The following is a 576,716-nucleotide window of genomic DNA, read 5'->3' on the forward strand; positions in this document are numbered from 1 at the left end:
TGCTTCCCATGTAAAAGTCACCAGCCAGGGGTTGCCACTCTGTGTTCCAATGCAGAAAGGGATAGCAGCTCCTGCTCATAGCAGGAATAAGCCCTGGCCTTATGAGGAACTGTTTTTCTCAGAGCCGTCAGGAAATCCTAGCAGAAGCATCAACACTGTGGTGCCCTGGAAAGGCCTGAGGCAAAGGACATGCTGCTGCTTATGTGCTCAGGCAGACCTTGCCAGCCCCTCACAGCACAGGAGGTGCAGGGTGCCAAGTGCCTCAGGACATCAGTAAAAGGACAGGAAGGCTCTCAGTCTCCCTTTGGCTTCTTTCATAAACATTAGTTCCAATGCAAACAATATAAAAGAGAAATTTTTGGAGCACAGGCTCAGCTTACTGGTGTGGTAGGTGACAACAAGCTCAAATGGAAGGGGAGTTCTGGAGTGCACTCTATGTGCAGTAACTCCAGATTATCTGGTTGATTTCACTAATCATAATATGTAAGACCTTTTGTTCACCTGGGAGGAAACCCTCCTTGAAGCTCTGGTCCAGCTCTTTTTCATGACCACCACTGAAGAGCCCTTGCCTACATCATGTCACACTGCAGGGTCACTTATATCTGCCCAGCCTGTATCTAATTAAGTCCCTGTATCAACTACTGTATCCCAGACAGAAAGGAACAATGGTTTGGTTTAAGGAATGCACGAGTTTTACTACTCTCTGTGGATTTTTTTGCCAATTAATCTCTGCAGGAAAGGGGGGCACACACTAACTTTTCATCTGTATTTGAGACCAGGCAAAGATTGGACTTGATTTCAACAGGAGCCTGTGGGCTTGTGTAACACTGATAATATATAACTAGGCACATTGGGAAGGGCAAATAACAGCAGTTTTTCTTTCAGGTTGTAGAGTGGTATCTGTTAAGCAGGCAGGATCCTTTCCAAACATAGAGCATTTTGTCTGCAGGTGGGATGCTCTACAAACAGGGACGATGCATATTCCCAATACCTTTTGCAAAAGTCTCCACTAGCATCTGTTAAAAAGCATCTGGAAAATCCACCTTAAGAAAACCACACCAATGAAATGGCCTGCCAAGCTGCAGCTTCACGATCCTTCCATTATAAAGAAATTTGCTTATGGTGCAATTTATGTAGGCTCCATATTCCAGCAAAAATACATCAAGTGGTATCAGGTTACCAGAATCAGTCCTAAAGCAACTGCTGCCTAAAAGGGGAGTTAAAAAGAAGCAGCAGCTTGCTTCATGTTCATTAAGCCGTGACACAAAGCTGTTGGGGAAGCACCAGGAACATGAGAAAATACCGTTTTCTTCTAGTGGTGGTGTTTGGTTTTATTCCCCCTCTTACGAAAACCTGATACGGTAACTGAAAGCAGAGGAAACACCCACTGTAATCAATTTCCCAGCAAGGGCAGTGTCCCCATACAGCAGTCTGTTTGTTACAAGATCAGTAATCATCAGTAATAATACCCATCCCTCTGCAGAAATTTCTTGAAACAGTACTGTTATCTCTAAACCTTCAAATGCTGTAAAACCCCTTGTTGGGGGTTTGAAAGCCTGATGGTCAAAATGCTTTTACCCTCTGTTTTGGGTCAGAGAGGCTTCCTGCAAGAAGACCTAATACTACAACCTCCCACTCACTACAGATAAGCTTGTTTTCTGTCTTCCAGCAGAAACCCATGTTTCAAAGACATGATTTGAAATAAAAGTAAAGAAAAGGGTTTCATCTTGCGCTGAAGTGCTTAGGTTTTTCTGTAAGGGAAGCAAATATTAGCAGAAGCCAATGCAGCTGCTACAGAAGGGCTTTTTATTTTAAAGAAGCTACATAAATGCATGAAACAAAACTAAACCACATGTTCAATCAGTGGGAGTTAGAATAATTTCACTAGAATCCACAATTGTACATTCATCAGCTGAAAACACCAATTTTTATACAGGGTTTTTTTTTTTCCTCACTTCCCCCACTTATCTGGAGCAGAAACAGCAAGCACCGAAGGAAACTTGAGCCCAGACAGTTCCCTATTTCAGACTTTAACCTGACTACTACAAGAGCACTTTTACACAAAGTGAAAGTGACCTATTTAACAACTGTGACTTGTTTTCCTCTTTACTTAGGCTGATAGTTCACTGCCGTGCCCCTTTTCCCCTCACCCGCAGTGGAAAAGTCTTGTTTTGCTAAGCATATGTATGTAACTGCAAAGGATCGCTGAATGTGCTCTGGAGACAAGGGTGAACCTGAAGTGCCTGGATCTACACAAAAATTCAGTTTTATAGGAGTCTTCTTTTGGCAAGCAGTAACCCTGTAGTTACACAGCTGGGTATTATGTTGTCTTACAGGATAAATACAGGCAGGCACATGCTTGTTTAGAACACTTTATAAAATTAGATATGCAGAAGATACTGGCTTGCCTACTTTCCCAGCTGATGTGATCACCTGTTCCTATTGCTTGGCTTCAAAAGCGGTAAGAACAAGGTGATCCTGAAGAGGTGACACCCATGTGAGGTATTTCACTTACGTACTGTCAAGAGCAATTGAACTTGTAGAGCTGATTCTGCATTTTGAGTTTGGAGAAATGTGAGTAAGCGTGATGCGGAGTATTTGATCTTTTAAGTTTCTTTTTGAAAAAGGGAAAAATGCTGCGTCTTGCATGTGCTATCCAAGCTTGCTTGTGACTTCTATCCATGTAGCCATGAGATCCTAAACATGCCATTTAGTTTCACTGCACTTCATAGTAATCCTCTCATGAATAGTCACTATGCATGCAGGGGAAGAGATTAAAACCCAAATGGTTGCCTCATGCCAGTCTAAAGACTGGCACGCTGCAGACTTATTAGCAAATAGCTCTCTGAGCTTCCTACGCGCATACTTGCTGTGTGACGCTGCCCTTTCGGGGCCTCCAACCTGCCCTTGCGACAGGCAGCTGGGTACCGTGCTCTCCTCACACACCCGGACCTTCCTCCCAGTATAACATGCCAGGAACCCACCATTGCCCTGGTCTGACTGGGTCTTTGTTTTGCCAGTACCACTGGTAGTGTGGCATCTATTCTCGTGAGCTGTACAGCCCCATATCTGCTATTGCTAGTGAACTCAAGAGATGGGCCTGGGCTCTCCTTTGCACAGCTGTCTGTGGCTCAGGGTGGAATGACCAAAATATCTCTGCCATTTTCTAGACACACAGTCCTTTTGAATGCAAAAGGAAGGAAAGGTATTTGTATGGTTTTCTCTCTCTTTCCATCTGGGAACTATTGCTTTAAATAGGTACTGTTAGACTCTTTGATAATTTAGTTTCACTATTCCAGATTAAAAATAGGTAAGAGCTAAAAGTGGATGCTAGAACAACCTTGTGACAACCAGCGGCATTTTATGGCATTAAATTGAAAGAACTATCTTTGAAAAACATCTGTATACCTCTTGAGGTTTTCTAATACAAAGAAAAAGTGCTTGTGAGCAAAGCTACTTTCATATTTTAACATGTGTTTACCAGATAATTTCATTCCTACATGCAACTTACCTTTCTAGAAGAGTGTGTACAACATAGGTTGAAATTTCTTGCGGCATTTACAATATTACTTCAAAACACCTTATCATATGGTAAAATCATCTCTCCATTTCAGTTCCTCTTTCTTCCAGTGCTTGATGCCTCTCTACATCTTGTGGTTTTTCTTACCTTATCTCCTATAGACCTTTCCAAAGATCTTCATTATTCTGTCCATCTCTGCCAGCCACAGCAATCTCTTCTAATGGGCCAATTCTTGCAATCATGCCATGTGCAGTTTCTGTTGTATTAAGCATTAAAGCTAGAGAAAACCTAAAAACAAAAAAACATCAAAGAAACCAACTCAAAAACTTGGCCGGAGACTTCTCTTTACATGGTGTTCTTTCAACACAATATGTTCAGTGCCAAGCTGGTCTTAAAATAAACTGATTTTGTCTGTTTATATCCTACATCCTCCAACCTCCTCCCTTGACTTCACCAAACAGTCCCCCTCTTATCAGCCTCTTTCATTTTTAGATACTGTATAAAAATCCAATTAAACAGCAATCAAATGAAAATACTTAATCACAGGGTAAAAGCTGCAAGAACCTATGCTGAGGGTATGAGGAGAAATCAGCAAGTGCAGAGCAGAGACTGGCAAACTGCTCAGTAAAGCAGACACACGGCCAGGCCTTAGTGATGGCGTGAAATGTATTTCCTAAAGTTTCAAAGATTATTTTCTCAGAGGAGATTTGGTTGCAATACAGAAAGTTCCTGAGCAGCTGAACTGAGAGGAAGCCTGAAAAAAATTACTTTTCCTGCCAGGACATAGTGGGCAAGAAGGAATTCAGTTTCTAAATGCTTTCATTTCTGTTTCATCTCACTCTAAGTTTTATCAGTTTTAAAAGCTGTGGATCTAGTTTCTGTTAAAATAAAACTTGGGTTTGAGTTTAAAAGCTTTTTGGCAGTCTTGAGAATGCCTAACTTCAGAAAAAAGTTTGCAGATCTGCCTGAACAGTCTAGGCAACCAAGACCCACCACACCACCTTAGGCCGTGAAGAACACACCAATTTCAGTAGGGAGTAATGAGAAACAAGCATTTCAAAATGCTATGCTTTGTCAAAATGCCTTGCAGTATTGTGGCCAATACCAAAGTCCCACGTTCCAACATCTGCATGCTGCTCCTACTTGAGAAACGGATATTTGCTTCCTCTAATGAAACAGAACACAGAACTTGTCTCAGAACTTTCAGAATAGCTAAGGTACAACACTGTACAAAACATACATCAACCTTTTGGTCTGTGTTTACTTGCATGACTCTTGCTAACCCCTGCTGCCATGGGAATCACAATAAGCTGCATAGGAAAAAAGGCCATTGAAAGAATGAACAGACAATCAAATGGCTTATTTGGACAGTTAAAAAAAATGGAAGAGACTGGGTCTTGCAACTACCATTTTTCACAAAAAAGACACAAATATGATTACTATTATCTAATACACTACACAATTCCTCAGTTTGCAAACATGGAGTCATTTGTACTAGGCTCATCACCATCATATCTGAGCATCAGACAGACTTTTTTTAGTTGGCCAGTTTAGTATATCCAGTTCAAACAATGGCTAGCAGTCTTCCATTTGTTAACTGAAAATAATATACCCTTTTAATACATACCCATTAATGCACAGCATAAACAAAGCCCAGAATAATTTAGGTTGGAAGGGACCTCTCTATCACCCCACCTCTGCTGCACAAAGCAGCTATAGCTTTCAGGTTGCTCAAACCTGCGTCTAGTAAAGTCTGAAAAGTCTCAAAAGATGCATTTTATTTCAGTCAGGAGTTCCCTGTTCTCAAGCCATTCCTTGCCAGGACAACTCATTTCCTTGCCCACTGGAAAGGATCATTCTGGTGCTCCATGAGGCTACTCTTGAAGATCAAACAAATGAGAAATCCTTCACACTGCTCTATGGCAGCTTCCCATCTTTTCCTGAGGAAGATGGAATCTGCTCTCCTAAAATCTAGGATTACTACCTTGCCTTCCTTTCTTTCCTTGGGAGCTTAAATTTTATGATCTCATTGTCACAGCAGTGTCAAATTGTGATGTAAATGCAGGTTGTCAGGTAAACAGAACAGTCGGAATATCCGCTTATTTAATAGAAAATAGTTTCAAGGCAATCCTTTATAATGCAAATATGAAGCACAGATAAAAATGTTACTGTGATGTGAAGACAAAATGAGGTGCCAGTGAAAGCAATTAGTGTATATCTTCCTGTTATTCATCATTCTAGTCGTAACTTACTATTTTTATCCAGCAATTAAATAGTCAACAATACTGAACTGTATATTGCTGCATAACTGAAGCAATAACATGCCATGAAGATGAATGGCAAAAATTCACATCTTTGAAGATCTGGCTCTGCCTGCCTGTGGACACCTATATATTGCTTACCTTTAGCTTACCACCCTTACAGCCTTTTGAGGGCCAAGGGGGTGTTTGTGAAATATCAAAGCCAGGGGATAGAGCAAAAAGTGGCAACCTATGCAAGACAGACTCATCTTGTGCTGCCTGTGAGCCAGCTCAAACTGCAAACACATTATGTGTCCACATGATTTGTATGCTCCTCCCAGGTCATATACTCCCTTACTCCTCCCTTCATCTTCTGCATCTGTGTATAATTGCCTTAAGAACCCTTTGTTTAGATAGAACATCAGAAAACTTAGAATGGACATGGCATCATCTCACTTGTAAAAATAAACAGGGGTGTGTGTGTGGGTGTATCATAGAATAGTTAGAGTTGGAAAGGACCTTAAGATCATCTAGTTCCAACCCCCTTTCCATGGGCAGGGACACCTCACACTAAACCATGTCACCCAAGGCTCTGTCCAACCTGGCCTGGAACGCTGACAGGGATGGAGCATTCACAACTTCCTTGGACAACCCATTCCAGTGCCTCACCACCCTTACAATAAAGAACTTCCTCCTTATATCCAATCTAAACTTCCCCTGCTTAAGTTTTAACCTGTTACCCCTTGTCCTATCACTACAGTCATGTATGTACAGTCATATACAGTACTGTATCACTACAGTGTGTGTGCACATGCATGCTTCTATGTGTACACAGATTAAAGTTTACTTTAGCGATTCTTGATTTTCTGCCCCCATTCCTGCTTTGTTGAGATCCAGGAAGAAGTTGCCATTAACAAGGGTTTGGAAACTAGTGAGCATGAATTTATGAACAGAATTTCACTGCTGTGTTATTTTGTCAGTCATTAGTACATCACTTTACATGCCATCCATAACATCTCCAAGTCAGAATCTGATTGACTGAACATGTTTTGGCTTTAGCTAGTGGTAACTATTCTATTTTTGAGACATAAACTGTTACTGCTAAAGTGTGGTCCTAACAAGGACTTTGTGTTTGAGGAAATCAAGGCCTTGATTTGACCGTGGCAGGGAGTTACAACTAAAACACTTTTAATCTTTTCTTCAGCCTGCCAAATGAGATGTAGCTGTAGGCAGCCAGGCAAAGCAACCTCTAGAATTTCAAGCTACTTCCAGTGCATATACCACATGTAAACCAGAATGCAAATGTTACAATATAGTAAATTAAAGCGTGAGAAATTCCCAACAGCACAAACACCCTGCAAAGTACTGACAGCTCGGCCTTTCTTGCTTCCTCACAAAATGGATGCAAAGCAGTCTGTCAAGAAGCAGCTTCGCAGACTGCCAGCTCCTTTGCTGCCTTTTCCAGACCATGGCTGAGATCTTTGAAGTTATTCAGCCACTTGACTCTCATTTGAATGGCTTCAGGGGTCTGGGCCTTTGTGTCTTCTCTCAGGGTCCTGCAAATCTCTTTAGAGTTTCTTTTACTTGGGGCTCCCCATTTGTTTTTCTTTCTTTGTTTCTCCTTTCCCCCATTTCCTATTAATTGCTATTATGTTTATCACAGCACGGTCTAGATTAGTGAGTGCAGAGCTGGCTATACAGATACAGGCTCTCCTTCCCTCATCCAGCCTGTGACCAATAGCGCTACTCCTGCACCCTTCCCAAGTCCCACAGGAGTCATGGGCAGATTGAAAGCCCTGGCTTTAATGAGGTGCCAGCTGTCCCCACAACCAACCTCTGTCAATGCAGTAATCAGGACCTGCTTTGCTCCCAGCAGCTCACAAAGTACTTCATCTATATCATTGGCTCTGATTGACTGCATTGCTCACAGCGTAAGCCTTCAAATCTCTTATTGTAATATGACCCTTTTAGCAATTGCTATTGCTTTTAAAACCAATTTGTTCCGCACTCAAAGGCCTCTAAGCTCCCATAATGTTAGGATCGGTGCCTGCACACTAAGCTCTGCTTGCTGACAGAGGCCTTGGAAAACTATCTGGTTACACATCAGGCTGGTGTGGAACCAGTGAAAAGGCAAAAAAGAGAAGGCACATTTATACTACACTTACTAGTCTTTCTTCCAGAATTGCAAAATTCCCTCTGTTCCAAACTAATGATGAGCAGTTCTCCACATGCCTGTGCAGTGCAATGGCTGCTCAAAAACATTTTCTTATCACAAACCAGTGTAAAATGCTGATCTTGCACAGCAGTCCTGAAAACAGAAGGTAAAAAGCTGTTGTTTTAAAGTGTTTTAAAATATTTTTAAATACACTCGATACACTTTTACAATTGTTGTTGGATGAATTTGAACTAAACAATGAGGGAGGTAAAATAACTCTACTCCCCGAGCACTTTAACCTTACTTAATAGGGCAAGAGTTCAGAGGAACAAGGGCTTAAGCAAAGCCCATCTGTCTATCAGCCCTTTCCCCAGGTACTCTTGAACCCGGCGGCCAGTTTCAATCATGTTTGAGAGAGCAGCAGCCTCTTAGAAACCAATCTCATATTTCACAGAAACCCATGAGGGGAGGGAGAAGAGAAATGCTTAAACTAGTGCTCTTCCTAAGAGAAAGGCAAGCAGAAACCAGCCATTATCTGGGCCTTTGGTGGGCCTTGTCCTTGAACAAAGAGCGTCTTGCTCACCTACCAGCCCCAAATAATAGATGATGAATACATGAGGAAATAGTTGAGCTGAAAAGCAAGATGAAGGGGAGTTACCATTATAAGGGAAAATACTGAAGATGTGGGATGAAGCAGAAGCTTAAGGGAACCAAAAAAGGAGTAATTCTTGAGTCAAGGGAAGAGCTTGGGGATGTTGTTATGAAGAAGCCTTAAAAGACCAAGAAGAAGATGGGGTTATTTTGGTGAAGACCATAGGAGACAGGAGACACAAATACGTGGGAAACCAGAGCTCCCTACTTATGTCTGTTATGGGTCAGTGTGGAGCATGCTAACACACTATGTAAGTCTGAAGTTTTATGAGGTCCAAAGATGTGAGTAGAAAGGATTCAAAGTTGTCACTCATATGGCATTTCCAATGTCTCATAAATGTGACTGATTTCCAAAGCCAGACCTAAATGTTTAACTAAACTGGTACAGAGGCTTGGCCTCAATGTAACTTTTAATCAGCTCAAATGACCTGAGCTACAGCTCTCCACCCCCATCACACTGCATTGCCTGAAACAAATAATCCACGTGATGGGCAGCATTAACAAAACAGAATCTCTCTAAATTTATTTAAGGGGTTTTTACCCTTCCTGATGGGTTTGTGCTTACTAGTGGGCCTTTGAAAGAAGTAGCACAGTGAAAAGCAATGAGACTGCTGCTGACAACTTCTCCTGTTCAAGGCCAGTGGTTATCAGTGGACACAAACTGGGAAGCAAGTTCAAGCAACAGTGTGAGGTAACTGGGGAGCTTCTGAGATGACTGCAGTTACTGCCAGTGGCAAATCTAAGGACTCCTGGCAGAGCTGGTCACCAGCTCACAAACTGACCATCCAGATGAACACAGCATAAACTGGTGTGCCTGAACTTTGAGCTTTACCATAAAGGTATCACCTCTGGCTTAGGAGGTTCCTCAGGCACCAGCTGATGAAATTTGGCAGCATAGGCCGCTTACATTCTCCTGCAAGCATTACCTACCAGCTGCTGTGTGACAAAGATGCTGCACCAGTGGACTCTAGTTCAGAGCCTCTTGGCCATTTTTATGTTCCAGGAACACTAAATGCAGGTCTCACTGTCACAGCACCACACAGGCCAGCTGCTCCCTAAAGCAAGGTGACCCAGCAGATTATAGGAACCCAGTACCAGCCGGGCCCAACCTTCCCAACCAGAGCCCATCCATAATACCTGAGTGAGGTGAGCAGGAAAAACCTGGAGATGATGACCAGAACCAGCTGAGAGTCCACATCATAAGACATTGAGACATGCTTAAGGTCAAGCTGGAAATTCAGTCTGTAGATCAGTGTTAAGAACAGGTCTAACACTGGCTGGAAAGATCCACAACAAGACTGGACTGAGGTCTAGCCAGGACATCAATCTGCAGGTTGAGATCTGGATCAACACCGCCCATGGTAAAATGAAGACATAGACACAGAAAAGCTGGAGAGCAGCACTCATCCAGCTCAACCAGAGACTCCCAGTTTCAAGCTGAGCTGAACTAGGGCTTCTGGGTTCTGGGTGTGGGTGAAAGCCCCAGCTGAGGCTGATGAAGGCCATTTAAGTCTTACTAGTGCACGCAGGTGCCTGATATGCACAAACCTGATAAAGATCGGGTTGGCTCAAAATGATGGTATGGGATATTTGAATTTATTCAGCAGGTACAAAGAGCCTGTGACAATATCCAAGAAACAACAAAAGCATAGTTCATTCTGACCCAGAGCCTGGTGTGACAGGCTAAAAACATGTGCTGAGGGTGGCTTGCTGCAGGTGTGGGAGTTGCATTCTCTTTCTCACACTGGTGTCTTTGCATTTCCCTTGTAAAAACATACTAGGAAAAACAATCTTGTTTGCTTTAAGACTGCCTCATACCCACCTGAATCTTAATCAAGGAAAATAAAAGTCCACTTCAAAAGGGTCCATGTGCTGAAAATGCATATATACAACATACACATAAAATCGATATTTAATGAATTCAGATCTACAAATGTAGATCTTACGGTAGACAAAGCAGACAAGTGGCTCTTCTTGGGGCTGTTTTTTACTGCAATTAATTTTGGTGTCTACTGAAAGGATAAGAATTACATTACTACTGTGATAGTCATTATGCCAGCCAGTTGATGATATGGATGTGACTATGTTAAAGCTTTTGCTAGGCCACTGAGCATTCCCAGTTTGAGCTCCAGAAACATGAGGAGATTTGAACTGATCTGAACTGCTGATTTGGTCAGCAAAGCGAGGTGGTGGAGTTGCTCTTTATGTGAGAGAGTGACTAGAATGTATTGAGTTCTGTCCAGGGGCAGATGAGGAGAAAGTGGAATGTCTGTGGGTATGAATTAAGGGACAGGCTGGTACAGGTGATACAGTTGTCGGAGTCTATTATAGATCTCCTGATCAGGACGAAGGAGTTGATGAGGCTTTCTACAGGCAACTGGAAGTAGCCTTGCGACTACATGCCTTAGTCCTCATGGGGGATTTTAACTACCCTGATATTTGCTGTAAGACTCACACAGCCAATCATTCACAGTCTAGGAGGTTCCTCCAGTGCATTGATGATAACTTCTTAATGCAAATGGTGGACAAACCAACTAGGAGAGGAGTGCTGCTAGATTTAGTACTCACCAACAATGAGGGTTTGGTTGAAGTGGTGATGGTCAGTGGCAGCCTTGGCTGCAGTGACCATGAGATGGTGGAGTTTAGGATGCTGTGTGGGAGGAATAGAATACCTAGAAAAGCCACAGTTCTGGATTTCCGAAGGGCCAACTTTGGCCTGTTCAATCAACTGCTAAGGGAAGTCCCATGGGAAAGGGTACTAGGCAGTAAAGTGGCTCATGATAGTTGGTCAGCATTCAAGGACCACTTCTTCCAAGCTCAGGATCAGAGCATCCCAATGGGTAGGAAATCAAGTAAGGGATCTAGGAGACCAGCGTGGTTAAACAAGGAGCTGCTGGGCAAACTCAAGTGGAAAAGGAGAATCTATGGATTATGGAAAGAGGGGCTGGCCACTTGGGAGGAATATAGGACAGTTGTTAGAGGATGTAGGGAGGCAATTAGGACAGCTAAGGCCTCCTTGGAAATTAATCTTGCTAGTCGGGTTAAGGACAATAGAAAGGGCTTCTTCAAATACATAGCAAATAAAACTAACACAAGAGGCAATATAGGCCCACTGTTGAACGAGGTGGGTGCCCTAGAGACAGAGGATACAAAGAAGGCAGAAGTGCTGAATGCTTTCTTTGCCTCTGTCTTTACTCCTGCAGACTCTCCCCAGGGGCCCCAGATTCCTGTAGCCCCAGAAGGAGTCAGGACAAAGGAGGAGTTTGCTTTGGTAGATGAGGATTGGGTTAGGGATCAGCTATGCAATCTGGACATCTATAAATCAATGGGTCCAGATGGAATGCACCCACGGGTGCTGAGGGAGCTGGCGGAGGTCATTGCTAGGCATGGGAAACGGGAGAGGTGCCTGAGGATTGGAAGATGGCAAATGTCACACCAGTCTATAAGAAAGGCAAGAAGGAGGACCTGGGCAATTATAGACCGGTCAGCCTTACCTCCATCCCTGGAAAGGTGATGGAACAACTTATTCTTGACTCCATCTCTAGGCATATCAAGGATGAGGGGGTTATTAAGAACAGCCAACAGGGTTTTATGAGGGGGAAGTCATGTTTGACCAACCTTATAGCATTCTATGAGGAAGTGACTAGGTGGAGGGATGAAGGTAGAGCGGTAGATGTTTTTCTTGATTTCAGTGAGACATTTGATACTGTCTCCCACAGCATTCTCATAGATAAGCTAAGGAAGTGTGGGCTTGACGATGAGGTAGTGAGGTGGATCAAGAACTGGTTGAAAGGAAGAAGGCAGAGAGTTGTGGTCAGTGGCACAGAATCTAGCTGGAGGTCTGTGACTAGTGGAGTCCCTCAGGGGTCAGTGCTGGGACCAGTGCTGTTTAATATTTTCATCAAGGACCTGGATGAGGGAACCGAGTGTACCCTCAGCAAGTTCACTGATGACACTAAACTGGGAGGAGTGGCTGACACAGCAGAAGGCTGTGTTGCCATTCAGCGAGACCTGGACAGGCTGGAGAGTTGGGCAGGGAGAAACTTGATGAAATTCAACAAGGGCAAGTGTAGAGTCTTGCATCTGGGGAAGAACAACCCCATGTACCTGTACAGGTTGGGGGTTGACCTGCTGGAAAGGAGTGAAGGGGAAAGGGACCTGGGGGTCCTGGTGGATAGGAGGATGACCATGAGCCAGCAATGAGCCCTTGTGGCCAAGAAGGCAAATGACATCCTAGGGTACATTAGAAAGGGTGTGGTTAGTAGGTCAAGAGAGGTTCTCCCCCCCCTCTACTCTGCCTTGGTGAGGCCGCATCTGGAATATTACATCCAGTTCTGGGCCCCCCAGTTCAAGAAGGACAGGGAATTGCTTGAAAGAGTCCAGCGCAGAGCCACAAAGATGATGAAGGGAGTGGAACACCTCCCTTATGAGGAGAGGCTGAGGGAGCTGGGTCTCTGTAGCTTGGAGGAGACTGAGGGGTGACCTCATCAATGTTTACAAATATGTAAAGGGTGGTGTCAGGATGATGGAGCTAGGCTTTTTTCAGGGATATCCAGTGATAGGACAAGGGGCAATGGGTGTAAACTGGAGCATAGGAGGTTCCACGTTAACATCAGGAAGAACTTCTTTACTGTAAGAGTGGCAGAGCACTGGAACAGGTTGCCCAGGGAGGTTGTGGAGTCTCCTACATTGGAGATATTCAAGGCCCACCTGGACAAGTTCCTGTGTGATGTACTGTAGGTTTCCCTGCTCTTGCAGGGGGGTTGGACTAGATGATCTTTTGAGGTCCCTTCCAACCCTCGGGATTCTGTGATTCTGTGTTATTAAAACTGGAGTGCCTCCTTGTCAGTTAAGCTTGGTGCTTAGCAGAGTGTTCACCATCTGCCCCTTGTGCAATACTCAGGAATGTTGCAATCAATATACAATCTGGGATGTGTGGGCAATGCTGGAAGGTAAAAATATTCTTCCTTTGCCAGATATATCTTAATTGGTTGTTTAATTTCGCACATATGGGATAGTAAAATGGATCTGTTTTTTTGCCAATAAAGGAACATTTTCCTAATGCTCCTTAGTCACATCATATCTACAAAAGGTGAAGGCTCTGATGTTTCCTGTTGGGTTTATGGTTTACACAAAGATTTTTAGCATTTAAATCCTGAGCTAGAAGAATTATTTAAAATTATGTCCTGAAATAGGAACTTCAGAACACTGTGTCAGCGTCTGCGGATATCTCAGGACTGTCACGAACTGTTACTACTTGAGGAACTTAGCAGGCTCTCCATGAGCCTTGTGTACCTTACAAGTGTGTAGGAGTCCACTAATGGCTTAAAAAAGGACATGGAACTGTTGGAACAAGTCCAGAGGAGGGCCACAAGGATGATCAGGGGACTGGAGCACCTCCTGTATGAAGACAGGTTGAGAAAGTTGGGGCTGTTGAGCCTGGAGAAGAGAAGGCTGCATGGAGACCTCATAGCAGCCTTCCAGTATCTGAAGGGGGCCTACAGGGATGCTGGGGAGGGACTATTCATTAGGGACTGTAGTGATAGGACAAGGGGTAACAGGTTGAAACTTAAACAGGGGAGGTTTAGATTGGATATAAGGAATAAATCCTTTACTGTTAGGGTGGTGAGGTACTGGAATGGGTTGGCCAGGGAAGTTGTGAATGCTCCATCCCTGGCAGTGTTCAAGGCCATGTTTGATGAAGCCTTGGGTGATATGGTTTAGTGTGAGGTGTCCCTGCCCATGGCAGGGGGGTTGGAACTAAATGATCTTTAGGTCCTTTCCAACCCTAACAATTCTATGATTCTATGATCTGTATAGCTAGTCTCTGTAATGGGCATGTGTCCTTCCACCAGTCTCAGAAACATGTGGTGGCCCATGCAGATTTCACAGGATATATCTGAGCTCCTGAGCTATGAAGGCTGCTCAAACATGGGTGACAGCAGCCTTTTATCAAAGTAAGCATTTCATCAGGACAAACCTTGACTCAGTCTCACTGCTCAAAGAATCTCACGTGTGTTTCTATCCCCATGTGTTTTACAAAGTGCTAAGGTGAAAGCACTTTATAAAGCATGTAGGATCTCACGTACAATAGTGTTTCCTGGTAGGAGAGCACAGGGAGCATTGCTGGGGACCTATGTGAGAGGCAGTTGTAAAGCCAGAGGGCCCAAAAATATGCATGCATGGCTGGCAACCACCACCATCCTTGCCTCAGGGTGGAAAAGTGACACCATGTTGGGACCTAAGGGATGCTTGGTCTTTTTTTAGGACTTTTCCCCCAACAGAACTGCCATTGAAGCCATGTTTTGTGACTGCTCAAGAGCAGTAGCAGCTGTGTTTGTAAACCAAAATTTGCCTGGAAAGCATATTTCACCCATCATTTTGCTAGACCTTTGCAGAGGTCTGTTGGTGGGAGTTGAATATGTGATGCCTTTTTTGTCTAGTCTGCAAACTTGATCATTCTGGGCAAGCTTTCACTGCTTTAAGAAGATGGACACATACCATACACTTCTCTATGGTTAATGACAAGGCAAGACTTCTGCCATTTTTGAGGGTCTTGATGGAAAAAGTTGCATAAGTTTACACAAAATTGTTATAGTTTTCATGGTGTATAATTCTGGCACAGAAACCACACAGCTCTAGCACAGAAAAAAACAATGGCTTTGGCACTTTCTGAACAAAGGAACTATGGACTGCAAAGCCAGGAGCTCTGCTGGGGCGAGCAGCAACACCAGGGACCTAATAAAGGGAGACAGGGCAGATCTCTACTTCCAACATGGATGTGCATGCCACAATGAAGTGTTAGACAGCTTTTCACAAATTCTTCAGTGACACATAAGTCCTTTGCCTCCATTTTTTCAACAGAGCAGAGAAATCCCCAGAATGGGGATGACTGTGGAGAGAGGTGCAAAGATCAAAGTGAAGACCACTGAGTAAGCCAGTCCTACTGCCCACCTCCCACACAGAGCAGGAGAGAAGTAAAAGAACAGTATAATCAGAGTAGGGCCGGAGGTGAGAGGCAAGTGCTCTTCTGTGGTCTGTGCCACGTGTGCTTATTTAAGACACCAGCCCTCCTAGAGCTGAGCTCCTTGTCAGACCCGTCCTCTCCGACAGGAGCTGGTATCTGCCCTGGGGCTGTTGAAGTTTTACAATAGCTGAAACGAACCAGAGTGCTCTTGCTGTCTAGTTCTGGGCCTGAGCTGCTGGGATCAGGCAGGGGAACTCGTCCCCCCAAGCCCTTGGCTCCAGTATTTATTGCTTCTTGCCTTGCAGTTTGGACAGTTGTAGCATGTGTCGTAAGACAGAACTTTTAACTCTGGCCTTTATTTAATTTGACAGTGGGTGAGGCCTTTATTCTACATCCTTCTTCAGTGGATAGAAATGTGTTTGGTCTATATTAATTTTTTTGTTCTGTACCAATGCTTGGCATCAATTGGTTTCAGGGTTTTTTTGCACTATAAATGTTAAAATAAACAAACCAAGGTCCCAAGTGGTGGTCAGGGATTTTGCCAGACCATGGCAAGTAGTGGGCCCCAAGAGGCTTTGAAAACCACCCAGAGAAACACAGTACAGAAGATCTGCACTGAGCATGCACAATAATCTGTTCCAGAAGCTAGAAAATATTTTCCAGGAGACTTGGCAATTGTGGCTTGAGATGGAGAAAGAGAGAAAGAGAGAGATGGGTAGAGAGAAAATGCCCTTTTCCCAGGAAGAATGAATAACTGAGAAAAGCCCCTGCTACTGCAGGGTACTTAGCTATAAGGAAAGATTCACTCAGCAGAGGGTTTTGCATCACCAGAGGTGCAGAGACAGTTCTTTGCCTAATTGTAGAGTCCAGACAGGCAAAAGCTGCAGGAAGACTTTGTTTAAAAGGGAGATTACAAATACGGCTAGTAGATAACAATTTAATATTTTGAACTAATCTGTACCAGTCTCTTAGACCCCCCAAAATGAGGACTAGAGAGGTCAAGAACTCATCTGAGCCTCCAAAAGCCAGTTAAGTTTCAGTCCTTGAGATGGGCCATTAGGTTTTGGACAGTTATCTTCATAAGGGGACCAATGGCTTGTCTATCAGAAACTCATCACTGAGAAAAGCATGGAGCCTTGATGTGATGATAGCTTGACACGAAGAATCGACTACTCTCTGGCAATTTGCTTTAATGCTTATTCTCACTGTTTAACGTTTCTGATTATTTTCTCATTTGGATTTTCCAGGCTTCCACTTTCAGCTACTGGCTTTAGTTGCCAATTTCTCTGCTAGATTAAGAGCTCTTTAGTCCATGACATTTTCTGCTGGGACGGAAACATCTTCTGTACTCAAGTCATTTCTCATTTTTTTACAAGTCTTTATTAAACTCAACAGACTGAATTCTCCAAGTCTTTGCTATGGCCTTTTCACTAGACCTTGCATAATTTTTTGTGGCTGTTTTCTTCACTCACTCCAATATTTCAACAACCTTCTAGAACTGTGGGCGTCGAAACAGTCTACATAATACTGTACACAGGGATAAATGTACATCCCTGCTCAAACTGGATTGGGGTAGTAAACTTTTCTGTTTCTTATTCTGAGATGATTTTTTTCAGTCACTATCAGAAGCTGGCCTGTATTCTAGTCACTAATGCGGTCCTGCACCCTTAGGTGCTTTGCTGGTGTCTCTTGCTCACATGCTCAAAGTCATACTGATTGCCTCACTTGGCTTCAAAAGGCCAAATCATCATCTGTTCTCTTACCTGAACAGTTCCTTGCCAATGTGGAAGATAAATTCTGCCTTGGTCTTACCTGTGACCCACATCTGATGACTGAGATGCTGTACTACAATCTAACTGCTTGCTGATTTGGTCTGGGCATATCTAAGCAGCACTGAATAACCTACTGCATATGGATGGCTATCTGAAAGGCATCAGCTAATGAGCTCTCCTGGAGTGGCTTCAAGCCCTATGTTAATTCCTTTGGAAGAAATCACACAGACATTGTATACCATTAGTTTCTTACAAGAATGCTATGTTGTAAGCCAGTGTAGACTTCCAGCGACTGTGTGCCCATCCAATTTAATTAGCAATTCATTTTTCTGCTGCCTAGGATCCCTTGTCAGGCAAACCAAGCTGCAGTGCTGTCAAGTGTGCTTGTGACCTCCTGTGATGTTGGCTGAACACTCTGCATTGTTTAGTGTCCTTCTGATGTTTCAAGATTCACTAAAAATTAATATTTCTAGGCCATGATTTTCTCCATCAGCTCTTTAGGTCTCTTGATTGCAAGTTTTCTAGGTCTGCTGATTTTAAAAATATTCCTTCTGGGTCAGTGTGGTTTAATATAGTCCTCTTTTATGAGTGGAAAGAAGGCATTTATATTCATTGGCTTTCTGGTTTCTGAAAACAGGTAAGAATGGAAAAAGTCTATCTTTTCTACGTGACCATTGATCTTTTTATAATTTCTACCTGTCAAGGGGCAATTTACCTCTTGTAGTATTTCTTGCATCAAAGTAGTCTTGCTATTGCTTATGACACAAATATGGCTGTCCCATTCTTATCTGTCTTCAGCTGCTTTTTACATCTTCATGTCACTAAAGCTCCAAACTTTCTTCTCTCTCTTATTAATGCACAGTTGATTTCATTTGAATATTGCTCCTGATGACTGGAGACAATTCTCTGAGAGACAGTAAAGTATTCATATGGTCTGAAGTTTTGGCATCTGTGTCATTCTCCAGAAGAATCTATCTCCTTCAGTAGGGAATTTAGGCTGTGTTGTGATGTACTCTGAATTTCACTAGATTTTGAAAAATTGAAGGAGGGTCACTTTTGCAACTGTGTGGATCACTTTAGATCAGCTTTTGGTTGTAATTCTTTTTATCTCAAGCTTTCTTTCTCTCTTCAGTTTTAACAAATTACTATATCAGTTTTATCTGACTTGTATGCATTAGTCTCTAGGTTAATAATCATTAGTCTTCTACCTACTTTTTTTTTTCCTTCCAACTCCTCTCAGTTCCAGGAAGCTGTTTTTATGAAAATATATCTATGACTCGTCAGCAGTATCTTCCTTTTGCCTCACTGTCTGCTGCTACAGGCAGACTACTATCAAGTTTCAGTCCAGTGACTAATTATCTTTATCTAGTACAAAGAAAACAGAAAGATTTACCTCTATGTGAACATTACCCTTCTGTTAGAAATTCTTTTCAGACAAGGAGTATCTTGTAAGGGAATCTTACCTCTTCAGATGTTTCTTTTAAATAAAGCAGTTAGTCATATCAGCTCCTCCCCAGCCCTCCCAAAGTCTCCATCTGTGGCCTTGCACTGGAAACAAAAGCAAAATGAGGGGAGGGGCAGAAGCAGACATATAGAATAAGGCTGACCGAGGGGTAGGCAAATCAGTGAACTTACTTCATGGACATGCTTCTCAACCCTAATTTATTTCCACTATATTAAGCAGTATATTTTGATCTCTGGAATGCTTCTGCCTTTTTTTCTACTTAATGAGACATAATTAACTAATACTTGCGTTTACCCAAAAACCTGTTTATCTGACACTCTGTGTTATCAAAAACTTTGCGCAGTACTGCTTAGACTGTTTTCAGTGTTGACTGTATTTCTTCCAGTATACAAATCTCTTATATTGATGCAATTAGACGACACGTGGGATGCAGTATTTTGATTCTACTTCTATCTATCATCTCCCCTCCCCCCCAGTTTCCTATTTGTAGGGGTTTTGGTTTTGTGTTTCCTGTATATTCTTATCAGAATGGTGAGAGCTTAAAAAAAGTTGCTGTTTACTTTTGTCTGAGTCTGAAGTCCCCTTCTATAAAGCAGAAGAAACAGAAAACGCTGTTTGATGGCAAGAAATAACAAACAGTTCATCATTATTTTTGTGTGAATAGACAAGGCTGCTTCATGATGCCTCTGGCTGAATAGTTTCTGTTGAAATGAAACATAAAATTGTCTCCTGTACCTTGTACATCAATACTTTTTTTTTCTACCATGATGCTGAGAATTAGGGAATCATTAAATTCAAAAAAACAGGAACATAACTGGATAAATAAACCTAGGGGATCCCAACCTGTAGAGAATTGGTACCCAGGTATTCAGCCAACCCAAACTGAATATGTTTACATAAGAAAAGGACTTGTATTTCCTGCTCTGTGCCAGGCCCCTCGGTAATTAATGTTCTGATGCAAAACTCTTAATTCACCAACACACAATGTTGCATGGAGCTCTTGCAAAAGTCCTGACCAGTCCCGAGCTCAGTTAACAAGCACAAGCTTGAGTTGTCCAACACAGGTTTAGCTGGAGCCAGAAGCTGTGGGTAGATAGTAGTAAAGGAAAGAGAGGCAGTACAAAATGTGCATTTTGGGTAGAAGGTAGCTGAAACAGCAAAAAGCCTTAAATCCCAGCACAAGGCCATCTCCAAAGGAGCAGATGTATCTTACACTCTTATCAATTAATGGTTCACACCGAAATGGTCAGGGAAGATCACTCATACATAGACTACTGGTTGGTTGACAGAACTCCACAAAGGAGGAATCAAGGCCAAGAATCCAAATGCCAACTGCAGATATATAGTTGCATTTTTGCTCCAGCCACCTTCCTAAATCCTGAAGGCAGAAGGTCGGATGGTCAGGCTACACCAAAGAGTGCCTCCTGAGATGGCTGTTCTATTACTGAAAATTCGAATAGTGTTTTGAAGCAAAGGTTTTGCTAGCCAAAACTGAAGGCACTGAGGAGACTTGTCAGAGCCAAGGAAACTCTGTCATAATCCCTTACACCAAGTATTTTGCACTTCCAAAGTAATCACAGAGCTGTATCCGTATACACACATAGAATGTGTTTCAGGGCGTCAGAGCAGGAATAAGGAAGGAAGGGAAAGTCACTTACTGTGTGACCAGCAGTGCTTGCTGTCTGGCAGATATGGTTTAAAACAAGTCTGGAATTGAGAAATTTATCTGTTGTGCTTTTTTGTTTGTTTTAAGAAGCTTTTGCCAAGGAAGATGCCATATTACCAGGAAATGACTTTTTGACATGATACCATGTTTTCTGCTGAGTTGTTCTGGACAAGTGACTGGACTGAATGCCTAGCTCCATGAAAACAATTGAGAACAGGCCTTCTGACACAAGAGAGCTGTTTTCCACTGATCTGGGCTGCTTATAAAAAGTATTTCTGAAAGCACAGTAAGCACAAGAAAGACTGGTGCCGTTAATGTTTCTAACCTGTGTTGGTATGCTTTTCTCAACATAAACCTCTTCAACACATCCCAAAACAATGGCAATGTGGAGACAACCACTCTCTCTTCATTTCACATGAAGCTGCTCTCTGAGCTAGCCCCAGGCACAGGGTGGGCCTAGCAAGACCCCAGTGAGAAGACCTTTGCATGCTGCACCGTGGGCAGAATTTGGCCCATTGAATAGGAAGCTAGAAAGATGGGCAAGCACAGCTTTGCTTGGTGTTTTAATTTGGCCAGTTCCTCTGATGAGTGCAAGCAATCACTGGCCAAGACAAGCATGGAAAGAAGAAACATGCTCACAGGCACATGGCTGTATCTAGGCTGCCTGTAAAGGGCGGCAACATGACTGCTTTCGGTATCAGACTTGTTTACTTCCACCTTGTGTGGGTGAGCTGGTGAGCCCCAGCTGTGCTGTGGGCTGTGCTGTGTGGCTGTGGACCCACATTGTGCTGTTTGTGGAAACACTGCTCCACAAGCACCATATCAGCCTCTGCTCTGTGGCTGAATCCCAAAGCACCTCCTGGTTCACAGACCAAATCCAGCCATTCCCATGGGAACATGATCCACCTGGAAGCTACCATGACAGGGAGGGAAAGACACTTGGATGTAAAGGAGTGAAAAATATGTTTGTTCTACTTTAAGGGTAAAATACTGACGCTTCAAAGTGTATGTAAAAAAATAATTTTCTGATCACAGCAAGGGTTACTGCTTTGTAAAACATGAACTGAGTTTCTCTTGGTAACAGTTTTGATAGGATCCATTTCAGACACATCTATTACGTATTCAGCAAGTTGTTAAAGGTGCTCTGTCCAGCATAGAGGTTGATTCTGACACAGTTTGCTTTCCACAGCCCAGTCATCACTTGGAAAAAACCCTAAAGATCTGTTTTCAAGATTATTGCAATCAGGATGTCCATCAGGGGAGCAACAAGGGGAAAACTTTAAGGAGATGGGAGATGTGACAGGCATATACTAACAGTAAGACTGATTGTGGTTGTGTATCTTGTGTAACTTTCATATCTTGTTTGCAGTGAAAGAAGAGTCGAGTTCTTTCCTCATAAGTTTCACCATAACTTCAAGTTGAAAGAGACAGATTTGACCTGCTTCATTGGGAGTCAGCTGTTTCTGAAAACTTTCTTTGGCTGCCTTGCTCCAGTGGCTTATTTGGCTCAAAACAGAAACCGATCATTTACACATGAACTTGGCAAATGTCAATTGCTTCCATTCCAGTCCGGGAGGTTTTATTGCACTCTCTTGAGAAGAGTGGCAGTCGTGTGAATAAAGCTTTTCAAGTCCCACTGGCAGCACAGAAGGGGCTAAATTTGCCCTGTTACAAAGAGAAGTGACTTTCATGATTCTCAGAAGCAAATCTGTCACTCAGTCTTGCAGACATGGCCAAGAAGCCCTAGTGGGCTATTATTTCCAGATTCATAGATAATAACGTTAAGGAGACAGCAAGTGTCTGCTTGTCTGCAGTGTCAATCAGAGTCACGCATTGGGAGCAGGGTAGGTTGGGCAGGTAAGAGCTGCCCATGTGCAGCTGTGGGCTCCAGAGATGGGTGGTGCTGGTGCTGGAGCATGAGTGAGGAAAGGGTGCACTACCCATGCCAGGAGGGACACAATCTCCATCTGATCAGCAGAGACATCAGCTGCAGACAACCATGGGCTGCTATTAGTCTGTCTCCTCTGCTAATTGGGGTTTTCTGAGCTAAACATGCTGCTGTCAGGCAAATAGCTTCCCTGGAGCAACAGAGGGAAAAGCTTCACTGGATGTTAGAAGGTGGATTGCAACCATTGTGCACAATGAGATTTTTTCCTTGATACTAACTTAACAACTCATCAGATATAAAGCCAATGAGCAGATGAAATACATCAAATGTCCTAGACTAGCTAGAAATGAAATGCAAGCAGTGGTGTCTGTGGGGTAGGAAGCAGCCCTCTGTTGTAGCAGCTCCTGCAATTTAGTTAGCTAGTTGGGGGGGGGGAGTTGTTCCAGGCCAAACCCTGCTCTGTCACACCTGGGTTTACTGGCATGTCCAAGATGTCCTAAACATCACAGCAGTGAAGAGCTCACACGCCAGATCCCAGCCCTAGGACTGCTTCTAACTTCCACCAATTTCTTGTTACTGATGGAAGTAAATGGCATAGGAGCCAGAGCAGCAATACAAACCACTGCAGCTCTGAGAATGAGAAAAATATTCACACAACAATGGTAGAAAAATATTTTGCATCCCAGCAACAACTCCAAGAATATGAGTTTTCGAGGAGCCTAAATTTGTTAGTGCTATAGGATAAGTATGCCATGAAAAAATACAGCGACAAAAAAACCTACTAACTGAATTGCTCGAGATGGTGCATGGAGCCGGGGGAAGGCAGAAGAGGTAATGTTAATAAATCACTGTCCTGTCCAGTGGGCTTCCATTATTCAGAGAGAAGGGCAATTACGAAGGCATACCGCTGCCCCGATTTCAAAGTTTAACATTCCTGTTTGATATCTGATCTAGCAAACAGTGTTAGGAGGTATCCAAGCAGCATGCACAGCACTTTAAATGATTAAGGGAGCAGGGTGCTTGAGCACGTTGGCATTCTAGGCCATAGCTCTCCAGCAATTAAAGACGTACATACATATGCCTCTCCTTAGATACTTACTGATATGGCCCAAATTTGGTTTCACTGAGAAGGGGAAACCACATTCCAGGCTCAGTCTCACTGGTCTGAGGCTGCTGCACCCCTGAAATAGGTGGGCATACACTGCCAAAATCAGAAGCTACTTCCACTTCTTTCCTTTCTAAAGCAATGGTTGTGCTCCCAGCTCTCCACTTGTACAGAAAGGTCACTGAAGTGTTGGCAAGATCGAATAGGCAGTTCAGACACTGCCACCTCCTCACCCTCCCCAAATAACAGACCGTTTGGCTCCAAATCCAGTGACTCTAATTCCACAGGACATATTAAAACCTAGGGATACTTTGTGCTCAACTCAGTGAGTGAAATGCCTACTGTTGAAAATAAACTACAAAGCTACAAACTTGCTTCGGCACAAAATTGCACATGCTTTGGTTTCCACATCTGCGCTTATCTCCACCTGTTTCCAGTGATCATTGGAGGGCTGACCATGAATTAAGGGAACACAAATCTTTCATCTGATTGCATGTTTGCCCATCATAACCTTGTTGACACTCCCCCCAGTGGTCTCAGTAACCTCTGATAAATCGGAGAACACTGTGCCATGGGTTGGAGCATTAACTCTGACCTGGGGCACACCCCACCCTGACTCTGAAGCCCAGCTACAAAACAGGGCTAATGGAACTGATCTGTCTCACTGAGGTGTGCATCTGTGAGTGTGTGAACACAAGCCAGGGGACTAAAATGAGATGCTGTTAATATACCACAGCAACACTGCAGTTAACATCTTCTAGTGTTGTATGCTGGGAAGTGAGAATTTGATGCACTAATTGAGATAATTTTTTATGAGTATCTACTGGATGCAGATTCCAACTGAGTGCACAGCCCAGTATGAACTGGGAGCTGAAACATCAGTTTGGCTTGCCTGACCTTTAGGCTGACTATTTATGGTTTGAACCACCTTATCCTCCCTCAAGCACAGTCAGAGTTTAATCACTTGAAAGAAGAGGGAGGTGGCACTCAGAGTAGCTCTAGCAGTGACGGGGTAAGGATAAAAGCCAGGCAAGCTTGGCAGGGAAAGGTACTTACTGTGCGTTATTTCCTTTTGCTTTTGAATGCTTCAACTTTCCACACCACTTCTGTGTCTCTTATCAAGCCTCTTTGTGGGCTCAAAACTAACTTATAGAGCTAGGAGAAAGCTTACTGGAACCAGCATCTCTGTACTGTAGGTCAAATGCCCCGTTGTTTTCACTGTGTTTGGTCAGTAACACCGTCCTCCCCTTTCTGCTGGCCTGTGCAAGGGAACCTGGAGTGGAAATATGCAGATGGCTAGGCAGGGTTCCAGCCTGCTAACCCTGAAGTAGTTAAAGCTGATTGTGCCTCTCTTAGTACCTCACTTCAGTCTGAATTTTCAAGTTCGTAAAGTAAAAGCTGTCACTTGTTCTCTGACCAAGATACCCAGCAAAATCCAAGGGTGGAGATCAGTAGAACAGGATGCCAATAGAGCCTTCATCTCCTTTGCATTTACACCTACTGATGACTCTGTCAGTGCTTGCTGCAACTTTTGGCTGAGCTATCAAGGGGAAGTACAGACAGGCAGCACCTGAATGGAAAAGTTTTATGTTCCTAGGGACAAAGCCATGGGTACAGTGTCTCATATCCAGACAGGGTATGCAGTCTAACCCAAAGCAACCTCAAAGTATGGATTGTCCCAGTCAAACCCTTATGTTTAATGGACACATTCATGCACTCACATGTGCATGCATCCACATACTGCTAATAAAACCAGCATCAGTTCTCATATAAAACACTAAACTGAAGAAGCACCCTTTCATTATGCTTAGGTTCAGAATGTAAAAAACTCCCTGAGAGAATTAACTGTGACTAATCTACTGTTCAAGATCATTTATCCTGTCAGCTATTTCTGTGTTATAATAGTGGTACCACTGTTGCCACTGAGGTGCATAGTGCAATAGATGAAGACCTCTTCCATGTTGCTGCAAATTGTGCATGTTCTGTGCTTGGGAGTTCACTTGCTAGGGCATACTGCTGAGCCCTGGCTACTGAACCACCTAACAGAACTGCATGTATTTTAACAGAAGGCAAACTGTGCAAGCTCTTGAGTTATCCTCTCTCTTTTGTACCCCAGGAAAAAGTGCTGATTTATAATTAATTTTCTCCAGTCAAAGAGATTGTTCTGCAAACTAGCTTCCAAAGCACTTCTGTTTTAACGATTGTTGACCTCTAAACCCCAAAGTATTCACTCAATGGATATTTGAAATGCCTAAATGAACTGTACCTAGGAGGAATGCAGGTATGGGAACTTTATTCCAGTTGCAGAATATAAACTGGTTTTACCCAGCTGACACTACCACTTTGGTTTTCATCACTCAACATCTTTGATTCAGAAGAACAAATGCACAAATTGAATTTTGGCAGTGTGCATCAGAGCCCCATTCCAGAAGACATTTATTAGTTATCTTACCAGCAAAAGAGCAGAAAGAAGCTTTTCAGAGAGGTTGCATCCTGTCCTCTTGAGCAATCTTTGAGTCATTATCTCAGGATCTCACATTTCAAATACTGTAATAAATGAAACTATTCATTAGGAAACTGGCAGTCCATGGTCACCTTCTGATATCTCTAGCAGTATTCTCAGAGTGGGCAGGCTTACTGAGTCTGGTTTGCATGGAGGAACCTTTTTCCACAGCTGTAATAGATCCATCATGCCAATGAAGATCTGCCTGAACTGCCATCCTTTTCTTGGAGATATAGGTTCAATATTTTCCTTACAGTAGTGAAGAATTATTTTGATTCTAAAGATTTTGAAAGTCTTCTTTCTCTAGCATCTTAGAGGCTGGACTCCCTTAATCCAGCTTTACTCTGGATGACCTTTCTGCGTCTGATGAAGTGCCACCACCTGATCAGAGTTTCCCAGGCATGGAGAATACTAGCAGTTCATTTGTCCTAGAGAGACACAGGGAGGAGGGAGAGATGTGCGGTGCCCTAAACCTACTGCTCTTGTTAGAGAGAGGTATTTGTGAACCTGAAGCCTGAGAGATATCTGAGTCTGTCACTCTGCAATGAGTACTGATGTTCTGAGTTGCAGAGGGAGCTTCAATTTAATACGTAACAACATAAACTACTAGGAAAATCTAGTAATGGCCATTCACCACAGTACCTTATGGGCTTTAAGAACTGACCTACCATATATATTAAACAGCTTTGTAGCTCCACTGCCAGCCACCACCACCCCAGCTGGGCACATGTCAAATTGGTTTTTATGTGAAAACTTTTATCTTTAATGCCTACTTATCATCCCCATCCAAGCCTGTGGTCACATCAGGTGTTTTGTCATCAGCTTTGAGAGAAAATGTGGCAAGGTAAGGAAGATCAGTGGAAGCTGATGTCCTTGCTCTTGCAGCTTGTTTTCCTTCCAACTAGGCTTCTGGAAGCACACCGTAAAAGTAGCTGCAAGTGAAGTGCTCAGGTGAGAGGCAATACTACTCTACGACTGCTTCTGTGCCAGACATAGTAGCAGGCTGAAGATACAGGGGAAAGCAATGGAAGCCACCAGCATGCTGCACTGCATTCAGCTGAGGAGGTCTCTTCCTCAGGTCCTGCACAATGCTTGCTCTGTTTCCACAGTAGGTGCAGAAATTATCGTATTTTCTTAGCACTGATTTTTGTAAGGATAGAAGTTTATAGAAACCACATGCAACTAACTTAAAGACTGATGCTACCAACACCTGCCATTCCTATTTATGTATATTTTTAATATCTCTTCACACGCTGCTGATGCAGCACAATCTCTGTTCTATAGTATCCTTCCTAAAAGCTGACTTTTGCCAAGAAATTTCACACAACTCCATGTAGAAATAACGAGATAAATCTCCAGCAGAAATGGATGAAGACTTCTGTGTACTTTTTGGTGTCTTGAAAGGTTCTCTCTGACCTTAATGCCCACAGGTATGCCAGAATCCTATGAAAAGAGAGGAAAGCTTACAACATGTTGGCTGCCCTGGGGCACACTCTGATGCATGGAGCATGTCCAAATCTGTGACCACTGCAACTCCTCACAGCGAACAATAGCTTTAACTGACTGGGAATGTGCTGAATTTCCCTGTAATCATCAGTTATGTCCCACTTGCTGTGAATGACTAACCTCTGGAGCCACTATGTGCAGAACTGCTGTTTTCTTGCAAGGCCCAACACTACTTTTTTTTCCCAATGCAAATTCCAAATCCTGACTCCTAGCCTGCAGTAGTTTATAGTAACCCAAATAGGAAGACTCACAAGAATGTTACTTTTAAAATTAAAAATTAAAACGTAAGTGAAATTACCTGTACTTGAGCTACAGTGACACTAGCAGCTTATTATTGCTACATGAATGAGGTCCACACAATGCATGCAAGTAGTCTGCCCTCCTTTTCATGAGAAAGCAGCTTTAACATGCTCCTCTGTTAGGTATTTGTTGAAGACGGGACTTAAAGAAAACCCTGAGCTATTTGGATTCTCTGCCTCAATAAATCTGAGCTATGTGATTCCCCTTTCCTCCTCCTGACAACAAAATCTCTCTTGCTTGTTACTCTCACTTGGTTGCTGCAGATAATTTTATGTAGCTTTTGGATATCAACTATGGAAATTGTGCCAGCTTCTCCAAAGTAGGTTTTCTTGGTAGCTTGTCACAATTTAGTGGTGACACAAAACTCAGTTTCATTCCTGCATTTTGGAACAAGTTAAAACACTCATTGCTGTTTAAGGAGGGGGCCTTTGTTCTTTAACACATAGCTGTTTGCCATATTACTTTGGCAGCTTCTTTGGACACCAGCAAAGGAGGGTTGTTTCTCTGGAAGGCCCAAAGCCCTAAATTCCTGATGCTTGTTTCTGCAGTGTTGTGGTGGAAGATGCTGTTGGGGCTCACCAAGCCCAGATGAATCTGACACTTCCTAGGAGCTCCAGCTTTCTAGCTGCCACAAGCATCTGTGCCCTTCTTTCCAATGTCCTTTCGGTTCCTTTTCTCCTGTGCTTCTGGCTCATATTTAGTCTCTTTCCTGCATTATTTATGTCCAAGAGCACTTTTTAAGCAGCACCCAGGTGACCCAGGGCCCCAGCTGCTTCTAAAGTCTTTAGGGAGGCTGGTGTGACAACCCTATACCTCTGGTTTTAGTTCTTTCTCTATCCTGCCTTCAAATTCTAAGTAATCCTGCTCATGCTTCTCTTTCCTGTGCTCACCTATCCCCACCTCAGGCACACCATGCTGCTTCCATGCTGCTTCATAGCTCACAGCCTCTGAAAGGACTGGTAATGGAAATGCATTGCAGGGTGTGCTTCCCAGCAAACAAGAGAGCTGGTCCCACAGGGCATTCCTCCTTTGCACCACGTGGGTCAGAGGACAAGAAATCAAAAATAAATAATCATCTTCAAGACCCGCACTCTGCAGAGACAGAAGCACCGACTGCCGAGGTCCTCCCTCCTACAGGCAATGAGACAGGCTACCACATAGAGAGGTGGGAGATGGAGGCTAATGGAGCAGGAAAATCAAAGCCCTCTGTGTATCCCAGAGGCCATAGAATATGTGCCTTTCAAAGGCAGATATTGCTAACACATTCATGCCTCAATTAGGCCTCATCACCATCCACCGGTTCCTTCTGATATTCAATATATTATACCAGCTTCTGCTTCAGCAGAACTCCCTGAGGTCTCAGATGCTGCCAAGCTGGTTTTTAATACTCAGTGCGACTGCTGCTTATCCCACCTCACTTGCAGCTGCATAGCCATGTCAGGAAAACACAAGCAAAACAAAACACCTTTCGGCACAAATTCCTTTTCTTAACCACCTTCCCGTAATGTCTGAGCAAGAGAAAATCACTGCCACAACCACTTGGGTGTTGCCTCTGGAATTTGGAAGGATGAAATCATCACACATCCCACCACCCTGCTCACTTTGAGGCATTTCTGACTAGGCTCATATGATGTGGTTGCCTCCAATTAGAAGGGATTGGGATCAGTGATTCAGGAGGTCACGTCCAGTCCTGCAACCCTTAAATAGTATGGAAAGAGTTAGTCTGAGGTTGCCAGTAGAAGGCAATGGTAATTGTTAAAATGGCTCAGGGACTGGTAGTGTGTGACTAGGGCAGAGGAGGGGAGATTCTGGTCCCAGCTGTTGCTTAACTCAGTTCATGAGTTTGGGCAAATCTTTAATCCTGCTGTCCTTTATGTCCTGAGTATGTTTGTCCCCTAGGAGCAATGGCTTTTCCCAGCCTCTGTAAGGCCCTGTGATCTGTGTGTATCATTGACTCATGCTGGCTACTGGCAGTAAGTCTGGGTCAGCAGCAATATGCTGATTGACAGAATGAGTCAGTGTCATTAGAAATGGCCAGTATACAGTATTGTATTATATATATGGTTTTGTATCAGTTGCACCTCGATGGACAGGGGTGTACTCAACACATATGTGACTATGTCTTTTCCGCACTCCGATCCTGTCCTGGGAGTATCTTGTTGGATGCAACAGGCACTGTTGCATCTACCTCTTGCAACCACCCTCTGCAAGGCAGTCCGACAACCACAAAATAAAGCCCTTCTTTCCCACAGGCATGTCCAGTATTAAATAACATCCTCTCATCCAAAGTAAAGTAGGACAGATCCGTGCACATCTTGTACACACAGAGCCTTACAGAAACTTTCTTACATGGGGTATTAGACCCAAATCACACACAATTATGCAGCACCGAGGCATTTTACAGGCTTGTCCTCTCCCTGTCTCCAACAAAGACTGTCTCTAATGTTTCAGTGATGTACCAATTCAATGTTTATATCCCTTTTTATTGTGAACGCTGTTGTATGATGCTTGACAGTAATATTTCCTGTCTGTTATAAGCAGCACCAACAACCGATTTTAATTTCCTTAAAGATGAAACCCACATTTGTTCTCTCCAAAGACAAAAAAGTGTATAAAATGTGTTTCCTGATGAGTAATTTCTGGGCATGATGTGATGCCAGTCTCAAACCCTGACGCTGAAAATTGTTGTTCTGTAAGTTATTACTGCTGGTTCTTCCTTTAGCCTGCAGATGAGAATGCACGTACTAATAACTCAGCAGAACAATACATGTGGTAAGATATTCAGTAATATTCAGCTTTACCCATGCATTCTTTCTCCTGTTTTTGTAGAGAGTTCCCCTTCTTCTTACAGTTAAGCCTGGACACATTTTTCTATTTTAAATTTTCCAATGATTTGTACAAGAGAGTATTAAATTGCTGAAGGGCATATTAAGTATTACAGCTCTGTTAAACTTGAATGAAGCAATGCAAGTCTGGAACACATTTAATAAAGCTGCAGCTTGATAAGCAAACCTTCTCTGCCGAATCTGACATTCCTTTGCACTAATCACCTATGTGGAAGAGCTGCCTCCAATTCCCTTATTCATTTAACTTTCTCACCCCAAGACTAAAACCAGCTGCAGGCCTCCCCTTCTCTTGGCACTTTGTAATTTAGAACCCTTTCCACAGCCTTCAGAGGAAGGTGTGCAGGAGCTGGGCGCTGCAGAAGCTGCAGCTCTATCAGCATGGTCTTGCTGGAGCACCCCTCGCTTACAGTTTTCCAGACTCTTTAAGTTGGAGAATGAGTACATGGCATGCTCAGCCCTGAGGAGGACTCTCAGTGAGCATATGGAAGTTGTATCAAGGAAACACCTATGTCAGTGTGACTGCAGGGAGAAGAAATCAAACCAGGCCACCCAGAATTTCCTGGGAAAGCTTGGAGACTTAAGATTGATTTTTTTTAACCTTTTCTATTATTTCTTATAGTTCTTTCACCTTAAAAGCCCACAGGTCACCTCCAGGGTGATTCACATCCTTAATTTCACCCACAGGGACAGTGGTGTGTGATAAGGCTCCATGAGGGAAAGCTTGTGAAATGCAAGACCATTACAGTGGTGATGTAAGGCTGCAAATCAGTGTTGATGGATGACAACTCTCTTAGAAGGCTTTGCTTTGCATTTGGGTTTCTGCTGGTGGTGTATCTCCCCACTGCGTCTGTCCTTTTCACTCACTGTACCTTCTTGCCTCACTGGCTTGTTCTGGCCTATTTGCTGTGTCCTACACATACATTTACCATACCAAATGAATTAAGTCAGAAAGCTTATGGAACCCACTTCATCAGAGATTTCACCCCTTATGAGGAGCCTGTATAAAGTCTCAGACCTGTTGATAAAACAGTAAAGAAAAAAACCTCCAGGCCTCTACGATGAAAGCTTCTGCTTTCCCATATCATATGATAAATAGCTTTATTATAGTCAACACTTCTTGCCTGTCATAGCCTCTTGCATAGCCCTAGACTCGCTCTTGATCCTAAACTGAAGGGGAAGGCTGACAACAGCAGAGCATGTATACAGCTACATGGCTGCTGTACTCCTGGAAGAGCTCCTGACAGCCACTTTATTCTTAGAGCTGCACCTGTGGCTAGTCAGTGAGCCCAGCAATGCTCTGGCAAGATTTAATCCTCTATTTAATGCCCCCTACACAACATCTTGCAGTAGTTTCATTTTAAGCAATGTGAAAAGTGAAAATAAAACTTGTGGGCACTATTTTCAGGGCCCTCCAGCTAACAGCGCTTTACAAAACAGAAGCTTCTCTTGGTGGAAGCAAGAAAAAGTGCAAGAAGCACTTCTCTTGGTGGAAGTCTGTCTGCTAGAGGATGCAAAGGCTGATGTTGTGGAGTTGGCAAACTCAAGGGGATTTTCTCAAGTGCCTTGACAGCTGCCATCAGCACAGCAAAATCATGACTGCTGCATGGGACTCTGGACTTTCCCTGGGTGCAGCATGGTGCAGTCATGTCTGCAGGGACTCCTGGTTCCTCATCACCAGACTGCTACCCAAATGATGTCTGTGCAACAGCCCATTTCTCACTGCTCATCCACTTGACAATGTGTCCAGCTGCACATTACTGCACCAGGTATCACCTGGGCACTCAGCTTCATGCCAGGAGGAGCTAAGGATCAAGAGAGGAGAGTGAACAGGTAGAGGTGATGATGTGGTACCTGCCAGGTAGTAGGCAGGTCATATGGTGATAGCAAAACACTAGCTGAAGGACTGATGGTTGAGTCCTTGAGCTTAGTGAGAGGAAGCTGGGTGTCCTTCTCCTTTAAAGCGAATGTACAGTAAAGCGTACCCATGCCGTGTGCCAGACTGGCAGGACAGAAAAAGAAAGCCGGTCTGTGTGAAGAGGGCAAGTACTGTATTGACAGCAGGAGCACAAGGCTCCTCATGCTTTTCTGATGACACGTTTCAACCCAGATCAAGCTCTTTAGGAGTGAGCTGCCTCATGTGTCATAGCCCTCAAATCCTTGGCCTCTGCACTGAGACTACCAACGAGAATGCCAGCTATGATGGTGGGTTTATTTTCACCAGACTGAATGGACTTCCCTCTCATTCCACAGAGAGCACGAGACAGCTGTAAGTTAGCAACAGCTTTTCCTTGGAGAGGGGCCTGAGGCATAAGATTTAAAGCACCTAATGTCTCTCTGTGCCCATATCCCAGGATCTATGTGCTGTCCGAACGAAAATAGCAAACAAGGAACCACTGGTGAATTCACCTAATGATAACTGCCCGTGCTCCATGTGGCGCTGCTGCAGCAGAGGTAACAGGAAGGGGGAAAGCATGGTGGGAAGGCTCCTATTTAAAGTGAGAAGGAAGAGACCTAGGCTCCCGTTCCTGAAGTGTGAGACTGGGTAAGTGCCTGGCGAAGCTGGGATTGTAACAGTGAATGATCCCTCAAGAGAGAGATAAGGTTTAGGCTATTCATCTTTTCCAAGCTTTGATGTCACCAGAAGAAAGGTACCATCTGTGCAGAAGTTTAATTTACTCTTCCCACTGCCAAAAGTCAATGGGAATATGGTTTTGCAGGTTTGACACTTGCTCATCAAAGACTGTAGCAGCCCCAGCCTGGAAAAGACTTTTCACATACTTGGTTTCTTTGGCTGGCTCTTAAAAGTAAGTTATTATCATTTCAGTATGCAGCAAGGCGCTTACTCTCTCCTCTGCCCTTGCTGTGATCTCCAGAGATGTGGCCACTCCCTGGTTTTCCTCTTCTAACATCCTGCCACATCGCACATCACCTCCCGCCTGCAATCTCCTGCTTTCCTCGCTGCCTGGATGCTCGCTCCTTCCAGCACTGTCTGCCTGGCAGCCCTGACTCTCACAGAGCCTCCCTGCTCCTGACAACAAGCCATTCCATTCCACCTGCTCCATCCCCTTGCCGGCTGCCTCAGGGCCTGCAGGTATATGGGGCCTGGCAGATGCTGAGAGAGGGAGCGAAGCACCCCGGGTCATTGCCAACGCAAAGCCGAGTAAACCCGCTGAACCCAAGCGAAACCATGGGGCGGGCTCCCACACCGCTGTGCGCGGAGCCAGCCGGAGCCACCCCAGCGCTGTCCCCTGCCCGGGGCCTGGGCCGGGCAGGGCGGTCATGGCCGCGGCCGCGGCTCCCTCTAGCGCCGGGCCGAGCCCAGCCTGGCCTGCACCGCCGTCCGGCAGCAGGGGCAAGCTCTGGGGCTGCACCGAGGGGGCAGAGCCCTGCCGGGCCCCTGCGCGGAGAGCCTGGCTGGGGTTGCCCACCGCCCCCACGAGCTGCGGCGCTGGGCAGGACACGGAGCCCACCCCCAAACCGCGAAAGATGCAGAGAGGAAAGCGAGGCCATCACCTCTCGCAAGAGCAATCATCTGTTCGCTTCCCCCGCTTCTCATTAGAAAAGCGTCTTTTCCCAAAACAGGATGTTGGGCCAGGGAGAGGTAATGTAAACAGATGCATTCTTTGAAAGCTTGCAGTGCATTTTTTTGCGGAGCATAGGCTCTGCAGTGAAATGGGGAGAGCCATGAGGTGTGGGAACAAAGGACAGAAGCAGCAGCAGGAGGATGAAAAACCCTTCCTCTGACAAAAATGAGTCAGCCCAGAGCTTACCTTGACGTTAGCGCTTTTTCTGAAGACACAGAGGGCACAAAGCTGAGATTGAGTGGTGAAAAAAACCTTTCAATAAAGCCGATACTGGCTGGTTGCTAGAAGAAAGCTTGAAACAGTATCACAGCCAGCCTGCCTTCCTCTTGAAAGTATGAAGAATGGGTTAATTTGCACCAGAAGTGGCCTTTGCTGATGGGAACAAAAAGGAAGGAAGGATCCCATCTCTGCTCACATCCCCACAGAGTGTCTCCAGCACCAGAAAGCCAGTAACCCCCAGGGTTAATTAAGCAGTTTCACCTGCACCCAGCATCATATGTGGACCCAGGCTGAATCCTTTCCCTGTTGCTGTGTGCTCCTGTCTTTTATGAGGCATGGGCTTTCCACAAAGTGTGCCCTCAGCAGCAGGGGCAGTGTGGCCAGAGAGGCTGTGACTGCCCTTTCTGCCAGCTCCTTAGGGACATCCAGCTGCTTAATACCTTCACCAGAAGCAGCTTTCCTCACCTTCCATTCTACAGGGTTCTGATCCTATTCCTCACAATGAATCTCACGTCTTTCGCTGGTTCTCTGCTCTGGTCTCCAGACTTCTTTCAAACTTTACAGAAGTAAAATCCTTCTGTCTTTTGTGTCTAAAACCCCTGTGTGGCTCCAGGGCTGTAGCTAGTGTTTTGAAACTCTACACATATACCTGCTACAGTTCCTGTACAGTGCCAAAACCTAAAACATGCTGTGTAACTGCATTGCTATGGTGGGAACTTGCCATTGCTGCCAGCCCAGGTTTGCTCCACTTTACTACTTCACATTATAGTTCCCTTTAGGGTGGCACCTTCATGCAGGATCCATTTGCCCTGAGCATATAACCACCACTATATATTCAGTTTTCAAGTGTTAAGTTCCAACAGCTTCCTGGGGAAGGAGCTGCTGAATCCTAGTGCAAGCTTCAGAATTCTTTGTCTTTTAGGATCTCTGCCTTGTCTTCTCTTGAGCAATGCAAATGGGAATGATGAGTAAGGGAGTAATACCTTTTGACTCACAGGACTAAAGCAAACTGCTTTTGGAGGGACAAGCTAGAGAAAACAATGGATACATGGATTTGGTTTGGCTTGGCTTGCTATGTTTTTCTAAAAGGCTGCTTCATCTAAACTGAAATGACTGGCATGCACAGGGAAGAGGGGGAAAGAAGGAAAAGCAAGCTAAGCCCAGGCATCAAGCACTGCAGTCTAGGCCTCCTCAGCAAGAAGCTTCTGCTATTTAACCTACACTCATCCACCTCTTGCACAGGGCTTTCTTTGCATATATATTGTGGTTTAAGCCCAGTCAGCCACTCAGCTTGCTCACTCACTCCCCCCGCACCCTCCCCCAACTCCCTGAGGGATGGGGAGGAGAGCTGAAAGAATGTAACTCCCATGGGTTGAGATATGAACAGCCCAGTAGCTAAGGTATAACACAAATCACTGCTGCTACCACCAATAATAATAATGATAAGGGAAATAACAAGGGAAGAGAACACAACCGCTCACCACCTGCTGACTGATACCCAGCCCTACCCGAGCAGTGATCTAGCCCTTCCAGGTAACTGCCCCCAGTTTATATGCTGGGCATGATGTGCTGTGGTATGGAATACCCCTTTGGCTAGTTTGGCTCAGATGTCCTGTCTCTGCTTCCTCCTGGCTTCCCCTCCTCCCTGGCAGAGCATGAGACTCACAAAGTCCTTGGTCAGAGTAAATATTACTGAGCAGCAACTAAAAACATCGGTGTTATCAGTGCTGTTCCCAGGCTGAAAGTCAAAACCACAGCACTGCACCAGCTACTAAGAAGGAGAAAAAGCGACTGCTACTGCTGAACCCAGGACAAGATGAAACATTTGGTCTCAGTTGCAGCATCTACTGTTCAGTTGACCATTAACACTGTGACATAAACACAGTATTATCATTACTATTTGTCATTACTATTACTATTTGATCCTCTGTGTTGCCTGTGAGAGGAGTCTTCAAAGGTATGATGTGATACTGCTAGCTTCACAGTAGTTAAGGGCTGGCCAAACCTGAATGGGTATTTTGGGTAAGGTGGGGATTACCTGTCCTGTTTCAAATGACTTTTCCCAGCTCACTATCTGGCAGGAAAACAAGGAGGCTTTCCCCATGAAAAATTTCTCCAGGGAAATTCTCAGTGCTTCCTTTTCATTTCCAGAGGAATAGAAACTAGTGCACAGCCCCTGTGTGGTTTAGAGCCACATTCAGCTGCTTTCCAGTGGCACTGGGGCTTCTTTCTGAGCCTGGGACTGACACGGGAGGGAGGTAGAGGCCAAAGTGCCTGGGGCATGCTGGGTAGTTACCCCTCAGCTGGATTTTGAGTGGTGTGGAGCACTTGCTACTGGGATTGGTGTGAAGCAGAGGAGCACAACTCCCGCCTGCAGAGTCTGCGTGTAAATAGGCAACCATCATAGGCATTTGGGTTTGGGAAGTCTGGCTCCACTGCAGGCTATTGTGATCCCCGTTATTCAGGAATTCTACAAAACCATACCAGTACCCATAAAAGTTTAGCAGAGTAGATAAATACTGCACTCCAGCCTTTGCGGTGAGGGGGAAAAGGAAAGCTTTAAGTAATTAAGCTGGGCCACACAGCGATTCGGCAGCAAGCCGGGCTGCCAGCTGTGCAGAGCTCCCAAAGCAACCGTGTCTCTGTGTCCTCTTCTGCTACCACTGAGAGCACCCACATGGGTGTTGAACCCTGGGCAGCAGCTGGGAGGGGCTCTGGGGAGAGGGCGTCTCAGGACTACATACATCTTTTAAGGAAAGAAAGGGCCTGATCTTCCTCATGTTAGCATGAGGAGCAGCAGCTTTCTTACAAGATGCTGACTTGTGGCTAAACACCTTTTCTCTGGATTGCTCCAGCAAGCTTTGCTATCTGTTTTGCACTTTCTATTTCGCAGAGAAGTTAGAAGCTCTTAACTCTGGTCAGAGCTGTTCTTCACCAAGGTTTTGCCAGAGCCTCTGTTCCCTTTTCTGTGGTGAGAACAGAGACATGAGTTGGGACCATCCTCCAGCAGCTGGCTGCAATGCTCCTCTATACCTACAAAAGACAGAAATGCTTTAGACTCATCTGGGGTGATGGGTACATGCTTGTGAGGGATCAGAGTAAGTGTGAGACAAGCCCCCTTCTCCCAGACAAAACGAGGACATTCTCTTTTCTTTCTAAGAAGCAAAAAGCTTTTTTCCTTTGACTCAAAAGACATTGTTTTGGAAAATCAGAGTTGACCACATAATACTTCCATCTCCTCCCAGTTTTGGAGAGATAAGACATGCGTGATGCTGCTAGACACTGTGATATTTGTAAGACAAAATAGAGGTCAAATTTGCTGAATGTTTTCCAAATTCCAGTGAAGTTCATCACAAAGAGACCCATGCATGTATCCAAGTGCTGTGACTGACAAGGGCTGGATTGTAGAGTCACTAAAAAGTTCAGTTTCCAGCCAGTGCTGATCAGCCAAATCACGATCTTTGGGGCAAAACCTGCTGGAAAGCTACAATTATGCAGAGAGATTCCAGGGAGTTTTCACAGCAGAGTTTCTGAAAAGAAACCCCATTGTGTGGAGCTGGGTTTTCATGCTTCAAGGAGCAACACTGTCCTATATCAGCCCTGTCCTGCCTGGTCTGGTGAGAAACAGCTCTGAGCTCAGGCCTCTGTGGGGCAGGCAGGCAGAAGGCTGCTGCCCTCCCTCTCCTGCACCCTGACACCTCCCCTGGATCCCTGCAGCCTCCTTGGAAGAGAGGCACAGCTGGGTTCTCCTTGCCAGCTTTCTGTCCCATGAAGTGCAGGAAGAAAGATTTTTCCCACAGCAAGTGCTGACAGGTCTAGCACAAACTTGTCCAAGGAAGATTTGGCAGAAATGCCCACCAGCTAGCTGCGACTGAGAAACCGGCTCCGTTTCCCTCGCCCCATTCAGACACCAGCCTCCAGAGCTGCTGCTGACACTGAGTCTGCTCACACTGGAGGACTGACACTGTGGAGACTTCTTTACACCCTGATGTGCTCACCTGCCAGTGCATTTCAGCCTCCCGGCCTGCAGCCAAAGGGAACAGATTTGGCAGTGCTAAGCCTCAGTTGTTTCAACAGAGACAGGCCAGGACTCGACCTAATACTCCAAGCAGAAAATAGATCTGGAGCAGGGATGAGGCTGACACCTGCAAGGTGGGCTCTACCTCATGAGCCTTTCCCCAGTATCAAAGTTTAGACCGAGGCTCAGCAGCTCATGCTCCTCCACAAAGCATGGGCATGTGGACAGAGGAGTTTGGATTATGTCCACATTTGTTTTCTTCCTTAAGATGGTCCCCAGAAGACATCAGCAAAATTTTAATGATGTGTACTGTCCAGGTAAGGGAGAGACTGGGAGAAGATGAGGGGAAAGCATCAGATCTCTCAGCTGAAAGGTATACACCCCTGTCTGACAGCCGGAGAAGTTTTCTGCTTTATGGATACACCAGAGAAAAACAACTGTTCAGTGAGCCGACTCTTTTGACTCCTTGTTGGTGTTGGTTGCTGAACAGTTAAGGCATCGCTTCATGTTCTGTGTTTCTAAGCATTGTGGAAAACCAAAGGAAAATACAACTTAGAGGACATACATGAACACAGGTTTGATAACTCTTCAGATAGGCTACAATGGTCACATACTGCAAGACAAAATGTGACCATATTCTTGCAAACAGCTAAATTTATAAGGTGTGACTTCAGCCACCCATCCATCTGCTTATCTGCTCTTACTGCTGCAGGATCACCTTTCCCAAACATAAAGCTACCTTACAGTCATGCCATTTCTTCATGCGTTCATTATGCAACTGAACAGATAAGACTAGGAGATAATCTTTGTTCCAAAAGGACATAAATGGTCTGTTGAAGGATTAAAAATTCATTAATATTTAGGCAGTTACCTGAAAAGTTTGCAGAGTTTTAAGGACAAGGTAAGGGAGAACAACTCTAAGTAGCTAAAATTTCCTATAGTACCTGTTTTGCCTTCTGAAATGTAGGTCTGATCTTAGAGCAGGAAAGACAGTTCAAGGGTTAAGACACTTGGCTAAATTATCATCAGTGTTTTTTCACAACCTTCCTGTGTGACATTGGGAATATCACTTACCCACTTGCTGCATCCATTCCCCATGTATGAAATGAAGATAACAGCATTTCTTTACCTCCACTGTGGATCAAAAGGATAAATACATTAATCATTTTCCAAAATGCTCAGACAATATGGTTAGTGAAGAAATACACCAAATAGGTGTATTGTGGGAAATACACCAAATAGGCCTATGGTTTGTTCATATACAAACAAATGGAGTAAGCGAAAATGGAAAAGGTCCACAGTGAGACACAGGTGCCTCATTGCTGCTTCTTCTAGCACATCTCTCCAGCATGACCTTAGGAATCTTGTTTTCTTTGGAGAATCAGAGACTAATGACTATAGCTAATGTCCCCACCCGAGCTTACAATCACATAAACTGGATTGGAGCCACACCCCAGCTCTTACGTATGCCATGTGCTGTGACAGCCCCTGTTTCTTTCCTGCACCCAAACTAGAGATGATTACAAGTTTGAAAATGGAAATGCAATTGACCTTTGCTACCTGACAACACTCCAGTGGGCCCTGAGGTTATCAAAAGTCTCCCATACTGTCCTGGCCCAGTAAACTGAAAACTGAAGGAATGCCTTCCCTTGTGCACAGTAACTGAGTATTACTCTGCTCATTAGCAGCACTGCTAATGAGAAGGACTGCTCTGAGAAGGACTCATTTCTCTCAGCTTAGTACTTGCACTCAACCTGGAAAGAGGTTTGCTGAAGGATCAAGCCATGTCTCAGAGCAGCTCCTGTACATCAGATACAGGTAGAGCCTGATACTCTGCTAGGCTTCTGGGGTAGACTGGCAAGTTGGAAGCAGACTGAAAAAGCTCTCCCAAATCTAACTTTATAGAAATTGCAAATCTGAAGCAGCATTTGATTTTGAAGCACAATCTCCAGTTTTCCAGATGGGCCAAAGCCACAGAGTGGGCAGTTTGTGTAACACTTCTGTGGGTTGCTCTGTATCATCCTAGTATTTAGACCATTATTTTTAATCCCGAGCAGCACTGCCTCCATACATTTCTGCTAGTCTACTTTTCACAGCACCAATTTCCCAGCAATGTAGCAGAATTCTTTAACATGAGCCCTTTTTGCCCAGTGCATCCAAAGAAGGGAACAGATGGATGGCAAAAATTTGCATAAAGGACACTGCTACCATGCCTGCTTGACAGTAGTGTTATTAACTTACCCTTTCTGCCACAATCAGTTAAATGCAAAACCAGACTTGCATTCTTCTTTTACATACTCAGAAAAGGAAATCCACATGTTTATATTCACAATCCCCATTCAAATACACCATTGGTCAAATCTCACCACCTTACAGCATCAAAAAGGCCAAGTATGCATTTGCAGAAAACTTCCCCCCCTTCCTATCCCGTCTTGCACCCACAACAACCTTCCACCCCACCTCCAGGCTCTTCCAGTATGACAGTATCAGATTCCAGTGCTGAGACACAACCATTATGGTGTGCTGGTGCTTCCATTACACACATATGTTTTCCAGAACTTAGAACTGAGTGTTGAAGTTCATGCTGCAGCTTGGCATGCAGTGCTGTTCCTGGGCAAACCAAAGAAAATACATGACAGTTTTCCAGTTGCAAGTGAGACATCAGCAACTGATTTTTGCTGGTCGCAATTTAACTTTCAGCCTTCAAAATAAGATCCCTTCCATCCACTCCTAATGCATTACAGGGGATTTTTTTCATATCCCCAGTGGCTTTTTCTCACAGAACTGCCTTCCAGCACCTTTCCCACAATACCTGTGGGCACCTAAGCAGACCCTTTGCAAACACTTCCTTGGGACTGACCCTGCAGAAGCAGTCCTGGTGATTCCAGCACGACCAGACAGGCACTTCCAAGGCTTGGTAACACCTTTCTTGTTTTTCCCATGGAGTCTGTGTATGGAGGTCTACATGTAGAAACGCTCAGTTCTTTTCTCTGGTCTTGGCTCACATAAGCAGATTGATTGTCAGTGTTTTATATGTTTGCTGAACTGTATACAATAAAGCCTCACTGCTTGAAAATAAAATAGAAGGAATGCTGTGGTATTGTGTTACAGTATTATAGGGCTCAAAAATGTTGCTGTGTTGTTTTAGGCTGTGGTCTAACACCACAGATGTTCCCTTTCTTAAAATTGGAGGGAAAGATCAGAGCACCATTACCCCTGATAATTACAGACCTGTAGTTTTTAAGAGGATGCAGAGTTTTATTCTTTGGTGGATGGTGTTTTTTCATTTGCGAAGAGGATCCAAGTTGGCATGCAGTGTGGTTTCCTTTGTTAGTTAAAAAATTTACCTTTAAATGGTTTTATGTCAAATGTTGAAAGGAGGAAGAATTGAATGGCTTGAATCAACAGACCTGTCCTCCAATGTCTAAAATCTGTGGTTTTGTTTGTGTTTTTATGATACTGTGTACCATTCTATATTATAACATTAAAACAATTCGTCAAGGACCAATGATAAAGAATTGAAAAGAAATTCAAATGCTTCAGATACACCATTAGTTTCACACACCTTCATTCTGCTGAGCTACATATAAGTAGAGCACATTGCTAATACTTGAACTTAGGTTTGCATCACCAGCACAATTTATGTGGAAGAGAAGTACATTAAATAGGAACAAACCCCACACCATTTGTCACTGTCACTGGAAACTTTAGACTAAAATTCCTTTTTTCCACAATGCTGCATTTTAGCAACGGTTGGTTCAATTTTTAGTGTGAAAGCACTGATGTTTCACTTAAACGACAACATCACTCTGGACTATTGGGGCTGTTATGCCTTACCATCAAATACCAGGTCTAGTAAAACACAGTCCGTGGGGACCAAGCTCTTTCTCTCCTGGATAAAACTTGTTTTACTTAGCAGCCACGAAGCTCATGAGACAATGTACTTCAGGGGTACTTACTGCACTTCTCACCTGAGTAATGTAATTCTGACTTCACTCTCACACCTCCAGGCAGCTGGGGACACAGAATAACCCAGGAACAACCTGTCCCAATGTTACTGCTAAAGCATGACTTTCAGATGATAAACTGTGCTGCATCTCATCCTGTTTTGCTAGATGCAGCTGCAGTGCCTTATCCACAGCTGTGGTACTCAGGTAAGAAATCTGGTGTAAGCAAGTGGACTATGGTGCTACGAAGAAATGTACAAGTTTTATTCTTAAACATCACTGGACTGAAAAATAGTCATATGGCTTATTTATATTTCAAGAGATGGTAGTGAATAAGTTAAAGAATATTTCATCCCAAAACATACCTTGCTTTCATTTATAGCTAAGCTAATGTACACATATATTTTCTTATTTTCATAAAATGTTAAGCACCCACCTTTTCCCCCCCACAAAGATTCACAAGTACATGCATGGCACTTCCTACAGGCTGTTGTGGGCTAAAGGCTTACAAACAATGATTTCCTTTTTGAATATGAAATATTAATCAGACCAAAATATAATAATTTAAATCAACTTCTTCCTGAGCAACTTAGAATTTGGAATGTGCTGAAAAGTTTCAATAAATAAGTCAAAGATTAACCAGCTTAAATCGTACCTTTTAACAATTAAGTAAAATATATTTCATGACAGACAAATAGGCTGTAGAACCAGGAATCTTAGATGCTATGCGCCAGATAAATTCATGAAGTACCATTCAAAGAGGAGAGGCCAGGTTGATTGTTACCAAAAATACAACAACATTAAAACCTAGCGAGTAAATCATTAAACAGGTTTTGTATTTAGGTTATAAGTAGTGATGGCTGAAGATACCATTAAATAAACAGATAAAAATAGACTTTACGGTAAGCGGCAGTGAACTTGCAAGAAGGGTGAATGTGTTAAGTGACTGATTATTCTGTTACATTGGCAAAAAGGATTTAAACAGAATTTCAGGAAGGTGAGATTATTAGTTTTCTTTCCAAAAAATAACAACTCCACAGTGTGTAAACTAATCATCACTCTTTCAATGTAATTTCATAGAAACCACTTAAAATATACAATGCAGCAGATTCATATTTTAGCTAATATGTTAGTTGTTATCTGTGCCATTTCAACTTTCTTTAACGTGCTCCCCCACAGTAGTGCATTGCTGCCACCAACTTGGGATGTTAATAATGAGAACAGAAACTTCTACATAATATTTTCTGGAAGTTAGCATCTTGTCTTAACATGATTACACTTCTTTATTTTTGTCCTCTGCATGTAGGTACAGAAAGGCTGACTGGTGATGAAGATGGGCCACAATGTTTATTGGCTCTTGGCAGGCTCATAAAAGAAGAAACACTTTGAAACCACATCCTCACTTAACCCAAATTTATATGCTGTGTCCATCACAAAGTAACTTTTGCTTGTTATTGCAAACCAAAGTATGACCGGGCAGATGGCAGACATGCTGCTAAGGCAGCTGCAGAATAGGAAACAGAAATTGCCTGGCAGATGTTTGAGAGAGGTTGTGTGTTAGACAGAGGCATGTAGCCCCTGAAGTGTTACTGGGACTCATCCTGAAGAGGAGCTGCAACAACTCAGCCCTGCTTCTTTCCTCTGCTCCAGGACAAGAATTAATTGTTATTATCCTCTACCAGCCTGCTTCCTCTGGCAACAACAGCGCACAAGAGGACAAGGCCTCATCAAGACCCCCAAATACCCCCTATTCTGCTATGTCCATTGCAGCATGCAGGTCTGTCACTTCTCCACCATCAGTCCTGGCAGGCTGTCGAATAGCCAGCAAGCCCACAGGTCATAGGGAACCCCAGGGATACCCACCTTAAAGAAAATAGCATGTCACATAACTGAGCTATTCCGCTTTCCCCTCCCAGCCTCCAACCATCCCCTTTCTAGTGTTTGCTGATAACACTTCTAGTGATTAACAAGAGCAACTTTTGCAGTGGCTCTCTTGACAACTTATCATCGAATTGTCTTTTATTTCACAGAGCATACCTTCTTTGTTTTATCATTCTGAAGTATTGAAACTGGAGAAGTTGAAATCATCAAAGTTTTTTTTTAATGAGTGATTTTTTCTGTATCTCTTTGGATTTGTGACCCATAAGAATAAAAATCTACAAAACCCCTTCCTGAACATGAAAAAGATATGCTGCACCTTTTCTTTCAGAGTCTAATAGAAACCAAACTCTACCATTTAGTTAACTCTGACTTGCACTTTGCATTCACTGACCTGGTAACTTTTTCTTGCTCTATGAAAAAGAAGGGTTCACCAAAAAACATCTGGTTCCTGTAACTTGCCTTATTTCCATTAATACTATTTTTTCAGAATAGTAGCCTTGCTCCTCATGCACAGGGTAATTCAGAAGCCATTATCTAGGCCCCTTCTGAGCCTGTTATCCTTGGATGTGCGCAGACACAGCAATGGGATACCCGTGTGTTCTGGGCAAAAAGAGGTACTCTTCCCAAATGGCTCATTACCTGTAGTTCCCATTGCTGGTAGCTAATGCTGCAGTGGTATGCAATGAAGACTTGTTTCTGGAGAGACATGAGAGTCCATAAAATTAACTTTTCAAGACTGCCCAATCTATTCTTTAATGTTTTGCAGGTTCCCAGAGGACTACTGCATACTCCAAAAGTTATTTTGTGATAGACAGTAGATACTTCTCTCTTGAACCGTGCTATAGCAACTATGCTATAGAGCCAACACCATATGATGAATCTAACCTGCAAAATCAGGTATCTCCTGGTGGCCCAGCATGTGGGAATGGTCTCAAATGTTCCATTTCAAATGCTGCTGCGCATTAACTCAGTTCCTTAAGGAATTACTTTTAATAATAATTAAAAAAAATCTTAAGAAAGCTGGAGGGGTCACCAGAAGAGAAAGGATAGGTCTTCCATCCATCACCTTTTATAGATATCCTCTAGCCACTTTTCATCGTCTTCTTCCTCATCGTCTATTGGTTCCTCTGTTTCCAGGGGAGAAGGAATGAAGAACTCAGGTCTGGGCCGTGGTTTCCTGATAGGAGACTTCAGTCCAAACTTGCGCTTTAGCAGGTGGAACTGTTCTTTGACATAGTAATAAAACTCATATTCGTATCTCATGCGTTGATAGAGGATCTGTATTGCTTCTGGAGAGGGGACGGTCTTTTTCACTGTCACAGTCAGATTGCCAAGTTTCCTATGTTCTGTAAAAGAAAACAAGCAATGTTGTGGGTGCTGATTAATGAGGCCAGACCTAAACTTTTTTCATGATTAAGGCATTGCTCTGCTGCATTACTAATACAAATGAGCTCAAGCTGTCTCCCTAATAATGGATTTACTTTTAACAAGAGATGAAAAAATACAGATGTTTAAAGTCAGACTTGCATATTTAAATATGGCTACTTCATACATGGCATTTGAGATTGTGTGATGTCATCAAGGATTTTAATTGTCAATGAATGTTATCTCAACATGCAAATTAGGTCATACCATTTATGAACATAAACTACATGCAGACAAACCCATAATCTTGCCTAGCTTTGGAAATTTTGCCTAATGCATGTGAAATATATATCCAGTACACAGCTGAGCTGAACTAATCAATTATTTCCTATGTAGCATACTGTGTTGTGTCTCAGTGGTGCTTTATTATTGCTCAAATCTAAACAGTTATTTACCAACCCGAATCCACCTAACACCAAAGCACTGTTTGCACCACCATGATTCCTCAGGACCAAATGTACCTGATGACTCTCTTGTCCTTTTTTACCTGTTCATTAAAGCAGACTCATCTTCCTGTCATGACCTGGGACTGGAATATTTCAGTATGTTTTTCTTTACCTGACAATTTTTGCTTCAGTAAACTGAAATAAAATACCCTTATTGTTGATAATGAATTAGAGTTACAAGCAAAAATACTGAATTGCCTCCGCCTCCTCTTTGGAGAAGTACATTAATCTCCAATGAGATTATTACAAGGTGCAAAGCCAAATCTCAAGGTGATCATTTTGCTGTTTTAACACATGGCAATGAGCTGCCAGAGCATCCTAAGTATTTTCTTCTTCTGCAAGACAGAAACATAATTGAACATCCACTGTGAAGAAGAGAACAGAATAAGCTAGAAGTACTGATCTGTAGCATCACTGTACCACTCCTAACAACTGCAACTTTTTGTAGGAGAAGTAGAGGTGAATGTCACACTGATGAAGTACTAGCTTCTATAATTAGGTTTTCTGGAAGCTCAGTGCTTCAGTAACTCTGAGAGAATGTGATGCCTATGGAAATGACTGTAATAGCCTCAGAATACACCTGTGTCCAGACACGGCAAGATAAATGGGCTTGCATGGAAGCAAGCAGGTGTCAGTGAGACATTAGTAAAAAACCTTTATCATAGCAAGAACAGATAGGCAGTGCAGTGGAGCCTGCAAGTTACAAAAGCTGTGTCTCTGTGGAGGATTTTAAGACTAGATTAATTGATTCTCTCCCGAGGGAAGACTAGGGGACATCTTAATGCCATTTTCCATGACTCTAACCCTAATAGATTAATTTTAATCTTGTCAGCCCTTACTTCACTTCATTACTCTTTGCTACAACAGCAAGGTCTGCGTGAGAACTGATGTATTTATTTTTTTGTTTCAGGATGTCTTGGCTTCTGCTGCTCATTCTTTCCTTAATATTTAGATCCTCTATTTGTACAGCCTCAAATGCCAAAACAGAAATCCTCATATGCTACATGACTACATAGATACACTGTTGTAGTGAAGAAGAGCTAGATTTTGATATGGAAACCTAATTCTTATTGTAAGAACAGTTCTGCAAGTTGGAGGAATGCAAAAGGGTTGGGCCATGAAGCATGGCAAAGAGAAAACTCACAAGGAGGAAGCAGGCAACAAAGAACATTTCATGTTTCCAGCTGGATCCCAGCAGCAGTGATTGCCCTCTCTTTCAGAGGGAGTCCCTGAATGACAATGGGATTTTATCATGGGCAGAGTTTTGCTCACATGAGCAGTCCAAACCCAGGTGTTCTGAAGCACCTGCCAGCAAAGCTAAACACATCCTTAGCAGTTCTACAGTGAAACACATTTTCACAATCACTTACACATACTGCTAAAGGATGGATTGATGGTTCCTAGTAGGAAAAGTGATTTATTCTTGGGATTCCACAAGCACTAGGTTTATCCAAGAGAAATAACCAAAAATAACTTTTTAGGAAAGTGAGGAATTTTAAGCAAAGACAAACCCATATGTTTCAAAAGGTAATAAAAGGTGAGTAAACCCAGATAGCAAACACAACAGCAATGATCTTTAAACAAAAAGTTGGTATTTGCAATATTTTAAATCTTGAAAAGTACAAGAGAGGGGTAGAGCCCAGCTATGAGAACATGAACTGCTTTCCTCACATTTTAGAAGATACATATTCATATAGCTAAGAGTGCCCACACCTATTAATGCATTTGAATTTTCAGACAACTGACACACATTTTCCTTCTTCAGAGTAAAGGAATTGAAGAAAAAACCATGAAAGCCATTCATTTTAGTAATACTGCATGAGACAGCAAATGCTGCTGGGCCGGACATTCTCATATTCATTTGACTTCATTCTGTCACACACATCTGGTGCAGAAGAAAAAACTTACAGCTGAAAGAGGTATTTTCCCTCTCAGTTTTGCTTGCCAATTGCAGCAATTTGAACTGCTGGAAGAATATGATACAGAGGATAGGTTGACTAGCTTACCAAACTTAATGCTGTTCTAAAACACACACAAAAATTATTTGAACGATTAATTCTGTTTTGCATTTGTACTTTCAATTCTTTCTCTAAAGGAAGAATGGTTTTCATTAGTTGGTAACAGTTAAAACATGCTGCTCTGTAATTAAATGGACGTTTCACACTAAACTTTGTGGTTCTTTACACTGAAATCTCTGTCTCTACTCATATATCTAACTAGTGGAACAATTTGGTACACAGAGTTCTTTGTTCTTTGATTACACTGCTGTATGGTGACATATGCTCTGTAACTACTGACTGTTCATAGTTTATTAATTTGTATACTTTTATTTAGATAGGTGTAAAATGATTAAAATATACAAAAACTAAATTAAAAATAAAGAAATTATCTTTAATGCGCTGTCTAGCTATGAAAAAGTGTAGAGGAAGGATCATGAAATGCTTGCATTTAAAACATACTTTAGCATAGAGAGCACTACTTGTAGCTAGAGAATGATGTGAAATACTTTTGGTGAAAATACTGGGTTCTGGAAGAGCTTAATCTCTTTCACGAAACCGTTACCCATAAAGCACAACAGACTAACAAATGTCTCATCATTTTAAATTATTGGGCACGTGTCCAAGTTGCTATTGATGGCTATTAGATGATTACAATGCAGGAAGGACACTGTACTAAGTCTGTCCTTGGGTGAGAAGGTAACTGCTGCCTTATGATTACTGAGTACTTCAAGACATTCCTCTTTCTGGGGCTTAGCTGGTAGCTCCCACCAGCTTTGCAGCCTGTTTTTCTTTACAAACTCAGCAGCAAATATACACTACTAAATATTGCATTTATTAAGCTTCAGCCTTTATACTGCTTGCCAACTTCATTTTTATTTTACATAGGTTATTTCTGTCACAGAAAACTCCATTTACCTCGCTGCAAAAGCTCTTTACTTATACAGTCCCTCCAGGACTCTAAGCGGCAAAAGCCACTTCTTACAGCTCCAGTTTCCTTTGGTGGCTGCTCCTCCCAGCAGAGAGAGGCACTTGTGTTATAGCCCAGGAGTGCTGCCAATGATGACAAGGTGAAAAGCACTAGACTGTTTTCTTGGGGGGAAGGTCAGTGTGGGGCAGGAGCAGCCAAAGAGGAATTTACTGGTGGTGTGCCAGGCAGGCAGCAGCCCACCAGCCAGGTGCTGCATGCTACCCTCATGGCAGGCAGCAAGAAAGCAGCAATATGTACTCCTCCTCTGAATTCGCAGTCATCATTGCATAGAGGATGCCCGCGTACATTCAATTCTTAGTGCTCTGTGCACCCACCTACCTCTATAGATGTATACACAGAAACACACACACTCTGGAAGGCTACAGGAACAACACAGATTTTTTGGCTCCAGTTGGTTCTTGCAGTACGATTGTCAGTAACGGCAGTGTATCAAAGCTGTGAGGCACTGGTCGTCCAATCACGTGAGTTGGGGCTGTGCCTGGCTGCAGGCTCAGCCTTTGCTAAAACTAGTGACCTTTGCATGTTCTTTTGCACTTTATTTTTATTTAGATTGGTTTCTAATCTGAAATATTCTTAAAAGGCTCTTTAATACAAATGGATGAAATCACTGAACTGCCCCTTGAAGTCACCTTAACCACCTCTCCTCATCATACAAGCAAAATGGAAAAATTAGGTAGATCTGGCTTAAAGCCAAAATAACAATCTACATATGCTACACAAACCCAGCTGTCCCACCAAAGGACCCACGTTTTACGACCTCGGAGAGAACTAACCATACGGAGGGCAACAAACTACAACGTTTACTTTTTAGGGTTATTTTTTCTTAAACTATGTTTGCTTTGGCATTCTTTTAAGTGACTTTAAAAAAAAAGGTACTATACAGTAACCCAACCTCCCAGCACAGCCTGCTCGTGCCTTGAATTAAGCCTAAATTGGTATGCAGAGATGGATGAAGAAAATGAAATTCTTTTGGGTTCCCAGGTGATGAATATTTTACTATTACTTTTCCTGCTTTAAAAAACCACAAACAAACCAAGAAAATTGCATTACCCACTGCAGCAAACCAAACCATAGTGAAAAGTGGGTTTTACACTTTGTGGTTCAAAAAACAACCTTGGATTGCCATATTTAGACAAAATGATCCTAAAGACATTCTCCACCTTAGAGGAGAATTTTGGAGTCTCCAGTGCCCCACCATTTCGGTGTATGAGAGCCCAGCAACCTAGGGGCTCTGGCAGGGAGAGGTGAGCCAGGCTGGAGCAAGCACAGGATGGCTGCAGGCGAAGTAACTGTGGGCCTGCGCGGCTAATACTCACAGTGGAAAACCGCACGCCAAGAGTTCTGCTGCTCTAAGGCTGTGTGAACACGATGGCTGTCACAGATACAGTAAACTCATTTCCTGGAACTACACAGGGAGGCCGGGTGTTTCAGTGGTACGCAGCTGAGCTGCAGCACATACCTTCTGCTCCACAGTTCTAAATGGAAATAAATGTATGTCACTGTGGTTAGATGTGACATACAAATTGGCAAGAGCCTCTGCTTGATTTGCCACTCAAACCATCACCAGAGTGCTAAACCAGGGCTCTGATGGCTATGCTAGAAATGATCTCCCCCAAGAATATCTAACGGCAGCGCAGCAGAAAAATTTCTGGCATAATTGATTTGCTTTTCAAACTTGAATTTTTCAGCTGGGCTCTTGAAGGATATCTGGGAAAGGATGGTTTTGGGAGAAAAGACACTGATGAGTTTGGCTCACATGCCACCTTTCCAATGGTCATAATGCTGCTACTGATAGGGAGCATGCCAGGTCCAGGGCAGGTCTCAGGTCCCTGGCAGAAGGAGGGATGGTGGACCATGGCTGTACTATGTGACTGAGCACCTCACATAGGTTCATAGAATTATAGAACGGTTTGGGTTGGAAGGGACCTTACATGTCCTAAAGGAAATCAGGGACAGTGGAGAAAAATTAACAGAGTTGACAACCAGGAAGAAGTGCATTAAAAGCCAAGGTGGATGGAAAAGTAAGTGGTAATTTGTCCCATAGCATTTATTAGTTTTATCTGTCTGAAATATTACGAACCCTGATTATTAACCTTCTTACTGCTAGTTTATGCTCTTCTCCATTATTCACATCAACAAAAGAAGGTGCAATTTTTGACAACATTTAGATAAAGATGTGACACTCGTGTGCATATAGAGGACAGTTATGCTAGGCTCACTAACAATGCTTGCTTTGTTTTAGCATTTCTGTTCTGAATTATTGTGCTGCTTTGATGACATGGAATGACTCCTAACTCCAGGGTGTCAGCAGAACTCTAGATCACTGGCACACTGCAATGTTCTGTCTCCTAAAGATCAGATACAGAATCATAGAATAGTTAGGGTTGGAAAGGACCTTAAGATCTAGTTCCAACCCCCTGCCATGGGCACGGACACCGCACACTAAACCAGTCCCCTGATCATCCTTGTGGCCTCCTCTGGACTTGTTCCAACAGTTCCATGTCCTTTTTATGTTGAGGACACCAGAACTGTACACAATATGGATCCCTCTAAAAGGACTGTTCTCCAGGAGTCATGGAAACATCTAGAACTTGACAGATCTGCAATCCTAGGCACATCAGATGTCTTCCTAAACAGGGATCTTGGGAGCAAATACACCAGGCTGTAATTAGCAAAGTCACTGCAAAATGACGGCTGCCAATGACAGACTGAGCTCAGGGAGACAGTTACAGCAATGCTCTTTCTTTTTTCTTACCACTAAAATGAATAAAGAAACCAGATGGAAGAATAATATTACTATTAACCTAATATAATTTCATTATTAACATGGACAAAATGCAGAAAGCTCAGAGAACGATAACCTGGCGGAGAAAAAGGGAGGGATGACAAAACAGAGATTAGCCAGGAAGAGCTCACAGAGATAATCTGAAAGACACATAATCAAACAACTACTAATGCTCAAGGCTGTAAACACCACTGAGGCATGGCACAAAATCAGAACAAGAAACTTGGCGGGGGGGAAGTTAGTGATAAATTTAAGAAGTAACTTGAGCCAATAATGCTGAAAATAACAAAAGAAGTATGTTCCTACATCATGCAAGTAACATTACTGAGGATATGTTGCAGAGATCCACAATGCACCAGTCTGTCAACTGGATAATGTAACAGTGACATGCATTCAACAGTGCTCTGAAATACAACTTAAGATGCTGAAGGCATTATAACACTATTATGAAACGCTTGTCCTATAACACAGCGATGCTAATAGGTATCTTTCTCCATACTTTGAAACCAGCTACAGACTTTGAGGTCTCTTTCCAGCCATTAAGCATTTATCATGGAATCTCAGCTCTCCTCTGGGAAACTTCACAGTCTCATGCCTTTCCTCCTACCAGTTCAGAGCCGTGGATCCAACAATGCGGATCTCCAGCTGCACAGGCCATCTCAGCTGTACCACACTGTGCCTCTGCTGCTGCCCCAGCCTGGAAACAGGCTGAATCTCACACACAATCAGATAACAAATCTCAGCAGGATCTTCTAAGAAACTCCTTTATTTGGTACACTTTAATGCTGTACTCCCAGTAAGGGAAGTTAAGAAAGAAAGAAAAAAAAAAAGGCTGAAATTTAACCCATGTTGGTAGACAGAAAAGGCATATTCTTGAGAATGTGGTCAGGTACTTTACTGCTGTTAAGCAACTTCTAAGTTGAATTAGACAGAGTTGGAGGTGCCAAAACCAAACTCATCTGCAGAGGAAATGCCAGGATTGTCTACTTCAAGTTGCCGAAAGAATTGCTATGGTTGCAGCTCATATGCAATTTCCAATCCATTTTTTTATAGCTGTAAGTATTACTGAATGGATCCAGCCAAATCTGGATCTGACAAAACCATAAGTTAAAAGTAGGTTCCACAGATCACTTGTGTGATCTGCACAGCATTGCATAGCAGCTTACGCAGACACTAATGTTATTACTTTTTTGCAGAGAGCACAGAAAGTTCCAGTGATGGAGACAAATTTCAGCAGCATTCACAAGCAGGAAGAGCTTCACCACAGGTATGTGATGCAGCAAATCTGCCTAGGACTTGAGAACCTAGAGCAGGCATCTCGTTGTTGTGCTCTGAGTCACAGCAGGCTGCTATCTGTGATTTTTGTCTGCAAAAAGGAAGCAATGGAAGAGGTATGCTCTGCAAGCTTAAGATGTCTAAGTGGGATGGAGCGAGGTGGAGGTGTTTTTATTTCCATATATAGTACTGGTGAGTGCAATGCTGGCATATAACATGCAGTTTTGTAACCACATCCTAAATCAGAGAGGGTACAAAAACAGCCTCAGAATGAATACTGGGGTTGGAAGGGACATTTTACAGAAAGATGATAAATTCATTCTGGTCAGCTTACCAAAAATAAGATGATTGAGAGGTGACTTTTTACAGCATCTGCATATTTTCCTGGTGAGAATAATATGGATACTGAAGAGTTGGAAGCAGAAACCAGAGAAATGTGGACTGGAAGTAACACACAGCTTTTTTAAGTGGTGAAGGTGATTAGTCACTGGAACAAAACAAAGAGCTGATCTGCTATCACTTGCTATTTTTGCATCCATGCTGGGTAACTCCAGTTTGTGATCTCTGTCCAGAAGTAAGAGAAACTCTGTGGCCTGTAGCACACAAGAAACAAGCTGAATGACCCAATGGTTCACTTAAGTCTCTCATAGATTCAAGTTCCAAACATCTTGCAAGTGTCATCTTCTATAACAAGAGCACCACATGTGAAAGCCTTTTAGTCAGTACTTTTGAGATACCTCAGTGTAAATATTTTTTTGAAGACATCTAAACACCTAATAGGCTACCTTTTCCAGTCATCAGCTATTCAAGACCAGTGCTCACCACACTGGGCAGCATCAGGCCTTGCAGGAACCTGAAGTAACACTACACTTCTACATTCTATTCTGATTTTTTTTACTCTGAGGGCAGTAAAATACTAACAGGTTGCCCAGAGAGGTGGTGGGTGTACCATCTGGAGACATGCACAGCCAGGCTGGATATGGTTCTGAGCAACCTGATCTAGTTGAAGATGTCTCTGCTCATTGCAGGGGGGTTCGACCAGATGAGCTTTGGTCCCTTCCAACCCAAACTATGCTATGAATCTATGATTTGACTTTTTTTTTTAAAGTTCAAGAACATGGTCTTAAAAAAATACTAATTCTCAGTGTTGCCTCCTCCTGTGTTCCAAGAGCATACATACAAGTGGTTATTACTTTATATAACTACTGAAATGAGAAACAAAAGTAATTATACTAGCTAGGGATAAACTAATGGACAATAATAAAACTTAGGCACTACTGATAGAATATACAAGACAGGAAAATGTACATTACTGTATGAAAGCTGCTATTCAAAGGGGGAGGGAGAGAGAGAGAAAGCTATCAGTTCCCTTCTCCCTTGTGAGAAAGTTGCCAGGTCTAAGATTTTCTCCCAACTATGTCTGCACACAGACAACTGAAAGCCCTGAAATAGCTTTACTTCTTATTATTGCAAGTTACAGGCGGTCAAGAGAAAATTCTCTCTTTTACCCTTAGGTTCTTTTGTGCATAATGAGCGACGGAAGGCGGCCAGGGGCTGAGGCACTGGCGAAGAAGGAAGAATGCTACCAGAGCAGAAACAACACACTGTTCCTTTCAAGTTCAGACCCTTCTGGCCCACAGCCTGACTGCCTTGGCCAGCTGCCAGGGTATCGGGACAAAGGCTTCCTCCTCTGGCCAAAACCGAGGAAAAGGGTCTGTTGTTTAACACAGGCAGACTTGTTTCAGCAAGAGAAAAAAACTAAAAAGAAGGGGAATTATATTAACTGGAAGTCCTGAGAGAGGACAGTAATCTCCTAGTGTGGCTAAAGCAATTCTCATCCATGCTTTTCCTGGAGAGGGGATGTCTTGATTCTCTGCTGTTCAGGCTAGAAGGCAAAGTGTAACATCTCAACAGGGCTAAGCCCCAAGACTGCCAAGGTCTTCACATCTCCCAAGGTTACTACCAACTAGAAACAAGAATGCATCTCTCCACCTTCCAGGAAGCCCCAGACAACACACTGCTCCCCTCCATGCCTGCACTACTAAGCTTGAGTGAAGGGTGAGCATCCTCACTCATAAAAAGACAGGATTTTCTATGCATGCAGCAGACATTGAAGTGTCTGGCAGACAGATAAGCCATTTAGCTACCTCAGGACTTCACAGCGACCATGGCTCCTGCTGGCTTTCCATGGTCATTAAACACCAGTCAAGGTGAATTCACACCTGGGCTTTTTGCCATCTCTGTAAAAGATCTTACAGCCCTGGTCTGCGATGGGTAACTTGGGACACTTGGGGTTCACTGCAAGTTGAGAGGTCCTGCTGCTACCTGAAACCTCCAAGGCAGATGCTGTTGCAGAGGTTACACAAAGACGCATTGGCTCTTCATGCCAACCTCTGTGCCTCTTTAGCAGCACAACCACAGGTGATGGATGAGGACTTGAAAAGGGTGGAAGAGAATCCCTAGGCCTAGTGTATCTCATTTGGTTCTGGCACCAAAGCACTTGGGTGAGGCGAGCTACCTCAGAGGCTGCATCGCAGGATGTAGTGTCTCAGTAAGCTGTGGCAGGAGACTTCCCCTAGCAATTACTTATGTCTGAGAGTTTTCAGAAGCAGGCCATAGTTCAGGGAGAAGTGTGATTTTAATCAGCTCAGGTTAATATAGATGAATACAGGACATTTTTTGGTACTTAGATGCTGTTCAAACACCCCCAAGATTTACACAGGCATGTACTTGCTCTGTATTCCAGGCAATAGATTTCCTTCCTGAAGGAGGGGGAAATGACATTTCTGACATGGGCATGTGAGACCAAGATCTTTGCAGATGAAGGCCTCCCTATGAACCCTGTGCACCTGCACCAGCCAGTAGCAAAGTCAGCTCTCATCTATTTACAGTGACTTATGCCATCAGCTCCAGCACACCTTGATCATTCTCACCCGTGTGTCAGCACGAAGAGCAATCTATTGAGGAAACAGAGTTTGCTCAATGATATTTTCTAATTTAACTCATATTTAGCATTACTGTGTTGACAGGGAGGAGATACATTGTTCTGCCATCCATCACCTTGTTTACAGGAAGTATATTCTCAGTAGCTGTAACTCTACTGCAGGTTAAAGGAATTAGCGAATATTGTGGAAACATCCATGAATCAGAACAAGAGATTTACAGGGATATGAAAAGCCACTGCTCCTGCAAATTGTCTTGTGTCTGCAGTGCTTCAATCAGTAGTTTCAGTCCAGTGTTAGAGAGACTGGCTAGTATCAAAGTTCCCAGGATGACTGCACTGTTTTGCTTTAATGACAATATGAGCCCTGACATAATGACTACCATGCTTCAAGGTTATACCACACAAAACTTTCCCTTGTGCTTAAGACAACAGGAGATAAAATGACCTGCTGCCTTTTTCCATTTCTGTATCTATGGGCACACATAAACATTAACACCTCTGAAAGAGGATAAAATGGGACAGAAACCAGTGAGGTTGTGACAGCAATTAGGAAGAGCTCTTTAAGAAAAATTGATTTTGGGAGGGAGTGAGGTTACTAAAAAGAACACTAAACCTGCAGTAAACAAGGCTTTTGTTGAAGAACACTCCAATTTTCTACACTGTGACCTTCAAGAATGATGAAATAAAGGCCTTCACTTTTGAACATTATTCAACAGTATGCAACATTAAGAGTTGCATCAAGATAAAGAAAGAAACTATGTTCTGGTAGGTTAACCTCAGCCAGCAGCCAAGCACTTGTGTGACTGCTGGCTCATTCACCTTGCCCCCATGAAAGGACCAGGGAGAGAACAGGAAGAATAGAAGGGAGAACATTCATGGGTAGAGATAAGGATGGTTTAAGGGGGGGGGGGGGGAGAGGGGGTGGGGAAGTGGGAGGGCAAATTGATGCAACAGAAATTGATGAAAGGAAAATCCCTCACACCACCTCCCACAGACAGATCAGTGCCCAGGCAATCTCTGAGCGATGGTCACTTTGGAAGCCCAAAGTTTTCTTTCTCCTCCACCCCTGCTTTTAATTGTTGAGCATGATGTTATATGGCACGGACTATCCCTTTGACCAGTTTGGGTCAGGTGTCCTGGCTGTGTCCCTCCCAGCCTCTTGCCCATCCCCAGCCTACTGACCAAGGGGGCAGAGTGAGAAACAGAGAAAGCCTTCATGCTGCATGAGCTCAGCAACAGCCAAACTGGTGTGTTGTCAACTTTGTTTTAGCTACAAATCCAAAACACAGCACTGTATAGGCTGCTATAAAGAAAAGTTAATTCAAACCCAATCAGAGCCAGCAGAGTAAAAATGGCTGCTGTCAAGTATGGGCAAACCTGTCATATCTGTCTCTAGGAAATTCAAAATACAAAGTATATATATAATGCTCAAACCAGGCACAATGAATCACATGAAGTACCCATTTCATCTTCATAGGCTAAGGAAGAGGGGACCTATAAGTAAATTTTACTTATCTGATAAAGTAACATAGAAAATAACAGTAAAACCAAAGAATTAACATTTCAGTGGCCGATTTCAACATAAATTCCTCAAAACAATGAATCTGATTCTGAATCTACAAAATCCTATTCAATTTGCAGAGCTTTCCACAAGAATAAATGCCTAAATTTCACCCCTGCCCTTAAGAAATCCTTAAACCATAAATGATCAGCTTTTTAAAACCTGTAGACAGAATGCACCATTGAATAGCCTTAAAACAAACCAAAAGCCAAATGGAGTATTTTAATGAAGCTCTGTGGAAAACATGATGAACAAGTTATTTGGGAGAATGGTACATTCAGGGTTTCCATAGTAACAAAAACAATGAAAAAAAAATAAGGCAGCTTTGTAAAGACATGTCTGAAAAATCAAGAATTAACCTCTGGAAGGCTTGGCATACATTTGCATAGAAGGGGCACCTACAGTGTTGGATGTGTATATGCACTTACCCATGGCAACAGGGCTCTAAGATGCATGGTTTGACCTAGACACATCAATGGGAGACAGTGCATGCTATCAGGTTTTGTCTGAGTGCCTAGTGTACAGGTCCCAGAACCCAGTTCAGTGTCTAGATGGAGGACAAGTTCTCCTATAAGCCTGCAGGTGCTGGGAATATGAAACTAATCCTGAGCTCTTTAAGAATACAATCCTCACAGGCTGCTCTAGGGTGGCCAGTGACTATGGCCATCAGTTTCTAAACAAAAATGGTAACTCGGGCACATCATATTCAGCTGAACTTCATCCATCTGCTTGCCACAGTAGTTGACAGCATTCCTGGCACATTCTCACATTTCCAAATCATTTAATTTTGTTAAGTACATTTACTGAAGAAATGAGAACCCTAAACTGAACAACACAGAGTCCTCATAAATATAACTGCTTTTCTTTTTTTTTGTCTGAGTAACAGTGGGAAATGAAAAACCACAGGGCTGAAGGAAGTGAAGGGACTATTTATGTAGCATGGGAAAAATTAAACTGAGATTCAACGCTTTAAAGTGGGTGATATCTGTTTATCAAAATACTTTTGTTGTATCTCTTTTGCCTTTGAGTATCCAGTCTGTCTGCTAAGACTTAGAAACAGTGATGTGGGGCTAGATTCAGCCTTTGGTTTTAGCGGCAATCTGTGTAAGCTCTGCCACTACTTTGAAACCAAAATGTTGGTCTTGCGTTGCCAATTGTTAATAAAATATACCAATGTACCACATGTCATTTTTTTGCAAAACTACTCACACATGTATACAATATGGAAAGATGTGTGGGACTTGGATTGTTTCCTTTTCTGCACATGAGATACAAATAGCTACGCACTAACTATTTATTTCTATTAAAACAAAACCTGTTGAACAAGTGGGATGTACACCAAGATGTGGTCTGGAAGGATAACAGAAGCAGCCTGTGAACTGAATAGCTAAATTAAGCAGGAACGCAAACCACTGATTTCTACAAGTAGCTTGAAATAACATGCACCAAGGAAAATAATTTTCATCGATTCAAAGCAGAACCTTTGGCTCAATAGTGAGTCTGCCTTAAGATAGGCTAAATAATGTGTTCTGCGGCCACACAAAGTACTGGGGCTTGCCAGGGACCCCATGCCGTATTCCAGCAGCAGCACAAGGCACTGCCAAATAAATGCTGAAATTCAATATACAGACAAACATGATTTGCAATTTCACTGCTCTTCTGTTAGCAGAAGTTCTAGATGAACTGGGCTGATATTTTTGGTAAGCTGTTGTTAAAGTGTAAAAAGACAGACTGAGGTTTCTTGCTTTAAGCCTCTTGCACTGGCATAGCTGCACCAAGCAGGCAAAGTTATGCAAGCTGGCAATTTGTTCCTGCTATTTTCAGCTAATACACCAGTTGGTCTTGCCATGTTTTACCCTCTTCAACATCCCTTTGTAGTTTCCAGACTCCCCAGGTTTCCTGTCTTCTGCAGTTAATTCACTCTAAGCACTCTTCTAGCAGCTGCTTTGGTCATCATGCACAGTGTTCTCAAGAGTTTACCAGAAAGATCTTCCTCTCCATTAACCTCCTTTGATACTGGCAAGGAAGTCCTTGGCTTCTGCTGTTTCTTTGTCCCACATGGAACTAAGTCATAGACTTTGCTCCTGCAAATACTGCAGGGAAAGATACTACCAAAGGCACTAAAAAAAACATAAATAAAAGAACCAAAACCCCCAAACAATTCCACCAAAAGCTTAGCTCAAATAGCACTCAAAGATGACCTACCCACTGGATGCATAAGGAAAGCACTATAAAGGCATGATATAAACTTTGTTTTTATACGCATATTTCGTCCTTGCTTATACAAACATTGTATGCCAACTCCTTGACAACATCCATCTCCACCTTACTGTATACAATACAGCATGAGTGAGAAATATTCTTGCTGCTGAACTCCAGGCATCAAACAAACCCTCAGACAGACAAACAGACATTTACCTCTCTTCAGTGATTGTGCAGAGTGTTCATTTTCCCTGGTACATAATTTAAGCACCTGGCATTAATAATGCCTATACCCAGTGAAGTAAACCAGGTTTGCCACCTGCCTGAAGACCCTTCAAAGATCAGTCACAGCCACTGTAACATTGGCAGAGCACTTGCAGGGATAGTGGAGAGTGGAAAAAAGCTTGGAAGATAAAAATGAGTCTTCAATGCCCACCAAAATATTTGGTGGTATTTAGGTTAAAACAGAATTTTCTGTGAATATTTTCATTCAACATTTCAAATAAACTTGCTTTGGCTACATGCTCATTCCTGTCATGCCTGATTTCCACTAGCTTTTGGGAGATGTATATTATATATCAGCCACACATTAATCCCATACTCTCATTTTATGTAACAGTTATGTAAAAGTGCATGTTGTTGCATAAGCAGCAAACCTCCAAACTTATTATCATTCCAAAAAACCCTGAGAGCGCACCTCTGCAAAGCACTGGGGGCTCTGGCCAGACTGCATACACTTGTGTTCTTTGCACACAGGCATGCACCAAATACTCTGCTGCAGCAATGGCTGTGTGCTCCACATTTTTTCTCAACACAGGCCCAACATAACCAGCCACTGGGCTCTGTCAATAACTTGTGTTGTACTTTCTGGTTAGAAACAAGCAAACAAACAACCCACCCCTCCTCTCCTTGTTTTATTCTAGGTCCAACAGTGCTCTTCATCTGTCTCCTTTCCCCCTTTATACTCCACAAAAAGCAAGAAATCAAATAATGTTGCTGATTGCTTGGAAATGAATCAAAGCAGTCAAACATCAGGAGCAAAGACTGAGAGAAGCATACAGATTTTGTTCTAAGCCCTGCATTTGCATGTTCTGTAATACCAAAGCTGTAATACCTGGAATGACTTACAGGTACAGCAATACATCACACAGTAACACAACTTCATAGATCCTCTGAACCTCAAGTGAAAGAATCACTATGGAAGAAGACAGACCACTACAATTACCTTGCTTAAAATTTTCACTACCCAGAAAGTATTAGATGGAATCATACTGCAAAAGGTACAGGAATAGGGTATACTGTTTTATCACTGATCATGGCAGAACACAAGAAATAAGGTTTCTTCTTATGATGAATGCACAGAGCTGATTAATTCCACACTTACAGGGAAGCTAGACCACAGGAGTCGAAGAAAGCCACAGGAAAGCAAATTGATTGTGAAGAAAGTATATTTCAGGGCCTGAGAACAGAGCAGGAGCACTTGCGTGGGCAGACAACAGATGCTGCTCCAGACTTCCAGCAAGCAGCAAAGCAGAGAGGAATGGGTAAATGCTGGGATTCACTTCTTGTTTTAACTTAAACAACTGGAGGAACATGACAATTTAAGGCACTGGCCCCTGGATGGCTCTTCTATTTCTCCTGAGTCTCCAATTATTATACTTTTCCTTCTCTTCAATACTCTCATTTCCCCTGAGTATGCACTCATCAGCAACTTGCATTCCCCAGAAATCCTCCCACCAGCTATTTGGAGAGACATTCATGCTGGAGGGCATAACACTCTTCTAATATGTAGATGCCTTTAAAACCACACGTCATCTTCAGAAACCAAATGGCACAGAGGTGCATGAAGAATTTCTCCAAGGCCTATGTTGGAGGCAAGTGAATTCAGCCATCTCACAAACATCAGCAGTAATTTCAATCCAGTAACCATGTTTGGCATTCTCAAAACCTTCCCCCAAACCACACACCTCTTTGCACATGCACTTCTTCTAAAAATGTTCTTTTCTTGGTCTGTTTTTATGCTTACTTTTTGCTCTCAGCCTGTATGATAAAAATGTTTTCTGGTGAGCCCTGGAGAACCAAGCAGACCAAACACTAATGCTCATATGGTATTTATTTAGAGGGGGAGAAAAATCCCTTAAGTTGAGTATTTATGTTATTTTGAGCTGGTTTTATATTTTATGCATACATAGTGGAGCTGGAATTTCAGGGCTGGCTTTTGTTTGCATTCATCATGAAACATTTGTTATATGAGCTGCTGCTACTGCTACCAAAACAGCTGCTGCTCACTGCCAGAAAACCAGAGACCAACTCAACAGTTTCTTTCTTCCTCTGCTAAGAGTAGCTGGCAAAGGAGGCCTAGTATTTCTACATAAAATGACCTTTTTTTAGCTTCACTGTCATCCTTGACACCTTTTGCCTACCCAGAACACGGACTTGAAAAAGCAGCTAAATCAGAGCAAAAGCAGGCAGGTATTGATGCTCCTGAACCACCTACAATTAAATGCAGATCAGAAATAGAGCTGTATAAACTCCCTGCTCTGCATCTAGGGCAGCACCTCAAGTATGAACATCTTTTCTTCAGCTGCTCTTGAGACTTAGCCAGGATTTAGCCTTTCTGTCCTGCGTCATCATTTTCTGCCATCTGGAAAACTGAGCCATAGCTTGATCTAGCTTCGCAAAAAACTTTCTTCTGCTTCCCTGTGCAGAACATTATACCCACTCATATGACAATCTGTGCACTTTCCTACCCACTTGGGCACACACCAGTACCCAGAGCATCAGCAAACTGCAGCCCTGAGTGCCTAGGACAGACCTTTTTCAACTGCACTTAAGCTGAATTTTAATGCATAGTTTTGTTACAACTACTAAACCACTTCAGTGTTGTTCTTGTTGCTTCCTGGTAATTTCATATTGGCAGTAACATCTCTCACCTCAGTCTCATCTTTTTAAGAGAACATTTATCCCAAGCTGGAGCACAGTCCCTGCAGGATTCCTCTGCTGGTTTAAAGTAAGGAAAGTCTATCAAACAAGTAATGCCTATCTCTTTAACCAATTTTATCCTGCAGAAAAACATTCTCTCTTGTATCCTAACAACTCATTTTCTTTAGGAGCTTTTGGACAGAGACCCTGCTGAAAATCACACCTCTACCATCTCATATCCCCATGCTTGCTGACTCCTTTAAGAAACTAGTTGATATTTAAGGGTCTACAAATGCCATACAGACTTTTTCCAACTGTCTATTAATCTGTCTTTATTATAGTTTCTACCAGTATATAAATTGGTTTCTTTCATCTGTTGCTATCCAGGCAACCACTGCAGCCCTTTAAAAGCCTGGAGTCACGTTAACTACCTTCCATTTCTCCAAAGTAGCTGATGATTGAATGACAGGACACACCACAGCATTGGCAATCTCAGTTTCAAATTGATCCTTGGTGAATACTAGCTCTGACAGCAGCACTGCTGACACTGCCAATGAGTAAAGATAGCTGAGGAGAAAAAATAAATGCCACATGCTAACACCAAATCTGTTACCTGTATTATAGATGGCACCTGCAAGTAACTGAAAAGTTGAGTCCAAGTCATATAACTCAACAGATGAGATTTATAAAGTGCAGTTAACAGTTGTGCAAATGTTGGAGACAGAAAAAACAGTCCAACTGGAAAGAAGACAGCAATTAAAGAACACAATGGGAATGCAATTTGGAAGAAGGAGAGGAGACAGGGAAGATGAGCATAGACAGCAGTGGAGGGGAGGAAACTCTTTTTTTACTACATATGTGAATTTGTGATTCCACCCCAATTACAGAAAAAAAAGAAGAGAAAAGGAATCTTCATACCCATATACAGCAAAACCTTCTTCCCTTGCTATAGCTTCTTGGAGAGCAAATTTTCAAGAAGGACAGATCAAAAAGGCTGGGAAATTCCAACTGGAAGAGCAAATAGAGAAGCATAAACTCCAAGGAAGACTCACTCTTAGAAGAGCAAAGATGCAGCACCACAAACTGCCTGCAGGGCAGGTAAAGCGAAGAGGCTTGGAGAACAGAGCATAGGCATGGTGTGAAGCTGTGTTCAAGTGAGCAGTTTATCCCCTCATGAGCACTGGCTGGGAGACATACCAAAAGGACTCCTGTAGCAGCTGAGAGTTACACTGCTAATCTATTTCCTTAATTTTAATTCTTACCACTTTAAAATCAAGGGCCAACATTGCACTTTGCTGGAATTTATTCTACTATTTTTTCCCTTTTTTAACAGCAGTAACAGTAATCTTAAAATGACTTAGAGTGCAATACACTGTGTCCTCTGGGAGTAACTGCTCTATTTGCAGATGTTCTCTGGGTATGTCTCTTTCCTGTGAGTGCCCCCCCTCCACCTCTTCCAGCTATTTTCTGTCTTCCTCTTCCCAGCTAGTTCTAGGTCTAGAACCTAGTTCTGATCTGGTTGAAATAAATCTTTTAGTTTTAATGCTTTTAGCTAGCTGCATGCCAGAAAGTGCCTTGCTATAATTTCACACCTAACTTGTCAGAATTTACACTCTTTGATGTTTTCCTCATTTTAATTATTACAGCATTTTAATTATTATAGCAGCTCATTTGTATTACTGTAAAAACTAAATTATAAATCACAGTGCTTATGCGGAAACCCAAGTCGAAAAATACAGGCAAAAACATTTTTATAGTTAAATTTCTTTTCTTGCAGGTACTTTAATATTTTCCAAAACATTTCTGAGCCATCCAAGCTATTGGCTCATGGTACTCCCATCGTTCTTGCAAGATGCCTCAGAGATATGCATAATCAGTTTAACCTGAAGCCTATACTATCATCTATAACAATGGGCAGGACTTACAATTAGTGTGAGGGAAAAATACAACAGACTTTTTTGAAGACTGAAAATATTATGCTCCTAAAAGCACTGTGAATATTGAGCTCTGTGATCTTCTCCGTACTGCTCTTGTGTTTTCCATGCCAAAAATGCCCAGTTTTCAGTTAAAAGATGTTTCTCCCTGAACACTGAACCTGAAAACATACTGTGGGACACAACAATAATTGAGCTAAATTCTCAGTTGTTTTTGTACTATGATTAACAAAAGTTTTCCAGATTCCAGGCTCAGCCACCTTGTGCAACTTGCTTGATTCCGTGTAGGTGAAAAGAAGACCTGTGCAAATATGCTGTAGCTGCAGCTGGGAACAGAAGGACTATTAACTGGGATTTAATGGCTCTGCCTGTCCTCTATGCCTTCTGTTGCCTGAATAGAAGTCAAAGTTGTCGAAGAAGCAATCTGCATAATCTGTTGCTACCATAATTTTCATTCAAATGCTATTTTAAAGCAGAAGCAGTAACAGAGGCTTAGCTGGAATGTTACTGATTAAAAAAGCATTATGAATTTATTTAGTAAGTTAGTCAAGAAGGAATGAACTGTCATTGCAAGCTTTAATTGTCTGTCATTAAAATGTTTGTGGTGTTTTGTCATCAGTGACCCGGGATTATTTATGATATATAGCTAACACTGAATCTGAATGCAGCTTTCCCTCTGTGCCAGAGCTTTAACAAAGCTGCTTGTCCATAGGTTTTTCATTTTGTTATGTTAGAACAGGAAACATCCAAAAGATGCATCAGGGATTCAACCTCAGATGAATAGCAGGAGCACTCTTACAAAACACATCTTTAGTGACTGATATGCTTATTGATAAACCTGACAGTTGCTTGAAAGATACCAGCATGACCCCTTCAAAATGATCTCCTGACACACAAATAAATACACATGAATTCTTGATATGTGGGATGCAAGGGTTTGGCTGGCTGCCCCCGGAATTTAGACCACAAATAAGGGTTTTTTTTAACTGCACAAAGTATGAAATTACATCTGTGTGGTTTTAGTCCAAGCTCAGACAGCCCATCAATAGGTCTGATGAAAGGAAATTGAAACAATGCAAGCATCATGAAGACGTGGGATGAAATGAAAAATCTGGAGGCTGAAGTCTTTTGAAATTGCACTAAATGATGAAGACAATGCCAAAGGTGGTCTCAGTATCCATAATCCTGCAGGTATAAATGCATTATACAGCAAATTTAGAGAAGGGAAAACTGCTTAGGATGGAAAGACTCAGACAAGACCATGCAAAAAAGTAGAGCATGTTTGGCTTCAAGTAAAGACCTTGCCAGTCAATGGGAAATAGCAATATGAAAAAGGTGGTAGAGATGTGCAGGAAAAAGGTAGCACACTGCAGAGCACAAGCACTGTATATACAACATGTATTACAGCACAAAGAAAGATTCTGTAATCCTATGAAAAAATACTTAGCCTATCTCTACAACACACTGTTGGTGTTGGTGACAATACACTGTCAGAGCCAGTCTCTGAGCTCAGCTGCCCAGAAACTTTTGAAGAGAAACACCTGATCTAGGTTTTTCAAAGGATGACTTCAAGGGAACATGAGCTTCACCTTCCACTGCAACTCACTTCCGAGAAGAGCCTTTACAGACTCAACTCATGTGAAAATCCAAGCCTAAAATAAGGTTTTAAAAATCTGCATTGTAACTGGCAAGCAGATAAACCATATCCTTCTCTGCCATATTCAGTGGTGAGATCTGGAAGGCGGCCAACCCCCTCAAATGCCAGAAGTGCTGGGCAGAGGCACTGTGGATCAACACTGCCCTCCTCATTCCTTCAGTTCACAAACCATGCTCTATGCCCTCTATCCCCTGGCAGCATGAAATATGTCAATTTCTCACCTCATCTAAGTGATCATTGCTGCTGCTGCTGCACTTATAGAGTCAATCACCCATCTTGACTCTAGAAGAAAGCAGAACCATAGTAATATGTCTGGCAAATAGACCTGTAAATCACACTTCCCTGCACCATGAGCTCAGGGAGCAGATCTACCCGAAGTGTCAATGTCACAGCAGGCTGTCAGCTACCTCACTTTTAATCTCAAAATACGCATTCATTTTGGACCACAAGATGTATTTTAATGTAAAAACTCTGCTGCATGACCATGCACATATGAGCTAACTCCAACCAACAGGGAGCTGTAACCACAGAAACCTTGAGCCTGGGTGCGTACAAGCTCTACATGGGCTTGGAAAGCCATGCCAAACTCTCTTGCCACACCTTTACTGTTGCTCATATTTCAGCAGTGAGACTGATGCTATCTTGGATAAATCTTTTGGTGCCATAATTCTGTCTCTCATGCAACACACAGAGTCTGGAGTGGCTTCACCTTCCTCAGCAGAACAAGAACCACAGCTGTTATGAGCTGCCAATCTTTGCCGCAGGACTTGCCACAGAGAAGCTTATGCTTCTGAGGCAAATCTTCCAAAGACCTAATGGATCATTTGAAAAACATGGAGTCATGAGAAAGCCCCAAAGTGCTCAAATCCTTCCAAGAGCTCCTATTCTTAAAACTGCTTAATTCATTCACAATGGGATTTGAAACCTCTGAAAGACAGAAAACAACATCTTTTCCTTTTATGGCATTGGAGAAGGAAAGATTTCCACTGATTGTGCTTATCACTGATTGGTGCATCCACTAACTTCAAGGCATCTTAGATCAGGCAGTCCAGTTTTGTCCCTGCTCTCCAAACCTTGTATTTTCATGTGTGAAGAGCTAAATGAGGTATCTGTAGCTTCTGATAATACCTTCAGCTCTATAAAACAAACCAGACAGCTGAATAAATGTGCAGAATGTCCCAGATGCTATCAACCAACTGGGAACAAACGCCCTTGGGGATATACACTGGGACTCTTCTCTCTCTCCCTGCTTTTTTTTTTTTTTTGCACACAGAGAAGTGGGAATTTATTTTACAAGAAACAAAACACATAATTAAAACTTTTCCTGGAGCTTAAACTGCCCATTTTAGCATACACATTGTTCTAGAGTGTTCTTCTATGTAATTTTGGAAGTTCAGAATTCAGAAGGAGAAGAAAGGAACGGTTTGTTCACATTTCCTATTTTTATTTTCTATTTTCAGAACAGGATGTTGGGTGATAAAGAAGAAACCGCCACCCAGGCAGAATGCAAATTCACATGTGCTGTTACCACTGGCACTATGCTCAAGACCCTGAAAGTCCTGAACAAGCAGGGAGATTACACCACCTTCTGGACAAAACTTTCTAAGTCATGCATACAGTTCGCTTCATATAATGGATGGGAACATGCCATGGAAGTGGTGTACAATTTACTACTCCCAGGTCCAAGCTCATGTTTTACCTCCACTTGAAATTTAGAATTTTCCTCTTTTGCAGAAAACTTTCATAGACAGAAATTCCTCTTGAGAATATTATTTAGGGAAAGCACCAAGCTGCTTTGGAGTGTGCGGTGAAGAGACAGCATATTTGGAGTCTCCAAAAGTTTTGAACATATGAATGTGTTTGAAGTTTTCCCAGATTCTGTTTTAAGAAAGTAGCAGATGCAAGGAAGTGATACAAAAAAATATCTTATCATATAAATTTAATCCAAGCTGCTTTTATTCTCACATCAAGAGTGCAGATGCTTGTGGGAGAGAGAAGGGTTGTGCATTTGCGCACCAGAGATGAGCAAATATATTCTCTTTCCACATATCAGTCACAAACTTCTCCAGGAAGTACAGGGCATGAGAAGCAGGCAGACTATTAGAAGCTGCACGTCACCTGTCCTAATTTTTCCTTTCCTTTCATTTTGTGCTGAACAAAGACACAATATAAGATGATCACTATTTAAGGACACGGCACAAAAGCCACTGCCTCTCCTCCATCAGACTTCTTTCAACATTTCTTACCCAGAATTTTTGCTCTTGGAGGTTGTGCTGGCAAACACTAGAAATTCCAGTTTCTCAGAGGGAAAAAAAGAACAGTGGGATCTTCCAGCCTTCCTTTTGCTTTCTTTGTATCACAGCAATTTTTCCAGCAATAACTTTCAGTTCCAGAGCATTTCCAAATGCACAGCATCCACATCTTGCCAGAGCAGCCCAAGAAAAGGGTGAGAGAAAGGCTGCCACAGGAATTTAGTACTAAAGGTATCTATCTACTTAAGACAACAGGGAGCACTACTAACGAAGTGATGGCCTGGAAGGGGGGATAAGGAAAGAAAGAAAAGCCTTTCTCACCCTTCCCCACTTGCAAAGAGTTTTGTTTTCACAAGGAGTGGGAACATGCTCTTTCCCACTTCCAGCCCAGGAACCATGGGAAGGCATGCCCCATCTTCAGTGCTGCCCTGGCACAGGAGCAACCTTCGACACTATGCAAGACTTCCACCCTTTTCCTGACTCCTTCAAATAAGGCTTCATCATCTACCTCATGGGATTTCAGCCTTGCAAAAAAGACAAAAGTCAGTATCTCTCTCCTTACTAAGGTTAAGGGGAAGCTTATAAACAGAAAATGTCAAGACTCTCACTAGCACTCATGAACAGAATGGATTTAAAAAATCAGCAGGATTGTATTACCCAGGATATTACTGCTACAGTTTAAAACATTCCCTGTAAATGTGATTCTTCTGGAGAATAATATTTTCACTGCATTTTCAAAAAAAAGCACATTTTACGGTTTACCTGTACAATATATTTTCTTCCAGCTGACAGTGTGAGGAATTTCACTGAATAAAATTCACTGTTTGAAAAGCTTAACCCAATCTTCTTGCTTTAGACTAAGATGTCCCCATTCTCCACGCTAAATAAAACTTTCAGGAAACAATTTTTTTTCTTTCCCTGGTATTGGGAAGGGGTGTTTTTATAGGGCTCCTGGTGCCAAAGAAAATTTATGAACTCCTGCAGAAAGGTGAGAGGATATGGGCTGCATCTGAGGTAATAGAAGACCATTTTATAGCCTATTCTTTGACATCCTGTAAACTTTTACCCCATACTGCAGAATTTGACAAGGCAGTAAAAAATATCCATGTTTTGCTGTCTATAGGTAGTGTGTACTTCTCTACCACTTAAACCCACCAGGATACAAAACCAACACGTATGCATTTCAAAAGAAACTGTGTAAGTATTCTGGCCACCAGCCAGGTTACCAAAGTGAGCTATAGCCAGCAAAAATGCACAGGACTAGCAAAAATGAACAGCACTGCCCAATTATTTTTCCTTCAGTTGTGCTCCTGAAAGTGAGGGGAGATGTAAAGTTATGCTATAGCTATTTCAGGCCTTTCAAAGAGTTAAGGAATAATACCAAATTTGAAGTAAATATAATCCAAGGCTCTCCAATTGGTCCTTATCTGCTCCAATGCTAGGCAAAAAAGAAAGAAAAAAATTGGAGCAAATGTTATTGTATTAGCAAAGAAACCTACTAAACACAGCAAGATTGTTTATTATTATTATCACTTATTCTACCCATCTATCGATCCATTTATCTATCCTCTAATCTGCCTGCCACCCCTCACCCCCACTCTTCCCTTTTGATCTCATGTCAAGGGTAGTTCTAGCTGTCAAGGCAGGAAGACTTTGCCACTTTAGACATGACAGACATCAAAAAGAGAGTGCTTTTGCAATTCTTGACTTGGTACCAACATTAAGAAAATAGTTTTAAAGAGAGAGAGGAAAAGGAGAAAAACAGGAAGCCTGTAGCTCTAAAATATTCTGCACGATAAAGCCAGACTGGTTCCAATGAAAGCTTTAGCACCACAAAGAACTTTCACATTGTTTTGCACATTGATATAAACCACGGAAGTCAAAATATTTGACATAGGGATTAGCTAAACACAACGTTTTTATTAATGCAATGAATAAAATTACCTTCCTGGTGTCCTCTGACACTAAAATTTCCTGTCATGCAGAACTGCCAACTTCTTTGAACTCACAACATTTGAGAAAAATTGGCGTGTGTTTCAGATGTGACACCGTCGAAAAGAAATAGCCATCAGGGAACAAATACACAGCAGCTGGCAAGCAAAATATATTAAATATCTCAATAACCGTTAGTGATATTGTCCAAAAAAGGTAGTTTTTTTATTTCCGTTTTTAATTTTTTTTATATTTTACCTTTCTTCAGAGTTTCTTTCTGCCAGCTTATGTATAATAAATTATTAGCATCACCAGCAATAGCACTCAAGTATGTATTAAGCAGCTACCTTTGTCATCACGTATACAGACATACACACACACTTTGTGCTCTCTGGTGTAAATGTTCCATTATCTATCTGATCAATAGAGCCACTGTGATACTGACCTTGTGCTTGAGAACAATAGCTGCAGGGTGTTCTTGAAGGTAAAAAGGCTGCTGGTTTTGTTTTCCAGCTAGGAGGAGGACTCTGAGCAAGAGGTCCTTAGTAAATGTTGTTACATGCTGTCTCGGATGAGAAATTTTATTAGACACAGAAGAAACAAAAAGGCTTGAATATGGCTTGCACAGCTAAAAGAAAGAGATTAGAAAAAGCTTCCAGATTTCCTGATTTCTATTAGCAGCGACCTACAATGAAGGCTCCCAATATTAAGAGCTGCTCTTGGATGGGAGATGTAGTGATCTGGTGATCACCCAAAGCACCTGTAACAAAGGACATGAGTCCCAGCTTTGGGAAGAAGAAAGGGTTTAACCGAGAACTCCTGCAGATGTATCTTCAATGCACACATGATTTCATGGGTTTGATAACATTCAACAGTTTTCTTCCTAAAATGATAGGTAGCTGTTTTAATTTGGTTTATATTACGATGATGGTGGGACAGCAATCACCAATGCTCTACTCTGGTTTCTAATCTATTAAGGCAACACTGGATGGAAATTGCCTTCCTTCAGTTACTTTTTGCTTCAAAGCAGCTCTACAAATCCAGTTTTTGAACTGTGTCTAATCCAGAAACTCTTACTGCAGTGGACTTCAGTGCAAAGATTCACTGACCTGGAACTGAAATCACCTTTAACTGTCCTTTTCTCATGTCAATGCATTCAACTGATAAAAGATAAGTTCTGGAAAACCTTTCTTTATGTGAAAAAAGGAAAGACTGCTGTAGTATCTTGGGTGGAACAGCAGGTCAGAAACCAAAACCTGTCAATTGTATAGGTTTAATCTGCAAGTATTAGTTGCAACAAAAGGTCACCACACAGCCGGGCAGAGTAACATCTCTTCTTCCCAGCACTTCATGATGCAACAGCAGAGGGTGTTGCAGATCAGGTCTAAGGTACTCTTAGGAGAATGATGTAGGATTTGTTGCACAGCACTTGGATTTTTTTTTCCCCTGGCTGATTCTGTTAAATTTTTCCTAAGCATTAGCACCAACTCAGAAATAACCTGAAAATAATTATGACCCAAAAAAAACCCCAAACAAAGTCATGTATGAAAAAAGGAGAGAGTCAACACAAGGAGGCCATTTCCTTTCTAGTTTTCCTTGTCAATAAGTGAAGGGGAAAAAGTAAAACAGAAGTTTAATCCACATGGGGAATACTGAAGAGGTAAATCTTCAGACATGACACACCACCAGTCTTACACACTAACTCCCAGAGGAAATCACTGTCCTGAAATAAGGTGTTAAATCTACCCTGGACACCAGAATAAACGCGGAGAAAGATCATCCAACACTTAATGATTCCAGGAGATTGCTTATTTCACACCTAATGAAAATCGAGACCCTGAGTGCTATCTGTTAGCTTCCCCCACTGTACGAGAAGTGATCTATGATGAACAGAACAACTGAGGAAGTCCTACAGAGTCCCAAAGAAAAGTCTGCTCATTGCAAAAAGAGCATCCTTACACTGATCCCCTGCTTCTCTCTTGTTTAACATTCCCATGGGAAAACCATGGAGACTAAGTTGCGTAAGTCTTTAGGAAAACTTCCACATACTACAAACCCAGGCCTTTTTTGTTTTTAATTTACAAAGAAATGAGAAGTAACACTCTTCCAAACCTGGGCACTGTTCTCATGTCAATACCATACCATGCTCTTCTTATGTCTGTTATTGAACAAAACAGCTTTACGGCTGGACACAGCACCAGAACAAAGTAACACACCCCCCCATTCTAAATAGCTGCCTTAACCGCTTTATTGAAAGCAGATAATGACCCAGTGAAATTATGTTCAGAGGAGGAAAGCCATGTTTTCCCTGTAATATCCATACCATTGTTAAAAACAAAATCTTCAAAGATGCATCCTGGGGGCAGGGATTGGTGGACAGTCACACAAAATTCCTGGTTACAGAGAGAAACCCATGATTTCTCCCAAGTGACATTTTACTGTGATAGCTGTTCTCAATCAAAAGCCAACCATCATCTGCATGCACTGCAAACAAAATTAAATGTTCGATCCATGTGTTTTTAATATACAACTTGGTACAAAACACATTTCAGTGGCTGTAGGCATTTCACACTGACATGAATGCAACCTTCTTGCACCAAGTAAGAAGGGAATTTTTACCCCACCCTGTTTCGTATGATGTTGACAGCCCAACCAAATGTAAGCAGGAAATCAGTTCTGCTGGAATGACATGCACAGCCCCAGAGAAGCATCGTATTTCTTGGTTTAGGTGTAGGACACAAGACTGCCTTCTAATGAAGTCAGCAATAAATAAGTACTGGGAGGAATGGACTGATGTAGAGAAGACAGAACCCTTTCAGATTGACTGTAGGGTGTAAATTAAGGGGTAGATTAAGTGCTCTCTATTTTCATTTCTCTACTCAAGTATCCTAAGTCTTTTTCCTCAGCATGCCATAAATACACATTCTTCTTTGTACTTTACCTAAACTCAGTTCCTGAACTCAGACCCTTAACTGAAGGTTCATTTCAACTCTTAGTCAAGGTTGAGGGAAAATAAATATCCTGGTGCTAGAGAATCTCTGAAGTGCCCAGCCCCCCAGACCACTTCTTGCAGGTTTACTTACATAGATGTTGCTGACACTATTTTGAGCATATTTTGACAGTATTCTTTGACAGCTGAGTATGACAGAATTAAAAGATAAGAAAGCCACTCCAGTGGTAAACGGGAAGCTTTCTGGCATGTGACAAGGTCCCTGGAGCACTAAGTGCTTGCCTGGGAATGAAAACTACACAGCAACATTGAGGAAAAAAAGCAGAATATGTGCCCTTTCGCATCAATCGTATCTGCTCCCTGAAAGGGAGATAAATCTCTTCACTGACTAAACAAGACAAACATGGACCTTTCAGCAGCCTCGCAGATTTTGCCAAAGTTTCTGTAAAAATAGCTTTTTAATGAGAAAAGTTACCTGGGTTTTTGTAGATGCTAAGCACATCCTTGAAATAATGAGGTAAGAATCTTTCTAATAAAAGCAGCACATCCTCCAACTCCTCCAGAATGCCCACAAGCAGGAAATTCTCATTAACGTTCAGCTTTGCTCTTTCAAGGGCCCATTCACCAGGCTCCCTGTATGAAATTAATGGAGGGAGAGAAAGGGAAAAGAGGAGAGGGAAAACAAGTTTAAATATGCTTTTATTTCAGAAATTCAAGCCAAGGACACAACTGAATAAAAAAAATATATTGTGCTGCACTTCCAACAGAGCATAAAAAGCCCCCACCAAACCTGAGTGGCTTACTGAGCTTTCCTGTACATCTAGAATTGGTTTGGCATGTGAAAACATGATCACGTTAGAAAGACATTAATCAATGTGTGGAAATACTCCATTCTGAAGACATCTCTCACCAAGTTGTTTGTACATTCAGACGTATGAACTCCTGTATTTCAACTCAGAAGCATGACCCATCTCATAGGAGGATGACTGTCCTAGGTGATGAAGGGTGCTAAGGGGTGGCAGTGTCCCTGAACCACATCAGGAGAACTGTTGCAAGCAACCACTGCCTACTGTTACTCAGTGAGTACTACACAGGAGGCTACTGGCCTGCTTCCCACCTTGTCCTTCCTTTTAACTTTTGCCAAAGTCTCCATGAGCTTCCCTTTCCCTTCCATTACCCCTGACAGCCCTGTTGGCTCTGCTACAGATTTCACATTTGTTTGCTCTGAAGATCAGCTTAGGGTTATTCTACCTTTTTCCCCAATAGGAGAAGCAGCAGAACACCAGTAAAACTTTATGCTTCTTTCTTAGTTCCCTGGAAGCAGAATTTGGCTAGACAAGCATAAGAATCCTAAATCCCTTAGGCTAACTTATATTAATTATGTCCTGAGAGGAGCAGTCAGCATTCATTTTGATAGGGGATATAATGCCAGTGTCCCAAATTAAAGGAAATCAGCTTTTTTCACAGGGTCCACCTGGTATGATGAATACCTGAGTCACATATGCTATTGGAGAGTGGCTGGAGGTTGCACCTCTTCTCTGGCTCCATTAGGCTATTACAAATTCTATGCAATAGTCAAACATTTGTCAGAATGTCTTTTGATAACATTTATAAAAGCTTATTACTTCGTACTCCTGCTAGAGCAGATCTGGAGCAGGTTTTTCATTTCCTACCACTTTCTGTGCACTGGTTCATTTTCTTGAAGACCAGAGCATCTTAACAAACCTTTTAAGATTCCTTCTTGCAGCTCCTTGTGAGACTACAAAGCACCTGAAGGAAGGGCGTGATAGGAAACCCAGCTATAACAAGCTACAAAATGGCACTTCAGTACACTGCTTAGGAACCCCATAGAGCTATGTGGTGAAAGTACTCAGGTATGTGACTGTTGTTAATGGGATTACTCATGCACACAAGTTAAATATGCAACCATAAGCATTTGCAAATGAGGCCAAAATACATTAAGAAAAAATGTGTAATGAAAATGAAGTCATGCATCTGTTTTGCTTCTTAATCATAACTTCACTTATGCCAAAAAACTAAAGCAGGATTTTACAACAAAGATACTTAGAAACTGAGACATAAGAAGGAAAGCGTTTTCATGTGTTATTACTACTCCAAAAAAGTATGGCTTTGGAAAGAAATTTTTAAAAACATCTGCAGTTGTCCCACTCTGGAGAAGCAGTAACAATAAATAAATAGAATACCTCAAAGCTGAACAAACCTAATAAAGAACATGCTGTGACCGACAATATGAAAGTAATTGAAAACAGGAAGATATCTAAAATTATTTACATTTGTTACATTAAAGTTTACTATGCAGAATCAATAATACAGCAATATAAGAACAGACACATTAAGAATGAGCTAGGTCAATTACAGCAGTATAAGGCTGCACATTACAAGTTTTAAATATGATAACTATTTCCTACATGGACATAGAAACCTGGAATTACTCATATACAGACCTCATATGAGTATCTAAGCACAGCTAAAACAGGTATTGCAGAACTGCAGTGCAGTAAAATGAGTAATGAGCATACACGGTCACTGCCATTCTCACCTTGCCAACCCAGAAAAAAAATTTCCACATAAATATGTCCAGATTCAATGAATTATTCAAATATTGCATCAAGAAAAAGGAACAGAAGTACATTTGCATTCCCCTCCTTACACCAACACATATGCATGCAGTTGCCACATCCAGTGCTACATTGTACTTACACTTTTCTCTTCAAGTAACCATTACCTCTTTCTTACTGGTGGCTGACAAATTGCTGGCAGTAGCTATTGCTGAACAAATTGGGATACCTTGTATATATTTACCTGCATCTTGGATGCTGTCCACAGAAATAGGGTATGATGTAAAACAGCCTAGGATTGGAACATTCAGGGTAGTTTTCAAGGATACATACATTAATGTCCTGTGGGGGAGGAAAGGAAAAAATAATTAAAGAGAGGTTGAACACTGCATTTTCCTTTCTCTATCAACCAGTGTTTTATCTCGTATTTTTTAAAGTCATATCAGAGTCAAAGAATTGTGCTGAGGTTATCCCAGGTATCTTAAAAGTCATCCACTGATCAAAGTATCTACTTCTAATATCATTAGAAATATTCAGGAGGGGGGAAAATATGCAAACCCCACATACTTTTTTTTCTTACTGCAAACAACACAATTATTATATCGAGGTTTCCCTGTGTTTCAAAGCAGGGCACCTGGATCAACTTCCATATTGAGTTATATTTAAAATATTCAGGAGATTATTTTCAGACACTTCTAAATACACCCGGGAGAAAATCTGAAGTAGCCAGAATAAATCGAATTGAGACAAACAATTAATTAATTTTTCTTTTCCCATTCTTTTCTCTTTCATTTAATAACAGGAATGATCAAACATAAGCTGCAATTTCCACAGCTCACTCTTGACTGAAAAACATACATCACTTTTGATTACAATTCTGTTCACTCGTCAGATGTTCAGAATTGAGCCTATTGTGTAAACCCCATTGAGAAAAGCATTTATTAGAAAGTATTTATCATTTTCCTAATTTATTGTTCATCTAATAAGAAGCTATTTATCATTTTTCAAAGACTAGGCATAGCTACTGAACCCAGAGGAACTGTATTCCATCTCTACCTTTACTGTAGCGCAATGATAAAAGTACCTGCAAGCTGATGGAATTGTGCTATCCCTACCTAGTCTAATTGACCCTTATTCTGCAATAGAATAAGACCCACTGATTCCAAAGAGATGTACGGGACAAGGAAAAAAGTGGCAGACAAAATAAGCAAAAATGAAAGGATCTCATCTTTGCAAAACCTTCTTTCTTATTTCAAGATGCGTGCCTTTATAATGCAATAAGCTTGATGCACATCAGTATCAAGCCAGTGACTAATCAAATCCATACTTCATCAAGTAAGTAAAATGCGACAGAGAATGCTTCAGTGGGCAACAGGCCCTCTGGAAGACAGCAGTGCTCAGCAGCATGGGAGACATGGAGAGCATCCACTGCTCTCCCAGGGCAGCATGTGGTACAGGCCTCCAGCCACAATATCTCTTTTCGAGACCTCAACGCAGAAAAGCTATTCCCAGAACTTCAGCCCTCATGCCTAACTTCACTAGTCTCACTTTTGGGTCTGTAAGCCTTTTAAAAAATCTGAACTGTCCTGAGAGTACCTAAAATTAGGTTCAAGCCAGCCTGCCCTTGATTGATGGATTAACTGAAAGGGAGAAACACCTACATAAGATTTAAAATTCATTAGTAACACCCAGCCAAGAAACATTTGTCTTTTCTCTGAAAAGAGGAAACTTTGAAGTACTTTTTGTAGAACAATAAACAATTTTCTTCAGTTAATCTCTTTAACTCACAGCAAATACTGTACCACTTACAAAAATAGGTGACCTTAGCTTTGAGAGCTTTCTTTTGTCCTTCCTACTATAAAATCCTAGGGATACTGGAGGAAATAATAAGATTTCTTTGTCCACTAGAATTAACACCTAACTTTTTAAAAATAATAAATAATTATTTGGCTTCAGAGCACTCCCTATTTCTTGATCCTTAGGATCACAACCATAAATTATAAAACCACCAGATTCTACTATGGATGTATGCCTAAAAACTTAAAATGAGGAATCCTAATTCAAATAAAGACATCCCTTGTAGATATATTTCCATGAATCATCCGTTATCTATGGGAAGTCATAAAACCAGCCTTTCTCTCACTACCAAAATGAAAAATACAACATGTTGTCTTTCCATGCCCTGCCCTTGTGGGATATTGCAGCTTCCATGAAGCCAAGAGACCATGCTCACAGCTCAGTCACAGTGAACACTCCTTACTTCAGTCTGAAGGTTGCAGATGTGAAGCTGAGGTGTGTCATGAAGGCTACAGAGGAAGCAGTGACCTAAATAAATACCTTTCAAGTTTCCATAAAGGGAAAAGAAATGAAACGATGTGGAAAACCAGTGAGTGAGCCCAGTCTAGGATGACCTCTCCTGCTCACAAGGCTGTTCTTCATGCATCACTACAGTCAAGAGGTGCAGTCTAGTCCTCACCATTGCCAGCCAAGGAAAATTCTCCTGCTCTGCTGAGAGCCTCTGAGAATCCTCTCATGGCTTGTAAAATGTTTTCTCACATACTTGCTTGGTGTTTGTGAAGAAGTCAAACTGACCACTACATCCTGAGGACAATGTTGCATCATACGAACTAAACACAACCACGTTGGAAAAAGGAATATAAAATCCGCTTTCTCTGACCCCAGCAAGGGAGTTCTGGGTGGCTACAGAATGATGGGGAAGAAAACAGAAACATGACAGCTTAGAAAAGGGTCCAGAGTGCAAACATGGAAAAGCACAACTTTCTACTTTGTAAGGCTGCAGGAAGATATTGGAAAATCAAGGTAAAGTTGGCATGAAGGTTTTCAAATATAAATGCAACATGTTTTACTAAATCCTATTTAAGAGCATAATATTTACAGATTTTTTTATGGAAAGTAAACTATAACGCAACACATTTTTGACCCTAATTAGAGGTGGTTTTACTTCACTAGGTGGTATTTAATGTTTCAATTCAACCTCAATTAAGTATTCAAGTAACACACAACAGCAAGATAACCTTATTTCTTTCACATTCTGAAGAGATTTGGTATTTGTTTGTGCATCTATGCCAACGACACTGGCAGCAGAGGGCTGTGGTATGGGCATCACCTCCCAAACCAGCACTACTAACACACCTGAAGCAAAGTGGCTCCCAGCCCATGTCCTTGCGGTACTGAGCCCCTCCAAGGAGGGCTGCCAGGTGGAGTGATTTGCGCCAAACGGGGTGGAGTGATGGTCCTCTAGAAATGACAACTTAGACAAGTCTATCGGACATCAGAGGAATGCTGCAGAGCAAGCAGCTGGCACTTTGTGGAGAAGCTCCATGAGACAGCAGAGCTGATTTGGCTAACCAGAACATGGGTTTCTGTCCCCAGACAACCCCCTGCACCAGCTATGATTGTCCCTTCACCCCTCTACAGGCTCCACCAGCTCAGGAAGTAGAGGAAATCCTTTGCTTTCCCTCTCTGATGCCTTCTACTCTTCTACCAGAGGCATGAAAAAAGCAGAGGATTCTCATGGAAATGCCACGATGTCACCCCAGCACTTCAGCTGCACAGGACATGTCCCCCTCCAAGCAATTCAGGTCACATTTAATGCCACTGTAGCAACTGAGAAACAGTCAGAGCATGTGGCCATTTCACCCCAGCACTGACTGTCCCCCTATGCCCAAATTCTGACACCTTTGCAAAAGCTACCCGTGCTCCCAGCATCTTCATCTGTGGCACCATGAAATCCACACATGCCAGGGACTTCTCTCTTCTTAGCTACCTGGCAAATCTCATGTAGTTACTGACAAGAGAGCAGAGGTGAGCCTCGTGTTTCACTCTGAAGGGTATCAAAACTGCTGCAAAAGAGGACTATAGCTGTAAGAGATATCCAGGCTAATCCTCTGGTGGGTCCATGCAATAGATTAAGGTCTGCCCTGTGAAGACAGATGTTACAGCAGATGGAGGCCAGTAACAGGATTTTGGGAACTAGAGCATGGAACAAAGAGCATGGATCACCAAGTAGGTAGAACTGTGCTCCCCAAAGACAACCTCTTGTAGCTGGCTTTAACCACTACTTTCCTGCTTAATAGTCAAAAGGTATGTTATTTTAACTTCAACACCTGCAGCACATTTGAAAGCTGAGTTAAGATCTGCATTTTAAAATCAGTTTTCAGTCACAGATAATATCCCCTTTCAACTCTTTATCGCTTGGTGCATCTGCTTTTGAAGAGAGATACTTCTGAGTGCTTTTGTACAGCTCCTGAAAGGCTGCACAGCATTTCACACCTTTGCAGGTATTCAAATTCCTTTCCTCCATGTACTTTTCAAGAGTTGAAGTACACTTTAAAAAAAAACGAAACAAACAAATCCTTGATCTCTTTAACTCCTAGAAAACCCTCGTGATCACTTCTTCAACTTCTCTTTGCCTTCAGCTAAATCATGTATTTGACAAAAAGCAGAAGCAAAAGCAACTGGAGGATGAAGAGCCCTCTCGTCACCATACTTCCATAAGGCCCAGTGCACTGCTAGAGAAGAATACACCAGAACAGCCTGCACAAGAGATCAAGATAATATCCTGTAGGAAGTTTCCAGGACTCCTAGCACACTGGATGAGCATCCCATACAGCCAGCTCATTTGATTCAGGCTGCTGTCCTCCAGCCATTTTATTTAAAGATTAGCTCAAAAACAGAAGCTGTCCTGTAAAACAAAGTGCTCTTATCAATATGTTGATGTTTCTCCCTCCAAAATATTTTTTTTCACACTTATTATTATCTGGAAACAGATTTGCTTCCCTTCTCCTCTTTTCCAATATTTCAGATGCTTCCTACTACCATCACTTCTGTAAGTGAATCATTAGTTAACACAATGGGGTGCTTACCTACAAGCTACAATCAAGTCAACTACTTGAGGATGACTGGCATTCCTAGCAAGTAAACAGAAGTCCTGGGGCCAGAGGGACAGTTGACAGCATGCTGTCAGTAGCCAGGGGCTACAGAGGCCAACCTGGCATCTTGCAGAAAGTCCCTGGGAGCCCCTGGAAACAATGATTAGACCCTACTATGTTTAATCTAAATAAAATTAAAGGAAAATAAGAATTTTTGTTCATTCTCTAGCATGGCACACTCGTAAGCAGGACTGCTGCACTTTCCTCTTCTGAGTCTCCATCTCAGAGACCTGATGGATGGAGAAGCCAGGCCAGACAATCCTTCCCTCCAGTTCACCAGTTCACCAGACATCTTGAGAAGGGGTGGAGGAAGCTGCCTGCAAGTTGCTAGTTGACTTGAGAAAGTAAAGTTTAAAAAAAGTTTCTGGTACTTGTGATAGAACCTTGGAAACCCTGGAAACAGGGTTGTTCAGTTTCACCTCCAGGGAATGAGTTTTTGACAAGCAACATGTTTAGACTGAAACTGACCTTACCTCTGTACCCAAAAGAGCATCCAAACTTACAGGTTTGAATAGATTAGTCTGCTGTTATCAATGTGTAGCATGACTGTGTTCTCACAGATAAAACTGGCTTTAATCCACGTCCAGTCATCTCTGCCCCATTTCCTTGGGGTGTGCAAAGCACACCTTGACAGTGCATCACTGAGCAGCAGCAATACTGTAACTCTCCACAGTTCTCTTCTAAGCCTTTACCTGTGGTTATAAACACAGCTTAGAGACCCTAGATATCTCTATTTCACATGCTCCAGGGTAGCACACTAATGCTGCATTTAAAAGGTGACAGGAAGCTGACAGAACCCTTTGCAACAATAGATGACTTGAGATCAACCTGAAATATCAGCAGAGCCAGTATAATAAGGAATATATACATCTTCTATTCCTTCCCTCAAAGCTTGATATTTTTCCTTAGTAACTGAATTGGCAAGGCTAGACATTTATACTTGAAAGTTATTGAAATTTTGCTTTAATTCATAGTATGACATTTTTTCTTTAATTAAAAAAGCCTGTACTGCATGAGTACAATTATTCAAGAGAAATTTGTATTACGAAAATCTGGAGAAAAATATATCCCAGGCACAGCTACAGGTTGGACAAAAAGGAAATTCAGAGCAGCCCTGCAGAGAAGGACTTGGGGGTGTTGGTCAATGAGAAAATGAACATGAGCCGGCTTCAGTGTGCGCTTTCTGGGCTGCATCAAAAGAAGCGTGACCAGCAGGTCGAAGGAGGTGATCCTGCCCCTCTACTCTGCTCTCGTGAGACCTCACCTGGAGTATTGTGTGCAGTTCTGGTGTCCTCAACATAAAAAGGACATGGAACTGCTAGAACAAGTCCAGAGGAGGGCCACGAAGATGATTAGGTGACTGGAGCACCTCCCATATGAAGACAGGCTGAGAAAGTTGGGGCTGTTCAGTCTGGAGAAGAGAAGGCTGCATGGAGACCTCATAGCAGCCTTCCAGTATCTGAAGGGGGCCTACAGGGATGCTGGGGAGGGACTATAGTGATAGGACAAGGGGTAACGGGTTGAAACTTAAACAGGGGAAGTTTAGATTGGATATAAGGAAGAAATTCTTTACTGTGAGGGTGGTGAGGTACTGGAATGGGTTGCCCAGGGAAGTTGTGAATGCTCCATCCCTGGCAGTGTTCAAGGCCAGGTTGGATGAAGCCTTGGGTGATATGGTTTAGTGTGAGGTGTCCCTGTCCATGGTAAGGGGGTTGGAACTGGATGCTCTTAAGGTCCTTTCCAACCCTAATTATTCTATGATTCTAAGATATGAAGACTGGTTCAGTTAAGTTTTCTTTTAACTGTGCTTCACTGAGGAAACTTGACTTTTTAAAGCTAGCCTAGGGTAGCCTATGGCTTGCTTAGATTCAATTTTTGCTGTCTCTACACCAGCCACACCAAAGCCACTCTATCATTCCCCTTCCTCAGCTGGACTAAAAGCTCATGGGTTGAGATTAGGACAAGGAGCGATCACTGACCAATTACCATCATGGGCAACAGAAGGTTGCTTCTCCCAGAAGTCACCCCTGCAGCTCCCCCACTACCAAAACCTTGCCATGCAAATCCAATACATTTTTGTAGAGGATAATTCTGGGTTTTCTTTGAATTGACTTTCCACTTTTTTTTCTGGCAAAATAAGTGTTTTTCATTTTCCCCCCCAGACCACATAAGCAAACAGGCTGCCAAGTTTCATTCTCACTTTTTTTTTCTCTTTGATGGACTCTTTTGGCTGGGCTAGTTTGCCTGGCTTTTCTGCCAACAACGTATTCAACTCTTCTTCCTGGCATCTTAGCAAGTGAAGCAACAGCTAACAAAACAGCTGATCTTCTGCTAGCCATCTACATTTTCATTCAGTGCAGGCATAGATTATTCATTCATATATAAAGTTTTGATGGCATTAACATAGCAGAAGTGATGAAGTATGTCCACAGCACTTCTATTTAGATGTGACAAATATTAAACACATTTGCAGATCTCAATTTTCTAACTTACATTGATGTACAACATTGAGAAAATATGCAGGTGGATATATTTCTCTCCTCTCTATATCAGAAATCATATTGGTAATTTTTTGAAGACCAGTGTTATCAATTAGAATGGAATCACTTCTTAGTTGTGCACCTTCTCGTATCTTTCTTTTCCAGCTTCTGTGGTTTTCACCAAGAATTATCTTAGTAGGGGAAATATATGAAAAAAAAGAAATTATGCCAAAAATGGGAGAGTGCTTGCCAGCTGGAAGAAGTGTATAAGCAATAAAAAACTATCCTGTCATAGAGGGCACAGATCCAAAAGACCAAAAATACAGACCATTATATTGCAATCAAGAATGAACTCCAAAGCAACTAACAGCAAGGAGACAGTTCATCTGTTAATTCTGTTTGCTAACACGACTCTATAAAGAAAGGTAGAAAATCAGGCTGCTTGGATGATGACCCTTAATAAAGTCAATTAGGGATGGCACATACTCAATTCTGCAAATGCTGAGCATGAAGTAGTCCCCATCTCAGGACTTTCTCAGCCCTTCCTAATGCAGCATTGCTGGACCGTAGCCTACAGATGCCTGTGAAAAAAGCAGCAAATCAACAGATACAACCATCAATTTACACTCACAAATGGTAGTTTTGGGGAAAAGACTGAAGTTATTCCCTGACAGAGGACAGACTCAACTTAAGCTGACTCCGAGGCTGAAGACAGTGGGCTGGAAGTGAAAAGAGATGCAGCTGATGGGTGAGGGTCCTCCTGACAGGATGGCCTCACCATACCCGGTGATGCAGCACAGCCCTGGCTGCTGCCAGCCTGACAATAAAGGCTGCTACAGAAGACCCAGAGCATTGAGAAGCATTTATGTCCATCCTTTGATAAGGGAGAACCAAGTTTATCTAAACTGGGGTTGCCATTTGTCCAATCTGTTCATAAAAATGTTCAGATCTGCGCTGATTCGTACCAGTGCTTTATTGCACCTACTGTCAGAAAATCTCTACTAGTATCTGATACAAAAACACCTGAAGATTTAAATCTCCCCACAGTATTTCCTTTTTAAGACCATCTTCTGGACTCTCTTCAATTTCTTAGAAATCCTACAATGGAACACTTCTTAGGCTTTTTCAGCTCCAAATGTAGCAGAAAAGACCCTGCTGGTGACTTACTGAAGTTCTCATCTGAACAAGAGTGTGCTATGGCAGAAATAAAGGAGTAATTTTATGTCTCTGGCTCCTGGAACTCAGTATCTTCTGTTTAACTTGAAATGCTGGATCCCAGAAACCATTTGTGCTGCACATTAAAAAAAACAACAACAAACTGGAGAAGACACAGTGGAAATCATTGTTTAACACTACAGATCATCACCTCTGTAATACACCACTCTGTTAATGTCAAAAGCCTCATTGTCCAGCCAAGAAGATTGTAATACTAAAACTCAGTGTGTCTTGGATTGAGAGTAAGTCTTGCTCATAACTGAGTAGTGATAAGCATTACAGATTGCTCAGAATGAAAAATCACAGGAGATCTGCGATGCTCTTACATAGACCAAAGTGCCTTCTAGAGAGGGCATAAGACAAGAAAACAAGAGTCTCAAACTGAAGTGGTAGTCAAAGCTGCTTTAGGAAAAATGGATAAAATGAACTGAAGTCTGACAGAACCAGCTAGTAGTAGATAACACTAATGAAGGACAGGTCAGCAGAGAAAGCTGGGCCCCCCAGCTTCCAACAGGTCTTTGATTCAGTCACTGATGATGTGACAAATGCAGTCCTGTGTTCCTAAATTCTCAAGGCAAAAGCCCCCAAGCAATAGAAGATAGTCCAGTAAAGGATAGGAAGCTGAGGACAGGAATAAGCTGGCCAGTTTTCTTAGGGAAACAGGACATTGAGTAGAACATCAGTACAGTATCAGCATGTATCTTACAGTATCAGTAACCCAAAGAAGGGTTAACAGTGAATTAGCAAATTTTTCAGGGAGTATTAATCAGAGTAGATAACAAATCTGACCTGAAGGAGTTACAGAAGGACCTAATGCTGATTAGGCAATAAAATGTTGGAAGAAAGTTGGTCCTAGTAAACGCACAAGTCCCTGTAACAGGGTACTCTGGATGACAAAGGTGTAACTGAGTTTAAAAAAAAGAAACAATAAATCCCAAAATAATAATAATACTTAAAAAGCAAAAAATGTATATTCATAGAAAAAGGTCTATCAAGGGCTATCAAACACAGAGACATGGAAGCGATACCTGGCTCAGGAAATTGGTAAGCTGAAGAACATCAGAAGCTGCGAGGACACTGGAGGAGAAGCTACATTTCAGGCTGCCTCCAGTCTTCCCTAGATGGGCTGGATGGTGCTCATGTCTCAAAAAGGCCTTAATGCAGTAAGTTCACACTTCTACATATGACACAATGTCATTCGCACAGGTATGACACAATTTAAATGTTTCAAACTATTGCTTCATTGCTACAATACAGGAAAGCCTACATTAATAACAAGACATTTCTGTGGTTTACATTTTTCTCACATTTTCTTTCCTATATCGAATGTTCTCATTCCTGTACAGCTTGACTGCATGCACAGAAAGTATGCTCAGCAGATTTTAGCACAGACCTCAAAAACGCATACACCACCAGAAACATATTTAAGTTCTACAAATGCCACATCATCTTGAAGCTAGCATTACACCATTTTTAGTAGGGCTCATAAACGACAGTTTTAACAATACAAAGTTTATAAGATGCCTATTAAAACAAGTATTAGAGTTCTGAATGTCAAAGATGTCACCAGAGAGAAGCAATCCATGAGCCAAAAGAAAATTAATTTCATTGGCAACGAGCATTGAATATTATTGCTTTCATATATCCCATCAAGACAGAGGCAAAACAAACAAGAGAGTTCATTCCATTTGCATGTATTTTTACAGAACTTCATGTTACAAGAATTAGGGAGGCAAATGCTTACTTTCTTCAAAATAAAGCTTCAAAATAAAAGATTATACACATGGATAAGGAAGATATGCCACAGTATTCAAACTAGTTGATTCTATGCTTCTGTATCTCAACAAAATAAATATTGCAGTTTTCAGGAAAGCAACATTTCTTTTAATCGTTAATCTTCTCTCTTCTGCAGATGAGCAAAATTTCCAATAAAGAAAATGAACACTAGCTAGCTTAAAAAGTTTTATTTCAATATACTGCTCAGTTATAGCTTACATGATTTGCTGTCATGAATTCGAATGATACATTTCAATTGCACTGATGCTGAAGAGACAGAGATTGTATCCAATAGCTCGCGATGTGCACCTGCAATAATCGAGTCACATCAAGTACACTGCCTAGCAAAAAATAAAACAATCCTGCTGCTGACCTCTGCATTGAAGAAGAGAAAATACATGATGATAGTCATGCAGTGTGGGTTATAAATTTATTTGGTTTTGCCCATTTTTTAAAGTTAGATGATAAATCTTAAAAGCACAGTACTGAGCTTAAGAAAACCCCTAGCTTTCTCATAGCAGCAAGGTCTGAATGTTTCCTATGTCCTCTTAACCTACACATTTGTGGTGGCACTTCACCACAATCCTTCTGAATGTTGAGAGAAGAGCTAGAAGTGCAAGCTGTGTTCTAATTCTGATTTCTTATCAGTTTTTGCCTGATGGTTGACTGACTTTTAATCTCTCCATGTTTCAGGGCTGAAGTGCAAAAGGAGCTGCAGAGCAGAGAAGAAAACCACACTACTGTTGCATGTGGCTTCACTGCTGATGCAATTGGGGATGGTTTCTGCTCTGCTATCCCTCTCTAATTTCCTTAGCTATAATCTTTCCCCTGCTGAACAGCTTTTCTGGAAAATTATTAATACTTTGCATCATTCATAGCACTGCCATTCCGAACAGCAGCCACAAAATGGAACAAACATTTATTCCACGTTTTAGTTTGACAATACTATCATTGTTAAACATTGACCTCATAGCAGCCTTTCATTATCTGAAGGGGGCCTGTAAGGATGCTGGGGAGGGACTCTTCATTAGGGACTGTAGTGACAGGACAAAGGGTAACGGGTTGAAACTTAAACAGCAGAGGTTTAGACTGGATATAAGGAAGAAGTTCTTTACTGTAAGGGTGGTGAGGTACTGGAATGGGTTGCCCAGGGAGGTTGTGAATGCTCCATCCCTGGCAGTGTTCAAGGCCATGTTGGAGACAGCCTTGGGTGATATGGTTTAGTGTGAGGTGTCCCTGCCCACAGCAGGCGGGGTTGGAACTTGATGATCTTAAGGTCCTTTCCAACCCTAACTATTCTATGATTCTATGGCTGTATTCACTATTCCAGGTATTTATAAACTAAAATTACAAGGTTTAGAGGCATAATTAATGTTCCTATTAGCCTCTCTTTTTTAAAATTATTTTTGAACCTTAAATCATCCGCTTAAGTTCTTTTCTACAACTGTATGAAAAACAAACCCATGCCTCCTTCCCCAGAATCTCTCAATCCCCTCATGTCAGGCAGTACAGTTTCAAAAAGTACAGCAAGTAACACAATAATAAAATGATGGAAGTTAGTAACTGCTAGAAGGAGGAGAAAAGTGTAAAATCTGCCTTTTTTCTTTCTGTTTATCAAAGGCAAAGTAGTTCTTTACTCTGAGGATGGTGAGGCAATGGAATGCTTTGCCCAAAGAAGTGGTAAATGCTCCATCCTTGGCGATGTTCAAGGCTAGGCTGGACAGAGCCTTGGGTGACATGGTTTACTGTGAGGTGTCCATGCCCATGGCAGGGGGGTTGGAACTAACCTTAAGTATTCTATGATTCTATCTTTGGAGTACATTCTGAAGAAATTTATTTACTTCAAACACTGATGAGCACTTTTGATTTTTCCTTTTAAAGACAACAAAAAATTACTTTCTAAAAAGAAAAAAAATGTCTCATTTAGCAATCCATATTTCACCATGGAAAGTTTCCTATTTGCCACTGGTTAGTGGATTTTTCCCCAAGAAAAAGGAAATTACTCTTGACAAGCTTCAGTTATGAATAGTGGCTGGCTTTGCTTGGATCAGAGTTCATAGGAAAAAGTTGTGTTCAAGGTAACCTGAATAGACTGGGTTTCAATAACTCACTGAGAAGTAGGCAGCTCTGCTGAAACAATGGCAGTCCATTTTCCAGAGTTCAGAACAACAAATAATCAGCCTGTGTTGGGGTTTTTGGGGTGCTGTATTTCTGATTACATGTAACTCAAATACAGTTACAATGGATAGAGGAGCTTTGAAAATACCAGTCAGTAAGAAAATGAACGCTTAGAGTAAAAATCAGAAAAAGTAAAGGCTGCTTTTGCTTCAAAGGAGAATTTCCCTACTTTGCTCATGGGCAATGCATTTTCTCAGCTGACACAGAAGGCCTATTGCTTATTCTGAAAGATGAAATTACCTTTTCATTACCTTTTCAAGACAGGCCCTCCTGCCTCTGTGATAGCTCATGACCATGGAAACTCGTAAGCCAGCTGGTGAGAGGCACATGTATGTTTGAGTAAGGTTATTCAACTGTAAATAGTAATCTTAAGAAATAATAATAATAATAATAAAGAACAATTTTGAAACGGCTTATTTCTTTCTTTACATATGGTGGAATTATAGTAACAACAAAAATGTGAGTTCCTGGCAGTAATACCCTTCCTTACTTGGCTGACTGACTATAAGAAAACAGCGGTCAAATGCCTCAAACACCTGGGATGTGAGCCTGAGTGCTCACCAGAAAGGAGCAGCCTGTGCTCCAACAGGCTCCAGAGTCTGTAAGATCTAAAATAAGCTAAGTCTTGAGTATACCTGGCCATTGAGTGTCCTTTTTCTCTGTAACATGCCATCTCTGCTTCCATGTGGTTTCAACAAAAACTATTTCAGAGCATTAAAAATAAAGAATTCAGAGGCATGACCAGTCATTCTGCAGCCAACAGAAGAGTCCATACTAACACCAAAGAATTACATAATAGGAGAATATTTTGCTGCAACAAACACCTACCGCCCAGGACAGCTTTGGATATTTTTATGAAACTTGGCTATCCCTCACCACATCATGCATGTGCCTCAGGCAGGTGGTTCTCCTTATCCTACCACCCTGAATTCTCCCTGCCACCTACCACCTCAGAGCTTCAGCCTTGCTTTGGCCAGTAAGTTTCAGAGATCAGGATTTCAGTTTATTTCACTTTTCTGGCAGTGCTGACAGCCAGAAAACTTATGTACAGACCACAAAAAGGAAAGAGGATGACAGAAAAGGAATAAAACTGGCTAATAAATTCAGGTTTATTCTCACGGGTTGTCAGCTCCTGCAGGTTCTGACACCTACAGAGTGAAGTGAGTATCTGACTGCTTGAAATTACATTATCATGCCACAGCCTGAAACCATTCAATATATAGGCAGTAAGGGGAGGGCTGCCTCTGTCTGCCCTTCCTTTATCAAGAGGACTAAAAGGTTCTGCATTTTCCTTCCCCATTACACTACCAATAAAATAGTTTTCATTTAAGGTGGTTAGAGCATAAAGCAACCAGGAAACAGGTCTACTTCTGGCAAGCAGTGTACTTAGGAGGGAGTTTAGTAGGGTTTTTCTAGGGAAGGCTACATAAATTTCTTTAGATAAGACTTCCAAGGCATTTTTTAATTAAACAGGAATACAATACAAAGCATTTCAAGCAGTAAGACTTCTAAATATACACACATATTATTTTTAAAACAGAGTATTTGCTGGTCAACGCCCCACCTCTGTTATTTAGTCTGTGTATAAAATGTAACGTTAGAAAGATGAATTTTAAAAATTACACTAACAGAAATAGAAATTGGAGGCATGCTTTTTCTTATGAATGATAAAACACTGCAGTTCTAAACTCATTCTATTCCAACTTTAAACAAACAGAATATCAATAATTATTTTTCCATGATGACTACTAAAGACTACTCTCCAGCTTCACAACACACAAAAGGTTGGACTATGCACTGATGATTGACACGGATTCTTTTGTTTCCATTCACCTGCAATGGTTACTTGCCAGCTAGCATTCGTTAAGCCATCACTTACTGGGAACCATTTAAGTGTTGTCTCTTTAGATGCGTCTTCCTGTTCCTTTAACATTAACAAAATATAGCAGGAGGCTGTATTTTATGGAGACTGATAGAAATTATCAAAACACCTGAAACTCATCCATACTGAAAGTACTGTACATAGGAAATGTACCAGGATGTACTAGGGGACTTCTACTTTCCAGAAAGCACTAAAGAAAATGTTTAAACTCATTATCTTCATTTTTTCCCCACATTTTTTGTTTTGGTACCTTTACTATTAGCAGTGCATAGTGCAAATTTGTAGATACATTTCACACTTTAAATGTATCAATTTCTTAGCTTTTGAAGATAAATTTGGCAATGGTCATGACAGTGTTAACAATTGAGAGCTTCAGCATCAGTTTGGAAATTACAAAAATTCATCTGATAGGCAGATCTGTAAGACAACAAAATCTTAGCCATTATGGCATAAACACAAGAACATCTGATTACTTTAAGGTCAAAAATACAGTAGATGTAACTGAAGATGTCTATAATGGTAACTATCTTACATAAATTACCTAGTAGCAGAATTCATTTGCAAGCATGCAATTACAAAGTTTGCTTTCGAGTTACACACAGTAGTCCCTAATTTCACAAAGTCAGTATGAGCTATGAGGAACATCTACTGTATGCACAGGACCCTTTTCTACACACTTACCTAATCTATATACTTACAGCTATGTACTTACCAGAGATATTCTGATAGAGATCTCATCTTGGTAATTAGTAGCGTGTAACGGCTCACACTAAACCATATCACCCAAGGCTTCATCCAACCTGGCCTTGAACACTGCCAGGGATGGAGCATTCACAATCTCCCTGGTTTTCCTGTACCCTTCCTCCACAAAAAGGAATGCCATACAGAATGATGTAATGATATCATGGCAAATAGTACCATTAAAATAAAAGCATGGTGTTAATTAAATCCAGATCTTTTTATCTTTGCTATTAATATAAATATATATTATAAATTACATGAAAGATTTTAGTGCTGCAATCTTAACCCATGGTATACTGCTTTATTTACTATGTGCAATTGACTCAGGCTAGTAAATGAAAACAGATTAGGAAGGTGTGGAGACAGTGTTCTCACAGGAGAATGGATATTTGGTACAGGAGCTCTGAATAACTCCAAGGGATACAGCAAGGCCGTGGGAGGCCCGAGGAAGCTTAAGCAAGCAAGATAAGAAGAAGCTAGAATTCACTGAGTTATGAGAACTGTGGACTGTTGGCAAGCGTTTGAGGTCAAGTTCTCACACCTGTGCTTAACCATTATGTTAGTCACTAAGGGTCTTCAAGACAAGTATCCAATCATGATATGTCAAATTGCTGTAGGTGTGTAAGCAACAGTATATAAGGAGTTAACACTTTGCAATTAATGGCTTTTTGTCTGATCATATTGATTTCTGACTGAGTCCATTCCGCAGCAGGAAGGCACATTTTCTTGCTCTTGAATAATTGCATAATGCTGCAATGTTTGGAACACAGTCTCTAGAGGGGAACATTCAAAAATATTGGTTTGCAAATTAAAAACACTGAAAAGTCAACGTCAGCCATGAAAACATTTCCTTTAACACTACATACTATAAGTTGTTTAATCAGTCCCTCCTCCAGCTAAGGTCTGAATTATCATTAACTCTGTGGTTCAATAAATTATTAATACAACATGGGAGCATCTAAGGGAAAGATGGTGCTTTAGAACATACACAGCAGATGAAGAGTTCCAAAAAAGGCCAAGAAATGTTGCTGTGAAGAGTTAATGCAGCAAAAGGGAACAGCTGGGACTATTAAAAGCAGTCATTAGAGGAAAGAAGCAGCAAACTGTTCTAATTGGGTCAGCTGACAGGTGGCTGGGCTTCAGCAGTGTCCTCCTGGCAGTCCAATCCCATGTGCAGAGATTGATGTTACTGTGCGACCCTCAAACCACATCTACAGCTGTGAAGCTCAGGACACGGTGTGGGACACTGAACGGCCAATTCAAAGCTTCTCAGCACTGATACGTAACACAGGGAGCAAAATAAGTACATATGGGGGTAAGTTAGGAAAAACACTGAGTGTGTGTAAAATGTTTAGTCTCTTAACTACGGCTCAGAACCCAGTAATAGATAAACTCCTTAATATCTGGTATGCACTGCAGTGGCACAGGCAAATAATTTTAACCTCTGCATGCCTCAGATTTCCAGCATAAACAATGTTAACCAAGTTCACCAGAATCTCCTTAAAAGTTCCAAGGTTCAATCAACAGACATATGTGGCCCCTTGTGAGGTCTGCAGCAGAAAAATCCCATCTAGAACGAACCTTCTACTCCCCCCTGCACCAAACTTGCAGGCAGGCAACTCTCCCACTGCCTTTTTTATACAGAAAAATACTCAGGAGAGTGACAGTCAGGAGATGGAGTCAGGATGGAGACCACATCCCTGGCAGACTGAAAATGTTCAAGAAACATAAGTCATGAAGGAGAAAGCTCCATGTGTTACTGCTGGTGACAATTCACAATACAACTAGCCATGGTTAAGTATTTCTATTTAAAGATAAAGACAGGAACCAAGACAGCTAGCTGCTGTCAGAAAACCAATGCAATTGATAAAAGCATATTTTTCATCATAGATAGAAATTTGGGGATATAAATAATAAAATTGGTTCAATGTATTTAGCGAATGTTCTTACATTAATGAAAAAAACGGCATATAAGGAAATTCTCAAAATTCAGGAGCACAAAGCCACATTCTATATGAGTTTAACAGTTTAACCATCCAGCTTTTTCTACAGTTTTGTTTGAACTTTATGAATAACCTAAACATTGGTTTAAATACTTAGGAAGAAAAGACAATCTTTGCCACAGAAGAGCAGTTCCTGTTATAAGAAATCTGACTTGAAATATCCCTGATGTCCTTTGCCCTCCTTTGCAGTAATCCTAACACATTACTAATATACGTTTTAACATTTAACTTAAGAGACAAAAAGACAGATGCTCCTTTATGGGATTACTTGCATGAGTAATCTTTAGCATAACTGACACTGGATATTGTTAGAATGTTTTTTATTTTTAGCTGAGAAAAGCATATTTATTTTCAGAGATGAAGTTGAAAGACTATGCTGAGCCTGACATAGATGCAGTGCAAACTTAACCACTAATTATAATGAAAATCTGAAATGGCCTATAGGCAGGTGATGAGTTCCTAATTTAATGAACAATCTTTTTTATAAAAAAACTCACTCTTCTGACAGATTACTTCAAAGATTTTTCAATCTTGTCCTTGAGTGAGTTAGGAGCCATGCCATTTGTGAGCTGACCAGAGAACAGAATTGCATATAACCAATTTTCCTGCAATTCAATCAAAAATACACATCCCATGCTGTTTCACACGCTCACTCAGCCTTAGCTGTCTTAGATCAAAGTTTCATCAAGTATTAAGGAAAGCTAAAAAACCCATGCATACCTTTTATATTTGATGTCTCACACTGCAGTTGTAGTAAATACGTGGTAATTGCTAACAAGCCTTCTGGAAAGGACAATTTTATATACAAACCTTTCAAATATTTATGGTAGTCCCTCTATCAGGAGTGCTTCCCAACTTCTGCACTTTCAAGCCTTAAACTCAACCATCTGATGTGGATTTTTCCTTTGCTTTGTATCAGTAGCACCCACAGCTGTGCTGATAAGGGGTTACTTGCTTTCTTGAAGCATATTTACTCCACTTCAACCTGAAACATACTTACTATGATAGCTTTAAATTAACTTTTGTGAATTTACCTTACAAGACCGTAAGGGAGGGTGACTCTTGACACCACTTTAGACCATTACCTCTAAGCCATACGCTGTGCTAACATGTTGCCACTATTCATTTTTGGGAGCTTGGAAGTGATCTTTTTAGGTGACTGACAGTGCCTCACTCTAGCAGAGAAAGCACAGGATCAGGGCAAGGAGCTGGCTGATCCTGGTGGAAAGTCTCACATTGCAGCAGCTGCCTCTGCTGCATCTGACTCATGAATAAAGGGCTTGTTTTCTACCCTGGCTTTCAATTAAATTTTGGTAAACACAGACATTTACCGAAACATTTAAACCAGTTTATCTGACTCCTAAATGAATGATTGTTTTCTCTGGAACAGAATCAAAGCCTGAAGCTCTATTCAGAGAAAATTTCAAATGATCAGTGAACGATGGAAATTTCTGTCTCTATTTCTGATCTCTGCAATGTCAGCAGTCCAAATATTCAAAGTTAAAAAACCAGCACCTACGGTACTACAAGACTTCCAAGTTTGTTGTTTTGTTTTTTTTCCAACCCCCTTTTTTTCTTAAGGATCAGAACTAAGGGAAGAGAATGCCTCCATTAAGGATATCAAAACCTGATGGCCAAGCAGGAGTTCATCAGACACAAAACGGATCCATCTTGTGAGTCTATAACTGCTGTGAACACAAGGCTTCTCTGACTCTTCAGCAATGAACTCAAGTTTGTGGAGCCATCAGCAGTTTTACATTTTCCTAGCCATTGATTTGAGGCATGATGGAAGAAGTAGAAACTTCTTAAATCTTCCCTCTGCTTTCACATATCTGCTTGCAGTCAGGCACACCTCACCTCAAATGACTTGGGTTTAATAACTTTGATCAACATAGAAACTATTTAATATGCTAAATCTAAGTTTATCCTTCAAACACTCCCCTTACAGTGCATTTTAGAATAAAAAAAAAAAAAATTAGGGAAGAATTGTAAAATGTATGAGGCCAGAAATCAGGCCAGTCATCAGTCCTGTGCTAAAGGACGACACTGGCTCAGAGGTAAAAAAGCTGCTTACCTTCTTCACAGCTGGATCACGCAACTGATTTAGCAGCTTCTGAAGCTATCATTCCACAAAATTCATTACCTGAGTTTTAAAATGTATCTGCCAGCAGATTTCCTTGCACCACTGAGGTGAAGATTAAAATGCAGTCATATAATATATTATCATAGAATCATAGAATACTTAGGTTCAGAAAGGACCATAAGATCATCTAGTTCCAACCCCCCTGCCATCAGCAGGGACACCTCACACTAAACCATATCATCTAAGGCTTCATCCAACCTGGTCTTGAACAATGCCAGGGATGGAGCATTCACAGCCTCCCTGGGCAACCCATTCCAGTACCTCACCACCCTCACAGTAAAGAATTTCTTCCTTAGATCCAGTCTAAACCTCTGCTGTTTAAGTTTGAAAGTTTTAACCCATTACCCCTTGTCCTACCACTACAGTCCCTAATAAGAGTCCCTCTCCAGCATCCCTGTAGGCCCCCTTCAGATACTGGAAGGCTGCTATGAGGTCTCCACGCAGCCTTCTCTTCTCCAGGATGAACAGCTCCAACTTTCTCAGCCTGTCTTCATACAGGAGGTGCTCCAGTCCCCTGATCATCCTCGTGGCCTCCTCTGGACTTGTTCTAACAGTTCCATGTCCTTTTTATGTTGAGGACACCAGAACTGCACACAATACTCCAGGCAATTATGTGGTTGGATAGCACAGCTCTTAAAAATGCTTAACATTCAGAATAAGTGGCTTTTGTTAAAATTAATTTCTCTGGCGGGTGGTCTATACATTACTGTGACAGAAGCAAATGCCCTCTTTAAACAGTGCAAGTGACAGCCAAAGTCTGCCAAGGATGGATGGAGGACAGATTCCACAAATGTTTCCAAGATTCTAATGCTGAATTACCAACAGAGAAGTTTAAAACAAAAAAGCAAAAATAGAATCATAGAATACCAGGTTGGAAGGACCTCAAGGATCATCTGATCCAAACTTTCTTGGCAAAGCTTGACCTAGCACCCAGTCCAGCTGAATCTTAAAAGTGTTCAACACTGGGGAATCCACGACTTCCCTGGGAAGATTATTCCAAAGGCTGATTGTTCACATCGTGAACAATTTTACTCTGGTGTCCAGGAATCATTTGTGCCCATTACCCCTTGTCTTTCCCATGTGACTCCTTGTAAAAAGACAGTCCCCATCCTTTTTGTATCCACCTTTTAAATACTGGAACATGGTGATAAGGTCTCTCCTGAGCCTTTTTTTCTCTAGGCTAAACAAACCCACTTCTCTCAGCCTTTCTTCCTGGTGTACAGAAGGCTTCCCAGACCTTCAATCTTCGTGACACTTCTCTGGACCCTCTCCAGCCTGTCCACATCTTTTTCATATAGCAGGGGCAAAAACTGAACACAGTATTCCAGGTGTGGCCTGACAAGCACTGAATAGAGTGGGATAATGACATCTTTATCTCTGTTGGTGATGCCCTTGTTAATGCAACCCAGCATCTTGTTGGCTTTCTTTGCTTCAGCTTCACATTGTTTACTCTTACTGAGCTTGTTGTCCGTCAGGATCTTCAGTTCCCTTTGCACAGAGCTGTCCCCAGCCGGGCAGACCCCAGCCTGTACTGCACTCTTGGATAGATATATAAAGTAGTTTTGATAAAAGATGCTGATGGTGCCTCAGACAGACAAACTGTCTTTTAAAGGTGACCACTTTTTATTTCCCTTTCACTGTATGTGTACGTATAAGCAATTTCTTAAAGAACATCACAATAAAAATGCAAGGTGATTTTTTTCTATTAGCTTTGAAACCAACAGAAACAACAGGAATTAGATCTATTCATTTCAGTTCTGCTTGAAGTAGAATTTCAGTGGCTGTACATACCACATCTTAAACTGCACAGGCAGTACTGAATTAATTGAGCTTTAGCAGAGTCACTCATGAGAAGTGTCAATCACTGGATGTTCCACTTCAAATGAGAAGTAGAGGCACTCAGAGTGAAGTACATAATGTACAACTCCCTTTCAACATTTTCAACATAGAAAACACAACTGCATTAACAAAGTAATAATGCAGTAAAAAACCCACCACACATTCACTTCTGCAACCCTTCTGTCGCATTCACCGCTGACAAAACAAAAGTCCATGTATGAAGCATGCAAAGCTTTTGGGCCTGCCTTCCAACTGCACATGAGCATGTCAAAATCTGCTCAGCTGATACAGGGACTTCCTCAGTATCTCAATATACAGCAAATAAAAACCCTTTTACAACATTACTGAAAGGAGTTTATATCTGTATAGCAGATATCACTGAAGTTTAAGGCTACAGCTATATGTAGCTATAAACACACACACCCCCCTGCCTTCGATTATACATAATCTATAAGCTTATCTGTTCACAGGGCTTTGCATGACAAAAAACAGTAGTAAAGTAAAAAATAAATCCGTGTAGCCCAGTCATATGGAAAAAAAACAAGCCCCAGACTTCCTTGGGATCCACCATTTTGTTGTCTTAGGGAGGTGTTGGTGTGCATTCAAAGAGATCAGTATTAAACACACTGACTACCTCCCTAGCTTCTGTGTTTCTCATTCAGCATTTATAGAATACCTACTGCCACAGGACCTTGGTCTGTGACAATGGCTGGATGGATGTTACGACAGTTCACCAGTTACACAAAATTAAAACTTAATAACAGCTCATCCAGTATTACTGCCACCTTCTTAATCAAAAAAAGGCAACAAAACCAGACCAAAAACTGGGATCAGAGCTCTAGTATAAAAACACTACACTCAACTTGCCAGCAAGAGCATTAGAGGCTTGGACTCCCTAAATTGCTCCATTTTCCAAATCTCCTCTGAGGCAGCAGTGTTATAGATACAGTTTCAACCTAAAAATCCATCTGAATATTCACAGCGATAAACAGGCAGAATTACTGTGTCTAACCACTATATAGTGAGTGTAAATCCAACCTGGTGAAAGGACCATGATTCAATGGTGGCAATCTGCGACTTCCTGTCAGCTTATACAAGATCAAACCAAATCACTGAATTCATACTAAAGCTGACCAAAAATGAAGGACCAGGCAAGACAAAGAGGAAAAAAAGCAAGATGCCTCAGTCTCCTATGTTTTTAAGCATCTTAATATTAGCATTATGTGATGATGGGAAATAGGCAATAAGAGCCTTTTATTTAAACATACCAGATATCTTTCCTCCTGCCTCATGCTGGGGGTACGGATCATGTGATTCTGTTCTCCTCTCCAGTCTCCAAAACGTCGAAAAAAATAATTGGATAAAAATCGATTGACAGGATCTCTAATGATATTGATGTACACTGGCTGGTCTCCTCCAAACCTGGCGGGAAGAAAAACAGGTCAATCTCATCAGAAGATTTCACACTGGCACATGTATCCATCTGTTATCTGAATGTCTTCAGATAACTCTCTACACAAGCTCAGAGCTTTCACAAGATTAGAATGGAAACTGAGAGGTTTACCAGTAGCTACCAAAACTTTGCAAAAGCACGCAAGAACTCTTTCAGATGAACAGTAAATAGGGTGTCACATTAAGCTACATATGTGGTACAAAAATTTTCGTTTAAAACCATTTTTTGCACTGTGTCAATGGATCAGCCTCTTGAGTTTTCTCCTTGATATTTTCAGATGAAAAACCTTCTCCAGCTCAATCCGGGAATGGGTACTTTTTGTCAACACATTTCTCATCTAGGAAGTTATGTCAGAGCAGGCAATGCCTAACATACTACCATAAGGCAGCCTTAGATCACCTTCATCTGTACAGTAAGGGCAAAGGATTTTGCAACATTCAAGCTTATCTCAAAAGGCTTCCTTTGGACGAACTGACAGATACGTATGATATTTCCACCTTTGTATTTGCTGGAACCTGTGCAGATCTTCCTTCCCACACACCCAGCTTGCACCACCAGCTGGATTTGAGGTTATTTTGTGTTTATACATCACCTTATCCTTGTACTAATCTGCATAAAGATGTTTTTTGGAAGTCAATATAAAAATGTGCTTCAAAAAAGAAATTATGCATCTATTTCAAGTACAAGTCCAAGGAAAAGAAAAAGAAAAAACCAGCTGTGACCAAGCTCCTCGCAAAAGCAAAATGCAGCACAGGTACCTGCAATTTAGATATGAAAAGATAAACCAGAGCAACCTCATCAGTCTGACTTCATCCTCTTGTACGTCTCCTCCTGGTAAGTAATGACAAACATTTTCTGTTTAATAGGTAGTATAAAAAGAGATGAACAGAGGGAAAAGGGGCTTGAGGAGGCTTGTGATTATACTGTATTTTCGCAGTATTAAAAATATTTTAACTGCATATTTTGTATCAATACACAGCATCAGAAGAACAGGCCTAACTGGAGGAAAACAATGAAAGTTTCTGTGGTCAAAATTGACAGTGGACATTTATGCTATGGAACAGACTTATGAACTACAGATGCTGGGAGAGATAAAGAACAAAATGAAACATTTTTGGATTAAGGGTTTCATAGGATAAATTCTACTTGGAATTTGCCTAAGAACATGAATTATGTTTCTCCCTTCCGTTTCCCCAACGCAGGGGGACAATTCTTAAGCAGTAGCTTGTGGTTTAATTTTGGGAGCTCGAGGACATAGCCACGTTTAATGATTTAAATGCTGTTCTGATGATTTTATGAGTCACAATTTATATATTTTCCTTTCAAATGTAAAATATTAGATGAGAAGAGAGAAAACTGAAGACACCCTTTATATTAAAAAAACCCTCCAAACCCTCTCGGCTTCTCTTCATCTTTTGAGCCAGATGAGTAATTGAATATGTATAATAAAAGATCACATCTCTTCATAAATATTAAATAGTCAGCAAAATTGTTAAAAAATATGAGTTCTAGTAAGAGACAAGAGAAAAAAATCCCACAGTTTCAAGTTGAGTTTTAGTCTGCATGACTCCCCAGACCACTAAGTAGAGTCTGCAAAGGCTTGTCTCATGAATAATGATGCATATCAGTAATTTCATTGACCTCAGTGTTGCAGGATCATTGCCATAATTTAAAATTGCATAGACAACATAAAACTTTAAACCAATCCAATTAAAAAGGCAGATGCTCCTTGCTTCCTGATTAGTGCATAGCCCAGTCTGGACATGGATGTGCAAGAGAAGTATCCTAAATTCAGCACCCTGAACTCTCCTCTGAGATTATTTTTGCTGGTTTTTGTCATTATACAGAAATAAAGCTTACATTAAAGAAAGGCATTCCTGTAAATACCATAGGACAATGAGGGAAGCTTTGACAATATTTATTCAAGCAGAAAGCTTCTGGTGAATGCCATGGCTGGTAGCCATGAAAACTAGATTTTTCAATTGAAACTGCTGGCAAGAAGAGGTTGCACCTAAATTACCAAACACATCATCTTCCTACTGCTTGATGAAGATCAGCAATAATCTAAAGACAGAAGAGAGTGAAGTTACAAAGAAAGAGGAAGCAATGGAGACAGTAAGAAGTGATGACAGCAGCAAGCTGTCTTAAGACACATAAAGATTACAAGATTCAGAAAAGCAAAGAGAAAGGGTATCCTGCCCCAGGGTTTGTAGAGGACACTAAGCTTAAATGCTTGTCTGGAGAGATAAAAATCAGAAGCAGACAGCTATTAGTTGTCTAGATAGAAATATTCAACACATATTGTCTTTTCTGAAGTGAAAGGAGGGGTCAGATTGCATAACCAACCCACCAAAGTGTCAGATCCTGGCTTTTTGTTGGTAAGGTCATGTCCCCGAATATGTGAACTGCAAATTCATTACCAACAGCTCTGAGAAGAGGCACATGCAAGCTCATCTGTCCCAGAAGGATAGCTCAGATGGGAGGTCACTCTTTAACAAAGAGCTACAGAGGAACTTCTTATTTCTGAAATGGAGAGTGTGTCCCCCCCAAAACACAGGGCAGCTCAAATGTCTGATTTCCTGCATGCTGTAACCAGCCTGGTATATAGCCTGAAGCTGCAGTTGCTCCATCAGGCAACAAGCAGGGAGTTTTCAGAGAAATTAAGGCTGCTCTGGGTCTTATTCAAATCTGTATTTTTCCTTTTCTTTTTCTTTTTTTTTTTTTTTAAGCATGGTTCTTAATACTTCAAATTCCAACCATTTGTTTCTATGGACTATGCTGAGACTTTTTTATGGAAGCTAAGAAGCACTTGCACGGCATAAAAAATCCTCCTGGTTAAAAAAATCCTCTGAAATCAATAACCTTAAGCTATTTAGAGAGAGAAAAGGGCAAATCAATGCTCCATTTGTTCAAGTATGTTCAGCATATTTTTAGGTACCTATCAATCACAACATATTAAATATTACTTAGCTTTACAGAGTGAAACTTCTCAAATTAACAACACCCACATGAAAGTGCTCTTGCAAATAACACATTGTGCTCTCATTATACATCATGTCACCTTATTTATACTCAGATACCTATTGTGAAGGATTCAGAAAGGGATATGATCATATTTTTCTAAGCCTGAGCAGAACGCTTACCTTCTCTGAGTGGGATCAAGACTTCATTCTGCATGATAAACGTACCTGATCATTCACATGCCTAGCAGCACATCACTACTGGGCAGAGTGGGCCAGGACACCACCATTTCAGAGAAGCACTGAAAATGTATACTCAGATCTTCTGCAGTCCTTTTCCTGTATTTAATTTCTCCTGATTTATTCAGGATATACCATTAAATCCCATTAGTTTTAACTGCTCTGCTGTGACAGGTATATTTCTGGAGCGCCCATCAAAATAACTAGACTATTTACAGGCTTCAATCAATGATATTTAGGTTCATTAATAATACATTTCTTGATCTTTTTTCTTAATAAAAGGAAACAAAAAAGAGGTATGCCAGATATTGCAAGTCTGCCCCTTAGAAAAACGTTTGTGATGAATTCCAATTGTATGATTTACATGAACAATATCTTTGAAACCATTTGCAACCCCCTTGTATGAGTTTAAGTTTGTTTTGTTTTGGGGTTGGTTTCTTCTATTTTTTTTTAATCAACTAAAGTGATTTGCTTGGCTTTAGAAGGGAGGATCTCTCAGTTCCTGTTATTTTTCATTTCACTTCACTGCTGGAGGCTGCTGTATTTCTGTTCAGCGCAAAGCCCTTTGCACAAGCAGAAGCGGGCTTCTTCGTCCCTGCAAGGAAACAATACTCCTTGAGGAAATGACAACTCCTAACCTATTCTCTGAAAGAACTTGGGCTTTTACTCTTTTAACGTAAAGTATCTCCCCTTAAACAAGTGAGTGAGTTGCTAGAAACTCAATGTAACGGAAGCAAACAAGAACTGACAGTCCCCTAATATTAACAGAGACAAGCATATTGCGTCCTTCTTAGAAGGCAGCACAATTTCCTTCTACAGCTTCATACAAATCACAATCACACACTGAGAACACAAATGCTCAGCAAGCTTTACTCATTAATTATGTTACACCTCCATTAGCTGCTCTGCAGCACAGCTTCATGGGGAAGTCACGTAAAAGCACTAACACACGACTTTCACCTTTTCAGGACTGAAATAAGATGCACTTGCATTAAAATCTGTCTTCTGAAAAAGGTACCTTAAAATTAAAAGATACTATAACTTGTCAAATTTGCATGCACTTGGGGCAAAGCAATCCTATTCTGCACACAAGGCACTAGGCAACGCTGGGATGCTCCAATGACCCTCTTCAAGGGTGAGCTGTAAAAATTTCCAGAGAAGCTGGCTGAGGTACTGCCTACTTCACTATCCTGTGAATCTCTCAGAATATTTAATGTATTTTTGTCAAGTCTTTTACACTCATGTATGCTAAACAATTAGGTGTTGGTTTGTTTTTTTTTTCCCTATGCCTTTCATTATGTTGAGGATATCAAAGTAGTTTAATATATAAATTCACAATTAACAGCATCAACACTGATACAAATCCTGACAGGGTCTGTATAATATCCCCAACTCAAGCAAAGGTAACACTTAAGAAGGTAATACTAATTGTGTTTCCCTTTATGTAATGCAGTTACAGGCAGAAGTAAGTACTAGAGAAAACACTAGTTCTCCACACAGCACTAACAACAGCTATAGTCAAACCCTGCATTATATAAAATCACTTAATTCTAGATAACTTTTTTTCCAAGACTTTCCAAAAGTCTGTCTCAGGATCTCTCTGGACCCCTGATTAACATTTCATTGTAATTCAGAGATGCAAATGTTGTGCATTATACAGGGGAACAGAAAAACTGACTACAAATTATTGCAATAAATTTCCAGCAAATAGTAGAACAGCTGATACAGCTCTTTGGAAAGTATTAAATCAACAAACACAGCATGTAGAAAAGATACATCTTCAAAATTGGATGAAACCACACATTTGGCTGAGATAGTTATGTTCACATAAAATCTTGAGGCTTGACTTCTTGGAAAGGTTATAATGCAAAGGATGTTGCAATGCACTTGGTACTGCTTATTCAACTCATATGAATACATTTATCAAGAGTATCATGTGTGTTTACAGCTGTCCTGTGGAAATGGCTGTCACAGATATACACAACATAGAATCATAGAATCACAGAATAGTTAGGATTGGAAAGGACCACAAGATCATCTAGTCCCAACCCCCCTGCCATCAGCAGGGACACCTCACACTAAACCATATCACTCAAGGCTTCATCAAACCTGGTCTTGAACACTGCCAGGGATGGAGCATTCACCACCTCCCTGGGCAACCCATTCCAGTACCTCACCACCCTCACAGTAAAGAATTTCTTCCTTAGATCCAGTCTAAACCTCTGCTGTTTAAGTTTCAACCCATTACCCCTTGTCCTATCACTACAGTCCCTAATGAATAGTCCTTCTCCAGCATCCCTGTTGGCCCCCTTCAAATACTGGAAGGCTGCTATGAGGTCTCCACGCAGCCTTCTCTTCTCCAGGATGAACAGCTCCAACTTTCTCAGCCTGTCTTCATACAGGAGGTGCTCCAGTCCCCTGATCATCCTTGTGGCCCTCCTCTGGACTTGTTCTAACAGTTCCATGTCCTTTTTATGTTGAGGACACCAGAACTGCACACAATACTCCAAGTGAGGTCTCACAAGAGCAGAGTAGAGGGGCAGGATTACCTCCTTGGACCTGCTGGTCACGCTCCTCTTGATGCAGCTCAGGATCCAGTTGGCTTTCTGGGCTGTGAGTGCACACTGCTGGCTCCTGTTCATCTTCTCACCCCCAAGTCCTTCTCTGCAGAACTACCATGAATTTCCTTTTTGCCCAACCTGTAGCTGTGCCTGGGGTTGCTCCGACCCAGGTGTAGGACCTTGCACTTGGCATGGTTAAACTTCATGAGGTTGGCATCAGCCCACCTCACAAGTGTGTCAAGGTCCCTCTGGATGGCATTCCTTCCCTCCAGTGTATCAACTGAACCACACAGCTTGGTGTGATCGGCAAACTTGCAGAGGGTGCACTCAATCCCATTGTCCATGTCAGCAACAAAGATGTGGAACAAGACCGGTCCCAACACCGATCCCTGAGGGACACCACTTGTTACTGATCTCCAACCGGACATTGAACCGTTGACCACAACTCTTTGAGTGTGACCATCCAGCCAGTTCTTTATCCACCGAGTGATCCACCTATCAAATTGATGACACTCCAATTTAGAGACAAGGATGTCATGTGGGACAGTGTCAAACGCTTTGCACAAGTCCAGGTAAATGACATCAACTGCTCCACCCCTGTCCATCACTTTTGTAGCCCCGTCATAGAAGGCCACCAAATTGGTCAGGCAGGATTTTCCCCTAGTAAAGCCATGCTGGCTGTCACCAAGCACCTTGTTTTTCATGTGTCCTAGCATGCCTTCCAGGAGAATCTGCTCCCAGATTTTGCCAGGCACAGAGGTGAGACTGACTGGTCTGTAATTCCCCAGGTCATCCATTTTCCCCTTCTTGAAAATGGGGGTTATATTTCCCTTTTTCCAGTCGTCAGGAACTTCACCTGTCTGCCATGATTTTTCAAATATGATGGCCAGTGGCTTTGCAACTTCCTTCGCCAGCTCCTTCAGGACCCGCGGATGGATTTCATCAGGTCCCATGGACTTGTGTACATTCAAGTTCTTAAGATGGTCTCGAACCAGATCCTTATGTACAGTGGGCCCAAGGTCTAGGTTTTCACAGTCCCTGTGTCCGCCTTCCAAGACTTGGGTGCTGCAGTCAGAGCCTTTGCCAGTGAAGACCGAGGCAAAGAAGCCATTCAGAACCTCAGCCTTCTCCAAGTCCTGTGTAGCCAGTTCTCCCGAAAGCTTCCGGAGGGGGCCTACATTGTCCTTAGTCTGTTTTTTAGCTGTTACATACCTATAAAATCCCTTCCTATTATCTTTAACATCCCTTGCCAAGTTTAGCTCCAATTGGGCCTTAGCTTTCCTAACTTGGTCCCTAACTACCTGGACAACATCCCTGTATTCATCCCAGGACACCTGTCCTTGCTTCCACTTTTTATAAGCCTGTTTTTTCTTGTGAGTTTTCCTCAGCAGCTCCTTATCCATCCAAGGAGGTCTCCTGGCCCTCCTGCTGCACTTCCTTCTAGTCAGGATGCAACACTCCTGAGCTTGGAACAGGTGATCCTTGAATATTAACCAAGGCCCCCTTGTCCTCTAGGGCTATATCCCATGGAACCTTGCTAAGCAGGTTCCTGAAGAGGCCAAAGTCTGCTCTCTTGAAGTCCAGAGCAGTGAGCTTACTGCAGGCTCTTCTCACTGTCTTGAGGACCTCAAATTCGACCATCTCATGATCACTGCATCCAAGACTTCCCCGGAGCATCACATTTCCAACGAGCCCCTCCCTGTTGGTGAGCACGAGGTCAAGCAGGGCACCTCTCCTTGTCGGCTCCTTTATTGCTTGCAGAAGGAAGTTGTCTTCCACACAATCGAGAAACCTCCTGGATTGCTTGTGCTGGGCCGTACCGTCACCCCAACAGATGTCAGGGTGGCTGAAGTCCCCCATGAGAACAAGGGCCTGTGAGTGTGAGGCTTTTCCTATTTGTCTGTAGAGTTCTTCATCCACAGGTTCCTCTGGATCTGGCGGTCTGTAACATATCCCCACTGTAATGTGTCCCATCACCGATTTCCCCTTAACCCTGACCCACAGACTTTCTGTTAACTGATCACCTGTCCCCAGACAGAGTTCTATACTCTCCAGCCTATCCCTAACATAAAGGGCAACTCCCCCTCCCCTCCTACCGGGCCTGTCTTTTCTAAAAAGCCTATAACCTTCCATTCCAACACTCCAGTCCAAGGAGCCATCCCACCATGTTTCAGTGATGCCTATTATATCATAGCCCCGTAGATGTGCCCACATCTCTAATTCCTCTTGTTTATTCCCCATGCTACGGGCATTTGTATAGAGGTATCTGATCCGAGCTCCAAATGAAGCCGGCTCATAATGCTAGGAATGTCCACGTGTAACATGGACACATTGTAACATGGCAATATATATTATGTATACAATGTGTGGTATATAAAAATCAATGTAACTGAAATTGAAAGCATGGCTGCCCTGTACTAGATGTGAAATTCCACATAATCACCATCAAACAGAGGAAGCTGTATCACCATGCTTGAGGCTTTGAATCTACACAGTTTAACATCATAATCTATGATTCAGAAGGTAAGTGCAAAACTATGGATAGCATTTTCAAATAACAAGGTTGCAAAAGGAGAGAATAATGGAATGGTTTTGATGGCAAAGAGCTATTCAAGCCACAGGGCAAGCAAGACAAGCAAACATCATGCACTGTAGTACTGTAAATAAAACCCTAGAATCAGAAGCAGTGGACATTCAGAGGGAAGTAGCAGTTCTGGCAAGGATTTGCATGCCTCCACAGATTATCAGTAGCATGTAAGACCTTAAAGGCCAATAATCCTAGTTTCCTTTTTTTCTGAGAAGCAGGAGCTTTGATGTGACCACTAACAGAGTTCATTTTAAACAAAGTGCATGCAAAGTTCACTGCAGAGTCACGAGAAGGATGAAAAAAAGAAATGTTTTGAAATGGAAAGACATCTAGAAACTGAAATTCTTCAGCTTGAAAACAAAATGAAGAGGCAAAAAATACAGAGATGGATTAGAGGAGACTTCACGTAAGAAGTTATACATGAAAGCTGACCTACAGAAAAAAATTGATAAAAGGAGTCTTCATAAAGCAAGCAAACCTATTCTCAGATCCAAGAAGAAGGAGGCAATTAGATTTTACAGAAAAATTAAGAGAAAAAAGAACTCTCAATTTACAATCTGAGAGAACAATCCAGTACTGGAAGAATTTACCAAGGGCTGCAAATTGTCTGTTATTGGTGATTTTAAATGAAGACTTAAATTTTTGTTCTGAAAGATGAAGGTTTTAGATTGAAACCTAAATAGTCTGTATCATGCATTACACAAGGGTGAGAAAGACTAGAAATGACGTGGGACTGCCATAATCCATCTTTTTGCCTGAAGGCAGGATCAGCCACGTAACTGCCACTACCGCATCCAAGATGCTCAATCTATCCTATTGCTTCACTGTCCTTATACAAGCCTTTTCCTAAATGCCCAATTTAGAATTCTGCTGATGCAATTTAAGGCTGCCACTTCTGCTATCATTATGATGGAGCTAGGTTTTTTTCAGTGATATCCAGTGGTAGGACAAGAGGCAATGGGTGTAAACTGGAGCATAGGAGGTTCCATGGTAGAACTTCGTTCCATCAGGAAGAACTTCTTTACTGTAAGAGTGACAGAGCACTGGAACAGGTTGCCCTGGGGGGTTGTGGAGTCTCCTACATTGGAGATATTCAAGGCCCGCCTGGACAAGTTCCTGTGTGATGTATTCTAGGTTATCCTGCTCTTGCAGGGGGGTTGGACTAGATGATCTTTTGAGGTCCCTTCCAACCCTTGCGATTCTGTGATTCTGTGATAAAGAACTGTGTAGTCCCTTTATTTCTACAGAACCTTTAGAATATAAAATTCGAAAGTGTTATCACAGTCCCATCTTTCCCAGTCTTCTCTATTTTTCTTTGTCTTTCTCTGCCCTTTCAATTTTTCCTTACAGGTCAATTCTTTGTATCTCTGATCATTCTCTCTAGTACCTTTTGGACTCCTCTGGAGTAATTGATGCCTGTCTTAAGGTACTCCCAAACTGGCAATATAATCTAATCTACAGTGAGAATGTAAGCACGGAAACCAACCAACAGTAAAACAAATTTGGGTGTTATGTCTGATCCCACCTTCAGTAACTACATTTCAAGCAACAATTCTCCATTACCAACTGAATGAAAGCTAAAAAGTCTATTACACAAAGAACATGTGAAATCTAGGGAAATAAATTTTAAATCAATCTTAAAATCTGTGGAAAAATTTGACATAGAGCAGTATTAAAAAAACCCCAAAAAAACAAACCTGAAAACAAGCCCTGAGACCATGCTGAGGTCAAACTGCACAGGAGATTTGTGCTTATCCTTCCACCGAGTCACAGTTAAAAAACATTATTACATACTCACATCATTAAAAAAAACGTAGTAGAAGAAAGGAAGAAAGATGTAGGAGGGATTATAGCACCATGTGGCCATTCATGAAATGTGTACTTTACAAGGCAGACCTCACATGATGGTAGAAAGTGTTTCACGATGTGTTAGCAAAAAGTATAGATTATAATGAACACAGTGTTAAAGCAGTGCACAAAAGTTTAGCTGACATTTCCCTACGTTTAAGAGCTTACCCAGAGGGTAATATTTTATTTGTTAACGTATTTTAAATTACGTTTCCTAGGGGTGTATGGTTTGGTTTTTATTTAAAGGAGGAAAAAATCCACAACATGAAAATACTTTAGTAGATAATCTTAGGCTGCAATCACTGTTTCAAGGTGTTGACTCAAGAAGGCATTCAAAGAGCCCAATCCCTCCCGCAGAATCAGTGCAAGCTGACTTAACTGCTGATGTTCATACAAAGCATACCTGAATTTGCATTCAAAGGGTCATGGACATTCAGCATCTTGTTATGCTAGCTCCATGCTGCACACCATTTTCAAAAGCTAGTGAAGCATGGTTAAAACATATAATAGGCATGTTCTGCAAAACATTTACGCTCTGTGTGGCATTACTTGTTCCACAGAAAGGGAGAAACAGGAATCTTCACGTTATTAATAAATTTGAGTGTTGTGACAAATATTCCATGGCTGTGCTTTAAATCAATGAAAACAGCACCATAGAATCACCTTGGTTTTACTGACCTCTCACCTGTCTGTAGGAAAACTTAAAAATTAAATTCTAATTCCAAATCAACAGGCCAGCGACACACACAGAGGTTAAGTCACGGCAAAGCAAGATCTTTATTTGCCATAGAAATTGTAAAAGTATCATCCAACCCTTATGAATCATCAGCAGGCTAACATGCAAGGCTTTCAAATACCATGCTGTCAGCACAGAGTGTGTTCCTGCTTTCAAACACGTGGCTTATTATGACATACAGCCAACTGCTGAACCCAGGATACTAATTCTTCAAGATTTACCCCCTTTTTGTTTGTTGGCTGCAGAGACATTTTACAGAGCCCAAGAACAGGGAGTGCTGTAACATCAAAATGCTGTGTTAGACTTCAATTTTTAGAGCTGCTTCTGTATGAGAAAAAACACAAAACTGAAGAATAACAAAATCCCCTGAATAATATTCAGAAACTAAGTTTAAGTTTGGATTTATCGAGACTGCATCTCTCTGCCTGTATCTGCCTTCATACAGCATGTGATTTACTGTTATCTGTAATTCAGAATTCAGGTCAGAGATGAAGGAAAGCATTAAAACTAATCAGCACTGCTGCACATGACACTGTCTGCTGTTACAGCACCCCAATTTACTCATTTTTATTAGTGGTGGCTATTTTGTCTGTTTAAAAAAAGCAGTATTAAAGCCAATATCAATAATGCTGATACAGACCGTCTACCTAAAAACACTTTTTCAAGAAAAACAAGAACTTTACACATTAACTCTGCTAATAAATAACAGAAACCCTGAAATAATTCTTATGTTGATTCCAGGGACTAACGGCAAGTACCTTCTCAAGCAGAAGACCTAAAAGATCTTTCTCTCATCTCTTAAACCTGTCATCCACTTCCCTCATGCACTGAGGAAAATGAGCATGGCAGAGCTGGGGCTGGCATCCGAGCAGGGCATAGGATGGTGGCTGCTGGCTGTGACCCAGCAGAAGGTCCAGCAGTTCTGCTTTGCCTGGCTTTCCCTTCAGCAGGAGTACCATCAGCAGCATGACTGTCTCCAAGCCTTCTACTGGTCTTTCAAATTTGGCTTTAAACTGACCAGTGGGGTCAGAAGTTATTTAGGATTTAGGCGTAGGGGAGAAACAGGAAAGACTCAGAACAGCTGGAACTGATGTGTGAGTCTTACTTAGAAAATTATGCTAAAGTGTTGTCCCCTCCCCTCGAGCTCATGCACATATATGCTTAAATACACACCACCAATATTAAACTGCATCTGGAAGAAAGAAGAGGGCAGCAGCCTGACAGCACAGGAAGAATAACTACTTACATACTAATGCTGGGTGATAATTCATCCTGTCTTTGAACAAACAAGATATACTGAACTGAATTATAAGGGCTAATTAAAATGTAAGATTAATTTGACTCCATGTTTTATCTCTTCATCTCCTTACCACATCATAGGAAATTTTAAAGGAGATCATTCCCCAGTGGCCTGAAACTACTGCAGAAATTAAGAATTCATGGCTCCAATGAGTCATGAAAAAGCCTATTTCTCTCTCTGGGTGGTCTTTTTAATGCTTCTCCCTCCTGTGACTTTACCCTGACCTAATCAGCCAACTTTTAAACAAGCAAAAACCACCTACCAGCCACTGACAGAGGAACATCTTTAGATTTTTACACATTCCTCTGTAACTTCCATTTACCCTGAGACAGAAGGGAGTGGCCAAGCTTCTCACTGTGCCTGAACGAGGGTCCATACATACATGCGTGGAAGATAACAGTTTGGTGTTGGAGAGAGGCAAGCTGCCTTCCTGTGTCCAAAACAGGAGTGGTGTAATTCTCCCTATCCCTGACTCAGCCTGACCCCAAACCATGGCCTCACCACCCCTGTGCATTCCTACAAAAGTTCTTTCTGCTTCTCTGCAACCTGTGAGACTTGGAGCACACACCAAGCATTTTGCAGAGCTGCCCAAAGATTATTATAATTACCTAATTCAGCTGAAGATTACCAAGAGGTCAAGTGGGGCTTTTCCACAGACTTGAAGTTTCTTCATGCTTCATTTTTTTCCAGGCTAATAGATGCCAAGCAGCATTTATGATAAAGAACAGCCAACAACCTGTACCTATCCTGAAATAGCTTTTGGTGCTTCTCTGCAGGTTATTCTAGCTCCTCACAGCTCCTGCACTCTAACACTGTATTGCTTGGATCTACTAATAAGACCTGCAATCTCAGCGAATGTATCAGCATATAAATCTTTACCTTCATAGAGTAGAGACATTTTTTAATATTTGCTTCTGAGGTATATTTTGGATGCTTTTCCCAGAAATATTAATATATAAACTTAAATTCAGAAAAAGATATAAAAATATATCAGTATTTTTATTAATTTAAAGGCTCCCACAATTCTTTTTAAATACATGCCACACTGACTTTGAAAAAGAACTGGAATATGACAAAGATAAACTATATCTGTCATCCTGGTCCTGCAATGTGACCTCTTTGGGCACATGTCCCTGAGTGGAGGCAAACATCCCGAATTCCTAAATTCTGTGCAAAATGAGGTGAGTGCTTGTACCCTGTGCACTACAGATCACAGCAGAGGTTATGACTGACAACTTCTAGAACTCCTTGGGCACATGAGAAAAAAAGTTGTTTTTTGTTAACAAAGACCAATGGATCCCAGCATTCTGGGAGTACACATAAAAGGTATATTAATTTATTATTTAATTAATTTTCTTCTTCACAACATCCACTGCAGGAGGACAGCAGCTAATCATTTTGCACACTTCATGTCCCCTTGTTTAACACATTTAAATACAAGGAATGAAAGCCATTTCTATAAAATGGGAAATGGCAACCTCGTAAAGAATGATTAGGAAAATATCTAGGAAACACACTGGAAAAACAACTTGTCCTGAAAGCCCATTTTGCTCTGGCATAACTGCAGCTTTAGTAAGTATACGCAGGGTGACTGCAAAGTTATTTTTTTCTACTGCATACAGCATCAGTGAAGCTGGTACAGGTCCAGAGTACAGTTTTGATGCTTACACTTAGTATATAGAACTGCTGGAGAAGATGCAGAGAAGAGTCACAGAGTTATTAAATGGATTAGAAAAATACCAGCAAGAGGTTTGAGAGTACCTGTGATCTAAAGGAAGAGTAAAAGTTGTTCGGAGATGGCAGCAGCAGACAGATGCATGGGGAGAAATACCAAGGAACAGAAAGTCATTCCAGTCAATATCGAGCAAAAGCCAGAGAAATACTCATTAGAAACTAGCCACATAATTTGATAGTAAAACTGACAGACAACTGGAACCAAGGAAGTGGCAGAAGTGGTGTAACACAATGCCATCAAACACAGCCTAGATGGTTTTATGGAAAACTTCAGAGAAATACACTCTTTGCAATCAAGAACAAAGAAATTCCTAGTAGCTAACAGCTAGTATGAAGACAAAAAGCATCAAAACATTTACCTCTGTGTATAAAGACATTTCCAAACAGGGTTAATAGAAGAAAGCCCCCTGGGGGTTTCTTGGGGAGGTCAGTCCAGCATTTAAGATGAGTAATACAATGACCACAAAGACATAATGAAAAGTCTCACCCAGGAATCACAAGTGCAGGAGAATCCAATAAACAGCACCACCTTCCCCAAAAGAGACAGTCCCAAAATGCACTGGATGGAACAGTCACCCTTCCAAGGCACTGGATCATCTCCTAAAGTTAGCCGTAGCTGCACTGAAGAGGCTGGGAACAGAAGCTGCAGACCACTGGAAACAGAAGCTTTTCCTGTGACAAGCATTATGTAGAAATTCACTCACATCAAAGAAGAGCAAGAAACTGCTGTTATTCACATCAGTGATGTTAACTGCAAGTCAGGTTTGCTTTTCTTACTATTGTTGGGAAGCACCAATAAGAATGAAGAAAAGGCTGAAATAGTTAATGCCCTCTTTGCCTCAGTCTTTAATAGTAAGAGCAGTTATTTTCAGAGTACCCAGGCCCCTAAGCTGGAAGACAGGCATGAGGAGCAGAGTGAGGCTCTCATAATCCAAGCAATTAAGTGATCTGCTAGATCAACTAGACCCACAGAAGCCTATGGAGCTGAATGGGATCCACCCAAGAATACCAAGGGAGCTGGCAGAAGTGCTCACCAAGCCACTTTCCAAAATTTATCAGCAGTCCTGGCTAACTGAGAAGGTCCCAGTTGACTGGAGATTAGCAAATGTGACTTCCATCTACAAGAAGGGCCGGAAGGAGGATCCAAGGAACTACAGGCCTGCCAGTCTGACCTCAGTGCCAAGGAAGGTAATGGAGCAAATCATCCTGAGTGCCTTAATGTAGCACATACAGGACAATGAGGTGATCAGGCCCAGTCACCAGGGCTTTGTAAAAGTCGGGTCCTCCTTGACAAACTTTATCTCCTTCTATGACAAGATGACCTGATTACCAGGTGAGAGAGCGGCTGTGGATTTTGTCTATCTAGACTTCAGCAAGGTCTTTGACACCATTTCCCATAGAGTTCTCCTGGAGAAACTGGCTGCTCATGGTTGGGACAGCTGTACTCTTTGCTGGGTAAACAACCCCTGGCTGGATGGCCAAGGCCAAAGTGTGGTGACAAATGGAGTTAACTCCAGTTGGCAACTGGTCATCAGTGATGTTCCCCAGGGCTCAGTATTAAGCCAGTTCTGTTTAATGTCTTGTTTATCAACAGTCTGGATGAGGGATCAAGTGCACCCTCAGTAAGCTTGCAGATGACACCAAGTTGGCTGGGAGTGCTGATGTGCTGAAGAACAGGGAGTCTCTGCAGAGGGATCTGGACAGACTGGAATGACAGGCTGAGGCCATGTGTATTAGCTTTAACAAGGCTCAGTGCCTTGGGCCTGAATTTGGGCCTCAACAACCCCATGCAATGCCATAGGCATCAGGAAGAGCGGCTGGAAAGCTGCCTTGTGGAAAAGGACCTGGGGGTCCTGATTGATGGCTGCTGAATGTAAGCCTATTTGTGCCCAGGCAGCCAAGAAGGCCAGCAGCATCCTGGCCTGTATCAGAGATAGCATAGCCAGCAGGGCCAGGGCAGTGATCATCCCCCTGTACTCAGCACTGGTGAGGCCAGCTCTGGGCCCCCACTACAAGACAGACATTGAGGTCTGGAGCAGGTCCAGAAAAGGGCAATGAAGCTGGTCAAGTGTCTGGAGCACAAGTGTGATGAGGAGCAGCTGAGGGAACTGGGAATGTTTAGTCTGGAGAAAGTGAGGCTCAGGGGAGACTTCATTGTGCTCTACAACTACCTGAAAGGAGGTTGTAGTGAGGTGGGTGTTAAGTCTCTTCTCCTGGATAATAAGCAACAGGACAAGAGGAAATTGCCCTGACATTGTGCCAGGGATGTTCAGATTGGGTATGAGGAAAAATGTCATCATTGAAATGATTGCCAAGCTCTGGAACAGGTTGCTCAGGGAAGTGGCTGAGTCACCATCAGTGGAGGTATTCGAAAGATTATAGATGTGGCTCTTAGGGACATAGTTTAGTAGTGGACTTGGCAGTGTTTGGTTAGTGGTTGGACTTAATGATCATCAAGGTCTTTTCCAACAGAAATGATTCACTTCTATGCAAAAGCAAAGATGACTTCTATTTTGCACGACTGCGTCTCTAGTACCTTAGTGATAGCCTCTAAAATGGCTTAACAATCCTTATAGATCTCGAAAGGTCTCAAGCAGGTAAGTGCAAGGCAAATGGAAGAGACTCCTTTTGTCCCTAGAGTGTCCTTCAACCACAGCATACCTTATAACTCCTACCTGTCTGCCAGCTTGATATATGTAGGGAAAAAGAAGACGAAAGCATTCTTTATCCCTTCCTGCAAACAAAACCTTGATTTCAAAGGTATAAAATGCCAAACAAGAAACAAGTTTCGTTACTGAACTGCAGTATTCAAAAATTCACTATTTCCAGTAATGGCTCTGCTACAATGGTATGTATAAAGCCTCATCCCTTTCCTTGGGAAGGAGCAAGGGTTGTCACCAAAGTAAGGTTCTTCAGTCTTCAAGGTGATCTTTGAGCCTTTCACATATCTGAAGCCACCCTAGGCCTGCAGAGTCAGTGGTCTACCTGTCCCTGAGCACCCATCCCACTCCCCACTGTGCTGAGCTGCTCACAGCTAGCTGCTGTCTAAGGTCTTCAGCTGTCAGCCAAGAAAACACCACATCAATACTTTGACTCTCATTCTTTTAGTTTCTGGGGTATTGTATGGCTTTCATGTGAGCTGGCAGAAAAGCTGTGACAAACAGAAAGAAACGTATTCTACAGACAATTTGAGTTAAGCTCAAGTCACTAGAGGTGGTTTATAAAGGATTGGTTTAAAAATAAAAATCCAGTAATACTAACATGCTTTCACAATTCTGTATTATTTATAATGTGTTTTTAAATCACATTCTTGAAATTTCTGCAACATAGATACTTGACACTCCATTCCCTAATGAAATCAGTTACAAAGACAGAAATGTATCACCCTAGAATTAAGGAACAGAGCAACTATTCAATGCTATTCACTGTTAGCTGCAATACCACCAATAAATTTTGAAACTAATGACTAAAACTCTCAAACGTTTAATTTATCAGAAAACACTAGGAAATGTTAAACCAATAGTAAGCAATGTTGATGTACTTCAATGATGTCTCATTTAAAGGTCTTTTCACTACTCTACAGCTACTACTTAAACCACGTGTCCTCTCAATAAAATAAAAAAATATGTTTTCCAGGTTTGCAACAAACAGCCAAAAAGGAAGCTGCAAATACTTTTAAACATCTCACATAATTTTTATATGTTTTCACGGATTTGTATTGGAAGAAAAATGCAGAGATTTAATCCCATGGATACACAACAAAAGAAACATGTTACCAATGTGGCAAGGATGTACTATATGTATAGAGCATGGGATGTTGGGATGAAAAAGAGGCAATGATGTTAATTTCTTTCTCATGTACCAATGTTGTGTCCCATCTCTAAAAAACCAGTTTAATCAAGAAACATCTCTTTATGTGGGTACTTTGTTTGATCTTCCTTTTGGCAGAAAGATCATTTATTAAATGTGTGAAGTCCTATGAGTTTCATTTTTTTAAAGATAATACATGAGAAATGGAACTCTTGTGGAATCAGAATAGAGAACACAAGATGGGAATTTGAGCTCTTCTTGTTTTCATGTAACAAAATCATGGTCTTACTTAAGTTGATATCTCAAGTGAAATTCCAATTACTCAAAATATTTTATTTTCTAAAAAAAACCCAATAAAACAACCCGACAAAAACAAAAAAAAACCCAAACCCTGAACAACAGCCGCCTCTCCTCTTTCCCTTTCCACTCCCCCCCAATTTTATCACTTTTTACTACACTGCCTACCCAAACCATACATTCAGAGGACATGCACTGACATTACTACAAAAACAAAATGCGAGAAAGATAAGCAACCTCTTGCAAAGATCTGCAGAAAATTCATAAAATTCACACTCCTACAAACATTTTTTTATCTAAATGCATGGAGTCCAACCTAGTGGCACAGATGGCATGGTTCCAGAATACAATTTTCAAATTAAACTTACAACTTGGTTCCAGAATACAATTTTCAAATTAAACTTACAACTTGGGCAATAACCATCTGCAGTCAGCTTTAACCTTTGTGTCCTGGCTAAATGCTAATTGGCATCACTCGCTCCTTCCAAAAATTCCTTCCGAGTTTCATCCAAATTCAATTTTCTTCACATTCCATGCTATAAATGTCTCTAGTCTTGCTGCATACTTTTAAATGGCTGCCAGGAGGGACTGCACTCCCATGATACAGAGCATAATCCATTTGTATGGTTTATAAATACTTCCGCACCCTGTGGAATGGGGACTATTTTGTCAGAACAAAATCAAATTGGTTAAACTGGTGAAGAGTTGTTCTGGGTACAAAATTAATGCACTCAGTGGAGTTTTCAATTTTGCATTAGTATCCAGCTATACAGAGATAAAACCTCTGCAACAGTGTGCACAGTTTAAGGACCTAAGTGACCAGCTCATGCATGTCAGCTGGAAATGTTGTAAACCAAGATCAGCTTGGAGGCAAAGGCATGCAATAGCATCCTGGCTTTTCACAAACATACTCTACATAACTATTATGTAGCAAAGAGAGGAAAAAAAACCCTCCAAACTTCTGAATGTGACTTCCAGCACCAGAATGGGGAGGGGAAGTAAATTTTATTGTTTATATATAAAAAGGAGGGAAAACGTTCCATGTATTACAATTAACAGAAACCAATGAAAAAGACTTCAATTAAAAAAATGCCTTACCTTGAGAAGTTGAGGAAATGAACATGTCTAGTGAATAAATAGGGCTGTTCAGCAGTGCTTATGTTTTTAATCAATTCCATCTAAAAAGAATTAACAAATCACATTTTCCAGGTTACATCAATGCACATTTTGTGACAGATACAACTACACAAACAACATATGTCATTTTCAAGTCTGAATTACTCAGGAACCCTTCCCCACTATCCCTCCCAAACACCGCCATCAAGATAGCATGGTTACTGTTTCATGTTTAAGCAAAAAATTTAAGCTGCAGACACCATCCTGCCATCACCGAACTTACGTATTTCCTGTATCAGTTTAAGGAAAGGCATAAACTAAAGGAAAAATCTAACCTCTGCCTAAATCTGCACCAGAGCTTTACAAGTGGCAGCTGCCTTCTGAAAACACTGTCTCTTTTCACCAGAATGCCAAAATGTAAAATGTCTGAAATTGTAACACAAAGTAGGAGCTGAGCCAATGACCAATTTAATATAATAAAAATAGCCAACATTGACAAAGCACTGATTCACCTGTTTAAATATAGAAATCTGTATTCCTAATCCTTTAACTATTACAGCAAATTAAGAGTACAGATTAACTGGGCATTTTTAGAAAGATGATGCTAAGTTCTAGTTCAGACATATTCACTTTTTTTGTAAAAAAACAAACAAAATTTTCAGATCACTAAAATGGAATAATGTAAACAGCACAGACTGAAGACAGCGTACCATGGATATGAGTATCTATGTTGTGTAAGCCAAGCTCTATCTAGATCTAGAGAAAACAAAGCATCTAGTGGAGCACCATGCTAGTGAGTTGAAACACCCTGGTTAATTCTGCTTCCTTATTATTAATTTACTAAGATTTATGTTCAGATTTACTGTTCTGTGTTCAAATGTACATTATGCTATGGACGTTGAACCCAAATGCATTTGACATAATATGTTTATTGATTTTTGCAAACTGGGTAGTAGAAAACAATACAGAAAGTAACAGAAATTCACAAACTGGGGGGGGGGGGGAGGAAGAGAAGGTAAATCAAACATTCTGGTTTGAGCCATATCAATTGATGTACTAAATTTAAACACCATTAAGGAGACTTAAAAAAAAAAATCTATTTCATAAAACTTGAATCCTATACCTGACACAGACAAAATAACAGTCTGTTACAAAGCCAAGACAAACGGACTGATATGTGATGAGTTACTGCACTAAAATCCTGAAGAACATTGTAGAAAATAATGTCCGTGCCATAACAAATATTAAACTACATTTAAAGGATAACAATTGGGTTTTTTTTCCTTCTATCTCTCAGTTTTGCTATACTGATATTTTGCCATGGTTTTTATGCTGTATGTCACATCTTACTGCTTCTCATCCGTCTTTTATTCTCCATTTTTTCCTAGGACACATAACCTGCATTCTTCTTGCGGACTACACAAACTATAGCTATTTAACTTCTAGAACCAAATAAACAAGTGCAGAAACTGATATGCTTTTACCTACTTTTCCTCTGCCTTAAACAATTTTATACAGATACATGTACAATGAGGACTGAAAAAACAGTTCAGTTTGTCTGTGTTCTCAAGATGGGCCTTTTCCTATCAAACTAGTTCAAGTACATCAAGACTTATTAGGTACAGACCCTTTATATCAAGGCATATTAGGTCTAAGAAAGTGCATCATGATGTATTAGAATCTGAAGATATATTAAGTCTGAAGGGCTGTAAACGCAAGAGGATGGAACTTAAAAGACCACAAAAAGTAAGACAATATAAAGGAAATGAGAAACAAGAGAAAACAGACAGATGTGTGCTTTAAAAAAAGTGGCAAGAAGGGAATAGCCCCCCCTGTTTTAGTTAGTCAAATACAGACCCCAGACTGGTAGATTCAAGTACAAACAGATCTTTATACAGTTCCTTCAGTACAACATAAATGTTGTAAAAAAGAAATAAATAAACCTGAAGAGCTTGCCCAGACCAGAATTAGAAAGCCCAGGAAACTTTGTAATAATCGGCACAAGCAATTTGCTACTGTTTGTTAATTCTCTGATGAGGCAAAGGCTTCCCTAGCAAACCAAACAAGTCAACATTTCTTTAGGACTCTGTCTGCCAAAAAATTATATTCATTCATCTTGAAGAATGAAACAAGGGGAGACTCTAGAGAGTGTCTATCAGATGTCTCAATTGGCTTCTTTCTTTGTTTTCACCCAGAAAACTGACAGAGAAGTGAAATTCTCAGAACTGTATGAAGCTTTATTTATGTTTATTGGAATTTTATCTGTTACTGTATCTGCATAAATGAAGGAAAGAAGGAAGATGACAGAAGGAAGTTATTGATATGGAATAAAATGTCCATTCATGCCATTACAGTCACCACTGTAATTGCATCTTGGAATAAATAAAACCCAATCATTAGAGTATAAATATGGTGATGTAAAGATAATATATATGTGTTACAAAGCACCATGCAAGCCTCCCTTGCTCCTCATCTCTCCCTAGGGCTGGTACCAATTTGCTAGCACTAGGCAGATTCACATGACACCACTATCATGTTTCCCACTGCACTTCACCTGATGTCAGTGTTAGGTTTGTGTCAACCAGTTTTTGTACCAGCACTTCTGCTTCAGGAGCAAAGCCTGGAAAGATGCACAGAGAGCAGGACAGCATCTGGCTCCTAGTTTTTTTTTTAAATCCCTTGCTACCAAACTCGATCTCTTGAGCTATGATAATAGCTTACACCAAAGCACGCACAGAATTTTGTTTTGACTTAAAAGTACCTTCACATTTAGACACTTACTGATGAACTAGACTTGCAAGCAGATGTGGATAAAGCTACAATGTGCATATGAACAAACAAGCAAAACACATCCTTTTAAAAACCCTGCCAAAAGGGTAAGTAAGGCTCAACAGAAACAACACACAGATGTCAGGAGGGAAAAATAAGTAACTGTAATGGCTCACAGCCACATGCAAACTGTGGACATATTTCCCATGGGCCTACCTCTCTCTGATCCCACTGTGCTGAACTGATTTCAGTCTAACAAGCCAAACATTAGTCAGTGCCTCCTTTTAAGATGACTTTAAAGAAAAATAACTAACTAAATAAAGATTTTTCAAAGGTCTCCCATAAGAGTAAGGTCTCCAGTGGGTTCTTTTGCTGTTGGTTTGGGGGTTTGGCTCTTAGGTTTTACAAGATGGCTAGTGTAGAGTACAAGCACAGAGGGAGACTGAGCAGAGGAGAACAGCTGAGGAAAGCAAGCACCTTTGAAGGGAATGAGTGATGAAGGAGACAGACATATAAGTGCAAATGATACAGGAGATTGTCTTAACCAATCTAAGTTCGAAAAGACATGAAAAGGCACAAGCAGCAGAACAACTACCCTGGCAAACACCGTTAGGAAAGAGATGAACCAGAACACATCCATGTTTGAAGGGAACAGCTGCAGAAATATCTGGAGGAAGCTTGAAAGGAGGATATGCTTGCTAGGATAAGGGCCCATAAAGAGCCATTCCTCTTTCTTGCTGCTGCCCTGAGCTCTCCTGGGGAAATTAGGTTACTGCAGCAAAACAGTGCTGAAAAAGACAGCAATTTGCTTTTGAAATTAACTAAATTGCGCCAGAGGGCTCATGCTGCTAAACAAGGATCCAGGAAGAGGGAAATGCCAGGACACAACACTGGAGAGGCAGGCAGTGACATCCCATGCCCATATGCTCCTAATCCACCAGCAGAGCCTATGGCATGGCCCAGCCACATCAGCTCAACTGCAGGGCAAAAGCAAACCAAAAGCACTGGGCACACTGCATGGGAAGAGTCTATGGAGATGAGAAACCACAACAAGCACTTGCAAATACCTTTGTGGTGTGGTCAACACACATTTGCTGTCATTCTACATCTCCTACATAAACAATTTATTGTAAAAAAGAGTGTCTTTAGCATAAATGCTGATTTGCTCCCCAGCATAATATCCACCACTGTGATTCCTTTAGCTTTTATTGTAAATTTTCCTCCAAAATTCATTCTCTGCACTGATCCTTAAACAGGACCTTTAAATAAGACCAGATCTTCAGAGAGATGCAATCCCATAAATCACAAGCTGTTTCTGAATCTTAAAGCCCACCTGAGCAAGAACATCCCAAGGCAATACCCAAAGGGAAAGGTTTTCCTTAGTCTACCGTCCTACACTACTACTGTAGGATCTCAGCCATGCTGAAGAAATTAATCCACAATGGCTCAGCATCACCCATGCATTTGCTGCTGTATTGCAAATCACAATCCAGCAGATGGCACAGTTAAATGACTGAGGGAGACTGGACAGGCCCTCCCCGAGAGGGGAGAGACGTGGAGGATGGCTTTGCTCCAGCCACAGCATTGTTCCTGCTTAAAAACTCAGCTCAAGGCTTGCGAGAGAGGACACCACCTTTCCCTCTTCTGTAAACAGCCAGTTCCCCAAGCTAACTGTTCATAGCAGTCCTGTTTGGTTTGAGGTTTGCAACAGGTACATTCTACTGGGAACAAAAAGAAGTAATCTGATAATATTCCCATCCAAACAACAGCCAAAATGTTACCATTTTTTATTTTTTTTAAGTTGCTGTTATTTCACTAGGAGAATTTGAGGTCAAAATGTACAAAAATGGTGAGGCAACTGGAATTTTCCAAGGGAGGTCAGCAGGATCACACTATGGTCTCCACTAACACTGATAAAATAGGACCAAACCAAAAAAATCTCTGTATCTTTCTTGTGAGTCCTTTACCTTCCTCTACAGTTTCCAGGCATGCAGGGTTCAGGAAGCACAAGTATCTACAGGTGTTTGGTATATCACTTTCATCTCAGTATCATTTCCATAAACAACTCACAGGAATGAGAATAAGTCTTTGTTTTCAGCTTTCAAAAACTTGGAATAGTTTCAAGAATTTCTCCAGCTCCCCAAGCTGTTATAACCAATTTTGTCTTTAGAAGCACTTAAGAAAAATTAGTGATGGAATTTTAGTGTGTTAAACTGGCATTAGACATAAAGCTGGCTGCATGGCCATAAGGATGGGTGGTAGAAGTAAACAATATGAGGATAAATCATCAATTACTCCTGCAATTCATATGGGTATCTCTACAATATATCTACATCTATACTCACTCTTACTTCTCCAAATGAAAAAAACAAACAAACAAAAGAGGGTGGTGGGGAAGAAGGCAGAGAAGGGGAAGAATTATTTTGCAGGAGTTTGAGTGTCATTTTAAAGCCACATCAATTAGATTAACTTTGTGTACATGAATAATACACATTATTTTCTGAATTTAATTTATTTGGAAATATCATAGCAAATGGTAAGGCACAGATTAACCAACCTATTTCCAGAACTCACTCCCTTATGTCCACAGATGTCCAAATGCTGCACTTATAATTGCTGGCAGGCACATATAATTTGGGAAAATGTCTTTGTAGAAAGGAGACTGGGAAAGGCAATGAAAATATAGATTCTAGTTATTTGCAATCTCCATAGTCATTAAGAACACCTACATGCTTAACTTTATTCAACAACAGCAGACTACATAAGCTAAACATTTACATAAAAGTCTTGGCTGGATCAGGGCATTAACCAAACACAGTACAGACAAATTACAGAAGGAAGAGAGTCATATCTTCAGTGAGAAGCCCATGCTCATGCTGGGAGCCTACAGCCCAGCCCAGCTCTCTTTTCTCTCATTCCAGTGCCTGGAGCCTGAGACCATCCATTCTCTTAACTTCCCCTTGTGCACACCACATTAAAGGTGGGAGAAATAATTTCTTTTTTCCTATTCTGCTCATAAAAAAATGAGAAGACAACTAAAACCACCCTGAACAACAGAACAGTTACTGTCTCCAGGCTTGTTTCCTGCTGATCAAAGGCACTTTTCAGCTAAAGTACTCATTAAATTATGAACGTATTGTAACTATGTAAATAAGATATAATTTAAGAGACTCAAGTTATAGTAGGGCAATCTATAGAGTACATCATTAGCTCAGTGTCAATTTATCCAATATCATCTGTGTTCCAGCACATTTGCTATCTAGTAACCGAACAACTTCTGGCACATAAAAAATAATGTGGATGTTTATCCTCTGTCAGTGTACTGGTTGAATCAAAAATAAGCCCAGACCTCTCCAGAATCTCCACATGCTGGACTAAAGCACTGAAGAGTGTTGTGTTGTGATATCTGATGAAGGACATAGCCAAAACCCAAGCAACCCAAAACACAAAAGCAGTCATACCCACTGAAGTCTTCTATCCCATATCCTACAGTTAAACAGAAAAACTAACCAGGCAGTAGCTCAGGATAGTTTGACCCTGACTTGAGGGGACCCGATGGGACCATCCTACAGACTCCCGAGGCTCCATGGTGCTGCCAGTAGGATATACAGAGGGATTCTGCAGTAACTACAGCCCAGGCCTTCCCTTGGCCACAAGCAGGGGCACTGGGGAGACGCTGTCCTCCCCCCCCCAGCCTTTCCCCTGGGGTGTTGCACCCAGCTGTGCACAGAAGCCTTTGGGTTGGCATGGCAGCTCTGGCTAGTTGGTCCAACCTTGCACTGAACTTTAACACCATGTGAGGTTAGGTAAGGCAGCTGCGGGTGAGACACCAATGGCCATCTTGGAAGGGAGGAAGGTGGGACCTGCAGGACAAATACTGCTCCCAAATTTCCATTTGAAACGAACCACTGCGTCTAAAATAACTTCTGCTCATAAACAGGCTACAAATAAATCAACCCCGATCATAGCACAATGCCACTGCCAGGCCCAGGTCTGTATATATCATCTCATATATCCTTTTGTGGTTTGCTGGCTGCTATTCCTAGAAGTGACACAGGCAGCTATTGCAGCCTCTACCTGATCTGTAGATCAAAATAGCAGCTGTGGGCAATTTGTGTGCAACAGCCATGGTCTATTGCATCTGACCATATCCATGCACTTCAGAGCCTGAGGTTTTTTGTATTACTTGCATCAGCATCTCCTGATGGCAGTGATACTTAGAGGGCAAGTGGTTACCCTAAATACAAAAGAATTTAAATAACGGGATCTTTTGTGGAATCAAAGCTGCAAAAATAATGCCCTCTACAATTTTAAAGGAACAGGAAAAGGGGTGTCTGGATAAAGAGGCTTCATGCAATAGTTTCATTTGCTTTGGTGAGGGTTGTGTGATAACATGAAAAAGGCAGATGAGTAAGAGGCTGAGATAGGATCAAGGATGTGTCAAATTATAGCAACACGGGTTAGTATAGCACTGGGGAACAACTTTTTTAAGTAAATGTGTCCTAAAAAATTCTGAATGAAGAAAGTGAGGAAAAAAACCCAAACAAAACAACTGTTGGCTATTATTTACTCCTGCTCTACTAAAAGAGATGCAAGTTAGGTCTATATAAGCTGGCCTGCTTATATGATAAATGGTTGTGCCCTGAAGATACATTAATACAGATCCCAGAAGCTGTTAGCACCTAACTTCTCTTGTACTAACCCTTCTTGCTTCACTGCTGGACTAACTGCTATGCTGACTAAATTCACGAGCTGGCTCATTGGAAGTTAGTTTTTCTGGTTAGCTTCCACATAGTGTTGCTCTTGGCTCCATCATCCATTTTGCTTATTAACTGAAGCCACTCAGATGATGATGAATTCTGGCTGATTACTCAGGTCAAAGATCCAGTATGCATTTTCAATATGATTTCTGCCAGCACATGCCCTTGTCTCTCAGTTTCACAAACATACTAAGAAAACAGGATTTAAGATGAAGTTACCTGTTCATTTTTGGTCAGTCTTGTCTTGTTATGGATGTCAGATGTAACCAGGTTGAATCCATGTTTCTCTGATAAAATTCTCAAAAGCAAAACCACAGTTCGACTCCCACACTTTCCAACTCTGTTGTAGACCACCTGGCTGGGGAAAGGAAGTACCTAAATAGAGATTGAAAAAACATGGAGTCAGTATATTGGTATTTTTGTTTCTGTGTACCTCTGAATCACAGCATGTTTTGACTGTAAGCCAACAAATACATACAGGAGAATTTCTAGGGCTCTGCCCAGGTCAGAAGTATTCACTTTCATCAGCAAGTTAGAAGCTCTTTAGACTAGAAACACATGGCTCAGAGGCTGGCAAGCTAAGATATGCCCCTCATGGTCCACTTTAAGCCAACTACTCCAGATACATTAAGCCTCTGCTGATGTCTTCTAGAGAAGATGACGATGTGCTTAAACTTGCTGCTTGGTAATCTCAGTACAAATAATCACCTTTAGTTGACCACCTCCCATACAAAGAACAAAGAGGAGTGACTTTTTACTACAGTTTGGCAACTAAAAGTGAAGCTGACATAATGCAAGAGGAATGCCTAAAGTGAAAAACTTCAGCTTAAAAAGAAAAAAAACACCATAACCTAGCAACAACCACCAGCTGTACAGAGCTAAGATTAATCAACTGTTTCAACTTCAAATGTAAAGATCAATCTTCCAAAGAGACTCATAGAACAAATCATGACACTGGCTACGTATGTACTTGCAGAATAAACGATGCTTGGGACACAGGCAGCCTGGAGGTCAACTGACACAGTCTAATCACCTCTGTAGAGGTAATGTTCACTAAACCTCAAAACAGAACAGCCACATCCAACCTGCCCACTAGGAATGACCTCCAGCCCAAGCTCTCTTGCACCACACTCTTCTCCCATGGGAAACAACAAAAAATGAGCAGTAATTCACTGTCTTGAAGTAAACTGGATACAGCCTTGGCTTGTTTCTGGATGATATTCGTGGGCTGTTGCTTCAATAAAAGGCATTCTGAAGTCACACTACTGCACTAGACAAAGTATAGCATATAGCAGCAGCATCTGATAATATAGGCCAAGAGGCATCTTTTCTCAAGCCTTTTAAACTGGCTAACACAGCTAGGAGTTCACTTTCATCCACAGCAGTGCATCCATCACACTCACTTATGGGAAGTTAATTTTCCTAGTAAGAGGACAGCACAAAATGTTTCCTGACACAGGGAATGCATCGGGGTTCCAGGCAATGTGTTCAGTGCAAAAAACAACTCACATGCCAGAGTAATAGTGTGTCTCAACCTATAGTTACTTCTGCTGTTGATGCAATCACATTCTCCAAGCAGAAGGATTTCTAACAGAAGTCATATGAGGCATATGGGCTTCTGGCACTTCTTATGGTATCTGAAAAGCTAACAGATCTTCATTAGAGAACAAAAAATAGTCCTCAGGAAACCCTTCAGATTACTTTCCAAGAGGACTGCAAACTAGAACAAAAAAATCCATAAATAAATAAAAGGAAAATCTGAATTCCCCTAAATATAATGGTAACATACTGGCACTTTGCTATTAACATTACACTTCATGACAGTAAGAACATTACTATTGCTACTGGTTGCACTGTTTAGGATATCCTTCACTACAACATGAACATGGAAACCATCATTCTCCAAATTACCTTGGGAAGGGGTAGGTATTCGTTGAACATGCTCTTGGTTAAGCTTTCCAACCTACCCAATCACACCTGCTGATTCAGCAACTACACATGGGCTTCCAAGGCTCATACAGAACCTACATAACACACCAAGTCTAACTATTTTGTGATGTTTTTATAGTTTTCTCTGAGATACTGAGCCCCCTTATTCCTTATCAATCTTTCCCTCAGAAGCCTTGCTTCCTGTGAAACGCAAAATCCCAGGCTCAATGATTAGAGAACTCCAAGGGTGATGAATTTAACATGTCCCCGCTACAGCTGTAGCTAACCTTTTCCAAAATGACTGCTAATTATGTCTGAAAGGTTAACATTTGAACACATTATATTATGTTGATTGTAACACCAGGAACACCATCATGGAAAGTTTTCCTTACGCAAGAACACACACAAGCCGTATTCTGGATTGTCCACTTTTTGATTCATTTCTTTACACAACAAAATCCAGTATTTGCCCCAGCCCTGCAGCACTATCAAGCAACCACCCTGTAACTTGTGGAATGGATGAGAGGTTCTCCTCTGCTCAGATGTACACTTCTGGCATATTATGCTCTGCAAATATGTGAAGTCTTTAAGAGAAATGCTAAGTAGATGCTGACAAGTGCCAGTGAAGGAGCAAGAGCACACACAGAATGTGTTTGCCTAGCATCTTGGAAATGTGATAGATGATGAGAGTTTGTAGAGCTGTGGAAACATTTAAAAATGCTCCATTAACTGCTTGGATTTTCATAGCAGAGCTGCACTTCGCCATACAACAAGCAAAATTTTGTCTTCATTGGTACTTCATTCACGTGGAATTTTGCTGCACGCAGATCACATCCAAGTTCTAATTAAATCCCTGACTTGATTAGCCAGTAACTTTGGGTGAATTTTATTTATATAATTCTCTGAAATGAAATTAAATTAAAGCAAGAATTTATTAGGTCTCTTTTCTATGTGCAAGCAACTTTAGCAGCCAAAAAAGTGACAGTTGCCACCAACTTCTGCCAGTTCTCACCTTTCTTTTTGAAACTCACCCTCCTATGTAGCACACTATTCTGTTTTGCACGCTGACAATAACCATGGCAACCCCCAATAAGAAACTGTAAGCAAATACTCACTGCAGTTACACAAAACTGAAATAAAGGGCTATTATTTTCAGACAACTGTTTAGCTTAAAGGAGACAAATACATCAATGCCTTAATTCAGTAAACATCTGAATGCATCCAGGTAAAAACAGACAGGATTCAAGATTAATAAATGCTACAGCTCAAAGCTCACTTCAGAAGAACATAGTCACTAACAGTAATCAAAACTTCACTGACAGCACTGCTAAATGTGACCGGCTTTAGGGATGTGCTGCTGAAGCTTTGCTCATATTTCTTCTGTTTACATCACCATTCCACTTCCATACCCGAGTGCACCAGAGGGTGTGCCCAGTATACAGAGCCACTCAGTACACAGACTTTTGGACATAAGCAAGTATTTGTTTAATGTAACCAGTTTCCTTGGGATGCTGCAAACCTGTTTTTGGCATTTTAGAAAGTGTCTTAAGTAATTTTCTAAAATGTCTAAAATTGACGAAGAAATATTTCCTCCTGGATCCTGAGTTTGTATTGTTATAAAAATTTACCGCAAACCGGGTTTTGTCCCAATTGATTTTATTCACAATTGATTAGAAATTTAAGAGAGGCAATAAGCAAACAGCACTGGGTGCGCAGGGGAGTCTCCGCTCCACCAGCAATGCACACCGGGATCATTGGAGTACAGTCTCTTACACTTCTCAGTCTTGGGTTTTAGCCAATCCTGTTGTCTTCTTTACCCGAATATCGACGTGGCCCCTTTCCTTTGTTCTTTTCTTGTTTGCTGGGGTCTTTCTCCGGTGAAGACGTTGCTGAATTTTCTTAGTAATGTATTAACAGAAAAATGATTACAAGCTTAACGGTAGTCTTAACATTTTGTTCTATACCTTATATGGTTATTTGCCTAGTACCCAAGTTTGCAACATCCTGTAACAAAATGTATCTCTTGGTTATCTAATCTCCTTAGGCCAGTCAAACCGTTAAAAGGAAGTCCCCTTTGAAAAAACAAAGCGATTGATTAGGAGAGATTATCCCCTTTGTTTCTCCTTATTGACAGGAGCACTTATGATAATCACGGTCACAAAGGAGGGCTGGTTTCACACAAAGTGCAATGGCGACAAGGACGCCTAAATTCCTGACACGAATCATTCCTGTATATTTCACAGTATCAGGCACCTCTAGAAATGCAAGAAATTGAAAACTTCTTCTGAGAGGAACTTCTTTCTCTCTTCCCCTCCCAACCCCCCAGTACTTACAATAGACTCAGACAATAGAAGAAACGGTGACAGAGAAGGCACTTGAAAAGGAGGTTCCTATTATATTAGCAGAAGCAAGATAGAAAACAGCAATTGGAAGTTTACAAAACACTAACTGGATTACATTTTATTTTACAATAAGAGTATGCATCATGTAGACTAACTGCTGAGGTGATGCTCTGGCAACAATATTCATGTAACAATATACACAACCTAAAATAGTTACAATGACTTTATTGAGCACTGCATCAAAGCCCAGAGGCAATATAAACAATTCAAATATGTAATTCACTTTGGAGTTAGACGAATTAGTACTTACAGCTATAAAAAAGTAAAATCCACAGTATAATTACAACAGCTCTCTCTAAGGGTTTGGAAAGTTATATAACAATTTACTTGTCAGTTCAAACTGAGCTTTTTTTTCTTTCATTCCACACTTAAAGATGTCAGCAACCATTGTGAATGAAATCAAGAAAAAAAAGCAAATTTAAATCAAAATGAATGTACATTACAGATGATGATTGACAAGTAGTTCTGCCAGTTTTAGGAGGGGAGTAATTTCTCAGATAGCCTGACAAAAGCTCAGGCTTCCATCTTCAGTGGTGGCTTTGTCTCCAGGTAAACCTTTGCACCATTTAAAGAAATAGGTAATTACTTGTAGTGTCAACAGTTCAGGGATCCACCCGATGGCCTAAGGCATTCCACTTTTACTGAACCAAATCCAGTGTGATTTTGCCAAAAATTTCCCAGCCCAGGTACAATTTGCCCAGACAAAGAACTCATGTCAGAGATACATGTTCCCAGATGCAATCCATTACTTCCACATCTTCTGCAAGCAAGTGACCCCTGTCCTTATTCCTAAGGAGAGCCAGAAGTAGGTGCCAGTATTGGCTTCCCCCTTCTGAGCAAGCACTAACCTGCAGTCAGATAGCACTCCATGTTTATCAGGTGAATGAGGCAAACCCACACAGACAAAACTGGTGAGATCATGAAAGCAATGAAACATTTGCTAATGACACACAACCCTGTATATCACATCTTCCCAGTGCCAACTTTTCATTTTTTTCCCATCCATCTGAGGCTGAATTACAAGAATTTAGGAAATTGGTTATAGGGCCAACGCAATGGCCCATCTTGCTCACGAGTGGTGGAAGACACTAGTTAGGCACTTGCCAACCTGAGCACTGCCAGCAGTTTATTTCTCTCCTGTCTCTCTCCTCCTCCAGTGCCCCCAAAGATTGCAGATAGGTTGTTAGAAGGTACATCTATGCCTGTTGCTTAAAGAATTTCTTACACAACGTGCTATACCAACAAATTCCAGAATTCTGTTACCCACCATGCATTTCATTTTTAGCTCATCTTTTACCAACTCCAGAGAATATCCATTCTCACACTGTGAGTTTCATGAAGACAGATCAGATAATTTAGTCACCAGTTTTCAGGTTTTCTTAGATTGGCTGGATGCCTCTATTTAACTGAGGTTTGTCACAAGCCTGCCATGGCCTATTAAAAGACAAACTATAAGGCGACTAAGAGATAGCATATTCCAAACCTAGCTTCAGGAATTGCTGCACAAAATTTCATTCCAAGCAAATATCAACTTACTCACTTTCAAAGCATTTACAATGAAAAAGTGCTAACACAAAGATATGTTGGCAGAAAACATGACTGAAAAATGAAAGAGAGAGAAAACAAAGTTATCCTCCTTCAACTCCAGGTAAACCACACAGATCCAGTTATCAAGATCCATCTATGCAGCCTAGTGACACTGGACAGAGACAGGCTTTGGAATTAACCAACTCTTTAACAGACCAGACAGCATGATCTTCTCTATGGGTCACTGAAAATACACTAGAAACCACATGAAAGGTAAGGGTGAAGTTTGTTTGTTTTCAAAGTTTGAAAGCCTTCAAGCTGCAGCGGAGCACTGAAAATAGGGAAGCAGAAGAAACAGAAGATTCTCCTGTTGCATTTTCATTAAGCAACTAATTTTAACTGAAAGAGTATGAGTTCCCCCCCCACACACTCCACCCCAAGCAATGCATTTCATCTGTCTGGCAGCTGACATTTTTGGAAGAGTAAGTTTAAATGTGTTCTCTAATGAATCAACATCCCTAAATACCAAAATAAATTGAAAACATAAGCAAGGAGCACTAGCAGCAAAAGGAGACTGGCTGTAGACAGACTTATTGAGACTAAAGAAAAGCATTACTATGAAGTGTCTGCCAAAGTTAGTGGTTCCCCATGTGCCCCACAAAACAGATCTATATAACCAGTATCAAAACTTACAATATTTTTTCTGTGAAGAAGCATTTCACCCTTACAAATTTAAAGAGTTTGATCCAAAGCATAGTAGTCTCTCTGTAAAGTCTCAGATCAGGCCCCATTACAAGATATTATGGTTATACATACAGCAAAATGAAACTATGACAACCTGGGCAAGTTACAAAGAAAAGGTCAAAGATCAAATTTTCAAGGTTTTGGCTGCATCCTATTAAAACATTTTGGTTTGCTCCTTTTATACCTTGCACCTGATTTAGCTTCCTACAACAGCAGCTCACAGCTGAGCAAACCCTCTGCTTCAGCAGAAATCTGCTGCACAAGATTCCCCTGCCCAAGAGTGCAGAAGCAGGTTTATTTCAGGTATCTGAAGTTACAGCAACATTCAAATCCAGCAGATGTATACAAAGAGATAAACAGACTGGTAAAGAGCACATGCTCTGTTCATTCAGCAGTTCTAGGTGGTCACTAATGCCAGGCAGGCTCTGGAGGTGCAAGCAGGACCCCTAGCTCCCTCATCACTCAGCAACACTCACTGTACACAAGCAAAGGCTGCTCTGGCTCCCGTCAGAGATGAAGCAGGTGAGAGGAAATCACCCTACCCAAAAGGTAATTGTTTGGCAATGAGGTACCTGTTAAATCTTTTTCCTTTCTCCCTTTCTTAACTTAGCATGCTTTTCAATCTCCTCTTCATTCTTCTTGTTTTCCTCTGCAATTTGGGATCTACTGGGATCAAAATTAAATATAGTGCTGTGTCTAAGACCAAAAAGAACTGAATAGTTATTCTTTGTATATTGCGGATTTCCCTTTTTAATACATCTCAGGGTGGCATTCTGAAGAATCAAACCATATAAGACTGTTGCTGGTATAGAAAGGGGTGCTGAACAAAGTCATCACTTCCTCCTTTACCCTACATGAGTGTATGAAGATTACAACAGAAAGAGAACAGGAAGACCATCAAAAGTTTTCTTGTGGAAAGCAATATTCTCACACCTTACTTCTAAAGTTCTTCACATTGTGGAAGTCATCTTGTTTATGTATGCATCTATCTTCTAATGATATAAAGGAGAGAAATGATATAAGGACAAAGTTCACTGACTCTGGTATTCATTGTGGGGGCTAGTATGAATTCAAGTAGGTCAAGAATTTTGGTGTTGCTAATTACCCAATTTTCCACTGGAATGTTTTACATGTCATATCGAAAACCCCTTAAGCTGCAGAATTTGTGCAGCTTTTACGCTATATGTACATGTATCTTGGAACTGTAAAATTTAAAACTGCTGGTTTTCCTCCTGAGCCTAGGGTTTTGTACACTCTGTGATGTGTTCAGAACACACTGGCACAGTTATTCTCTGCTTAAGCAGTAAATCCTATCACATCCAACCCACATGTTTATACTGGAGACTTACAACATGAGAGATATTAAGTAGCTAAGCCTGGTTTTAAAACTTTTTGTAATACATCACAGTACTGGTGTTCCCTTAAGTAACCTAACTAGCTTAGAGTAGTTTCTGTCCTTTCAATGTAATATACATGAATTCACCCCAAAATCAATAATACTGGATTTGAATGTCATAATTGCTAGACTAAATAATTTATTCCTCTACCTTTCTTCAGCTTAAGGGTTAACCCTTTTGTACCTATTGGGGTTGACTATCTATTGGGCTGCGCTAGTACAACTCCTCACGGTTTCATCATTGCCAAGGATGTGTCATACTTTATTTCAGTTTGCCCTCCCGCCCTTCACTTTAGTAGTTTCATGTTTTATTACAATGTCTCCAGCACACTTGTCTTTTCCAGTGCACTTGGAGCAGGCACTTTATAAGTCAACTGCAGCCTGAAAGAAAGGCTGTTTATAGCCATAATTGGATTTTAATTTATAAAACAAGCCAGTTCTGCTGGACTGTAACTCAAATGTTCATTACTAATGAGCTGGCTCTGAGGTGCTCTCGCTCCACATGTTCAGAGGAACTCAAAGGGACTGAATTTACCTCACAGCTGACAGTTACAGATTCAAATCTAGCTCATGACAATGTGTCACCACCTGGAAGGAGCAACACCAAAAAGTACCTACAGGAAGTACAGTGTGCTACTAGCCAACAATTCCAGCAGAGCCAGAAGGAATCCTAGTGTCACCTGAAATGACTCAAAGGCCCAGAATACCTTTTCTGACTGACCACAGTGCATGCCGCAGTCACAAGTGGATCCTGTGGTGTTGGTGATGCCCCAAGTTGGAGGCAATAATGAATGCAGCCCAGTATCAAGTGCTCCCATTTCACCCTTCTGCAATCTGAAATGATCCATCTGCTCCTCAAGCACACCAAACCTCATTCCTGGTGATCAGCGCAGAACTCCTTTCCATTTGAATGGAGGGAGCTTCTCTTTTAGCTACGGTATTTCACATAGAACAAACCTACAGGTCGCAAAACTGGCGATATCAGAATTTTTCTATTTTGTGTCACAGTGGGTAGGCTGCTGTGGTTCACCTTTAACTATGCACACAGCCTGAAAATTAAAGTACAGACCAAATGACTGAATACTTCCTAAGCATCTCTGAAATTAGATGGATGAAAACTACAGACTACTGGCATTAAAAAAATCTGCATCCCTGTTGTGTCTCAAAGCCTTTAAAAATTGAGAGGCTGAAAACATTGGGCTTTGTAAAGCCAATTCATTACTGTTTAAACTTTTGCAGGATGTCAGCATGCACAGTATGTCTCATGATTTATCTTCTTATGACAGGCAATCTGGCTTTAATTTCCCAAGTCTCTTTGTATTGTTCATTTACTATCAGTTAACTTCCCCATATCAACACCTTTCTGATACACTATAAACTGAAGTAGCATTAAAAACAGAAGTAATCATTTTCTTTATATTGGTAAACAACAAAATACAATAATTTACTGTTCTCAAGATTCTTGATCGATGAAGTTATATGAACAAAACAAAAATTAGTACTCCATTACTATTCAAATATTTTTATGATGCAATTCTCAAAGTAATAGTACAGATTCAATTCTAGTGTATTGTACTGTTATATCATTCACCACCTGTAGCTTCAGCAGGACTCCAATCAATTATAAATAACAGACAATGGGGAAATCTTCTGGAAAAATCATTTTTTTCTTTCCTTAAGATACTGCCATTTATAAGAAAGGAGAACAAAACTTAAAAAGGACATAAAATAATTATTCCAAATATTTCTACAATTATTTTACACTGCCTTTAAGAAACTGAGGACAGTGGAGAAATATTTTGGTTTTTAGTATCACTATTTTATTCACTATACTACACTCATTCTCAGTTATACAGTAAAATAGTTATTCAAACTATAAAGGGGATCTTTGTTGTTAAGGCACTTACTGCATTTCGATTTTTATCAGCCAGGTACTGTGTCTAGGAATCACTAGAAGTTACTCTATTTTAGCATTTCTAAATTCTGATGACTTTTGCTAGATTAAAACTTTCACACTGCACAATATCTCATAAACAATTCTTCATTTTACAAACAGAACAAGGCTTTTTAATGACTGAAATCTCCTCCCACCCTGCCCTGTATGGATTGCTTCAAAGATTATCCACCATTTGTTTTAGAACAGCTAAACACAGAATATCAACTCTATCACAAAGACACACTACTATTCATGATCTTAAAATCCCTACTAAGCATGAACCTAAAGTGAAACAAATCTTTCTTGGTTTTTGTTCCAGTGCCTCACCACCATCACAGTAAAGAACTTCTTCCTTATATCCAACCTGAACTTACCCCGTTTAAGTTTAAAACCATTCCCCCTTGGCCTACTGCTGCAGTTCCTGATGAAGAGTCCTTCTCCAGCATCCCTGTAGGCCCCCTTCAGACGCTGGAGGCTGCTATGAGGTCTCCATGCAGCTTTCTCTTCTCCAGGCTGAATAAACCCAACTTTCTCAGCCTGTCTTCATACTGGAAAATATTATATTGTGTCTATGCATTTTATTTCTTTTCATTTTGAACTCACCCATTTCTGTATTAATTTAAAGCTCTGAAGCACTGTCACACACATGCTATGCATAGAGTTTTGCTGACATCCTAACAGATATCAAAAGACCTTGCGTCCATCACAGGCATCCCGTGGGACAATCATCAAGAAAAGGAGAATAGACCACTTGAATTTAATTCATCTGTCATCTATGTGCACAGCTCCTTTACACATACAGAAGGACATATCCTGATGCTCTTGCCAAGTTCTCAGGGGAAAAGCTTTCAATCAATAACAACAATAGGTTTGATAAAGATCACATAATTTGTCCTCAGATGTCAGCTTCACCACATTGGATAGAGGAAAAAAACTTCAGGAAGTTTTGCTAAGGAAATAGCTAACCCAAATACGAGAACAAAATACACCTGTTTGTTTCAGAAATGCTCAGACATGAAATGTATCAACTGAACACCATCAGTCTCTAATAAATACCAATTTCACAGGTTTTTTAAAAACAGGCCAGCATCATCTATAGTCTGTAAGAGGTTAAGAGAGGCTAAACAAAGGATCCTTTTGCAAAAACCTTCAAATTAGAATTTTCAAATGCATATTAAAGAAAACCCAAGGAGACTGAGAAAAAACCTAGCGAGAAAGAGATCTGAGCTAGGAAATTCAAGTGTTTTAACTTGAAGAATTATTTTTTACTGACAGAGTAGGGAATGTAGTTTAGCCAAATGTCAGATACTAACACCACCAAGACCAGGGGTGTGCTAGGGTTGTTGGAGATTGCAGCTACCTGGAAAGAAGCACACACAGAGATCTATCTCAGAACTCATCAAACCTAGGATGAGTCCATCTCTGGCATCTAAGGACCACAGAAGAGTGGCCTACACCAGACACATACCTTCATACTACAGGCACAGGAATCTTCATACCAATGGCAAGGGTAATCACTGCTAGTCTAACAGTCAAGTAAATGTTTACTGGGGGAAGACTTGAAAAGCTGGCTGAACTGGCCTTAAGGGAAGAACCAGAACCACACCAGCAACGTTCATGTACAGCATTGAGCAAATCTTTCCTTCTCTACTTGCACTGAGAAAATTCCTGCTGCCACATTTATTTGAAAAAAAAACAGCCTAATACCCTGACCTCCTGAAACATGATGATGCTATTCCTTATTCAGAGAACAAGAGCTATTTTCAGTTTTTCCACTGGGAAAAAAACCCACATAGTATTTAAAGAAAATAAAGTTTTGGCACCTAGCCATGACAAAAAGCCAAGACTAATACGATTTCCAACAAAACACTGGAATGCACTCTGCAAAACAGTGCAGTCCAGTGCATATCGACTGTTGGTGGCCTTCCACTACAGCTAACTACATACTATCAGTGTTAGCTAGCAGTCATCCCAACCCTGGGCAATGCCTTGTTGTTCACTACCTCAGTTTCTAGCTTTGAAGCATTTTTAAGCAGACACACAAAATTAGAATCCTTCTAACTCTGTAACGTACTTTCTAAACCTTCCAAATCCCCCTCTCATGTTTTCATTTAATTCAGGGCATGCTGCAGTTCCCCCTGATGAATGCAGCAGGCATTAGGGAAATGCTGGAGAGCTTCATGTAATAGTGCCACATGAAACTGACCACAGTTGAATACAGCAGGGCAAAGATATGCCTGCCATGGTAAGTGACTGCCAGGATTGAAAGAAACAAATTAGGGGATTTTTCATCCATGTATTGTGTGTGCTGCTAAAGAAAGGTGCATCACACCATCTATGCTTTGTGAGGATCATGACTGAAAATACTATTTGTAATGAAAAACTCCAGATGTTGGATTCAGGATTAATTTCTTCTGCCACTTCTTTAGGTGTCAACCTAAGCCATTCATTGACCTTAACCGTCTATTAGTTTAAATGTGGACAGTTATCTAGGCATGTGAATAGAGGCTACCTTAATGATAATGACAATTATAGTGAATTTAGTTCAGGCAGATTTCACAGTTCAGAACTGAAGCTGTAGGAGGGTAAATAATTGCACTTAACCAATAATGCAATGCATGAGGTTCACAAAGCAAGAGCATCTTTATGCAAAACATGACCTGAAGCAAATACCAGTAATTAGCAGCCCTCTTACCAATCCCCACCCACATTTTGATTACAAGAATGAAAAACAAAACAAAAAATCCGCACCCAAGAAAAAGCAGACTTGCCCACATGTTGTCCAAAAGGTGCTCAAAATGTGCACATGCATCCATGTTTTAACAGTTTGTAAACACATGCAAGTACTTAAAAAAGAACAGTTTAAACTTGTAAAAGGCCTGTTATTCCACCGAGCTACTGACCAAGCTTTCAGAGGGGATTACAGAGGAAGCCCAAAAACTTTACTGACTTTTTGTAGGTAATCAAAGAGTACCTACACAACCAATGAATTGTATAGGTATTTAATCAGCTAGCCTTTCTACAGACAGCTGAGCTGCAGCTGGATGAAACTGTGTGGATACAGCCAAAATTACATGTTTAGATAGGCAAAAGAATTTTTCATAATGTAAACAGGAAAGTGTCTGGGTTGAATAAATCTGTACTGCTGCTGCCCATTGGCATAGAGTTCCCAGCCACAGCACCATTAACTGCTAACACAAAATTCCTGGTGAGAAAGGACCAGAATTTTAATAAAGTTTCCAAGGTTAAAAATTCTTATCCAGATTACAGCCTTTTCCTTACTGGCACAACTAGGCACTTCTGAATGCTAAAGGCAGCATGAAAATAGGTCTGGAGTAACCACTGCCTTACTCTTCCGAGCTGATTGTTCACTGTGGATACCTGACAAACATAATGCTTTACTCCATGCAAGCTGCTGTACTTCTGGGAAAGAGAAGCAGATGGTACCCAAATAATAATAATAATAATAATAATAATAATAATAATAATAATAATAATAATAATAATAAACTAAAATAAAATCTTGCAAGAGCATAAGAGGGTATTACATAAATTTTAAGTGTGAAACATATGTTTAGCCTTAGATTCCCTCCCATCCCATCTCATTTAGTAATTCTGAACTTAATTTTGTTGCTTCTGTCTACATCTATTTGTTTTTGTAACTGCATGCAGAAAACATCATTTGTGTTAAGAGGAAGAAAATCAGATGTATATCATACCTCTGAACTGACTGAATTTCAGGAGTATAATAAATTTCCACATATCAGCTGAAAGCTACAAATCTCATATGCACACAGACTTTGCAGCAACAATGTGAAGAAATAGAAATTATTTCACTGATAACTAAGCTAGGTCAAATCACTTTCCATATTACCTTCCTTCCACTGGCTGAAAGTCAACTGTTTCACTACACTGATGCACACACATGGTTGAGCATTTAAACTCAAGGCCTGGTGGTTCAGGGTGTGATTTCATGGTGAGTTTGAAGAGAGGTAAGTGAGGGCTACCACCAGAGAAAGTGGCTCTTAACCTCCACCCCATCTCTAACTACTCACTCTCACCAGCTGCGCTAGCATTCACAGTAGGTCACATCACCAAAATAATCTGTCTGAAACTAAACTAGGAGACATGCACATTTCCAGGTTTCATGCTCTAGCTCATCCTCATCAGCCCAGCAGGACTCCTGTACTGCTGAGGAAAAAAAAAAAAAGACCTTTTCATCAATAGGCTCCACTTTTTGGCTAGAAATGACCATGGAATCTCACCTTTCACAGGGAGCTCTTAAAACAGGTGAGATTTCTACTTAAATACCAATAGAACTTACAAAAGGATTCAGGAATCTATGTTCCATTAAACCAATACTACTTAAAAAATGTTTATATTAAAGAAAGCCATAGACTCTATTATTTAAATTAGCCTATGGCTAATTAATTATTATTATTATATGCATAAACACAGTATCTCTGCTTCTCTCCTGCTTTGCTGTCTTACAAGTAACAGTGAGAATTCTGCATAACTTCAAAAGGAAACTTGCAGAAAAGCTGAACCTTCAAGTGTTGAAACTGCACAGCATAAAAACCTTCAAAAGACTTCATAAACCACAGTTAGCTCTACCCAAATACCTCAGTAATAAGACACTACACTATACCTACAGAAATAAAGTGAGTCTGGATAAACTAGAACATAGCATGAGAATGGTTATTTTGTTTTTTAAATAGCTACTATGCAAAATGAGTCATAATAGACTTCTTGTCAGGAAAGACAGATACAAGACAATGTAAGATCAGGTTTTAGAGAATAAAACAACACAAGATACAAGAAAACAAACCAAGAGACCCTAAATGTCTGCTTCTACTTTTTCTTGTAGAAACCATCACAGTGCTGGTCCACCTGTCATGAGGTGCCAAGATAATGATGATGGAAAAGTCAATGCTGCAGTCATAGGCGATGAGAACAGTGTACCTATCCCTATAAAAGTAATTATTACCCACATTCATTATATACTGCTTTGTTTGAAATTACTGTACAGAGCAGCAGAGTCCATTTCTAGTAACTGATGCCAGGAAAAAGGCCATCTTCACTTGCCTTATTAACTCCAACCGCTGTGTCTTGTTTATGCATTAATGTGCTGACAGACAAAACATCACTAAAATCCTACCTCTCCTTGACTCAGTGACAAAAATGCCATTAGTTTAATCACACAGAGATTGAACCCAAGTTACTTACAAATGCCTGAAAACATTGGGGGGAAAAGAGAAGGGCTAAGTAGTATTGATGTAAACTCATCACAGTTGCTTTGCACACAAGTAAACATACAATTAGTTAAAAAAACAAAACCAAAGAAAAGCAAGAAAAAAGCAAAGTGTAAAACAACAGCAGCTCACCTTTTGAGGGGGTGGTCCGTGGTCATCCAAGTAAGTGGAATTTCCTACAAAAAGCAGAAGAATTGAGATAAACAAAAGTCATCAACTGCAACTTCAAAACTTGCCAATTAATGGAGCCAGTGTATCCCTATCTCACTGGTTCTTTGGTGTTGACTAATTCAAGGAAAATAAATACCCTCTGCTTTAATTTCTGATTTACAAGAGAGAAACAAAACTAATTCATTTTGGCTACATTTGTGCTAGAAGATTAGATGCACATTGTCATTTTAGCAAAAAATAAATGTGCCAAGGCAGCTTTAATTAAATAACATGGCATTCAATTATTTGCATGACAAAATCTGTCAGCTGCATCCTTGTATATATTAACCAAGTGAGCACAGTGAACCTCAAAGAGATTGCTTAAATAATGAAGCATCCAAGGCCTTCATCAGATTTTGGTCTGATAGAGTTCACAAGTATTCACCTATCTCCTAACATGGATTTTTCCCAACCTCCAAGCTACTTCTTTGCTCCCAAACAGTCCTGATCAAATGGGAGAGGTATTCTGCTGTAGTTACACCTGCCCTTTCCAGCATCTCTTTTAATTCTGATGAAAAGATTCAGGAAAAATTAAAAAAAAAGCTCCTAAAATTTTTAAGTGCTCCATTCTTAGGTGGCTACAATAGAAAAGGCAACAATTTCTTTTTATCCATTACTAACAAACATACTCTGACATACACAATACACCCTCCCACACACACCCATAGGCTATCTTCCCTGCAACTGTTCTTCTTGAATCCTTCTTAATCATGAGCTTTTCCAACATGTCCCAGCAGAAGATGATACCTTGCAGCCAGTCTGAAAGTTCCCCTCAGGCCACACATGCCTCTCCTCCCACTCCTACCAAAAGCAACCTTACATCAGTACAGAGTATAAGAATCATTTGTACAAGTGCCTGCTAGGTATTCAAAACTCACATGGAGGAGGACTACAAAAATCACATCCCACTTCTGAGCATCTCTGCCCCTGGGGTTTTTAATGGGAAGCAGATATTGCCTCTGGGGGAATGCAGGCTAGTGGGAATAAGACATAATTTCACATCAAACAGCTTTTCCATTGCCAATCTGGCCAAAAGGACACGGAGTCACCTTGGTTTTCGGAGTGCCAGAATTAAAAAGAGATTTCTGGATCCAGAAGGCAGGACGGGGAAGTCTGTATGTGTGAATGTGATGAATTTCCATGTAAAATAAAAAGGTAAGCCCCAATATCCCAACATTATTCTTTTGCAGATGTATGTACCTTGATCTTGGAAGAGTTTGCACAACTACAAAAGCCTAAACATGTCTTGAGATGACCTTTTGATAGTCATCTCAAAACATTAATCATCTTCTGAAGCTTACCAGAAACTCTTATTTCTATATGGCAGACACAAATACCCATCTTTTGAACAGCCCTGTTATTTTAATGCCATAGATAACACGACTGATTCCCTACATTATCCATATTATCCATTCCTCTGATCCAATTCTAATCGCCAAGAAAGTGATTCAGTTTCCAGACTGCTACCAGAATTATGTATAGCTTTCCAATAAAGTAGCTACTCCATGCACAGTGATAGGGACTTCAAAGTAAACATTTCAGGAAAACCCAGTTACACCTGGAAGGGAGGCAAGGAAAGCTCTTGGTACCTCTCCTTTCACACTCATTCAGGATTTCACTTCCCTGTAGATGAGGCTGTTACTATATCATTCATAGCAACTTCCTTCTCTTTGTAATTAAACAATACTGGCACTGTTGATAAAATAATTCTTATGGTTTTCTCACTGTGTCAGAAAAGTGTTTCATCTTGATCCATACTAGAACAAGTGATGTTTGCTAAAAAGCATTCCTGTAGTCTAAACAAGTTAACACATTAGAAATGCCATAAACACTATATTAAAACTATTTATTTGTTAAAAAGGAGTAACAAAACTTTGAGTTTTATAATAGGTATTAAGAGGGATACATTAATACTCATTTTTTCCTCATCTCCCCAAAACACAGGCAGCTTTTGCTTATCTAAATAAAAAGGAATATTAACTACATATATATATATATATATATATATATATATATAAAACACTTGTTTAGGAATGGCTCATTTATCTGTAGAGAAGGATTTGAATTATCACCCTCTCTTGAGGAAACAGATCATCACAGTCATAGTTTACACTGTCTTATACAGCAGTGTCAAAAGTGTCTGAGCTATATTACAGACACTTTTTTGAGATATTCTTTAAAATTAAGGAGCCAATAACTTAAGCAATTTCACATTTCTGTATCAGTAACATATATTATTAGCGTGTGTATTGCATTCTCCTGCCTTATTTTTCAATGTTTGAAATTACATCAAAATATCCCTGTCCTTGAACATTTACCCGATAGGTTTGATTTCTGCTCTCAGGAAGTTACTAGTTACCAGTTAAAGGACAATAGTACACTGTTGGCCCATTTTATAAAAGGTTTTTTTCAGGGTAGTTGCTTGCTCAAAGCCAGAAACAACTAACAGTGGTATAAACAAATTGCCAGACAGATAAAAGTGGTCACAGAAATTAAGAGTACTGATTTGAAACATTGTCAGAATAACTCGCAAATGAAGAGCAGAGGAAGGAAAGCTGCACACATTATCCACACCCTTATGCTGCCCTAAACGCCAAGTACTCAGCTAGCTCCCTTCTCTTGCCAGGTCTCCTACTTCTGCTCCTCAGGCATATGAACCAGAGCTGATCTCAGCATCCACAGCATGCCACACCAATTCAACAGTCTGAATCCTTCTGTGTTCAAGTTTAAAATAAGTGTTTTCTTCCAGTAATAAAAGCAAAACCTTTTGCTGTATGATTCATACCTACCCTAAGTTAAAAACCACTACAATAACACAACAAATCCAGCTGTGATGGAATTGAGTAGCTGGCTGTGGGGTACACTGGCCAGATCCTTAACCCCAGAAAGCCCTGCACGTGCTCTCACTGCTCATTGCATCATTGAATTGGGTTTGCTTCCATCCTGCTTGCAAAACAATGGCCATGCTACAGGAGTCCTAATGCATGCAGAAATATCTAGGTCAGAATCTTTCTGTAGAAAACCTTTGGGAAAGATGATCACTTTCTAACACAAGAGACCAAGAAAAGCATGATTCCCATTTTGGTTATTTACAGATCCCACGAGCTTAAGACAGGATGCCACTTTCATACACAGAGAATACATATCAGACTAGTTATGCATTATGTATTTGCAACAATAGAGAAACACCAAAGTAAAGCCAACCTATGAACTACTGTCTAGAAAGAGACGACAAAACAGTACAAGAAGAAGAGTTGCAGAGTGAAAATCAGGAACTTAATAAATACAACAAGCATCAAAACCACTGTTCATAAGTTCAAGCGCTTAATTACATCAACATGACAAGCTTATCTATGATGGAGAACATTATCATGCAGCTTTTTTAAGCTCTGGTACAGATGGCATGTGTTTGACACCACTACGTGCCACAAGAAGAGAAAAGGCTTTCTGTCATGGAAATGATAAAGTGATAAGTCATCTTCCCTCATTAAGAATCTACTCCATTGCCCAAAGCAACCGATATCATTACATTATTAGGATGACTTCTCTGCAGTCCTTTAATGAAGCTTAGTAAAGCTTAGTAAAGACATCCTTGCTTTTGTCTGTTGCCTAAGACACTTCTAGATGTATTTTTTTTTTCCCTATAGAGGAGTATTTATTCTTTGAAAACAAAATATTCCTTCTTGTATGTTCTGTCTTCCTGTAATAGTGTGAAAGTCTAAAGCATTAGAATCAAGTCAGACAGAATAAATGAGTCTCAGAACAGGGGTATTATGCATTCCACAAACATGTTCAAGAGCACACTTGAGCTGGCTGAACACAGCCTCCTCCAATCTCTGTCAGCAGAGGAAAAAAAATTAAAAAAAAAAGAAGGAATTTAGCTTTATTACAGAACATGGTGAATACATGGAAACAGTCCAAATTTTTCCATAATTTATTATCTTTGAGGTTAAGTGAATCAGCTGTATGCAAAATCTTTGGGGAAACCTTGTGGTTATGTTCCCTTTTTCTTGGAATCATTTAAGTGTGGGGGTTTTGCTTGAAGCAAGCCAAGTTTATGCAGAGAATGATGGTCAGTCACCCGGATTAAAGGACAAATATTACTGTGTCCAGTTCAGAACCATAGAAAACAAGAATAACTACAATCTTGGAACAAAAACTTTCCAAAAAATGACTGGGGAGTACGGGAAGAGGTGGTGAATGAACTTATGTATGAACTAAAGACCCTTTGACAGCAACTGAAACAGGATCACTCCATTTGAACAACTTAAGATATCATGCAGAAAGAATTGAGTAGAGATGAGGGGAGAAAGCCAACATGGAAAATGTGGTATTTTGACTGTTTTCCTGGAGGAGGGTTTTCCCTTGTTGGGAATCACAAGCAGCAGTCTTAGGGAGCTGGGATCCAGTTACTGCCAAATTCAATGTGTCTTCTGAAAATCCTGCTTTGTTCTCTTCCCTTGGTCATCACAGCAAACTTCCAGCTGCCAACACAACCTTTACTGACATACCATCACTTAGATCATCTGACTTCTAATGGAAATGAACAGTCTAATATTTGTCTGATGAGTCTTCCGGTCTGGAAATCAAGGCTTTGAAGAACAACTCCCTCACCAAGCGCTCCTAATCATTAAGAAGTGCACCTTCAAAATAAACAAAAGTACCAGTGAATAAGGTTCAGTTCTGCTCTGCTTCTGAACAAAAAATTGTTTTAGCAAGAAACTGGAAAACCAGACACAATGAAATCAGTTCATGGCTCCCCAGTGCCCATTATCATTTTACTCTATGCAATTTCCTTGCTCTTTCCACCAAAACCAGTTTCCCGTTACAGAAAACACTGGGGAGATGCCACCAGTAAAAGTGTTAACTTGAATAGGATGCCTTTGGCTGGCAGCACATACCCAGACCAGACAGGACTGCCAGAAACAATAACTGGGGGTGGTTTCTGCAGTTTATTCTCAGCATCCTGCCTTTTATATGTGTGTTGACTTCCTTAGAAAATTCATTGATTTTTAAACATCTGCAATAATAAGATGTTCTTAGTCATCATGTCACGGAGCCCTCTGTGGTCCAAAGGCAGGAAGGGGGCTAGGGACTACAACTTAAAAATTAGCAGCTCAGCAGAACAGCTGTGTTCAGCTCATATCCAACCTGAAAGGAAAACCTAACTATTGCTGAGGTCAGCATAGCCATTTCAGCTTTAACAGAGGGAACTGTTTCAGAGGTGTGCAGAGATTAACATTGCAAAACACTGCAAAACCCCACTGACCAATCTGCACTGGAATACAAAGTGACTTACTGCAACTTCTCCCATCATATGTAAAAGGCTCTGTACCTACCAACTGATTTCCTTTGTGAAAGACTGTAAAAATTTTCATTTTGCCTGTCAAAATTTTCATTTTGACCATAAAAAAGGAATAAGCTTTTTTGTAAAAAAAAAAAACAAATATACATACAAACCCCAAACACCAAAAGCATTCCCAAATGGATTCTTCTGCTTCTTTTCTTGCCTTTTAAAACATTTTTGTTATTCTTGATTTTTTAAATAGTAAATACCAAAACAACCCAAAACCAAACCCATACATTTAGTTCATCCTACGTTACTGTATGCAATGAAGCAAAGAAGCTGGAATATAACAAAAATTCTATTTAGCTTTATTAGCCAGTGAAATGAACCCTAGAAACTTCATTAAGTTATAATTCAGATTTGTTTACCTATCAGTTTTATACTTTATCACAATTAGGAGAGAAACTGGCATGCATAAGTACAGTTTTTGAAAGTTTACTGGTAATTCTGGTAAAAGTACCACTACAATACAGATACAAAGGGTTTCGATTGACAGTAGTTTCTAAACCAGTGTAGAAAATACATCAGAGAAAGATTCTAAAAGAAGAAAAATACCTTTATGAAAACAGATATTAAATAATACTAACTTTCTGTATACTTAGTTTGTCCAAATCTATTAGTGTTCCTATTTATATGCTTCCCTCTTAATATACTCAAGACTAGAGTGTTAACTTGTTCCACAGATCAATTTCTTAGTAAAATCATCCACATTAACTGTATTTGCTACATTTAAACATACTGAAATCTATAACTATAATTCCTAAAGAAGTAATCCAAAACTTTCAGCAATTTAGTTCAACCAAGGAAAAAAAGTCGAAGTTCTGCTGTGATCCCATCTACCCAAATTATATGATCTAGAGCAAGCAACATGATGGAAGTACTGTAGACACTGGGTTTATTGGTGGTATTCCTAGGGCTTTTTGTTTTTACTTCTACCCTCTAATGACAGGCTTTCCAGCCTATAATTTTATGAGATTAAAGACCCATTTTAATAAACATTTAGAAACGGTGGCTATATAAAATTGAATCTGAAAACTGAGTAACTTGGCTCTTGGCTAAAACTGCTCTCAAATAAGTAGAAAAATCCTTCTGTCTTACAAACAGACAGAACTAGGTGGTCTGACATCAGAGAGTTCATGATCTTCCTACTACAAGCACCCACATTGTGTATTTGTCCTATATACATACCAAGCAGAAGAATATCTTGCTCCAAAATTCTTGCTGGGAGATTTTTCCTAACCCCTAATTGTCAGACAATCTGATCTTCATTCTGGAAGTCTTCCATGACCAGTTCACTCCAACCTTTTACTTGTACCTGCCTTTAACATCCAGAAGCCTTCATGGCCCAATCTATACTGGCCCTAGCCAAACGTACCTACAAAACAGAAGTCTTATCCACTGCCTTGCTCATTCTTAGCCCCTTTCTACTCCTCTAAATTTTTCCCTGCCCTTCTCAGAGATATCTGCAGGTTCAGTCATCCTTTCTGCGCCTAACAGCAGCACACTGCCTGCCCAGCTACCCCTGGTGAGAGGCTGACTGTTGTCCTCCTGGGGCTGGCATGCAAAGCAGAAAGGTGTGGGCAGGACAGGGGAAGATCCGTATTAGGCATGGCCCTCCTCCTGCAGAGAGAGGAGAATCCAGAAGGCAAAGCTACTAAAAAAATCACAGATTCTCTCTGAATTGTGTGGTTAAGCCTTGCTTCAACACACCATATACAGAAAGCTAACAAGCATTTCATGGTATAGACAGGTGTTTCATTTTATTGTTTCTTTTTCAATAAACTGCTTTATTGCAACTGGGGAAGGGGGGGCAGGGGACAGGGGAAATCAACTAATAAAACCAGCTTCAACAGGTATTTTCCTGAATTCCATTAAGACAGTGCAGAGAAAACCTAATGACCAAAACACAGAAGGTGCCATTAAGCCAAATTTTATGTGAATGTGTTTTGCAATAAGAACAAATGCTGAGACCTTTCTCTGCATCCAGGTAGCTCTTTACTAAATTCACTTAAATCCCCCTTAATCTGCTCTTTATCTTCACTCTGCTTTTCAGCCAGTTCTCAAATTCTGCTTTCCAGTATCACATAGCAAGCAGATGCTCATTAAATATGGGGTCTTGCTCCCCTCCCCACCCCCTGAACATTTTTATCCTTTCTGCCACAAAGCATGCCAGCTATTGTATAATGACCTGTATTCTTTTCCTGCAAATGAAGCTGTTCAACATTTAAGGGGCAAGTTGTGAAAAGCTCATAGTTTGGCTGCTAAATTGCCACTCAGTGAAGTCACATGAAGACTGGTCTCCCACTTCATTTTTCTAACTGGCTAACATGACAGTAATACCGGAAACTGTGTCAAATTATAATGGCTGAATACAAAAAGGATCAGTGTAGTGCAGAAAGTAGCAAATTAGAGAGTAGTTAGAAACATTTGACATGTGGAAATAAGCTAGACTTAATGACATCCAGGTAATGGATTTTGGAAACTGCCTGTGGCAGGCTGCATTAACAACTATCTCAGATAATTAAGAGGGAAGGAATGAGTGAAAATCTGGCTGAAAGACAATATTCTGAAAGTAGTTAGCAGAAACTAACACTCAAACTGGAAACAGAAAAATGTGTCAGAAAATCAAGGGGATGAGGACTGGCCGTTAATGGAGATCTCCAAGAGCGGATTAGGCATCTGCCAGGAATGATCCAGGTGTTGCCAGGCTGCTTTAGAACAGATGGGCAAATTACACCAGCTCCTATTCCAGCCCTGCTGTTTTTATTTATTTATTATTTTTTCTTTTAAATTAAGCAGACTTCCCCTGGGTGTTGCTCTAGGTCCCATCACTCAACATTCTCACTCATGACTTGAAAAAATGCATTACAAAGCACTGGTGTTACGTTTGATAACAGTACCAAACAAAATCTGACATCTGCTGAAACTCCAGGGCAAACACAGCAACACAGTGATTAGTTAAAGAAATGGTCTGAAAACACAAGATGCAATTCAATAAAAACAAGCATAGAAATTTCAACTCGCCTAAGAGCAACATCTTCATAAAAGAAGAATAGAAACATAGGGGAAATTGCAGAAAAGAGCATGGGGAGAGATGATGGGAGGTGAATACCAGTTCCCTTCCTTTGGATCAGTTTGAGCACTCTGTGAAAGCTTATAGCTTCACCAGCTTCGCAAGAAGACTGTTTTAATTGATTGTCATATGAAGAAACTTGTTAAAGCTTAGAGTTACTCTGTTTCCCAGTTTTCCTCCTGAGTGATAGATAGGTGCAACACTATCAGCGGGCCATTTGCCTTCAGAGAAATGTTTCTTGCTTCTGCCTTGTGGAAGGCATGATACAAAGGAAGAAACACTGTGGGACAAAAGATGGTGGCAGGACCATGACATTTCCCCTTCAAGGTGCACGCTCTCCCCTGCACAGAGAGCAGCACACCAAGTGCAGAACTCCCTCTGCACATGTGAAACACAGGACTGCAGCTCCGCAGATAAGCCTTCTCTCTAAAAGGCTCTCCTTACCAAATTGACGACAATTTGAAGGTGACATTGAGGGCTGGACAAAAGGACATAATGATGAAGCTTCAATGAAGACCCTGTCATGTGTGAGGCCTCTTAGTCTCACTTAATTCTGCTTTTCAGGCTCCAAGCTCCAGGGAATCTGTATCTGACCAGACACCTTCTCAGATGATACCAGTCTCAAGAGTTTCCTATTACATCCATACCAGACATCAGAGCTCTGCTTTTTTTGCATGACGTTTTTCCAGAGACAAGGATTTTATTATGTAAACCTAACCCAACTTGCAGGGTTTATTCCTGCCCATTGCATTTCTACAGGTAGTTTCAGATACACCACACCTCCCCCCCCCCCCCCCCCCCCCACACGCAATCTTGGAAAACAGCAGGTCAAAGAATTTCGGAAAACACACAGCTGGCAAGTCACCAGTTGGTCAAGGAAGAAGTTTATTACTATTATTAGTACTATTAAGTACTACACTGCAAACGCTATCCAGAAAGGGTTGTTTGTTGGGTGTTTGGTTTGAAGCTCCTATCCCTCGAGGCACATTTCCGAGAAGCTCCCTAGGTCTGTGGTCTGACCCCAGCAGCACCTTCCTAGCAGAAAGGGATTGAACACAGTTCACAGCCAGCTGGTCACATAAAGCTCTAAAGAATTATTCATATTTATATCATGCTAAAGCCAAATGAGTTTTCCTTGCATGTGCTTTTTGCAACATCGCTTGAGTCATATGGTTGCTATGATTTTGTCACACTTCTTTAGAGGCAGCTGCATTTACAATAATGGACCCCCGTATGAGGAAGCCTGCAGGCTCAAACTGTATGCCTGCACAGCTTTCTATGTTCTTCACAGTTCAGATTCTATCTGATCTCAAATAGAATGACTGAAAGTAAAAAAGACTTTTTACAAGCCTATCTAATATTCCTCTTCTACCACTTTTTTTTGTGCCACGAGAATCACTGTAAAACTCTTCACTATGCTTACAAAGCTCTTGAAAAGCAAGAGCACTCTGTGTAAGAAGTGGCTATCTTTATATTGCTTTCTTCTCTGAAGATAAAGAAAAATATAATTAAGAAAATCACAAACTGCTTAACCATTATTAGCTTCCCATCCTCAAAAGGCTTAAAAGGCACAGAACTGGAAGTAGCACTTCTTGCCAAGGTCTGTTAGAAGCTTATAACTGCAAAACAGAACATGTAAGTAGGTCAGATAAGGAACATAATGTACCTGAGCTATTTCTTCTTTATGGCACATTAGCATAAAGTTTTATTAATCTGAATTACAAAAAATAAAAAATCTAACTCCTCAGATGTTTATTTTAGACTTCAATATGATTTAATACAAGCATTTTCCATTACTATAAATGCTCTGGCCAAACTGCTCAATTTTTATACTATACAGTTACTGGCTTTTGTTCATTAAGACATCTTAACTCCATTCTACCCCTGTCTTAAACAGATGCATTTCAGTGATGAAAAGACTTCTCAGTGCAAGTGTTCTATATTTTAGGAACTTCTATATAGAAATTGCATGTTTAAAAATAAGAGGCAAGATTTAGCAACCACAGAGCATCGGCCTTGGCTTAAACCTGCCCTTCCACTACAGCACCCTTTGGTCTCCTGCAACTATTAAAGGACAGATTAACCCCATTCCTGTCATTCCAACCTCTTGCAATACGTAACTTGTACTTCATATTTTAGCCTTGACTGAGAAAGAGTCGTTTTAGTACACAGAACAGACAACTTAAAACTCAAGTGTCTCTGAAAGAGTTTTCTTCTACAAAGCACTGCAAGTGCCAGAACAAACATGATTTCTAGAAAGATGACTTTTCCTGCTGCCTTCTGCCTCATTTCTCATGATCTTTAACAAGTTTCATAGCCATTTTTGTACAAGCACATAATTTGTTAAGATTCATTTGTAAACTTTCTGCAGAAAACCCTATGAAAAAAACAATTGAATGTATTGCTATAAAAGCTTTTGCTTTTCAAAATCTAATGCTGTTATTACAGCAGCCTAAGACCCATTGTGCATACACAAAGTTTACCTATATGAAAGAGACAACACAACACTTAAAACTTTCATCAATTCATAAATGTATCCAGCAGCAAACATAAGTATGTAGTGATGGTTTTTCCCATATTGTAAACACCAAAAATATGGCTATCACCTATCAAGCATTTGGTATGCTTTCAATTTTCCAAGGTTTGAGTGAAAACATTTGGAAAACAATGGACACATGAAGAGTTTTCAGATGTATTAACTGATTCCAAATGTAAGCTCTCCAACGACTTAAAAGTGTCTTGAAAACATCAGCAATGACAGGTTCTAGGTTAACATATTTATGTTAAAAAGGTAACTACACCTTATGCAATGTCATACAACCACACAAGCAGTCCAGATTTCATCAATCTCAGCAGAATTCTTCAAATTGGCATTATTTCTCTCATGCTTTCCACCTGTACCAGAAAGACACACACTTTCTAATATACACAACTAACCTAACTGCTGAGGAGTCCAACTCAATTAAGGTCCTACTGATGTCTAAAATGCATTTGAACTCATTTGGATAACTGTTTATTTGGTACTGCTCTTGGGCGCTTTGACCGCACTCACGAACTCCGAGACGCAAACATTCACTAACTGGTAACAATTACTGAGGCGTGCGCTTTCTTTTTATATAATCTTCCTGTGTTTTATTTAGCTTGGAGAACCGCATCAGGATGTCACCACTGAGATGTGGCAGTTTAATAGATCTCTAACCACCACTCACCAGCCCTCCTGCAGACCATGCTTCTTACAAGGCACATCTTAAAATATATGAAAAACATCTGTGCCGTGTAGACTGTAACAATATAGTGGCCATTATCTAAATTGAGCTTCTCAGGGTACACATGCACTAGGAGAATTTATTTTTGCTCTGTCTACATATAGCTATATAAATCTGTATCAGCAACAATCTCTGCTTTGCTTGAATGGTTGAGAGACTCTTAACCAATATGAAACTAGTTGTTTAAAAAAGTTAAACCAAAGGTATTCATATTGGCACATACTAGAGGATAGTATAACTTAGGCGTATTATTGCATTTTATTACTAGGTGGTGTATTATTTTTAGGACATGCCTAACAGCCTTCACTGTAAAAGTAATGATGCTTTTTTAACGCTACAGCTTTATAGCGATACTTTAAAACCTTTGCTTAAAGGTGAGAACAGGCTTTTTGTTCTAACCATACAGCAGGTAGAGTGGTGTAATTCTACAACACTTCACAAGGTCATTTCAGTGACAGTATTTCATTTCTACAAATTTCCATCAAGCTTGGCTGAGATACAGAATAAAGAAATTGCAGCATACTGAAATGAACATTCAGATGCATGAAAAATGCAATTCTTCATTCTTCATTCTGTATTAGACTCAAAGTTTCTCAGAAATATGACATTTGGTCACCAATCATGATAGAGAAATCTAATCTGAGAATCAGATTATCATCTCCAGACACAGAAACAATGGTCTGACATGTAAAAATTACCAGGACAGACAGACAACAATGTAGATGGTGCCTACAGTACCAATATTAGCTACTCATGGAGAATTTAACACTTCTGTGGATTGCCCTGACCTCTGATCCAAAGGCAAAGGGTACTTCCTGATGAATACTGAACTTTCCTTCAAATGGACTCCTGTGGGAAAGGGACTCTATTTCAAACAACACCCAAAAATCAGTATAATGCCAAAACCAAATTTGTTTCAATCTGAATGCAGCCTTCACACTTGAAAGGAGCACGTTTGACTGAGCAGCACTGCCACAGCAGCAGACACATTCAATTTGCTACTCTACTATGAACACGAAATAACCTTTTGACAATGGTTGTAGCAGATTGCTCAGGGCTTCAGTATTTGGCCTTACAATGCTCTAGGCTTTGGGACACGTGTCAGGACTTTTGTAGCATTATTTTCCTCTTTAGCCTTCAAAAATTCACCTCAGACTTCCTACCACAAGTCATTTTGTTCCAGGCCTCGACATCCTTATGGATCCGCTATCAGCAGCTCTCATGCTATGGTCAGCCAAAGTGTCAGCTCCTCAGCTCCCATAACTCCAAACAAAATACAGCTGTGAAAATACCTCCTCTCTGCTGCCGCTGCAACTTCACACAAGCTGTTTAAGAGGTCTCCACTGTTTTCTTCTTGTTTCCCACAGCAGTTTCCACTGTATTACATTATTACATTATTTACTAATCAAGAACCTGCCAGAACTTACTTTTGTCAAACACTGAGAAACAATGTGATTCCCCTGGCTGCCTTCTCAAAGCAGTGCATTATGTTTTACTTACATTAAACCAAATAGTTAAAAGAATAAAAAAAATCAGCCTGAGACAGACTTCTGGCACTGAAAATGTACCAGTCCAAACTACTGAAGATTAAGAAGCTGAAAATGGGACTTTAAGGAAGGAAAACTGCAGTACAAACCTTGACAAAATACCATGGCACTGGGATTACCAAAATTTATATGTCAGAAGACACCAGAGTATTTACTCAGGCTGAAATGCGAGTTCCCAGCCAAGGCACAAGCAATAAAGTGCTTCAAATTACTCAACTGGGCCCAGAGCTCCTACTCCCATGCCAGGCCATTTTCCTGCCTTCCTCGCAATCCTTCCTTAAGGTAAGACAAAACAGCGTCACGCTATCATGATTTAACCCGGAAGAGAGCTACACACACAGAGCCACTCATTCGCTCTGCTCCACCTCTCCCACTCCTTCGTCCCTAGTGGGATGGGGGAGAGAATTTGGGAAAAAAAAAAAAGTAAATCCGTGAGTTGAGACAGTTTAACAGGAAAGCAAAGGAGGGGGGTGGGGAATGATAAAAGAATATACAGAACAAGTGATGCCATAATGCAATTGCTCACCACCCACCTACCAATGCCCAGCTAGCTCCCAAGCAGTGGTGCCAGCCAGTTTTCCCCCTAGTTTATTGCTGAGCATGACACCATGTTGTGTGATATCCCTTTGGTCAGCTGGGGTCAGCTGTCCCAGCTGTGCCCCTTCCCAGCTCCCTGTGCACTCCCAGCCTGCTCATTGGTGGGTTGGTGTTAGAGGCTGAGAAGTCCTTGACTTCTGAGCAGTGCTCAGCAACAACTAAAACATCTGTGTGTTATCAACATTATTCTCATACTAAATCCAAAACCAGCACTGTACTGGCTACTAGGAAAAAAATTAACCCTAGCCCAGCCAAAGCAAGGACACACCTCAAACATCAACAATTTTTTCCGTCATCTTAGAATCCAGATCACTGTTTGACATAATTCCATAAAAAGCCATTATAGAACTAAATGGATCTAAAAGCCCTGCAAAGGATTATTTTAGTATGATGGTTATTGGAAAGCCATGAGAGCAACTGATCAAACAAGTTTACACCAGTAATGCTTGCAGGATTAAGCCTTCAGACTAGCACCTCTTTGGAAAGAAGATACAGTCTTATAATGTGCTCATCTAGGGCCCAGCACTCACTAACTTCACAATCAACTAAACACATCAAGTTTCCAACACCACTAAGAGTTTATTATTCATGTAAGTCCAGGACTTTACATACTTTCACATTTTTTTTACTCTTTCTTTGACATGTAAATAAGAACTACATTTAGTTCCTAAGAAACCATGAAATATGCTGCTATTTTAACTCATGGAAACTGTAAGGAAGAGGCATAAATATGGTGCCGTCAGCTGGAACATGTGGTGAGTGAGCACAAACAGGATTTTGCAAAGGCAGCTATATGAGGCTTATATAAAACTACACAATTTTACAGCAAGATGCAGACTCCCACAAGAGTGGAAAGCAGAGTAGTTGGGTTACCATTTTTTAAAACAAATGGCCTGGTGCGTGAATCACAGAAGGAAACCAGTGTCCTTATTATACCACTGTCCTTATTATAATGGAATCATAGGTTATTCTACATATAATCTTCATAGGAAGAAAAGCAACTTTGTACTTGACTTATCCTGTCATATTTAAACTACTATATTTCTGCTTGGGCTGGGAAGGATGCCAGCAGGCTCAGCATACCCTCTTCTGCCACCTTCAGTCACGGAAAAGATTTCAGGGCTTTCTGCTGCTTTCTAGCACTCAACAAACCATAGTTTGCATGATACTCTCCCTTTTTATTAGGCAGCTGAATGACAGGATACACTTTCACCATGTATTCTCATGGCACTTGCTGAAAGTTTAGTCACATTTTAAGTACCATGACTGAAAGCTATTAACTAACCAAAGTCATCCCTTATGAATTCCTCAGAGGAAGGAAAAACAAACAGAAACACAGATATCAGCACCTCATCACTGACTTTGCAGTCTCGGCCCTATGCTGCAGTCTCCTTGCCTACTCTGGCAGCTGGGCTGCTGCAGGTATATGTACCTATGGAAAAGCCCAGACCTCATGCAAAATGCCAGCCTTGCTTCAAGGAGCTGGCCCACATCCTCAACGTCTTCCACCATCACTGCTGAGTTTGGGAGCACTACCAACAACAGCAGGACCACTTTGTTTAAGTTATATGTCTCCTGAGTCTGAGAGACTTGTGTTCACAACTGCCAATAACCGCAGCTCCTGGGAATCACAAGCCTTGGTTTAGACTGTAGAATCATAGAATCGTTTCAGTTGGAAAAGATCTTTAAGATCCAGTCCAACCATTAACTTAGCACTGCCAAGTCCACCACTAAACCATGTCCCTACAGGTCTTCTTAGATACTTCCACAGGTGGTGACTCCACCTCTTCCCTGGACAGCCTGTTTCAATGCTTGACAGTCCTTTTGGTGAGGAAGTTTTTCATAATATCCAGTCTAAACCTCTCCTCATGCAACCTGAGGCCATCTCCTCTTGTCCTATCACTTGCTATGTGGGAAAAGAGACTGACACCCACAGTGCTACAACTTCCTTTCAGGTAGTTGTAGAGAGCAGTAAGAGCTCTCCGGAGCCTCCTTTTCTCCAGACTAAGCAACTCCAGTTCCCTCAGCTGCTCCTCCTAAGACTTATGCTTTAGATCCCTCACCAGTTTTGTTGCTGCTCTTTGGGCATTTAATTCGGACACATTTGCACATAAACACATTCAAAGTTACTGAGGGAGCTAAGACAGAAAACGAGCAATGTCAATGAGTCCCAAGAAATGCGGATCAAATGTTACAGCATCATCTGGATCCCTCTTCTCCTTTATCAGAAATTGACTAGAAAACAAATGTCAGTAAGCTGAACAGTTGTTAACGAGTTTTGGGACTTCAGTCATTGCTTCTCCAACTTGTGGATTTAATAGAGCCAATCCAATACCCTGGCCAACATTGATACCATTGCTGGGACTAAGGCAGATGATTCACAAGAACCAAATAGGATATATCACCATATTAGATAATGATGCTTTAGCCGCAAACAACAAGAAAAACAAAAACCCCCAAAACAAAACAAACCCACTGTTTACCTAGGGACTCCAGATTTCATTTTCCAGCCATGATGCAGAAGAGATACTTGGGTCACCAGAACCCAAAGTAACTTTTAAAACAATTTCTGCTGGAAGCCAGTGCTGGAATCAGTGGAAACTTCGAGCTATTTAAATTTTGGTTATGCAGAACAGCATCTCCTCTGAAGGAAAGAAGGATTTCCTGCACAGACCTGAGCTGTTATAAGGTGGACATTTCTGACACTTCACTTCTATGCAATATCCTGACAATATTAACACAAAAAATACCAGACAGTCAAGACACCCTTTCCAAAGCATGAATTCATCTACAAGTGCACAATACACAAAAAGTGACTCTAAAGCTTCAAGAATTTTAATGTGTTTATATTACTCTATATGACATTGCTATTCAGCAATGGCTTCATCCAGACAGAACAGGAAAAACACAATGTATGTAAAAAGTAATGTTGGAAATATGATTTCATGGTATAACTAAGATCTAGGAATAATTTAGTCACTCAAAGATCACAAAGGGAATGCAGCTCTACTCCTCCCAGCTACTGACCAATAACCTGGAGGAGCTACATTTTCTGTTAAAACAATCTTAGAGAAACAGGCATTTTAGTTTCAAAATTTATTTTGGTACAGAAATAAGCGAAGGCAGTTCACACTTTTCAGGAAACTCATAAAGGCATGATAGGAATGTCAGAAACCCAGTCACAATGTCTTCAGTGATTAGACAATTTCTGCCATTACAAATGGAAGAATATCTGCACATCTAACATAACACTTTTCACACAGCTGAAATTATAATCTTCTTTATTTCATTGCAATCTGGCACGCAACACGTTTTTGACTTGACTTTCATTGCTAGTGTGCTATTTAGTACTCTAAACATTATGCAATCTTGGCATTTTAACTTTTTTTTTCTGCAGTTATGCCAGTTCCATATTTTTCCCCAACTGATCTCTTGTTTACTGTCAACCTAAATTTCAGAACAATCTAGAAAAATTATCTCTGCCCTTACCGGCTTTTATAGTATCTTTACTTCAGAATCATCTGCAAATATAATCAAAATATTAACTCTCCACTTTCTAAGCATTAAAACAGACATTGCGCAAAACCAGCATACTGATCTTTACTAGACACCTTCCTTAACATGTACATAGGCCATCATAGCTTAGCATTGCAGTATATGAGAAAAATTATACTTATTACCCTTATCAACATCTTATTATTCTCATCAACAAAGAATGTCATAATGGAGAATGCAGGTGAAATTAATTTTAAAAAGTCTGCTTTTATGAAATATTATCAGTTTTCTAATTGTACTCCAGCACACCCAAAATGACACACAACCACATTCAGCAGCCAGACCCTATTCCAAACCAGCAGCATTCTCAGCACCACAAGCAACCATCATGACTAGAACATCGTCATCCCTCCACCTTCTTCAAACCTGCCCTGAGTTGTACCTCATCACAAACATGGAGCACCTGTACCAGAGAGCTCCCGGTGCCACCCTGTAGCAGCCTCCCTCTCCCTCATTCAGCTGTGGCAGCCAGATCTAAGCTGCAGTTCAGCAGTGCCACTTTCTCTTCCAAGCAGGACTGGAAAGTGCTGCACCACCTGCCCTGTATGCAGCTTTCAGCATGACCTCCAAGTACTGGACCATTGAACCTGCATGATGCTCCAAAACTACCATGTGGCACGTATGAAATTATTAAGTGAGATATAATTCTTAACTGCATTTCCATTTCTAGCAGCCCTGTATTGAAATCACACCATTCTGGAGGTAGGACTCCCGATAAGGTGCTTAATTCAGAGAGTACTGTTTAAGTGTTAAAGTGAGAAAGGAGACACAGGAATTACAAGCTGTTTTGAAATATTCTTTTTTCCCCCCTCTCTTTGTTTCTATGGAAACTGAAACCTGTTTGCTTTCTCTTCCTACTGCTGCTTTTAGAAACTCCAGTACATTCACACTTCCATTTAATCTCTTGCTTTTACTTTAGCAGAAATCTCTATTCTGCAAAATACTTCAAAGGAATAACACTTGTGGTGTGATGAGAGCATCCCGTACCAAACGGCTGTGCTACTGCTGCTGATCTGCTTACTCCTAAACTCCTCCCAATGTGGTCATTCACCTGATCAACAACAACAAGGAAAAATAGTGAAAGAAAACAGGCAGACAGTTGAATAACCACTACCACTCAAGGATATTTGAGACTTTGCCAAATCAAACAGAAGGCCAGCTAAACCGCTCTTCCAGTATACTCCATCGTGTTTACATTTCTTGCAACTAGTTTAACCACAACAATTCTGCACCTTCTTCAACTGTTAGGAATGTCATTTTAATGCAGTAACAACAAAGAAAAGCCCCAAAGCCCAACTGTAAATATGACAGCTTTTGCTCAAGCACTACATACAAACCAAACTTCCTGACAGCCTGCAAGACACGTCAAGTGTACACCAGAAGCTGGGCAGGCATTGATTCAGCCTTACAGTCCGTCCTTCAGCACTTCAACTGCCACCCTACTCAACACAGAAAGTGAAGTCCCCAGCGAAGCTGAGCCATCAGCTCTCCTTCAAAGCGCCTGTCACAGCTTCCCCACTGGCTCCAGTGCCAGACAAACCACATGGGGCCTGGCTGGCAGCCCCACAAGAGTGTTTTGCAAGCCTGGCCCCGAGGGACCATTGTGCAAGGCCACCATGGAAAACCTAATGTTCCCCACACCCACAGGCACCTGGCAGGAATTCCTGCCCCACACAGAAACACCGTGGTCCTACAGTGACTTTCAGACCTGTGGCTACAGTGAGTTTGCCATGGCCACACAGGCAGCCACAGTAGTAATTAATCTGAGAAATCCTCTTCAGGGCAAGAAGCCCTCTTGCCATTAGGACAGGCCAAAGTACACATGCCACTGAAGAGCATTAATAAGCATGTAATACATGCACATGTGTAAACAGCGGCTGCTGGAGTAACGGAGCAGTCTGTAAAACAATCTGCACACACACAAGGTGGACAAGCATCCTGCCTGAACCAAACCTGGTGTCATTTGCACATCTAAAGCTTCCAGAAATCTGCCCAATATATCTTCCTTTTGGGGACCAGAAGACAAGGAATACTCAGTTTCCAGCCACCTCCAAACATACTGACCTAACTGAGCTGCCCAGTGCAGAGGCAAAGAAGAATGCCAGCCTCCAGCAGGGCACTGGTGCTGCTGTCAGGAGGCTTTCCTCTCCTGCCCTGCCACTACTTTCTGCATCATTTGGGACCAGTCTTATGCTAGAACCTGAGGAAGCCAAGGCCACCCTGTGTCCCTGCATCACTGAAGTAACACAAAATTCTGCACCTCTTCTTCAGCTTCTCTACTTAATGCTTCTTGGCATTCTTTACTGACACTTGCAGTATATGCCATCTCCTGGTTTTCCTTCCCTGGTCCTTGGCAGTAGTCCTGATGGCACACCATGTTACCTAGTGACTATCCGGGCTGGCACGGTTGATCTGCCCTCAGGAACCTCTCCAGGTTGACAACAGAACAGCTAATTGAGAAGGGCGACTACCTTTCATGAAAATGGTGAGCAAAACATCACCAATATTTTAACTCTCAGATGTCTGCAGCTTCAAATGGCACAATACAACTAAACACACTCACTTTCACTCACCTCCTTCCCCACCCAAACCATTATTTTCATTATGTGATATTTCTGGCATTAAGTCATGTTAAAAACAAGATTAACATGGATTTCTATAAATGACATTATTTTCTGCAATCTAAAGACTTAAGGGTATGTGAACAACTTTGGGCATTTTCCTTCTAAAGTCTTACAGTCTCCAAAGACTTGTGAAAACAGTGAACATCTATTTTGAAAAAGACTCTCAAGCTAGACACAGAAATTACAGCTGGAAACACAGCCTGGTTTTTTACTGAGCAGAAAAAAAGGAAAGCAAAATAAATACATACAGACAAAAGCATGATACCACACTATCCAGACAGTTTCAGTACACATAAGAAGCTTACTTATACAACAAGAAACAAAGAAATTAATATTAAAGCCCACAAAACCTCTTGCTGAACCAAAAAGGACCCTCCCTTCATGTTTAATCGAACGTTCTCCAGACAAGACATCTGAATTCAATTAACAGAAGTTTTGGTTCAGGGGCTGCTTTTTTTTTCTTATTCTTCTTCAGTGGTTTTGTTTAGTTATTTTTAAGTCCTGAAAATTTAACTATGTGAGCTCATTACTGTTGAATGTCAGGATCACGGGATGCGAAAAGCATAATCCAAGTTTTGAATAGCTTCTTAGAAAAAGTTGTGTGCAAAATAAACGTGGAATGTGATCATGCTGAAGTACTGCGCTGAGATGTGCAGCAGTCATGCTGTTACTAATTCATATATTCTGCATTTCTGTAGTTGTTTATCCTCAAAATCTTAAGCATACAGATGATGTGCTATTTTGTTCCCAACTCTCTCATTTTGTCAACTTTTCCTCAGTAGATTAAGGTTCTTTTTGTCCCTGGTAATATAAAGGCCACCAAAATGAAACAGTAAACTTGAAAAATGCATGTAATTAAAAGCTGGGGGTTTGCCTAACATTTCCAGATATTGTTTCACACCTTTGATATGTGGAGATTGATACACAGAAGTCCTGATGCAACAAAGCAGAAATAACCAGCAGCTTCTTCCTGCTGTCACTCATGACAACTCTGGTTTCTCTGGAAGCACAGCCCTGGTTTCAACTTTCCAATTTCCAAGTCTCATAGGCAACCTATGCTTCCTTTGCCTTCCTTTATGAGGTGTGACTGACCACCCAAACTTACAACACCCCCTCCAAAACCTTCCATGATCCCAACAGATCCAGATTACACCTGGGACAGAGCATTGCTGTTAACAAGACACTGAGGAGCAGTGTGGCCCATTAATTTTGTGAGAACATGCACTGAAAGCCATGATACCCTGATCACCCGCTAAGCCCCACAGCAGTATTAGACACAGCACATGGGAGGAAGATGGAATAGTCTTGCTAAAATATATTCAAATGGAGGCAGCTTGCTACTACTACTGAGAGAGAAACGCAGTTTGGCAAGGGGGAGTGGATTTTACTCCGGTCAATCAATACAGAATAAAATCCATAATAGTGTCCAGTCATGCAATAAAATCCATTTCAGACATTTTCAGGCACTGATGAACTTGTTAACAGATGACTACAGACTCTTCACCCACCTCTTTAAGAGTGCTGCTCTGGCTGACATGCACTACATAAAATTCTGCATCATGAGGTTCTTCCTTTTCCAGAGGTTGTACATACAGAGATGTCTCAGGCTGCTGTGCCTTGCACACAAGCCATGACTATTCTTTTCTTATAAAAAGTAAAAAAAAAATAAATCTTTTATAATGTCTGACAAAAAAATACACCAAGGTATTTGTTTGCACTACGTCCACCTTCTTTTCGCATGGCATTTGTTCTAAAACAAAAGCTGAGACAAAGTACAAATCTCAGCAAGCAGAGTGAGAGCAAGAAGGCTTCCAGCACTGTCCACGTGAATACTTTCCTTTGCACAGCTTGAGCCTATTAGCTTCCTTTGTTGTCTCTACCCTGTCCAATAAAAATAACCAAATCCAGCCTCATTTGTAGTATCCCATTATTTAAATGCAGGCATTTAAGCCTCTTTCCTCCAGCTTTAATGTGGCAAGTTTCCTTGGATTAATAAACTGGTCATCCTGTTAGATCTCCAGCTTTATGGGAATAAAAGCATGTTATCACAAGGGTGGGGATGTGCGTCTTGTGACGTGTGAGTTCTCCATGAAATTGCAAATACATCACAAAGTCCACAACAAAATACTCAAGCCACACAACAATATCACAATACCCATCAGCCATGGTAAACTCAACCCTAATTTTAAGACTTTTTTTTTTTCCCAAAGTAGCATGCCAGTTTCAAAAGAGCTCATGCTCATGTAAGCAAAGCACACACATCTGAGTAAGATGGTCAAGAATTTCACAACATCATCAGCTTCCATGTAATGCTGGCAAGAGATACTGTACCATTTCTTTTGGGGTGTTTGTGTGAGAAGCAATTGTCATTTCTAAGTTCAGAAAAATCATTTCAGTGCCTCAGGTTGCGTATTTTCAAATGACAAAACATTTACGTCCAAATTGTTACCCATCACGTCCGACTTAACAGCACATTCACAAGAACAAGTATGTTTGTTTTCTGCAACCATTCTATATATAAAATTAGCTTGCTTTCTGACATTCTGGTGGTGATCCCAAGCACAAGCACTCTTAATTATCTTCAGGCAGATTACCAATTCATACGCATGTTACTCCCGACACATGAAAGCCTAGAACTGAGAGCAATACTCAGGAAGAGCAGTTGGGATTATTCAGATATGCCAGGGGGCTAGTCTCCTACTTTTGCTGCTATGCTACACAAGGGAATATAGGAGGAAAGAAACATCACCCGGCTTTTTTAGTCCTGATGTTCAAAACATTTAAGTCCTGAAGTTCAGAACATTCAAAAAGGCTTAGCCACCTCAGATGAAAAGACTAACTGTCATCCATTTGAAGAGAGCCCAGGTATTGCAAGGTGAATGCTGAAAGAGAGCATTAACATTGATGCTGATCTCTGGTACTGGTTTAGAACTGTTTTGGAAATATGCATTGGTTTGGGAGGTATGTAATACTGAACTGGACATCTGCTCTTGAACCACAAGAATTCACATGCTTCACTTTTTGATTTCCAACTTCACTTTTTCAGGAGGTCAAACCCCAAATTCAATCTGATGCTAACCTTCTTGCTGTTTTCTACGAAAAGCTCAAGACAGACATCCAAAAAAAGCACAAGCAAAGCTTTCTCCTGGCATGTACAAGAATTTCCCAGGAGCAGTTATGATTGTTTCGCTGGTCTCTTGGCTCTGTTTCTGGGACAGTCCCATTCCACTGCTGCTATCAGCTGCAATACCTGGCTGGCTGGTGCGGCCACAGGCAGCCCTCACTTCCTGGCCATGCTCTGCAGCACTTCTGCCAGCCTCCGTGGCTCTTCCTACCTCCTCTCCAGACCAGTTCCTCCTGTATCACAAATTGCAACCTGGCTTCACTTGGGCTCAGTGAAGCACCCTCTTTTACCCCCGTGTCTTCATGTTTCACCCATAACCTTTCTTCCTCCCTTGCGGTCGAAAGGGGTGGATCATGATCTTGAAGATGGATCATATGGAAGAAGAAAAGAAAACCTAAACCAGACGATCTTGTTGAAAAACTTGCTCAGTGAAAGCTTACACAGCTTGTTCAGAGAGCTCAAGGGGAAATCCTTTCTGTAACTTTGTAGGTCTGCTGGTGATAAAGTCTGCTAGAGCCCAAAAACAATCCTCTCTTGCTCCCAACACAAGCTACTTGCTTAAGGCCATGTCATGAGTAAGCTATTATTTGCAGTTGTTTAAAATATGAAGCCTCACAGCACCCATATTTTGCAAAGAGACAAGTATCTTGCTAAAGTACACAGAGCTTAACCCTTGGGCAAATTATGTAGAGTGAACCAACAAAGCCAAAAATTATGCATAAGGTTCAGATTCTTTCCTGAAATCAGAAAGCATCTGCCTTCTCTCTCCTCTCAAAGGCCAAAAGAGGTTATTCTCCTACCACAGTCCAGTACAACAGGTTAGGAAGTTTTACCCCTCAATTACTGCCCAGTTCTCCCACCAGTGGGGTATATACAAAGTATTTACAGAGTCCCCCTGCTTTCAGTGAAAACTGCTATTTTTGAAGGCAGAAACAAAGCAGTTGATACTGCTTAAAACAGTTCAAGTCCATTCTGACAGACTGTTACAGCCCGTTGTATTTCAAAACTAAATTGCTATGATGAGGTTGTAAAAAACTGACTCATTTTTGGAGTACTGAGTATTACAACTCTTAACATTTGCCAAAGAAATCAGTGGAAAGTTTTCCTTTCTTTTTTTTTTCTTCAAAAAAGACATATCTTTGAGTCTTTGCCACAAGAAACGTTTTTGTCTTACATTATTAATAATCTCCCAGAACATTTTTCTCCTCCCTTAATTAAAAATCTTGTATTTTTTCATAGCTTCTACACAAACAGTATGGGAAAGTCAAAAAGTTTCTCGTAATATAACTTTTAACATAGAACCTGCTACCTTGTTACAGCCAAATTCTCCACAACAGATTTTTCTCTTCACATCTTCTGGTTGTCCCCAGTTGTCCACATAATCACATTATCATTGCTATTTCCAATTCAAATTTATCTGACTGCAGCTTCCAGCTATTGCTTCCTGTTATGACTCTTTCACATACTGTCATTTCCTTGGTATTTTCTCCCTGCAGATTTACTTGACTGCTGTGATCAAGTTTTGTCCTGGTCATCTTTATGCTAAACCAATACCAAGTTTTCCATTATAAGGTATTTTTTCTAGCCCTCAAATAATCTTTGTGTGGTTTTTTTTGTTTGGCTGGTTTGTTTTTCCTAGTGCTCTCTCCAATTAGTTTTTCCTCCTAAAACATGTGGCTGTTCAAAACTATACTATGCACAGAGATAAATCACTGTTCTACTATTCACATGTACCAGGAGCAAATAATGTCTTTATTGCCACAGCATTAGTGTAAAGTGTGTGCTGATGCATATGAAGAAAGAAAACTATATAAAAACACAAGCTTAACCCTGAATATTGACCTGTACAATTTAGTAATTGTATGTATTTAAGTACTTGAAAGGATTCTAAATCTGGATGGCACAAATGTTATACTAGTAGGTGCTGCTGCTTAGGCCAAAATTAACAGATACTTAAACATGGAAAATACTGCTCTATCTCTGCAAGACAGAAAGGATTTCAGATTTTATCAACCACAAGTTTTACTGCTTATATGATTATACTTGAGTACAGCAACAGTAATAGCCAAGAAAAGCTGAACAGAACAGCTCCATTTATGAAACAGAGTTTACAAGTATTATTTGTCCAACTAATTTTCAGGATTAACCTTTAAAAATTCTGCCTTTGATCTTTGACTGGGACTAATTTCCACTTGGTCAGACACACAATACTTAATATGAAATACTTTAGTCAAAAGGCAGCAGGTGCTGATTGATTCTAGACAACAGCAACATACCTAGCTGCTGTGAGTTAGTAATAGCTATAGTTAATAGCTATAACTTAGTGAATAAATAATAGCTATAATTTAAAACTGCTATTTTGTCAATAGCCATTGAACTATACCTCATGTCAGTCACTGCCATTAAATATTTCTGAAACCAAAGAGTACATCTGCATTCAAAAAAATTAAGTTTACAATGGCAGAAGTCAGTGTGACTTCTAATGAACTCTGTTATCTTTGGTCATCATATAGGCATTATGTTTTGCATGATGTTTTACAGAAGGATTGGATATGTATCTCTTCCCCCATTCCCCCAGATATGCATACATGTATATGCAGAATTTTATATATATATATATATGTATATATATATATATGTAGAATTTATTTTCATGACTTTTTGAAGAGTCTTCCTTTCTTATGGAGGAAATATTTGACTTGACATAGCCAAAAAGGATAAAATATCTTAAACACCAAAGAACTTCATTTGTTGTATTTAATTCTTCTTAGTATTCTATAGATATTTTGCCCTCTTTTTTCCAGAAGCAGAGGCAATTTTCCTACGCTATCATGGTTACTTAGACAGATGTACATAGAAGTGCACAGGCAGTTCATGCCTTTGCCTGGGTTTAGCCTTTAACATGAGGCATGAAATATAAATACTTAGCATCTGCCCTTTCAACACATAAACAACAAAGATGATGCCCAGAGAATTTTTAGATGGTTCTTAGGTCTTTCAGTTCCTTCTTTGTATTTAAATATCACAGACTTTATATTCTGGAGTATTCTTCAATACAGATCAAGTGAATCTGAACTAGCAATTTCACATCTAAATCTCTCCAAATGTTAGCACATGCCTCTGCAAGCACCAATTCCACACTGATCTCCTGGCAGACCTTAAATCCTAAAGCTCTGCTAGCACCACAAACAAGAAAAACATTTTTTCCAGAGGTCTCCAGTAGTTCTTTTTCACATTCCACTACCATTAGAATTTCTTTCTTCAAAACAACCTTTCTTTCCTGCATCTGTTGAACCACCCTCATGCTGACAAGTTCCTCTGGTAATAAATGATGAACATCATTAGAGCTGGCCATAAAGCTGGTGAGAAGCACGAAAATATATAAACATACTAATTTATAGATTTTGCCAAAATATGCACTGATCAAGAAATCATGAAACTGTGGACACCTCTGTGACCCACAGTGGGTGGTGCAGATAGCAAAGCCATACTTGGATACAGAAAGAGTGTATCCCCTTGACAGCAGGCCAGCACTCAAGCTGAAATGCTATAGAGCCAAAAATGTGCCAGGCCATGGCATGCTGCTGACAATCTTGCTGCCCTGGTCCCGTGTGCTGGGTCCCTTGGACCACTGCTTAGCTCTGATCAGAGGAGGCTGCCATGTGGCCTCAGCTGGTCTCCCACAGCCATACAACAGCAGCAGCTGTGTACAGACTGTAAGCTGTACCTCCTAACCATGACAGTATTCACCTCCTGTCCTAAGGTCTCATTTCCACTTGCCTAGAAATTAAGAGTTTTGGCCATTTGAACCAGTATTTTCCACATCAAGCCTTTGTCCTGTGCTGTAGTCTTTCAGGAGTAACACCCGACATATGCAAAAAGGAAGTCTTCTCTTATGAAATATACAAGCAATACCAATTAATGACAAAGTACATGTTCACATCATTGTGAAGAACTGCCAGTGGTAGATTGCATCAAACTTACGGAGGTGTGCACATGCTTCATGACAGCAAGCCAGGAAACCCTGCCTGTTCAGTGCAGTACCCTACTGACCCAATAGATTAAATACCATAGATTTATGGTCAAATTGCAGAGCAAAGAAAATAGGATCTCAAAGACACTGAGTAAGAGAAATACTGAGGACATCTGCAGAACTAATAAGAAATCCTGCTCTCACAAACTAGTCATCTCAATTAGCAAACATTTTTTACAGAGAACTTTTAGGTTGGTATTTTTTTTTCCTCAGCCACAACTATTATCTATTAAAAACAAACCTTAGCCCTCTTTCCATAATGCTCAACTTCATCAAACCTGTGGCAGGAAAGAAACATTTTTTCATCCAATACTTCTGCCTGAACATAGCAGAAGTGCCACTGACACACAAACACATATTCTACCTGACATCAGTAGTCATTAGAGCACTACGGATTTGACCTCTTCCATGTTCAGGGCAACTCTCTCTGCCACAGTATCCACAGTTAAGACAATACAAGATATGAGACATATGCGTTTGCACATGTGTTTTTAACACAAGAATTCTTGTCTCTGAAGCCTAACAAGAATGCATGTACAGGAGGCATCTAGTAGAGAACGCAATACTTCAAACAGCACATTAAGCTGTGGTGTGACATCGAGCATCCAGTTTCTAGCAGTTATAACCATGCATACCTTTTTAAATAAACTGCAGACATACCTATAACAAGACAAGTAACTTAGGAAATTACATAGGGAATAAACTATACTTTTCATAAGGTTAGGGGAAGAGGCAAGGAGCTGACTTGTCTTCCAGTGCTGTACTGAGCAGCAAAAATCTCAGTCAGGTTTCCTGTGGAGGAATAGTAACATTTTATTCTCCTCAGCCCTGAGCTTTCAGAATTAATGTCAAAGTTATTGTAATTCTACTTCAGTGCAACTTCAAACTATGTTATTTGAAGTATGACACTAATTTTTCACGGTTTGCTTAGCTCTATCCGTTTCAGGCTGGACAATTACATACTAAGTTATTTTACATGGAAATACAGTTATCCAGGAACGTCAGCAAAATCCAGCAATGCTAAGGACTGCAGGACAGGATCACTATTCCAATTTCTGTTCTACCTTGAATCTTGATCCACCACCCATTCTGTTCAAGGCAGGCACTCAATGGCCATCCATGTAGAGCAGCAGTTAAGAAGATTGCCAGAGAGAATAAAGGCCCTGGTATTAATACACACTATCGTCCCTTTACTCTGTGGACCTGCTGTACCCCACTCAGCTTTTGGGAAGTAGTCCTGGCACAGGGATCCATTGCACTGCAGCAGCAGAACACAAAGCCAACAACAAATAAAACCCAGGGCATCAGTCTAACACCAAGCCCAAATCCCCTTCAGCGCTCATCAGTGAGGGGGAACAGTACAGAACTGAAACGGGAATCCACTCTCTGGAACTCCTGGCAAACAAGGACGGAATTTCCAAAGGCTAAATACACCAAGTGCCATCCATCACCCTGGATGTATGCACAGGTCCCACTGCAATTCAATTCTCACAAAGAAGTTGCTGCTTGAATTCTGTATCATCCAAAACAGTATTTGTCTGATGTTCACTTTCCTACACATCCACGATGAACCTTTGTGTCACTTCACCGGGAGAAACAATTGCTGTAAGAAAGCAAACCCAATATATTTCAGACATTTCAGGTTTTCAAACAGCACGTGTTACTTTCCAAGCAGCCACTGCCATGTTATCTTTTACTTAATTCAACAGGAGGAACAAGAGCTGATACAGCCACTTCAGGACTACATCTCTATTAGGACACTTTCAGCCCTTGCACAAAACCTATTTGCACGAGGTTTTTTAGCTGGACTTTCTTGCATCAGCATGAAACTTATCCTTCTCCCTCTACCTCTCAATCTGGAAGCAAACACTGCCTTATTTCCAGCATAAGAAAACATCAGAAGGCTTTCCTTTGCAATAAAACACTCAGGTACTTTGGCAACCTTGGAAAACTCCAAGCGGAAAAACAGACCACCCACATGCTAAAGCTCTACACAAAGTTCCTCTTGCAGATGTGCAGTCCTTTTGCTTATTAGGTCACATCTCACAGGTTTTATAAGGTAGGAACATCTATTCCCATTGTTGACCGTTCATTTGCTTTAGAAGGCATACAAAAAGATGGGAGACTAAGGTCAACAGTTAGAAGTAAGTCACACTTATAAATGATGGAGAGAAAGATACTTTGATACTAACATAAATGATTCCATATGTTTTTCTGAAAGTCTTCTGAAGACAGCAAACAACATCCAGAGTCAGATGCATTATATCTGGCACATGGAAAGGGAAGTGTAAGAAGCTTACACCTAACACTAAGATTTGTGGTATGTATTCATAAATAAATCAATAAATTCACAGATCTTTCAACAGCAACTGTTGAAATGGCTCCACACTGCGAAAAAGACTTTTCAGCACACTGCGGTACAAAATTTTTCAACCCAATCTCTAAACCCAAACCACATACAATAGAAGCTGCCATGACAGAAAAGAATTATGTTCAGTTTGTTCAGCAATCTTATTCATTGTCATGATCTTATAACATTATAGACTATAAAACTAAGCCCCCTTCAACAGAGATTCGTCAAAAATCTCACTTTGATACTTAGAAAAAAAAACAGATTAGAAAAAACATTCAATAGCTTTAGTTTGGTGATTTATTAGATTTTTCAAATTAAAAACCAACCAGCCAAACAACAATGTTGGAAATTGCCAAATATTTTATGTTACTACTTCAGGAAATAAAAACCTAATGACTTGACAAGACTTTTAAGATCTGGTCAGACAAATCAAACATGCTTGAATCTCATTTTTTTATCCTGAATTTGATCTCCTGTTTGCTCTGCAAGGGTTATGAAAGGAATGAGAAAAGTAACAGTAATAGCTATCCAGTTCTAATTAGCAACCTTTGAATGTTCCCTGCTACTGTCCGTCTCGGACTTACATAATTTCCAGTCACGTGTTCACATTTTACAAACATATTTGAAGTTATAAGAAACAGAAATGGCAAATTCAGGGGGAAAGGCTTGTTTGATCATAGTCTGATATTTGAAGTAATGCAGAATTGTTACAGCTTCACCTAATGCCTGCAGATCAACACCAAACCAAAACACATCAGAATTTGGCCCTCTGCTCTGAACTTTGTAACTTCTGTCCAAGAAAGGCAGAAAATAAGTTTGTAACTGTAGAATAAGAACCAAAAGCTGCACAAACATTACTTTGGACATGCTATAGTCTGTAATCAGAATGGGATAATTTTGGTAATTACTTCGGGACAAAGTTTAGGACAGCTATAATGAAGCTTCCTGTTGACATGAAGCTAGAGGGAACTGTCAGCAGAGGAGGATTAGAACTTGGTCTATGGAAAATTGTGGTGATGCTGAGGATTACAATAACAGAAACTAAATAGTACAAAACCATACACCAAGAGACCCTCCCGAGTAGGACAGGAGCTTTCCACCTAGAAGCAATGGAAATTGATTAACCTGTTCATACCTATAAAAAGATGACAATGAATGTTAAGAAAGGCAAACAGGAACACAGTGCCCAACAGGAAAGTTATAACCTGTGGAGGAAAGGAAGTAGTAACACCACTGAACGAAGTCTTGCATTTGACTGTATATAAAATATAAAATTCTTGTTGATTTTCTTCCAGAAAAAGTGATTCCACCCTGTAACAGAAGCAAGAAGCATTACTAGCACCAGAGGAATGAAGAGATCCTGACGGAAACTTATCAAGTCCTGTTTTTCTTTATGTGAAAGGGCTATGTTAGCTTTTACAGGCTCAGAGGCACAAGAGCTATTTAAACTACACAAAGACTGTGGCACAGGAACAAAGATGCATAAAGAAGCCAGAGTGAAACATTTCAGCTGGAAGCAAAAGGAATTTTCTAAACATCAGAGCAATGCTATTTAGTAACAAGCTTTCAGAAGGAATGTAAAAGTAAACAAAACTAACTCATTTTAAAACTTTTTAAAATGTATTGTGGGAGGTAGTTGCTTACAGTAGCAGGGGACTGGATCATATAGTCCTTCCCTCCTGTACTCCTAGCTTTGATTTCTGTATTACATAGCTCACAACACCCTAGGTCTGCTCAAGAGAAAGAAAACAGCACTTGAAACTTCTTGAGGTGGCATTCTGCAGTTTCTCTTTGCAGTCTGGCAGCCTGACAACCTAGCTGATAGTATCAGTTATCTTTCCCCCAGTAAGCTGGTGTCCAAAAAGTGTCCTTGAACACAGCATTTATGAATAAACCCGTAGTCTTTAGTTGTTTATGGATTCATGCATACTATGAAAACACAAGGGCAGGGATTTCAGTCGTTGGGCAACACCCACCCTCTCCAAGTCCCTCCATAATCTCACGTTGTTGCCAAAGTATGCAAGTTGGGGTCGGGAACTCCACGAAAGGAGGTAAGCTTTCCAAGCAACCCTGGAGGCAGGTAGAACATGAAAGAGAAAGTGCACTGAAGCAGTATGCCCCAGAACAGTGTTCGGCCCTTAGCTCTGTTCCTAGAGCTAGATCTTCCAGGATGTCTCAGTACGTTATCTTAAAAACATCCCTCTGCAACTTTCCACTCTTGACAACACAAGAGCTAATAAACAGGGATAAAAAACCCACCTTGATGTTTTCAACAAATTATGCCACATCATCTTGAAGTTTTAGTTGAAATTTAAAAGATAAAGTCAACAACTTCTAAACCGGCAAGTTAGCTGATATGTGGTATTCAAAGCTGCATATTTCAGCCCAACTCAGAAAACACCAGAAAAGTCTTTCCAGTAATTACACATCCAGAACTACCACAGTGTGGCTTACTATTCAAAAACAAACAGCTTAGCCCATATGCTTATCGAAAGGGAAAATAAAGGTAAGCTATTTATACAACATACCAAATATATCCAGCAGTAGAGGCATATATAGAATGTGGGTTGCCTTCCCCATCCCAAGCCTCTAATCATGTTTTCCTCCACTGAATCATTGCCACAGAAATTCCTAAAATGTCAACAGCTCTAACATACAGGAAAAATTTAAACAAATATCTTAACCACAGCATAGCCAAGGCTCTCAGCATCTGGGGAAGATGCACATGACAGAAGTGTTTTCACTCTTAGCTTTATGCTACAAATGCTTCCATAAAACTACCACTTGATGTGCGTATTTTCAACACTTCCATATAATGCTCTAAAGAAACATCTGACATCTGCAAAGTTCAAAATATAGAGACAGCACTCCCAGGGAACTTGGCAGTATACTCACATAAAGAAGTTTGCCACAGTAAGTTTTCAACAGACCTAAAAACCATCTCCAAAATCTAACCCAGTTTACCATCTCCAGCTTTTATAAATGCCATTCTCCAAGATCTTCAGAATAGATTCAGTCATTGAATGCAACTAACTTCTGCAATTTCAAATTCCCCGTTTTATTATCATCACACAAAACAAAACAGCAAACATTTACTTTCCCATTCAAGTGTTAACACAGCTTGAAGCAGCATGATGAAACCAGTTAGGACAGATGGGATCTGATATGATAATCAAGGCCAGAGTATCCCTTTGAAAGCCAGAAGACTAGTTGTTTAGAAAATTCACAAGTGCAGCCTCCCAGCATTTACATCTAAATACAAAGATAAGAAAAATGCATATAGTTTACATATTTTTAATTAGGCCAATACACAGTTTATTTCCATATCTCACAAAGTAAAAGAGTGAATTTGTACTGTTTGTTTACCAGTTCGCCACTGGTTAACATCATGACTTAGGATAGGGTTTCAGGACCAGTGCAGGCATTCAGGTGTTGCACAAAACAGCACCTTCTTCAGCCTCCATATCCACAGTGGCCTTGTCCACAGCTTCTGGATTCACTGCAATACACAACAGCTTATTCTAACACACTCCCCTAGAAAGCTACTGTAGAGCTACAGGGTACTGGCCAGTCATTGCCATTGCAAGACTGTATTGGCTGGCCATCTAGCCCCTCAGTCAGAGCCCAGAGCACACTGGGAACCTTGCCGAGGGTCATGGCTTTTGAAGGAAGACAAGGATTCTATATGTAGCTTAGGTCCCTTGTTGGTAAAACTGAATTAACACCATCTGGTCAAAAAGCCGCAAAGCCCTTGTGTGTTTACTCCCACAACCTTCAAGCTGTTTCCAATGTTGATGGTAGCATTCAACAGCATTAAGAGCTACCCACAGCCTACAATGGCATCTCCTGTAATTCTGTAATGCTCAGCATAGATGATTCAGCATCCACCCAACTAGTATTGCTCAGCTAATGTAATTCAGTATTTTAACAGCTAATATTGACCACATTATTCCCAAGTCACTGGCACTACCAGAAAAATCACAGATCCGGCAGGGTGACCTCCTCAGCCCAACACACATCTCTGGTGTACCCAGAGGGAAGCTGGCTTTCCTTCACACCCTTTACTCCACTTCCAGCTCTGCAGGAGACAGCCAACATAACCAGTACATGGCCTGTAATTACCAGAAGACATGGCTACGACATGTCCAAAACAATATTATCCTGCATCCTGCATCTGCTCTGTTTATCTTGGATTTTAAACATTCATAATTTTTTCCAGCTGTTCAGTATTACTAGAAGCTTTAATACAAAAATCTGTATAACATTCTTGACATCATTTCACAAAAGGACCAGTATTCTGACTAGAGAATGCCCCACTGCTAGGTGAGGTGAGGGACCCCAGAGCAGGGAGGCTGGGGACAGATTCTGCCAGCATTCTTCAAAGCAAGGAAAGACATTCCAGGAGCAACACATCAGTGAAGACAGACAGACAGACCATGGCTGCTTGCTAGTATCCCTGTCAAAATCCAGTGTAAAGCATGACTTTGTATGACTGGAAAGAAAGAGCAGCACCCAAGTTGCCAAAAACAGCAAAAAAGTTGCAATTGTCTTGCCCTTGAAAATTACTGGGTTTTATGCAGAAAACAAAACACCATATGCTCATGGGAGAAGTAATCCCTACTCCCTCAACAAATGGGAACTTTGTAACACAAAGCCAGAAATCAGTTACCTCTTGAGTAATTAAGACAATCTACACAATTTTTCTTGCATGACAAATTATATTCACACTACCTAGCAAATGCCAGTGCTACAGCCTTTCTGAAATCAAGCTCATTGGCTAAAACATAACAAACAGGAAATAAATGCTCTTTTGGCTTGGAGAAAATAAATCACTAAGCTTATTTTTGTGGAGTTCAGAAAAAGATACCATATCCGACACCTGGAACAAAACACAATAATGATGGAGACAAAACACTGTAAGTCCTCAGTAAAAACTGACGGCCATAACACAACATAAGAACTTGCAGTCACTTAAACCAGTCATTGGAAGTCAGATTTTATGGCAGTATTGCATGTATATTCACTAGAATATGGATAATCAGGAGCCTCTAGTTTGTAAAACAAAATTCCTTCCATATGACAACTGTACCTTTCAGTGAGATACAAAGTGGTATTCGGCACACCATGATGCAAACAAAAAGCTGCATGAATGCACACCTTCATACTTACCACTCCTCATACTTACTGCTTTAAATATTTCCAATTGTTCTATTTCCCTAATTTTAGTCACAACTTACTCTTGTTTTAAATCTGCCATGTGTAGATTCAGACACAGACTTAACTGAAGTATGACACACACTATCTGCTCCTTAACGAAGGGGTCACACTCCACGCAAGGCAGAAGCCCACCAAATAAAAATATTTTATTAGGCCACTGCCACCTATTTCTAGAAAATATTCCTCATAATCCAGATAAACCACACATAAAGACTTTGTGGCCAACATGCCCTCACCAAGTAGCTTCAGAGATGCTGACTGAAGAATACTGGACCTAATCCCGATCTAACAAACACTGACTGTCATGCAAACATATAAGAGAAATTCTAGAAGCACAAAGGTAAGAAAAACAGGATGAAATTACTCTTAAAACCAACATATGGTTACTTCTGTGTGTGTGCATCAAAAAATCTTTAATCACCTTGAAATTCTTACTTACACGTGTAAAATTACCCCAAAATACATAATTCTAGCCTGAAACCAAACACCAGAAGAGGCAAGGCGGGTGCTGCTGCCTTTGAGCGATGCTATTTTTCAGGGCGCAGCTGTTCCCTCTCTTGGTTCTGTTTGTACGTTAGCTGGCAGCTACAGCCAGCTGCATTTTTCTGAGAGAGAGGATTTTGATGCACGTCCAGCAGTAAGCAGTGGTTATGTGTTGTCTTTAGATCATGGGGTTTTCTTAACTGTTAGTAGTAAATGTCAGCCATGTGATGACAATCACAATACATATCGGAATTTATAGACCATACTGATATTCACTTTCAGAAAGACAGATTCAAAGCAAGATCCAAATTCTTTCTTTAAGGGAACAGCAAAGAGATATTCAGAAATTCTTGCAATTTCAAACATTCCTCATTGATGCTTAAAACACTGCTAACTTTCTGGAATAACATCTGATTCCTGCTTGTTTCTAAATACTTGTTCATGCAGTGAAGAGAATAGCACACCAACAGAAATAAGCTTAAAACTCAAGTAATTTCTCATTCCTCACTATAGCTATAAAAATCTCCTTTGTAAATCCTTGTCTGTCCAAAAGCAAGCTTGTATTTCATGAAGTTTACTTTGTATTTAATAATAATGAACAATGTCTCTCGTTGATCATTCTTGACATTCTAAGATATCTGTGTTCTGTTTCTACAGCCTTGCTCTGATTATCTACATTTCTAACTTCAAAACTTCTCCTTAACAGTTTGCAAGGAAATTACAGCACAAGTGGAGTACAACTGACAAAAAAATTAAAAAAAACTTAAAAAAGTATATGAATCTCCTACATGTAAGAACAGGAAACAACATCATCATTTTTCCAAACACTTAACCTAAGTCACAGTGTAAGATACTGTATGTATTTCAAGGAGATAAATTTCTCATAAGAAATTGTTTGTGCTATTGCTTACACTACTGCTTTTCCAAGAAAAGGTAGACTGGAAGAGCAAACAGTGGATTAGGGAATGCTTGCTGCCAGAGTATCCTAAGTGCCATCTCACAAAGGGCTGAGAAACCATGCTTACCCAAAGGTTAAGAGAAATGTCCTATTCCTTGCAACTGGATGTACTGTTCCACAGAGCAACCAAGTGCAGCTTTGTAAAAATGACATGAATCTACCATAATAAAGTAGAATTGAATATTCACTTCACACTAACAGTGTTTTTATGTATTCCCAATTCTCTTAATTGCCACTGTTTATTTCTCAGTGTAGCTCTATCAGCTTTAAATGATCACTAGACAGTGGTGCAGTATCACAGTCCCCCTTCCCTCTCGCTTAGCTTGTGCTTGCAGTCTGGGTGCCAGCGTCCACCAACGACACCGAGTCCAGTTTACATTAAAAAGTCAGCTGAAGGGACACTGGAACAGCAGAGCCACACTAAAGGTAACATATCTTTTCCATGGCCTGCAACTAATAGGGCATGTCCCCACCCCCAGAGTGACAAAGTGTTTGCCAGTTTTCAGGGACAATTACACAGAGCTGTTATCTGAGAATTGCTGCCCTCTTGTTTAATCTACCTGAGTAATTAAAAATATGACAGGTATCCTTCCACAAAGGTCACAGGTCTTTTAAGTATTTAATCCTTTTATACTCCTTTGTTTCCTAGTTTTGAGATGTTGGGCTTTTTTGGAACTGTCCTTCACCTCCCACCCAATCAGTAGCAGACTTTGTGTGGAGAACATCACAAGAAAGACATCTACAATCTACCAAGACATTTAAGGAAAAGGAAGTGGACTGAAGAAGAAAAATCAATTAAGTGCAATTATATATCTCAATTCTATCATTTGAATTATACTTTGTCAACTTGCAGCATCACTGTGCCCACTGAACCTCTGCAGATATCAGAGCCTTCCCTGATGAAACACCATCAGTCCTTTCAGGCTTGACGCTGCAAAGGCTTCCTTTAAAACTTCATCAGGATCTGTTAGCCAATTAACTAGCTAACACACACACTTGCACATAGGAAAAGGGATGCAAGAGGACTCAAATTGTTCTTCCTTCACTTCAGGAAACAGAAAAAGTGCTGAAAACAACCAAGAAAAATTCCTCCAGACAGGAATGCTTACCAGCGTCAAATATGAATGTCATGTGTGTGAAGGAAAATGACTGCTCATCTGAGTAAATAAATTAACACAATAGCAATTTTGCTCTCGATCCACATGTCATTTTAAGCTAAGCTTGCTATATCTTTTAAAATTAAACTATAATTGAAAATATTCTTTGGGGTTTTTTTGTCTCCTTAAACTTCAAGACTCCCATCCTTGGCACAGCCATCTGAACTAGATCCAACTTGCCAGAGGTATCAATTTCATTGAAACAAATCTGCTTCAACAGTTTTCACTTGAAAAGAACTGGACCAAGCCTTTGCAAGATAGAATCACACTGGAGTCAGAGAAACAAAAACAAGCAGGCTAGATTCTGTCTGACTTGAGCCAGGAGACTGAAGCATCATATCTTTTGAAGTTAATACATCCTAGAGGCACAATGGATTTACTGTACTATATCCCCAGTCTCAGAAACTGCTCTCCTACTGACCCAAGAGGAAAAACATACAAAGAAAGAAGGGGGGAAAAAAAGTGATCATGCTGTAACTGGTAAATGATTACTGGAATCACTAAGGAGCATTGCCTTCCTAACATGATCATATACATCCTCTCTTGGATTTCCTAGCCAGTCTCTTTCTCCCTTGTGGTTAGACACACATATTATCCAAGATTCTTTTTTGGAAATACCTAATTTTGTAGAATATATGCAAAAGCTAATCAAAAAGTATTTCTAAACGTTTTCAGCTACAGTAAACCATAATTTTTTTTTATTTTGGTTCCTAGGCTCGTGTCCAACTGGATATTTAATGGTGTGTAAAACAGAAACCACAGTTTATTACCAAAGTTGCTACTTATTTTTCTCTTTCATCACTTGTTGTACCCTTCTTTGATAATGACATGATGCAAGATGACAGTTAGATTTCTCATAGATACTAAAAGTAACCTATGCAAGAAACACCATGATCAAGAAAAGTCTGCAGCAGCATATTCCACCTACCAGCTTAAAAGACTAAATTGGATTCAAAGGGTCTAAAGTTAAGTAGTTAGTAGTCAAGTAGTCTGTCCTTCACTTCGCAACACAAAAATTGTATACCTCCATATCCAATTAATCAATTCCTAGAAAATAATTTTCCAGAGTCCTGAAAAAAATGCAAGCCCTAGAAGTGATTTATGAATGTGACATGTAATTCTGACATAGCAATCTCCTTTAGGCTGAGACTGATGCTAGGACCCAAGCTCTGCTCCTAGACCTGCCGCTAATCAGCAACATTTCTATCATATCAATCTTCCTTAATGCATGCATACATTAGAGTCTAAACAGCTCCACATAAAGTACAGTTCCACAAACAATGAAAATTGGCTACACAGACAGAACTCCTCTCACAGTATGCAAAGTCTTAATCTTACCTACAGTGAGAAATAGAGAGTAGTATGATGAATGCTTTTTTATGCCCTTTCATTTCCCAGCACCAGCAAGGAAGCATTTTCTCCATACTTTACTGTAGAGCTGACTTTTCACTCCTACTCCTAACCAAAAGATTGTGAAAGGGCAACACCAAATGACCATAAGATTCAAGTAGCACAGCCCCACAGGATGGTACGGTGGGAAGGCACTTCAGCAGAGCCTTGTCTGCTCTGACCCTCTGCCCAGAATGAAGCCAGCTCCTCAAAGATGCTTTTTGAGTATCTCAAGACAAGTTGTGCCACTGTTCTATCACCCTCACATAAGAAAGTATCTTCTGATTTTTAAATGGAATATTCTATATATTTCAGTCTGTGCCCACTGTCTCTTATTCTATCACAGAGTATTATCAAGAACAGTCTGGCTCCATCTTCTTTACCTCCCCAAGATATTTGTACACACTGGTAAGATTGTCTACAGGCTGAACAGTCACAGCTCTCTCATCCCCTCCTCACATGACACCTGTTCCATTCCATGATCATCCTAGTGGCTCTACACTGGACTCGCTCCACTAAGCCCATAGCTTTCTTGCACTTGTTGAAGGTGCACTCTTTTCCATCATCCAGGTCATTAAAGAAGATGCTGAACAGTGCTGTCCCTGGTGGGATACACCACTAGCAAATTCCTCTGTCTGAACTGACTTCCTGCTGCTGATGACAACCCTTTGAGACAGTTGCCAATCAACCTCACTGTCCACACTTCATTGGTTGATCTACCAGCATTCTGGAGAGACAAGAGGCAAAAAGCCTTGCCAATGTGAAGACAAACAACATTCACTGCTCTCGCCTCATCCACTTATACACTCAGCTCACTGTAGAAAGCCATCAGGTTGGTGAGGCATGATTTCTCCTTTTATAAATTGATGCTATCTCAAAATCACCTTCTTGTCTTTATATGTTTGAAAATTGTTTGCAGGATTATTGCTTCATCACAGGGATCAAGGTGAGGCTTACGGGCTGTCCTTGCCTTTCTGAACCATAAGGTTGACTTTTGCTTCTTCCAACCCCCAAGAAGCTTCCTTAATCACAACCTTTCAAAAGATAACCAAGAGTGGCCTTGCAGTGACACCAGCCTGCTCCCTCAGCACTCATGGGTACATCCCACCAGGCCCCATGGATCATGTATGTTGAGTTTTATTGCTCCCTAACCTGATCTTCCATATCTGAGGGCAAACCTTCCTTGCCTCAGATTCCTGAAGGCAAATCTCACCAGTAAAGTCTAAGTACCTCAGCTTTTTCTGTCCCCATTCAGCAGCAGGCCCTTATTTTCCCTATTCTTCCTTTTGCTGATGCTATGCCTGTAGGAGTTTCTTATCAGAAAGTCATCAGTGAGTTCACATGCAAATATTTAGGAAAATATTCAAGAACGCTGCAGGATAAAACAACTTCTTCAGGAGCAAGACACACACATTGCCATCTCAGCTCCTGAACTTTGAGAGCACCCAGACAAACTAAAGCTACTTTCAACAGCACCTCAGACCAATTTCTTCATAGGCATACTGGTAACTACATTCACAGGCAACTGGCCATTTTCACCTTGAGAAGAATTTGTATGGGTTATTTAACCCTTCTTATACACAAAACTTATTAAATTACTTCAATCCTTGCTTAATCCCAGCTACCTATTACCAGAGATGTAGGATATAAATCAAACTTTTCTCACCTGAACCTCATGAATAAAGGAGATCCAAGGGTAAATGCCTTAATTCTTTATATCCATCATTCCTTATTCATTTTTATCTCAGAGAGAGGACACAAATACTGACAAGCAGCAAGACAAAGAAGAAAACATGAAGTTAAACAATGTATTACATATGCTTCGGCTTTATGTTGTGCATGAACAGTGGCATCCTTTTTATGGTATTTAACTTGTAACCTAGAATATGACTTCTATTTTCAGACATATATTCACACCCATGTATTATTGTTCTTGTTTCTTCCAGAACTAGATTAGGTCTTCTTTCTATTACAGAAAAAGTCCTGTAACCCAGCAACTAAGCTTTGCACCACCTCTGCACTCAGAAATACACAGAAAAAAAATTACTATTGAAGAAATACATTGAGCAGACCTTCCTCCTAAAAAAGAAAACATGACACTAGAGACTGAACTCCAAATAAAACAAACTTAAGATAGAGTTGCATAAATAAAATAATATTAAGTAATTAAATGCAAATTCTGAGAAATTTCAATATGTACCAGTAGAATAAACCTACTTTGGTCACACACACTGTTATTTCTAGTTAAAAAAATAAGTATCAGGCCCTACTGAACTGTAATTCTCAGCAGGAACCTAACTTTTGTGTCACAGACAGACTGAAGCCACTAACACTCATGTAAGAACATTAATGCAAACTCTGACTTTTTAGCTGCCTAACACAAACTTTACCCAATTCTAAACCCCTTTTATTTCCAGGATTTTAAATTGGCAAAGCAATTTACTTAATTTCTTTTTTTTTCTTTCCCCTCAAAGAAGTTGCAATGCATGCAAAAGCACACAAAAGAATATTTCACAAATTTATATTTTCTCTAACCTGTTCTTTGTGGTTTACAAAGAATTACAGCTGCAGGAATCAGAACACATCAAATCTCACATTAGTGCTAATATCACTGTGTTAAAAAATGTCAAAAACCACAGTGAAAGAAGGAAAGAGAAAGAATGCTCACAGTTTTCCTCTTTTTTGTTCTTCCCTCCATTCTTCTTTCCCAGTTGAGGAGCTTTTTCCAAACTATACGTGTGACTAGCACAGTCTTACAACCTCTTTGTGCTATGACCAACTGCAATATACAAGACTGTACTAAGAAATCTACTTAGTCATGTGGCAACAGGAACTAGAAGTACTAAGTTCTGCAACCCATGAACTATTCTCTGTTCCAGCTGAAGACCTAACAAGTGGTGTCCCTCAGGGATTGGTGTTGGGACCAGTCTTGTTCAACATCTTTGTCAGTGACACGAACAGCGGGATAGAGTGTGCCCTCAGCAAGTTTGCCGATGACCCAAGCTGTGTGGTTCTGTTGATACACGGGAGGGAAGGAATGTCATTCAGAGGGACCTTGACACACTTGTGAGATGGGCTGATGCCAACCTCATGAAGTTTAACCATGACAAGTGCAAGGTCCTACACCTGGGTGGAGAAATCCCAGGCACAGCTACAGGTTGGGCAGAGAAGAGATTCAGAGCAGCCCTGTGGAGAAGGACTTGGGGGTATTGGTCAATGAGAAAATGAACATGAGCCAGCAGTGTGCACTCACAGCCCAGAAAGCCAACCGTATCCTGGGCTGCATCAAAAGGAGCATGACCAGCAGGTCGAAGGAGGTGATCCTGCCCCTCTACTCTGCTCTCGTGAGACCTCACTTGGAGTATTGTGTTCAGTTCTGGTGTTCTCAACATAAAAAGGACATGGAACTGCTGGAACAAGTCCAGAGGAGGGCCACGAGGATGATCAGGGGACTGGAGCACCTCCCATATGAAGACAGGCTGAGAAAGTTGGGGCTGTTCGTCCTGGAGAAGAGAAGGCTGTGTGGAGACCTCATAGCAGCCTTCCAGTATCTGAAGGGGGCCTACAGGGATGTTGGGGAGGGACTATTCATTAGGGACTATAGTGATAGGACAAGGGGTTACGGGTTGAAACTTAAACAGGCGAAGTTCAGATTGGATATAAGGAAGAAGTTCTTTACTGTGAGGGTGGTGATGCACGCGAATGGGTTGCCCCGGGAAGTTGTGAATGCTCCATCCCTGGCAGTGTTTAAGGCCAGGCTGGACAAGGCCTTGTGTGATATGGTTTGTGTGAGGTGTCCCTGCCCATGGCAGGAGGGTTGGAACTAGATGATCTTAAGGTCCTTTTCAACCCTAACTATTCTATGACTCTATGCCACTAACATAAAAAGGATACCATGAAAATAAGTGAGATGCCTGGCCAGTGAGCAGGACCCAGTGCACTCAGAGATCAGAAATGCAGTCCGGAACAGAAGTGAAGCATGGGTGTTTAGAGAAAGAGAGTGCACACTGTGTTTTGTTATTTATAGAATACATGTAAGGATATATTATTCACCAGGGCCATACTATAATTGAATAGCTAAACCTGTCATTTGTAACTTAGAATATATATTGAATATTATGGCTTTAATTTCTCTGGTGCTGCCCATATTCATAAAAGAACAGTCTGAGACCATCACATTTATTTCTTCCAGAATTGAAATTTCAAGCTTGAAATCCAACTGAGGAACCAGAGTACTCTGCTTGAAAACAGAAAATTTTCATGCTTTGTGAGCCAAATCATAATCACGTTGCAAGAGCAAAGAGCTACAGTATAAGCATTTTGACTTGATCTGCCTCAAAATTTCATTATTTCATGCTCGCGACCCAGTAATGATTCTGTTGAATGAGAAAACAAGTTCTCCGGTCACTTTCCTCATACGATGCAACTGTCACATCAGGATTAAGGAAATCTGTGGGTGTAAAATTTTAGTCAAAAATAGCCCGAGAGCCTACCAGATGGACAAAATTTGCATGAGCCTCTCATCACCTCCCTCGCACTAGGACCTCCTTTGTATCAAAAATATTTCTGTCTTCAGAATAAATAAGTTAAGGAAACATTTCTGAAGCTGACTATACAGCTTTTAAGCTGTGCTGGCTAAATAAAGCAGCTGTTTTAACATCTACCCATGCCACAGATACAACTTTTTCCACCCACAGTAAAGGCTTTGGTGAGCAAATTCCACAGAGGTGTTGAAGACAGCTGCAGAAAGCAGCAAGAAATACTTTTCAGTGGGAACAGGCTCCTTAACATGCCATTTATCACTTATCTGCTCTCCTAGTACTATTCCTGTCTTTTGCAGGCTCATTTTAAGCAGAATACATTAAAAGGTATGCTGCTCTAGCTTAAATCGGGAAAGTTCTACCCAGCAACCTATCCTGCTTTCACCCGACTTTTTCTTCCACCAGCTATCACTCCCTCCTACATGATTCCCTGCCATTTTCAGAGTCCCCAAGCTTGACATACAGCTCTGCAGTAGCAGGCTTCCCCACAGATGGGACCATGGTGAGGAAAGACTAACAAGGTGCTGCCTGCAGACAGGAAAATGCGAGTTTCCATACCTGTGCTAGGTAGAGGCTCTGCTGGGTAAAAGTTGCTCCACAGTAACAAAGGTCTGTTTTCACAATTCCCTGAACAATCTCATGCTTCAGAAGCCCCATCAAAAAGACAACTTCACTACTTTTCAGGAGTGTTATGCCTCAAAGATTGTACAAACTCAGATCACCCCAGCCAGGACAGGCAGGTAAGCGCTGAGACACGGGCAAGTAGCTGAGTTTCCCTGTGGCTGAGTATCAGTGTTTTGTTGGACACTCTGCACATGTTTGCAGGCAAACCCCTACCCTTCCAAGACTGCAGGGAATCATATCCCTATTCTTGATCCTGCTATTGATGAGACAAATAACAGCAAGGAATGTGGCCTTTCTGTGCCCTTTAAATAAAAAAGGGTTAATATTTACCTTCCTCTTTGACATGCTAGATGGAGGCTGCTGTATGAGGGTAAAAAACAGACACTTGTACTCTCTGGTCAGTAGTGAGAGAGAGAGAGAGAAAAGAAGTGAGGAGGACACTTAGCAGCTTCTTCTGAAGAAGACTGAAGATTTCTTGATCTATGACACCTAACAAGAAATTCCAAACTTGCTTTTTCTGAATTCTTTTTTTAGTAAATAATAAATTTATAATTGCTACAATAGCTACAAACAAACACCTCTAACTGCGGAGCAGGGTAGTACAAAGAAATTCACTACGTAGGCACAGCTCTTACCCTGACAAGAGTTGGGTCCATGCCCCCCACAAGATTTATAAACCTCAGTAACATCTTTCTGAATCTCACTTCCCTTTTGTACCTAGTATGAGCAGTGCATACACCAGCACCAAGTAAAGAACCACAGCACACAGAAATGGACAAGAAAGTACATCAGCTCATTGGGATAACTCACCAGATAAAACCCACTGGATCTTCCACTGCCACTGTACACTCCCATGCTGGCCTCCAGTGCCATATCCTTGAGCTAGTGGAGCACAGAGGAAGGTGGCAGTGTCCACAACGGTATCATAACGATTTACACTATGAACTTGCTGCATGCAGCTTACTGAGCATCTCAGCACAGTAATAAGATGCAGTTACTGTCAACCTCAGCTGTATCTGAGGTGGGGTCAGAAGGTGAAAGACACTACACACTATTTAAAAATCTTTCAGCTTTTAACATTGATAACTAAAATGTTCCAGGAAAAAAAAATTACAAAGCTGTCAGCTGTTTCCATGTAACACAGATCAAAGAACAGACAACTGCTGAGCCATAAAGAATCCCAGAGCTTTGCTAAAATTTACCTCATTGATTAGATGAGACAAGTCAAATTCAAAACCAGAGAGGAAAATGCAACAGGCTTAACAGAGAAAGGCTGTTTATGAAGAGATTAAATAACTCATGCCAAGTTTGACTGAATCCTCAGAAAAATATTCTTTAATGGATGAAATTGATTGGTTTTGGTGCTTATGAGTGAGGCAATGTATACAGCTTGCAGTTTGGGAAATAAGTAGTTACTACTTCAGCTTTCATTTAAGCACACTTCTGAGAATGGCTACTTCACATGCAAGAGAGTGGTATTATCCAGTTCATAACATGAACTTCCATCAGCATAAAAGTGATTTAAGAAACTTCTCTTTCCTCCTGAACTGCCTCTGATTTCAACACTTCCTCAGCTAGTAAGTGGCAATACACCCTCAGATTGAAGCTAACTCTCAGGCTCTCCTGCCTCCATGCCTGCTCCTAATGGCAGCCAACACATTTGCTCCTATTCACTTATATATACAGGTACTGCTATTTGCCTGTTGTACAGAGACAGTGATAACCAAGCAACCAAAATACACCAGAAAAAAAACCCAAAAACTCAAACAACTACAGGTTAGGCCCAACTATTTTGTTATTCATCCTCATTTATTTATTGTGATATCTCCCAATAGGCAGCATAAAAGAAATTTGTACATTTGTATGGACAGTTCTGCTATGAAAGAACAATCAGCAGCAGATATGAAAGGAACCAAGAAGTCAGCAATTTCACAGCTTTTGCCTTACAATGTCTGCTGCAACATTTCATATCAAAGCTGTTGTCGCACACCCTTTTCATGGAACTGCAAGATTTTAGGAGAAACAAATATGGCATCAAATCTACCCATGAAGCAGGGATAGATAGCCTCTGAAGTGTTAATTTTCCACTGCTTTATGTGGTCTTTATTTTTAGGCATCCTAAGCACTCAGGTTTCAATGACCAACTGACACAAAGTGACCTATGCATCTAAAAAATCTTGGTAACATAACTTCCAGGCTTCTCTCCCCCCATCTCCTCTCTGGAAGCCTTCCACTAGTCTTCAACCTATGTTTCTAAGAATAAATACTATCATGACCTAGATTTTTCCCACCAAACTTCAAGCACTTCACTGTGCACAAGTCAGGGGCTCTGCTATCATAAAGATACAGGCAGCCTCAGCAGCTCTTTGGAGATACCTCTGCCTCACCCTGCTGACTTCAGAGGGAACCTCTGAAAGGAGTCAGGACCTTGTAGACAAGGTACAGACAGTCTAAATCTCAGGTATATTTTTCTAATCATCAAGATGCCTGCCTGTCCCCTCTTCCTGTGAAGTCCTCTCCCACTTAAAAATCTCTTCTCGGCACAGTGCTTCCCAATCTGAATGCAATTTCTACCTGTAACCTCAAAGTTGTACAGAAGAGGTCTACCAACATTCCAGCTCCAAGATACTCCTCTGTATTTCAGAGTATCTCATTAGCATTTTTCCTTACCTTTTAAGAATGCAAAGGCATAGGCTACTCATGGGACACTTCTAAAATCCCAGTTCCATCTGATTTTCAACACAGATTCAGATGGCTCTTATCTAGACATAGGTCAGGCAAAAGAGGCAAGAATATTTGCTTTATAATACAAGCCACTGAGGAAAGAGAACCTGACTGGATGAAACAGGACCACCAGCAATACATGATTTGGAAACCACCAGCTGCTAAATATCGTCTGGGGTGTTGTACAGGAACAGATTAACAAGAGGACTGGGCAACTACTTGTAAATACAGAAGGAGTAGAAGGAAAATAATGTGCTCACAGCAAAAGGCAGTAAAAAACAGATGAGAGAAAATGAGACTGAAGAAAGAGTACATTGGTACTGTACAAGATAAAATCACAATAATACTGAACAATTACTGTAGACATTTATAAAACTATGATGTCATCTGAAATTGAAGCTGAAACTGGTATATTATGGGACAATTCTTAAACACTTCCTGAAACAACATCCTAACATGTTTTCCTCTCACATCTCCCTATCTGCCCTAGATCCTTCAGGTCTTGTGCCCTTTTCAACACAAGTCACTGCCATCAAGCAGAAGTGTACAACTTCATATCCTGAACAGACAATTAAAAAAACCATCTAATCAGAAAAACACTTCAAGTTTTAATCTGCACAAGAATTCCCAAGCAAAGTTTAGGAGCTCTTACATGGATACATAACTAGAACTTACATTTGAAGAGCAAGCTTTGCATTCGGGACAGAAAAGCCATACAGAAATCATTGAGACAATCCTAGTTTCCTCCAAAGTAACCTGGCATTCTGATCAAAAACCAAACAATAACAGATACTTTACAATAGTCCCTAGCAGTAATTAGGCAAAAGCTACAAAACATTCATATATTTGTTACAAATTTGTTGTACAGATTTTAGAAACACCTATTGTTAAGCTACAAGGACACCCCAGATGTCTAGGACTTTCCAAATTGGGAAGACTGGAGGGGAGGAGGGAAAAGAGAAAGAGAGGAAATAATAGGTCAAATTCCCTTGACTAGCAGCTTTTAATCCAGCTGCCGGCAGCCCACCTCACAGTTTTGTCACTTGCTAGCAGTTCAGTGACCTTGTATGAGTACACTGTTATGCTGGCATCCTCTCTCTGGGGCAGATACATTAAACTAAACCAATCATCCACTTAACCAGTAGAGTTTTCTAAAATAAACATTCTCAGGGGTGCTAAAATATAATATTTCACATGGCAAAGATGCACAGCTGCTTTATTCAAACCACCATGGGCTCTATCCCAGCATCGTGATGACTTCTACCCAGAATCATTAAGTGTGATAAGAAGCAAGTTTTGGCAAGCATCCAAATGTCTGCTTCTGAAGCATTAATACTTAGAAACCCCATACTGCAAACCTAATAATTGTACTTCCACGCATACAGACAAAGCCAAATGTCTATTTTCTACACAAGAGGGTCTGCTTCCCTCAGTGCAGCTCTACAGAGCAAGAGCAAAATAAAGTTCAGTCAAATAATTGCTCTCCACTTCCTACCCACCCCTCCAGTCTCCAAACATCCTCTAACCCAGATTCTAAAACAAAGAAAAACAAATGCCTCACTATATAAACATAAGTCATGTTTGAAAATGTTCTTGCCTGCTCACCAATAACGATGGGGCAATTTTCCTTGGTGAAAAGCCATGTCTCATCACTGCCCCCAGCTTTCACTTCAAAGTTAAATAATAATAATTAAAAAAAAGGGGTTTATGTTATGCTTTTGAGCCGCTGGTCAGACTAGGTTTTACAAACAAGCACCTCCACTGCCCAGGGAAAAGCAGAGGTACTCAAGTCTGGTGTTCCCCTCCAAGTTAATGGCAACAGGCTACAAATGGTTGACATCTCTGAAAAGACTAATCCTACTCACATCAGAGGTCTATCAGACACTGTCATGACCTGGAAGTGGCGCTCTTTCTCCTCACTGGTGAGACACGAAATGCAGATAAATAGCAGAGAGTGATACCAATCTTACAGTGAGATACAGAGAGGAACCAAACTATCACCATTTGCAAAAGGATTCTTGTCCTTTTGAAAATGGTGATAGTTTGGTTCCTTATCGCTTCCATGATAATGATGAGTAGAACTTAGGCTCTTGCAAGCCCTGGCTCCAAAACCTAATGCTTTGAAAGCACAACAACACAGAAGGAGGAGCAGGAGGACCTTCCTCCTCCACCGAGTCCTTCAGGAAAGATAATCCAGTTAAAGAGGGCTGTAAACGCATCCTTAAAAATTATCTTCCCTGAATAACAGTGCAGTAGTTTATTTTGGTGTGTTCATATCCACTTGCATGAGCACACAGAGTCGCTATTCACCCCCTTGGCTGCACTGGTAACAGCGGAAGCACACAGGGCTTCCTTTCACAGCACTGCAATTTAGAATAGTGCTCACAGGGGGTCAGCAGCAGGTGCAAAGTCATAACTTCCCCAAACCCACTATAAACAGGTTTTTGTCCAGTCCAAGATTAAAAAGTCACATCTCTCCTGCAAATGTGTTTGCACAGAGGGACAGCTACAAAACCAAAATAACCAATAGTGCTCTTCCCTGGGTTACAGGAACCATAAATTAGCTAACTGCAAGTGTTTTCACAAGGCTAAGACAGCAAATCAGAAAAAAGGGCACTCTTAAGTGCCCCAAATTTATGTCAGGAAAATGGGGTGATTATCATACAAAACACACTCAAGCAATTTCAGTAATTCCAGTTTCTTGCTAGACATGAGGAACTCCCTCTTATTATTATATTTATTAAGGGATCAGAATAGACCTATATATATATATAAAACAAATTAAAAACTTCCACTTACTGTCACTGCTTATTTTGACATGTGCCATTGATTTCAAATTCATGGTTTTATCAGAAATCAGTGCAGCAGAGCTAGCATAATGTTAATGAGAGTTAAGGGGGGGGGGGGGGAGGAGGGGAAGGAAATAAATTAGACAAACTTTATTTTCCCCACAGAGCATTAAGTGTTGAAGCTTTTGTACCAGTTAGTTTGCTCATAGGAAGAATCTCGCTTTCTGGCACCCTTTAATGCTTATCATTCTTTGTCAGATCCTAAGCAAAAGCAATCTTCCACCTCCCTAATTTCATATGAAAATAGGAGAACCACTGCATCAATCACCTTTTTTTCCCCATGACAGCCACAATTCATTTTGGCTGAGTATTCTCTGATAGGGCACAAACTGCTTGCTGTTCACTTTGGGAGAATAAAGCTTTAAGAAACTGTATTTTTACTTTCTTTTTTGCAAATCAGGTCTAAGCAGCACCACTGGAAACAAGAAATAAGTGAGCTGGTTATATTCTCCTGGACATTGTCTTCTATATGAGGGCATATATGAAAATTGATGTCCTTTGATGAGACTCTGGAAACCAATTATAGCAATAACTCCTGAAGTACAACTGCACAGAGACTGTCAATGAACAGTTTGATACCCTTGAAAGAAAAGCAACTGGGCCACTGACTTTGCCTCAGCCTACACAGGTGTTCCTTTCTAACGTGTTCTGTCCGCCTTATCTCCTTGACATAGTCAAAATCGCTCCACAACAAAAGGATTTATCACAAGTATCTTTTTCCTTTAAGTATTTCTATGGCTACAATTACTGTAATAACCTGAGAATATCATATTCTGTTACACATTTACCTTCAAAATGTCCTTTGGACAAAAGGGGATTTAGTGCAGACAGAATTAGCACACGATTTGTTCAACATGACATGAAGCCCGTCCAGGAAAGCAACTGAAGCCTCTCTCATCTTCCCAAGCACAAGTGGAGCATCCCATTAAATCAGCAGACTTGTCCTCTCACAGGTGTATATGCCACATATATACCACATATACTTCAGGTCAGATAACCTGAAGTAAACCAAAACCAAATATATTTTCTAAAAAGCTGTAATAATATTAATTCAGCTCCTGATGAAAAGGAATCCTTTAAATCCCTTGTCAACAGTTGACAATATGAAACAGAAAAATGTATACAGCTGCATATATGCGATACCAGATTCCCAGATTTTGAAAGCAGAAAATACATCTTTGAATAAATGCTGTCCAATTTTCCAAATATACCTTGAATGTCATCACAACACATTCATAGTCTTAAGACATTTTTTGCTATGACTCTACTGCACAGTGTTTTATGGCCAGCCAGGATAATGTAGTCCAGTGACTACTTAATCTTTTTGAAAGGAAAAGACTTGAGCTGCTCATATGAAAAGGTGCACTTGTTCTCCTTAGAGCACTCCCTCACACCATCATGCGTTAGGTAGAGCTTTGACATTCTTACAATCAGACAAGCTGTGAGTGATGAGCAAGCCATGCAGCCTTTTAACAAAAGCTTCTTGGAGACAAGGCACATCTTTTGTCTTCCAAATAAGCTTACTTATAACTTGAGAGCTTAGCAACATAAGCAGAAGTCCAAATGTAATTTAACTAAAAGATAATACATACCACATCCACAATAACAAAATGAGGAGGCCCAAAGAGGGCAGAAAAGTTAATTAAGAAAGATAGCTACAGATTTGTCATTTTGGTTCAGATCATCTCTTTTCAAGGCTTTAGGAAGGAGTTCCTAAACTGATCCTTCAGTTCCTTACAGTGTTAATGAATTTTAAAATATACTAAATTCTAAGTGCAATGGAATTAAACAATCCGCTGAAAAGCCGCAGAAAAAAACAAAACGCTTTGAAGTATGGAAAAACTCTTTTGAAAACACTATGCATTCTTCAAAACAATAACAAAAGAATGGGCAGTAAGAACAAGACCAGGGCCTTGCTAAAAGCATATTAACTTCAGAAACAGGTATTGTGTCACCATACCGTAAATGTCATCCATAGACCTGTCTCTCCTTGAGTGTGCTTCTCCTACTCACTGGGCCTTCAAAACTGTCAAGGATTCATGATCCATGTGCAGAACAAAACTGGATAAGCCAACCCTTTTGGCCATAACAATTCACCATGCTTTTTGTCAACTTAAATGGAGCACACTTGGTGCTTTTATTGTTTAGAAAAGCTTGCCCTGAAGAATTCTGTGCTTTCCATCATTTTAGGTATAAATGCAGTATTACCAAAATAAAAAATTCAAACCAACCCCTCAAAACAAAGTCCAGCTGTTGTTCTCCCCTCCCGCTTCTGCAGTTTAGGAATAAAAATTGTATACATAATGCTGTCAGTTACTTTTATTGTTTGCTTTAGATAGTGTTTCTTTTTTGTCCCTCTCTTCACATGTTAACAGGAAAAAGACAGAAGCTTCAGAAGAACAAACAAACCAACCAAAACAACAAACAAAACCCCCACCAAAATAAACAAAACTCCCAAAACACCCTACCAAAATAAAGCCCATTCACACTACCTCAGCTTAAAAGTCTCACTTTGTGCTTAGTTTGAAATATTTCAAACATTTTTGTTACAACCTCCCAAATACATTTATCTTTGCTTCTTCTATTTAAGAAGATTATGGTTATATTCCTCCACACATCCAAAATAAAGTAACTGCTGTGACAACTTTAGGCCTACCAGGTACATCTAGAAAATACCCAAGAGCTTCCAGCATGAAAGTGAGAGTAGGTACAAATTTAGAGATTGTTTTAAGAACATAACTGTCTATTTCAGTCTTTTGTCTTGCATAGGAAGCCACAGCACAGGCAGCTCCCACATGCCAGTGTACATGTTGGCAGGTTCCTGGGGAGTGCAGCCAGGGAAACGCTTTAATTGAGATGAACAAGTTTGCACTGCAAATACTGGAGATCAAGAGATTTATTTCATTTTTTTGTATTGGCCATTAGAGGGTTGCTACCAGCCCTTGGAAATACTCATTTCTGCACTTTGAAGCATGTATATATCACAAGCCAAAGCAGGGAAGAACAAAAGCAATGCAAAAAAACCCACCATAGCTGCAGGGAAATAGAGTCCCCAGTGCATTCCCCAAAAGCCACTGGGCTATCCAAGATTTACAGTTTCTGTCTTATTCATATAAGGGAAGACTCATCTTGCTTCCTCCCACTGCTGGAGTTGTTTTTTGATTAGCAAGCCAGGATTACCTTGGCAGAATCAACAAGTAAGACCTCATCTGTGCAAATCTCAACACTCCAGTTTATTACTGGAAAACCTGGCAGTTTTTAAACTTTCTTGGTTTTTGGAGCTCACAGATGTTATGCAGCCCCATGCAACAAATCTATGCCTACTGGGAACAGATGTGTTTTTAAGTATCTTCCACAGATTCTTTAGAAATAACCCACTGATGTCCCTGCCCTCATCAATTAAATGCTGAAAGCCAGGGCTCTAGATCTACCACACTGTATTGGCACAAACCGCGGTCAGAATGGACAGGAGAAGCCATTAGCTTTCCACAGATCTTTCTGCCCTGTGAACAATTATGAGCTTGCAGTCAGAACAGGATAAAGAACAAACCTCATACCTACTTCTCTACCCTGACTTGCTCCGTATGACTCTGGCTGAGTTTTATAAAACAGAAGAGACAGCAATGCAAAGTGGAAACACTGAATCTAGCTACCTTCTCCCTACAAACTGACAGCATGTTTTTCCAAGGTTCTCCCCAGTTAGTATGGCAATCAAACAAAAAAAGAGACGCACAGGCACAAGGCACCAGAGAAGCTGGTCCAGGAGAAAAACAATTCACCAATAATCTGAATATCCTAAAAATACACTCATCTCCTCTACCACCAAAGGGAAGTTCATAGGACTAGCAAATCTTCATACACAATTCCTCTGAAAATAAACTCATACTTTCTCCTCCTCCGCAGCGTATGATGCAGACCTAATAACAGAGTAAAAGTTTTCTACCACCAGTGTTTTCACACTGCCTTTTCTTTTATGCACACACCTGCCTGACACAGGTGTGATTTCTATCCTGATCGCTACTGAAGTTTTGTGTCGCTACTTAGGAAAATCCTTTCAAGTTCTGAGGTAAAAAACATCCAAGCATTCCCTCCAGAGTAACATAACCATGAGCAACACAGTGAAACCTGCAATGCTAATAAAAACCCCATAGCCAGGCAAAATGAGCCCTCATCACACTGGAGGCCACAAAGCAGCTAAACAGAGAAATCAGTTTTCCCTTTAAGCTAGTCCTTCTTTGCTCTTGTAGATTTAAATACAGTAAGGGCAATTGCAAAATTCACACACTGCAAACATAGCTTGCAAACTAAGTGCTCATTTTTGTTCTGGGATTTAAATTTTAACAGCATAAATTATGTGTTGGACAGACTGGAAGGAAAGAGTTGCTTGTACAGTGCATCTGTGGGTTCAGGAGGAAAAAAAAGTCTAATTTTCTTAATGTCATGAGACTCAACTAGTCCAACTGTTGTATAAAACACACATGCATATGTAGGACTCTGGTAGTTAGCAGGACTGCATTTCCAATACCTATTCCTCCAAGCAGTTCTGTTAGTTTCCTGGAAGACAACACAACTATTGGTTACCAAAAAAAAAAAACGTTCTTAATTTGTAAACCACCCCAAGCCGGATACCTCAAGAAGTACACACCACTCCTGACAAACCTACACTCGGTAAAACAATAAATCGTCTTTAGCAACGTCATCACATCCATCAACTCTGACAACACAACTGAAACTATAAACCAAAGAAGTGTAAAAGAACTTCAGAAAATGGGATGCAAACAGGCATGTGAGCACCCAGACAAGTACCTTCCATTTCTCTGCAGAGGCAGCAGCACCGTTTGCTAAGTGGGACTAGGACTGCAGCCACAAGGACTCTGCCTCTCTCTCAGCCACCAGCCTGCTGCTGGATGTTAGACAAGTTCTTGTCTCCTCCATGTCCCAGGTGACCCAGGCGTTGAGAGGAAATTCCTATACTAATTAACAAGTGCAGAAGTTCATTAACAGATAGCTATTAATAGATCTGTTGTCTCCTGAGAGAATCCGGCACTTCAAAAAAACCCAAAACCATTTCCAAGTAAGACTGCACTCCTTCCCCAGAGGCTCATCACATCAGGCACACACAATAAAGGCTTTTCTGCACTTTCTGAGTGCCTCACAAAAAATTATCATGACCCATTCACCAAGGCACAGTGGTTTCCAAGCCTTTCATCTGCAGGCCTCAGAAGATTTTCCAGCAGACACACAACTACTGGCTAGAGCAGTTAGGGTAGTACATCCTAGTTTATTTCCAGGATCCCTCAAAAGCAGTCAAAAGGCCACAAAGCAAGAAGCTGTGTAACCCTGCAGCCTATTCCTGCACAAGCCAGGCAATATTCATCCTTGATGAAGATTATTGACATCGATTCCCTGAAAATCAGAGGTCTGTGCTTGATCCCACTAAAAAGTCTATCAATTGTAAGCAAAATCTGCTTCTACCTTGATGGAAAATTTCTCCAGTTTCTCTCCAAAGAATTTCTTCCTAATTGTAACATTAAAGGAAGAAACAAAAAAAACTAAGGAAGTCATTAAAACTCAAGCCAAAAAAAGCAACACTTTGTTGTGTTTGGGAAGTAATATTCAAAACACTTCTCCTGTTTTAACTTGAATTTTCACTTCCCCCCCCCACACCTCCCCAATCCCCTCCAGTTACAGTCAGAATCACAGATTAACATGAAGTGGAAGCAACTTCTGTTCCCCTGGTCCTTTTCCCTCAAGAAAACAGGGACAAATTGACTTGGGTTGCTCAGGGCCATGCCCAGCTGTGTTCTGAGTATCTCCAAGGATATCCCAGCCTCCCTGGGTAACCTGTTCCAACATCTGACCACCCTCACATTGAATTCTTTTTTTCCTAATATCTCATTGGAATTTCCCTTGTTGTAACTTGTGTCAGTTGCCTGCTGTGCATCTCCCAGGAGAGCCAGACTGTCTCCTCTCCATACCCTCTCATTCAGTTAACTGAAAACATGGGACACATGTCCACTAAAGACAAGCAACACACAGTTGTATTCCCAATATGTTCATTAAAGTATGTGTGCACACACATGGATGTTCAGCTTATTTTCCTGAAATACAAGTACCATATTTTTTTTGCAGCCTAATACTGTCTTGTGGATGGCTCTTCCGCACTGCCTGCCGCCAAAGGCTTACCTTCACAGACAAGTAACACAGAGTAGCTAACTTGGTAAAAACCCATACCTCAAGATTACCCTGTAGCAATCCTCTCATCCAGAGCAACCCTTAGCTTTTGTTCCCTATGTGAACTAGCCCTGCCAGCCTGAGGTACTTACACGACCTCACGATACACTGTGGTTTTCGGAACTTCTCTGTTAAGCAGGGAAGCAACATTTAGCGATGTGGAAACTGGGCACAAAGGAAAACCACGTGCAAACTTGTGGTCAGCACGAGGATGAGGACCACAAGCCCGCAGCTTGTATCTGCTCCGTGGTGACACAACTCCTCGGGGTCACGCAGGCTGCAGTGGCAAAGCACCGTAGCGAGCTCAAGTGATGGAGCGCGGCTGCTCTCTCCCTGCGAGCGCACCTTTTTCTCCAGAAGCCAATCTGCTACACATGGATGGATGCTTGGTGGACGTGCTTAGGGGGCTGGTTCTGTTTTGGTTTGGGGGTTTCGCTTCATTTTTTACACCACCACCCTCTGCCATGAGCCGTTTGCCGTCCAGTCCACCCCAAAGCCCCTGCCCGCACCTGAGCGGTGGGAGGCACTGTCAGACCTGCTATGCCCAAACCCCCTGCGCCGGTACCCGCGGGCAGTGAGCCCTGCCCGCCTTCCTTCTCTCCCTCCCTCCGCGGGTACTTCAACCCGACCTGACAGCAAGAGGTAGCCGGCAGCCCTTGTCGGTCAGCGGCCACAGCCTCGGGTCTGAGGAAGGGTCTCGACGAGACTCTACCTTTGGCCGAAATGAACTTCAGATAGGGCACCCCCGTGCGCTGCTCCCAGAGCGCAGCCGGTGCTCCCCATCTCCGTGCCGGACCTCACCGACCATCCCTCTCAGGCAGCTCCGGCCTCTCACAGCCCCGCTCCCGCCGCCCGGGTAGGTCGGGGGGCCCAGCGAGTGCCCCGTCCCCCCCCAGCCCCCGTCGTCGGAGGGGTGGGAGCCCAGCCCAGCAGCCACGGGGGGCGAGTAGGAGCCGCAACAAGTCCCCGCCGCCGCCGCCAGCCGCCCTTACCCAGATAGTGCCGCAGGTCCAGTAGAAAGTGCGGGGGCCCCCCGTTGAGCTGGTAGAAGAGGGAGCCCAGGCAGAAGAGCAGCAAGGCGGCCATGCAGAAGCCGTAGTCGCGCAGCGAAAGGAAGGGTAGCAGCGAAAGGGGCCGCCGCCTCTTCCAGCCCCCGCCCTGGCCCGGGCCAGGGCTCCCTCCCGCTGCCGCCGCTGCCGCCGCGGGGGGCCGGGGCGCCGGGCAGTCCCCGCCGCCGTGCTGCTGTTTCTTCTTCATCCTCCCCTTCGCCGCCTCCGGCTCACACAGCCCTCCGGGGAAAGCGCATCCTCCATCCGCCTGCTCAGCTCCGGCTGCCCGGGGCGGGGAAAGTTCCTGGGAGCTTAGGGGACCCGTCCCGTCTCCATCGCCGCCGGTCCCCAACTCCGCGGCAGGCGAGAGTCCCGGCGCTGCTGCTGCTGCGGCGGCGGCTGCTGGTGGTGGTGCTGCTACTGAAGAGCGCAGTTAAGGGGAGGAGAAGGAGGTGGTCACCATCCCGCTCCCTGGGGCTCCTCTCCTCCTCCGCCGTACTCTGTCTCCCTCTCTCCGCTCGGCCTCTCGCTCCGGTGTCAAGTTACAGCCAACACTCCGCCGCCGGCCGCCTGCAACTCGCGGCTGACTTGTGTGCACCGCCCAGCCCCGCTGCCCCCCACTCGCCCCGGCCCCAGCGCCCACCCCCGGCCCGCCCCGGCCTCCGCTATCTGCGGCGTGCACGTTGCCTCCGCGCGAGCGACCCCTGCGGGCGCCGCCGGAGTCAAGCCATGGGGCGGTAGCGGCACTGCCCCACCTGCCCAGATGCCCTCAGGCCGCGGGGAGCGGGGCCGGGAACGGAGGGGTAGGGGTGGTGGCAGCGGCAGAGCTTCCCACTGCTCCGGAGAGCAGGGGCTGCCGCCGTTAGGCCTGACTTGTCCTAAGTATCCCTCGTGTCTCCGCGCCTCTCCCGCTGGAGTAGGCTTTGGGGGCCAGTGTCCCATGCCACACGTGCCACCTTAGGGCTGCCAGATCTTGCAGTGGTCATAGCAGCAGAAAGGTGATTTAGACACAGCGTGAAGAGGCAGCACCTTTATAGTCACATAACATCATTTATGGGGAACAGAGGGATAGCTGTTTGTGTTGTGGCTTTTGGGGGATAATTAAAGTGGGGCTGTTGTCTAGTGGAGACAAGGCTTTAGACAAGTGCGGAAATGACAAAATTAAGATTGCTCAAGCAACCTTAATTTGACCCCTTTGTGCATATGGTTTATGATACAGCCTCTAATTACTTGATCATGCTATTTTTTCCTAGAGAAACACTTCCCACCATGCACAGGGTGAATGGCATTCACTCAGCACTGAGCTGTTTAGTAGTTTCCTCCTCTTTATACAACATATGTCCGCAATATGTCCTGATGGCTTATTTGAAGCTATTCTTGTCCTTGGGCATTGTCTTCAGAAGAAATACATTTCAGTCCCTCACATGACTGCGTTGCCAGCACAGCAGTGGAGGAGGAGGGCTTGGGGTGCTAGCACCACTTCACTGTTTCATTTTATGGGCCTGGCTGGGGGGGGGGGGTGTCCCCAAGATCCTGCCCCAGGATCACGAGACCCCTCATTTCTCAGCAATAGCAAGTTCTATCCATCATGGGCTGGGAGAAAAGTAGGAAATCACAGCCCAAGTGCAGCCTGCCAGGGCAGAAATTAAAAAGCAATCACCCTTTTCCTTTTCAGGCTCAAAACCCATCCCGATTGCGGGGGCCTGACTCATAACTTTTGTGCACTTGAAGCTGGAAATTTTGCTCAGGAGATTGTACTCAGATGGTTTTGCCAGTTCCACTGGGGACCTGGGTAAATGCCCAACTCTTACCTACGCTGCTGGCTTTGTTTTGTTGCTGGCATCTAGCAGCAAAGGGCATCTGCTGAAATAGGGAAATTAATCTTGTTGGTGTGGACAAGAGCACAAAGCCAGAATCTGACAATAAATAACCAGTCCCATTGCATTCCTTGATAAAAAAATATCCACATACTGGCTGAAAGGGCAGACCTTCTTAGAGAGGTTGGAAAGGCATTTCCTGGGCTTAGTTACACAGTTCTAACACATCACTGCACAAATCCTTCACAATCTTACACAAAACCGTTAGCAAAGACAAAGTTAGGAATGACACCTCGTTTTTGAAAAGGAGAAAAGTAATATGATACAAAAAGTAAGTCCACTTTGGGATAGTGTTTAAGCACCAAAAAGGGGAAAAAAACCAAACAGCAAAAGGTACATCTTTAGGACTGTGGCTCATTTTAAACAGAAGACTCAAACACCTCTCAACAGATAAAAGTCATAACTCCAATTGTATGGTTAAACTACCACTTCTTAACTCTCATGAATGTTCCTTTGAAACACTTGGGAAGTATTGGTGGCTCACGTAATGTGAGCTGCTCTCATGGATGTTTTACATTGGTTTACATATTCTTTTCGAATCTACTGGCTTGTTTGAATGACCACACTGGATATTGTTTAACAGTGGTAGTTGCTTTTATAGATGACAAACAGGTAAGAACTTATACTGAATGGCTGAGAAAAATTGATGCTTTGATGAGAAGACAGACAACACCTGTGAGGTGAATCAATAAATCTTTGTTTTTCTGGTTGCAAAGAATGTGTTTGATCTCTAGGAAGAGTTTGGGGTTGGTTTGTTGGGGTTTTTTAAATGAAAAGATGGAAAAACAGAGCAATCAATGGAATAAAATTTAAGTGGGAAGACTACTGTTGAGAGAGTTCTTTCTGTATTTCTAAGCATTGACAGGTAAAAAAAATCTCTTGGGAGGAAGAAGAAATAGAAATCTGTTTTGCTCAAGCATACACTTCAACATATAAATTAAGTTGTAAGATTAGTTACTTTCACACATATGAACTGTCACACCTGCATTATGCTACTATTTAGAATGCCTAAATCAAACGAGGGCAATGAGCAGGAAAATAAATACTGTTTACTTTGTGCTATAGCTTGATACAGCAACTGTTTTCTTATTCTTAATTCCCCTATCACTCATCAACTGTAATGAAAGCAGTATGATTTTGCATGCACAGCATAAAGCAATTAAAACATATATACATCCTTATTACATTTCCATTCACAAAAAAACCCCCAAAGAATCCAAAATACAAACCCCATGTGAAGGGAATGTTATGGTTGAAAAGCCAAGTGTTGATACTTTAGGATAATACAAAGGTAAGATTTTTTTCAGTCTTGTTTTGACTGGCAAAGGGTATGACTGAAGAATTAACCTTTAATTGTGGGATGATATTGTTTTGCTCGGAAGACCACTGCCTCATACAGTGCACAGGATGGACACTGTTCACTAAATGTGCAGCTTTTCAGTTTATGTTTAATCTCTTTGTTCAACATATGTCCTCAGGCTTCGTTTAAAGCTATTTAAATCCTGCTTGTAATGTGGAATTATTAACATTATAGCAGGCTTTTCTACAATGTTTATTGTTACAGTACCTTGAGCATATGATGAATGCTTATGAATTACTTTAATGAAATATAGCTGATACCACCATTTTACTAATTTAGAAATGAGACACAGAAAGATTAAGGTAAATTTATCTATTAATTTTGGTTGCCAGCCTTGAGATGACTGGAGTTTTCCTTGGTGGCATTGTGATCACTGTGCAGCATTTTGTATGTTCAAAGCATAGCTTGCTCTGACTTCAGATGCAGTCATGAATGCCAACAACTTTTACAGATCAGACCTCAGGCTCTCAAACCAAACACCAAGCATAAAAAGATAGCACTTGGTGGCCACCTGTAGTTCAAGTAATCTTCCTGACATCATCTAGGAATGCTGTGGTGCTAGCAGACACAGAATCAATTACTTTCAGAGCAATATTCACTGCAGTAGTCCTTTTCCTCTGCCTGCCTTGACCTTGTCCCACTCATTGTTTTCCTCCTCTCCTAGATCTAGTCTCAGCTCCAGGATCTTTGTCCAAATCTCTTTCCTTCAATGACCTCATCCAGTCCAGGTCCAGCTATTGCTCAGACTGAATCCCTCTCCCGGCTGCAATGGTTCCAGAAAGAAGGACACTGTGAGCACAGAGGTGCTTCTCCTGAAATTGAATGCTCCATACAAAGGAGTGGAGCTGATGAAAGTTTCCAGTGGGTCTACATTGGAGGTCTGGTAGAGATTCCTCAGCTGATTAGAAACTCCAAATACATGGATTCAGAAACAAGTTCAATGAGTGAGATAAAGAGCTCCTGGAGGCTGTATGTCCAGCTGTACTTGCAGAGACTCATTCGGCCACATCAGCACGAGCTACTCACCGGTTAGTCAGGCCTGGCTGAGCCAGCCTCAACATAACATCTTGCCAGCTAGGCTGTGCATTCCTGATTCTGAGCCTATATGGCTAGTACCTTGTTTGGGAATATCTGTGCCCAGATGCTGGGGTGCTGCAGGTCTCTGTTACTTAGAGCACATAATCTGAGGTTACACAGAGATCTCTAGTCTTCCATGTGAATAGCAAAATCCACACACTCAAAAACCAAACACCAGTGCTCCAAGGAACAGATGCGCGATGATTTCCCATTTTTGCAGCGGTAGGATTTTATTTCTAACACAGGCAAAACATTTCCCCCTTATTCTTAGAAACATCTGAACACATTTTATTCAAATTTTCTAACTAAATTCTCATTAAACAAAATTCCACAGCTGGGATATTTCAGAATAGGCAGTTTGCAAAGGTATAAATAACTAGAAAGGGATAAGATATAGCCTGGGCCTGAATTTTCATCAGACAATAAGGATAAAGGAAATTTAGATGCAAGGCTTCACTGAGTCAGTGTTCATTGGTGTAGCAGAATAATAAAATGTAATGTCATCCAAGAAGCACCCATGAAGGATCACAGCCTTGGATTCCTTCAGCACTCCCTGTGATTCAGAAAGTGTTCAGAGCATAACAGAGTAATTGTCGGCAACTGCGCAGGCTCTATTTTGCTTTGTTCAGTGACAGTTAATAATTTGATTGAGATGAAATAAGGGTGCACTGTACGCTTTCATTTCATGCATACACAATGCTTGCAAGTTTTTTCTGCCTTGACTGAACCGAACTGCAGCTCTTTGCTGGCTGGTTGCATTAATTTCTGTCCTTTGTGGAAGGTTCAGGAATATAACCTGACATATATATATATGACAGTAAATATGTGAAGACAGGGAAACAAGCTCGTGTGCCAGATAGATACAACTTAGTGACACTTAGATGGAGCAGGTTCACTTCAGAAGAGGTATTTATAATTTGTAATTGAAATGCTACTTGGAAGTATATAAGCATATTCTATCAACATCACTTGGTGTGTGATAGATTTATCAAAAGGAATTTTTATTATTCCTTTGGCACTGCTGGCTATCTCCATTGAAGTGCTGCTCACAGAGCTATCCTAAATCCTGAGACTACTTTTTTTGTTTGCTGAATCTTCGCAGAAAATAATTAACAAGAGGATTCAATTAGGATGCTTTCCTTTTTAATGAGCGTGCATTATCAATCAGAAGAGGCAATTGAACCTAGAGGCACAATAGAAGAGGATGTTGTATAATGTATAATCTTGATGATCAATCCTTTCCTCTCATAAATATCCGCTCAGAATTCCCCAGTTGAGTTCCCTTTGACTTTGTGTCCTCTTTGTATTGATTTTCCAATAGCAGTCAAATTCTTGCACTTGTGTGCAGAAACTACTAATAGAAAGGCAGAAGCTTCATTGTGTAAATGTGAATTTTTACCCAGCAGACCCATTAAAAGCTACATGTGTTCAGACAGTTAACAGAGTAACACCATATGATGTACTAGACAGATTTAGACATGTAAAGATGGAGACAGCCACATGGGGAAAATACATTACTAGTGCTAATTAGGTACTAATTAAGGTAGATAGTTAGGCACTTATGTCTAAATCCAGGAAATGCAAAAATATGTTAGAAACACACAGCTACCTCCAAAATAAGAGGTGCATGCATGCAACCAGATGCAGAGCTATGCCACTGTAATACCAGGGAGCAGCAGAGCCAGTTTAGTGCAGGGTGTCAGGATGGCTCTTCGTTGTGGTTTAAACACTGGTTTACTTTGGCCAGTCCCAGAGAGATTTTACAGCTCTTCATAGTGCACCATGTTCTGCAGCACAGGGAAAAACATCATGGAGAAGTAAGCTAACACACAAATAGCTGCAGTGCTGTTGCAGCTGGGAACACTATGGGAGGATGAAACAGCTCTCTACTCTATAGGAAACCTCAATCCACATCTCTGGAACTATTCCTAAAATTAATATTCCAACTCCTAATATTCTACAAACTGTAACAGCACCATCCCCACTCTTCTATAAAATAATGCAGACCTTCAAATGAGGTCTCTCCCATAGGTGAGGGTTCCAACTGGTTATATAAGACTCTCCATCTTGTTTGGGTTTTGGGTTTAGGGTTGGAGGGTTAGGCACCTGGGGGGGTGTGAGAGAGAAGGAAGATGAAAAGGCAAGGTGAAAAGAAGTTAGAAAAAGAAGCGGGAAGCAGGTTCATGTGGAGGACTGGAAAAAGAGTGATGCACCAAAGGTGAAGACAGAGAAGATCCTACATCTAGCATGGCATGCAGGGTGGAGAGGCGACTTGTACTTACAGGGGAGAAGAGGGGAATTCCTTTCAAGTGGCATGAGGAAAACAGCACCTGATGTGGTGCATTTAGTGATTAGCAATCTTGGGCTCCAGGTGGTATTTTCAAAGGCAGCTGTCTGAACAACTGGGGGGTCTAAATTCCACAGTAAATCCCTGTGTTTTTCCAACTCATCTAAGACCTCATATATGAAACAATTCACAAGTTGAAATATGGTTTACTGAATTATTCATAGATTGCATGTAATCACAGTATTTCAGAAACATTGTTCACATATCAGAAAGCTGTTGACTTATCAAAAAGCCAGCAATCGCCAAGCTCTTTAGCATGGATCCCCCACTTGGTAAACTGGTATCCACCACAAATAGTAATGCTTTGGCTGCTTTTGTATAATCTGCCACAGGGATGTCGTTACATGCATTAGGTCAAATTTTGGAAACAACAATGTACAGAAAAGGAACTGGCCCACAAGATAAAGATTACTGTAAAGTCTGTAAATCAGGTCACTTCATCCTCTAACCTCCCGATGACAGATGATACAAACTTTACTCGTGAGCTACAGCAGAGGGAATGTCTTTCAGAAGTGTTTGCCTTTGCTGCATAGGTAACTTGGTCTTTTAGTCTGTTTTATGAGCAAGATTTTAACTGTGTAGTGGTGATACATCACTGAGAACTGAAACAGAAGGTCAAAATTTAGAAACCTCAAGCCAACAGAGAAGTATGCAAACTGCTAGAACAATATCCGATAATTCTCCCATCATATGAGGGACTGGAAAAGGACGGTACACCAAAGGTGAAGGCACTTACCTGTACACAAGTATGCACCCACCTATGAGGTAGCTATAGGTATAAAATGCTGACTTACTAATTCAGGCAGCTTACTGCAACAGCTCTGAGAATTTTTTTCTAACTTAGATTTGACTCATTTCCCAAACAGTTAAGTATATAACCTTGGCTTCCTGTCACTTCTTTGACACGTGCACCTCTAAACTTGAAAGTTTTTCAGTTGTATGTAAAGTTTCAGTTCGATTCTACACAGATTAGCAGTTTCATTCCATGTCAGCTTGCAGAATGACTGTGAGAAATATGGAACCTTTTCATTCTTTAATTCAGGAACATCTCTCATCTGAATAATACATTTTGTTACTCTTGCAGTTTCATGTTGCTGTTGAAATGTGGAATACGCAAAGCAGCAAGTAGATCTGCATATCATAAACTATTTCCTCCCACTTTTAAATCAGATTCTTTGGCAACAGCATTTCTGGAATGCAGTAAGCATTTCTTTTAAACTAATACAAAATACGTCTGGAAGACAATGCCTACAAAAATGCCTGTTGAAAAAGTAGACTATATAAATCAATTATTTAGGACCTCTAAAGTAGAGCAATAAAATCTAGAAAATAAATATAAAAAGATGCAATGCAATTAACATAGGCATGAATGTTTACACACACAAGAGAGCAGCCAAGCATTTGCAAAAGAAGAATGAATGTCATTCATTTATAATGAATTAAGGCAAATAAATCAAAGGCTCCTTGCTCAATTTACTGAGTTTTACTCAACATCAAGGCTTCCTGCAGACCAATTTGATTTTTCTGCAGTCTTTGTCCAGAGCCACGTGACTGGAGCAAAACTATGAATTGCTTTAAGCAATCCCAGATGCGGGGGTTGTCAGTCTTAGATCATACTATTTCCAATTCTTGTGGAAAAAGAAAGCATATATAATCATTAGACTGGGCCTCCAACTGAGTAATCTCCTGATTTAGAGAGACAAGTTTAAAAACCAGAGCAACAATTATGATCAACTGGTCTTACTTCTGTTGCTTGATGAGATAAAAATTGATTCTGTTGTTGCTGCTGATATTGTCCCCACTATATTTTATTTCTCTGCCTCTTGCTGCAGAGACCTTAGCTGTTTCAGTGGTACTGTGCATGTGCTGCTGATTGAGCTAAGCCAGACTTTAACATCACACCTTGTAAAGGCAGCTCCTACTGCCCTTATGGGAGGCTCTTTCAAAAGATGTCACCTTCCCCCCCCCCCCCCCCGCCTCTTTTTTACCTTGAATTAACACAATCAGGCTCGAACATATGTCTTTGCATTTAAGAGATCAGTACACCATTTCTTTTGAAGATTTGCTTAAAGTGTTGCTACTTTTTCATGTTCAAACAGCATAAAGCAAAAAGGCTGTGTGTTTGTGAAGAATATTTTTAATTTAGTGTAAAAAAAAGGTCATATTGCCTCCTCTCCAGCCTTGCCTTTTTATTTCACAGCCACGTTTATCCACAAACAGAACACTGTTGCAAGGACTGTGTATGACAGTCCTTGCTTACACCCTCAGATGAGTTACAGATCTCTTACATTTGTAGAGTCTTACGTTGGCTGTAGGGTGGGAGATGACAGATGTTCATCAGTGTAGAAAATCTCACCCTGAAATGCATAATGGAAACACCCAAATACACATGGAGGTCAGGCGGTATGTAAACCCCTCTTTCCTTTAGCACAGATAGCGAGAGAAGGGTGGCAGGACAAGGCTATTGCTCCAAAATCTACACGCTGCACCAGCTGCATCTCCGCTCTTCTGGACCTCAGCCTACATTCCTTGTGCAAAGCACAGCGTGATAAAGAATTATGCTTCCTGCAATCATCTGTGTCTGATCCCAGGTCAGGAAAAACTACAGAACTGTGCTGCAAACCTAAGAAATGCAAATGCTATGGAAGAAATTATGATACAGGGTCAAAAGTGTGATGCTCGCACTGAATTCAGATATTTGGTTGGCTTGATGGTGTCTGCAAGGGATGTTAAAATATCTTCTTGGGGTGAAATTAAATTACTTTGTTGTTCTCGAGTGTTACACCATCATCATCCATAAAATTGTGGATCGTTGCAGTTAGAGAATAAACTGCACTTTGTATCCTCATTCAAGCTTCAAACTCCCCTTCCAAATGTTAGTCTTGTACCTCTACTCTTCTCAAGATGGAAAGCTACAATTTTTGCACTCTTCACTACTGCATGTACTGCTTACACAAGTGGCCACAATGTCTCTATATTCACGTAGTATGTTTGTTCAAGCTAGGGGAGGTAGGTGAAAAACTGAACACTGATGATTGGAAAATTATTCTTCTTTTAACAAGAAACACGTATCTTAGGTGGAAATTAATCATGATCAGAGCAAACTCTCAGCCAGAACCAGAGAAGGAAGTTTGCTGTAGTGATGATACATTATTTTAGAAAAATAAGGACATCAAAAGTTTGGGGTTAGAGGGTTTTGTGTGTTTCGTGGTGTTGGGTTTTTTTTGTTGGGGCTGGTGTGGTTGTTGTTGTTGTTTGTTTTGGTTTTTAATTCCTGAAGCATTAAATCTAAGCATCAGAAGTGTGGAAATGATTCCACTTTTAGCCTTCAGACTTACCCCAGACATGATCCTCCACAAGGACAAGTGACTGTGTATTGTATACGTATACAATGGACTAACTGTTAGACTAATGGGGGGCTGCAGGAGTTTTCTGGGGCCCCTTCATTAAACTAATGACAAACATTCATCTCTTATTACAGAGGATACATTCTCTCCTCTATCCCTTTTGCAGCTGACTGTATTCTCTCTTTTTAGAAAGGCTTTTCATTTGTGTTCTCCAAATTCTTAAGGGAATAGAAGATGAGTAAAAGACTTTTATTACCTATTAATTACCAATCAATTTTTCAAATACTAATGGGGAGCTGAGATTGTTGTAACTGCAACTCTTCCTGTATTGTAGCTGAGACATTTCCCTAAGCTTGTGGACATGGAAGTTTAAATCCATTTCCTTACGGCTTGGATGCACAAGAACTACAAGCCCAAATATTTCCCACAATTTTGAAACAGCAAGCTGTAAATATTATCACTTATGTATCGCTTTTTGTATATCTAAAAGCAAAAAATACTGAAGATTCAGTGCATCAGTTTAGCATGCCATCTACAGCATGAGCCAACCAAATAAGAGACTTTGTCTGGTGGTCTCCATGGTATTTAAAGTTCCTTTCTGGAATATTTCCAGCTTATAGTTTCTCTCTATGATCCTGTATCTTTTGCCTTCTGAAGCCTGGGTTTATTGCCCTACATACTGAGAGTCAGGACTCCTGTTGCACTCAGGTTGTAAAGAAGCAACATGCCTTTGTCTCCTAACAGCTACACCTGTCTCCTGGTGTTATACAGAAAGCCAAAATCTTGGGTGGCACAATTAATTACTCAATCTTCTCATTTAAGTTTCCTTCCAGCCTCTGTAAAAATAAGCTACCAAATGCCCATGCAGCCGGAGCCTCCAGGTCTTGCAAATGTTTGAAAAGATATCCCCTTCCTGCAACTCCACAGAGATGTGAATCCTGCCTTATGAGCTTTATAGGCAGGCTGCTTTTTCAAGTCTTTCCCTTTCTTCACAAAACCCATTTGCTACGAAGGCAGAGCCACAAGTTACTTGAAGACAGTCCAATGTATCACAACCAGGCAGATGTTCATTCCACTCGGTCTTGTTTGATAAATGAAAGGCAAAATGAAAAACCACATCATTTCATCATACTACCTGAAACCCATAGGGTGCCTCTATTTCTTATCCCCTGGCTCTGCTTTAAAATAAAGGCCTTCTCCATCCAATAGACTGAATAGGTTTGCTACAGCAAATCTAGACCTAAGCAGCCAAAAGTAGGAGGGGGTGATGGTAGTCACTTTACAGGAGTTTTATGGCTGGGAAAACACCAAGAAGCAAACAAATCAATATAATTTCAGAAGAATTTGGATAACACTGCTTAATGGTGGGACTTTTTTTCCTCCCCATTACTAAATGGGGAATGGTGAAGACACATGAGTACCCCACGTGCTATTTTTCTGCAAAACTTTTGCAAATTAAATCAGGGCTGGAAGATCCCCAGAAAAATTGGCAGAGAGAATGTGAAACATTTTATAACATTTGCATCATTGTCTTATGTTTTGCAAGGGAAATTACTCACAGTGTGATTTCTACTGTGAGTAGAAATCTACTCCCTCCTGCGGCACTGCATGCTCACTTAAAAAGAGGCAAGGATTAGCTGATGATAGCAAGGTAAGAATTCACAAAGTTTGTCCAGTATCTTCTGGTTTAAACTCTACCTGTCCTTGTCTAAGTGAATATGAAATCATGTTGATGCTTTGGGGATGGCAGCAGTGAGAAGCTGCGATGGGCTGCTGAACATAGTGTGTACAACTCAGTTCTTTGCTTCAGAGTGGCTGCAGATGTTAGCACTTTGAGTATGCTTTGTGACAGTCCCCAAAAGGAATAACCACATACCTACTTTGGCAGTGCGTCCAACTAGAAGGAATTGTTAAAGAAGCTGCTTCAGGGACAGCAAAGCTTCAAAGAAAAGTTTTTGAGAAAGGTAAGATGCAAAAAAATATTGGAAGTCTTGAAGAGTGCAGAACACACTTATAACAACAACAAAACGGGACAAGCTGTATTCTTGCAAGCACTAATTTAATTCAAGCAAACTGTAGGAAGGAGATGCTAAACAGGAAAAGAATTTTTAAACAATTACAGTAGGGAAATTTCCAGTCAAGAGTAACAAAAAAATTTTCCATTGCCACTATCTTCCAACAGTCTACATTTTGGTAAATGTTAAATATACAGAATATCACTTTATCTTTGAAAGAAGATGCTGCCTATCATGTAATTCCAAACTGCCACTGCAGAGTTCAGTCTGGAGTGGTAACTACGGTGTGATGCAACACGCTCCTTTCACACTTAAAAATAGCAGTACTAGACTTGTCAGGAATGAAGGGCTGGATCTTGTATTGAAGCAGGTGGTACATTAAGAGGTAAGGTAAGGCCTGTAAGGATTCTGCTGTGTTTTATTTGTGTTATGGTCTAGAAAGTGAGAAGAAACTGCTGTTATTAAAGCTGTTAAGTCCTGTGTGGATTTGGCTGGCTGGGAAATGAAGAATGCAAATAATGAAGAATAGAAGAGTATTTGAAGAAATTGCAAATGCACCATGTTCAGAATATGTGCAATTTTTGCAAAAGCCAGGCATAAACAATTGACACTGTCCCCAAACATGGGTCCTCTGGCTGGCAGGGTGGTAAATGTGCTGCAAAGGCAGCTGTAGAGTATGTTCTGATTAAAAAAGAGCCATATATGGAGATCACTGTGCTGTACTTTAGTGCTGCTTTTTAATTTTCAGCTGAAACCACTCTTTAAAATAATTTGAACTTTGTTATTATGTGGATTTTCCAATCATGTAATTATTATATTCTGTTATATCACAATGTTAGAATCTGCAGCAGTCTCTCATGCTGACATTCTAATCACTAGTACTCACTATTGCAAAACTTCTCACAGGCAGAACTGATTTGTAAAATCAAACCTTACATCATTTATGTGGTTTGACATCTTACATAATTACCTAATTTACCATACACCAGAGGTCATTGATTTTACCATGAAAAAAAGTTAGACTGAAACTTGCATCTATTATTTTCTTCCAATGGATTCTGCCCGCTATAAATGTTCTTTTTTTTTTTTTCATTGTCATTTCCACAAGAAAAATTTTATTACTTAGATAAATGTGTCATGGTCTTGCAGTTTGGTTATCTGTATTTCTCTTCTTAGAAGTACAGTTTTTGTTTCTGAATCTGACTGAAGTAGTTAGACCCTGAAACCTACCTGACAAGAGGATGCTTTATCTTCTTATTTCAGCCTTTCCATAAAAATCAATATTCTCTTTTCATTCAAGATTTAACATAAATTATAACTAGCTTACTGAATGGCTTACCTTGCACTGCAAGTTTTTCTTACATCTCACTATTAACAATAAGAGAAGCAAAAAGGGAAGAGAAAAAGACAGTAGTGTTTTAGTAATCTATTAATTCTTTAATATAAATGTTATCTGAAAGGATAGATTTTTTTTCTAGCTCAAGTCACATTTAGTGTTTTGGAAACAGCAGTTTTATACATGATGGACATATAAATATTAAGCATTCCATCTTAATTCCCTCTACACTACAAAAAGATAGCTTATTTATCCACCTTCAGTGTGTCAGTTCTTTCCTTCATATGTGCAAAGTCAGTTGAATATAATATAGCTGATTAAGGATATATCAGCTTACAGGAGTATAATTCCCTTGGTGTCTGATGTTACAGATATACCTGTCATGTAAAAGGTTTCTGAATATAGGAAGAATGAATAAATTAATAGGTGATAGCAAAACTTGTACATTAGTTGTACAGGTTAAACTGTAATACTTAGCATTGATGTAAGGCCTTCCCCGTGGGGAGCAGAAATGATTTAGAAACACTAATTGTTCCTTTAAAAGTTTAAAAACCCCACAATGTTCTTGCTTACAGAACAGGCAGGCAGCTCTTTGCCAAGGTTTCAGGTGCCCATCTCTTTAATTGAAAGCTGGGTGCAGAACTTCTTCCTCAGTGACCCGTCAGGTCAGTGGGCACTGCTGACTCTGCCTGAAGGCAGGTCCTCCCCAGCTTTGGTTCCTTCCTCTCCCTCCTGCCCATTCCTTCAGAGGAGCCTTGCTGTTCCAGAAAACATGTGTGCACATTTTGCTGAATAGATATCTATGTCATTCCTTTAAAAAACTCTCCCATAAAGGCCAATAGGCTTTTATTGCAGGGGCAGGAGAAGTTTTCACCCGTTTGAATAAGCTTGAAGGTGCTGTGGACTGACTCTAGGAACAATCTCAGCCAATTGTGGAATCTGAAGGACATAACAAAAAAAGGCCGTGCTGTAGTTGTGGTTTCTGCCATTACCTCCAGTGAAAAAAACTCTATATGCAATGAGTACAGCTATATTATCACTCATGTTTTGCTTCTGCGGCCAAGACCATAAACATGAAAAACACTTTGAAGAAGGAAGGCATGTTTTTGCTCATGTAAAACACCTCTCTTTCCAAGTTATTATGGGGAAGATGGAGCATCAAGAGATTATTTTTTCCCCTCTCAAACACAGAGCAATTTTCTGGGACTTTGTAGAGGGTGAGAAGGGCTAGAAAATATGCATCCAGATGGCATTTGGCTAACTCATTGCTCAGAAACCTTACATTGTTTGTGACCTTGGGAGAGAAGAGAATTACAAAACAAAAAAATGGATATTTTTTCATTTTTTTTTAACAAATGCAATACTATATAGTAGCTAAAGAGTGCTGCGTTTTGTTTCAAGAGCAGTAGAATGATAGAAGTAGGTCCACAAGGGACCTTGGTAGGTCATTTAGCACATCCACCTCTCCCAAGCTAGAACTGGCTATGCTTAGACTACCTCAACAGATGTTTGTACTTAAACATCTGAAGAGATGTTCTTAAAACCTCTGTCAACAAAGAGCCTACCATCTCACTAGACACACAATTCCTGTCCTTTGCTATTCTCACTGGAGATGTCTCAGCTACATCTTGCTTGATGCAGTTGGAGGTCATTACTTTCTGTGCTATTGACAGAGGTCATGGAAAACTCTTCCCCCAGGTGCCTGTATCATTTCTGGGGATTGTTATTCCCATATTTCTAAGTCACCTTTTCTCTAAGCTAAACAAACCAAATCCCTGTGACTTTAGTCACTGGTCACATATTTCTTCAAGATGTGCTCACTGCTGTGGCTATCCATGATGTTCCAGTTGTTTAATACCCTTTTTATATGTACCCTAGTTGTACACACTGCTGAAAAGCAGAGGTGGTCCTTCAGTTTCATGCTCTCACCAAGGCAGGCAGTTCTACTATTTACCATTTAAGCCTGCTCTCTGAGACCCAAACTTCTCATTTTCACAGACAATGAGAACGACAAAGTGATGAAGCAAGAGCCCTAATTAAAGGAATTATCTTTGAAAGCTGAACACCAACCAACACTCTTCCAAACAGCATTTTGCCTGAAACGTAACAAAAGAAGTCTGATTTCTTTTCTGTTACAGATACAGAGGTAGTAATAGTTCTGACTTCTTGGAGAACCTTTCTTATTCCCTACAACAAAGGACAGACTATGCAAGCCTTTAACTTAAGCTGTTCTTTAACAAAGCTGTTCTTTCCTAAGAAAGTTAGTTCATCAATTAGCAAATGGGAGGGGTTATAACTTCCCCCAGCATCCAAGTGATTTAGGAGCTAAATAAGCCATGAAAGGTTATGAGATGAGTTTTTTGAAATCTGCTTTTGAAAATGTGGCCCAGACCTTGACAATGACAATGTAAAAGCTGAAATATTTCTTTTTAATGTATGCTTTTATCATGTTTAATGTGTTTTTACATATTTTAATGTATGATTACCTCTTAATCCTTCTTTGTATGTCCTGCTCTATTTGTTGCGGTTTTATGGATTGATTTTTTTAGACAGATATTCCCCAGATGTATTTTATCCCTCTTTACCAGTAGAGCTATATTAAACATACATATTTTTTTAAAAGTTGCAAGTTGTCTGTTTCACTTTTTCCAAGCATCATATGGCTCAAATAAACAGCTCTTTTGTAAGCCAGGAAACAAAATTCCTCCTGCAGTCTGTTCTCCCTCATTACAGTCCACCTCTGCAAGGACAGGAATTATAGCCCCTGGCCTCTGCTGAGACTCGCTGAGCACTACTGCTAGATTTAAAGATAAAAGTAGGCCATGCAGCAAGCATCAGCTCTGCAGCTCAGGTGAGGGTTGCTAGTGAGCTCCCTGCTGTGGTCTGCACCTGATAGCCTTCTCCAGGAGGTGAGTGCAGTGCTAGAAATATTTCACTCCATGGATGGCTCCCAAAGGGCATTATGGACATGGTTGTCCCAAGTTTGGCTTCCCCCACCTACTTTTCTGACATGATTCTAGCAGACTTTGTACTACAAAAGTGTCCCAAGTGACACCACGAGGTGTGACAATTCCCTCAGTTTCATGCTCTAAACCCATCACTATTGTGGGCTGCAATGCAGCCCAGGTGAATGTTTCAGATGCACTGAAGTGGAAAGAAAGCCAAATCCAAAACTTCCCAAAGCCCATCAATCACCTCCTAGGGCAACAGTGCTGCAGATGAGGCCCCAAGGAGGTGCAGGGCAAGGCACTGTAGCAGACATACAGACACTTCCTGCTCAGAGGGGAGCCAGACACTGGAAGGACCAACAGGACACACCTTGCACCACTCGGCCATGTATTACTTCCTGCCATGGTTTATTTAGCAGTACAGACATACACAATGAGGCTTGCCCAGAAGCAGCTAAGAAGAGCTGTCTAATTGCAAGTACAAGTTCACACACATAATCCTTCTCAGTACTTTTAGGGGAAAAGTATGTCACAGTATTTACAGTTTGTGGGTGCAGTTTAATTTAAATTGTAATAAGTATTCTTTTCCTTGCCACAGAAGTCAAATGACAATAACAAGATCCTCAGGGCAATTAGGTGCCAGATAGACATGCGAAGAGGTTTTGTTTCCATTTACAATTCCTATTAGCTTGTCCAGCTCACAGAGGAAACAGGACATGAAAACTTGAGTCCGTCTCACCCATGGATGAATCTCCTACCCAGGAACCTATGCCTGCCATACTGGCCCCATTTAAGGATGCTCCACTTTGCATTAAGACTTGAAGATCCCTAGGCCCAGGAGCGGATGCCAGAAGCCTCTGAATCACAGAATCCCAGAATCCCAAGGATTGGAAGGGACCTCTAAGATCATCTAGTCCAACCCCCCTGCAAGAGCAGGGTAACCTACAGTACATCACACAGGAACTTGTCCAGGCGGGCCTTGAATATCTCCAACGTAGGAGACTCCACAACCCCCCTGGGCAACCTGTTCCAGTGCTCTGTCACTCTCACAGTAAAGAAGTCCTTCTTGATGTTAACATGGAACCTCCTATGCTCCAGTTTACACCCATTGCCCCTTGTCCTATCACTGGATATCCCTGAAAAAAGCCTAGCTCCATCATCCTGACACCCACCCTTTACATATTTGTAAACACTGATGAGGTCACCCCTCAGTCTCCTCTTCTCCAAGCTAAAAAGACCCAGCTCCCTCAGCCTCTCCTCATAAGGGAGGTGTTCCACTCCCTTCATCATCTTTGTGGCTCTGTGCTGGACTCTTTCAAGCAATTCCCTGTCCTTCTTGAACTGAGGGGCCCAGAACTGGACGCAATATTCCAGATGCTGCCTCACCAAGGCAGTAGGAAGCTTTGCAGAAAAGTGCCACATCTGAGTTTAAATAGTTTGAGGCAAGAGGGACTCAACACTCATCTCCTGCACCTTGCGTGGGAGGGCCATGCTCACCTGAAAATTAAGTGTTGCACTGTTGAGATCACTACATCCTTTTGTAAATATAGCTACAAATGAGCAACTATTTGGTAGTACATTTAGGGACAGGCAAACAGATTTCAAACTGGCAAAACTTTTGCCAAATGATTAGGCTGTATCCATGCTGTGTTACAGGTAAACATAGAGAATTGTGATTTGCATCCAGAGTAGAAAGATGCAAAATACATTCATAACTGCAGGGAAACAAACTACACTGCTCAGCTGGGTGAATGGTCCCAGAATTACAGTTTTTCTTGTTATGTAATGTAGAATATTTTCTGTTCTACCAGAAACGTAGACCTTTGCTTACAAAACTTCAGTTTTAGAGTCCCATACAAGCAGCTTTAATACCTGAGCAGAAGCAGGAGCACGCCTGTAAGGCTTGTGTGAACCCATCCTGCTATTTAATTCCATTAAGATGTAAACAAAAGCCACACCCCTCAGGGTACAAGAATATAAGAAACAGCAATAAATATTTCACAGAGATGAAAATAAACAGGTGGGAGGAGTCAAGAGATGATACTTAAGCTTTAGCTTACTGTGTGCTATGTAAACAAATACCAACCTGAAGTAAGTATGACAGGAAGAAAGCAAGAAGGTGGAAAATGAAGGGCACAGATTCAGTTCAATCGAAATCTTGTGCTTCTGAAATTTCTTGTGCTGCATTCACACAAAACTTTGTCATTCTTAAATTTGTTATCGAGCTGGTGCTCTGAAGTCTACATCCCATTATAAAACAAATTATGTTCCTCAGAGTCACGGCTGTGAAGAAATCCTTGAAGACATGAATCGAGCAGGATTGATGTGGGCTTATGTTCGAGACACCAAAGACAATCAAAAAAATAATTTGCAATTGGTATGACCTGTTCATCCCTATACAGTACTGGCTCCAAAATCTGAAGTTCTAAATGTTAATGTTGTTAACTCTTTTACTGCTGAGCATTTTAGTGGAAAGTTACCTAATTCAGAAAATATACTGAACGACAAGAATAAGTTGATGTTCCACTTAGAACACTGAATCAGCATCATGGTGCAATTAAACTGACTGTACTTCGTATTTCTGAACAGAATTAAGACTCACAAAAACATGCTAATAAAAGAGTCTTTTCTGTATATTTGTGATGAGCTCAACAATTTTCCAAGGCCACCTAGATAAAAATTCTAGAGTCAGGAGCTGAAAATTTATTCACTTATCCCAAAATGAAAGATCTTATTTTAGTTTAGTTTTAGGTTTATTATTATTTAGTCAGTACTTTTGTGTGAATCAGCTGGTTCATGGATTTCAATACACTCAGCATCAGTCAAAATAATTCCTAACCTATTGCTCCCTCTTGGCTGGGCTCCTCCTTCCCAAATTATGGTGATATGCATAAAGAAGTCAGGAAACAGATTTTGTCTGTGAAAACAGCAGGAAAAAACCCACCAACAAAACCCCCCACACGGAGTACTTCATTCTTCACATCAACAGTCCAGCAAATGAGTGCAAGCATAACATCTGGTTGTCACTGACCCAGAATTACAAATATGGACTGGTAGGTAAATGTTTGGGATTTATATGAATAAAACATTGATACAAGAGAGGACTGGATGGTGAAAAGTTTCCTCCTGGGATTTTGAACCAGGAGCAGCAGTGTGAGCATGCAAAACCAGTACCTGAAGACCCAGTAATGCGGCCACAAGACTGTACTTAGATCTTCACTTTTTGAGATAGGAAAACATGGGACAGCTGGAACTTCTGTGGTCAGAAATTCCTCTTCCTTGGCTGCCAGGCTCCTAATGCTTCATCCCACAGCAGTGTGAGAGAATCACATGTGGTTTTCTCCAAAGGTCATCTAGAACCTGAAGGAGTTGGAGCCCAGACTTCAGAGCTAGCTCCATTGTCTTCCCCAATATTCAGTGCCAATATTTACATCTATATGATTGCTTCCTGAACTTCTAAGATATTTTGTCCTCCTGGAAATGTAAGGTGGAGAGGGAGAGGGGGAGACTGGGTAGAAATCATCACTCTTAGTTATGAGAAATGGCAGTAATCTCACTTGAATTGCTGTGGAGTTCAGCAGATCAGTTTTACTGCTTCACTCTGAAAATGGCACCTTTCAGCACGGAGACAGAGAGCATGCATGCTCTGTCCTGAGTAGGAAATGACACCTAGTGAGTTACTGTGACAAAGATGGTGCTTACAGGTTTTTCTGATGCCTCCTGTGCAGCTACTGCTTGCATCTGCAGTTCTTTAGCTGATGAGACTTGACAACACCACTTAAAAAGGCTGGCAATCTCCACCTGCTGAAGACAGTTTTTCACTGTGTGATTTTGATCCTCTGGATACAGCATCCTTACTTTATTGCACTTTTTTGAAATACCTCTTTTCATGAACTCCCAGGAAATTGGGTTTCACTCTTCTGCTTGATTCAAGCTGACAAAATCATCTGTCATTTTCTTCCGACTGGTTAAGTTTTTTCCTTCAGATTCTTTTGGCTTTGGGTTAGATTGTTCATCCCAGGTTTTACTGGGTCTCTCCTCAATCTATAACCTGCCTTTGAAATAAGTTTTCAACATTTTCTCTGTAGTCTACTTCCTTCCTGAATAGAAAGTTTAATCAAAAGACTGCAAAAGCATTTTCTGTTTACTTAAACTTTACTTACTTGTCACATGATTTCTGAAAAAAATGCACAGCCCTATAGCTTACAATGCCAAAAGTAACTGTAAATTTGTTTGGCATTAGTACTCCAGCCTAAAAAAAAAACATTTTTGCTGCTAAAAACACCATGAGTGACATTATTTATCCTGGCAACAGATGTTTGAGTATTTACTGTGAGCTTTAGTGATGAAGGAAACTTACAGACAAACCAAAAAGCCATAAAGCAGGGATGTGAGGTGGAGCTTAGATAAGTTGCTTAGGTTGTTAATGGGAAATTTTCCAAACTTAAAGTGGCAAACTACATGTAGGAATGCAAAAGTACAGTGTGCATAGAGTATATATGTGTTCTTTCTAATAATAGAAAACGCTAATGACAAAGTGTGCTTGAACCCTATGTCAGCTCTCTATTTGCATGTCATTGATTTTTGTTTTTTTAAGGTCTGCCTCAAGTTTCAAATGTGGATGGGAGTAACAGGCACAATAAACCAGAATGATTCTTTTCAGAAAATGAGTTAAACATAAACCAGGCCAACAGGTAGTACTCACAGTAACTCTGTCATACTACTCCATAGATTCTCCTGCATTGTTTTCCTTAAAGCTAGCAAGCTGTTAGTTACCTGAAACCTTATCTGCTTTTCCATTGGGAGAAAAACTAATCTAACAGTCACTTTGTGTTGATTTTACTGAAGGTTTCCTGAACCTGGCTTTACTCCTATAGAGCATAAAAAACCTCTGCAACCTCAGTGGTATTCACCTCAATTTGATCCAAATTAAATACACTCTGTAAATGCTTTGCCTGTTTGTCAGGGCATATTTAATCAACAATACAACTGAGTAGGTTCATTTTCAAATATTGGATATGATGATCTGGATTTGTATTGCAATATTGCTTCATAATCTATCTAGATACAGCAGAACTGGGGGTTAAGAACCTCTTCCCAGGGGACCTGAATATGTGGTTTATCCTGAGCTGGGAGTCTCTTTCTGCACCCCTTCTTTCACAAGGTATGCATTAGATGTGCAAATTGAGTAAAATGAAAGCATTTCATAGCTGAGTTCTACCTTGTGAAATCTGTGCAACAGCTCATGGCACCAGCATTTAGTGTATACATATGTTGATCTATATATTAAAATATTAATAAATTCCCAGAGGGCTTGAGTCTGCTATTTGAGATGAAAAGTCAGTATTATCATAATAGACAGCTCTGTTCTTCTATCAAAGTAGCAGTCAATGCCCTGAAGACCAAATTCCTGTGAGTTTCCATATCTAAGTTAAGGATGGTGTCGTTCCCTCCAACTGCCCCACTAACACAGCAGTGCTGAGCTTTGGGGAGGCCCTGGGCAAGAGTCCCGGGCAGAAAAGTCACCAGCACAGCACAGAGGCAACTGAGTAGCTCAGGTCAGGACTCAGCCAGGAGCAGCTACATCCTGTGCAGAGCCAGGCCAGAACCCAAGAGCTTGCCCAGTGCTGTGGGACCGGACACCTTTGCTGTGCTTTGCTCAGCTCTCCAGCTCTGGGGAGGCTCCTGCTGAGGTGCAGAGCATAGTGCGTGCTTTGCTGGTGCCTGTCAGGGTAGAATGCTGATCACCCCAGAAGAAGAGCCCTGGGCAGCAGCACAGCACAGAGCAGCCTGAGCAGCTCTGCAACCCAACCCTGGTACCAGGCTGTGTACCAGGGTGCCTGCTGGCAGGGCTCATCACCTGCAATTCGGTGCCGGCCATCCTCTTAACAAAGCTTCCCAGATGCCTGCCTGTGCAAAATGTTCTTGCTGTTACCCATGCTCTTTCATCTTGCCAGTCTCTCTTAATCTGGGTAGGCAGAGGTAACTGGGTTTAGAAATCACTTGGATATAATAATATCCACTATTGTAACAGTACACAAACACATCTTGCATTCTTCTGTCAGGTGGAGGGACAGGACCAATGAAGTACACTAGAAAACACCTGGTTATTCAAGTGGCTACTGACCAGCTCCTAGCTATTACAGGAGTCTGCCCTTCTTTGGTGTTACGGCCTTGGTTACTAACATGTGCACTTAAAAAAACCAAACAAACCAAAAACAAATAAAACCCCAACACCAACCCCCAAACCAAGCATGAATCCTATGGTAAGGTTTTATAAACTCCAAGCCAAGACTTATGCATTTCATATCTTAACACTAGAAAAATGCTGTATGTCTTCTGTACTCTTATGAAAACATTTTTCACAATACAGAACATTAATAAAATATTCTTTTGCAGAAGTAACTGAAAGAAAGCTGTTGTGTGTTAGCTTATTTTGTGTGTGTGCATCTGAAATCTTCAGTGAGGGATACAGAAAATTCACTGGTTCTGTTTGCATTCCATAAAAAGAGGTGCTTGAAATGCCATAAAGTTCATGAAACATGATGATAAGTGGCAGATGAATCATCTTGTTTGCCAGTGGAAGATTGCACTTTCATGAGGTGGCTTTCTTTGACCAGATTAAATTCTAAGCAAGTCCGTTAGAGCTGAAAGCGAGGGGAGAAGTGAGCATCATTTTTACACGTTTTTACTCAACATGCCCATATGGGAGGTGGGACTTTTGGTTTGGTGTTTTTTTAAATAAACCCAAGGAAACCCGCTTTCCTTTCTATTTTTAAAGAATGGTCTACTTAAAACATGTTAAATGGGTTCCCAGCATTGAGGCAGTTGAGCACGTCCTGAAGAGTGCTGGCAAGCAGGATGGGGTGTGTGGTACTGTACAACAGGGGGTACTGCTGGAGCAGCTGACGCGCTGTCTATCCAGGTAGCTGGCAGCATATGTGAGGCTTGACTGTTGGTGGGGATAGCATCTGTGAGTGCTGGCAGAAGTGGAAGCTGAATGCAGCTCCATCCCCAGGGGACTGTAACTGTCTTCAGAGACCATTCTAGCTCTGCCAGACTGATCCTTTGATATCATAGACCGGGTCTTGTCAAGCAGCATATTCTGGTTTTAATCAGACCTTGACAGATGCTTTTGTGAAAAGACAGTATTGAAGGAGTGTATTTGCTGGAGAGCTTTGGAGCTACAGTCAGTGCTGCAGAGGGGAAAAGAGTGAGCATGCAGCACTGATACTTCTAAGAGAGCTACACTTCCCTCTGGTTTTGTTCCCTTCTTAAGTCCCAACCTCTTATTTCAGCATCTATGGTGCTTAAATGTACTGCTTGAACAGGCAGTGAAAATGGCATGCTTGCTATATTAGCCCCAAAGCTGCTGCACCAGAAGTCAAGCTGTTGCAGAGCAGGAAAAGCAGGAGGAAGCTTAGTCTCTCTGCTCTCACTGGATTCTTGCTGCCACCTGCTACCAGGCAAATATTATCCTCCAACAGCACTATATATATGAGGAATATTTTCCACAGGTAGTTCATCATCATCTGTTTACAAGTGTTGCCACTTCTGTGGAGAGACTTAGAGCAGTGATGCTCTGGTAAATCTTCTAATATAAGCCACCAATAGCTCAGGTTGTGTTGAAGTCAATGTTCTTGTGCTCCCTGGAGCTATGACAGTCATAAAAAACCCAACGAGCAGCACAGTCTTCATCCATTCTGTGACATTCATTTCCCCCTCTCCTTTGAAAAAACCCTGCCTCTGACTCCCAAAGCACAGAGAGAATTAGCTGCTGGCAGCTGGTGGGGGATAAATCTATTCTCCCTTTGTGCTGTTGGTGAGAATGAACAAGAGGCTGGTCCTGCACACTTCACAGCCACATGCTCTATCCTAATTATCTTTTTCTTAAGGTGTGAACTATCCACATCTCTCTTGCCTTCTGCTATAGCTGCCAAAATAATTCTTACTGTAAGCACAACCCTGTTTACTGAGATTTAAGTGAACTGGAAAAAAACACCGATGTTTATGTGTGCTCTTCAGACCCATGCTAAATGTTCAGCTGTCTCTCAGCCTCAAAATAAAAGTGAAATAACTCCCTACATGTTCAGAACTGTGCAAAAAGCATGCTTACATTACCACACACCATCTTGAACTTTTACACCCTGAAGCTGTTGATAAATGGTACCTTCCTTCCTAAGAAATGGTTTAGTTTTTACAGCATAAAGATGGTAACACGTTTATTAGTTGCACAGTGGTTCCTGACATCGGCTTTGCCACTTACAAATGATTTGTGACAACTAACATAGGCCAACTCTGATGGCCTATGTTAGGCAGAGTTTAACCCCCCCCAATAAAAGACCTCAGCCATTTAAAAGCACAGCTACAATGACATTGATTTAATAAATAAAACAGCTGCCAACTTTTTAAGTGGGCTGCTTGAAAACAGATAGGCAGTTACTCAGCACAAGAGTTTCCTATCATTCTGCTAAGTGAGAGCACAGATCAAACCGGTTTACAATAAGAACATTTGTGCATGTTTGTAATGCAAGGAAAATTGCCTTGTGTTGCAAAGCACTGAGTCCTATTACTAGTATATGCAGCCACACATACATAGATGAGAAAGAAGAGCTGCCACTGAAGGGAAAAGCAGGTCTGGAAATTAAAAACTTAGTAGGAGAGAGCACAGACAAGAGGCAGAGGTCATTGAAACAGTTACACAAGATACATTAACAAGTTGCAAAGGGAGAGGAAAACATGCTAAGACTTCTCCATCACTGCTTAGAAAATAAAAAGGAGTTAAATTACAGTGAAAGATGTTAGGTAAAGGACTTTAAAGCTCAATGGCAATCCATTTGCTTAAGGAGTCTAAGGACAGAGTTATGAAGGAAACCTATAAAAGGGAGAGTAAGAGGAGGAATGACCCTTCTGGAGGCACAGGTTGAGAACTCACACACCCTTTCTGCACGCCTTACATCAGGCACATTAAGACAACAGCCCACACACTCCCTTGGCTCAGCCTTTGCTTCCTGGAAAAACACAGCTTCATTTTGTCAAGGGTAAAATGCAAAAGCTTCCCAAGAAATACAAGTGATCACAGATAACTATTGCTCCTATGGCCATGGCAGTTGGTAAACACTTGAGGAACATTTGGGTTTGGAGAGAAGATTTAGCATGATCCAGACCTAGCTGCTTTTGAGTTACATCATGTATCTACCTCTCCCCCCACCCCTTACAGTATTTCCCCGCCTCTAAGCAAAGACCCCTCCTGTACAGCTTCTGTACTAGCTTAGACTGCAGACTTGAATACTGGCAGAGAGCTTACCTTGGTAAAACCAGCTCAAGGCTCCCTCCCTGCTTCTCACAGAACCTCTGAGTTTCCCACAGGCAAGAACTAATTGAGATACTTCCCTTCCCCTCCCCACCCCCCCTGCTACAGGTGCGGTTGCACTGCTGCCCCTCTGCTTGGCTCCTGGGGTTTGCTTCAGCACTTCCCCCTCAGTGCTTTGTGCTCCTCTCCATCCAGCAGGGGCTCGGTGTTTCCCGTGGGTGTTTCAGTGTCTCCCCAGCCCCAACCTCTCTGGAGGCTGAGGTTTTCCTGCCGATAGGACCAGCGGGTGGTGGTGTTTGGGCTGGGCTGGCAGCTCACTCGATAGCACATCCTCCCCACAGCCGCTCTGCAAGGTCCTCATGTTTTCCTGGTGCTCTAGAAAGCTATGAGGAATTTGTTTCCTGAGATGATTTCCAATTATAAGTTTATAGACCACATTTTAAAAAGAGCCACTTAAACTATCCATGCAGACCATTTCTTCCCTCCAGTAGGATTCTGTGGTTCATGTAACATAACTACACTGCCCCTCCCAATAAGTGTGTTGGAAAGGAAGCCAGAAATGTTGAGAAGAAGCTGGTCCGCTTCATTAACAGAAGAATAGTAACCTTTTCCATTAACTACATGATGCTACTAACGTGCATTACCTCTCACCTCTGCTCTCGGGGTATTCAGCAGAACCTCAGGTGATTTCTGGAATGCTTCAGCTGACCAGCAGTTTGAATGCATTTAGCTTAGAAGTATAAAAAGATGTTTTACAAGGCTGCCAGACCCGCACACCCTCTCAAGGCTGTGAAAGACAGGCTGTGTTCTTGCCGGCCCCAACTGCCTCATCCATAATCCCAGCCCAGCAAGATGCCTTGCAGGCACAGTTAAGGTGCAGCTGAAGTCTATGAGAGATGATTTGTGAGCCAGGTGCAGTTTAAGCACTGGCAGCTAGAAAATGCATCTTTTTTACTTTTAAATGAGCAGATCTGAGGTCTGAGTGACTGAGACCAATAAATATGGATGTTTTTTACAGAGTATCTTTTCAGAATGGAGTTGAAGCTCCTAATCTCAGAAGCTGGGATGGAACCATATCATATATGTTTATGTGGCAATACAGGAAGAAAGGTTATCATGTTTTAGTTAGCTGAAAAGAAGTGTAGTCTGAAATGATAACTTTCTGCTAAAACCAAATCTCAGCCCCTCCCCACTCAACACATAAAACAATTTCACACCATAAAAATGAATTTTGAAATGACAGCTGCTTGCCCTGACTTGCCGGTCAGAGTAAAACAGAACATAAATGAACCTGGAGGGATTTAAATATTATCTTTCTTGCTATTGAAAATTTCACTGGATAACCTACCAGAATCCTAGCTGACTTCCACAGCCAGGGTCTATTGTGTGTCTGTCCCTTTGTCCCTCTCACTCTCTGTGTCACCAGAGGTATCATTTTCACAGTCATCTCCTTTGGCTCAGTGGGATCACTGGTAATGCTGCTCTGCAAACTGCACATCTCTGACAGCAAATCCATGAGTGTCTTTTATCTGGACACAGATGTCTTCCTCCCCAACTATTTACAGAATCCCAGGAAGTGTTAATCAGGAAGTTTCAAATATTAAAGTACTACCCGCTAAAAGCAGGCTTGCCCTGAGGGGTAACTATTCCAGTTTTATTAGCATCACCCTGTGAGCTCAGCGTTGGAGTGAGCTCAAATAACCCCTTAGCACATTTAGATCATCTTTATCACCCGCAAAACTCAGTGGTGTCTGATCTTTTAAGAAAAATACATTGTCAAATTTTACCAAAAGCCTGCAAGATAAAGATTATTAAATGAGAGATATGATTCTTTTGGTAGCTTGTTATAGTTCAACTGTTTGTGGCTATCAAGTTAATTTTTTTTCTGAGGTCTTTCAGATACCATAGGGTATGGAGTTCCATAATAGTAGGGATCATATAATAGATATTTCATCCTTATTTCTGTATGACTTATCTGTTAATATTACAGTTTTACAGATTATTTGGTGCAAAATTTCTTCCAACTTTTCTCTTCTTTCGGCATCTACCATGCAGGAGTATTCCAGCTGATGAGAGGAGTTGAAGGCAAGTTTTGTTATGGCTCCTCATGTACAGATTGTTGCGTCAGCTCAGCTTCGACAAGTGTTCTCCTGAAAGCTGAAGACTGCAGGACTCCAAGACACAAGTGTGTTGTTCAGACAGCAATGAGTGAGATATCACTGCTATGGAACAAAGTTTGTCTGGCGTCTGTCCTGACACTAGCAATTTGAGCAATGATTTCCTGCCCAGATGCTGTGCAGTTTCAGAGAGTTTGGCTCAAGAGGTTAAAAAAATAATGACCTGGCAGTAAACAGCTCTTTAGAAATATTATTTGGAGACTTACTTAAACTTGTGCAATACTTTATCTACAGCAATAGGAATTGCAGCAAGTAACAGTATTACTGTTACAATATGATCTAGCTGACAGAGAGAGCCCTGTTGGACTTTGAAAACTTTCTCTTAGGACATAACTTTTTCAGCTTATTTCTTTTTATCCTGCTTGAATCAGTGGATAACATGAGTCAAACACCCAAAAAAATTGGAAAAAAAGTGGTTCTGGGTCTAAATGTCAGGTTTTGGTTCTGTTCTGCAGATCTGTAAATTTATTTGCCTATAAAGAAATCTCACAGCTAATAAATGAAACAAAGAAATATTTAATGATCGTCAGAGCAATAAATAGCAACAAGCTTCATTTATTTCTTTCTCATCAAATTCAGACACCATTTAAAAATGGTTTCTTTGAAGTCAGTCAGTAAGAGGCAGACATTTCCCCCATGAAGATGAACCATTACTCAGCCTGTGCCTCCTATTTAGCTAATGCTTGGCCCTAACCACTCTGCATTTCAGAGGCAGCAGCGGTGGGATTAAGCATTCTCCAGCTCCTCAAGGGGTCCAGACCACTGAAAAGGTCAAACAAACAGAGTTAAAATAACCATGAGACTTGCTGGCCAGCCAGCACTCTGGGTCCAAGATCAGCGGTACTGCTGCTTGGTGACTAATGCAATTAAATCAGCTCTTGATCCTGTTCTGCAGAAACAAGTCTTATAGCACTGCATACTGCTGCCAGATGGATTGCTCAAGCTTGGAAAGCTCCCTCATGTGCACATACTTAGCACAACAGGCCCTGTTCCTGGAAAAACCTGACACTGACGGAGGGATTTTTTACCACTTTCCCATAGAAAAGAGTGTCAGGAAGCAGACTTCAATGCATAGGCTACAGGTGGTGAACTTGAGCTTTGTGGATCGTGAACAGCCATTTATTTAGTGAGAAGGGCAGTAAAGTGGAGCTCAGAGGGGTCTGTGCTGGGAGGACTTGCTGGAGAACAGGCCACTGAGCACTGTGGGGTGGCTGCCAGCCCTGGGGATGTTCCACCAGGCTCCTACACCCCTACCATGGCAGCCCCCAGCCTCTCCCAGGGACAGGCACCCAAGGTCTAGCAGTGGCTGCTGCAGTTGTTTCTCTGGGTTGTGTGGTCACTTTGACCCTAAACAATTAGTAATTGGAGTAACAGTGAGAAAATAGATGTCTGGAGTTTGACTAAACTAAATAGTATGGATAGTTTCCCTGCTTCCTGCTCTTTGAGGTGTTAGTGGTAAGCTGGAAAGAAAGGATGAGAGGGCAAAATATTGAATGAGCCACATTTGTGTTACCCACTGCACAGGTGCTTAAAACACCCATGTCTCCCTGTGGTGATCTTTGCAATGAAAATATTTCTGCTTCCTTTCCTTCTCATCCGGTACTCTTGGCTTTGTCACAAGATTCATTATCATACATGAAGAGAAAAGCAGCAATTGTTTAGGGCCACACATTAACTAAGCTCCATAAATTGTATATCAAAACAGAGTGTCAGTCAGGAGAGATCATTCCCTAGTTGCTGCTGTTGGCATTAGTTGAAGTTTGAGAAGTCTGCTGAAGTTTGAGAAGTCCTGTGAAATAACACAGTAGTAAGCTACTCAGTTTTTAATTGAAAGGCCTTTTCCTATTTCATTTGAATTCTCACAGGCTTCTGGGGTTTGAGGTACTGCAGATTCCTCTTTGCCAACAGAAAAGCGATCTTATACTTGACCACTATGGCTAAATCCATACTGTTACCTCTAGTCTGGACCATGGAAAAAATGAGATACAAGGAGGAAAGCACTAGCTGCACATTCCAGTTGCTGCACCTTCTAGGCTATCAGTAAGTCTCCCAAATACATTAGTGTAGGAGCAGTAGTATTAGGTCAGAGTAAAGATTTCTTCATCTTGTTATTTTATCTTTCCTTCAGATGCATCCTAAACTATGCTTGTGGAAAGAGTGATACCTTTTCCCCTGTACACTCTTCCAGCTGCCTGTGGTTTAAATGTGTCCTGATCTAAAGCCTGCACTCACACCATAATCTTTTTAACAGCCGTAAATGAAGCTATATTCCAAAATCTCTCCAATTCCTTAATTTTTGTAGCATCTGAAGTAGCCTGCTGTAAGGAATGCCACAATTTAACCACGCAGTCATGAACAATTATTTCCTGTTGTTGATTTAATATCAGTGGTTCACTGTGTTGTGAAGCCCCGGGACAAACTGTTCTCCATTCTGGCCAATATAATTTCACTGTCCTTCATCCTATCCTACCTCAGTTTCTGCCTTGGGACCTCAGAGCTATTTAGTCTTTCTTCGTAGGAAATCTGTACTGCACTGACCATCCCTACCCTCATCTTGTACAGCATACAATTCTATCACTGCTTTCTTTGATAGCAGTGACTGCAATGACATCCAGTAGGTAAAATGTAGAGAAACATGTAAACCTGCTCAGGCAAGAGGGGGGCGTGGTGGCACCCACATAGTACAGGTGGTGGGACTGTACGGCTGCATATGGTACTGGTTCCTGTAGGAGCTACAGGAAGCAGATAAAATGGCATGGCACAGAGCTACATGGAATGTTTCTGAATGGCAGCAAATCACAGAGCTTTTTCTTTTAATGCAACACAGAATATTTATCGGACAAAAGAAATATACCATTATTTCTGAAGTTTGTGTCTCCTGCATGCTGTCTCTCAGAGCTCTGTTTGGAAACATCCCTAGCTCCCCACCCTGCTTGGCTTTTTCTCTTTGTTTTCAAGAAATATAGCCTCATCAAAATGGAAATATATCCAAACTGCTGCACAGAAAATTGAACCAATAGACTGATCTCCTGACTCGGAGCCTGAAGGATAACTGTACCTGTAGCAAAGTGATTTTATTTACCTCCCAGTCATATGTTGCTTAGCCCTGAGATTGGCCTCTGTCTTAAAGGTTGCTACAAAATCGAATACAAGCAATGTCAGATGGTGTGGTAGATTTTCTTCAGGGATATACAGCATGCCCTGTATGAGACACAGAGAATGAAACCAATGTTCTTTGTTTTCAAGGAAAGGAGATTAGCAGAAATATACTTTCTTCTGAAAAAGAACCCCCAAAAATTGATGTGATAAACACTACACTAATAAATACTAGTGTCCAGCCATGGGGATTGAGGGCTGATCTTCTCTCCACTAGGAAAAAATCATTCAACCATTTATGAAAAAAAAATACAACAACAACCCCTCCACTGTGCTTATTCCTCTTCTGTCCTTGAGCACGTGCTGCCTCACTGCTTTAGGATCACAGCTATTGTCAAAGTCTGGGTCTCATAACTTCTGGGATTTTCGTTAACTTGCTGATACGCAACAGTTAAATGATGAGATGATTTTATTACTTCATACCAAAAACAGTCCAGCTTGATGCGAGTCTTGATGCTGGCTGAAGTCACTGTGCACTGTGTGTATCTGTTCAGCAGATTTGCTGTAATGCTGTAGGATCTGAATGGGATGTTCTCTAACCAAAATACCTTTTTTTTTTCTGCTGCACCAGCTGAGCCTCAGCAGCAATGAGTAAGTTGTCTTGAGTGACATACTTACAGCTGTGGTATTCAGCAGGGAAGAATAGGTTGCAACAAGCACCTCAGATATGATACAATGGCAAGGCAAGCAAGGAGAGGTGATGAGGAGAAAAGGGTGAGTGAAAATATGTGACTGTCACAGGACAGAGGTAAAGTAAGATGGGGAGGAGGCAGGGGTGCAGGTGAGCAGGACTCAGGAGAGCTGTGGTGGCTGGAACATATTCTTCTTGAGACACAGCCAACCTTTGAGTAATCTTCATCAGTCTTTTTAAAAAAAGTATCTTTTTTAAAAAATATTTTCTGTATTACCAGCCTGACTCAAACCAGCCTCAGCTGACACAGCCACAAGCCCACCCTTTCTGTTACTGTACATACCTGCCTCAAACTTCCTCACTAATGCAGGCCTATAGGTTTAGATTTTTTCATTTCTTTTAAAGCTGCCACCTTGACAGTCTCTTAATGGAGAGTCAGGTTCTGCAGCAATCAAGGGGAACATCCTGTAGGGAATACTTTCAGCTCATCAGAGGCAGTTGCAGAGCACTTGGCAGGGTGAGCTGAGACTGTACCAGCAATTTTAATTCTTCTTCTCCCTATATTCTACGAACATAAAACTTTGTGGACATAAAAAAGATTGGAAGGCAGAAAGAGATTACTGTATATCAATAAGCTCAATAACACGGATTCATTTCACAGGCCAAAGGAGATTGACAGAGGGAGAAAGCTTTAGATATTTTGTTTTGTCTTTGGCATAAAATCTGTGGGTAGTAATTTTATCTCAGGAGTAATATTATTTAGCTATTTATTAGCCATTTTTACAATTGTTAGACCACAAAGGTCAAACAAATACAGAAGTTCAGGACTAAGGAAGCTTTAATACTTAGCAGCATTTTATTCTGGCTGCTTATCTAGTAGTTCCAACTCTAAAGAGACCACATGAGCTCATTTTGAAGAAACATTTATTAACAATATTTGACCTGTCTCACTCTAAAAGTGATATTTATGTGGTTTAACTTTGAAGACAGTGAAAACTACAAACTCTTTAGCATACAGAGAACAAATTTATAGGCCATCAGAGACTTAGATTAATTGCATAGAAACAGGGAAAGTTAAAGCCAAAAATGCACAGGCAGCATAGTTCCCTTACTATGCAAGATCCCTTTACTGGATTTTATTTCTTCACTCTCCAGTAGATGGCAATGCAGTACCTGGCCAATAAAACATTCATGTGAAGAGATTTCTGTACACAAGGCCATGTGGGCTTTAGTTACATATTTTAAGCGAAACTTTGATCACGAGTGTTATCCAAGTGAATCATTTCACTGGTGTTTTACTGTATTGCTGGGTAGCATGAGACAATACCAGAACAAATACGACTTGACAAATGTGTGTGAAAACGGCAGTGCCTTTCAGCAAAGGGGAAGATTTTTATGTCCTTAATGGCTGCTGGTTGTTTTAATGATGACATTAAGAACGATGTTTTTAGAAGTCTTGGTAAAAACGAAAATTTTGACTACTCGTTTAGAAATTAGCTTGCTCTTGAACTGTTGTAAATCCATTTCTTGTGTTTAAGAAAACTCCCTGAATCCTCTCCCTTCTGTCTGACCTTCTCTCCAGACCGTGGCTGTGTGTCATACAAATATCTGCTGTTCCTCTTCTGCTTGATTGTATTGCTCCAGGGCCATTTGTGAGATTGTCACTGTGAGATCAAGCCCACAGACTATGTCAGATTTGACATGTACCCTGTCTCAGCCGATTGCCTAGCTATTCACATATACCTGGTGCCCAGGTCACCAGAGCCTCAGTACTCCAAAGTGGGTGAGAGTGGTGGCATTCCCCCTCCAGAGCAGGTGCTGGGGGAGGTGTGGATTTAGGGGCACCAGAAGCAAGATCAGGGGGTATGGCACTATCTGTGTTGTGTGACATTGTCGTGGTTTAAGTCCAGCCAGCAACTCAGAACCACACAGCCGCTCACTTACACCCCCCACTCCTGGAGGGATGGGAAGGAGAATGGAAAGAATGTAACTCCCACAGGTTGAAATAGGAACAGTCCAGTAACTAAGGTATAACACAAAACCACTACTGCTACCACCAATGATAATGATAAGGGAAAAAAAAGGGAAGAGAATACAACTGCTCACCATCCACAGACCGATACCCAGCCTTCCGGGTAACTGCCCCCAGTTTATATACTGGGCATGATGTGCTGTGGTATGGAATACCTCTTTGGTTAGTTTGGGTCAGGTGTCCTGTCTCTACTTCCTCCTGGCTTCCCCTCCTCCCTGGCAGAGCATGAGACTCAGAAAGTCCTTGGTCAGAGTAAACATTACTGAGCAACAACTAAAAACATCGGTGTTATCAGTGCTGTTCCCAGGCCGAAAGTCAAAAACACAGAACTGTACCAGCTACTAAGAAGGAGAAAAATAACTGCTACTGCTGTGCCTGGGATTGCTCCCACCCAGGTGTAGGACCTTGCATTTGGCATGGTTAAACTTCATAAGGTTGGCATCAGCCCACCTCACAAGTGTGTCAAGGTCCCTCTGGATGGCATTCCTTCCCTCCAGCATATCAACAGAACCACACAGCTTGGTGTCATCGGCAAACTTGCTGAGGGCACACTCAATCCCACTGTCCATGTCACCGACAAAGATGTTGAACAAGACTGGTCCCAACACCGATCCCTGAGGGACAACACTTGTTACTGGTCTCCAACTGGACATTCAGCCATTGATCACAACTCTTTGCATACGGTCATCCAGCCAGTTCTTTATCCACTGAGTCGTCCACCTATCAAATTTATGTCTCTCCAATTTAGAGACAAGGATGTCATGTGGGACAGTGTCAAACGCTTTGCACAAATCCAGGTAGATGACATAATCTAGGGCTTTATCCATGGAACCTTGCTAAGCAGGTTCCTGAAGAGCCCAAAGTCTGCTCTCTTGCAGTCCAAGGCAGTGAGCTTACTGCACACTCTTCTCACTGTCCTGAGAATCTCAAACTCGACCATCTCATGATCCCTGTAACCAAGGCTGCCCTGGAGAGTCACATTTCCAACGAGCCCTTCCCTGTTGGTCAACATGAGGTCAAGCACAGCACCTCTCCTTGTTGGCTCCTCTATTGCTTGCAGAAGGAAGTTGTCTCCCACACAATCGAGGAACCTCCTGGATTGCTTGTGCCGGGCTGTATTGTCCCTCCAACAGATGTCAGGGTGGTTGAAGGCCCCCATGAGGACAAGGGCCTGTGAGCGTGAGACTGCTCCTATCTGTTTATAGAGAGCTTCACCCACAGAGCCCTCCTGATCAGGCAGCCTGTAACAGATCCCCACAATAATGTCCCCCATCACTCCTCTCCCTTTGACCCTGACCCACAAACTCTCTGCTGACTGATCACCAGTCCCCAGACAGAGTTCCATACTCTCCAGCCTACCACTGACATAAATGGCTAATCCCCCTCCCCGCCTGCCTGTCCTGGCTTTCCTAAAGAGGCAGTGGGACTCACTACACTAGGCAGTCTCTCTGCAACATCCCTGATCCTCTTCACTGGTGCATCAGGGGTTGTTCCTTTGGTGCAGTATTCAAGTCCTCCTCAGCCCCCTGCAGAGCTGCAAAGCGTTCCTGGGTGGGGACGTCAGATTTTGGAGGAAACCCCCTTGCTGCTGACAGTCCTCTTCCTCCATTTTGCTGCTCACTGTCAGCCCCCTGACATCTTTCAGCCTATTGATAGCATTCCGCAGCTCAGCCCCTGCAGCTCAAGACCTCCACCAGGGCGCACCGAGCGCGGCCCTGCCGGTTGTGCACCCTCACCTCACCAGATCACTGCAGGCACTTCCCGCACCCCGAGCTCTGCTCCGCAGCCTCCCCTATCACCGGCTCTGTCTGGTGCCGACGCTGCCACCACTGGGGCAGCCAGAGCAGAGCTCCCAGAGCGGGCCACGACCCTGAGGCGAGCGCTCAGCACCGGTCTCACCGGTCCCCTCCCGCTGCAGCCAACAACTGCCGTGCCGAGCTCCAGCGCGGTCGCTCTCCCTGGGGCGGGTTTTCCCCGCTCAGGGCGGGGCCGTCCCTCCTGGCTCCGCCCCCTGTGGGTCCCTGCTCACCTCAGCGGAGCTGCGGCTCCTGGGCACGGCCTTGGGGGCTCGAGGCTCCCTCGGTGGCTCTCGCCGCTCAGAACTGAGGCGTCTGCACTCGGGTTTTCGCTCCGCGGTTGGAGGCTCCTTTCTGGAGCTGCTCACCTCGGCACCTCTGGGCCTGGCAAAAGCCTGGAGCAGATTCTCCTGGGAAGCATGCTAAGAGGCACAGGAAACACAGTGAGGTGGCTGGTGGCAGCCAGCATGGCTTCACTAAGGAGGAATCCTGTCTGACCAGTTTGGTGGCCTTCTATGATGGGACTATAGAATGTAGGCGTGTAGGACACGCCCTGATGTAGACCTGGGGGGCTATCTGCAGTGCAGGTCCCAGGGAAGGCCAGTCCCCTGATAGACCACCCAAGAAATAAGCCTATGGGAGAGAGACCAGTGGTCATTATGCATTTCAAGGATTTGAGAAATCTGCCCTCTATACAACAAAGATGCTGTCCAAATACCTCTGAAACACTGATGGGCACAAGGTACTTGTCACCTCTCTGGGAAGCCTGTTCCAGTGTCTGGCCACCCTCTAGGTAAAGAAATGCTTCCTAATGTCTACTCTAAATGGCCCCTGGTGCAGCTTGGAACCATTCCCAAGTGTCCTATCAATGGATCCAAGTGAGAAGAGATCAGCACCTCCCTCTCCACTTCACCTGCTTGGGAAGAGCTGTAGAGAGCAATGAGGTCACCCCTCAGCCTTGTTTCTCCAAACTGGACAAACCCAGTGTCCTCAGCCACTCCTCACAGGACATGCATTCCAGCCTTGTCACCAGCCTTGTTGCCCTCCTTTGAATGTATTCAAGGACCTTCATGTTCTTAAATAGAGCTTCACTCAGTACTCAAGGGGAGTCTGCACCAGAGCTGATTGCAGCACGACAATCACCTTTTCTGGCTGGCAAGTCATGCTGTGTATGATGCACCCCAGCATGTGGTTTGCCCTCTTGGCTGCCAGGGCACACTGCTGACTCACACTGAGCCCGCTACTAACCAGCACCTCCAGATCCCTTTCTACAGGGCTGCTCTCCAGTCACCCCTCTCCCAGTTTACACTTGTGGCTGGCATTCCTCCATCCTGGGTGCAGAATTCAGCCTCTGCTCTTGTTCAATTTAATGCTGTTGATGACAGCCCACCCAGTGCTCCAGTCTCTCTAGATCTCTCTGCAAGTCCTCTTGTACCTCAAGAGAGTCAACAGCACTTCTCAGCATCATCAGTAAACCTGCCAGTGATGCATCCAACACCTGCATCCAGATCATTGATAAGAACATTGAACAGAACTAGACCTAGAATTGATCCCCGAGGACCACCACTGGTGACCAGTTGCCAGCCATACGCAGCCCCATTCACTACAATCTTTGGAACCCTGCCTTTCAGACAGTTCCTCACTCAGTGCACCATGTATCTGTTCATCTCACAGCTGGACGATGTGTCCAGAAGGATGCTGTGAGGGGCAGTGCCAAGAGACTCACTGGAAACTGGAAAAACTAGATTTGCCACCATCCCTTCATTCACTAGGCAGTGAGTCCTGCCTTCAGACTTTATCACAGGAGGATATCAAATCAGCTACACAGGACTTTCCCTTTGTGAACCCATGTTGACTGTGCCTGATGATCACACTTTCCACCTGCATTGGCCAGAGGCAGTAGCATTTTCTGCTATTGTATGTGAAAAATGTAGGTGTTTGCCTAAAAGAACAGTTTGTTCAGACAGACACAAACATTTCTGCATTTCAGATAGGAACCCAGCTGGGGCTGTCTCCTGCAGCCTGCACCAACATCTCCATTAACAAACTTGGTGACTTTCCCCTTTCCCCCCCAGACAGACCACTCAAGCAATAAGCCTATGAGAGAGAGACCAGTGGGCATTCTGCATTTCAAGGATTTGAACAAATGTGCTGGCAGGATTTGTTGCCAATCTCTAAAGCTCTGCCCTCTATACAGTGCCCTTACATGATATTTACCTGAGGTTTTTAAAACTGGTCTACACAAGTTGAGTCAGCTACTTGTTCTTCCTGAGCATTGCAGGGGAAAGCTGCTCAGTCCACATAGTTCAAACTGAATTGGGATCAAAACAATTTATTGAGCTATCGAGAACATGGATTTAGGTAGCAGTCAAGTGACACCAGTCATGGGGGCACAGGGTATTGGTTACCTCTTTAGGAAGCCTGTTCCAGTTTTTGGCCACCCTCTAGGTAAAGAAATGCTTCCTAATGTCTATTCTAAACCGCTCGTAGTGCAGCTTTGAACCATTCCCACACATCCTATCAATGGATCCCAGCGAGAAAAGAGTGGCTCCCTTGGTGGTTCTCACTGCTCAGAACTGAGGCTCCTGGATGCTGCATTTCCCCTTGCTCCAGGGTTGGAAGCTCTTCTGTGGAGCTGCTCACCTTGGCAAAATTGGAGAACAAAGGAAAAAAAAACCAAAACAAACCCAAACAAACATATTTGAACACCTTCCAGAGGTTTTGCTGTGTGTGGAATGGAAAGTTTTTGACTTACACTTGCATGTATATTAGAAAGCAGCCTGAAATCTCCTGCTTTGCCATCGGGTTGCAGGGTAGAAAACTGAGATGGCAGCAATTAGTCTCAAGGCGTGTTCTAAATCCAGCCTTTGGGGGCTAAAAAAAGTCTCTTTGAAAGGGAAGATGCTTAATGAATTGAGAGAGCATCTCATCTCTCATCTCATTTCATTAGATGACTTTATTAAGCACATAAGTGCTTATTTGGGTAATTGAATTAATCTAAGCCATTCTTCTCTTCAGAAACTGCACTGCTCCAAATCCAAAGCACCTTCTATGATGCTCGTATTCTGATGCTCTAAAGTGCGGCCTGTGCTGGTCTGTAAGAGTGGCAGACCTGAAGTGGTGAGCAGGGATAGCGGTGGGCAGTGGGAGGGGAGCAGTCCTGCTTGTCACTGTCAGGAATGCAGTCTTCCTTGTGCAACAGATCCTGTGAATGGCAGGTAATTCAGTGCTGCTAAAAACCAAAAAGGTATACAGTGTTGGCCTACAGCTTTATTGTGCTCAGCAGCAACACTATTGTGCTTTCACATAGCTGCTGTACCCCTATAAAATTGCTCACACCTCAGGGCATAGTAGGCAGTCCACAATTTTGCCAGTTCTTTGGGGCTTTTTTGGCTTTGTAGAATTTCTAAAACCTGTATTCAAGCCTGGAAGTTGGACTAACCTCTGTTCTTGGCACCCAGCTAGTTCCAGCAGGGACTCTGTCATATGGACATCAGAGTGAAAGACAAGTTATTTTAACTGCTAGTAAATGCTGGCATTGCATGTTTTTAATCAGCATTGAACTTGCAAGAGTGGTAATTCAGTTTCACCCTTTGAGACAGAGCACTGGTGGTGGGGTTTTGTTTGGCTAACGGCAAATGGGCCATTTAAACCAGAGCTCTTAAAGTGAACACTAGTAGTAGGTAGCAACTTAACCATGCTTCAATAAAACATAAAAAAATTGCAACTTACATTTTTCCAGATTCAATATCGCAGGAGTCAGTGGAGCTAAAGAGCAAAACCAACAGTAGCGGATTGATAGTCTAATTCTCAAGTGTGCCTCCTTAAGGCAGTACTTGTGGACATAAATACAGGTCTTGTTTTTGTAAAAAATGGAGAAATACAACTTGTGAGACTTTTGCAATAGCATATACCAAAAGAATGAATGTAGAAATGTCAGGGATACGAAGCACTCTACCTACCTGGAATGGGATCCTCCTTGGAAGAGCCAGGTCTAGAACTTCCAAGTGTATGCAGGACATGTCTCAGAAATGAAGAAGCCTTAAGGCTGGATTCAGTAAAAACAAAGCTGTCTGAAGTGCAGAGTTGTAATTCCAACCCACCTTTCCTGCTCCAGCCTGTCTAGTCTTGGAAGCAACTAAATCCATCACGTGTCTTTCTGTTTGACCTTAGGCATGTAGAGCTCTTATGAACTCCAACCACAGCAGCCTAAGCAACAAAGTTCCCTTGAAATAAGACCTATAGCTTTGTTCTAGTCTAACACTTTTTGGAAGTATACTAACTCTGTATGTGTCCTGAAACATTTTTAAAGAGGCTGGGGTGGTTTTTTTGGGTGTAGAATATTGTAAGTTCATTTATGTGTGTAGAAGTCCTTCTCCTGCCTGAAGCCAGGCCCCAACCCATCAGAAATGTTACAACCTCAGTAATATCAGAGCTTGGGATCAGGGATTGAACATCATCAGTACACTTAGAGCTGTGAGCACCCTCATGCAGGCATAAGTTCAGCAATAAAGTAATTATGTCGCAGAATTGAAGGAAAAAATAGTTATGTCCATTCACGCAATAAAAGCCTACAGTACCTGTAAAAGGGCAAGCTGAAGCACCAGGAAGATTTTGCTTTCTATGGCTTTGTAAAAGTTAAATGATTAACCTTTAGAAGTCTCATAAGGTAGCTCTGGTGGTGTATACAATGTTACATTCATAGCTTTTAAACCTCCATGGGCTTACATGTGAACCTTCTGCTCAGGCATAAAGTTTCTTTTTTAAGTATTAGTATCAAGAATTTTAACACACTTCTTCCATGTCTCTCTTTCTGATGCAAACACTTAATGGAGGAGAAAGCTTTTAGAATAAGGACAGAAGTATGTTTGTGTCAGGGGTGGTGGTGTTTGGTTTTGGCAGCAGCTGTGATGGTTATCACACATTTGGATCAGACATGCTAGCAAAATGCTGACAGCAATGGATAGAGGCTTTGTGTTTCAGCTGCTACCAAAGCAGTCCTGGACCACAGCAGTCTTGGAAGGGAAGCAGTACTCCTTCCAGCTGCAGCAATGGCAGGCACTCTGGCTTTTCATGTGGTGCAGTGTTTGTTTTGTTTGTATTTCTGTTTTGTTACTTGAGAGACCGTTGGAAACAGGCTGTGTGCTAGGCAGCTGCGGTCCCAGAGGACTGGTGGATGCTCTCCTCCCGCCAGCAGAGCAGTGCCCTCTGCTGCGTACACACAGTGAAGGCCTGGTCCTCAGCTGAACTGGAAGATATTAATAGAGGAGGAAAATTAGAAGTTCACATCTGACATGCTCCCTCATTCCCATGAACTGTTTGCCACGTTGTGCAGTTCTGATGGGAGCGCTGCCGGAGGAGAACCAAGGATTCAGCTGTCTGGATCCAACCCAAGCAGTAGGGTTTTTTTGTTTTCTCTTTACATCATTTCTAGAGTTAAGCTTTGGTTAATGACAACTAATGAAGGCACAGTCCACCCTTGTTACTTAGGGCTGAGTCAAAAAAGAATTAACTTCCAGCTCTGGTGTACTGTTGCTGTGTGGAGCTGCCAAGCACCCTGTTAGGTAGCTAAGCACACGCATTAATTGCACAGCAAACTTAAATAGACCAACAAATGCAACATACAAAGTGAGAATCACTCAAGTGAGCTCGAAGGAAGTGCCAAGAGTTATGTCCTAAGGCTAACTTTGTCCTAAACCCTGGACACTGGCATCTTAAAGAATGCAGAGATTACTTGACTGCTCAGGAGTCACAGCCACCCTCTCCAGAATGAGGCACCTTGCCTGCCCAGCGAGGCAGAGCTGCATGTGAAGACCAGGTTTGAAATACCTTCTTGAAGGCAAGAGCTGTAACTACAACTCCAGAGCATTATACTCATATGCTCTTTCTCAGATTCTACTAATTTTAAATATTCCATTGCTAAATGAAAAAGCTCTCCAGGCAAGGCCTGGGAGACCTCTCGTACCCTGAGCCCAGCAGTTGGACATTCATGGGACACAAGGCACAAAGTTCAGACAGGGATAAGTCACATCCCATGCAATCACATTTTGAGGGCTGCTTCCAGTCCTGGATTAGCAGGGCTTTTAATATTGTTTGGTTGGTTGGTTGGGTTGGGTTTTTTAACCTTTTTCTCCTGCTGTAGATAAGTGTTGAGAGTGTTTCACAAGGTGAAGAAGTGGAGGCTTGGTAAGATGGAGGGAGAGGGCCTGGGATACAAGCAGAGAAATTAAACAGCTGGATACTGCTACCAGACCTGTAAATAGAAGACTTGTTAGCTAAATAAAAACAACCAAAAAAGAGAGAGACCAAGGAAATTTATTTACTTTTTATCTATGAACAGTATGACATATAATTATAGACAAATTTTGATACACAGGAAAACCCTTTTGTCAACCATTTTTTTTGCTAAATGAAACAGCACAATAATCTTTACACATTCATATTTTGTTTTTCCTTTTTTTTTTTCTTTACAATACACAGCTTTCTTGGGTTGAAGCAAACTGCAGGACATATTGAGTACTGGTATATTACAGCTACTTACATCATTTAAGAACAGCAAATGGAGAAAAATAAGTTATTTAAATATTGATTTCATATACAGAAAGTGCAACTTTGTTAGTTGTTACATAACTTGCTTGACAGTTTTGATTCCCCAGGGTGTCAATTAAAGATAAAAGTATCTTGGACCAAAAGTATTATTTATTCTAAAAATAATACAGTACAACTGCACAGCTGTGACTTGGTGAATCGACCACTATTGCTGCTCTTAGAGATGATGACCTCGTTTGAGTAATGCAATGTTTGATGCTTCCAATCATGCTCCCAGTTTGCATTTGAAGCCAGGTTCATAAGAGAACTCAGGGAACTACGGGTGTTGTTGCCACCCAGGTAGTAACAGAGGGTTATTGATGGAAGCTCATGGTTATGACAGCATCAGTAATAATCTGGGCTTGCTGCTTCTATTCTTAAATAGCTGTTTGAGTTACAAAGGTACAGTGGATAAATACTTAACATAATTAGCCTGAGCAGAGCAGATTAGGATTCCAGCAGCAGGTTTCCTTCGTGCTTCCCAAGAGGTTATAAGCAAACTTTTGCTTAGAGCACTGCATGGTTGCAAGATGTAAGAGGTTATGGCTCTCATACTGCACTGCCTCACCTGCTCAGGGAACACCACAGGTTCCCAAAACCATAGCAGGGAAGCTCAAACACTGAGAAGCTTAAGGCTTTTTAGATTAAAAAATCAACTAAAATTGTAAATCAAGTAAGACCACAGAGCACAGTCTTAAAAAGAAAAACAAAGCAACTATTAAAACTCACAAATCTCAGACTGCTCACTCTAGCCCTGAAGGGTGTGACTTGGTTTCCCTGGGCTATGTAATCATTTTAAAATTATGGATTTACAAAGAGTGTTTGGCACACAGGTTCGGTTTATTCCCATAATTGTCCTGCTATTAAGAGAGAGAAAGGTAATTAATATGAGAGAGGTTTATTATGCAACTTGCCTTCACTGCAATGCAAGGAAATTTGTTTCCTTTTTTATTGCATATAGCCATCTTGGACTTTTCCCTTGCTCCAGTGTAGCTGCTGTCTACTACTCAGTTCTGGCCCCTGCCAGCAATCTCGGGAAGTCTCAATACTCTTTCCATCTCCTGCTTACTAATAGTTGCCATGTAAGCCTCAGAAAGGAACAACAGACAAATCATCATTATTAAAATGACACTTCATTTTTTTTACATTTTTTTTCATTTTCTGGATTTTTACCAGCTGTGCAAAACATCTGTGCTGTGTCTTTCCTGATGCTGTCATATTAGAACACGCTGATCACCCACACACTTTGCTTGAGAACAAAAGCTTGAGTTTTCCTTGAGAATCACTTCAAGTTACATCAATGAATTAATTGCCTTCACATGATGGTGTGTGGTAGACAGTGGTGAAATACAAAAGGAGGCAAATAAACCTAACACCTACCAATCTGACCAGAAGACAAGTTACTTCATATCTGTATTAAAATGCATAGTTCATCTAACTTAAAATATGACCATGAAAGGACCATATGTAGTAACCACAGTTTTGAATTAATCAGTCTAAAAGAATTTTATCAGGAAAAGTGTCATTAGCTCAGTATGAGGCTGGGATAACTGAAGCACCAAATCATCAAGTTCCTTGTCTGGTTTTATACAGTAAGTTGATGTCAGAACCAATACTGAAAACAGCCACACTTCCTGACCTGTGCCCAGGTTTCTATACTCTCTCCCTTTAGTGGCCAGAGTAAGCTTGCTCTGTCCATCCATGGAACCTTTGTGCTACAAGAAGCTGAAAGACACACCATATATAGACCACAAAGAAAAAGCTAATTATGTGCTATTCATGCTAGTTTGTATTTGGTATAGAAAATGTGTACCCATATAGAAAAATAAAATCTGTCATTAGCCACATATGTGAATGGAACATTTTACATGGATTTAGGCAGAAAAATATCATTAGAACATGGAAAAATGGCTCACCACATACACCAGAACAATGCTTTCTTCCAGTGAGAGGTAACATTTTAACACAGTCGTGAGGGATGTCAACTGCTGTAAAATCACAGTGCAATTAATAAGACTATATATAGGGGGTTTTCATCTATGCAATGGAATTACTGGATCTGAGGATTTCTATGGGACACAATTTGCTTTTCTGATGCATTTTATCTCCCACATGTGAATTTTCATTTCAGAAACCCACTGTTAGGAATCGATATGGTCAGGATACCAAGTCAAAGCTGCAGCATAATGATTGACAATATAACACAGTACACAGAATATGATTAAAATGAAAAGCAGTTACATATATACAAGGCAGTTTATCTTGTAACAGTTTAGTAAGAACAGTAAATGCAGACTGTAGTGAACAAGAAGTTAGCCTGACAACTGAAACCTTGCATAACCCTGCATTTGTAAAAGCATCTCTACAACATAGAAGGTGTTATGATGAGGCATTTTATAGAAGCTGCGTTAGCTGGAAATCACCCTAAGTGCAGCTTAAGGGTGATGGGTTGAAACACGGCTTGGGAAACATGAATACAGGTAAGTGAACACTAGGTAACTGCTTGAAAGCTTATTTTAAGGCAAATAAAAAGCTGATTGCTATAAAGCAGTTATAAAAATGACCTCAGCTCTGTACAAATAAAAAGAAGCATTCTGACTCTCCGCAGGTTAGTTGCAGCAGAGTGACAGAGATGGACCACACTGAAAACTAGTTCCAGTCCATTAGCTTTGGCCTAGCTAAAGGCTTTGTGGCGTATTGGAACCTATACCAAGCAACAGCAAAGACGACCAGGGGGAGGTTGTGTTTAGCTCTATATTGTTAAAGTAAACAAAAGGCATTTGCCAAACAGCTTCTACTAGAATTTGCATCTTGGCTTGTACCTGGTCTTTAGGACTAACCCAAGGTACGTGGAACCTGGATGTATAGAAGCTCTCCAACCTAAGAAACTCTCCAGAGAAACAGGGCCTATTACTAGTATTACTTTCATAAACTTTAAGAAAAATGCGTGAGGGTCCCTTAACTCTGTGAAGCTGTCTGATTTTCAGGCCAACCCTGTGCACTTTATGAAATAAGAGTACTTTACAGGGGAGTGAGAGGGGAGGAAAGTACCACTTCTATGTTACCTGGTGGTTGCTTCTCTTCTCCTTCAGTTGTCAGAGACAGCAATAGAAACATTTCATATCTTTCGAAGAAGATACCTGCCTGTCCTTGGAAGCCACTTCCTCAATCCCTTTAGCTATGTGAAGTAATTAGAGCAATATTGGTGCAGGAAGAAGCAGTGGATTCTCAACCAGGCAATGCCACACAATGGAGCATTTAAATTGCCTCTGCATCAAGAGGTTTGAAGAGTCTTGCCGCTGCCAGAAGCTTACTTATATGCCTTTCCTCTGTGATGCCAGCTTCCTGAAGATAAGTTTGTGACAGAGAAGGCACTTTGCTCAGTGTGTTGAATCCTGCTTCTGTGAGCAGGCTGGAATACATAGGTAGACCAATGGAAATCAGCCAGTCAGATACAGAGGAGATAAGTCCTGGGGATACAGGTTTTCGGCAAATTTCAGTGAGCCCTCCACTTGGAATCTGGGCAGTAAAGAAAAACAAAAAAGAAAAGAACCCTTAATGTTAAACATAACTGTGTGCTTTACAGCAAGTCTGTTGTTTTTTTTCCCAAATTGGTAGAATTGCATTAGCAAACTTTTCAACTTGTCTCATATCACATTTGTCAGTATGAGACTGGTGTGGGTAGAAAGGCTAGGATCACTTGGCACAGAAACAACAGCAATGATTTTGGCAATGCAGGTGCAGCGGGCAGTATCCAGCTGCTTGGGCAACTGTCATGTGCCATTCTGAATTAGTTTGAGATCAGTAAAAAATAGCTAGTGACTTTTCAGGGTGATCCATTAATTTCTTGTTAAGGGAAAAGAATACCAATTTTGCCTGTTGCCACCTCAGACACTCCAAATTCTTTTAAAGAAAGCCATGAAAGCTCTTGACAGTCTTCCCCTCCTGCTTTTGCTAAGAAGTGGACAGTAACATAGCTTAAGAAACAAAAAGGAGTGGAAAACCTTTCAGAATTCAATACATAAGCATTTAATACATACCATCCTTAATGGGCAAATCTCTGTTAACCACTGCTTGTGGTTTACTTAGACTACTAAGACTATTATTCAGTCAGGAGAGAGGACTACCTGCTCTCCTTTCAACTATTAACTATTGCTGTTTGGGACAGGGGGAGGTACCTCCTGCCCCTGTAGTATCCCTATGTACATTATAGTACCTGCTGGGTGAACACAGGGAACACTTTTGTACCAGGACTTCAAAGGTATCTCCCTTTACCAGTAATCAATCCTTTTTAAAAGACTGCTTATAAATAAGAAACTGTGTTTATGGAAATACTCACTGCCATGCGATGCTGCTTTCTCAGCTGCTTTACCCGGATTTGGTCCATGTTTGTGGCAACATCCTTTTCAGGCTGATCTAAGTCTTCAGAGTACCTCTGTACCAAAGCCTCAGGAATGCCACAGCGACCATGCTGCATGTTCCCAGACAGACACAAAAGAGAGAGGATAGACAAAAGACGTGTATCAATACAGACCAATCAAGGCAAACATAAAGGGAAGTGCAGGATGGGAGCGAGAAGAAGCTCTCCTCAAGATTTCATGAAAACTGAAAAAGCAATCTCTAAAGGGAGAACTGGGCATTAGGACTCCTTCCTTCCTTCCTAAAAAGATGTCACAATCACTATGCTATGAATTCAGATTTTCTTGGAAGTATAAAATCTAATCATGTCTTCCTTTTTCAGTTCTACTTTCTCCCCACTGGCTGAGAAAGAGACATTTCCATGTGCAGTGCCACCAAAGTATTGGTGGCCTGAAAAGACAAAGGTTCAGAATCAGTTTGGGATTTCTCAGTATCCTTATAATACAAGAGTTACTTCAGGCATAAGGCTTGATAGTAAAGATGAACGTAGTTATAGAATGCCTAATGTCCCAATGATATATGCTTTGTCTTGGCTGGTTAGTCACAAGAATACAACAGATACAATAAATGAAAGACTAACCCCTGGAATGCTAGTAGAAGAAAAATGTGGAAGTTATGTCCTCCACTTACCTTGTCAGAGTACGGTTCTTCAGTAAGATCAATGTCTTCGGACTGCAACTTGTTTTCTATTACCATTTCCAGATCCATTCCCCTGCTACAAGAGGTTTTCCTCGCTGAAACAGGACCTAATTTTATCACATGCTGCTGAACACTAGCAGTCTCTGGGAGCTCGGACAGCCAGGGTGGAAGTGGGCTAGGAGGGGTACTGGGCTCCTGTTCAGAAGATGTCCTATGGGCAGGTACTGCGTGACTATCAATGGGAGTGGATGAGCTGTTTTTTTTTACTGGCAAACATGGTGCTTCTAGACTTGAATGGTTCCCACTTGGGGTTGTGGGAGGATGATATAATCCATTAGAAAGGCGTTCTCGGCATTTTTTGGCAGGGACGGGTGGCGGCTGAGAAGGATTTTTTGGTTGCATTCTTGCCTCATTTGTGCCTTTTTGCTCAGCTTCTAGACCTCCCTTGAGGACTGCAGCATAATCAGCCCGTGCAAGGTCATGCAAGCCTTTACTTTGTATTTCCAGAGGCGTCCTTGTAAGATGTGTCGCTAAGGCAGGCTGAGCTTCACAGTTTTTCAGAGGGAGTGGAACAGGCTTTCCACATGCAGTCTCCATTACAGAACAGTCCAGTTCCTTAGCTCTTCCCTTCTGAGAACTAGCAGCTCCTTTACTCTGCTTAGGCATCAAGTCATCTCTGATACAGTTGCCTCCACGAGACTGAGGTGGCAGGGCAGAGCCAGTTGCCTTTTTTGCTATATCCAGTGAATCCTGAGGAAAAGAACCTACTTCCTTGCTAGTGTCCTGTAGGTTAGTATTGGACTCTCCCTGGAGATCATCCAGTGAGTGAGATCTTGGCCATGTATCTACACCCTGGGGGCCATCCAGAGTTTCATAGCTCCGACAGACAGCAACCGGTAAACTCCGACGGTTCTTCTTCAGACCCGTAACAGCTGGAGGTTGGACAGAGCTCTTCAGAGCACGATGGCTCAGTCGGCTGCCTTTCTGCTCTTGCTGCAGAGTTTCTATTGACTTGGTCAGTGGAAGTGTAGGATAATTTGACAGCTGGTTTCTGCTGAAGTCCTTAAAGCTGTGCTCACTTGTTGATTTTGAGGGCAGAAGACAGGTCCTTCGAGTTTTGCCTAGAAGCAAGCAAATCACAATCCACCATTAAAAGTATGCATAATCTGCAGTGTAAATAACAGAACACTTCTAAATGCATTTGAAACAGAGTTATTTACTTGCTTTTTTATAACTCTAGATGTACAAGAAATCAGTGCCATTTTAAGCATATAAATTTGTGAGCTTCAGCTTTAATGAAGAACTGGTAAACATGACCATGCAAAGAAAATTCATTTAGACTACTTAATATCCTTCCTACTCCCCAGTTTGCAGGATTTGAGGTTTAACTCCACCTTTTTCAGTGTAGAAATATCCTACAGTTACAACTGATAGCTTATATCCATTACATGAACTCTTTTGTTCATGTAATGAACACAGAGAATGTAACTCAAAAGACCTACCTCTTTTTTCTACTTTTCTAATTTGTTTAGGATATGGGTAATTATGTTCACCTTCTAATGAGGTTTACTAGATTGCTCAAAAAAGCCTTTTTTAAAAAGAAAAGATCCAGTTTATTAATTTTAATTACCAAGTGTGCCAATAATGTTATTTCATCTTTTAAATGAGCAGCAAACTATTTGCAATGGAAAACCAGAGAACAGAGAAGTGTTAGAAGACTGGTTTTGCACCAGTCCCTTTGTGAAGTTACTTTTAGAGACAGCAGAGTTTTATTGAAAAAGGCCTTATACTAAGAGATGGAGAAGAGTTTCAAAAGGGAGTTTCAGGTGTGACTGATCTTAGTGTTATTCTTATGTCATAGTGTTTTATTGAAGTGGAAGGTCTTAAGAGATGTGGTGTTTTATTATAATCACTCAAGAGGAGATGACATGAATCAGTATGAACAACATGTTCTTCGTAAGCTTTATTTTGTATTTTTACAAGATAAGCATCACTGATTTTGAACAGTAAATTCCATCAAATCTGCTTGACAGAGAAATTCTGATCAAAGGGACAGAGCTCACTGGAGTATTCATTAGTAAGAAATACACGGCCATTTTTCAAATACTGCATAAATTATTTAATTTTCTTTTTAACAAGACAGAAGTAAATTTGTCTCAAAGCAGATGACCCCTCAGAATGACATCACATCCTGAACAGTTATTGCTTTAGGGTGACAGGAACACTTCCCCCCATGTACAATAAGCTTTCTAAAATCATAGAATCATAGAATGGTTTGGGTTGGAAAGGACCTTAAGATCATCAAGTTCCAACCCCCCTGCCATGGGCAGGGACACCTCACACTAAACTATGCCATCCAAGGCTCTGTCCAACCTGGCCTTGAACACCACCAGGAATGGAGCTTTAAATTTCTTTTTGCAATGGGGGAACAAAATAAAAATACACCAAACCCTCAATCCAACAGATTTGATTAAATGGTCTCAAAAGTCTGTAACAACAAGTAATCAACAGCTGCCAATTAAAACACCAGTTACTTTTGGAGATCTGAGTAATTTTGCTAACTTCATTGGAACAAAATTAATCTGGTGCACTTTTAAGCAATAGATGCTTTCTTCCCATACAGCTCACCTTCAAAGCTTTATCCTGAAAGAAGCTCAATGCTTAGGTTTTTAATAATATTCACTCCTCACTTTGAATATGAATGAAAGAATCTATTTAACACCAAAAAGAAATAGTGTGGTTTCTCACTTTCTCTTGCCTCTTTATCTGCTCAAGGAGTTTAAAAAACAAAGTATCCAGAAAACCAGTAAAGAAAATGGAGGTTACATTTAAAGAGAAATGGAAAATGTTCCCCTCAAAAAATACTGGTTGCATTTACTGGTATGCCAGCAAGGTCATTCCATCTAAAATCAAAGTGAGCCTGCAAGGATGATTGCCAGCACACAGGAACTCCTTTCTCAGAAGCTGTATGGTTCACAGTTCAACCCAAGCTAAATATTAACATTACCCCAAAATGCTAATAAAGACACATCACACATTAAGTTTGCTCCCTTGCTACTATGTTAAGTTCAGGTAGCTCAAAGAAGTAGCAGAAAGACTTCTCTGTCTGCACCTTTCCATGGTGTTAGGCCACCACTTTCTGAAAATAACCTACAGCCACATTAAAAAGACATGTTTAAAAAATGTTACATTCATTTTTTAGTGCCTTTAGGCACTACTGTCAACATATAATAAGCGTGGAAGAGTTCTCTTTTCATTATTCGTATTTGCTAGTACATGTCTGACAAGTGCAGTAATTCACTATATTGTCTGGGGCTTGCCGTCACAGCTCACATAGCAAAATTCATGAACCTTCTTTTCAATTTGAAACAAATACTTAGCAGCTATACTGGATTAGGAAAGCACACTCAGGAACCTCAGCACTGAAAGAAAAGTTCTGAGAAATGTTACTGCTGTGCAATGTAAGCTCTCACTGAAGCCACAAGGGTAGCTAGTAAACAACGTTCAGTTCCTTTAGAAATAGGATATGATTGTGTAAAGCAAGTAGACAGGGAATGGAAAAAAGAAGAGATGGAAAACAGAAAAACAAGGAAAAAAACCCATGGAGAAAAACAAGGAAAGAAAAATTTTGGGAAGTAAAGTGAAATCTTCTGTTAATTCTAGCCCTGTTTGGCATAAAAATACAAATGTAGAGAGAATGGGACGAAGTTCAAAACATTTTGTCTTGAAAGTGTATAACCCAATATGCAATCTTTAAGCTCTCTGCTTCAGAATGGTTTCAAAACAGTGCTAGGTTTAATGCTACTGTTTTGTACAAAGGATTTCAGAACATAATTTCTCTTACACAGGTTTAAATCAAGAGCAGTATCAGGAGTGCAGCTGTTTTCTAGCTATTCCTTCTCTCCTCTTCACTGCCAAGTGCACCTTCATTTTACTCCTGAGGCATTAAACAAAGAAGGTAGTATTTCCTGAAAACAGACTTTTAAATACGTTTTTAAGTTGTTTTCATAAAGTAGAGAGCTATATAAACAATGTCCACAAATTTAACATTCCCTCCCTCTCTCAGGGAAACAAAGAAGAAAAAGTCAACAAGAATTAATGTGTAAGCTAGTAAGGTTTAAAACCTTTTTAATGTTAGCATTTTTTTATAATAATTCATTCTTATAAATCCTTGGTCCAGATAAGCAGTCTAGTGCCTTTATTAGTGTTGTCAACTAGAGTAGCATCTTTGATTTAAATGTGTGCAGAATGACACAGGTGTAATGGTGAAAACTAAGGTAATAAAGGTGGTCTTTACCCAAAACAAATGGAAAACTTTTATTGTTTCTAGGTTCAGTTCAAGCTACAGGCATACATCAACTCTTTTGTTCAATGTCATGGTGCAGTTTTGTTAGACAAAGCACTGTCCACCTCTCATGATACTTCTTGTTATTAGAATGCAGAAAGGAACTTTCCTGTCATCATCTGCCTCAGAAGAAAGGAGAATAGCTTGGGGAGTATCTTCAGAGGTACACGAATGACAGATAAAAAATTTTAGTGTTTCTCTTAGTACCTTTTTTCTGTATGGGAGGCTGTCCTCTGAAATTCAAGTACTCCAAACCAGACACAGAATGTATTCAGTGGCCTGAATTAACATCATTTGGCATTGCTTTCTGTGGCTATATTTTGCATGCATTTCAAACAGTGCTGTTGATATAACAAAGATGATGGCACAGAAGACAACTGTAGTCTCATTGCATTTTTTTTAACTGATGACAAGCTAGCAGAAATGCACACTACATTAGGCAATGTGGCCACCTGTTCTGTTGCTTCCTTTTCTCACTAGTTAGCACTGAACACTTAAGTGCTTAGGATGCCTACTTGGCACTATGGAAATCTGGGCTTCAGTATCTGAACAAATCAGAGAGCACTCTTATCCCACCTGATAAAGCCATGGTTTGTCTGCTTCTTTAGCTCTGCGCATCGCATGCACAGTTCTTTACCCTTCACATCCTCTCTCTCCTTAAATAAGCTATACAACACAACAAGAAATGGTTCAAAGACACCAGGCATGATCAGGGACATGAATACCCTATAAGGAGTAAGAACTAGAAGGGTGCTGACATAGGAAGGAGTATGACAAAGGTCAATACAATAGTTAACCGGTCTAAACACTGTTAGGATGGAGGTTCTACAGAAGACTGGGGATGTTCATAAAATGTTTCAGGAAAATGGATGAATGCCAAGAAACAGTAGCCAGTTTTTTAAGTTCTTAAATTATTCATTCCCCAAGAGTACCCTGGGAAGCACCAAATATGCTTGCTCTACTCCTTTACTATTCTTTAGCTATCTGCTTTTGGCCAATCCTCTGAGAACTAGATTTGATATGATTTCCAAGTATGTTCCAGATAGACAACGCTTGCATGCAAAACAAGTACAATAACTGCACCGTTGTCAGAAGTCTAGAAGAGAGCTTGCTCTCTCTGCCTTGTTTCAAACCAAGGACTGGACTATATGGACTAATAGTCTGATCATGGCTGGTTGCTGTCTGCTCTTATTTTCTTTCTAACACTGAATACATCCCGAACTTTATATTCCTTGTTCTTCATAAGTTGGAATAAAATCACAATGCTGCTCTAAGTACATTGGGGTATACTTATGAGAATACCCAAATATTTCTGCAGTGGGACCCAGAGCAGTACCTATAAAAGATACACATGTGCCACTGCCATTGTACATAGCAAACTACACTCTAACCAAAATGGAAGAGCAACTCTGAAGTCTTAGAACTGATGCCAAATGGTGCAATATCAGCCCAAAACAAGACACTATACTAGATTATCAAAATACTATGTATAACCACTCCCCAGAAAATCTGAAGAACCATTTCTTCTCAGAATATATTTCCCCTTTATGAAGCACAGTTTATTATCGCAGCTCTGCTCATTATGATGTTTATACTAGACAAATAATTATCCTTATTTTAACGGATGAGAATCCAATGTATTTTGAAAACAATATGCATATAAACAACTATGGTCCATGAACTCTGCAAAGAAGGTGTAGCACATTTCAGATTAACCAGCCTTGACAAAATCTCTGAGTGAATCCCATACCAAATGTTCTTTTCATAATGGTTTTTCAAAACAAGCACTAAATGCATTTGTGAGCAAAATGATGCAGAAATGCAGCAAGCCATACATAAAGAGCAATATAAAAATTATCAGGGGTAGTTCACACTCTGCAAAACTCAGATAGAAATATTAGTTTAAATGTAAGTATCTAAGCAGAGAGGCAATGCCAATTGCTTTCTAAAGATTTTATTATATTGTTAAAAATGTACAGGCAGCAATTTAACTTCAGTGCTACAGCTATCATTATGATGGCACTTAAGAGAAAAAAAGGGAAGAAAATCGTCACATATGCCATGTATTTAGCCATGATTATATTTCAGCATGCCTACTGGATGGAGATTCATATTCCAGAAAAATATTCTCTCTGCTTTCAGGAATTTAGCATATTGTTGATTTCAGCATTCAGCCCCAAAGCAAATCCCAATTTTCTTCAATAAATGGTTATTTCTGAGTGGCAGACTGACAGAATATGCACATACTAAGAGAAGGACCTTTCGCTCATATTTTAAATGGGAAGAATGACCGCTACAAGGGGCGTACTGTATCTCTGTTTATTCTGTTCTTGGTTTCCTGTTTATGCTGGATGTTAGCTATGAAACCAGGCAGTCTGAGGCCAAGCCATGGCTCAACTGCTTGAAGTGATAATGCCAAGCTCAAACCAGTTTCATGTATTTTAATATTTCATTCCTAATGACAAGATTACACCATCCCTCAAGTAAAACAAGACACAACAGCACAACAAACTGATTTCTTCAGAACACAGCAACCTCTATTAACATCTGTTGTGGTAATTTTTCAGTGTATCACCTTTCACTGATGCAAGATAAGGCAATGGGAATTGATACCATAAGCATTTTTCCCCCATAGTTTATTTCCTTGCCAACTTCTCGATTAATTTAACTTGCTAGTGTTCATACACTGAAAAGTCCTAAATCTCTGCAGTTGGCTTCTGATCAGAGAAGGCAACATGCAACCTAAGCAAACAAAGATATGGCTTAAAACAGAGAACATTTTTTCTAAACATTTTTTGTACGGGTTTTGCAGAAATCCTAATCTTGGTGGAGTTTAGTGATTTCTTCATTACCAGCAGTCCCTTAGACATGGGCTGTTGGAGTGTAAGTAGTACAAGCCTCATGAGGCACAGCTGCATGACAATATGACAGGGATCGGAGAAGGCAAAGAATGGCAGTTAGAGTGCCTGTTGCTATATGATCACAGAAGAAAGATGATTTCTGTAATGTGATCTGATTCCTACCAATGCAAATAAATAAATTAGAAACAATAGCAATGAAAACCAATGGCTCAAGCCAAGAGGAAAAAAGGCAGTCAGAACAAAGAGGAAGGTCAAGTGTGAAGTAGCCTGTGTTAGCTTGGAACAGAAGCAGAAAGTATATGAAGATATCTAGTGAAAAAAGGCTGCAGGGATTACAAGGCTCATTGCTGTCACCATTACCATTCTCCAGGTTTTCATTGCTTTCGTAGCAGCCAGAATCCCGAGGAGAGCATCCGGTTAGGCCTTGGCCTTCAATGAGAAGTTTCTCCTGAGATCCTGACTGGTCGCTGTTACCTAGAGGATGTGAGAATACAGTGAAAAACAGGCAAACAGAAAATCTGGCTGAACTTTTCAACCTTCCATTTCCAACACCATTATCCTGTGTGTCCACAGAAGGGCAATGAAGCTGGTGATGGGTCTAGAGCACAAGTCTTAGGAGGAGGGAGCGGGGTTTGTTCAGCCTGGAGAAAAGGAGGCTCAGGAGAGCCTTACTGGTCTCTACAACTATCCGAAAGGAGGTTGTAGTGAGGTGGGTTTCAGTCTCTTCTCCCACGTAACAAGCAACAGGACAAGAAGAAATGGCCTCAGGCTGTGCCAGCGGGCACATGAGGGGATACTTATATTGGACATGAGGACAAATTTCTTCACTGAAATGACTGTCAAGCACTGAAACAGTCTGCCCAGGGAAGTGGTTGAGTCATCATCCCTGGAGACACTTAAAAGGTGTAGATATTGCTCAGGGACATGGCTTAGTGGTGGACATGGCAGTGCTAGGTTAACAGCTGACTTGATCTTAAAGGTCGTCTTCAACTTAAAAGATTCTATGATTTTATAATCTTCCCTGTTGTATTAATTGTAGCAGATCACTATTTTAGAAAAGAGGGAGCATTAGGAACAGCCATCACAAATGTTGGAAACATTCATCCTGTTTGGTGAAGAATTAAGCAACAGCCTCAGCATAAGTGTGAGGGAGCGGTGTGACACTCAACAAAAGCAGAATAGACTGCTTGTGCACCCTCGGCTGCCTTGGGGCCAACTACTGCAACTTAAAACTGTGGAAGTTTATTTAAAATGATGGAGTCAAAGTTCTAAAACTTAACCCCCCCAAAAACAAACAAACAAACAAAAAAACCCGAACCCAAACTCAATGCCCAAAACAAAGGGGAAAAAAAAAGGCACTGAAAAGAACCAAATCAAGTAAAAAAGAATAAAATCCTAACCCTGACCTACTTTCCAGAAGGGACCAAGAGGAAGGATCAGAGGTGGGTCTGACAAAGTTAGATGCTGTCCCCTAAGGGAGTGGGAAGGGACAAGGGAGAGATGAGTGTTATCGATTCCTTCCTTCCTTCCTTGGTCTGTGCAAAGAGTCAGCACTCACATGTGGCCTATCTAAGCTGCATTCCAGGAATTTACCCAGATGCAAGGATAGAGTTTATGCTGTGTTTTTCTTTTCCTGGAATAAAATGTCAAAAATGGCTACTCCAATTCTTATTCTCAGCATATAAAAGGTAATTATGGGGTGGAACTAAGTGTTGCCCTTCCCAGGTTACAGCTGTCCAGCCCTCACTTTTCTTTCTGCTCATCACCCTGACTTGGAGCTGGAATTTATACTTTCCAACCACCACATCACAAAGTTCTTAAAGTTTTCAAACCAAAACTGAAGTGCACTAAAAAAAAATATTACTTCAGGGAAGTGAGTATTCTAAGCAGGTCTGCAAATAATGAAGAGAAGCTCATATTAGGTAATGAAAAGCTACTCTGACGTAAGAATCTAAGTCTGCAACCGCAGTTTTATTGAGGGGTAGAGAAGGACAGAGAAAGTGTGGATGCCTCTTCAGGAAATGAACAAAAAAGCTATGTGTCAGTGAAAGCTCAGGCTACACAGCATTGTCTAGAGATACTAACCACACAACTCTCTGTAACAGAATTAAGCATTGCACTTAAGCACTTAATAAGCAGCTGTTTAAATTGCTGCTATGTCAGTTTAAGTTAAAACACAGGATTCTGCACAGAAGCACCTGAGAAAGTGCTAACACAATCAATTCCACTGATTCTGTTCAGTGTGATACTGAAGTTCTGCTGACACTTAGGTACAAAGGGGCAATTCAGTACTGTCTTTGGTTGCTGCAACTAGGTATTGAGTGCATCTAAATTCCTGTCTCAAGCTACACTTGTTTTTCAAATGAATCTACCATGACTCTATCATGACTACTGTGTGGATGGTACAGCCCCACTTTCTCCTGTGCAGCAAAGATGCCATCAAATTTGGCTGCCATGGCTTGCTCTGCTTTGCCTCATCTTTGCAACCGTTTGCTAGAGAACATCTGTACAATAGGCAGAACCGCACTTCTGCCCCTTAGGTAGTTAGGTCACTGTCTTCTGCTATTTGCACTTGACTTACATTTTGTCCCTTTACAAATTGCTGTGTTATTACGCATACAACCTGAAGCTACCTGTAGAATCCTGCAGTTCACAGTCCAAGAACCATATGTGTGTGCAGGTAAAATAAGAGAGTTTAATTCACATTTTTCATTCACATTATCCTTCTCCATGGCTCTCTGGGCTTAGATCTTTTTCTCACCCTTGACTATCTCATAAAGAAGTTTCTTTTTTTCCTATTCTCCATGCCTCAGCTTCTTATTTTGAGTAGGTTATCTCAGGATTTATTCCTGAATATCAGTATTCTAAAACATATGTGTTACTCATTTGATATCACATGAATAAGTTGGGTAGTAGGGCTTACATGAACAAAAGCATTCTGGCAGAACAAATACAAGTCTTAAGTCACTCTTCAAAAATCTACATACTGTTACACAGAATTACCCTGGAAATAACTAGATTAGGGAAAAAAAAGATCAAAAACCTGGAACCAGTTTTATGCTTTCAGAGGTTTACAAGGTTCTTGGCAGAGCTACTGAAAACTTCAAAAATCCCACGTACTATCATATTCCTGTAGCAGCTCCACTGCTGTGAGGAGAACGGCTCTGTGCTCGGGATCTCGGATATTCAGTTCATCCAAATCTTCTTCTTCTAAAAGCTTAAAGGTATCTAGATCTTCATAACCATTGAACAGAAAAGTGGGCATGTGCTCCTGCATAACAGGAAAAAAAGAAAGAAGAGCTGTAAGACAACATATTTACTCAACAAAGATACCAGAAGAGATATTCATAACCAACAGAAAAAGCAGTAGTTTAGCAAATACAAACCAATGCATAACAGTAAAATTATAGGATTATAGCTTGTATAAACACTGCTCAGAATTCAGGGAGGTAGCTCTGCCAGAACCAGAATGCTGCATATATTTTTGTATTTGGAAAGCACTGTATTGAGTGGCCTGGGTAGCGTGCTATTCAGACACACAATATGGCACAGCTTTGTATGAACGAGAAGTACAAAGGGTGAATGACAGCCACACTTGTTTATCCTTTGCTCTTCTGAACAGAAACATGGAAAAAACGTTCCTCTTTAAAAAGATGGTCACTACTGCCATTTTACACTTTTTGCTTTCTTTTGAAGTGCGGCACCTAGTAGCCATAATATGCAAGGATTTACAGTCTGAGTGCATACAGCCTGCAGCACTTCATCAAGCCTGACAGGCAGTTCTGCCTGGCCTCAGCAATTTTCACTCTGCAGCTAGCACCCAGTTCTGCTAAGTGGTGTCATGATCTTTCAGATTATGAATCTGGTGTGCAGCAGCTTTCAAAACAGTAACTCCAAAGGTGAGGCCTCTTCCCACGAGTAAAACTGAAGAGTAAACAGAAAGAGAATTCAGACCTTTAAGTTGATGCGATCCAAGAGATCCTCAACTGACTTGGGCTGAGGCGGTCTGCTTTTCCGGCGTCTCCTGGTGGGCCGCTTCGGCTTCTCTTCCTCTTCATTTAATACGTCCACATAGATAAATTTGAAAGTGCCAACTTTGTTGTTCAACAGGCCCATCCAAGTGCCCATGGGGGGTTTGCTGATTATATCAATAATGTCACCTTTCTGCAGACCAAAGCAGTAAGAAAGCCATTTAGGCACAATCTCTGATGGGTATTCAAGCAAAAAAATCACTTTGTCTTATAATTTCATGTACACAGAATAGACAACACTCTATAGTTTTCAAAAGGTTAACCACAGCTCTTGTAAAAATACCTGATTATACTTGTTTTACAAATGGGTGAAAAAGGTATTGGAATGCCTAACACCACAGAGCAAGTCAACAAAAAAAGCTGGAATGGACCCCCACTGTCCTGATACACAAACCTGCTTATACCCCAGTCATGCATCACTGCTGTTTCGCACAAATGTCTCTAAGCTGTGCAATATCAGAAATGGTGCAAATAACATGCTCAGTGTATACAGACACAGCCTCACTTCAAATCTCCTGAGGAAGGGAGGTTTATGCAGAAGTAACTGTGCAACACTGCTCCTTTTCCTGAATTGCTCTTGAACATAACTAAGAAATGGACACACAAGTGTTTTTGTATCCTTATAAAGAAATTACCGTATGTACATTTAATAGGAATTACCTGCCCACAGAATTTTAAATAATGAATGTAAGGAGTCAGTTTGAATTGAATACAACACACCTAAAAATAAAAGCTGATATCCAGAAAAATTAAAGGAGGGTGACAACTCACAGTCAGCAAAGTAATTCAACATAAACTCAAAACAAGTTGTATTAACTGAAATGCCTTTAAGAGACACTATGCGCAGAAGCATCCACATTTCTTCAAGGATTCTGATTTTTTTTCCATTGATGGATTAATTCATTGTGGCAGACAAAGTATTTTTCCAATCTCAAAAAAAAAAAAGAAAAAAAAATCCTTGCAAGATGGAAATGAATTTTTGGCACATATTTGTTTTTCCAGAAACCAAAGACACAAGTGTCTTTCCCTTGATATGCAGAAATACTGATACTTACATTCATGACACTTTGCTGTAATTCAAGCAAATCTTAACTGTATCAGAATAACACAGGTTAAAAGGCTTCAAAAAACCACATGTAAACTCATTAAAAGAATTGCATAGTCTTGCAAAGAGCTCTTATTTTGCCAGAATAAATGCTTGACCCCTTCAAAAGAGATATGGCAGGTACCTTGAGCTTCAAAGAGTCTGTATCGTAAGGACTTGGAGTAAAATCAGTGTGAACCCTGGCTCTTCCACAAAAAGGTCCTCTGTAAGGAGGCTCTTCATCATCACCGTCTTCTGATTTCACGCTCTCCCTGTTGCTGGTTGAGGAATCTGTTGTGCTCACTGTCTGACCACCTGGTGAGAGACACAGTATCACTCTCTAATAAAGAATTCCTTTGTGAGGAAGGTTCAGAAAAGAAAACAGAAGCAAGACAGAAAATGTTTCTTCTTTCTACAAAACCTGGTAATCAAAGTTAAAAGTTCTTAAATGCTGCTATATAACTAACTCTCCCATCATGTGAATAATCTACTTTGCACTCCTGTTTTCCCAGATTCAGCTCCTCAATGTGTAACTAAGAAGCTGTTTAACTGGTATCTCATCAAAGGTTGCCCACAGAAAAGCACAGTGGTGTGAGTAAAATAAGCTCTGAATATTCCACGAATTGCAGAATCCCCTCATTTCCAAAAAAATGCTTTCACGGCAACACTCTGTATCGATATTACAAAACAAAGAAAACCAACCAACCAACCAAAAAAAAGGCAGATGACTTTCAGAACACACTTCTATTTATTTAAAAATGGAGCTTTCTTTTCAGTCCCTCTCCCCCACCCCCTAATCCATTCTTGTTATCTATTGGTCAGTAACTCACAGCGAAGTAAGTTCATTTCATCTGTGTACTACTTAAGCTCTATTTTGCATAGAGACTGTCTTAGGCAGAGAGGTTTTAAATACTCATCTAACTAGTTAATGAGAGAACCTCAAAGTCCCTCTGGAGGAAGGATGGGAAGCCCATCAGGAGGCCCAGGAGAAATCTCATGTATAGAAAAGCCTGTTTACTAGTGGCCAAGGATTGTAATTCTCACTCCAATCATTTATATTATAACAGAGAACCCAAAACACCCATCCAGAAAGCAAGTGCTTACAGTTCTTTGTAAACCCTTAATGACTAACCCATCAGCCCTTCTAACATTTTAACCACTGCTTCAACTTTCTCTGATTCTGCTTATTGCAGAGATCTCTGCTTCTCGAAGCCACACAAATGGAGCAACACAATTACAAACGAACTTACTCATTGAGCTCTGACCACTTAAGGAGCTCCTCAGGCTCTCTACTGAGCCACCGGCTTTCAGCTTGGGTTTGTCCAGCGAGTCAGTGTCTGGAGGCGGTGACTGCGGAGAACCCGGCATCACCCCAGGGCTGGACTCCTGAAAGGGATTGAACCATTTTAGTTTGGTAAATGAACACAGGCACTGACAGGAGCTGCTAGTTTGTCTCCAAGGAAAGAGATTCTATTTTCTTGCTTTTTATCAGACCTTCTATGTTTATCTACTTATTTAGTACTCAGCTGTGGCAGAAACCCAACTTTATTATACATGACAGCAGACATAGGAGCAAACAGTACAGTCTGAAAAAGCTAGCACTATAAGTAGAAAGAAACATTAAGCACACTCCCAATACAAAGATTGTTAATGATATGGTATTTTTATCGGCAGTACTTGCAAAACAGCTAATGCCAAATTTATCTTTCTGAATAAAGACTTTATATAAAGATGAACACAAACAATTCAGACAGTGCAAGTGAGAAATGCATCAATGGACTTTTTTTTCAGTGAATTGTTATCTTTGCTCATTCACCTTGAAGACAAAAAAATGAATTAACCATAAAATGCAGCCTGTGTATAGTATAAATACTCATCAACATAAATGCCTAAACATATAAGGGTTTTGCTGCATGTGCAATAGGTGAGGCAATTTCTCTTTTCATTCATTCAAGCATTACAGGAAATCAAAGAGTCTTTCAAAAACTAAAATTCTGTCAGCCTCTGTGAAGCACAGTTAAAGCAAAGCAGTAGATTTTGTGGCCAAAATAAATTTTGCTTGGAATTTTTTCTGAATGTAGAAAGAGATACTGGCACATAGTTTGAGTCATGATGCCAGAAAGGTACAAATATTCTAAACCAACTGTGCCAAAAAGCTTGAAAACAAAAGAACTGTAGCTTGTGCACAAGAAGAGGTTTTGTGGGGATTTGTGGTCATAAAACTTTCAGATGGAAGCTATTATTTGCATGTTGCAGAATCATCAGGGAAAAAAGTCATCCCAGCATATGACTTCAGAGGTCAAGTCAATCTCAGAGAGAGCTACAGAACTGTATTGCTATCTCACTGTAAACCAATTTCTCAAGTGTCCTATTCTTAGGCAGTCTTTGCAGAGAGGCACTGCAAGGCCAGTCAGACACCAAAGCATCTTTTTATCAGTATCGAATCATGTTAGGCCTGAAAATGTTTTTATCTGTAAATTTATACTAAATAACAGTAACTGTAGCACTGTCCTGATTATGAATCAGTATGACAGTTCTACAGGAAAGAGATTCTAATGTTGTAGTGCATTGCATAAAACTGCCCACATTCCAGCCTGTCTCTGCTGTCTCCAGATTCTGCAGTTTGGGGGGTTATTTTTAATGTTACAAGCTGCTCCTTTTACCGGCACTAAGGCTTTGCATTAATACCAGAAAGCAGATCTGCTGGGGGAGGACGCCCTTTCCATCCCCAGTTCTCTATGGCTGGCAGCATCCCCGGTACGAGCCCACTTGGGGGCGATGTCAGCCAGAGAGCTCGGCTTTTCCAGCTATCACACGTTTCAAGTTTGGTTTGATTGGCAAGATTGGTTTCAAACAAATGCGGAAGAATTTTTGACACTCCACTGAAGAAAAGGAATGCAAAATATACTAAAAGAGAAAAAGACAGCAATTGTTTCCAGGCCACTGAAATTCAAAGCCTAATGTACTTCAGGTTTGTCTTTTAAGAATAACGCCATAAAAATCTGTAATGAAAGAGCAACAGGAAAATCTTCTCTGGGATATCCCTTTCTGACTACATTGTGCATCTGTTTTAACAGTCTGCTGCGGAGTGAAACTATGATGGACAAAAGATCTATAACAGCAGAGAGGAACCATATATGCGAAGTTATGCTGAGAATTTAAACTAAGGCATAAATTGGATATTAAATATATTACTGTGACCCTGTGTCAAACACCAGTTCCCTTAATAAACAATGATAGATAAAGAAATGGAAATAGAGTGCAAGATGTGTAATGCCATCAACCACAGGCTTCTGCTGATGAGCTAACTTGAATGAAAATCTGAAAATGCATTTTCATGGTTTGACATCTATGGGAAGCCATTTCACAGTAAGGGATTTTATCAGAACATTGAAATAAGCCATACTTCACAGTCTTGTTAGAATTACCTTTACAGATGCCTTGAAGCATGGAAATCAGTATTGACTATCGCTTTTACACTATTAAAGTGGACTCCATTGCAGACCTTACATACCTGCTCAGACAGAGAGCTGCTGTATTTTTTAGACATCCTTTTCTTCATGGTTTCTTTTACAGACTTCACCTTTTTGCCAAGAGATATACGGGAGGCAGAGGGGGATTTGATCACGTCTTTATAAACAATATCTCCTTCTTTGCCCTGCAAAATACAACAGGATTTAAGCCTATAAAATAGAAGAGCCATTTTTTTCCTCAGTCACCAGTCACTGCAGAGACCTTGGTCAAACTACTGTAGCAGTCCATTGTAATGTGCTCCTAAGGCCTGATTTATAACCTTCTGTGCAGCTACTGTTTGTACGTATGTTGTGGTTTGTTAGGATGACTTTATCTCTTCGAATTTCAGGTAAGGATTTGACCTGATAGAAAACTCCACAGTTTCAAGCTAAGACTTACACCTTGTAACAGCAGTAAAGGCATGCCTGAGATCCTAGCCAAATATATGTCTGTGTGTGTATATATATCTATCTATATGGATACCTGCATTCGATTTCCCAAATTTACTCAAAGAGGCATTCAGTTAACCTCTCTTGATGACAGTCTCTGTGGTTTTAGTGTAGATTTTTTTATATATTTTTATATATATAAAAATAAACCTACAACAAAAACCCACAACAAAAAAGCTTCTAAATCCATCAACCATGGCAGGAAGTAACACTTGTACAGCTATTCTTAAGACATCCAGCAGGGTACTTCTGAACTAAATTAGCTGGTCCGTATATAGTGGACCACAAAGGCCTGCTGCTTTGAATACATTTAACCTTTTCTAAACCAGCTTAAGATACCCAGCATTTACTTATGCCACAAGTGCACACGAAGAATTTAACATGAATCAGTTGATATTTTGCCAAACTCACTTGTGTTACTCAGCCCTTACTCAGATTGCCCAGACGGCATGTTAAATGTGGTCTTTTGTCCTATAGTGCGTTGGGAACCACAGCAAGGCAGCAATATCAAGAGGTACTACCAGCAGCTTCCATTGGCAAGGGTACACCAAAAATCACAAAGCAAAAAGGACCAAAATCTGTTCAGCCAAATCAACTGACTACTGATTTTGGCCCCTGACTTGGTTCAATAACCTTTCTGAAGACAATTCAGTTACTTAAAATGACAAACCTTAAAGTAAGTGTACACTGTATTTTACATAACAGATTTGTATCTTTATTCCTAAACTTATGTATGTTTTCATCTTTGCTAAAGTTCTCCAAAAAAAGTTTCTCTGAAATTCAGCTGATACTCCATTTCTGACAATTCTCCATTTTTTCCTTTAAAAGTTGTTTGTGTTTTCAACTTTGGTAACTTTTAGTCTTTTGGCAGGAATTAGGGACAGCTTTTTGCCTTTCTTTTTTTAAAAAACCCTTCTACTTAATGGACTTAAATGTTTAAAGAAAAAAACCTTGCTCTATATACATTATTCTGGTGCACTGCATCTCTCCCACTACTGATGCTAGTAGGGAAAAATTTAATTTATGATGCTAAAAAAAAAATAAATCAGAAAACCAAAAACAACCCCAAGAAACCCAACTGACATAAACGAAATATAATGCTGGCACAGAAGATGTTTCACAATTTAGATTTCAGCGAACAGAGAAGTTATCAGCTCCAATGTTGAAACAGAAAAGAAAATCTTATATGGGCAAAAAGGAAAAAATAAGTTGGCTATTTCATTTGATATGATGTTCTGTCTCATTTCTGTTATTTTTGGCTGCAGGCAGGCCAACAGTAACACTGGGATCAACATGAGTAACATAAAATGGAATTAATTCTCAGGAGAGGAGTTTTTTTATTTTATTCTTTTATAACAGAAAGAGCTCTGAGATCAGTTGTGCAGCACCCTGCACAATGGGATCCTGGTCTACTCCACAGCTCTTAAATACAATGAGAAAACAAATAATAAATCTCTTGCATAATGACTTCCACCCAAATAACTTGCAGATCTTCAGTGAAGGGAAGTTTGCCTCATCATTCCAAATAGTAAATATTTTTACCAAGAAAGTATAGTAATCATATGTTTTGCCTGGGGTGATGCTCTGAGGAAGTCAGACATAAGAATAGCCCACAGATGTATCCCCCAGATCTGCACTTTGATCACTTGTTCCTGCCTTTTTACACATATGGTATATAAATACTTATACACACATGGATATGGGCGGGTATGTTATTCTCAAAGCTAAGGAAGCTTGAGGTTAACATAGACACTCTGCTTTCTTGGATTCCCAAACTGTTATTACAGACCTAAATTACACTTCAGTTTATAATAACTCTATTGCGCATTTCTTTTTATGCTATTTCAAGTCTGCACCTTCTTGTCTTAAACTTACCATTTGGTCAGAACTGTTTCCAATATGAAGGGAACGATTTGTCAGGTCAAATCCTCCAAAGCTACAGGTTCTCTGTAAAAAAAATAACCAACAAAACAATGAATACAGTTCTATCACAATAATTAGCTCATTGAAAACATCTGTGATTTGGGGAACACCAGTGAAAACAGAAATGTCTGCAAAAATGGAAACAAACAAACAAAAGGATGGGAAATTATAAATCAAGAAGTTTGCTATAAAGCCATTTGAGTAATTTGCTTTTTCCAGAGACAACTCCTTGGCCTAGGGTCTGCTGCTGTTGAGTCATCTATTGCCTACTTTTCTTTTTAAAAAGGAAAAAAAGACCTTTCGGTCCGAGAAGACTGTTGTTCTTATGCATCAAGTTTTCCAGGGTGCTGGCAACTCCACCTCAGCACTCCCATCTGCCTTCATAAATGAGTCCACAGTAGCACTGAAACAGAGAATAACCAATCTCTTAAAGCATTGAATAACCTACCTTCTGGGAATAGCTCCATAGATTCCATTTCCACTAAAATACAGGGAAATTCTAGAGGCCTTGTAGGGCAAGCCCTTGGTAAGAGGAGGGAAAAACCAGTCTGCCTATCCATAAGCATTGTGTCCCCAGAGACTCAGCAAGCCCCGATTCCAGATTAGGTATTTACTGTCACACCTGTGGTGGTACAAAGCAGCTCTGCTACTTCTGGGATAAAGTATGCTATGTTTACAGTGCCACAATCTCCTAGTGGAGACTCAGTGTTGGCTGAATGCACAGATTTAGTTTATCTCGATCATTCCGAATAAAAAAGGAAAATCAGCACTATGATACTGCTTCCTTCCCAAGAGCAGAGGGCCACCAAACTCAGTAAAGTTGCACTTCCACAGCTAACCTTCGTTTAACTGTGGTGGATGAATCTCTGCTAAAGCTTTGGTATCACTTTAAAAAAGACCAGACACTTATGGGCCTCAGAGAGAATCCAGCTTTTGCTTTGCAGTCACAGAATCACAGAATAGTTTCAGTTGGAAAGGACCTTCAAAGGTTATCTAGTCCAATCCCCTGCATTCCAAAGGGTAAAACCATTGATTTTATATTGGGCCACTGAACAGCCAGCTCAACAGTACTCAAGTACCTGGCCCTGCAAGAAGCCGCACAGGGCAATCCAGGGAAATGAAGGTGCAACAGTTACAATTTACTTGCACAACTTCAACTCTGGGCTCCGAGTGTGGGTGGTGAAACAGGCAGATGTCTAAGTATTCTCTTCAGGAAGCAGAAGATCAGCTACTTGCAAACTGTAAGTTCTTAGGGACTGAACTACCCAGCAGAGTAACTTCAAAGATATCTTAAGACTCAACTAAGCATCAGATCAGACATACAAAGGATTGCCTGATCAGTACCATGAGTCTGTACTTGGGAGACAGTGAAGACCCACCACCTGAGAACTACCAGTCTGCTTTGACACTCTATTAGGAAGAAGCAAGCTCTATAAACTGTGACACTTAATAAACAATTACATCAAGGAGTTCTATTAAAGTAAAAATTCTTCCTGCCCTATTCACTGTTAATCAGCATACATATTAATAGCTTTTAAAAAGCTTTCTAGCTTCTATGTTAGCTGCTGCATACCTACAGTGCTTGGATAACCGTTTCTGTACACACCACAGAAATACTAGAACTCAAAGCCAGCTCTGTCTATGTTCCACGCGCATCAAAGATAAGTGCTGTGATAAAGAATTTTTTTATGTGTCTTCTACCGGAAGGCAATGTGACTATGGCATAGCTTTTAAAAATTGTTTTTGGAGAGCATCTGAGACCAACCACAAGTAATAAGATCAGTTCTTAAAGCACAGCATGTTTAACTGTAAGTTATGTTGTCCTCTCAAGAGTCCATTCTAAGTAATCCTACAGTGTAAAGACAATCACAGCAATGAGGAGAGGACATCTGGAACTGCTCTGAGCAAGCTTGTCTGTCAAACCAGCCAGGGCTTCTCTTAAAGAAGTCTTCTCAGATAGCGAATTATCTGCTAGTTAAAAGCTTCTGAATAAATGCACCATAATGCTGGTGCTTATTGTTTCATTATATATCCCCCTACACATTTAATATTTAACTTCCATCTTAAGGTTCCAGTAGTGACCCTGGCAGTACTGTACCAAACAAAAGGCCTGTGGATGAGGAGAGGGATATTCAATGGAATGGCCATGCAATCAAAAGTATTATCCTTTTGAGAGAAAAGAAAAACTGATGCGATTTGAAAATTTCATGCATGTCCAGGTCACTGAAACAAATATAAATGACAAAAATGAATGGCAAGGCAAGACGGAGTGACCAATTCCACTGAATACATAGGCATTGCAGTTTCCCTGAGGTTGCAGCAAACAAACATGAAGCATTTCCAGGAAGAAGGAGTGGCACTGGTTGAAGTTTGCCAGCTTTTTGTGGTTTCAGGAAGAAGTATGTTGAAAAAGCTAGTAAGAGCAGCATGCCTCCACCATTTATCCTATTCAAATGAGGCTGGAGGAGCAGTTTACTGAGGAGCTCCTCAACAACAGCAATAACACATCATGCATTTCTTCTGCGATTGTATCTCAATAAATAAAAGTTGGCCCAGATGGTTTTCATAATGAAATTACTATAGCAAGACAACTTATTAGAAAAATTGAAAAACTTTTCTGTCATCTGTATTTACAAAGACAGTTTCAGATGGTATTTTTAATTATGGGGCATCTCTAGCACATATGAGCGCTCTTTTGCCTGAGATAGCCCTACTGTACAACCCACAGAAGCACAAGCAAGATTTATTTTATCATTGTAATATCCTTATAGGAAAACAATGTCTTCTGAGAGTATAATGATTATGAAAATAAACAGTAACCTGTGAGTGGCAAGGCAAGCAATCAATGCAGAAGAAACTGTGAAGCTGCCAAGAGAGAATACTCATGGTATTGAGTAGAAAAAAAAAAGTTTATTTTGCAGCTGAAGAGCAAAAAGCAGACCATGAAGGTCTGGTCACCTCCCACAGGTTATTCAAGGAGACCAAAGCTGTGACTCTTACACTGGGAATACCTCACACCTGGAGAAATTAAGCAGAGACCTCTCAAAATGAAATCTGTAGTTCAAGAGGAAAAGCTGTTTCTACTGTATTGTTCACTGGGATATCTTGCTTAACATTACCAGTGCACTGCTCTTTCCACCCACTGAAGGAGGGAACATATTTACATTGTCATCTAGACAACAGACTAGCTGGCTCAGCTTTGGAGATCTGGCTTGCCCCAAAGGCAAGTTCTTGGGAAACTCAGCATCATGGTAAAGGAAAATATCAAAAGGAGATCATATAATCAGGAAGCAGCTTTGGATCTCTGGAGTCATCAAATAATTTCCCATTGTACTGCACAATTTTCTTTATCAGCCACCCCTTGTTCCTTTTCCACAATGCTCTGAGGAAGGTCCCACCTTCACCCCATGCTAGAAAGGAGCAATGGCTAGGGACAGAGCAGGAGGGGCCCTTCTGGCAGTGGTGAGCAGCAAGCAGGGTAGAGTTTACATAATGCCAACCCCTTATCTTTCTGCAGCTGTGTGTAACAGAGAATACAGTACTGGGTGGGTGAACTGATGAGATGCAAACTGAGAAAAGGAGGGCCAACATGAGGCAACAACAGCAGAAGAGGAAAGAACACAGTTGATTAAGGATGCTCTAATCCTCTGAAAATTTTCTCGGTAATCCCTTTAAAAGAATATTGACTCCCAGAGTATCACAAAGAACATGTCTATAGCATCTCAAACCTATGTTCACTTGTGATCCCAATTTTTGTGTTTAAGAAGCAGCAGTGTCATATTTGCGCTCCCATTGAGTTATTCTGCACAAACTGCAGTTTCAACAAAGCTCGTACCTGATGGGATTGTATCAAACTCCTACCTCAGAGCTGAATTACAGTGCTTAAGAGCTTCTAACAGCAAGAAAAGCTGAAGCACTGAGTTTTAGTTAAAGGTATAAAGCAGAAAGTGTTGACTGCAACCTCACAGAAACTGGAAGACCACCTTCATGGCAACTCTTTGACTCACAGACTTTTGGTGGATTCTCAAGAGAACCCTTTTAGTACAGCGATCCACTGTGGCAGCCCACTTCCTCTTGGCCTCCTCATCCTCCTCCAGCAGGCATCTCCTCAGGTCCTGCTTTTCGGCCTTGCTCAGGGTCCTGTCAGTAACGGGACGCACCAGCTGTGAGAGGTTGAGGTGACTATACAGGCTTCTCTCCACCACATAGGTAATATTGAACTCGCTGACAGAAGTGCGCCCTCGTAGCCTTCTGTTTGGGAAGCCACAACCTCCACCCCCTTTCGTTTTGTGCCGCAGTAATTGCAGGTCGCAAGCTGTGGGAGATGCTCCTTTCCTAGCAGGACGCTGGCAAAGAAAAGCTCTGGAACAGGAATAGTTAGTATCCATTTTCTTCAATCGGATCTGCTTCCTTACACTCTGAATCTCCTCCAGGGACACCAGAAGATGGTGCTTGTGCCTGTTGCTGTCATAAAAGCAAATGCTTTCTGTACTTACCCCATGGCTCAGTGAGCCGAGGCTCTTCTTCATTTCCCCATCTGTCATGGAGCGGCAAACTTTCTGGGTCTTCTCCTCTTCTGGGTAAGAGAAAAATGTCCCAAGTTTCTTGGGAGGCTTGATAAGGCCACGGCTATCGGTTTTGCTGAAGGTCTTCACCAGCTTCCGGTTAGCTCCCCACGTATCAAGACTGCTGGATGAGGGAGAAGTAGTAAGTGAGTCTGAGTCATCCTCTGGCTGCTTTTCACAGGGGCTGTCAAAGTAGAATTGCTTCTTGTGAACTCCAGAGTAAAGTGCTGATCTGTCATCCAGTATAGGAGAGTTGTCAAGTGAGTGCTCTTCCACACCTACAGGGGACAAAAGCAGCATAATGCATGTTATCAATCGCTCATAGTTATCTAAGATACTTTTCCCTATGGAGGTTTGCTGTATTACTTTAAGGTATCTCCCACTTCAAATGGAAGAAAACTCTTCCTTATAGAAGCAGGCCAGAAAGCATTTGCAAGTAGTCAAATTTGAAGCAGTTCCTTCCACTTGTGAAGTGAGAGTTCTGGGATGAGTTAACAACAAGCAGATGACAGCATCTTACAAGTAAACTCATCGTTATTTGAAGTTTCTCCCTTTCATCTGCAGCTAAGACAGCTAAGACAGGTGCTCTCACAAAGAACCCCTTAAAGGCTGGAGCTGGGACCAGTTTTCATGGTTTGCCTTCTGATACTTGCTCAGCTCTAGTGAGATTACAACAGGTCAGAAATATACTCAGGTATTAAAAACCAAACAACTACTTCTCAGGTCCAGTTTTGCAATACCCAATGCTGCTGCTGCAGAAAGCAGTTCTTTTTTTTTTTTATGGAGCTGAGCTCCAGGATGAAATTTAAAGTTTTGGGGTTTTGAGGGGGGAAGAGGCAACAGTTTTAATCACACAGAATTTACTTAAACAGATGCAAAGAAAAAGTAAGTAGGTCAAATTGTGGATGTGCCAAATTCAACAGTGTCCTTCCTGGTAATGACAGAAACACTTGGTTTTCAACAAATACACATTTCACAGGAAGGGAAGAAGACTTTTTGCAACACAAGCACTAGAGATGGGCAAATAGCCAGGTCTCTCTTTTTTGAAGTGCAGAGAAGGGAATAAAGGACCTGAACTTGCAATTCCTTTTCATACTTATCACTTAAGATACTTTTCTCTGGTGTTTCCTTCTGAGCAAAGCATAGACTCAGGTGTTAAGACACAGTAACAAGGGAACAGTCAAACAAGAGTACACATCCTCCTTAGTCTTGCCTAACGAATTTCACAGCATTCATAGGTATGTATCAGAAACACACACAGAAATGTGACTGTACTTATTTCTTGTCAAAATGATTTTCCTGCCTGACCCAACTTGTCCTTCATCTACATTTGCTTCCACAGCAGAGCTAAATTTGAACTATTACCAAAATACCTATAGCTTACTAAACTCGCTCATTCAATAACAGAAGACACATTTCAAAATGAAAGAAGACTGGTTGCCGTGCACAGGCTTTCTGTCTCACCTTCAGTTCACTCTGTTGGTAAAACATGCTTGACGCACATTTGCTGAAAACTAAGATGCTACTGTACCAAGATGAAACTCGCTGTGACAGTGAAAGGACACACAACTTTCACTCTTTTGAGAACTTTTCTGGGGTAGCTATGTGGAATAGAGTCTGATTTTGATACCACTTTTGCTGAACCGTCCAACTTACTCTTTTTCCCCCTTTACTTCCCAGTGTTGACAGAAAATAGACATTCTCCTGGGACTGAATATGTGCTGATAAACAATTTTAGTCCACTGAGTAAATATGTTTTTAAACAGCTTGTAAAATATGCATTCTGTGTCAACACTGTAACAGATGTTATTTGGAGTGAGTCCATGACACAAAGCCATAATGACACAGATGTAGATGGGATTTGTTTTAAATGCTATATAAGAATGGTGCCCAAGAATTACAAAGATTCAGCTATTTAACTCACTGTGAGCATGCTAACACAAAATAAACATGGATTCGGCTATTGGCACATTCTAGTACATATCAGATCATCCATATGTGTATACAGCAGAATCAACAGCAGAAATGTGAGAGAAGGCTCTGGGATAGCTGTTCTTCATGAAGAAATTTTTGAGGACTATGAGGAATCTTCTGGGGAGCTGCATGTCAGTTTTCAAACCAAGCCTACTCTCAGTTTGTTAAAGGCTGTTGAACACTGATGAATTTATTGAAATTTTACTGATGTTACCCCATCAAATTTTATAGCCAACTCCCCAAAACTTAGCCATCCAGGATATCACATTACATTCATAATGCAGACTCAAATAACAGCAGCAAACTGCTCAAGAACCAACCACAGGTAACTTGGAATGCCAGACAGCAATACCCAAATCTGACCACAGTATTTTCTGTGATCTTGACAAGCCCTCTGACATATGCAAATAGGAATACAAACCTGCATTAAGAGAGATGGAGATGGACAGCATTTATGAAGCAGTTTGACTTTGTCACATAAAAACTTGTGTGTCAAGAGAATCTCCTGAAAGAAAAGTCACTCCTAACGTAGACTTGGCTACTTAAGGGGCCTTCTAGTTATAGAAAAGTTATGCAGAAGTATTCCATGATGTGTTATATAGCAGTAATTGTTTTTGCTACAGAGTTTCCCGATTAACAAAGAAACTCCAGAGCCTTAGATAAAGTACAAACTCAGAGTTACACATAACTTATTGAGAAAAGCCTGGAGTTAAAACAGAGAAGACAAGTAGCAGACTGAGATAGAAGGAAACAAAGCAAACTTTTTTGGATACAATTGTTAATTTGGTGATTTTTCTGTGGGGGGCAGGGGTGGAAAAACTCAGTGGAAACGAAAAAACCCTGGAAAGAACTATGATGCTTAAGTGAAAGACTGAGGGAGAAAAGGAAATAAGGAGGTGAAGCACCATAGGAGAGAGTACAGAGAACAATACAGACACTTAGCATGCTAAGGAGAAAGTCTGGCCAAGCTGCAGGAAGGGGTCTGCATGCACAGCAGCCCCTGAGCTGCTTGCTCCTGCAGCTGCTCCCATCCCTGGGGCCTCTGTCTGATGGCTCCCTGCAGCTTTTCCCAGACCACCAGGGAGGGAAGGAGTAGAACAGGCCTCTCTGGGGTCCTTTCCTCAAAGCAAAGGAAAAATAGCTGTGTTGTGTTCGCCAGTCTCAAAACCTATGTTTTTGCTTCAAGACAACCCAGCTTTATGTTCATCCTACAAGGTGACAAGAACTTTTCAGACAGAGAAGTTGCTCAGTGCACAGCTCTACACATGCCTTTCACACCAGCCAGTACCACCGAAGAGCCAGGCTAGATCATAAATTTGCCAACAGCTTCCTGCTACATACCCAAGGAGATGCACACATTCTCCTCAAATGCACTAGAAAGGAATCCTAACAGAGCTCAGCTCACTGCAAAGCTGAAGGGAATCAGCATGTGATTCTGGGAAGGTCACTAACACAGAGATGCCTACAATTCCAGTGAGAACTCAAGCAGGGCCATGCACAAAGGCTCCCGAGGCTCAGGCTCCATTAAACTGAGTGCTCACACACAGTTACAGGTCATCCAGAGTTAATTCTGCAGCATGGTATTCCCAGAGGCTGAACAGTGCTTCCCATTTCCCCACCCTCCTCCTCCTCCTTTTTCTCCCCCTCTCTCTTGGCAGCAGGGCTCATTCAGGAGCCAAACTGTATGCAGGCTCCCCCAGAAGTAGGAATTAATATTACATGAGGCCATTGCTACCCCACAACAATATCTGATAGAGTTTCTTGTACTTTTGCCACAGGATGATGCCGTGGTGCAACTGCATCACCAACTAGCTACTACTCTCCCAAAACTAGTGAGGGTTTCACCTGCATTCCATCCCAGGCCTCAGAGGAGGGAGCAACATGGTGGTGACTCTGCTTACCTATTTGCTGCGCCTGAGGAGCAGCCAGCTGGAATTGCTCCTAGTCTCACTCCCTGCACAGCATGGGGCATAAAACATAAACCAAGTTCTAATCTCTTAATGAGGGGCTCTCAAGCGCTGCTCTGGAAATACCAGATCAGCAATAACCACATCCTTGGCTGTCACTTTCCCTTCCACTGTCTCAAAATGCAATTACTTGCATAAGGCATGTACCATAGACAAGGCAATCTTTCCTACCATCCCTTAAGAACACTCCACCCCTCCCTCACCCATCCCTCCACTTTCTGTTCCCTCTCAACAGAAACATGTATTCACACACAACAGTTTTAACCATATGCACATTGCTTTTTTACCTTCCGTGCTGGGTTTTTTCATTTCTTCCACTCTTATGAGTTTCTTCCTGACTCTGCGAGTAGAATTCACCAGCTTGTGCAACCTCTTAAACTTCACCGACTCCTCTGTTTCATCATCGGATTGTTCTCTTGACTGGCAAAGAAACAAAGGGAATATTAATAAAGTAGTAGTTCCACAGCTTGCTCCTGCAGGTCAAGTTAACCCAGCTCATCTGCTGCACTGTGTCACTGCAGCTCTGTAGCTGGTGTTATATTTTCAACCCAGGTCACACAGACACATTTAAATTACTGAGGGTTTTCTTTTTTTCTTTTTCTGAAAGCATGACATACCATTTTGATTTCTAAATCTGTGCAATGTAAGATCCTAGGCACTGAAATTCATTCCTGCCCTTGTCTTTCTTCCCATGCATTGTGTAATAACTACTTCCACGTCCTCTCTCAGTGCGTTTCAGGCAGGGCTCTTTCCCAAGGCTCTTCTTACCATACCAGTTATGCTCCTGTGGTTTGGGTCAGTCACTGGTCTGTCTGGCATCCCAGAACTTGCTGTTTAAACCTGCTTATAAACAGCTTCTCCAAACTGAAGCTCTGTCATTGACGATTTCTCTTTCCTCCCCCCAAGTCTTCCCAGAAAATCAAAACCAGCAGCACAAGAAAGGGATGGGAAGGAAAAGGAAGGAGGAGACCTCATCTGCCTCGTTCATGAACTGCCACAGCTACAAAATATTCCTTTCCTCCTCCCTGCTCCCTACACTCCTCCTGAAGGCTCTTGAGGCTGGAATCAAGATGGACACAGCATTCCTCCAGCACTGACCAAGGGAAAATTCTGACCTTTTCAGATATACAGTGCAGTCCATATTCCCCAGCATCCCGTTTCGTTTTGCATCTGATCCAGTATGCGCAGTTCCAGCTGTTTTCCCTCAAGTATCAAACATTACAGAGACAAAAAAAAATTCCCCTCTCTCCAGCAGCAGTGACACAACAAGCTGAAACAATCCATTCCTTGTGAACGAGAAGATGACTTCGATTTTCGAGCCAGATCCAACGTTCAACGTGCTACTTCCTCTGTTTTAATCAGTTCAGAATGTGGAAGGCAGTGGGGGGAAGGGAAGAGGAGGGAAGAGGAAGCCAGAAGGGCTCTCTGGCTCGGCTAGGACAGCCCTGGCACTGTGGCTGCTGCACATTCCTGCATGCAGCACAGGCTCCAGCTGGAGTGCGGTATGGATCATATACCTTACGTTGTTTTCACCGGCGGTCCCAGCCAATTCGACGCATTCCTAGTGGTCAGCTCTAAAAACCCTCATGCAACTTCCTGTCGGTGCAGCTTTCTGGATTTCCAGAGTGCACTCATCCTTTCTTCTCTTTCTCCTTAATTAAACTTTTAAGAGAAAAATTCCCAACAAATACAAGCCAAGAAAAAAGCCACTCACTGCTCTTCCCCAGTAAAAATGCTGTCTGCTTTTCCAGAGGTTGAATAAAAGACAGAACAAATGTAAAACTGCTTTCTGCTTTTCTAATACACTTAAATATCAGGATGTGGTAATAACTGTAGATTCCATGGGGCAGGACACCAATTAGCAGTTGCATGGGTATGCTTTGAGAGGCACAAACAGTGTCTAGAGAAGCTGGAGCAGCATTGAAAAACTGCCTCCCAGGCAAGTACCTCACAGGGCCAGCAGCACCATACCAGAGCAAACTTCAGCCACTTTCTGTGAGTGCACTGACAATTACCGATTTCTCACAAACTTCATTTTAATCCAAAACAAGGAATACCAAATGGACTATATATGGCAGTAAGACTTGTCATTCTGCCATCTGAGAACCACAGGAATGCGTTTCTTATGGGTACAGGCTGGATAGGTAACTAATGATCTTCCTTTGGGAAAAATAGGGCTGTAAAGAGGAGTACCAGACTTGTTCATATCAAGATAAATTTAGCAGCAAGATGAACATTAATTCAAAGATTTTGCCTGCAACAACTTAGTGACATGTCAAGCAACAAAACAGACATATTTAGATAAGATGATGAATGGATTATTAACCATAATCAGTTCAGTCAAGACTTCTTAGGCCATCGAGCACATCCTGGCAAGCAACCATCATACATACTCTGCACTTGAGATCTGTTTATTTTAAATGCAATTACTATTAAGTCATTGCTTTCCTTCATTATTTTTTGTACACCCTTCATTTGTGACACTACTGTTTGTAAAACTCTGAGACTTAGAGAATGGCTCACACCTGGTCCTCCCATCCAGGATTTCATCTAAGAATAAACGACTAGTCTTACTTTTGCACCACTGGTATCCGACAAAGAACTGCTCCTCTTAGGTTTATGAAGACTCAACAATGACAACAAAAGCTTTTACAGTGTCTGACATTTGCATTCAAAATTACCACAGTGAAAGTGAGGGCCAAAATAGCCTCAGTACAAGGTACTGAGATCAAACCCAAGTGGGTGGTAAAAGGGGTCCCCATGACACTTCAAAATAAATAAGATCCCATCATAATCCAAGCGCCAGCTGATTTTCCCCGCCACTTCAGGGCTCCTGGCACCCTTTGAGCCAGGATCCTCTGAAGCCAGAGACAACCCTTCCTAGCGCTGGTGTTTGGCTGAGAGAGGCAAGAACAGCTCATGTTCAACAACAGGAGCTGCCGGAATATGGGGTGACTAAAATAAAGTCAGTTTCTCTCCATCATACTATTTCCTATCATATAATGTAGCATGTGGCACGGAAAATCTTCTGTAAAGGAAAAGGATGGCTAATAAGTTTATGCAAAAAAGTCTAAAAATGTTGGTGATTACGCCAGTAGTCAAGAAACTTTGTCAAATAATGCTGATTTCTTAAGCATGAAACTGTTTTAAAAAAAGGGTTACTTTTGAGTTACTTCCTGGGTTTGAAACAAATTTTTTTTAAGGCCTTGAAATTATTGAAAGTTTCCATTTTTGCACATGGGAAACAGAGCTTAATTTTCCAGCTCAAGCAATGCTTTATTTTACAGCTATTATTAAACAGAAAACAGAAATGTAAAGCATCCAGGCTGTAAGCAACATATTTGGAAATTGTTGAACTTCGATGCTTTGACTTCCTCGACCCACTCTACCCTTCCTGCCTCCACAGTTACTGAATTGCTTTTTTTGGTTGCTGTCCCTTACTTTGGATGGGAAAATCACCCCAATCTCCCCAGTGCATGGTGGGCTGGGCAAATGGCTTCCTGTGCAGCTCTAGCAGCCAGCCCTTAGCATGGGGCTTTGACCCAGCCAGCTGCCAGTCCCCCTTTCACCTTCTCCCCCTTTAACAAGTGCTTCAGTGCTCTGCAAACACGGCAAAAGGGTTGCACAGTCTAGTCTGCAAGAGGAGAGGCTGGAGGCTCTTGGGCACAGGAAGAGGCCATGCTGCACCCCCTGTGCCAATGCCTCCTGGCCCCTGGCACATGGCTGTCCCATTAGGCCAAGCCTTCAGGCACTGGTAAAACAGCCAGGACCCCTCCATATCTCACACACTGCGAAGCAGGCCTTTCCCCACACTCCAAGGGGAAAACAAGCAGATCTGCAGTACTGTGAATAGGAACAACTTAAATTCAATCTCCTCCACTCCAAATTTTTCCATCTGAAAGCCCATATGGCTCAACTTTTAATTATTTTGGCTAATGCTGTATGTAGTAATTCTGTGGTGAATGCTTAAGTATTTCATTTCTGGTTTCCAGGGCAACATTACATCAGATTGCAGACAGCTGGCTCCACAGCCTTAAACCATAACAAATTGGCCAAAGCTGATGCACAGCAATTGCTCTCGCTTTAAGGAGAGCGCAGGGCTCGGTCGGGCTGCTGGGGACACGGTAAAGCCTGCAGGGCCCCCTTGGCGGGGCTGGCCGGGTGGAGCCGCCTTCCCCTCTGCTGCTTGGAGCAAGTGCATCCCCGACACATCTGCAATGCTCTCACAGTGCGGAAACCAGCCAGCTTGGAGAGCTTGACTGCACAAGCGCGTGAAGGACTACAGGGGAACGGGGACTAAATTAACAGCATCTGGAAATACCAAGGACTGCATGCAGAGGACTGCAGCCACCACGTATCACATGGCTGGAAAACTATGGGCAGTCCAAGGTTCATCCCCAGCACCCAGCTCATCACCACTAACAAATGGGGCCAGAAACCTATGAAGATTCTCTCAAATCCAGGAGAGAGCAATTTCCTCTGCAACCTCTCCCATCTCTTCTGCTTGGAAAACTTTTTCTGTTTGTGCACTTCTAAAGGCCACACTTTGCATCATCTTGTATGTAAGATTAAAGTAAAAAGCCTTACGTTCAGGAACAAATAGGAAATTAAGCACATGCTCTTTGATATTCAAGGAACTCTCTAAAGTTCTGCTCCTGGCGCCCTCCTTGCTTTCTCTCCTGCTTTTCTCACACGGACTCTTTGCTGCTGCCTGATCTGGAGGCAGGGCACACGCCTTGCTCTGCTGCTCTCTAACATCCAGCCCATTTCACACGCCATAGAAATAACAACCCTAACCTCCCCCTTTGAAATAGTGCTTCACACAAGCACACACACACAGAGACAGAGAAAACTAAACATTTATTATGGTACTTGGAATTAATTGGCAAAATGTAAAACAGAAGTAAGTAGCTGGCTTTCAGCAGGTATATGTTTGGAAACACATAAGGGTTATAGCAGTAGCTCTTAAAAAACACAAGATAGGCAAAGCTTGCTAGCCAGGTCCTAATAAAAATGTTTAAGAAACACTAGGACACTATCCAGTTAAAGCTATCATAACTGATTAATCTGTTTCAGCTCTGTAAACAAAAACATACACTACTTTTACATTAGCTGTGTGAAACCATTTAGAGAGATGTGAAAATTTTACAGTTCTCTTTATGCCCAGTAATAGTTCAGTCCTAAACTAAGATCTCTGGGGAAAACTAGAGAAAATAAAATCTCTTATTATCTGATTAAGCGCAAGCTATCAGACAATTTTTATTTTTGACAGCCAATGTTTTTGGCTATTAGAAAATATCTGTTCAGCAAAGTCGGTCAAAAAAACACATTCAGATTCATGGGCATATCATATCCTCGCTAGCTCAATTCAGAACTACAAGCTCTATAGTAAATGCAGAGATTTTGCTGTTCCCTTTAGGAGACGTGGCTACACGTGTCCTTTCTTCTTTCTCTCTAGCAGGCTTTACATCCGCCAAAAGCCCCGTCCGTTCTAACTTTAAAAAAAAATTTTATTAAAGATGCCTGGATAAAGTCAGAGACAGGAAAATAGAACAGAAAAGAACTTAAAAGCCCAAGGAAAGGAAGACGAGAACTGAGAAAAGCTATGCATGCTGTGCTGTGCCTAAGAATAACCACAAAAGCCTTTTCTCTTTCTCCCTCTCTGAAACAGGAGGCACATCCTCTCCACATCACTCTACATGCTCAGTGACTTACCAGCTTCGGCATTTATAGGCCTAAAGCTCAGTTTCGAGTAATTCCCCCCGAGTCCTCAACTGCTGTCAGCTTCGTAACCCTAAAATTTAGGAGCAGACCCTTCTTCTTAAGTATTGTATTCGCTCCAAATCCTGTGCACAAAATGCCTCTTCTCTGGAGTTACATTATCAGACACCGAACTGGCTCCGATTCCACCGCTGAATATGTAAAGAAGAAAAAAGCGTGATGCTGGACTCAATTAGCTGTTTTCAGCTCACTGATTGATTCTCCCAGTTACTCGCTAGCTGCATAACTTGCAAGAAAGGCATAAGTCATCAGCTCTAAGCAAATCTTCTATTCACCACAAGGAAAAAAGGGAGTGTTGTACATGGCAAACAATCCCTGTTTTCACTGACGAAGGCTTGCTGACCTCTTGCTGGCCTCCAGTTCCTTAATTACTGTCTATGGAATTTTAGTGAAAGAAAAAAAATACAGAGAACCTCTGCAAAGCCAGGACGAAGACTGACCCTCAAATACGACCGCTAGAGTGGAGGCTGTGTCTATAGGAAATATAACTTAAGCCCTTTACCAGGCTTTTTTTATTTTCACTTTTTTATTCTTTTGACCAAAAGCCATCCTGAGAATTTCCCTTTATAAAGGGCTAATTTGAGAGAAAAATAAACCTTGCTTAAATGCTTTTAAATTTGTGAACTTAAATCCTTCTTTTTTTTCTTTTCCCTTTGCCTCAGTGAAAAAAAAAAAAGAAAAGAAAAAAAAAGAACTATCATTAAGAACTGAAAAGGCAAATGATGTTTAATTTGGAAATCTCAGACTGGTCTAGAATTAGCCACATTGTGGCTTTATAAAGCATTGCAGCATTGACTACTAGCTTCTCCTCCTAGGCTGAGCTTAGACCTCCCTTTCTTAGAAACAGACTGAGATGCTCAAGTAAATTGGCACTCCTCTTTTAGTCAACTATACCTAATCATACTTAAAGGATGTAAAACCTTGGGGCAAATCCAGAACTTGGACATTTCTTCTCAGAGCACAAGAAAACATGGGCCAAAACCTCTACCAATTAGAAGTACTGCTACACAATGGTGGAAAGCACTAGCAAAGGCATACTACAACAGCACCCTCTTTAAGCCAAGAAAAGATTCCCCTTACCCAGGACTATCAGTGGCCAGTTGATCTGGATTTGCCACAGATCAATCACAAAGTGAAATCACAGTGGGACTAAACAATCTACTTCCTTTGATAACTGCCTGACTTAATGAGCCACCTAGCCAAATATCCTTTTTCAATTTCTCCACCTTTGTACTAGTGACCATACTTAGCTTTTCTACTCCCTAGGGGTTATGTAAACTAGATCAACTGGTGTGTTGTAGTTGGGTTCTTACCCTCACATTACTTTAGCTCCCAAACTCTGACGTAAAACCCTATGGAAAATTCTAAGCTTCAGATAAAACCAGGTAGAGTTCTCCAATTTCAAAACCATACCAGCCCACATCAAGTGAAACATGACAGCTACTTCCTTGAAATGTATCCCAGATTCCCTAAAAAGTTCATGGCCATGAGTGAAACTGAGCTAAGTCTGGGGCTTTGTAAATTGAGTTTTGAAGGTTTTTGGTTTCATTAAGAAAGTTTTGCAAACCTCTAATCCTTGCAGAGGCTGTAAAGCTCAGATGTGACAATCCACATCATAACCTGAGGTTACAAATATTAACAAAATTACAGAGGTCATAAACATTTTTGCCACTTCACATAATTAAATGCAAGAGCTGAATTGTAGGAGCTTTGTAAGTCTAAAATGTGCAGTGGAAGTGTCAGCCCTGCAGGTAACCATGTGTGGGTTCGGTCTGTGATTACTTACAAGGGAATCGAAGGGGCATCCAACAGCTACTTTGGTGAAAGATACATTACACATTAGCCGGTGATGACACTGCTTGCTGAAATTAGTGGGAAATATTTGTCATAAGTAACAAGAGTACAAAAATTCAATTCTCCCCGGAGGTCTGTCTTGATACTAGAGTAGCTACTTTGGCAAATTCCTAGATGTTAACTGTTTCCAGGTTTTACTTGAATAATTCTGCAAGTCAGACATTTCCTCATGGCTGAGCATTCCTTTCACTGATTGGCACAATTAATTTTAATGACAATACAACTGTACTCACGTACCACTTGTCACAGGTATATGTGGTAGAACGAAGCTCTGCATTACATTATTCTGTACCTGATAAAAAATAGCATTCCTCTACACATGGGAAAGGTCTCTAACAAGGCTCTCTCAATTGCATCTTGTGTTTTTGGCAAGGTCAAGAGGGCCTGAGGAGAACCTCTACTGTTTGGTGTAGGCTGTACTATTAATGAATAAAGTATACCACTGGCACTGGAAACCAATTTCCCCACATTCTGAAAAACCGAGGGTGGAACAACAATACATGAAACACAGTGAGATTCATAGCAGGGAAGAAAAGAAGAGAATGAGAGCCCTATAGTGAAAGGTGTAGTAATTAAAATTACATTCTTATAGTATTTTCAAACAAATTATGAATGTTATCATCCTAAGTGTGAGGAAGAGAACACCAGCAGCAGGGAGAGGGCTAAGCGGTAACCAACAGGAGCACAATTAAAATTTTCTATTGTACCACAAGTAAAGATTATTCAGCCTGGGTCTGCCAAACAGGGCAGTGAAACACATGGCTTTTGAGATTCCCAATTCTTGAACTGAGCAAGGCTTTGTTTCAATTTAATAAGCTTGGTCTCAGAAAAGATGGGGGCAGGGAACCACATTATGGATTACAGCATCTCCTGCTGGTTGATGCATGTGGGGAGAATAGGAAAAGCCTGGTTCCATCATCCCCCCAGCCTCTATGTAATAAGCAGAGAAAGCAGGCAGCTGTCCAAGGGCAAAATGGTATAAAAAAGCCAAGTAATATGCTAGAATGAATATTAAATTAATTTGCGTTCCCACCTTCCACCCTCCCCCAGTGCATGGCCAAACACTTTGCGGTAAAGCAAGTCAACAGGCCTTGTCTGAATGCAGTCAAAACAGAAGTGGTTACGAACATGCTTAATTACAGTCACTGTCTGTACGTTACTGTAAGCTCTCCTCTCTGACTCATGATACCAGGAAGATTTTTCTCAGAGACCTTATGGCAGACTAATTGCATTCAGTCTTGACATACACAGGAGCCACTCCTACTGGCAGCAAGCAGGAGGTTTACTTGGGCTATGTTACTGCCAACTGCTCAGTACAATCCTGTGGTGACAATGTATAGTCACACCAGGGACACATACCTAGCCAAGCTGGATCTGGTAACAACATGGGCAAGTCTTGCATAGTAAATAAAGCAAATAAGCAAACGTTAAGTAAGGCCAGGTTGGATGGGGCTTTGAGCAGCCTGGTCTAGTGGGAAGTATCCCTGCCCATAGCAGGGGGGTTGGAACTAGATGATCTTTGAGGTCCCTTCCAACCTTAACCATTCTGTGATTCTGTAATACTTAAAGAAGTGATACAGTTTTATTCCTAAATAAATGTGTTATTCCTTCAAATTCTAAAGCATTCTGGAAAATTTCAGACCAAATATGTAAAAAAACTCCTTACAAAAAAGCTACAAAACCAAATATAAACACATTGATGGTCTTTTGCTCTGCTATCATCACTCCACAGCACTGATCTTACTTAAAACTGTATTGTGCCCTGGGAACTGTAGTGACAATTTGTGTTTCTCTCATGAAGGTTTCTGTATTACTATACCCATGGGAAACCCTTATGCATGGATAGGGAGGGGAGAAAGATAATAAGAAAACATGCTGTAATTCTTCTGCTATGAGATTTCACGAAGAGGTGCTGGACTCCGTCCCTGAGATCAGTGGAAAAAGGAGGGCAGCCAATGCCTCCCAGGACAGGCCCCTGTGGTAGGCACATAGCGTGGGAATTTAGAACTATCATTTTGAAACCATATCTTACTGTAGGCTCTTTCTTCATCATAACTATTACTGAGCACTGACAGTATTAATGAAACTTGGATTGTAATAACAAATATATCACTCACAACAATGGGACACATCAATGCCTTTCAGGAAATCTTAACAGAAATTGGGTCACCAGACTTCAGAGCAAAGATGAAAGCTCTGCATTCATTCATAGCCATGCTCAGCATCAGCTCCCCTCCATTACTTCTAACAACATGCATGGCCTGGAGGTGGCCACAAGCTCTCCACGAACAGAAACACAGAACCATCCTCTCACACCCTTTATCTTTTAATGGGGAAAAAAAACCCCATGAAAAATGGTAAGCCCTGTGATAACAGCAAAAACAGGGCACAGCTCTCAATATGCTCAAAGCATCCATGTTGCTTCAGCTTAAACACTACTGTTTAAATTTTAAAAAGCCCCATATCATACTCTAGTCTCCATTGGTATCCAAAGATGATTCCCCATATGCATTGACTTTGAGCTTAGCTGTAACAAGTCAAAATGACTATACCAAAAGAAGGGTCTTTTCCTGTTTACTATAACAGTCCTGTATTATAATGTTAACAAATGGTTAAATATTTTAAAAATCCATCAGTAATGGGAATAAGAATCAATTTAAAAATAGTTGTATTTAGAAAGCATCCAGAATCTGAACCAATGAAATACAGTATAACCCTGAATAATGTGGAATTCTGTCATTACACTTAGATTTACTCTCAAGGTAATTGGTGCTATGGAAGTTATACCACAATTATTTATTTTCTTCCTACTCTCCACACTTACCAAACAACACGGTAATGACTGTGGTGAGTCAGAGATAATTCTATCATACTTCATCTTTTGTAGGTCAGCTTTGTACAACTGATACTTTTCACCATGGGTAATTAAATCCTGATTCAACAGCTTCAGCATCTCTCAGATTGAAACAAATACGACCGTTCTCATCTGTTATTCTGCCTTTGACCCTGTTATCAAACACAAACCCAATACTGCACACCCTTTCAACTTTCAGCCCAATTTAATGGCCTGGTAAATGAAAATATACTCAGGAAATTATATGAAGAACAGGAGCAACAAAATATTATCTCACTCTGGCTAGAACTGTTACTGTGTGGACTCAATGTGCTGCCATTTGTCAAAGTGGATTGATAGAAGACAGACAAGCAGCAATACAAAGAAGGTTTTCCCCAGCATCAGCCTCCTGGCAGATGCAGATGCAGATGTGCATGGCACACCTCCAGGTCTGAACAACTGCTGCCACTCTCCTCAGCAAAAACAAACAGAGTGCCAGTTTCCTAGTGCTAATAGTGCCATGTTGACAGTCCTGGCTAGAGAAGTGTTGGGAGGTCAGGGAGGCAAAATAGCACTACAGGCTTCCCACTGCCCACCTGCAAGCTGTACAGTTGGAGGGAAATGCTGCTTTTGTTCTTCCTGCTCATAAGCTTTATGGCCTCTCTCCTGAGGCTGCTATGGCCACATGTAGCAGGTGGAGAGGTCTCGGGGAAGCACAGCACAGCCCCCAACAGAACCCTTCAAACAAAGCCTGGCTGGGCTACATGGAAGCTCGCACTAATGGGCTCTGGATGGCTGAACATTATCCGCTGATCAAAATCTAAACACAGAAGCTTGATGAGAACAACCAAACAGTTCTGTCCACAGATAATTACAACTTCATTTAACTTGCATCTACAGAAACTGTCAACGAAGTTAATCAGTGGTTTGTTTCAGTGGCAGCACAAGTATGATACACCCTTCTGCCACAACCTCCCTCCTGCTTCCCTCTTTTCCCCCACCCCTGCATCAAACATGACAATTGGTGCCAATTAGCAGTCTTTCAGCAGAGGGAACAAGAAAGGATTTATGCTGAAGCCTCCCAATGCTGGTCCCTCTGAGCAGGCTGAAGCTGTATCAGTGGGCTCTGGGGATGAACCACCCTGTTGTATATGAACTGAGAATTCCAACCCCCAAAGTTATCAAACAAATATCTATCTTTAAGAAGCATAAAAGGCACCTCAGTGTAAAGAAAGAACGTGATGCAATTTTGAAGTCCTCTCTTTTCCCTGGACTTTCTGACTCCTGAGGACAAATAGACCCTTATTTAAAACCCAGAAAGGGATCCATTTGTAATCTGCACCTGCTTCACATCCCAGTGCTTGGCCAAATGAAAGCTTGCCTAGTGTTGCTGTGAGCAGCCTTCATTCCAACAGAGATGAAACATAAATATTCAGAAATAAATGTGTGAAAAAATGATGAAGCATTTTAGACTTCTGATACATTGGACTCAAAAGGATAAGTTTTAAATGGGTTCCCACACTAGCAAATAAATAACACACATACTTTATTGTGAAACGAAAGGGCCACTGTAGTAAGACTGAAAGCTACAAACTGGTCCAAAGCAGCAGAGAACCGAGTCACCTACTTACTTGGCAAAGTCTTTGCTTGTTTGTTTCTTAAGAGCCAACAATCAGGACATATAATTAACAGCAGAGTAATGACATCAGGCTGCCTCTCTTCAGCTGCTGACATTATGATCCTTCAATCCCTTGTGGTTCATTTTAGGGTTTAGTTTTGAGGGGTATGAAATGCATGTTTCCATACCCTGGCACAGTAATTTAGAGAAGGAGAAGCTGGGGAAAAGAATCCTTAAATCAATCTTTAAAAGAGTTAAGGATCAACACCAGTGATGTTACTCATAAACACGTAACAGCTATACAAGTTTAAAATAAAAAGTGCTCTTTTTTTCCCCTAAAGAGGAAAACAACAACAACTAATGATATTTACCCTTTAGATGTTATCATGTAGGTGGCTGTTCTTATGCTGTGGGCAGAGCTGACTTGAAAGCAATGGAGTACTTAAACCCTTAGAACACTTGAGATATTCTGTCTTCATTTTAAGATTCTCTAATTGCTTAGATTCTATATCTTCTTTCTTTTTCCTTCTACCTGAAATGTATTCACTGAGCAAAGCTAGATCAAGATTCTCCACAAAACACTAGAAAACTAGTGACCCATCTTACCAAGTTCTCCTAGCTACCAGCATGTCTCTCTGCCTACACAGATAAAACAAGTAGAGGGGAAGGTGGAAAGGTCATTATACAAGTGTCCTGGCACCTCTTAAATCCCCAAGGTTACAAAACAAATATACAGCAAGTAAACTAAAAATTACTCTTTTCCTAAATTTTCTCAATCTGCAATTGTCCTGTGATTTGCTTTTATCATTTGTGTTTACAAAATATTTACAAAATGATTAAGTATGATCACAATGTTCCATTAAAAACTGCCTAGTAACAATTTGGCCATGAGAAATCAGAAAAAATGTGAACAGAACTAGAAGAACTATTGCCCAAAGAGTTTTAATTCAAACCAGAAACTTCAATTTCAGTGACTCATATTTTCAATTACTTTCTGAGGTTAGAAATCAGTGGGCTACCTAACAGAGTGTTTTTAATATATGGAAAAACACCTTTGCTTCATGGCCTCTACAAAATAAGTGGGGTAGTTGAGCTGAGATTCCAAATTCGCAGATACAAATCACACAAATGGCACTGAAAGTCAAACCATTTGGCAAAGAAACGGCTTGAGAACAGAATTATCTTTGCACATCTCAAAAGCTTGTTATTTTGGATTTAAAGAGAAGTCCTTTGACAAGATAGTCCGGGTGAACACACACACAATCTCTAGCCATATCTGATAGTTTGTGCCGTTTGTTTTTCCTTCTTGCACGTCAAATATATCCCAAAGTCTTTCACCCCAGTTAACCCCAGTTTCTTTCTTGTCCACACAAAAAAAAAGAAGCCAAGCTGACTTTCATTCTAACATGAACTTTCATTTCTGCAGATTATCTTCTTTTTCCTTGAAGCCTAGCAGTTTCACAGCTTCTGCTAAATATAACCAGAATAAAAATGAGAAGCAAGGGCAAAAATCTTGAGAGGTATCTTACAACAATGGACTAGAGATCCCCCACTGAAGTTAGCAGGAAGATGGTTCAAATCCTAATAGGACTCAGGAGAGAGGCAACAGAGCTCTTGGCTCACAGTGGAAAGATGGCTTAGGAAAATAATTTTAGAGAAAAGGTGCCAAGTAGTTCCATTAGGGAGGAAATACTGAGTCATGTTCAGTTCTCAAAGGTATACACAGCTTGCAGTAACTTCAACACAAGAGTAAACCACTGTCAGAAGGTTTAAGAAAGAAATTCAGTATCCTTCTGAGATTTGAGCACAGAAAATGAGAGTTTTGAGGCTTTTACGCTATAGGTATCTTAGCCAAAGTTCTTAAGAAGGAAAAGTTCAGGCTATAAATACTGATGAGAAGATCAAGGAATCTTTCAGCTGGCTAACCAATCAACATAGAAGAGTCAGGATCCTTCCTTCTCCGTTCTTTGTGCATTTCTCAAGTATCAAGGCAACATCAGCTCCATCTCTGTTCCCATCTAACTAAAGATGGGCATATTCTTTTTTGAATACAAACAAGAAAATCTTTCTCCACCACAAAATATTTTAAACATCTCATAAAATGACATAGCATTCCTCTTTTCATTTAGGGAGGAGAAGCTAACTGTCTGCTGCAGTTAGCAGGAAATTCCATAGAGAATAAAATAAATAAATCAATCAATGGTCTCAAAAGTCTATATTTCAATTACATGGGTTACAAAAAGCTTGGATTTGACAGCTGAATGTGTTCTCTAAGATTTATCTGTGAACTTTTAATTAGAGAAATGAAGTGGAATAAACTACTCAGTGAAAATGAAGATATTTGGAAGGAAAAACTAATTAACTCAGTATGGCATGATACAAAAGCTGTCTGGTGCTCATAAAAACAACAGAAGTTGCACAGCTCAAAAGTAAAAATGATGGAGGAAAGCTGCCTTACTGCTCATGGGTCTGGCAGAAGCTGCAAACTCTCTCGGCTAAGACTTAGCAAACGCAGAGATAGAACTGTTTGAAAGCAGCAGGTAGCTAGGACTCAGCCAGACCCTCATCTAAAATGTATGAAAAAGGGCTAGGAAGGCTATAGTAACTTCTCAGTTACTATGAATCAGTAGAGTGAAACAGTTCCCTCTAAACAACCTAAAAGCCCTTTTCCATACATTTTGGAACACTGGCATTTTTGCCTGGGATAACCTGCACTTGAAAAGCTCAGTGAAAAAGGGTCAGATCAAAGAAAAAACAAAAATAGAGAAATCATAAAATAAAATTGTTAAAGTCCAAGACAACTGACCTCAAAGAATTAAAATCCATGTTAAATATTTTCTGCAGACAGAACATGGCATCACAAGGTCAATTTATATGTACGCTAACAAGGCAATCGCCAGGTAAATCACGGTATTTCTGACTGCAATAGAAGAATTTAAATATGGAATGATACTGGAGGGCTATATCAAAATGATAGGTACTTACATTACAATTGGAAGACCCATCAAATGTTGAGTAAGAACCATCAGGCCACTCTGTAGCATCTGCAGTGCTCGATTGCCTGTGCTGGGCTTCATACTCCTTCAGCTGAAATTTGAAAAGAGAGAGAGAAGCTTTTCCAGTGAGGAGAAACTATCAGGCCGCATTAAAATAGAGAGTTCATGCACTTTCAGTTCCCCCCATTCTCTCCCCACCCCTGCCATGGTATCATTGTGGAACTGAAAGAATCAGAACTTTTTGCATTGCATGTCTCACTCGTTCAAAATAAATTAATTTGCTTTAGAACCAGTAGTTTTAACAATGACATTTTTTCTTTCTTAAAAGGAAGTGATCTGTAAATAATGGATTTTGATGAAGTGTCACTGGAAAATATAAATTACACATCCCCATTTCAGAGGCATGGTTTACAGCAGACAGATTAAATCACAATAGCCTGCCAATTTCCTTCATAGAGAAAATGATCTGCAGCAATCACTAGGAACCATAATTTTGAAACAAAAGACCATCTTTTCTCTTTTCCAATAAAAGGCTTAAGACAAAAAATCAATCTTACTGGAGTCAAACTGCTGAAAGGATCATCAAGAACTGATGATATTAATAAATAAAGTTGCATATAGTAGCTCATACCACTAGAGGGAAACAGCACCAGTACATATATGTACCATACAGCCTAGGTGCAACCTTTCCCCACTCAAATTTTCAACAGCAGAGAAGTGAAAGCATTCCCAGTATTACTGCCTGGTAATTAAAGAATTTAGCTTTTCTTTTTTTCATGACATGATTCTCAGCAAAGCAATCTTCTCTTCAGATGATAACATAATTTTATATTCTAGGATAATATATCCCAAGATTTTAGTTTGTCAGTACAGAAATTTATTGGGAGTGCCAACTCATGATCTAAATTGTGATTTCTGCTCCTCTAATGGAGCCCATAGAGAATACCCTGTGTTTCATCACAGTCTTTGCCACAAAGGTACAAAATCAAATGTGGTGCAGAAACTTTCACACTATTTTGGCTCCTGAACAACTAAATCTCAGCCCTATTGCTGCACAAATACAATACCTTACAGCTACTTTTCTTGTGGTTTATTAACATTTAGATTTCATAAAGAGACACTTGTGACAGCCACTGCACTTATCAAAAGATACATCCTTGTGGATTTTAATGTCAAATGCCAAAAATGTCTGAATGTTTTCTTGAAGGGTATTAAAACAAACATCACCTTTTTTGCTAAGAAACAAGCAGAATAAATTTTAACTTCAACTTTATTATTTTTTTTAAGTTTTAATTGCTGAAAAATGGAAGCCTTCAATCAAACTGCCCTTCAGCCATTAGCAGCAGGAAAATAATAAATATATGTATGCTGAAACAAATAAGGCAAGCTCAGCAGAATGTGAAGCATTCCTTTTAGTACTAAAGAAAACTATGAGTATACATGGTAAATAAAGGCTAGTACAGGTGAAATTCCAGTTTTATTCTGATTAGCACTTTTTATTGCTAACCAAGAGAAGCAAATGCTTTTGGGACTCGATTAATTTACCATGCACAGGACATCTATTTTTGGTTGAGCTAAATCTCACCCTTCCCCATAAACAAAGAAATTGCTATCTCATTCATGTTACCTATGCAGGCTTTCTACTCCTTCTTCTATGTTTTCTGAGCAAATGAAAATTCCAATTGGTATGGCCTACATCCTAAAATTTGTTTCTCAAGGATACTGAAGTATGTACATAATCATACCCTAGCAAGTGCTTCCTCAATGGTGATCATCTTCTCTTTGACCATCATCATGAGCTGGATCCGTTCTTCATCGCTCATCGTGATCTCACTGGCCACGTATCCCACATCCTCTCCTGCAGGAAAAAGCACAGAGATAACAGGCACGTCTAAGAGATCATGCACAGAGTGGGGTACTGGATTTTAGTGGATGCTCTGAAATATGGTTGCCATATGGATCTGTCTGGCCAGAAAGCAGAGGCTCCCCAGAGCAGACTTATATGATGATTTCAAAGGACTGAATGATTTGGAAGTAATCAAGCAAAAAAAAAGAAAGTAAATTAAGGCTAGAAAACTCTACTTTGACACTGAAAGCAAGAGAACATGACAAGGACAAGTAAAAACTGACTGTCATCTGCAAAGACAAGAATCAAAACAGAAGGTGCTAAGAAAAGTCATGCTCTCAGCCCTGAGGAATATTGTAGTCACTGCCAGAGTGGATGGGAAGCCCTTTCAGGAATGGTGTTCTGGGCCCTTGTAGCTCTCTGCTGCAGAGTGGCCATGTCCCCTTATCTACCCATGCTATCTAACCTAATCAGCCACTGTGCTGACATATGATGCTGGATGTATTTGCACTTTTACCACCAGGACCTCTCCTTTTGGCACTTGCTTGGCATGTCAACACGGGCATGCTGAACTAGACACTAGAACTTGCCTTGAGAGCAAGCAAGAACCCACATTTAACTGAGAGTGTAAATGCACCCCTTTTCAACCTCCTAAGTAGGCTTCTGTCATCTTCCACTATCTGTTTGAACACAGACATAGTGATGTGGAGAAGCATCTGTTCGCAACACAAGGATCTACCAGATACTCATGGGGAAACAGAAACTTTTATGTGTGAAGAGAAATACTTAAAGCAATGCACAGCTGTATCTTCTGGAGAAGAACTAGAGAAAGACACCTGACCATTTAAGTGGCATTGATCCTGATTTGTATGAATCACCAGATGCACTTTTACTACTCCTTTGTGTAGTGTCTTGTACAATGAGAGGTTGGATTCAAAGCAACCAAATGCCAAAGAAAGGAGAAATGTCTAAGATAAGTACTTCTCTCATCAAGGCAGGATGGGGGGGGGGGGGGAGGGCATCTCATTAATTTACAGATATTACTTATAAATACACATTAACTGCATCGCTTAGTGCATGTGCTATTACTGACAGTCAGGACTGAAGGCATCCCAGCCTCATGTCTGCATGTCCGTAGTCTCACAAAATGTGACTCTTCTTTCTGAGCTCTGTCACAATGAACCAAACCTGTCATACTCCCAGATCTAACTGCCACACTATTGTAAATGAATTATTACCCATTTGTGATGCTGGCTCCTTCTATTTTATATGGATAGGTTGTGTGTCACAAAAACAGATTTACCTTTTGAAGTCTGCCTCATTAGTCCTTTCTGGTTCTTTCGGAAATTCTGCCAAAAAAACTTATTTTTCTTTTTCCAGTCTGCTTTCCCTAAAAGGAAGGTGGGGAGGGAGGGGGAGAGGAAAGGGAAAAAGATTTTCAGAAAGAAACATTAGTTAGTGAATGCTAGAAAATTTTCAAGCATTAAGCTGTATTTTCTATGTAAAAGCAAGAATAAAAATATCTATTTTTTTATTTCTTTTTCTTGATGTATTCTGTACTAGAACTATGCTGATGTAGCTATTTCAGGGAAATGCACATTCTGTTATAATTGCCAATGCTATAGAGGACTGAGATAAGCCAGTAACTTACATATTTTGAATTACAAACAGAAAATATTTTACATTCATTTTGATATCTGTTGAGCTGTTAATGTCAAGTATGGAAGTGTTTTTGAAGTATTTTGTTGTTTATTCTCTTTAACTGAACCACAATTATGCAGCCTAAGCCACAATTCAGATAACTATTTTTCCAATATGTGTGTGAAGTATGCTTATCTATACAGAAAATACTTTCTTTGTATATACATATATATAAATGCACACAAATAGAAACACACATACGCACAAACACACACATTCTACTACTTGGCATGAGAAATCGTGTAAGACCATCAGCTATATCTGACTCTTTGTACGCCTGGATAGTGCAAGGTTGGATCTCCAGGTCCATTAATGTCAGATCTGCATATGGCTTGATGATCCAGCAGTAAATCATTTGTTCTAAAAAAGAAATAGTATCTGGCTCAATGTAGGGCATATAACTTTGTTTAATGAAATAACCAGGGCACATGCTATAAAATTAATGCCACCTACAAGAGAACATATTGTGCCTCATCTAGCAGAAATGCTACTGATAAACAGCTGCATCAGACCTCATGCTTTTGGAAAACTCAAAGGAACACAGTTTATACTGTGCACTGAGTTTCAGCATGTGATTGTAGTATTTTGGATCCTGCCCCAGAAGACCTAGTGCTGGATTTACTGACTCTGAAACACAGCTCAAGTACAGACTGTGTGGAAATGTCCCTAGGAAAACATTAAAAAGAAACAAACAAAAAAACCTCCCAGTTTTTCTTTTCCTCTCCAATGAGCAAAATAAAATTTGTTCAGAATTGTATCAGCTCAACTAACGTTAGGATAGCAGTATGAACTAATTATAGTAAGTTTAAAAAAGAAAACAGAATCCCAAAAAGTGAAAGACAATGGAAAACAAATACAAAATAGTTCAGAAACAAAGGAAAAGACTATGGCGTGACATGAACAAGAAAACCCCACCAGTTATTCACTGGTGGTGGTAATTTTCAGAATACAAAAACAAACAGGCTAGCAGTGATCTAACATGCCAACATTTGAAATTCAATACAAGTCAAAAGATGCATATTTATCACATGTCAATGCTGGTTGGGCAGTCTCAGTGACCACTGAGACACCCGGCGTCAAACTTCAAGCTGCTGAAACTCGCCTTCCCCACACACACAAATGCTGCTGGCTTCTGCCAGCATTGTGTTTACTCAGCTCTTCGCATCTCAGCACAAGCAAAACTCAAAACCTGTTTAAGTATTCCACAGGAGTATCTAATAAAATGAAATATACTGACCTACAGAGCCTTCTTCCGAACTTGATTTATGAATGGAGAGCCTAGGACAAAAAAGAGAAATGGACTTATTGATGCAGGCTTCTAGCATTTCATGAGAGCTGTCTGATTACAATAAACTATAGTTTCCAAACAACATATCATGAGCTGTTTTCTCTTCCCCTTTCTTCTCAACACAGCAAGTGGGAAACAAAAACTGAACCCACTGATCTGGCTACAGTAAATGAGTTCCCCTCTTACATATGCCTTTTGTGACCAGTGTAGGAAAATACATACCAGAAGAAACTTATGGTTAAGGCAAAGCAGTCTAGGGATCTCTCAAAAAATCCACTTTTTCACTTATTTTTTCCCTTTTCCACTTGTAAAACAGTAATATGGCTGCCTTAGAAACTGTAGCACTTGGTTGCTGTATTTGTTTAGCTGTACAATGGTTTTCAGCCTATTTGATTTTTATCTGAACATGCTTTACAAATATGCACTCATTAACCTTTCAGAAGCCACTGTGTGAACAAAGAAGTAGAGATTTAAAGACAAGGTACAGAAAGCTTGCGTAGACGCTATGAAGTGGGACCACAGATGACTAGAGACACAGCTTTTTCTTTAGTCCCTCCTGTGTGCTTTCCCACAAATGTGTAACTCCCTTCCTCAAAAGCTAGCAGAAGAGACTTATTTTAACAGAACATGGACTTTACAAACAACCCACTAAAACAGTAAGTAGATCTTTTGTTCTTGGTCTTTATATTCATTGAACCAGTTTTCCATAATGGATTCCACCTCAGTGCCAACAGTTCATTGTGGGATCTCTGATGAGACAACATCGTTCTGCTTCATTGCCTTTTTTTTTTCCTGTCTGTATAAAAGGAAGCTAATAGAAGTTACCAAATCTTGTGCTATTCTTTGAAGCCTTCCTATGGGAATGGCTATTTAACCATGCTGTGCCAAGCCTGTGAAACGACTTCTGCCAGCTTCAATGGCTTTGCTGGAGGCTTCAAGTGCAAAGCATTACTGCAATGCCTTTGCTGAGCTACCAGGCCTGTAACATGACAATGCCCTATTGTGCTGTGGCTGTACTGCAGCCATGCAGAGTGGAAACATGCATACCCCAGCATACCAAGAAGACCTCAAGCTAAAACGCTCTTTGAACAAGACCACATAATAACACACACATGCCATACTCCCGTTACTGTCCACAGTTTGCACAGGCGCCTTGCGTTTTCTTAGACCCCCAGAAGAGGGCAATGAAGAGTTTTGGATCAATTCAGTAAAGCGCTGGAAGGAAAATTTTAGTTCAGTCCAGTTCAGAAGATGTAAGCAATTACTGGCCAACGTTTTGTAAGCATGAAAAACATGCTCATCAGTTTGCAAAGGCATCATTAAAGGGGAAATGAGACAGTATGAAGTTTCAGTTTGATTTACTAATTTATCTAGACAAGGAGGGTTTGGCACAGTGCCGCTCTGAAATGTAACCCCCTTCAATCTCAGACTGATTAGAAATTTAATCCAATATAAACTGCAAACTAATTGAAGCAACCAAATTTCAGATCTGTAGTGCACAAAGCGGAGGGAGATATTTAGTGTTTTCCTTACCCTTGAAGGGGAAAAGTTAATGATATAAGTGGTATGTTACCAAATGTTTAGTTTTAAGAAGCCTAAATGACAAATGCATGAGAAAAACACAAACCCCATGCTTTCTGAGTAGAAACTCCAGAAAAGCCAAAATCTGAAGACTTTCAAGAAGGCCAGGACTTCATCCAGATACTCAACAGTAAAACTGTCAGTGAGTATTTTTCTAAATAAAGGTAAATCAGATAAAAATTATGTGGACCTGTATATGGAGACAACCAAGTAAAAAGAAAGCCAAGGTCTGTTGGAGCCAACAAAATGAATCCACTACATGTTCTGCACCTCAGCATAGACCACAATCAATCAGTTATTTTGTTTATTTTTAATGAATTCAGCATCCATTAAATGCATCAAATCACCATCCTGAGAAAATTATGTGTTAATGATCAGAATTCAGTCTCAGTAGTGAAATCAGACTCAAAGCAAAGAAGCAGCCTCTTGTGTTCTTTAGCCTCTAAAACCCATTTTAATTCCTTTCTCCTTTCACACAGTTGCCAACAACAATACAAGTAAGTAGCAGGTGTAGTGGCAATGTTTGTGATGTGGACATCTGTTCACTGGGAATTAGCCTGAGGCCACCAACTCATCACATACTGGCCTCCAAAGAAGGGGAAGAGCAGTAGTAGCAAACTTCTGACATGCCTGAGCTAAAGCGGGTGAGAAGGATTCACAGCAAGCAGACCACCTTCTCATTTATAACTGATTTAAGAACTATGCTGAGTTTCATCAGAGTATGCAAATTTCAATTATTGTTTCATGCATTCCCTGAAGAGGAAATCTTCCATGCCTGGGATGACCTTGAAAATGCTAACAGCTGGTCTGAAGAGATGGAAATGCCAACAACTTGCCACATAGAGCCTGATATGGCACTTGCTTTTTAGTTCCACCAAACAACACCGATGCTTTAAAATCCTCAGTGAAATCAATCAAGCATTTACTTCCTAGATGACTGGTGAAAAATTCCAGAGTACCTCAGAGTCGCTGTATGTTTGATTTGCCAATTACACTCCCTTACTCTGTTAAATCTGCAGCTCCTCTGTGAACGTGCACTGAAAGTGATTTGTGTTCTTCCATTCATAGACTGATAACTTGCACTGAAAGTTAATGATGCAGTGACACTTGGCAGAAGTTTCAGCACTGCGTGTCTGAAAGGGAGCCAAATGCCATTATTCCACCATGGAGGCCTTCATTTTTGTTGTAGTCTGATGTACAACTTCATTAGCAAGCTTTCACATGAAACGTACTCTGTCACAGCATATAGCAGAAGAAACGTATGCGTATATGTTCAGACAAGAAGGAAGATTTATGGCCAGAGAGGAGTACTTTCTTATCAAACCATAATCTCTGAAAGCGTGCTGCAGAATGGGCCAAAACTTTAATCCATTAATCTCACAAATTCAAACCCATCTCTAGGCTAATACTTTGGGCTTCTTGGAGACAAACTGCTGAAATAAACAAAGGGGGATGGGGGGTGGGGGTGAAGTGTAATAGATAGTCTAAAAACGGAGCTACTTTTGGGAGTAAGCAAATATTACTGCCTTAGAGAGATTATGGGTTTCAGTGGGGTTTAGTAAATTACATCAGACTATTCAGTGATCAGTAACACAAAATTTAGTAGCAACAGCCACAGTGGGGACCAGGAAACCAGCTGCTTAGAAGACAGGCTTAACAAAAATGAATGTACATTTAACACGAAAATGTGAAAGTACACGAACAGGACTCACACAAAAGTCAGTCTTTCACACACTGGAGTTTACAAATGACAGAGTATCTGGGGATACACCAAGTGAAAAAGGATGACTGAGATAAAAACCAACATGTTAATCCTAAAAGGCACAAGGATGGGAAATTCCAATGGCAGTACAAAGCATGAATACATATGGGAATAGCTGTACAACTGCATTACTCAGGCTCAAGAAAGACGAATTCAAACCTGAAGCAATAGAGAGAAAAACTGTTAGAATAGTCAGGGAACCAGACAGCTTATCTTATAAGAGAGAGGTAGAAAAGTTGTGTCTGTTCAGTCTGTCAAAATTGAAAGCTGCAAAATTACTGCCTATTACTAAATCAGGCACAGGAACAAGTAGACATAAGCTGGGTAAAAAAAAAAAAAAAAAAAGGAAGGAAAAGGATTTAATATTTTCTAACTATTTGGACAAACTTCCAACAGTAGGTATAGAAAAGGAGGGCAGCTTTACAAACTAAATGCTTTTAAGAGTGTTACTGAAAAGTAGAGACCAGACCAGAAGTCTTTGACAAGAAAGACCTGAACATGACGACTGCCTCTGGACGGCATGTCTGTCTTTTCTTTTGCAGCCCGTGGGTTTGTACGAGCAATGGCAAAGCCAGGCATCCAAAACAGTCTTTGATTCTATCTTTCTATAAAAGTGCTACAGTGGGGATGACCTTGTGATATACTTATGCAATTCCTTCCATTTATATATTGACCCTTGAATCCTGGAGATGGACTCTAAAACATGGAGTGCAAAGAAGAACCAGCGCACACATCTGCATCACAAACCAACTGTGATTTTATCCGATTATTGAGACATGTTTTAACTAGGCTGCATTGAACTATTAGGCTACAGTTTTCCCTGTTAACTCTGGACTGATTCTGATCTCAGACAGAAAACACTGGGGCTTATCTCACATACAGAGAAGTTCAGTTTACAAGGGGCACAGTCATATGTGCCCTGAGATGTGAATGTGCTGGTACACCCCTGAACTGGGAAAGGAAACAAATGACACCATGTGCTGCTTTCATGAATGTGCCTGTTGATTTTTGAAAGCTCATTATTCTCCAAACAGTACAAACACGGGAACTGAAAATTATGGGATTTCTGATAGGTTTTTGTTTCCACACTAAGTATTTTAAATGCAGATGTGCTTTAACACATGGCCACATCTCATTTATGGACCATAAAATCCACAGGTGCATAGCACCACCTGATAATGAAACCACAGCTATTATGATCTTCAACAAACTGATAGTGGCCCTCTTATTCCTTCCCAATCACTATTTATAGCCCATTGAGGAAAATGCTTGGGATGGGATTTTCAATCTACAAATATTATGCACATTCATAGTGGTGAATAAACTGATGCAAAAGTCCATGCTGGCTCTGCTGCAAAGCCGTTTGGTTATCTATGTGCATTAGAAATGGCCCAGTCACATAATTAGTATGAAAAACTGACAGACTTGTAACTGCTCCTGACTGAATACAAGATAATTTATCTAACTGGAGCTGGCACAGAGACGAAAACAGGCCTTTGGTATTTTTATCAAATTTGCATGAACCTGAAGAGAAAGCAGGCCTGCAAGGCTCTGACCTTGCTGGCACCAGTGTGAGAAAGGGATGGAAAGTAAAGATGCTTCATTCAATTATCTTCTCATTAGGTTTCCATAGCAATGGCTCTTTAACCAGGTCAAAACTTTCTCAGTGGAAACAAACACTGAGCTACTTGTGGGCCATGTGTGCATACATGTATTTTCTACTGCCACCAGAAAGGAAGCCACCATGTCAGTCCCACAGGCTCGGTTGAGCAACTGGCAGCAGGCAGATGGGGTTACACCACGTATTTAGTAACTGACTGGTTGGTCCCAGCCAGGAGTCAGATAATTGCCAGCTGAAAACTCTTCAACAGCAAAGAGCAGGGCCCAGCATCCTGCACGCAATGCACCCCTGCTCTGCATACATTGCTCACTACATGCTGTGTCGACTAGCTGCGACAAGTCGGACTTTCTCGTGAAAGGCGCCCTTCATGCTTCCTCATACAAAATTACCAGGCTTGGAATCTTCTTCCAGCTGCTCAAAGGCACACTGGTTTCCCTTCTCACGTGTCCCGGGCAGCGTTTGGCTGTCCTCTCACTCCCATTGTGTGGATTATTGTGGGAGTTTCCTGCCCTACTTCTCTTGAGAAGGCTGTTTAAAAGCAGCATGAATAATTTGGCTTTGACTAAATCAGGCCTCAAACAAGTGAAAACACGGCTGTACACATTCACTGATTCTTTTTGATTCCTGCAAGCATGGGCTAAAAAAAAAATCTTAAATGCAGACATCTCAAGAGCAATCTCTTATTTGTTTTCCAATATTCCCTTCCATTTTCAACTACTCAAACAATTTATTTGATCAGTATTTAAGTGTGGACTTTAGCATCCTCAGTTTGGGGGATCTGTTTGTTTTCTGCTTTCTTATTCTCAGTTTCTGCCCCCTCTCTGCCTCACATCCTCTGTCAGCTCCATGCTCCTATTTCTTTGTAGATGAGCTCAAAATACCTGCCAAAGTTAATTAGGACACCTTGAGAAGTTGCCAGAATCAAACATGATAGAATTTAAGCACCCCATTCATGACCTGGAGGGATGATCTAACAACCTCCTCCATTCAAACCTGGACCTACAGTTTGGATGCTGCAGGGAAAGAGGATTAGCAAATCTAGTGTTAAAATTATGTCAAACACCAGTACATCAGTGTACCAAAGGGGGCAGAATTGAGGCTTGCATAAAACCTTTCATAAAAAGAAACCTATTTTTAAAGAGACTGCTGCTTCCACTGAAAATCACTGTGGAAGATGGGAACACTGAGCTGCAGGGACTCTTATAGCCTTAGGGTGATTTGGAGTTCAAGTTTATACCACAGGACAGTGACTGACTATACTACAGCACATCCATTCCAGAAAATCCTTAAAAACAGATTCAGTCAACAGTCCCTCCCGCAGAGACAACAGCGTGCAGATAGCAGCCTCACGTGCTGATTCTGGCCTCACTGATTGCTTGCTAACAGCCTCAGAGAAAGCTGTAATGCCCGAGCAGCCTACAACTCCTCCTCTGATATTCCCAACAAGCCATCAGAGATCCACTAAACTGCACGAACTCAGCATGTGAGGGGCTCAGTTTAAGATGTATGTCCTGCATGCACAGAGACATTCACTTGTGGGAGCAGCTGAATCAGGGAGCTGAGGACACAGCTGCCAGAGAGGGACAGCAGCTTCTCCACGCCAGGGGAATGCAAAGCCCCTGAGCAATGCTGCCCTGTGCTGCCAGCACCCCACACGTGCGTGCTCTTCAGCAGCTTCCACTTGACAAGTCTGTTTCTGCTCAGCTCCCTGCTCTGGCAGAGTCTGGGATTTAGGTCCTGAGGATCACAGGGTTGAGAACGCTTAAACTGTGCTGTGCCGCAGGCTGAGAAGAACAGCCGGCTGAATTGTGGTGCTTAATGTGAAATATGACCGTTTACTTGGTCAGGAGCATGCTTGAGCGGAACAGAGCAAGAAACAGCAGGTAATTCACACAGGAGGTGTCAATTTGTAATACCCACTTCCACATGAAGGTGGTGGGAATGCCTGCGAAACACCAGACACAGCCATAGTCATGTTACCTCATAAGATTTGTTTTGTCCTTCCTTTCTCTAGCAGCTGCAAAGCAAAATGAGTGTACAGGGGTGACTGTATCCCATCCTATCTGTATGCAGTGCTCTTGGGTCTCACCCACTTCCACCTCTTTCCAGGCAGTTCTCTGATACACCACATTTGAAACTTGCCCAGAGACTGCTGGAGCAAATAGTGACAGCAAAGAGATCTATTTCCCATGAGGGAAAACACACAACTTCCCCTCTGCAACATCCCCAGTTCTAAAAACAGGATGAGAGCCAGGATGCAGAAGCATAAGTTCAGGGGACTGGGTTTAACCTGGATTTCCTGGCAAACATGCAAAGCTCATCAGTCTGTCATGTAGGCTTGAATGGTCAAAAATGGGAACAGGCTAAAAGCTGGATTACATTGTTTTAAGTGCTCTATTTACAATTATGAGAAAACTCTCTCAGTCCCCTGCCTGAGTAAACATCCTTGGGGTGTTGCCATCTCTTGGAAATAATAGGGATTGTATATACAATACATCCCAGGATCAACATGATATGGGCCTAAAGAAGCCATACTAACTCCTAAGAACACATTTACTGTGTATTTGTTACATTAATAATTCTTCTAGCAAATTAGAAGTCAGTGTGTCTATATAGGAACACCTGTAGTTCTGAGGAGGTTTTTATTTAAAATGAATACTATCAGTATTAAAGATGCTGTTGCCACTTCAGTGAAGGCATGTCAAGAATCTGCAAAGTTAACACTAGCACAATTGACAGTAAGACTGCAGTTTAAATGACAGGAATCTTGAAAAGGGCAGAGGTAAATGAAATTTATTATTAAGAGAAGAAAGCTACAAACGTCTCATTCCATGCTTTGTGTTATTTGCTAAATATTATGTGATTCAAAAGCCTGACCAACTGTTTCAATTTACAGAAGCTACTCCAGTATGGCCAAAAAAAAAATAAATCACAGCTATTGTGAGGCAAAGCTTGAACAAACATGACTTTGTTTTCTGTTGTTTACAGATAGCTTTTCAGGCCACATCAGTACCCTTGCTGTTATTCACATAGATCTTAGAGGCCTCTGCTACAGGAAAGACTTCTCTCTCTTCGTCAGAATCAATTGAATGAAAACCATCTTTGGTAGTGCATTTATAATGCATAGAGCAGGTTCACATCTGCAGTATTTTGTAGTTTCATCTAAATTAACAGGAATAGTGTTGTCAGCAATAGGGGAAGGTAGTATTGCTCCAAATGCCATTTGGGGTAACGACTTGGAGTGACAAGCAACTCTTGCCTCCAGGCATGTTTAACCCCTTCTGCCTTCTTCCAGGCACTACAGCTGCTCTTCTGTTAGTGTGTATCACTCACTAGGCAGATACTTGTTGAACAACTTGTTGAACTGAGGGCAGCAACTAATTTCACATTGGCTTTGAACAGACTGGGCAGAAGGGTCAGTCAGCAAGACTCAAGGCAAGACTGAACATACACTGCTTGTCCCCACAAACAGGATTTTTTCCTACCACAGAGCACCAAGGCTAATCTGTTTTCAGTGTGGTATACAGTGGAGGCTGTCAGGCTCTCTCTTCAGTTGGGCACCACAGAAAAGGAAAAATCAAAGCAGGTTAAAACAAACATAGCTTCTTCCAGACTTCCTCAAAGGCTCTTTCTGTCTGGAATCTCTCAAATCTGGCAAAATGAAACAACTATCCAGGTGTGTTATTTTAAAACTTTAGACCTTGGTTGTGTTAAGCTGCAGAGTGTGCAGGCAGCCACACTGGGAAAGGAAGAGACCAAGAGCAACCATGTTCCAGCCTGCCACTTGCCCTCTCCTCTCTATCCCAACATGGGTTTTAGTTTGAGACTGCTTTTACTTTCTGAAGCAACCCACTCAGAGCATCAGACCAGAAACAACTCACTCCAACTTATCATGAGAAAATGTATTTTCAATATGCAGACATACAAGTTTTCTTAGGCAAGCTCTTGCTCAGGTTTTGGAAGAGTACTCACAACAACAGATTTTTCAGCTCCTGAAAACCTGGATGGCTATTTTGGGATAAATCTTTCCTTTTGCCCCCCGATCGCTTTGTGAATATCAGAAACTAATGCACATCTGCACTTAGTTTCAGGTTTGGCAGACTGGAGTCTTCTCATAACAAAAGACATTTTGTAAAAGGTTTACCCTGGATCTTTCATGCAGCATGAGAGGGCCACAAAAGCAGCAAAGGGACAAGCTTTCCTGTCTCGTAGCATGCCCACACTGCATATTCAGACTAAAGCCATAAACTAAACACTGAACCCAAAAAAAACCCCTAGGGCAAACACACTGCCCTGCCCTGAAAACCATTAAATTCAACATGTTAGCAGCAAGTACAGATGTATCGGGTATACCTGATGTGGTCATTTTGTGCAGATCAATTTTATAAACTCTGCCCTCCTGGAAAGGGCATTCCCTGACAAGTTGGCTCTTCAAGCTACAGGGATGAAACCAGCATTGACATGCAGGCTGCCACTAATAAGCACAGGCCTGTATAATTTCAGTTTTGAATAATCCGTATGGTATTGAGTAGATATCATCAATTATTTTCAACACCTTGCTCCTTGTTTCCTATTGCAGAAATACTTTATACAACCTGCCCTACACCAGTTTCACATACACGATCATGTTCATCACGTACACACTTCAACTGACAGACAAATCCTCAAACAGAACACTTCAATTCTGTAAAGGTTCAAAAATCACAGGTCCCTTCCAGCTGAAGTAAGATAACAAGGCTGATATCCTTTTGGTGAGGCAAATGGGCTCCCTCACAGCAGAGTTGCTCAGAATATGTTTTTGTAAGACAGTGTCTTCTCACTCAGTTATTTATGGTACAACACCTACACAGACACACAATTTAGGAAGCTGGCTAGAACCTGCATGAGGAGTTTATTCCCAGTTGTGTGCTGTCCTACTGTGAGATCTTTATCGCATTATTACCTGAGGAGGGATGATGACATTTACCCATGGGGAAGTGCTTCAAGACTGAGAGAAAAGTATTATGATTATAGGCTAACCTGAGAGGCTTACTCCCCAGAATACAGTTCTTATCATTTTCCTCATCTACTTGGCACTTCTGATCTCATTAGAATTCTGTATAGGGAGTTATCCTTGTTTCAATATTTGAAGCACCGCTTTTAAACTCTAAGCCTTCTAGGCTTTCAATGTTAATAGCATGTAACATAGGTCCCGTGATGGCACCCAAGGTAAAATCCACTTCATCTGTCCTCAGATGTTTAGAAAATGAGCATCTACCTCAAGCAAACCATCACTGTTCTCTCTGAGTAATGAAGGAACCCCTGAAAGATAATTTAATGCCTTCCAAGATCTTCAGCATGAACCAGCTTCTAGACAATCCCACAGGAAGCCCTTAAGTCACCATACAATTGACTCCTAACATGGCTGGCACTCAGGTGAGTGTCATAATTGAGTGCCCACACTGAGGTAGCACCCACTACAGCTACATCTGGGACGGACACTCCTTCTATTTAACTAGCAACACCAAGGGCAGCAATTTCTTACTGCCTTTTACCTATTGCTATCCAGTGTTGAATTACTAGAAGATATGAAAATGTGGGACTATAAAACCTTACAAAAGCATGTCACATCATGACTGAATTCCACATACTCCCTCTGAACCAGTCCAGCTGGCACTACCCCATGAAGTGCAGACAATTGGAAATGCAGTGTCAGTTGTCTTCATGCACTGCTGCACGTTGCCCTTAGCAGTAGGAATCCGAGATCCTGGGATCAAAGGAAGGAGGCGCAGAAAACAAGCACACACATTGCAGCAGGAGGTGGCAGTAAACAGAAACCCTCTCAGTCCTCACAGAGAGGTTTTTATGAAGGACTACTAAAATTAAAGCTCCTTTTAACTTGTTTTTAAATACTTCATTCCCCTGGCACCTTCTTCAAAAGCAGAGCTACAAGCCCAGGAGTGCACAGGAAAAGGAAAGTGATTTAAGTTTGTAACTCTCCCTTCCCCTCGCCTATCTTTTTTTGGCTCCATTTAGGTCTAGTCACAGAAATTATTTTTTAAGCAGGCTTAATTTGCAGAGAATGTGAGATCAGGGATGTTGCTCAAAAATGACTGCCAGTCACCTTGGTGAATGCACATCCCAAGCAGTCATAGAGGGGAGAAAAGATAACTCCCTTGATCTAAACCCCAAAAACAACAAAAGGCCAAAAAGAGAATGAGATAAGGAACAGGTTCCAAAACAGGTTTCATTAATAGCTGCCTGATCTGAAATCTCGAAACACCATACAATCTAAAAGGAGTTTACTTGAGGGGGAAAGAAAATGTATCAAATTTCCCCTCCCCTATTGGGACTTCACTTACTTTCTTTCAGTGTCAGGTGTTGACGCGGTACTGCTGAGACCAAGTGACTCCTGCAAGATAAGGCACACAGCAGTGAGAGCAGACACAAGAGCAGCCTTTATCGACTTCATGCAGAATATCAAATTGAAGAACAAACAAACAAAACCGGATTTTCAAAATCAAAGTGTGTACCTCAATCTGGGATCGCAGCTGTAAAGATGTGGGACTGGCATCAGGTTTCTCCTAAAACAGAACAAATGTCAGGTTAATAAAATATCCAAATGTTAAAGAGAAGAAATCTGCAGAGGACAAAAAGGGTATAAGAAACAGGGTAACAGAACCTAGGACTACTTCTAACATTCAAATGGGAAACATAGAACTCTCCAGAAGGAAACACTTTCAGGATAAATTTCAAAATACTCCAGTAAAACAGCTAATTCCATCCATATCGCTGGAGAAGATAGAATAAGGTAAAACTGCCAGACCAAAATGATTCAAGACAAAACAGAAAGAGGAATGTATTATTTTCACTAGGTCATCACAAAATTTGTCAGGTAACATCAAGTGCAATTTCCCACCATTTACCTTCAGGAAGAACACACAAGGAAAATCTGACATAAAAAGGACATTCTCTGAGCTAAGAATACTGAAAGGATTCAGACACATTTCAGGAAGGCCAGTTTCTCACACAGAAATTTGTCAACAGGATAGAGTTTAAATCATCTTCCTTCAAACATCTAGGATATAACCATCTACTCCAGGACTTGGTTATCCAGGTTCCCTTTGGACTCAATGTAGGGAGATGGGAACTCTTACAGAACAACTCACCCGATGGGTTTCAGCTGCTTCAAGTTAGATGAAGCAAATCCCACTGGTGGTATCTAATTTAAGATTGCAAGCCAGCTGCCTAAAAGGCACATACTACTAACAACAAGTCCAGCTGAAGCCAATGGGAAAACTCCAATTTGAATGGAGGAAGAAATTATAGCTGTCAGTATACTTTGCTGGTTGATCTGCATGTGAAATCACAGGGAACCTACTTATAGCTATTTTATTCTCAGCCAGTCCTACCTCTAGTGAATTTACTGCAAGTGAGTACTGTAACCAAAAAGCCATCGTAGCTGAGAAAGCAACCACAGTAGCATACACAATTTAAAAAGTAAAAAAAAAAGGACATTAATTTATTGCTCAGTACTGGAGGTCTTTTGGTTCACGCATTCCTCAGCCTACATGTAAATCTCTTATCTCTGTGAAATTGTACTTCCTATGCCCTTTGTTTACAGAAAGGGTGATAAAATGTTCTTAAGATTTAATAAAAGAAAATTAGACACGATTTTCTGGAAATGAAGCCTTTTAATACTAAACAGGAAATTAGCACTGACTGCTATGAAGCAGTGTTGGATGAGCCTGCCCAGAATGTCTGCAAGACCTAGAGTAGAGAGTAACCTACCCTGTCATCACCCGACTCACTCAGCTTGCATTGCTGGCCACAGCAGCCAGGAGGGCCCAGGACAGCTTGCACCCATGTGTTTGCTAGTATATGAGGTTGACACAGGGTCAGTGCCCTACTGGGAGATTTTGCCCAACCATGCATTGTCTGTGTATCTGCTTTTGCTGATTTTATAGCACAAAAAAGGAAATGAAGTCCTTGAGTGGAAGCCAGCATGAAAAGCTGACCACATTCACTTACTGACAGATCCAACAACACTCCTCTAGTCAAGCAGAAGCTGGACCAAGCCCAGTGAAATTCCACAGATGCTCACAGATCAGTTCTACTGTAGCTTTCTGAAATGATTAAACAAAGCTACATCTGAAAGATAGCCAGAGCACTGAAGGTCTTTTAGAGTTTGCTTTATTTTGAAAGCAATTGCGCTTCCCAGAGACCTCCAGCAGACACATTTTCAGCCTCTGCAGTGCTTCTGGAGAAGGTGAAGGGTAGCCCCTGTGCAGAGACAGCACAGGTATGCAGTGTGCACTGGAAACTGCCTACAAGTCACTAGGTATGGGTCACAGGACAGGATAAAGACATAAAAAGAGCCTATACCTGTGGCGGCCACCTCAGCAAGCGTTCGAAGGAATTAACCAGCTCAGTGAGTTTCTAGTTGTACAGATTAGCAAAAGTTCCATTTTGAGTCTCAAACCACAACCTCTGAACCATCCCCTTAGCCATTTCAGTGAAGAGTGAAGCCTTTCTGCTCCATTACTCCTGAACATTCAAGCCACAGCTGACATATGCTAAATGATAACATCCTGCAGCAGCAACAGCAAAATTCTGGATCAAGAAAATGAGCTATGTGGGAAAAATGGTTTTAAAAAAAATGTCATTTCAAGCAATAAACACTTCTACACATGAAATAGTGGTGAGTGTCTCAGTGCCTCAGACAGCAGTGCAGATGTAGGTAAACACTTTGCTTAACTACTGATGAAAAGCAGCTTCAGAGAGAACACACCACTACAGCACTTCTATGTCTGCTCTAAAATACATAGCAAGGAAAAGTCATGCCTCTCAGCTTATTGAAAACGCTGAAATCTATTGAATGTTACATGTCACAGGGGAAGCGTTTGACACTCTCCCTCTGCCAAGAGTTAAAACAGGAGCGTTTTTTGTCCATCTCAAATACACTGCATTCAACACTAAGGCTGGAAGCCACAGGGGCTGAAAAACATTCCAGAATGATTTTGAAAAACATAGTTCATTAGCAATTACAAAGAAACTGCAGCTTTTGTAAAGCCCTGTAACACTGAAAAGCGAGGCAGGGATAACTCATAAATCCAATTGTAACAATCTGAGGCTGAATCCAGCAAAATTACGGCACAAAGACAAAAAAAACAACGGCAATGGGCTTCAGAGAAAGGAAAGTCAATACAGAAACACAGTGGTCTGCAGTGGGGAAATCAAATACCTTCTGATCAATTTTCCAAACAAGATGAACCAGGCCAAAAACGACAGTAGTTGCTTCTGAGCTAAAACCATATTAATATAAAAGTGTATATATGCGATTGGGACACAGCAGGTATCTGATCGACGTATTTTACATCCATTACCCAAACGGTAAAATAGTAAAGCACTCTTGTGCTGGCATAACTGCATCTATACTGGAGCTCTTGCTGGTATAAACAGGATGAGCAAGACCTGCTATCTGCCTAAATCTCTTCAGGTCTGTCAGCACTGACTTTTATTGTACAGGTGAGGCCAAAAAGAACTTTTGTGAGGAGAAATGATGCATTTCTAGGGAGGACTTTAAGATAGCTAGAGTGTTTGTGGCATCAGGAAGAGCTGTAAAGTTTCAGAGGGATGAAAAAAACCCAAACAAACCACTTGAAGAATGGTTAAATATCAAGGCAGAGAGGGCTCAGGACGTGATACAGGTGAGGGAGGTGTGATGCAAAGCCTAACTGGCCACTGCCCAAAGCAAGGGGCCCAGGGAAGAGTCACCACTTCCCTTAGGGAGAGGGTTTTGGCCTGTAGGAAAATGACATGAGGAAGGAAGAAAATAAAGGAATAAACAGTAGTCTGTTACAGTGTTCTTTGGAGTAGGAGCAGTCTGGTCAGCCAAATACAGCCCAGCCAAGTACAGCCCAGCTGCTGGTGCTCCAGCGAGGAAGGTGATGGCAGCTTGTGGGCACCTTGGCCTCAGTCACCACTTGAACCCATATCCTTAATTACTTAGGAAGTCAGCACCTCTCTGAAAAACATATCCCCCCTACCACCATCCCATACCTTGCTTCCCTGGAACTGCAGAGCCAGGAATGTAAATGGTTTTGAGGTGAAACACCACTGATAAGACAAAAATAAACACAAGCAGCTCCTTGCCTTGAAAGCCATGGCAGAATATGTCAAACTTCTTCCTGAATATTGATGATCCTGTTCTGGTTTTATGTGCTCTTCAAATTCAGGATACACATTCCTCAGGATTCCACTTCCTTCTATGAAACACTTTTCAGCTCTCACTAGCTTTTAATTTACATGCACACAGAGCTGCACTATGTTTGTGTTAAGCTTATTTGCCGTTTTCTCAATTTGTCTTCAATACTTTCAAGAACAACAAAAGATGTATTTTCTTTTTGAAAAGTGGCAAGGAAGGAGAAAGGGAACTCAGGGTAAGACCAATGCCTCCAGGAAACTTTAAAAGCCATGATATAAATCCTTTCAGAAGTACCATGGAAAGAGGCTAACCCAAGTCCACTCTATGTCGTATTTGTACTGATACTGTTTTTGTGCACCTACATATGAATATCTGTGCCTCCAGCATATGAAATTTCAAAAGATCTGTACTGCAAATGAATGGAAGCATTCACACTGAATCAATCAATCAATACTCTCAAGACTCAAGGATTCTTGTGAAATGGGTTGTTACTCTAATATCAATGAACTTCTGCAATTTCACTCCCTTTCACATCATGATTTATTGTGCTAGCAAACATTTAAAAACTCTGTTGTTTTCACTTATGTTGCACCAAACAATAAGTTACCAATGAATTATTCAGAAGATTTATAATGGAAAATACAAACTACTTTGATTTATGAAGGTCTTAAAAACCCTGGTGAAATTCAGGAGTAGGTAAATCAGAAGAAAATACTACTTATTAAGGAAATCACAAACTTGTTTTTCTTTTTTTTACTATTCCCACAGATGCATAGAGTATCAGCAATGAAGTCCCAGTGAATTCCAGGGAGAAACAAAGAAAACTTTGCATTAATTTAATTCTGGGAAAGCAGTGACTTGTTTTACTTTGAAAAGCAGACAGACAAAGCAGAAGTCATTGAAATTATCCCACCTGAAACACAGCATATTTTAATTTAAAACTTTCCTCACACTTATTTTTTTTCTAATGTATGTCAAACTGACAACGTGCAGTGCATTTTGTGTCAGAAACTTCCATCATTACAGTCACTGTAATGTGAAATTGGCTATGGCAGTAAAATTAGACAGTTCTATTTCTTTTACTTGACACACCTCACACTACAGAGACTCAAAACAAAACCCAAGTATATATATTAAATAGATCCAACTCTTTTTGTTGGCTCCTTTAGCTGTGGTGGGCAAAACCAAACTCAATAGCACTGTGGGCAGATTTAAGACTTTCTCCCACCCAGCACAGAATTTATGAAAGTTTTAGCATTACTGCTCAAGAAATTGATTTTTTTTTGGGGGGGGGGGGGAGGGGAAGTGAAAAAATTCTGTACAGAAACAGGAAAAATGGCAATGGAACATGTAACAGAGTTTAACTAAGCCACATTACCCCACATCCCTGGCAAGCAGTCTTATCATGAGGCTGTGCCCACATGCATAGTTACTGGTTTTCTCATCTTTCTGTTAAGAAATTTAAAGAGCTTCCTGCTCCATCCTTTCATGAAAAAAGAATTATGTAAAAGCTTTAAATATTTGGTAAAACGGATTCTTGCTTTCCAACTGGCAGCAAAAGTGTACGTCTTTTTTCCTCTTTCAGAGGTTAAAAACATCAACAGCTGTGAAGTCAAAAATGCAGACATCCTAAACTCAGGTCTACATCAGCAGAAAGCCTTGCAGCCCAGCTTTCAATCCATCCATTCTCAGTATTTAAGACCCAGTAGGCCTTTCCTGCAAATTTGCACTTCCAGTTTCATGCTTTTAATCCAGTCCCCCTTTGTGACTCCTATATTAATTATTTCATGAGAAGACCCCAGCCAGAAAGGTGTAACAACATTATGTATGCTGAGTATTTCATACAAACTTATGAACATGGAAGGCTGGTGGGGTCTGACCCCCATTTCAGCTGCTTTGACAGTGGAAACAGAAGAAATACAGATGCGAAAAGGTTTTGAACAAAACTTGTATCAGACAAACTTCTGCCAGCATATGGGGAACTGACTCTTTGCTAACATTTTCCTTATTACAATAAACACATTCTGAAGAAGCAGTTTCTTTCAGGTTCCTTTTAAAGAAGGCTCACTTAAAGCAGGAAAGAAACTGGTCATACTAGGAAAAGTTGCACTTATTTAAATCTGAATTTTCTAACAATTTAGAAAGCAGAACTGACATTTAACTTGAAATCAAACTGGTTTTGTGTACTATGTAGGTATGTGAACCTTAACACCTGAAAATTAAGATAAATAATATTAATTCATTCCCTAGAGCTAGGCCTGAACTGCTTGCTCCCAACTTGTATAAACACACTCCAGGAATGTGAGGGGGTGACGGAAGAAAGGCAAAGGTGGATGTGGATAGTTGGATGCTGACTTCAAAGTCTCCTAGAAAGCAAGGGAGAAATTAATTTCTTGAATTGTTTTCGGTTCTTGAAAGAGAACCGAAAACAAAGTAACCATATTAATGCAAAAAAGGATTAGCCCACAAATTGCTAGTCTGTATTTATACATCCTCCCTGCTATAAAAACTGCCTTTGATAAAGAGAATTTAAAATTAGCCATTTTCTCTTTACCTTTGAAATTGAAGCTTATATTTGATTAATGTTTTGGGCTAGATCCTTACTTAAGATTTCATTGCAGGCCATCACATGATGATTATCATAAAATGGAATTTCAAATTAACTCTGAAGCACTGTACTGTATTTTTTAGGCCCAAATACAACATGAAAAATTGTTTCCTTGAGGGAGAAGTTATTACTGAAGGCCATTACACCATTTGGCACAATTCTGTGTATTTATAAAGAAGATACACAATATTCTTGTTTGGCAATATTAAGACGTAATTATTGTCTTTACAAATTCATGACAAAAGTCTGTACCTACACAAGTAATGACAGAAATATTCTTAATTTTCTATTTACATTCAAGTAACTGGACTAGAAACTTCTATGCCATATAGGAAGCAGTTAACAGTAACGACTCCACTGATGGTGCAGCAAATGGAAGCTGTGCTCTCTGGTATTACTGCTGCAGCATATTTTGCTTTGAAAGGTAATGGTGTGACAGTGACATCAGACAGCTCCAATACTATTCAGCACAAATGCTGCTAAGGGGTTAAATTAAAGGCTTCAGTCATGGCATTAACAGCTCCCGATGTTGGGCCATGCTCCAGCCCAGCTGGAGAGCTCCAGCCAGTTCTTGCAAAGCTCAGCTGTTCTGCTGAAAAGACACAAGTGGGTTCCTGCCACATAACCAGCACTTGGGATAGAAGGTGGGTTTTGCCCTGGCACACTGTCGGACAGCAGAAATGTGGTTTTGTTTTCAGTGACTCTTCAATTTAAAGGGCAACAAATCCAAATTCTGAGGATCTGTCAAATAGCTGTAAAATGCTCATCCTTTCAATTGTTCAAAGCAAAAAGCTTGGAGGTTTTCCTTAGCAGAGGACAGTGGGGAGCAGAACCTTCACCCATGGCCACCTCAGCCTCCTGGTGCAATCCCTGGGGCTGACTTTCGCTCTCTCCAGCTCGGGAGCATTGCACTGCTTTCAGGCTAGCTCAGGACTGTGATGCACAGTTCTGCTTTGCCTCATTCTGTTTTTATGCAACATGCGGTTATCCCATCACAGACTGAGCCAGAATCTTTTCCAAACAAAAGGCCAATCGCTGAATGAAGAACAAACTAAGTACCAAGAACTTGTGCAGAATAAAAATAATGACAACACTTTATATGCTGCTTACAAAGTGTTTGAACCTCAGCAAATGGCTGTCCTTAACTGCAGAAAACTCAGACCTCAGTAATCTGCAAATAAAGCTGCACCGTCACTCTAAGCAAATCATCCGCAATCATCATCCCACAACAATTCACTGGAGAATTAAGAGTAAAGCCTTACAAATGATTCTGTAGCACATTTTCTTCCTGTGGAGTTGGACTACATACTCACAATTCAGCTGCTTAGACCATTTTATTCCCTAAGTGGCAACTACAATGAACTTCTTCCCGAGTTCCACTTGCAACTTCAGCCTTTCTCTCCACCAGACTATGGGTTGCACTTGACTTTAAGAAGGGTGCACAGAATTGGCGGTTGGAAACAAATGAAGCACAAGCATAGTGCTGACTTGCACTCCGAGAGCCACCAGTTTTTCAATGATGTAGTGCATACAAGTAACACTTCATTCCAGCAAAGCCAGTACAGCTTCGCACTTCCTCATGCACCTTCTTATTCAGCCTAATGACACAGCACCGTATTTTACTACTGGAGTATTACAGTCACAGGTTATCAAATTATGGCATTAACGATGCTGGCATGCATTGCTTTGAATTTTTATAACTTGTCTTCTAAACATAAATGAAGTGAAATAAAGTCCTCAGAGATCAATAACTGTTTTTGTTGGGACCCCCATTCAAAACCCAGCCCCTTTACTAATAGCACTAACCATAATGCTTATCCAGCAGCACAAGAGTTGGCCAATAAATCACAGCCCTGATAAACTTGGTAAAACTAGTGAATTAGGAGAGAATGCCACACCTGTACTACTGAAGAGGCAGTTAAGACCTTCACATGGCCCAGCAGCGTTATAAAACTAAAGAATTAGAAGAAGGTCACTTAAAACTGTAAAAGCAAGAAATACCTTTGCAACCCTATGTGCTGGTTTTGGCTGGTATAAAGCCAATTTTCTTCATAGTAGGTAGTATGGGGCCATGTTTTGTATTTGTCCTGGAAGCAATGCTGGTAACACAGGGATGTTTTCATTACTGCTGAGCAGAGCTCACACAGAGCCAAGGCCTTTCCTGCCCTCCCACCACCCCAACAGTGAGCAGGCTGGGGTTGCACAAGAAGCTGGGAAGACACACAGCCAGGACAGCTGATCCCAACTGACCAAAGGGATATCCCACACAACATGGTGTCATGTTCAGCATATAAAGCTGGGGGAAGAAGAAAGGAAGTGGGGGAAACGTGCATAGTGATGGTGTTTGTCTTCCCAAATAACCATTACTTGTGATGTTGCCCTGCTGTCCTGGGGATGGCTGAACACCGGCTTGATGACAGATAGTGGTGAATGAATTCCTTGTTTTACTTTGCTTGAGTGCATGGCTTTTGCTTTACCTATCAAACTGTCTTTATCTCAACCCAGGAGTTTCACTTTTTTTCTCCCCAGTTCTCTCCTGCAGTCCCACTGCAGGCAGGGGGACTGAGTTAGCAGCTGTGAGGTGCTCAGTTGTCAGCTGGGGTTAAACCATGACACCCTGGAGGCCAGCTAGAGCTGCCAGCAAGCATGCTCCACATTAGGCCCAGCTGATTTAAGAACAATATAAAAGACATCTATTACTGTCTTGCTGCAGACACTTGGGGCTTCATCATGACTCCTACTTCATATAGCTAAGCCTTTCCAATCATCTTCTGAACAGGTATGTACATTGAATGGAAATAGACCAAAACCAAAGAAATGAGATATTATGGGCAATGAAGCAACAAAGCAGGAGACTGGAAGCAACAAAGAAAACACTAAGAGTAGGGACACATGTAGTGAAAAAAAGAGCAAAGCAGACTGTACACTGCCATTCTCAAGGTACAAAGTGTTGAGCCAGACCTCATCCTGGATACATATAAAATATCTGGAATAAAGAACCATCAGCAAACCCATTAAGAAAACAACCAGTTGCACTAAACTCTCAAAGAGAAAGGTAGCAGTAAGGGTACACAAACATCTATACACCTCACAAACATCTGGTAAATCAGACACCAGGGACTTTGGTGCCTCTTAATGACATTGCAGTATTGCTACGAGCGATAACAACTCTCAATTGCAATATAAACCAAATAGCAGTCAAAAGCTTTAGACTGGGAAAAAAAAATCTATTGAAGTCAAATCATTTCAGTTAATAATTTGCTGCCAGGCTCCTTCAGTGCTGCTTTGTCAGTGCAGGCAAGGCCACAGAGCAAGTGCACTGCTAGCTGCTTGCCTGCAACAAGCAAAAGGTTTGCTGTGGAAAGGGAGCATGCTGTGTCTTGTTTCCTGTTACCTCCAGCAAATATAAATTACGCATGCAAACCCCGGTGAACAAATGACCAAACACCCCATCTTTACAAATGTCTGTGTAAGCATCGTGACTCAGTTTGCTGGTAGGCTCTCCAACTAAATTAATTCACTGTGGTAAGGAAAATCTGAGCAAAGTAAAATTTAAGCTGTACAAACGCCTGCAAGAGTTTCTAAATGCCTAGGGTTTTATAGCCAAGGCCTGCTTGTTTGGGCAGGTGCTGCCACTGTTATGGGAGTGTCAATGGTACAAATTCCTCTCCTCTACTGTCTCCAGAAGGGAAAGCTGCCCTGGCTTCTTGGAAACAAGTCTGCTCCAATCACAACAGCAACAAAATGTCTTGATTGAATTATTCATTTTTTTTTTTTTTTTTTTTTTTGCTCAGGCTTCCCTCAGTACCTTCCTTTTCTTTTTTTTTTTTCCAGGTTTATGGCCCTAACAGAGTTTAGTTAAAACAGCTTGAGGCTCTCATCAGTGCATAAACCATTTCTTTTGACACTTCTCTTGTTTCAGACTGCTCCGCAATAATATTGTCTCATATTCAAAGTTAGGTGAACTCTGTGAATAAGTGCATGCCAGTAGATGCAGAATGGGTTTTCAATTACAATTTTGAGATTTTGTTAAAAACAAGTGAAATAAAGATAACACAATAGTAAATGTAGATGAAACTTACAGAACAATCTCCCATACGCCTCATTAGGCTTTCAAGATACTAACAGGTGTCACTACACAAATTAAACATAATGTACTGCTATGTGCTCAGAGTGCTACTTTCTTCAATAATGTATGGTTTTATGTGTTTCCACTGGCTTTCAAACCAGAAAGAGACACACAGTACAGCTCATCAGTATTGAGTTTCTTCCTGGTCTTTCTAGCCTGCTCTTCATTTTGCTTAATCTATGATCATTCTTACATGTATATTTTTAATACAATCTTTCAGAGAAATTTAGGGGTTAGGAAAACAAAGTATTAAAGCACTTGCCTGGCAACTGTACTCAAGTTTAAAATTTGGCATGTTTTTGCACGTTTTACTGGATGGAGCCCTGACCCCACAGAATAAGGTACAAGCAATAAGAGAAGTTAGTAAATAATACAGGACACCTTCATTTTTCATTGCATGGGATTGCCGTTCCTCTAAAAACTGCAGCTTTCATACTTCACAGTGCATAAGCTGCAGTTTCTACACAGCCAACCAAGGCTTTAGAGTACAAACAGATCTTTTTAAATCTGGAAAATAGAGTAAAACACACTGTCCAAGAACATCCAGAGGCTGCTCCCTGTCAGTTCACAGGATCAGGCGAGGAAAGATGACAGGAGGGTAGAAACTAGTCAGTACTAGGAAAGAGCAGGGGCTCCAGCAATCACAGGGAGATTGCCTGAAGCCAGTTTCATTATTCACCATTCCTCCTGAACACATGCAAATCCTCACACCCAGGTGTACTCTGCACGCACTGAATATCTGTAAGGGCTCCTACGACTGCTGAATTGGAAAAGTGTATGTAACAGAATACCTTAAACAACAAAGATCTACTGGTACTCTGCACTTCTGAAAACAAGCTCCGAATCTTCACGAAACTGCAATGCCATAACCAGATTCATTCCTGATGTGAAGCAATGCTTCAAATAGAGAAGAAAAAAAACCCAAACAAAACAAAACTGAAAATCCATCCACCAGTGGTTAGCTGTTAAATTTTTTTTCAAAGTAAATGCCAACAATAGACCATGTAAGTTATATTTGTATTCATAACTGCTTTAATTGTTGTGTTTCCTGTCCCTGACAAGTACTCAATTCCAGCTCCTTGTAAAAAATGCATGGCAAATGTACATACTGAAAGAGACTTGTTTTCAAATCACTTCTAGATTGCTAGAACAGTAACGTGACAAAATTTATTTAAATAAGGTGAGAGCACTGATTTGACATGATGTTGATCTTCACACTTTTTAAACAACTAAATTGCCTCCCACAGTTCAGCTTGAATTAGATACTATTAATTACATAAACTCAATTATTAGCCTTTCACATTAACAGTTTTGTTTGCTCACTCCTTCAGGTCTATTTAAGAAACAACTTTTAAAAACACAATGTTACATGTTTGAGAAGGCGCGGACTGAATGGATTCTCACTCCGCTGCTGCTTCTCCCCTCAATAAGACCTTGATGTGCCTGCAAAGATTCAGAATGCTGCTACTGTTTAGGTACTAAAATGTGAGGTTATCTCAGTAGATCACTCCCACTTCAGGCCTTTTGCTGGCTATGCAAGATATCTGCTGTAAAAACTGTTCTCCGTGGCCTTTGCCTATTTGCTGCTAAATTAATCTGTTTTCTTTGCACGTCCTTGGCTTTCCTAGCACTGGCAAATGCTCATCTTTTATACCATCCCTTTCTATCACTTCAAGTCTCAGTGTCAAAGGACAAAAAGACATTTTGCAGTTTACTGAAAAATGGTAGCTGATCAGAATGAATAATTAATTATCTGTTCACTTTAATGTCCTGAAAATCAGTTTCTTGGTAGCTATAAATGTGTTTGTAATCATTATTTTCAATAAGCTTGAAAATAATGAAAACTGTTTTGGCTTGCAGAGTTAAAGAAAAAAGACCACTTTTAGAGGCTGGCATGCACAGCTAATTTGAGCTTGTTTCTTTCTTGCCAAGTGCATCTCCCATTTCTCTAATCCCAGGCATACTACAAGCCATAAATTTTGATGTTCTCCACACTAGGGAAAGGGGAAGTAAAAGTCTTCAAAAAAGGTGGAGAAAAAAAAAAATAAGTCTCCTGCAGAGTTTTCTTCTGCATATTTTGCACCTTGTATTGCCTTGAGTGAAAAATTCTTTTTAAAGCTGTTTTTACTATACACTGCCCTATCAATGGGACCTGCTCCCTAGGGTTTTTTCCACAGCTGCACACTCAGATTTATGTGGTGACCATGAAATACACAATGTCCTGCTATTCCCATGAAGAGAAAAGGTAAACCAAAACCTACTCAACCCTGAGACTTTACCTCCCACCAGACAGCCACTGGGTTCATGTATGTTGTACTGCTTTGAACAGCCTCATTCTTATTGCTGAAGAGCAGATCAGCAGCTCCACAGGTAACATTGGGAAGAGCACGATGTGATGATCAGAAGAGAACATGGAACAAAGCCCAAAACACAGGAGATTACTTCAGAAGATGGTGTCTCAAGCTTCTTCCCCCCAAGGAACTCAACAGCGCAGTCTATGCATCTATAGATTACACTTCATACTACTCAGACTGCTGTGGTCTTTAACGGGCAGCAAGGCTCCTCACACCTATGCTCCTCCTGCAATAAGCTGTCTCAGTGCAGCATTGAGTGACTCCACGCTCACCCAGCAAACCTACAAAGGAAAAAAAAAAATCCTTCTTCGCTATTTTCATGTGGTTTGGTTACAAATACTCTGAACAAGCCTCTAGGATTTAGGAGCCTGAACTGTAATGACCCAGGCTGTCACTATAGGTAGCTATTACTGGTGCCTGTTCTGCCTCAAATTGCTAAAACCATTCATAACATGCCTCCTTACAATGCCTGAAGACAAAGTGGAGAATTGTTTGCTACAAAGATAAAAAGTATATCCTCTGGGGGTGGGAATTCAAACAAAAGAACCCCAAACCCTCCACAAACACAAGCACAGAAAGTGAAGTGTATTCCCTTTCATCTCCTGTGAATGACACTCCCAAAACAGTAAGAGAGAAATCTAGACACTTAAAATACTCAGTCTTTCTTCCAGTTCAACTACCGATTTTCTGTATTTTCTCAAGGGAGTTACTTAAACTCCTTGTGTCTCAATGTATTTGTCTGGAAACACAAATTCTTACCTGCTATACTTCACGGCTTTTTCAAAGTTTTTTTGTGAAGCTGCCTGAACGACTCAGAAAAGAGATATGGAGGTATAAACACCTGCAATTACAGCATGCACCTCCTTTCCTGAGTGCCTTGCATTCACAGCTGATGGCCATCAATACATACAGTGCAACCACAGTGGACAGCCAGTGATCCAAAGAGGACTCTGCTACTGCAACCACACCATTGCCAAAAACAGCCCTGAAAACCATCAAGTGAGATGATCATTTGAGAAAGCAACTACAAAACACTCTGTGACTGTCTCCCACTCATTCCCAGACAAACCTCCCTCTCCTTAGTCTTCCAGGGACATTCATACACATCCCTGTAAGTAGCCTGTATATTTTTATTAGACAAACTAGACTTTAATTAGACTTGACCACTAAAAGCAGGGGGAGTTACCTCTAGGGGTCCAAGAAAGCAGGAGCTATTTTACAAATAGTATTTGTGAAAGCAAAGTTGGTGAAGGCCTCAGCAAACAGATAAAGTCTTGCTGAGCAGACTAAATATGCCACCCTACCTTATGCATGGCTATAGTCAGGTCCTTAATTTCTAGAATAAATAACCATTTTGAAAATCATTGGGTGAGGAACAAAAGAGTATGACTGTTTTTTCATGACAATCCAATTCCCTGAAAACTCATTCTTCTCAATTTGCCCTGCTTTATTAAAAGCATGCGTGCCAAGCTGAGATAACATCTACTGTTACAACTGTGATCTATGAAGCAATTCATGATTTGCTCTCTGTCAACTCTGGCTCTGGTTCTGGATACACATGCACGAGCAGCCCTGCAGACTTCATGGACTGTGACTGCACTTCCGCCACTCACATAAAAAACTCAACTGAATTAGCTAACTTAATTTTCCTCCAATTCTCCTGTTTAAAAAAAAACCCAAACATTTAGCAATTCAGTTCCAAAAGCAGACTTTGAGGGGATAGCACCATGCCCCTAATTAAACCAACATATTTATGGTCTCCATAAATTCCCTTTGCAGCCATAATGTAATTGTTTCTATATGGCAATTTCACAATATACACAAATGTTTTCATGTTATCAGCACTGCCTTCCTGACTGCTTAAAATAAGGTCTTCATCTAGCAATGCAAAGGAACCTTAAGCTGTCTGCCACGTATTGCTGAGAAATGGGAACCATCCAGAGAGCCTTCTGCTCCTCCAGAAGAATCTCTCCTGACTGTACAAGAATATTACTTTTTCTATTTTAAGACTATTTAAAAGGACAAAATTTGGAATGTACTTCTCTCCTCCCCTCTCCCTTTCCTTCTGACCTAGCATCTCTTAAACAGAATGTTCTTAATTTTTGTTGCGACTCCTTCAAATAGGGATTTACGTTCCTTCGGTGATTGTTGCTTTCTGCACTTGGAAAGCCTTCACATATATCTGAATGAATGTCCTAAAATTTTCATCAAGTTCAGAGAATGAACATTGCCACATTCAAAATTTCAAAGCTTAGCTTGTTTTCCTGCAATTTTGAGAAAATTATCTTGGCAAATGAAAATCCAGAAATGGCCGACAGCCAACTGTCAAGAAAACTGAGAAATCAAAAGCAGCAGAACATCCTGTACGTCAAAGAACAGGAACACCCACTTGTGTTATTTCTCAGTGTCACTGAAAAGGCATCATTTGTCATTAGTGAAATCCGGCCACTGCCTCATCACAGGCTTGATCCACACCCAATCAAGAGAATGGATCAATCCAAATAACTTCCAACAAATTATTTTACTTTCAAATGCCTCTGTTTAAGCATCTATAAAATGGGTATTTTAGCATCCACCTTTGTGCAGTGCAAAGATGCAAATCATATGTAACAATAATATGTCTTTATACACAGTAATACCATGGCACAATGAAAGTAGTTCCTCACAGTGTTGTAGATACAATCTGTCCCCTTCAGGGCAGTCATAATACACTACCTAAAAATGTGTTTTCAGAATGAGATGTCATGATGTTGGTGAAGGACGGAAGTTATCTTACATGATATGCCCTTACACTTCTAAAGTGATTTTTTTCAGACAAATCAAGTAAGGACCATAGAAGTCTTCCTGTGTGGTTTTAGATTTTTTTAATGAAAAATGGTATTTTCCACATAAAAGGAGGGAAGGAGAGAAAGAGGGAGAGAACATGAAAGTTATTTCAGCAGGAGTGTCTGTGATAAGGTACTACATATTTATGAAAACCAGATCATAGAGGAGTCTGTGAACTAAGAAAGTGTCAGACAAACACCCGTCTTAAAAACAATAGAGTTTTCCCCACCATAAGACATATTCAGGATGATGTTTCTGTAACAGTAAAGACTAAATCAGGATTTAAAAATGCAGTTTCATCAACAGAATGTTCAACAATGGGAAACAAGTTACACAAATAATTTTGTTCCACAAAGAAATGACATAATTATAATTCTGTGCAATATAGTTTGTAATTTTATTTCAAAGTCATCAGGCACAGAAGGAATGCAATTGTGTTCAGTTTGCAAGCATCCTAATAAAATTTTAAAATATATACAAATAGCAGATATTAATGTTACATAAAACTGAGCAAAAAAAAAACGAATAAACACTTATTTTTACAGTTCAGTTCTGCTGAAAGGAAGGTTGGACAGCAGTTGTATTATAGCCTGAATTTACCCCTTCTTTACTGCAGACAAGCAATAAATACGGCCTTCAAGATTCAAGATCAAGTAATTCATTACCAAATTTATGTAAGGCTCCACTACATAAATCAATAAATAGTGACTAAAGAAGGCATTACAAATAAAACAACTTCATAATACTGGTAACTCCAGTTGAAAGCATGGCAAAATTTTTCTACATAGTAAGTATACCAAATCGATTGATGGAATACAATTTGCATTGAATAAATTACTTAACATTTTGCACATGACCTCAGTGTTAACCTCAGACAGGTTAAGTTGTCTCCCATCTTTTTGCAAGGTCACATGTAAAAATACAGAGGGATCTCTGGACCCTTCACTCTCCCTTACAGATTGACCCTTTCCTACAGCTACCCACAGTAGCACATGCTTTTTAGAAGTAGATGAAAAGATACCTACATCAACTAAGATGACTAAGAGAGCACAAAATGGGACTGCTCAATTAAAAACTGCCACTCCAGAATGTTGCCTAATTTTTGCAAATTAGTGATCTGTATAAACATGTGGGGTTTTTTATATATACATATACAAACTAGATCAATAAATACATGCTTGATCTCTGCTGACAGATCAAGCAAGAAAAGTGCAAAGACAAACTGTTGTTTATTTCCATTACTAAGGAGCAAAGGGCTGGAAGGTACTGTCATTATCCATTACATAGACAAAGGTTGTTTTTATATAAGGCTCCACTCTAGAAAAACAAACATGTGAATCCACCACCACTGCTAGGGAAATAACAGATGAAAAGGCAGGTTACTCTGGCTTAATGTTTTGAAATCTGATGTTATTCAATATGAAGAACTGAAAGGTACTGGATTTAAACAGAACTACTCAGACAAAAGAAATCCAGGTTGAGGAACATCTGGAAAGCTAACAAGTTGGCAAAAAAGGATGTAGGGATTACCATAACTTAGTGTCATGCTGTTGTGTAAAGAGCTACCATTGTATTAGAAATATAAACAAGGTTATGCCATGCTACCAACCCTTGTGCTCCTGTCAGTCCTGACTAGACCTCAGGTGCAATCACATGCTCAGTTTTCAGCACTGTTGTTCAAAAAAGCAGCAGCAAATTGTTCAGAATCCAGAAACAGTGATATTTATGAATGGTCTTAGGAAAAAAAAAAAAAAGAAAGGTTTTAAAGTTAGCAGTTCAACCTGTAGGGAGAGAAAAAAGAGGAAGAATAAAGAGGGGAGTAGAGGTAGAACATAACGCCCTTCATGAGTATTTAAATCAACAACAACAAAAAAGTTGCTGTAAATAACATTTTTAGCACCCATGGAAGACAGCAAAACTTAAAGAGAAATGTCTAACATACCAATAAAAAACCCACTCAGGTAAGGACTATGCAATGCCAGAATAGCTTGCCTAGAGAGATGGTGGAATTAACATCCTGGGACAGGTTTAATGACAGGTCAGATTAACGTCTGTGAAGAATGATAAGCAGAGTTGAAGCTGATTTGGAGCAAAGGATGTAGGTGATTCTCAAAATTACAAAATGAAGCCAAGGTAAACTCCATGAAGTACAACAGTATTAAAAACTATGTGTTTGATAAAATATTCAACCACAACAACAGAAAAATCAGGTTTTGCTGTGATTGTGTTTCACTTCTGGTTTATACATTTCACACATACCTACAAAGACAACTTCAGCTCTTCTATTTGCAGTAACAGGCAATATTATCTCAGATCAGGTGTTTCAACCCTTATCTGGTGTGGCTAAGATGCAGATTGGTTATGGTGATACCTCATCCAAAACTGGGAAAAGCTAAATCATAGAATAGTTAGGATTGGAAAGGACCTTAAGATCATCTAGTTCCAACCCCCCTGACATGGGCAGGGACACCTTACACTAAACCATGTTCTGTGTCACCCAAGGCTTTGTCCAATCTGACCATGAACACTGCCAGGGATGGAGCATTCACAACAGCCTTGGGCAGCCTGTTCCAGTGCCTCACCACCCTTACAGTAAAGAACTTCTTCCTTGTAGCTAACCCTGCCATATCTTCCCCTGTTTAAGTTTAAACCCATTCCCCCTTTTCCTGTCACTACAGTTCCTAATGAGTAGTCCATCCCCAGTATCCCTATAGCCCCCTTCAAATACTAGAAGGCTGCTATGAGGTCTCCACGCAGCCTTCTCTTCTCCAGCATGAGCAGCCCCAACTTTCTCAGCCTGTCTTCATATGGGAAGTGCTCCAGTCCCCTGATCATCCTCGTGGCCCTCCTCTGGACTTGTCCCAACAGTTCCATGTCCTTTTTATGTTGAGGACACCAGAACTGAACACAATACTCCAAGTGAGGTCTCATGAGAGCAGAGTAGAGGGGCAGGATCACCTCCTTCGACCTGCTGGTCTCACTCCTTTTGATGCGGCCCAGGATACGGTTGGCTTTCTCGGCTGCAAGCGCACACTGAGGCCGGATCATGTCAAGCTTCTCATGGACCAACACCCCTGAGTCCTTCTCCGCAGGACTATCATGAATCCTTTTTGCCCACCTGTAGCTGTGCCTAGGGCTGCTCCCACCCAGGTGTAGGACCTTGCACTTGGCATGATTAAACTTCATAAGGTTGGCATCAGCCCACCTCACAAGTGTGTCAAGGTCCCTCTGGATGGTATTCCTTCCCTCCAGTGTATCAATGGAACCACACAGCTTGGTGTCACCAGCAAACTTGCTGAGGGTGCACTCAATCCCATTGTCCATGTCTCCGGCAAAGATGTTGTACAAGACTGGTCCCAGCATCGATCCCTGAGGGACACCACTCGTTACTGGTCTCCAGCTTGACATTGAGCCATTGACCACAACTCTTTGTGTGTGCCCATCCAGCCAGTTCTTCATCCACCGAGCGGTCCACCTATCAAACTGATGTCTCTCTAATTTAGAGACAAGGATGTTGTGTGGGACAGTGTCAAATGCTTTACACAATTCCAGGTAGATGACATCAACTGCTCTGCCCCTGTCCATCAGTTCCGTAGCCCCATCATAGAAGGCCACCAAATTGGTCAGGCAGGATTTCCCCTTAGTGAAGCCATGCTGGCTGTCACCAAGCACCTTGTTGTTTTTCATGTGCCCTAGCAAGCCTTCCAGGAGAATCTGCTCCAAGATTCTGCCAGGCACAGAGGTGAGACTGACTGCTCTGTAGTTCCCTGGGTCATCCATTTTCCCCTTCTTGAAAATGGGAGTTATATTTCCCTTTTTCCAGTCGTTGGGAACTTCACCTGTCTGCCATGATCTTTCAAATGTGATGGACCGTGGCTTAGCAACTTAATTTGCGAGCTCTTTCAGGACCCGTAGATGGATTTCATCAGGTCAATACACCATCTTAACTTTTCATTTATTCTGTGTTAAAAAAGACGTTTTACATTTACACCATCCCCAAGCTATGAGTCTTCAAGGGAATGGTTTTTTTCACAGATTTCTGATATTTTACATTATTTCTACTGCTTTTTTGCAGAAATAGCATAGTTGCTTTCATAAAGTTCCTGCTCCCCACGAGGTAGTAACATCCAACTCAGGGAGGTATGTATGAGAAAGAATAAACAATAAGGAAGGGTAAAAGGGATGCATAGTGCACAAAGCACTCAAGGAAAAGAGAAAATGAAGCATGTGGGACAAAGTGAATGAAGAAAGGGTGCTGCAAGGACTCTTCTGCTCCAAGTACTAAAGATAGAAATGTTCATGAAGCTTTGAAAAGATGCATGAGTGGAGTGAAACAGGGAAGGCAGAAGAGCATAGGCTGAACTGCTAAAGGAAGGGGTGGAAGAAGAAGATGATGGGGACTAGAAAGAATAACCTGGAAAATAAAGATGGTGTCAATGAAGGAGTGTTATTACAGATAGATATGGAGGCTCCTCCCACACCTTTGAATCTCCTGTAACAAGGCAGTATAGGGGCAATATGTCAAGTAAAGTATCTCAGAGGGACAGATCGTGATAATTCTGGAACAACATGACTTTCTTGGGTATTTTATCCTACCTCCAATCTGGGGAAGAGGCAGACAAATCCAGTGTTGGTAATCAGAACCTTTCATCTGCCACTTAGCAGCTCTGTAACAGTGGTGGAAATAAAACTCTTATGCTCAAACCCAGAGATAAAAATACATCAGAACAACATAAATGCCTAACACATACTAATAGTCCAAGACATTCTCTATTTTGAACGTATCTTGCCACTCAACAGAACTGCATCCAAGTTGCTCTGAAGCTGCTGACAACAGAGAGGTGAAAACCCTTTCTGCAGACTTATAAATTCTTACTCAGAAGGGTTTACTATGTTCTAAAGGTAATGAGCTGTGTTAAGAAACAGGCCCAACTTCTGTAAGCCCTGCTTACTTATCCAGTCCTCAGAAGAGCAACAGCAGCTACTGACACCAGGACATGCAGTGCAATTTATGCCAAGAAAAGTTAAGTTTCTTAGTATGATACATAAGATGAATTCTTGCTCATGCTTATTATAGATACCAAGCCACCAAAGCTGAGGACACGGACAGTCAATAGCTTCCTTAAAAGCTTCTAATAGCCTACATTTAAGAAAAGGAGCTATTAAAATTACATTAAATACTCATGAGTCACACTTGCTCACAAGAAGCCTCAATTTCATTTTCATTTTACTTGTAAAGACATCTGAAAGACCAATTGATGTAACACACACTTTTAGCTTTCCAAATCTACTTTGGTGTGTTTATTAGCTGTTAAGTGAAATTCCCTCCAGCTAAAGAGGTGAGACAAGACCTAGCTCACATTGGATCAATCTATTTTGGGTGGGTTTGTGGTATGTATAGTTCAAAGAAGGAAAAATACAGGAAGAACAGTTCAAATAGTTCAAAGAAGGAAAAACTAAGTTACCAAGTCCCCTGAAATGCTCACTGCATTTGTCTCTCCTACAAACAAAAAGTTATCCAAACTAGTTATAGAGTTAAAAACAGTGATCAAGAAAAATAAACTTAAATTTTTCTAGAGGGTTAGCGGCTTGACTCCTTGTTAAGAGCATCACTCAAATGTGCCCTAAGCAAAACATGAAAAATAATAAAATAAAAAGGTGCCAAGACCCATAAAGCTAAGAATACTATTCCTACTCTGTTCCTAATAATGCTGTTGAACCCCGTTTAAAATATTTATACTATTTAGCCATTCATATTCATTACCTTTGCCGAGAGATGCCTACCTGGAAGATGAGACACTGGTAATTCCCTATTGCTACACCAGGAACTGTTTATATACGTGAATAGGGTTGATCAACAGATAAGGTTAAGACGACTACAGAATATTAAATTGCAGATTGCTTTGCTTCGAAATAGAAGAGTTCAAGTTTCCTCAGGCAAATGAGAGAACCAAACTTTGGTTTTCTACACCACTGGATTAAACCACCACCATTTACTACTTTGCACACCATGCCTTTCATTTCCATACTTTCCCACAAGGATTCAAAATTAAATAGTTTGGGGCCTAATGAAATAGCATGTTTTTCCACCATCACCAACTGATATTATTCCAGTTAAACTAATACATTGTTGAAGGAACGAGAGACTACTCCACAGTGAAGTAACAGCTCTCTACCTCTGTGTTTATATTAACATTATCCCTTCCATACGTCAGACAATTATTTAATGCAGAGGCACAACGGTAGGAAGAAGAGATGGCAGGCAGTGAGCTACTGATAGAGCTAGACTTTTCACGAGACCTCTGTACTCCAGGTCAAGAAACTGTAACAGCCTGGCACAATTTTAACATACATCTGACTTTGGGGGGTTTTTTAAAGTGTGGTCTAGTGGATCTGACTTCAGGCTTGAGCCACAGGTCATTTAGACTGTCACTCATTGCCCATGCACTGCTTAATTTGCTCATGTGGCCAGTATTTGTTTATAGCTACACTGAGGTAGACCCAGACTAATGCTACCATCTGCTATTACGTTGGTCTGAACTTGTTCATGCTACTCTCTTGCAAACTCAGTTACAGAGGAGGAATTCGGGAATTACATAGGTATATCTTCATCAGCAGCTGAATCTCAGGGAGACAAAGCCTATATTGGAATAATGGTGCTAAAATTACCAACCTCAAAAGATGCAACAAAGGCTAATTAATGTTTTTAAAGAGTTTTGAGGGTGGAAAGTACTACACAAAGGAGAAATAAAACTATTTTGTGAGCTTCTGTGTAGGCCACCAAGTGAAGGCTCTGATTATGTGGCTTTCCATAGTTAACCACATGATCACAAGTAAAGCTACTCTGATGACTGACTTACTTCTTACTTCTCATTTGCATGACTTCCAGCACCTCCCACATGCTGCAAAACTTTAAAAGCTCTCTCTTCTGTCAAAATGGTCTTGAGCTGTGGCTTAACCTTTGCTGAGTATCACAGTGAGGAGAAACCTGAACAGGTCTGTGGAAGCACCAAGACAGAAAGCTGAATGAAGCTTGAAACATGTGCCCCTTGGAGGTTAAAGGGATATGGACTTCTTTAAAATGTTATTTAATTTACTAGCCTAGTTAGTTTTAAAGGAAGTTTCCAATTTCTGATTTTTCTTTTGTTAGCTTTTTTTATCTTCCTAATTTACCTGGATGGCTTGCAAATAGAGCCTTATGAAAAGCTACTCTGCTTTTCCATGGCTATATCCATTGATTCAATAAGATACATTTCCTGTAAACACTGCCTTCTTTACATCCTTAAATGAGCCTGGGTACACAACCATATCGTCACTGTTTTCACATGGAGCCTAAACCAAATTATTATAACTGTGGTCTTATCAGGAACTTCAACTTTAACAGGCAAAATACATAAACAAAATATTACCAGTATGAGTTTCATAAGGATCTTATGAATTCTAAATTTTGCTAATCATTTCAAGTCTTTCTTCTTTAATTACTTCCTAATCCGTGACTGATTCTGTTCATCATGGCCAGTAACACAAAAAAATCCATCCCTCTGATAAAGTTCTGAAATTTAATCCTTTAGCAAAATATTACCCATACATTTTTATGTACTTTAACACAATTCTTGTCTTCTCCAACTCAATTTGCTTGACCAGCCCAAAAATACTTATAGTCAGGGAAAATCTGTGTGTAGTAATCCCAAAATACATCATTCCCTTATGTAAGATATAGCTGCAATCTAAACTGTTGGGGAAAACTAGACATTAGAAATAAAGAAGGATATGACATGGGAGTCAGGAAGAAGGGTTTCCAGCTGACAGCCATTTCTTTTCATTATTCTGTGGAAAATAAGCTGATCAATCACCAAAGAAATCACATGTCCTCAAACTGCTTGAGTTTTCCATCAAAAACAAAATTCACAGACTATCTTGTTTGAAACAGAGGATTTCCCTGTGTGCTTCAGGAGACACTGCTGAAACAGGAAACCTACACAAGACGGAGAAGATAAAACATGGAGAGATCAAAGGCCTGCCTTCCTCTAGGCATCTTTGTTGAAGGACAGTCCTTCTGCTATGGAGAAAAACGTTCCAAAACACATCCCAGATGTGTACAAACACTTGCGATGTGTTTCTCATTTTCATCAAAACATGATCTCAATTTATTCTTGATTAAGAAGACCCTGTTTTTCCTGATGACCTGCAAGGCTGTCACAGTTTTTGCAAGTGCAGTTTTTTAATACCTCACTAACTTCAAGACTTCTGTCTTGAGCAATATCCCTACTATTTCTCAAGGACCTGTGGTGCTGTTCCTTTGCCCAAGGGCTTAGAAAAAAAAAACACGCAAGGTAGCACAACAATTAGTTGAGATCAGAAGTTGTTGTCAGCTACCTTCAGCTCACACAGGTGCACTGGAGAGCAGTGGTTGTGGGATGCAAGGAGAGTACACAGAGGCTGAGGCTGCCTGGGGAGTCAAGTTGAAGCTTTACAAGGACAAAGATGAGTAATCTAAATACAAGACATTATGCCTTCTAGGTTAATTCTTCTGTTGGTTTAGAGCTGCCACTGCATTACAAAGGTCTGACACTTTTCTGATACAGCCAATACAGTTGCAGTCCTTCCTAGAGTAAATCCATTCACCTGGGTATTTTGGAATTCTTCTAGTAATAGGCGTATGGCAAGCTGGGCTGAATGCCACAGAAACAGTTCACCACAAAGTTTGGGTGTTTGAGGGGGTTGTTTGTTGGGTTTGCCTTTTCTGTTGTTGTTAGGGTTTTTTTTTTCCCCTCACGCACCTTCTTAAACAACAATTGAATTTCCTTTCTCTATTGTATCATTTGCAATGAAATTTACCTAATGGTCCAGATAGAATGATGCTGCACATTTCCATTTTTACTGTCATCTTAAATTCAGAGGGGAAGAATAGGACAAAAATACACAAAAGGAGCTGAAGTTAGTCAACCAATTCCCTCCTCCCCCCCAAAGTCCTCAGGCTCCAATGAGATTAAATCACAGAGTTAATACAAATCTAGTCTGTCAGTTCCAGCAGATACAGATACACACTGCTTCTAGCATAAAAGAGCAGAACAGTAATAATATATATCCAACTGATCTTAGGTTTAAAGTAAAAGTCCTGTTGAGTGTAAAAGGACAAGAAAATCACTAGATATGATGCTAAAAGATTAAGCATAGTTAGAAAAACATCTATAATGCTAAGGAGAATTTCTCCCCTCCGCAATTACCAGTCAGGAGTACCAGAAGTGTGTTATCTTTTCTACTTAAACATAAATATTACTTTATTCATAACAGTATTACCAGTTCAGAAAAAAATAGCAATTACTTTGATAATCCGTTCTTCCCGTAACACTGACATTGCCAAAAATACAAACATTATCAGAAGACCACAACTGTTAAACTGAAGACCATGCTACAAAACGCAAGGACCCTCTGAAAGTACGAAAAGGAAGACAAACACCCAAACCACCATAGCTGTGCAGTTTGCTGAGTCTCCAGCCTATAAATTCTGCCTATAAATAGATGTTCCTTAAGGGATTACTCATAAATGGACTTCCAACAAAAACAGTGGAGAGACTGCAGGAGATAATTAGCTTTCAGAAAGTAGAGAGATTTTTACTTAATCTGCTAGTGCTAAGTGGACTAAGAACTGTTTAAGAACAGTATTCACTTTGCTGTGTATGGAACAAGCCCTGCTTTATTTTCATGCTTAATGCTAGCTCTGTATTTAAATGCCTTTGCTGTCTTGGTGTGCAATACATGAGACACTAAAAATAGCCTGTCTGTTCCACAATGTCCATTGTGTCTACCTTTGAAAAGCTCCATTAATTATGAAAATATTACTATGAATTGAATTAATGAAGATAAAGCATAAAATATTGAGAGACTGAGACTACATGCAAAGTAAATCTCTATTACATATTTTCTATGCAAACCTACTTTGTGCACATCATTCAGGCAAACCCTCTCTACTTCAAGCTGTATTGGAGAAAAACAAAAAAACAAATGTTTGAAAGTCCATGCCTTTTACTGATACTTTTTCTTTTGCGTGTCTGCCTGATAAGGCCTGGAAACTCTCCAAAATTTAATAAGTCTTATCTATGTGTTCTCCAGCTCTTTTTTTTTGCGCTGTAGATACCTTTTTTAATCCAACTCAGATGTTGTTTATACTTTAGAGAGCCTCTTGCAGCCAGCAAGACGAAACAGCAAGATATAGAGGTGGCCTCTCAGGACAAGGTAAAAGCAGCCAGTATTGCATTTGCAAAGCAGATCTGATGATTTCATGGCAGCAAATACAGTCTGTTATAGGATCCTGAGATTTTTTTAATGTATGTAAGATGCAAAGGACAGCAAATGTAGCTAGAGCTAGGTATAGAGTAGGCAAGGGCAAATTCCACAAAGCTGTGGAATCCTACCTCCAGCTTCAGTGGCTAACCACCACTGAGATTTCTTAAATACAGTTCAATCACTGACTGCAAGAGTTTTGGGTATTTCAGTATCCTTCAGTGAGGGCTGGCTACTTTCTCAAGTATTCTTGTGATATCACCAACCAGCAGTACCTATCAGACAAATATACCTCTAAAAAGGTTAAAGCCAACTAACTCTGCCACTCAAATTACTAATTTTTCGACTTTTGTCACTTTTCCTCTACTCTGCCTTGCTGGACACATACCATTTATCCATGATGACATGATTTCCATTTGTAAAGGAACAACCAACTGATGAGCATCTTTCCAAATCACACACATCCAAGACTTCTAAGGACTACATACATTGTGAGCAGCAAAACAAGAAACTTATGTTTGTTTTATGTTCATTTCTATTTTCCGACTGTGCATATGTACATGTGCAGGTACTGTAAAAACACATTGAACTTTACCACCATGTATATAGAAAGATCCTGAACATTTCCCCCTTTTACACATCAAAATGAATTAAGTGGATGGAAAAAAAACCCATAAAGGTATACTTGTGTGCTTTACAGCTTTCCAGTGGCATTAATTTTAAATATATGGAATTTATGAGTCAAAAGATTAGTGCAGTTTCTCAGTGCCACAACCCTACCTGTCAGAGTCAATCAAAAATCCTCAAGCTGTTCTTTTGACTTCAAGACCATCAGCTACAATACAGACTTTGGCAGCAGCAGTTAGCTGGCCGCTGTCAGTGATGGATGAAACAACAGAATGCAGTTTGCTCCTTCACAGCTACATTAATGCCATTCTGCCCTGCTGACAGGCAAGGCAAACCTGGTTTTGTCAGTAAGCCAAGCAGATATGATCTTGAAGATACAAAGGAAGCAGATCACAGAATCACAGTTAAGTTAGAAGGGACTTTAAAGCTCATCCAGTTCCAACCTTCCTGCCATCAGCAGGGACATCTTCCACTAGACTAGGTTGCTCAAAGCCCCATTTAACCTGGCTTTGAACACTGACAGGGATGGGGTATCCACAACTTCTCTGGGCAACCTGTTATAGGCATCTCAATACTCCCACAGTGAGGATTTCTTTTCCCCCAATATCTAATCTAAATCTACCCTCTGCAGCTTGAAGCCATTACTTCTTGTCTTATCCCTTATAAAAAGTCCCTCTCCAGATTTTTTTGTAGATCCCTTTAGGTACTGGAAGGCTGTTCTGAAGTCTTTCGGCAGCTTTCTTCAGGCTGAACAAGCTCAACTCCCTCAGTCTGTTTCTGCACAAAAGGTGCTCCAGCCCCCTGGCCATCTTTTTGGCCCTCCTGTGGACTTACTCAAGCAGGTCCATGTCCCTCTTGTGTTTTGGGTCCCAGAGCTGAAGACAGTACTGCAGAGGGGGTCTCATGACAGTGAAGTAGAAGGGGATTCTCATCACCTCCCTCAACCTGCTGGTCATGCTTCTTTTGTCACAGGCTAGCACACAGCTGGCTTTCTGGGCTGCAGCCACATACTGCTGGCCTCTTGTCAACCAGAATTACCAAGACCTTCTCCTCAGTGCTGCTCTCAATCCATTTTCCTCCCAGCCTGTATTCGTGCTTGGGATTGCCCAAACCCAGGTGCAGGACCTCGCACTTGGAACTTCATGATGCTCATATCAGCTCACCCTTTGAGCCTGTCAATGTTCCTGTGTATGGCATGGTGTTGCTGGCATGGTATCATTGGCAAACTTGCTGAGGGTGCATTCAATCCCACTGTCCCTGTGGCCAATCCCAATACTGACCCCTGAGGAACACCACTTCTCACTGCTCTCCACTTGGACGTTGAGCTGTTGACTGCAACACTGAGTGTCACCATCCAATCAACTCCTTATCCACTAATTGGCCCGTTCATCAAATCCATGTCTCTTCAGTTTAGAGATGATGTTGTACGAGCAGTACCAAAGCATCATCCTCACAGAGTCACTTTTCTGGCTGTAACTGCATTTTAGCAGATGTCCAGCTCAATATAACCAGTGATACATCCATTATGGCCCTGAAAATCCACTATAGCTACTCCGACTGCAGTTATTCCTCAGCCAGAAAGCCACATGGTGCACAGGAATAGGCCAAATGCTAGGAAATGTGGGTAACTCCCATTCTGTTCACAAACATTAATGTCCAAACCCAAGCACATTCTCCATTAAAAAAACAGAGGCACAATTCCAAATGCAAAAAGCAGTTATTGTGGTTAGGGACAACTAACAATCTTTGACGGAACTCCTATTTGGAAAAATACTCTGTGTTCAGCTGCGTCTGCAGCTACTGTTTTGTTACAAGATATGCTGCTCTCCCAAACAATTTTACCAAGTGATTTTTTTAAAAATTCAATTCCAGAGCAGGGTATCTAGACTTAAATGGCCATGGTCCGATAGGAAAGGTTGGAGAGCTGATTAGAAAGCACAAAATATAATCAAGATATCAACACTTGCTCCCAAACAGCTTAAAATGTTCTCAACATGTACAGAAACAACAATAAACAGTTCATATTTCTGTCCTTCCAGAGGACACACTACAAAGGGCAATCTGGGCGAGCCGGTGTGAAATACATGTTCCTGGCAAAGCTCTGCCAGCTCAGACACTTCTTTGTTACTGCACTGCCCTCCTGATGCAGCCTCTCTGGGCAACTTCTAGAGGACACTTCAACCCCTGGGTGACGCATGCTTTGTTCAGTAAAAGCAGCTCCAAACCTAACTTTGTCCTTCCAAGTTTCTGCTACATATTGTTTATCACTCATACTGGATTTTAGAGGAAGACATTAGAACTGTCATCCAAAAAGCAAGCTGCAGCCTCCCAGCTATATCACAGCTGCTGACTGCCTGATCTTTAATGATTATAAAATCTAAAAGATGTATCCCAGTACCTTTTGCTTTATGATATTTTTTGCACATGGGATCTGTAGCTTTGAGATAGCTGTCAACAGAGACTTACACCTCCCCTACCCATCACCCTTACTCTTCATTTAAACCCAATCTCTGTGCAGGGGTTGGGTTTATCCTATGGTACACTGTTCTCATGATTCAGTAACCTTCACTCCATCAGATCCCCAGAAGTACTGCCTACTTCCAGCTCCGGCACAATCACACTGCTGTGAAGAGAATGTATATATACAGAACTGTCCCTCCTCACCCGTTAGGAGAGCAATGTACAGCAGAACAAAGCCAGGCTGGACTAACAGCCCAATAATACTGGTGCATAACAATTTTGCAGCTGCACATACTTGCTATCAGGTGCATGTATTTTGCTATCACAGCACATCTGCGAGATGCTCTAGCATTTTCACTAGCATTACTCCCCACCCACTATTCCAAACCCTCTGCAAATACATCACCTTTCTTCAAACTGTAAAGAGAGGAAAAATATCACAACAAATGAGTCACTCTTCTGAACTGACTTTCACATTAGTAGTTTTGCAGTCACTTCAACAGCTCCGCTGTTTAAATCAGCTCCTGCCTGTACAGCAGATTATAAAAGAGCTTACTACTCTATCACACCAAAAATACATTCCAGTCAATATAGCCACTTCCTGCTACCTGTGTATGCAAGTCAAGCCTGCCTACTTAATCATGAGAGTTTCAGCTGCAGTCACCACCGTTTGGATGCTGTTGCTGTGGACGTGAGCTAATACCTACAGTCTTATGTGTTATCAGCAGAATGGCTATCTGATATCCAGAAACTGTATTGTAGTGGCGATGGATGTACCAAAAATTGAGCACTGATTTAATTTTCAATTGCAATATCTTTTCTCTGACCTGACAGTTCAAGAAGTGATCACTGGACTAATAGAGCAAGCAAACTCAATACAAGAGTCACTGAAAAGGAATCTCCAGATGTCTCTTCACATAGCCATTTTCTCTAACTGTAGCTTCTCTCAAGAAGAATGAGCTAGTGAATCACTCACTGATATGTCTTGGGTTAGCTCACATCCATTTAAACCAGCGTGAAGCTCTGCACCTTTGATGTGAGTTAATTAAGCTCACATGGCTTTCTCCAGCCTGGCTTCTGCAGCTTCGGAAGTGAAGGGAGCCAAATTAGGCCCATCTGTCTAAATGGAAGGGAGTCCTCTCCCACCATAAGGCACACTTCATTACGCAGCACAGGAGCTGCCTTTCAAGAGTGCCTTGAAACAGGGTTTCATTTCTGCCAACAGCTACCCAGAATACCAGGCACAATGAGTATGGGAGTTTTTATGAGAACCACGATTCTGTGCTATCAGCTTCTTTGAACAGAAGCTTCAACGGTCTGTCTACAAAGGGCTTTCCTGTAATAGCCTTTTGTTTAACACTTGGAACTTCTTGGCAGCAACAGATCTGCAAAAAACTTCTTTTTTTCCCATTTAAAAATAAAGAAAGAACTAGCAAGCTTCAGTGGGACAGAGATGACTTTCTCTGCAGCCATTCATTGTGTAACTATAGTCTGTAGTCCATACAAGCTCTGGAAGCCTCTCAGCTCCTAAACTGGAATCCCAATAAGAAAGTAGCCTTAAGTAATCCATGCCATCATGTACAGCTGCTAAAAAAACACTCTGTGCTGGTAGTCAGTACTAGAATCCAGGGAAGCAATGGAACAAAGGTAGAAGACACACAACTTCAGTTCCAAGATTTGTCTTGAAGGGTTTGATCTGGAAGAGGAACTACAGAACTGTGGTCAGATCCCATGCTGGCTCTGTCACAGTGCCGTGCCTCAGTAGAGGTATTAACCATACTTTGGTTGTTATACAAAAGTTACAACCAGAGCAAAACTGTAAGTGACAAAAAAAAAAACCCACAAAAAAACCCACAAAAAAAACCAAACACAAAAAAACCCAAATCAACAGAAATTCCTTCAGTAACCTGTTTTCTGAGAGACTAGACTTGAAGGAAATACTGGTAAGTCTGTATGTAAAAACATATGATACTGTTCAGAAACAGACTTAGCATTGAAGACCTAACAGAGCAGACTTAAAAGCTTTTTTCTCTGTCACAGATGATCATGATTAATGTTACGAAAACTAAGAAGTTTGCAGTGAAAAAAGCACAGCAATCAGTAATACATATATGTGTACCATAAGTACGGACAAACATTCACTACTGTTACAGGACAGTAAGGAAATTGTCCAGCAAGTGAAAACACAATGTTTTTGCAATAGGCCTCTTAAGAGGTTCTTCCTTAAACCTAACAAAAATGAGGTATGGAGGTGACTTTTAGTTTCAGCTGAAGTGAGAGTCCCCAGGCAGCCTACACAGCTAAACGGATGAAAAAACAGCTAGTTGGGCTTTAAGAGTAGTGTTTAATGTGCTGTGCTTGGAAGCTAGGTACAAGCAGAGTAGTACAGGGGCCTATCCTGCTAGATACCCCAGGAGGAAATGTGCAACCACATCTAGGTAATGGATGATGCCCACCTCAGGTTGCAGTCAATATGCTTGAGGGCAGGGCTGCTCTGCAGAAAAGGCATGGAGGACAGTAGGCTTAGCACAAGCCAGCAGCATGCCTGGGCAGCAATGACAGCTAGCAGCATCACACACCATGTCAGCAGGAGTGTAGCCAGGAGATAGAGGGAAGCAACCCTTCCCCTTCCCTGGCACCTCTCAGACCGTTCTTGGACTACCACCTCCAACTCTACAATCTTGTGTGCTAGGAATGTGTTGATAAACTTCAGTATGTCTGCGGAGGGCCACCAAAGTGCTCAAGGACTCGAGCCCCTGCCTTACAAGAAGAGCTGGGAGATTCAGCCTGGAGAAGAGATAGCTTCAATGAGGCTTTTACTGGGAGCCTGCTGGTACCTATGGGGAGGTTATAAAAAAGATGGAGCCTGGCTCTTCACAGAAGTGGTGCATGGAATGAAAATGAGAGACAACAGTTATGAATTGCCATGGGGCTACTGCATAGAATATCAGGGGAAGAAAAGTTCATAGTGAAAACAGTCAAGCAGTATAACAGGCTGCTCAGAGAGGCTGCACAGCCTCCATCCTCGGAGGTCTTCACACCCAATCAGACAAATCCCTGAGCAATCTGGTTTGAATTCAGTGTTGACACTGTTTGAAGTCGAAGGTTGGCTTACAGGCTTCCTAAGGTCTCTCCACTCTTAAAGCTTCAGTGATTCAATGTCCCTTGCTACAGTTTCTGTAATGCATAATAATGGAAAAGGGTTTACAAAATTGAAGACTGCTTACATTTGAGAGCCTGAAACCAGTATGCACCTTGGACTTCTGAGAAGTAGTACTTTAACGGTTCATACAGTGCAATTGAAAAATAGCACACAGTTTTGTGCTCACACTCGAAGCATCTTGGAGCAAGGGAACACTTTCATCAGACATGATCTTACTTCCAAGAGTTGAAGTTTGCAAGCAAATATGAGCAAGCAAAAGTACTCTAATTAAAGAGCTAAGAAATGCAGACTCCAAGGCTTAATGAATCATAACAAATACTTCGAGAAACAACTAATACTACTCATTTCCAACTGTTTAATTGAGTTGGCTGAAATGTTTGTGTGCGTGAACACAATCACGTAGTTAACTTCCCTGTGTAGAACTCTTCAAGCTGAGATACTGATTCTTCATCTGAGGCACGAATGGCAATCATTTGTTAATGAAGTCGTAATTTCTCTACATACCATATCAAGGTCCTGGGAAACCCTCCGTTTGCGCAGCTCTTCCATCCTCTCACACACATCCGTGAAACAAGTGTTATAGTAGTCTGCATACTGCTGTGCCAGGTCATCAATATTTCCCAGTGACCCATCCTATGGTGGAGACAGAAGAAAAAATTAGGTTCATTTTAAAATTCTAATTTAACAGTAACAGCACAACTCTGAGAGAGACCCCCTTCCTGCACTACATCCAGCACACAGGTCTTGGGTCATCCTCTCAGTCCCTGGCCCAAGCACTCTAACATGCCAGGACAGTTTTGAAAAGCCATACCAACAGCAGCTTTTCAGAAACAGGTGGGACCTTGCTAATTCCTACACAGAGAGAGAAGGCAGGGACAGCAATGCACGACAGTAGAACAACATATCCCCAGGCACTATCTGCCTCAATTCCTTCCCCCCCCACATATATTCATATTCCATCTGGTTCTCTCAAGAAGCTGCCCACTCATCCAATAGTTTGTCATTACGTACATTTCACTGACCTTATTTACTTGGGAGTAGCCCTGCTTCCTTTGACAATGACTAACAGCAATTTAAAATATTAAACTCCTTGCCTATAAGCACAATCAGCCAGACTGCAAACAATTCCAGCCAAATGACTTTAACAAGCACATTTATGCCGCCCACAAAGACACTCTGGCAGTTGGTCTTTTAAGCTATATTGGAGGCAGAAACATGGTTTGCTCAGTCCCAGGAGCTAGGGGCTGCTAGGCAGGATTGCTACATTGTTAATGAATTGGCTACAGCCAGGATCTAATTGTAATCATCTGTTAATTATGCCTGAAATTAATATGTTTTAAATGATGGATAAAGATGGGGAAAAATACAAAACAACAACAAAAAAAGGCTGAATTTTAAGCAGCATGAGAAATCCTTCTAAACTTCAGGTAGGTATGCTGTAGAGGACTGAACAAGGGGTCAGAAGGGGGAATTACCCATTTTATTTGGTACAACACACACACTTAAAATAGATCCAAAAGGTGGGATGGAGTAATTTTGTTTCTCTGTTTACTTTATGAAAGAACACCCATGTTACTGTATACATTCTTTAAAAAGAAACAATCTACACTACTATATTCTGAAAGAACAAGAACACACTGCAGAGCGTTGTTTCCTTGTTGCTGTTATCTCTTGAATATTAAGAAAAAATGAGCAATTAAGAAATCATTTAATGCTAAGAATATATATACATTGCAATGCAAACTTTTAGCATACACGTTAGGAGGAAATCTAATTAGAAGCCACACCTTACTATCTATGCCAAATTGCCATTTGGAAATAATTATGTGGTCCTACTTTCAGGGTTCATCACTATGCAGAAGAGGCAGCTCTGTTCTAGTAAGGCAGCACTTCCAGGGAATTGAAAACACCCTTCCCCCCATTCCAGTTTAAATCAAATTGAAAGTCTATTAAATCTCACATTCTATGAGACACGCTCCTTATTTTAAAAAAGTGCAATCCCGCACATGCAATAGGTATCTCAAATTCCACATTCCTGAAATTCAGAACAGCCTGCAGTTTCTTAAAACTTTTGAGTACAGTACAGGTGGAAAACAATTTGCATGTCACCTGCTGGAACAAGAGAAGCAAATTAACTACGCTAAAAATGTATCCATGCACACACCCTCCTCTATGGAGGTACATATACATACCTATGTATTTTTTACTCTTTTTCCTATCTCTCAACATGCTAAAGATCTCAAACAGGACATTTTTCAAATATTAAAAGATCAGGTTCCTTACTGCAAATACATTTCTGGGAACTTCAGATTGTCCAGAGCTTCAGATAAACAACTTTCCACACCGCTAAACAAGCATATAGCTTACAAAGACAAAAACGACATTTTTGAGAGTGTGACAGTGCTACCCTGCCTTTCTTCCAGGGCAGGGGGCCCACCTGCTCAGTGGGCAGCAACAATAAGTCTTCCTCCAGCCACCTCTCGGCCATCCATCGCTTTCCAGCAAACTAGGAAAGAAACTGACTTTCTGCCCATGACACAACCTACACACATCTACCTGTGAAACTGCACGCTCCTCCAGTGGTAGAGGGCATGCTTGCTGATCCCACAGGCACAATGAGCTGCTTTCACTAGGCCTGCACCCGCAGTAGGGATAACTAATGCTACAGTGCTGCAATCCCAAAACTTAGCCTTTGTTTGCTTGCTGTTGCAGACAATAAGAAAACCTGTATGACTTCCAAAGTGATGGCATGACATCTGAATCCCAGCCACTCCATCATAACATTCCTAAGGGTTACAAAAAATGTCCAGTTTGGAGTACCTTCCCCAGCCCGTTTGTTTATTCCTTGATAAGATTTGCCAGGTAAGAGTACAGGAGCTGGAAACAGTAATGATACACAGACAGGAAGAAAAGTATTGCTTTATTAGATCAATATGAAATTACCTTTCTACTTTATCAGTCCATCTTCTCCTTCCATTCTGCAAACTGTTATATTTCATACAGTAAACCTGCCCAGAAACAGGTACAACCTGTGAAGAATGCCATGAGGGGTAAGGAGGAGAGGCCACGATGGGAGACCACGATGTGAGATCATGAGGTGAGAACAGGGTCAGCCTTGAGGGGAGTTTGTCAGGGGAGAGGAGGGGCGGCCATGAGGAGAGATTGTGAGGGGAGAGCAGGTGCAGTTGTGAGGGGAAATCGTGAGAAGGCAGGAGAGGCAGCCTTGAGGGGACATCATGAGGGGACAGAGGGGATAGCAATGAGGAGTGATTGTGAGGGGAGAGCAGAGGTGGCCATGAGGGAAGATCCTGAGAGGAAGGTGGGGTGGTTGTGAGGTAAGGTCATGAGGTGAGAGCAGGGGCAGGCATGGGGCACGAAGGGCAGCCATGAGCCATGAAGGGTAACCATGAGATCTTGTGGGAAGATGAGGTGTGGCCGAGGTATATAGTGTGGGCCACTATGAGGGGGCTGTGACTGAAGATCATGAGGGGCAGCCATAAGGGGAGATCAGTTTGCCCTTAGTGATGTGGTTTAGTGTTGTGTTTGACAGCCTTGGACTGACAGTTGGGCTCGATGATCTTACAGGTCTTTTCCAACCTAGTTGATTCTATGACTGAGTGATATACTCCAGATCCAAACATCACGTGAACTTTAGCTGATGAGAGCTGTGTGGAGCAGAGGCAAGGATAGCAGCACACTCCAGGGATCCTCTGCACACCTTCCCACCACCTCCTCTGGTGTATGGTCATGGACTGCTCCAGGATAGCAATGGTGCTGAGCAACGGATCTGACAAGTGCCCATTTTTCACTTCCATTAGCATGCAGTTTGCTGTGCTTCTTTTAAAGATGGTCTCTAAAAGGCTGAAGGCTTGCAACTGTCTCATAACAAAATTAGCCCAATTGCTAGACCCAATTAAAGTCTGTGGAACACATGTAGCCTCACCCCCAGTGAGCACGTGACTACAAAGAAAGGCCTATTCACAAGCAACCCTGTCCGCCAGTGCCGCAGTGTCCAGAGAAGTTGAGCTGCAGGCATCAGCCTGACCGACTGACAGAAGGAATTGTCAGTGCTCTGGATTCACATTAGAGGCTATGCTCCAAAAACAGCTCATGCCAGGTCTCTGGGGAAGACTAGTTCTGTGTGAACACAAGCTTAATGTCAAAAAAAAGTTGAAGGAACAGAAAAACTACAAGATTTTAGGAGATGAGAACTGGTAATTGAAACATATCGCAACTCTGCCATACGCTTTTGCTGGGTTACCAGACAGCTAGCTTTAGGAGATAACCATTCCATGAAAGCAGCACACAACCTCCTAGCTAGATGCAGACAGTTTTGGGGTTTGAAGTCTCTAGCTTTGAAAAAGGAGAACAAAAATACAAACATTTGCATTTACATCTCAGCTTGCCAGGAGGTTGTAGTGGAAGATGCCAACTGAATCATTTCTTTCTGTGGCAAAGAGCTTCTTTTATGAGCTTATGTGTGCAGGTATCCAAAAAGCATTACTTTTGCTGAAAGAAATCCAGATAACCAAATCAATCCAAGCCAAAGACAGCAAGTATTTCCCACTTCGCAGCATCCATTCATGTGACATGTGAGGAAATGATGCTATAACTTAACAAAAGATTGCATGACTGATTTATATTACCTCTAATTTTATTCCTCTATATAGTTATATGTAGGAATCCTCCACCCACCTCCTTTATTCCTCAAATGCTATTAAAAATATGGCAAAACTAAAAGAAGAGAAGATGCTTTACTTTTCTAACCCACTAATAATGGCAGAGAGAATCTACTTTACAGATCAAACTACAACTGAGATGAATTTTGAACTATGTCATCTTGTCTGTCCACTTATTGACCGCTACCTTGTCCAAACGTTTCTAAATTCTCACAGAAAATCAGCACCAGTTCTACGTACTATTTTGTGGGGGAGGGATTTTAAAATATTTATACACAGAACGTAAGCTCTAGCTTAAGAAGGCATTCATTCTCTTACAGAGAGTCAAAGGAATTGTCCAAAATGTCTTGAAAGTATCCCCAGCATTGCTATAAAATAGAATAATAAAAGCATTCATAACTAATAATATTTTTAAATATTACTGATGCATAAAGAATTACATATTATGGATGCACAAAGAAAAAAAACTAATGTTAATTCTAGTAAGTCCCTTTTACTTTCTTGCTTTCCTTATTTGGCTTACATATGATTTTTAAGATAATAGAAAAGAAGTCTTCCTATTAAGAACCCTACACTGTGGTCTTGATTTTAATATTAATACAACAGGGTCTAAGCAAACATGGATTGTCATTTTAGTTTCACAGGGAGGGAAAAAAGCATACAGTTATCTGGTACCAAAAATCATAAACCACTGAAACATATAATGGCTTCAGTTATGCAACACTGTCTCATTTTGACATAGGTCCCATACTTGAAACAGCTTATGAGAGTAAGAAAGAAGCTCTACAGCTTTCAAATTTATTCCTACCACTGTATCTGTAATACAGTAGCAACTGATGCGCTCTTAACTGCTTTAGGTCAGTAATATTTTTAAAACCAAGACCTCATAATAAACTCTTTCTCATTTTGTTACAAATTTCACAGTTAAACAAAGCCCTACAGTGAAGACTGCTTTGCACCAGTTGTGTTTATTACCATACAAACTGCAATGTTCCAGCTATATAATCTCAAAGATCTCTGGTGGAAAATATTCATAAGCAACACAAATAGTGAGCGGAAATATCATTCCTGAAATGCTTTAATTTACTCGTAAGAAGTTAGAACATGTTTCTCCTAAGACTTCACTGCTGCCTGACAGCTTTCCATAGAAAAGCCTCATAGCCAAGAAAGTAAACAACCCACTAGTTTTAAAGGATTAAATGTAAAATGAAGATTTAATAAAATATTTTAATGAAAACAGAAGTTACCTCAGATTTCTATTTTCTGTTGTCAAATGTGTTCCTAAATTTCCATTTTATAATGTATGGATGCAACATTTTTTGGCATCATAAAACACAGAGTAAATGATGAATTGCCCTGGAATTCCCAGAGAATTAGTTCTGATATGCATGTGAATACCAAAGGAATCCATCGGGATTCCTGTTAATGGAGTGACTACAAAGAAAAGTTGGAACGATTTGACACTTATTATAAAGTTAGGATTTATCGGTCACTGCACATCAGTTAGTTTAACGTGCTGGCAAAATCCTTTGTATCTGACATCTGCAAGTGTAAAAGGAGAAAAATGTTCTGTCAGAGAGTTCTGCTGGAAATAAAATTAAGTAAAAACACATTCATATTTAAATACTAGTAATAAAAAAAACACTATTAGCTAAGAAGGAATAATAGAATTTGCTAGGTAACATATACATTTCATAAACCTGCATACAAACCAAAATACCAGGCACTGGCCCAGCATACATACTTTCTGCATAAATTTCCATGCAGAATAAGCTTTAGAAAAAGCTACCTGAGTTTGTGCTTTTCTATCTCAGATTTTGTAAAAATGTATTACAAAGCTACATATTCCAGCATATCCTAGTCTTATTCCAACCACTGTTAGGAAAGCCTGGAAAGAGGTCTTGATTATCAGTGGAAAGAGGTCTTGATTATCAGATGTATGTGCTCACTCTCAAAGACATCAGGTGAAATTTATGCAACTGCACAAATCTCAAAACTGTAAAAAAAGGCGTGCATACCACACGCCTGTTTGGTCAGGGAGACAGATGGGTCTCCATCTGCACGTGGCAATGCGAATTACAGCACACAATGTACTATACAAGTTCCTAACTTAAAAACTAATCAGCTATGTCCACAGCACATGCATAAACTGGGAGGTTAGGAAGAGGACAGAAACTGTAAGGGAAAAGATCTGACTTTTTCCTATTAAAGTATAAATGTACGTGGAAAGGGCACACATGAAGGGAAGATGGTCTTTCACAACTCTGCAATCATGCCCTAGCAAAGGCATATTTTTGACTGTCACAGGCCAAGATGAGAAAAATCAATTTCCATGCCTGAAACACAGGACTACTGTGTGGAGAGTCACTGTAAACATTAGCAGCTTATTGCTGGCAGTTGATCTTAACAGGGACGCCTACCAAAAATCTGTGGAATACGGCCCCGCATTTCAATAATACCTTTGGTTTGGATAGCTGTAAGTACATAAATGAAAGCCAGAATTCAGGCCAGAGCAAACAGGCTTGTTTGGGGAGGGGAAAAGGGTAAGAGGCAGGAGTGACTATAAAGTGGTGAAATGAAAACATGTACTGAAAGGAAACATGTTTGTACCTAATAAACACAGCTTTCAACAGGACTTCATATCTACATAGCAAACTATAAGATGTTTAAAGACAAGCAGAACTAGCTTACCTAGAAAGCAAATGTCGCTCAGATTTGCATGGAACAATTTTGACTGAGATACCAGTCCTGGTTTAGATATTTTTCCTAACACAGGGTCATGAAAGCTTGAGTAACTTGTGCATCCTTCCCTAGGCAACCTTGAACTAGCAGTGTACCTCCCTGAACTGCAAAATATAGTAATGCATGAATTCAGGCTACAGGTAATTAATCTGACACTGTATTTTACGTTCTTCCACAGCTCTTTCTAAGGAGGCAGATTTAAACCAGATCCAAACCTTCTCAAAATCAAAAAGTCACACCTACGTTTACCTCTGTCTAGGCCTTGTGTCTCAATTTTCTGCAGTAATACTGACTTGCAGAATGATGACAGGCATGCATAAAGAAAGCCTGTGGAGCTCAATAACAACTGTGTCTTTCACCTATTTCTGATCCTCTTTCTTGCCTCTTGGTAGCAATTTATTTCTGCCAGGATTAAGGCTGATGTTTGGCCTTCCGGCTTAACTTCAAAACAGTTACCATTAAAACTGAACCCAGCAAGCTGCTACAGAAACATTCTCTTCTTTTCCTAGGGCTTAGAAAGGACAATCTTCTATTCAGGAGAACTAACAATTCCACCACCCATGAAGTGACAGGTTCAAAGTCTGTCTTGACAGTCAGCGAGGTCAGAAATGTGAATGAGACAGAAGCATGAGGCCAAGCAGCCCAGTGCTTGCCTTGATATTCAGGGTAAGACATAAAATACTCAGTGTAGAAGTCGTGACATTTTTATATTGAGAACAGCTATTTTAGAGAATACTGAAGGGTTGTCATGGTTCCCTTGACCTCTCTATAGCTGGACACTGTGAGAACAAAGAGAACATACAGATGAAACTGATTCAATAGAAGACTTTCCATTAATTTTTATGGCATCTGAGGGTTAAGTCATTAAGCTTTACAGACAGTTACAAAAATAGATCTAATAAAATTGTGTCAAATTCTCTGCAGCATGGTTAAAACAGTTCCACATTCTGTACAATAAGCAGAATGCACAATAGTACAGTTTGATATCAAAGCTTTTGCATCAGTTACATGAAATAACTGATGCACCCAACTGAGTTCAGAGCACAGTCACCCTAGACCCAGAAACTTTATATTAAACCACAGAGCTGTGTAAGCTTTTCATAATTCAGATGAAACCTTGCCCTATCTTTACATCAAAACAAAGTCTTCCTCTTTTCAAAATTCTGCAATTAAAGTGCACCATCAGCAATATAATCTGTCACCATCAGCAATATAATCTTTTTTCCTCTAATTTTTCACTGCAAAGCCCTGAAATCTTTGTTAAGAATGTGTAATGAAGTATCTCTGGAAAAGCAATCTGAACTCAGCTTACATTTTTCCCTTTGAAAACTAAAATCAACTTGAAAGCACATATTGTGATCCCTCTCTCTGACATGCAACCAAGGAAGTCCTATATGTAAAAAAATTTAAATGTGTGTAACAAAAAAGTTGCATGTATGCAAATATACATTCCAACATACTTAAAAAGTAGGTATCTATCACAAGTAGAACCAGCTCTTTCACACACTCATTATCCTGACAGACAAGATCACATGCAAATTTTATTCTTATATTATAAGGGTGCTTTGAAGCGTTAGTTCAAAGCACCCTTAATGTCCAGCTTCCCTAATAATAGTATGTTATCTTCTATCCTCCTTTTCCTGAGGTGATGTGCACTAAGCTCACAAGATGTAACTTTGTCTGCTCCGACACCTGCCAGGCCACCACTACCCACCAGGCTGGTCAGCAGTCAGGCACAAATTATCATTGCCAGCTTGTAAAGCAGAGTAACTCCTCCTTCATCCACGTAACAGCTGCACCTGACACCACCTCTCATCAGTTTCGTTTCCCTTGCTCTTGCTGCCTCGTCCTTCTGCACACTTGAGCTTGCTGAGACACTTTCCTCAAATGTGTCTCTTCATGCACACCAGCTGCAGCAGGCTTCTATCCTGACACTCAGAGCAGAAGCAAATGGTAAAAAGAATGGCAAGAATTAAGAAATTAACATTTGATATGAAATTAATATGTGATTAAAGCACTATCAAGGAGATAGAGACTAATTTCTTGCTTCAGAATTCAGAGGTTTTAACACACATTGTGGGGTGGCTTCATGTTCAAGTTAGTCTAATGAAATAGATACCCAAAAGCCAAAAATCTTAAGCAGATGATTAAATAAATCTTTTATTTCAATGTGCTTGCCAGATCAGCTGCAATAGTGAAGGAGGCCTCAATAAAATTTGTGTCTTTTCTTTATATTTAGTATTAACACAGCATGACAAGAACAAATCTTCTGTAACAAAAAATCTCAAACCAAATATCAAACTAACAGGAAACATGTACAGAAAATGAACAACCCCACAAAACAAAACAAACCCACAAAAAATGGATATTTAAATACAAAAACTGAGAACAGCATCTCATAGCAATTGCATAAACTCAGCAAGCCTAGTATTCCCCAAGGTGTTAAAGTTGCATGGTAGATTCAGAGAAAGCAAAACATAACCAAAGTTATGTCCAAGCATAATTAAAACTGATTTCTACTTTATGCCAGTAATCACTAAGAGGCCTTCCCTTATAGACAGGCATGTTGGTAAGACAGAATAAAACAATAAAATGCAGTTATCTAAGTGAATGAGCCATAAACACTCTCAGATCCTACCTAACAAGGATTCTGCTGTATGAAATTCTGGCTTCATTTTCAACTGGGGGGGGAGAACAAAAGTGAGAAACTACTATAAAATAAGGGTTTCACTAGGAACATACTCTTAGGAGTATGCTGAGAAGCATTCAAAGGGTGATTTTATTTTAGGAATAGGCAATTCTTATTCTACAGATTTTGCAACTCTGCCTGTAAGTCAACCTCTACATATGAATGCCATCCAGAATATCAATACCATCTACTGGTACACTAATATTCTGCTCCTATATGGGATTTTATTCTAACCTAATTTTTTATCCTGCAAATGAAGTATCTTAACATTGCAAAACATTATGGAAAGGACTTACCAAACTTCAGATTTGTGAGTATCTGTTGCAACAACACAGCAGTAAAACCTTTATAGCACCCAATACCCTACATAATGACTGCTCAAATTAATTCTTGCTTGAAACACAATATATATGGATTGCTAACAGGTATATGCATAAGGGACATACTAATACTGAATGCAATTGTCACATTATCCATAGCAAAACAATTGCTTGTTTAGTAAATTAAGTCTTTATCCAGTTTCTCTGACCTTAAGTAGTTTCTCCAAATGAAACGTACTAGACTTGTTTTGGCTTACAAAACGGTTGTTTTTCTTTTTTGCCCTGACACTATGAAGGTCTTGCCATCTGTAATTTCTTTGTGGCAGAAATGGTATTTCATTCTGCCTTGTGCTGTACAAAACCCCCAGTGACAGTGACAAGTACCTACTCTGACCCTTTTTCCTCTCTACTCATATAATTTTTCCCGGTGTCAGTAGAGAATAACCATCTTTACCTTAAACTTTGCGATGCTTCTCACCAAGACAGTCTGGCACAAGCAGGACATATCTTGACCAGAAAAGTTCACTCAAAAAAACTCAACTTCTTATCCTTCTTTCTCTGTTACCTCTGCCCATTTCCCTTGCTTCTTCAGTGTGCCATTGTGTGTTCCACACACCTTTATTTGTACTTCTCCTGGTTTGGGTTTTACCCCCACCACCACACTTTTCAAGAGCCAGGCCCAAGATCCTGAAAAGGTCTTCTGTTTGGCCTTCCTTAAGGACTCCAGCATCCCCCAGCCCACTGAAACCCAACAGTACTGGCTTCTGAGATACATCAATAAAGGAAGAGAGCTCTCCATGCCTTCCCTAATTTTTCACCACCTCAGCAGCCTCTCCTGCTCCACAGGGAAGGCAGTGCCCAGCAAAGCCTGGCAGGGATGCAGTTGCCTCAGGTTTCTTCTGGCTGGACAAGCCAATTGCCTCATCTGCATTTACACAGCAAGGGCTACAGGGCAGCACCTCACCTTTATTCATGCAGCACCCAGCTCAGCAATGAGCAGCCCAACATTAAGAAATGCTGCTATGCCATTATGAAGCTGGGTGTGACAGTAAGTACCATTGTTTATTCCTCCGTGTGCCAACCAAGAGGCTTGCTTCCAAGAGACCAGCACTCTCAAGCTATCCATGTGAAGATTTTGGAAAGGTGGAAAGAGAATCTTGGAATATCTCACTTCACCCCAAAAAATCCAGTTTTACAAAGTGTGAAAAAATACTATTCTGCACATCAAGGCACGACAAGGTCTCTCCTCTGTTTTGGGAGTAGGTACAGAAATCAGTTACCCTGGCTGCTGAGCCCAATGGTACAGGGTACTGTGCACCCCAAAGACTCAACCCTTGATTTACTGCTGCAAGCACAGAGGGCAGCCTACCTGTCATCTGTGGCAAACCAGGACGTCAAGGTTTAAACTGCTATCTCAAACTACTGCTCTTTTACTTCTTCCTGCTAGGAATTCATCAGCTTGCAGCCTGGAGGATACACCCAGTACTTCTGTAGCCAGGGACTAACCTCGCCTTCACTCCTACCGCTTCCTGACAGGCCCTCTTTTACCAGGAAAGGAAACAACCATAATTGAGCATGGCAGTAATCCATGTTTCCCCATGTAATGTTAGCAGCAGCAGAAATGGTTTCCTGTAGCTCCCGTTAGCCAGCTGTGCCCAGGCCCCCCTCACTGATGCTGCCCATCCTGCCTGCACATGCTCCCCCCCCGCAAACTTTGGCTTCTGCAGGAACCGGGTGTTCAGTGCTGGCACAGGTGCAGAGAGGTTCCTGCTCTTTGGTGGCATTAATAAACTAGCTTAAATAGGCACCCTACATTCATATGGGTAATGTAAAACCCGAAAGACTGATTCTGCCCTGAAGCACTTCAGTGAAGCCTCAGCTTTTGACTCTAGCAGGGGTACAGTACTGTTAACATACACTCTCCCACCACTGCAGGTAGCATACAGATGAACTAAATATAAAGCTACTCATGCAAAACTTCATGGCACTGGGCTCAGGTTTTTTATCACTTTAACTAAACATCTTGAAGTCTCTTTGGAGAGTGTTTTATATAGGAGCAGTAATGCACAGTTATCAGGGGGGTTCGGTTCATTTAATTAAGTTGAATACAATTACACTCCAGTGGGTCTTAAAAGTGCAAGAACCTATTTAAATATTATTTAGATGCGTATCTTTTAACTGCCACAGATTGCACAGGGCTTCATGTTTATATCAATTAGGGATATCAACTTTGCAATAAGAGCTCTCTCTCTTGCCAACTTACAATCCTTTCTGCTCTGGGATCTCGTATTTTATTTGCTCATTTCCCTTTATCTGTGTACAGTGAAGATAGGCTTTCTGCATTACTGTGTGCTCATATTGCTTCATCATTGCCAAAGCGCTTCCTAATTAGGCTAAATAGGTCACTTACCCAAATAAAAGAGAAGTATTTCTGCTTACCTACAGAGCAAATCATACAGAGTCCAGGCTTCAGTAACTATGAGGTTGCCATATCTCCCAGGTGTTTCAAGGTATGCTTTTAAAGGGGCAACATGCACCTTATTACCCACAGGAGCTCATCAATAAGCAAGATGCTATGTGCTTGTTTCAAGGAATTGCTTAAGCCTGTGGTGTGGTGTCAGTCCAGTGGCTCTGCTCACTGAAAACAGACACAAGAACATGGAATGAAGCTGCATCTGGGAAAGTTCAGACTGGATACTAGGAAAACATTCTCCACTGATAGGGTGGTCAGTTACTGGAGCAGTCTCTCCAGGGAAGTGGTCACAACACCAAACCTGTCAGAGTTCAAGGAGCATCTGGATGACACTTTTAGTCATATGGTTTAGTTTTAGGTAGTTCTGTGAGGAGCTGGACTCAATGATTCTCATGGGTCCCTTATAACTTGGGATATTCTACGATTGTATGTTGCTTTCACTGGAGACTTGAATGCATTGATCAAGTATTGCCATAACAGAGATGCACCTCCAACTGAAGTGTAAAACAATTTGAAGAGCCCCACATGGCTAAAGAGAGCATAAAAAGCAGAAGTTGGCAGAACCCCAGTGTCAATAAAGGTCACAAAAGTCTCTGGAAAACTTAGTAACTGGTTCTGACTGATCCAAGGCCGTGAATCACACATTGAAAGACAAATGTAGATAAAAAACACTTGGCCTTTGAGGGTAAGCAAGTGCTCTATGCATAGGAACTTGAACATCAAAAGAAAAGCATCTTGCTAACTAACCATTTGTCAGGAGAGTTGTCATGCCAAGAAAAACATCTCACCTACCTGTAAAAGCAACTCTAACATGAGAAGAAAGTGTCAGAAGGAAGAAGCTTCCTCACAGACTCTCTTTCTGATATGAAGAGACTGCAGTCTTGTGGAACACTGAACCATGAACCCAGCAAGAGCACCAGAACAACTTAAGTACAGGAGGCATCTGAGGCACCACAAAAACAGCAGAGTTCTCCAAGCAAAACGAAGATGTTACACCACTTTTCATATTATGCTCCATTCTCAGTTTCAAATCATAGTAAGTAAGCTGCCTCACTCATAAGGAATCAGGACTTGAAGGGAAACAAAGACTGTTGTACTACTTTCTCAAGAAGAAAGGAGAATCATGTGTTTTTAGATGTGGTGATCTCTTCAAAGCTTTAAAGGTACAACCTGAAATGCAAAAGCTGGTTCAGAACAAGTTACATGTGAACAAGGAGTCAGGACATCAGTCTGTCTCTAGCAAAATAGCAACTCATGCTCTCAGCCTGTTTTAGCTAACCAGACCTCTGGTACAAATTACCTATTTGAAGCATCTGCTGGCAGTACCTGAATGGCATCATTTTATATGACTCATACACTCATCAAAGATTATCCACCTATAGTCTGTATTTATCTTTAAGCAAAACCAAAACAAGGTGCAACCAACTTGAAGGCTTACTTTGCTCTCTGATATCCCTACTCAGCACCTGCAGTGAGCCCTGTCATTTCTGAAGCAGGCTTAAATCTCTATTATTTACTTCCTATGTGCTCCCTGCCCGTCCACACCATTCAGTCACCTCCTCTGAGCCTCCCCAAAGCCAGCCTGCGTGCTGACCTTCCCCTGCCAAAGCCTCAGTGCGTGCTCCAGCCATTTCCTGCCATGAAGGCAGCAATTCTTCCTTTCACATGATCCTCTTAAAACCCTCTTCCTAGCAGTTGCAAGTTACCCTGCTGAGCTGGGACTCTCTTTTCTAGCCACAGAAATACAGTTCTGGATACTGAGTCACTGCACTTCCATCCTTGTCAGCCTCCGTTTCCTCTTTGTATAAGAGGTATTTTCCTGAGAGATACATGAGTCTGAAGAAAAAGAATAAAACCTACATCATTGCTTTTTGGGGGGTTTTTTTGTTTGGTTGCTTTTTTTTCCCAACTGCTCAAACACACTGCAACAGATCTACCTAAAAACAGCAGAAGGGCCAGTGAGGAGGTAACAAACCACTTTATTCCCCTCTTTTTCATGACACTTTTCAAAATAAGTAACTATCTGTAAGCATTTTGGAGTAGTCTTAATTAGGTTTGGCAGATGAAAATTTGTACAGTCTTTTGTATTCTAAGTACATTTGAGATGAAGATTAAAAACCACAAGTAACTTGGCAAAGATTACTTGAAGAAAGTACTGTTCTGTCAGAGAGAAAAAGCAACACTAAGAACATCCACTTATTTCTTTCCTCTTAATTTTGACAATTAAGAACTCAGCCCTGACCAAACCCAGTGAGATTCATCATGAGTAGGTCTGTAAGAAGGATATGCAGAAGCATCTCTTTCCTCTCTCATTTATTCATGAACACACACCATATGCGGTATGAAGCTATTCTTCACTCTCATGCCAATGTTCTGATGAAGGCCATGATCTTACGTTCTCTTGTAACTTCCTAAGTTTAAATACCTTCATGCAAAGCTTCAGTTTTATAAACCTAAGTTTATCAATCTGCATGTATATACTTGCTCCCAGACACAAAATCTAAACAATATATTGCTGGATCTGGACTGAACAAGAAACAATATACAACACTGAGCCAACACATCCCAGTATCCCTTCAATTCAGTACAAAACAGAATGAGACACCACAGCAGAGAGGGGTGACACAGGATTAGACTCTATTTCACGCCTCAATGCAAAAGGCACAGAATAAAGGTAGCCATAATTAAAGTGGAAAACAGATTTTTTTTTAAGGACTGACAATCATTTTACACTACCTACAACTGAGCAGTCTCCACTGATGACACAAGAAATAGTACAGACCCTCACACCAAACCCCTCCGAACAATGAACTGGACACATGACCACAAAATAAAATATGATGAAAAACAGGCATCTTCCAATTTTTATTTGCACAGTGTGCAGCAAACAAGGTGGAAGCTTCCACATATAACTGGACACTAACAGATGAATTTGGGTAATTAAGAAGAGACACCAGGAATATGTCATTTTCTTCTATAAGGAAAATGACCCTTGAGAAACTTTACAGAACTATGGTATGTAAAAACACCGAGAAAAACGTCCAAAGAATTTGCCATGTATGAAGATTCACAGCATGCCCTGCCAGCAGGAAATCTGCCTTTACTCAGCCCTTTTTCCTCAGTGAAATGAAAACAGACAGACCTAAGGAAACACATCCAGTGGGAGATGAGATGTCTGCTACTGCAGCCACACCAGTATTCCACTGTGGTACCTGAAGCTACCTCTGCTGTCAACATTTTTCAAAGGGCATAAACAGCCTGCCCACAGCCTGCTCTTACTTCCAACAAAATCTGTGGCAAATAGCAAGTGCCCTCAGGGACAGCAGGAACACAACAGGTTCTGTGGTGGTGATCCCCTACTGTGTTTGGTGTGCTGGAAAAAAACTCATCTATATACACCAGACATACATGAAAACCCAAATACCTCTTCTGAGCCTAATTAGTCCTCCCTCTGACACAAAGCACCATGTAAATCCAACAAAGAACATGTCAGAAACCAGCCAACAAGGACTTGTGCTCAACTGCTGTATTCCATGATATGCCCAACATAACAGCTGACCATCAGCTTTTCATTGCTTGTTTGACTAGAAATTTCCTAGCCTTACCGTGGTTTTGGTTTTGAAATACCGTATCTTTATTAGTCCTCTGATAAAATAGTGCACACGGAGATCTATTCTCCCCAAGTGTTGTACAAAACATGACATATTCCCACAACACACTCTGAAGCAGTGAGTTTTTTTGAAGTGTAAGCATACAGTCATCTTGAAGATGGAAGTGTGAAGACAGAAACTTTAAGACAGGAACCACAACTGACACACCAAGTGCTATTTGCCCCACCTTTTCCTGTGTTACAATTGTTATTTATGAATTCTAAGGTGGGAAAGAAGCCTAATAATAAAGTGGAAATCACAGCCTGCAAGTTGAGGTGTATATTATGTATGAACACAAATACATTTATGTATTAAAATGGGATTTTTCTTATTTTCATCCTTACACAGTATACATTTTAGTTTAAATGCAAAATACTTACTGTCAGCTTTCAGAGCTATTGCACTAAGCTGGCCAACCACTTAAAGCTCCAAAGCTCATAAGTATTAAAAATGATTCTGTATAACCAAAGGCTACATTTAAGTCTATGCACTGATATTGATAACAACATAAAATAAGTCTAACAGGGATGGTGAAAAGAGATAAGCCTCAATTTAGCAGTAGAAAATAAGTATCCTCTATTTGCACTCCATCCCTGGGATTGCAGTAGAAATTTCAGGTGAGAAATTTCACTCTTTCAGATGAATTGGATTATGCAGGAAGCTGCTGCTGAAGACTGCAAGCACAAAATCCAGAGGATGAAAGTGTTTCAGAACTGTAACAGATACAGATAAACAGAGATAATAAACAAAGACAAAACACATCTCCTAAACTGTAAGTGCATAAACCCCACATATTCTACAGCAATGACTTAACACTTCCAGAGGTATTATGACCAGTATGATATTATTCTGGCAAGCAAAATACCTTAAAAGCCTAAAGTGCCTTTCTGCTGAAGTACAACATACTGCTGTGCAATCAGACCTGGCACATGTTTTCACACAAGCTCCAGCTGTGGATGTACACTCACTAAAAAAAACTTTCAACAGTTCCATTGTGGTGCAATGAGCTCTTATGATAAGTGCTCTCAAATCCATTTTTTTCTCCATCAAGTTAGACTGGGGTTACAGTCAAGAGGAGAAAACTCTACAGTAGGGTCAGCTTGGTGCTGGCACTGAAAGGGCCAGGACATTCAACTAGTCTGAATTTGTGAAGGAATGACAAAAGTTGCTTTTTCCTTTTTTACTGAAAACCTACAGGCCACACACTTCTCAGCAATAAAAAAAAAAAACAAACTTCCATGCCTTAGGCTCATCAAGTTTTTCTGTAAACAGAGCAGAAGTTAGACCCTTTACCTTTTCTGTATTTCTGCATCCTTTGTTTCCAACATGCCCATTCACACTGCACAAAGCATCTTCAGTTGCAAGCGAAAGTGTTAGGAGCATCTTGCAATCAAGACATTGCTCATGTAACTCTCTGTTTAACATTGTAACAAGCATGGCAGTGTTTTCACTACCATCTATTGACTCTCATCACTGCAAAGCTTTCAAAGTATTGATGTTATATCAAATAGTTACCTAATCTCCTTTACATACACACACACTCTCACACACATATGGAAAGGTGGGTAACACTGCAATATAAAACTTTAGTATGCTGTTATCAAAGACCAAAAAGCACTGTATATCATCTTAAATACAGTGACAATAATGAAACAGAAAATAACATATTTATATTCTTGATAATTATGTTACCATGCTTGTAAGCTTCAATGCTTGTGTTTACTGATGCACATAAAAACATCCGTATCTTTTCCATCTGGAAGCCTGATCATGTAAACTGATCTGAATAGCATACCCCTGTGTTCATGCAGGACCACAGGGAAGCCAAATCAGCAAAATCTAATTGGCCTGTAGCAGGGTCAAGTGTGCTACAGCACTCTTAACCAGATCACAGTTGGATCATGACATGGATACAAGGAACCAGCTCTCCATTTTATTGTATAACTTCCCATAAAAAAGCCTTGAAGTATGCTTTATAAATCTTTGTTGTATCACATTCTTGAGCTTGTCCATCTAGTTTTCCAGTTACAACCTCCTTAAAGCTGTTCTCCAAATAGGTTATACAATCCCCACTCTCAGTTTCAATCTCCTCATAGGAAGCATGCCTCTAAAATTAGTAGGTAGCTCAGAAATGCTTATCCAGGTGTCATTAAAACTTAAACCATCAAGTATTTTATTACACTAATCAAAGTGCTAATAAAACTAGTATATTATAACTTTGTGCTTCAAAACACGGCAGTCTGCTACTACAGTCAGCCAGGAAAAGCATTCCCCTCACCTCAAGAAGATCAAAGCAGAGCCACGTGCCCACACCTGACCCACACCACAGAGAGTGCACTGTGGTGGCGGCAGCTCCTTTTATTTATAGAGTACTTACTTTCCATAATGGAAATCCGTGTTGTGAACTCCTGGGTTCAAATGTGTTTCAGGGAACTGTGCTGTATTTCTGTCCTGCCAACAGGACAGTTAAGTCTCTTGATGATAGTGAGAAAAAAAAAACATTCATACTTCTCTAATCACACAACACGTGTACCTACGTACTCCGAGAATATGCTTTTATAGCAGAAACTTAATTTTTACAGACTTGCACATATTAAATCCAATTCCGTCTTTATGTTAATCTCCTCATGTAAAACATGGCCTCCAAACTCTTGCAAAGTTACCTCAGCCTTTCTGCAGTCACAACCACCACCTTCCTCCTCCCTCATATCACCAATAATGGCAGAATGTTCATTAGTCACTGCAATTAAAGAGGAAAATCATTAGCAGCACTTTACGTTAAAACAGGTATTGTGACAAATCACTTTGCTGTGACATTACGAAGTAATTCTTATTCATCCTGTGTCACTGCACCTCCTAAAGTCCAAGTACAATGTGTGCTCTACAATCATTAATACCATGACAACAGGGTAAATGGAACAGGAGAAATCCTGTGCTGCTCCATGAAGTAAAATCTACAACCAGACTCCAAAAGAGGAAGGGACACCTGGGAAAGCACAGGCAACAGGACTGGGTGCACCAGCATTCTCTCCTCTATCATGCCATATCTAGAGGGAAAAGAAGTCCTGAAGGAGCTGAGCCAAGGACCAACACCGGAGTAGTTAAGGTGGGGTATGGAAGTCCTTTCTCCCCTCTTACTCAACCTCCCTTGCCCCAGGCACTGCCCATTTTGTCCATTCCTCACAACCCTGCACCACATCCAGCAGTGACCCTGCTCTATTGCACCCCAGTCCCTCTGCTTTACACACACAGCTTACCCTCTCTGCTCCCATTTGCACAGCATCTTGTGCAATCAGCGCTAATTTACATTGATTTCTTGACAGCATCAGAATAAGTTAGATACATCATTACCCAGTCCTGCAAAATGTCATTCGCTCTGATACACGCTAAAAATGTTTTTCACCTGACTACAGAAAATGCTAACCAGCATGTGCAATACATCACATTCCGTACAATAAAATTCCTTTATCATTGTCCTGCATGTGCAAAACTTTAATTTTCCACACCAATTTTCACATTTCCTTTCTGTTTAGAGACTGCCATTTTTTTACATCTACAAAAAGGAGGCATCATTACAGGCAAATTCTGGTGATCTGACAATCCGCTGCTCTTAAAAGACAGCATTTGGTTGATTGACTTACAAAATGCGAATGAATATGAGGAAAAAGAGTATTCCCAAATGCTGATAATGGAGCCCGTATTCACAGCAAAACAGCAACTCACCAGAAAATAAATTTTTATCATCAAGAATCAAGTTTACCTTAAATTCATAGTTATTATCTAGTAAACCACAGTTCATAGTAGACAAAGAGCAGGTATATACAAATCTTTCCTATTTTTGCCTCTGCAATTCAAAGACCAGGGAAACCCAGAGCTTGATTTCAGGGTACCAGAACCAAAATCTCTTATCATTCCTGACTGCGCAGGGTCTTGTGGGGACTGAACTGTCTGATGGAGACATCTGTTTTATGTGACTTGACATGCAAGAAAAAGCCTGGACCAAAGGTTATCTCTACAACCTCTCTTTCTTCATAAAGGTATTAGCATTGCTAGCCATAATGCTGCATGGAGATGAGAGGGAAAACAGATGCAGTAGGTTAAGTTTCAAATATAAAACTGAATCCAACACCTCAACTGACAGTCAGTGACTTTGTGGTTTGATTTTTTTATTTGAGAAATATTTCCTTTTCTTTTAAAACAGAAAAAAACAATACCTGCCAGTCTGAAAAGCAGAGGCCAGGCCTTCTGGTTTTATCCTTATTGTTGCAACTGGGATATGCTTTCAAAATGTACTCCAAAGCAGAAGTCAGAACAAAAAAAGTTCTGAATCAGAATGTGCCAAAGTGCTTTTTGAGCTAACAACACAGTGCCAGAGCCATTTTGCAACATCTCAGTAAAAACTGGAAAAAAAGGAGTATATTGCATTTTCAAAAGCAAGTTCTACCTGGAACAGCTATTGATTGCCTGCGCTTTTCCATAGAGCTGTGCTGAACACCAATGGCTTCTGGTGGAGTGGCCTCTCTGTGCCAAGGAGACATCAGAGAAACAGAGTCACCTGACTCAGACACTGGGAGAGCAATGGAGTAGAGAGATTTCCATGGGAGGTCATGGAGAGCTAAAGATGATTTATGGAAGGGCAATCCTGGGAGAAATCTGCAGCTGGTAGGAGCTGCCCAACTTCTCTCGGCAATCCTCTGACTGCTTTTATCAGTCACGGATCTACTTTCCCGATCTCTCCAGATATCCAGGCTCAGTATCAAATTCCTCTACCCAAAGTATGTTAGTCAGTATGTAATTACTTGTTATTACAGTAGTATTATCAGCTAGCATCTTTCTCTCTTGGTTTTTTTCTTTACTACTTTGATAAGAAATTCAAATAGTCACTGAATCATGGAAAGCAAGATAGATTATATATGTAAATAGTAGGGCGCCCAGTACAAACCCAAGTGAGCTTTATTGTCGTCAAAACACTGTCCTCTTTAGCTCACAGGAGATGGTGGGAAAGCACTTGTTTCCTCTTAGCATAACTGCAAAACACTATCAAAAATAAAGAACTCCCTTTTTTCACCTCTTTTAACTGTTTGAAACAAAACTAGCTATGACTTTGAAATAAAAAGCTGCAAAGACTTCGCATTTCACTGCATCTCTTGCAATTTCCTCTATATCTTTCTCATCTTGGCCATTGAAGACAAAAGCTCCTCATAGACATTTTCTTCAGGGAAATCCATGCTCTATAAAACCTCACCAGAGTTCTGCTAGTGATTTCATTAATGTCAAGATTTGACACAGATACCTGTTCCAGCTATGCTATATGAGAAGAAAGAACATCCTATAAACAAGACAGACACTACAGTGTCTTTCCTGTACTAAGGTCAACAGCCCATGTTTTGAAAGCACATCTTTAAAATAATAAAGTTCATTATTTTCACTTCATATTACAACTTGTTCTCAGATCTGATCACATACAAATCTTCAGACTCTCAGCATAAGAGTTTGCTATCTCCACATCAATACATGACTCTATGCCAAAAATATTCTTTTTTATGGTGTTCCATTTTGGGATGCAGAGAATTTTCTGTATTCTTACTCATGATCTATCTACTGCAATCTCTCTCTGAAATCTTAATACACTTCCACCATCCATGGTCGCTTTGAGACACCGCAAATTATAATCAACCAGTACATTCCATCATGTGCTTGCTATAGACTGAGCAAAAGCTTTTAAGTATAATTATGTTATCTAGTGAGCTCTATTAACAGCACAAACAGCTTTAAGGTACTCATACCACAGCTGCACCTATGGAATATTTCATTAGAATAAGTGCAAACGTGAAAAGTTACATTAACTTCAGCAAAATCCCAATACAGCTGCAAGTACACTCAATATTTGTCAAGTAGAGAGAAGGTTATTATGCAACTTCAAAGTCTGTAAAATATGCTGCTTACAAGCAGCACTTGAGAAATATTTGCTTCCCCTCAGGACCTGGGATCTGCCATCACAGGTTCCTGCTTAATGAGGTCCTATTTTAAGGAACCTATCTAAATGTACACAAACAATGAAATGTATTTATCCACTGGGTGAGAGGGGCTCAGTTTGTATTTAAGTAACTGTAGTACTGAATATCAGCTAGGCCAACTTCCACAGCCTCTCCTTCTAAACCTAGCAGAGACACCACCACAGCCACCAAGGCTTCTGGCAGTGACACTGGGAGAAAGGCAACACCTTTCCCTCCTCCTCCCCACTGCTGTAACTCCTCAATATGAGATGGGCAGAATCAGACATTTCATCATTTTTATGAAGACCACATTTTTCACTGTAAGGACAGAGAAGCAGTGGAACAGGCTGCACAGAAAAGTGTACAGTTTCTGTCCCTGAAGGTTTTCAAGACCTGACTGGATAAAGCCCCAAGCAATCTTACCTGGCCTCAGAGCGTTCTCTGCTTCAGCTCAAGGTTAGGCTAGGTGTCACCTCAGGTCCTTTCTAACCTGCATCATCCTACAATCATCACTTAAGAATGAAATTTTCTCTCTTTCAATCAACAAATTTTTGATGATCGCCTTCTTCCTTTATTTCTTTCTGGTTTTCCCCTCCTAAGATCCTGTCTTTTCTCTCCTGCCTCTTCTCCCACCTAGCACATTCCTTTGGTAGCCTTCAAGCTGTTGCAGGACCAACCTAGCCTTCCACAACATCAACCTCGTAGTTCCTAAAGCAGTCCCCAGTGAATAAATCCAATGTTTACCTCTGTGTTCCCTAAACCATTTTGGATCATGAATTATTGTAAATTTCAGGAATTTAAGACCCATACCCTCACTTAACTGACAATGCCAAAACAGTAAGCCAGCTATGCAGGTCACTGTTGTGGCCCCATGGACCACGACCAATCATCTACAGACTTTCATGTGGAAGCCACAAATCTGGTTTACTGTGCTCCTTTTGCAGTGTAGGTTTGAAAAGGACAAAGCTGTATGTACCACAAAGTCAAGCTGGCACTGGAGCCAGCTTGGCACTGAATCTACTTCTTTCTTGCCTTCAGAGAGGGACAGAGCAATAAATAAGTTTATAGTTAGTTCATATTAAGACATGTTTTGTACCCACGGAGACCAGAAACTCTTTAAAAACCTGAATCTGAAGAAAGCTGACAGCTTGCAGAGAGAAGAGCTTTTGTCTTCCCTCAGCACAGTTATTATTTGGGACCCAACACAAGGGTATTCTTTCGTATTTGTAATTGTGTTGCAACACAAAACACTGCAGTAAGAAAAGATAACAGTGCTGGATTATGTTTGCAACTGATACAAACCACGGACACTTCACAGTTACCAGATGATTCCTTCCTATAAAGCAGACCAACTCTGAAAGAAATTACTTTAGCTTAGTTTTATTAGAAGACAAATAATGAAATAGCTATGCTTTCTCAGGAAGGAAACTAGCCTGTATAGCCAGGAGAAACTAGTAGTTGTGTGAGAATCAGATATTTTTCTGCACTGAGCTTCAGCATGCTAGGGTTGTTGGTCTGGTCTCCTCAAACACTCCTTCCCAGGCATCCAATAGCATTTTGCTCTTACTAAATGCAGTACTGAAACCTGCCAGAAAAACAGAGAAAGAGACTGTTCATGAAGTACCAACTGTGTGCTCCCTACAAACTGGCAGAACTGACTCTGCTTGCATTCTTAGATTAAAATCATTAATAGTGAAAGAGTGTACACATCCGGGTGCTACTAAACTGAATGCCAAGTCAACAGAGAATTCCTATGAAGAAATGGGGCAGGGTTTTTAATCATACTTTGAATATTAACAATGAAGTCCGTGTGGAAAAAAAAAAGCAGCATAAAATGCTAATTACATTCTCTGTGCAGTTCTATAATGCTTCTGAATTAGATCCTATGGGTTTACCATTCATTTTGGTAGCAGCAGAAAAAAAGGTTTTTCTCATAATATTCTTTAAAGTCTGTTGGATAAATGTTAACAACAAAAAGTTAATACGCATCAAGCCTATTAATTTGCTTTTAAACTTAATAAACAGGCACTCCACTGTTGATTTCCACATTCCTGTATCACTGGAAAGCTGCCAGCCCCAGTACATATATAACATCAGTGTTTGTTTTTTTGCTGAGTGGCAGTCCTCAGCAGTAATTATCATCTTGCACCTAAAGTAAATATTATTCTCTGGCTGCAAGTAGAAATAAAGAATTGACTCTTCCTGCATTTTGACTGTTTGCTACCCAGTCCATCCTGTCGGTACTCTACGTGCCCACTAAACATAATTCCTTGAGCCCTTGTAACTGGGGCCATCTCCTTTGTTTGTAACCAGTGAATTACGAGGATTAGTCCCTCCTCAGATGATCGCCAGGGCAGAAACTCCACCAGCCGTAACCGGGCAACTCGCTTCCAAAAGCACTACGGGGAGTAAGAGCAACACAACCAGCACAGGGGGTGCATTTAGGGCACGGGGCAGCGCTGCTGGGCAGGCGGGCGGCCCTGAACCCGGCCCCTACGACCCCCCGGGTACGGGGATGCCGGAACACGTGCATGGAATATAAAGAGAGCAACAAACCAGCCTTTCACCAAAACTTCACCGAACCCGGCAGCACGCCGGAGCGCCAGGAACAATGCGCCCATGGACCAGCCCATACGAGCGCTCCGGAACGCGTACACGGGCGCAGGGGTCCGCGCCGTCCTGGTGAACAGCCCCGGTGCTCTGCGCTGCACCTCCGCCTCGCTTGTAATGACAGACAAGAAAACTTACGTCCCAGCCTGAGACGCAACCGATTGCTGATATCACTCTTAGTTGCACCCATGGAGTTGGTGTTCCGGGACGTACGTGCTCGCCCGGCGAGGCCGCCCTCCCACCGGTTAACCTCCGCAGCAGGTGCCGGGGCCACACCGCCCACGACCCCTCCGGTGGGGACAGCAGTGCCCGCAGCCCACCCCTCCCCATGGTGTGCTCCCCCCGAGCCAGACTCTTCCCCCGGCTCCGTCCCGTCCTGTCCCGTCCCGCCCGCACTCACCAGGATGCCCATCACGTCAGCCCACAGCTGGGCGAACACCTCAGACGTGCCGCTCTCCGCCGGGGCGGCGGGGCTGCCCGCCCGCTCTTCCTCCATGCCCCGGCCCGGCCGCCGGCTCAGTGCCGGCTCCCCGCTGCCGCTGCCCGGCCCCGCCCCTCCATGCGTCCCACGGCCAGCCCCGGGACGGCCCCGCCGCCGCCACCCCTCCAACTTTCGGCCGGCGACAGGCCGGCCGGCGGTGCCACTGAGGCGCGGCAGGGGCGCCCACCCGGCGGCGGGACGGCAGCAAAGCCCCTCCTCTCCCTCCTCCCCCGCTGTCCGCTGGTCCGTCCCGCACCCCGTGCCTGCCCACGGACTCTCCCGGCGCACGTGGCCGTCCCGGGGCAGCAACAAAGGGTCCCAGCGACTCACCGGCGGAGTCCCGGCCCCGGGGCGTCCCCCAACCCGAAACCCGAGGGCCGGGCCCGGTGGGGGGCGGCCTGTTGCTGGCAGGGCTCCGCCGGTGCAGGCGCCTCACCTGCCTGCCGTGAGGTCCGACGGCAAAGTCAACAAGCTTTTCTTCACCCCACGGAAAGGCCAGCTGGGAAACGAGCCGGCCGCGCTAGCTACGGGGCCGAGGAGGGAAAAGACGCACGGTTAAATCAAAGTTTTAGTTCAAATACGGGGACCGCATCATTAGTTCTCCTGAGGAGACGTCCACCACCAACAGCCTCATTAAAGGCAAAGCTGTCCTTGCAGAGGAACTGTGGAAACTGCCCCCATCTATGCCTCTTATTACTGCTTTCCTACCCTTCTTTAAAGAAATTAAATAATCACTAATTACAGACAGCTCCTGCACCCTTCTTGGGGAACAGCTGAGTGCCCATGCATGCACACACTCGCGCATGCACACATTAAAGAACAGTGGCCAGTTAATGGAGGAAACTGGAGAGGTCAGCAGGAGCTGGGGACAGAGGATGACCCTAAAGCCTTGCCCCTACCTCACTCCCAGCTTTGCTGAGACTAGTGCCAAGGAAATCCTTTATACTTGGTGCTCATCTCTAAGCTCTGAAATGGTTACATGTGTCCTTAAAAGCTCCTGTTTCAAGCTGCTGTCTACTGTGAACAACTGTCTGAGAGGCTCTGACAGACTGCAGAGCACTGGTAGCCCGGAATGGCTGGAGCAACAAATGATACCATTTGCCTACAGGGCTAAAAGCAGTTTCAGGAGAAGGCATAAAGCACTCCTCATCTTCTCTCCACATTTCTGTAGATGCTCTTCTTCTGTCCTCAAAGCTAAGATTGCTTATTTTACTTTGTAGGCTAACATCAAAGAGAAAAGCCTAGTAGAAATGCCTTCTTTCTGAGCAACTGGCATGTAAAGCAAGGGACAAGACTTTTCTAAGCACACACAGAACAGAGAAAAGGAGGTGGAGGGCACAGGTAGTAACAAGAATTATGTTGAAGAAGTGGTAAAGAAACCACTGATAATGTAGATATGTGCACATTTTTCCTGACTCTTCTTTCAAACACACACATAGAGGACACATTGTGTAACGCATCATATTACTGACTAGTACTGAGAAATAATGAAAAGTCCAAACCACGTATAAAATCTCTACTGATCGATCTTTAAATTGCACACAACTGTAAACCTATCATATACGAGGATAAAGGTGTGCCAGTGAAGTCTGTCAGTACTCTGAGAAGGCTTGCATAACTCAAAACTGGTTTAATTAGTTAGGGATAATTTACTCAGTGACCCTCTGAAATCCATGTTGAACCATTTACAACAGTAATGTCAACCAACTTTCAAAATATCTGAACAAGGCACACTTTTGATCTCAGGATTTAAACATTCTGAGCTCCTCGTGTGCACAGTCTTGTGTATATGGTCTTTTTTATAGATTAGAGGCATATTTAAAAGAAAGAAACAAACAACTGCAGCACAAACTCTAAAACCCTCTCATTGTTCTGACTCAGGCAGCAGTGATCGAGATCAAATAGGTGCAAGGAGCAGCATTCCCACTTGCCCCTCCCTGCCAGTGGAGGTCTTTGCTCCCCTGTAAGGCTCGCTACACTACTTACAGAAGCAGGTCCTGAATATCTGCACTTTTCAGCCTTGGAGAGCACATAACAGAAACTAGTTTAGAAATTGTGGTGGTCCAAGAGCTGCTTCCTGAGCTGTGATGTCATCCTCTTTAGAGGAGGCAGCAGCTTTTATCAGAGGAGCATGAGGCATGGCTGTAGCAGACTTCCCTCCGCCAGTTGACTTTAATTGATCTGAGACACAGAGCCTTTGATTAAAAAAAAAAAAAACAGGGAGAAAAGGAAAAAAAATCTTGCAAAATCACTTGACTCCAAGAGCAGTTCCTTTAAGAAGCAATTTGAAGTAAGAATCACAACAAATCCATGGCAGTTTACAATAGCTACTACATTCTGTGGTCTTGCAATTACAGTATCTATTCACCTTCAGACATTTACAAGATGCCATTTTCCCAAGACATTCAATGACTATGACATACTAAAATATTCCCTCCCCTCCTTCCCTCGAAAAGATCCCCTCCTAGGTATCATAAGGTTCCTTTATTTTAAGAATGCCAAAGTCCTGCAGTTAAAAAACTTAAGGGCATTTTATGGAAAACAGCTGCAACAAGAGCACCCACTCATGATTGCTCTAACATACACTCCAGTGCACTGTGGACAGACCAGGTTGAAGCCTTGGGTGATACGGTTTAGTGTGAGGTGTCCCTGCCCATGGCAGGGGGGTTGGAACTAGATGATCTTAAGGTCCTTTCCAACCCTAAATATTCTATGATTCTATGACAGAAGGTCGCTCCACAGAGCAGCTATCGGAACTCCATGGGGATGTTCTCCTGCAAATATCTACACAGGATTTGGAAATGATCAATGTGAATGCTGTGAATCTAGTTTTGCCCAGTTATGGCAGATGCATTGTGCATGGGAGTGTATCCTCCTATCACACCATCAGCTACATGTGGGTGTGCAGTTAATAAGAGTTTCTCACATCAACACACCAGGCAGGATTAACCAACTTGGAGAGCACTCTTCTATATTCAAGAGAGAGGGACTTTCTTCTAGAGGAATTCTCAGAGCAGGATCCTAGCTCCAGCTTAAGGTGGCTGTAGGGATGCTCATCTGTCTCCTTTCTCTATTGCGGGTTCAGGGAGATCACCTTCACCAGGCCAAACTCTTTCTCTTTGAAGAGCACAAACCTCAAACACAAACATCTGAGTCATTAAGACAAAAGATGACAATCTTTCTGTCCCAAAGTAGCATGCATTATCTCATCAGTGTCACAAAACAGTGATACGATGGTTTCAACAAAGCATTTAATAGTGAAGAATTGAAATATTCATTAAAATAAACTGGAAAAGCTGACATGCACCATCAGAATCAGACTATCACAACTGCTGGCAACTACATAAATGGCAATTCAATAAAAAAAATTTATACCACAAACAACCCCAAGTACTTTGATATCAATTTTAAACTACATGCAAAAGTCTGGAAGATACCACATTGCCTCGAAAAGTGGATTGTGCCCCACAGTGTAATGGACACCAAAATTCACAGGTTCCTGATAGTTGAACTGAGGGAAATGGCTTCCTGCTCAGAGGCCTGGCAATTAACTCTGTGTGCGTGAGCAAAACACACGTGGTTTCTCAACATCACTAACACCACCCTGCCCAGTATTTCAAGTCTAAATCAAAACATCAAAGCTTCAGAGAAATAAATAAGCAAGCCATTGTATGCACAGAGGGTGCAGGGGAAGAGAGAAATAAAAATTCCAGCTAGCCCCTACAGGTGACCCACAAAAGCCCTAAAACTCTTAACACAAGCCAATTACAATGCAACACACTATTGGCAATGATTTTATCTCCATTCAGCTCTCTCCCTCTTCCCCCTTGGTGGAAGTCATCAAATTGAAACATGCGGTTTCACATCACAACCTCTGACTGCAACTGCCAACCCATCAATTTACCATAATCCATCTTGGAACAATTTTATCTCATTGGCCTCACTACATCTTTTGAAAGTCTCTAAAGCATAATTTCTTTTAATTCTCATCTGTTATTTGAGCTTTATTTTCATTTAGAATTATTAAACTTAAATTTATTTAAATAATTAAATTATTATTTCTGGTAGCAGGGTCCCTCAGAGCAGGTTTTTTTGTATCATTCCTATCAGCCAAAGGAGCTGGCAGCTGCTCTCCAGCAGAACACAGACGTGCAAGTGTCCATTCCAGAAAGCTTCTAGCATGGGGTGGGATGGAGACCCACACACTCAACGCATCAGCTGTTTTGCCAATCAGGCTGTTGCTCTGCCAGTTAAGTAACTACAGAAAATATACCTGATTTTGAAAGTGGTACAACAGTGGCTTTAAAATAGACAGTATTTAGACCATATACTCTTTGCTGTACAGTCAGAAATCCTTATTTATTCTTTCAGAGGTTTAACTGTCAGCTCCTAGTCTTACTGCCAGCCTCATGACTGGGTTATTGCATCAAAGTGACAAGAGTACATTTAATATGCTCCACACAAACCAGATGTTTACTTCTGTTGGTAGAAAGCAGTTAGGAACAACTAATTGTTCTATTGTAAAAAAAGTCTGAACTCTCCACATTACACCCAATATCAGTACCCCACTAGATTAAAAAATAAGGAGGGAGACACATATCCCCAACAAAATCATTCCAGTAGCCTTAACATTTCAGGCTAGCACTATGCTTGGTAGGTGTACAAATACTGCTAAGCTTGGCAGGCTACAGTTAAAACACAGTGGCTGTGACTTTGAATGAAGGAAAAGAAATCTAAACACAGCAATTATCACAGCCCTTCTGGAAAGATACCTTTTGACGCATAAAGAGAAAGGAAAGGTTCATATCCTCCCTTCCTGCCCACAGATGTGCTCCACAAAAGCGTCTTACATCCTGCCCAGTTCTCTTCCCCATTGTGGAGCACAGCACTGTGTTTCTTGACTGGGAGGCAGCAGCACCAGCTCAGTCAGCGGAGGGGCGCCAGGAGCCAGACTGTGATCAGTGTGAAGCACACATCCCCAGGGGTACCTGCTTAGGTGCACAGCACACTGCTCCAAAACTGCCCACAGATCGGGACTCCATCTGCCTCATGCAATCTCAGGCACTACCTGGACAATTTCCAAAATTTACTAAGACTCTTGCTTCTTCGTACTACTTCTGCCTTCTCCATCCAAAGTTAGCATCCCCTCTTCTCTAGCTGCACAGGAAACCCAGCTTTTCTACTTTATTTCTTGTCAACATTTAAATAGTTAGCATTAATTTTCTACTATTTTCTCCAGCACTTTTTACAAAATGTTTCATAAACCTGAATTAAATTTTCAAACAGGAGTTCAGCATCCTTTGGGATGTCTAGGGGTAATCTCTACACTGTCATTCCAGGTGCTTGCTCAACTTCTTATGTTCTTTCTGTATATGTCTGCTAGAAAGGATACATACAAATCTTTCTTGTAAGAGACAGAAAATCCACGGAGACAGAACAATTTAGCTCAGTGTCCTTTGGCTGCTCTTATCCCAAATAATTTTAGAACTTGGAAAGTGAAAAAGGTGAAAAAGCAAGCCTTGGAACTGGGAATAGGACTTCAGCCTCTCTTTCTTCCAAACACAGTGTCCTTTGATTCCTTTGTTGAAACTCTTGCTAAATTACTAATGAAAAGGAGTCTGATGATCTCATCCCAAATCTCATCATAAAACCAGCCAAGAATAAGGTACAACTTGGTAGCATGTGATAGCCATGCATTTCAGAGATGCTCAGTGCTGATATAATACCAGGCCAAGTTGGCTGTAGGAAGGTGGGAGGAGCACCAAGAGAGAATGCCAAGCTCACACAACAGCTGTTTTATTACTACTCACTTCATGACCAACTCAAACATTTAAAATGAGAATGGATACACCTCAAAGAGGATGTTTATTGCATCTCCCTTTGAAAGGGAAATATTCTTCCTAAATGTTATACTCTCTAGAAAAAGAAACCCAAGAGCTTTCATCAATTTTATCTTTGCAAAAACAAACAATTGTGAAATGCAAATGTAGACCTCAAGAAAAAAAGATAAATAGCTGCCTGCTATCAATGGAGAGATAAAAACTTAGAGAGCCACCCTTGGCAAAGTATTACAGCCAAGTGCATGGGACACAAACACGCCAATGGTAGAGACCTGGAGGAAAACAGAAGAGGAAGAATTGCTTATCTCTTCTTCCAGAACAGACGACTTCCACCCAAAAGTCATCTCCTCCACATCCCACCTAACACCCACTCCCCAGCTTACCAATTAAATATTGTCCCAAACCTAACAGAACACAAATTATTTCCTCAACTGTTTCTTTAATATGGCATCCTTCTGAAGAAGCAGCATACACATGCTACCAAAGCCTGACTTTCAGTCCCACAGGGATTCAGTACTGAGCTCAGACACAGAAGTCACATAGCTCTATTATTACTGAAGGAGCAGTTGGTCCTATTTAATGCAGAAGCCAACCAAACAAAGAAACCTGCCTGATGATCTCAGCTAGCCACAGGTGAAGACAGTAGATCAGATGTGATTATTTGATGTTTGTTTGTAAATCACATCAGCCTAGGGTCAATTCTCCCTGCTGCAGCCACTTGAGAACAATGTCCTGGATTCAACTGCTTCTTTGAGATCAATTTCTGCTGGAATAACTCCTCTTCCATAGCCAAATCTTCTCCTCTTGCCTTCATCCCTGAAAAGAGCTCTCATCAGCAAGCACTGATGGATGTAAAACACCTAATCTTCTCTCGCTTTCCAAACAGCTTCCCTGCCTTTCCTTTTAAAGGCTTCCTGCCCATTCCCCAGCGTACCAGACCAGACCAAAACACAGGTGTCTTCCCTGATGCTGAGTTGCACTCCTGGGTTAGTTGACCTGTGCACACCCAGCAAGCCCAGACATGTACATTAACAGATAATTTATGGAAAAACAAACAGCAGTTGCCTAGTGAGCAGTAGGCAAGCAGTTGTGTTACAGGTGGTGTTGCAATTTCTGCTGTAATGATAAGTGTTCAAAACTCAGAGGTCATGCACCTGGAAAGTACGCTGCCATTTAAATATAATGGACTTTTTTTAAAGTAAGACTTTTGGAGTGCTTCAGCTTCAATTGCCTGAGTCATCAGGGTGCACTTAGGTCACATTCTCACACATTTATTGAAAAATAAAAGCCATAGTTTACATTTCCATTATTATAAAAGCCAACAGCGAATTGAGATTTTTATATCACTTGGCTCCAGCTAATAGTATGTTAAATAAATCATCAAGGTAGTGATGAAATCAGGAGCATTTGTAGGACTGTGACAACGTAGTCAAGATGATAAGCATTCATTTCAGCTGTGGCTGTAAACACAGGCATGAGCTTGTTTCACAGAGCCCGTGCTCTCCTGGAGGAGCCTTACTTTTCACTACCTTGCAAGCTGTACAGTCATTCAAGATGCATGCTCTCAAATCAGAGTTTCAAATTGCCATGGAAAAAATACATTAAAACCTGCTCTGCACTCACTAAGAAGAGCTAACAAGGAAGTTGAGAATCATACCTGATCAGCACATTTAATTTCTCCTATATTGTTAATGACATGTTTCACTTCATAAAACTTCATTAAGTAATAGAGAAAGGAGAGAAACATCTCTCGGCAGCCAGGCACACCTGTAGCCTTGGAACTGTACATTTTACATCCATGAATTCACTGAAGGGGCATGAGACACTCATTACTTGTGTAACACAGCAAGGAGAGGGAGTAATTCCGAGGAGCAGTTGCTTCCAGTTAGGGCAACTCAGCTGGAAAGCAGAGGTGCCTGTTGAACTAATTAAAGTGAAGAGAAGCCGTCTATCTGAAACTCCAGCTTTTAAGCACTGGCTAACCCGCTCCCTGAATGTAATTTAAAAGAAAAAAAGGCAAGTAAGAGAGACAAATGAAAACAGGCTTAAGCATTGCTGAAAATATACCTCCAAGCTATTATCTTAATAAATATTTTGGGAAGTTTGTGAACAGAAGGATTATTGTGACTGTGGTGGTGTGAGTGGGAGGAATTTACCCTCCACAGCTCAACCAACTGCATCAATGATGATACAACAGCCCTCAAGGGCAATGAACTAACTGCATTGGCTCAATGTTGATGAATTTTTACAAAGGAGCCATTTTGTTGAAGTATATGCAGAGTAAGCTGGTATCTCTAATTTTCAGAAAGAAATGAATCTTCATTTGCAAGGATTTAATAATTAGGCAATTCTGTCTGAAGATGGCCAAATACACTACTTCGGTGTAATGTTTATCCTGTAGCAACACATGCCTAATCACAAAAAGTGATTTGGGGTTTTGAAAGTTGCTAATACACTTGATCCCAGAAGTGCATCACATATTCCTTCTGATTTCTGTGGGAAGAGGTGATTTATGTGAATACATTTAAACAAACAACTGTTGCTTGGCTGGATGAAGGTTAAAGGGGCTGGAAAGGATGCAGTGATTGTCTGAAAGCATGAAGGGTGTGTAAACACCAAGGGGAAAGTCAGATTGCTGAAGAAAGCTCAAGAGGGTGTAACTAGGGCAATGAGATAAACGTATGTGTTTTTAAGCCCTGAAATATTGGCTTCTAAAATGATGACATTATTTGTGTATGCAAAAGAACTTCTGGTCATTTCAGACGACTCTTTGTCACTGAGGACAAAATATGTGAAAGTGGACTAAAAGGAATGAGAGAAATTTGCTATATGGATGAAGAGAAATATGAGATACAGAAACAGTAATTCTGTATCTTGAGGCAAACCAGGTGACCTCCTGGAGTCACTTTATACTATCTGCCGTCTCTACCACAGTGGAGGCAGCAGGGGTGCGTGGTGAGCCTACAAGGTTCTGGGCTAGGTGTAAGCCATTAATTTCACATGGCTTGCAGCTACATGGAAGTATTTTGGATGTTTTTCATGGGTAATTCTAAGGGGTATGCTACCTGCACAATTACCTAAGAAGTCTGAAAAGGCTATTTGGCCCTTAATCCCCTTGATTACACATGTGGCATTTAGGGAATACATAAGTATATGGTAAAATGCCAGCAAGGTATTGGGCCTCATCTAGATTATTTGCATTACTCACCAACTTTAATTTGTTTTTAATAGATAAATTTAAAACTCCTGGAGATAAAAATCATTATTATATTTCTTGTTGTTTAAAATTTATTTTATTTGTATATGCAAACTGCATGAGCAGACAGAGCTAAGAAAAGACAGTATTTTGACTTGTCAAAAAGACAAATTCCTTGCCTCCTAAAAGCTATCTCCAAGTGTTGTGATACCTTTTTATCTCCTAGTATTTTCCAGGTAACATTTCCAGATATAGATATCTTATGTTAGAAATGAAATACAATTATTCTCTTGGGTAGTTGCTTAAAGCAGCTTTCACTGTATCAAACATGATTTAAACTTATGCCTTCTATTGCCTGTACTTTCCCAGCTAATGTTCAAGTTTGTCTGAAACCAGAAAGAAATTCAAAGGACCTAGTTATTCACAGCACCCTAAAACATGCACGATATTATCCTGATCTCTAAGAAGTTCAAATGTATCCAAAGATTTTGTCAAGGGAGGTACTGTTTAAAAATATTTTAGCACCTACTATTTCCCAAACAAGTGTGTGTATAGATACAGGCAACAGAGGTTAAATAGCTAAATTGTTTTTATATGGATACACGAGAAATGACTGTAACAGGCTCCGTGTATGACATGATTCATGTCAGTGTCAAAGGGCTAAACAGTATTAAGGCTACTTAGTGTGCTTGGTTTCATGCAAGTTTAACCTGTTCATGTTCATTCAGGAATGCTCAGGCTTGGTGTAATGATACAAAGATTTTGGCTGTAATAATGACTGCTGCCTTCACCTCTTGTTCTCACTCCTGCACCTTGGTAATTACAAATGAGGACTCCTGAAGAGTAGAGTTCAAGAGGCTAAGGGAGGGCAAGCACAGGGCTGGAAAGATACACAGACAAGTTATATAATATTACTTTTTCCACCCTATTATCCCGTAGGGGTTTTAAACAGCCAAATGGATTTGTCAAGAATTAATTGTGTCAAATCAATCTAATTTTCTTCCTTGGAGGATAATTGGTACTGGATAAGAAGTAGTAGCAGATGGAGTACATATTGGATTTAATAAGGTTTCTACCTTATTCAGCACAGTCAGCTGATACCATTATAAGTGGTGCACAACTGGTTGAAAAGAACACTTTCAGAGATTAGTTTTCAGTGGTTGGCGGACAAAGTGAAAGAATATATTGAGTGGAGTTTTGCAGAACTGTGTTCTTCAATATTTTAATTAACAGCTTGGTTGGTAGAATAGAGAATAAGCTCACTACATTTGCAGATGACAGAAAGCTCAGAGAGCCAGAAAATAACTACTGAACATGAATCAAGTAAGTCATATTGCTGCAGAGCAGCAAGTTTCATAGTAGGACACACCCAATGTAGCCAGTACACCAACACCAAGATGTGTAGCAATCTGTATGCTGCACACCAAGTGCAAACCCTCAGCTGGAGTACTGTGTTGTGTTCTGAGCCACCATGCTCTAGACTTCAAGACAGACATGGACTAATGGGAGAAAATAAAGAAGACATTACATGAGTTAGATGTTTATGAGCAGAGACTGAAAGGACAAGGATACTTTAGCCAAAACAAAAAACTGCCAGTGAATAGGGTAATAATTTTCAAATATGTAAAAGCTTTGCTTCACTGAGAAAAAAGCTTCTCTATTTACTGGGGATAGGGCAAGAATGAACAGGTTTAATTGCAGAAGGGGTGATGTTGGCTTAAACACTAGAAAAAGCTTTCTGACTGCAAGGTTTGTAAAGTGGTGGAATTGATTGCCTGGGGTCAGTGTGGTGCCTTCATCACTGTCTAACCTGTTCTTGAGAGTCTCTCAACATCCCATTATTTTGGTACGATTGATTCAGCTCTGGGGCTTGGGGTTGGCTAAATAACCTCTTAAGAGTCTTTCCAGGTTTTATTTTTTTTTTAAATGCTTTTTTTGTGTGTGTGTTTTAATTCTTTAAACTAGACTATGACAGCTTTATGTACAGTAGCCAGCATTTATTCAAAAGGATATCTGAGTGCATTCATGCCATAAAGCCAATATACAATGCTGCAAGCTAGAATCAGAGCTTACGGTATTAAAGACACCACAAAGAGCGTGGAAATGCTTTGTATGCCAGTGCCACAGAAACAGACATTGACACCGGAAGAACTGGAGAGTTTTTATATAGGTTATTTGTAAATTCTGTGATTTCGATAGCGACCTGAAGATCTATCCCAGAGTTTGCTACCACCTGGCCTGCTTTTAATATTAACATTTGCACAAGACATTTGAGTGGCTGTGGCAGCATGTAACTGATATGAGTGAGGATGACAGTTGCCAGAGGGACAGCCTGCTGTACAAGAAAGCCAAGAATCCCAAACTCAACACGCTTCATAAGAATAATCTTAAAAATTACAGCTGCTCAAGGGCAATAGGTTTGTTAGTTCATTTATGTTCCAATTGAAATGCATTAAATATTTTGTCTGGGTATTCCTACCCCTCTTGGTCATAACCAATGACAATCACCATAAAATATGGTCTAGCTACCCTTCCAGAAGTGAAATCATTGCCTGCTTTCTTCAAAGAAGCAATTTCTGGGGAAGCATATGTGTCTATCGGGATTTAAATGCTGGAAGTGCACTCCAAATGTGGCTTTCGTGTGTAAACCAGACCTGCCAAGCAGCGTACCTTTAGCAGAAGTTACACTTGAAACAGTTATTCTGTGTTTTTCATACAAGACATACATATGTACAACAACTGAGCATGATGGTGGTATGGCAAGATTAGCAAAAATGATCAGGACAGCTACTTTCTTCTCTGAGACCTTCACAGGCATCAGCCTTTTGGAAATCAGACCCTCACAGTGTCCGATTTCCCCCAACCAGACATTCACAAGATCCCTCCTTTGGGAGCCTGAGAGGGGGAGGAAGCATGGAGAGACGTGTATTCACACATCCCCAAAAACAGGATTACACAGACATCTTCATGTATTCTACACATATTCAGTTACATACGTCAATCTGTGATTGCGTAGACAGACAACACTGCTATTTACATTAAAACAGATGCATACAATAACAACTGTGGCTGCAAACACACCTAATACAACATACAGTGGCCAAGCTAACAGCAAGTGGCCAACCAGCCAAAATGGCAAATTCAGCAGCAAGAAATCATTTCCATGGGTTATGAATTCACAGGAGGCTTCACAGGCCAGTTAGCTAGTTATCGCTTCCACTCCTCACTCTGTAGTGAGTTAAGCAAGTTGCTGATTAGGAAAAAGTGCTTTCTCAGACTCTACAGCCCACACTTTCTGAGGCAGGATGCATGGAGAAAGTTAGTAAGGTTTGGAGAGAGTTAGTAAGGTTGTGTCAATTAGATACAACAGGGACGTGGCATCCCATCTGCTCTACAAATGTCAAAGAGCTTCATGGCACCTGTCTGAGAGGAAAAAGAACCCCACAAGCAAAAGTTTACCACAGGTTTGGATACTCCTGTGAAACAAAGGCCTCTTTGTACTAGTGCCTTCTGCAGCAAAAGTCCTTTGGAAAAGTTTGGAATATTTTTTGCAGTGGTATTTTACATCAGAGGGTGAAAAAAGAGAAACATATACATACCCTTTCCACACTAAATGCCTAATCACAAGAGTCAGAGTGAGTTTTGTTCTGACTTTGAAGGTGTTGTAACTGTAGCTAAAGCCTCCACTTGTAGGAAAACACTTCCTCCCCTTAAATACAAATGCTGAAAGAGGAATGAAGCTGGCAACTTTAAGTATCTCATTTCCCAGCCATTCCTAGTAAATTCTAGATTTGCACATTGCAAAAGGTACAGTGCCAATCATACATCTCCCACTTGCTTCCTCTGGAACAAAAGCAGTTTCTGGAAAGAAGCAGCAAGAAGTTTCCTTTCTCCATAATCCAGGTGGGACTGGAAAGACCCAGTCTTTTCTCTCTGTTGCCCTGAACTATGTGTCCCCTGAAATTCCATTGCTCCCTTCCTGCAGCCTCTCTGCATTAGCTACTTTTGCTTATGTCTGAAAAACTAGTCCAATTTGCAACAAGCCCAGAAAATTAATGTTAACATGGATAAAAAGCAATAACTAGAGCTTCCAGAAAGAGCTGTTTTTCTCCTTGGTATGACTATCTTCTGTGCTAAAAAAAAAACCCAAAGCTCAATCTAAAATCATCAGTGCTTGGACTTTCTGATAGCTGACAATAACCTTGGCAACTCTAAAGGGGAGCTCCTGCTTTTCTATGCAACTTGCTCTTACTGCCTGAACTGCCACCATGCCAGCCATCCACAATTCCAGATGTTATAATTCTTGTGGTAATAATGAGTGACAATGTTACTACAGTCACCAAAGTCAGAGGAACATGTGAAGTAAAATGGGAGATTTTGTCTACACATAAGATTCTGGAAAGTCTAGAAATAAATAGCACAGGAATAAATTCAGGAAATAAAAGGTAGTGGGACCATGATGAAAATAATCCTGACAGGTGTTTGTGCAAACACACCTTTTATGCTTTCAGTTTCTGAACATGTTGTTATTTCTTTAAATATTTAGCATTTAGCTTGTATTCAGTTTTTATTACAGAAGCATCTGGATGCATGACTCAAAGATTCCCACTGTACTAAACAGTGCATATATCTTAAGGGCATTTTCATTGTACATCTGAATCTGAAACAGAAGGTGAAGATGCACAAAGATGAAGTTATTTGCACTGGGAAACACAGCAAAGAAGTTACAGGGCCAAAAAGGAAATCAGGGTCTTCCTGAGTTGTGGTCCAGGGCACTGCTAACTGGACCACGCCATGCTCGTCATGATGTAAATAATCATGCACCAGTCCAGGATGCACATCACATGCTCCATGACTCTAAGAAAATGAAGATATCTTAGGAAATTATCTGTTTCGCTGGACACCTTTTACACAATGAAGCATAACAGAAATAAACCTGTTAAAAACATTACAGCAACAACCACAGAAAATACACAGCTGTAAGCAGACATTCTTGTAACTGGGAAGGGGAAATGCTTTGTAATGAAGTCCCAAACCATGCAAAGATGTAGGAGTGTTTGCTGGAAAATAATACTTCTGCATTACAAAGTGCATGAAAAATGCAGTTTCCCAAGAAAGTGAACTGAAATATCAAATATTTTTAAAGTAAATTCTGTTTGCAAGGAAATTTGGTATCTTAGAACTAACGACATTACAGTCATCTGGAGAACTGTATCAGCACCATGATCTTTCTGGAAGGTAGCACAGTGACAGGCAGGCATATTTCAATTGTATTTTCCATGTAAAATTATATTAATGATAATTAGAGAAGTACAGGACACACTATATCATAGTGACCTGTCATCGTTTTCTGGCACACTACTAAAGATGCAGAACCATGGAGTATTCAGTTACAAATGCACTAATCTCATTTTATAAGAATCATAGCGATAGTTTTCTCTCTTCATTCCAGGCTCTTGCATCTTTCTGGTTTTCATGTTACCTCCACATACTGAAATATGGTGAAAGGGAAGAAAGAGAAATGAGACATTTAGAATAACCTAGCTCCTGAAACCCTTTCCACATCAGTATCAGTGAAGTAAACAAACTGGTTTTGAAACCTCTACTGCTAATCTTCACTGCTTAAATAGATAGCAGGTGCCTTCCTCTTATTCACTATCAGAAATGCAGGTAACACTGTGAATCCACTATTAATTCCTACTATACTGTTTTTGAAGCTGTGGTTTTCAGCTTGTGGTTCATGGACTTCTGAGTCTTACCAAGTAGCTTAATGATGTTCTTAAAAAGTAATTAGGAAAATTTCTTATTTCTTAATAGCCTTAAATTCACCACACCAATTTGCATTTATGTCTAGACAACTTTATGAATAAAGGTTGCAAATCACTTTTGCTGAATTTCAACCAGAGTCTGAAACTTAAATAGGTGAGTTGTGGTACCAGATCAATGGTTAAACCTGCATAATATGCCATGGAAGCCACAGCTATAGGAACTGTTGCAAGCAAAAAGTTTGCAGGATAATTAGTTACTCTGGGGCAGCTAAGTAGTAAGTTCAACATGGGAAAGTGCTAGTAGTTAAGTGACTAAGTAGCACAGAGGGCCCAAAATACACACACATTGCACTCAACTGCATGAGTTTTAAAGTAAGGAATAAGACACAATCAAGAGGAGAAAGTGGCCAAACTCTCTTTTAAGACATTTAAGCCCTTATGTATGCAAGAGTTTTCTCCCAAGATTTTTAAAAACAGTGTTGAAGTTTGTTTCCCTTTGTTAGGGTCTTGAGAATCTAACCTTTACCATTCAATTTAGGAGGAGCCCAGACACTCCTAGCCTGAGTGGGAAGTGCTCCTGCTCCTCCCCAGGTGCTCAGACTCCTTAGTGACCTCCCTCCATCCGTAGCTCTTTCAGCAGGGGCAAAAAGCTTCTCTTACAGAAAAAAAAATCCAACCCAAAACAGAGCAGGAAACCCACAGAAATGAACCTATGGATTCCGATGAAAAACAGGAGAAATTTGGCCACTCGGCTAAGGGAGAAGGCACAGGGTCTTCCTAAGCATCCCTTTATACTCCACCAAACTAGTAAGGACCAAACAGAGGAAAGGGGCACACATACACATACACATTGGGGCTGGATGTAGAAGGCTATGCAGAAGATACTGCCAAGAGTGGTTTGACTTCTTTGATCACGGGATAATGGCTCCAGGACAGATTCCCTGCTATTCTGCTGTTATCCATCTAGTGAAGAAAGACAGAAAACAGCAAAGTGAGCTGAATTCTCCCGTCTTAACCAAAACAATGTAGACAACAGTCAAACCCCAGAGGAGTGATGGAAAAGAGGGGGAGTAGGGGGAAAGAGCACAAAATCTAAAGAGGGAAAGAGGGGAAAAGAGATACTGGGGTTCACTGTAAGGTCACAAGAGGGCCAGGAAGAAATAGCAGCTCAGTCTGGTGAACCTATTAAAAGCCTGCGTGCTAATAAAAGAGCTATAACGAATCAAACAGGAGGAACTGGAACTCGTAATGCATAATAGAGTATGAGATTTAATTGTCATAACAGAAATTTGCTTAGAACTCACACAAATGAAAGGTACAGCTTGTTAGGGAATGATAAGCGAGGGAGAAGCCTGTATTTTTATTTCAAAGGTAACCTATGCTTCTTTCTCCCAGACTCTGGAAAGACAGAACAGAAAGCCCTCTTCAGAATTTTGGGACATTAATAAGACTAGGGGCTGTTCACATTTTCAGAGGTGTGACCAAAACATCCACTCTGAGCCTCTTAGAGGGCCAATAACCATCCTCTCCAGATCATGATGCTCAGCGTCCAACTGCAAGAAGTGCCTCAGCCTGCAGAGGCCTCAGAAAGGCCTGAGAACCATAAGTAAGAAAGAGCCATGTCATCAGCTAGCCTCTAATGCGCATGATGAAACCCGATTTCTGAGTTTCAAGACTGCACAAAGCTAGAAGGAGCTGTAGGCATATAAGAGTGTGATTAGATGCACAGATGGATATGGAAACTGGAGAAAAGGGCTAAGACAGAACAGGAGGCAGCATGCAAAAAGGACATATTGTTGCAAAATACTTCACTTGGAAAGAAATAAGTTAGGAGGGTGAGCAGGAGATTGGAGGCAGCTGGCCCTGAGGCAGTTCTTACAAAAGGATCTGCAGGCTGAACATGAGTCAACTTATTTCTTGCTGTCACAGAAAAGCAATCATTACATAAAGATTTACTAACAGACAGCATGTAAAATAAAACTTTTGCTCTCCTCAGCACTGCAAGACCTCCATCAGCTGGGTCCTGAGACTCATTGCTGACACTGCACTTCAGAAAAGATCTCAATCAATTAAGAAGAGTCCAGAGGAAACACCTTAAATAACCTAGAATAACCTAGAGGCCTAGTTTTATTAGGTCCACAAAACATGTCCAGCAGAAGAAACCAACTGCCTGGGATTTAGTGTTAGCTCAGTTGGAAAATCTTCAACCTAAGAATTTATGATGTCTGGCATTTCCTTGCCCCTCTGCAGACACATGAAGTTATGCAGACACATCCTTTTTTTATTTTATTTTTAATGTAAATGGAAATTAGGAAAAAAAACAGGGATTTTTAGCCATCTTGATTTTACAGTGCATGAAAATACATTTTCAGCATATTTCAAATACTGAAAGAGCTGGCTTAAAAAGATACCAAACATATTGGGGAGAACATTTAAAGAACTCTCATTATACTGGAAGCCTAACCTAAGCTTGAGCAGCTGTGATCAATAATATTGCCTATTTACAATAGATTGTAAGAGGATGAAAATTGAAAAGTATTAAAAATAGATACTCTTCATATTTTATGAATAAAATAAAGGCTATTTAAAAATATTTTATCTTTAAATAGACACTCTGCAGTTAAAGACATATAATTCCCCATCTCTCCACCTTCACACAATGTTCAAGGGTTATCTTCCAAGTTCATTTAAACCAAATGTATAGCACCACTACACTGTATTTCCTTTTTATTTACTTCACTTATTTTTTCTGTTCAGAGAAATACATATTTAACTTCAGTCCCTTTAGGGCACAGCAGCTCCCACTGATACATCAATGGCTGCAAAATAGCCAAGTCTTCACCAACCAGAATGACTCAAGTCCTGGTTTTGTCAACATTGTTTTCCTTAATAAGTCTCCTGAAAGCTACTGAAAATAGATGGTAAGTGCTTCTCAGTGGGAAAGCATTCTGTATTTATCACCATTGAAGGAACAGTGAAACTGAACAGTCTGGATTTTTTTTTCCCTCTAATTTTAAATTCTTACGTACCAGTAAAATAGCACAGTACGTGAGATGATTACACTTATGGAAACCTGCTTATTTAGCTGGAACAAGAGTCTCTATTGTAACTTCTAAAATACCCTGGTTCAGTTCTACATATAATTCTAGGAATTAAGAAACTTAAACTTGATTTTATACCATCTATTATAAAGTGTATATACTGTAAAGTACTAGATGCTATAAAGCTACACTTTTAAAATTTTTAGAATTCATTTGCTGAAGCAGAGTCTGCATATTTTTGTGAAACTAAGCATATAATTGAACACCTTCGGAGCTGAAGTTACAACTTGCTTATATAGAAGGCCCTGGCACTAAAAAAGTGACAACTCCACATTTCAGTGCCAACAAAGAACCGTATTTTTGCAAGCTTTCACACACAGAAAATGTATAAGTCATGTTAAAAGTTTCAACTGAAATCCAAACATTTTCTGATTCTATTTTTGTAAAGCCCTTTGGTTTGACACCTAATTTAATTCCAAGAGAGTGCGAAGAGAATATTCTGTCCTATTGTGCTCTGGGATCTTACAGCTCAGCATGTTGCTAACATCCATGCATCATTGGAAACAGGCCTTGCATGCCCCCAGGCACTTTTTTTTCACATCTTGACTGCATTTTCTCAACTGAATTAACCCCCACCCATTTGGCAGACAAAAGGCTCAGAGGTATGCTCTGATGTGAAGGCTTTAGTCTGTAAGGAAAAGTCACTCTTAATTGAGATTTCATTTCTTGTGCCATCGCCGGGAGATACTAACAGCTTCAGTCACCCAAAGAATTACTGAAGTTTTATATTCTCTAGTGTGGTCTCTGTGCCCTGAACAGGAAATTTTACCTAGTTCGAGGGAGCACATAGGAGCAACACTCAGCTTCTGTTGGCTCTAAGCCAAGGTGAACAGGTGAGATATAGCAAGTGAGAAACAATCTGAATTCAAGCTGAATTCATGAAGCATGTTTTTATTAGTATTTGAAGCAAAGAGAGAAGAAAACCTCATGACTAATCTTTATCCACATCCTGATGCTCCACATTCGTATGTATTGGTCTCTTCTCTTTCAACTTAAACATTCCTCACCTTCATATTCATCCACATATTTTATTTAAAGGGATAAATTAAACCAACACTAAAATCTTATTGTCTATTTGATTTCTTACCTTTCCGTGATAGGAAGCAGCAGAACTGTTCACAAACAGTAATATCAGAAGTAATGCTTCTATTTCTCAGGGTGAAAACAGTTTGAAAGTATTTATTTTCAATCAGATATGCAAGGCCAGTAACTATTAAATTCCACTATAATTAACCATACGATAGCTTTGTAAAAAGCATCAATGTAATCTGCATACAGCTTGGAAATAGAGGTAAATAGCTATAGAAATATATGAGGATGGAGTGATTTAAATGACTTACCATCTGACATCAAGGAATAGCAACTTTCTCAAGAGGGATTGTTACATTAGTTCTTCTTTACAGCCTAGACTATCCTCCAAAGCATCTGTGCCATTCACTTCTGCACCAACTTCCAGATCCAGCAGGGGGAAAAACTCCATCAGCCATCAAAACAGCACTTCATACTCCAGATGAAAAGCATCAGAAAGCTGCACAGTCCCATTCCTGAAGTCATGCCTCCTAAAAATGCTGGGTAACCACTCCCTAAAATATTAAAAAGTATATTCACAGGTACACACAAAGGCTCAGAGGAGCTGAGCCAAAGGCCTCACTGGCTCCTCGGCACTATGTTTCAAACAAAGGCAGAGCCGCCCAGCTGCAGTCATCCAGCTGCTGGCCTTCCTTTGACAAACACCTTTTTCCCTTTCTGCTAGACATGTGTCATTTCCACCCGCTAATGCTGACTGCTGAAACACCGGTGTGGTGGGGCTGCAAGGGCTCTCCAGCTTGAGAGGGCAGTGGCCAGCCCCACTCCCTGGCATCACCCTGAATGTGTCCCTCACCCAGAGGTCACAGTCTCAGCCCCGGTGCCCAGCCCAGGCTGGTCCCTTCACAGCTTCCCTTCCAGCCTGGACCAACCCGAGTTATGAAAACTGCTGATAAGGATTGTACTGCCAATTTGTTCTGTCCCTCTGAATCTTATCTAGGATTAAATACAGCAAAAACTTTGTAACTGTGCAAATGGAAATGAACTGGGAGTGCAGAAAACAAGCAAATGTGTTGAAAACACGCACACACAAATTTCAAAATACACATGCACACTCAAGAAAGATTTTATGTGTTAAGCCTTTAGAAAGGTCTTTGAATATCATTTTCTATAATGCCTTTTTAGTTCTATTTGGATGGAAATTAAAAAATAAAATACTCTATCAAAGACATGTATCACTACAAATTCAAAAAAGGGTAAAATGATTCTGAGACGGAGTACCATATATCAAGTCCCTTTACACAGCTGTAAGTCACTGATGTTCTTAGACTTCCTCTTTTCAGGTTAAAAATGTCATAACTTCTTTCTCACATGAGCAAAAATAGCACTGCTGTTTGGGAGTACTGGAAGGGCAGAAAATAATTTCCTACAGATGATGGTGATTTTAAATAATTTCCCCACACTCTATTACTTTCATTTGCTCACCTTTGCAGCTTGGCAATCCGTGCATTTGCAAAGCCAAGTTGCATTCTGGCAGCAGCAGCAGCTGTCTGCAGTTGCTATAGGTGGCATTTCCATCTGCAGCTATTAAATTGGGCAGTTCCTGGCGGGTCTGGTTCTCCTGTGCTCCCAAGAGGAGAAAGAGGGCCTGACCTCAATATTACAGGAATAACCAGTGTGGGCTAGAGCTGCACACCATCCCGACCCCATCTACCATCCCTGTTGCTGTGGAAAGAGGAATGAGGACTGAGTTTGAGGTGCATATAACAAACACTCATAGTCTTTAGGCTTTGGACAGGGATTTACACCCATCTTTACACCCAGCAGCAGTGGCCATGGGACCAAAGTAAGCAGGAACAGCTTTAGCCCATCTGAGGACAACACTGACTGTCCAATGAAGAGGGAGGCAGAAGCACAGAGGGAAAGAGCAGCAGATGGGCTGGAGTGGGGTGCAGGAGGGTTGAGGGCTGTGCCCAGTAGCTGAGGATTCCTGGCAGGAAGAACGCAGGAAGGAAGCAGGAAGCATGCTGTTGCCTGTTCTCGGGGTTTCATTTCAAGTCTTGGGAATCTCTTGTTTTCATTAAAAGAAAAGAAACCCCGCTCTTTACTCCTTATGGTATCAGAGAAAAAGATTTAAGTTAAAAAACTTTAAATGCTTCCTTACACCTCCACAGGGTTTAAAATTTAGAAAGTAAATACGAAGACCGATGGTCTGTTTTTAACCTTGTGATTCAGCCTGATTCAACTGTTTCAAATGTTTGTATATGACCACAGAGGGAATGAGTACTTCTTAACAAAACTTCCACATGCTTAATGTGTGTGTGTGTGAATTTTATATGTTTAGTGACACATGTCCAATTAGACATATGCATGTATTCAAAAAACATGGTACAACTACCACACACCAGGAAATCAATAGCAGAAAAGGGACAAAAAAACCAGTACACACTGCAGAATTCGTAAGACGCTGTCAAACAGAGGGAATTTTTGGTTTTCAAGCTGATCGATTTCCCCACTGAAACCAAAGCTCTACAACCTCTGCTGAACAGCCGCAATGCCAGAAAAAAGGCTTAAGCTTCTGAAGTTAAAGTATGAAGGGGGAGTAAGCCAGCAAATTACCTTTGGCTATTTCTCTCACCTTATACCCATTAAAAATAACAGATGAACAATATATTTCCCAAGGAAATTTTACTGCTGTCAGTCTTGTAAAGTGCACTGCTGAGGACAGTTCCACTGCACATGCTGCCTCTGCTATGCATCAAGCAGTAAAGATGTGGAAGAAAGGGCCTAAATTTCTCCCAGAGCCACACAAGATGTTCTTACAACTGGCCATGGTGTCCCCATGCCAGTAATTCTACGTGTACTTCATGTCCGCCCAGTGTGGGCTTTTCTAATCCCTCCATGCCATCTATGTCCTTGTGTTCCTGGATCTGTAAGCACAAGACACTAACCCACATGTGATCCCTTTCCCTCTGTTGTGCCTCTCTCCCTTGACCCTCACTCAATGTCACAGGCTGTTCCAGATACAGCATTTGCAGATCCCCTTATCTTCCCCCTCCACATCTCCTGACCAGAATGCTTTAATGCTCTCCTGTACCAGGACCTCTGTCTGTTCCCATTTACTTTTTCATTGGAAGCCTGTCAGCTCTTGAGTCTGCTTTTTTCCATGTCTCAATCAAAAGATATTTAATGCATCTGAATTACCTACCAGCGTTCCCCATGCCTCCTTCTTCCCTCATGTACCCTGTTCCCTTCACTGCTTGTCCTCTCAATTGTCCTTCTGCCTGTTGCAAAAGAGCAGCACTACTGGGTGTTCAGGTATTGGCTTCTCAAACTGTATTGGAAGAGTAAGTAGGAAAGCTGGTTTGCTGGTCACCATTAATGGATTTGACTCTTAGCCACTTATTTATTTATCTGTCAATAAAGTTATTGTTATCTATTACCTGTCAATAATGGAGGGATGTGCTGTGGTTCCCTTAATTCCACCACTGTCAGTTTGCCTGCTTCAGGCCAAGAAACCCAATGATTTATGCTTAAGATTGTGAACTGAGGTGACCACACAATGTTTATGCTTGTGTTTATTTAAACATAAATTTATACATTATTTATATATTTAAACATAAACATAAATGCATTAAGTGTTAAATGTATTTAAATATTGTATTTAAACAATCCTGCAATGTTTAAATGCTGTAGATGTGTAAACAGAAATGGCGTCTAGTTGACTGAAAGATCTTCCAGACTGTGCAATTCAAATTGGGTTTACATGCAGTTTTGAAAGTGGAATAAGGATTTACTCCATGTGTCCCCCTGGGGAATCATAAGTGTGGAGATTAAAACAAAAATGGCATGGAACACCCAAGAAATTATGTCTCTAACATGCAGAATTAATAACTATCAATTTCTAAATATACAGTATTTTCTGCTTAATGTTCCTGATGTGTACTTTCCAGGAGCAGGCTCAGGATAGCTGATTTGATTATGGTATCAGTGCATCTCATTTCAACAATGATGGCTTTATTGCTTGTCTCTCGCTATGGCTGCCCAGATCTGAAAAGTCAGCAAGGGTTTCAATAGACACTCCCTGACCTCTTCCATAGGCAGGTGTTTCCTGCAGCCATACCTCTCCCAGCCAGAGGAAAAGGTTATTTCCCAGAATCCATGCTGGTTTTTCTGTGTCCAGCATACAGTATGGGTATCCAGTCCAAATGACCAGAAAAGGGCTCACAATTTATCTGACAAACTTTTTAAAGCCTTACTGTGACCTTTACAACAAACTGGTGTCTGAAAGCCCTAACAGATTCCTGCACCTTTCCAGCAGCCCTCTGGCTACGGGCTCCCTCCAGGCTCCCCTGCCCAGCACATATGACTGTGCAAGCCCTGTTGTCTGGCTAAGAAAAACTCTGCACCTTGAATGATCAATGGATCGGTCTTGGTAAGTGATTGCTTATTGCCTCTTGGATATTAGTCTGTGTAAAAGCCCTGGGCGAATCGATCTTGCCAGACTTTGGGCCTGACTGCTTTAAAAATACAACTGGGTTCAGGGACGTGGTTACAAAATGGTTCCAATTTGTAGCGCCGACAGGACCTTAATAGTATCCTATAGGCTAGCACAAGCCCTAGGCTGTCTCATTTGTATTATTCCTTGTTCTGCTTTCTCTTTCTTTTTAAATAAGGAACAATAAAAAGAATGAGAACTCAAAATCCAAGTCATGCTGTCAGGAAGAATAATGGATCTATTCTGTACAAAAATGCCTGTATTGTTGGTTTGTTTACTTCAGCTGTTTCATGGCCATGCTGCTGTCAGAGCTCTGGAGACAAAGCCCCAGCTCTGAGCCTGCTCCTGGGTACTGGGCAGGGAGACCTTTCCCCTGTGCAGCTTTTACCTGGATGGCAACAGAAGTCAGTGTCAGAGCAGCATACTCCACCCATCCCCATAAGCAACGCTCAGCAGGGGAGCTGTGAGATAAATCAGAGACCTCCGGGTTTACCATCAAACCGAGCGCTTCTACAAGGATCTCAATGGCACATGGTGATACATAGGGAAAAAGCCTATTAAGCATGCAAGGGAGTTAGGCATGGTTAGTACAGCTCTGCACATCTGCAAAGAGGCTTAAACCTCACTGCCTTTCACTGGAAGGGCGTCTCCAAACACTATACTCTGCTTTTTGTCACCCCAGTAATGACTAATACACTGTAGGGAGGGCTCTACTAGATTGATGACAAGGAGGGGGTTTTGGAAAGTCCCAGTTCAAATAAGTAGCTCAACAAAAATAGTCCATTCCCATATAGCTATAGCAACCACAGTCTGCTAGGAACTTGCTAAACAAAACAGAGAGTTACAGTCCTACAGAAAGATCTAAACAAGGATCTAAATAAGAAAACAAAGACAATGGGTAAAGGAAGGGGTAGACTGCACAACCTACAAAGAAAACATCAGCACAGTGGACTGACATGCATATTAATGTCTGTGTATTTTTTTTTGGTGTGGGTTTTGACCCCTTCTAAAACCTATTTTTAAGTTTCTGGAATGATAATTAAAAAAAAAAAAAAAAAAGAAGAAAAAGTCCCAGTCATGGTTTACAAAACTCCAAGAATAGTTACATCTCACCCGCAAGTTAAATCCCGGAATGAAGAAATCGATTTCCGAATCTCAGAACAGCCTATGTAAGAAACAATCCTGCTACTTTGTTCTGCTGTCTTTCAAAGAAGACATTATTATTCTAGTTAAGCAATCTGAGCTTCTTAAAGAAATAGCAGGACAGCAGGCCACTTTGACTAAACCAGGAGTAAGTGCATTTTCATAAGCCGTTTCTTTAAGTGCCAGGAAAAAGTCTAAATCTCTCCCACTTCCAGTGCTGCTGAATTAGCTGTGCTGCTGCCACATTAGTGAAACAGCGCGGATGGAGATGCTCTCTCTGCAATACAGAGTGTAACACAGCGGAGCTGTAAACAAGGCAGAGACCCAAAACAAAAACACCAAACATTTTGATCACAAATTCAATTTAGTTGAGTCAGCTTCATGCAGTGTTATTTTAATTCAGTGTTACAAAAATACGCCTTCATGCGAAATATTTTCAAATGCCTGTGACAATGTTAGTGTGAAATTTTTTTTAACTCATCCAGTTCATTCCTAGACGATGTTTCCTGCCAGCTACATTCACCACAAATGCTGTCTGGTAAATAGCAGCTGCAAAGGAAGGATAAGGATGCCAGGGTACACTTCAGTAAACACTCCTTCTCAGTAGCTTACTATATCCTGGGCCAAGCAAGCTAATAAACATTCACAGCCATGTTTAAAACTCCTCAGACACAGTAGGACGTTGCTTTCATAACTCCCCCGAAGGTGAGGAGAGGAAATCGAGATTAAAGGCATGCCTGTACTTAGCACTGCCTTTGTGTGAAGGGACGCAGTGAGGCGCAGCAAGTCGGGCCAGCAGCCTGCCCGTACCGTGCTGCTGCTCAGGAGGGGTTTGCCTCACATGACTGCGGCTGTGCTCGCAAGGTATCCCTGCGGCAGCACGTTGCACGTTGGCTGCACACCCAAGGTGGGCATGCTCCCCTGCCACCCATCCCAGGCCATGCAGGCTGCACCATGCCTTCTGACTGGCAGCACTGCAATGAGAAGGCCTGCAATTAAACTGAGCTATTCTCATGTCACTTCTTGTTTCCTCACCTAGCTCGTCTTGTTTTCGCAAGCCAGCACCTTTCCCACACAGGCTGCCAGGCAGCAGGAAGAGATAGGGGTGAAGGCTGTGAATTGCCATAGCCAGGCTGGCTCAGCATGTAACCCCTTGGCAGGGCCATAACGGCACCTATGACAAACAAGGCTGCTGTTGAGCAGCACTTCCCAGATGTCATCCAGAAGCAGCTCCCGAGGGAGGTGTGCTGGAACCAGACAATCCACTAGCCTGGGATACTACTGGAGGCACCAAAAGCCAGAAGGAGAGGCAGGGTTTCCAGGAGCCGCACCTCCGGGGATAAACACACATGCCGGGCAGGCAGCTCTCCCTGGGGAGAGGATTGCTGCCTGCTGGCGTCACTGCCTCTCCGCCATAAGTTATCAGTCTCGCAAAGGCACTAAGGAAACTGCCGGTGTGAATGGCCCTAATCTGCTTCTTGTGGTCCCTGATAACCTGGGGAGCGGCCAGGCAAACAGCACACTTGCCTAGTGCCACAAGGAGCCGAGGCAAAACCGCCTTTTGCCAGCACAGGGGATGCAAAACAGCAGGATCTATCTGTAGCCCTGTGCAGGGTTATCCTAGAGCTACAGTGACCGTGCACCCTGCAAAGCACTAGCTTGAAGTCCAAGTACAACTGTCTTGCAGGGGTTTTAGCTGACTCTGATGTATGCAAGAGCCAGCTGAGGGGAGGCTAGCACGCTGCAGTGCTACCCAGCAGCTCATTTCTCCTACTTCACTACTGACTTTACCCTGCCTTGCCCTCTTCTGGTATCCTCAGTTATACAATTATTTCCCAAGGTGGCTATGAGCCAATTTGTTTGACTAACAAGGCAGTGAGAAGAGTGAGACAATGGTGGACTGCAAATAGAAGACAGAGAGGGTAAAGAGCACCATCACAAAGTCAGATAACAGCTTCTGTCACACAGAAGAAGACAGGTTGGAGTGGTCAAAGGGCTTGGCCCATAACTAGCAGAGGAGCAAAAAGAAACAATAATAAAAAGGAGTAAAATAATAACTAACAAAAGTTGTTGCTGCTTCTCCTCCTCTTCTCCCACGTTTCCCCTCTCCCTTCTGAATAAATGAGGGGGAGAGAAGCAGACACACCACCAATAATTCCAGAAGGTCACAGGAAGGAGAGCACACCTACCCTCCTTCTCACACCACGGCTGTAGACAAGTGAATTACACATGGAGAGAACAAATGGCAAAAATGACTATTTCAACTTGATGAACCTCGGCTCCACAGAACCAGAGTACATCAAACCTACTGCTGAGTGAACATCACTGGCTCCAATTTCTCAGCAACAGTCTTGGACAGTAAAAGGGAGGTGTCAAAAGTAATCCATGGGGTTGATAGTAGAACATCACTGTTCAGCCTGAGGTACCCTGGTCATCAGAATTGCATTCCGTTAATTAAACCACCTAAACTCATGTGCAAAAGAAACCCCTGCTCCATGGCTTAGAAGCTTTTAGCAGTGATAATCACAGTTCTCACAGGCACTGCTTGAATAGTATATTGAGAGACCGTAAAAGCAGTTGACAAAAAATAGCTAAATAACACAGAAGCCCTGTAAGTAAGAGCAAGCTTTTCCACATACAGCAAAGTGTGACTCTCATATTTTACACTGCATTACCTAGATGCCTGAACCCACTAAGGACTCAATTTCTAGCCATGTCACTTTCTCCAGTACTTTACTAACATTTATGATCTAAAATGTTGAAGTCCAAACAGTTCAAAACAAAGAAAACACAGAGCTGGAAAAAAACCCAAGGGTGTGAGAGGCAAGCAATCCTGTGAGAAGCTGCTTTGGCAGTAGACAAATAAAATACGCTCTCTCTGCATACAAAGACATAACTCTTATTTATGTGAATGGGAAACATGCTCATGCACCAAGGGGGGAATAACTACCATAGATCAGCAGAACGACTGCACTGGAGATAGCTAAAATGAGACTACATGTGCAATGAATGTGAAAATATTTTCAGCCATCTGGGCCATGTAATCTTTCACAGATGCTTTCAGAGCTGGATGGACCTTGTTGCCTCTCTGTTCCTTGACATTTCTCCAATGTTTGCAAATTGCTTTCTGTGACCTGTAGGATGTACTCTATAAAATTTAGTCTGTTCCTTTCTGCCATCATCCCCAGTGTTCAAACGGACTTCTGTGACAAGTTTTCCTTCTGCAAAACACCCTGCTCAGTCACATGCAACCACCTGGCAGGAATTCAGTCCACTAATACCTCCACACAGACTGCAGTACAACCATCTCTAGAGATGGCTTCAAAAACCTCAAACTACAAACAGCTTAACTCACTGTATGAAAAGCTTTTTCTTGCGTATGTAAAAAGTACACACCCCCACTGACTCAGTAAGATCACAGAATCATAGAATGGTTAGGGTTGGAAAGGACCTTAAGATCACCTAGTTCCAACCCCCCTGCCATAGGCAGGGATGCCTCAGCCTAGACCATGTCTAGACCATCCCAATATCCCAAAATATCGGGATGCTGCTCTCAGTTGCTATAGCTACCAAAATTAACCATCTCCTCCTCTGTAAAATAAGTCCACTACAAAAACAAAACAAGAAACTTGAACTTTTCATTCAGCTGCATCAGAACAGTTCTGCAAGTATGAGGTCTTTAAAAAAGTAGAGAAAACTGTGTGTTAGATTTCATGAGCTACTGGTGGTTTCAAGTTTGTTAGCTGGGTTTTAACCAATTGGATTTAGCTGGGGAGATTCTTGTTTCTTTCAATTTCTTTCATAGCTCTTGTGCACAATGTCAGGTTGCTGTCACAAAATGTGCTAACTCTTTTCTAGGGCACATAATACCAAATAAAATAAAACACTGGACCTGCCCAAACCTACATTTCTGGTTCTAATTTGTTTTAAATTATTTTTGAAGGACAACTTTTGTCCTGGCACGCGTTATTCTTGCGTAGGAACTGTCTGTCCTTTTAATCCAGCATAAACAGAAGTCTGAAATACATGTGGTTTTGCAGGCTTGTGCTAATTGAGTAACCATGTGCCCAGTCTGGTTCAGGACACATCTACGTTGCCAGCTGATCTGGATCTGATGTTGCACAGACCTGATCTTAATGGCAAGGTAAGCAGGAAGGATGTCTGTGTGACCAGAGTGCTAGCACCAACTATCCTGATGGTCACTTCTATTTATATGTAGAGGTTTTAGAGGCATGAAGCTACTTCTGGATGATATCCAACATAATGTTGAAAAAACCATAACCAGCACGGTTCATAGTGATGGAACACTGAGAAGAGCCCACATAAAAGAAACAGATCTGGGAGGGTCTCATGTTTGTATGCAATGGCTTCCCAATTTTGTAGAGGCTCTTCAGGGTCACTGAAAGCAGCTGGCAATTTAAACCTGTGCTTTTGCACTTCATGCAGCTGGGACTGTGGTTCTTGCACCTTTTCTCTGATGGCAAGGATAGTTTAAACAGCTCTGGCTCCCTTTGGACACTGGTGCCTGCCCCACTTCTGTCCCTGTGCTCTACCAAAGCCAACTATTTATGCAGCTGTGTGGTAAAATATTTCAAGGAGCCGAACTGGGTGGGGACAGCAAAAACCTGAAATAAAATTCTAAACTATTTTTTTCTGGCCAGATTACTTATGTGTTCCGGTACATCAAGAAGCCACATGAACACTTCTGTTGGCATACCCTTGGGTGGAATAGAGGAAAGAAGGAAGCCTGCTTTATGGGAGGTGTTACTCAAACAGCACTGCTCCTGGATGTGGAGCCATATCCAAAACACTTTCCTACACCCCTGAGAAGTGGGATTTGTGTGCATAGTTCAGGCATTCATTAGTAATGGCTGGGCCCCCTTTTTAAACTTTCCCTCCTTCTCACAGAGGTGTTTGGAGAAACAGGCTCATGCGGTTCTGCTAGAATGAAGTTAAAGCCTTGTAAAGCTAAATAAAGCTAGGCACCATTTTTTATAAGCTTGGTAATAGTGCCATGTGGAAACAGGCCATGATAACAACTATGGAAGTTTCTAACCGCGTCTTTAAGGAGCATCCCAAGTCTGCCACACTGATATTTTTAAAGGGTTTTGAAGCAAGAACGATCCCTGTTGTGTAGAGTAGACAGTTCTACATCTTTTAAACTCCAGCCATCAATGAGATCAAACTAAAGAAGCATTTTATATGAATCTGCAGGAAACTGAAGAAGTTGAGGCTTACTTAGTGACCTATCACAGTTACTACTAATCTTGATACACAAAATCAACTACATCTAACAGGTAAACCTGACTTATTGCATACAGAAAAACTAGAGATTGCTGAAGAAAGGAAATGTTTCAACCCCCCCCCAAAAAAAAAAATTTGTTTTTCTAACTTCCAAAGCACCATTTTTTTAATAACTAAAGCTTATTGGGAACAAGGCTGTCTGTGACTCCTGAGGTTGGCCAGGCTCCAAGAACCTGCAGTTCAAGCCTCTTCTCCAACCGTGGGGCTGGCTAAAACTTCCCGGTGTCTCCTTGAAGACGGGCTGCCTCAATGACAGGAATTGTTAAAAGGATGGGGTGCTTTTCTTGTACAGCATCAGAGCCCACATGACCAAGTACAGCTGAAACCTAAGCAACAAAAAGAAAAGGTGGAAGTCCGAACTTCCTTTCATTTGCAGTATGGAAACACACTTTATTTAAAGGAAGCAAGAGGTGTTGGACATTCCAAATGGTTTGCAGCTAACTGAATCTGCTGCTCTCACACTTTGAAATGTCTATCAGTTTTGCAGGTGGGACCTGGAAGACTATGGGAGAAGGAGAGCAGTAGAGATATGCACCTAATGTGACAGAAAGAAAAGGATTCCTCTTAAGTTGTGCACTGCAAGAGTTTTGAAATCTGTTAAGCAGTGAAGACCATATAAACCCAAGGAACTGAATACTTACTTTCCTCATCCTAGCACAGCTCACAAACAGAAAATAATTCACGAGCACTGCAAGCTCTTCCTGGGTCATTTTTAACTTGATTTTTTTTAGTCTGGAAACAATCACAAACATGCAAACACAACACACAAAATTCATTGCCCTTCATGTGTTGCCTCTCTTCTTATTTGGAAATAAAATACTTCTCTCTAAATAAACCATCACTCCCACAATAATTTTTGATTTGTAGCAGCATTTAGGGACTTCTGAAGGAGCTTAAAGATGACACAAACTGACATTTATGTACGATAAAGAGAGACTGCTGCATTCAGCGCTGAAATCTAATCCTCTCCAGGGCAGAACGCAGCAACTGCTTCCCAGCCGGAGCACCATCGCACTCCCTGACCAGCATGGAGGAAAAAGCAACCAGCGACCGCTTGGAAGAGTGCAGGACTTGGGCAGGAGGCAGCTATCTACCCTGAGAGACTTCATTTGCTGTGTGGGGCAGCAGAGCGAGGTTTCACAGTGCTCGCAGCAGCACAACGCCCGGCTTGCAGATGGTGAGCGGGAGGGAGCATCACTTTTGGCAGCGCAGGGCCCCCTGGAGCATGGGTTCAGAACTGGGACAGTGGAATATCACTGCTCAGGAGAATTCCTGCTCCCTGCTGCAGGTAATTCCTGCTCTGGTTCAGATCAACAGCGATTCTTGAATGATTCAGCTGTGTTTCTGACATTGCCTTGCTCACACACTGAGCGTGCTCATGCACACCACTCACTACATTAAGCCTGCATTTTAAGATTTAATTTTTTGGTCTTGTTTTGCTGCTAAGTAATGCAAAGACATATGGCCTCAACTACACTCCCACTAAAATCTTGTCAGCTTAACATTTAAGTTTGAATTCTTCTATCTCTGAAAACACCACCACCTTCTGATTTTCAAAGCTATTTTAAAAGAGCAGGAGGATACTGCATATCACTTCTAACATGCATCCTGTCTTACCTGAAAGTGCCTGGCTCCCCACTAACTTCATCTGTTCCCACCTCATTGGGCAAAGGAAGTTTTGGATAGATGCGGCAAGTTGGCTACTACTATTTTATGTGCTACTCTCAGAAGCTAGCAAGGAACAACTGGTCTATAATGTGTATACCCCAGATTGTGGATGTCCTGCTCTTAAGGTACTGTAGTTTGCACTCCATCTCCTATCATGGCTTAAATTCATGTGTAAAGGGCAGATTTCAGGCCTTTTTTTTCATTTGGAGTTTTTCACCTCCACAGAATAGGTTTTCAAAGTCCTTGCAACAGCAAGGGCTGAATTTTACTGCTGAGGCAACTTCTCTTTTATTTTATTTTCACTAAAGCTCTTTCTCATATCATCACTACATTCAGTAACCAGGGATGAGCAAAAATACAAATATCATGAGAAATTTAATAAAATGAAGAGAACAATATTCACCACTTGTTCTATACTCCCACTGTTGCTCTTACCAGTGGATCTGGGCCAACAGTTTAGACAATGGAAAACATTTGCAAAGAGGTCTTCATGCATGAAGAACACTTAAGTTTTCATATAGTGGAATTCAGCAATATTTTCCTGACAGTGTGGGGCAGTGCTTCTCCAGTGAGGTTTGCTCTGAGTGCTTGCACAACCTTACGTGACTGACGAAAGATCTGCTGGCTTAGAAAAGCACTGCAGTAGCCAAGTTAGTCCATTGCATTTTTGCACAACAGGTAGGAAAACTATTCAAAAGGGGATATTTTTTTTTACTTAGGGTTGTAATTTCCAGTCCCCTGAGAATAAAGGAGAGTATCAACCATTTCAAAAACAAATAATGTTTTTTTCTGGATTCCTTACAGAATACCTATACAAGATTATCTTGCCAGATAAACTTTGACATGAAAAACAGTAAATAATCATGCATGCTAGGTAACAGTGAAAAGCTGTATTTTTTTTTTCTTTAGTAAGATTCAGAGACACATCAGCCAAACCATGAATTACTCTATGGAGTAATTACTGGCTTCAGACTGGGCAAATACACTCCCTTGCACTTACATATCTTATACTTGAATCAGAGTGCAACCTGAGCTGTAAACTTCCTGTGTTTGGAGGCCTAAACAAGAAAGCAGAGCAGATTAACTGTAGAGACCAGGAAGTGCTTTGATCCACAGTTCAAGAGGAATGTAAAGCAAATATACTCTACAGAGACTGCTAACGCATGTAAAGATTTTGTTGTTTCTGTTTCACTAACAAGGTTAGCTGTTATCAGGTGTCTAACACCATTAAGATGAGCGACAGAGAGATGAGAATTCAGGTCAGATTAGGAAAAAAAAGAGGTTAGACTACTTAGATAAATTGCATGTTTTCAAACAGGCTAGTTCAGGTTGAAATTTACCCTAAGGAAGCCAGCAAATTGTCTTAGCAGTGACACTGGACTGAGCAGAGGCTGGCCTCCCAGAGACAGTGAAATGGTAAGCATAGCACCTCATTTTGATGCCTTCCCTTTAGACAGCACTTTATTATCTCTCTGTCATAAACTTCAAAATGTCAGGAGTAATTCCTTTGAAAGCTCTCAAATATAAATTCCCCTTGGGTTTGAAAATATGAAAAAGTATACATCTCTTGCAGACCAGAGAATTTTGGTTTTGACAAAGCAGTAATTGCAATGATGCTCACAATAATGGCAAGAGATAGAATAAATGTAAGTTATTATCTTCTACATTCATGTCCAAGTGTGTGTCCATTCTGAATTTTAAAAAACTGGTGTACTGCCAAGCAAGCAGAGTTTAAAATACAAGATAGTAAGTATTGCAGAATACAAGAGAGTGTATAATTTACACCTGAGATCTTGATATTTGTCCTTTATATCATGTGGTCTATAAATTAATAAATGAAAAAAACCTTTTTGATAGCTGCCTCTAAGGTACTAACTTGCTTGCAAATCATTTGGCATAGCTGCTAAGTGATAAAAGCATATGAAGTAGTAATCAATATACACCATCCTTTTTCCTTTAGAAATACTGCAGTGATAGAAAGCCTTCAAAACTGTGAATAAAATAAATGTTTAATCCTGAGGTTAATGCGTGAAAAAATAAGCACACAGACCATACGTCTTAAAACACATATTTCCCACTGAAAATGAGGATCTTATTTTTTCAGAAAAATAAAAAAATAAGTATTCTAGATATGGATATGCATTGATACACAGCATATAAAAAATAAAAAGTCACAATCTGATTAATTATCCTTATTCTTCTATGCTACATTCCCCAGACAAAACTAGAAAGCTACTCTCTGTTGGGGATCAACTTTTTGAAAATTTGAGAGAGTATAAATTACTAGTATTGGCAATATTACCTTTGGCTGTGAAAAGAACCCCATTGCTGAAGATGGTTACAAACAGAATTAAACATCAAGGATATTCCTTGGATATTGTAATGCTGGTTTAACAGGCATGAAACAAAAATGTCTTCAACCAGCCAAAAATCAAATAAGAAATGAAAGCCCCATAATGGTAGACAAAACCCCAATATGGTAACAAGTGTAGTGTAGACATACCCACAAATGGTTTATGTTACTTCATTTTGCCAAGTAATAAAACCTTATCTTGTTCTGACAACATACTGGGAAGTGCTGTGGTGTCACTTTGACAGGACAATTACACATGTATTCAAGAATAAAAATGTGGTTCATCTCAACTATTTATTTGATTACAGTTAAACTCATGCTTAATGCCATATCCTGCAAGATTGTGCTCTTAAGTTAGGTTCAGACAGGAAATAAGAGTCACCTGAGTACGTGCTTTCACACTAGCAAATCAGCTGGTAGCATCCATGGCAGATTTATCAGGGTTTGCAATAGGCAGCTCACCTCGCAGCCAGTTGAGCCAGCTCACAGCCACTGATAAAAAATTCTTTAAAAGTTTATGTGTTTGTCCACACAAAAGCTTACTTATCTAATCTAATAGATGACAAGTGTAGATTTCTCATGGAGAAGCAAACGAGAGTACCCTTCCCTGATCTTACAGATCCCAGTAACACTGGTTCACGTGATGGCACAGCAGCTACACCACTGCATTGTTTCCCACTAATCTGTACGGCATCTTTATCTGGGCTGTTAATGAGACTATATTTCATGTTAATAATTTGTACCTGAATAATTTAGTAAAATAATACACTTCTGCTTATTTGTCTGCTGACTATTTCTCCTGCTCTCTGGTTACAGAATAGAGATGACTAATGCCTGATGACAATCTGCAATGCTTGCAAGGCCAGGAGTAACTTGTGAAGTTTTTGGGATTTTGGAGATATTTTAAGTCAGATTATGAGGATACCAGATAACCTTAAACACACACACACACACACACACACACAAGTTAACTGTAGAGAGAAAACAAAATAAATGTAGAGAAAGTAGTTGTTTTGGGTTTTTTTTTTCTCACAAATGTCATGTTTCTTCAGCAATAGCATACACATACGACTAAATTAATAATAACGGTGCAGTAGATTTTCTTAAAAAACTCAGTTTGTGCAGTGTGAAAACCTTCAAATAACAGTTTTTTTCCTTTTACATAAGTAATGCAAAAAGACTTATCCAGCACGTCCCTATCTCACCCCCAAGAGCACTATCTGTCTGTCCTTTGCACTCCTCTGCCATAATGAGATTGTCAGCAGCAGTGCCAATGAGTCAAAACCAAGGAATCTGTACTTAACTTTGATAAAAAATTCATTCAAGGACAAGATGAAAACAACCATCAAAAGATAACTTCCCATTCCTTTTGATCTGGGGTGATCTGGATATTCAGAGATGGAAGAGTTACCCACTAATCTACTTCCTTAAGTGACTCTTGAACTCAAATGGTTTGAGCTATGGATGATTGGTTAATTCTACCAGTCAACATTTTTTGGTTCTTCAGTGTTAGGGGAAGACAAATAAGACACCAAAATAATAAAATTATAAATCTGGTTAATCATAAGGCAAAGATGGTCCCATGGCATTCTTCAGTCATTTTTGGCATACATGGAAATCTGACATCATGTAAGGGATGCTGGCAGGCTCTCAAAATATAACAAAATTATGGATCCTCCAAAGAACACATCACCTCCTGGCCAATACATCGTTACTTCAGTTATGTGAACCTCATGTAAAATAAATTCTCTTAACACTGTCACAATATTTATGATCAGTGAAAAAAGAAAGTGGTAGCTGACTAGATCAGATTCTACTCCCACTTTTCTGACAGCTCTGAAAGAAAGAAATAAAGAAAGCTTCCCAGTGACTCTTATCCCAGCTTTCCAAAATCTTTTTAGTTTTCATTATTTCTCTTATAATGTATCAACAAAAATCCTTTTTCCACTTTTGTCAGCTATTTGGCTCTCTGTCCTTCACGTGGTTTTAGTCAGTGGATGTAACTCATACCTCCTGCAGGGAGTCAGTCTTTGATTCACAGCCTCACTTCCTTAAAAAAAAGACTTACTGCCTCCCACAGTCTTGACCTGACCCAAGCAGACAGTCCAAAAGCAATCAACAAAGTGGTTGTCCCATCTCTCTTCATGCTAACCACTTTTTGAACTCAACATATATCTAGATAATTCAATTTTTATTTTTGTCACTGTTGTCTCACATGCCAAGAAGAGGCTTTGTTTCACATGCAAAGGCCAAAACAATGGACTAAAATAGCTAAGCAGTGTAACTTTCTTCATTAACTTTTTAAAGAAGATGAAACAGTCAAGGGCAGCTTCAAAGTGAATGAGTTGCTAAGACAAAATGCTCTATGTTTTGTTCAGTCACCTCTGGCATAAGCTTGTCTTTAATACATCAAACTGCTGACAAGTAAAATAAATGAAGAAGCAGGAAAGCCAAGGGACTTAGATAATTATTACAGTATGCTTAATATAGTTTTAAAATTTTCAGATACTGACATACTACATTTTAATTTGCTAAAATTGATGGTTTATTAAAAAATAAATAAAGTTAAAGGAGGCTTCCTCTCATAAAAATAATCCAGGTCCCTCACACATATGCTTAAAATGAGAAAGGGCTATAAAAAACCTACCTTGTTACTGGATTTTTGAAATACATTTTGATGGTTGCCAAGAAGCAGTACTGACCACTGTGTTCTCCTTAGGGAGGTAAAAATGCTCATGATATGAGTAATTTTTCAGTTCATACCAAAGACAGATCAACCTAAGAAGTGCATGATTTAACAAAAATGTGCTTGCTCTACAGAGTTGCAGTCTCTTGCAAAGTGAGAACAAATATAAAATACATTTTAGAGCTTGATACAAGGCTAAGAAGGCACCAGCATGATTAGAGACATTAGGCCATATCTTCAGCTGAAGGAGGAAGCAGAGATAACCACTTAACTGACTGAACATCTACCACTTACTTGGGTGAGTCTGAAGAGAACAGTCCCTGGTGATGTGCAGCACATATCTCCTTGCTACCTGTGTAGTCTTCTCTTGAAGCATAGTATTCCTATCTTACTGTTCAAGTAACAGTGTGAAGTATTTTTAAAGAACAGAACGTCTATCTCATATATCTCTGTTACCTCAAGGAAGAAGTTAATTGCTTGTAATTCCATCATATTTTATTTGAAAATGTACTTCCCAACTGATTCATTTCTAGCTTATCAGCAATACTGATGTAATGCTCTTTAATGCAGATCTGTTTTCAATTCAGGACAGATGCTGGCTATTTGTTTTTTTTTCAGACACAGAGATAATCAAATCACTCTTAGCATGGTGTATAAAACAGAGGAATCGATTCCAGAGGCTAATTTAGGATTTCATCAAGCTGTCAGTAAGCATGCAGAAAAATTAGGGCTTATAAAACTAACCAATTTTAAAGAAAAAAGATAGGGTTTGCAGTATATCCTCTTAAGAAACAAACAAAATGTTAAGCTCTGCCATTAGGTTGTACACTTTATACATGTTCTAACCAGCTGCTGTGATTGTGTTGTAGTGTACTTGAAAGGCAATACACTTCAGAAGCAGTTATATGGTCTTGCAACCCAAACACTGTTTCCAAAATTGATTTAAACACTAACTGCTTGAGTTTTGAAAATCAGCGCTGGAGCTCCAAAGGCACTGAAATCCTGCTCAGCAGTATAACCACTCCTCAATTTCTATCTAGCTTTAACAAATGCCAGTGATTCCAAAACTCTTGGTTATGAGAACTGAAAAGTATTAAACATTTTAAAACGCATTATAGAAATACTATGGAAATACTGAGATCATACTTCTACAAGACCATCTGTGTGTGCTTTCTGCCTTCCTCCTGTATAGGACTAGTCAGCATGCCTAAGGATCAAATATATACCAAAAAAGGTTTTGTGAAAAATGGTCAGAATTTCTGAAAGGTTGCATAATATTTTCTATTTTTTTTTTTCCAAAAGCAAAATAGGCAAATTAGATGTTAAGAAAAGTCACACACAAAGAAATATGAAGTTGAAGAAGGATCTATTTCTCTTTCTCTAATATATTAAAAAATCAGCTTTACAAAACTAGCCACTTAATTGACTTTCTATGCTTAATAATAGAAAAATGAATGTATTTATTATATCAAGATTACTTGAATAATTATATAATTACATATTTCTTCTAAAATTAGGAGCAATGCACCACCCAGTTAATATTTTTAAAGAAAAAAAAAATAAAACCAACCCACAACAAAAAAGCACCAAACCCCACAAAAACTCCAGGTTAAAAAGGAATTATGATGTTTTTACTTAAGACTGGGATTTTGAAGCCCCATTCCCTCTGGAGTGCAGGCTTCAGCCACGCAGCCCAAGTCACATCTCCCTGGGTGTAGTCCTGCAGCAGCCAGTGCAGCTGTGCTCCCCATCGAAGGCAGGAGCAGGCTGCATGCATGCTCACTGTATGGCTTCCAAACATGCTTGCTTCTCAGAGGCTCAGAAGGGATGCAGAGCTTCCAGAAGGAAGGAGTTTGCACTTGTCTCTCACTCACTGATGCATGTTTCCTTGTTGAGATAGTCTCCTCTGCATCAGAACTAGCCTTAGTCTTAAACTGGCTATTTGTGAAGCCCTTTGTTGGCAAAACCAGTGTTTCTCTGGATAAAATAAATATAAATAAAAACTCTTCTTATATTGTTATTTGCTTGTGCAAATCAATGCTAGCATTTATTCCACTGGGCTGGATCATGGCCTTGAGGAACCCTGTCCCAGAACATTCATGGTCTACATCAAAGGAAACATGAACTTTGTGAAGTGCAAATTTTAATGTGGTCCAGCCACAAAACCCTCAGTATTTATGCCCTGAAACAAAAGAGAACAGCACTGGGCTGAAGACTGGAAAACAAAGCAATTCCAATATCCGCATTGTTACATTGCAGATTACTGTTATTCTATCATTTGCCTTTTTGAAAACACTGACTAGTGCCAGGTCTTGATGCCTCACCATCCAAGTTTTCTACATTGAAAAGTTTTTGCCTGCACTGGAATTTGCAGCTGGGAGGAATGGCGCATGAACTAAGTCCATACGGTAAACCTTGGCATAAGGAAAAAGCAGGAACATCTGCTGCCATCATGAACAGCTTGTTGGCCGAGTTCAGCTGCACTGGAGTGCCAAGCAACTGCTCTGCTTCCCCACCTCTCTGGTTTGGCTGGTAGACCCTGTGTGAATTAACCTAAAAAACTCAGTGCGCTGAGCACAGTCTACCTACTCTGCGAAGGTCTGATCACAAAGGCATTATTTACATCAATTCCTTCATAAAGTGAAGATGTAAGGATATGTCTTTGCATTCTGAGAACCATATTCCTCAATCACAGCCACTTTCTCTCAGTCCTTTAATTTGAGATTTACTGCTCATTTTACTGCTGTTTCATTTTTGTAATATATTTTTGAGTTTTTTTTTTCTTGTAAAGAGCCTAATCCTACTCTCATCTGTGGAAATAGAAAACATTTTTTGATTTTTTATGTTTTGATTTTCTGGCAATTTATAGGTATATCCTGTCCTTTTTTCTTTTTTTTTTCTTTTAAAGACAGAAATAGGAACCAGTTGGTTAACTCATAAATACACAAAACACACATTCTTCAAACCTTCTTCAACCAATTCTTACTAAAAGTGGAAAGGTGGCACTAGATTTAAAATACACACATAGCACAGTTTAGGTGACTGAGACAGTTAAATCACCATGGAGGAGGACTGGAGTTTTTTCCTTTTGGCTCAAATTGTATTGCATGGACCTCTGGAAAAAGCTGAACCACTGTGTCTCAGTTTTCCTATCCTCTATACAGTGGTCAAAACATTTATTCCCCTATCTTGCTAAAGTATTTGGAGGAATGCTTAATTAGCACACCCCTGTGCTGTACTTTAGGTAATGTACATGGAAAGGATGCTTAGCCCATTTTATTCATCTGTGTAAAACACGAACTTTATGGATGATGAAACTTTATACCTATGTGTTAAACAGTTATTCAGACAATGAATATGATCTACAGGTGAGGTTAGCTTCTTCCATAACTATGTGAACTAATTTTCCTGTCTACCCTCATGTCTCCATTGCTTCTTCAATAAAAGTACGTAAAAATCTCAGAAATCTTAATTTAAAAAAAAAAAAGAACTCCTCCCCCCAGAAAAACCCCAAACCCACCCACCCACCCAACTAACCCCCAAACTACAAAATCACCCATCAATACAGTGAGAGACCAAAGGCAGCACTGATGCAGCCTGACCTGAACAGCTGGGAGCCTTGCAGAAAAGCACTTGATGTTAGACATCAAGTTGAATGTGGGCAGTGATGCACCCTTACCGTGTTGGAGACTAGCTGTACACCAGGCTGCATGAGCAAGATAAGGTCTAGAGAAAAGCTTTTTTCTTTCCTCCAGCACCTGAAACCATGTCCAAAGCACTGTGGCCAATCTGGCCACCCAGCACAGAAGTACTGATAAATTAAAGTGAAATGCAGCAGAGGCCAAACTGCTTACCCTGATGAAAAGAAGGGCGAAGGCAAACATAACCAGACTTCATCTACCAAAAGTAGGGGTGCAGAGAAGACAGAGGCAAACTTTTCTCAGCGATGCATGACAACAGGACAAGAGCCAATGGTAACATATTGTGAAAGAGAAATTCTGATCAGATACAAGGACAAAATTGTTCACAGCGGGAGCTGTTCAGCACTGGAAGGGGCACCGAGGGAGTTACCAGAATTAGCAAGACCTGACCTATCTTTGATGTTAACCCTGCTTCAGCAGGCTATTGGGACTAGATGGTCTCCATAAACCCCTTTCAACTTAAATTATTATGTGATTCTATAATTTATGACTAATAAGAGGCATCATTAATGTTCCCCTTATTTGCTCCTTCCTCTCTCTCTCCCACCCCCTCCTTTCCCTAAGGGGGACATTGGCTTGCCAAGATGCACATAATGGTCTAAGAATATTCTCAAAAGTACACAGTGTCCATGTAAGGTGTCAAGTATGAAACATTGGTGCTGGCAAAGACCCAGATGCCAAAATATAAATTTCTAGAGCTCAGCTGGATTTTTTTACTTGTCAGATCTGTGTCATAACTGCTGTTTATCCACATTCTTCTCTGCTGACATGTATTTTCAGTCTTGCGGTCCCACAGATTTAGCAGGTCATTTTGTGTCTGTAAGGAATTGTATAATTAAATGTTGTGATTTAAACCCTTCAAGCACATTAATGTTACTTGCCAATAGAGTTAAGCATGAGAATGATGACATTTTCAGGGTCTGTATTTATGCGCTAGCTTCACATGTTTAAATGAACCTACACGTCCTGCAGGGCCTGTCTCCACTGGCAAATATCTTTGAATTGAACATGAATCAGGAAGAACACAGTGGAAAAATATATATTCCAATCTCAGAAGGCCCAAATTTTGGAAATTCTTGAATGCACTGTCCAAAATATGAAAACTTAGTATGCAGACAATACTCTTACTTTGAAATAAGCATGTCTACCTGCAGAAAGTTAACCAGAAATACTTTATCTGAAATAATTATTCCTTAATTATTACTGAGACTATTATTATCCAGACAGATTAAATTACTCTAGAGCCTATACATGCAATTCAAGCAAATAAGCTGAAGTTTAATTACAAGTAAGATAATCATATTACTACATTTTAGAACAATTCCCAATTTTAAAGGCTGATAGCCTACTTTGGTTCCTTTCAGGGTAGATAGAGGATGCCTTCTCCGATGGACTCGCAGGACTTTTCAGGCATTTCCAGTTCTCCCATTCCAGCCTAGGAAGACACATGACTTTTTTGGCATCTTATGACTGCCAGATAAATGCCAATGAGCTGTCAACAAAGCACAGGATAGCCTCAGGAAAAAAAGTGAAATTTACACCTGTAGTACTTATGTTGCTTTGAAGAAACCTCAGTCTGATATTTTGTATTCAAGGCTTAGCTCAGAGGTAGGCAAACTTATGGTCAGGTTATTAACTCCTGAAAATAGAGCTCTGTAATAGTAATGCTGACAGACGCTTTAGTATAGCAGTGCTATTGGGCACTGCTATAGTCATGAGTTTTAATGAGAGCTGTTAATATCACCTCAATCAAAATGGTTGCCCTGGGCTGACATCTCGGGCTGTGCACAGGTGCTCTCAGCCAAGAATGTAATGAAGGTTATTACATTATCAATGAGGCACAGATGTACATCCCGTCTGAACTCAAGGTGGTTTTACTGCCAAGCAGGCATCTCTTTCAGCAGGTCCCAGGTCTGTTTATATCAATATGCTGTTCCAGCTCAGTGAACCCAAGCACAGCCTTCTGCTTCTCCGTGGCACCGCCAGCAAGAGAAGGAGCAACTTTTAAGAATGCAAGATTTACCCTGACATGCAGGTGGATCACAAAAAAGAAAACCAAATATCTCCAACCCTGGATTAGTTTGCACTAGTCTTTGAACTTGGAATTAATGCAGTTTGACTGCTTCAGCATTTCAGAGCAGCTCCTTTTCACCAAGCACAGTAACAATATTGTCTGGAGGGAAAATGTCCTCTTACATCTGTGTTCCCTCTTCTTTGTCTCATCTGAAATCCAACATCCTTTTCATTGGATTTGCATGCTTTCCAAACTATGCTTCATGCTTTGCTCATTAGTGCTCATGTTCACTTATTTCACTGTACAATTCACACAAGCAAGTCACATTTCTATTTTTTTTAAAGCATACCTTGCTTTTATAGTACATACAAAATATCCAGAAACATCCTGAGCAGGGGGATCCATAGTGACACATGTGGATATGAACGGGTTACATTTCTGCTGACATAACACCTGGGCATTCAGAAGCCAATTTGAAATGAGCCATGGCCATCCTTCTTCCTTTGCCCTCCTAGGACCCCAGCCTGAGGGATGCAGTACTGCAAGACGACTGATGTAAATGGGAAATGGCATCTCATCAGAACAAAGAGCACATTTGCTTTAGCAGAGGAGGACAATGGCTCAGAGATCTCAGCTGGCACAGTGATGTTACTGTGCTCTCCAGAAGTATGTGTTATACCTGGAAGGACTGATATGTAAGTAAAAGAGTCAAAGAAGCATCACAATTTCTACTGTGTCAAAGACTGAAGGTGTGCATGCGTTTGTGTATGTGTGTCTGCACACAGGAAAGAGAGCTGGCCAAGGCAGCCACTATTGTTCAGGCATCCTAAATGTAACTCTTGATGGATTCTCCCTGGAGGATGATGTATGTGTTGCCTTCCCCCTGGCCTACCTCTTCATCGTTATCCACTTCAGACTTTACTAACCAATGCAATCAAAGTGCTGAAGTCAAGCTAATTACGGTTTCACAACAGTTCCTCCATAACTTAAGGAACAGGTAATGATGAACTCTCTTCACCAGACTGCATCTGGGATTCCCAGCACTGAGCAAACATGATAGGTCAAATGAGCTCCATGCTGAAATCCCTAGCACTTTACTGTGCAGGTGGTATCAGTGGTTCTCTGGCATTAAAATCTGTGCTCAAGAACCATGCTGAAAGTTGGGTCACTGCAATAAAAGGACAACATGAGGCTGAACCATGGAAGCAATCAAAGTAGAGCACAGGCTGCATCATGATAACTAAGGATAGAGGTAGGTACCCTAGAGATAGAGGTAGTGGTTAAAATGTGACTGGATCGTTCAGCTCTAGTCCTGGACAATGCAGGTGCAAATTAAGCTCTAGCTCCCAAATATTCCCAGACAATGTTTGGAAGTGATCTGACAAGTCAACCCTTCCAGGCTGCAGCAAGAAATCAATGAGCTGGATGGTTTTAGCTTTGAAATAAAATGGCTTTAGATAATTACTTCCCTTAAAAAAACATCAGCCTTGTTCTTGTAAAGGATTAGATGACTGTGATAAGCAAAGCTATATTTAGGTGAGCAACACTAAAACTGGAAGGAAACAAGATGAGAGCTATTGCTCCAGCCAAGCAGAAGCAATACTGCCACTATTTTTAAATCAGGAGATGAGGGCTAGTGTTGTTTTGTTTCTAGCAAGAGTAAAGTTGCACTCCTTCATGCCTTAAGTGAAGAAATGTTATACGAATGCAGATGCTCTTATTCTGCATTTCTCAGCAGCAAATATAAAGTAATCTAGTTTCAATTTATTCTGGCTACCCTAACATGTTCCTGTATTCCTGTTACTGTTCAAGTGGAAAGAAGTCAATCTGTCTCAGGATGTACAGACACCCCCCCCCCCTCCCGCCAGCAGGCAGTCTATGCATGTAGGGCTATATTTACACATAAATCTAGCCCTGAAAACAGATCCCCACAAGATTTTAGCATTCTTGACCCATTTATACATTTCATGGAAGACTTAATAGCAGATAGATAGCAAAACCCACTGCAAGTGACCCAAGCATATCCTAGAGAAAGCTTATGTTAAGAGTAATTACTACAAAGGAGTTCAGCTATCATGGTCTGACTAACTTTTAACTTGGAGCTGAAGGGGTAATGACAGACCTTTGCTACTTGTGCTTCTCCACAGCTGTCACTTTTATATGCTCTGGTTTTTGATGGTCACAAATCCTGCACTGTGTCCCAGGAGGTGGCAGCAAGGGGTGCAGCAGCACAGTCCGGTGCAGGAGGAACGTCATCAAAATTCTCTAAATTGCTTTTTCCCTAATCATTATGTACATATGAAACAGGCAATGTCAAACTTTATCTATAGCCAGTGCAGACAAGCACTTTAAAACAACAACAGCAGCAGTTACAGCTCCATCCCCACCCCAGTATAATAAATTGCTTAGCAGGAAATTAGACTGTGACTTCCTTAAATGAAATATAATACCCTGATTAGCAAACAATGTTCAGTTTAAAAATGGGGAATTTCCATCTCAGTTTTCTTTGGTAATAATAATGAATGCTGTAAGATGATGATAGCACATCGCAACGTCAAGGAAAGCAAAACTCCTGATTATAGAATCATTTAGGTTGAAAAAGACCTTTACGAAAACTGAGTCCAGCCATTAACCTAGTACTGCCAGTCCACAACTAAACCATGTCCCTAAATGCCACACTACATGTCTTTTAAATATCCCCAGGAATGGTGACAAACCCTTGGGTGAAGAAATGTTTCCTAATATCCAATTTGAACATTCCTTGGCACAGCTTGAGCCTGTTTCTTCTTGTCCTATCATTTGTTACTTGGAAGAAGAGACTGACCCTCCCCCTCACTACAACCTCCTTTCAGGTAGTTGTAGAGCACAATGAGGTCTCCCTGAGCCTCCCTTTCTCCACACTAAACAACCCCAGTTCCCTCAGCTGCTCTTCCCTTATCACACTTGTGCTCCAGACACTTCACCGGATTCATTGCCCTTTTCTGGACCTGCTCCAGTACCTCAATGTCTGTCTTGTACTGAGGGGCCAAAATGGAACACACTATTCAAGGTGCAGCCTCACCAGTGCTGAGTACAGGAAGATGATCACTGCCCTGGCCCTGCTGGCTACACTATTTCTGATACAGTCTAGGATGCCTTTGGATTTCTTGGCTACCTGGGCACAAGCTGGCTCAGGTTCAGCTCCATCAACCAGCACCCCAGATCCTTTTCCACCAAGCAGCTTTCCAGCCACTCTTCCCCAAGCCTGTAGCATTGCATGGGGTTGTTGTGGCCCAAGTGCAGGACCTGGCACTGAGTCGTGTTGAAACTCAAACACACAGATCCAGCCTGTCCAGATCTGTCTGCAGAGCCTCCCTATCCTTCAGATCAGTGTTCCCACCTAGCTTGGTGTCATCAGCAAACTTACTGAGGATGCACTTGATCCCCTCATTAAGACATTAAACAGAACTGGCCCAATACTGAGCCCTGGGGAACATCACTTGCGACCAGCCAATAACTGGAGTTAACTCCATTCACCACCACTCTTTGGGGTTGGCCATCCAGCCAGTTTCTTGCCCAGCAAAGACTATGTCCATCCAAGGCATGAGCAGCCAGTTTCTCCAGGAGAACACTGTAGGAAATGGTGTCAAAGTCCTTGCTGAAGTCTAAATAGACAAAATCCACAGCCTTTCCCCTAACCCTAACCCTTTCCCCTTATCTACTAAGTGGGTCACCTTGTCACAGAAGAAGGTCAGGTTAGTCAAGCAGGACCTGCCTTTCAGAAAGCCCTGCTGACTGGGCCAGATCACCTGGTTGTCCTGTACGTGCCACATGAAGGCACTCAAGGTGATCTGCTCTGTAACCTCCCACGGCATCAAGGTTAGGCTGACAGGCCTGTAGTTCCACAAATACTCCTTCTGGCTCTTCTTACTGATGGATGTCACATTTACTAAGCTCCAGTCAACTGGGACCTCGCAGGTTAGTCAGGACTACTGATAAATGGTGGAAAGTTGCCTTGATGTTGCAGGGGAGGGGTAGGTGGTGGCTTGACTTTCTTAAAAATTCTACATTTTGATTCCTTCCACCTCCCATGTGCACGTCCTTCCTCTAATAGTTTAAAAATAAAGGATGCAATGTGTATTCCAGACAGATTGCATGAATAATCTTCTTTTATCACAGACCAGCCACAACTGTTCTTGAGTAGCTAACAAAGAGCTACAGGAATTGCTCCAGCTCCTAGCTGGATGAAGCATTAGGTTTATAAATACATTCTAGCATTTTTAACTCAACTGCACTACGGCTTCTCTTTTGCTCCAAGACATTGAAAGTAAGCATGAAGTTCATCTGTATGTTGAAATAAGAGAAGAGGTGCCACATTTCTCAAGAATTTAAATCTGTACTGTCACAGAGAAGACCAGTTTTTACAAGTATCCCACTGGCATCAGGAATCTCTTATTAATAATTTCCCTCTCACATAATCTGCTTTTCCTAGGAGCCAAGGCAGGTATCCAGGGGAACTTCACTGTAGATGGGGCCTGAAATGCAGGATGGTTCTGGAGCTTCCTCTTTCACCCCCTTGCAGCTCCTCAGGATCTGTGCCACTAACCTCTCTGATATGGGTGTGCTCCAGCATTTTACTGAGAACAAAGGGGGTACCCCTGGACAGAGGAATGGAAGAGAAGTGAGGCTGCTCTCGTTTCCCTCAGGAGTGGGGGCTGCACTCACCTCCCTGAAGGAAGAGCGAGGGGCGGCATCAGTAGCAGCATCCCACTTTGAGAGTAAACAGCAGAGAAAGAGGCACAGAGATTGGGAGAAATGCATAATTCACTGATTTTTTAGTTTTGTGAATGCCATGATAATATTGGCAACTCCTAGTTTCGATGCTGTCTACCAGCCATGTCATATGGTGCTACCATATTGATGTGTGTCTGTCAAACAACTCTCAGGCTCTCCCACCTGGGTAGTCCATAACGGTTCATTAAGAGATAACTTTCATGGGTGCCCTGGACCTGACAGTTGCCAGGGAAAAAAACTTTATTATCAGTCCTGAAAGAAACAGCCATGGCTTCCAGCTGTGTACACTAAAAATGGTTACTTTCCTGTTGCTGTAAAGATTCTTGGAATAAATAGGTGTATGTAGCTATCATAGAATCATAGACTGGTTTGGGTTGGAAAGGACCTTGGATTGGAAAAATCATCTAGTTACAACTCTCTGCCATGAACAGGGACACTTTCCCAAGGCCCTTGTCAAACCTGACCTTGAACACTGCCAGGGATGGAGCATTATGGAATCAGTATCAAAAGTGGCTAAGAAACAGCTTTTTCCTGAATTGTGGTCCATCAAGAGCAATACCAACTTGCATTGCTAATATTTGATCAATTACAGGTTGACACTGCATTTATTTGTGCTAGTGAAAAAAGAAGGCAAGACAGAGAGAAGATTGGCATCAAAGGAAATTCAAGTGAGATGGCTATCATGAAATCTAGCCACCCAAAGAGGGAGTACAGGCACATCCACATACAGACTACTTATTTAACGTACTACCATGTTACCTTATATTTCCCCGCCAACTTCTGGGATCTTCTAGTTACCCTTTCCCGTAACAATACACGTATTTTTCCTACCCCAGAGTTATCTGAAAGACCTATATAATCCAAGAACTAACAACCATTTCAACAGAGATATTTCATGAAACATGAGACCTTTTACAGATCTATGTAAGAGTGGTTTAAATTAGCTGGCAACTGTTTCAGTCGCTGGGAGTTTACACTGTATTAATTCCATGAAAAAATAATTCTGAAAGTATGAATTAGCTATCCAAGAAAGTCTGTATTCTTCATCATTTTTGATGGATTATGCCCAAAACAGATTTACCTTTCCTCACAGAACATTTTTAGTGCTGTTGACAACACCATGCCTCTTTCTATCACTCCGGCCCACATTTGGGGGTTGTGTTTTATTCCTTCCATGTTAGTCATGTCCAAACCATCTCCAAGTCATGACACTTGTTTCTTCAGCATCTTCAAAATCCCCCTTACATCTCCATCCTTACAGTGCAATCCTCTGCTCTATCTCCCACGTGTATCCCATTTTGATTACTGCAGCCTCGATTCCTCCTTCCTGGCTTTCCGTGTGCACAAAGACATACAAATCAAAGTGTTGCCAAATAAACATGTGTTTCTTGCCTGGAAGTTTGATCACCTCTTTTCCTTCCTCTCCCCCCATCCCTTTCTTACCCTCACTGTTGGCATCTCTCCAAAATCATGTCAGCACCTTCCAAGCTCAGTGTAATTCTGTGTCCTTTTAATTTATCTTCCCCTTGTTAAGTTTTATCTTCACTTCTTCCCCCCCTTTCCTCCTAGCCTGACAAGTTTTCAGTTTCCTTGTCTTTTGTCCCATAGCATCTCTTCTGCTCAAATTTCCCCCAAAGTCCCGCTTTATCTGAACCTGGCAGATCCACTTGCAACATGCTGCTTATGAAAATGCATTGATTTTTAAGCTGTGCAAAGTAGTATTATTTCTTTTTGTCTTACCAGTTGTCCAAGTTGACATCCTCAAGTGCTTAGGCAGTGCCAAGCATACAGCTGGCACTCCTACAAATACTCAACAGCAGCAACCCGGGCTTAACATTGAAAACTGATTAAATTATATGCTAGGGAATAGAGCAACCAGCTATCCACAAAATGCTGTCAAATGCATGAAGCAAGCAAGTTGGAAGAAACTAATGGAACAAAAAGTACTTCATCTCCTTTTAGTTACAGGAATTTTGGCTACTATTTTTATGAAGAGTTGCTATTTCTTTTTCTGAAGAGTATGAATGTCACATCCTCTGTTTATGTAGCAAAATTACTGCATATATCACACCAATTAGTTTCTCTTCCATGTCTTAAGTATGCTTATTTAGGCACCTACTCCTCTTTAAACTCTGGTAAAATCTATCCTAAAGCCACTGACTCAAGGGTGGTACCTTGCATTTAGCACTGGAAGTGTTAACACAAGCTGAACCATACTCTTATGGGAATGGGAGAAAATGTTTATGACTCAGAATACCTACCCAACATTTTATTTAACAATTAACATTAATCTGCTGCAAATCCAACTCAGAAGTTGCCCGTTTACAACCATACATGCACGAATGTAATCATGCAAGTGGACATTCAGATTTCAGTCTCTCTGCCAGACTCCAGTAAGGCTGTTGCTTCTTTCTGTGAGTAATCACTAGGAATCAGCCCTACACCAGGCTAATTTTTGGCTGTCTCTTCCAAAAGCATTATAGTAAGAACTTCAGCCATTGCTGGACAGAAAGCCCCACACTTACTATTTTTATAGCTATTTAGGGTCTCAGAGGGGCAAAAAATGAGATTTGCTAAATGATTTATACTTTCCTAACTACTAGTGAACACTTCAAAAATCCACTAAAGAGCCATCTTTAGATGAACAAGCTTTAGATACCTTAGGTTTGAAAATCTGAGCCCATGTGCCAATATCACATCACTTCCACCCTTTTCTTAACATAGCTTTTCAAATCCTGTTAAGCTACATGATTTAATACCAAAGAGCTATCAACTTTTACGAGCACAAGGTACCATCCTTTACTTGCACAACAAACAAATTTTAGGGTAGTTCCTCATACCCTGACTGTAGCAAGAGATGAGTTAAACACTGTTTGTGCTGCCAACCGGGAGAAATTGCATCAATCTCCTAGATTTAAAACATAAGGAATTTTCAGTATTTCCTCTCTTAAGCATAAGGCAGCTGTTTCTCCTGGGAAGGTTTCTGGAAGACATCTGAGATCAATGCAAGAGGCTGGAATGTCAGATGGATGAGGAATGCCAGGACAGGACTTCTACTCTCAGGCAATACCCCTAGCTCTCCATTTAACAGCTTTCACAGTCCAGCTCAGCTTCAGCCCTTCTGAGCTCGCCAGCAATTTGGAATACAGCTAATCCTCCTGTCAAGGGGCAGAGCTCTTCAGTGTGCACCTTCCTCCAGCGGCGAGTGGGCAAACACAGAGGGAGGAAGGAGGCCAGCCTTGACAAGTGCCCTGCTCTGATACATCCTCACATGGTCACCCCCTGCAAAACAACCACCCAAGACTTCCATTAGGAAGTGCACAGAGGGGAAATTTGCATGAACTGAAGATACCTAGTTCAGAAGGTTCAGAGTTTATGTGCACGGACAGGTATCCTTGTGTGTACACAAAACACACCTACACTGTTAAAAAGACATAGCACTCGTTCTCATGTGCACTTAGATTTGGGGTTCTTTTAAAACATATCTAGAAAGACTTAGAAGGATAGAAGATACAACTAGGGAATTGGATTAAAATACTATGGTTTATCGTAACAGCATGCTTTGGGCTCTGAGTGGATACTGCTGGCAAAGAGGGATGCAAAAGGGAACCATGTGCTTTATGGCAGTGATACGTAGCTTTAGGTCATTTAGTTTCAAGGGAAAAAAAGAAAACCTATGAAAGGATATGAGTACATGAATGGAAAATATAGCATTTAAAACAACAGGAACTTATAAACTTTCATCCTTAAATGTGACTCAAACATTTGTTGCCCAGTTCCACAAGCAAGGAGCTTGCTCTGCTCTGTAGCAGCTTCTGTCAGGATACAGCAGCACTCCTCCTCTGATCCACCGCTAGAGGGGAATGGCATAAAGGGAGAGATGGATTATTACTTCAGATCATGCTGTGACAAACAATAAAAAGCTCCTGGACTTCAGAGTTTCATCTGTGTTGCACACTGATAGTCTAGAGTGGTCTAAACAACAGGTCTCCTCCCTTATCCCCCTTCCACAACAAGGAAAAAAAAAGCCTTCATCGGGGAGACTTGATGTCAACTGCTGCCAGACACCACTAAGAATTGAATGTTTAGGTCTGATTTGGGTTGGTAAAACTCTGTAATTAAAGCTAGGTTGCACATTTCCCCCCTTGCACATTTCCCCCCTTGCAAAGCACAACGTTCTTCCACATTTGAACTGACAGACTGTGCTGGCAGAAGGAGGAGGAGAAGATCGAAAGGGCCCACTGGAAACATGAAGATGGGAATGTGTATACAAAAATGACTTCATAAGAAATTGCCTCATTGTCTCATGCAACACATTTAAGAAATTCCTCCCACTGCTTTAATGATAGAGTGGGAAGCTAAACCCCTTAGGAGTTCCTCCCTCTATTTACCAGAATGGCCTCCAGTGATGAAGTGTTCCATTAATATTAGTGCTAGAGGAAATAAAGCAACTTAGTTGTAAACTAATGACCTTCTCCTAATAACCAAATTCTAAACAGAAAAGGCAAGAAAAAACCCTACTTTCAGCCATGCTGCCAACTCATAAATTAAGCAAATGACATTGGGATATAATTATACTAATTAGTACTGATGCCACGCGAAGACTATTTATGGTTATGCGTTCACCCCTTTTTTAACCCTAAAGCCTAAGTCTGAAATAGTAGCTCAATCAGAGCACACTTTGGAAATTCAGTGTTATTGTTTATGCTGTTGTAGATCTAATTTAATCAATATCATATTCTCATTAAATGCAAGGTCTGTTTAAGATGTTCCTTTCACAGGCTCCACAAATGAACTCTATTGGATTCGTCTCATTACATTATTGCTCTGGGCTTGCATCATTAACAGCAACAGAAACAACATGCAAGTTAAGTATGAGGCTCTATGTATCACCTTAAAACGACGAAGTCACATGTATTATGGTCATAAGTGACAGGACTGGTAAAAGCTGTCATGTGCAGTGATTGCCAGATATTCATTGGCGCTTTCACATCAAAAAGGTTATCTGAATTCCTGGTGACCTTCGTAGTGCCAAAATGGAAGATAACAGAGATGGGCTCCCTGTTTCCCAGATGCCATCCTGTATGGATTTTTTGTTTGCTGTAACCAGAGAACTCTGAGAATACCATTTCTTACCCTGTATTTACCCTACAGATTTTTATGTTCCAGCAATAAAGAACTGTAACACTATGGTGCAGTGGATTTTAAGAGGTCAACACAAGGTATCCCAGTACCCTGCAGAGATCAGCAAGCTCTGTATCCTGAACTACTAGAAGAAAGAGTAGACTTATTTCTTCTCTTATTTATTGCTAGCTAACACCAAGATGCATATTAAACACATGAACAATGTACCAGCATTATTTATATTTGAAGGTAGCTCCTTATTTTTTCTTGCTTTTAGACATGACCATACATTTGTATTTGCCATACCTACTACTGCTCTCTGTTAGTCTGTGTGCTGTTCAATAGCAGAGTATGACATATATGACACACACAGGACTGTCTGGTTTACATCTGAAATGACCATGCATAGAAGAGCTGCCAAGATTTTTCATTCATTTTGTTACAGTGTTAAGAGACACTATTAAAGCTCGCACTGTCTTGCCATTATCTGTTTACTTAAGTTTCAAACCTCTAGCAACTATTCACTTCACCAGGTTTATGTTTTTTTTGTTTGGTTAGTTTTGGTTTGGGTTTTTCCTTTCTTTTTCTTTTCCTAAAACTGACCAACAAGGTCTGTGATTGCCATGTAATTATTTACTAGAAACACATATATGTATATATATAGAAAGAAAATGCGTGAGCAGAAAACAGCAGAAAATGCTTCCTGGTCTAAATATTTTTCTTGATATTTCTGCTGACCATTTCCATGTAGAGTTCTTCAGTGATTGTAATTGCTAGAAAATTGCATGTTTTCGCTTGTCCCTTTGGACAAATGGGCTGAAATTAGTGGTTGCACAGATCTGCAGCTGACTCATTACAACATAAAGCAACTGAATGTGGGGCTTGGGGGTTTTTTGGATCTGTTATTTTAGGATGGAAATTGCTGAGTTGGCAGGCAGTCTGACCATATAAATCAACAGCAACTGCATACTTTTAAAATGACACTGTGGATAACCAATTTAATATGTGATGTTTAAGGGAAAATAGTTTTATTGGGGAGGTAATGCTAATAAAAATTCATCCTATGATACCTCTTAGGTCACTAAGGGCAAAGCCATAGGCCATTATTTATCACACCAGAAAACTGGCTCTTTCTTCATCATCCTGCCTTTCTTTGGATTGCTTCTGGATGAACAGGATTGATATAAGTAACAGAAAGAGACCACTGGTATCTAACGGAGTTATTGCTTTCATCAACACTTCAGGGGCAACATGAGTATTATTAGAGTACAAACCCAGCACAGATAGCTCTGCTATGACTCTTTTTTGAAGATCTTTCCTCCATTTTGCAGCAAGAACTTATGAACCTCTACAGCATCATACCTCAAGTCTTCTGGTTCCGAGTCAGCTTTTTCATTAATGCTTTGATTAAGGAGAAGCAGAAAACCTGAAGGAATCATGCATTATTCCCTCCTCCTTGTGGTGGAGTGGCACAGACTGCAACTTCTCTTTCTGAAGGCATCCTAAGAAGAGGAGGACTTGAGGGGGCCCCTGTTCATGGAGTCAAGGTGTCATATCATACTAAGGAGCAGCCATTGTCAAGTCAAGAGCTGGGAGAAGTTCACAACATTTTATGTACTGGGGAAAGTTCAAGACTAACTTTTGCATAGGATACTAGGCCAGAGCTAACATAAATCTTTTTTAGGGTGGAGAAGGGGATGGTTAGAACCAATGCACTGAAGGATAGTGTGCAGTTCTGTCAGTTATGGATGCCAAGACACTTTCTGAGGATGGGAATTTTCAGAAGGAAAGGTATAAAGAAAAGGAACAAGGCTGGGGTACTGCATAAGAGGACCCACAGCTCTTTCACTGCCATTACCTGGAATAGATCATATCTGTCTTGCTATGTGGCCCTGTACTCAATAGCTGATTGATGGAAATTGCTTATAAACGTTTCAAATAGCAAAGCAAAAAATTGCTCATACGTAAATGGAATACATGTTTTCTAGTCAGTGATCTCATAAGTCTTGACAAAACTGAACCCTGCCCCCCCCCCCAAATATTATTTTTCAAGTATGATTTAAATTGGCAAAGTGAGCTAAAACTTGCCAAAGATAAGGAGCGGTGGGTTAACACATGGTAAAAACTGTGCAGCAAATATTTTTTGGAACTAGAACTGACCAAATTAAAAATACAGGGGGAACCCCCTTTTGTTTTCTATTAATCATGCATTATGGAAAACACAGGGGTAGACAACACAAAGGCAACACAAAACTGTCTTCTCATCTTGAAGAGACCAAGGTGGCATTCAGTGCATCCCACTTGGGTTTTGACATCAGAGGTATCAAAATTAAACAGATTAAATACAACTTATTTCTTTAATTCAAGAATGGGAGCACAGAAACAAGACAAATATCCTGCAGTCATCAATGTGTTTGACTAAAATGCTGTGAAGGTTTGGAGAAAGGGGAGAAGGAACAAATATCAAGGGGCCCAGATTCTTGATAGGAACAGGGTAAGTGTACCTGAATTAAAAGGAACAAAATAAAATCGATAGATTTTGAATTGGAAAAAACCTTCTGGAGTAATTTATTTATTTCTAACACTGATCTAACAGTAACAAACAACATCTGTTCAACATCTTTGTCAGCCACATGGACAGTGGGATTGAGTGCACCCTCAGCAAGTTTGCCAGTGACACCAAGCTTTGTGGTTCGGTCGACACGCCAGAGGGAAAGGATGCCATCCAGGGGGACCTTGAAAGGCTTGTGAAATGGGCCAGTGTAGACCTCATGAAGTTCAACAAAGCTAAGTGCAAGGTCCTGTGCCTGAGTAAGGGCAATTCCAGGCACAGATACAGGCTGGGCAGAGAATGGATTGCAAGAAGCCCTGAGGAGAAGGACTTGGGGGTGTTGGTTGATGAGAAGCTCAACGTGACCCAGCAGTATGTGTCTGCAACCCAGAAAGCCAACTGTATCCTGGACTGCACCAAAAGGAGTGTGACCAGCAGGTCCATGGAGGCAATTCTCCGACTTTACACCCCTCTCCTGAGATCGCACCTGCAGTACTGCCTTCAGCTCTGGGGCCCAAAATATATGAGGGATGTGGACCTGCTTGGGCAAGTCCAAAGGAGGGCCAGAAAGTTGATCAGAGGGCTGGAGCACCTCTGCTATGAAGACAGGCTGAGAGAGTTGGGCTTGTTCAGCCTGGAGAAGAGAAGGTTACAAGGAGACCTGAAAGCAGTTTCCAGTACTTAAAGGGGGCCAAAAAGAAATCTGAAGAGGGACTTTTTACAAGGGCATGTAATAATAGGATAAAGGAGAATGCTTTTAAATTGAAAAAGGGTTGACTTGGATTAGATATTAGGGAGTTCTTTACTGTGAAGGTGGTGAGGCCCTGCCACAGGATGCCCATAGAATTTGTGGATGCCCCATTCCTGGAAGTGTTGAAAGCCAGACTGGACGAGGCTTTGAGCAACCTGGTCTAGTGGAAGGTGTCCCTGCCCACGGCAGAGGGTTTGGAACTGGATGACCTTTAGGTCTCTTGTGACCCAAACCATTCTATGATTCCATGAAATACATGGAGGTGTTTTTCAGAAGTCTTTTGGAAAGGCAAAAGATAGTGGTAAACCCAAAGAAACGGGAAACAACCAACCCATTTAGCTTGAATACCTTCTTTTAAACTAACACATGCTGTACAAGAAAAAAATCATACTTTTAAGCAAATGAAAGTCTTCCTGAGAATAGACTATTTGCTTTAAGTCTCCAGAGAGCCTCATAAAAAGGTACAAAAGCTATTTTAAAGAGGAAAACAGATTTCTTTCTAAAATATAATTCCCTCTTTGGCATTAATTTTTAGTATAGGTAATAGACATAAACCAAATTAAGGATTTAGAAAAAGTATCCTAAAATAAAGTGTTTCTGTACCATTTTCTATGTTTTTTTGCATTAACACCACTATCCTCCATTAATCAGAGGCAAAATAATTTTAATATAAGGGGCTTCACTGTTAATAAAAGTAAAATGCTGTGGGAACTCCAAAATGCTGTGGGAATACAGTTTTGACTGATCTAATGAAAAATATATAGTTAACAGACTTCAGAATGGTTTGATGACACGTACCCTGAATAAGATATGATTATTGACATGCCATGGACATCTGGGAAAACAACTGTTACTGCACACAAATTCTAAGTCTGTGCTAAAGCTACTCATTTCAGAGAATCATAGAATCATAGAATAGTTAGGGTTGGAAAGGACCTTAAGATCATCTAGTTCCAACCCCACAGCCATGGGCAGGGACACCTCACACTAAACCATATCACCCAAGGCTTCATCCAACCTGGCCTTGAACACTGCCAGGGTTGGAGCATTCAGAACAGCCTTGGGCAGCCTGTTCCAGTGCCTCACCACCCTTACAGTAAAGAACTTCTTCCTTATATCCAGTCTAAACCTCTGCTGTTTAAGTTTCAACCCGTTACCCCTTGTCCTATCACTACAGTCCCTAATGAATAGTCCCTCACCAGCATCCCTGTTGGCCCCCTTCAAATACTGGAAGGCTACTATGAGGTCTCCACGCAGCCTTCTCTTCTCCAGGATGAACAGCCCCAACTTTCTCAACCTGTCTTCATACAGGAGGTGCTCCAGTCCCCTGATCATCCTCGTGGCCCTCCTCTGGACTTGTTCTAACAGTTCCATGTCCTTTTTATGTTGAGGACACCAGAACTGCACACAGTACTCCAAGTGAGGTCTCACAAGAGCAGAGTAGAGGGGCAGGATCCCCTCCTTCCACCTGCTGGTCTCACTCCTTTTGATGCGGCCCAGGATACGGTTGACTTTCTCGGCTGCAAGTGCACACTGAGGCCGGCTCATGTTCATTTTCTCATTGACTAACACCCCCGAGTCCTTCTCCGCAGGACAACCATGAATTTCCTTTTTGCCCAACCTGTAGCTGTGCCTGGGGTTGCTCCGACCCAGGTGTAGGACCTTGCACTTGGCATGGTTAAACTTCATAAGGTTGGCATCAGCCCACCTCACAAGTGTGTCAAGGTCCCTCTGGATGGCATTCCTTTCCTCCAGCGTATCAACCGAACCACACAGCTTGGGGTCATCGGCAAACTTGCTGAGGGCGCACTCAATCCCACTGTCTCTAATTCTTTTCCCAGCACTCAACAGTATCGGCTTCTAAAGCCATATTATCCTGTCACAGCAGTTGTTTGCTCTGTCTATTGCTACCGAGAATACATAACATGAAAAAAAAAATGAATGGGTAAAATAAAGTTTAATAATCCAATGCATGTGTATCTTAGAACTGGTTTGATCTTGCTTATTTTAAATCAAAACTTCGGAAAGACAGAGTAAGCAGTACCTGTTGATCAACATTTGCTGACTCTATGAAGTGCAGTGGAAACGGCTATGCGTTTGTCACAATCTTGACACTCCAGTTCTAGGACTGTAATTAAACCTGTTATTTAAATTACACTTGCTCAGTGCATCAGCTCAGTTTCTGCCGACTCTACAGGACCAGACATGCATGTGAAGAAGCAAGAAAGCAGCTGGCTCTTGCTCACATAGGTGGAGAACATTTTTCTGTAAGTTCAAAGGAGAAACTAGGCAAATTATACTTGCTGTACCTGCTTTTAGATGAGATTTCCCCCCTGCCAAACTCTTGCACTGATGATAGATGCAGAATTCTTGTTTGCTACAGCTGTAACTCATTCACAGATTTTTTTTTCAAGACCGCTCAACTGAGTTGTCAGAATTTCTGGATTTAGTAGGACCAGTTTTACACTAACTGAGTGCAGGTATCCAAAGCTGTGTGTTCAGCCATAAGCATCTATTACAGAAGGAAGAATAGCAACTACCACATTGCATGAATACCTCTAGTGGATCCTCTTGATTTTCACAGATTACAGCTCTAATTAATTTTGCTTTCTAGACTCACATCATCTGTGTTTCTTGTTCTTGGAGGATGAATTTTCCAGAGTTCAAACATTGTGGAGAACTATGAAAACCTAAATGTTATTTTCATAATTTCTACCATTTCTTAAAAGGAGTTTTTATCCCCAAATTCCCAGCAAAAGAAAAGAGAAAAAGGTACCAAAATAATATTTAAGGAGCAATAAGATGCAATTTTTAGTTTTCAGGGAAAAAAAAAAAGTGTTTGTCCTAAGTCTCAGATTCCAGACATACATAGTGGTGCAGCATGCACACCAACCACACAACACAATGTTTAGCAAAGCTGCACTGGTGAAAATATCCTGTGTGATGTTTTCTAACCTAGCAGACTCAAGCCATGCAGCTCAGAAGGTGCAGAAGCAGCCTGTGTTGTAAGCTCAGTATGGTGTGTTTGGATATGTCTTTTTCAAGGCTTTTCCCACACATACTAAGGACTGCAAATTTTCCACTTCTTTTCCTTGAAAAATGAGTTTTAAAAGATCTAAAAGGAATATACCCCTGAAGCTTAAAATATACGGCTGAGATGAGACTGTCTGGACCAGTGATTTCAAGGGGGGGAAAAATGGGGAGAGATGTAAGGGAAAGAAAAAGTTCTCAGGGTCTCTCCTCTTTCTTCTCTAAAAGCCTTAGATTGTCACTGGCTGTAAGGAGAAGGAATATCCTGACTTCAGTCTATAAATTGAGAGAATAAAAAGTACATATATACCGAAAAGTGTAACCCAGCTGCATATGTACTCCAATTTCTTAGCCCTAGAAAAAAATGGTAGGAGGTAGATCTCCCTCCTTTTTTTTCATAACTACTGGCATAAATATGGATGAGGAAAAAAAAAGCTGGGGAGGGGGAGAGGGAAGTAGGGGATGGGGAAGGAAAACTGAAGTTATTCTTGCATGCACCAAGCAGCACATAGAATCTCTGTAAGTCAGAAATTACAGTGTCATGGTGAGCATCCCACCATCAGACAGGGGATTTAGAGGAAAAGAACATACAGAATTGACCAAAACTGATGTGTGAAAATCATTGGGTTAACTATTTCATCTTATCTGTCAAATAATTGATTTCTTCCTTGTGCTTTTTTTTTGTTTGGCAAAACAAAATAGGTCCAAATCATTGCACACTGATTTAAACAGAATGAGGACTTTTTTTTTTTATTAAAAAAAAGCATTATTAACTAATAAATTTCTGATCTATGTTGTGATCCAGCAATCTGAGGCAATATTTTGCTCTCAAAAGGAAAAAAGGGACCACATCTAAAAATTTACAAATTAAAGAACAACAACAAAGTGATTGAGAAATTTAAAAGCACTGGCATGGGGAAAAAGAAAATAAACCAACAAAACAGATTTTCAGTTATGCTTTGAAATTAGATGGTGAACAGATGCTTCAGAAAGATAAAGGAAGGCTTCTTTCAGGCAGCACAACTTTTAGGCAGCCTTTGGTAGTACCAAAAGGCCTCTGATGCTAGATGAGAGAGGTGAGATCAGACAAAAGCTGTGCAAAAGCAAGGGTACTTTGAAAATGAGGGCCTTGCACGAGAAAGAGAAATCTTTTGAGAGAGCTGCCACACATCTGTCCTGTTTATGTATACCCACCTGCTTCCTACTACCACCTCCTACTGCTGCTAGCACAAGAGTAAATGGAGGGTCTTTGTCTTCCTCTGGCTTAACAATCCTGTATTTCCATCATCTCCACTGACAGCTCCCTGTGCTCCACAGTTTCACAGGAGTAATATGATTAAGGCCTTTTTTGGTCAGTTGCAAATGACAAAACCTTTCCAATAAACCAAAGTGATCCAGCACACATCTCACTGGAGCACAGGCAGGGAACACCACACACCAGTTTCTGAAGCACACGTACAGGGTGCCGCTGTGTTTGACCAGTGCTCAGGCTAAAAACATCTGCTTGAAATTTTTGTACACTGCATCTAAGGTCTAAAATTTAAATGCAGCTTTCTGAAGGTTTGAAAGGTAAGTGAAAATGCCAGGAAGGCTGTAAAGATGAAAAATACCCAAACCCTCTTGAACTGATGACAATTCCTTCTCTTTTCATAATATCATTACATTGCAAATAATGAACTTCATTGCTAGGGATAACCAACAGCAAAGGAATGCTAGGAAGGGGCAGCTTGAGCCTATTCATCTATTTGCAGGATGTGGATTTGATAATTAGTTCAGAGCAAAAAAAAATCCTCTTTATTAGCACATTAATCTTGTTTAAAGGTATTCACCTTTTTTCCATATCATTTTATAGCTTGCTATTCTGTTATCAATCATTCAGTTGTAAGATCATTAGAACTTAATCTAAGCACTTAACACAAGGTTTCTCCCCTCTTCCTTTCCCTTCAGAAAGGGAAGTTAGGAGGCTTTATGCCTCACGCTGTACAAATCAGTATCATTGTGCCATCCAGACTGTATAGCAGTCTAGTCAATGTAGCAGGTTTTCATCTTGCATGCTGGTCCCACAGGACACGGACTCTTAATCATAGTCCGGGGGAACAGACTACTAAAGTGGATTTCAGCTGCATTTTGCATGGATTTGGAGGGACTAATTTCAACAGTAGAGTCAACAGCAGATTATTTCAGTAAACACAACCTATCTTTATGAAAGATTTTAATTTGCCAACAACAAAACTGGTTGTAAAAGTTTGTATTTTCTGTGACAGTTTTTTTTGTTGTTGTCATCTTTGTTTTGAAGGATTAGTAACTTTAGGCCAAAAAACCTGGCAAAATGGGGTGCAAAATGGGAGGGAAAGGAACAGGAAAGTGGTGTGATTAGTTTTTTATTTAATTATTTTTAGCTTGTGAATTTTTGATACTTCCTAGGATTCAGGCTTTCCATCCTACTTTGGGAATGAAAAGTGTGTGGAAATACTATAAATTCTCGCTGCATTAAAGGATTACTTCTCTACCATGACCAGCCAGAAAAAAACCCTTTCTAAGCTCAGAAAGCTCTCAGGGTCTGCCTGTGTTGTAGAAACCCATTAATGCAAACCTTGCCTTACTCTGGGGTACTGGCAAGAGGATCAGCCCTTCTTCTGGTTTCCTCTCTTCACTGAGTACTTTTTTCCTAGTGGAGCCCTCAGGACCACACTACCAGTTTCTCTTTCAATTTCCCAGGGGAACCCTAAGACTTGGCTTTGCTTTGGTCCTTTGCTTTGGCAAATGCCTTAGGTAAGCCTGCCATCATATCTTTCAAATAAAGATGCCAACCACGCCTAAGGGTGGCTAGATGTGACATGTTAAATGCAGCTAAGTTGTTATACAAAAGCCTAGGCAAGATTTAATACAAGCTGTGACTTCACTCATTAAGCTGATAGTGAGGAGTGACCAGTATGTGTGGTGACAGAGTGATTCCATCACCCCTGGCTTTGACTTTGTACCAGAACAGTTTGCAGAGAAACACTAAATGAAGTCCAAAGGCAGGGTATGTCTAAGAAGGCAGAAATACTGTTTTGCTTTACAGATAAGTAGGACAGCATGACAGCTTGTTCTTTGCTTGACTTTCAAATGCAACACATCAGTGTACGGGGATAGGTGCTTAGATGAAATTTTACCTCTGCATATCTGAAAATAATACCTGTAGACCTGGAAATGGATAAAAAGACAGTTTTTACTTGTTTGCTTTGTGTGGCAATAATAAAAAGTATTGTAGAATACCTGATGAGGCAAATGAAGGATGGGTAAATTCATTGAAGGTAGCACAGAAGTTCAGCATCTGTGTGGGATCACAGTTCTGCTTTGTAGAAAGACTGCTCTTAAACAGTTAAAAAAGACACACACAGGATGCTATGGTACTATGTCTTCACACAGAGAAATGTCTGCTACAGCTAGGAGAAATTAACTGACTTATCCCAGCATTTTCTGGCATGTCAATGTCTAACTTTCTAATCACAACCATCCTGCATAATATGGAAATTAACAGCAGCATCACATTCCAGTAATTACCAGAAACATACACATTTTCCAAGAGGGTGACATTATGTCATGAATTCCCTTGTCAAGAGGAAAAAAAAGACAAAACATATCATACTTGTTTGAGAAGGCAAAGTGATAGATTTGTCATGAGGGTAATCATCTATAGGAAAAAAAATCCACTTCAACTTCCTGTACTTCTGAAAAGGGATTCATTTTCTGCCTGAGCTAATAATGAACATTTTCCTTCTATTCATCATCTTCAGTTATTTTCTCTCTTGAGATTCATTTATCACTAACTACTGAACCCAAGAAATAAAAAATAAGCAACATCCCTTTTTGAAGTAATGGCTTAGAGGACTATTAAATCAAGAGGAAAAATATGGATTTTGAAGATATACATTCAAAATTCTTTTAACAGCTGCAGGTTTTTCACAGGGGATCTGCACTGCTGGCTTAGTAAAGGTATTTGGGAAAGTAAGCTCATCCTGTGACAGCACAAAGTGTTGAACAGTAAATTGTTTGGGGTTTTGGTGTGTTTTTTTTTGTTTGGGGATTTTTCTTCTGCGTTTTTTTTTCTTTTTTAGGTGAAACTCACAATAATAAAAGGAATGGAACTGCAAAAATAATGAGATCAATGACACGATAAAATGCAATTCCTGTTGCAGGAATTAGTCTAGGATGATAGTTTAAGCACATTTTAAATGTAAAATAGCTCATGTGAAAGCAAATCATACAGATGCTTGAAGCCTTGTGAACCTTTCTGCCCGTGCACAGGTCCTAGCTTGCCAGAGCCTCACTTGGGGCACTGATTGACTATTTTGCACTCTTGAGATACTGAGTGACAGCCCAGCTGGGAGAATAACCCCAAAGGCTTTTGCTGGTACAGTGGGGATTGAATGTCCCCTGAGGATTATGGATTACCAATGTTGATGAGTTTGGATTACCAATGTTGATGAGTCTTCTCTGCTGCTGTGTCCCTGCTCTTTGGCAGACCTAAAAAATGGGGCATTTCTGAAGGGGAAAGGAGGAAGACATGGGATTTACACTTTAAATTTTCTCTTGTAAGATTCTGCTGTTGCATTACCTTGTTATACCTAACCTTATATTTCCCAACAAAATAAGCTCTCATATCACCAGCCTGTGGAAACACAGGAAAGAAAATCCCTTACAGATAGGGGACAGAAGAAGCAGGACTTTCTTTCTTTACTTTTGAATAGGATGGAGAGAAGACCTCCCCAGGCTCCCTCTTACCTCATCCCTTACTCAACCTTTCCTGGCATGCCAGGTAAAAACCATACAAACAATTGCTGTTGGAGGTGCTTGCCTGATGCTAATGGATGTGCTTTTGCAAGGTTATTGCGTAAATACGTTCAGATCACTCACTCTGGTCCTGGCAAAGGTCTCTGAGCAAATCAGCAACTCTAGCTTCCAGGAGGAGAAGAGTTCTTCAGCAACATCAGGACAGTAGAAGTCACAACAAGGTATAGGTTTCTGACATCAATTGGTTCTATACCTTCCATGCTGTCTCACTGGGATATTGTTCAAACACAGCTTCCTGTTCTGATCTGCTATGCTAAAGCAAGTGTATGGGATTTGAAAGATAACTCTCTTAGATTCTAGCTTATTGGTCTGAAGCCAAAGTGTAGACAACACCTATAAAGTCCCAAAGTGAAGCAATTTTATTATGCAAGGCTGCTTCTGTGCAGCAGAGTTCCAATTTCAGTGGCTTGCAAAGCTGGTAGTAAAGCACAGACCCTCTGTGATTTACTTCTACAGTGTTTTGAAAACCATGGAGCAGCAGAAAAGAATGGGTGTAAATTCAGTCTCTGCATGTAGACAGTGTGACAATATGCTTTTTGTTTTTATGAAGTCAACAGTCTGTGGGGATGTTCCCTTAATTAAGCCAGTACATCCGCTTTCCTCTAGAGACAAAGCTCATGGGTTCCCTGCTTAGGTAGCAGAGTCAGCTTTCAATAGCAAATTCTCATCTCAGTGCTACATGAACAGGAGGAGGAGCAGAGGCTTCAACATCTGGTATTAATGGCATCAAATCATGTCACAGGTCAGCAAAACAATTTTATTCACTAGGTGATTTCTTGACACTGATTGCTCTAACACAGAGTTGCCAAGAAGCCAGCTAATTGTAGGCAGCACCCTAGAAGTAAATACCCACAGCTGTTTCTAGAATTTTGCATAGTGGGTATTGAAATGGATTCTCTGCTTAACACAGCAGACAGCTAGCAAGAACAAAGCATGAAATCAGATTCCATCAATCCCTTACGTTTGTTTATGCAACCCATTGTTACTGCTCACAGAACAGCTTTGGCAGGCAAAGGCCATGTCAAAATGCAGCCTTGGTTTACACAGAGCAATTTTTCCCAGCTGCCATTTTTGTTGTCAGTTGTTTTATATTGATTTCTCTCCATGCAGTTCCAAGCTTAACCCGGGCACAGCTGCATTGATCCAAGAAAGCTGAAGTAATTTGTCTCTTCTAGTGAAGCAGACATAGGACAGGAGATGGTACCTATCACCATTTTCCTGGTAGGAATATGTTGGAAGCTCTTTCCTGTAGCACTGACATAGATTAAGCCTGCATTTACAGCTCTTCATACAAATATTTCTGGCAATTCCTTTTTATCTCTGCAAGAGAGATGAAATTCACACTAAGGAGCATGTTCTCAAGTAACTCCTTCCTTCACATGGGAATGATCTGACTCAGCACATGAATTATGGAATCACAATTATGTGGAGCCATATCACACACTTAGATTTATACAGGAGATTTTGCATTAAATATAAGCAGCATTGCTTGGGCTCTACAATAAAGGGATTTGACCTGAATCTACCTGGAGTCCCACTTCATTTATTTGCCGAAGTGGCACATGGGATATGCCCACAGGTCTTTCTCGGTGGTCACAAGACCCTATTAATTTCTGTGGGGTCCCTTCTTCAAAACCCTTCTGGTTACTGCATGGTCATGAAAAAGCAGCCAGCATAGTCATGGCAACAGAGCATCTATCATATGCAAGCAGAGGCTGCTAACCATAGTGAAGCAGAGTCTGAGATCTTGAACTGCTCACACCAAGCACAGGGAAGAAGACTGTTTAAGTTAAAAACATTTCTCTGTACGATTACCACAAGGGCATCCAAATTAAAGGGTTGTTGAAGCAGGGAGGTTCGGGACTGCCAGTCTAACTACCACTGAGGCTCAGAAGATTCCTCACAGTCCTTTTGTTTCTTGGCAGCTGTAGCTCTGACATGAAAAATTCACAGTGCCACAGGAATACTACAGATACATTTAAAAAACTAAAATGCAAATGATAGAAATCATTATACGCTGTCAAGGAATTAATCTGGTTTAATTTTAAGGCTTTTCAACGAGAAGGCTCCACTGTAACAGTAAATGCTGTTAGAAAGGTGATCACTTTTATTCATAGCCACTATTCAGTGCAGTCTGAAGTCAGATGAAATCCAGTGGGTTTTATTTACCAGCAAAGCTTCATGGCAGATAAAGTGTCAACTGCAAGAAACCTGCGATTCTTTTTTGCTAATGAGCATTGTTAAATTATTGTGTGACAGGAAGAATATGCCCAGGGAATGTTCACTTCCCCCAAACATTTTATCCTCTCTGGAATATGCTTTTGCAACATAAGTCATCATAAATATGATGTGCCAATTGTCTTACCCATTGGGAAAGAGCAGGTACACGAAAAACTCGGTGCGAATATGAGAGAACCTGCTAACAGGCACGGACATGGTTTAAATGCCATTTCCAATCAGAGCACTATAGATAAAGGCCAGGCATGTAGCCCAATTGTATAATATTTGGAAATTGCCCTTTGCCATTTGACAGGACTTTCTGACAATAGTAAACCGCTTCTTACAATGTCCAATACAAAAATTCAGGAATTATCAAAAAAGACCAGCATTTGTAATATGGAATTTCAGACTTAAAACATGCCATCAAGGGCCTGAAGTGATCCACATTTTAAAGGTCTAACACTACCTGGTTTATTCTTCCAAGTACAAGCTCCTGTTTTTTTGGGTTTTTTTTTGTTTTTTTTTTTTTTAAGAGAGTCAACTGATTTTTTCTTGAAAGAGATTAAAAGCATTATTCACATTTTCATTTTGCTGAGAACCCAACCAGAATGTCCCATTTTTCCATTTGGATAACTGTCATCAGACACAGCTTCTCTGTCTGCTCCCAAACCAAGCTGTCAAATTAATTCTAGCTCTTTGCATTAGCTAAGCATATAAGAAAAAAATTCCAACACTTTCTAAGAGAAGAATTATAGACAGGATGTTGAGTGGTAAATGAGGATATTTGGAATACATCTATGAACATATACTTTGTCATTTGCTACTCAGTGCAGCTCCAGCTCAGAGGAATGGATTCTCTTACACAGCAGCAGATGTTATTGTTTGGATGGTAAATAGTCATAAGCCATATGGTGTGGCAGAAAAAAACCCTTCACACTTTCTCATATGGACAAATATTATTACTGCAAAGCATAAACACATCAATATATGTGTCTTTTCTCTGAGGAAGCATGTAGCCTTCGACTTGATTCTAAAAAATTATTACTTCCAGGTAAGCAGATTACCTGTAAACACTGGATTTGGATTTTTAGAGTTTGGGTGGCTTGACAGAAAAAAAAATGCAAGTGTGCAGTAGATACAGTGCTTTCACTTCCATATATATGATGAAAAGTAAACATAGAATATAAACTAAGGTACTAAAATAGGAGTGAAAATTAGGAGGAAGGGAGGAAAAAAGACATATACAACTTGTGTGGAAAAATGTATTTCAGTATCTTTTGCTGTCTATTGCCTAAAAGCAGCAGGACTCTGGCTTATCATGCAAATGAATCAGCAGTTCCTACACACATGTGAATGTGAACTTTCTACCAGATCAGCTATGGGTAAAGCATTTCAAATATAGGTGGATTGTGTGCAGATAAGAGTAGGCCTCTCAAACATGGTGGGACCTCTGCTTGGCAAGGAAAGCTGGTTAGTCAGTGTTTTCAGAACCTGGAACAAGGAGAAGATGCAGCCTACTTCCTTTCTGTGCCCCAGCTTAAAAATCAGGCTTCTCCCCTTTCTAGACCCCTTGGAGTGCAGAAGAAGGGTTGCTTTGTTTTTAAAAATCATTTCTTCAGTTTTCTGGTGTTTTTATGCTATCACTAAAGCACTTTTGAGCTTCTTATTTTACTTCAGGCACTTTAATCAAAGTGTGATCACTCTTTCCATTGTATGGTGAAGCTGGCAACACACACTTTGGAGTTTTGCAGAGCCAGGTTTCTGAACTACATCCCAAACACATTAGCAGAGTGGCACTACGCTTGGTAATAGTATACACTGATGCATCCTATTCCTATGGTTAGACAGACCCCACGAAGCCCTGGCCTGGCAATTAACAGTTCTTATGCTATACTCGGCGTCTCTCAGCCTGTTTCACATGCTGCACTGACACCAACCGGCACACCGGTTCTGAATTTGTATGAAGAAAACACCTTTGCTAAAAGATTTTGTTCATGACTAGCTGCACCCCAAATGAAACAATCCAGCAGACAATAAGAACAGCAGGGCACTCCTGAGTCTGCAAAAGTTATGCCTGGGCTCAGGATGCTGGTAGCCACCTAATGAAGTCAAAAGACCTTCCATATTCATCAACCCTTGTTGAGAGTCACAGTTCAAACCCAAATCCATAGATACAAAAGGAAGTGGCAAATCATCATCTAACAGGAACTGAAATAAACCCTCCCCTAAACTTTCCACAGCATTTGGTTGCTCTGCATCAAACAGCCATCTTGTTCTAATGGCCTCTCTCCCACTCCCTGATTTTCAATGTAAGACAGCTACAGGATTAAGCAGTTTTCTACCACTGTTACACTTTCTATCCTAATATCATTACCCACATCCTGGTTGTCATATACTTCTTCACCAAAACTCAAAACTGGAACTGGGGTAAGCAAAATGCCTGTGATCAGGAGAACCGGCCCACTACTGTCTTTGATGCTTTAGCATGCCTCAAAGTGTTTTTTCCTGTTTATCCTTGATAAGGGATGTGGCTAAGTCCAATGATCCCACACGTAACTGCTATCCTCACTCACTCTCACTAAGTTGGTGAGATAGCCCCATCCTCAAGACACATGGGGAACCAGCTTGCCAACTTCCAGATCTGAGGTAGTCTTGCACAGCAACTTAAGAATCCCCTCCAGATCACAGGTCAGAACAGCAGTGTTACCGCAAACCTCATTAACAATGTGGACACAGGTCTATCCATGTGACAACCAGCTGGCTTCTTCCACAGAAACACAATGCATTTGCAATTTTATTTTGAAATTACAACCAGTATTTCCAGTCACCTTTCTTTTAAAATCCTTCCTGAAGATTACAGTGTTCACACAACCATAGCCCAGTTTTTAAAAAATAACTTATGCTCATTTGGAAGTTTTAAATTACTTTAAATAAAGCTGTGTTCAAGGGCAAAAAACAATGAAGAAAATTGCATTGACCTACAAGGAATGCTTTGTGACAGGAAAAACATTAGGACGGATAGATGCCTATTTGAAAATCTGATTGAAAGAGATCATAGAAATCTCATAGACAGAAGTTTTCATTGCATCTTCTTCATGGAGTGTTTATATAGCTCAGCATTGTGTGCAGAGCTCTGCTTTAGAGAGAGAGAGAGATCACCCTGGAAGAGAATACGGTCAGGTGAAGATGGAAGTGCTACTATTCTGGGAGAAAGATAGTAAAAACCTTGGTCACTGAAAAATAAGAATGAAATGAGCTGCTCTCTTAGTTTTATTTTAAAGAAATACTTAAACCTGTTAGCAAATCCTAAAGGAGACATGTTCCCAAGGCCATCACTGGATATAAGCCCACCTAAAATTGCTAATAGATGAGTGGAAATAACTTCCATGCATGGGAACCCACTCAATATATATGTTCAGACAACCATGAAGGTTGCCTTTACCCACAAAACTCTTGGTTTACAACCAGATTGCACAAATTATGGCCTAAAGGTTTGACAGGATGATCCTTTCCACTTACAAACCTGCTGTACATTTGTACAAATCACATATGTAAGACAGCAATACGCAGAACTTCCACCTTGCAAACTTGAACTAAATTATATGGGTAAAAGTTAGCTTAACTTATACATCTCTCAAATGGAGGTTGCTTATGCACAGTATTTTCAGCAGTTGGACAGCCAAGCGGTTACTTTGGTTGCCTTTTTTAAAAATATGGAAATACAAATAAGTCCTCCTTACAAATTTGAAATGTTTCATATTAATCACTCTCCTGACTCCTGCCTATGGAAGAAATATCTAGAGAAGGCTGAACCACTGTCATTAAAGACTACATACGCTGATGGAGCAAGAATCATAGCAGCCTTGTGAAGGAGACAGAAATTACTGATATTTTAAAAATATGGAAACCTTACTATATGAATAAAGTACAACTCATGTGTAGCAAAATTGGTTGTACAGTGGCTTCCTCAGAGTCATCTAAGGCTGCCTGTGGCAGTGCCTGAGATGATAAGCCAGACACACTGATTATATGCTTTACCAGCAAGATCACACTGCCTCCCCCCCTCAGAAAAAAAAGTGTTCCTTAAGTTACTTTAGAAACGTTCAGCTGATTTTTTCTTTTCATCAGGCTAACATGAATGTTCTGATTACCATCAGCAACAAGAGGAGGCACAATAAAATTTACTTGTCTTAACTTGCAGCTATGCATATGGTTACCTCCCTCTACTTAAGCAGCATTATTTTGTCTGGCATTTTTACTCTTATGGGCAGAACTTGGGATTTAAAAAGTCCACTCTCAATTTGGATGCAACTGATAATTCACAGACTGAAGTATTATTTGTACTTTGATGGCAAGAGAGAACAACAAGAAACAAAAGAAAATGGCTACTTACAGAAGATGCAGAAAACAGTTAATACAGAAAATACAGTTCCAAGAAAAAAGAAAACATCATTAGTCATTTAAAATGTTTTCCCTCATCTGAAGTAAATTTGGGTTTTGATTTAACTTTTCCTTTTTTTATAAGTAAAAAAACCCGACTCTTAAAATATCTAGATAGCAATACCACAAGTGATTTTGAAAATCTAGGTTACGATTATGCTAAAAGAGGCTGCTTAGACAAAACACATCTATTTAATGAGTTGACATGTTTCCCTTTCAGAAGCCAGATGAACTAACTGTGAATCAGATTTGTATCTCAATATTAAAAGAGAAATTACATTCCACTTTTCCATGGAACACGACAGCAAGCGTGCCTGTTACTGTCTCACCCCTTCTGTAATCGTAACGTTATGTTTTCCAGTTAATAAAAACCACATAAACCTGCATTCAGAATACGAAAATCACTTCCATCTTAGTTTTCAGAAACTGCTGAATAAAACTCTAAGCAAAAATAACCCCTTCTTCCCCACTCTCATGATTTACTCACCATCACTTTATTCCAAAACTCAGTTTCCCTTGATAAATGATCCATAACAAGGAAATTATTTCTTCCTTCCAAAAGTATCACTCCAGTCATTTAAATTACTGAATGAAGAAAAGGAAACATTGTGCTCCACAGAGAACTCTAAACACGCGCTGTTGTTTTCGCTGATGCAATGAGGCTTCTGAGCAAACGATTTTGCAAGCAAGCTGGGTAGTGGCATTTTCCTTATGATTCAAAAGTAAAGTATGCCTCGGCTAACTGAATGCTTGCACAACATATAATAAAGGAACTCAAGGATTCATACGTGTCTCTAACATAATAATTTGTAAAACTTCAACTCATATTACCATCTATAACTCTGCCACACCTCAAAAATGATGTGCCAGATACAAACTTTTACTGGGTTCTTTGTGCAGCCAAGAGAAAGATAGCTTCAAGCCAGAGGCTTGTATTTAAAAGTCTCTGAAGTTTAAGTCCCTAAGGTGTATGAAGTTACATTCTGTGTATGGAACGTAACCGTGGATTCCTGCTTGCTACGTACAGAAATATCACAAAGTTCATTGTAAGCCACATGTTAAAAACATCTAGTCTGCCACAATGCACTACTGAGCTAATGCACAAAACTGTTGTGCTAGGAAAAGTCACAAAAGCATAGTTAAATGCTCTTATAATTAGCACCTCTAACAACACCACCCACCACCACTCGCACCCCCCATTCCACCCCCCATCTGCTGCCCAAAACTCCAAGAAAAGCACAGAATTTACAGTGCATTTTTTGAGAAACAAGGATAGCAAGATCCAAGGACAATCTAAACACTGTCTCTTCTCTCCATACACACACAGACCTGTTTGTGCCTTGAGAAGAGAGGCTGGAGGAGTTCAGTAACAACTCTGCAGTAAATTGAAAAGGGGGATGAAATATGTAAAAAGCTAGTAACTGCTTGTTAACAGGGAGACTCCAGTGCAGGATTTGTTGTTTATTTCATTTGCCTATCTTTAAAGCTTTTGGGCAGCTGCCTTCACAGGCAAACCTTGTGAAGGTTCAAAATCTTTCAAGTCCCAGACTAAAAATACCACTCCAAGCAAAGAAATGCTGTTGCAGATCTTTACCTGACCATCAAGCTCTCACCAGATTCATCAGGTAATCTTTTTTTCTTTGGAAGCTTTTTCTTTTTCTGACACATTGGGGTCTGAGGCAGTATTCATTCTACACCTCTTGGTGTTTCCTGCTGAGTTGGGACAGCTGCACATGCTGCAGCCCTTACTGCCTTGGAAACTGCTGAGACAATCTAGATGAGTGTTCTCCACAGCTTGAAGTTTTAGTATTTCAAAGCTGATGTTCTCTGCCAACCTTCTATCTTTAACACCCTTCTATCTTTAACACCCTTCTATCTTTAACATCTTCCTCTGACACTCTTGCTGTGCTTGTGGGCTGTTCTTGTAACTAGGAGGATTGGGCAGGTAAGACCCAACGAGAAGGCAGGTGGAAGTTGGGAGCAGCTCCCAGGGGAACCCGAGCACCCTCTGCCGGGGTCCGGCCATGGAACAGCATGAGGTGGTGCTCATGGCTGGGGAATCCCTCAGCAGCTGGTGTGGAAAACACCTACCTGGTGATTGTCGCTGGGTAAGGCAGTACTAATGTTATTGCCCTGTTAAATCATTTAAAACATAGGCAAAGTCCTCCACCTTCTTACACCGTAGGAAATTCTACTATATGCACAATAAACTAATCATATATTATACATATAATAGCTTAATAGGTACACTATTACAGCCTGAACAAGCTATGTGCTTTCAGACAGCATTTCATTAGATCAGTGGGACATCCATACCAGACTTTGGCTGCACACTTAGGCCTGGGATATATTTGCACTATTTAGCACACCAATCAACATTTACAATCCAATGAAATGATTTCAGATTTCCTGAGTCTATGTCATCTCCCCAAAATGCAGGGTAAATTTGAATGCACCTTTAATCAGCACTTACTCCCAGTTAATCACTTCAGGTTTCTACTTATACAAACAAACTGAAATAAAACAGGATGCTGATTATCCTGTATCTGTCCAGAAATAATTACAAAGGATGTCATTCAGCAATAAATCTATTATTAGAGCTTTTCAAGCTCTTTGATTTGCAAAAACTAGCAAACTGTTCCTTGTCACATGTATGTTTTCCCTGCTTTATTCTGTGAGTTCTACAACTTGGCAAACGAACGTAATTCTTCTGGCATTTTGTGGAACACAGACATCCTTGTCCCACTACAAAGGATCCTTAACCCTCCGGGCTTTCCAGTTACAATCAGGATGTCTCCAGTACTTCATCTGTCATTCTGAATACGTACATTGAACCCAGAGGGTTGGAATTATGTCCTGTTGCTGAGCTCCACTGTAAGTTCTAAGGAATTTCTGTAGATCCATTACTTTACCATGAAGATTTTACTTTATTTTACATAGTCATTTTCAGAAGCATTTGAATTTGTCTTACAAAATTTAATTTCCATGGAAAATTACCTCAAATTAGTTATTTCAACAGCTAGAATATAATTTCAACAGTTAGAAATACTGTGGTGACAAACTGTGGTGAAAACATTAAGTGACTGAGTTCTTGGTTTCAAACTAGTATTTGGAGGGGGAAGGTGAAAAACCAGAGCAAAAGACGAGTGATTGTAGCTTCTGCACTGCTGGATCCTATAAGCAGGAACACGAGGTAGTTATGGCAAGGAAAACCACAGAGGTGAAATGGCACACAGTAGAAACCATCTTTAAAAGTCTTTTTTTCTTTTTTTTCTCCCTTGAGTCTCATGCCACACAGCATAAAATCTTCCATCAGGATCATAATAAACATCTATCAAAGAGCTTTCCCTGCTACCTTAACAGAAGGCCAAATAATTCAGAGACCAGTTGAAGTTCAATTACATTTTCTGCAGTAAGCCAGAAAAAGGTGAGCAGTAAATCACCTTTATGTACCCTTCCTGAAGTTCTTTTATATTGACAACCCCCAAAACATGGTCTGAACATTTTCACATGTCCATCATCTAATTTCATGCTTTTGCCGGTACCAGGCAGAACCCACCCACCAACTTTATATTTTAATTTCATTAGCTATGTAAATAGCTACATTTTAAGATAATGATCTTGTACTAATTTCTTATAAATACATTTCCTTAGTACTTCAACACACTTTACCTGCTACCACAAATCTTTGATTTGTGAGAAAGATTTCTGAGGTTTGGTTCCTGTAGCAAGTGCAAGTATATTCTGTTTTTAATGATCCATTTTTGAAGCAGACATCAGTACTGTGGTCACATACTAAGGGGCCAATCTTCTGATCTTCTTCAATTATAGAATCTTAGAATGGCTTGGGTTGGAAGGGACCTTAAAGCCCATAGAGTTCTAGCCCCCTGCCATGGGCAGGGACACCTTCCACTACACCAGGTTGCTCAAAGCCTCATCCAATCTGGCTTTCAACACTTTCAGGGATGGGGCATCCACAACTTCTATGTGCAACCTGTGCCAGGGCCTCACCACCTTCACAGTGAAGAATTTCTTCCTATTATTTAATCTAAATCAACTCTCTTTTATCTTAAATCCATTCCCCCTTGTCTCATCACTACATGCCCTTGTACAAAGTCCCTCTCCAGATTTTCACATCTGGTTTACGGGGTGAGGTCTGGGGCTTTTGCTAGATGAAGTATGATTGCAGATGTACTTCTGTTAACTGATGAAATCTTACACTGGCACAGCTGTCCATCAGCCTGAAGGGTAGGATCTGAAGTGAAATTCTTCTGTGCGCTGACACAAGCATATGAATTGGTTAATATGACAGTTAATCATCTGGGGCTTCACTAAAAGCAAATTACGTGCTCCTGGAAAGCAAGCAAGCTGACTTGCAGCAGAGGTCTATGGGCCCTGCTGCTCTTTGGAGATATGCCCTGATCACCAACTAAACTATTTTAACCCCGTAAGTATTAATAAAATTATTACCTTCTGCCTTCTATTCCTACACCATTGTGGCCTCTGAACTTGCCCACTCTAGTTATGATCAAGTATGGCTTTTAAACTGGTGGCAATGGGCACCACAAATATTTCTAGATTTAGTCACGCTGAATACAGATATAAAAAATAAACTAAAACCAGAAACTATTGCATGTACCTACCCAACCACACCTCCTGGGCACAGGCAAAGCCTCTAATGTACAGGGCAACATCTAACAATGTCACTACAAGCAGCTGGATCAGAGCCTTGCCATACACGTGGCCTGCCAGCATCTTACTTCCTACTTGCTACTGTCTATTTTATGAGTGCTGATCATACCTCCTGAACAGAGCTTGATCAAATTACTCCAGGATGTGGCATCAGTAGTTTGATATTCTTCATCGTTATGGCCTTCAGCAACATTCAAGCTATGAAGCACTGTGTATCAGGAGTCCAGTTGAATCAGCAGCATCAGAAACCTGGCATACTCCTTCTCTAACTTTATGCATGAATGAGTGCAGTCATATCAAAGCCTTATCTGTTGTGACGCAGTATGCATCTTACTACATGATGTAGAGATGAATGTGAGGCACATTGTGGCCCTCACTTCACTCAGGTTTGTAAGAAATGACAGTTCATAGAAGAAGAAATTAGAAATTTGGAAAACATGTAAAGTGGCTGAACCCTTCTGATGTATGCTTTAGGGGAACTATAACATAAATACAGAATATTGCACAGCAAGAAGTGAAAGCACAACTAAAAGATTCATAATCTGCAATAGTAATTTAATAATCAAGCCCTTATAAAACAATACCAGCTGACACTGGGAGCTGACGGTATGTTCCCAATCAGTGCTAAATAATGCATCCATAACAATTGCCTGTCACTTGATTATGTTAATGTAGTTGATACTAGATGCAATTCAAAGATTATTGAAGTCAATGACTGTTCTTCATTAATGACAATGGAATTTGAATCATACTCATCAAGATAAAATACAAGAGAGAGGTTAGAAGTGTAGTAGAGGCATAAGTAGAGGTCAGCAGTATACAGGTTTTCAGCATCAATATGTACCAAAACTTTGTCACATTCCCAGATATTTCTGCCAAAATGGAGAAGCAGGGAAATACTGCTTTTAGTTTAACTATTTACGTTTTTTTTTTCCTCCGTGCAGGAACAATGCTACTTTTAGAAATCAGAGTGCTGACAGGAAGCGTTACCATTGTTTTTTTTCCTCTTTATAGATCAAGTATCAGAAAAGTCTCTTATGAATAAACATTTGCAGTAGCAGGTGTCCTTTCACAGCTTAAATGAAGCTGTGACATCAACTCTTATGTGAGGTGGGAGAAACATTTAAGAAACACTGCAAGCAGAGGAGCAAACTGTCATCCCCCTGGATCGGTTCTCCAACGTGAAGGGCAACACTATCTGCTACCTCTAGCTGGAGCCAGTCTAACTCAAGGTACTTACCTGTGCACACAAGTCCCATGCAAAGATCATGACACTTGGATACTAATGTAAGTAAAGCAAAGGTTTGTGTGGAATGAAAGAGCACACAAAATAGCCACTGATTCAAAAATGCATTTTTAGCTACTGTCCTCAGTAGCTGGTGACTCAGTATTAGTGGAGTTCACCAGCTTGGACAGACTGACAAAAGCAATTTTAAGCTTAAAGTCTAAACCAGATCAGAATAAACCCCCCCTTTTGAAAATACTTGATTGCTAGATACCTCATTTTCATCTTACCTAAGGCTTATGTACTGAGGTTGTTGATGATATACACTGTATGTTGCAGACAACATACACAAAGGATTGCCACTCCAGAGGGTGGAGAAAAAGAAATCCTATAGGCAGCTTTGCTACCTCTGCAGGAGTGATACCAGCAGTCTCTGTGAAATGGGGGCTTGTGTTTACATGACTTTCTTATACAGTACATCAATTTATGATTTGCTCATACTAGAAGTCAGGACAGAAAGCCACTGATGCTCTTTGTTCAGTCAGGCCTACCCACACATGAACATGATGCAAGTTTTGGAAACAAGGCAGTAAAGGTTAATAATGTTTTTTTTTTTTTTTTTAAAGTTACCATTTCATTTAGCAAAAGACATAGAGAGAGAAAGGAAAAAGTCATCTTACTCTGAACTTCCCAGTGGCTCTGTAAACTGCATTCATGTTGCTGGCTTCCTACACTAATTTCTTACCCAGTATTAGGAGGCTGCTACCAATTATTACAATTACTATCCTTAACCTAGAAGCTAAAGTAGCTTTCAGTCAGCATATCTTGACTGGAAACAAAAAGGAGTCGTTTTGTTCATGTATAAAGTCCCCTGGTAAACAATGCTATTCGTCTCTCCCATTTAAACTCGCAAACAGCGATTTTCAAACATCATTCTCTCATGTAGTATCATTTTCTCTCTGACCATAGCAGACATGGCAGCATGAGAAAAACATGCTAGGTTGCAGCAAAGAATGATATGATTACCTGTCAAAAAATGACCCAGTATTATATAAAGTATATAAATAATCAGCAAGATATTTATCAAACTCCTTGACTGTACTGTATGAAGGGTAAGTCAGGGTTTGATAGTTGATGGGAAAAAAACATGTCCAAGGCTACAAGTCATTATAGTCCTGACCTGGCTCTTAGCAAAGGCAGTGGTTTTATCCCCACCCCTCCCCTAGCATCTGGCTTTAAGAGAACAATTTGTAGCAATATTGTTGGTCAGTCTGGTTCCTGATTATCTATATATAATATCCATAGATGCTTTGATAACTAAAAATAACACACACCCCCCCCAAACAATACTGTCATTTAATTAATGTAACTTTTATAACTTCAAGGTTTCTCAAAGGTATGCAACCATAGCTTTCTTTTTAAAGCTTCAGCTCCTGGAATCATGTTATTTACAGTAAGTTCAGTTTTTATGAAGAATATCATATTTTAAGTGCTCAGAGTCACAGAGAAGGGACATAAAGTCTGATGCCTAAAGGATATAAATGTAGTAAGGTAAATAATACTGGGGTTTTTTATATTTAATTTTTTAAATTTAAACATTTAAATATTAGCAATGGGGAAATGAAAATCTCTTAGCACCAATGGAATCCATGAGTTTTTTTTTTTTTATATCCACAGTTCTCTATCACAACTCACAATGGATTCAGTTGTCTCATCTATTTCTGAAGAGAATATCATAAACAACCCCAAACTTCCTCTCTTTTCTAATGTGGCTGGTTCCACTGATTTCAGAAAGGTAGTGTGGTGTAGCAGGAAAGCACACAGTGAAACAACTATTCTGTGCTATAGAATAATGATATTGCAGCAGTTAATACCTAAATACTATGCAAATGCTACCAACTTTAGTGATTTTTTCATATGAATTGGCTGCAAAAAGCAAATAAATCTGCAGCTTTAAATCTAGGCCTTCAAAAAAGACAAAGGATCAGTTTCATTTCAATGAATACATACTAGATAATTCAAAGGAGAAGTCTGAATGGCCACATTCTTTAAGCTACATCACTGTTTTTCTTAGAAGTATTTAATTTTTGGAAAAAAATTGCAAGTGAAATTATGATTATTAAGGCAGGACAAAATACTTTATGTCATGTTAAAGTTGTGATCTTATATATTAGCAACTCATGCTTTCTCCTCCTCTCTAGCCTATGTAAGTTAAGTTGTCCTTTGATTTTCTTTCTTTTTTTTCTTTTATTTCACTGGGGTTTTAAGGGAGGGGCAAGGCTGTTTGGCATGAACTTTTTCAGACGACAGGGTATGCCTTCAGGAAACGTTTACTTCTTTTAATATACAAAAGTAAATAATGATGCTGATTCATTCCCTGTTACTGATGCTGCAGGAGCCCCCTCAAAGCCCCTGATCCCACTCTACAGTGCAGATTACCACACCTCCCCTGCAGCTCCAGACTCCCGAGGGCTGCAACAAGGGCCGTGCTTACTCACTCAAGTTCAAGAACTGCATAGGTGGAGTTCCAGCACATTGCTGGGGAGGGGTGACCCCACAATCAGCAGTGAACATCCTGCAACCCAGACACAGCCCAAAAGCACTACTGTTTGAATGCAAGGATGTAAGGGACAGTTGGCACAGTTGGTAGGTGTTCTTTGGGGTTTTTTTGTTTGGATTTGTTTGGTTGGTTGGTTAGTTGTTTTTTTTTTGTGGTTTTCCCTTTTTTTTTCCCTTGGATTTGTTTTTTTTTTATCCTTTTAAAGGGATATTTTCGTATTTAAATGACGAGGTGCGCTACAGGCTCCAGCGATATAAACGTCCCGACACCTCCAGAGTGAAACCCAGAGGGGGCCCGACCCCAGGCGGGCACCTCGGCCAGTACCGGGTTGTGTCCCGGCCAAACCCGGCCCGGCAGCACCCACGGCGGCCGCTAGGTGGCAGGCGGCGCCCGTTTAGCCTCCCGGTGGACGGCGGCGTGGGCTGCGGTCGACACACGGACGGACAGAGGGACGGAGAGGCGGACGGACAGGCCAACTGCCGCTGTACGCTGCCCCGGAAGGACCTTTTCGGGCAGCCGTTATAGGGTAAACCCCTGACCAAATGTAGAGGTAAGGCAGATGTAGCATAAACAGTCATTTCTGCACTGCACACGTTTGGATGCAACTTGCTACAAAAACTTCCCAGGGCGCTCAAAGGTAACTATTGATACCCAGCACAGCTGCAGAAATGCCATGTGTGTTTGCTTTAATTTAGCAAAGCAAGTTTTGAACAAAACATCCTCCCCATCGCTGTTAGCCCAGTCAGGGACCAAGCAAGTAAAGTTCCCTTAATGATAAACCTGCTCAAAGCAAAGACCTGTGAAACACTGAACGTACTGTAGGCTTTTCCCTGAGTAACTACAACTGCCAAGGCATCACAGATTTTGGGCACATCTGAAGAGTACTTGTTGGATTGGAGGCCCAGGCTGACTCTGCCAGTTGGGGCTGCCTCCTCACAGAAAAGCGACAGTGATCTGTCAGTGGTCTGGAAGGGCACAGCACTGGTTTGGTTTGCATGTGCATAAAATCAACTAGGTTGGAAAAGACCTTTAAGATCATGAAGTCCAGCCTTTAACCCAGGACTACCAAGTCCACCCCTACACCATGTCACTAAAGTTCTCAACTATATGTTAAAATAAAATGAAAATTAAAGAGATACTCAGCCAGGGGCTCCCCCCCAAGCAGCTCACTAACCAAGGGGGGAGGGAGGGAGGAAAAGTTGGCCAAAGCCTGAATAGGAAAAGGGTCTGGACCCAGCTGCTCCTTCCTGCTAAGCACACCTCCATCAGTCCATCCAGTCTGACCAAGAATCAGACTGGAAAGCTTGCGTGATCCATTTATTGTTAAAAACCTACAGTTTGTCTCTCCCATTGCCAGACATCTAATGCTGAAAACGTTATGGCTGGAAGAGGGAATAAAGATGGCTGAAGATAAAATATTACTGTACCCTTCATTTTTATGTCAGGGATATTGTATGCCTACAGTTACACAAGCAAATACAAATGCTGAAACACAGAAGTTAACGTTTAACGTCAGCACATATGTATATTCACGAGGATCCCTTTCTTTCTAGAGCGTACAAACCACAGCAGAGCACTTCCAAGCCTGCTGTAGGCCAGGGAAGCAACTGCTAGATTACAGTGCAGAAATAAATTGCCATTTAAGTTTCAATGTTGCATTTGGATGCCTTTTTTGCAGTTCTTTATGACACAAATTTGAGGCTATATAAAGACATTTGATTACCATCATTGTATATCCTTGAGCTAAACTCACACTCTGAATTGTCCCATTTAAAATGAAGTAAAGACTGAATAGTAGGATTCATACAGCTGCTTTTAACAACTGTATAATAGAGTTCCCACATAAGATACGCGCTTTTTCCCCCATCAGACAGAGACTGGTGTAAGGCAAATAGGAGCAAATTATGCAAGCTGATGAACACACAAAATATTCAGTAGTTCAGGAACACCCTTCAGAAAAATACTAACCAAATAAACAGCTCCTGTCCAGACAAGGCCAAGAAGCATGGGAGGGCTCTCCTCCCTCTCATTCCCCCCCACCTTTTTTCGGTATCCAACACTGACATCCAATGCTGCCAATTTTTCTGAACCAGTTGTTAGCAAACATTGTCAGCAATAGCAGAGCCTGTCCCATGATTAAATGTGATTATCTTGTACACTGAAAATACAACTTTAGAACATCTCTCTCTGAATGAGGTTTGTCTTTCCCCAGCCAAATCTTCATCAGACAGACAACCTGAGAAGTACCATGAACTTTCCTGCTTTAAAATCAATTATTTCTTCAGGTTGTAATAATCAAAGGTCACAAGCAACTTCAAGGGATTCATCCTTCTTCAGAAAGATACTTTTTAGTGCATTTAGACAAACAAAAACATGCTTTGGGCAGTTAAAGCTCTGAAAGACTGTACAATAAGGGAAGATGAGGGAAGGAAAACTGGATTTGCTCCAGAGAGCAGCCTGGCTGGGGAACGGACAGCTTTTCAGTCCCTATCTGCTGGGAAATCCACACAGCTGAGATACAGACCCAATCTCTCATCCTGCACAACCTGTGTAACTTTTCTACTCTGAGGTGGTTAGCACATCTTGCAACTCCTCCCAGAGTCACAGACGTGCTGCTTCTCACCTTCACAGGGCAGAAATCAAACTGCAGAGATTGTCCTACTCAAGACCATACAGAAAGTACGGTCTATGCAAAGCAAAGAATTGGAGCCAGGTCACCCATGCTTCCAGCTACTCACCCTCATGCCCTTTCTAGCCTCTCCCTCAGTCAGGAATCACCCTGCAGCCATGAGGGGGTGGAAAGAGGGGTGGTAGGAAAGGGGGGTGGTGAGAAACTGAGTTAAGTACCAAACATCAGAAGCCTGCTGAATATTACAGTTAAACTCATCTTTCTGTCGAATTGAATTGTGAAAGCAAGCTGTGATAGGAGGTTTTCAAAGGCAGCTGAAACTTATATACATAGGGAAATGATTTGACTTCTGACTTGGAATGTTTATTTTCAGGGCGTTGATGGGAATGTGTGTCCTGCCTAAGGCCCTGGCACAGCTCGGCAATTGTTTTCACCATGAGCAATGCTGTCCTGAGCATCAGAGATGGCAACCACCTGGCACACAACAGCTGGCAAATGGCTTCGCTGCACTCGTAGGGCAGCACATTGCGGTGGGTACTCCCTGCCTGCACACTCCTCCTGAAACACGAGTGACCAAACAAGGAGTTATACCCATGTAACTACAGCAGTTTAATTACACTGGCAAAGTTTCCCTGCAGACAAGCACTAAGAAAGCTAATTCTGACTCTTTTCCTGAAGAAAATCACCCTGGATGTCTGACTTTGCAAAGTATGTGAGTGTTTACAGTGCTGCACCTACAGCAGGAATAACCTGCAACCCTGGACTTTCCAGTTCCTATCACTTTGGTTCAGAATACCCACGTTTCCTGTGCTCCAACTTCTGCAGTGAGCATTCTGCATCTCCCTGAATATTTCCACTGCTTAAGAAATAATAAGATAAAAATAGAAAAATAGAGACACAGACCACCCAATACTACCTGTACCCACCCCCCCAGCACCACAGTTAGAAAAATTAATCTCTTTTTTTTTTCCACTGTTGTTGCAAAAGGCTGAAGTTTATTACCTATTAAAGCTTTTCAGTTCTCCTTAGAGAATTTCAGGAAGCCAATAAAAAAAACCTAAGCAAACTGATTAAAACAGAACAAAACAAAAACCAAATCCATACAGTGCCAATGAGTAACATACATGCAGCTTCTGAACAGCACATTTGATGAAATGCACACCCGACTACTTGCAGCCTGGCTCTGGTCCAAAGCAGACTGAACTGCAACAGCACATGCCAAGCTGTGCCACAGGTCCCAGGCAGGTGATGCCCTGACACTCCCACTTCTTCCTGCTGCTTTGGGAGCAAGTGACTGAACACATAGCTCCAGATGCTGTGCTTGACACTGTTCAGCAGCTTCGTTCATGATTTCAGAAGCGGCCCAAGCTAGACCTGCAGAAACTTAATGCTAGATGTCATACTGACACTACCATTTAGATTATGAGCTAGGATTTTACAGCTCCCCAGTCAGTCACTTTCAAACAGTGCTGGGCCTAACCAAAAACTTGAACTCCAAAATCAGGCACACTGAACATATCAAAGAGCAGATTTGATCTAATCCCATCAAACCATATCCCATGTAATCCCATAAAAAAAAAGTGAAAAAATAATTTACATTGCTGCATCTTGTTATTTTCCAACTTGAAGTAGCCAGTAGAGAGTAAGTGAAGTGAAGGTATCAGGTTTTACATACAATAACTCTTTCAACTGAAATTCAAAGTATGAACCTTTAATCATGAATATGTGCAACACTTGGACCACTTCTTGCAAGTAACAGAGGTATTCGTGGGGGACAAAAGGGCTCATTCGCATAAGTCCTCAGAGTTTGAGCAAGTAAATGGCTTATTCGAGGATCAGTTTGCTGGCACTATTCCTGGTTTGAGATGATGGTTTCTGTGCTATGAAAACATAAGTGAATATTTGCTTTCTCTGGAAACCAGTTAGAGTTTGATGACAGTTGGGCTTAAGGATGCATTATGGGATTCTTTTCCCTGTTTCTGTGTTTCTTCACAGGTTAAGAAAAAACCTGCCACCATTCATCCCTAAAACACATTAAGAAAATAATGGAAGCAGGGGTTGCTACAGGACTAACCTGAAGGAAATGGCAATATTAAATGAATATACTGTATGCCGACAAAATTACGAGGACCTTACATGCAATTACCACAATCTGCAGAAATACCCAGACTTTGGGCCAAACCATGATTTATACTACAGTAATTCTACTCATTTCATTGGATCACTCCAGTTCCAAAAAAAAAAAAAGTTTATTTTAAAGTTTTTACATTTCTCCCCATCATTATAACTTTCATGCATCTTTCATATAACAGCAACAACTTCAGACAAAAGTCATAACTTTCAACTCTCTGTTTCTTTTCAGAATAAGAACTATTTTGGCAAAAGTAAAAGGAGCTGAGATTTATGGGCATAAGGCAATGCCAAGTAAATCTCATCTTCTTATGATGGAACGTTATTTTTCATGGTGAACAATGGTCAAACTAGATGTTCACCTAATATGTGCCTTTCCAGGACCAGATGTTCCTGACTTTCTCTCAAAACTGCACTGATCAATACAGATTTCAAGATGATGGCATTATAGAGAAATGCAAAGTAATTACTGCTTTTGAACAACTCTCTGCTGGTTTTGGCTTTGAACTGGAAGATTAAAATATTCACCTTATTACAGCAAGGTGAACAGAAGAATCCATGTGCCTGAAGTGAGGAAGGGATGCAGAAGGGCTGCAACTACAGCCTCTCAGATACCCTCTTGAATTTGGGAAGTAGTTGCCAAAAATGAGTAAACAACCATAAAACTAACAAGCTGTTGCTGTTGCCATTACAGCCTCCACACAAAAATGGGCACCAGATCCTTGTTAGCAGGTTTAGCAAGGGGTGACTAAAGCTGCTGGAAGAAGCCCAGCATGAGCACAGTCCAAGAGGCTGTCCCAGGGGGCACTTGGACAGCCTGCCAGCTGGGAGCTCTACCACATTTTCACATGGAGTTCCAAAGCCTGTAAATTAGGATTGCTGAGCCTGAAGTTAATATGTGCACGACTTGCAAATCTTTATGAGGGAGGAAAGAGCGACATCTCCAAGAGAGCTTGAAGCTTTATAGAGAAGGGAAAAACAAAAAAGGTACTGAAGTTTTGTGCAGGATCAAAAGTGAGCTTGTGCTTTTCACTGCTCAGCGTTTCACCTTTTCTTCCACTGTCATTTCTATGTTGGCTCCTTTTCACCCACAGCCTGATTTTGTGCATAGATTTTAACACGTTAGAAGTGGAGAAGATTCCTGTCACATGGGAAACATGCCATTAAAGTGTATGTGGGACCATTTGTGTGATTTGTGATACATTTATGAGTAAATCATTGGCAGTTGAGAACAAGTTTTTTCACTAGTTCTCCCAATATACACATGGAGAAATTAAAGAGGGAATGATTTGACTCTACATACATTGCCTTTGTTCTAGAGTCAATGTTAACCCACTCCAATCTGACTACTTAGTTGTTCAAGCATGCACTTGTTATTCTGAGGAATTTATTCAGAATTTAGATCAGAAGAGCTTACACATGTATAATCCTATTTATTGAAGGTGCTTCAGTGAAAAATTGAAGCAGAATTCCTTTCTCTTTTCAACAATGTTAAACGTCTCTCCGCTAACTAAACAGGTGGGGCATGATCCTGACTCCTGTCTTTCCCCAAAGTCAGCTGGAGTTTTACTATCAATGAGCTTTGGTAACACTTCATTACCATTGGGTAACAATTTTATTCACAGGACTGTATACAGCAGAACTACAGCCCAATGTCTTGAACACTCCTTATTAGCTGATCTCAGTTAATGACTGTTAAAGGTTACCCAGGCATTTAATTAGAGAGCATGTGAAATGGGAGAATTATTTCCAGTTTTGTAATTTGCCTTTTTCATTGTCCTTCTACTATTCCATCTCATACTTCAATGACTTTTTAATAATAGTAATAATAATAAAAAGTGTGTATTTCAATGGGGGTGTAGTGTTTTTAGATAGCTGGCCCTGAATATCAATGCATTGTCACGATGCCACAGTTAGACTGTTCTGAAGTAATGCTTGTGTTTCTCAAACACATTTAACCAGTCCTGCAGCAGTTTAACAGTCCCACCCATTTAAGAGAAGTGGGGTGTTTGGTTGGTTGTATTTTTAAAATCAGGCCTGCAGCTTGCTCCACAAATACAGTACAATCACAGTAACAGCTTCATTCCTAGATTAGGGAATCTGAAAAACTTACATACAGCACTAGAAGATAACTTTTTCTTGTTGTGGTGTAGAAGAGGGACAACAGACAAGAAAGGGTTAAAACGAGAAATAAGTGTATCCAGCCTGTGCCCACCTGAACAGCTGTAGGGCTGTGCTCTTTCTTCTGCAGCTGTGCCAATTAATCTTTATATCTCTGATATTCCTAACGTAAGGAGGGCACAATTTTTGTGTGTGTGTGTGTCTCCCCAGTTTCTTTGCATCACAGGTACTAAGGGGTTAGTAGATTTACTGTCTGGAAGAAAACCAGTAAAGAGCAAATACCAGCTTATGGTTTGTAGCTATGTTTTCTGCTGAAACAGCCTCAGGTATTCCCACAGATACTCTCTAGACAGTCTATGTCTCTGCTCTTGCTACAAATGCTTTTAACCTTGTCTGTCCTACAAAAATTACCATTAAGTTAGTCCTGTTCAGTTTGTTTAAAGAGCACATATATCAACTTTGGAAACTCTGACTTAATTAACTGTAAAAAAATGAATGACTTTTCTATTATGAAATCCATTCTACTGAGGTAAAGCTAAAGGCTCAGGAGCAGAGTTGTCATATTTCTTTACCCGCATCACTGTAAATGCACAGTCTTTGATGATCCCCCTTTCAAGAGATTTTTTCCTGCACATCATATCTTATGGGATGTTTTGTATCCTCTACCAGAAGTACTTCAAGGTACTCAGTAATACTGTTCACTTGCATGAAATACATATGTAGTATTGTAAAAGCTGCCACCATAATGTAAGGACTTAAGGTGCCTGCGTTTGAGTAACCTTTCTGAGCATATAACATGTCTGCCGCTCCCAGTACATCAAGCGCTCCCTCCTAACACCACCAGTGCTGGCTTAGCCTGGCACTAGCTGTCCTGCACTGATGACAGCACAATGTGCCTTCTTTTGCAGGCTCTCTGCTCAAGGGAAACCATCCTCAAATACAGATTAACATAAGAAATCAAATGATCTGGGCAGACTTCGGTAGATCTAAGAAAGACAAAAATATCCATCTTCATTTCATCTCAAATGTTTTGTAATTTGGGAATTAAAGAAAGCAGCTTTACTATATCTGATAAGTGAATTAGCATTGATAACAGTATAAAAAGAAAACAAAAGCCTATAAAAAAACTTTATCCAAACCTTCATTACTCCAAAAGTTCAAATAAAAATGAAACAAGGAACTTTCCTTCATTTGGAGTTTTTGCAGAACCTAACCCTGACTGACAAGGCTTTACAAATGTAAAAGTTTCCTTTGGCCAGCTTTAAGAGCTCTGACTTATTACAGCTTTGTAGCTAATAATTACTTTCTAAAGGGAAAAAAAAGGCATTTTCAGTTTGTAAAATGTTGCTTCACAATGTGGAAGAACAGCAATAGCCAATATACCTCTCTGAGGTGTACTGCTTTAATAAATTGCAAACTTAGGACCTATAAGGGAAAAACTTTAACCCCGGGCAAAGCCTTGAGACCCCAGACAGCCACTAGACCACCAGCAATACTGCATGCCTCACTGGAGATGAATGCTTGTGGGTAGGGGTGACAGCAAGCCATAAAACAGAGAACAAAAATTACAGGTGCTAAAGGACTCCATTCAGTTGCTCTGCTTCCTGAAAACATAGTGCATGTCATAGACATATAAAAGCTGTAATCAGATTATTTTCTCAAATAAGGTCTTGAGAAACATAATTTGATAATCAACATCTAGATACTAAACATAGTGGGGAACGTGCAGTGGTATTAAATGAATCTGACCTTTCTTCCCCACATCAAAATAAATCATGCTCCTGAGTAACAGCTATGGAGTTAGCAAGGTTTTGTACTTGATCATCCAACATGTAATGAACAAGAATGGCATAAGACCTGCTCTTTGCAAACACTGGTTTGCTTTGGGCAATTGCTCATTCTCCTGTATTATGAGAGTGACAATTAGGCAATTGGAGCTTTATCTTATGATAAAAGATAAAAAATAATAATAATAAAAAATAATATTAATTTAAAATAACATACATGTGATAAACATATCACATGTATGGGAGCTTGGCTGCAACCCTGCCACTGGTACAGAGCCACTGGAAATAAGTATTTGTGATTTTATCTGGGACATATAACTTGCTGGTTTTATAATAACTGAATGTAATACTTTGTAAAACCCAGTAGAGAGGCTGTTGAAGAGTGCTGTCTGACTAACGGATTTACGGAAAAGCAAACGCAAGAATACAGACACTACTGGAAGCACAGCCTCTTGTTTGGTGCTTGTATGTCTAAATACTTTTAAATCGCATGAACTAACAAAAGTCCATTTAACACTTTTTGGGTTTTTTCAAGTTGTAAGGACATTTATAGTCTTGATTTACTGTTTTTTTGAAAACATAGCATGTTATTTCTGTATGAAAACACTTCAAAAGTTTTATAGATTTGTGTACACTTTGCGTAATGGCTTTTGATATAACCTGTCTGCCACTCATTAGAACATGACCACAGAGAATACTCCTGAATCACTGGGTAGCCTGTGTATATGTTAAGACATAAACTGCTTAATTTAAATCACTGCAGCAGTTTCCAGTAATTAGAATAAGAAAGTGAAATAAAACTTATTACCATTTACTTATTATTTCTTTCAACAAAATGCAAAGCAATTATCTAATCATTCTAGGAAAGACAACTGCTCTGAAATAATCTTTGTTCCTATATTCCTTCCTAGTAAGTTGTTTATATTGCACCAGAAAGAGGTTCTAATGCTTCTCAGATGGATAATTCTTACAGATCCTCTCTCAAAACGCTTCTGATCATTAATAATTTGTTTATAAATGGAATTTAAAATATTAGGCAAAAAAAACAACCTAACCCAAATCAACATTCCTTTCCACAGAAAAATATAAAGACAAAAGCCCAACTAGACCAAGTAATTGGAAATGTGTTGAGAAAATAATACATATGTCCCATGGGAAACATAACACCATTTTATCTTTTTCCCTTCCTTCAAAAGACTGCAACTATGTACATTTTAAAATTTACTCCTGCAAACAGAAAGCAACCACTTCTAGGACAAATCACATAAAATTCTAACTCTTTGCTATGGGCCAACTGTTTGCAGATAGCATTCCTAAAGGAATTAACACCAATCCAACCAGTAGATAGAAATGAGGTTTGCTTATATGACCAATGACTACTAGCTAGTAACGCCTTGAGGCTGCATATTGAATATTTTATAATCACAAATTGCATGCAAACCAAAGAGTAAAACAAAAACAAAACCACTGCAGCAATTCTAAAGAATAACCAAATTTCCAGAAATTACAATATGTTTGAGGAGATTTGGTGGGCAGACACAGAAGCTAAATTCATCAAGGAAATTATTCACTCAGCATTAGCATTACAGCTGTGTTTTGCCTCCCAAGACTTTTGCCTTTATTTGCAATTGTGTTGATTATGCATATGCAAAATATTTTATCTATTCTATCCATCCCTTTTCCCTCTAAATGATGCACTAATCTGTAATGACAAGCATGGTGCTGCACATGCAAAACTCATCTTCAGTGGGCCAAGCAAAGACACTTGGTTCATAACTAGCAACTTTCAAAAATCTGAATGCAGAATGAAATTGATATAAATCTTCTCTAACAATGCAAATGTACTGTGTTGCACAAAAAGGATGCTCTGGTTTTAGGAGACAGTTGTGGTACGTCAGCTGAATTCATCACTGATTATTCTGAAAGCATGACTGCTGCCGCAAACCAGCACTTCAATTTTAATTTGTGAGCCTTGTGTGGGGTGACAGACATTTGCATAAGAGTGACAGTAACTTTAATCCCCCTATACCCTTGACTTGTATCTTGGTTTCTCTGAATGCATTTCTAAATCAGCAAAGCTTCAGTCAATTAGGAATTATAATACTTCTCGGGAAAGAAAAAACGTTTTGAATCCCAATACAATTTCCCTGAAATAAATGATTTGCATATAGCCCAGCCAGTGCCAGTAACTGTATTAAAATGCCATTGCTAATTAAATTGTATCCTTTAAAGCCTGACATTTTTGAGCAGAAAAAGAGGGAAAAGTGTTAAATAGATGTATAATTTTAAGCACTATTCTAAACACACATTACTTGACAAATATTTGCTGAATATTTCCTGACTAAAATGCACAGTGATAGCTATTTTCCTATTCCCTCATACAAAAGGGCAAGGCAACAAAAGCAGCTGTCTGATTAGGGGCACTGTTGTCCTGAATCAATTACATTCCCACAGCAGACAGCTCCACTTATGCACCTGTTTTTAAATAGAAAGCTTCTGTAGCTCCCAAGCCTTGTACAAGGGAGACGGGGGGAGAAACCATGAGTAAAAGAAAAAAATAATTCTTCTGAAGGTCAGCCAGGGCATCCTGCATCCCTCGCTCTCCCCACTCACTGATTGCCTCTGAATGCGAAATCTGCCCAAATCTTCTGTAACGATCAAGAACAGGGGGAGGAGATCCATGTTGAACATGTGCCACTTTTACTCAGTTTTGAAGGAATATAATTACTGTGTTTAACTGTTACCTCCTTCCCAAAGGTTTTTGAGCTGAATGACAGCAGAGCTGAGGAGCCTGAGATCTGGCTGCTCATCCCGACTGCAGTGTGCCTACAGGTATTCATTAGCATGTCCACACCTCACTCCTCTCTTATCCTCCTGGCCAGGGCTGCTGATTCAAATCCTGCTTGCAGCAATGGTACCCAGGTACTACCTCTCTGCACTGCATGTTGACACAGACAGTTCCTATTTACCTTATAGACTTATGTGCTGTGCCCTGAAAAAAAGGCTGCAGACTGAGAGCCCACAATCTGGTTATTTTGATGAGCTTAAATCCCAAGAAAGGACTTTCTCTAATTTATCCTGTCCTATAGCTTCTGGTAGACACCTTTCTACAAGAAATGCACTACCACTTACCACCCACAATAAAAAGGAGACTGTTTATTCAGTCTTACTATATGCATAAAGCTTTCCAGGTAATATGAAACATTTCTCTGGAGTATTTCCATTTACTACCTAGCTAAGCACACTTTTTTTCTTTTATATTAATAAAGGCTTAGTCTTCGCTTCATACATATTTCTTTTTAAGACAGTACGAAGAAATCAGAATATATTGTTTTCTTATTAACTGAATGCATGAAGAAAAAGGCAATTGAACTGATGAAACAGAATGGGCTTTGGCCAGGGAAGCTGTTCTGCATTTTGTGCAGATATTCTGGTTTTTTTTCAACCACTAAAATGATGGGTGCCCAATCTGCCATTTTCTTGCACATATAGCAGAGAACAACTAGATCACTACCTTCATAAACACTGCCATACTAATACTACAGAATACACACAGAATAATATTTTAAAATAATTATGAATGCTTTTCATTTTTCCATTTTCCTTTTACGTGCAAAAAGGATCCTGCTAATCCTTTTAGACATAAAGGCCAGCCTTATGAGCTTTGCAATAAGTATGGACAATAAAATCCAGGGCTGAAAAATCCTTAAACACCGTTTTAAAAATGCTTTCAAGAGTTTGATTCTTCCGGCCTTAGATATTAAATTATCAAGTAGATACAATCATGTTATTTAGGCCCAAATATAAATACATATTCAAGCAAGGAAATGGTACAACCTAGCTGTACAGGCACAATGCTCCAGAAGGTATCTGGATTACATTGAAGGATTCACTGTGTGGTTGATCTGTCTCTCTACTTATGGTTGGAGCAATCTAGGACGCTTTTAACAATCCTAGTGCTTGCATAAACCCCAGGTGGCTTTAGAGACACAACCTGCAGTATCTGCTATATCAGAAAACAGAATTTAGTTCTTCAATATTTTGGTCTCAAATCCACAAACTTTTACATTTAGATCCCTAAACTGTGATAGTTTAGGGACTACAACTACTTTGGAATGAACTTTCATATTTTAATAGGATTTACCTGGACAGGATATCTGTAAAAATGCATTTAAAAATCAGCCTAAACAGAGTCTGCCTGAAGGCAGTTTCTGAAGCTGAAGAATGACCTTTTTGAAAGATAATGCTATGAAAACAAAGCTTGCCTCTAGACTGTATTATAAGTTGTCTTTATAAATAATAGAAATGATTTCCACTAAAGATACACATTTTTAAAAAGCCTAAAATAGAGTCTGGCACAGCAAATTATTACTTACTGAACATACTATGTCATTCTAGTGTTGCTGTCCTTACTAGCCTCTGCTGCTTCTTTTATTAAATAACAAATATCACTCATTCTGATTTTTACTCAATAAAGCAAAAGGAAAAGGTCACTCATTAAGAGAAGAGATTCTCATCCAATCAGTCAAAAGAGCTGCTTCAAAAAATCTCAGGAATAAAGAGTACAAGCAAAAAGCTCTTAAAATATGCAAAACAATACAGATACTTTAGAAGTAAAAGGCTAAACAAGGAAACAAGTGGGCCCATTTGACTTCAGTAAGGCTTCCGATACATCTTCCACTATATCCTTGAATCTATCTTAGGATGTTACAGCCTATTGTGGGTACAGAAATGACTATCTGGTTGGGCTCAGAGGGTGATTCTCTGCCTGGAGGCTAGTTACTAGCAGAGGGCTGCAGGGGTCTGTCCTGGTTAACATCTTTATCAGTGACCCAGAGGAGGTGATGGAGCTCACTGTCATCAGGTTTGCAGCTCACTCCAAAACGGTGGGAGCCAGCAATACGCTTGGGAGCCAAACAACCATTCAGGGAATCTAGACAGGATAAAGAGAGCTCACAGGATCCTTATGGAGACTCAATAAGGTCAAATGCAAGATACTGGGGAGAAATAACGAGATGAGCAGAAGCCAGCAGCAGTCCTGTCAGCAAAGACAGCCCATGGCATCCGTGGCTACATGAACAGGAGCCCCACAGCCACAGCCTCCTTCTACTCAGCACTTCCTAGACCACAGTTTTAGACCCTCCAAATACACAAAAGACACTTCTAAATTGGTTGTTTATCAGAGAGCTACCAAATTGGTCAGGTCCTGGCACACCTGCCTCATGAGAAGAGACTGAGGGAGCTAGGCTTGTTCAACCTGGAGAAGAGACAGCTTTGTAGGATTTGACAGCAGCTCCTGGTACCTAGAAGGAAGTTATTGAGTACTGAGAAGATGGAGCCAGCTCTTCACAGTGGTGCATGGCAGGAGAATGGGAAAAAATGAGATGTCCAGAGTGGATATCAGACAAAGGTTTTCTTCACTGCTTGGACATTGAAATAGTGGAAGACTGCCCAGAGAGGGTGCACATTCTCCATACTTGGAGGATTTAAAGATCAAGTGGACAAAGCCCTAAGCCACCTCATCTGAGCTCATACAGTTCACCCTGCTTTGAGCAGGAAGTTGAGTAGATGCTTCCTGATCTTTTTTTCAAAGCTGAATTATGCTGTGATATATTCAAAATACAACAAAGGAAAACAAGACCAATCCATTCTTGATCATTAAAACAATCCACATTTTCTAAAGTAATGATAATAGCTGCACAATTTTGTATTCAAATTCTTGTTGCTAATACTCGCCAAGAAATTAAGCACCTTGCTAACTTCACACCAACTGCCATGCGAAATCTCACATTTTATTGAGAACATGGATAACTTAGGCCAACAGATGAGACAAATGCACTACTTGGAAGGAAGAATGCATATTGACTTTTCTAAAGACTCATGATGAGATTATTTTATTCATCTTTCTTTGTCTAGCAAAACTCAGTAAAATCGGAACCTTTATTGTATTTTCAGTGCCACACATTATAAATTTGTGCAGCATATACAAGCCACATGTCAAATTAAATTACAGTAGGTTTCTCAAAGCTGCCATTATATTAAATGCAAATTGAAGGATGAGAAAATCTGCTTGACTAGACACCAATAAACAAAGTATAAACCCCTATTCTTTTATACAGCCTGACACTTCTGAAAAAATAATCTGTAAGCATTTTGCCCTGCCAAAAATTTAAAATGCTCTTTGCATTATGTTTCTACACAAGGTTGTTTTCCTTTTGCAGGGTGGATGTTGAGTTTATTTTGTCATTTGGTAAATCAACATTAAATACTGAAAGCTATGGGTTTAGGGCTACCTTGCAGCATATGGCCAAGACCAATATGAACAGATCAGAGATAGTTCAAATATTGTATTTCTCATTATCTCACAGACATGTCTAAGAGGCAATTTATACTGCCTTTATTTTAACATGGATAATAACACTGCTGTATTTAGACAAAGTAATTTAGACATAATGTCCCATCGCAAACTAAATCCCTAAGTCGCTTAAAATCTAGAACTGTACTTCAAGAAAAACATATATTGGTAGCATTCAGTCACTGAAAAATGAGCAAACTTGTAGCTCTCTTTGTAAAGGGTGATTTCCAGTTGCCTATTTATACAATTTGAGCACCATTCTTGTTCCAGATCATAACTAACCCTCAGTACTAACCCCAGCAGTCTAAATTAGAAAACAGAGAGATTTTATTTCCAAACAAATCGTATTTTGTTCACCTGGATGCACCAGCTGTAATCCATACATATCTTCAGGAACAGATCAAGTGATTGACAAATGTCTAAAAATAGTTCTAAAGATTTAGAGATCTAAAACAGTTTGCAAAATATATTCACACCAATCCTTAGATGAGAAGGATCCCCATGATGCAATAGGTATTATTACAGTTCTGACTGGGACACATCGCCTTTATATCTTTATAATATCTGCCATGTGAGCAGCTAACACAATCAGGAAGTACATCTTAAACAGCAAGTGGCATTTGAGAGGTTCAGTGACTCTTCATTAAGTTAGTGAAAGGAAATGAGTAGAATAATATTTTTTCTATTTTAATTATCTGTATACAGTAACTATTATAGCAACTAGGCTACTGTTTACTTTTATGGTAATAATGATGAGATATGTCACAATGAAATGGAAATAATGTTAGCTAAAATAAGATAGAGAGAGAATAGAGGAAATAACCATTGAAATTACAGATTGAAAGAAATACCTAAGAAGACAATACCTAAAAAGTCATACTCCTAAGTCAGGGGCTCTGAAGCACAGTGCACACCAGTGGCAGTAGGTGCATCATACACATTTGTCTTTGCATTTTTAGTTTTGCTTGATCTGATGAGGTTGCTCCACTATCTGTACTTGACATGCAAGAAAACCATGCTGTGCATCTAGCATTTCTTTGCTTTGGCACAGCCACCGTGACAGCCTTTCTTTTTCATTTGAAGTGTCCCTTTATAGGAAATTATATCTGAGTCACAAAATAAATTGGGCAGACTGGTAGCAGGTCCTTGCCACAGGGAACAGAGTTACAAAGATTTAATGTTGTCCTCTTACTAAGCCTTTACTACAAGCTTCTGGAATTTCCCTGGAAAAAGGCTGTCCACCCAAGCTGTACTACAAATACCTTTAGTCAAGTGAGCATTAACTGAAACAAGAAGCCAGTATGATTGGCTAGCCAGCACTACTTGGATACAGCAGCAAATGGCTGAGCATGGTGTAAATGGCATGTGTCCCAGAGCAGGCTTCCCAGGCAGTGCCTGGCACCTGCCCCCCAGGCTTGCAGCCCAGCAGGTCTGTGACCCACACCAGGCACACTGGTGGTAAAGCTTCAGTGCAGACACCAGAGAGGTCATGCCAGGCCCACCATCACAGCAGGACTTGTGGTGTGGCAGAGGTATGCCCAGCAAGGGATTATCACCTGAATCTGAGATTCAGTTACAGAAACAAAACCCAGAAATTGACAAGTTGGGATTCACCACTGAAGACTAGACCCAGTGCAGCCCGAAGACCTGGTTCTCTGGCTGAATGCTTTTTCTCCTCTTAGACTGCTCTGGTGGATAAATACTACTGTGCTCAGGGACCACCTACACACATTTTTCACAACTTCTCTCAGATAGCACATCTCTTCTTTCAGTGATCTATGGGGATGGAAAGCATCAGCAGTAAAAGATAACCACAATGTCTCAGCCCTGACAATGTTACATATTTCCAGCAATTCACACCATACACATGGGAGCCTGAAGTCATTCATGACATCTATCACTTTTCCTTCTAGAATCACAGAATCATAGAATAGTTTGGGTTAGAGGTCATCTAGTCCAACCTCTTTCTGCAGTGAGTAAGTCCTGTCCAAATTGTACTTGGATATTTCCAGGGATAGGACATCTGTCACCGCTATGGGCAACCTATTCCAATGTTTCACCACTTTCACTGTAAAATTCTTCATTATAGCTATCCATTTATAGCTATATATATTCATACATATATAGAATCATAGAATCATAGAATAGTCAGGGTTGGAAAGTACCTTAAGGTCATCTAGTGCCAACCCCCCTGCCATGGGCAGGGACACCTCACACTAAACCATATCACCCAAGGCTTCGACCAACCTGGCCTTAAACACCACCAGGGATGGAACATTCACAACCTCCCTGGACAACCCATTCCAGTACCTCAACCACCCTCACAGTAAAGAATTTCTTCCTTATATCCAATCTAAACTTCCCCTGTTTAAGTTTTAACCCGTTACCCCTTGTCCTATCGTTGCAGTCGCTAATGAATTTTATTCACACATATATATAGCCATAGCTTCATTATACCCTCTTTTGTTTAAAACCGTGACCCCTCTTTCTATTGCCACAGACCCTGCTAAAAACTTTGTCTCCACCTATCTTATAAGGCCTCTCTAAGTACTGACAGGCCATAACATCTTTCTGGAGGCTGAACAAGCCCAACTCTCTCAATGCATCTTCATAGGAAAGGTGCTCCAGCCCACTGATTATTTCTGTGGCCTTCCTCTGGACCTGCTCCAACAGGTCCACATCCCTCTTGTGTTGGGGGCCCCAGAGCTGGATGCAATACTCTAGGTGGAGTCTCATGAGAGTGAAGTAGAGGGGAAGAATCACCTCCCTTGACCTGCTGGTCACACTCCTTTTGATGCAGCCCAGCATACAGTTGGCCGTAGGGCTGTAAATGCATGTTGTCAGCTCAATTCCAGCTTTTCATTCACCATTACCCCCAAGTCCTTCTCCACAGGGCAGCTCTCAATCCCTTCATCTCCCAGCCTGTACTGATACTGGTGATTGTCCTGACCCAGCTGCAGGACCCTGTACTCAGCCTTGCTGAACCTCACCTTGGTGTCGTCTCCAAAATTCCTTAGGGTGCACTCAATCCCACTGTCTGTGTCACTGGTGAAGATATTAAGCACTACTGGCCCCACTACAGACCCTGAGGGACATCACTGATCTCCAACTGGACACTGAGCTGTTGACCACTACCCTCTGGATGCAATCATCCAACCAATGCCTTATCCACCGAACAGTACACTGTCAAATCCGTATCTCTCCAACTTAGATAGAAAGATGTTGTGGGGGGACTGTGTCAAAGGCCTTACCGAAGTCCAGATAGACAATATCTGTGGCTTTTCGCTTGTCCACTGATGTATTTATTCCATCTTATGGAGGGCCACTAGGTTGATCAGACAGGACTTGCCCTTGGTGAAGCCATGCTGGCTTTCTCAAATTACCTCCCTGTCCTCCATATGCCTCAGTATAGGTTCTACCAGGATCTGTCCCATGATCATCCCAGAAACAGAGGTGAATCTGACAGGTTGGTAGTTTTCAGGGTCCTCTTTTCCACCCCTTTTAAAAATGGGTGCAATGTTGCCCTTTTTCCAGCCAACAGGGCTTTCAGTTAGAAGCAGCAAACAAGTCAGGTGGCTGCCTTCAAAATCCAAGTTCAGTTTCAAAGCTCCTCTTCTCCTATTCTCCATGTAGATGTGGCATGCCCTGTAATAATTCTCTGCGCTCTTTTCAACTCTGCCGGCTGCAGCTCCATTATCTCTGGAAGTTGCTTTAACACCTGCCTCTTGCGCCAGCCAAAACAACACCATCTGTTGCACAGCCTGAAAGGTCTATGAGCCCCAGTGTTCTGATTTGCCTAAAATATAATGAATCCTTTCTCCCCAAACATGCCAGGCCCAGCAGCCTTCCCAGGGCTCTGCTGGGCACTTGTTTTCCTCCCCTAGCCCCCTTTGTTCCTGCCCAGGCAAAGGGACCAGACCCCTGCCAGCTCATGGCATTCGCTGCTTGAGGGGGTCGAAACAAAACCTCCCCCAAAATGGCTTGCAAATGTGTGCCAAATCCACAGCCAAGGCTACTTGAGGTTTCTAATTGCAGTCTGTGGGACAGAGCATGACGTTTCAGAAGCCTTGTTACCTTCCAATTCAGCTTTTCAACAGATGTCAGGGGGTAGGTTAGTGACAGGCCAGACTGTGCTGGTAGCAGAAAGCACATACAGGACTTGGGGCCAAGGCTCACCTGTACTGCTCTGTGTTCCCCTTCACCCCGTGCTCCTGGTCCCTTCTATATCCTTTCCAGCTTTTCCCTTCTCTACTGCGGTATCTCTTTTGTTTTCCAACTTTAAGACTAGTTGGCACTGAAATAATTAACTCATTTATCAAGGTGATAAAAAAGGATGGGGGCAGGATGAGGGAGTTGATACTTTCAAGTACTACACTACAGACCATCAAGAAGATGATCATGAACACTAGTCTCAGGATTGTCTCTTATTACCTGAAGATTTATCCTTTGTCTTACCTTAAAATTTGCACTTGTCTTACTTCTAGATTTATCAAGTTCAGATTTCCTAGCAGTCTGAGAAAGGGTATTCTGTGGAACGCAAAGGTTCACACAAACCACCTGGATATTAAGGAGTGAGAAGTCTGATCCATTTTCATTAGCATGTCTCTGCAGATATTTTTATTTATTGTCTTTTCTGCGTTTTCACCCCAAACTAAGGAGGAGAACTGGAAGTCAGTTAGCCAAACATCCAGCCCAATTACCTACTCGTTGTTTCCTTGGAGGAAGGGGAGGAGGGAAGTGCTCTAAGCAAAACTGGAAAAAGCTCAAACAGTTCTGAAAAGAAAAATTCTGCATATTCTAATTCTCATTTGAATCTAGTGACTTATCTAGATCCCATATATTACATTTAATGGGTACAAAAAATAGCTTTCTTGGATTCAGCTTGGCTGAACAGGCAACATTCAGTGTGATATAAAACAACATAAAACTAGGATTAGTTAGAAATTAGAAGTTCTTTCAAAGGAACTGGGTGTCAGAGTGCTCAGGTGACAATCAAAAGACATGAGCAATTCTTTCAATAAACAGACTTTTCTGCTTTATCCCTGGTTAGCACACGTTTATTGTCCAAAAGTGCAGGACTGCAAAATGCCCATCTTTGCCACAATGAAGGAAGCTCACAGCTTCATATAAGACAGTAACTCTTAAACACAAGCAATTATCAAGTAGGTAATGCTGCTGCCATGTAAGGTTACTTCTTCCCTACCTGCAATGTTTAGAATTTACATTGGATGCAAAAGACTACTGAAAGCTGCAGAACTTCTTTCACGGATCATGTAATTTCTGTGTGTTGGTACTCGGGGATGAGGAAGTCCGTATAGAGACATTTGTCATTTATGGAGGGTGCTGACGTGTCCAGCTGGCATGGTTCGGAGGTAACAGGGAAGAATCTGCTTCAGCCTTAGACAAATTACTCTTTTATGAGAATAAGGTTCCAGTTTACTTTACGCCTGGCCCTGATTCTCTACTGTTAATCACATAGGTGAAATTTAAACACCTTTCTCACTGCAGCTTTGTGTCTACATCATCTGTGATTAGTAAACAGCAATCAATTTTAATGTTCTTTGGAAAATGTTTTGGCTGCATTTCAAGCATTTTTATGTATTCTCATCATGATCTTTTACTTTAATTAAATTTAGAATAATTAACATTTTCCTTAGAGTCTGTATCTGCACATTTTTTTACCCATGTTCTAGAACATTAGATTACATTTAGTAAAACCTTCACTGTATCCTCAAAAACAACTGAAACACTGAAAGTCATTCTTATTTTTATTCCATGCAAATAATAAATTATAGTGTATACAATAATGCGATATTTACTCCAAATTCTCAAATGGCATTTAACTGGAAATTGGTTTTATGCAGCTATTTACTTCCATTACTATCTAAGATATACCAATATGCTTTATAAATACAGAGGTGAGGTGAGTCACTAGTTCAACAGAGCATTCCACTGTGGATTTGAGAAATAATGGCAATCCTCATATGACTGTATTTATTTATTTATTTTTGTTAAAAGATCAGAAGAGGAAAATTTGGTGCCATCAAAAAATCAATAGACACATCAGGAAAAACAAAAAATGCAATTACCGGCTCCAACATTTGCATATTTCAGGCTTAAGTTTTATCTAATACATATTTAATATGCGTATTTTAATGCCATTTCAGCTTTAGCAGATTGCAGCATTTCCAAAAGAACTATCATGAATTGTTTTGTTGAAGGAAAGCTTAATTTCTGTATCGGTATTTAAATTCACAGACTTCACCCCTGCATTTATAAATCTTATAAACTGATTCTCAATATAATGGTCCATCTGCATTCAACAAAACACTAAAAGCAAACATGGAAAAAATTCTGCTAATCTTAGTAAGTTTATAAATGTGATATATTTTAAAAAGAACCATTACATAGCACTGCTGCTAAGATTATGCAAGGAAATTATTTGTGTAAATGTCTTTGATAATTGATGAGATATATTTTAACACATTTGCCACTAAGGAAGGCAGACTGATGCTTCTTTTCATACCAATAATTCAAGAACTTTTAGATTCCTCTCAAAATTCTCCAGTTTACAATCAGAACGTTAGCCATGTCGATTTTATTTTTTTTAAAGTAATGAAAAGGAGGAGAATGTGAGCTGGTGTCCTTTATTGAGAAGAATGTGCTCTAAAAATTGCTCCGTAACTTCAAACGAGGTAAAAGACCAACTATTAAGTGTAACGTTCCCTATATATTACATGGTAAGAAGTGCTTATACTTAATAAACTCCAAGGGACAGTAAAAACACAGGAAATCTAAACAATGCACTGTAACTCTACTGATCTATTATTCTTCTACTCAAGGTTAACCATCACTAGAACTATGAAAATAATTTTCCAATGTGTTTTCTAAATAGTGTGACAGCCATCATCTGAATTTATATGAATTCAGTAAATGAATATTCAAAGCAAGCTGTCTCAACCCAGAGCATCTTCTAGGGATTTTACACACCAGCAATACAACAAACCCATCCTTTATCAAGGTGCAGGCTGAGCAGCAGTACAGTCAGAAACTCCAATTTGAACCCACAAATATTACTTGATGCTTAATTATTTAAATAACTAATCTACAGTAGCCAAATATGTATCTGAGAAAAGTTCCAGATTAGATATAGCTCCAGTGGTTCCTCTAAAATGGTGGATTTCATTATTAAAATCACTTTTTTTCATCTATGGAAAGTGAAAAACATTCCTTGAGCTTTCTAACAATATTGAAATATTCATCCTCCTCTGTTTTTATGTCCCTTCCCTTTTATTTGAAAATGATTTTTACCCCCACTACCCCACAGTGGTAGGCATTTGTAAGCAGAAACTTAGTGGTAGATGGATGCTTCTCTTTCGTCCAAACTTACATTAAGCCTACCCTGATTTCATAGGAGACAGGAGTCCAATATGCCCTGCAGATTATACATAAGAAACACAGCAAAAATCACATTAGAGCCTGCTGGTGAGGTGACTGCAGGTGCCTTAGCCTTGGGTGAGATACACACGGGGCTTCTGCAGAGTCTGAGATCCCTCCCATGCACTTAATCCTGTCTGGAGCACTGGTTCATACTGTTCACCCAAGTCCCATGCAAACTGCAGATGAGACAGAAATTTAATGTTTGTACAAAATGCTCATCTTCCATCCTCCTGTTTGTAAAACTTCTGTATTCTGCCTGATTAATAAGTAAAATGCAGTTGTGTTATTGAGACAGACTTGAGATAACACCTGTCATAACAACCCACAACTGATTTCTGTTTCCTAGTATTTGCTGATTTAACATTTATGCCAATGCTTTCAGTACTCAGTTAGTTGCAACATTTAATACTGCTGTAATTCACCACAGGTTAACATCAGCCCATTTCAATGCATCCTTAATGTAGAAACATTTTTGACATTTTCTGTCATATGGTCTCTTTCTGACCCCAGAATTTTCACTCCTTCATGTCTGTAGGACACAAAGATGTCCTTGCAGGCTTATTCACTCTACCCCATCCAAAACATGCTCTGTAACCCACAGCCTTCAAGCATATGTCCTCATTTAGTAAATGCATCCAAAATTTAGAAGAAAACCTACCTACTTGTACAAGACAACATTTTTATGCTAATAAAGGCCTTACTTTCAAACGTGGAATGTTCAGCAGGTTTTACTCAATGTATGGCATACATTGGAAAAGGACCCCACTACTTATTTAGGAACTTACCTAAGATTAACCTTTAACAGCTTTGTTTTGTTGCTGTTTTTTTTTTCAGCATATGACAGCCCCTTTCTGAAAGCCAGGCTACTTATGTGAGTAAAGTAGGAACATACATAAGTGTCTGCAAAATTAAGGCTTTAAAATAATGTTAACTGTAGTAACAAGCAGCACTACTGAGGCAAGTGGCAAATACTGCTTATATACTGAGTTTTAACTTCCGTATTTACAAATCAATTTAAGCAAGTTCCTGCTGCACAGCAGGTTGGCACTGCCCTTGACAACTGGTGTCCACTGGTAGAGATCACTCAGAACAGAACCCTGAGTGGGGTCTGCTGGAAATTGCTCTGCCATGCAGAGCATGACACTTTATTACAGCAGGATAACAAATGGATCAGAGATGTTCTACGTTTGGATCCTGTTTTACTTGCTTTAAATAAAGTAACTGAGCTTGAAGCAAAAGCAGAGACCTATCTTTCTGAACAAGATGGACTCCAAAGGAAAAGTAAACTACCGAGAAAAGCATTATGTTCATGAGCTTTGATCATAATTCTTTGGTTTCTAAATCATCTATGCTTACAGAAACCCTCTGCTATTTATCACATGACAAGATCAGCAAGTATGACACTTCTAAAGAGGTAAAAAAGTTGCCCTAAAGAATCCACATGGCATTCTGGTGGAAGGCACATTTTATCGGTTAGAAGGGCACTACCAATTCTCAGACAGCTGGGCTATGGGAATCATTTCTCAGGAGTAGGAAGTCCCATACAGGTGTGTCCTCTTACACTATACCTGCAACACTAAGCTACAGACTTGGTACAACCTAGCTGCCTCTTCTATGAAGAACAGTTTGATCAAACCTATGATATCAGAAATTGCATGATGGAAACGGTCTTCCTTCCAAATCAGTTAGTTTCTGAGGATATTTTTTCCTACACACATTTTGCTATGGAAACAAACCAGTAGTACTAAAAGCAGCAGCAGCAGCTTGCCATCTGCTGACACATTTTCATCTCACACTGTCCTTTGCACTGCATTTCATCTTTGCATTTGTTTAGAAACATCTAACCACCCGCCTACCTGACCTAGTATGACAGTTTCATGAATCTGCTTCCATGCAATGTATGAAGTACAATAAGTATTTCTTTAGCAATGCCCTGGTGCACATGCAGTCAATCACAAACTCTTGGGATTTTACAGCAGGTTTTCCTGCCTGTAGAATACAAAAGGTCATTGAAGCTGGAGAGCCATCACTTGAGCTGAAGTGCCCTACTGTAAGATCAGAATGATCTCCAGCTACAGCTGAAGTGAGGTGCTTAGAAGATGAGGTGAGGAGGAGGGAAACCTTGATGTTTGGAGCAGTAGAACATATTCAGGGTAATACACAGTGGTGGTTCTTAGTGGCAGATTTAAAAAAAACCTCAGATTTGCTGGAAGGAGTCACAGACACAAGTCATTCAGTGAAGGAAACCAAGGAGTGACATTTTAAAAGAAAAAAAGAAGCAAATTTGCTGTAGATAGGCAAGAGCAAGAAATCAGACACACTCTATAGCCTGGATGAAAAGGCACGTGCAGAAGTCTGATCTAAATAGTCTGTATCTTGCTTATGCTAGGCTGATGAGCTTTGTGCAGCTCTGCTGATGTCTCACAAAGAAGGAGTTCTGTCTCCCCTTGCATAGAAGCTGGAGAACTTCCTCATTTGTTTCTACTACAGCATGGATACCATCTTTGAGACTGAAAAAAAGCTTTAGGAAGATGTTATAGCAGGATCTTAAAACGATAACTGGGTTCAGCTGGGGGAATTTTAACAAGAGTGTAATAAAGTTCTTACTATTGTTCAGTCTGATCTATTAGAGAATCTTTTCTCCATCCAGCTTCATTTAAGCTTTTTCCTTCCTGCCTCACCACCACTTTGTCTCCAAGTAAATCCAATCAACTAAATAGCCATTTAGTTAAAATCCTCCAAGGGTCAGAGCCCTCAATTCCTTAAGGACTCTTACAGTCCTATCATCATTTCTTCAACTCTGTTTTTCTAGATCATTGATTTATGATTTTATGAAACTACTCCTCTGGTAGCATTTGTGTAATAGCCCATTGTGTGGTGAGCATCACCCAGGTCTGACATGCACAGTTCCACACCAGAGTGTGCCTCTAACAGTTCACCAGAGCCAGAATCCACTGTGGAGAGAAGTGCATCAATTTTGATTGTTTTATTTAATTTTTTTTCCACCCTTGTCACAGAGATTAATGGTGTAATTCTCCCAAGTCTGTTGAATAGCCTGGAGAATGTGCAAGGATCTAGCTGCTATCTTATAGCTGACAGTTGATTCTCACAGTAATGAAGTGTGAAACTGGAGGGCCCACTTAGCAGAAATTCATGCAGATGTTTCTGGCACTTGAGTATATCTTGGATCTGCACAAATATCTGATCTAAAATAGGCTAAGGAGAAATTCTCTCAACACCTATTGCATTTTGCTCAACTGAAAACTGCAAGGAGAAGGCACACACTGCTGGAAACCAGCACCAGACCCAGCCTGGACTTGCAGTAGCTAAGGAGAGAATTGAAGGCAAAAGCCAATACTACGTCGGTGCTGGAGACTGCCATGAAAGCAGCAATTGTCTACAATGGGAAATTATGACAGCAGATAGCGGGATATCACAAGAAGTCAGTGGCATCTCATGAAGTTGTCAACCAAGATAGGCACTTCTTATACAGAAGTAGGTGGCAGTATCTTTCCTACATGCCAGAAGACAGGATACTGTTGTACTTGAAAAAGTCTCAGATGAGAACCACAGCAGATGCAACCATTGAGTGTGAGGCACAAGCGTAATTACCACAGCTAAGACTGCCCACACTCTGGTTTTACTTCAGGGTAGCCCTGTCAGTCAACACAAACTAGTGCAGGACACCTCAGTATTGCCATTTAGTTAGAACTGATGGATTGTTTGCAATTGTTTTCTTATGTTTTCTAGTGGTATTGCTATTGTGTTTGGCTGGGAAATAAAAATGGGAGAAAGAGCTGTTAATAAGTCCTGGCATGAGCTAATTGGAACAACATGTTATACAATACTGCTTATTACACTGCACTGCTCAGCTTGATTTTCTGGTATGGCACAAAGTACATGTGCCAAGACCCTTGTTTTCAAGTAATTATCCCCTGGCATGAGAACAAGAGTAGCCACAGCAGAATTTGACAGGCTTTAGCAAACTTCTAACTCCAAATAACTCCCCATTTCAGCTACACTCTAGAGCAGCATTAAATGATGAGCTACAGGTTGAACTTTTGGGCTCTCTCAAAAAGAGCATAAGAGATTGAAAACCATCCATGTTGACAGACATAGTGTTTTGCCATCATAATTTAATTTTCAAGTATTGCTGGGATTGTGATGGTAGGCAATTGGAGCAACCTAAAGGTCAACCTTTAAAAACCAAATTACCTTAATGCAGTTCTTAATTTGGGATGTTAATAAAGTTGATTAATTTTCACAAACTTATATGAGGAAAAGAGTAGCTGAAAACACTGTTTTAAAAGCAGTAACACTATCATTCTGGCTGTGTGGCCATGTAAAATTATATTCAGAAGTATTAGGTTGCTGAAATTTACTGGCCATTACTTCTTCCCTGTCTTGAGTATACTGCATTTAAATGCAACAATGAGCTAACATCTGTATATTCCACAAAGGAGAAGGCTGATAAATATTAATGATATTTGCTCTTCATGTATCTTATGAATTTTTATGTATTCTTTCATCTAGGGGCATCATCATACAACTTTCACATAAATGGTTGCAAAGATCCCATTTCAACCTTGAATTTCCACTTTGCACATGAGGCCCCCACAGAGAGCCAACAGAGCACTCAGTTGGCTGACATGTCTGACTCCTGAAGAACCTCTAACCCTCACAGAAAAGGCCTTTTCTAGTCTGTTTGAACAACAGTGGTAAGATGAATTCTCGCCCTAAACAGATTAATTTTAATTCAGCAGCAGTGGAATGAGTCCTTACTAGATTGCCTTCAGATATGTACACACCCCCCTACACCTAACCATGCAGCTAGCCACAATAAAACCAATGCAATAGATCAACAGTATTAAGCTATGTTTCACAGTGTGTATGAGAAAAGAAAACAGAACCCCCTACTAGTAAATAAGGCCACCCTTGTATACACCAATATTTCTGAATATTTCTCAAATGCATAATGCTTATTCTTGTCTTTTATGTACTTTCCCCCATCCACTGCCATCAATTTATCACAGAATGGTTTGGGTTGGAAGAAACCTTAAAAATCATGTAGTTCCAACTCCCCATCCAGCCTGGCCTTGAACACTTCCAGAGATGGGGCATTCAGAACTTCTGTGGGCAACCTGTTCCAGTGCCTCACCAACCTCACAGTAAAGAACTTAGTTTTATCTAATGTAAATTTATCTACTATATATCTAATCATAACTGTTGAATTCTTTAACCCTAAGGAACAGAACTTGTTTTGGGGTGACACTAAGCACAAAATGCTCCTAACGTGTATCACCTCACCCTTCATCTTCAGTGATTCCTTGAGATTTAGCCCATTCATAGCCAGGTGAACCACAAAATGCACACGAGGGAATTTGTTAATTCACTTAAAGCTCTGTTGTATTTGCTTACTTTATGCTTTGTTATAAAAATATTGTTTATCCAAAATCAAGCCAAGATCCTGAACAAAATTAAGTAATGCCTAAAGTAAAAGTTCACTCACAAAGGTAATCACTCAACTTTGGACATCAGGAGCATACCTGCTGAGCACAGAGGAGTCAGAACACACAAAAGGGAACCTCTGTAAAGGCATCTGTAGATGCGTGAGGAAGCTCACATAAGTGATCTTCACACACCTTTAAAATAGACGTACCTGTACAGAGCTCAGTGGCCCAAAATTATATTATTGTACCATTGTGTTTTCCAAGGCTGAAGAAAGCGTAGTGGAAGCCAAGGATTTTCTTTTTTAAGCCATGCCACTAGCTACAGAACAGGCAGGTTTCTTACACAGTCATGATGTTAGGGCCAGTTAAACAAGTTTTAGCCAGATTCAACACTTAGGCTGTTGGACAACTTTTCTTTTGATACAGAATTTTGTCTCTTCTAAAAATGCAATTTAATGCAACTACTTCAAATTGCACTGCTCTCCACCCCTGAAACATATTCCTTCTTCTTTCAATGGAGATATATGACAAAAAATAAAACAGTTGACTTACTGCAGTGTTCACCTCTCCACTATAAGCAATTTACTGAAAATGATCAGTGCACAGGCAAAACCCATCAAAAGCCTTTCAGCAAATCCTGAAATGTTTTGATCTCTAATTCCTCCACATTGAAAAAAAGTACTATCACAGTCCTCATGCAGATATTCTAGTAACAAAAAACCTAATTGCATGAATTTTCAGCAATAGCATCATCATAAGGGCTGAAGTCTGTCATACTTATATGACCTTTCTTCTCCCTTTTTCTGATAAAGAATTGGCTATATAGTTGACATTGTCACCTCTCTCAATAAAAAAGGCAAAAAAGTAATACATTGATACGTGTCTGCATAACTTCCAGTTAATGCTGAATGGTACACTGGAAAAGAAAAAGGCCTTGGATAACAACTATACTTCCATGCACAAGATGCGGGCAAACACAGGACTGCTCTTCACCTGTAGCAGAGATGGGGCATTTCTTTTTCTTCTTCCATTAGCTCTGTCTCTAGGGTAACTGAAAACAGAGGTTACTATCAGACAGCTATTGTCTTTTTCCTTCTATCACTGATGCATGCTGCTGAACTGAACTTCTAAATATTCCTCAGTTGCCATGGAAGCTGTGGGAAAAGCAGTATTACTCCAGTACAGTTAAGGGACCTGACAAACAAAGGCCCAAATGATGGACTTTCCATCTACTTTGCATGATTGACCAAGTCATATTGAAAGAAAATACCAAACTGCCCAAACATTCTTATCTGCCAACATTTCCCAATACAAATTCACTAGTTAAAACTGCATCCAGATTTTAATTGAAAACATGATTTTGCCTGGAGGCCACAGAAATGTTTCTGTTTGTTTTATTTTATTTTTTTTTAAGCTTTAGAGTCATAATTACTTTGAAACTGTGTTACCACAGATGATTTTTGGTAAGCTGATTATTCAGCTGGAAAAGACATTGTAGAGACAAGTTTGACTTTGAAAAGCAAACTCAGAGTTGAAAGGTGACAAACTTTATACAATCATCATGAGGGGTGAGAAATCATCACCACAGACCCAATCCTACTAGCAACGAATGTCAGATAGCATGTAGCCTGCACAATAGACAGCATGTTCAAAAGATGAATATAAAAGAACTGCATTTTTGCATAAGACCAGCATATAACAGATGATTTAAACATACTTACAGTATAGACAGTTCTGTTAGGAACATATTTGTGTTTTATAATGAAGAGAAAATAGATTTCTTAAAATAGAACACATGCTGTCCAGTTCTTTCTTTATGCTGTTACATATTCATGAGAAAGCAGTATCAGCACTACCCTATCAGAGTAAAATTTGTGCTAGAAAGAAAAAATCAAATCTACAGCATCTAAACTATTCACTGCAACCTCAGAATATTAAATCTTAGATAAAAATGGATGATGATATTTTTCACAACCTTCTAGTACAACGTTGGTCTTGCTGGTAAGATCATTAAAAGGTTAAACACCGCCTCCCACACCAGTCCTGCAAATGTGAAGCCACTGCAATTTTATTTTAAAAGATTGCTTGTATTTGACACTATTATACAAGTTGAACAGTCTTTCAGGCATGCATTCATATTGAAATTCAACATAGGATTTAGCCTTGGAAACTGTGCCTAGTTCCTGCTGGTTCAGAATCTAAGGCAAGTCAGACAAAAATTAATATTCCCATAGTGTGCCCCTATTTTGTCTAATCCAAGATGACTACTAAACTAAAATCCTAGTAAATTAAATAATGTCAGCATTATAAAACATATAATTTATATCCCTTTGAACTTATGATACCCTTTTGATTAATCATTCCTGATATATTGTACATCAATAATTAAATGTCTTCCAGAAATGTCAATGCTTATCAGAAAATGACTTAGTTGGGAACACATTAGACTTGTAATTTACCTAATATTTATCTTTAGTGCCTGAATTTATGATCCTATTTCTTACAAAGATTAGTAGTGAATTACATGTTTAAAACTTGGATCATGAACCTGCAGAGAAAAAAGAGAAGGTATAGAATGGTCTGAAGACCATCTGAGGTTTCAAAGGATAATGGAACGAGCGTTACACAAAGAATTACAGGAATAAACGAAATGGGTAAATAAAATTAACAACATTTAGAAAACATCTCTTGTATATTCTAGGAGAAACATGATTTATTCAGTTGCTTAAAATCGGGGAGAATAATTATTCTTGTCCTTCAACTGGAATATTATCAGGCTAGGCATGGAAAGAAATATATTTATAAATTATCTGATAGATCTCATCCTGCTTTGAAAACAGAAAGAATCTCTCTTCTTTTTTAAAAAAGATAAATTTCTACTTCTTTTGAACAGCCACTACACAGAACTGACTTTTAAAAGAACTATCTTGCAGAAGGATTAACAAAGGGATTTGGCATTTATAAGACTAATATGAAGATCTACAATTACATTAAACAGAACACAAATTCTTCAAGGCATCCTGCGGTTAGGATGGAACTTTCCCTTAGAACAGCTTATTCCATAATAGTCCACTGTGGGAGTTTTAGCACTTTTCTCCAAGATCTAATACTCTCCACTGCTGGAGACAGAAACACTGGGGCAGATATATAACTCTGCAGATAAAATTTGGAAACACTTTTTTTTTTTAATGGTGAAGGCTTCTCTATCCACTATTTTCATTTTTCAAGAATTGCTTATACTTATTTTGAGGACTCAGACCAAACAGCAATTCAGCGCTGCTGACAAACTTGTAGGTGCAGCTGCCCTCCTGGCCACTTGTCAGCCAACTCTCCATAAAATGGTTCCTTTCAACAGGATGTTTAAAGCAATAGGCACTAGTTGTACCTGGTCAATAGCATTCACACACAAAGCAAATGAAGCTTTAAAAATATAGGGCTCTCATTCTCAAAAGGTTCGTAATGGGAGGACACACAAACTAACCACATAGAAGAGTATTTCTTAAAACAGGGAGAAAGGCTATGCAAAGAGTATATGCTGAAGGGAGAGTATCTCTGAGAATAAAAATAGTTTCAGACTTATTTCTTTCTCAAGTGCATGTTTGGTTATATTAATCACTTGGAAGCAGACCCAAATTCTGCCAAGTCAATATACTTCTGGAATATTATTTTCTATCCTTCCCTGTTTCTCAGCCTGCTCAGAAACCTCAGTTGCAGACATTTCTTTTTGCTCTTGTTGCTGCTGCTGGAATTCTAGGGGTTATTCATCAGCAAATGTCAGGAAAGGCAGAGATGTAGCTAATGAAAATGGAAGTTACTATAGCCTTGTCTGTATTCTCTTCATCACCAACTCCTCCCCTCACCATCCCCCCCCCCCCCTCAAACAAAAAAAAACCCACCAAAACTAACAACCCTAGTGTCAGCATGCCTATTTTGTAAAAGGAACCCCAGACAACAAACCCACCTGAGAAATAAATGCAGATAACACTGCACCTCCCAGACCTGGGGATTAAATATTCTGATGTTTGCTGGGAGCACATTGCTATGTTCTCAATTCAGAGCATGAAGTACTGCAGGCACTGAGCCACCTTTATTAAAAAAAAATTAATAAAAACATCACACAGCAAAGCTCTCATCCACAGCCCTGCTAAAGGCTCAGGAGACTGGGGAACTAAGGCTCATCTTCAGAAGATCCATGCAAGGATGAAAAGTAAAGTGAAGGAGTGGGCTTCAGGAATGATTACTACCCCTCCTCCCCCATTTAATTGAGGTAGTGAGCTTAACATAAGGCTTTATATACCTTTACCTAACTACTAGGGCAGCCTAATACTAACTCTTTGAACCTAACTCTATCATAGACCTATTTATCAAGTAAGAACTATGACAGGTCTGAAAAAGTGGTGAGGATGACCAGATGTCGGATGAAGCCTTGGGTGACATGGGTTAGTGTGAGGTGTTCCTGCCCATGGCAGGGGGGTTGGAACTAGATGATCTTAAGGTCCTTTCCAACCCTAACTATTCTATGATTCTATATTAGAAATGTTCCCTAATTCCTCTTTGTCCTCCAAAACAGCAGTTCCAAAGCACAGGAAAATCAAATAATTGCTCTCACATTTTATACTGCTATTTCTGTACTCAGACCAAACCCAGTCAGGATCTTCTCATCACTATTCCCAATATACAGCACAGACTCTGACTAGTAGAGAAACCAATGGAGAAGCTGGAAATACAGGAAAGGCAACATTCCATAGTATAAAGAATGCACATAAAAGAATTAAAACCAAAGGTGGAGGTTGTATTATTTATGACTTATAAAAAAATTCATGTGAGATTATAAGGAATCTCATGTTCCTGGAACTAATGCCTGTTTGCCTTAGAAAATATTGAGTCATGTTACACTACTGACATGGTTTAGAATATCCATCTTCGATCAGGGTAGATTTTGCCCATGTTTATCACTATTGAAAGCGGACACTATATTCTCTTAATTTTGTCTAGCTTTCAGTTGTTAGACATTTGTCAGCTGCATTGCAGAGCCCTCTAAGATCACACTTCAGTTTTCTGTGTAAGTACTACTGAACTAATAATTTAGGTCTTTCTCAACTATTTTCTTGACTAACTGAAACAGTTAAGTTCCCTTAGTCAGCCATTCCAAAGATCTCAGCTGAGACCTTCTCAACTTGAAGTTTCCTTCTTGTACTGGGGACATCAGAACTAGACACAGTACTGCAGCAGGAGTCATACCAAGTTCAAAATAAAGTCTGTGAGACTGCAGATCGCAGATCACATTAGCCACCTTGTTACCTTAACAGATTATGTTCAACCAATATCTGCAGAGGTAAGAGACGCAGAACTGCTGTTTTCCCTAGATAATTTCCCCCAACCATAGGAGGACTGCTTACATTCTACTACTTCTACAGAGGTAGAACTCTGCCTCTGGAAGGGAAGGAAAGATTGCATTCTACTTAACTGCAGTCACACATTCCTTGGTTTGCTCACCTATCAAAAATTAGTTTTGATTAAGAAAAACCTGATCAGCTCAAGAAGTCTAACCCTGTTTAACACCATCATACAGTGAAGTCTCAGGGCTTCATATTACACAGCAAGGCATTTGCTCTGCCCTGATAAGGACAAAATATTTGTATGAAAAAGGGCTCTTCATGACAAGGGCTGACAAGACAGAGGAATGAAGAGATAAGTGGAATTAAAAGGAGTTTGTCAGCTATGCAAAGCTTTTCAACAAATGGTTGAACTGATGTTTAAAGGCTAAATGAAAAGTTTTTCTAGAGGCAAAGAAAAGCTTCAGCAAATTTCACAATTAAATGCCATGTAAACTTGAAGTTGCAGACAATTACCCAAATATTTTACAAAGGAAGTAAAAATGAAGGCATCCAGTGTGGAGAAAAAACACAATGTTATGAGGCTTAGACAACTCTGTACAATACACTGCTCCCTTCTTGCCATGATGCAGGTAGCAGTCACAACCTATATAATCAATTACTGCCTGGCTGCTGACAAGTTTATGGCACTTGGTTTGGCACTGTCAGGCAAGAGACCAGGCACAACCCAAAGACCTTCACTAGCGTGGCACCCACACAAGGGGGAAGCTGAATCCAGACCCCCAACATGACACTGACCATTCACTGCCAAGAGATGCCCATGCAAATGCCTTCAGCCTTTTGAAAACCTGAATACCTCTTGAGGCTTGCTGTGCTTGTGGCTAATGTTACTTTGTACTGGGACTCTAAAAAATAAATAGGTGCCAGCCTGAGGCCCATTGATTTTTAGATCCACCCATTAAGGTCAAGGTGGATCAGCCTGAGTAGTGCTGAAAGTAGCAAACCTCATCCTTGATTAGGAGTGCTCAAAACTAGTGAGAAGCACTTTAAACCCAAGGAAGAACACACTAAGCAAGTACTTCACATTGAATTGCAACGTTTTAACAATTCAGAAAGACGGCAATCCTACATGCTGTAGGATTCAGCAGGCGCCAGCTCAGGAAGGGATGCTTCAAATGTGTATGCTCATCTCCTAACTTTATGTACACAACAAAATGCAGTCCCAAGGCAGCCCAATTATTTCCTTCTCCTCTAAAAAAGGAAGTAACTAACAGTTCAGATACAATCTAACATTCAAAAGCTTGGCATTTCTCCTTGAAGTTTTGAAGGTAAAGAAAAAGCCAGGGTTTTATGTTAAGTTATGCTAATTAGCTATCTCTTCTTTTACATTATAAGGGAGCTAAGCTGCAGGGGCTATACTGTAACTTGCTTGTGCAATTTCTTTTTTGGTTGAAGGATTACTTCTTTCCAACATATATTATTTTACATTTATCAGCAAAAGGATTTTAGCAAGCTCTACCCCTGCAGAGCAAAAGTCCCCTATATTCAACACTGCCCCTTCACTCATTTATTCATTTTTAACCAGCTATCATTCATTGTCCTCAGGCTGCTCATTAATTCTGAAGTTTAAAAGATATCCATCAGCAGTATCATAAATTCATAGCTAAAACAGGAATGTCTCTCTCTCTAAGCATGACACTTTCCTTTACAGTCTAACCTCTGTGATTAACTCACACTTTTGTGTCTTGCAGCATCTTTTATGCAAATGGAAGAAATTCTTATAGAAAGACCTTTTCTTAATATATGATACATCCTCCCTTGGCTCTCATTTCCAGAGCACTGAGAAATCACATTGTCTAACTGGCAGCACAGTAACTGTGCATGTGAATAGCTAGTAAAACATGTAAAAGTGCTTATATATTGGTGAAGTTTCACTGCCATGTCTGGATTAAGTAGGGCAGAAGAAGGATAAAGCTTTTCAAAAACAGTCCATGAAGTTTTAACTAACACATGTTTTCAAGCCATCAGATTGTGGCTTACAACATGCGATTACTATTTGGACCATTAATGTAATACTCCCCCCAACCTGAAGAAAAAATGCTTCATATAGGAGATTGTAAAGAGGATTAGAAGGATTCAAACAGCAATCTAATAAAAAGAAATAAACATTCTGCATTTTTATAGACATCTGTTAAGTTTCAAGAAGTGAACAATTTTCTGCTTCTCTACCCACAACTAAAACTCTGCCCCACAAAGTCACAGCCAAACCTGCTGCAAACAGAAGCTTTCTGAGTACTTGGTGCCTACCTTCCCTCACTGCAGGGGAGCCCAAACTGCAACCCCACACCGTTTATATCTCCAGCTACCAACATCTGCCGAATTCAAGCAGGATGTGTCAGAGTGGAATTAAGTACTAGCAACCCACAAACGGTGTAATCACCAATACATTTACAGACTGATAGTGTAAAATAAGCTTGCTTTTCCTTATTAGCAGAGATTATAGATGACACAGCAATAATGGTATAGAGTTACTGTAAACTAAAGTTGCACCCACATACTTACAAATGCTACAACCAGCATCTATGTTATAGCAGCACTAATGGTATCTAAATAAAGTGTAATTTCAAGTAGGGTAACTATTAAAGACCCATTTAACAGAAGTTAAGCATATGAAGAGACAGGAGAAACAATTCCACAAGGCTCATTCATTTTTCAAAACTACCAGCATGCTATTTTCCACCTCTCAGTGCTGTAATGCTTTACTACATATCATTTGAAATGCAGGTCTAGCTCAGGTACAGTGAAGAACTAGTGTAGGCAGTGGTGTAGCTACATTGCCAGAACTGCACAGATTTTCCCTACCTTCTTGTTTACTTGCAACTTAATTTTTGAATGTTAAACTCTTTGAAATATCCACACATGTCATACACGGCTTTCCCAGCTTGAGACCTTAGGCTGAACAGCTTGCTTCAGTTCAATTATTATTCAAGCACTGATAGCTTGCATTATCCTAGATGAAACACAAAACTAAGTGAGAAACAGATTCCACATAAAAAAGCTTGTGAGCTAAAAGAAAATGAAATCAATCCTCAGCCTTTCAACTCCTTAAAGTGATAGGCAATAACAGGGCTGCCAAACCAGAGTAAACCTGAAAAGAAACATTTTGTGGCCCATGATTGAAAGAAAACATAAAAGGACATCAGCTAGATAGATGCTTTATTGCCATTTTTTATTTGAAACCAGCGAACAAGGCCCGGCTATAGCTGAAGACATGAAATTGCAACTCTTCCGTCTATTTTAGGAGACTGGATGATGCAGCTAACCTTGTTGGCTGACCATGATCACACCCTTCATCTTTCCTATACATTGATCAGCTGTTTCCTTTGACAAGAACTTGTCACTAACACCTCTAGAGATTTATATTTATATGCATGTCCTTTTCCCCCCATTACATTTTTATTGCAAAAAACCTATGAAAACAAGTAGTATGTTAGTAGTAAATATAGCTTCATAGCAGGAAGGAGCTGATACCAAGTTCTTACTTCCAACAGGGGAAACTTGGCCTTTTTCCTTGTTTCCAGAGTTAGGTCATCACAGGCTGTGGTGGGCTGATGCTGTCTGGCAGCTAAGCTCTAACGCAGCCCACTCACTCAACTCCCTATGGCAGGGGGAGAGAACTGCAAGGGCAAAAGCAAGAAAAACTTGCTCTCACCCTTGCTGGCTGAAGAAAAATAAAATAATCAAGGATACAGAAGCAATCACTCACCACTCCCACCAGCAGACTGATGGCCAGTTAGCCTCCTAGCAGTGCCTACTTTGGAAAAAACACCCACCCCCTATTATTGCTGTGCATGATGTTATAAGGTCTGCAATAGCTCTGCTCAATTCAGGTCAGCTATCCAGGCTGCCTCCCCTCCCAGCCTCTTGCCTACTTGATGGTGAAGTAGTGAGAGAAACAGAGAAGGCTTGAGGCTATGCAAGCTCTGCTCAGCGATAGCTAAAACACTGGTGTGCTATCCACATTGTTTTGGTCACAGATCTAAAACACAGCACTGTACAAGCTGCTCTGAAGAAAATTAAGTCCATCCTAACCAGACTGAATACAAAGATTCACCTCACAGCATCCTCATATTCTGGTTGCTCTGTCCCTCAGCTCTTTCAGGTGAACAGATATCCAGACAACTCTCTTTTTTCCTAGTTCTAACCTGAATTTCTCCAACCAGTTAAATGTTTTGGGGTTTCTTTCGTTTTCCTGCAAACCAGAGTGCTTTACTGTGTCATTTTATTTTAATATGAAAAAAAAACCCAACAAAGAAATCAAGGACAAAAATATGTATGTTCCTGACTGTATCAAAAAGCAGCCCACTGAGTTAGTCTACAAGAACACCTAGTATATTGCCCTTTGATCTCTCCCATTTAACTGAAAAGCCAAATACATCAATATTCTTCCAGGTCAGTCCCATACTGAATTAATCAGTGAATTAATAACCTATCTGCACCAGAACTTCAAATTCAGTGAAAGGGCAACTGTAATCTCAGCTTTTTCCTTTTTGACCTCCCCTAGTGGAAACAGGAAGGAAACACTGACATGGAATAAATGGGCTATGTATGATTTGACAAAACTACAAAGTGATCTCAGCCACAAATGCCACTTGCTTTTGTCCGAGGGACGGACTCTCACATGTTACAGACCAATCATTGTATCTTGTGCTCCCTGAGACCACCACATGAGGAGCCCTTTTCCCCCCAGAGAAAAACGAGGACTCACTCTTGAACAGAAGCAGGCATGCCTCTGGCTGCACACATCCGGTCTTACTCTTTGCTTATTCATAAGAGGTATGACCAGAAAATTGGCTGACCTGAGCAATAATGGAGGTGTGAACTTACATCTGTATCCATTTGGGTAACTCGTGACTGTGCTGAGTCAGTTACTTTTATTAATGCTTCCTCAGAGCACCAGGTAATGTGAGGACCTTCCAGTGTTGCAGAAGTGTCCCTGCAAGGATCTTGACATGAATATAAATGAACTGAGTTCTACTAATGACATATGACTACATTAACAATTAATATCACAGGTTGCACAAAGAGCTGTATTGCACTATCATACTGCATTTTGTCACACCCTGATTCTATTCTCCCTTTTAACCTAGGGAGTGTTATGAAACCCATTTTACTTCTATGCAGTCTATAATGCCAACCATTTGAAAAAACAAGATGCAGCTGCCTGCTCTGATACACATGAGATGCAGTTTTGTGATCAGCATAAGGTCCGAGAGCAGTCCACCACACATTCATGATATCCTTCTCATGCTTGGGAACATAGCACTGAAAACCATTAGTACCTTTTTCTTAAATATTTTCTTTCTCTTAAGAAAAAAAAAAAAAGAAAAAAGAAAAAAAGCACCAAGTTATCAGCTGTGAAACTTTCAATTTTGTTTAACATTTCATTTTTTTCTCTTTAAATGACTCTTAGCTCAGCATATTGGGCAACTGCTTCACTTTCAAAGGTTAGCATTTCTGACTGCCAAGTGAATATCACTACCACTTGCTGACACATTCAACAAAGTATTATCCATTGGTTTTACTGGGGAAAAAAAAAATCTTCACTTTCTCTCTTTGGCATATTGCTCAACTAATAATGTGAAAACCAAACCCAACATAATGGATAAAAAAACAGAAAACAGTAAAATACTAAAAAGCCTGGGGGGAAAATGTAAATGAAAACACTAGTTTTTAAATTTTGCGAGACTTCTTAAAATTCCTTATTCGAAGAAGATGTCTGAACAAGTACAAACTACCTTTTATAAAGAATTGTCAAAAAGAGCCTCTCTTAACAATTTAGGAAGCCCTGGATTATGCCTTTTGGATAATCCACTAGGAAGGGAAAAGCAAAGCATGGCTGGATATCACACCTTTTCTTCTACTTAAGGCAAGTAGGGAACAGGCAGTGAGTCTCCACAATTGGACTGAGAGTTGGACTGGATTTCTAATGCTAAATTGATAGGTGTTCAGATACTAGTGTGATAAGTAGGCTATAAATACACAGAGGCTGACAGCTTAAATAGTTTGCTAAAACAGACAGCTCTAAGAGCTATTCTGGATAACCATTTATCTATCCATCCATCCAAATTGGCTCTCCAAGCTGTCGCTCTGAATTTTCAGACAGGGTATTTTAACAGGACAGCTTGTTGAAATATAGCTATAGAAGATATAACAGAGAGATAGATAGCTAAAACAGATATGAAAGCTGAATTAGATAGTTGGTAATACAGAAAGAGCTCCAGGAATCATGGAGAAAAAGAAAACCAGGGTGAGAATGGATGACCGAAGAACAACCTTGCACCTTACAGAAGAAAGAGAAATAAAAATCCTGCTGATGGCAACTACATTTTCACATAGTTTTCTGCTTTGGAAAGAAGGTGCCTTGAAAATCCACCTTCAAAATCATCCCAATCCAGTTCTCTCAGTAGTGACTGAGGTGCAGATCCACCAGCAGTGTAGGGTGTGCACAGGTCTGTATGTACTTTTCACCTGCACTGGTGCTCTGAGTGACAGGGAAAATCACTATCTCAGTTATTTCTCTTTTTTAAATGTCCAACATATCCTTCAGCCCCCTAATTTATTTTCTTTTTCTTTTCCCTTTCAATTATATTTCTGTGCGGTTTACTGTATTTTTATCCTTTAATATTTGCCATGTGGCTTCAAACTCACTAATGACAGTGCAGATATTCCAGTGAAACATTCCTGCTACAATTAGGAAACTGAATTTCCAGAACGCACTCCATCCCCACCTCCCACCCCCTTTCATCTCTTCACAGACTCATATTCCCACAGAAACCTTAAAACAATTAAAGCCATAACTGGATTTTACCAGCTAATTGGAGTTCTGCGTCTTGAATAAGTTTGTGCATTCAGTAGCGACATTTTTAAGTAAATCACACTGCATCACAGCTAGATAGCAGAAGACATTTAAAGGTCTTTTATATAATAAGTTGCTAGTTGCCAGCTGTTTTTCTGATCTTTATTGTAAATCCTGCATTGAAAGATTGCTGCCTAGAAGGCAGGAGCTGACAGTGATCTGAAACTACTAGCCACCTCTGTAGACCAGATGCCATTATTACCAGTGGAATCAATTTTCCATTCACATGCTTCTATTCCTCCCTCTTGGAAAATCCTTTACGAGAAATAATATGAACATACGTATATTGATAGTCTATGGTTACATATGCTGTGCTCATCCACTTACATGTTTCAGCATAGCTTTCTACTGGACTCTATATAATAGGCATACATACTGTATCCTACCATAACACATGCTGTTTAATATACCCGTCTTTCATCTAAATGATACAATAAAGGTCTTAATTTAGTGCATAAATACTGGTATAGTCAACTGGAATTTTGCTCCTCCTTTAGTGTTTCTTTATTGTTTTAAATATAGAAGAGCATTATAAATATAAAACGTACATAAAGTAACAGCTATTCTGGTACACCATTGATACTTAAGTTTTGTTATTACTCTATACAAATAGATTCGGAGACAGAAGTTTATGGATTTGCTCTGAAAAAAAACAGAACAGCAAGAAACAGAAGATTGTCTGCTTAGACAACAGAAAACACATGCAATTGTTTTAAGCAGCTGCTTTTAATTGGAGGTGACACATGAAGCAAAATAGAGGTTTTAAACTAGAAGATGACCAATAAACAATTTTGTCACTTCTCTGGATCTCCTAATTTGCATCACAACACATTGTTTTCAATTTCTTGGCCATCCATCTCAGTGAAATGGAAATATGGAAGTGCTGACCCAATGCAGATTTTAATGAGAGATCAAAGTTTTGGAATTAGGCACCATAGCCAGACAAAATAAATAAAATTATCTGATCACCATCCAGGAACAAGCCAAAGATCCACGAATTTACACAGCTCGACACAAAAAAAGACTTAATGTGATATGTACATAGTTCAGATGGGGTTAATGTGTTTGTTTCAGTTCCCGGCTAAGCTTTTAACTAGGCAATCTTGAGATAGCAAAGCATGTGTGCTTAGAGAGAAATGGCAAACATGTTACATATAAATGTTAAAAAAATAAACAACCCACAACAAAACCAACAGGGAAAGTAGGTAGAAAATATAGAGCAAACAATACAATACTATGATCAGATTTATTAAAAATTAATCTTGCAGCATTAAAAGAAATACAAGTCACAGAAATAAAAAAACTCCAATCTCTTGAAGACAGCAAATCATTACAGGGTGCTAAAGATTTCTTAGATATTAGCCTACCCTTAGGGCATCTTGAACATAATCCATTTCAATAACTATTCTGTTCTCCATTTTCTAGCACAAACAACATTGCAGATTAGATCAAAGCAATTCTTATGCTAGTAGCATTGTTCTGCCAATACCCACTATGGGGTACAGCTTGAGAGGAGTGAGTCAGTCAGTTGTGGCACAACCTGCTCATGAATTCTGCAGTCTGTGGTTTAACCTAAGGTTACAATATGCATGCAACAGTGAAAGAAGGGTAAAGCTACAGGTTAGATGCAGCTTTTATCTCAATGGATAATAAGATTGATATTGTCAGGCAGTAGAATTTCCAAACCCAGAAGTATTTAATTTCTCTGTTCTCCCCAGTGACTTCTATTCAACACCTTTAATTTTGCCTTCATGTTTCAAAAACTTGACATCTCAGGTCTATAGCTCTGGGGACTACATGGCTCATATCACTATCCCTCTACACCATGTTCAGACTCAAGTACATGTAAGAACCCTGCTGCTCCTACCTTGCCTGCTCTCTTCTGGCACTACACCATTCCTCATCTTTTCTTCTATTAATTCTAGATTTTACTGTGTTTCTCATAAATATTTCCTTTGTGCTTCACATTCTCACTGTCCCTTGCATATGATGTGCCTTTCACAAGTTTGACTGTAGGATCGATGACTTTTCTTTCTGCAAGGCTTGCTCCATCATGCCAGCATATGGCTGAAAGGTGAAGGATATGGATAGCACTGAGTTGAAACCTTATTTCTATGTTTTACACTAGTTATATAAATAGTCAAACAAGGTACAAGGCATTGAAGAGCCTGAAACTAACGTTAATAATGCTTCGTATATCTGGGTATAAGGTGTGATGAACCACAAGGGTACAGGGTGTGATAGAGAGAAAATGGAATTTCTGGAAGGGAAGCTGAGCTGGATTTCACTCAACTGCAAATACCTGAAACCTGTCACCTGCGGAGAAGACTGCTATAGAAAGCATTGTGGAACAGTATTACCAAACAAACAGTAGTGCCTTTAAGAGATATCTGCAGCCATAATTTTTCTTCTAGAAACCGGACTTTCTTGTAGGAAACTACAAGCCGGAAAGCTTCAATTGGTCTGTACATAATCCGGAAATTAGAGAGAGAAGGACATATTACATTAATCTTTCATATTGTGGCCACTGGTAAATTATTCACTCTTACATAGTCCTGAGCTCTTTGTCCTCTGTAGTTTTAAATGACTCAACTGCTTGGGCTTCTACAACTTCCCTTGGGAAACTTATCTATTCCACAGTCTAATAGATCTCACTGTCAGGAAATGGCCTCCATTTGCCTTTGCTCAATCTTATCCCATTACTCCTAGTTATGGTAGTTTTTTCCTGTTGTGCTGTGAAACACCCTTATAATGGCTCTTACCCCAGAATCACAGTGGAATAACAGCCATAAATGGAAACCTCTCGCCTTCCATTAAGTGCTCCCTCATCCCCTTGCTCTTGTAGCCTGGCACAACATACTGGGAGAGACAGAAGCAGTTGCAGAGAGCAGGACCTGGACTAATGCCACCTGAGACAGGCCTTAGCACAGGCTCAGCCATAATTATGACACAATGGGACAGAAGGAACAGTGCAGGATAAAAGCAGTGTCAGCAGGCAGGGACACTTCCTTTTAACCCAGGCAGTCTGTAAGTTACATGCCCAATTTTGCAAATAGCCCAATTTTGTAAATGGGCATTAATCATCTTAGTGAAACGTCTCATCAGCATCAGCACTCCCGCATGGAGGGCCTGTCTTACTGCCTTGCTCCACCCTTTTCATCTTTTCTGCTGAACTGTAGCCAAACGTTATGCTGCCAACCGTATGACAAAACTTTCACTATTTCAGGAGGTTCTGAGAACCTGAATCCAGTTTCCAGCACCACTTGCTTTTCAGCTAGGCAAAGGTGAAGATGCACATTAACATAGTTTCCCAGTTTTACAAGACAGAGGTATTTTGTCCTAGTTAATGATCATGCTTTGTTTTAAAGATGCAAGTTTTTGCTTTAATCTCTTATTGGTCTTGAACACCAATGACAACAACAGTAATGCAGAGACAATATGGATGGCTGCTAGCGCCTAGAAACCCCCAGACTGGCAGGGGAAAGCTCAAAACCATTGCCAGATAAAGAAAAGAATGGTGTACTCCAACAGGTACAAGCCTTTCATCATCACATGAGATGAAGGTAAAATGTCACACAGGTAACAAAGTTGTAAGAAGTTGGTATCCGCCAATCCAGAATTTAACTACCAGTTAATGTGTTCAGTAATTTTAGGCAGCAAACTACATATAAGTAGTTTTATTTATACTACAAAAAGACACTATCAGAGAAAAAGAAATTTTACACAGCTCAATTTCCTTTGTGTTCTAATTAAAGATGGTTTCAGTCATTTCTGCTGCTCATCTCTTTATGTTCCCTTTAACTGTTTTGCTGAGATTCTCTTACTCTGAAGCTTGGTTATTTTCAAGGGTATCTTACAGAGTGTTTTGACTATGTCCACTAATTTCTCCTCAAGTCCCCCTGTGGTGTCTTTGGAAATAATCTGTATATTATAATCTGGGGACTGACAGAGTGAAAGAAAATATAAATACCAATACTGAGGTGTCTGTAACGTATTATGCCCTTTCAACAGATCTGTTATTAACTCCTTGCTGCTTTGCTGTTTCATGTAAGAAAAATATAAGAAAAATGAAACTTAAGCAGCAGAGGTTTAGACTGGATATAAGGAAGAAATTCTTCACTGTAAGGGTGGTGAGGTGCTGGAATGGGTTGCCCAGGGAGGTTGTGAATGCTCCATCCCTGGCAGTGTTCAAGGCCAGGTTGGATGAAGCCTTGGGTGATATGGTTTAGTGTGAGGTGTCCCTGCCCATGGCAGAGGGGTTGGAACAAGATGATCTTAAGGTCCTTTCCAACCCTAAATATTCTATGATTCTAAGTAGCCAAGGGAGAGCTACTGGAAAATATATCACCAACTTATATTTTAACTCTGAATAAAAACTATCAAAGCAAACAGTATGTATAAGGGTGCACACTCTCTCATGCAGGTTCTTTCCAACAAAATTATCTCCCATCCACTGGAAGGCGCACAAAATCCTGGAGTAGCAGGACAGATATCAAGCTGCCAGTTTAAAAAGGCCTCAAAATCTTTAAAGAAAAAGATGATCAAAAAAGCACCTAAACCACATAAAGAAATAAAAGCAGGAATGGTCCAGGTCAAGATGTCTTGCATTTGAAAGGCTGTGCAGGCAAAGGAAAGCAATGCTCCCACACTGCATGCTCCTGAATACTTTTTCATGTACACTAAGAGACAATTGAAACAGAAGTAAAAACATTCTCTTCTCTTTCTTAGTCTATTTCATGGAAAATGAGGAGGGACTGCAATTAGAAGTAGCCAACAAAAAGTACGGAAAGAATTATTAACACTGAGCCACAAAACACCCACCATAATAAACTCTCCTAGTAAGTGGAAGAAATGGCTAGAAACACGAATAATTCAATTCCTTATTAAGATGAGCTATATTATAGCTACATATTCTACATCACAGTGATATTTATTGACAGTCTGAAGGCCTAAAACATGTCAAGTTTCTTCCCCCCCATGCATTAGCAAACTCTTAGTTTTCCTGCACAGAAAGACAACTCTTGTTCATACCTGAATCCAACCATAAAACTCCCATTTTCAGTTGACATAAGGTCAGGCCCATAAGATACAACAAGGAAATCCTGATGCTGTATTAGAAAAAACATGCAGCACCGCTGCTTTATGTTTTGGCTCTTTAGCTTAGCATGTCTGAAGGGCACAGCTTCACAACTGCCTGCATTTTCATTCATTTACAGCCTTGCTGGGTGTAGAGTGACAATGTTTGGGCACCCTGTTCTGCTTCTCTGAAGCACACAATAAGGAATACCATCATGGTCATCTATTTCTATCTGCTGTAAACATTTTTGATATATACAAAATGTACTTCAGGTACCATTGCCCTCCCTTTCTTTGCTCACCACTCCACAGAAATCTAAGGTTACCCAAGCTCCATACCTGGCTCCCCAAGGCAAGATTATGGCATAGGGTGGGATCTGCACTCACACTGAGTCTGTGCCACTGCAGAAAGTGGAGCCATTAAATTAATGGCTAACTACCCCTTTCAGGATTTGATGACTTGAAGTGTGACTTCTCTGTCACACTATTCACCTAGGATTTGCAAACTGGCTGTCTGTTTTTGACAAGAAAAACTGTGAGTGTAGTCCAAACTGACAGCAGAAGTGTATTTTTCTTTTTTCTTTTTTTTTTAAGCATGATTTCTTCCATTTAGTTGATATGTATAAATAAACATGAGGAGAACATTGTGGCAGACTTTGTTATTAGCCTAGTGGAAAGTACTGTATTGCAAATGTAAACTTCTTTGGGGAGACTGCTCCTGACTGGGCAGCAAACCCAAACAAAATACAAATTTTGCTTCAGCTTGACCATATTATACACTTTATCACCCTGTGTCTTGTGTAATAAATGTTACTGAAAAGACTAATTTAGGATCTGAATTTATTTTAATTAGTCTTTGTAATACTGCAGCAGATGTTAGCTTGTATAAAAGCAAACCTGCACTTGTGAGGAATCTCAATGAGAAGGCCCCGATGTTTGATATTCTCAGACATGCTGCCCCAGATCGTAACAGCAGACAGGAGGGGAGTAAGGAAACTAAAGAACAAACAAGAATTGGGAGGGTGAGGAGAAAAGGCAGCAGAGATCCGTTTTGTTATAAATATGTCCTGTTACCAGTCACAGCACTGTAAAGGTGAGGCTGCAGAGCACCATTAATAACTGACAGTTGTTGTTAACTACCAGGGAACACCAGATAACCTTCCTGAGAATATCTATACCCCCATCTTGGGCAGCAAAGTAATGAGTCCCAGTGGAAAGAAAGCACTGACCGTCTTTGTTGTAGCTATTGATCTCCTGATGTGATTTAGATAAGGGAGGAAGAGATAATGGCATTGATTATTCTATTTAGGAGCCAGACCAAGACTAAACTCAAGTATAACACATAAAGAGGAAAAATCGACACTCAATCACTCGTTGTCTGTTCTTTGCAGTTCAAGGCAATGCTAGGTGATCATGGCAACAGGGACACATCTTAATAAAGATGTGGGATTTGGGTTTTTTTTTGACATTTTGATGTAAACTAATCTATGATGGAAAGGTTTTTTTGTTTGTTTCTTTTTCCTTATTTTAATGAGCACGCACTCTTTTCATAAAGCAAATCAGGAGCAGAATAGGTTGTTTTTCTGCCAAGGAGGTTGACAGTAGTCATTGATGGAGATCTCAGGCTGACTGCAGGATATGCATAGGTAATTTTACTTTACACTCCTCTCCCCCGTTGTGAAGGGTATTCAGCTCAGGTCAGGTAGCTTAAAGGGAAGAATCTTAAAAAAACAAAGAATGCTTATATACACCAGCAGCAAGATGCAATTATTCTGACAGGCCTTAACTGCAGGTCATCTGGAGATATGGATTAGAGGCACAGGCCTTGCCTTTAAGTTAGAAAGAGTCCCTGTTGCATGTAAGAGCAGACACTAGTGAGATTTAGAAGTACCTCAAAATAGTGGAGAAGAGGGGGGAAGAAAACCATTTCCAATCTTTTTCAAGCTGCTGAGCTTAAACTGCCTCTGAGTATGTTAACACATTACAGAAGCCACTGTTCCACCAAGGGAACCCAGTGAGAGGTAGGGTGGATTGTCAGCCATACTCTGTTGTTTATTCTCTTTCATACTCTCCCATATTCATTGGAATACTGCCCTAGACCTGAAAGCCAACATAAACTTGTACTTTTATTTTTGTCCACAGTGGAGGTTTTCAAATGCTAGACTGAGGTTCTCTTCAAATTGTGTGCATTTAGACTAAGTACAAATTATTCATCTTCTATTGGTGTGATTGACAGATATTCTTTGTAAAATACAAAAGGAAAAGCAGATAACGTATACGATGTACGAGCTAAAAATAAAATAAAAGCCTGTGTTCAGTTCTTAGACCTCACCATAAAGAATTTTCTTTACATATTGAAGGCAGTATTTTCACCTCTTTGTGGCACCTAACCTTGCCAGTGTCAGAGCTGCAATCCACATCAAGCAGAACTGGCCTGAAGATCTTTCATGGAAGTACAACTTAAAAAATGAAATTTTAAAAAGTCAGTCCTTACAGTTTTGGGTAAGGAAAGTGTGATTGGCTTCCTCATAGGTTCCCCTGGGCTGAGTGGCAAGAAAGATGCTGGAGTTTCCTGCACCTGCTATAGTAAGTTGATATTTTATGGAGAAGCTAAAGAGTGGATTTGAAGCATCAAAATTTCAGGTCCCAACTCAAGATTTTTAAAAAATAGAATCTCTGTATTTCCAGCTTTCTTAGAGCAAACCTCCAAGATCTCATGTCTTGGTAAGACTGCCACAGATGATTGCACAAAACCAATAAGCACTCCGGCATCTTTGCGAATTGTACTACTGCTTTTTCATTGTATCTCAGCAAGTTAAACAAGAATGACATACAGCTCAGACACAAATTACTGGCATTATCATGGAGAGCACTCGAAACCTGCTCTTTACTGGGTCAACACAGTCACTGGAAGACACAATATACCAAGTATCCATCAGCTAAACAGAGCATTGCACAAGTTACGCAAATCTGTATGGCAGGTCCTTGAATCACCATGAAATAGGAGAGCAGAAGTAGCAGGAACGACCAACCTCATGTAGGCAGAAGCACAAACTACAAAGCTAAAACCAGTCCTTGAAGTATTGTAGTACGCATATCTCAAGCACAACTTCAGAGCAAAATGACTGTGTGGGTCTAGCTGGTTTATGGAAAAAGAAACAAATAACCCAGCCCAAACCAAACCAAATCTCTAAATCCACTGCCTATATATCACAGTAGAAATACTGACATATTGGCTGAAGGTAAAAGAATCACAGGTTTTCCTTTTCAAAAGAAAATTGATTGAACCATGCAGGAAAGATGGATTTACTCATTTCCTTAACACAGAAAATAGGATCAGTAGTGTTAATGTTCGAAATAAAAAGCACTTCTGTATATTTCCCTGGACTCCAGGGGTTGTTGCTGAAGAACAATGATAGATTTAATGGCAGCGAGAGGAAATGCCTGGTGTGAAAAAATACAACTTCTATTTTCATTACTGTAAATAAAAAGAAAAAATACACAATATCATTGGCACAAATCCTTGTTTTCCCCATGTATAGCCATAAAAAACTATGACTGAAAAGCAATTTATGTATAGTGCATACAGGAGTTAGATACAGGCTGAGGTGGCTCAAAAATCAGAAGTCAAATTCTATAGTTCTCTTGAAAGACCATTAGCATATGCCAAACTCCCAGGCACAAAACACAACAAAATTTGGTAGGACCCTGGATACCCAAAATTAAATAGTTTTGGTTCTGAATAAGATGGAACCCTAACTTCAGAGCATCTCTAAATTAACACATCTGTCTTGGTACAAGCAACTCTGATCTGCTCAAACATTTGATTTTGGCTTTGATTTTCTTCTGAATTTTATTTTAGGGTGAAAGTTGTCTTTAAATGTTCTTCATGCTTCTAGCAATTTGGAAGATGATTTTGTAAAGTGATAAAATAAAGCTGTGGCAGTTGACTTGTCTTTCAACAGACATAAACCAAGCCAAGCCATTAGATTAAACCAAAATCTGCCCCAGTAGCATCTTTAATTCCATGCAATTTTTTCCTTGCTGTATGGCTATTTATGTTTTGACTGTATCACCACTTCTTTTTCTTTTGCTGTTTGACAGGTCTTCCAGAGTTAGATGAATTATTAAAGAGATAATAAATAAAAATATTTTTAGAATCATTAAAGGTGAATTTCTTTACTATTAGTTTAGAAATAGAATCATAGAATCATAGAATAGTTAAGGTTGGAAAGGACCTTAAGATCATCTAGTTCCAACCCCCCTGCCATGGGCAGGGACACCTCACACTAAACCATATCACCCAAGGCTCTGTCCAACCTGGCCTTGAACACTGCCAGGGATGGAGCATTCACAACCTCCCTGGACAACCCATTCCAGTGCCTCACCACCCTTAAAGTAAAGAATTTCTTCCTTATATCCAATCTAAACTTCCCTTGTTGAAGTTTTAACCCATTACCCCTTGTCCTATCACTACAGTCCCTAATGAAGAGTCCCTCCCCAGCATCCTTACAGGTCCCCTTCAGATACTGGAAGGCTGCTATGAGGTATCCACTCAGCCTTCTCTTCTCCAGGCTGAAGAGCCCCAACTTTCTCAGCCTGTCTTCACACAGGAGGTGTTCCAGCCCCCTGATCATCCTTGTGGCCCTCCTCTGGATTTGATAGATTCATAACAGATTGAAAACTTGCAGTTACAGGCACTAGAAATTCTAATACAGATTACCTATTTATACCATGATTCTCAGCTACTCCTAAGTCAAGTTGCTGTTTTCAATATAAACTGTCAAAATAAGACAGACAAATCCTAGCGGGAGTGATTACATTTCTAGCAATATCTTTTGGGAATTATTTTCTAACATTTCTTTAATTTCACAAGAAGTATTTTTTTCTCCTGTCTCCTAAATGTCAAGATTTTTTTAGCAAGACCTCTCATGTACAGAGTTAAACAAACTGGCTATCAGCTAAGCTTCAGTTAACAGAATTAACTGATGCTCTGTCTTTTGCTTAATTGTCAAGTAGGCACTGTGTCAGCTCCTCCAACTTCTACTTCATGCTACTGAATGGTCCTGTCTGACAATAATTAAGTACTCTGGGTAATTCTTTCAATTAGTAACAGAGACAGTTAATACCTAGAAAATACTTCTGTTTCCAGGCAAATGCCATGTACAAGGGAGCTTCTAGTTCAGTTTAGTTGTAGTTTTTAAGCCAACAGTGGAAATGCTATGTTACTAGGCATCTTTACTAGCTATACGGTCTAATTGGCAAATGCCATTTAGATCAATTCCTTTTGTTTAATGTTCCAGTCCTTTCTGGTTTCTAGGCAAACTGAACAAACAGTGAATCCATGACTAGAAATGTGCTTTCATGCAGTTCCCCTGGGCCTACCCTCAAGCCAGATAAAATCTGTGGACACAACTATTCAGCTCTCACCTGAGAAAAGGTTCTGATTAAAATGTTACCATACATTTATAAATGCCTAGTTTGTTTTAAGGAAACATACGTCAGTTGTCCTAGAACCATTCCAATGGGGACATGAGGGAAGTCAAAATACTGTGCAAAATAAACAAAAAAAATTGAGAGACTAGTTTTTATATGTTGAAGAGAAACAAAGGTACATCTCTCTCATTTTAAGAATTTTTGAGAGGAAGTGAAATCTGTACTAGAAATTATTATATTCTTTCCACTTTTTAATCATTCTTTGTGGTAGATACCTGCCTGCTTACAGAGAGGATGAAAATAACCACAGAACAGACATTTAGTTTCCAAAGGAACCACATCCATATTTTTATCATAAAATGATGGCAGAATAATTCCAATACTAACATTTCTTGAAACTCAGAGGCCATACAAATGACTAGCCCTATAGAGAATACATTATATATGCATGTGGTAAGGGCAATTGCAAGAGAAGATCACAAGACACCATGTCTTAAGTTTAATAACCCATTTAATATTGCCTTTCAATTCCATTTCATGCTCAGTAAAGCAAGAATAACTGAGCCTTTCACTGATGTTGGCCTTAGATGAATGGCTTTTGTTTTGAGGGCTTTGGTTGCAATGCCTGATCATGGCTGACAATCAAGGTCTTGTAGCAAGAGCCAGTGATAGTGTTAGAGGAACTGCTTCTGCACCTGAACAAGGATATTTCTTTAACAAGTTATTTTTCTTAATTAGGGTAATGCTAGCAGCTTGTGTGCCCAGGAAAATGGTATGGCATGCACTGCCTTTGTGCTCTCCCCACCACATTCCCCATCCTTCTTGTAATGAAATACAGCATCTGCAAATGTGTAAGGGGTGAAAATGTGTGTGACATGCTGAGGTAAGCAAAATACAGCGCACTGTCCCATCATAAAGGTTAATGGCAAAAAGAAGCAAGACATCTAAACTCATGACATGCTAAAAAGCCACTTTAAAAAGGTTAATGGTTCTTGCTCCCAGTGCTTGCTTAAAGAACAAACTGTGTTGGGAGTCAGCCAACCAAGAGGGAAGAATATAAAAAGAATGAGCAATGGCTTGAATCAAAGATTACAAACTGAACCCCTACCAGAGCAGACAGCAAAGGTTTACAGCTCAGTTGCATGCACAGTAGCAGCATACCATTACCTTACACTGCTCATAAACAAAATGATTTGAACAGTAAATTGGGAAAACCGAACAGAGTATTGTACTTCAGGTCTATCCATACAGCATAAGCAAGAAGACAAGTCACTAATTCATCAGGAAGTTCACAACATGTGTTTTGTATCTGTAGCATAAACTGGCTCCAGCCATGCTACTCTAAGGCCTTTGAAGAATGGCAGGTGCCATGTTTGCTTTTGCCTTTGCATAACCTACTGAGATATTGCGTGTTTCACCTTGGAAATGGCAATACAGGCCAGTAAAATTAACATAATATTGTAACAGTCTCCTCCATCCCACACTATCCTTACTATAATCATCTAAAAACTGAAAAGTAAAAAACACTTTAAGTTTGCTATGAACAACTATTAGCAATATGAAAAATAGTGCACAGGAGCAGTGCAGGGAAGCCAAAGCTTCCTGGGATGGTCTCAGAGAAAACAATTCACCCCAGGGAGATAAACAGTTGCCTTTAATTTTCACAAAACCCTCTTGTTGTACAGGTTTTTTGGTTTGTGTTTTTTTTTTCTTTGTTTGATTGGGTTTTTTTTGTTTGTTTGTTTAATCCCCACTACCTTCAGGAAAAAGGAATAGCTTTCTCACTGTATCTGCACTTTCAGCAGTGCTTTTCCCATTTTTCTAGCAGTTTTCCTCAATGCCTTTACCATAGATATTGCTTCCCTCTCTCCTCCTACACAGCCATATATTCCTTTGCACTCCTAGTACCTTCTGAGAAGGTGACAGTTAACGTAACCATGTATTCACATTTCCACAAAATGTGATGCTCATTTACCATAAGTTCTGTTACTACTTCTTTATAACAATCATCCGTGTTATGTTCTGCACTGTGATCACTATACCACATTAAGGGGGAAACTACATTTGTGGAACTGTCTTTAAAATATGAAGAACAGTATCTGGAATAGTTAAAAAAGGTATATCCAACAAAATTTGAAGAACATATATTAATTCTCATTAAAAAATACTGTTTGAGTCTACAGATTAAGTGGCAACTGTATCTTCCCTGCAGTGTTAGTACTGTTGCTATTAGCAGAAGACTTCAGTTCTAAAAGGGGTGCCACCTTGAAAACTCCTGAGTACAGGACAAACAAGGTTTTAAAAGCTGTTAACAATTCTCTAAGAATTGCTATGCAGCTTTTTTTTTTTTTTAAACTGCAACCCTAATCTCTACAAATTGCTTCAAATCATGTAAGACCAACTATCGCAACTTGTAAATAAACATCTAAATCACATCATGTGTGGAAAATAAAATACCAACTGATATGATCCTGTAATGCAATAAATCTCCCAGATCGAATCTGTGCTTTTGAGAAATGATTGACAATTCTTATTTGCTCTGAAGTAAAGCAATCTCCCAACTAATCTGTTGGAACCAAATTCAATGGAACCAACTAATTTGTTGGATTAAAACCAAAAGGAAGATTATGGAAAGTGATTTTGCTGCCTTGTTTTATACAGCCGTTAATATTTTACACCCCCTCATATTAGATGGAAACTTTTTTGCAACCCCAATTATATCAGATGTGACAAAGCACCTATTTTGAACGCTGTCCTCCCCTAATATATGGCTTAGACTTCTCAGAAAATAGGTGACCTTTGGATAGTTTATTAAAGCTCTCTCACCTCAAATTAGTGACAAATTTTAAATTAAAGTAGTTGAGAAAAAAGGACAAACTTAAAACTGTCGTTTCCCTCAACCCCACCAGTATCTCCATTTTGTTAAAATGCATTTTCAGTAACTGGTTTGTTACTAAATTTAATTCAAATCCTGTGTACAGCTATTACTGCCACTGCTGTGTGATCTTTTAATATCCTGTTAAAAAAAAAACAAACAACAAACAATCAAACCTAAATCAAAAAACCAACCAACAAAAATGTAGTTAAATGTATGGTTACATTTTGTGAACCTTCCTATTTTTCTTCAGATAGTTACCAGATTGCACATTCAACGTTATATATTTTTCCAAGTCACCAGATTAAACCATAGCCTCCACAGCAACATGACTGCGTGTACTTTGTAAATCAGAAAGAAAAGTTATTAAATACTGATAATGTCAAGAAATAAAGAAAACGCTATGATCAAGAGAGGGAACACAGAAGAGCTAAACAAGCAGGTCATTTGAAAGAACTACCTGAAATCATGCAATAGTTTTGAAAACAGTAATAAAAAGTGTTTATATATTTTTAAGCAGAATCTTCTTCAGGTATGTAAAATCAGTTGAAAATCTAGAAAAAAGTCGAACTTAACCAATGCAAAAGAATTTTCATGACTATTCCTTGTTTCTGCACCATTAGTTACATGCTTCATGGAGAACCACAAGTTTACGTATAACTACAATCAGTCCCAAAAAGATGCTGTTTCTGTGTTGAACTATTCACTGCAGAAATTGTGAATCTTTAGCTCTGCTGTCCACCTCCCAGGCATGGAGCAACCGTGTGCTAGATCTCAGCTGGGCCCCATGCCAACCCCAAGAGGGATGCTGAGAAGGGCTCCCTCCCACTACAAGCAGAGGGACAACCAAGCAGCTTTCCTGAGGCTACCCCACCTTTCTTCTGCTCTGAAGAACACAATCCCGACAAGCACATGATGAAAATAAACCCTAGGTATAAGCAATCACATAAGGTTTTTAAAAATAAAAATAACTTTTCCCACAAAACAATAAATGGACTCAAAATAAATTAGGTTATTAAGAAACATGGGGCTTTGTTTTGTTTGGGTTTTTACCTAATTGCACTCTGGGGCACTGTTTTCCTTCAGCCGTGGTAAAACATGGTCACTTCAAGAGACCTCAATCCTGTGCAACCTATTATACCTACACATAATAATTTGGAAAGAAGACTATCTGCGAATTCAGGAGTTCCTGTAGGCAGGCGTATGTGTCATCTAGTCATTTTTCAATAATAAAAATTAAATCCCATCACTTAAAAGGGGTACAACTTTTCAAGAGATAGCAACCCATTTCAAAAAGCATATGAAACAGCACAGAAACAGGCAAGTGCCTTTCACAAAATCCCAGAGACTACAAGGCATGCGATAACACGAATGTGGCTATTTTTACTGACTTCTCCCTTAGCTGTTTTTTCCTCAATATTTTGATATTTCTTGGAAGTATAATATCAAGCTGAGATCTTTAGGGAAAACATGCACCATCAAGCATAATTACATTGACTTATGGTTTTGGCTGGTAACAAGATTTATTAGTCTTTGAGATATAATAATGTCATGGATTTGCTGAAGTCAATATCTCTCGTGCCAATAAATCTTGATATTGGCAAGAGAAGTCAATGTCTACTTAGGATTCTTCCAACCATTGACAAAGCATCCTGTTAATAACAGATCTGTGATCATGCAATAATCAGTTCCTCTGATACTTCGTTCTGGCAATACAATCTGTTTTACTCAAAAGACAAGTTACTTTCCAAGTCCCATCACTTGCTTAGCTAATGATAATGACTTTCAAGCATACAGTCAAGCAAGAGAGGGACACAAAAAAAAAAAGAGTATTGCTTCTATACCTCGACAGTGGATGAATGTTACATTTCTGTGCTTAAGCAAGGTGGATTGTACATGATGGTGTGTAATTCTTGGTAGTTCCTTAGAAGCTTAGCTTAGTGAGACATTTTTTGAAACAGCTGCTTAGCCTCTTTTTATATAGAAAAAGAATTTTTTCAGTGTGCTGGTTTGAATGTGGAATACTCTTGCAAAAGCTTGAAAAATAAAATTAATATGGATACAATGGCCAATAACTGCAAGAGCAAATAAAAACTCTTTTTATTTGATAGTAGCCAAATTTGAAACTCTCAGAGACACTTGTGGTACTTGTTTGTTACATTTGCATTTGCTACAATGCTGTACTGTACTTCAATGTCAGCAGCGATATCTTTCATGTGAAATATAAGAATAACAACAACAACAATTTGGAATCTTTAATTTTAAAGCAACTTCTCTAACTTACTTCTTTACACTCTATTTCACTCCTGCTAGGTGACTGGTCTTATCTTAAAACTAAATTTTTGCCTTACCATCCAATCTGACATACCTTCTCCTGGCAAAACAACCTCTTTGTAAGAGAGGAATGTATTTTAAATCCTAACTTTGTTTAAAAAATAAAAAATACTGAATTTGTCAAAACACTTCAAATATTCCAACACAGGTTTCTAATCTAATTTTACACTTGCTAATCTCTTCAACAATATACAGTGAAAGTCAATGTCTTGATGGATCACTCATGGAAAACTGAAGTAATTACCCTCATTCTAATATTCCTATTTAAATGCATGGAAAAATGATTAGCTGAAAGTTCTTTATGTAGCAGAAATGGCATCTGCTTAATATTTATGCTAATGTGAAATACCTTTTACCCTAAAGGTTAGGGGTGATGCATGAATGAAAAATTAAACCAAATAAAAACAAAACAAATACTAATTCCTGCCTCTTTCTGTGTTTTTTTCCCTACAGAGCAAATTTGGCATTCTTTCTTGGGAATATTCCTTTTCTTGGAGGTTTATTTTGCCAATAGCAGAGTCCTATGAATGTTTTGGTTGGATTTCCCCACCCGCCCCCCCCTCCTTCTCTCCCTCCTTTTGCTGGTAATACATACGAGACCTAAACTGGTTTTAATCCAGTCTAATAGTCATTTATAGCACATTAAAGTCCATTCTGCATATGAGCTTGAGGTAAGAAATGGCTAACATTACCTTAGTATTGGATAACTCTACTTCTTCCCTGTCAAACAAGTTCAGTACAGGGACCCGAGAACTTCATCAGAATTTTGTCTGTCCCATGTGTATCCCAGATGATCCGAGGACTTGCACTTCAACGAACAGTACTAAATCAATTCACTCTCCTTATATAGACTGTAATGTTTGTGTTATGCAAAATGCTCAGTGTTAAGGACCTTTCTGCCAGTCATTACAATAAGTGGGGTCTTATCTTTCTCTCTCTTCCCCCCTTTTACCTTTTTATGAGTTAAATAAATCAAAAGAAAGTATTACAACTGAGAACTTGATTCTAGTTTTCAAATAAATATTTGAGTTTGGAATTAGAATCTTAGTGGTTGAATTTTAAACCAACAATATTTAAGAGATGGAGGTAAAGAGAGCAGATGTAGTTAGGAGCTAGAAGACTCTCTCCCTCCTCTTGTCCCTGCGTAAAATACTGGAGACAGGCCTGCTTCAGTTGCACTGTTTCCCTGATCTCTGGTGCTCCCTCCCTTTGCTCACAAATGGCCCAGGACTTCTTTACTTTTCTATTTTCTTTTAAGATAACCCCATTTTCCCTACTGTTCAACTTGATAATGACATTATAAATAGATAAAGCCAACTCCCTAAGTTGGTTTCAAAGCTTCCCTTTAAGGGCAATATGGTTATTACACACAGCAAACAAGGTAAATGACAACTAACAGAACTGAATTAAAGGTCGCAAATCCTTTGTCATTATACTAACATCCAAAGTAAGAAAGAAACGTGATCCAGCTCCAAAGTTCACTTCCAGCCCCAGTCTTCTCTAAGTCCAGGGCTTGGAAAGGATGTAGGAGGTGGGAAAAGAGACAGGTTACAACTCTGAATGCAAGAATGGGCTAATACCTCATGGAAAACTTAAACAACGACGAGGACAGTAAAATAAAGTCAGACTAAAAAAGATTTTACTGAATGAATAATCTTTGAAAGACAAGTCCACTTTAAACTGGAGCTCTCTTTCAGCAATTCAAATGTACAGAGAAGATTTTGTATATCTTCCTATTCTTTAATTTTTATTTTCAGTTTTTACAAGGTATTTAATGAGAAACAGAGTGCAAGTTTTACTTCACACTACAGGAATTAACATTTTCTTTTTTCAAAGACCTATAGCCAGGGTTTCCTCTTGGTAACATATTTTTGACAGTAGGAACCTTTTTTCCATTTTAATACTGTTTCAATCTACATGCATTTATTTACCAAGAAAAATAAACAAACCAAGATAAAGCTTTTCTCTTTTCCTCACCAGCCACTGAATATTTTCTGCTTCAGGGGAAAAAGTGAGGTGAAAGTTGAAAATACTAATTAGCAATGGAACAAGAATAAATTCCTACAGGACCCAACTAGAAAACTCTCCCTAGGGAATTATCTTCTGCCTACAAACACGGGTTAGTAATTTCAAACCTATTCTTTGTATACCATATTAATTTTGAATTTTTAGTCACATTATTTCAAATCAAATGACATGCAGAAGATTTAATATTGAATCATAGCAATCACCAAAAAATTTAGGCTGGGAGCAACTCGTGAAGGTAACCTGGTCCAACCGTCTGCTCAAAGCAGGGATGCCTTCCAAGTTTAGATGCAATTTCAAACCTAGATCACATTGCAAAGGACCTGGTCCAGTCAAGGTTTGAAAAACTTTGAGGGTAGGGAGATGGCAACCTCCGTTGGCTGAACCCTCACAGGGAAGACCACATGCACAGGTATGTCCAACCAAGTGTCTGCTGCTACTTGTCCTTTCTCTGTGCCTCTCCAAGAGGAATCCAATTTCTCTCTCTAAAACACTCCTCCCCCACATATTAGCTGAAAATTGAAATTATATCTCTGATTATCTTTCTCTTCTCAAGCTGTAAATCCCAACTCCTCAGCCTCTCTTCCTATGTTGTACTTGCCAGCCTCCTAGCCATTTTAATCACCCTCTGCTTTTTTTGAGCTTTTCAGCATTATTCTTGTTTCATCTTTGAAGTGGAGTGTGATTAACAAGACGATGGCTGACCTCTGCTCAGCAAATACCTCTAAAGTTTTGCTTTGAAATTCAGTGTCCTACAAGCAGAGCCCTGAAGGGCAGAGCTGTTTGCTCTCCATAACTAGTGAATCTCCCTGTAGAAATCTTAAGTGACAGCTAGGTTAACATTACATACTCCCTGCTTAAATTTTATTATTTTACAGGGCTGATGTTATTGTAGACCTCATACCAGCAAACATGCACTTCGGTGTTTTAAAAACTGTAAGGAATGGTTTTCAGCACTAGAAATGCTGGGAAGTCTTCTTTGGCATATTCTAGATAGTATTTCTTTTAAAGAGCTTGGTAGACTTCCCATAAAACATGTTTGTTTTATTTATATCTGCTACTATTAACCTACACTTTTGTCTGTTTCTTTTAACTAGCTTGCCCTTCTGGTGATCCTATGGGAATTATCTGTCAACCACATTCAGGCAGCTGCAGGCTCTCCAACATGTGACTTGTCTCTAGACAGTAGGTTGGATCTTTATCAAAACTTCAAAATACTAAGAGTCCTTACTCAAAATGCTACCTTACAAAGACTGAGTACCTGAAAAAGAAGGGACATCAGAAGAAGAGAATATGCTCCCCCCAAAAAAAACCCTAAACAAATAGAAGGGACTGTTGGGATTGAAACAGCAACATCAAGAAAACCAGAGCACTCAGAAGTTGAAAAGAGACAGGACTAATCCGTAGATTTCACTGAAAAAGTGAGAACTACAGATTAGAAATCTATTTTTATCTAATTTTTTAATCTATTTTAATCTATTTTTTATCTATTAGAAATCTATTTTTTATCTTCATCAAAGATAAAGAAATAAAGTTACTAAGGTCTTGGAAAATCTAGAACTGAAAAATCAATGTGTGTAGTCCTTCAGAAAGAAACAAAAACACATGAAGTCTCTGTAGACACTGTGTCTGTGTATCCAATAACTAAACACAGAATCTACATTTCAAGGCCTAACACTTGCATGATTACCAACAGCAAGTTTATGAAAAAAAAAAAACACAAAACCCACAATGTAGACAAAAGTTCAGTACAACTGAGGGTGCCTAGCAGGGAACTAACATCCACTGAATTGCTCTATAACCATGAGTTGAAAATTAAAAGGAATTTGCAGAGTATTTACTATTGTTCAGTGCTGTAATGAGGTTTTTAAAATACCAACAGAAACATACACCTTAAACAACCTAATAAATGTTTTACAGAGATTAAAAAAACTCAGAGAAGAAACAATGCTGGCACACAAGATAATGTTGATCATCTGAACCAGGCATTAATATTTACAAACAGAGATTACATTTTACTATTATTACTTATATTTCCAGCAATAGCACTAAAAGAAAATATCACATAAAAATATATCAAAGAATGAGTTGTCAGGTCCATATGTGATCAGTGTGCTAGAAATGGTAGTACCTAATAAAGGCTGTTAGCTCAATGACCAGGACTCACAGCATTGCGCAGTTTTAACCTTCATCATCAAGTCCCAGACAGCTTCATTCAAAAGGTCTGAGGCATAAAAAAGTTTAAGCTATTTTTGAAGTAGCTAATAAATAAAGGGATTTGAAATCCAGTGACAGGTCCATATTTGGCTCTATTTGGCATACAGTAGCATCTTTAGAACAATGTGTCAACAGCCACAATTTCACTTTAATCTTAACTGAAAGTCCAGATTCACATTCTCATCAAAGGTCTAACAGAAACTAGAAATTAACTGAATAGACAAAGAGAATCTGTTCTAGCTCATCATAGGCTGTAAGAAAGAGCTCTTGCACATGACAGAAGTGTCTAATTTTCAGAAAATTCAACACCCCCTAAAACACACACACAAAAAAGGCATTTTCTTGGGCCCACTCCCCAGCTAACCACAAGTTTCTATACAATTCTAAGTTTTGCTTCTGCACATGCTTTAAGCCCTTTATCAGAGCTAGTACAGTCTAAAAAGATGACAAAAAAACCCAAACAAAACCAGAAAATCCTTCCAATCTTTATTCATATTTCTTTAACAGTCTGATGTTCTTAATAATTTATTTATTCTGCTGAAACTGGTCTCTTTCAATACTTGGAATTAAGACCAAACCACTAACAGCACATGCCAAGTTTAACCATACACACCTAATTATCATTAAATTTTTAAGGTGATCAATTTTTTCTCAATGCCTTGTTTGTTAAAATGAGATTTTAGATGGACTTTATTGTTACGTGCAACACTGAATTTCACTATTGGGAATAAAACCCTATAATTTTTAGAAATAGTGTTTAACATACTAGAATATAAATTAGAGCAACCACATTCCCTCTGAAATCAAACAGTCACAGTTGTTAGCTGGCAGCTGTAAGAGAACTGAAATATATAGCTCTCTAGAATATAAGCAACACAGATTAATATTCTAATTCCTCATGAAGGAAAGAATTCACACAATAATGAGCATCCCTAGAAGAGATTCCACTCACTGGAAAATACAGGAGTTCAAGTAGGAGGTTCAGTGTTCTTGAGCTATGAGAATTTATCTCACTTCCAAATCCTGTGTGTGCCCCTTAGGTCACATCTTTCTAATCCTTTCATTTTGATGTTAGCAAGCAATAATCTCGTAGATTTAACACCTACACTATACTGGCAGATCATGCCAATCATTGTGCCTGTTGAACCAAAGAGGTCTAAAAATCTGCATTTTAAAATTCAGGTGTGTGATCTGCTAAAATAATAATATTTATTATAGAGCATTTCTGTCAGCCGCTGAATTATGAGAGCCCCTTACCATGGACATTCTAATACAGACAGGTTTTTGAAGGGTTAAAAAGACTTTCATATAGGTGAGGACATTGCTCTATGAACTGTAAAATCAGTATTGAAAGCAACCTGGCAAAGGAACTTGGACCCTGGATTAATTAAAGTTGAGCTTGTTGTGCAAGTAAACGGCACACAGTTGGGATTTGCTCTCTGCATAATTTACACGTTCTTTGTTGGCTTGCTTTCAAAGCAACAGAGACTAATTCTAAGTCAAGCTTTGCCTGATTTTGATTCAGGGGTCATGTTGCTGGAATAAAAAGAAAGAAAAATTATGCACTGATATTTTTAGGAAAGCTTAGCTCGAGGTTTCAAAGCCCGCACATTGTTAATCGCTGTATGCAGAAGAAAGAACATACAATTTTGATAGGCTGCAGTAGAAGAGTTCAAGATTCTGCACACAAAATAAGTAAAAGATTAATAAGTCTTAGTTCAATAATAGAGTACAGTATCAGAGACTCCAAGTATTATAACTACTTATTTTAAGTTATTATGATTATAGATCCTTGAGCAATCATCTGAATGTATGTAAGAAAGCAACTACAAATGCATTTTTTATGTTAAGAACTGTATAGGTCCAACTGCACCTTTTACATCTTTGTGGGTCAAATACTGAGATCTCAGATTTCCTAGTGAAAACAAAAAAAAAAAAAAAAAGGAGTAATTTTATGGGCCCACGTGTCAGACAGTTTGATGCTTTCTGGCTTTCAACTGAGATGGTAAAGTTATGCTCTCCATCTGTTCTTCCTTACACTGTTGAAGTTTGGTACCTGGCAACCCCCTTAAAAACATGGGGTATTTAACTACAGAGGGTCTGTAAGCTATCTGCACTTGCTGGCAGAGGAAAAAATATTTTCAAGTACTTTAAGCACAGAAAAGTTAAAAAACCGCAGGGTGTAAATTGAGCTGGTGTCACTTACAGGAAAGCTACAAGACTGTAATGTCATCATGTTTTAGACTAGAACTTACTTTTAAAACATTTAAGAGTCATTGAAAATGAAGTTTCCACAAAGACTGCAAACACCTATATCCTTAGTTTAAAAAGGAATAAAATCCACGTTTGATACCAAACAGAAGGGAGAAACACATAGTTGCAAGTTCTCAAAGCAGTATCTCAAGCAGTATCTCAAAGGCAAGGGACATAACCAGTGAGAGCTTTATGGTGGTCCAGATCATTCCATTCATATGGTGGTGTCAGCTCAGGCACACTGTCTAGCAGAAAAGAAGGAGCAAGGAAGGGTGTCTACCTCATTTCTCATACATGCTTAGCAGCATTGGTTTGTTCCCTGCTGGGTTACAACTTACAGCCCAGGCCAGTGGTGCAGAAGACTTAAGGATGCTTTATATGTTTTCTCCTCTGGCAATAGGCATCGGCCACAGTCTGGTTCAAAACTGAGCAAGATGATATGCTATTCATGCCTAGTCTTGTGTTTGAAACATTAACACATGAATGCAAATGTAGGGTTCTGTAAAGAACAAGAAAAAAGCTTATCTTTCCTTTAAAGGTTTCAGTGCTGTAAAATAGATACTGTGAAAATATGCAAGCAAAGATGTAAAAAATATTTAAACTCAGATAAAGAACTAAGCAGTAAAGCAATTTAACTGTGTAAAAAGAAAGCCATAAAAAGAATACACCACTGAAAAAGATTAATTTTTTCTACTACATGCTGATCACAATCACACAATGAATCATGATTTATAACACAATCTTTGCAAATAGACTTTGTGCATTGAATTGTTCTAACAGGTCATGTTTTTTTATGACTTCAGAATCCTCCTTTCATAATGACAAAACTTAATGTACAGACCTTGAGATTACTACTTGGTCGTAAAACAAGGTGATTCCTCTTGCTTAAAATGAATTAATCTTAGAGAGACATTCTCCTCAAGATATAAGACATATTACCCACATAGATCCTACTGCTCCTTCTCTTGCCCTGTGTTCTGCAGGTCATTGCTCAGATGGAATTTCTGTTTTCATACAAAGTGACTGACATGAACATATTCACAGGCAACTTTATTACATATTTTTCATGTGGCAGCAAGGGACTCTATGTAGCCCTATTAGCATCTTAAAGGAAAACATCACAGATAACACTATAACAGTAGCTCTCACCTCGGAAAATCTGCCTCAATATACAATGACATAATCTATACTGGTATCAAATTGTGGATTTTCCATAACCAATATGCTAGACCTTAACAATCAGTATATCTTGTGTTTTAGTTTTCTAAGTACTTATTTATCTAAAACAAAAGAAGCAATAAAATGGTCAGGTATTTTCATATACTTGAAATACATTTCATGTATCAATTTTGACCAAAGATCTTAACAAACATTTTGTCTACTCTTATTCTATTCTAAACCTATAGAAAGTCCAATGAATTTCCCGTTTGTAACACAATAGCTTTTAATTTCCGCAACAGATTTGAACTTAAAAGAATAATAGAGAGCACAGTGGATTAAAAGGAAACCAACAAAACAACCTAAAATCAAAAGAATAAACTCCAAACACAACAAAACCCACCCTCCCCCCTCAAAAGATTTGTTTTGTAAAAACATTAAATTTTACTTCACTAAAATTTGACAACATGCTCTGATACTCACCCTTGGGAATATCTAGCTAGATTTAGATCTCTATTTCAGGTTCTAAAACAAGGCCTAGATGCTTGAAATTAATAGAAGTAGATGTGAAATCTCATTAGGACCCGGATTCTGTCAATTATAGTATTTCTAATGCAAACCATTTTTATTAATGCCCAGTGTTAGATGTTAATGCTTTCTGCCACTTAAAACTGAAACTTCATTGCTACAGACAGAACGCGTTATTGAGTCCATTCCTAACAATTCCCAGGTTAACAGATGTGAACTGCATTAACTTGGGCAGAACAATAATAATCAGAGTGATGGATTTTTTTACCAATACAGTCACTTTTGGATTTTTAAAGATGTATAGTATATGCTGTTAGTTTCAATGGTGTGGAAAAGATTGAATATATCAAGAGGAAAACAACAAAAAAATGACCAACAACCCATCAGATTATAAGTGTTTTTTTTTAACTAGTCTAATACAAGAAAATCATATTTTCTATCTGCATTTATTATTCTTTCTTTGCATGCCATTACTTAGATATCATTACAGAGAACAATAAGACTCAAAGTAATTTCAAGCAACACAAACAATTGTGTGAATACAAGTATGCCACCAAATAATGCAGATTTCTAATTTTGATCATGGGTCACGTCCCTCTGTCTGTGTCTCTCGCTCAAGAAAGAGAACATGTTCACTCTTACACAGCTGAGGTGAGATGGTGGAGACTTGCTTCAGATTCTCCTTGCAAGGGGCCAGTATGAACAAGGCAGCACCACTCAGTGTCACCTTCTGTCATGACCAGCTCTGCTGTTGGAGAAGTTGACTACAGCTGTCATGTCCTTGACATTATGCCACAAACCACCACTCTTGTGGGCTGTGATTCAGCCTTCTGCCCATTTGAGTTTACAAACTGAACTTCTCTCTTTCTGTCCCACACCCAATGCTCATATAAGGATGTCTGGGAGTGACAGGAGTGCCCCACGTAGACTAAGGACAATTAATGTGTACACGGTGGGAATACCAGCAAGTCAGTCTAGAAGGAATTAATGTGAATGCTTTGGACTTGGGGCACTCTGGACCTCTTTATTCTGCAAGCCAGAGATCAATCACTACCTAGTGATCAACTACTGTAGGTTCAACTCATGATTCCCTTTTTCAGAGCACATCTTTTAACACCAAGCTGTCCAGCTTTAATGCTGTTGCACAGTATATATGGATATACTGTCCAGTAGTATGTCCATACTACAAAAAGAGATATCCCCACCATGACAAGATTTCTTTTTAAACTAAAATTGCATCCGTTTTCTTTTACCTAGGCTGTTCTAGAAATCTAAATTTGTTACTGCCTATCTGCATTGTCACTTTGTGTTCCACTTCTTATTTTCCCCTTCAGTTTAATGTAATCAATGCATTATACAAATACATGGCATTTTTTTTTCCAATAAATTACTACTGAAATTCTTCACTCTGCATAAGCAAGCTATCAATGACCAGTGACAGACTTGATAGATCCTCCTTCCTATAGTTAGTACATTGTCATTGATCACTCAGCAGTTTTGGATTACTGCCTGTCAGGTTTTCATCCATCAAAAGGTATTTAAATTTAAGGCAAATTGGAAATATATTTCCATGTGACATTTTGTATGATCTCACAGCAAATGAAAATTTATTAAATCTGGATATCTTTGTTTGCCAACTATAATGATGTGATCAAATGAAAGAATGTAATGAAATAGGGGCCATTGCTCTTCCTCTGGGTGGTTCCCCTAGCTTGTTGATGACTGAACAGATTAATTCTTGTCAAGCTTGACTTCATCATATTAACAACTAAATTTCTGGAAAGAAAATTATATATAATATAAAAATATTTGGTAGCTTGTTAATTCTCAGTTCTCAGTTACTTCTTACATTATCCAGACACAAGACTCTCACATTCATTTTCTGAAATGCTTCACCTTGCTAGAAGTGTGTAAGAGTTCACAAAATTCTCACAGTAAGGTCACAAATTCAAACCAAATTTATTTCTTATGATCCAGCTTATAATTATAGGTGTATGTAAGACTTGTAAACCTTAGGCAGTGCAAAGATTTTATACCTGCAGTCTGAAGTTTCATTTTTAATGTGGTTAAAAAAACATCCTAAGAATGAGATGTATGGAAAACTCCAAACCAGAAATTTAAGTCTGGTGAAACTATAAGCTACAGGAAGCAGACTTTAATAATGGAAAGCATTATGCAGCCTTATTTCCTTGCTAGTTTGCCTAAAATTATTCTGTCAGAAGCAATTTGCCTATTTCCCCTTCAATACATATGTTTTAAAGAAGCAGGAGCAATTATTTTATGAACTGCAATAACACCAAACCATATTTCAGGAGAGGATGTGATTGCATTGTTTTACAAGAATTGCAACATAGTCAGAGGACAATTACATGAACTTGGATTTGGTTTGAACATATCTAGCTGTCACTTCTGAAAGCAACTTATGAAAGGTGAAATAGAAAGTCAACACTTCAAGTGATCAAACTCAGATTTACACTTTTTCAAAATAATAAATGTTATGTAATGTTCTCTTAATGCAATCATTTATCCCTCTTTGCCTTCACCAACCAGTCCTATGAAATGTCTCAGACTCCTGATAGATTTGCCAACTAAGCACTGACCAGATCTCACTGTGCCTTGTCCTTTTCTCAAGTTAAGACAACAAAACACTATGTCTGTAATATACTGTGTTTTTTTGTATTGTTAGCACTGACCACTAATATTCAAGAGCAGTGTTCTGACCAGTAATTGAAGCAATTGAACAATAAATCTGGCTCATATACGAGGCAGGCTCTCAAATATCTGACAAGAGAAATAGGTTTATGCTACCACATTCCTTTATCCTTATTTAAGAGAGGAAAAAGTGCCATAGCAAGACATGTGGCAATTCCCCTCTAACTTCTCGAGCTGTCCAGCATCCCCTCATTCTGGATTCCTGTAAGCCATAGCTCTGGACATAAAGTATTTGCTCTTATTTTGAAACCCCTCTTGCCTTGCCCTGGTGCAGCACAGTTTAAGCATATTTATTTGAAACTTCCCACTGTTTTAGTCTGGTATTTGCTTTTTTTTTTTTTTTTGTTCTATTCTCCCTCCCCCCTGTAAGTGCTCCTTCAGTAAAATATTTTGGCTTGGAGATAGGTATGTATCTGCTCTCCCTCTGCAGTTACCCCTATTTATAACCCAGGTGTTAGCAGCTGTGTTTTTGGAGTCATCAGCCACAGCTACCTTAAATAATCTGTGAGTCTGAAAAAAATACTACTTCAATGAATTTGCTGGCAAGGGGAGACTGATGGTAGGGTGGACAGTAGGCACAAGTGCTTTATTGCAGACTTGCTCTGTTTCAGCTTCTGATTCTTTTTTCTTATAACTTGCCTCCAGGGAGGAATAAAATGCAAATCTTTTCTTCTGTAGACTGCAGGTGATACTGCAACAAGAAAAGAAACTTTCCTATCTAGACCAAATGCAATAACTGGAATGATCTGTGGAAGGTTATTAATTTATGTACAAGAAAAAAAAATAATTTCATTTAACTTGTAAAGGCTCACCTAACAGGGGAAAAATAATAAAAAGATTCAAGAGCTGGCTTCAGGTCAGCTAAATTTACAACTTCCTTTTACAAAATCAAGTTCTATATAAACACTAAAATTTTAATTAAACCCAAATATGTTTTGTAGTGTCAGTTAATGATCTATGACTATGTACTAAACTTAGAGAACCTGATGGATTTATAACTTGCTGTTTAATGATCACTTGGTGATCCATCTCCAGGTATATTGGTTCTCTTAAAATACTGGCTGTTAAGTAGAAGGTCTGTAAGGGAAATGCTCAAATACTGGTATAAAAATGTCTGTGATAAAACCAGAAGCTCTGAATTTCATGATATTTTAACGCTGCCTCTGAAGTAATGGAAAAGCCATTTTCCAGCACTTGCTTCAAGAACTCCACTAATAAAATTTTTCACAAAGGACCTATATTTTCTTAAATAAGTTATTGTGAAGTTATTCTAAAGTATTTAAAATCATGCAACTAGATGTGATCAGAACTTCTCAGCCTTTTAATTCTCTTTAATGAAAGATTTCTTAAATGATTTCTAAACACAGTTTTTATTGATACGCAGTCCAATAACAGGAATAGTAATATCAAGTTATTGCTTTAGTATCACCTATGACTTGACTGTGCAACTTACTCTATCACCATGAACTAGTTGAAAAATCCATTTCTGGCCAAAGCTGAAAACTCATTTGGTGACTTCAGACGAATCACTGTCATCTAAACTTCACTGCAGAAAAACATTGTGCTGCTTGATGCTTCTCTGCAATTGCAAGTAAACAAGGGGGACTTGCAGAGTGATGAAAAGTGCTGACAGAGCTGTGCATGAAAACACATACGAATATTCAGTGCTTCTACGGAATACAGACAGAAGGAAAACAAGTGTCATAACAGAAAGTGCAACAACTCTTGTCAGCAGCAATATGCATGTCCCAGTAGCTCTGCATAGAGGATACACCCTGTGCCCAATCTTATCAGTGAAAAAGTCATGCTACAACTACACAAGAGCCCACTCACTACCAGCAGCCAATTAACTAAACTAAGTTTTACTTTGGAGACAGCAGTGATTATTATGCTGAATGAATTAAAAAAAAAAAACAAACCTAGAAATATAATTAAGGGGATTCAACAAATGACAACTTTCATTTTCAAGAGACAGCATTTTTTTTTTTTTTTTTCATTTCTAGCACTGAATACATAAATTTATTTCAAGCCCAGCCCATGAGGCCTGAATCTAATCAAGATTTAGTCTTTGGGCCTGAGAACCATGCTTTCTCAAAAATTATTCTATGCAAAATTATTCACGAGCTACCCTAACTGCTTTCAGAGACGTGAAATCTAGACTCTGTACTATCTTCCAGGAATTTTGACTGAAGCTTAAGGGCCTTTGGATCTCCCTCATTCAATTTACCTAAAGAATATAATACCGTGTTCCTCCTCCTGATACACAATTGATGGCTCCATAGGTGAAGGCACCTGTACTCTTCCAAATCAAAGCCTTATATCAGTGAACATAAAGGAGGAAACTGCAGAAGTTGACATGTGCTTGCCTCCCACCAAGTGCTTCCTTCCCTCCATCCCAGAGAGGTGTGTTTCCTTGGCAAAATAAATAGGTACAGCTTTTCTCCTCTTCTGGGGTGCCAGAACATCCATTCCCTGCATAATTTTAGCTCTTTTAGTCTTACAAAATTAAAGAAGAAAACTACCTTGAAGTCTCCTGAGACACCATAAGACAAGTGTAATTTAAACTCCTCTGCTTGCTTATCTGGCAGATTCAACTCTAAACAGTTGCCGTAAAAACTGGCTGAAAAGATTCCAAAACATTAAAAACCTGTCCCAGAAGAAAATAAACATCTATTTTTAAAATAAAGTTTCACAAAGTCTGAAATTTAGGCCCTGCTTTGAGACCTTTTTCTACCAACTGAATACTCAGATACACCATTTTCATGAGTTACTCAGTTTTCAAGTTGAACAGCAACTGAACATTAGTTCAATTTGTTCAATTAGTTCTGACTTGTTAGGCAACAGGTTTAGTAACTACAGATGTAATCAGCATTGGCCATAAAGTGGCAGAAAGACAGAACAACCATTTTCCAAGGGAAAAAAGAAGTTGTTTTACTGAGATCAATATCTGTATACAGTATCAGTTGCCCAGAAGCCCACCACCAACCTTCCATGACTCCACCCCTTAAGAAAATGCCCAAAGGAAACAGGGTCATTTTGAAACACAGTACAGCAAAGCTACCATATTCCAATTCAGAAAAATACCTCCCCAGCTGTTAAAAATGTAGTTCAACATTTAAAGTATTAAGGCTTCCAGTGAAATGCTGGTGACTGAAGCAAGTTTGACAGCTCCTTCAGTAGCTTGACAGGTATAAAATTCTTTGTTATTTTGGGCTGGAGTGGTTCAAACTGATGACTGTTAAATGGTCATTGGCTCACAAAATGATAAAGCATTACAGCATTATCTTGTGATTACATCCGAATTCTGTATACTTGCCTCGGCCACCTTTAGTTGGGCTTTGGTTGGGGTAGGGATGTTCTTTTTGTTGTTGTTGTTGGGGTTTTGTTTGTTTGTTGTTTGATTTTTTGTTTAATTGGTGTTTTGGGTTGGGTTTTTTTTTGTTTGGTTGGTTTTCCCCCCTTCATGTAAGTCAGCAGCAAAAGCATTAAATGATATGAGTAAATGTTCCAAGTTTCAGAAGACAAAGCCTTTCCCCCTTTTAGTAAGGTAAATTCAGAAACACTGAAGCATGATATATAATTTCCACACAATAGTCAGCTGTAGTCAAAATATTTCTAAAAATTTCCTCTACATTTAGATGTATTGAATGTGCAATAAGATATATTTGGAATATCTAGATCTACCTATACAAATATCTAGATATATTTTGTTAGCCTCATTTTCAATGAAGAGGTGAACCAAAGGTCACACAGAATTATATGGACAACATAAGAGCCTCATACAATTTTTTTTTTTTATGGAATGCAAATTCACAATGCACTGATTAAGAGTCATGGAATTTACTAGTTTTATTCATGAATAGAAAAATTGCAGTTATTTCATTTCTTCACAACAAGGTATACTGATGCAATACAAAGGCTAAATTATTTCTTACCTGCACAGCCACTCCAGCAGTATTAGCTTCAAGTTTACACAAGCTTTTAGCTTAAAAGGTAATATACATACAGGATACTGGTCTAAATTATCTAGGCACAACATGGGTACCTTTGAACTTAGAGCCTTTGAGGGCTGTGTTTCGAGTATAGATTTATCCTCCAGATGCAATTAACTAAATTCATATGGCATTCCTGCAAAAAAAAAAATCCTGTGCTTCTGATTAATCAGAGATTAAAACCCCTGAACCTGTGTTTCCAATAGTATCAGAGAAAAGTAACACACTCCTAAAGTTTTTATGGTTACAGGCAAATGAAATACTAAGGAATTATCTGTGGACACAGAATAGATTTACATATAGATGTCAGACAGTACAGCGAGCCCATACACACAGCATAACTATACACTGCAGAAGATAAATCTGAGAACAAGCATTTCTTTCCTGCAGCCTCAGACCATTAGAATATTCTTCCTGCCTGGCTACAGTTCTTAAATCTTTAAACTGCTCTGGCAGTGCCATCATTTTATCACTAATTTAGAAACGGGCAGCACTTGGTGGCAGTATGATAGATGAAGGGAAAGGTCCAAGATGGATGGATAGCCATATTTTTGGTGCTACAAAAATAAACTGATTCTGAAAACAAGAAGTCTCCTTATCAAAATGCTACCAAGGAGTACCTGACCTTTAAGGGACAGGTCTTTTGCTACATAATAGAACTGTAAAAAATGTACATAGAAAACCTTTTATTTTAAGGTTGACATTACTAGCATTTTCTATTTAACATACTACCCTATAACAAGACGAAATTCCCTTGCCATCTAAACAGTCACACTAACAGTGATGCATTCAGTCTGACAAAATGACATTTTCAAATTGGGCAGAGCAACAGCGGAAAAACTACTGTTTTCTGCAGACAGCAGGTGCTCATATGGCTCTGTAGGCAGCCAGGGCTAGTGGTAATTGCAATTAGTGATCTTCTGTGCTTGCTTCTTTTGGGTAAACTCTGAAAGCAAGTGCTATATTAAAGAATCTGTGGATATTGACTGCACAAATGTTTTGATATACCATATGAACAATAAAATGACCTCCTTTAGGCCTCAACAGACACAGCCTTTAGCTCCAGTTGCAGGAAGTCACAGCCTTGTCAGAGCTTGCCCTTGACCTAAGTGGAAGTCATGGACTGAAAGACACAAATGCATGTCATGAGAGGAAAAAACAGCTAATGGAAGAGCACACCCCTCCTCTCCCTCAAATCCGCTGGTGACAGAGTTGTGGTCTGGACATCAGCAGAAGAATTTTTTCCTATGGAAGTGAGACTTACAGCCTTTCCAGGCTACTCATATACTGAAATAACAGTGCAAGACCTACACAAAATGAAAGGTGCAATTTATATCTCTAAATATCAGACTTATTCCTAGAACACGGGAAATGGCTCATTTGACTAATCACTGCAAATCAGCTAACCAACAGTATTAGGAGTACTTAAAAAAGAGTATTAAAATAGTCTGAATGTTTTAAGATTTTTACAGCATGAAGCAAGCAAAGTAGAAAGAAACATCCAAATGGAACATAACCAAATCCAAAGAGAGAAAATATTCGGGAGCAGCAATATATGTTAGAATTTATTTTTAATGAATATCATTGATTTTCAGACAGCTCCATGAAATGGTTTCTCTACACTCACTGCTCCCCAGCACTATCACAGTACATTTAGAGCTGCCTTAGAATGTGAGGGAGGACTGAAAATTGCTGAATTGTCAAGAATAGATAATAGTACAGATAAGGGAAAATATTTAATATCGTAAGGAAACAAATAAATACCAGGTTTCTTAATGAAAGATATTGCACACGAAATTTAGACTACAATAACAGCTATTTTGAGAGGAAATTTTCAAGCAGAAAAATGGAATGTTATACAATACAAATTAGCCCATGGAAAATACCAACAGATATGATTGCTGGTTTCAAATATTTGCTGAAAGCTGTTTATTGACTGAAGACGCATCACTAACATTGCAACTACAATTCATAATTAGCAATATAGAGAGAATAAATCAATCTTGAAATTACAGATTTCATGCAATTGATTATTATTTTACAACACTGGAAATGAAATTTTCTTTAATACAAACACTGCATTTGAGGTTATCTTCAGATGTACCCCACATTCTAGCTAATTCTGTGCTATGTACAGAGAAGAACCTATCTTAGATAGATAAAAAAAGGATATACTCAGAATTTGCATTTTTTAGAATTTTTGTTATATTTAGTTCCAGTGAAAAATCTTTAAAATTTTCGACCAAACACAACCAAAATTTGATTTCTTCTTAACTTGGAAGAAAATATGCTCATATAGATGAGTTAAATTTGGATACACACTATTCAAGAGATCTCTGGTTGTAAGACTGAAACACTGTCTTCTAGACTATGATTCAAAAAGAAAAATAACAAATCAGAACAGTACCAAAAAACCCAAACCCAAACATAAAACCCCTCCAAACCAAACCCAAGACCCATCCCCAGCAATGCTTCAGTATCTTCCTCCTGACCTAAAGAAAAGTAACTTTCCCTCACTGTTGGGTGTTCTGTTAACTCAGTCATCATTTGTGGGTACTCCTACAGTTTCCATTCCTGACAACAACATAAGGCAGATAATAAACAAGATGTGGCACATTGGCTGCTAACTAAATAATATCTCTTTAAAATTGACCAGATACTGTTTTTCTTCACTATATATGTGAAATGGGGTTGTATATCACATACCTCCCCTCAGAATGCGTAACGACTACTAATACTTAGGGGTTCTCACTGCTCTTCTCCTCTTCTCAGGAGCTGGAGAGATATGGTAGAGAAGAAAAATAAATAAATAATCCACATCTTAAAGATGTTGCCATGGTGAACTGAATTCTGTATCTACATATTCACTGTGGGAGAAGACAGAATACTAGACAAATTAGAACTTTAACTTTCATAGATGGTTAAATGTTTGCATTTCACATTGTCTATGGTCTTAGCTGAAGAGCCTGGTTATCTGTAGAAATGATGTTGGTCCAAACAGCTGTGGATGCAAGCAGAAGCAATATTGTTGTTGTGGTTTATACCCAAATCGCTCAGCTCATTCACTCACTCCCCCCCTTGCTCCCCCAACTCCCCGAGAGTTAGGAAGGAGAATCCAAAGAATGTAGCCCCCACGGGTTGAGATAAGAATAGTTTAATAGCTAAGGCATAACACAAATCACTACTGCTGCTACTACTACAAACAATAATGATAAAGCAAATAACAAGTGAAGAGACTACAACACCTCACCAGCCACCGACCCATAACTCACCCCACCCTGCCCGACCGAGCACCGACCGATACCTCCTACAACCCCCAGAGCTCCAGCCCTTAAGGGTAACTCTCGGTTACAACCTGGGTATAACGTGCTATGGTATGGAATACCTCTTTGGCTAGCCTGGGTCAGGTGTCCTGTCTCTGCTTCCTCCCGGCCTCCCCTCCTTCCCTGGCAGAGCATGAGGCTCAGTCCTTGGACAAACCAAACATTTGAGCAGTAACTCAAAACATACTTGCTATCAGCAACCATTCCCAGCCCAAAAGTCAAAACACAGCACTGCAACAGCTACCAAGAAAGAGAAAAATGACTGCTACTGCTGAACCCAGGACAATTGTGAACCAAATAGTACCCTGAGAAACATGATCCCAGACATCTCAGATCAGGCAAATAAATCAAATTGCTGGTTTTGACCATATTCTATTTGCCTCATTCCTAGACTTCCTACTACTAGTACACCAGCATTTTCTATGCTTTCTGTGATAAAACTCTGGAAAAACTAGTCTTTAATTAGGGATAATGATACAAGGACCAATTCACAGTAGCACTGACAATAGACTTACTAACAATTAAATGTTTGGACTGCGTAATGACTAAACACCTTCAAAAACTCACAAGGAGATAAATTGTCTTATTTGAACAGTGTTTGAATAATGTGTGCTAAAGCAGGTATAGGGACTGGGCACAAGGAATGACCAGGAGAAAGGAAGAAAAAAGGAACAATCCTCCCTGAATAAATTAAGAACTTGGAGGTGAAAAAAAATAGTGTATGCAATACAATTACAATGTATCTGCACAAGAATATTAAATGGAGACCTTGAAGAAAACCTTCACAACATCTCCTACCTCCTAAAAGCTAAATTTCATTACCTTAATAAAGCTACTTTAACACTGCTTTTGCATATGTTACAGAATCCTAGTTTGCTTATGACTTATGCACAAACTTCCCAAAAAACACACCCTCACATTATTATTTCACAACACATACCTTATTATTTCTGTTTCATTTACACCTGGAACACTTTGGTTTATGCATCTGCCAGGTGCAAGATGAAAAGCAGATTACAACGCACCGTACTATCACAGCATTTAAAGCAAGCTCATGTGTTTTTATACTACAGTAGTGCAAATGTAGCTCAGATAGGTATAGTATAACTGTTCTTGTCAGAAGCCTTTACTGTCACCATTTTCTTCTCCTTCAGCTCACCCCAAGCTGATACCTGCGACTGTCCCATGCACTTCCCCAAAGCTATCCATACAGGGCAGTGACTGATACAAGAAGTCCAGCAGAGTTTATGAGATCTGGTAGCCCAACCCCCCTCAAATGCTGCTGTGCTGTCATTAGCACAAGGATGGGGATAAGGGTGCTGTGTGGGGTCCTACCCTTTGTAATCCTGCGTTTTTCCCAGCTCTACATCAGATCTGCAAGTGACCTTAGGTACCTCCCTTCAACTTATTACAAGACCAATTTTACTTACAGTCTTTGCCTGGCCTATTTGTGATTTTTTGGAGGACAGACGCTCATTAACATTTATAATGTCAGATATGATAAAACAAATTTTGAAAGGAGCCTCTAGGTGCTACTATAATACAAAAACTTAGTCTGTTCTAGATGAAGATAGGTCAGAGCTGTTGATACTTCATATACAAAGCCCCAGAGAATTTAATACGAATATCAAATCCTCTCCTTTACTACTATTGCTTAAGAGAAGGGTTTTTTTTGGGTTTTTTTTTAATGTCTTTCCCTTTAATGACAACATCAAAGAACTAAGGAAAACAAATTCTGCATTAGGAAGGCTGTGTCAAAAAACATTTCACTTGAAACAAGGCACCACACAGAGCTGACAAGATGAGAGATTTAAACACTAATTAGCATCAATTTCTTGATTGAATTATGATTTCAAGAAAATGTTGTGTGACCCCCTGAATTAAATATTATTTTCCCTTTAAACATGTTTTTCATTGTCTAAATCAGTTCCTAGATTTATAGGCATGGATCGTACATTTTGAAATTTTCATTCTTTCATATTAGCCCATGTTTCCACATTTATAACCAAAGGCTGTGAGGACTGCATTATTCACAGTATTCATATTCAAGCCAGAACTGTCACAGAGTATGCAAGGCACAATCTCTCTGTCACATTTGTATGTGAGAAACAACTAACTGCCTCATATAAGCTGGATGGGGCAACAGAAAGGATATAGTTAAAACAGAGGAAGGTCTGTAAGTCCCTTCTGAGAAGCAAACATGCTCTGGACTCCAAAAGTCTCCAAGAAGGCTCTACAGCAATGGCAAAACTGCACATAGATTTTTTTTTTTTTTTTTGCTACAGACTTATCACGATCACCCATTTGCTTCAATGATCACAGAGATGTAGAGGTTTGCAAAAGCATTACAGGTTAATTCACATCTACCTCATGTAAATGCTTTACTTTAATATTCATGTGTGAGAAACAGATTTCATAGATGAATGAACTTAAGGAGAAGTGGGAGGTATGAATGCTTCTTTCTGTACAGCTTTCCCACATGTAACAAGAAAGGAGATTTACACACAGTAGATGAAAACTGAGCTAAACCAATTTCATGATAGGGAGCCATACACAGAGTGAATGCTGGAAGTCTCAATTAATAAGGATTATAAGCAGGTGTGTTGTGACTGAGATGCCAGAACATCAGAAAGGCACCCAGGGGACTAGCTCACCTCTATCCTAATGAGGTTTCCTTGACAAAGGAGAAATATGATGATACAGGCAGTCTATATATAATTTATGAATTCTTGGCTGCGTTATAATGTTGACATGTAATTGCTTTAAAGAGGAATGTATGCCTTTGGGAAAGGGACTGTAACACGTCTCTGTGGGAAGCCAAATCAGGTGAAGTAGTTAACTCTAACATTGCTGCCCTGACCCCTGGTTTCCTGTAACAATGCTGGACCAACTTTTAAACCTCAGTGGCTTTAAGGAAAAGTAACAAACAGTATAAACCAAAACCGAGGATGTAAGGTGCTAGCTGATCTTCCCATGTGCTAAAGTGAATATTTAAAATTTATAGAAAGTGGTAAATGAGAGCTTACTATTGACATTTTATTGCAAAAAAATTAACTTTCAAAATAAAATACATAGTATTTCATATATGCTAAGCAGAAAATTCTGAGCCAGATGATGCCAGCACACCCTAGTATATTTATCCAGAGGCAATAGAACCTCTCGTTACATTGATATTTAGAGTAAGATATGTAGAAAAATACTGAGGATTGCTGTAGTCCCTTCCCTGCTCCACTTGCCTTACTGGTTGGTATTATGTGCTTTCGGCTTAATGTCTTTTAATCATAGAATAGCTGTTTTCTACCCTGTATAGAAGGTTTGCCTGGCTTTTTTAACTAGTGAGTTGCAAAAAAAAACAATTAGAACACAGTTTACTTGATCACACAAAATGCTCAAATGATACAGCACATTTATACAAAGCACAGGCCTTGGAGATAAAAGGATTATTTCAGATTAAACAATCATCATTCTTTCTCTGCAATTTATACCACTGCCCTGTGTGTTAGAATACTGAAAGCCTACATCAGAACTTTGTTTATAATGAGCTTTAGGACATCTCAAGAGACACATCTGTGACCTGTTTCAAAATATACAAGTTCTATGTTGCTGAATGAGACCATGGTTTTGCACTCTGGTTCATTAGTAGGCAATGAAAAAAAAGCCAAAGAAAAATGTTTCAAATAATTTCAAGCACAAAGGAGCAGATACAAAAAAAAAGAAATCAGATGGCATAATGCCACAATTGTTTCAGTGGACCTGTCCTTCTGAAATGATTATGGATGCCTAGACTTGCAAGGAGACCTTCAATTATAAAAGTATAATATAAGAAAGAAATCACAAACATCTCTGCATGTGACTTACAGTGGGCAAGCTTACTGTTGTGGATCACTGAGACAAATAAGCAGTTAAATGCAAGCATTCCATATGAAGTTAAATCCACACTATTTATGTTCGGCTTTCAGTGAAGATCTAACAGATTCAAAGATTAAATTGCCTGATATATTCCAGAAATCCTAAATGACAGTAGTATCATTTAGTGAGCAAGAACTTAGCAATCAAAGAAATGCTCCTACTCTTGGAGAGTATAAAGCCCAATATTCTAGCTCTAAATGCCAAACAAAACATCCAAAGAAGGAGGCTTTTGCTACTACTACAGTGATGTAGCTGCACCATCTTACTTTCCCTGTGTAATGAGAACGAATGGTGAAAGATTGTACATCATCATATCTGGAGAAGACAGGTCAGGCTGTTAACAGTGTAAAATGCAGTTTCATGTTGTCACCTCTTCAGTATCCAGGATTTTAGATTAATAATAAGGCTCAGCTATGCACACAGAATCCAAACTCTCCCCCCACCCTGGCATACAAAGCAGTAGCCCATTACATAGGAGCACAGTTAATTCTTGGTTTTGATGCATACGTAGTTTAATTTTATTCTTAATTTAAGAAAATACAGTCAGCCATACAACAGAAGTAATTTGATTTAACCCAAAGGATGGTAAGTATTAGGAATGTATCAAGATCTGCTTTCCGAACTGCCAATACAAGTAAATGAACATTTAATGGGGTATTTTGCTTTCATATGTTAATTTCAGATTCACAGTTGATACCATATATTTGAAACTTAAATAAGGCATTAAAAGGTTAAAAAATACAGACTCCACTGAATAAAAGCCAGTGTATCTATCTAGTTAAGCTACATGATATAATAAAAAAAATTTGACATCAAAGAAACTACCTCATTCAGGCCTTTCAAAATACTTGTCATTAAAAGATGGTTTGTTGAAACTTCAGACAGGCTAAATGTATGCCACATTTTGAGTGAAAGAATTACCTTTCCAGGGTTGCAATTACAACTGTACTTAGTCGTCATGGCAACCTGGCAACATATAGATGTTGTCAGATGAAGACATCAAGGGGCAGATAGCGATTTTCAAATCACTGCATGCCAAGTGTCATTTTTCACGGGTGTATCTGCGTTCAGTTAGAAAAAAAGATTAAAAAAATGGGAAATTGCCATTTTAAAACAATGATAAAATAGCATTCAGATTGCAACACCCATACCCCATTTTTCTGAGCTACTTCAGTATTCATAAGGTTAGTGTCTGTTTTTCATTCTTTTTTCAGTTAACATTTTCCCAAAAATTAAGCATGGGGAGTTGAAAGGCAAACAGGTCAGGCTCAGTTATGAAGGCTACCATGCTTTGGTGGTTGCTTATGTTCTGCTATTTTCCTCCCCCTTTTCTTCCTGTTTTAACTGTCCTGCTATTTTGACTTCTGTATTTTCACTCAGATGTTCTTTTTGACCTGTACTCCAAGTCCTTTTGAGACAGCAAAAGGAAAAATGGATCTACACTAAAAGCCAGTGCTGAGTGTGCTGCCATGATGTGAAGTTCTGCAAATACTCCAGCTGTGATGCATTTGTAAAGGTTGAAGCAGAATCCAGAAAACATCCAGTACAAACACAGCTTTCAGTTCTCTTCAATAGGCAGCTCCTACTGTGGTGCCGTCATCTATACTGTTATTTTTACTTGTACTGCCCAAGGTGGCTTTGTTCTGTTTTACATTACAGGTTTCAACAAAAGTTTTCTGAGTTGGTGTTCAGTTATTTATATGGGCTTCTCATACCCTTATGCTGTACTCATTAATGCCACAACATATAGTAGCGGTTTGAAATGGATCAAACCTGAAGATATGCTTGTGCATCTTTCCATGTGACTAGAATGCATGCAGGTGTTTCTGGCTGTGGCAAAACAGCCTAAAGTTTGCCTGAATACTACTAAATAGTGGAAGCAAGCAGAAAGCACACAATACGGTCTGAATCTTTTTCGGACAAAGCTATTCTTTCAGAGCTTTCAAACAAATTGCAACTGGAATAGATTGTTCACCATTTACATAGTTGAGATGTTTTTGATCTAGTATTAAACTGTCTCAAAACTCAAATTCATCAACCTTACCAAACCCCACCTTACTAAGAATTTGCCTGGTTCACTGAAATACCTATGCAGTACAAAACTAGACACTGAAAATTCAAAATGAAAAAATGTTTAACTCATTAGTTAAATATAATTCAGTGACTTAACAAGTACAGACTTGTTACGACAAATGTCAACACAAAGTTTTTTTGTTTAAGTGGTTTTGTTTTTTAAATAAACTCAAAAACATTTTATTCTGTTACTGCTAAACACCTTCAGTAATCTGAATGTTTTAATAGAACACTGTCTTCTGCATAGGAAGTGCCTACAGGGTTTAATAACAAAAAGAATAAAAATTGTAGTGAGATGGATATAAGTACATACTGGAAAACAATTTCTTTTAATGGGAAACAGTTTTAGTTAGTATTTGTAACAAAAGCTTACGTTGCTCAAAGTATCTAGAAATTTCTCCATAAAATTGTATGATGATTTCTATCTTGATATGATTGGGTTTGTGTTTTCAGATTTTCACTGTTAGAGTGCTGAAAAAGGATCATCAAGAAAGCTAAGCTGCGCTCCGCCATATGTCTTTTCAGAATTATGATTCAATATTGTCTTTATTTAACAACTGCTTCAGAAAAAGACACTGCTTTTATTGTTAAATTCTATCACCTCCCAAGCTTGTAGAAATGAGAACACTGATAAATTAGAGAACATTTTTTCTTCTTTTGTGTAAAGGAAACCAAACTTATTAGTTCAGATTCACATAAGAGAAGGAAATCAAAAAAGTAATATAAGGAAGCCACAGAGCTCAGCTATCCTACTGTGCAGTAATCACCATCACAAAGTAGAATTTAGGCCATTTCTTAGCAAACATTGCATAAGAGAAAAGAGAACGAGCATTAGAAGTAGGTATGCATATGTATACAAAGAAAGAAGCAAATGTCTTTTATTAGTCCCAGTTGTATATTTGGACCACAGTGAAATTTGAAATTTTCCTTTAAAATTAAAATACACTAGAGATTTTCTTGACACTCAAATACAAAATCTGGTCAATATTGATATTCCAGTCTGAAAGGCCCTTCTGACTTCTAGTAATGGATGCTAATCAATCACATGTCTATATTTTTTTGAAATATTTTTCTGGAACTCCTGTCTGTATTGGTTTTCTTATATTTCTGATCTGAAGCAAAACAAAACCAAAAGAACATTAATGAATGTTCTTTTCATTAATGGTCAGACAATGAAGTATGCTCTTTTTTATGATCTTAACATGAAGACAATATACATCAGTCCTGGCTGTGTTGTGCCTTTGCCAGCAAGAGAATCTATGAAAATATGGGTATCTGTCAAGCCAAGTTTAGCCTGAAAGAGCCACCACATCTCATATAAGCCTCCAAAAATGCATCAGACTAAAATGGCTCTCAGTTCCCTCTAACTACTGGGCCACAAGTTATCTCTGTATGGAGTCAGTGATTAAGACTTTATACTCTTCCATAGTCAACCAAAGTTAATTGTTAATCTGTAGATCACCTGAGATTGTATTTATTGCTTGTATCATCTGAAGCACTGTAACTTTCCCAGCAGGCAAAAATAGAGTTTCTAGAACCAGTTTACCAACCTTTCTTAATTTCTTTCCATTAGGAATTTTAAGAGGTGACACCAACATTCTTGAAAACAAGGAACCTTAGCACACTAGCAGATTTTATCCACAGTTGAAGGGTTAAGGTACAAAGTGAACAGAAGAAAGGACAGATCTACCAGAAAACTCTTTTCCTTAGCTGGAGGACACAGGAAAATCTAGCTGATTAAGAGGGACCTATACTTTCCAGGTAGGATCAAAAATTATCCTCCTGTATCAATAGAAAACTATACAGTTCCAAAATTGAAACAGAAATAACTAAAGGCCAGCCAAAGTACAAGCTATCCCCCTAGTAGGAAGTGGAAACAGAAAACCCCCCACCCGCCACCCCTTCCCTTTGCATAAATAACAAAAAGACACCAAAGCTTGCTCAATCACACAAAAAGCTAAACTTGCAGTGAACTTTCGTACGTGCTCTCTCTTCACTTTGGCTTCAGAATGAAGTCTTGCTATAAAAGAGCAGAAGACATCACCTGAAACTAGAACACAAAGTACAAAAAGATTTTGCAAGAGGTGTTTAAAACTTGAAAATCCTTTGTAAAACTTCTTTCTGCTAGAAACAAAACCCCATCAACAGCTCTGACATTAAAGTCCTATTCATTTTGGATATAATAGGTCAACTTTAAAATGTTCAGACGAGCTTTGACAGTACACACTTCAGAAGAAATTGTAAGATAAGGCTATCTGTAAAGAAATTCACATATGAGTTATGGCAGTACTACTCCCAGTCTTAATACATATAGACAAATATGTATGCATGGGAATATTTTTCACAGAGAAGAAAACATTTCCAGAATTTATTAAAACCAAATATGTGTTCTATAAAACAGTTTCTTCTCTCCCCAAACAAATGTGACCTGTCAGGTCCCTAAAAAGCTCTTCTGACAACGAAGAATCAGACAGGTGTTACCAGATCACAACGTAAGTTATAGTCAGTTATTCCAATATGGAGACAGGTATCTTGCATTAGACTTAAAGCCTGCTCTGGAAGCTTATGTACCACCAAGATGTCCTCCACTTGTGGGTGCTGCCCTGAATTTCATCCTGCAGGATCTTGCATAAAACTAAAAAAACTCTTTATAAACAGGGAGAGCATTGAAACTCTCTAATTTCCAGCTGCTTAAACAGAGCCTTGGAAGTGACAACTTCATGCTAGCTTCCCCTTCTTCCCTCTGTACAAGTATCAGGCTTGCCTATCTTAGAGCTGCATACAAGACTAAATGCTTTTAAAAGTATATTCAGGATGAAACTGATTATTATATATGTGATTTTTTTTTTAAGGTTACCTTCCCACTTCATTCATGCATCAGAAACACAACTTGCATATTTTCTCTAAATACTGGGAGGGATCAAATACATTATATTTTCAACAAGGGTTGCGAATAATTCAAGTTTCTATGTCAAATTCAAACTTCTCTTTCAAGGCAGATGGGATGTTTGGACAAGCCAAACTCAGAAGTCTGAAGTATCAGTTAAGGAACTGAAGTAATGCAGGGAAATGAGACTTAAGAGGAGTTTCATAGGTCTCATACATTAGGACCCTGGTACTTTGCAGAAGAGAGAACTGGTCTTTTAACTCCAGGTCCAAGCAGTGCATACTGCCACAAGTGTAGAAAACTACTGAGGGAAAGAGACATTCCTTTCTTCAACATAAATTTAGAAAATTAAGCTGTTGAAATCCCATTAGATTTTTTTCTGTCAGCATCTTTCTTCAGCTTGCATTGCTTTAACCCTTCCAAGCCATGCTGTGGCTTTGGAAGGCATAGGGGTCTCTAGTGTGATTTACAAAGACATCTTGACATAGGAAGCTAGAAGTCATCTACATAGGACAAAGAAGTACTTGCAAGAAGAAGAGGAACTTACTAGGCAGTCTCTCAATCCATTCGTCAAAGCACTTTCAGGACTCCTTTCAAGGCAGGTGAACTAATAAGCTCCAGCAAAGCAGCCACCAAGACAGCATTCTGTTTTACTAAAAGGATTTGTAGCCTTTCCTCTCATTCCATTCCCCATCAAAACACACATACTTTAACTTAGTGGCTCTTATCTCACTCTTTACTATAATAAATCAGACTGGAAAAGCTAGTGGAAAGGAGAACAATACGGTTGGAAACATGACCTTTGTGTGTAGTAATTGAAAACCACAGAGTTCAGAGTGCAGAATAGACTTCTGGACACATCTACACTGAGGGATTTGAAGCTTGAAATTATCCACTGTTATAACTCTGTGCTTACATAACAGTGTTGTCAAATTGTAAATGTGGGGTGGGTTAAATAATTATAATTCACAGCATTAGCAGGTAATTAAAGGATCAAAAATACGATACAGATATACTATTACCTTATTTGCAGTACTGTAATTTTTTTCTTCTCCTAGAACAGTCATTGTTTGTGTCACCTGTTAGAACGCATCAGTTGTAGAAGTGTACAGAAGCAGCTACTGAGATTGCACTGCCTGCAAATAGCTTTAGAGGGCTTTTACAGGCACCTTTCCATATCAATACTCCCACCATTATTCTGTGCAGACTGAAATAGTATTGGAAAGATTAAAAAAAAATTCCAAGCAGAGTTAAGTACAAGGGTAACAGAGTGTTTGAAATATAATTCCTTGTTACTCCTCAGGCTCAAGTAAGGTAATAGTAAAGAGTAACCATTCTATTGTCCAGGCACAGGTAACATAACTCAGCTGTAAAAAATTTGACACTGCAATTTTTATGTTTGTTACCGTAAATTAACATCATGAGTAGTTTTTGATTCTGGCTTAATTCAGTTTATTCCAGAAGATCCTTATTCTTCACCCTAAGATTACTCAAGTTAGAAACCCAGTGTCTTGGTAACCTCACAATCCCTTTACCTGCTACACTTTTCAGTATTTTATTGTCAAATCATAGAACCAACTAGGACCTTTAAGATCAACAAGTCCAACCGTTATCCCAATATAACCGAATTCCATCAATTCCTTTGCCTTTGGAAAAAGCACTGTCTGACTGTAATGAGACTATTTATCACTAAAACACTGAATGCCTTTTTTTAATATTTTTTTTTTTCAATTAAAAAGACACTGTCTTCATAGGCAAATGAAATGCTCCTGGGGAGGACTTCTGTCTTCTGTGTTGCTCACCAGGAGGATCTTGAATATGGTACCTGGACATTTCTGCATGAAGCAGTACTAACATCTAGTTTCTAAAGACTTTAAAAAAAAGAATTTTTAATTTACTAAATCACAAACACAGTGCAAGGGAATGGAAAGGTCAATAAATAAATAATATTAATTAAAAAAAAGGTAAAACTTTAAAGAATTAGATTACTAAATGAAAACTTTAAGCTAATCGTTGCAATTCAATGGCAGCACCACTGAAGTCAGTGCTAAATTTCAAATTCTGTAAATTAAATACAGAGATGGTGTTAGAGAAAGCTAGCGATTAAGGCTTATAGCCATCTGCAGAAGTAAAAATCGTATCTGACCTCTTCAGCCACAGACAGAAAGAATATTTCTCTTCATCATTCACACTACAAAACATAATAATACTTATCCCCATTAACTTTCTTTTCCTTGGCATCTTCAGCAGAAATTACTTCCTTCTTTTCCCCATCCTAGCCTTTCCAAGTAAAAGCCAACAACGCCGTCTATCCCAAGTACTTCAACTTCTCCACTTACCCTAGTTATTTGTCCATAAACCCAGACACCCTATCATATATATACTACACACTCTTATCAGTTGAGCTGAAAACTATGAATAAAGATTTTTTTTGTGTAGTAGACCGGGACACTGAAATACCTATGCCATACAAGTAGAAAGTAGAAGCCAGGAGTGAAGTTTTCTTCACTTCAGAGTTCCAATTAAACTTCCCTGCCTCAGAAAAAGGGCTCCTGCTTCAGAAATTTGATAGAATACCCCATTTCAGTTTTTCCCTAGGATAGCTATGAAAACATAGTTTGAACGTGGTTCTTTTATACCACCAACATCTTAGCTTTTCATCGGCATGTCCAAACACAATTTCCTAATTAGTTTCTTATTGTGTAGTAGTGCTAAATTTATAGAAAACAGAGGCTGGAAAAAAAGCTTGTTTTAAAAATCTAATCTGAAATTTTCTTTTTCTATATGTGTACAGAGGTTTTTAAGACTGATGTTAAATATATTTTCATTAAAATGTTAAGACAATCTTCTTCAAGACAATACACAAGAGGAAATAAATTACAACTGTATCCTTGTAACAGTGTACTATGCACAGCTGTATTTTATGATGATTTTAAAGACTTTTATCTGTATTTTGTTGACATGGAAAAAAAAAGTAGAACAAAAACGAGAAAATATAAGTCCACTGACTCAATTTATTTTGAAGCAAAACAACCCTTTTGATCTTAAAATCTGTAGCAGAACTGTACTGTTTCCAAACAAGGAAACCATCAGGAACAGAACCGTACAAATATGCTGGCCATCCTCTTCAGAAGCATCTATGAATTCACTTTTGACAGACAAAGCTGATTTTATTTCTCCTTGTGCTCTGCTTTTGTGTAGCAGTATTTGTTACATGTGAAAGCTACAGTACAGTGAGAATGTAATTTAGGCTTCTATCATGCCAGCCTCAGATAGTAACGTAGTGACAACTGTGTGTTATCTTAGCACCATTAGTTTTATGCTTTAAGACCCAAGAGCAAGCTCTAAATCAGGCTCTAGTTCTATACTTCCTACATTTAGCAGTTGCATTCAATGTTGATGCTAAATCATCTCCAGCAATTTTGGTTACTAAGTATTATGCATTGGAATGTCAGACTAGAGTGCAATGTCTGTAAGGTGTAGCATGCCTACACAAACCTTGCTAACATGAGTGAAGATGGAGAACTACAGAAACAGAAGAAAAACCAACAAAGAATCAAACCCCTAAATATTGAACCTGAGTGGCCTTATTTCTATCAGTACAAAAAAAAAAAACCAGCATAAAACACTTTGAGGGTGAAAAAAAAGTCAAATGAAAAATAATATAGCTTTTCAGACAGAATATGGCACATAAGCTGGGCCCCCAGCTGCAGCAGGCAGGCACACAAGTAAAGGGCAGTTGTCAAAACCCTGACATCAAAGTAGGGAAAGGAAACCAGAAATCATATGCTTAGAAATGCCATTGACATAATCTACATATCTTATTTTATATACAATTTAAGACATACCACGTAAGTTTAAAAAGAATAAAGCAGCTACATGAAGTTTCCCAAACTGATATGGGGGACACAACAAGGAATTAAGTTCCCTGGTAGCATGTAATTAAAAAACCCAATAATTACTATAGAACAGGTACTAAGCTATGTTACCTCCTCAGACTTATGAGCCAATGTCACCCATAATTTTCCCAGACCTTTGCCAGCATCTCCCATAATCTGAAATACTTTGGAAGAACCATGCATGGCTCCTGCTCTCCAGGAAGTACACAGACCAGGCCTATAGTGAAGCCAGCCATGACTTTGGCACTGGCCTGATCAGGTATTTGGAAGGTGGGATAAGAGTAATTTTGAAGGAGCAGGCCTGCACAATGCAAAACAGAGAGAAAGTAGAAATGGTCTCAGATGCTGATGTTGAAGGTTCAGCATGATAGAAGTTGACCCACTTGGAAATATCTTGGGTCAATTACAAGCCATTTGAAAACAATCCAGTTGCTTTCTGTCATTTTATTCCCACTGATAAGGAAACAGGTTGCCGCACATAATGATAACAAAATGAACTGTAGTGAAACTAGAAGAAGCCAGAGTTCAAACTGGAGTATAAACAAATACGGCGGTGATGTGGCTGAACACACAACTCATTTTAACAACAGACTATACTGAGGGATGGCTGAAGAACACAGCATGGGAAAACAACCAGGCAGGTAGGAGCAAGCTCTACATCCCTTTTTTCCAGCAGTAAAAGCAGCTTCATCAGCAGTTCAGAGGAAGGCCGAGCAGCATGAACTGAAGAAGCCACACTCTACATGTACATTTAATACTTTGCACAAGGCTTCTCTAGATGTAGACAGGTGTGCAAGTCCTTGCAGGGTTTAAGATGGACCAGAGAACTGGAGGATCTGAGGATCTGTCATAATGCCCATGCTTTGGGGGAGGCATATGAAAAGGCCAGGGCAAGTGGTAGGGTCACTGAAGGGCAGCTTTGCTGTTATGTGAAGGAGTATTTCCTCTGCCCTTCCAAAAGAAATCCCCCCTTTACTCCAGCCAAATGCCACAAATCAGGACTTTTCTACTTAAAATGCTAACTGGAACAGAAATACATCTTTAACTTGACTATTATGTGTTTGGTTTTTTTTAACTCTAACATTTTTTTTTTTGCCCCCCCAGGAATAGACATATTAGGATGTTGAAAGATTATCATGTTATGCACTGACAGTTAAGCAAGGGAATTTTTATTCTACTTGGCATGTACAGCAACTGCCACAAACGACAGGGAGATTTCTTCTTTTTAGTTGGTTTTTGTTTTATTTTGTTTTTTTAGTTTGTTTGATAAATTTCACCTGGTACCAGTTAAGTTACCAAACACATTTATGGACTAACACTCACAGAAATTCTTCCCAAAGATGCACAAGAAGTACTGTACTACTGATCTGTTGTACGCAGACTAGACAGTTACCTGGCTGTAAGTGGGATTGATTGTAGTACAGTTCAAATTTAATATTCCAAATGGGATTGAAGTGAAATGCAAAATAACCTTAAGATCAGGTTCTAATGTATTTGATGAACTTGATTATTACTAAGGGATTTCCAATGCATGTTTTCAAAAGTATAGACTTGACCATCCTTTAAAGTATTCCTGTTTTGATATCACAATGTATCCCTATTGACAAAATAACTGTGTACAGTCACTTCACTGAATGTTGTAAAGAACAAAATTCTGTTATACTGAAAATCACCAAACCCACAGACAAATATACAGGTGTTAGATGAATTTTATAATAAAAGGCTTAGGCTTTACCTTGTAAATGATCTTGTTTGATCTTCTGTAAATAAGTCTCTTTTCCCATGATCAAACAATACATTTGAGAGCAGTGAAAACATGTTGCTGCTCTCAAATTACTTTTACACATTTACAAGTTTTCTGTATTTTCATATCATTACAATTTGATGTATTACTAGCTCCAAAACAGATCATTCTGTTATAGACTCTTATATAATTCCTTTAGCTTCACTTCATTAAAAATTACAAGATGTGGTCATTATAAAATATGAAGGCAAGCACATTAATCAGAGAGGCCTTCAGAAGTGGACATTTGCACTTTAGAGATGTTCAGTACATTATTGCTTTTAATAAGCACAGTAATAAATTAAGCTTAATTTAACATACCAATCATACATTTATAAACAAACCTTTAAGAAAAGATTGTATTTAAGTGCCCAGCTCCACACAAACAAACAAAAAAAGATCTGATAATAGTTTGCCTGCTGCTTTGTTTTGTTTTTTTTTTTACTTTTTGAGCAGGATAATTGAGAGATCTGGTAAAACTAACTTCCCTTAGATTTCCAAGTGGAAAATGATTTGGTATTTTTGCTTCTTTTCTGTTTGGCATCACAAATTCTGCTGTTCTGAAGTCTACTCCTCTTAACTTTCCTTACCTCAAAGGGAGCAAGAGTGAGAACAATCTGGCCTGCTGCTCTGTGACTTTTCTTTAGAAGAGATAATGAAGAGCTGATGGGAAAGCTCATACTGCACTGTTAAACAAACATATATTAGCAGACATTTAATACTGGACCTGCCACTATGGCCACGTAGGAGGCAAAGTAATGTCAAAAGCATTCAACTTCATCAGCATATAGAATCCAACAAAGCGCTGGAGGTACACCAATAAGGCAAAGTATGTGGAAACTGGAACCCTGCTACCATGGCCGCTAGCCCTCCATGTGGTTTTTAGGATCTGTTGCTGTTTCCAGGATCAGTTTTGCACTATGTAAATAGATCATCAGATTGTCTTGGGGATTACTAGAGCATCAAGAATCTGTAGCATTCTAAAGCACGCTTTGGCAAAAATAACATTTATCTTCAACAAACGGTAATTGCAAAAATGTATGTGCAATAGCATTGGGATGTCTCATTTCTTATACAAATACACATTCATCACACTTAAACGGAATGCCATCTATATCGATGATAGATGAATCTTTTCCCAAACAACAATTTTATTTTTTTTTACGACACATTCCAGTGGCTTTCTAAATGTGCAATGCATTTCCCCGTGAGAATGTAAATAAATGTCTGACAGAGACAATTAAGTTAGCTATCACTTCAATTTACAGGACTGAAGCATACCAAAGATTATTTTGATAGATTTCTGTGTGAAGTACAAATATAACTTCATTTTCAGAGACACACATCTGCTGAGCAAATACATTTAATGGAAGTGAGTTTTGTTATCAGTTTTCTGGTGGTGTCTCTCAACAGCAATGATGTAGTTGACCGAAGGCCATCATCTTTGACTTGGAAAAGAAACTATGGCTTTGAACATGTTATGTAATATATAACTTATTGGCAAAGTGCTGTTTCTTTATTTGGCCTTCTTTTGGAAACAGTTTACTAGAAAGGAATAATAGAAGTTTGAGAAGTTAATGATACTTAAACCATAGAATAGAAAGAATCTAAGCAGTCATTTTTCTTTCTTGACTAGCTAGGAAAAAGGCTGAAAGGATACACAGCTTTAATAACACTCCTACACAACTCAAAATGTAAACAGGTATATATTCATTCTAGCTGTTGTTGGTCTTCTATTGGTCAGAATATATCCCTCAAGAGTAAAGTTTATAAACCTGTCCTGCACTTTCCAGAACTGTGAAGCAAAATGAAGTAATAGCCAGAGCATTAACATCACATGCTTTCCAGCCCCTTCAGTTTATTGTATTACTGTTTACCAGTATCATTCATTTTTTTTTTTCATGTTCATTGTGGAAATGGCTCTGCTATCTTCCACAGTCAGAAATCTTATGAAGGCTGCTAGGGTTAGAATTAGAACTTTGATCCCTTTTCGAATCAAATTATCCATATAATTAGAGAGAACATACATTTTACTTATACACAATACTTTTACTGGTTTTCAAATTACTTTAAGAAGGCCTTGCTCCTTAACCTTCAAAGGTATCTATGATTTCAAATTGCTTTCCTAACTCTATACAGTTACACTCAATTAAAAATATTTGCTAATAATTATAACTTGAAAACAAATTTAATTCTTCAGTAAAAATATCTGGCAATTCTGTATATTTGAATCCTACAAATACACAAGTTTTCCCATTTCTTTTTGAGTACACTCTTGTGGCATGCAAAAACTAGTTCAATAGTCAGGGTTCAGTTTCATCCAGCAAATGTATTCACAAGAAGTTTTTCTATGTCCAAATTTATACTTCACTGAAATCGGAAGGGACAGCATAGTTTCAAGACAGACTTATTCTAAACCATATGACCAAGACAAACAGATGCTTAACAAATGAAAGGAAATAGAGCGTAGGCTGTATCAACACTAACGCACTCAGAATAATGTTAGTTAGCTATTTTATTCCTTCGTAGGCAGCATTTTTTTACATTGTCTTGTCAAGTTACACAAGATATCAGCCTACTAAAGAAACCCTCAAACTTCTAAATCTGCAATTTTAATTCTACCAGAAGAAAGAAGTATAGAGTATATTTAGAGTTATTTGGATAATAAAAATATAGTTACGTACTTGACGAAATGTAAAGGTACTGAGCCACTTTGAAATATCAGGTGGATAGCTCCACAGACGAGTGGCTTCAAAGCTGGCATGTAAAACTGGTGCCTTTGAAGGGTACTAATTGTTGCTCATGTTGACCCTTTGTACAGTTTGAACAACAATCTTTGCAGATAATCAGAGGCATTTAAATAATTTACTACTTCTTTGCTACAGTCACATTTTGATAAAAACTAAATTCAGGAAAAAGAGATACACAAACATCTCTGATGATGAAAATCAATAAAGCAGGATACAAAACAGTAAGAGTCACCAGTAAAAATGCACAGTAAAAACAAAAGCAAGTATTAATTTTTATTTGCACACCTTCATGTGCTTCATATGACGTTCTTGGAAAAAACAAACAAAAAAGAAAATAAAAATCTCTTAGCCACCATCTTCCTGATGGAAATAACTCAGAAGCAATCAATCTGCAAATATGCTTTAACCACCTTATCCACTTTATAGATGTGAGAGTGTATAGCAGCACAACAGATGGCTATCAAGGAAATGAAGCTGAGTGCAAACTGGTTGTAGATGTTTTGATGTCTGAAAAGTCACTTATCTTCCACAAAATTGATTCAACTTTTCCATACTGAAACCCACAGAAGCTGGTCATTTAAATAACTTCAAGAACCTGGGCTTTAATGAGTAATCAACACATTATTTGCAGACAATGCTAATTGCTAACAGGTGCAGCAAGTGAGCAGGGAAGTAATTTCCAAACTGCTGAAACAAAAAATCCTCAGCACCAGCCATCTCCCCTGAGTGCTGGTAGAGAAGCCCACCTTGCCACTGCAGGCACCCTCAGAGAGCACAGAACTTGGCAGGCAATGAGAAGGTTCCCAAACATCCTCCCAAGCCATGAGCAGAGAGAGGCTCTTCCAGAGGGAAATCTGTGGGAGGAGAAGAGTAGGTACAGCTACAAAGGACTTGCAAAGTGGTAATTAGTGTATGCAAATGTTTATCTGTCTAAACACCTTCTAAATCAACATCCTATTACCTTAAAAAAAAAAAACAACCCAAACCCTCATCAGCACAACCAAATCCTGAAAGGAGAAGGGGGAAAAAGAAAAATCAAGACTGTTTTATAGGACACACTAGATACAAAACAAGAATAAACTTCCTAATAAAAGGAGATACACTTTCTGAGCTTTGGATAGTCTTCAGGTAATGAAATGTTGTTAGATTTAAAAAGCCCAGTTGTATGTACGATTTCAGTCTCTACCCTACAGTTACAATTAAAAAAGAAAAAACAAAACCAAACCCAACACTAGCACATCCTCAATGACCAGCAAAACTGACAGAAACTTGTGTATGCTCTCACAAACTGCTAGGGTAGGTAGATTCAGCCTAGCTAAAATGAGTCTATTCCCTGGGGACTGCTAAAGATACAGTGTGGGAGAAGGAAGACCCAGATGGAAACTACTGCTCCTGAAAGCAAGGCTCAGGCTGGCAGGCACACTGCCAGGTGGTTTGACAGGGATTTTCCTTGTTCCTCAAGCCCACAGCCATGCTTCCATCACAAGTAGTTTCCCTCACATAATTATATATCATTATATTTGTAAAAATATTTTAGGATCACCTTCAAGAAATTCAACCATGAAACTGGAAAAAGCCTAGGACTGATGAGCTGGCATTTTACCTACTACATGTTATCTCTGTGTAGAAACAACAGGAGTTGAAGTGTTAGCAGCTGGTTGCCTCCATTTGACCTCATTAATATCCGACACTGCAGAGAGGCAAACAGCATTTCAAGGTAGCAAAAAGTGCCTACAAAATTTCATGCCTGAGACTGTGAACTCCTAAAGAAAGAACAGATACCCCCTTTAGTCTTCCAAACTGTTATTCTGCAACCAGAATTACAGACCACAAGTAGAGACGCAGACTAAGAAGTTTTGTTTTCCAGTAAACTGGAGGTTGAATCAAAGACAACTGTTTGTAAGTAAACAAGTTGACAGAGGAAAGGTCAGATCATTAAAGAATAAACCTACTGAGAATTCTCCTTGTCATTGAGATTCAGCAGAGAGCTTTGTATCTTAGGAATGCAGGAATGTATAATCGCAGATGGGAAATCTGCCAAGAACAAAGTCAAGAGGAATGGAAAAAGAGAAGATGGTCACCAATTCTGCCTGCTGATTTTGTTTATTATTTTATTTTAAAATAAATGGAATATTTAATTCTGTCACAATACACATTGGGGAGATTAGCCTAAGGCAGTTTATATTATTTTGGGTAATGTTAATATCTTTTTCTATGTGCCATTCTTGTTTTGAATTTGCTATTGATTCAGAAAATAATTGTTAAAAAAAAAACCCTGTCCTGAGCATGAAAATAAGTGTTTATTCAGTATGAAGAACTTTCTAGTTTTCAAATCAAACAAATGTAAGCACAATTCTCCAAAAGACCTACTGATTCTTCTTATGTCTTTTAAGATTTGCTATTTTACATATGGAGTGTATTACCTGACCATGACCTGAGGTAGACACCATTAACTGGCAAAAGGATACAAACACCCCATCTCATTATTTTGTGTTGGGGTTGCATGAAAAACATAAGTATATAAAGAAACTATAAACACTTATACATTGCTTTAAAGATTAAAGCCAGGAATGTTCTTCCATATTGCCTGATCTTCCTGAAGGCTACCTGCAGAAAACAGGCTAGGGAGGGGCAGCCTCATTTTGTCCTTCACCCCTATAGTCAGGCTCTCCACTCTAATTCCTCTGCTTCCTACAGCAACACTTCAAGAAGCAAAGCTGAGAAAACAAGAATGGTCATGGAAGGAATTTATCCATTTAGGGCTGGATTAAATTGCATAGAGGGAGGATGGGAAAACAGGAGGTGATGGCCACCTACCTGCTTTTTCTCATCATTTTATGTGCTTAAGCACTTGTGACTTATCACCAAGACAGACACTGATAGGTTTGAGTCAATGCACTGCCATCAGAACTGTTACTCCACCTAATTTCAAAAGGCAAATAAGGTAGCTGGGTAAGAATCTTTCGAGTTATTCACAAAGCTGAATAATAAAAATCATGCAGTGATTTTTAGATCATGTAGTGACTGTGCTACAGATTAAAGATGATGATAATTTCTTTGAAGAAAGATAGCATGGGGTGGTGGTGTTTCTTTTATTGGAGGTGTTTGGATAATTGTTCTTTTCCAGCAGTTAACCCAGAAATGTCCTATTTTTCAATTAGACATGAACCTCATTTGCACATTCTTAGAGACAACAGGATATTCTGCCCCCTGTGGCTTATAAATGATGCAAAGTTAACCTTATTTGTCCCTACAAAAATATTTCACTTGCATGTTCAAACAAGTTGCTAGAACTCCCCGTCAATGGAAGGAGGTAAACATTTGTCAGCTACAGGAGGAGCAATGATTGCAATCTCCAATGCTGCACTGAATTTAATTTCCTGCCACAGCTTCACAAGAGTACTGGGACTGGGGATGGACAGTTCTAGTTTAGTGGAAGGAAAACTTATTCGGTATTCAAGGTTTGCTTATAAACATGTGCATATAAAGCTCATATTTTATATCTAAAATTCAGGATTCCAAATGAAATAGCTTCCTCTAACAAAAGCAAATTCTGTGTATGTTACTCAAGTAGTATTTTCAGATCACAGAACCTCTGAATTATGTTTTGCCCTCCCAAAGGCTAAGGTAACTGTAACTCCATAATCATACTGTTCCTTGGGCTCACAGTAAAACAAATCACGTACCCCAATATTTGCCTGTTCTGAATAGCACACTCGAAATACACATGGCAGAACAACTCAACTTAGCTTCCCCTTTGTTAAGACTTTCAAAGATACAGAAGCCACTTGAACTTGCCTCTCTGCACTACTAAAAATGTCCTTGTATTCTATTCTATATCCATGTATTCTAAAGATCACATGACTCAAACCTGGAGTTACGCAATAATTTCCCTTCTCTTTCTTTTTTAATCTCATTAACATTGCCTTCACCATCTCTCAAAGGTGCTACCCTAGTTCTCTTGGGTCTGCTTCAAGCCTTCGCTCTGCTTTAAGCAGAATCATTAACAATATTGTTTATACACTGCATTATAAAATATCTGGCTATGTCATGTTTAAAAATGTTGCTTGATTCTCACATTATGCCAAATTACTGGATAAATGGGAAGGAAAGAAGGGGGCATCACTGCTGAATTGTCATATACGTGTGGAAAAAGACCCGTGATTTTAAGGTCCAACAGGTTTTCCTTCTGCTGAACTGGGACCTATTTAAAACAAAATGACACATTTAAAATGATTTCCTAGTGGATTTGATTACAGAAATAAATTAATGACTGCTATTAAATAAAACATCTTTGCACTGAATATTATGGTAACTTGATTTGCATAATTTAACAGTTGCAGGGACTTCAGGAAATAACAATGTAAATGAGCGCTGAAAGTGTACATTAATGAAAGAGGAGATTTTACCACGTGCAAGACTCTCCCCCATGTTATTTTAAGGTTATCTTTCAGTCCTTAATTACATTTGTATATAAGGTTAAACAATTTGGTGTCAACATCTCTGGTGTCACTCCATTCTGGTGTTAGAGATATTTACAAGTTTCTCTTCCCATATCTTTTCCATAAAGGACAAATTAAGTTCTGAATATACAAAAAGAAATATGCACAGCTGACAGAAATTTAAAAAAAAAAGAAAAAGAAGCCATTCCTAATAAGCTATAAATAATATTTTACTGTTTCCTGTCAGGCAAACCCGGAGGAAAACAGATATTTCATATAATTTGATGAGAGCTTTCTTAATAATAATTGCAAAATAACAAAATTTTCACTGCTATATTTCATAAATCATTAATGAAAAGGGTTTCAGTTGCAGTTCATAAATTCCACTTTGTTAAAAAAAATAAATTGGACTAAAATGCATAGATTGATGCTTATGTGGCAATCCATAATGTGATTTTTAATTTTTGCATGTTCACTGCCATACTCCGGAGTTACTTTGCTTCATAAAAAACAACCCCAGATAATTTTACTTTCAGTTTGACCTCATTTGCTGATGGAAAAGGCTCAAAAACATCAAGATAGTATCCAGGCGTCATAAAAAGTTTAAGGCTAGCTGGCTGCCCAACCAACACGCAAACTGGCAGATGCTTAGGCCCAGTGTTCTGTTTTGACAACCACAAATAAGGGCAGGTAAACACTGAGCCAAGTGCTCTCAACAGAATGTCAGTCAAACCTGAGAGCTCCAATTTAGTACAACAATGTGTCACCTCCAACTTAACTGCACACTGGGTTTGTACAAGGGACACTGAGCAAGCCAAGTAAAACAAGTAATCTGAAACCATGTTAAACAGAAGCTCACTATTACTGCTGCCCATAGTGGTTCTACTCACTTTAGCATAAAGAAACAAATCCTGCAATGGAGGATTGTGGGCAACTTCTGGGACTATAGAGATTTCTGTACACATTTAATCTTCACTTTCAAAATGAAGAAATCAAAGACAAAGAAAAAAAACCCCCACAAACATGCCCCCCCCCCCAACTTCTTATTAAGCCTTTCAAATTAAATTTAATAAGACTAAAAAGTACAACAATAAGCTTCTGATCACAATCTCACCAGACTGGACTTCTGAATTAAAGCAACTAATGCGCTTTTTGCTTTATGGAATACGACTCAGACTAATCCCACCAAAAATATGGTAAGGTAAAGGTGAAGTCATGGACTAAAAGAGATTCCAATGCAATACAAAATGTCTGTATACAAAATCAGAAAAATAACTTAGCTCAGATCTTGAAAACAAGAAATTGAAAAGTGTAATCTAGCTATATGGGTATACCCACTTTGTTACATACATGTTTACACAGTTTCAAAACTTCAAGATCATTATTTTAGTTCTATGAAAGACACTGGGTATTTGTCAGTGGAGGTTGACATTTCTTTTGATAGATATCATTAGCCAGCTTTCTGTAGAAAAAACACTACTTAGGAAAACCTCAATAGTGTAATCACAAAGAGCAAAGTTAGATATTACTTAAGAGATTAATGAAGTGGAAGTAAATTTATTAGAAGCAATCTGTCATTGTAAATTTCACATCTGCTCAACAGACAAGATTGAGGGGTGGATTTTCTTGTTCTTTGTACCTTGCACTGTCAAAAGACTGAGATCTTATTCACTTCATTTTTGCTCATAAGACATCTTGAAATGCAATAATTTATCTTTTAAGATTTTAAGATAAAAGCCTAAAAGAGTTTTTTTCTGCAATCATATACTTAACAAAATCAATTTTTGCTAATAAATATATAAACAGTCCACCAAAAACATGAAAGAAAAATAGTTCAAGAAATCTAACAAGCAAAAAAAAAGCCAAACAACAAAACAAAACACCACCACAAAAAACCCCAACATTCTCCAACCCTAAATGGTCACCAATCCAGGATTCTTTCTGAAAGGAAATAAGGAAATCTATCCCTTTAGCCAGACGGAGAAACCTTATGATGGCCTTCATCCAGGCATGCCTCAGAATCATGCTCAGATGATGAGAAGTTGGGAAATGCTTTCCTAACCTATATATACATATCAGATTTTGCAGGTCTAAAGTAATTGTTATGAACACCAAGTCCAACATTTATAGTAATAAATGTTGTAAAAAATGTTCTAAAAATAAATTCAAAATTATTGTTTTGAATAGCTATTTTGAAACATAAGAGTTTTAGTGTTTATGTTTCTGGTACTGCAATTGTACATTTGATGTTTCCTTTGAGCAGCAGCAAAATGCACCGCTGTTTCTGCTGACATTTTACTGTAGCCTTTAACTTGTTAATTGATGCAACAGAACAAGCAACAGGGTAACAGAAGTTGTATGCTAAACGTTTTTAAAAATTTTCATTTCTGAAAATAAAACTAAACTTGATCAATAACAACATAACAAGTGATTAAATATGCAAAAGTGGCAGTAGAAACATTTATAACCTAAAAAGTAGTGCACAAGAAAACCCGCAAAGCCAGAATAACTACAATGCTTGCTGTTTATAAAGGATTAAAGATGTATTTTTCCCAATTTCTGCAATACTATTTGGTTTCTCAACAGAAGTTTGAAAGCAACCCGAGCTGCAAAATGAATAGGATAATGTTCTACATTAATCCCAAATTCAGTTCTTAACATTTTGAAGATTGCTGCAATACAATGCAAAGTAAAAATATTTACCACAATTGAAAAACAAACAAAAAAAAAAGCTTCATATATAATGATGCTAAGTATGAATGAGCATCACTAGGGACAAGCCGTACTAGAAGAAAATAGAAAACTATGACAAATAGTTAACTGCAGCTTTTACAGTGAACAACTTCAGATGTCAGGAACCAGCACCCTCAAACAAAATGTAGAATAAAAGACAGGCATATCAGTATACCATGATCACTTGAAATGGGGTGCAGCTGTTAAGCTGGTGGACTGTGTATTGGCATGAAAAGACACAGCACAGATTTGCCCTGACACTGGTATGATTTGCCCTGGCCAACCTTCTTTGAGACAGCTCTTCAAACAACATCCGGATTTGTTTGTCTTTGTTATTCTTAGAAAGGTTCAAAGCACAAGTATGAAAAAGCCTACACAAGCACAAAACCTGACCTTCACCTTCCCATTTTCTGATGTTTCTAGTCCTGCTTCTTCAATAGAAAACTAAAACAGGGTTGGAAACAGCATGGGGCATGCATCTCTATGTAGAATCTACAGCAAAATCTGCTTTCTTTAGTATGATTGAAGAAAAAAAAGTATTTGTCTGCCAGGAGTTAATTTGTGTTTCTACCCAACTAGGAGATAAAATTAAAAGCTGAAAAAATAATATGTAATTAGGCTTGACACTGATAGATCTACACTCTCAAACAGACAGTTCACACATAGACCACTGGCAGCTCATCAGCAGAGAGTTTGTATACAACCTTACACACACACAGAGCTTCCTTCGCCCATTATTATAGGTATCACTGGCAGGAGATTTCTGGACTTTCTAACCACAAAGTCAATGCTCAACAAAAGGAAGAGAGATGACAATTCCCATGAGTTTGTTGATTCAACTTTGACATGAAATGTTCTTCCATTTGGACATTTTTTGCTCTTAGAGTTGTCAGTTTTCTGAGCAAATGTTTCCCTTAAAGCCAGCAAAAACCCCCAAACCAAAGAAAAAAAAAAAAAAAGAAAAGAAGAAAGCACAACTGGGTACTCTCCAGCTAATTTACAAATACCTGCAGTAAAACTGAGTTTTACAAGTACAGGTTTTAACTACATAATGATTTTTTTTTTCCCCATAGAAAATACAGATGGACAGTGCCAAGCAACAAAAAAAATAATCACAATACAAATAAATCCACCTAATTTAGTTAAAAAGGTGAACGGCTCTTCTTTGTTATAGCAAAAACCTACTGGGAAAAAAAAGCCATTTTAATGAAGAGCTGTTCTATACTAGCATAATCTCCTCTACCTGCATCCAAAAATACCACCAAATGCTGTTGGCAAAGGCTAAGTATGTTGGTTATGGTTAAAATACTACCACTGTATGTAATTCATTCTTTAGTCCAATGCATAAATGAAAAACACATGGGATAAAGAGCTCCAGTCACAAAATCCCCAAACCCCTACAAAAGAAACCAAAAATCAAGCAGGGTCATAGAATTTAATTTCAAAGCCATGACTGAATAGATGATGCTTGAACATGAAGTCACAGCACTTTCAACAGGAGTTTTACACACATATTACCATTCCCAGGTCAATGCCAGAAACACAAAAGGATGTTTCTCTCTCCTGCAGTCCACTGCCTCATTCATCATACACCTGCTTAGATAAGAAACCCTGGGGAATTTGCATACCTGAAGTAGAAAATTCCTCCCTTACCATCTAAACCCCAAGCTCCTAAAAACCACTCTGTCCTTCCCTTTCACCCAACTATGGTATATCAGCAAAAGCTAGTGCACAAAACAAAATTCAAGCATTCCTTTTTGCTCTGAAAGGAGCCATGGACAGGTATTCAACTTTTTTCCTCTCATACACACATACAACTTATAAAGTAATTTTCAATTAAAAAAATTACATACAGCAATAAGTCTGAGCCACTAACAATCAGAAGAGCGCTACTGCAAAGCATTGCAAAATAATGCTAAAGGAGGTGAGGAAAACAACATTTATTACTATAACTGAATACATGAAATCTGGAAGACAAGCAGCCAAACCAGAAACACAAGTAATCCACCTCATCTAACAAGCTTCTGTATTGTAAGACCAAACAAAACATAACAAAGCTAATAGTAAACCACAGTAATATGAATAAAAATGAGTGAGGATACCTGCAATTAATACAACTGAGCAGATCTGTAAAGAAGAGACCATCTTCTGTATTCAAAACCACCAACAACTTGTGTAGGAGAAGCAGTGTGTGTGTACATATATACTCAGCCTTCTAGAAACCATCTGCTGCCAATTGTGAAGCCAACTTATGGTGTTAATTAACACACAGCTGATCCCTACATTCATGTGATGGAGAACACTTACCACAGCAGTTAAACGTGTCCCCAAGTCATGAAGAGAAAGCTTCCACTTACCTACAATAAAATAAATAAAATGAAAGAAGATTAAAATAATGTATCAGGAAATCTGTTACAGATCTAACATTTAGGTGGGGAAATGAAGTTTTACATCAGTTTTGACTCTCCCATCTTTCTCTCCTCCCACAAAAAAAAAAAGTAAGAAATGTTTTGCAAGGGATAGAAAACTATAGCAGTCTGCACATGTACAGATGTACTACAACCAGCACATACATGTAATCAATACACATCATCTTCAATATGTCTCTTATCCAAATAATGCTCTTATCTAGCATGTATTATCAAGGGGTAGTTTGAGAATGCACCAACAGCCAACCACATGAAATGCTTAATGCATTAGGACACTTAAAAGAGAAGTTAGAAAGAGAGAAAAGGCAAAAGAACAAAGCCCTTCCTTTGCAACTGATACCACCTTTGAACTACATTGCTCATTTTCTAAATTTACCATCATAGGAAGCACTTGAATCATGATGTTGTGCATTTAAACAGGAAGCCTGAAAGCCTGTTAAGGAGAAACAGGATTTCCTACAGTGTATAGCTGACCATATCATAAACTTTTAATTCTCAGATGATTTTAAATAGTTAGCATGCTTATATGCAGTTGTGCCCTTCTAACATAGACTTAACGTGCATCCTTTTTTTTTTTTTAACACAGCAAGAGTGTTCCTATTATTTTGGAGCTAGAGATGCCATGTAGTTAGCACATAGCTGTGTCACACAGCATAGTTGCAGAGCTTCTTTCATCATAAAGTTGTAGAGAAAAACAGATGATGTGCCACCTCCTAGTCCAGAGGGCCTGAGCTCCCCTTCACTGAACCCCTGGCAGACTGGGATACTTGCTCAGCAGCTCCACAGCAGACTGTTCCTCCACTCTGCTCCTCCACTGGGATCTCCTGGCTGAGCATGGGAGTGCAGATCAATGCTGGAACACTGGAGATATTTCCTACTCATATGCAGCATTCAGCAGATTTTACCTGTTACTCCCTAGGTAAAGCTCTTCACTAACTCTCATTTTTTTCCCTAAAACTTGTATCATTTGTAACTAATCTAAGACCTTTTGAGAAATACATTTCCCTTCAGCCTTTCACTTAATGCTTAAATATTTCTCATAGCTAAGAATTTACTTTTCTGTGTCCTTTCATGCAGACACTCTGCAGCGAAGGACTCAAAATGGGCTCTAAACAAATGCTCATATTTGGACAAGGAAATTAATATTTACAGTATATTTGACAAACCAGGACTAGGGACATTGAGTAAAGGTCAGACAATAAGATGCTTCTTATTTCTTACTGCTACAGGATAGTTAGAAACACAGAAAAATAGTCGACTTTTAACAAACATGTATAAACATTAAGAGTTACTAAACTGTATGCTGCAATCCTGGGAAGTGTTACCAAAATGTTTAACTTGGGTGGCTGTCAGAATGACCAGGCTGCATTAAGTACAATCATGCTGCTGCTCCTCCTGGGCAGTGCTGCACATCAAGCTGTGCTTTACTCTTACACAACACCCCACTGTTAGATCACCTAACAGGCTGTTAGAAAATCCCATATTTCACTTTAATTAAAATAAGAAAATCAACAAAAGCAAAAAAAAAAAAAAGGCAAAAGCGTCTGCTTTCTATGCATTTCAGTTCTAGTAGCTCATGACAAAGCTTTTTAAGTATCTGTCCTCCACCTAAACTATGGAACACGGTGTATATTACTCCAATGTAAAATGTCCTATCACTGCATATATTTCACATATAGACTTCTCATTATGAGACCTCGTATCATTATTTTATTCATGATTCCATCATTATAAAAAGAACACAAATCAAAACCACAGTGCACAGGTACTGAAGGTGCTACCATTAAATTCATCAATACTAGCAGGTATAGCTGCATCCAGAAGAGAGGAACGTGCTGCAAGGTAAGTCTTTGGCAGGAATAGCTTTCTGCCAAGTTTCCAGACTCAGTCTCAGAGGAAGACGAGGACACCTTGAAATCCCAGATCAGAAAAACTTGTGTGTAAAAGTTAACCTTGCTTCAGAATCACTTCAGTTTCAAGTCTAGATGCTTTACCAAGCTGGGATTTTAGAAAAACAAAAGCTTAGTATGCTATGTGATGAAAGCCATCTTTTAGTCGATTCTAATAAAAAAGAGAGCTAAATCACAAAAAGTTCTGGCTATTGTATGTATGCAAACACAGGTTGATTTAGTCCAAAACCAAAACAGCGCAAGTAATAAACAGGAGAGCTTTTCTTGCCCTAAAATTTCTTCTGTTCTACTGCCTGTAACATAGCTAAACCTGTCAGATTCTACATATATTTTATTTTAAATAAAATCTATAATATCCTGATGTCATAGAATCATAGAATAGTTAGGATTGGAAAGGACCTCAAGATCATCTAGTTCCAACCCCCCTGCCATGGGCAGGGACACCTCACACTAAACCATATCACTCAAGGCTTCATCCAACCTGGTCTTGAACACTGCCAGGGATGGAGCATTCACTACCTCCCTGGGCAACGCATTCCAGTACCTCACCACCATCACAGTAAAGAATTTCTTCCTTATATCCAGTCTAAACCTCTGCTGTTTAAGTTTCAACCTGTTACCCCTAGTCAAACTATGCCTCTTCTGCCATTTCAATCCCAAGTAGTAGAGGCATCAATACACAGGCCACTGCCTAGCTGCTAAGAAAAACAACATAAACGATGTTTTTATTTCTAGCAAGCATATGCAGAAGTATCTATAAACCCTCAGTCTGTATTGTAACAATCCATTTTTATCCTCCTTCATTAGACTCAGTTTAAAGTGATTTGTTTCTGCACCAACTTTCAGTGAACCCACAAAAAAAATGCCTGTAAGATGGAGATAAGCTATGAACACAGTTGCTGCTCTGTTAGGTTGCTTGCATGGTGGATGTTTTTGTGATTATAGTTACTCTGCGATTTAACGGTAGGAGGTTAATGGAAATGTTACTTGCTACGGTAGCAGGCTAAATCAGTTGGGGGAAGGAAAAGAAATGTGTTTACACTTGAAGATGTCACATAAAACAGTGGGAAGCCCCCACCCCTGACACCAGAACTGGCATGCTCATTCAAGGACTCATCTACATTATTACATGCTCCTTCACATTTAGAAATCTATTAATTTACAATTAGTTGTATTGATTTTATAGCAGATTTGTAATTTCCGTGATAATTTACGGACTACTGACAAAATTAACTATGCCCCTTCCAAAGATAAGCATTATTGATAAAGAGTCCTTGGTACGAGTTACTGAACATGCCACTGACAGTCTGGATTTTCTGCTGTAAATTCTACATTAATTACAGCAGAACTGATTGGTAGATTCTATCTGTTCCGAGAGTTTCCTCCCTCACTCCTGACAGTATCCACCAGCAGGAAATGTAATCAGCCACTGGAGATAATGTCAGTTCAGCCCTGGATGCCTTGTTAAGTTAGAGAGATTTAAAATAATGTAGTTATTTTGTATAACCTCTCATGTTCAAGGGTGAACATTTTTTCATTTTCATACTTCTTTTTTTCAAAAAAAAACCCCAAACCAACCAAAAGCTATAAATAAAATCTGAAATGCTGCATAAAATACAATTTAATAATATTTTGAGAGCTATATCTACTGTGGCACCGAAAAAAATAACAGTGGGTCAGTGACTGAGAATGAACTACCTTTAGAATATATACTGTATAAACCATGAGAGTATATTTCCTAGAACAACAGTCATTGCTTATTGTTTTACAAAGTATTATTTTAATAAAATAGCAAGCCATTTTATAAAACAGGCTTTTACATATCAGTTCTCTCATGTTTTTGCAATTCCTCCACATTTATATGAAAAAAATTACTTCCAATAAAAATCAAATATCTCATTTTCCTTCTTTGTTCAGTGCTTCATTCACTGACAGTGTGAACAGAATTCCACTCTATGTTGGATGAATCCCTTTCAACATAAAGTTGGCCGCTGCATAAAATACTTACTGCATGATTCAAAAAACCATGCTACAAAAACTATGTATCAGTGCTAATCATAAAATCTCTGCCCAAGACTGCCCACCTTTGAGAAATCTTTTAGTTCTGTGCATATCATAGAATCACAGAATGGTTTGGGTTGGAAGGGGCCTTAAAGATCATCTAGTTCCAACCTCCCAGCCTCTGCAAAATAAAAATTCTCCCTTTCACTGACAGGCCTTCAGTAAGGTACTAAACGTAACTTTGTAAACGCTCCGCATCTGGTATCTTGGCACCCAAATGAGCTATTGATACATGTAAATATAAACTAAAAAATAAATGGCAAGGAGATACAACCCGCATACACAGATATATTTCACAAGAGTAAAAATACTGGTTGTGCAATGTCAGTACTGAAACTTTTATCTCTGTGCAGCACCTGCTCAGTGAACAGTCAGAACTTATCTTTGTGAAGTTATGTGTTAGCCTGGGTTGTATTTATGGCACCCCAACAAAACCCTGGCAGAATTGTTAAACAAACAAAACCCTGGCAGAATTGTTAAACAGTACATAGTTAGTTATACACTATTCAATCACAGCAGAAGCTCAGCAGTGTACAAACTCTCATGAACTTATCTGCATCACATTAAAATTGTGCATATGGGGCATCAAACTTCTACATATGAGAACAAACAAGGAAGATGATCTACAGTCAATTGCCTTAGTCCTCCATATAAGATCTTGAGTACTAGATAAGGCATGGACTTTCGGGGAGTAGGAAGAATACGGAATGCCATGCCATAACTCTCACAAAGCAAGGAGGTAGCTGTAAGCTACATGGGCAGCTGCAGTTTTAACTTCTGAGCCCCCGACTTTGTAATGTCACCATGTTCTTTTAAACAGACTTTGTAAAGCTTTAGAAGCAGGGATCAACTTTTTTTGTGAAAATGTAGTAATGTATTAGCTCACTGGGGTCTTAGAAATACCACAGAGTGCAAACAGTGAACAAAACAGTATCTTTTCCAATTACCTTAACATTCCTGAAAACTAGGTATCACAAGAAGTCCTTTGATGTAAAAATGAATGCTGCTTGACGATGAGAAACTGAACTTTGTAGAGATACAAAATAATTTTTCCTGCAATATTTTGGAGCTTACCAATTAGCAATGTAACCCAGATAATTACTGTCACTTGTGCTTCAAAGGCAGTCCCACCTGTCCCCATGTGCCATCATTTACTGTATCTTTACCATAAGCAGGTAAACAAACTAATAAAATAAACATAATGGAAGTGTGGAGAGATCACTTGCTTTTGCCAGACCATGTAATTGTGCTAGATAAAATATCAGAATCTGTAGCATCCAAAGATGATGTCACCAAGAATGGAAGAGAAATCAAAGGAAACGTTACAGACAAGCAAAATTAAGAACATATAACCGGACATGAGATACTACTTCCATTTGATGAAGCAGCCAATTTTAACACAGATGTTACCCTGTACTAACACATTCCAAGTGCTACCAGATAGTGCCAGGCACTTGCTATATACCAGCCTTGTAAACCCTCATTCTCTTTTGTGTGTGAAAATTTGTGAAGTGCAACATTATTTGACTGTCTCATTTCTCAGCAGCATGCAGCACAGCCCTACTTTCCTCTATCATCTCCTGTTGCCATACTCTTACCTATCTCAATAACAAATGAGCCCTCAGTGTTTAACCTGATCAAAATTCATAGCTACAGCTAACAGCTGCGGTTCTGTACTCATCTACCAGAATAAAAGGCTGTGGTCTGATTAGCCATCGGCTGGGCTATACGTGACTACTAAAAATATTCCATGTTACTACAGACAGTCACAGTTCATTTACCCCTCATTGTGATAGATGCACAGTCAATCATGAGGAGAAGGTTGGGAGCCACTTAGACAAACTTAGACCATAAAAAGGGGCAGTAAGAACCTTCATACATAAATCACAGAGAAACACAGTGGACAAGCAATATCACAAAAACAAACACTGGGTTTACTATGTGGCAAAACATTACCATATGTCAAGGCCATCACACTTAAGACACAGTCTTCTAAAGACTCACTAGATCAGGACAGACAGACAAACACATACTCAAGGTGTTTCGTCTGTACAGAGGAGCTACCAATCTACTCAAGAGCCAAGGCAGAAGATGCTTGCTTGGCAGGGGAGTTCAAAGACATGCTTTATGCTGTTGCAGTTTCTTCTGACCACTCTACCAGGAACTACTTAAAATTTTGGCCATCGTAAGTAAGTTCACCCATTGCTGTTAAAGGACAAATCCCCTTACTGTTCTAGTGATGTAGGTCATAGAGCTTATTTAACTATTTTCACTGGGTTTGGCTGGGTTAATTTTCTCCATAATAGCTTTTATGGTACTATGTCTTGGATTTGTGACCAAAACAGTCGGTAATACAGAGATGTTTTCCTTACTGCTGGGCAATGCATACACAGCATCAAGGCCTGAAAACAGGCAGCACACTAGTTAGGATCAGGGAAGCTGGAAGGCTGGATCAGTTGCACATCGTTTTCAGTGCAGGGAGCTATTATAGACATCACATCAGACTGTGTTGTTATCTGTGAAAAGGCAGATAGCCACGGCAGCAGGGACCACACAGCACTCTATCGATACAGGAGCCTCTTCAGCTCTGCATGGGTCCACATGTTAACAGCTCTGCCCAGAGGGAACAGGTCAGTTTATGGAAACAATGCTTAATGTGCATCTAAGGAGGGCAATATTGAGCTTCACTGTAAATATCACAAAGATAACTTAAATGGTTTCATGTAATGGGACTGGAATGAAAATCACAAACTAAAAGAAAAAGAAAAAAAAGAGGAGGAGCTGACTGATTCCCAGAAAACTTTAGATCATCAAGTTGCTGAGCACTGTGGTAAAGCAAACAAATAAGATCCCAAACCCACCTCTAAGAAGTTATCATGAATTTCCTTTTCCCACAGCTCGAGCCTGTCACTTCTGCCACATTATCCCATTTAGAGCTAAGGATCAGCTCCTTACTTGCCTCAGTTTTACTCTCAGAACAATAAACTTGCATGTAAATGGAGTTAAATTAGAAATTACACGAACCCTTAGAGGTATTGCAGCTCCCTTCTTTTGTCTAACCTCTGTGTGGCATCAATCTGCTCCAAACACTGTTAGTTGAACCCAAACCAGCTTGTGGAATGCCAAAGGGCACATGTCTGCAGAAGAAAACCTGTACAATTCTAAGTTTTTTTAGACAGGAACCTCCACTGAAGTTCTCCTTTGTAAATGTAAGAGCATTATATATATATTTAAGCTCAGTATTTAATAAATTAGTGTGCACACACACACATATCTACACACACTCATACAAACCCGCAAAAAGTTATTTCCTCACTTTGTTGTTTATGTGGGTTTTTTTAAGGTGTATACTAAATTTCTATAAATTGTACTGAAATGTTTACTCTATTCATAAACGGGTAAAAATAATGAAAGCTCAAGAGACCATACAGTAAAGAAAATGTCCTGCTTTTGTAGAGAATCACACTATGTTTCTGAATATTCACAGCTGCAATTGGTGTTTCTTTCAAAAGCATTCCAGATTAAATAAATGAAGCCATATGAATCCTGCATGTCAAAATGCACAAGGCTGAGATAAACAGCTTCTCACTGGAGAGTGTTAAAAACATAAGGTTGGAATAGAAGAAGCAATATATAGGGATTCATTATGTTTTTTTCCACATAAACTTCAGTTTAGAAAAAACTAAACACATAAAAGAAGAATACAATTTTACAACTGTACCATACACTATAAATTAAATTCTTGGAGATCCTTCTGTTTTCCCTTATTCTGCCAGCACATGCATGCAGACTGTAATACCCAGCAACTGAGGCGTATGAATTCTCCATCAGTCTGCACAGTAGCAACATGTTTTGGAAATACTATTTTCCAAAAGCAGATGCTTTGGGGTCACCTTTGCTGGTTAACACTTCACAGTAAACCTCCTTCCCACACCGCTCTTTTACAGCTGATAAAGATTTATCATCTGTGTGCTTGGAGTATACTTTAGAAAACGTACAAGTACCTTGGTGACAGGGGGGATAAAAAAAAGTGTACCAAGTAACTTGCAGGTGTACAAACAGTCAGGACTACAAACAAGAAAATAAAATATGAAAAAAAGGGACTTATAAAGTGTTGGGTAAAAAAACAACAACAATCCCCCCCCCCAACCCTTACCACACCCCCATCACTCCCCATAATAAAAGCTCAAACATGTTGAAAGATAATACTGAGGAGTACACTCAACTATCAGCACACTTCAGGGATTTAGTGTTCCTTCTGCATGATTTTGGTTTGCATTGTCCTATCTGTGAGCCAAAAGCCTCTCTGAAAGAAATAGTTGGGTTTGCTCTGCAATTTCCTTGTTTGTGACAGTACAGTTTGCCTAAGGAAACATAAGAGGAACTGTGTGGTGTTGCAACATTCATATTTCAGACTGAAGAATCAAAACAAAAGTCCTGGTGCCAACCAAAATATAGTATTGAGGTACCTGCAATGCACAGGCAATACTATTTCTACTAACATACTCCCAGGTTTACACCATAAAACACAGCAAATGTTTAAAATCAACCTTGGTTTCCTAATAGTTGATGCATGTAAAGAATTTCTCTTTACATGATACCTCACAAAGGTGTCTTAAGACTGTTTGAAATGTTTGGACAACTTTTGAATAAAAGATGATATAAAATTAGCAGTATTGTTTAATCAAATATATAGTACTCTCATACAAATAATTTAAAGTGTCTTTGCCATTAAAGTTCTAAGTGGTCTTTAAGATAGAGATAATGCAACCTATCTCTATTTTTTAAAAGCCAATGCAATGAAATACACATTCTTTCCTGCACAAAAGATGCTGTTAGCACATAAAATCACACCACTTGCCAAGCGATTTACAGCTCATGCTTCTGACATGCAGTCATTTGACTAATTTAAGACATCTACATGGAGGGCATGAGCAGGAAGAAGGTTATTGTCTTCACTCACTGAACTTCAAACCAAAGCAGAGACAAGTAAGTTGCTAAAGGCCATACAAAGCTAAAAACAGAGCAGCAAATACCCCCAGTTCTGATGGTGCATTGCATGCAAAATTCTACACCAAAGGCTGTATCAAGGAGTCATATTTTTGAGGCTGTGCACATTCTGGGAAACAGAACTCTTTTGATGAGTATTAGAAGGTGCTGGCACAATGAATTAAGGTATCAGTTTATAACAGAATGTGATTATTTCCACATAAGTAGGCTCAGAAAAGGTGTGATCTTAAAACATGATTACACAAAGAATTGATACACAATTCTTATCAGCAACATGAGCTAAATCTTTATAGGATGGACCCTAAAAGAGCATTTTCCAATTGAGATGCCCACTGTGATTCAAATAAGAACTTCTAAACTTGCATTTACTATTTTCTCAATGTTATATCTTTAAATATAGTAAATAAAACCTGCCAAATAAAACAGTGCATTGCAAGAACAAAAAAGCCGAATCTTCCTGAATTGTTTATCTAAGAAACAACAGGCATTGTTTTATGATTATCATGAAGCCCTATAAATTGTAACATTATGAATTTAAAAACGCAAAAAAAACCAAGACTTGAATTGACAAGCCAAGTCATATTAAAGTGTAAGTGGCAATAATCCTGAGGCATGATATTAAAATTGATAAACACTGCTGACTCATATAATAGAAACCAATATCTTCAACAAAACCCACTGGAGCAGCAAGTATAGGAATTTGTAGTAGATGGTCAGACTGTATCTAGTCAAGGGCATATTGGCTGCTAAGGCAAAATAAAGTGACCATAAAGCTGGCTTCATGCTTATCATCTGAATTTTGTTAGTCTGTCTTGCCCTGGTAGCTCAGATTTGTTAATTTTAAACAACCTGGTTTAATCGCATTATAGAAACCACCTCAGAAGCATTAATGTGCAAGGAATTATCAGGAAACACAAATAACATACTTTACATATCTGCCCATTAAAACACAAGTGGATGCTGGGTTAATATTCCTTCAGCAGAGCACTCCAGAATGATGCAGCACTCCAGAATGATGCAGCACTTCAGAACAGAGGGCAGCAGTAATAAACAATTATTCTTCTATAGTAATGAAAAATCACTGAAGTAATTTATAAGGAGGTCGCAAGCACTTCAAACAATGGCATTTCAGGTCACGTCTGTTCTTCAGTCAAGAGCACCCATAATTAGTTATTCCCATGGTTGTTTCCCCATTTTAATGCCTAAAACCTTGTCCTCAGTGGTTTAAAAGTTTTCCAGTAGATTAGCCAAGTGAATAAACAAGGACAGAACATAAGCAATGGTGATGAGTACATGACTTCCTCCAGCATTACCCAGTTTTCTGATAGCTTGGCTTGATACAAATAGAGTCAAGTCTTTAGCTCTTCATACTTCTTCAGAGAAAGGAAAGTGAATAAACACTTTCTGACTTGCTACTTATTTGTTTAATATTTAAAGATACATATTTACCATGTATATAAAATACACAAAAATACATGCTGCATGGTTTTGCTTTAATATTGAGGTAATGGGAATAGAATTGGGATGCATTTCATATCAGATCTTCCAAGAGGGGAAAACAAAGTAAGAATATCACCATTTAAAAACCTAGGTGAAAGAGATAGTAAGGAGAAGAAAAAATAGGGAGATACTTGTCACCTCTACCAGCACTGAAGATAATACTGCTTATGAAAAATCTAATTGCTGAATCTCTAAACACGGCATTCATGTACACCAAAAAACACTCCTCATGTCCACTGCAATTAGACCTCATCCACAAGCTCTAATTTACAGCTTAAATTGTTTGGGTTCACTAGCATTGAAATGCTGTCCCTAAATACACAATACTCAAAGCCTTATTTGAAGCTTTTTTTTTTAAATTTTCCTTGCATTTTCCGATTTATCTTTTCTCCCCTCCTTTCTGAAACAGTCACTTTTGCAGGGTATTTTATAGAACTTGACTAGGTTGAAAAATTTTTGAGGTTAACTTTTCTATCACTTGCAGAAAATGCTGTTTTTATGCAGTTTCTAGCATGCCTGTTGCGAATGGATGCCTTTCAACAATATTTCCCTTTCCTCACATTTGCAGTGACTTAATGAGCAATTCATTGTGTTCTCTGGTTAGATTCAATGGTTTGTGATATGTCCCAGCAGTATTCCCTCCCTGAGCTTCAGTAGCCAGCACATTGATGTATTTGCTTTCAAAAACCCTATGCTTCCAAGTTAACAAAACTTACAGTTACAACATTTGACGTAGAGAGTGTAAAAATGCCTAAAACATTTTTTTTAGGGTCAGGAATAATTGTTTTATTTCAGGACTGATTCCTCTTTGTTTACAAAAGAAAAGAGGAAATGTAAAAAGGAAAGGGGCAAAGATTAAGATCCATTTTCATTGACTTTTCAAGAACAGAAAGAATTCTGCTGGCTTACTTACATCTGCCAAACCCTTTTGTCCTTCATGAAGCAGCATAGCAACTAAACTAGTACTAAGCTGATTTAACATTTTCAGACTGCTCTGATATCCCTCCCCCAGCCCCCCAAAGTAAGAGCTTTGATCTTATTTTGAAATATGCTTTCGACTATTTGGTTCTTATCTACAAGGATAACCAACATACAGCATTGTCTTGTAATGGTCTTGCATTTAGCTTGATTACCTAATGTGTCCATGGTCAAATCAATCATAACCTTTTCTCCAGCTCCTCAGTTCTCAGTGCCCAGGTCATCCGATTTTTCCCTCCTCTTACTTTTTATCAGTTATTGGAGTGAAGCCTAGGGGAAAATCATTGTCTTTATTATATCAATTTATACAGCTTTATAGCAGCAGTACATGTTTGGAGGACACGCACAAAATCCTGTTGTGGTCTACCCTCTTATTTTCTTGTTTATTACTAACGACATCTCTTTCAGTGCTTTTAGCAAACATGGGCTGGCCTCAAACTCTATTTTCATTGCTGTATTTCACTCTGTGATGCTGATGTATGTCAGCAGCACTGACAGGAATATACTTACAAGGAACTAAAAAGACCCCAACAACCTACAGCCCTGAATATAATAAATACATCCTAGTTAGAATTCTTAAGGGATGATAAAAGAAATACTGTCTACCTTGAGTGCTTAAATGGGAAATTTTCTTTAAAGTAAAAAAACTGCATAAATTCAGCAGTAGCAGTTGCATTTTAATGTCTTTTACTGGTGGATCAAATCTACAAAACACGCATTCTAAAAAATTACTTTTTTTTTTACCACAACATAAAGAGGTGTGATTTATGTGAATGAAAAAAAAAAAAAAACAGTTTATGTTTTGACATGGTTCTTGCTTTGCTGTTAAGTATGAATAATTACGCTGATGGCGATTCTCTTTGAGGAATAATACACATACACAAGGAAGTATGACAGCCTTTTCATAAGATCAGAGATAAAATAAAGGAGGCTGCTGCAACTTAGACAGTCCTTCTCATGGCTCACATTGCACAGGAGGAAACTACGAACTCAAGTATAACCATTCAGTTTTCCAAAGGGAATTTAAAACTATCAATAGCTGCACACATGTGTAGCCCCTAATACAGATATATAAAACACAAGCATTTATGAATGAATGAGGAACGAATTGTATGAAAGAAAGATTCTCAAATATTTTCAAATCAAGTGTGTGCAAAATATCACTGTATTTCTGCACAAATCCATTGTATGGTGTAACATTTCATTGTTGAAACTATAGTTAATCTTCACTCATATATACTGAAAAACATCTGACGGTCTTTTGCTAACTAAGAATAATGTAATTTTATAAACCCTTTACAGATAAGTCATAAGCCAAAGACCTAAACAAATGCATGGTGCAAGGAAAGAAGAATTTTATCAGCTGAAATGTGTGTGGTATTTTCCTTCACAATGGATTTTTGGTGTTACTGTCTAGCTTGCCTCACATTTTATTCTTTTCTGTTGGTTCTATGCACACAAAGGAGTTTCACATAAGTTATGAACATTTCAACATCACTTCAAAACAAGAATTTAATGGAAAATGTGTTTTTAACCATGGCTTTTATAGGTGCTTTACTGTAATACTTGCAACAAGTTACCAGTATCCTGTTTTTGAAGGTAACTTAATGAACATGACTTCAGAATATTTCTACTATCATCTGTGTGGTTTCTTTGAATACAATGAACTGAACTGCCATTGAGGATGCATTCCCTGATACCCCTGAGCAAAGACTCAGGCCATCAGAATCTCCTGCTAGTAGATGTGCTAGTTTCCACTCTAGGATTTTCCCAGTTCCAACTTGTCTAATAGCTCTTAATTCTCAGTAGTCAGAAGAGAGGCTTTAGAAGTATGAAGAGCTGTTTTCACACAACAGGATTGATGACCTGAAAGAGCATGTACAACTTAAACCGATGTTGCTGGCTTTAATGTCCCAGATTAGCTGCCTGGATACTTAAAGGGTATTCACAAGAGCAACAAGAAACTTTCTCACGCCAACTTAAGGAACAACAAATAATTACTTCAGCAGTCATAACAGTAAACTAATAATGCGGAAGACTACTAAATCCTAGGAGATCAGTGAGGCGGATGTGTTGAATAAATTAACAGGGAAGGAGCAAAAGATTCAAGAGGAGGGAAATTCTTGAGCTCCTCACACAAATGTACTTAGAAAAATAGCAGTGACAGAAGACTGTACAGTAAGAATGTATCCAGTTATTGTACTGAATGCAGCATTAAAATTAAATTAGCTTAAATCTTAACAGCTCTTTTATGGCTACTTTGCAGCTGAATTCTATACTCACCTTTCAGATTTAAAAAATTCTTAAACTAAACTAAAATTTTCAATAATACCACCTACTGTGGCATCCCTTCTCTGGGAGGGAGAGTTCAGTTCATAAGTATTTGTACCTCTCTTTCTATCCAGATTTTCCTCTCTGCCATCATCTGCCATTAAATTTTAAATAAAGAGCAAAGCAATTTTCAGTGTATGAGACAATGTGAAAATTTTTGTAAGTTACAGATATGGATTAAAAGCTGCAAGTTCCTGTCACTTTCAGAGTGCCTAAAGTCACAGTATGGTCAAACTGCTAAGTAACTGCAAGAAGACGTTGTTTTTCTTGGTGCACATTTCTTTAAAGTTCTGAACATTAGCATTAAAAATACCACATGCACAATCAGAAAATCTGCTCTGTATCTGCTTGACCACCACCCACAGCTACTCAGTCAGTGGATGAGGAAAAACCCTGCAAATTTTACTCCACTGGGTAGCACAGAAACCTTACATCCATCTCTCTCTACCCCTCTTCTAAATCAAGCATCTCTTTATTGACATTTTCTTCCCAAGGTCCAATGGAATTTAATAAAAACAAATTACATTAACCAGAAAACAAACAAAATCTGAAGAACTGTTGTTGAAAAAATACAGAAGTTGCACAAAAACCAGAAGACAAAAGATTTTTTCCAGCTGCAGCTTCCTTATGCTGTGTGCTTAGAACTGCAAATCTCAGTAACAAAATACTGCATAGCTACACAGCATAGGAAAAGTAACGGAGATCAGAAGGACCCTACTTCTTATTTTCCTGACCTTCACGGACTTAAATTTTTATCCACATCCTAATGCTTGCTTTCAATAAAATTTAATATAGCTTTCAGAAAATGAATCAGAAAGAGAGGAAAATATATGAGGAGTACTTCAATCATAACAAAAACCTTATACAATCCTGTTTTGATTCATGTTAACACATCTGTGTGCACTAATTAATAATTGAGTAGATTTTGCAATACTGAAAAAAAATGTTTATGTTATATAATCAGAGAGAAAGAACTGTATTCCATACACTTTTAAGGCATGAATATTCAGATAACATCACTTAAGATTTGTTAATTCCCACACTGTTAGCACTCTTTCTCTGTAATTGGTCTCCTTACATAACCTCAGCTCAATCATTAGAAAATGCAACTCCCCAAAGTATTAAGTATTTCTGAAAATAGGTCAGAGAAGATTTCTACACTTCAACATCAAAATTATATTTCCCTGAAACCTCATGGGATTCTATTTCTTTGAAAAGTTCTACTGAATTCAAGAGAAAGCAAAGTGCAGTCATCAAACCTTTACCAAGGCCTAATGTCTGCACACCAGAAAAAAATCTCAAAGAGAGAACTCTGGAAGAATGAGACATCTTAGATGGTGTGTGTGAAGTGAGGAAAAGTATCAGACTGATTTTCATCAACTAGACTCCATGAGTACTTTCTTTAATTGCAGAGCACAGCACCTCCTCTCCACTTAACACCTTAGAAAAGCTATAGCAGATTTGATAGTTGGCTGAAGCATTGTTTCTCTATACTAGTATTAAAAATGCATATTACTAGAACCAAAAATACCCCACACAGCCCTCTAGGTCATAGAAAGTAGTATCTTATAGATTACATACATTACCAGCAAGTGACCGTAGTCTGGTCACTCCCTTCTAAATTAAATGAAAATTAGATACAGAAGCGTAGAGGAGGAAAAGCTATTAGCTTTTTATTAAATACATACGTGATATGTAAAAGGTTCATAGAAATCAATGATAAATGATATCACAGCCAAGTTCCTGCTAGTAATGTCAACTGATAAACCACATCGTTAAAGAAAAACTCAAGCCAACAAACCCCCACCCAAAAAAAAACCAGCCAACAAATCAAACCTAGTAGTCTGATACTAATCTCACAATCTAGTGTGGTGGCATCTTGGCTTTTCTATTCTTTCTCTACCAAGTAAAGCAGTATTATCTACATGAATTTTCTCTTCTAAAAATACATGGAAGGGGCCTAGTCAGACATTTTTCTCCCAGACAGTTGTACTCTTCTTCCCAACATGGGCTGGAGCAGAGCAGGAAAACCAAGAAGACTACAAGTCCCAGGAAGACAGCAAATGAAGGAAGAAACTGATATGGAACAAGGTTTGGGGACTGTCATCACTATCTGATATCGTAGCTTTCACCATGAGTTTAAGATCCCCATGAACTTCTGGCTTCAAAAGTAAAAACAAACTGACCAAGCAGCATGGGAATGATGATGGTATATCTCCTTAAACCCACTCAAAACTTGTACAGAAATATTATTTCACACCACAGATTGCAGTGTGCTAATCAGCAATATCATCATCATGAAAGATAATTTATATTTCCCACTAATGTGGGAAGGAACGTGAGGACTGTGCCCATCATGGAACTATGTGGAGAACGCAGAGCACTCCTGGCCACTTGCAACTACAAAGGTAGTAAGCAAGTATGTTCTTTCTAAAGCTGTGAATCAAAAATGCAGCCATTAAGATCCCAGGAGTAGATCTTGGGTTTACATGTGATAATAGAGACTGTTACCATTGTGTTTTAAAATCTTCAGCACTCATTTTAAGCCCAGAACTGACTTGTCATCATATCTTTTGGCAAAAATACTCACCCCAAAGTAAATACATATACATATGTATATGTATACACACATATACACACACCTTAAAACAAAACCAAACCAAACAAAAAAAAAAAACCCACCAAAACCAAAAAAACATCAGACAGTGAACAAAGACCTCAGATTAACAAAAAATTTTAGGCTGCTTCATATGGAGCTGATGTGGATTGACAGAATGGTCTCCTTTTGATGGGAAAGATGCAAGTTTCTGTAACCAACAGTACAAAGCAAAGGCATTATTAAAGTAAGAACAAAGACAATATAAATAATATATTTAAAAATCTATTCTCTCACTGGCAGTTTTCTAGCTCCAGTACTAAGTCCCAGAAAAGGCTTTTGAAAGTCTAGGTTTATTGCATATTTTAGAATCCTTTGTTATGATTTCAATTGAGACTTTGGCCACCAGACAGAAATTTCACTATCCATCTATGACTCTGCTTCCAGCTTGAGAAAGATCAGCAGAGAATAAATGAAGGTTAGTCTGCTCAGTTATATAATTACTTAAGGGAAATTATATTATAAAGACAACTGAGAAAAAAAAAAGTCTATCAAAAAGTGAGCGAAAATCCCAAATAATTGCTCATTTTACGCCCCTCTCTGGAGACACACTTATATAATCATGAAGTGTATAAATTAATAAAGTAGTGTCAGTAGATCAGAACTGAGTTTTTAGAAGCATGTGACACTAGAGATACTGGAAGTATTTAACTATGACTTTCTCACTTCTGCTGCAACAGCTCTGTAAGATGTGCTTCCTCACATGGCTTGTGATTTGCACAGAATGCAGCTGTGGAAATTACCACTTCTCCTTATAAACTAAAAAGGAGCCAGGAATGTACCATTAATAACCTTTTTCTTCAGAACTACTGAGGGATCAAAAGAAAGTTTGCAGATTAATATGCCATCTGAAATGAAAGTGCTTTTTTTTAAAAAAATAGCATTATATGTAAAATATCTATTCCAATATATATACTTGTATTTTTTATATATAATGTAGATACAAATCTGTGAGAAACTCCTGACGAAGTTCATGCAGCTTGAAATTTGATCCTTCTTTCTTTGTTGCCAGCACCCTTGCGTATTCTTTCCTGAATCTAATTTTTTTTTCTCTTATCCTTATGCTACTTGAATTACAGCATCTTATCAGTGAGTCAGTAAATTCCAGCCTTGCTTTTAATTTCCACTTGTTCCAATCAGTTAACTGTGAGTAAAAAGAACAGCCTCCATTTAGTATGGAGTTTCCATTTTCTGCCTCATTGAACAAAGTCAGAAATTCACCTAAATAACCAAATTATCCTACCCATTGACAGAATCACATATCTAGATGAGTTAAGAGCAAACGGAAGTATTTTTCTACTCTTATTCTTCTTTGATCTTTGCATTTGAAGGAGGAAAACAACTATGTTCTGAGTATTGTATTTTTTTCCTCAGGTTACAGACTTTTCCCTCAGATTCCTGAGACTGCTCTTCCTTCACATGATTCACTGACACTACATATATCTTCTATATCAATGCTGTGATGTTCAAGTTGAGAGCCACCCTAAAATCTTCAAATGGTGCCCTAAGAGGTTACAAACCTCATTGTGAAGTACTGGCCGTGGTAGCTTTCATGTAGCTTATGACATGACATTGCACACAAACATTAGTAACTCCCTTTTGTACACTCGAATTACTTTGATGAAAGTTTTCCTTTGCTATTTTTCTTTTTTTAAGGCATAACTAAAAAGTGCAATAATTTTTACTACAGAGCTTGCACAACATTAATTATAGAAGTGAAACATACTTGAAGTAACGAATTTCTTTACTTCTGAACTTTGAACTACTGTCATGTCTCTGTCAACACTGTCCTAAATGAAGTCTTTCCGAAAAATCACATGCAACACCCTACCACTACTCAGACAGCACGTATCTGTAATTCTAATATCAGCTAAATTAAATGCTTTTATGTGAAAGGTAATATTGTACATTTTCCTGTAAAAAAGCTGTATCAGAAACACCACAAAACACATCAACCCCTGAGACAAAAAGTTCTGTTTAAATTTAATTATACTGCATGGAAAAAAATTTCCTTATGTGAAAAGACTGAGATGTACAGGCTGAATTCCAGTCTACTTTCATGTTACATATGCATGCATAAAAATGTATAGACAGTTTGTAGTTTGTGCTCTATTTCAGACATTTACCTGTGGAGGTATTATGCCTGCTTGTCCAATACAGACATATCAGAATTCTCTTTATTAATAAGGCTTTTCTCTGTCTGCTAGATGTTTATCTGTGCACAACCAAATTAAGCAGTTTAATAAACAGAACCAAAAAACCCACCCCAGTTACTTTCATTTGATGCATTAAACAAACAGAGAAGCTTCTCTTTTATAATTCCAAGTTTATATACCATTGGGAGTAGCAGAAAGGTTGCATTCTTCTGCCATAAAGCAGTTAGGGCATAAAAGACAAGCCTACTCCAAATCTGTCACTGCAGACAGAGGTATTCCACAAAATATTAGGTAAAATGTGACACCATTAAGATCCTCCACAAAGTCTCATGGGAAGCACAGTGGAGAATTATGAGACTCTGCCAGTCTCCTCCACAAAAACAGAACAAAAGTCACTGCCTACTTTGTGCCCCCTGCAGTGGCATGACAGAGGTGCAGCTTATGATGAATCACAGCAAAAAATGCAATGTGGTAAGTACCTGCAGAATAAATGGCATTTTTGTTCAGTAAAACCACTTGATAAATTGCTTTTACCATGCACCTCTAGCTATCTTCACCTGCCCTCTGCCCACAAATCCATCTTTTTCTCTCCACTTTCTAACATCCCAGGTATCAAGCCATAAGGCACAGCTACTATTTAAAAATTATCACCCCTCTAAAAGCAAATCATTTTTTCTTCCAAAAGACCTTAAAAACCACATAGCAATTAACTCGAACACACAGAGGCATTAGTGACCCCCAGTAAGCAATGCTCTCAAACTCTGTGCACTTTGCACAGTTGAGGGAATATTTAATAGAAATGTCACGTAACTTTACATGACTAGAGAATTACAACTTCTAGATTGACTTTTATTGTCAGTGGAGAGAAACAGACACTTCTGTTGTATTTTTGGCACTAACCTCAGGATGATCTTGACCACATCCTACAAAAGCCTTTTATTCTTCACTGACTACAAAGGTGGTGGTTGTGGGGTCTCACCACACCACCAGTTCACATGCGGGTGCCTGTGTTAAGAACATTTTAAGTTAGGTAAGATATATCCTACCGTAGTGTAAAACAATTAGCAAGCCCTGTCCTGTTTAGCATTGCTCTAAGTTACATAATACAGAAGAGCATATGGGCAAAATATAGAGAACACTTTGCTTAGCAATAGGTAAGAGGACCATAACTCACATACCCTGTGTCCTGGGTTCAAATGTAATAGTTATTTTTCTCCTTCCTAATAGCTGATGCAGTGCTGTGTTTTGGTGTTAGTCTGGGAAGAATGTTGTGACACACAAAATACTTGGTGTGCCTGGAAGGCAGTCTTGCAATGACGGGTTACTGAAAAACTACAGCTTGAAAAAAACAAAGGTAAAATCTTCAATAAGCGTGCTATCTCCACTTTCACCAAAAAAATGAGAAAACAATCTACAGAAAAAACCAGATGCTTAAGTACTGTAAATATGAAATTTAAATGTTTTGTAGCAAAAGCCAGTATTCTAAGATGATAACTCCTTACCATGATTACTAGCAAAAAACTGTTACAAAAAAGCCATGTTGGACAAGCATAAACGTTCTGCTCTGAAAAACATTATCACTGAGCAGAAAAAAAGAAACATAAAAGACAGCATTTGAAAGCATTTCTCAAATAGCACCTAACTCCTATAATTTCTTTCTCCCTCTTTCAAATGCCATCACAGTCAGATCCTTGTTTGTATTCACCATGCTGTTTTAGCAGGATAAGAAAGGCTCATTTATTTATTTAATATAAAAATGCCATTACTAGGAAACAACTAGTAATAGAACTACAATACAGATAAGCATCAAACTTGAAAATAGCAAGTTCATTCTCCAAAATAACTTAATTCAAACAAAATCATCTTACTCAACATCTAAAGATAACATTGATGCTGTACCCCATGTAATAAGGCTGCTGCATAATCTTCAGGAGACAATCTTTCACCTAAAAAAAACCCTTATCCATAAAGAAATGCCCAGAGTTTAAGCAGAGCAAAGGCTTTGTGAAGCTGACTTAATAACATTCAGCAGACAGTGAAAGACCAGGAAGACTGAGCCAAAATATGAAAAAGGCTTCCCCCTCCCCAAAATCTTATCAAGCAGCCAGCTGTCTGTAATAAGCGTTGTTGTAGAGAGCAAACAAACTGAAGATCATCTTTATGGAACTGTGAGCTTTTCAGCGCCAACACAAAAGCTTCAGTTTAATGGGTTGCAAAGCTAGCTTCCCAATAAATGTAAGAAAAGGTCATTCTTGATTGAAAACTGCATTTTGATAATAAGAATTATCTAATCAACTTGTGAACATGCTTTTCTTTTATTACCAAGATGAAATAAGCAAAGGACCATTTGTGGAATGGAGGTTTTAAGAGATTTTTCATGAGTTTCATTCAAGGAAGTGATCCTGTTATGTACTATACGGCAAAGCCTTGACTGACAAGTAGTGAAACATAAAGAGACATTTTCATTTTACATGCATTTACTATCTGCAGAACCTGAATGTGATATATTACATAATACATCACACCAGATCTCTTCCCTTTCCCACACATTCATCACCTTTTACCCATATTTAAAATAGCACAGTGTGGTATACAACAAAATTACTTGCATTCACCCAGAGAAGTCTGCAATACATAAAAAGAACCATATAAAGAGAAAACCTAACACAGCACGTGCAGCATATTCTTTAGGATTTCGCAGCTGGTTCCATCAGAAATGACAGCCAATTTTCCAAGTCACCTGCTAAAGACTGTCTTGCAAACCCAGATCCTCACTCATGCTTCTTTCTTTCTCCCACACAGATTTCATGGCAGATTTCATATTCCTCTTTAAGACTTTGGTGCAAACGTCTCTGCACTACTTACATGTGAGTGCTTCAGGCTATACTGGACCTCTGCCTTTCAGCTTTTACCGCACAAACATCTGATATTTCTCCAATACCATTAATCTTAATATCAGAGGCATAAAAACAAATGTATCAGTATAAGGAAGTTCTACATAGATAGTCTCATACCCTAAATGATAACAAGTCATTTTAGAGCTATCGATTAATTGAATATTTAAATAGAATAAGCTAATAAAGAAGTATTAGAAGTGACAAAATTAGCAACTTCACACAATGCTATCATTAAAGAAATTCAATCTACAGTTCACACAGTTATGCTCTGCAGCAGGCCCAGGCACACGCCATTATGTGGAGGAAGCCCAAATAACACAGCCCTGAAGAGCAGAACGTATTTCAAACCAGAGACTGCTGAATGTTTTGTATAAACCTGTTCATAGGCATTTCAGGTTTTCTTTTTAAATTGCATCTTGAACAAAATTTAGTTTAAAAGCCAGTCAAAGGAGGTTGTGCTGTAGATTGAAGCAAACTTCATCTTCCTCTCCCCTAATTTCCAGCTAACATTTTCACAACACCAGCAGCTCCCAGTGTAGTTAATGACAAAGGCTAAAGAGGGAGAAAAGATCCCCACATGAAGTAATTAACAAATACTGTTGAAGAATTACAGTGTCTGAATATCTGGGTTAAGGTCACACCAATAAAAGGGGAGGTAAATGGCTTTCCTGGTGGGCAGGTGACACGGATTGCACATAAAACTTCTCATTTAGTCTTTATTGTATATTTTTTCCAATGTTCCTTACTCCTTCTCTTGGGAATCCTCACGAAGGTGTGTATGGATGCTAACACTTCAGAAAGATGCAGTTTGAGCATACTGAAAGGCACTGAAGAACAACTCTCTGTACGTAGAAGGTGGCCTAATATACTGGCACTTGGGTAAAGGGGAGAGAGCATTAGTTGTTAGGGTTTTTACACCTGAATGTATTAAGCAAAGATCAGGAAGCTTCGTAAAGGTTAAAGCTGCTACTGGATGACTGCCATTGTGTAGCAGAGACCAGGCATGGAACTGTGCCTAATTACAGGCCAAGTTTAATCCACCAGATGATCTGGCTGTGCGGAAGTCTGGCAGGAGCCATCAAGAAACATCACCTTGGGCTGAGAAGAGGCTTTATTTCCTTATTGAAATATCTCTGCAAGTGCACCAGAAGGCAGCTTAAAAATTAGCTGTGTTTTCCATTCTAATGAAGCTTTTAAAGTACTGAATATTGGTGGGGAAATTCAGCACCTACCTAGAGCAAAGGAGCTACAATATACTACCTAATGATGTGAAGAGAGAGTATCCTGAACTTGACTCCTGATTATGACCATTAGTTTTCCATATTACTTTATTATGCAGGTATTTTACACAGTATCTCTTGTCTTTGATAACCAGCAGTAAATGAAGGCAGAGTCAAGAGTTTCTGGAAGAGAGTGAATTATTTCCTTAACTACCAGTAATCACAGATACTGTATTTCCGCAAAAGCAGCATTAGCACTTGATTTATTTTTATCAAAAAGGTAATGCAAGGAAGCATGAGACAACCTTTCAAACTACTCTCCACACTACAACCAGAGTGAAGTAGAAATACCATAGTTCAGAAAATAGCAATGGCTAATTCAGTGGTTTTCATAATTTTTTGATTCTTAAATACAGCTCCTTGTAAAAGATTAATATGCATGTATCTCTGAACACAGTATGTTCGTTTTACTTTTGTATTTCCCACAACACAGGCCTCAAAAGCAAGACAGGGAACCCTTTGAGGCTGTGGATGCCCACTGGGTTCAGCAGTGTGGACAGGGTAGCTGCTGTGTTCCCAGAGAGATGAGCCCACTGCCTCCCCAGATGCCTGCTAGCTGTTTCACACCTTCCCTCCAGACCTCTTCTTTGGCAAACAGCTTCAAGAAAGCCCTGTGCCCAAGAGGTGTTTGCATACTTCTATACAATGCAACAAACCTTGAGGTACAAGTTTGCAGTGACTCTAAAAACAAACAAGCTACACCACACAAGCTAAAGGTGTATCCGTCATGCCAACATCACACATGGCTTCATTTCACAAGAAGCATATGGCACTGCTCTGGGTATGTCCCATGCCCACGTCAACTTTCTGGGGCCAGCCTTCCCTGCCATTGCAGGAAGCACAGCCTGCCTGGCCAGCAAAGTCCCACATTGACCACCCAAGGCAGGGCCTGGCCCCAAGCCAGGCCACCCTTCTCCTACCCACAGCCCAGCCCAATTATTATAACACCCACTCAGCCCAAATGCATGCTTCCAATTGTTTCTACATGACCAGCTTTCCCAAGGACACTGCTATGATCTCTTCTCACCCCAGAGGTACAGGGGCTTCACACCAGCCCCTCTTCTCTGTGTGTGGGCTCTGCAGGCAGAGGTGGGCTACAGCACCAGCCATTTCTGAGGATGACAGAGATGAGGAACATGTCAAAGGCATGTGCCTCTGCTTGAATATGCCTCTGGGCCAGCTGAGGGATACTTGGGTGAGAGGGGCATTCACAGAGCCTGTCTGTGCTGTCTCTTCACCAGGGAGAATGTGCACCTAGAAATATGGCCAGCTTGGTTGCCAGTAGAGCCTTGTTTCTTGCAGGCAGGAGCAGCTCTCAGCTGCCCAGGGGATCAGCTCTCCAGGAGACAAATCCTGCATTTTAGCTGCCTTTACACTAAAGAAAGACTTTACCATTACCAAGCACTATGAAGACATAAACTGCATAAACACCCCCTACCATAGCTGAAATGCCACACCTGAGAGGTGGCACTGCATGCACACATCAGCACAGCACGAACACTTCAGAACAGCATGACTGCTGCTGCATGTCACTGACTCTCTTTTCTTTCCCCCTCTCATTGCCAGATTTCACATTTCTTGCAGCTCCCGGCATTTAATAACTGTTTTCACGAACAGTCAACTATGCAAAACCTGCTTGAGTTATACAGTATCTCCTTGGTTTAAGATCCATCTCATGACTGCAGTGTACATGTAGGGAGGTTGTATGCAGCTAAGTAATGATTTGAAAAATAAGAAATGCAAAATATTATTTAAGTAGCTTGAGAAATGGTCAGCATTTTAGTAACATGCTTGGTAAGAATGACCAAGAAATACATGACAAGAGAAACTAACATTTTAAAGATGTCTCTGTGTTTTCGGTTTGAATGTTGTTTGGTTGGCCGGTTGGTTTGTTTGCTTCCAAACACCAAGTAAAATAACTGAATGGTATCTATCAAGTTATTAGAATTGCTCTGAAAAAAACATATATCATAAAACTTACTTTCATAACAATTCTTACTTAACTTACTTTTCACAGGCTATTCAGCTATGATATAATCAGAGATTAACCTCTTTGAATGGCATCAGTGCAGAATTTTACCATTAGTTGTCTTGGTAGTTTCTCCAATCAGGCAAACCAGTCACCTGTTCTACATCCTCCCCATGTCCCCAAATTTATGTATCAAACTGAGATGCATTAATATTAGACTAACACACAACCAGCTTTATAATGAAAACTCTTTCGAGAATGACAGAGCCAATCTAGCCCCATTAGGACATCTATTGTAGGTTTTACAGATTCCACTGTAGGGAAGAAAATTTGGACCGTGTTTGTCACTGCCTGATGCTGGTTCTCAGCAGCCAGGCTCCAACAGAGATTGATCATGCTGACTTCTGGCACTGCTGCCTCTGCCCTGCAGCTTTCACATGTAATAGGTCATCTTAGCAGACGATGCCATTCTGCTTCACTCCATATTCAAACTCCTCCACTGACCTTTCAATTTGTCTTGAGAGACTCACTTTCCCATTTTTTCTTTCTTGTTTAAGACTTCAGGCAGATATTATTTTGGTGCTCTCTTGGCATGTACGCTTTAATGCCACCACCACTGGTGCTGCTGCTACTGCCAGCAGCACAGTAAAAAACATCACTTCTATAAATCAGTTTCTTCAGTACAATCTCAACACATCCAAGTGGACTGCAGCAGGATTCCAAAGCTTTAACACAGAAAGCACAGCATCCCCCCAAGGTCGACAGCTCCTCTTTTGTTCAGGTAGACTGGGAAGAACCACGCTGACAGCATCAGCTAATCTGAAACCCAGGGCTCAGCTTCAGGCAGGCTACTGGGGCTCTGGATGCTGGAAGGAATGTGCTCCTGTGATTCCATCCAGCAATGCTGCTCAGGGCACTGACCTCTAATGCCGAGGAGGGCAGCTGCCAACTAAAGCCTGTCTGCAGGGTTTTGCCTCAGTGGTGTATGACAGCTACTGACAGCTAAGCTGTTTTCTGACATCTTTCTCACTCAGCTGCACTTCCCTTATTTCTTTTTATGTAGGCCGTTTTGGTTTTGCTACAATGTTGAATATTTTAGCTGAGCTCCTTAAATAAACTTTAATCACATGGATGCAAAGAGGTGAAACTGAATGAAACTTAAAAGGAACATAAGATCTTGCAAGTAGCTTTGATGGTCTCTAGCTTTTTATTTATAGAATACAGATTAACTTCCTTTTGTTAACATCCATTGTTGTTTTATAATAGGCGCTGAAAATGCTTTGACAAATGAATTGAAAGCGTTTGCTTCAGCTCCTGCTAGGTGTCCTGACTTACTGTAAAACTGTGCTTCTGATTGAGAAATGGAACAAGAAAATGTCATTTGATTTTGGACGGTTATGAAATAAAGCAATTCCTTTGAAGCTGTGAAATTTGATTTCTTTACTCATGTGTAACCCATAAAATTCAGTCTCAACCTAACCTACATATCTGCATTGGACAAACACAATCATTAAGACCACTCTAGCTATGTACTTACGTAACTACATTGTTTTGCTGAGACTCTTCACATCCCTTTTCTTTTGCTTCTTGCATTTCCATTACCATCACCTCTTTATAATACATTGGAATATTTTGGTTCTGAGGAGGATGTCAGACTTTTTTCATTAAATATGGACCTTTTTGAAATTTTATACGGATGTCTAGAATCATCCCAAAGATGGCAAATATTCTGAGACTTCCTAGGGTCACTAGAAAGAATTACTAGTGAAATCCATTATGAATAAAGCTACATATGTGCACTCTAGCTGTAGTGGCTACTGGATGGATACTTCTATTTCTCTTCTTATTTTCATGCAGGCATCTCATGTTGTTTTCATAACTGTTGCTGCTCTCAGTGCCACTGTTCCTAATACTAATGCTCTGGTCAGAGGAGGTTTTCAATTCAGTACTTTCACAAACAGATAGATAACCTGAAATTCATATAACAAAGGCCTTAAAAGAGCAAAAGTTCTGAGGCACTTCATGTACAGTATAAGTGGAAGATAGTGACCCAGATCCATGGAGGATGTTTCACAAACTTCCAGTTGTTGCCACAAGCCATATCCATTCCAATAAACTAAACAGGCATAGCCTCAGTCTGTTGGTAGGTATGTAGCAGTTACAGAAAAATGTCAGAAAGCAGTCATAGATAAAACACCTTTTTCAGTCTGTATGGTGTGCAAACTGCTATTTCCAATCACGTAGTTTTCAAATGACTTATCTTTTCCATCACTCTCCCTTTTCATTGTTCATTTTCTGGTTTCCCATAGCTGCATTCAGGACAATGGTGAAGTTCCTTTCACTGAACCTGGATGTCCTCTTATGAGTTAGCAATGTGCATTTGAGTCTTCTCAGGTCACTGGGGAAACTGAAGTCAGAACCTGAGAGCACTGGATGGATGCTCCCAACTGTGAAGCAACATGTAAAGGTTGCAGCTTGGCTATGAAACAGAAAAAGTTAGCTATTTGTCTAAACTCAAAAGGAGCATTTTCAGGGATTAATGCTAGATCTGGGGTTATGATTTTCAGTCTTTTAGAGTTCCCAACTCAAGTGTTCAAGATGATATCTAATTTGTAAAAAATACACTCCTCCACAATATAAATTGGTAAATACTCTTATCAGATTTTTTTTTTTCTCTCAGATTTGTACGATCATATGACTATAACTCTTTGGTATTTGCTCTTTCCACTAGCTATAAATGCAATAGCAGTGTGACTCACTGCTTCATCATCGGCAGATACCACTTGACATACATGAAACCTTGAGTTACTAAAACATCCAGTTTATTTCTCCTGTGGGTTGGTTTTGCTTTTTTTTGTGTTTTTTTTTCTTTTTGGTTTAGCTTTTATGTTTGTTTGTTTTATTTGCTTATTTTTAAAGAATCTTTCCTTCCAGTCTAGCAAATTATTCTTATTTAGCTGATTTCATCTGCTAGGTGATTTCAGAATAGAAAAATATCTCTTTTTTTTCCATTTCTTTGCAGGTTTTTTAAACTATTCAGAGAGCTCCTTTCTTAGCACTTTTTTCATCTAATTGGCCAAATGAGTAAAAGGCACTCAAGTAATTAGCACATTCCTTTTATTCAAATTTAAACCCATGTCATTTTCAGTATTTAATGGTTTCCAGCTCAGTTTTGCAAAAATAATATTTGGGGAATTTGACACGCTAGTTAGCTGCACTCCTCTCCTCTTTTAGTTGCTTCCTGCTCTTTTCTGCAAACAGAATGCTCTCTTCTTATCTCAGCTTTTTAACCCCAAGGACTTGAACTCTATTTTTAGCCTTTGTATGAATTTCTAATCTAATGCATTTAAAAAACCTATCACAGATGTCTAAAACCTTGGAAGTAATTAATTAAGTCCTGCTATTTCCAGACTAAACCAAAACAATTTGTCCTTGCATGTAAAACGGTATAATCGAGTAGTATAAATGTTCTCAGGCCAAGTCTTGCTATGAATTATTTAGTTCATCTCTGCTAATTAAAGACCTATCAGAGGATTAATGTCTCATAACCTGACAAACTACTTTACTAAGTAACAAATTATCCATATAATGACCTCAAACTCAATTTATATAACTAGAGCAGTACTTTGCATAAGTATACAAAATTTATTGAAATAGAGAATATTCTTCCTTGATATTCAAAACATAGATTACCAATCTGCATTCAAGAAAAGAATTTGGAGCAAATATAAGTCTATTAGAAAAAGTAATTAACTGGAATGTAATTTTTCAGAATTTACATAAACATTAGTTTGTAAGGATAGCTTCTACGAATATTGCAAAATAACATAGTTAAGCTAAGAAGAGAAAAGACAGATGCCCTCATGGAAATATGACTTATTTTCCACTGTAATCCATGCAACACATACATTTCCTGGTTATAGAGTTTGTATTACAAACCTACAGCATATACTATACACTTGAAAGTGGTTATGAAAAGAAAAAAATGTCAGTGGTTGAAGAAGGCAGTGAAAGACGAAATACAGAAATACAGGTGAACAGAGAAAAACGAAATATTAGGTCAACACAGAACAACTGCCTGTATTGATGTAAGGGGGAAAAGCAGGATGCAATGCTATGCTGCCAGAAATCAAAATTTCAGAATTGTTTAGTTGCCCAAAATTGATAAAGCTAAATACTAACAGTAAAAAAGAAATAACAGACAGTGATGTTTTATAAGCACCCCCTCTGTTTCCTAGGGTCCCTATCCTCTGTGTTTCCAGGACTAGAGGACCAGCTCTTACCCAGGCCTACAGTTTAACTGGGACTCTGGTTTCTGAGAAAATTACTAAGCTGGGAGAAAGAGCTGTGTGGAGTAGAAAAATGAGAAAAGACAGATTACAAATAGAATCACAGAACAGTTAGGGTTGGACACGACCTTAAGATCAACAAGTTCCAGCACCCAAATGGGGTACAGTAGCTGATACGGGGCTTGTTAGTGGCTCATGGATTCAAGATGAAAAGGTGCACCAACATGGAAAAGTGTAAAACCCTAAAGAGAAAAGCCACAGATGCTGGTCAAGTGAGTTGGGAATCACTGGGTCACAGGTCTGAGCTGCCAGTGACAGCAGTGATGACAGAGCTGGTGGCAGACGGCAACTCAGCAGCAATGTGGAGCCAGCGCCGGGGGCTGCAGAGGCTGACCCTTCCCTGCTAGGCTCATGCTGGCTGGAAGTGCAGCATGGTCAGCTTAAGAGCTAAAGCTAATGTTTATGGACTGATGCTTTGTCTAACAGCTCATTAAATCCTACCTATATTCTGTGTGATAATTAGGCAATAATTGCTTTATACTTTACGTTATATATATCCTGCATCCTAAGGCTTATACCTGAAGAAACTGATCCAAACTGGAAAAAAATGCCTGCCACTATTATATTTCTTCCCCTGAATACATGACCTATTTCCATTAAGCAGAGCAGATCAGGCTATGACTGGGCAACTTCTGAGTCCCAGATTTTCAGACTCTAAGCCAAATGACATATTATTTCTGGTTTCTTTCTGTCCTGCTTTTACCAGGCCACAGTTCTCTTGTCTCATTTTAGCATCTGCATAAAAAATTACAATCAACATACATGTTCCAGTCTACATATTCCATATTCCAAGACACACAAATAAGTGATTAGAAAACATAGAGAATATTAGGTCTCTCTGTCTTTGATCTCAAAACCCCTCCTTTAATAAACATAACAGACAATGCTGAGCAAAACCCCCTTCACTCTTATATACACCAAATGCCTGCAAGAAAAATGAAAAATAGCCAGAACATCCTACTTGATTCAAAAATAAAAAGGAAAAAAAATTAATTTGGGGCTGACTTCATTAATTCTGGAGAAAGCACATGAAGAAACATGTTTCACTGAAGAACCCATAGCAGGGAAAGCTAGCAAATCCCCCAAATCCATAAGAAGCATGATTTTAGTGTTCATCCAGAATCAAAAGTAAACCAGAAAACATCTAACCAGAGTGAAATCTAAAACAAACAGTCCTCCCTAACCAGGGGTTTAACAAGCCTCTCAATTACCTAACCTTACAAAATTGCTTCTTAGGATGGAAAAGCCCTTTAGTTAATAGAACAGATGCCTCTGAAAATGGGGCACTAGTTAAACTGCATATATTTCAGTAAACTTAGCAGAAGAGTCTTTAGGGTTTGGTTTGTTTACTCTTGGAATAGAGATTACATCTTCCAATACATAATAAAGGATTTTTAAAATTCCCACTTGAAAAATGGAGGAGAAGAGAAATAAAACACCTGTACTATATTCTAGACATATGAAAAAGTATTACAGGCTGTTAAAACTACTGGAGAAGTCTGTTTTTGAAAGTCAGAATAAGCACAATGCAAAATATCCTGCAATTTCTCTTTGAGTTAATGCTCAGTAAAATGTAGAGAATAACACAGAAAATATAGTGCCTTTAAATCAATTATAACAGTCTTTGTATTATCCACTCTCCATCTAAGAATGTCTTCAGTAAAAATATCCCTTCGGCTTTAGAATTCAGGAAGCATCAGACTGACTGTAGGTCTATATTCTGAAATTTAGGGACACTTCTGGTTAACAAATGATGCAAACGAAAACCAAAGAATTAATTTTTATGGACTTCACTACTATTTTAACTATTCCCAGAAGGGGCACCTTGTTTTGTTACCTTTAATACCGAGATTCTATTTTAAATACTTCCATAGTGTATTTTAGATGTATTTTTGAAGGTTGGCTCCAGCAATTCTGGAGGGCACAACAATTTCTTGAAAACAGCAGGGACAAAAAGTGACAAGACGAACTCTTGCGTTTTCAGCTGGGAGTTGCAAGGTCAATGCTGATTTAATTGAGATGCAGGGAGCACAGCTTTACCCAGAGGTATAAAAGAGAGAGATGCTACAAGGAGATCTGTTCTCATGAAAATTTCAATTCAATCAATATAAAAGCTACACATTTGGATCAAAAATGGCATGGAATCCTCAAGGACTCTTACAAAGAGCTCACAGAATCTTAAAGCAGCCTTTGATAGCCTTAGAGAGATCATTTTGTGGCTTTGAAAATGCTGAGATATCTGGAAAAAAATGTTGCTGGGATCTTTATTTTAAAATTAAAGTCAGGCAGTGACATTTCTAACTATTTTGAGTGCTTCCATGCTTATTTCTTTCTTTACCAATGAAGGTCTTTCTAGGAATGCTACAAGTTCTCTAAGTCATAATGATGGTACCTGAAGAAACATGAAGCAAAGGGAAGGGCCACTCTAGGACCAGTCAACATATGACCTTGATTAGAAGTTTGTGCTAGAAAAAGGTTTAATGTCCCTGTATGTTTTGTTCCCCTGTCTCTGTGTGTCTCTCTATTCTTTGTTTTGCCGTGTGTATTTTAAAGGAAGTCCTGACTGATTTTTGTCCTTCAAAGGCTAAATTAAAAACAACCAAAGACATTACAGCATTACATAGGTACCCTGTTATAACTGTTGCATTCATAGAATCATGGAATAGTTAGGATTGGAAGGCACCTTAAAGTTCATTTCATTCCAAGCCTCCCACCACAGGCACGGATACCTTCTGCTAGACCAGGTTGCTCAAAGCCCCGTCCAACCTAGTCTTGAACCATGCCAAGGCACCACAGCTTCTCTGGACAACCTGTTCCACAGCCTCACCACCCTCACACTAGAGAGCTTCTTTCTAATATCTAATCTAAATCTACCCTCTTGCAGTTTAAAGCCATTCCCCCTTGTCATGTTATTACATGCCCTTGTTAATAGTCCCTCACCAGATTTCTTGCAGGCCCCCTTTAGGTACTGGAAGGCTGCTATAAGGTCTCCCTGGAGCCTTCTCTTCTCCAGGCTGAACCCCAACTCTCTCAGCCTGTCTTCATAGGAGAGGTGCTCCACCCCCCTGATCATCTTTGTGGTTCATCTCTGGACTTGCTCAAACACATATACATCTGCCTTGTGTTGGGGCCCCAAAGAGCAGAGTAGAAGAGGAGAATCACCATCCTCAACCTGCTGGTTGTGTTCTTTTTTGATGCAGCAGCATCACCTCAGTTGGATGTGTTTTCATATAAACTTATACTAACACCAAAGCTGTTTCCTCCTGACCCCCTTTTAGACCAAATTATACAAGTCTGGACAAATGAAGGCCTCATAATAGCTGGTGAGCTGGTCAGAATACTGGCAATTTTATTTGAATTTGACTTGCAATTTTCTGAATTGGCTTACAGTACATGAAAAGTTGTATATAGTGTATGCAGTATTTTATTATGTTTTTATTAAATACACTGTGTTTACATTTACAGTTAATATTCTACTTATTTATTACCTTTTTAAATGAAAAAGAGTGATTAAAACACCCAGAAAATAAAGGAACAGTATTTAAAATTATTGAGATTTGTGAACTACAACATTAAGTAACTTCAAGTTTTGTTACTGAAGCATTTTTACTTTGCTTTATTTATATCACAGCTTATTTTGGAATGCAGCAGCACTGAAAATCTCTTTGAAAAGATGTGTGCTCAAAATCTATGACTCAAAGCTCAAACCATTTAAAATTAAATAACTATCAGGGGGCATGTGCAATAAAGTGAACATAAAAAATAAATCTAAGCTTATTTATGCATTTTCTTCCCTTGTGTGGAATAAATGGATACACAATTTGCTTCGGATTCATGTTTAGATTTAATCTACATCTGAAAAAAGGTTGCTCAATGGATTTCTGGGATAACTAGAAAATCAGATCAAATTAAACCATTCATTGTTCTTATCAGATTTGTCTACTCTTCATACATATATATATACACAGAGACACAATTATATATAAATTCTCTAACTCGTTCACTCTGCTATCATCTCTGGGTGCCACAAAATGGGGCTGTTGCATCTTCCCTACTGGACTGCAATGGAGTCCTGTGAAAAAGCTGTATCACCATTAGTCTGGTCACCATCACCAGTTACAAAATTTAAATATTTGTGTCCTTTTGGTTTTATGTATTTTTTTTAGAGGGCTGTATTTTGCCAGAAAAGGCATCTCATACGTAGTAAATAACTCATACAGCATAGTAGTATTTCTAGATGCTGCATGTGTTTGAGTCTGGATGCAAAAGATTGAGAAACAATGGAGCTCCTTTGTTTGGCAGTAGTGCAACCAATTACCATTTTTTTAAACCATGGCTTTTACTATCAGGGAAACTGAATGTACTTATATAGCTGAGTCAAAATAATGCAGCCCACATACCAAGGGAGAATAAAGCAGGAGGTACATGGAAGATAGGGAGCTGCTACCTTAAATATAAATATTTGTGACTTCATGATTTTTCCAGGCTCTAACATTTCTGAGTGCTGTTGATTCAGAGGTGGCTAATAGGGCTAGAACTTGTATAGCAGGCTTGAATCTGAGGGTATAGATGGCAGAAGAACTTAGGAATCTGACTGAAGTAAAGCAGATACTGTGATGAGGCACAGACCTAAAATATACTTAATTAAATAGTTAAAATTAAAACCCCCAAATAACCCTTTCCACTTAAAATTTGGTCAGGGGTTAAGAGTCACTGGCCATTAGAGATAAGACAGTAGGACAAGACAGATAAACAGTATAGATGGTGTGAAATTTTAATTTGACTGACTGACTGCTTGAATGAAATTGTTAGCACTTTGTCACTGTGACAGGAGACTTAAAAACTCAAGACTTGGCTATGAGAGAAAATACAGCTACAACATGAAATGCCAATTAAAAGGAGAAAAAAAGTGCCTTTGCTTGTTATGGCATGGAAAGTAGTTCCTCAAAAGTATCATGAGATTTAAAATACGACTAGCTGTAAGTGACCTACCTTTAATTTTAACTATCAAGCCGAACATTTCCATAGCCCCAGAGGTTGTGAACTTTCATGCAACCAGAATCAAGTGCATCTCATGCACTTCCTAAAAGGCAGTTGTATCAGAAGATAAGTAGCAACAAAAATAAAAATCACCACAGAAAGCCTCTCCCTCCCCAAGCAAAATAACCATTGTCCTTGTTCTGCACTGTAATCTTCACATTAGACCAATTTTTGCTACTATTCAGCCGGATCCAGGCCTTTCTCATCCTTTCTCTCTCCTTCCAAATTTTTCAACTGAGGAACATGAAACATTTATGAATGAAGTATTTTGTTCAGTCAATCCCAGTCTCAGCCTTTGCATAGAGGCTGAGACCAGTAAATGACATGTGAAGAAACTGCTCCTGTTCTGCAGAAGGAACAGAGATAACTAAGATTCAGAAAAAGTAATCTTCTCCCTTTATCATTCTGTAGGCATGAACTCATTCACAATCTGTGTCAGCCAGAAAAACCAGGCCACTTGAGCTAGTTTGACGCCTCAGCATCTCATTTTGGGGTATATTCACTTTAACACTAACATGGGACAATGGGATGTTAGAAGGATTAAGGGGGGGGGGGGGAAGACTGAGGCAGACACCCCTTGTAATTACTTCTGAGAGTCAACCAGGAGTCATGAAATCATATGTTATTACTTCAAAAATCATATTAAGAATGAATTATTTGTTGTCCACTACAGAACTGTTTACGATTTAATCTTTTATAACTGAAATCTAGTAAAGGAGCTGAAACAGATCCAATTTTTTTTTTTTTATGCTAGATAAGATGAATAGCAACAGTTTAGAGGAATATTCTCTTTCTCAACATAATTTTAAGTTTCTTATATTGGACAAAGACCCTCTGGACACTTTTCATGTTTCACTGTTTCTGGTGGCTCTGCCAACCTGCACATTCTCATTTGCTCTCAGAATTGCTTCTGTCCATGTTAGTGATGCAGGGAGGAGAAGCGAAAATGCTTCCAGTCATTCAAGTGTGCCTCCTCTTCTGGTCTTGCACCGCTAGAATAAACTAAAACACAGAAGAACTGAGAACTGGTGATTGGTGCTCTTTCTCTCACACACACACACATTTTTTTTTTTGTGCCCAGACTCTGCTAAATTAAGTGGAGAAATGTCCCTTCCTTACCTGTCACATATCTTCTCAATCTGCAAGGATTCAAGATTTCCTTTTTGCATTTAATAGTATGTTAAATTATACAGGAGCTATAGTAGGAGAATATCAACCAAACAGAAAAATTGGAAGTGAAATGCACAGAAATAGAGAGCAGGTCATCATCTTGATCCTTAATCTCTAATTGAACCCTACTACTATCCCTAAAAATAATGTTAAGTCATGTAGAATATTACAGAAATGTCACCTAATAAAAAATAAAATCCCTTTAAGAATTTAAATGGCAAGAGACTTCAGCAGTTGACAATAGGTTTCTCCCAAAGGAGCAAGTCATCTAGACAGAGGAGTCAGGATTACTGGAGCTAGCTGTCATGCAGCTCTGTGAACTTTCTTCATTTCTGTTAGCTGAGGGTATTGGCCCATGCTGACCTTCTGTACTCTACTTGAGGCAATCACATCAAACTCCTTTCTGATGAACCAATGTGAATGGCACTCTGCTAATGACTCTTCCTCCCACATTTCAAGATTTGTGACAGTTACATCCAAAGGAATTATGGACTCCATATCTTTTGCCTGTAATTAATGAAATCCTTTCAGTTCAAAGGCCCTTAACTTTAATGCTAATTCAAAGGATATCAAAGTAATTGATAGTCTGCATGAATAAATCTGTGCTTTAAAATACTTAACCTTCAAAAAACCCATCAATTCATAATCATAGTGCCTTAAAATAGTGAAATCACTAATCAGAAGAAATTCCTGAGCACTACACATACTGTTGGTTAACCTATATAAGGAGGAAGAGTTAATTTTCTTATCAACTGATTTCACAGAGAAAAGTCAAACCAGCAAGTAACTACATCCTGTTTCTTCTATATGGGAGCTCTTACTTGACCTCTGCTCAGAAAATTTCTGCTCAATGACAGTTTTATAGCTTGCATTTCCAGCACTATTCCTGATTAAAAAAATCCAAACTAATTAGCATGTAACAACCAACATCAACAACATATGCTGGGACCTGAATGAACTCTTAATTTGTAAAATGTTCTCAAGGATGCTGTATTATTGATTAAAAATTAACATTTTCTCTTGCACTAGAGCAATTAGTGAAAATGTGAGATAATGAATATTTATAACGTTAAGGTAAAAACTTGATCATATCCTAAGATACTGATTTTGTGCTTAGTAGCAACCAGCTACTTCTGGCAAGCAGATCTAATGTATTAGGATTTCAGGGAAGAAGTTTGTTCATTGCAATTTATTTTACAGCTAGAGCCAAGAATGCAAGAAAAGGGCATTTTCCCTCACAAAAGCCAAAAGGCAGCAGCAACAGCACCAAATAAAGCACAAAAAGTCAAGCCAAGATAACTTCTAGTGCATAATCCCAAGTGTTTGTCATCAGAAGAGAAAGGTCAAATTGTCAAGTTAGCTAACACCTTTGATA

At 40.2% G+C, this 576,716-nt stretch overlaps 2 protein-coding genes across 4 annotated transcripts; both read right to left on the minus strand.

Annotated features, from left to right (window-relative positions):
* Positions 1-42,595: 42,595 nt before the first annotated feature.
* On the minus strand, positions 42,596-237,012 carry UST (uronyl 2-sulfotransferase). Of its 2 annotated transcripts, none has more exons than XM_031049854.2 (8): positions 236,980-237,012; positions 140,784-140,827; positions 125,685-125,840; positions 117,919-117,998; positions 98,563-98,716; positions 76,330-76,427; positions 73,982-74,139; positions 42,596-45,579 (listed from the first exon to the last, which is right to left on the minus strand). In XM_031049854.2, exons 4-8 carry the CDS (start codon positions 117,996-117,998, stop codon positions 45,296-45,298), a joined length of 774 nt encoding a protein of 257 aa, XP_030905714.1. In that variant the 5' UTR covers positions 125,685-125,840; positions 140,784-140,827; positions 236,980-237,012; the 3' UTR covers positions 42,596-45,295. The 2 variants fall into 2 exon arrangements, with proteins under 2 accessions (XP_030905714.1, XP_033916950.1); XM_034061059.1 differs by lacking the exon at positions 236,980-237,012 and adding an exon at positions 197,549-198,195.
* A 2,302-nt stretch (positions 237,013-239,314) lies between these two features.
* On the minus strand, positions 239,315-360,550 carry SASH1 (SAM and SH3 domain containing 1). 2 transcript variants are annotated; one of them, XM_034060509.1, is made up of 20 exons: positions 360,453-360,550; positions 335,398-335,526; positions 302,769-302,819; positions 302,598-302,647; positions 291,242-291,282; positions 289,607-289,684; positions 288,203-288,315; positions 286,447-286,548; positions 271,663-271,795; positions 267,366-267,712; positions 262,822-262,893; positions 260,499-260,642; positions 258,235-258,370; positions 257,130-257,299; positions 255,824-256,033; positions 254,990-255,140; positions 252,230-252,343; positions 244,655-245,784; positions 243,945-244,076; positions 239,315-243,124 (listed from the first exon to the last, which is right to left on the minus strand). In XM_034060509.1, exons 1-20 carry the CDS (start codon positions 360,546-360,548, stop codon positions 242,864-242,866), a joined length of 3,660 nt encoding a protein of 1,219 aa, XP_033916400.1. In that variant the 5' UTR covers positions 360,549-360,550; the 3' UTR covers positions 239,315-242,863. The 2 variants fall into 2 exon arrangements, with proteins under 2 accessions (XP_033916400.1, XP_033916399.1); XM_034060508.1 differs by having other exon boundaries at positions 289,607-289,693.
* Between the last annotated feature and the right edge of the window lie 216,166 nt (positions 360,551-576,716).

The sequence above is a fragment of the Melopsittacus undulatus genome, chromosome 3 (genome assembly GCF_012275295.1).
Source record: "Melopsittacus undulatus isolate bMelUnd1 chromosome 3, bMelUnd1.mat.Z, whole genome shotgun sequence".
In the NCBI taxonomy this organism is placed as follows: domain Eukaryota; kingdom Metazoa; phylum Chordata; class Aves; order Psittaciformes; family Psittaculidae; genus Melopsittacus; species Melopsittacus undulatus.

Coding starts and splice junctions, on each gene's coding strand:
- UST (XM_034061059.1), bottom strand. CDS start 197,813: ATGAAGAAGAAACAGCAGCACGGCGGCGGGGACTGCCCGGCGCCCCGG. Junction 125,841..140,783: donor ACGGACCACCCCCTCAAAAG/GTGAGCTGCTGT, acceptor ATCTCTATTTAG/GTACTTCCTTTCCCCAGCCA. Junction 45,580..73,981: donor TAGCATCTACAAAAACCCAG/GTAACTTTTCTC, acceptor TTTCTTTTACAG/AACATAGGAAACTTGGCAAT.
- SASH1 (XM_034060508.1), bottom strand. CDS start 360,548: ATGGAGGAAGAGCGGGCGGGCAGCCCCGCCGCCCCGGCGGAGAGCGGC. Junction 288,316..289,606: donor AATGAGGCAGACTTCAAAAG/GTAAATCTGTTT, acceptor TTTTTCCTGCAG/GAGAGGATGTGGGATACGTG. Junction 260,643..262,821: donor GAAACAGTTCTGACCAAATG/GTAAGTTTAAGA, acceptor TGTATTTTGCAG/GGCAAAGAAGGAGATATTGT.